Source organism: Miniopterus natalensis, chromosome 3, assembly GCF_054644295.1.
Source record: "Miniopterus natalensis isolate mMinNat1 chromosome 3, mMinNat1.hap1, whole genome shotgun sequence".
In the NCBI taxonomy this organism is placed as follows: domain Eukaryota; kingdom Metazoa; phylum Chordata; class Mammalia; order Chiroptera; family Miniopteridae; genus Miniopterus; species Miniopterus natalensis.
In genome coordinates, this window is record NC_142083.1 from 24,089,662 (window position 1) to 24,666,377 (window position 576,716).

The window sequence follows — 576,716 nt, forward strand, 5'->3', positions numbered from 1 at the left end:
AGTTCCTTATATATTTTGTATATTAACCCTTTATCAGATGTGTCATTGGCAAATATGTGGTGCAGTCACTATGGAAAACAGTATGGAGTTACCTCAAAACACTAAAAATTGAACTGCCATTTGACCCAGTGATCCCACTTCTAGGAATATATCCTAAGAAACCAAAACACCAGTCACAAAGAGCTTATGCACCCCTATGTTCATAGCAGCGCAATTTACAAGAGCCAAGATCTGGAAACAGCCCAAGTGCCCATCAGTAGGTGAGTGGATAAAAAGCTGTGGGACATTCACACCATGGAATACTATGCAGCTGTAAAAATGAAGGATCTTTTATCCTTTGGCACAGCATGGAGGGAACTGGAAAGTATTGTGCTGAACGAAATAAGCCACTCAGAGAAAGACAAGTACCACATGATCTCACTTATATGTGAAATATAATAAACAAAATAAACTGATGAACAAAATAGATCCAGAGACACAGAAGCATGGAACAGACTGAGGGATCTCAGAGGGAAGGTGGGGGTGGGGGAGTGGGTGGGGAGAGATTAATAAAAGAACTTATATGCTTATATGAATAACCTATGGTATGGGGAAGGCCTGGGAGTGGGGTGGATGCAGGGTGGAGGGGATCAATAGGGGAAAAAGTGGACATCTGTAACACTTTCAACAATAAAGATAATTTAAAAAAAAAAAAAAAAAGAATAGCAAAACGTCTGTATGGGAATGATTTAAGAGTATAATTTGAATACTCTACTTACATAGGAATTTATTACTGGTGCCTTGAGACAAGCATGAGGGGATAAAACTGCTCTGAAGCAGATGCAGTTCATTGTTATCTGTTATATGTACCTAGAGCCCTCTACTGAGATAGAAATGCTGAATTCAGGTATAAGCAGTGGAGACACTTCAAAAATGCAAGCAAAAACAAAACAACAACAACCCCAACGGAGTATGAAGGACACACAGCAGCTAAAGAGAGTTGATGGCCTTGGGGCAAAATTGCTGAGGAAAATGGTTTGGCAGTGCAGGAGAAAGTTCCTGGTTAAATCTGAAAGCAAGAAAAATGTCTAAAGGAGCATCAGGACATTTGTAAATTCAAACACTACCAAGGTTGCACCTTCAATGTGCATTAAAGAAGTGTTTACACAAAATGATTAGCTGAGTGCAGACGATATATTGTTAAAATGCAATGTCCTTTGATCATCAGTTATTCTCTAATGTATCCCCGAGATAGCTGGGGATGAGGAATTCCCCAGCTAAGACTTTGTCCATAACTTTGAAGGACAAAGTTAATCTACTAACTACCAAAGACTCCAGTGCAAACACTCACCCACATAGGCTTTGATTCCCATGATTTTCACCATTTTTTTTCAGATAAACAAAGAAATCAGGACACCCTGTTAAATAATTTTTAAAGATAATAACAATGACATACCCATTAAGATAACTAAACTCCAAAAAACTGACAATGCCCATTACTATCAAGAATGTGGAGCTACAGGAACTGTCATTCGTGGCTGGTGGGAATGAAGTCACACAGTCACTTTGGAAGATAATTTAAGAGACTTTTACAAAGCTACACATAGCTTTATCATATTACGTAGCAATCATGCTTATACATTTTTCTCAGCTGAATTTAAAACTTATCACCCCACAAACGCTGGCACATAAACGTTCACAGCAGCTTTTTTTCATAATCACTAAAAACTGGAAGCAATCAGGATGGCCATCAGTAGGTGAATGGATAAACAAACTGTGGTATATCCAGACAGTGGAATATTATTCAGCAATGAAAAGAGAGGAGCTATCAAGCCACACAAAGCTGTAGGTGAATCTTCAATGCCAGTCACAGTCGATTTCTGATTATCCCCGAAGGCTCCTGAACCCCAAGAGAACTGAGGACCAAGCGAAGGCCACCCAGGTGCCTCGGGTATTGGCGACCAGGCGTCCCTCATCTGGAATCACTTTTAGACGAGTCCCATTTTGACGGCTCTGGAGGTTCGTGTGGAAGCTGGCAAGAACTGCACAGCGTGTTTCAGGCAGGAGGGCGCGGGCGCTCCGTGTGAGATGAGTCCACTTCCTGCCCTCGCACCTGGGAGCTTAGTTCTCAGGGGCCCTGAGAGGCGCACCACTGAGTCCCCATGATGCTTCACCCCCGGCCTCTGTCCCATCTGGATCCTGGTACCATGAGGGGACCAGGGGATAAAAGCAACCTGGCTCCAAGGAGCTTCACTTACGAAGAGAAATGCGATGGGTAGAGCGGGGAGGCCGGCAGGACACTCCCTAAGGCATTACCTCCATTTATAGACGGAGGGCGTGGGCCCCCGTTCCAAGGCGACAGAGGTCAGTCAGGTCCCAGGTTAGTCCCCACCCCCCCTTCTTCCTGGGACTGGGAGGAGACTGGCCACCCACCCGCCCAAAGCCTCTTGCTTAAGAGCTGGTGGCTTAGCTCCCGTTAGGGAGGAAACACAAAGCGCAGCACTCGCACCAAACTGCGCCGAGCCTCGGCTGTGTCCGAGACGGACCTGCGGGGCCTCGGACGCGGTGCAAACGCGGTCTCGGGGCGCCACCCAGGGGCGGCTCCTGGAGGGACCCGCTGTTTCTCCGCGGGGCCGGGGCCGGGCCGCAAACACGCCCCACGCGGGGCAGAAACGCGCTGGGCGCCCGACCCCCCCCCCCCCCCGCACCAGGCAGCCCCTATTTCCAGTATTTTCCGCGCTCCCCAGAACCTGTCTGCAGGGCGACGCGCCGCGTTCTCCAAGCAAAGCAAAGCTGAGAGCGCCGTTTCCATCGCGGGCGGGCGCTCTTTCCCTGGTCCCCGGGCCGTCGCCGGCCCCGGGGTCCCCGCCTCGTCTGCACCTCGGGCGCGGCGTCGCTGCCCCCCGCCCCCCCCCCCGGGCCGGCGCCGACTCACACGCACCTTTCCTGACGCGCTCAGGTGCGCGGGTGTAGAGAGGGGGACCTGCGGGGTGGCTGGCGGCCCGCGGGCCAGGTGTGGGCAGGATGGAGCTGCCTGGCCCCATGGCTGTCGCAGGGGTGGACACAGAGTCAGCTCGGCTCCCCCCCCGCGCCCCCACTGCCCTTCAGGAGCCGCTCAGTCCCGGTGCGTGCGGGGCCAGCGCGGGGCTCAGGGGGGCACCGCCCGCGAGGCGGTCTGCAGAGAGGACGCCAGCGCTCTCTGGGGGGGCCTGCGCCCGGGTCCCGGGGTGTTGCACCTTAACCCCCTGGCACCAGGTTCTGCGCCCCGGGCCCGGGAGGCGGTCCTTTCCCCCAGGCGGCTGCCACTGTGCCCAGGCTGCCCCCGCGGCGCCCTGTGAGCACCGCCAGCCCCTCCTGCCCCACTGAGGCTCCAAAGCACAGGCGTCCCCACCCCGGAGGTCCAGCCTCAGCACCAGGCTGGGTGACCCAGGAAGATGTCACTAGGACATTCCACAGGCGTCACCCACTCCCGCCATGCACCTCAGGCTTTCACTTCTTGACTATTTGGCCAGTGGTTTGACAAAGTGAACAGACTTCCCAAATCTTTGGCTTTTCCTGATTTTGCTAGAAGCCTCTAGGGTGGACAGCTCCCAACTGGGGACAGTTGGATAAAGCCCCGGGTAAGCGCCACCAGCGACCACTACAGGTCTTACTGTAGCAGAAGCCGTGCTGCAGGTTCCCCCGGACGCAGATTGCACAGTGTCATTTCTTCCTACGTTAGGGTTCAGACTCCCTGGGGTCAATGCCAGCTACAGATGTAAGTACTTTCTGCTGCACTGATAACATGTTTTATTATAACGCAGGGAAGACGTATGACTCTATCCACATGCAGATACTTCGTCATTAGTCAAATGAATCGTTCCTGCAGGTGCCTGGGGAAGCCTGGGGCCACTGACATCTTTATGACAATTACGTAGTCTGTGTGTCTCATGCAAGTAAAAACAGCTCTCTAAGATGAAAAATTTCAACAGACTCACATTTTTCTGCATAAGGGGAAAAAATAGTGCCTATTAAATCTTTTGAATTTGCTTAGTGTGGCTGTTTGCTTTGAATATGCTTTTTTTCTGTTATTGGTCGGTAAGCTGGCATGAAAATCCCCTAGTTGGTTAGGTGGCTGACTTTGTGTGCAAAGTCTAACTGATGTGTCAACAAAACAAAGAAAGAAGACTGTATTGTCTTCTTAAGCACCCTAAAGCATTATTGTTGGACAATTGCTTTTTTTTACTCACCAGTCCTAAAATGAGATGTATCTGATCTCTCACTTGCCTCTGTCGATGTGTTAACATGAGCAGCCCAAAGAGTTAAAGTTTCTATACATTTAATCAATATCACCATGAGTTGTGCTTCTGGTCTGAGCAGCCATTTGGCACGGCCAGCTCAACCACAAAGCAGCAGCATTTTAGGATAGGAGTGGGCTCTGCACCCTGTCCTCCTGGGAGTTCAAGGTCTTTGAAGGACTCCTGTCTCCTATTCCAGAGCAAGCCAGCTGGGAAATGCCCATTGCTCACAGCCAGCCCCTCCTACCCAGGCATGTTTGCAACACAGACAAGCCCTTTTCATGGCATATGAATGGCGTGGGCTAAAATATTCAAATTGATAGTAGACCTGAACGTGAGAATGTTTTTTTGTCATCAAGAGTTTTAGAAAGTTTAAAGACCCCATTATAACTGAGCCACCTAGAGGGCTGGAGACTTACATCGATTTCCAGAGATCTGCAATGTAAACATACACAAGTGCTTCGATCCCCTTCCACTCCTGGGAAATTTAGACCTAAGTGTTATCTAGGTGTCAAGTATTTAATACTGGCATATGTGTAATTAACATGCAAGGTGTTTGGGGTCCATGGAATGTCTTCAGTCTGTCAATCTTGGCCACCAGAAGAAGAAACGATTTATAAGAGATCACAGTAAATTATCAGAAAATATCAGAAAGTAAGTGGACAGTTGAAGGAAGACAGGTATCTCTTTTCTTCTGTGGACTGGATCTTGCCACAGAGACTTCTGGGACACCAGTCTATGGAAGGGTGGTGACATCAATCCTTCTTTAAAAACACCTAAATATGTTTATTTTTACATGACTTGAAGTTCTAGAAGCTTGTTTTATGATAAAATATATAGTCTATAGGTGCTGATGTTTTCACTTTGTGCTGTTTACATTGTTGTTTTTGGTCAGGAGTACCTTGAGATGAGGGGGAGGAAGGTGCCCAGAGCTGGCCCTCAGGCTCAAACCATAGCACCAGCCTCAGCCAAATCCCCACCTTGAAACAGATTTCTGATAAAATGCTCATTTCCAGTCTTGGAACCCTGGGCAGTGCTTGCCTGTGGTCTGCAGTGTTTCTATATTGATTTTTCACTTAGAAAATGAGAATTAAAAGTAGACCATGTTTAAATAGAAAAGAAACACTCTTACAGTTCTGTCCACATCTCTTACTGAGGTGTTGATAAGGTGAAAGCTAATAATTCTCTCTAGAATAATACCATTTTCACTACAAATAATGGAATAAAAGTAACAGTGAGAAATCTGTATTTTTCCACAGATTGGCCTTTGCCTGTCTCTCACCAGGGTCCTGATGCCCACCATGGTGCTTATGAATGACTTAGATGTTCGAGGCCCTGTGCCTCGAGCTGGTGTGCGGTGCATGTCACAGTTTTGAAAAGCCTGCGGCCTGAGGATCCTCCTCTTTTCTAAAATGAGAGTCATGAAGGGTTTCCATTTTCCTAAATACATCAGAATCTCTTAGAGAAAGTGACTCCTGTTTTGTATAAAATCACATAACCAAAAAACTTAACCCAATAGTTAAAATCATTAAAGGAAAGACCTTCATTCTTAAGATCAAATAAACAGTCAATAAACTATAGAAACCAACTTACTGCATATCGGCAATAAGAATGCAGGCATTTACCTAGAATTTCATAATTTCAAAAATAGTATCATGCATCTTTTCTGTCTCAATAGAACACTTGCTGGTAGTCCCCCCCCCCCCCTTCTGTCTATAATATTTGTTCAAGCTTGCATAACCCACACACTAAGGAGCAGAAACATCATAGTGTGTGTCACAGGAGGGAAATTGAATCTACAGAAGGATTTAACGACTTGCCAACATGGTGCAACAGCCCACTTGGAACCAGCCCTGCAATTTGAGGTTTTACATCCCATGATGTCTCTCCAAATAAAAGCCTAAATGTGCATGTTCACAATCTTTCTACAGTCAGGCAACACCAGGGAGCCCAGGCACACAGCCGCCCTGTGCCATTTCAACACCATCTATCCCAATCCACTTTGCAATGCATAGTCACACTGATTTGTAGGTGATCTCACCTGAAGGTCTCCGCCCTCGATCTGTGCTTCCAGGTTCACAGCCCCTCGTAAAGCCTTTTAAGTATGGGGTGTGGAGAGAATACAGCTGCTGGAAATGTGAGGTTTACATGGGCGCTTGTAACAGAATCCAGTCCTAAGTCATTCCTACATGTGAGGTTCAGTCAGCATTGGGATCCCACTGTCATTTCCAGCTGCATTGTCTTCCTGGCTAAGGTGTAAACGCTGAGGAAGCAGCTGCTTCCAGTATGAAGGTAAATTGGAGAACTTCCACTGCCTGGCCAGTTTTCAGCTCACCCCTTTGCAAAGCGGCGCTGCTTTGCATCCCTAGTCACTTGTTTCTGCCTCCGCCTCTTAGCAATTATTTCCATTTGTCTGGGGTTGGCCTTTCAATCCCCCCGAGATTCCAGACACCTGGGGGTAATATAACCAGTGACAAGAGCTTCTGTCCTGGACAGGGCCTTGTCTGCTGACACAGCCCCACAGGGTGGCCGTCCTGTCTGCTTTCCTCCTGCCCCAGCTCTGGGCGGGGCCAGTCACTGCATCACCACCACCTGACCTTCCCAGTGAGAGGCTATAGCACCAGAGGCCTCGGGCCTCGGGCCTGGGCCGTCCTGAGAGCTGGGCTGCAGCTGTGTGCGCTGCCTCTGACTTGGGTGGGAGTGAAAGCTCCGGGAGGGCTGGTGCTGCGAAGCAGGTGTCACTCACTCACTGCATTGCCCTCACGTCCCAGCACCAGCCTGGCACACACCAGGAATACCTGCCAGTAGCTACTGAGTGAAGGAAAAGCCAGCAGTTGGTTACTTGACCTTTCCCTTCCCTTCCCTTCCCTTCCCTTCCCTTCCCTTCCCTTCCCTTCCCTTCCCTTCCCTTCCCTTCCCTTCCCTTCCCTTCCCTTCCCTTCCCTTCCCTCCCCTCCCCTCCCCTCCCCTCCCCTCCCCTCCCCTCCCCTCCCCTCCCCTCCCCCCTCCCCTTCCGTTTACCAGCAAACATTTTTGGATGCCTGCTGTGCACTGTTCACAGGGTAAAGATGCAGTGATATGGTCCAGGCCAGAAGGAACCTGGAGTTCCGTGAGAAGGCATCCTGTGAATAATGCCAACCAGGATGGTCACCAGATATTGGGCTGGTGAGAAGATGCAGTGGTTACATCAGCCAAGAACCCACTGAGCTGAAATCAGCTACCTGGAGCAGGCTGCCCCTTAGCTGAGTCTTGAGGGACAGAGAGGAGTTGGACAAACAGACAAGCAGGAATACGAAATGGGGTGGGGATCATTCCAAACACCAGGTGCAGCGTTTCTAAAGGCAAAGTACAAGCAACTTGGAATTGCTGGCGTACAAGTTGAGACCTAGGTAAGGTGGTAGAAGTGACTGAACAGGGTTATACATTGTTAATACTTCTGGTAATTATCACACTGCATTGTGATTTACCTGTTTTTCAATTTATTGTGCAATTATTTATCAATGCATATATCACCTCCCACACAGGATTATGCATTCCTTGAGGAGCACCCTTCAAGGAACAGGTTTGTAGCAGGTACTCAATGAGCATTTGTTGGTTGGCTGAGTGGCTGGATGATGCATGGATGGGTGGGTGGGTGGGTGATGAGTAGCTGATGAATGGATGGAGGTATAAATATGCACGTTAAACTGAAAATGAACAGTTCCCAGCTTCGTAGCTGTGGCTCTCAGCAATGTCCCTGCTGCTCGTGCAGCTGCTCTGCTCCTCCTGGGTTGTCTCTGCCAGAACTTCTCCAGCCTCAGGAGACTCCTCTCTGACCATCCAGCTTTCCCAGCCAAGTGGTGCTGAGGGGTTGGGAAAGGTCACAGAGACAGCTTTTTCCCACAGCCCAGCACCGAGAGTGGAGGGTTCCTCCCCCAGGGCCGGGAGGGAGAGCATGGGCATCATTAGATTAGGGTCCACGCTGCAAACTGAGCGGGCAGGGTGACATGGGAATGTCAGGATACCTCCACGTACTCTGGCTTCCCAGGCTCCAGACATGAGTCCTTGTCAGCAGAATGTGCAGACTCTCCAGATGCTGGCATGCTACCCTGTCCTTGAGAGCAGGCTTAGTGCCCATGTCAGAGACACCCAATAGCATGATCTGCTGGCTGTTATTTTTATTAGCCTTCATGTCTTGGCCCTCTGCTGTTCCTTCCCACCCCTTCCTGCTAACCTAAATTGCCTAAAACAAAGGCTGATAAACTCCAGAAAAATTCCTTTTTCTTCTGAGGACCATCTCTGACCAACTACCCAGAAATGAGCTAAACGGAGGCTGCCCCACTTGCCAAGGCTCTGTAAAAGCTCACCCTTCTCCCCTGGGGGCAGAGCACCGGAAGGGTGTGGTCTCAGGCTCTGGCCTTCTGACTAAAAGCTATGCTTAACCACACTCAGTGCTCTGGTTCATCTTCCACCGTAGGATACATCTCCCTAGGTAGTGCCAGTTACTGACCACACAGGAAACAGAGATGTTGGGTCTCGCACTGTTTGAATTGGCTTTGGGATTCAGCTCAGGTCAGCTCTGGCAAACTGAAAGGGGGGACTGAGCCCCACTTAGGCACACACTGCTTGAATTCCTTTAAGAGAATTGGCGCATTTACTGCTCACTGGTGCAGCTTTGAGTTTTGGCTACTAATACTTCAGTTAGCCAACAAGTACAGCTGCAAATCTGATATTCTAGGCAAGAAGTATCCCCTTTACTTCTCCCTTGATCTTTTAGATTTAATATTCAACAACTTGGTCCCATAGAATCGTAACAAGTGCTGGGCACTGGGTCTAAAATGATTAAAGCACACCAGTGCATTACTAAGGGACCCCAGTGGCTGCCTAACTAGCAGTATGTTCCCAACTCTTACTGGATCAAGTCACTTTCATCTTCTGAGTTTTCTAGTCCAGCTCCAAATGAGATCCTGTCCAGTCAATCCCATTTGACCACTAAGAAGGCAAACATGAAGGTGAGCGGTAACCTGCCACGCCTCCCACTTATTTACCTGTCAGATATTAAATAGAGTGCAAATGAGAGAACAGTCTGTATTACGTGGCAAAGTGCCAGTCCTGTGATGGCAGCTCACTTGTTTTACTGAGAAACTTCTATTAAGGAAATTACAACTGTCTCACTTCCCCTTGAAAATACCGAAGGAAAAAAAATCAACCCACAGCTATTCCGAAATAAAGGCAGAATTGAGTGACTCTTACACACAATTAAGTCATGCTCTTTTGTTCAAGTCATCCATCTGGAAAAATAGCAACATGATTTAGACCTTTCTGAACCTCTCCCTTTACCTGCTAACCTCTGGAAAGTGAATTAAAGCTGGCAAAAGGTGCCAAGTTAACTGCTATCGAATCAAGGACCATGGAGACAGATGCATGTTCTGGAGCCACGCAGTGAAATGGGGACTTGCCAGGGGGATTAAAAACACATCGAAATGACCTTGCCATCATCGAATGCTCCTCTGAAACTCAGGGTACGCCCACTCACAAAAGGGTGTTTCTCCAGGAACAACTGTAGGCGTGATAGTAACAGCTGCAGTAGTATTCACAATAAACACTAACGCACTTTAGATCCTTATTGTGTATCAGGCACAGCCCCAAGCACTTTACATATATTAACTCATCTAATGGACCATCCTCAACATTCCTATTTATTTTGGTGAAAACTCCTACCCAGTTTCTAACAGTGATAAAGATTTAATAATTTTCCCCAAAGGCAGACGACGTGATCCAGGCTTTCACAGTCTGCCTGCCTGAGTTCCTGTCCTGTGAAGGCAAACAGGCCAAGAGGCATGAGTATCATGAAGCTTTGCCCCACTGTTGTGTAACTAGAGCCTCTAACTCAAATGCTGTTGGATTTCTTTTCAGAAAAACAGAAGTGTCACTCTATACACATCAGTAACTTTATGATTAATCACTAAAGAAATGCTATGCAATTAAGTCTCCTCTTGCACTGTCAGAGTGCAGGAGTGTGTGTGGCCTTTCCAGAAATTCCAGACCAAAGTGTGGTAGCGCTGTGAACAGAATCTGAGGCATAAAGACCCACAAAGTCTCCAGGCATCTTTGAGCCAGGTTCCTCACACACTGTGGGGGAATAAAAGATGTCTTTTGAGAATGAGCACTGCATCCGTCCTTGGCAATATTCTCCACATAGGTCAGTTTGGTTATATGTATCTGAAAATTGGAATTTAAAAGGGTGAATGCTCCGAAATGAACATGTAATTCATAGTCATAGAAGTACTATTATAAATTTTCTCTTCAATTTAACGTGACTTTATATATATATTTTAAATATATCTTTATTGATTTCAGACAGAGGAAGGGAGAGGGAGAGAGAGAGAGAGAAACATCAATAACGAAAGAGTCATCGATCGGCTGCAGCCCGCAACCAGGGCATGTGCCCTGACCGGGAATCGAACCCTGATCACCTGGATCCTAGGTCGATGCTTAACCACTGAGCCACGCCCGGCCGGGCTAACGTGACTTTAAAGATACTGGGCAGTCTGCTTTGCAACAAAACGTGTGGTGATGACACTGGCTGTATCTTATAGACCCCCAAACGGGTCCTGGCTCAGGCGGCCCACAGGAGGACTCGGGAGGGCACATGTGTGCTCTGAGCGAAGGCCTTCTCCCTAGGCTTTCCTGGCTGGTGCACTGCTTCACCAGGGATGCTGTGACCCATGTGGCCAAGCTGCAAGTTAAAGGAAATGACACCTTCCTGACCAAATTCCTCTTCAAGTTTTGACTAATATCTAAAGGCAGATAGCAAATACTCCAGCAACCTGCACTCACCTCAGTCATTCTGAGGCACTATACCAAGCTAAACAATGAAGAAAGAGCATTTTGTTTTTCAAATGACAGAAACAGTGAAGCAAAGGAACGACAGTCATATGCTGGGCATTCTGTATCCCAGTTTCTGCATTTTAACACAGTGGAGAAGATACATGTTAAGAAAATGGTAAAATTTAAACATGTTTTAAGTAGACATTTTAAGCCTACGATACAATTTGAGTGATATCATATGGGTAAGTTAAATTATGTGGAAAACTAAAAAATATGCCAAAAGGAGCAGAAATAAAAAGATTTTGGGGAGGAAGTACAGAGAGAGGAAAAAGAAGTTGCAGCCTTACTACATACAGTATGTGCTTGCTCACATCTGTAAATTGAATGCAAATTTCCCTAAATTCTGGAATGGTGACGTTAAAAACTGTGATAAATAAATAACATGCCAGAGTAGAATTTCAAAATATATTTCACATTTCTAAGATCACAAAAAAAATTCCCTATTAGTAGCTTAAAATATTTTTTATCAGAACTATACTTTTGGTAATTAAAATAAACATTTGATAAAGTAATAGAAACATAATCAGATATGCTTTCTATATATTATAATTTTAACATGTATTCTTTATGGTGTATTTCATATAATGATAAATTCTTTTTACATTATTTTAAAAAACTGGCAACACAAGTTCCCAGATTTAACTATCTGCCTGGGGAACTCGTGCCCACATCCCATACTGGGAAGTCCCCCGCATGCACAGATACAGACTCCCTGTGACCTGGCCAAGGTCTCTGTGAAGTTCCTCAAAGTGTAGAAGTGGCCCCTGGAGGTGCTGGTGGAGGGGGCTGCCCCTCAGCTAGGGGGCCTATTGAGCCACAGGCAGGTTTGGCAGGAGCAGGGGGGCAGTATACAGAAAACTATACTGTTAAGTGATCCACTCCCCACCCTACCTCCCCTAAGAAAAGTTAAAAAAAAATTAATTTTAAAAATTGAAGGTCTCAAACTTCAGTGACACCGTCTTTCAGTACTTTCAGCCAAAATCCCTTCATTCTCTTCCTTATCTGACTTTACGCCCAGATATCCTGAAGATAGCGTTTTTCTTCTTTTAAAGTAGCCAGACTTTTCATTGCTTCCAGTTTATCAACTCCAACCTCTTTCATTATTATTTCTACAAGGGTATCATTTACATCCTTGGCCATATTCTTAGCATCTCTAGAAAAAAGAAAATAGTACTGATGTTTACGAAACAGGCATTTGCACCAATCGTCCTTAATTCATAGCCCTAATCCCCACTGGTGCCCCATCACAACACATCAGTCCTCCTTCCCTTCTCTGCAAAGTGTCCCAAAAGGTCTCCCAGCCCGTCACCTGTCACTCCCCGACACCCAGGCCTTCACACAGTGACTATTCTAACATGCACAGCCGACCACACTGGTCACAGCCTGAAGTCCTTCAACGTCCATGTCCTGGGAGAGACCCAAACCTTAAGTGTCTAAGGACCTTCCCACCTGGCTCCTGCTCGCCTCTCATTCCCTCTGCCATTCTCAAGGCACACAGTGGGACTTGCATTCTGAGGGCAACAAGCTCTCTCTTACATATCTAAGGCTTCACATGTGTGCGCACACATGTATACATGAGTGCACACACACACACTAACAGACCCACTCTGAGACCTTACACGCGCCTGGCCCTTATCTAAGTGCTGTGACGTGCCTCAGCTCTGTTCATTTATAGGAAAGGTGAGGTGCCCTCCTGGGTGCCCTGCAGTTCCCTGTACAGCACTTGCTATATTATAGACATCTGGTCTTGTGCTCCCCGCCCAGGGAGTGCCCTGTCTGGGGGCAGGGAGCGTATCTCATTTATCTTCGCAACTCTCACCATCTGAACAGTGCCAAAGCCCTCACTAGGCACTGTTTGTTAAATGAAAGAAATGTTGGACAGGACTCTAGCATGGCAGGAACTGAACCTGACCTGCCCCTTACAGTAAAATGTATGTTAAAGTCATTGCAGAACTTATTTCTCTCTTCCTATACATAAGAACTAATCTCTCCTCCCTCCAAGTCTGGATTATTATTACCTGACTGGTCCCTTACTCGTTTAAGAAATATCATGCTGGCCCCACCTGGCACCTGAGCGTGAGGGCCACTTACCCGCACACATAAATATAACCGTTCTCTTGAAGAAGGAGCCTTGCCACCTGCTTGCTGTGAAGCTGGATGTTGTCCTGCACGTACTTCACTGGGGCCTCCTCCCCAACAGGGGCGTCTCTTGAAAAGGACACCTTCAGGTGAGTTAGGATTCCGTGCTTATGGAAATGCCTGAGCTCTTCTCTGAAATACAATACATAACAGGTTCGCAATTTAAATTTGAAAAAGTCTACAATGAGAACTGCACCCTCATGGTTGAGTATGAGAACAGTAGAGATGTAGAGTACCTGAATAAGTAATCCCTATCCTGATGTCTACAGCCAAAAAACAACCACGTCACCCCAAAGCGTCTGTCTGGATGTTGTTCTTGGAGTTTCTCTCTAAGTGAAAAAGAAAGTTGAGATATTTAACGTAAGAAACATGTACAAACAATCTCTCTCTTTGGCCAGGAAATACCACCAACGAACCCAGAAAGGTTGTAAAATCTATCTTTGCAGTCCCTGAAAGTTCATTCACTGAATTAACATTCTACTCTCCTTAGGGCGCCTCGGCCCCTGGAGCAGACACTACAGTGAGTAAGCGTCTCTGAGCTGCCAACACCTATGAGCTCTACATGACATCTTTATAACAAGGAAAATGCAAACACCACATTGTGAAACCCAGGCTGATTTTTACATTCAATATTAAGAGCAATATTATGAATAAAATTAACTCTCAATTAATACACTAGAACAGTGACAGGGCTTTGAAGGGTAGACTGATCTGCTGTGGGGTGTCAGAAATGATGGGCACAACGATGACACACACTGAGCATGTCTGCCATTTCTCTTCTGCTTCCTTAAGGGAAAAAACTAAAGCAAAATAAAACAACAGAAAGATTATGTCCAAAGGATAGTACCCATTGTCTGGGGAACAGGACATAAAAACTGTTCATTATTTCACAAATGGGGAGAGAAGCACAATTTTATTTATTTTATATCAAACAGGTATGTCCTCATAAAAAGTTACATCTATTAGTATATCATTCTACTGAAAATTACTAATGTTTGGGGCTTAACTTTGATAGTTTTGGTAGAATTAGAGCTGTCACCACCAACTTTATCTACTGAAGGAATAAAGAGAACAGCCTGCATAGCATCGCAGCGCGAAGCTCTGCTGGAAGTCTGTCCCCAGCTACGCATGCTCCAAACCTCGGGGCAGCCAGGGAGAAAGGGAAGGACTGCAGTGAAAAACAAAGTTCCAGTACAAAGCACATCCTAGAAGACCGGTATTTACTTCTCCCATGGCGACGAATTATGCTACGCTGTCACACATTTGATAACTTTTTAAATTAAAAATTTTACAAGGAAAGTCCAATGTCCTAAAAACCACCGAAGAAACAAAAAAGCACTCTGTTCTATTTCCACTCAGGACCCCAAGGGATCCATGTGTTCACCAGCCAGACAGCATGTACCTGTGATGCAGGAAACCAATGAAGGGCGCTATGCCAGTTCCTGGACCCACCATGATGACAGGGACTAAGGGGTCATTCGGTAAGTGGAAAGAATTTGCTGTCCGAGGAGAGATGGATATCTGGAATATTAAACCAACAGTCAGAAGTATGAAAGAAAACCTAGACAAAGCCTATTAACAAGATGATCTTTGCTACAGAAATCACAAAGCACAAATTCCCCTCAAAGAAATGTGGTAAAATTAAACATCTTATTGAAACCAAGGACACATTTGTCACTACAGAGAAATAAGCCTGTCTTACAGATTTTTATTTTCCATCCAAATCATTGGTGTTTTAAAAACGACAGGTGGGATATTTCCGAGGTAGAACACTGCCAAGATATTACCACTCTTTTTCTAGTTCATGAGTAAGATCTTCTTCCTAGCATGCCACCCATTACATGTATTTTCGAGAAATGCAGAAAAAAGTGAAGACATGATTAAGTTTGTGCACACAGGACAATGAGATTAACATCAAGATGGGGTGAAAAGTTTTAAGTGAACATTAGGCAATGGAATGGGAAATTAAGGGCTTGCTCCGAAGATGTTAGAGGATTGAGCTATGGTATTCTGGGTCCAATGTTGTTTGTGTTTGCACAAAACTAAAAGAATAGCCCGGCCGGGCGTGGCTCAGCGGTTGAGCGTCAGCCTGGGATCCAGGAAATGGGGGTTCCATTCCCGGTCAGGGCACATGCCGGTGTTGTGGGCTCGATCAATGACTCTCTCATCATTGATGTTTCTATCTCTCTCTCTCTCCCTCTCCTTTCCTCTCTCTGAAATCAATAAAGGTATATTTAAAAAAAAAAAAAAGCTAAACTAAAAGAATAAGTAACAGAGATAGATAAAATCATTTCACCAAAATTTCAAAAGATTTTTCTTCTAAATAATGTGCCAGGGTATTTATAAGGAATCAGTTTGTAAATGTACTTCTTTCAAGTTTCATTTTGCCACATGCCCCAGTTATGCTGGGTGACACTAAGAGTTAAGAATGACAGGAATCAGAAATTTCTGATTTCTGCTCTACAGTCCATGCTTGTAACTGTATGTATTTCAACTTAATTCAAGGAAAATCATATGAAGTTCACTGACAGAACTTACTTTTTAAATGAAGAACTGGCAGAGCTGTGTCAAATCATTGTTCTCATTTTGGAATGAGACTGTAGTTAATGTCACATTAGCCTATTCACTCAACTCATTCATTGAACAATTTTATTGAAGGCACTCAGTATGATAAGCACTAGGGATAGAGAAAGGAGCAAAACCAAATCCATCTTCATGGGATTTACATTCTAGTGGGTGGAAAAGACAACACACACATATGCCTAGAATGATGGATGATTAAGTCTCACGAAGCAAAATAAGACAGGATATGATGGGTATTGCAGGGAACTGATAAGGAGAGCCTGCTCTCTATGTTCTGGGGACTTCAAGACCAAATAGTAGTAGACTCTTGCCGCAGTAAATGTCAGATGGCTTACAGCACCACACACTTACTTCTGGCTCTCCTTAAAGGGTGCAGGTAGGCTCTGCTCCCTGGATCTCCTTCACGTGGGACCCAAGCCCAAGGAGCAAACCTGGCCTGGATGATCCTGTCCTTATGTCAGAAGGAAAGAGAGGCAAGCCACACTGCACCATCAGGTCCAGGGCTCCTGATCTGATGTGGCATATACCCTGTCTGCTCCGGTTTCACTGGCAGAGGCTAATCATCAATGGGAGGAAACATCTATTACACTGGGGGGTTGAGGGAAAGGAGGCAGGCAGAGGGTGGAAATACCTGTGACTAACTGTATTACCTACCAGTCTGGAGGAGGGCCTGTGGTGGGTCATGCCCTCAACATTCTCTACCCTTCCTAATTAAAATGTGACTGTATCCTTTCTATCTGCACCTCTGACATCTGCATACTGGGTAGTCAATAAAAATCTGCTGAAATGGGAAAGAGGGAGAAAAGGACAGGAGAAAAAAAAGAATATGAGAAAGGAGCCCCTTCTTAGTGTTTGTAATACATTATGGATATACTTTTATTTTGTAACTTTCTGGAGATCACCTGCTATTTTTATACGATCATGAAGTGATATAATACCTTTACATCAGTACTGCATTTCTTTTCAAAAAAGGAATTTTTTCAGGTTCTCAATGTTTTGTTGTGATATAATAAATCTAGGAGTATGGAGGGGGAGGAGAGAAATGACTGACAGACACACACACACACACACACACACAGAGTAAAGCACCCGTTTCAGGCAGCAGACTGAGAAAATACCAAGTTAAAGGGCAATTTCAAGCAGTGGTCTCCTGTAATCCCTCTCAAGTATATACCAGAGGTCTTAATTCCCTCTAAAGGCTGTGACCTTTTCAACTCCAATAACTTATAGCAGCCAAACCAGTCATGAGATAACGCTACAATGACACATTCATTTCTTCAATACCATGGAGAAAAAAAGACTTCACAATAAAGCCTGAAGGTGGTTTTGTTTTTCCCCCCTAAATTTCAGTCATCATTATGGGCAGGGAGAACTACTTTAAATTGCTGCTTGTGCACGTGGTCTCAAAGGAGATTTTGCTGAGTGCTATATCAAAATATAAACTATGTCAGGACATCCAGATATAAATGTGTCCAGTTTGTTTAAAAAAATAACATTTTCCTCTACTTGTTTTAAAAGTGATCCTCCTACAACGTCTTCTAAGAGCACTAATTCAGGACCTATACACCACGGCTCTGACACAAAGGAAAAGACAGGGGCAAGTGAAAATCATACCACCCAAACTGAAGGACAGAAAAATCAGCCTCTGGTTGTCAACTGACTGCCATTCTAAAAGGGCTTATTTGGGACGTAGGATACGGCCTAAACATAAAACCACGTTGTTTTCAATATTTGGCTAACTCTTCCTGTGCTGATCTACCAAGAATATTCATAGACAAAGTCTTCTCTTCCATGAATATGACAAAGAGAAAAGACTGCATTATATAAAACTCATTTATGAATGCACAGACACTTAACAGGGAGTGAAAGTAATGCCTTCCTGATTTTCTAACAGTGATTTAAAAATTCAAGTATGACACACATATTCCTTAGAATAATCTGATGGTAATGGACAATGCAGGGAGACTACATCTTTTTTCTAATCAGGCAAAGAACATAATTTCAATGATGCCAAAACTGCACAGTCCTAGTACCTCTGGAGCTGGGGCTTTCCTGCCGTCTGCAGGGGATGCACGTGTGTTTGGCTGAAGAACTGGCTCAACCAGCGTGGCTAGCCAGCCTGTGCACACACCTCTCCGCAGAACTGCCGATGTGGTGTTGGACAGAAACTCCACGACGTTAAAAACGAAGTGAAGCTTCCCCGGGTGAGAAAGACTTGAGCTGCAAAGACACACACATTTCTAAATTGTTAGGACTAATACATTCAGGCCAAACTAAGCCTTTTTCATTGCTGTGAGAACACAGGATGGGGCAAGAGTAGGTTCAGTTGTTAGTACAAGAAACAGTTTATTCCTGCATTATTAATGATTAACCATTGTATTATTTTCAATATGAACAACTGTAAACCTACTTTTGCTCCACCCTGTGTTTCATTATGGTCTCTAATATACTTTCTAACTCCACAGAGAGAGGAGCTCTGTTGCTACTTAAAAGCACCATCCCGCCCAGCCCTCATCTGTTACCACTCAGGGAAGTCTCCAATGACCTATCTGCCTTTAAGACTAGATAACATGTATACACTTCTCCCTCTCTTCCCCATTCTCTCCCACTGCCCACTGAAGGCCGCCAGGTATCAATAACGGCAGCAGGAGGAGGACCTGGTGACTCACTACCCAGAGTAGGAACATGGCCCTGGAGCAGGGGAGCCACTGAAGATCCCCTACTCTGTGGCCTCCTAGAGGACAAGAGTCCTGACATTGGTCTGCTTCACTCATTACGCTGGCTACTGTCCCACAAATCAAGTAAGTTTTCACTGAATGAATGTGTAGCTACTAAGGATTTGGAGGTTAGACTTCCATAACATTTTGGGAGGAAGATGCCACATATGTTAAATATCAGTACCTTGCACATGAATATGGTCTGGGCTGGAGCTTAGGAAGATGTTCTAGAAAAAAGTAAAAATAAGCAATTATTAATTCATAGCTACTGAAAATAAATGATATATAAGAGGTAAAAAAAAATCAAGGTCTCATTTGATTCTTAATTTGGATTATTCAAAATAATTTATGTTATGGTTGTAAATCATATTTTGAAGCACATGTAAATTCACCGTGCCTAAAAAACTACTGAATTCTTTTTTCTAATTCCTAAAGTAAACCAGACATATTGCATTTCCTTAATTTGAAATCAGTATTTCTACCTAAAGGCTGATTTCTGAAACTAAAGGATGCTATCTAATAGGCTCCATGAGTGGGATCCAGGGTCAAGGAACCCACTAAATATTCCGTGTGTGTGTGTGCGCGCGCGTGCAGTTTTCTGGGGAGAGTGTTCAGAGAGTTTTCAGATTTGAAATAAGAGCATAGCCCCCAAAAGATTAATGACCACTATTTTAAGAATTATGTGTACTGAGGCTTGAAATATTTTTCTTCTAATTTTCAATATCATATTTATAACAGTCAAAATTTCCAATGTCATAATTGTAACAGTCATTTAGCAAAAATTTGGAAAGACCTTTCTAACATGGCTTAGTTTTAATATAAAAGAAAGGTTTCATACACAGTTCAACTTAATGCTAAGCTTTAGATATATTAAGTTTCTTTTTTTTTTTGGTCAATCCTCACCTGACGATATTTTTTCCATTGATTTTTTAGAGAGTGGAAGGGAAGAGGAAGAGACAAAGAGAGAGAGATCAATGTGAGAGGGATACGTCGATCGGTTGCCTCCCACACACGCCCTGACTGGGGCCAGGGATAGAGCCTGCAACCGAGGTATTCACCCTTGACCAGAACTGAAACCAGGACCGTTCAGTCTGCAGGTTGATGTGCTAAACACTTAGCCATACCAGCTGGGGCAAGTTTTCTTAAAGAAATGGAAAAATAATATAAATTTTTATAAGTCTCAAAGTCTTGATTAAATTTTTAATATAACTATGTAATGAATGATACATCAAAGTTTTAAAAGGTAGTAGAAAACCCATGAAAAGAAATATACTCTTCTATGACTGAACTTCCCAAGACCACGTAGAGCTTCCCTGCACGTGTTCTGAATGTTATCCCAAGCCCTCTACTAGTCTAAAAGACTCTAATAAAAACGGCAGGAGTGTTTGTGTGAACACAGGAAAACAGGGAGGAGCAGCCTCCCTTGGTAACACTTCTCTACCCTTTTGAGGAGGAGGAGAGAGAACAAAATACTAAGAAATAAAAAGAAAATAAAGCCTGATTTGTGAAGCAGGGGTCCTTAACTGCACTGGGCATCAAAGGGACCTTGCTGGCCTAATAGTAAAAAGTATAATACATTTTCCTGTCCCCAAAGACAAGTGCAAATTTTAGGGATTTTACTACTTATCACTATAGGTAAACAAAGAGATGACAAGATTATAAACACAGAAAATAAAAATTTAAAAATCATTAAATTTCTCACTTAACTCTACTGAAAGCCTCTCCCCTCCCCTGGACCAGTTCCTCAGGGAGAATCTTAAACCTCTCCCTTTGGAGTTTGAGGACCCCCCAAGAGAAAGACTGAACAGAAAACAGGATGAACTTATATTTGAATATTTTGTGACATGTCTCGCCCAAGCTTAAAGCCTAGAAGCTCCTAAGTAAGGCCCTTGGTACTGGTAGGGCATGACAAAGACCCCCTTTGCTCTTAAAGACCCTAAACCTGGATTTGCACATAAAGTTGGTTTCCTTCTGCTTCCTGCACACAAAACGCACACTTTATCAACCTCCATCAATTAAATCTGATGTTAATTATCTTTGAAAACAGGCATTTTTTTCTCAGAAAGCTCACTTTTAGATAAAATTTGGGAAAATGCTTTCTGAAAACAGTAACATTAAAAGACACTGCGTGCTGAGCAAAAAAAAAAAAGGATTTTACAGAATGGAATACATGCAGCTGTAAAAAAGGAGGATTTCTTGCCCTTTGAGACAGCATGGCTAGACCTGGAGAGTATTACACTAAGTGAAATAAGCCAGTCAGCGAGAGACAAGTATCACATGATCTCATTTATATGTGGAATCTAATAAACAAAATAAACTGATGAGTAAAATAGACTCAGAGACACTGAAAAAAACAACAGACTGATATCCATCAGAAGGAGTGGGAGTGTGGGAAGAGATTAACTAAAAAACCTATATGCATATTTGCATATCTCAAGGACACAGACAATAATGGAATAAAGGCCTGGGGAGGGGGTGGGAGTGGGTTGTACTAGGTCAATGGGGAAAAAGAGGGACATCTGTAATATTTTCCACAATAAAAAAAAAAGAAATTAAGACTGGATACATTAAGAGAAAATGATAGTGAAAATGGCAGAAGAAAAAATGAGGAAATAAAATAGCTTGGAAGAGGGATTCTTTCTGACTTCTAGAAGGCAGTTTCAACGTCAGGTACCCAGAAGATGAACTGTAAGATGTTTCCCTACTGCTCAAGCTCATTCAGATGTGTTCCCGAATGCCTGCATGGAATTCAAAGGGCGATATGCCAGCAGCCACTGTTCTTTAGCACAGACAGCTGCCCTGCAGCTCAGGGACCATGACTGTGACCACTCACCGAGCAGGAGGCTGAGCGGGGGCTGGCAGGATGGGAACGCAAGCAGGAGGTCTAACAAGCTGGCACAGGCATCTCTGACAAAATGGTTATAATCGGCCGCTCCCTGTCTGCTGCACAGCTCCTGCAGCCTGCGCTTTTCCGCACCATCACTGGTATAGTCCACAAGGGCTCGCAAAAACGCCTGTGGCCAAAGCAAAGGAAGCAGATTTAAATTATCATGTGCTCTGTGGTTATGGCTTTTAGACTGTTTGTTAGTATCTACCTAAGGATGTGCCTGATTATCCAAGAAAAAGTCAGAGAGCCACTGAAAGTGTGGTCAGGAAAAGAGAATTAACTTTGCTATTTGCTTTAACATCAGCCTATTAGGAAAATCCACTTTTATGGTCTATTTTTGTTTGCCTTTCCTTTATCCTAAACTGACCTCTTAAGTCACAAGTATGATCTCAAATTACATGTCAGGTGTATCTGAGTAAAAATGATAAAAAAGTCTCATAGTTCAACATTTTGTCTCAGTACGCAGCACCATTCTTGTCTTAGCTGATGACAACAACCTAGACTTCTACATTTATTTGGCAATTGTTAAGTGCTTTATACGTGATAGACACTGGGTGCATGAGGCATTGGGGACAAAATGACACCTAGCTTGCCTGTAAGGGTTCACCGGCTAGTGAGACCAACAGACATCAAGCACTCAGTGTGCAAGAGGCTAGCTCCTCCCCAGAAATATTACACGCAGGGGGTTAGGGGCTTCCCAGAATGCAAGGATGAGCTAAAGGTTGGCCACAGGCAACCAGGGGAGTGAAGAATGGTACCCGGATGGCATGCCCTCCTGAAGGCATGGGGGCCATGTGCAGTTCAATACGGGTGCAGGGGAATGTGGACAAGGGACTGAAGGCTAAAGACGGAGGGTCAGAACATAGACACTCTGCAGTATGTGGCCACCTTGTCACTCAGATTCATTGTAGGAAGAGGAGATTGTGAACAAATAAAGCGAAACAAAGTCCTGAATCGCAGGTCTCAATGACTGGCTCAAGTCCAAACTCTGAGACAAAGGACCAAACATGCTAACAACAATTTGGGGATCCGACGCAATCCCAAGGTTAACCGTTCTATTACAAATCAGCTCTTATGACTCAAGGTTATTTAGGATGATGCATTTCAGCAAGTTATTTGTATCACATGCTTTCTGAAATGCTAACAGGTGCTATTACTTTTATTCCATGGCTCAGACATTGTGTGTCCTAGACTCCCTCAATAGGGCAGACCAGGTTGCTGCTCTTGGGGGGTTAGGGTTCCCACTGGCTTAGCTATGAACCTGCCTAAACGATCCAGAGACTAACACATCACATGGCTTTCTCAAAGTGCCGGCCACAGTGCTAAATACACAGCGGGCACTGGAGAAAGGCTGTAGAATGAACAAACACCCAAGTCTCTACAAGAGTTTATGGAATGGTAATAATGTTCTCCAGTAATGCTTTGCATCAGTTTTTCAAGACAATAAATTTCCTAAATTACAGTAAAATAGTGGCAATTGTAAATTCTTTAAATTATCTTTCACTTTAGAATTACAGAAGCTTTATTGTACTAAAACAGGATATACTCTGCTGTTGGTAGAGAGAAAGCTGGCAAATATTACTAAAACTTAAAATGCAAGTATTTTTAAAGTAGCAATACTACTCCAAGAGATTTGTTTAAAACAACACTTCAAACAGGTGTGCGAAGATGAATATAGTGCAAGAATGTTCACATCTGTTTTCTTTAATAGTGAAAAACTGGAAAGAACCAACTGTCCATGATTAAATCAAGAGTTATGGTGCACTCCTGGCACCTGTTATTTTATCTCCAATGTCTTTCCATGTGGGGTATACAAACTACTGACTTCTTCTTAAGTAAAAAAAATAAAAAAATAAAAATTGCATGTTATGGAATGTTACTTTTTTTTTTAACAGAACAAAATTCAAGCATTAACTATGAGGGTTTCATTATAAAGGACTTTTGCTTCTTAAGTTTGCTATGCTTGTGTCTGGAATTTTTATAATGAGCATATTATTTCTGTAGTAAGAAAATATATATATATTTTATGAAATTTTAAAAATGGTAGAATTGAACCAAAGTTTTGAATTCACTTAATTTAATCAAGAAACTTTCATCAAAGTAAATTCTAAATTTGCTCATATTATATCTAGGACTGAGCCACTCTCTAGAGTAGCTTGCTTCCCAAAGGTGACAAATAAACACATTAATAAAACAGAATAAAAACTGCACCGTGGAGGGTGGCCTAATAATAGCACTGTTTATGTTCATTGGCCATACGAGTTTGGCAAAGCACGGGTTGGAAAGTTTTACTCCTTAACATCCATTTGAGGGGCATGGTTGGAAGAAATTTGTTACAACTTTTTTTTCTTTTTTTTTTTTTAATACAGCTCTGGGCAGAACACTGACATCTAGTGGATACTTCTATCTCCAAATTTATCCAAACATCAATACATCAATATAGCCTACCAAAACCTTTCAATACTTCCGGAAGAATTCTGACTTAACAATAAATAATTCTATAGTTTTACATACAAGGGAGTTTAACAACATTAAACAAGTGACAAGTGAAAGTAGGAGAGGGAAGCCTACACTCTCTTAAGTTTCTTGTCATCCATGATTAGAGAGACAAATGATCAGAGTGCAGTTGGATAACACAAGGTCATCTAGGGTCACTTTCATCTCTAATGTGCTACATCAAGTTAATGGCCAGTAAAAGCAAGACCAACAAAAAGCCCTATTTAAGAAATCTCATTTCAATAGAAAACAAAATTTCAACATAAGCACAACATAAACATATTTGTCTATGAAAATTATAAAGATACCACACACCCTTTGGAACTAATTCTGAAAGCATGCTGCGAAAATCATAATTTCTAAGCCTTCAAAGGACAGATACCAGATCTATTTAATAAATCCAACACAGAGCTAAGCATATTTATAAACAGTTACCCAAAGAAGAAAGAAAAGCACCTTTTTGGGAATTGCACGTATTTCGAGGCACCAGGTAAGAATGAACTGGAGAGAACATCCCTCAGGTATATGCTGGGGCATGGCTGCTCCTTTTCAGGTAGACAGGAAGGAGTTCATGACACAGAAAATAAAGAGTGAAATGTTTGCATTCCTAAAAACACAAGTAACAGTAATACTTTACGTTATAGTGTTATCAAATTGCAGTATGATTTGTGACAATGTTTATTCAGTCAAAAAAGTTTCCCCCAAATAAATACAGCAGAAAAACCCACCTTATAAAAAATAAAATAATTAAAAACTCAATAGCTATAACAACCAAATCTAGGGATGCCAAACAAAAGAAAGGAAAATTATCCAAAACCAAGGAACAAAAGCCAAATATGGCAGTGGTACATTAATATCATGTCTGAATCTCAAAAAGAATGTTAGAACTGACTTAGCTCAAGTTCAAGACACTAAGAAATAATTAAAATAATAACTTTCTTTAATTACAAAAAAAGCAATTATTTATATTAAATAACATGCTATGATAAATAGGAAAACTTTTTAAAAAGGTTCATAGAATAAAGAACATTTTCTTGTATGACACTTTAATACGTGAACTTAAAAACAAAACAATGCTAACTGCAAAAAGCAAACTAACAAATCAGCCCAACTAACCAACCTGCTTCTCCAAGAAGCAGGGGGCTATAACTGTATAGCCCCTTTTAATGTCAGTAAGCGTCCAATAAGTATAGACCATCCTCATCTCACTCTGTAACTGACATGAAGGTGAAGAATCCAGCAATACCAGCCAGTACCTGTGTTCCTCACTGACACCTGGCCGACCCTCTGGTGCTGAACAGGAGTCTGGGGGAGGCATAGTCGCACCTGTTACCTCTGATTTGCTGGCCCAAGGACACTTTAAGAAAGAGATCAGGGCCATACCTTTCTTCTTGGTATCAGCTTTAATTTTCAACATGACACGGTGCTCCCTTTGGTCTGTGAGCTGCAGTCTTTGGAGTAGGCTTTGCACCTCAGAGTCACTGTTGGGACAGATCACATTGAAGGCATCGCCAGGCTGATAGGAAAAATCTGTTTTCTAGAGAAGAACCAACACGAAAGAAAAAAATCCTGTATGAAAGATTCAGTTGTGGGCAACAAAATCATAGTTTTTATTATAATGACTATTTTAATACATAAATTAGAAACAAAATGATTCTAATTTCAAAAAGTTAATAAGCCCAACAAACTGAATGAACACACTTTATTAGGAGTTACTTTAAAAATGAAATCCCTTAGTTATCCAATATTTTGCTTTATATCACTGGGTATTTACAGAATGGAAATGAGGACCTTCCTCATTTTCTATAGAGTAAGGGACCTCAGTAAGTAGTGTTAGTAATCCATGTGAAAAATCCTCTTATGAAAACATCCACACATATACACACAGGCACACACACATTATGACCAAAAGAAACTACTCAAGGCTGTTGGTATTGGTTTTCAATTTCCTTTGTTACTCCTTTTCTTTGGGGAGAAATAGGGTGAGAGAGGACACTATTTTTCCTTTAGGAGTGGACAATGTTATACCATCTGGCTTGGTACTGGCTGTGAACAAACAGTGGCTGGAGGAGCCACTTCCCACCCCGTGTCTATTTACAGTGACGAAGGACACAGACCAGAGTCCTGCAGAGAGCCTGACCACACACACTCACATTCCTAGCCTGCGAGGAGGACAGATTGCACCCACCAACTCAACTGGCCAATCCTTTACCTTTTTGTGACAAAAGTGTAGAACAGCAGAAGGATAAATAAAATGTTTTGATGTATATAGACTATTTAACTGCCACGTCCTTTTCCAACCATGTCGTCTGACAAGATCCGGACGTGGAGAGGAAGCTTCAAGGAAGGCGTCTTCTGGGGAGAGGACGTGGCATGTGGGTGGGAGTAATGGGCTTAATGGGAATATCTCTTCTCCTTGGAGGGGGATTTTGGGCCATAAATCAATAACTAACCTGGGAATGGTAAACAGTGTTCTCACTTCTGAAGAAATCCTGATTTCTCCAAGTCCAGTCACTATCACAGGTGCCAGATGCTTTAACAAATTGTTACTAGAAGAAGCTAGGAAAACTCCCCCTGGCGCCCCAGTAAGGAATTTATGGAGGAACCAGAGAAAGCTGAGCCCACGCAGCCGCCTATACTCAAGTGCCTCCGCCTTTGGTTGCAGGATTAGTCGAGGACAGGAAAAGGCCATCGCCCCTCGCCTGCTGTACAAGGACCACCCTGGGTAGCATATAGAATAAATGGCAGATTGTGGCATCCCCCTAAAAAGGGCTAACAGTATGGAAAGGCTACCAGACCCTCCTCTGCCTTATACAGGTGCTTACAGTGAGAGAGGTATCAGAACAGTTAATGTAAACGGAAGGCATGTTCAGTAGGAGAACCTGCCCTTCCTGAAACGCGTGGCAAGGCAGCGGCCACACTGGTGCTCGCTCCCAAAGGAACAAAAGCAAAGCATTCTTAAGCAGTTAATCCATAGCTATGGCAAAAGGCACTCTTTTCTTAGAAGAAAATGGCAAGAATATAATAGCTTATGAATAGGTCCATAGTTAAAATATAACCATAAGAAGTTGTAACCACAGGCAAATATTATATAAAATTTCTGTCGCACAAACTAATATATTACTGCTGCAAACAAAGCCACATCTATCACTCTATAGGTCACTGATTTTTCCTTTCTCCTCTATTCTAAAAAATAAAAGTAAAAATTGTTCCGTTCCGATGAAATCGAAACTTGTATTGTTTAACCTGTGAATAATATTTCTTGCTTGCTAACCGAAAAAATGTAATCGTAGCCAAAAAAGAAAGTATAAAAGATTATGTTGATTCTCAATAAAGTGGAACAGTGTCACACCACCTCCGAGTAGTGTAGTCTGCTGTCTCCCAGCGCCGACGCCTTGCCCACCTTTGGCACCCGACTCCCGTTGCGGCTGGACCGCGGCATTTAACAATGTGAAATATTGGAAATGCTCAAAACAAGTATGGAACTACTCAATAGCATGCAAGCAAAAACTTGACGCCTGTCGTATTTCTTTTTCTCTATTAGGAAACTCAATTAAATCTACGTAGACAGCCTAGATGAACCCTGGTTTTTCTGAAATCGCAACCCACTGCACTCTCAGGAGCTTCATCAAAATAAATGGTTGAGCTGCGTGACTCTGAAGTAGTACTCAAGCACTGAGGTTTCAGGATTACCCATCAGTTTCTTAACCTGAGGTCAATGGGATTGTGGGAGAGAGGACTGAGATAAAGTACACAGTGCCTCCTGAAACTGTAGAAAATGTTTGTATATAATCATTTCTCTAGAAAGGGGGCCAATGACTTTTTTCCCAGATTTTCAAAGGAATGAGAATCAGTGCTCTGAAAAATGAACTGTTCTATGGCTGTCTAGTCTGAGCTCTATGTCCAGCTAGCTGGCTGACTTCAGGTGAACAGCTTCCTTCCAGGGCCCTTCTCATCTGGAAAATGCACCTGTGCTTCCACGGTTCTTTGGTGGCTCAGTGTGGAAGTCAGCAACACTACTCTCAAGCTGAATCCCTGCCAGAGGCACTGCTCATTTTAGGCCTCCCGAGTGAGAAGAAAACAGGTGTGTGGTGGGGAGAAAAATGATGGGTTAATGACAAAAGGCCAGATGTCCTGTCAGAGACTCTCACTATTCCTGAGCGTATGGACCAGACCACCAAGCAAGTCTCTCTGCACTTCTGGACAACATAACTGTGCTGAGGTATAAATTCTGCAACTTACCGAAATGTCCAATTCTACCAGAAGAGTGGTTTTTAAGGCATCATTTGTAGTCAGCTGAACTGCCTTTGAAATTGGAACTTGAAAAATTGGACCCACTGAAGTCAGAGATACTTGGTTTTCCTCCTTGAGAAACAAATGGGATAAAATATTACTAAATGCAATTTTCAATAATACTTACCATTGCTTCACTGTGTGACTAGGTTAAGACCTATAGGATCTTATAAAATATCCGGGCAATATAACTATTCTTTTCTGAGGTAAGTGACTACACACAGATGCTTCTCCATCTCTCAGAAGAGAAGCTGATCCATACTTTAAATTCCTTGTCTGTTAGACCTTAGAATTTGAGATACTGGTACCATATACTAACATTCTCATGTAAATGTCCAACAGTCTTCCTAATAAGCTATGCAAAATGAAATAGCATGCATGCATATTTTAGGAAGGTGGTCCTAAAGGAAATGACAGATGTTTAAGACTGGAAGATGTCTGTACAGATGGTCACAAGAATCCTGTTGTGAGCGGTAACGTTCAACAGAGCTTTCTTGATGATGGGAATGTTCCATACCTGCCCTGGCCAGTATAGGAAACACTAGTCCCCCGTGCCTACGAAGCACTGGAAATATGCCTAGTGTGATTAAGAAACTGGATTCTTAATTTTATTTAATTTTCATGAATTTTCACCACATGTGCTAGAGGTACCTGTCCTGGGAAACGAAAGAAATTCAATTCTGTACTATCCCCATACCTTTTCCAACTTGATGTTCCTAAGTTCTTTTAAAAAACAAATAATACAATTAAAATGTACAAAGAACCTGGATTGACACTTCTCCAGAGAGGAAATACAGATGACCAAAAGACATACGATAAGATGCTCAACATCACTAGTCATCACAAACATGCAAATAAGAATCACAATATCACTTTACACCTGTCAGAAAGGCTATCATCAATAAATCAAAAAACAACGTGTTGGTTAGGATGTGGAGAAAGGGAACCCTCATGCACTGTGGGAATGCAGACTAGTGCAGCCACTGTGGAAAACAGTATGGAGTTTCCTCAAATAATTAAAAATGGAACTGCATTATGACCTAGCAGTTCCACTTCTGTGAATATATCTGAAGAAATCAGAAACAACTCGAAAGAATATATGCATCCCTATATTCAATGCAGCAATTTCTACAATAGCCAAGATTTGGAAGCATCCTAATTGCCCATCAGTAGATGATGAGTGGATAAAAAAAGCAGTGGTACATTTACACAGTGGAATACTACTCAGCTATTAAAAAGGAAACCTTTTTTGCGACAGTATGGACAGACCTGGCTAGTCAGAGAAAGACAAGTACCATGTGATTTCATTTATATGTGGCACAAAATAAACTAGCAAACAAAGTAGACACAGACTCATGGATACAGAGAAGACTGACAGCTATCAGAAGGGAGGGGGGCAGATTGGGGGGCTGGATGAAAAAAGGTGAAGGGAATAAGGAAAAAAAAAACCTCATAGACATAGAGACAATAGTATGGTGATTACCACAGGGAAAGGGGAGTGGGGTAGAAGTGGGTAAAGGGGGGATAAATGGTGATAGGAGACTTGACTTGGTATGGTGAACACACAGTACAATATACAGATGATGTATTATAGAACCGTGCACCTGAAACTATATAGTTTTATTAACCAATGTCACACAATAAATTCAATTAAAAAAAGTAGAAACTTACATTTAACAAAATGTAGTTAATTCATTTTGGATAAGTGGCTGCATGGGAAGCTGGAAGAGCGTCAGAGCTGAGAGCCTGAATTGTAGGTAATACGTGGGGCATAGGGATGTCCTTCCCCTGCCCTACACCAGTTCCCCAAGGCGATAGTCCCAAAAGGATATCCTAATAAGAGAAACTTTTCCAATCTCTTTCCCTCTTAGTGTGTCCTTTGAGTAGATTTATACAAGTTTTCCTTAAATAGCTGAGATTTTAAAAACCTTTTAACCATGTTACTGACAAGCAACTGAAGTCTATTTAGTGACACCTACCATAGAAGAAACTCTCTCAGCAGACCCTCCTCCTACTGAAGCGACTTGTCAGATTAATCAGGGCTCGCTGTGCCACTGTCACATCTCCATCCTCACAGCGTGAGATGGGGCCTGTATACCATGTCTGTGCACTCTGCACCCACCAGCCAAGGCATGTACTTACTAGTCACTTGTTCCCTGAAATTTCCTCCAGCATTCCTAAGTGCAATGCTAACTTCTCTCCATGACTGCCAACATGTGGTACCCTGAAATTTCCTAAAGCATGCTTAGCTTAGGGAAAATTTCCAGTGCAGCCAATCTGTCAATGCAGAGCCAAGCCTTCTCTCTTTAGTTCCCAGACCTGGCTAAATTGTACTTTATTGTAATTACCTTACTTAATTAAACAGTTCACAAAATAATGCAATATAAGTCCAAAATCCATAACCCATAGTTATTTATGTAAAAACATACTTGTTATCTGACTGCTTTAGAAACACACTATAAATGTATGGTGCTAAAAAAAACCATTTGTTTGTAAATAGTTCTAATGTATTAGAAAGCTGTACTTAAACTGTTTCTCAAATGTCCCAGTCTTTCTTCACTAAAAAGAAAACAAAAAAGTACAAATCATGATCGCTGCTCTGAGGGTGCAGTTTATGTATGAAAGCCCTTATGGAACTCCAATCAGTCACTCCTAGGAAAGAAGGACTTGGTTCTGCATTAACAGATTGGCTGTACTGAAAATTGACCGTAAGCATGAGGTAGGAAATTTCAGGGTACATATACTGGTAGTCGTGGGGAGAAGTTAGCTATTATTCATCTTGAGCTCAAAAATTTACAGACCACTTTAAAGCCATTGATTTGATAGGGAAAATACTCTAGGAAAAGAAAAAGACTTATTACAGACAAAAACAGGTCTATAAGATATTATCAAGAAAAAGAATAATCCCCAAAATGGAGCATCCAGGATACCAAAATCCATACTGGAAGAGATTTTACTCTAAAGGATTCCTTTAAGTTTAGCTGCTAAGATAATATCCTGACTGCCCACAACAACTTGCCTTTCACTGACTCATATCTAAAATAAGAAACCAAGAAGTTAATTCTCCAGAATATTGGAGAAGCTGAGCTCTTGACCATTTACTCTTCAAAGATAGAACTAATGTAATACTACAGCTGTTTCTGTAGTGCATGGGACAGGCCTCTGTGGCAACTATTCAACTCTGCCACTGTAGCGCAGAAACAGCCACAGAGGACTTGTGAGTGGATGGGTGTGGCTGTGTTCCTGTGAATGGATGGGCAGCCCTGTGTTTCAATACAACTTTATTTACGAAAGAGAGGTGGCGACCCACATTTGGCGAGCAGGCCATAAATTGTTGACCTATGTTGTAATGTAATTAAAACAACAAACAAAAAAACACATCCATGGATAAGATGATAGATAGCATGAAGTGAGACTGCTTACCTGGCCAAGAGACTCATGCAAATGCACCTGTAGATATTCTGGTGGTAGAGCAGGAATATTGAGAGAGGCCTGGGAAAGTGGGGATATTGAACGGGTAAGTGAAGACTCAAACTCTGCTATCAAAGCACTTGATTGACTTCTGTTCACTGCATTTTGTTCCAAAACCTCAGAATCCTTTCTTCCTGAGTCATCTAACCTAAGAAGTTCAACTTGTGATTCGATGTGTATTAATTCCGGTTTCACAGAGTCCATCTTCTGGGGGGCGGTTGATGCTGTTGTGAGAGTCCCACTCATCTCTTCTTTTCCTCTCCTTGACATAAAATGCTTAGTGAGGGCAGCCCAGAGCCCGTCAATCCACGGCTCAACCACAAGTTCTAAACTGGATAGTTTTAAGGAAAAAGGGAAAAAGAACAAATGCCTGAGTTCTCTATTTAAATACATAAGACTAGGTAATGGCAGTGTCTGTGCATTCCACAGAATGCTAGGCAACTGTCAAAAACACTAGGAAGACTATTCAGAATACCAGAATTACTGACAGGTCACTAAGTTAAAAAGCAGAATATTGCTCTGAGTGCATTAGCACTGAGATGTAAAAAACACGAGCATGTAAAATGTTAAAGAACAGAAATGAGGATATTTCAGTAGTAGGTAATAGGAATACTATTCCTCTTTATAATTAAAATAGAGTTGGTAGTCTTTATTTTAAAAAGTTTTAATTTTAAACAAACATGCTAAATACTGATGAGGCTAAAAGAACTTACCCAACCCAAGTCTACTCTAATATCACAAATGATAATTACATCAATGGAGTGCAATTATCTTTCTTTGCCTAGTCAATTTATTGATCTTTTTCTCCCTACATATTAAAATATCACCAAGAAGTCATGCTGATTTTTACAAATACCTACACATTTTAGATAAAGGTAACTGGCACACCTTTTGTAATTTCTTCCATTAGCAGATGCTGACAAAGATGATGAACTTAAAAAACTCGCTACCATTCATCATGTACAAACAGGGTTCCCGGAAATGACAAGGAAGTGTATTGCTCTTACCCTACACAGTCATCCGCATGTCCAGTGTCATAGAAATGCCGGGCACCAAGCTCCTGAAGCCGTTTATCAATCACCTTCCCCCCATTACAGAAGTACGTATATTCTGAATCACCCAGACCTAAAGAGCCCAAGTAGGTTTTCAGTGCATAACAAGCTTTAAATTTAAAGAAGATATATACAAATAAAATATTTAAAACAATTATATTCGTGCTCTTTTCAATGGAACAAGACTAATGTATAGCTTCACATCTTATTTTTTCTTTGAGTAATACTAGGTATGAAATAATTTTCTCCCACTTTTTAATGTAAAAATACCAGACATGTCGAAACAACAAATATTTTTTGGCCTCTGTTAACAGAAAAATTTTTTCACATTCTTGTTTCCATGAATCTGTGTAAAATATGGAAATCTTCAAACAAGGATTTGGTTTAAAAACATCATTTCTGTATCTGCAGACTTTTCTGATCTAGTGCAGAGGTCTGCAAACTACAGCCTGTGGGCCAAAGACACCATCATTCTTTGTAAATCAAGTTTTATTGGCACCCCGCCAAATCCATCTGTTCACATACTGTAATGGCAGCTTTCAAGCTCCCACAGCAGAGTTGAGTAGCTGTTATAGAGACCAGATGGCTTGCATGCAAAGCCCAAAATACTTACACATCTGGGGCTTTGGAAGGTTTGCTGATCCCTAACCTCAAGCACAGAAGGTACAACTACAACGAAAACAATCACTTTCTATTGTGTCTGTGTTGAATAAATTAAGAATTGCTTCTATGTTTCCTGGTAAGAAAATGGGCTAACATTTTCATACTTGGTTGAAAATTTAAAATTAAAAGTTTAAATCTCTCAGTTTTTAAATCATTTCCATGCACTTTCCCATAAAGAACAGAGTCCACTTATGGGCCTAAGATAGACTATAATGGTAGGCTAGGAAGATACATTCAGATACTAGAATTAAAGCCAGTAATAACAGTACAGTCAGAGCAGAAAATATAGTACATACCTAATAATCCATACCGTAGGTGAGCTAAGAAATCAACCGGCAGCGTCTTGTCCTGTATTTCCTTCACGAATTTGCGGGCTGTGTCAGGCGGGTCTCCTGTGCCCGTGGTAGAAACCACCACCACAAGAGGAGCTGTTTCAGTTTTTAGATCATACTACAAAACAGGAACGTCCTGTCAGAGATCTACTGCCACATGCAGTTTTGACTTACAATCAGCTTAGTTTCCTGTCTTGAACCCATCACAAGTATGGCACAAGGCATAAAGGCAGAGAGGCATGCAGAGCATTTTCGACTTGGAAAGAGAAAATGGCATCAGGGAATCTGGCTATCACTCCCTCAGGGCTCCAGAGCTGGGAACATCAGCAGTGATAAACTGAGATCAGTGTTTCCAAGTCTTAAAATTGAGCTTCTTCATTCTAATTGTCACCTAAATTTAAATATTTCAAATAGAGCACTACAGTGTTTTTATGATTCCATGAGCTCTACTGCTAACAAGTATCATCTAGTTTGGCTCAAAGGAATTCACCTTACTTTTCATGCTGGTATAACAGATAAGACTTTGAGCTAACATTTTACCAGGAGATTCAACATTTATAAGGCACTTCACAAGTTGTGTATTAAACTCTATGCAGTTTGTTAAAGTAACTCCACTTTGAAAAGGACTTCCATGACCCAGAAAGTAGAGAGCTACCTGTTTAAACTCAGATCAAGAACTGGAGAAACCATTCAGCTAGGGAGAGCAAATGATGACATGGTATTAAAAAACATTAACTTCTCACCTAACTTTCAAATAGATGCTGACCTGGGTGGTGAGTTGACCCAAGGGGCCAAATCAGAGTTAATTATATAATGACCTTGTTTTTCTAACAGATTCAGATTGTATTCCACCATGTGGCACCCGTAATGTACATTTACTTTGAAGTTACTATAGAACCTGACAACTGATGGTGTCCTCCAGGATGCTCCCTGTTGGGTGAGTTGACTACATCAGAAATCACCTTGGTTCTGCTACATAAAGGAACTAGTTGGTTCTCCTTTTATGAGTTGAGTTTATAATTCACCTGTGCTGCTGACAGTCTAGACTTTTGAACTAGAGGTGTGGGGAAAGCCAGAGGAGGTTGTAAACTTGAGAGTGTACCAGCAGGGTAGTTTTTGAAGTACTGAACTAAATTTGACTGCTTAGTGGCTGGGAAATCAGCTTGTGCTTGTATGAAAAGACCCTGCTAGTTGCTATGACCTGGATCATATAAAACAGTAAAATCTGGAGGTCTCAAAAGAACTAACTGTAAGAAGAACATAGATCTGTTAAGATCTCATGTATCCTAAAGTAGAGACTTCTGCAGAGATGGAATGCACAAGTAGTCCCTGATCTAAAGAAACTGAATCTTCTCCAGACCCTTAGGCTTCTACTTTATATTCTATTTTGCAAAAGAATTAAATGCCCCTTCATTTGGAGGAACTCTGACACCAATGGCAAGGTCTTTATTTTGGAGAAAAGTAAATGGGACCCTGGGGTTCATGAGGTAGAAAGCACACCTATGCATGCGAACATACACATTTCATTTGTTCTCACAGCCCCCCATGAGATAAACAAGGCAGACTACTACTTCCATGTTGGTTAAGTAGCTGTTTCCGTTTCTGAGGCAGTTTAGTCTAATTCAAATGGATGCTTAAATGTATAAAGAAAAGCTGGCAGGAATCTTAAAACTCTTGACAAAATAAACTTCTGAGTATTTTTTTAAAAAAGGATTACAATGGCTTTTAAAGTCCTATATTGTTGTTTAACATCACTCTCAACCAAAATATCTTCAAAGCATAAAACAATAAAAACCAGAGGAATAACAGCTCTTACTTTATCCGATTCACTAATACAGTGAAGATCTGCAGAAAATCCATGTGCAACTGCCTTTTCACATATTTCTTCTGCTATGGCCTTTGCTTGTCCTCGCTGTGTAGCATAGAGTAACAAAAACCTTCTCATTGCCTCCAGGCATATGCTAGAGTTAGAACAGTTACACTGAAAAATAAAAAAGGGGAAAAGGGATTTTCTTTCTAATGAAGGAGTAACAATCTGCAGGTAGTGGTTCTCCCTCATGATCTTCAAAAAAAAAAAAGACTCCAACAATATCCACACAAAATATGAAATACACTTCTCTGAACTTATTAGCATTAATTATCAAGAAGTCATAAAAAAGAGAATTTATCAAACCAAGGAGAACAGAGAAACAAGGCTCTGATTCCATGACTCAGAAATCATTCTGGGGTCGAGACTACTTGGGCTTCAATCCAGGGCCAGTCATTCACAACTGCAGAAGTGTAGGCAAGCCTCCCCAGGGATCTGTGCCTCAGCCCTCTCACCCTTAAAGCCGGGAGAGTCACTGAAATGCCCAAAGACTGAGAAACCAAGCACCTGAACAGTGGCTGAGACAGAGCAGTGTTCAATAAATCTCAGATTCCTTTCTGCTTCCTGTTTTTAAAAATGGTAAAAGTAAAAATTCCATTAAAATTGTAGGAGTCTTGGTTCCTACTTGATTCTAATGCTAAATAAACTAGTAATGAACTTAATCAAATACTGTTTTCTTATTTAACTCAATGTCAAGTATATGTAAGTGCATGTGTATATGTACTTAAATATGTATTGATGGAAGGCAAACAGTTCTAATCCACTAGCACACAAGCTCTTCCTGAAGAGACAGCAGTAATAAAATAAAGATTACTCACAGACCTCTCCTCATACTCATTCCGTGTCCACAACTGGGGGCTGTCAATTTGTAGGGAAAAATTTAAACTGAAACCCAAATCAAAATATTTTTGGTGAATGAACCACCAAGTTTCATGCTCCTCTAGCCAGTTACATCTTAGGACAAATTAAGCAACAAATAAAAAAAATAAAAGACCTGTGTTAGGGAACATGTTGACAAGCATGGAATATGCTCAGAGAACAGGACGTGCCTGGCACGCAGAGGGCGCCCCGTGAATTAGTGGAATAAAGGAGCGCGGGAACGAGCATACACGACGGCGCCGCACATTCAGGGCTCACCGCCAGCCGGGGAGGCGCAGTGACAGGCGGCCACCGCCTATTGTTATCATCACCAACTACCCGGAACGTTCCCGAGGGGCCGCGCACAGGCCTGGGCGCTTCAGAGAACGACCTGAACCTCTGCGTCCTACAGCCGCCTTACAACAGAGCAAGGTCAGGCGGAGCGGCGCGGGAGCGGGACCCCATCCCGCCGGGGCCGCGCTCCGGGCGTTCCTGCGTCTCCCGCCCCGTTCCCGACACCCCCTCGCGTCCCCGCGCCCCCCTGCGGCCTGTACCCCATCCCAGGACAGGGTTCCGGACACAGACGCCGACGGAAGAGGGGCCCACAGCCACCGACGGGGCCGGCTCCGCTCTGGCAAACGCCGGTCGGCGCTCCCGGGTGGCGGCGGAGCGACCGCCGGGCTCGCAGCCCCGCAGGGCCGGGCTCCTGACCAGGGCGCGGCCTTCCGGGCCGGGGTTAGAACGCCGGGGCCCTCGCCGCCCCCTCACCGCCCGCCCCTAGGCCGGTGCTGCGCGCGTGGCCCAGGCGCGCCTGCGGCGGCCCCACAGACTCACCTGACGCGGCCCGGCCGGGTCCGCCCGGGGAGAGCGCAGCGATGCGGGGGGGGCGGGGGGGCGCCGCTGCGGCGCCTGCGCACACTGTCGCCGCGCGTGCTCTCCGTGTAAGCCAGAACCGATTGGAGGCGCGGAGGGCAGCTGGGCCAATCACAGCGCGCCGGGCGTGGGGGTGTGGCTTCCGCCGGCGCGCCTGAGCCAGGTTGCTCGGCTCCGCCGGGCGTGCGCGCGTGCGGAGGCCCCCAGGCTCCCGTACCTTCAAGAACTGCTCCGGGCTCCGGCGGGCTGAGCTCGGTAGGTGTCCGCGCGGGTGCAGAGCTGGGTTTTGGGGGTCCATGTCGCCGCTTAGGCGCCGGTCTGCTCTGGCCCCGGCCCAGCTCTCCTCAGGCCCCCGCGCTCTTCCGGTGCTTGAACACAGGTCCCAGGGACGCCGGGTTTGGGGGCGCCCGGCCCCGGGGGTCCTTTCATTCCGAGGAGGACGCGGCCCCCGGGGCGCCCCGTGCCCTCGTGCCCCGCACGTTCATTCTCTTCCGTCTCGCGGCGGGGGGTTAGGTGTGGCCAGGCCTCCCCTCCCCTCGCGGACCGGCCTCGTCTCACTTCCTCCAGTCGCTTAGCCTTGGGCCAGGCTGGGCCGCCTCCCGCCTCGGCGCTGGCTGCGGGGGGAACCAAAGCCTCGGCACCTGTTAAGCACCTTTAAAAAAAAATCTTTGCTTTACGTCGACCTATAGGAATTTGGGCCGCTTGACTCGTTGCCCTTTTTGATCTTTGAACAGCGCAGGCGTTAGGGGCACCGACCCCCCTGGAAAATCCGGTATCACTTTTGACTCCCCCAAAACTTAACGATGGTGGGCCCTCGGCGTCCGGAGAGTCCCAGCCACTGATGGAAAACATATTCACCCGGACGCAGGGCCTTCCTTCCACCTGCTTGTAGGACACGTGTTCACGTTTAGACCGCCTGTCCTGGAATCGCGGCTCTGCCCCCCCCCCCCCCAGCTGCATAAACTGGATAAAAATCCCTTCTTTGTGCTTCCATTTCCTCACCTGTGAAGTGATAAAAGTGCTTAGCTCATTGTGTTGTTAGGGGCATTAATTTAGGACGTAAAGCATAATAGTGCCTGGCAAATGATAGTGATTGTTGTTAGATGCCAGCCAATTTTCTAAGCTTTGGGATGCAGTGGCTCTGCCCTTCTGGTACTTGTGCTTTGGTGGGAAATGTTTATTGATCACTTATTTCGGGTACTCATCCCTAGTTTCATAAGTACTGATGTTGAATGAGTCATGTTCTCAATATATTTGACCATGTTTTTTTATTCCTATGTTTAGTTGTAAATCGAGAGTTGAGAATCTGATGGCATGGCTTTAATTACCTTGCGGAGAAATCTTTGTCATTTTTCTGATTTTCGGATGAATGGAGCTCTGTCTGCTCTGAAAAATCAATCTATAAATCATGTTCACAAGGCCGTCAAGGAGCGTCTGTACCCATGGTTGTTATGTTCACTACAACCTGGGCCTTTCAGGGTCAGGTTCCATCATGCCTGTTGTAAAAAGTTCCATTCAGAAAATGGAAATGACCTTCATCCCGTGGGTGAGCCAGGGCTACCTCAAGTACATGATTGGGACAGTTTTGAACAAAATCTCAAAAACATGGATGAACAGATATTTTACAGGAGACTGAACAACTTCACTTCATCAGAAGAAGTGCTAAGTTTTATAAGCACACTGCAAACTTTGCCTGATACTATGGCAGCAGGAGCCTTACAACGGATTTGTGAAGTAGGGAAAAAAGATGGTGATCAAAGGCCACCAAAGGAAATCCTAGAGAATCCCGTCTTTCAAGCTTTATGTGTTCAGTTTGAACAGGAACCCTCAAGTCTGTCAAACACCAGTTTGGTGACTGCTTTGCAAGCCCTGACTCTGTTGTCTATGGATCCCCAAAGTAGCTTGTTACTGAACCTGGTGGCAGAATGTCAACATCGTCTCAAAAGGGGTTGCCTGGAAGTCCACAATCTCTGTGTCCTTGCAGAAAGTCTGCTTAAACTACAAGGTCCAGGTTGTGCGACAGTAGACCTGATTATACATCAATTACAAGGTGAAAAGTTGGAAGAATTTACCCCTGAGGATACTGTCGCCCTTTATAGAATACTGCAGACATGTACTGAAAAAGTGGACCAACACCAGACATTTCTAAATAAGATAAACAGCTTTTCTCTGTCTATAGTTTCCAAACTGAGTCCTAAATCAATAAGCCAAATGCTCACTGCCCTAGTGGTTCTTGATCAAACTCAGGCACTTCCTCTGGTTATAAAATTGGGTAAATATGTTGTGAGGCATATCCCTCATTTCACTAATGAAGAGCTCGGAAAAGTCTTAGAAGCTTTCATATACTTTGGGCACCATGACCGATTTTTTATAACAGCCCTGGAGCGGCATGTAGCCTCACTTTGTCTTACTATGGACCCCGAGGCTATCAGCAAGGTCATGGAGTACTGCAGTAGAAAACACATCCTTTCAAAACCCATCCTGAATGCAGTGGCGGAAACTTTTGTTTGCCGTTCAGAAGAATTTTCACCTTGTCAGATATCTGCGTTGATCGAACCATTTGGAAAACTGAATTATTTACCACCAAATGCCCCTGCTTTATTTAGAAAGCTAGAAGATACGTTATTCGCTCAGTTCAATTCTTTTCCTCCCAAAACACTATTGAAACTTCTCCATTCTTGTTCACTTATTGAATGCCATCCAGTCAACTTTATGGCAAAAATATTCAGCCCTCACTTTCTTCAGAAGCTGCAAGGTGAGTTGGTTGTAACTCCTGAGTGGAAAAATTAACCTTTGAACTTAGGGTGTTGTCAAGTCACATATGTACCTTTCACATTGAACAATATTTTGCCTTTTTTCTTCCGTAATTAAAGAAGACATCTGAAGTTGCAGATGGTAGTGTAAATGCAGAGTTAAAGCATGCTAGAACATTGCATCCAGGGAGAAACAGGTTCCGGTAAACACTGCTGCCCTAGTGGAGAAACGGTATTCTTAGGGGGCTGTGGTGACAGCAATGGTAACAGTCACAATAACATGTTACAGTCTCTCTGAGCGAGAACTAGTATCTTAATTGAAGGCCACCAAATATGTCAAAAATCTCAGTTTCCAAGAAGTTTCCGCTAATTCAGCTAACATTTTGTTCCTCATAATTATATATTCTCTAGTTAGGAGCTTCAGTTCTTGGAAGTTAAAATGAGATTGTATTGATGGCAAGCAAGAAGGCATAGTTAATTCTAGCATGTTCTTTTCATAGTGTCATTTAAGAGTACCTTATTGGAGTGAATAAATGAATGTTGTATATTCTTAATATTCTTTTCTCATTACGTATATCAAAATTCAAATTTAACTATGACTGGCATGCTTATTATTTCAGGTGAGGAATCATATTTGGACAGACTGAGTCTAGCACAACTGACCCAGCTTTTCTTAACCTCGATTCTAGAATGCCCTTTCTATAAGGTAAAAGCATGAGCTATGTGCTTTATTTCTCTGTGGGGGCAGTTTTCTTTTGTTCCCTCTCCCCAGCCACCTAACTTTTTTTCCAGTTCCTTCTCTATTGATTTATCTTAACCTCATTAAAACAGAACTTTCATTCACTTGAAGTTAGTGGCCACCAGATAGCCTTTTCTTTGATAAATTGGCTCCACTCCTATTTTCTTGTCCTTGAAGGACCCGTTTCCTGGTGTGTAAGATTTCTTGGAAGGCTTTATCAAGTGCTGCAAAGTTTGACTCATAATACTTGAAGAACCATGCTGAGGGTGTTAGCCCTGTAGCTCTTGGGTATGACAGTTTGACTCTGGACTGAACACATCCTAAATCATCCCAAGTACAGTTTTAAGCAAAGGCTCTCATCTGATGGGGTTCCGTGAAGGTGGAGTTTGTGCGTCCCATAAGTACTCTGCAGATTCATTCTCACGATGCTTTCGCACACCTGGTGTAAAATCAGAAACAGCATCTCCAGATGTGCTCATCCCTGCCTGACCCTTTGTATGTGGCTGAACCACATTTAAGAGTAGCTCGTTTGGGAATAAGGTATAAGAATGGAAAGATACCACTATTAGTACTGAGCACACAAATAATATTACCCCCAACCTCTTTCCATCCCTGAAGGAGAACTGTGTTAATGGCAGTTTTTATGTCCAAATGTACACAAGTTCATAAATACTATTCACTTTCTCTCTTTTCATGGAATGGGACAAAGTACAGTTTGCTTTTATGCCCAGTACGTTATGGACATTCTTCAGTGCAATACTTAAAGACCAAACACATTCTTTTTAAGAATGGCACCGTAGTCCCTGATATTGATCCTACATTCCACCACAGACGGACTTCCCGGTTTTTTCCAATGTTCATTGCTATCAACAGTGATGTAATAAACATCCTTGTATATCCTTTCATACTGGAGCCTTTGTGCTTTTTTAATCTAGAGAGTAGATTCATAAAGGTGGAATTACTGGATTAATTTTAATAAGTACTGATAGATTATTTTCCCTGATAGTTGTGGATGTCCCATTTCCCCAGCAATGAATGGAGGTGGCCACATCTCCCCCACTTCTATTTCAGTATGACATTAGTCCCTTTAATTTTTCATTCCACTCTAAAAAAAAGTATGTTATATGTTTAAGCTATTTTAATAAGCAATAATGAAGTTGAGCATAATTTCAAATGTTTTTTGGTCACTTACATTTGCTGTGAATTGTCTTTTTACTCCCTAACTCATATTTCTATTGGCTTGTTTATCTTTTTTCCTCTAGAACTCATTGTAAAACAGATTTTAGCTATTCTGCATGTTGCATATATTTCCTTCTGGTTCTTAGTGTTGTTGTTTTTTTTATCTTTATTGATTTCAGAGAGAGGAAGGGAGAGGGAGAGAGAGAGAGAGAGAAACATCAATGAGAGAGTCATTGATCGAGCCTGCAACCCGGGCATGTGCCCTGACCGGGAATTGAACTGTGATCTCCTGGATCTTAGGTCAATGCTCAACCGCTGAGCCACGCCCGGCCGGGCTGGTTCTTAGTTTTTAATTTTTTAGTTTAACTTAATGTTTATGATGCCTTTCTACTATACTGAAATTGTTAAGCTTTCTGTAGTCAAATATATCCATCTTTTATGGCTCCTAGGCTTCCTGTGTTGCTTAAGAACATTTTACCACTCCTGAGCTAATATTAAATGTTTTACTAAATTTTTTTATCTGGTTGGTTTTATATCTTACTGTTCTTTCTCATATTTGCACATACAACTTGTAGGGTCCAAAACTTCTTCCTAAGTATCAAGTGAAATCATTTCTTACTCCATGCTGCTCCCTGGAGACACCCATGGATTTTCAGCTTTATAAGTCTGTGATGTTTGGACTGATCGACCTTTTAGGAGCAAGATTGTATTTTGCTTCAAAAGTATTAACACCCTATTACTACACAATAGGTGAGTAATAGGGAGTTTTGTTGTTGTTTACTAAACCTCAGCCTGTGTTCTCATTTGGAATAGTTGGGACTTAGTTGCCATAGAACATCTGGAAATACAAAATGGACTTAGCCCTTCCCTAAGGGGGAGTGGAACAGGGGTGCAGTAGGGCTTCGAGTCCAGACTGTCTGGGGTTGAGGCCCCATGTGTTAGCCATGTAGTAGCAGAATGTCTTTGGGCAGAGTTTTTAAGCTTTTCTATTTGCTTCTTTCTGTAAAATGAGAGAGTAGTGAACTCAAGGACCCATTTAAGGACTATATGAAATAATTTGGAATAATACCTGGAGCACAGTGAGTGCTCAGTAATTGTTAGCTGCTGTTGTACTCTAGGCCAGTGCCGTCCAGTAGAGTAGCCACTAGTACCTGTGGCTGTTCACATTGAAAATAATTAAAACTTAAAAAAATTCAAAGTTCAGTTCCTGGGTCGCATTAGCCACACATCCAGTTGTTCAGTAGCCACATGTCGCTCACGCTGCAGTACTGGACAGTGGAGGTATAAACATTTCCGTCATCATGAAAGTTGTTGGACAGCACTGACTAGAGAGTCCAAGTCTTCTGCCCTTACAATTTTTAAAGATTAATGGTAAAAGAAAATCAACTCAAAGAGGACAGTGTTTTTTAGACTCCAGGTGGCCACCTCTCACTCCCTTCTGATATGGGCTCCTCTTACAAAGAGGATGACAGAGCATCAGAGGGAAGGAAAGAGTCTGAGTCTGTCCACGCTCTAGGACCACATGCTGGGGAACAGAAAGCTTTACCTACCCCAGTGGCTCTGGGAGCGCCAGTGATGAAAGGCTCAGTGTGTGTAGGTGCCTAGCGTTGCTTAATTTAAAGGATTTTCTTCACTCTGGATTGAAGGATTCAGTTGTGTGTGTATATATACACGGCTCTTATTATACCCCAGACAGCCTGAGAACCCACTCCTTGTCTTTGTATAGTTGAGCCTTCTTAGTTTAAGGCTGACTTGGTTGATTATAGACCGGTTAAGTTACAATTCTCACCATTGTCTGGTGTGGTCATTACTTTGCAGCCTTCAGCCAGTTGGTAAATGCAGTGTGGAAGGATTCACAGAACCAGAAGGCAAGGAAGATAGTGTTTGCGAGGGTATCACACGGAGAATTTTTCCTTTCTTCTCTCACCAGATGTCGAAATCAAATTAGATGAAGAAGGATTTGTATTACCATTTAAAGTTGATGAAGACATACATAAAAGGTAAAGAAAACTTGTAGTTAATGTTACAAGACTGTTGAGGTTAATAAACAATGATTATTTTCTTAAGAAAATAAAAATACATTTTGAAAATTAAAACACTGCTTTGCAGCATACCCGTTTTGGAAATGACTTGTAGCATTTCATGAGCCTCAATATTAATAAAATTGAGTGCTTTCTCAGCAAAGGATAACACGTCCATTGTTCCCTGGAAAATAGTATAAGCAAATACCAAATAAACCCTTCTGGCTAGAATTATATAAATATTTGGGGTGGTTTGAAAAATTGACATTGTCTCTCTGATTTTTCAGGGTAGCGCTGTGCATTGATGGTCCAAAAAGATTTTGTTTGAATAGCAAACATTTACTGGGGAAGGAAGCTATTAAACAAAGACACCTACGCTTGCTTGGCTATGACGTGGTTCAGGTCTGTTTTCATCTCTTTTCTTCCCAAAACAATTTCTAGCTCAGATTCACTTTTTCCAGGGTACTAAGTGGTCTGCCAGCCCAAAGGACCGAGAATCTTATTTATTTTAAAGTCAAGAACATTTTTTTATTTTACTGAATTTATTGGGGTGTCATTGGTTAATAAAATTATAGGTTTCAAATGTGCAATTCTATAATATATCATCTCTATATTTTGTGTGTTCAATTATAAAATTATTGGAATATCTGTTTTAATTTCTACCTGATTTAATGAGTAAAAATGGACAGGAGAGCTCATTAAAACCACTTAATGTTTAAGGCCTTATGTTTATGTCATAAATCATGTCAGAAGGTCTCACGTGAGGAGTCACAGTGATGGACCTGGAGTGTCCCCAAGTTCTCTGAGCTGTCCCCCAGTCTGCTCTCTGCTTTCCTGTCTGGTTACTCTTTTCCACTCCATTTTGTACATCCTCAGATTAATTTTCCTAAAACTAGTTGTTCCAGTGTGTTCAGAGCCTTTACTGTTTATTGCTTACAGGATAAAGTCAAAGCTCCTGGATGTCTCAACATCCCAGGCCCCCCGTAGCCCACTGGCAGCCAGGCCCTCTGCTCTGAGCTCGGGGGTAGCTTCCCTTTCCCCTAATCTCCCTCCATCTCTCTGGCCTTTCTCACTTTGTCCAGCTGCTCCCACCACTACACTGGTCTCCCACTCTTGAGTATCTGATTGTGGTCATTCATCACTCCCAGGTGAAGTTCACCTTTCACCCTAATCTGACAATACCAGAGCCCCAATTTTTTTCTTTGCATGCTCTGCCTTATTTTTACTGAGCCCCTACTCTGCGCCACGTGCTGTCGTGGGCAATGGGGCTACAGGACGAATAAGTTAGTGTGAGCTTTGCCCTCCAGGAGCTTACATACTGCTGCTCACGAGGGCATGAGATACAAATAACCAAAAAACCAGGGGAGTTTCAGATTGCGAAGGATTATGACAAATTTTATTTCCCCCCCTTTACAGATCCCCTATTATGAGATTGAAACACTAAAATCAAGACTTAAATTGGTGGAATATCTACAGAGGAAACTTTTTTCTCAAAACACTGGCATTCATTGGTGACAAGAAGAAATACTGGCTTCAGAACTCATATTGTGAAGGAACTTCTGTTTCCATGGGACTCAGTATAAGAAAAAAATGTACTGTAATTTGTGAAATAGCCCTTTCCTTATGGACTGGTGATCTGGAAAGGGTCTGTAGTTTACTTATACCATGTATACAATTGGTGATAAATTTAAAATTAATTTTTATTTTTATTAATAGTATTATACTTTTATACAATAAACAGTCAAATATAATAAAAGTATGTAATGAGTAAGTTATTGTTGAATCTTTTGTCTTGTAATAGTTACCTGCTAACTGAAAATAATGCTCTTTAGAGTCTTACCTTTGTTTCCTCTTCTAATAAACGTAAGGAAGAAATTTTATCTCCCATGTCCTTCTGTATTTTCTTAGAGGAATATATGGTAAGGAGAGTGAGTGGGAAAAACAGACTAGTGTCCTTTGTACATAAACATAATTGTAGAATTATGCAGAAGTAACCCTTTAGTTAATAAGAAAATGCATTAGTATGTGAGCTTTTATCTTCTTTTAAATAAAAAGTGTAAAGACATGAAAAAACATACTAGGGTTAAGTAAAGCGTGGGGGAGGAGGCAGGCTTCCTAACAGCTCTGGAGCTGGACACTGAGGTTCTTACACCAGTTAGTTCTGTGATCCTGAGCAAGGGGACGATCACTCTGTTGCTCACTGTGCTGGGCACTTGCGCATAATGCTTGTGTGAGTCTCAGGGCCGTCTGATTGAGGCGCGCTCCCCTTTCTCAGGAGTGGGCCAGTTCAGAGGATGACTGTCCAGCTTGGCGTTGCAGGCCTCACAAGTGGTGAATGAGATTTAAAGCTGATCTTGAGAAGCAACAGACTTTAGTTAGTGGCTAAGAATCCAGCCTGGTTTGAGTCCCAGCTTCACCACTTGCTGGCGGAGTGACCTTGGGCCCATTTCCTCAGGGTACTCAAATACTAAGGGGGTTGTGAATAGTTTCCGGGGACTGCTGCAGCAAAGGACCACAAACTGAATGGCTTGAAACAACCCAAATTTATTTTCTCACAGTTTGGGGGACTAGAAATCCGTAATCAAGGTGTCTACAGGGCCACGTGCCCTCTGAAGGCTCTAGAGGGGATCCTTCCTGCCTCTGGCAGCTTTGGTAGCCCCAGGGGTTCCTTGGTCTGTGGCAGTATCACTCCAATTTCTGCCTCCGTGTTCACATGCCCTCTTCCCTTTGTGTCTGTCTGTGTCTTACCAGCCATGTGGGATTAGAACCCACCCTAATGACCTCATTGTACCTTGATTAAATCTGCAAAGACCCTATGTCCAAATAAGGTCACATTCACAGGTGCTGGGAGTTGGGACTTCAGTATAGCTGGGGGGGGGGGAGGGGTACAATTCAACCCATAACAGGTTGAAATGAGAAGTTAGTTAATAAATCTAAAACCCTTAGAAAGCTAGCACAGAATAAGCACAGTCTATGTTAGTTAATAGTAGTTGGTCTGAATTTTCACCCCATCACGCCATATACTTCACTTTACCTTTTTGAGTTGGTTTAGCTTTAGAATAGCAAATGGAGACTAGATGAGCTCTAGGATAATTTTTAAAGTTTATGCCTCTGCCCTGGCTGGTTTTGCTCAGTGGTTAGAGCATCGGTCCACAGACTGAAGAGTCCTGGACTCGATTCCAGCCAAGGGCAAGTACCTGGGTTGCAGGCTCAATCCCTGGCCCTTGTCGGTCTGGGTGCATGGGGGAGGCGACCAGTCAATGGGTCTCTTTCACATCGATGTTTCTCTCTCCCTTCCATTCTTCCTGAAAAGCAATGGAAAAAAACATCCTTGGGTGAGATTTAAAAAGACAAAAACAAAAATGTAGTATATGCCTCTGATTACAGAGGAAGGAGTCCTAGAAGCAAATGGAGCTTGAATAGGATAGAGGTGCTGTGGATTCTGATGGGTCCCTGTGCTCAGGTGACCTGGCCACTCCCTCCCCAGCTCTAGGCCAACCTCACTGCACTGTCTCTCTCTCCCCATGACTCAGCTCATCCTTGGGTATGACACAACCCTGAACTATGAAGTAAACATCTTACAGTTTAAAGAGGGGAGAGAGCCTGAACTAAATAGCCACACCGAGGTAACCACAGCCAATTATACATTATATAAATGATAAGAAGGAAAAGCACAGCCTAACGTGTTCTTCCTCCGCCTTTTCAATTTATCTAACTCCCTCTCATCCAGCATGACATTTTTCCTGGTTGCTCTAGTTGGAATTGCATACTCCTCCCTCTGTACTTCTGGTTATATCCTCTGTTGAGCCTTTGCCCCATTGGGCCCTCCCCTGCTCACTTTCTTCATTCAACAAACTTTCACTAAAGAGCTCTGACAATGCTGGGTGCCCAACGAAGGCGAGAGCTCTGGAGGGAAGCAGATAAGAGCCCCTGCCTTGAGGGGCCAGGAGTTAGGGAGATAAATAAATGAGCAGATGATGAGCTGGGGGACACTCCTGAGCAGGAGCAAGACTGGGAATGCAGAACACCAGCCTGCCTGGGTACTGAGGAAGGCTTCTTCGAGTGATTCGTGAGCTGAATTTCAGAAGGAAGGAAGGAGGGTCTGTGTGGTGGGAGAGCATTTCAGGCATCAGTAGCCAGAGCACCCAGGGCAAAGGAGGCAAGACCTCACCAGCATTGTTTGATTTAAAACAAATTTTCATCCTGAAAATGTACGTGTGTATATTATAAATAATACTTTAGGCTAATAAATAGATAAGATTCATGATTTCTCCCATTGGAGTGAGTTTGCCAAGGTCTGTCAGATTATAAAGCCAAGTCCTTATAAACTGAATTCTCAGGTCACCAAATTTTAATGTCTGCCTATACAAGCAAAAGTGATGTGATTGTGCTGTTGAAATTATGTATCCAGCCCTGGCTGGTGTGGCTCAGTTTGTTGAGTGTCTTCCTATACACCAAGAGGTGGCCAGTTTGATTCCCAGTCAGGACAAATGCCCAGGTTGCGGGCTTGATCCCCACTAGGGGGGATGCAGGAGGCAGCCAATTCATGTTTCTCCTCCCTACCTCTCTCTCCAAAATCAATAAAAACATATTTTTTAAAAAATTACATACCCAGTCTTATAGCTCATGATACCATATATTGATGCTTTCAAATAAGGTTCAGTCCTGCTGTAGTTTTTCAAAAATAAAAGCAAAGAAAAGTAAAGAAGAGAAAGAAAAATTGGTTAAAAAAAATTGTTTTACTTGGGAGCATAACCCCTGAAACACAGTGATATATAATTTTTTCTTCAGGCCTGCCACTAGGGGGCAGCAAAGGTTAGGAAATGAACGGGGGGGGGGGGGGGGGGGGGAAGAGCAGGAGCTGTGGAAAGATAGAGACAGTTCTACCTGAACCAGGCTTAGACAGGAGAAGGTCAGTGGTGTGCTGGAATGAAGAGATGCCTGCTGGAGTGGGAGTTCCTTGACTAGGATCCTGCCTTCTGAATCTTTGTACACCTGGGTGCATATGGAGACTGGTAAACATCTATTAGGTGGAAGAAAGAACAGAAAGGAGCAGAATTCAGCATATACACACACACACACACACACACACACATTATTGATTTCAGAGAGGAAAGGAGAGGGGGGAGAGAGAGAGAAACATCAATGATGAGACAGAAGCATTGACTGGCTACCTCCTGCATGCTCCCCACTGGGGATCGAGCTGAAAACCCACAACCCAGGTGTGTGCCCTGACTGGGAATCAAAACACGGTCTCCTGGATCATAGGTCAATGCTCGACCACTGAGCCACGCCAGCTGGGCAGAATTCAGTATATTTGATGGACTTCTGGGAAAATAAGAAAACGGTTCCCTCTAAAAAGCTACATTCACTGGAAGAATTTCTGTACAAATGCAGGGAGGGGGCATTGGGTCTGTGGTGGGGAAGGAAGTGAATTAGCCTCCAAAGGCTGAGATTTACCAAGCTGGAAATATACTCAGACCCATTCAGAGTCTAAACACTCAGAGTAGTCAGTGAAATGAGACACCCACTGTAAACTGTTGACCGGTACCTGGGAAACAGTAAGTGCTCAGTAGGCCCTGTGGGCTATTATTACTGGTACATGTGTTCCATTCTCAATGAAACATCAGTACAACTTGTACATGTGCATGTCAGGTATGCTCTAAAGGAGGAACACAAGGACTCACTGGCTATGACTCCTGCTGGTTCCACATGAACCTGTGGCGACTGCTTTGTTAACTAGCATCAAGGATGCCATGCAGAGATACCTGCTTCTTGAAATCCTAGAGCCAAACTTCTCAATCTATTTATCAAACACCTATGATTATAGTAGCATAGACTCATTATGCCTGAAGGCAACTGAACGACCAAGTATATTTACAATAATAAATGTGATAGACCAAAAAAAAAAGAAAGAAATCCTATAGGTAAGAATGGGACATCCCTCTATTGCCTAAAGGATCTGAGCCACATGGGCCATTTTCACACAGAGAAGTAGCCTCAATTTCCAACCTACTGCACAGCCTCATAAAAGGGGGTTTTGCATACACCGTCCCATAGGGTCCAGAGTCGGCTTCTCAGGCCAGGCCTAACATTAGCCCTTTTACACCAAAGCTTGCTCTGCTCTGAGTCTCTCCAACCCAGTTCATTCAATTTCACCCCCACCTGCCCATCCCCCCCCCACCCCCGCTGGGTTGGCTGTCTCTTGGATTCTCTGCTGAGCCCTCTCCCTTGCCTTAAGAGTCAACATACTTTTTATTGGTCTTCTTTGCCTGTTGGGCTCCATCATAAGAAAGTTTGCCTTAATATACTTGTAACCCACCTCAGAACAAACAAACAATCTCCCAACCCCTCCCACAGTCTCTGGCATATAGTGCACACTATTTGTGGCTTGAACTCGTATTTTGGGTTCTGTTGTTTGTAAGAAACAGTATCTCTTAATAACTCCACAGTCACTTTGGTTATGGAAAGCTCTGAACACACATAAGAGGAGAAACAATAGTATGAGGAATCCACGTAAGTCTCTATTTGCTGAAATTTTCCAATCATGTTTCATCAATTCTTTTCCTTTTTTTTCTGTTTCCTTTTTTTTATTGGAATGTTTATCGAAAAATCTAAGTTATCATATACTTTTATCCTAAACACTTCAGTATGCATCCATATCCAATACAATTTTTCTTTTTACATTAAAAATGACTATCTTGTCATTTTTTTCAACTAAAAAGGTGAATAATTATTCCCTGTAATTATTTAATACCTGGTCTACATCCTAAGTTCCCTATGCTCTCTCAAAAATATTTTTTAAATATATTTTTATTGATTTGAGAGAGAGAGAGGAAAGGAGAAAGAGAGAGAAACATCACTGTGAGAGAGAAACACTGATCAGCTACCTCATGCACGCACCTGGACCCGGGATCAAACCCCCCCACCCCGGGCTTGTGCCCTGACAGGGATTCAAACCAGCAACATTTTGGTACCCGGGACGACACTCAACCAACTGAGCCACACCAGCCAGTACTCAAAAGTAATTTTGGAACTGTTGGTTTGTTTAAATCAGGATCCAAACAAAGTGCACATATTATTTTTAGTTGTTACACCACTTAAGTCTTGAGTCTTTTCTGCCCACACCCCTCCCTCAGTTTTCCTGTCTCTTCCTTTTGGAGAAATTAGATCAATGGCCCTGTAAAATGTCCCACATTTTGATTTGGTGTTATCTAACTTGTTCCTCTACCTCCTGTACTTCCTGTTAAACTAAAATGTAGATCCAGAGGCTTGCTTAAATTCAGTTTAATTTTTTTTTAAGGATGCTTTGGAGGTGGTGCTGTGTATTTGCTTTGCATACACCCTAATGTCTGGTTGTCCCCTCTTAGTGACAGTCATTAAGTTTGACCTGTGGGTTCTGTATTAGCAGCACAATCCATCCGCTATATCGTCCCCATCAGCCTTCCACCTAATGGCTTTAGCATCTGTTGATGATTGTTGCCTAGATTCATTGTTCTACTGTTAAAAAAATTATTTTCTAATTCTATCATTCCTTCTACTTTTATTACCTTGTATTTGTCTATAAAGAAGAAATTTCTCCTATCAACTACCTATATACCCTAAAATAATGTTTATACAGAAAGAAACAAGATAAATGTTTCTTTTCTTGTATTAATTTTTAGAATAAATAGTTGGTGCTCTAGTCAAGTTTTTTCCTTAGGATATTTATGAACTTATGAAAGTCTTTATCTTTGATGTGCTTCAAGCCATTACTGATTTTGGACACTTAAATGGAATACACTTCAGATGGGCCCTCTTGTCTTTTTGACCTCATTACATACGTTTTTAAAAATTTCTCGGCAGAGCAGGATGTTCCAGGCTCATCTTATCACTTCCTGTCCCAGACCTGGCTCAGCCCCCTCTAAGGAACCCTGGTGCCTACAGGGTGCTGGTGCTCATTGCTAAAGTTGTCAGTACTGGGAAATTTCCATTTTAGGCATCATATAAAACCACATTCATTTTTATTACAAAACCAAAATTAAAATCACATTTATATGTCTTGATTCACAAGTTTGATTCTTAAAGTGACTAACCATAAAGACTCCATCAATTGCATGAGCCCAGCCTACAGGAGAAACCTGATGACCAACACACTTTCTAAGTCAGCTGACAACATTCACATCTTTTTACCAGGCAGGAGGGCCCGTAAAAGGTGAAGGCTCTCTAACCCCGCCATGGGCCCATGCTCTCCATCTGGTAAGGGGGCCTGGGGGACGGCGGGTTATCTGGGCTTTCAGGAGCACCACTCATAACCCTGAGTGACACCAGGGTTATAAATACGTGTGTTTATATATCCACCCCTCTTAACCATCAGCTCAGTGAATTTCCAGCCGAGGGAGCAGACCTACTGGACCAGCATGCAGATAGACAACATACCCATGTTCGCAGAGGGCCGCTCAAGTTCACCCTTAGCAGCCGAGTTTTGCCAGATTTTGTTAAATCACGCTGATTTAATTCATGGAAGCTTTCCACCTGCCCTGGCCAAAGCCCCTTGTGGCCACTGAGTACCTGGAAAGTGGCTAGTGCCACATGCTGAAACGCTGTTTTGAACATACTGAGTTGCCCGCGGGTGCGGTTAGAGCCTCCGTCTGTGCACAGAAAGGTCACAGGTTCGATTCCTGATCAAGGGCAGGTGCCTGGGTCGCAGGGTTGCAGGTTCAGTCCCCGGCCCTGGTTGGGGCTCCTGCAGGAGGCAACCCATCTTTGTGTCCCTCACATCCAAGTTTCTCTCTCCCCCCCCCTTCCACTCTCTAAAAACCAATGGGAAAATATCCTTGGGTGCGGATATGACAAATGTATTTATTTAACTCATTAGGATGTGTGAGTTAAACATGTGATTACGATTCATTTTACCAGGGTCCTTTACCTTCGCAGTGTGGTTGCCCGGGCGCTTTCCGGTCCCGCGCGCTCACCGTGCCTGCGGGCGGCGCTGCTCCGACGCAGAGCCGACCTCAGTGCCTCGGCCACGACCTGCCTCGCGCGGGCTGCAGGCTCCGCGCGGCGGCCGCTCGGGTCAGGCTGCACCTGCAGCGCGGCACACAGTAGGCGCGCGGTCGTCGGCTGCCCAGCGAACGGTGTCCGAGCGGACGAGCCCGCCCCGCGCGGTACCGCCTGGGCGCCTCTCACCCGCGCCCGGGGCGGCCGCCTCCGCAGCCGGGGCTCCCGGCCCCGCACCGGCCCGGAAAGACCTAGGGCGGGCCGGGGGCTGGAAGCGAGGCGGATCGGCCCGCCCCGCGCAGGCCCCGCCCCGCGCAGGCCCCGCCCCGCGCAGGCCCCGCCCCGCGCAGGCCCCGCCCCGCCCAGGCCCCGCCCCGCCCAGGCCCCGCCCCGCCCCGCGCAGGCCCCGCCCCTCGGCCCCACCTGGCGTCCGGAGGCCGCGGTTGCCAGGCGACAGCCGAGCGTGGGGCGAGGGCCGCCTTCCTCAGAGCGCCGGGAACTGGGCTCCGGGCGGGCGGGACCGGGCGCGGGGCCGCGGGGGCGCGGGGCGCGGGCGACATGGACGAGGAGGAGGAGGAGGAGATCACGGCGGCCGCGCTGCGGGGCCGGCCCCGGCCGCTGCCCGTGTCGGCGCTGTCCGCCTTCAGCTACGTGCCGCCGCGGCGCCAGGACCCCGCGGAGCACAGCTATTTCCACCGCCCGAGCCAGGTGCGCCGCGGGGAGCCCCGCGGGAGGGGGGGAGAGGGACCGGGCGGGGGGAGAGGGACCGGGCGGGGGGGAGAGGGACCGGGCGGGGGGAGAGGGACCCCGCTGCTCCGCGGGGCAGGGGGCCTGGGGCGGGTGCTGCGTTTCAGGGGCGGGGCTGGGGGCGGGGCTGCCCCGGGCGGGGCCCGTGCTGGGGGGACCGCGAGTGCCGCGGCCCGGGGAGACCGGGCCCCTTCCCTGAGAGGTGCGCGGGGGTGGGGCCCGCGGGGTTATGCCCGCTGGGGACCAGAGGTGAGGGAACAGGGCGTGTGGAGCAGGGTTGGGGGGTTGCTCAGCAGGGGTTTCGGAGCCATTGAGGTGAGTTAGGGCCGAAGCCTCTTCAGGGGAGGGAGGGAGGCAGGGCCGCGAGGTTCCTAAGACCACCCCCCACTCGGCTCGGGATCCGGAGGAGGGGCCCGTCTGCCACAGGCCGGGTAGCCAGGAGCAGCCAGTGCGGGGTCCGCCCCGCAGCGACTGCCCTGCGGGTCCAGAGCCAGGAAACCCCTCTAGAAGCCTGTCCGCAAACCCAAGACCAGGGGCCGGGGCTGAACGGCCGCCTGCCTGCAGGGGGCGCGCGGCCTGGAGCGCTCCTTAGGTGCTGGCCCGGCCCCGCAGACACGTGGGTGTCTCGGGAAGAGCCCCTGGGTCTTCAAACGCCACCCTGCAGCTAAGGGGGTGGGGGGAGAGAAGCCGAAGAAAATGAAGCGAATCAGAACTTGCCGAGGGTCCGGCTGTTTTTCCTAAATGTCCCCGGTGTCTTGCAGCTCTGGGTGCAGGGGCATCATTATTAACAAGGCACATTGATTGGGGATGCTCATCCTGCAGTGACCAGCCGCCCAGGGAGGGTTAACCAACGCCTGGGAGGCAGGAGGGCTTTCCCTCAGATGTTCCCACATCGCGTTCCTCTTCTTGCTCCCTCCCACCCACAGTCCATGGAGCACAGATGAATGAATGGCCATTGCCCTCCTACCAGCACACACTTGAGTGCCTGCCACACTTGAAATGTAGGAGAACTCACCTTGTTAGGAGCTTCGCCTGACAAACTGAGTTTACATTGTAAGGAGCTTAGCCTCATAAACAGAAGCGATAAGTTTCTAGTTTGGACAGTTTTTATAGGTTAAATTGTGTCTCCCTAAACTAGAGTCCTAATCCCCAGCACCTCATGTGACCGTATTTGGAGACAGGCAATCCAATTAAAGTGAGGTCATTAGGATGGGCCTAATTCAGTGTGACTTATGTCTGTATAAAAAGGGGAAATCTGGACACACAGACAGATGCATAGAGGGAAGATGACGTGAATAGATGGGGAGAAGACGGCCAAGGAAAGAGGCATAGAACAGCTTCACCCTCACAGCCTTGGAAGGAACCAACCCTGCGGCATCTTCCTTTCAGCGTTCTGGCCACTAGAACTGTGACACAGTAAATTTCTGTTGTTAAGCTGCCCCAGTTTGGATACTTTGTTTTGGCTGCCTGAGCAAACTAACACATAAACATCAGCTGGGAGGATCTTTTGTATTCGTTAGCACCTCTCTGCTTGTCTTTGAGCAAAGTGATGGACAAGAGGAAACAACAAGAAGGAGGTCATATACAGTGTGTGTGTCTTTGCAACATTGTTTACTGAGTCTTCTAGGCTTGACTATCCACCAGGTACTGAGACAGGAGTGGAGTTTAGAGCAATAATTCCTAACCTCACTGCCGTATTTTTTCCTCTGATGAGCAATATGTTTTGAAAGAATTTTTACCTGTAAATGATTTCATTTATTAAGTGAATTTTACATTTTAAGTATGCAAAACTTGTATCACTGCTAATTAATTTATGACTCATGTATAATACTAATGCACACAATGAGAGAACCCGCCAAAAAGCAATGAGTCTTGATGTTTTAAGTCCATCCATATTGTTTTATTGAGAGAAGTCACCGATTTAAATGATTATCCCCTTAGACTAAATAGAAGATGCCATGATGCCTCAGTGGCTCAACCCACGAATAAACCCTCAGCACTTTTCTCTTTTTATTCCCAGACAGGAATCATTTCCCTCTATGACTGTGTTTTTAAGAAGAACCCAGGATATAATCAGAAATTGCACCGAGATGACAGAGAGCATGCAAATAGCCTGGGACTCCATGTGAACGAAGAGGTAATACCGAGACAGGGTATTAATAGGATTTGACAGAGTAACTGTGTGTGCGCATTTATTAATATCGTGTCCACTTTGGGCCTGACTCTCTGTGCTGCTCTCCTCGTTTACTGTGATGAGAAGCTAAGCATATGCTACTGTTACAGCTCACTCTATACTGTCATGTTGCTGTATATTAATTTTGATGACTGTTGTTTTTGTTCTGTAGAATTTAACAATTTAATGGAAGCAAAACTAATAAGATTTTTCAGCAGATAAAGTAGAGTTTTGCTTAACCTCTGAGTTCAGGCTGTCATAGTTCTTCTAGGGACACTGGGCTTCCAGGGATGAAACCACACAGGCAATGATGTATCTATCTCCCAAATTCATTATCAGGCCACTGCATGTAGCGCAGCTACTCTTTTATCCCTTCACAAGTTCCAGAAAAGGAGGCTCTGCTTGTAGCCAGCTGCACAGGTGGGTGGCCAGCAGAGGAAACAACACTCACAGAGTGAGGAGGTGGTGTCCCCGTTAGTGTGGCCGGTCCCATCTGCCTGCTGCCTTTCCACACTCTGACATCATGTCCACACACTCTGATCTGAGGACAGTATGATTATTAAAAGTAGGGTGCTGGTTAATATTATAATCTTTTATAGGATACACAGAAATCAGAACGTAAAAGCTTTCTGTGGGATTTCTTTCTAGATCACTGGATGCTTGCCTGTGGCTGTTACTGTTTAACCATGCCATCATGTCACTTTCAGTGAAACTCATTATTTTAATGAGAAATTAAGTGATGGAGGTACTATGGGGTATTACCACGTAGGTCATGGCCATTAACATCTTTCCTGTTGCTTTTGTTTACCTTACTTCATCCCTAGTTGGTAGCAAAGTCAATGTTTTCCTCCCATGAGAACATGCCTAGTGTTTCTTATACCCATTCGTAGACTTTGAGCACCTCCCATGTACTGCTGAGCACACAGGGAGTGAGGCAGAAGTGTCTGTGCTCCTAGACCTGGCATCCCCACGAGGAGACAGAAAAATAAAAGCCAAATATTGAACTGAATCCAGGTAGTCATACATGGCATGCAGAGAAATAACGCCTTTTAAGATGAGGAAAGTGAAATAATTGGGGGGGGGGGGCTTGGAAGATGAGAGGGGCTGGGGAGATGAGAGGTGCCAGGGAGATGAGGAGGGGGTTGTGGAGATGAGGTTGTCACTAGCAGGATGTGCCCCTGGGAAAAGAAAGAAGTTGGGAAAAGATGGAAACAAAAGGCAGGAGCAGGGCAGGGAGAAGGCTGGGGAAGTAGGAAGATCATGAACCTAAAGTCACAGGGTACCTGGCACCCAGTGCAAGATTGTGGCCTTTCCTCTGAAGGACGTGAGGACACCAGAGGGCTGTGAGCAGAGGGGCTGACACAGTTAAGAAGTCCCCCTGGCGTCAGTGTGGAGTAGCCCCCAAGAAGCCCAGGCAGAGATAGGATGCAGGTGTGCATGTGACTCACCGTCAGCTTCCACATCCCGGGGCCGAGGGGTGGGTGAGCCCTGCTGGTGAAGGGGGCGTGTGCTGACCTGAGTGTCCTGACCCCCTGGACAGGAACAGGAGAGGCCTGTCGGGGTGCTGATGTCGTCTGTCTATGGGAGGCACATCAACCAGCCAGTGGAGCCTCTGAACAGGGACCACGTCCGTGTCAACCATGTAAAGGCCGACTTCTACAGGAAGAATGACATCCCCAGCTTCAGGGACCCAGGCTTTGGGCACATTTCTCCAGCCTGACGCCCTCCCTGTGGCCCGAAGCAGTCGCTGGCAAGTGAGGTTCACAGAGTGGCAATACAGTGGCCTTATTTCCCTTTCATGGACTCTGTGAGCCTGCAGGTGCCTTTTCTTGTGCATTGACAGTGGGAAGTAGCCCCCTTTCCTCGGGTTGCCTTGACGAAGCACCTGGCCAAACACCTATAATACTTAAGGTGGACATCTGGTGTGACGGTTTCACGTGAAATTATTTCAGATGAAATGATGCTGGAAACTGATCCACTGGGCGCACCTGAATAAAATGAAAACTGTTCTCACTTGATAGACTTGTTCGTGTTCACAAGTCTTCCTGGGGGTGGGGGGCGCTCATGGGGGCAGTGTGACGTTACGTAACAATTACGGAAACCCTACTGCCTGATGCCTCTGTTTCCCTTTCTCCAAGAGGAGGTGTACTGAAATTGCCCTTTGGCACAGTCAACCTCTAGATACCACAACACTTCTCCCCCCCCGAGGTCTGAGCCACTCCGAACAGAATTTTGCACAACGGAGAAAAGTCCTAGTAGGGACAGGTGGCCTCCGTGGCCAGCAATGCCCATGTCACGCCTCACGGGAGGAGCTGTCACAGGTCACAAGGAGAGACTGGACTTTAGTGTTCAACAGACTTGGGTACAATTCTGGCTTCGCATTTTCTAGGGGAAATATTTTCACCTGTGTGAGCCCACATCAGCTCAGCATCCAAGAGGGAGTCCCAGAGCCTGAAGAGCTGGCGTGGGAGTCAGGGAGCCACTGCAGCGTGGTCAGAAACAAGCACCACGGGGGCTACGATTGTTACTTTGAACAGCCTTCTTTTTAGAAGCAGCTGCTTTTAACCTAGTTAGGAATGTTTGCTTTGCAGATAATTTGGAACTTATTCAAGTATTAAGATATTGGCTGTATTTTTAATGAATGGATCCCTTGGAGGAAATCATCCCTCATCTATTGTGATTAAGTTTCCCACAGCTTAGCAGTTAATGGGCAGGTGATCTAATGTATTCCAATGTTGATTCCTCAATTACTGGTTTTATTTTGATTCTCTAAGGACACATGACACTAAGTTGCTGGTAATTTCAAGGCTGAGTGACTCCTAAATATTTCTTTATTCTTTTGAAAATGGTTTCCTCCCCCCCACTGTAGATGCCTTTTCATTTCTTCCAAACAAATAGCAGTAGCTTATTTGGAATGCCTTTGGGTACATTAAACCATATTTATAATAACATAATAGAAAATATATAAAATTAGAGTTGTGGAAAATTAAAAAAATTACTTTCTTCAGTTTTGATTACCAAGAAAGACAGGCATCTCAAGGAAATGCCTCCATCTGAAAGTCACTGCCATAAACTAATGGCATGCTAAATAATTTCCAGGTACTTTAAGTCAGATCCCACTCCCTTAACTTTCTTCTCATTTTAAAAAGCAGGCCTTGAATGAGGCCAGGTTTCTCACTTTTGTTAGACATAAATGCCTGTCCCTTGGCGTGTCGACTTTTACAATTTAAAGCCAATCCACGAATGCCTGCTAGTCATCTTATCAAAGAGAAACATCTATTAAAAGAATTTGTTTTATTGATCATATTTCCACCCTTAGTGTGATTTGAAAGCAGAGTGGTTGCTGCTGTCTTTAGTAAAAGGTAACAGAGGTGATTTGCAACAACGCAGACGTTTTAAACAGATGGATTAAAATCACTGCAGTTTTAAGGGCACTGGACTGAGGCGTTTTTAGGAGAGGGCTTCCTACTGGATGGGAGGTTGAGGAGGGCCTTGAGGAGAGTCTTACCTCCTACCGATGGTGTAAGGCCACTGGGCTGAAGAGCGTGAACTGCATTTCATCCTGTTTGCATGATTTGCTTGCTGGAAGGTTAGTTGCCAGAGATGAAGGTGCTTTGACCAGGAGCCACACTTTCAGATTTCAGGGAACTGATAGGTTTCCATTCTAGTCTGGTCTTAGTCACTGATCTCCTGGGAAACTGAACAAACTCCTGGACCTATTTGTAAAATGCAGGGGGTATCAGGCTGGATTGGGGATCAGAATCACCTGGAGAACTTGGTATCCAAAACATGGGCAGTGTGAGGGGCCCCACTGCCAAAGTTTCCAACCTGGTAGGTCTGGGTTGGGGCCTGAGAATCTGCATTTCTCACAGGTTCCCAGGCAATGCTGATGCTGCTGGTTGGGGACCACACTTTGAGAGACCCATGTATGCACATACCTTTGCAAGGAAAACTCTGATAATGACTTTGATTGTTTCAAAGTCTATTGTGTGTTAAGGCTGGTGATACAGCTTTGGATAAAAGCAATTCTCCTGTGAGTTCTTTTCACCAAACTTAGCACATGGGGGGAGCACTTTTAAGAGCACTTTGTCAATCACCCAGCTGTGGGTGCTCACCAAGACAGGTGACATAAAGTGCCCTGGGATAGGTGCTATAGGCTTTACGGAAAGAAGAACCCACAAGGTGCAGCTGCCAGTCATGTCACAGGTGCTTTACATGGCCAGATGGAAGTCACTGAAACCCTAGGGCATCCTAGTCCAGGTTTTGATTAGAGTGACTGAGATATGCCCTATACCCTTTTTCTTCTTTCAGTCACCTTTTTGGAGAATTAGGTATATCAAGGCCAAGGCCAAGTTGCAATTACAGAATAAAAACATTCCTGATTGAGGCAGACAATTGAATAAGTCATGCTGCGGTTCTTCTCCCTTCAGTGAGTGAAGGCAGTTATTAGTTTCCATGGGTGCTCTTACCGGAGTGTGAGCCCAGGTCCTGTAGGGCCACCATGTCTCTGCTGAGAACGTGCTGGCAGGAGTGAGCCCCATACCTGCCAGGAGGGCTCAGTCATTAGCTCATTTAACCTGACCTGATCCCATGACCTACCCACAAGGAAAATACTACTCAGAGAGACAGAGAGATGTGTTCAAGTCACACAGCTAGTAACACATCCGAGCCAGACATCAAACCCAGGGCTCAGGCTTCAGGTCCCAGCTCCCAGGAACGGGCTGCTTCCCAGTAGATCGATGGGTCCTCTATTTGCCCAACCAGGCTGGCACGTGCAGGTTTGCTTTTAAACATTAGGCTACACATGATCATGCTATTTTTCACCCTTTGGCAGAATGTGACTTAATTATGTGAAGAAAACCCCCAAAACTTTACAGTTGGATTTACTGCAACCAGATTTGCCAGGTCTTTTATTTTCAAGGCTCTGCCTTCTTACACTACCTCGGATATCAAAGGCGGTTTGTGGGGCCTGACAGTTTCTCGTGGTTTGTCAAGCCGCTGTGATTGTTAACTTACACAGTCAGTTCCAAATTACTCATATGCATCCTGGTCTGATAGGTTACTAAAAGGCTACAGTAGACAGACCCGAGCATGTGGACAGAGGGGTGTGTTGTTAGCAGAGAATCTTCTTACTATTAAGATATCTTCCCTGAAAATGCTCTGTAGAGATGCCAAAATGAACAGCAGACCTCACGACACATGGAACATGCTTTCCTCTCTTCCCAGGGAGCCGCCTACTCAGGTATCTGCATTACAGACTGTTCTGATATGAATGACTTGAGCGTATGAGAAAAAATGGAAAACAAACCTCTATTCTGGAGCAAACCAGGGGAAGAAGGAGGGTGTGTGTCTCTGTGTGTGTATGTGTGAGTGTGTGTGTGTTTTGGGGGCAGGTGGGGGGAGATAAGACACTGTAAACCAAAGTACATAAAACTTTTAATGAATTAACCTTACAAAAGACAATGGCATCAAAACATCAGACGGGTTTGGTACAAAACTGGTCCTAGGTTGTGAGAACTAATTCTGATGATGGATGACTATGTGCTGCTGGCACGACACAACAGAGCAAGGTGACAGAGCCACGGATCCCCACTGGGGCCCGTGGACAGCCACTGGCAATGAGACACGTGGGTAAACACAGTCAAATTCCATGTGGGGGTGACAGAATCAACTTAGTCACAAATACTGTGTGTTGTAATATCAGACTAGCGGATGCGTTTGGCGAGCTACCATATTTTCCAGAAAAGAACATGCACCAGAAGATAATATACACCCCCTAGTTTTATTGCCTTAAGAATGTTTGTTTGTTTCACCTCCATCATCCGTGCTAGTCCTTTGAACACCTTTCTCTTCTACATCACACACTCCTTGTCCGCTTCCTTCGGAGTAAGCACAGTGCGAGTGGCAGAACAATCTGGGCACACCAATCCGTGTGCCACCGAGTCACAGGAACGAGTCTGCAGAGGCTCCAGAGGACAGGACAGAGCACACACACCAAAAACAAGGGACAAAAGTTGCAGTCAGAAAGTGCATTGTACCTTCCTAGAAACACAGTCTTCTTGCCAAAACGAAGACAAGTCTTCAGGAAGCCAAGTTGCTCTGGGAAAGGGACCTTGACATTTCCGTGTTCACAAAGTACGTCTTCAGATCCCCCTTTCCCTTCACGTTGATTATGCCTCGGCACGTGCACGTGTAGCCCAGGGTCTGCAGGATGACGCTCGTCTCCTCCGTCACCTAGAAGCACGACAGGGGAAAGAGTGTTTAGCAGGGATAACACAGCCCTTTTGAAAGGTCGTCTGCTGTCAAGGATAAAGAGCCAAGAAATGTTCGTGTTCTTTGATCCGTTAATCACACTCCTGAGAAATCAGTACGAGAGAGACTAATCCGCGAGGAAAAAAAATTAAGGACAGTGTTTAATTCACCCTCTCAGAAAAGTTAAGCCTGGTACCTGCTACGATTTCCACCCTGTGAAGATTAAGTGTGGACATATAAGAGACATGAAAGCAAGAGCAAGTCAAAATATGCTGAACTGGCGGGATTTTACAAGTTGTTGATGTTTACAAGTTGTCATGAATGTCATTTCAGGAAATAGTTAAACATAGATATTAATAAAAATGCGAGGAGATACCCTGAGAAGGTGAACACAACTCCTGCAAATGGCCAGGAGTGTCTGGTTTAATGCATGTCAATAAAATGACCCAAAAGTAAAGACACTAGGAATTTGTACTGGCTTTAGCATGGGCAAGACGCTGAGTCAGGTGTTGACTTTCCTCATTTTACTGATTGACATGGGATGATAAATGGAGTGAGACCCTCCCTTGCAGCCTGTCAGTGTGACAAGACTAGCTGTTTGTCATGTGCAGGTCCTGCTGGGTCAGAAGGCAGTGGCACCTGCTGGGTAGGACCACTTCCCTCTGCAAAGGGAGATACCCTGTCCTGCATTGAGCTATGTGATGTCTCAGCTTGGGCCTGCCTTCTGCTCCCTTGGGGGCCCATGTCTGGGGAAGGAGACACAGGCCTGCCTGTGTCTGGCTGCTTGAGTGTCGTAGGAACCTCGAACAAGACACATTTTCTTAAGCAGAGAACCAGTGACACACACAGGCTTGACAAAGAAGGAGATAACAGCTTCGGAGGTGAGGGAAGACCCACCTGTGGGAACAGCATTCCCCAACCAGGCCACCCAGGCGGTACCTGGGTTTTGAGCAGAGAGGGAGGGAGCTGTTTTTTCAGGAAGTCCTGGTAATGCGGGGAGGAGGGAGCCGTCTACCTGCTATGAATCCTCCCTGTCCGGGGCAAGCCTGGCTGGATGCCAGTGGGCTTTCTATGCTGTTTGGGCTTCCAGTCTAGAAAGCGTGGTAGGATTTCATGCCCTTTAATAAAAGCAACCTGTTCCTGAGGCCCAGGAAAAGCATTTAATAATCTCTTCATCATTTTTTATTTTCTCTGGCATCTCACTATTTTTTTTTTTCTTTGCTCATAAGTGGAAATAAGAGGCTATGGGAGCTAGAGGGAGCCATACCCTCAGGAGAAGGAAACCTACCCAGGAAGCCTGCCACCTGCTGGGTGAAGGCACACGGGCCTGCAGACTCACTTCACTGTCCACAGGCCAAGCCCGTCCGTCTTCCTTCCTCCCCGGGGCTCAGAACTCACGGAGCCCGTCCAGGTGGTCGCTCTGCTCTAAACTGCATACAGTTTTGTGATGCCCGATATCCTCTTAGAGACAGGCATGAGCACAGACTCATTGCAATACTGACCTGCAGGGGATTTACAATCTCCAGGAGTGACTGCTCTCCCTGACCAGCTTCTCTTAAATGGCTTTTGATACTCATCCCAAGAGCTTGAAGGCCACTTGGAGAATTGTGAGGCATATTAAAACTACTGTCCGCCTTCTGAATGTCCCAGGTGTGTGGTGGGGACATAGATTAACCTACAGGCGGGAAAGTGTATCCTTGGTAGGAGCATACATCTCCCCAAACTGAGGACCCTCGGTGGGAGGATGCTGGAGCCTCCCTGGACACTGGGAATGGGCATGCAGAAAGCCCTGGAAGCCACGGTGCCATCGGGCACATTTAGATTAGGCTGCCAAGGTAGGCAGGCCATACCTGTCCAGGGTAGGCCACTGGGCCGTCTCCACAGTCAGCGGCCACCACTCCCACCCCCTGTCAGAGGAGCCCCATTTGTCCAGTTTGTCTGGGAAGGCCGGATATTTCCTTTCCTCCCCCATCGCTATCTCTGTTCTCTCTCCCTTCTCTTTGTTGGATGTTGCTTACTTTTCAGACTAGTACTCTGACTGGAAGAAGGTGGACACTTAAAAGTAATGTTAGTGTCATTCCAAGTAAAAATTAAAGAGAAACTTTAGAAAAGGCCCCAGCAATGACATTGTCTCGGGTGAGGGAGGTGGAGTAGCATGGCAGGCAGGCGAGCAGTCAGAGGGTCAGTGACAAGCCCATTCTTCGTGATCCTGGAGCACCCGGTGGTCTACAGAGATGAATAAAGTCTCTACATCTCTATCACAATTTTAAGAAGCCAAGTTATTTGTGGCCAAGCTGAGGCCTGCAGGACAACGACTTGCAGATTTCTCTGAAGAGGCCTAAAAACCGATAAAGCCTCTCATTTGTGTCCAGTGGTTTTCACACATATTTGCCGTTTGGCAAGGATTTATCTGGCAGATTACAGCGTAGCTGGGGTGAGATGGGGAACCATTGCTCTTTGGGGTGAGGCAAATAGAAAGTTCAGCACAGGCACACACGCACACACGTCCTTCTCATTGGGAGAAGTCAGTCCCTCGATTGTCCTAGACGTCTGGCCAGGTGCCCAAACAAGCACACACACTCACCACTGCTTTTCATTTTTCAGGTCTTCCCTTTCTCTCCCGTGGAAATCCAGAGATTTCCAGTCATTTCTCAATCTCCAAATCCCATTCTAGTCCCATTTAGCACAGCCATGTCCTGTTTCCCGAGATTCTGTCTCTCTCTCCTGAGGACCCCTCCTCTCCTCCCCCCGATTCAGCCCCCAAGGAAAGGAAGGCTGGGGGTTAGGTCTGGTTTTGGTGACAAAGCCCTTTCAAGGTGTTGGGCGAGGAGAAGAGGAGAGGACTCTAGTCCTGTACTTCCCACTCTGACTGTCCTACTGCGTGCTGGTTGTTGTGATCACTTACTTTCACAATTGCCATGACCTTCATATCCTTACAGTGTTTTATTGTTGTTAACAGTTAATGCAGAAACAAACGAACATTTCTCCAATAAAAAGATTTAAGTAAATTTCAAGTGTTCAAGGTTCTCAAGGTGTGGTTTTCAAGTTTGAAGTGAATTTCAAGGTTCTTTCTTTTGTTTTAATATAATAGCATAATAATTATTATATTATTCATGGTTCCCTAGAGGACAGACGCAGCGTACGATGACTGTGCAGACTGAGCTACCTGTATTTTGTCTAGGACTCCAGTGCTGTCCATCCTACTGGCCACGTTTACGGTGTTGCCCCAGATATCATACTGCGGCTTCTGAGCTCCAATTACACCAGCTATTACAGGCCCATGGTTCATACCTGCAACACATCAGAGCTGGGTTAAGATTCACATTATCGCAACTGTCAAACAAAAGTTTTATAAGACCACCTTGAATCATCATTATTAAACAAACATTACCCCACATGACTCTAAAGCAAAGAAAAATAATTCTTCTAATTTTATCATCTCAAAAATATGAAAATATTTATGTTTGTATTTTCCCCCTCTGGACCTGATTTATGCTTATATGTCCATTTATCATTATTCCATAATATCCTAAAAATTGGTTATGCTTTAAAAAAAGAAAATTATTATATAATTGTTTTCCATGTTGCTATATAGTCTTAGGCAAGAGATGGTAATTATATTGTTTTCTGATAGCTTTGTATTTAATTTTGAAATATAAATGTTTTTATTTTAAAGAGCTGCACTGGGTACATGTACTATATTTATCGGTCATTGTGCTGCTGTTGGACTTACTGCTGGCAATGGGGTGATCTCTACTTAACTGCAAGCATGTGCTCAACTTGTGGTTCCTATTAATTGACTGATTCTGCAGCTTAACATACAAAAAAGATATTAGGAGCAAATTTGGCTCTTATTATTTGTATCATCATTTTTGTGGGCGCTGGGCAATATTAGTCTCCCGATTTTCTACCATGAACTGCCACTGGATGGCGACATGCACAGAGGTAGTAGAGCCGGGAAGCTGACCCTGGGAGAGGATGAGGGTTTGGGCAAAGGGGGACTCAAGGGCCAAGAGAAACACTGAGCTTAGGCTTCCATAGAAATTTGAAAGAGCTGGCATGTGGGGTGAATGTTTTATTAGTTACTCAATAATCAGTAGGAAGTAAGCACTCAATAAATACCTGCTGAAGGAGGTCCATTCCATTGCTCACAGTAATTTGGAAAACATTGCTAAGGTCCGAAGCAAGTCCACTGTGCTTTGATGTAGCACATGTGACTAGCAAATAATTGTCCCTCTTCCCCCTTGCAGTGAAGGGCAACGTGATTTTAGTCCATATATGTTTGGCTATTGAGGGGTCATTCTGCAATGCCATAGATTTTCTTTCCTTTTTTAAAAAGGAGGGTAGAATGAAAGTTTAAGGAGCCCATTTTCCAAGCTGTCAAGACAATAAAGAGTCTCCAGGGTCAAGGAGACACCTCGAGTTTGATGTGGTCAGCAGGTGGTGGGGCAGCCCTTCTCACCTAGGTATATGGCAGAGCCCGGATAAAGGTCCACCGTGCATGGAGGTGAGAAAGTATGAGAAATGTTTCCAGACGCTTACAATTAGAAGTACATACAGAGGGGAGAGTCCCATTTGCTCAAAAAATGTAAAATATTTCTGGGTTGAAAAGAATATATGCAGAGCTAAGGAAGAAATAGCTCTATTTAATATCAGGATTTTTTAAATAGTTGAAGTCTGTGAAAGAGAAGTGAAAGCCATTCAGATGTACTAAGTTAAAAGATCTACTCTTATGTGGACTTGCTTTCAGAAGAAGAAAAATGTGTTGCCAAGAAAAACACACAATGGTCAAAGAAGCTCTTACAAGCCCTGAATGGCTGGAAGGAAATGCAACCTCACAAGGCAGCTGTGCTAACCTCAGGGCTGAACACACACATTTTTCCTGGGTAAACACTTGTAAAAGGCAAGTAATCATGGGACATGCTAAAGAATCAACTTAAAATAAGGAAAGAACTTATTAGAAATTTGTTTAATTTAAAAAAGTTGGATTTTTCTCTCAAATTTGAAAGTTCACTCTGATAAACTATAACTATTTCAGAACCTAGGTCATACATTTAGCATTCCTGTAGGCTATGGCTTCAGGAGTGTGGCTATTTTAACAATTCTAAAATGCACTCAAAATTTTTTTAATGTTTTTACAACTCTGAAGTCTGGATGCATCTTCTAGCTTATGGCAGGCCCTGGTTTAAAGGCAGAGGTCTGTGAAATAATGAAGTGGCTCACATTCAGTGGCCTACATGAGCTCCTCTGGTGGCTAAGCCTGTGCATGTCATGGTTCGTCCCTGGCCGGAGGGAAAGGGACAGTGGGACTGAAATCCTGCTAACGGTCCAGTTGCTAAACCTGGGTGCAACCAAAGGGAGTATTTTTTGTTCTACTTTGTGCCCAAGTGCCCGAGAGCCACTCGGCTTCCCTGAGCATTTCCACCTGTGATCCAGTCCTGCTGCTCGAAAGACACACTGTCCTACTCAACGCAAGGACTGTCAACATTTCCTGGGAATTGGTTCCTTACTCCACGCCTCCTCCACAACCGACCCGTCTGCACAACGTACCCACTCGCAGCTTGAAGTCGTTGAAGGAGTGCTTGTTGATGGCATCCAGCTTGGCCACCAGCGCGAAGGCGAACTCCACCATGGTGCCGATGTGCATGTACTGCCTCTCGGGCTCCTGAGAGAACAGAAACACGGCAGGCGGGGTTAGGGCGTCACCAGCTGGGGAGTATCCCCTCCGGTCAGAAACCCGTGCTCCGCGCAGAACGGAACACCACAAATTATGGCTCCGCAACGCGCTGCAGACACTGGTGAGAATGAATCTCATCTCGGGGAAGCACTGTGGCCAAATTCATTTTTGTGGCCACGAGACGTGAAACACTAGAAGACAGAGTAGGGCCTATATTGTTTTAACCCAGACGTCACCAACAGGAGCACTTTGGGGAGGGGCTGGCTCCTGGTCCCCACTGCCCCTCACACCCAGTCATCGCCCTTCTCCACTGGGCTCTGGCACGGGGATGCTGGCCTGTAGGAACGGCCTCTTTTGCTCTCCTGGTTTTCTGTTGGACTGACCCCTGGGCGGGGCAGGGGGAGAACAGGAACAGGGCGTGGGCAGAGGAAAGGGTCAAGGGATTCACTCCTCCTCTACCTTACTCCACGCCTGCTGCAGTTCTCCCTGGGTCTGCAAGCACCACTCCCTTCTTCAGTCCTTTTGGGGGAGTGGGTGTTATGGGCTGAAACGTGTCCCCCCACAAAACTCATGCTGAAGTCATAAACCCCTAGTACCTTAGCATGTGACTGTATTTAGAGACAGGGTCTTCAGAGGTAATTATGATTCAATTAGGTTATTAGTATAACTAATCCAGTAAGACAGATATGTTTATCAAAAGAGGAAATTAGGACCCAGACAAGCACAGAGAAAAGACCATGTGGAGACCCAGGGAGAATACAGCTGTCTACAAGCCAGGGAGAGAGGCCTCAGAAGAAACCAACCCTGCTGACACCCTGATGCTGGACTTCTGGTTTCCAGAACTGTGAAAAATAGATTTCTGTTGTTTAAGTCCCCCAGTCTGTGTTACTGTGTTATGTCAGCCAGAGCAAGCTAATATAGGGGGGTAACACGTTTCTGCCTTTACTTGTCCCTGCTGGTGCACCATCCTTTGAAGAATGGAGTGTTATCATATGTATGAAGCTGAAAAAGAAGGGAAGTCCAAGGTTTCCAGTGGGGATAGGCAGAAATTTCAATTTCTATTCGCTCTTAATTTGTGTTTATTATTACTGTTACTGGTTTATATTTACCATTGATTTGTAACAGCTATTATATTTATATTTACTTTTGAAGTTCATCTTTTTAAATTGTCTATTTTGGGCTACATTTAAAAATAGATTATTCATATATGTATGTACTTCATAAAACGTTTTAATTTACATGTCCTTTAGGCTCCTGCTCCCCAGGATTTAATGGTTGGTGCACCAAGATAGTTGGGAGCACAGCTGCTGTTCAGTCTGCCTGGTGAAATGCAGTCCCAATGCTGGTGGCAGGCTTAGGGGACAGACATCCATCTTAGTCCTAAAATCAATGCGGCCTTTCTCTTACATCTGTCTTATTCACTCGTTTGTGAACTCCACAAGGGCAGAGATGATGCTCTAGTAATCTGTGTCTACACAACATGAAAAAGTGTCTGGATGCAAGAAGCACTTGGTACTCGCTTACTGCACAGCCACACTTAGGTGGACCATCAGGTGGCAGAGGGAATGACTAGAAAAATCAGAGAGAATCGTCAAGCACTGGTGGGAGATCAAAGCCAACTGATGTTCATCTGGGGAGCATACACCAAGGAGGGATCATTCATGCATCCACTGAGGTGGGGGAGGGCTCCAAGAGAAGAAAAGGGGATATTGCAGTAGGCTGGGGAGTGACCTCAGTTGGAACAGGCATCAGGGACGCTGGAAATACCTGAGAGACGAGTAGCAGAAACGGACAGCGAGGTGTCGAGGTGTCACGCCATGACTTCTGGGATGAGTGTTTAATGTTGGGGACATTCACAGAGGAGGCTGGGGGGGCATTCTCCATGGGGATCAAGATAAAACCGACTCCAAGGATGCCAGTAGGGATGAGTGAGGAGAAATCAGGGACAGGGAAATGAAGAGAGCCAAGGAACCAGCTAAGGAAGATGACAAGAGGATCACCCATAGAATGAACACAGCATTTTAATCTTGCGTGTGAAGAGGGGGAACGCTAAGGCAGGGTCTCCCAACCTGGGCACTGCTGACATTCAGGGGGGATAGCTCTTGTTCTGGGGACTGTCCCATGACTTTAAGATGGTGGCAGCATCCCTGGACCTCCGCCCTCTGGATGCCAGGGGGTGATAGGCTCTGGGAATTTACTGTCCCAGTGGATATGTGTGCTGCTACCACAAGGAGAGAGTGCAGAGGTGTCAAAAATAGAAGGGAAATTTCAAAAGGCATTTATCCAGATAGCTGTGCCTCTTTTGGGATTTAAGGAAAACACATTAATTCTCGAGAATCCCAATGTATTGGTCAAATGAAATGTCATTTGTTGCCAGATGAAATATTTGGCTACACAATAAAGTTGTTTCATTTATAAAAATTAAGTCAAATATATTTTGTTCATAACTAGAGAAACAAGTAGGTGTGTTACAAAATGCAAAAGTGACTTTCATTTCCCATAAAAATAACTAATAGCCACATTCATATTTATAAGAATGTTATTTCCCCCTTTAGAAGACTTTCACTGAACTTAAAATTATTTGTAGGATGACCTTACCAAGATTCCAATTAAATGATCTAAATAAAAATAGCTCATACTGAGTTAAAACTACCCGCATGGACATGATGACATACCATATTTTATTTATGTCCAAAAACGCTTATACCTGGTCTATTGGAGGGGACAATGCTATCAACATTAGAAACAGTATACAAGCCACAACTGTATTATTGTTGCTATTAGCATTTATATTACCATTCTGTCCATGGAGTCTATTGAGTGTTTTTATTATTGAGTCTATTTTATATATAAGGACACTGAAGAGCCAAAAGCTTAGCTATTATAGTAAGTAACTTACTATAATAAATTAAAATAATTAATAAATTAAAAGTGAGCAGTCTCGCTTGAAAGTTAGACTCTTTCCACTCTACCATGAAGGTAAATAGTTTTGGTCACTGATAAGAAGTCAGGAATCAGCTCAAGGGCAGCTAAGAAGGCAATTGTTGAGGGCAGAAGGGACGGGGCCCCAATGGAAGGACAGCTTTACTAAGACGAGGAAGCAGCAGGGAGTGAATGGTGGAGATACAAGCTCGTGGGTGTGGATGTGAACACGGTGGGGGCAGGGCTGGTGAAGGAGAGCAGTGGGCGAAGCAGCCTGAGCTCCGGACTCTCAGAGGTGCCCAGGTCTATACGCCCCCTTTGTCACTGACCTTGGGGCGGTTACTTCATTGCTGTGCCTGTTTCTCCATTCTGTAAAATGGACTGGGGGAAGGAGGTCTCCTAGGCTTGTTAAAAGTAAAGAATCAGGCCTGGCCGGGCGTGGCTCAGCAGTTGAGCATCGACCTAGGATCCCGGAGGCCGAGGTTCAATTCCCGGTCAGGGCACAGGCCCGGGTTGCGGCTCAATCCCCAGTGGGGGGCGTGCAGGAGGCAGCCGATCAATGCCTCTCATCATTGATGTTTCTCTCTCTCTCCCTCTCCCTTACTCTCTCTGAAATCAATAAAGACATATTTTTAAAAAAGTAAAGATTCAGGAGGCATTTAGTAAGTGTTAAAAATGTCAGGGGTGAAAAAGGAGAGGGTTTGAATTGGGAATAACAGGTCTGGAAAGCAGAGAGAAGGAAGTGAACCTGTTCTCTAGGTGAGGGGAGCACACAGTCATTCAATGAGGGCACCAAGGCCCCTCTGGGAACTTTGGGGAAGGCCACCTAAAGCATGGTGCCTGCTGTAATGCAGGTGGAATAAACACGCATTCATACAAAAGCTGAAAACGATATGCAGTGCCCGGGAGACAGGCAGATAGGATCTAGACACAGCGCTTCTCAGGGCAGAGGGCAGGCGAGGCTTCTGGGAACCGCGGAGCCTGGGCACTGCCGACGGGTGAGACGCGAAAGCAGGGTGCTCGGTGTACAGCAGAACCACCAGGAAACGAGTGGAAGTGGGGGTTCCAGCCTCCCTCTCAGAGACACAGCAGGTTTGGCGGCGCCCCGGAAACCACTCGGAGCAACCACCCTGGGCAGTTTGGATGCAGGTGGTGGGTGCGCCCCACTTGGAAGGGATGCTGAGAATCGGTGTGGGCCTGCACCAAGCAGTGTCGGGAGAGGGAGGAGAGGGCAGGGCAGGGGCCAGAGCCGGATGGTCAGCCGTCTTCTGAGAGCAGGGAGGACAAGAAGATGAGGGTCGTGTTAGAAAGCCGGGTGCCCATGGACAGCTAATGTGATACCCAAGCTCGGCCCAATGGTCGGGACAGCATATGATGGTTTTGGCAGGGGTGAAATATGCCGAGGGGATGGGGCGAGTCAGGTGAGAGCCCTGGTGGAGAGGAGAGACTGGGGAAAGAACAGGGACCACGACCTGAGGAGCTGGACCACCGGCAGGGGTCAGCCAATGAAGGACCCACAGGCTGAGAAGAGGACTTCTAGGCAAAGGCGACGGCCAGCTCTACCAGAGGCCACAGACAGGACACGGAGAATGAGTCTCGGAGGCACAGTCAGCACCAGGAAGACAGGAGGACCCGTCAGCTTGTCGAGGACAGTGGAGGGTGGGCCGACCCCACCTGCTGAATGCTGAACGGGTCTTCTGTGCTGGTGCCTCTGAGATCTCTGCTCTGAGGCCCTGCCAAGGATGAGCAAGTGGCTTTCAGAGAGCTAAGGTCTGGATGGGGTGAGCAGGTCAAGAGCCCTAAACGGTCCACAACAGGAGTCAGCTGGAGAGACGTCCGAATTAGGGCTGGGGTTAGGGTGAGGAGAGTGAGGCACCCACTTTGGGCACAAAACTTAAGGGGATGCCAAGAAGAAATAATCCCTAATGCAATGCTTTTAAGAATCAAAATTAATCACAAAAATTTTAAATGAAGACAAGGCTGTGAACTGAATTGTGTCCCCCCACACATCATACCTTGAGGACCTAACACTCTCCCGCTAAGATCTCTCCACGTGAGGACAGAGGAAGGAGGTGGCACGAAGGCAGTTCTCACCCCGAACCTTGCCTCGCAGGACCTTGATCTCCCGACTATGAGAAAATAAATTTCTGTTGCTTAAGCCATCCATTCTGTGGTATTTTTTTGTGGCAGCAGAGCTGACTAAGACAGACAGGCTCTGGCAGTGCTATGCTGAGCATCTCAGAGCCTGAAGCAAAAGGGAAAATGTCCATGCCCATACACACGATTTTATGTCATTTTTTTTAATGGTTAATTTTCCCCATCACATTAAAGGTATTGAAAAAGTATATGTTTACTTCCATTAAAAAGCCAGGAAAGTAAAATTATAATGAGCTCTATTTTTGGTGTAAATAAGATATTTCAAATTAAAACAATGTTGTACATTTTAATACCTCTACTTTCCAATTTTACAATAACTTTTCAACACTTTAATATACTGGCAATAACAACCCAACCATTAAAAATACACGACACCACGTACACAGGGGTGCACATTTTTCCTTTTCAGGCACCAACATGGCTTGGGAGGGTGCTGCTCAGAACCCAAGATAAGATTCCTTTAAGGTTTCTTTCATTGCTCGTTTCTTTTACTTTTGCTTATTACTAAAGTAATGCATACCCGTTAAAAATAATCTGAAAGCAAACAGAATGCATATTACCTAATTCACCTGGAAAACGGTAGTGTTAATCTTGAGTTGAACATTTCACATTCTAGTCTTTGCCCATGAATGAGAAGAGGGGACAGAGGACCCTGTCCTGATGTTCCTGGAGGAGGGAGCTCTGTTTTAGCACACTGCTGTCCCTCTGTCCCTCTCTCGCTCCGTCTGTGGGAGATGGGTCTGGGAGAGGAAGCTGAGAATACGTGGCTTAGCCCTTGGAGGGGCTCCACCTGCCTTCCGCAGGCTGTGCTCTGGTAGGTCTGCCTGTCTGTATTGCACACTGCCTCTGTCCCATAGCAAACCTGTGCTGGTGCCCATCAGGGAGGCCACTGTCCTATGGGAAAGGGGGTTTTGTTTATGGACCCATAAGTTACATAAAGGTATCGATACACACATATGCACACACAGAAACAAAACACGACATAACGGAAAACCCCCTTAAAAATCCTAGGTAACTAAAGATACTTAATTTTGTCCAAATCATCTTTTCAACCAAATTTCTATGTGGTCAGCTTGATTTTTGATCATGTTTTTAACTAAAAGATCAGGAATCGTCCTGTAACAAATCACTTTTAAGTAAACAGCTCTCTAATCTTCAACATTTTGCATATTATCTGGTATCAAGCAACTACCAGATTGGTTGGATTTTTCTTTCCCTGTCCACCAGAGAAAATTCAGTGAACAAACCCTCAGAAGACTCCAGAATTCTCATCTTTTCTCATAAGACCTTAATCAATGAGATTTAGGTGTGCACACAGAACAATTTATGGTCATTGCATGGCCATTTGGCTCCATGGATGACCTGTGGGCGGAGCCGATGCTGACATGTCCCCTTGTGTGGCTGACATATCTGTACCTGCGCATGCTCCTGGCTGGGCACAGCGCTCAGACCCGTTGCTGCCATGTATGTGCTGCCGATGGTCTTGATCTTTTCAACTCCACTGAATTTTGGCTTGGACAGCAGCTGCGAGGCAATGACAATCATTTAGTTATTCAGTCCAGTGCTGACCTAAGGTTAAGCACTTTCTAGACACATCCTCAAATTGTAGTTCACAGTAATAGTAACAGGAGAGGTTTCAACCACTGCTTACTCATCCTTTGACCTTGGGCTTTGCTGGGAAAGGATTTCACAAAGAGCTTGTATCCTTGGAAGTAAATGAAGTGTAATGATTTACTCCTAATTAATATGAATTACCTTTCAAAGTTTGCTAGTGAAGGAATCGAGATTAATTATGATGCATGAAATAGTGACTTCAAATAAAGGAACAAGTGAAGGATACTCTGGAAGGGCCTGTATCTGCTCAGCAGGACAATGGGATTAACCAAAGACTGGGATGCCTTTCTGATCTTCTTCAGTACTTTTGCTTCCAAAGAAGTCTCCTTCAAGATTACATGTCAGAGAATTTAAGATAGGTGAGTGAATCCTCAGATCACATCTCCAAAAGACAGTTCAATCTAAAAGAGCACTGTCACTCATCCATTGGCACTAGGGGACATTTCTTTTGCTGAGGGGCTGCTGGAGGAAATATGCCACCATTTTCCACTATGAACTCAGCATGACAGTGGAAATCTCTAGTTGTCATTAGTTTACCATGATTCTTGAGTCAACCTCATGGTGATGGTGATGGTAGTAAAGAAGTGTATAGGTGTCACAAGATATTTAGAAAGTTGGCCTGAAACTATCAAATCACATAATGTTCCATGAATCATTATAAACATGGTCATGGATGTCAATTTTCCTATATTTTTCTTAATATTTATAAGAATGATGTAGTAGCAACATTCTAAAAACCAGAGGTGTGTTTGTTCTTACCAGAAAGCAAAACACATTATTCTTTATGTAGGTAGAATATTGAAAATTGACATCTATTTCAAATTCTAAAACATATACTCTGTCTCTTTAAAATCTGTTATCCCAGGTATATATTGCTTCTTTAATAATAAAGCATGTCATCCATGCACAGATCAAGTTGATATCTGACGGAAACCTTGGAATATGCATAAACAGGCTAATAATCTACTATGATAAATAGATTCATTATATTTTTATATAAAAATTGATGGACATGTAGTTTCCTTGGAGCTTAAGCCTTTCAAGAAAATTCATGAGCACACTGGACAGGTATTTTATTGAACAGATTTGGTAGTTGTTTCTAGCAACTATACTATCTCACAAATAAAACACATTTGTCTCTCCAAAATTATCAGGGAGCTAAATAGAGCAAAAGGCTTTAACTCCAGCCACGAGAAACTACACCAAAGGACAAGTTTTAAGATATACCATGATGAGCAACTTCAAATGCACTGGCCATGGGAATGCTCAAGTGTTATCCTTCAAGGGTCACTCTCAAGTACCTACATCATCAAAGTCAGCAATAATCTCATTCAGGAGCCGCAGGCATTCCAGCCCCTCCTTGTTGACATCTGATTCTGTGTAGAATTCTTTGAAATCCGGAATGGAAGCAAACATAACGCAGACGCACTCATAGGACTGGTGGTACAACTCCTGCCCAGGAGAAAAGGAAGCGCTCAGCACCAGGAAACCCTTCAAACACACACTCCTAGGGCAAGTGCTTCTTTACACTAGAATTGGTAAAAAAAAGTCTCCCAGTGCCCCACTCCACCTGTCCCACCCCAATGAGAGGCCCATTTCAGGCACTGGCCATTGATCACAGGTGAAGGTTTCTAATGAGCTAGATGCAGGCTCAGAATCCTCAACTTGCTGCCACCACCAGCTAATATGAGCCCTTCCAGTTAAAGCTCTCTGCCATCCCTACCTTAGGTCTCTCTCACAAGAGACCACAGACTTCTGGCTTAGGAAAAAGTTTCCTTCAAGCAACTGAAGGGAAACAAAATGATTTCCCAAACCACTACATTGTCCTAAAATGACTCCCTACAGCCTCATTCTTTGGGTTGAGGTCTTGGTGCATTTTCCTTTTTAGGGTCTCCTGAAAGGAGCAGATGAAACTCATCAAGTTACCTCTTGGTTACACCAGAAAGAACCAGTGAAACTCCTCAGGCTATGTGTCATATTGCATTAGACACCAACAATATTTACTGTGGGCATCTCGTTGTTTTTAAATAGAAAGAGGCTCATAGCTCTTTGTCCATGGACATGAATAAAATTACAGTGTCTTATAAACACAACTTCAAGGTGTTTCCATAATTTCCCCAACATATAGTTAAACATTCAAGTTCAGTGAAAATTTCAGAAAGGAAGGGTTGTTATGAGGACATGGGGGCTAATTCTAGGAATGAGGATTTGCCCTCCCAGTAGTGCTGGCTCATCAGGGCGCTTGGATGACCCAAAGGCAGGATGGGCAGGGTCACTGTGGTGCGTGCTCCCTCCTCCAGGAAATGCGAGGCCAGTCCTCAAGAACAATATGGAAAGACTGCAAGCAGTTGGTGCTTCCAGTAGCAGGGTGAGGAACCCACTCTGCATGAATGCTATTGATGAGTTCTGTCCACCTCACCTGGAGGGGTGCTCAGTGTAACTCCCTGCGTAAGTGTTCCCTGCTCTTCCTAATGCAACTGCAAAGTAAGGCTCGGTTCTTCTTTGGCGAATGAGGAGACCAGGGCTCAGCCCTGGGAAGCAATGGACTTAGGTTCACATGATAGAAAATGTTGGCCTAAGGTTCAAGCCCATACCCTTTAGCTCTAGGTTTCACTCTCCTTCTCTACCCTGCTTTCCTTATATTTCCGAAGGAGCTACTGAGTTTAGATGCTTGCCCAGGATAAGTCAGGCAAACCGGAAAGAAGAGAGAGAACCCACAGATTCTGAAGGTCTGGCTCAGGGAGAGTCGGGAGGGGTGGCGGACATGTGTAAGGCCTGGAAGGGTAAACCCTGGGGCTTTTCAAGTCTTGAACTAGGAGCTGTTCTGGCATTTGGTTGGACGTAGCCTAGTGGAGCCTAGAATGTTCTCTCTCCCTCCCCCTCAGCAGCCTCCATCTCCTTGCTAGTTTCTAGAACTTTCTTTTCAGGTTGAGAAGTCACTCACAAAGGTGGCTTCCTGAACTCCCACATTTACGCTGCCAGTGCCCTTAAAGACAAGAGGATCCTGTCCCCTCTGTGAACTGCGAGCTCGAGGAGGAGCAAGGCAACCTCTGTCCCCCTTGTTTCTGTATCCAGGCCCAGCACCAGCCTGACCAGAGGGCAGGGGCAACATTACATACATGATGAATTTATAAACTGAACTGATACCTAGACATATAGACATAAGCATGCTCTTACACTGCTAATGAAAGCTGATGGTTCCTTCTTAATAGATGTAGTGGTTTCATCATATGTGAACAATAGGTAAATTGGTTGCTGAATAACCCACTAAATGTAGAAAATACCAGGAGAGAGAGGAAAGTGAATGGTCTGTGGTCAATCATGACCTGCTGCGGGACCCTGGGCTGGCTCACATGCCCAACGACTTCCATGAAGATGACAGTGACAGTGCCCGGCATCTCACCCACCACCTGGTGCTTCAGAGAAATAATGTTCCAAGCTGTCTCTCTTGAGGTTGCTTTGTACTCTAGCATCGTCATGATTGAGCTTATTTATTAACATGTTTGCCCATCTGTAGGTTTTGTGATCCCTCATCTACTCCCAACCTTATTAAAAATTTCCTAAGAATGGGCCCGGCCGGGCGTGGCTCAACGGTTGAGCATCAACCTAGGATCCAGGCGATCGGGGTTCGATTCCCGGTCAGGGCACATGCCCGGGTTGCAGGTTCGATCAATGACTCTCTCATCATTGATGTTTCTCTCTCTCTCTCTCCCTCTCCTTTCCTCTCTCTGGAATCAATAAAGATATATTTAAAAAAAAAAAACTTCCTAAGAATGGGACTACACCTCCCACATCTTTGAAGTACCACTGTAATCAACACAGGGCTGCGCACAGTGGGTGCTCAAATGCATGTTTCTTAAATTCATATAGTCCCAGTGGAGATATATCTGCTGACTCTTGTAATTCATATATATTAAAGAAATTTCATGATATTTCATTTCATAAGGTATTTCAACACTGACACGACACCCTAGCATTTGCAATGTTAGTTAAATATCCATCCCTTTAGACTTTCCATGAAACTTCCATTTCTATCCATTCAGATTGATGGACTCAAGACTTCGATCTACTCTTGGTGGATAACTTCCAAATTTTATCTTGTATCTCTGAAATTCTAAGACTTTTAAAAGGTTGGTGAGAAATGAAAGAGTGGACGTGTGGGATGTGTGATTTGATTTTGCCTCTAGTGCATACTGGTACTAAAGGCATCCTCTGACACTAGGGAGGGAATGCTGGCCACCTGTGTGACATATGCATTTGGAACCCCAGTGCTTCATGCTGCATTTTCAGAATGTTACGTGACCGGGGCAAAATGAGGAATAATGAGTCCGCTCCACGCCTAGACGTTCAGAGGAGATCCCAGCTCACTTGCCTCCGCTGATGTCTATGTGGCTCATTGATACCCTCTGGAAAGTGGGCCAATTCAGGCCAATGCTGGGCTTGAACACTTAGGTGTTCGGGGCACCACAGGCACCGAGGCGACTGCCCGGGCCTCCAGTTGCCCCGCCCACGGGCCAGCCCCCGCCAGCAGCCCCGCCTGCCTCACCTCGTTCTTCAGGCTCCTGGCCAGAAAGTGCTCGGCCACGTGCGCAGGAAGCACGTTCTCCAGCAGCACGCGGTTCAGGTTCTCCATGGTTTCTATCTCCTCCCGCTCTTTATTGAACTTGTTCTTCCATAAGAAGTCCAACCTACAGTAATATTCATTCTGTTACAAGAGGACACAGAGGTAAAGAAACAATAGGCATCTTGTCCCGCCAGAGAGTGTAGGTTTTAAAGAGAAAATAAAAGGAATGAACGAAAAAACCGAAAAAAGAACCCGTCCTCCCCGGCGCAGCACTGTCACCTTCCCTGCAAAGCCCGCTGTTCCCCGCAGGTGCCTCTCCCTCAACCCCTAGCACAGATTAACAACAGTTATGTTGGAGGCTTGCAAGAGAAAGACACAGGAAAGCTTCTTGCTTAGTTGTGTTAATAAAAGATGGCTTGAATTATTTTTTGAAAAGAGGCATAAGAGAATGTAAATAATGACTAAGTGAAAAATGGAAAACTCATTAGTAGAGAGAGTGCATTGTTTGGTGATTTGCATTTGAAAAATAATAGTGTTCATTTGTGGCAGTTTGCCTTTAATATTTAAAAATCCGTTTCCCCACCACAAATTATATAATTAAGTATTCATTGAAAGATATGCATTTTTTATTTGGTGTTTCATTGTTCTGCGAGAATGACATTATATTTAGACAAAAGTTCATTTTGATATCATTTAATTAAGATGGTGCCTGGTGATAAAAACATGTGCAAATGCTTTACAATGTATTAAAACTTAATGTGTTTTTTTTAAAGTTATTGACATTGTGGAAATAGAATTGTGTACTGTCAAAGGATCTCTTTGGTTTGGGCATCATTTTGTGCTAGCTCTGATGTAAATAATTTAATATAATAAAATAGACTTGCACAGGTCCTCCTATAACAGCCTAACAGAGAGGGTGTATTTCAGCACAGAGAGTGATTTATTGACAAATAAATGCAAAGAAGAACTAGATGTAGGGGGTTTGTTTGTTTTATGGTTTGGTTAATAATGCCAGCAACAATACAAAACAAAGACCATGCGCGCACACACACATGCACATGAACAGCCTCTCATGAAGAAATGAAAATAAAAAATTAAATCCACATTTTAAATCCAACAAACAATGATCATTTATCTATTAGGTTTGATCAAACTATGTTTGCTCCACTCAAAAATTACTCCTTCTCTGGTGTGGCATTTATTTTCGCCTCACATAGCTAGACATTTTTAAAAAGTTTGCACGTGGTATTTTTAAGTTTGTTTCTATTAACTTTTCACATTAATGCCAATTTCCCACATCCTATATTTATGGCAGTCATGCTGGGTACTTACTAGAAATGGCCTCTCGCTTGGAGAATAGGTTATTTATTTGGGTCTTTTGGGGGATAAACTAGTGATGTGGCTGGTTTTAAACAAAAACGGCAGGGCAATCTATGGTGGTGGCATTGAGAAGGCATAGATATACGCTCAAGGTTAGACAATGGAACATGAGGTGCAACCAAGGAGCCAGCAGGGCAGGGAGCAAGCTCAGTCCATGCGGGTTTGAAAGGTTTCCACAGACAGTACGAAGAGGCTGCTCAGGTTTTCCGAGTGATGGCTCTTGCATCACAGGCAGGCATTCTGCAAGTCTTTTAAAAAAAGGAACTCCGGGCCTCCGAGACTCTGCATGTCACTTCCAGTAAAACAGCAGCGCTGCCTTATGAACCTCCATTCCTCACATCACCACCCATTTCTCAGATTCAGTCTGAGGCTCCTCTCAAGTTCTCAGGGGCCCAGATCCAACTCAGAGGCATGCATTTGCTCTTCATTCACTCTGGCAATGGTGGGAGAACGCAGGAAGCCTGGGAGAGGCATCCAGGTCCTATGCGGACCCCACCGACCCTCACTGCTGTTTCCTATTGTGGCACAGCCTCCAGGGCGGTTTTGTGCTTTGTCTAGTTCTGAAAACAAGCTGAGAAGCTGGAGGGCTTTACATCTTTCTATATAGATGGAAGAAGTGGTCCCTGGCTGGGGGTGCAGGAAGCATGTGATCCGCCTTTGCTTGGATTCTGCTCTCTCACACAGTGACATCAGCCTCACTCTCAGGCCACTGGACTGCTACCTCATTCCATGTCTTGAATGAGCCCACCTAGAATGCAGATCCTTATGGCAGTGTGCTGTTTAAACTCAGGAGAAATACAGGGAATCTTCCTTTTTCAAAAAAGGGCCTTGGGTTGGCCAACGTTTCCATCACAAACCGGATTTCAGAGAGAAGCACTGTAGCTCTTGTTCAGGCCATGCATGATGTTTTCATTAAGGTTTCTTAGAAACCTATAGTGATATTTATTACACTAATTTGCTCAGAAAGCAAACACATCACCATCATTTCAAAAAAGATGGTCACGGGGCAGGGGAGCCATTAGGACAAATAACAAAAATAAGTCACAAACGTCTATGCTATGGTTTACAAAATCATTTGGGAAATAACTCTATTGTTTGGAAATAAATAACTCTATTGTTTATAATATGCTTGTCTTTCTGGAAGAGGTGCAGAAACACCACATCTCAGGCCTCACAGTGCTTGTTAGCCCAGAAGACTTGGGACCTTAGCAAACCATTCTCTTAGCGATTGTAGATTGAAGGTCAGCCTCCTGGTTCACCTTGGTACATCCTTGGTGCCAGCTGTTAAAAGATGACTGTGAACATGATTCTTCTTGCCCGGAGTAATGACATTTTAGGCCTAAAAAGTATGTATTAGGCCTACGTGTACGTATTACTTATTACATTAGTGACAAAAAAGGGATGACTCCTCATGAGATTGACATCAACACTATTGTGTTCAATTAATGCCCAAACATAATACTAATACCTTGAATTATCTTAAATCAACAAGAAAGTAACAGATCAGTGGATCAATGGGTAGCCACTGGATTCAACCACATTTATGCAGTGGGACTGAATGTTTATTATCTCATTGATCAATAAAAATGGAGGGCAATTCAATTTGATTCTAGGCTCTTAAAATGCAGCAATCTGAAGGACCATTCTGACAGGAGAAAGTGCAGGACAAAACATCCCTGGTATGAAACGGAGAAGAAAGAGGTGTCTCCACAGAGGAGATGGCTGGCCCGGTTGTTTCCTGAGGGATGATTGTCTAGGTGATATTCTGCAAGGAAGGCCGGTTCTTTGACAACTAAATTATAGGGTTTCCTGAGGGAGGACATGCCTTTTCTCTATAAGTGAGAACAGACAGCTGGTCCATGGCAAAGAAAACCAGGTAGCAGGGAAACAAACGAAACAAACAAAAAAAAGAACCACACAGTATAACAGGCTTAAAGAAACATGCAGCAAAGTTGTCAAAAACGTAAGCCAAAGAAAGCAGAACCAAGCAGGTGCCAGGGATGGAGGCAGGGAAGGGTGGCAGGGAGACAGGAATCTCCAAAACTCTGCAGCAGGACAACAGCTCAGCTCCAGAGAGAATGCTGAGGACTGTCCCATGAGCTCCTAGGGCAGGCTGCCCCTAGCACTGCTCCCAGCGATGAAAGACAATGGTCCCCAGGCCATTGGCTGGCAGTCGCAGACCTGGTCTCTGCCCTGGCTGTTAACAGCTTCCCACTGTTTAACAGTTCAGTGATACGTATGTAAATTAAATGGATTTGCACCTTAGTTGGTGATTTCCAAATTAATTGCTACTTGGTTTCATGTTATCCATCAAAAAACTCAAAGCAAACTCTGGTTGAGGGGAGTCCCCGAGCATGAGGACTATCACCCTTAAAACCCTGCACCCACAGCCTCTACGGAGACCAGTAGGGAGTGGGAGTGAAAGGAAGGAAGAAGAGTTTCCTTTGCATAGAGTAAAATTTTGAACAAAGGGCTCTATTTCTAGGAATGATTACAAGTGACAGCAAAGGTATTCATTCCCACTTTAAAGAAAAAGCACATGCTATCCATTCTGAAACGCAAATGAAATCCCAGTCAAGGGAAAGTTTTTTCAAATAATGGCAGCTATTGAGGGAACACTTTTTTAGGCTTATGAAACCTACAAAATGTACTTTGAGATTTAACGAGATTAATTGATTCACATCTTTACCATTCAGTTTGTCACTAGTGGAAACAATGGGACCTTTTTCCCTTTGTCTGTATCTAAGTCCACGGCCTGTGCCACCCAGTTTCTCCTGAGAAGATGTTCGCATAAAAGTCAGTACAGTGCACATCCTCAAAGCACTATTAATAGGACACTTTAGAGAAGTTATGTAAAAAAAACAGACTTCTTACCTGTCTACCCAGGACAAGCAGGGTGATGAAGAATATAAAGAGAGACACTGAGCCCATGGTCTTCAGGTCTTTCCAAATGCCTGGTCTGTTAAAAACAAGCCGACAAAAAAAATACAAAACAACATACACACAGGACTTAGTATTTGTGTATCAGCCAACTTCTGAACTCCAGTGCATGTCTGCATTCTACTCAAGCCAAACACACACACACACACACACACACACACACACACACACCCCAAATATATCTTCAAACCCAGATTACACCAAAACAACACAATCCTACTTCAAAAGCTCAATACAAAAAATTCATTCAAATTGATAAAGATTTCTTACTTTACATCAAGATCTAACAAATATAAGAGGAAGGAATGTTAATCATATTTTCTTTATAGTTCTGGGATCATTATGGGTAATTTTATATATAGCTCCTTCAAATTTTCAGTTATTAGTCTCAGAAAGAGACAGTATGCTAGAAATTAATAATCATGTGAGGTTTAAAAATGAAGTAGGGGACTTCATTTCTACAAGCTACTCCAACCTATGAATAATTTCTTCTCATATCACCTTCTCAAAGGCACCCATTCTGAATCCCTCTTCCATATGACTTTGTATCCCAAAAGCATAACAAAGATGGAGACCCTTGATCCACCTGCCCACCTCCCCTCAGGTCCAGGTAGACATCAGTAAATTATCCCTGCCCAAGTTCTCACCATGCTGGCTGGGGCCCTCTCTCCTCACCACGACATTCCAGGAGGTGACCATCCACACATCCAAGTTGGCATGTGTGGTGGTCAATTTGAGTGCATTGCAGGGTGCCCAGCTATTTAGTCAAATATTACTCTGGGTGTTCTGTGAAGATATTTTTGGATAAGTCGTCATTTAAGTTGGTAAGCTAAGTAAAGCGATTGTCCTCCACAGTATGGGTGCACCTCATCTCATCAGCTGAAAGCTTACACAGTAGAAAAGGCTGATCTCCCTCTGAGTAAGAGAGAATTCTCTCTTGCCTGGCTGCCTTTGAACTGGAACACGGGTTCCTCCTGGTTCCACAGCAGCTCCTGGCCTTCAGACTCAAACCAGGACACTGGTTTGGCAGATTTTGGACTTGCCAACTCCATAATCACATGAGCCAATTCCTATACCTCCTGTTGGTTCTGTTGTTCCTGACAACTGTGACAAATACAGGATTCAAGGAGAAATCTACTGCCATCCCCAGGAGAGTCCTGCATCAGCTGACAAAAAATGATTTCCCATACATTTCTGTAAGTAAGACCTGAAAAAATAATTGATTTTGTATGGACACATGCCACATAAGCATCATAGGTTGTACTGAATCAAGTATAAATATCACATAATCACTTTCTGTCTATGAGTTGAAGCTGCTTTGAGCTTTCCCTGTTTCTCCATGGAAGGTTCACGTGCTGATGAGAAAGCAGGAGGAACGATACAGTACTAAAGAGCTCAGGTGGGCTTTGCAGTAAGATAACCCAGGTTGCAATTTTGGCTCCACCTTCTCTAGTGATCTGTGTGACCTGGGATTGAGCCCTCAAAACCCCACTTTCCTCATCAGCAAAAGGGGTACCAATATCTACCTTATGAGCTGTTTCCATCACTAAATCAAATATTTATATACCTGTCACAGAGCCTGACGCATAGGGAGCACTTCATAAATGGTACTTGTGACTTTTAGTATTAACTGCAGGGTGATGTGGGCCGGGGGAGAAAGGGGGGGTGAGGTGGGTGGGATGGAACTAGGAAGGGTGAGATAAAGATACACAAATGCTGATTGGTGAATATCCTTAACAGAAGGAAAGATCCAAGTGCAAAGGAAAAGTGGATTCCTGCAGAAATGAATTGCCCAGTCCCCGTGGTTTCAGAGATCAGGACCTCAGAGAACTCTCCAGAAACTGCCTGAGCTCACATCAGGGCTCTTTCCTCCCTGCCAAGCCAGCTGTGTCTAGAAGAATCTGAGTTCATCAGCCATAGGAGGTCACCAGTTTCTCTCTGAGAATGAAATAAGCTGAAAAGTGCCATTTTCCTGTTTCACTCGCATTGACTTTAAGAAATGAAGCTCCTTTTTGCGCCTGTGGCAGCCGTGCCTGACAGCACAGTTGAAGGGGCTCAGGGGAGCTGTTGTTTATAAACAATGCTGACTGCAGTAAATGCTAAACTCATTCCTCTTCTATATTAACTATTTGGCCATGATCCTGACCAGTTAGGAACCATGGCACACACACAGCCAACTGCCTGAGAAGCTGGTGTAGGCTGAGATTTTAATTTTCATGTTGCTTCACGAACATCTTATAACTTTTTAACGCCAGGGGTCTGAGAAAACAGCAATGCCATCTCCCTCTTCCACCCACCACCCCTGTAAGCCCCAAACTAAGAGTGAAATGTTGACTCCCAGGTCAGGATCTTGCATTAGCATCATTGGCACAACCAATCAGAACTCAGGTCCCCTTGGCATGCCCAGGAAAGGGACCAAATGCCCCAAACGTGCCAGCTCAGGTCTCTCTCTCTCTGCGGAAGAGTGGGAGGGAGGACCCCCTTAATATCAGCCATTTATCTAAAAAAAGACAGCTACTTGGGTACGAGGCCTCTCTCCCTCCCCTTTAAGTTTTAAGAATAAAATCCACTTTGGATTTTCACATGTGAAGGTTGTGCTACCACTGAGTTATAGAGTAGGTGAGGCAGAGCCGATATAATTGAGAAAGTTTCTAACTCTATGATTCTTAACTTGATGACCGTTCCAGCCAAAATGTTACCCAAATAGGTATCCAAATATACCTCTAGCCACATACTAATTTACAGATGGCTCTCACCCTGACGCCGTTCGCGGGGCATTAACTCTGGCCCTCAAGTTTTGAGAGTCTGAAAGAACAAGGGAACTGAACAAACTGGGTGGCAGATATGGAGGGATTACGTGGCGAACCAGCTTCTAACCTAAAGGGGAACAGTTCTGGTGCGGTGCAAAGGATATTTTCACTCAGGAGAGCAGGCAGCCCAGGCATGTGGACACAAATATAATCTTTAAAAGTATTTGTTTTTCTAGGTGAAATGAGCCTCTATTTTTTAAGGAAATAAGTGCCTCAAGAAATCTAGTCATCTTTTGTTTTGGTAACAGTAGATAAACTGAGGTAGAAGCGCGATATACATTTGTATGTCTGGCACCTTCTTTACCTGTTCATGTACTGACAGACACTTACGTTGTGTCTGTATCAGGGCTTTTGTGAAAAAGCTGCAATGAGCATGGGAGTGCAGATACCTCGCCGAGATCCCGATTTCAATTTCTGTAGATATATACCAGTAGTGCTACTGGATAATATGGCAGTCCTGTTTTTAATTTTTTTAGGAACTTCCATACTGTTTTCCATAGTGGCTGAAGCAATTTGCCTCCCCACCTACAGTGCACAAGGGTTCCCTCTTCTCCACTTCCTAGTCAACACTTGTTACCTCTTGTCTTTTTGTTAACAGCCATTCTGACTGGTGTGAGGCGATCTCAGTGTTGTTTCAATTTGCACCTCCCTGATTGGTGACATTGAGCATCTTCTCACCTACTTGTTGACCACTTGCAGGTCTTCATTGAAAAGCTGCTTCCCGCTTCTTGCTCCCTCTAGTGGCAGACTTCTTAAGCTTGCATTCCTCCTCTCCAACCTACAACGCACCAGGCCAAGCACTGACAGCCGCCCTTTCGTTTTCCCAAACAAAACCTGCTAATGTTCAAGTCCCCATATTTGGGCCAGCTTTCTGTGTGTGCTCATTAGCCCTCTGCCAAAGCTCCCTCTCTCCACTGCCATTGGGATTTCACACAGGGAGCAGGGTGGGGGGAGGCACAAAGGAGCAGTGCTCACGGGCCAGCAGGTTGGGGGATCTGTGGGTAAGGTGTGCCCAGTGGTTGTGGGTAGGCTGCTTGATGGAAGCCTCAGTGCAGTTAGTGGAATCCCTTTAAATGCCCTCGGAGAGTCCCACCTGCCATTCTTCCAGCCTCTTCCTGACCCCCAGTCATACAGCTTCCAATTTAGTATTCTGGATGGGTCAAGAGAGACACAGCCCTCTTTGGTAGTGTCCTGCACAGCTGGGGAAGCTTTGTGCTCTCTGTGTAAGGGAAAACATACACATTCTTGTTTTTCCTTTCAGGAGAAACTATGGGTGAGAACATCTCTCATGACCCTAAACTGTGCCATCATGGGGGAGGGATGATATGGGTAGAGTCAAACTGTTCCTATTACCTATTTCAATGAGTTCAAACTCGCATTCTTTCTTCCCATAATGTGCTGGAAGTTTTCCTCTGGAAATCCGGACTTTTACAAAAGCTCTTTAATCCACTGATGACTGGCTGAGAGTGTTTTCCCGAGGCTCTCAGACCATGGCTGAGAGAGGCTGGAGCAGGTGCCTGGGTGACTGCAGGGTCCACAGCCAGGACCAAGTTCTATATTACTATCACCTGATGCATGGGTGGGTGAGGCTCCTCCCAGATCCCTTGGCATAGCTGCTGGGACCACAGCTCCCACAAAGGTACTTTTGTCTGTGGACAGATTTCAAATTATCATTCTTGAAGGGGGGGGGGGGCAAAACCGAGAAATGCCTTATTCTGCCATGATGCTGTGCTCTCTCCTGTGCTTTTGAATCTCCACAGTTCTTCAAGTCTTTCCAATATTGGAGTCAACTCTGGGCTGCCTAATGTAGCTCCCAGCCAGCACGTTCACTCACTTCTGAGGTATGCTGTCCAAGCTTTACCAAGAATCCCTGACAATATCCTTTTGGTCTTCTGGTGAACCATGATTTTCTTACAGAACATTTTTGTGACCTTGACAGCAGAGACTACATTTTATCCATCTGTATGCTCAGACTCCAGCGATCAAGCTGAGCAGTTGAAGAATGTTCAATACAAGTATGTTGTAGAAACAAATGAGTGAATGGACAGATAACCATGCTGGTTTGCAACTTAAGGGGTTTCATTTCCTGACACTCTTTCTTCCCCCTGGCTGGACACAGATTCACTGGGATCTTATGCAATCTTCCAGAGAAGGGGGCCCAAAGTCTCATGCCCACTTTTCAGAGTGGAATTCATAAATGGCAAGCAGAACATTCTGGGGCTGCAAACAGACTAACACAATAAGGGATGTGCACGAATTTACCATTACAGGTTGGAGAGCTGGTGATAAGATGTATCCCATATAGTCTATGGGCACAGGTTCTAGGAAATCTTCCTCCTCTCCTTATTCTAAAATCAAACAAAACAGCCTAAAAATTGAGGATCTTCCTGCAGGTGGGTGCAAGTCACAGGACATTTTCTTTTTTAGGTTAGACAACAAAATAGCTCACTAATGGTTGCTTTTTATAGAAGAAAAGAAAGCTTGAGTTGTGTTAGGATGACTTGCTTTTTTGTTAAATTAGGCATCTCAGAATATCTACCTCCAGCCTCACTGCAAGTGAGAAATGTGTGTCCTCACTTTCTGGAGATGGCACGGGGTGGCGGAATTAAGGCGGGGAAGAGAAACTAAGATAGGAAATTTGAAAATAATATTTTTTCAATATTAACTTGGATATATTATGGGTTTGAATGCAAATTTGAAATACATTTTTAATTTAAAAGAGGAGACTTAAAAAAAATTTCAGGTGCTTTGGAATATGCCCAGGCTGTCTACCCCAGAGCCAGGCTGCACTGCTCCTCTGCCTGTCTCCTAAGTGATCAATTCTGAAGTTCTTCTTTGAGACTTTCAGTGGGCTCATCATCAGTTGATCCCAAGCTGGGGCTTTGTCAAAATATGTCACAATATCTTGAATTCTAGCCACTTGATTTTCCATGAGGCACAGGAAAAAACAGGGAAAGCAGAACAATTCTACATCGAAGATGCTTAACTCACAGTGGTATATGTCTGCTTGGGCATCTCCACCACTACCCTTGATACCAAGCTGTTGCTGATCTGGAAGTTAAAATTATGAAGAAATTTCTACCAGCAACAATTCAGAGCTTCTGAATGATGCTGGGCACCGATATAACTGCAGCTGATTTATACACTTTATTTATATGCTGTCCACAAAATATCTATTTTATGAGGCTTAAGTGCTTAAACAGAGCTGGTGAGTCTGCCAGGCTCCTGGTCATCCCCTCTGTTCGAGCTCTCCATCCCCAGCACCTCTTTAAAACTAAGGGCACATTTCTGGGTTGATATGAAATAACACCCATCCCTTGAGATTTTTTAGTTCTGCAGGGAAAAAGCTTCCAGGAAAAATCTGACAATGTCTTGCAGACTCTGTAACAAGCATTTGTCATGGGAAGTGTCTCTGACACAAAAACAGCTTCCAGCAATATCAATGGTCATCACCATCCATCACCATCACCATGAAGAGCATCCAGTGTCCTCAAAGGTATTGGCTGAGGCTTCTGGAGACAGTGTCATTGACAGGAGCCAGAATCCGTATTGATTGATCCAGCAAAATATCTTGTCCTCATAGACAAGATGGAGAACTGTTGTAAATGCCAAAGAATTAAGAAACATTTTGTTCTAGCCCTTCTAAATATCAGAAAGTTCTGAGCTTCTGTCACCACAAGGTCACTTAGCAGGATCACATAATGGCAGATAATGTTAAGTACAGAGATGTTGCTGGCCTCCATTCTAACAGATTTATTTTTCAAATTTTTATATGGCTTATAGTCAATAACTGAAATGTAAATCAAAACTGTTAAAACATCTCTTAGAGATCTGTATCCCTTTGCAAAGAAAAAAAGAATCGGCAATTACTATTTTACTGTCAAGTCATTAAGACAAAATGAGTTAAAATTATTAAGTTCAACTAAACTACTACATTAGAGTTGAAATGATTTTTGTCATGTTTATTTCATACTTTGCATTTTTATTTTTTGGCATATTTATTTATTTTTCCTTTTTATCCCTCCCCCCACCCCCTCCTTTGGCAGCCATCGGCTTGTTCTCCGTATCTATGGGTCTGTTTCTGTTTGGTTTTGTTGGTTCATTTGTTTTGTTTTTTTAGATTTCACATATAACTGAATTCGTATGGTGTTTGTCTTTCTCTGTCTGGCTTATTTCACTTGGCATAATCTGCTCTAGGTCTATTCATACTGTCGTGAATGGCAAGACTTTGAATTTTTAATGTCACACTCTCTCAAAGCAGTCCTTTTTTTTCTCCTGAAAAGTTGGCTTCCCACATTCCTGAATCTGTAAGAATATGTTTGATGTCACTTTCTGAATTATTCATTGATCTGGAGTTTTGTAGTGCATACTTCTCCTGTTTTCTTTGCTCACCCTGTTGGCAAAAGATGCCCTGTTGGCTTGTACCATCTTGATGCCTTGTCCGTATCAATGTGAAATTTGGTTTGAAAAAGGCCTTTGAAACATGGGGTCACGGGGAACTTACATACAGGAAAATAGCACTGTCCAAACTGTGTCTTCAGAAGGTAGCTGGGCACTGCCTTACAGACAGAGATGCCTTCTCCAAACTCTCTTGACATTTAAGGGTATAAACAAAACTGACGGTGATCCTGGAGAGACACACCTCCAAAGAGCCTCTGTCTTCAGGGAAGTAGGTGAGGTGAGCGTTCATTACAGCCAGGATATCCAGGAACACAGCTTGCTTTTATTCATTCATTCAGTAGGCCTTACTGAGCACCCACTTACAAGACACCAGGCACACTTCTGGGCGCTGTGCACATCACAGTGGTACTTGGTTCAGATCTGCTCTTTCCTTGATTCAAGAGTATCTACTAAAGTCCTCAGCGTACGTGCCATTGAAAAGGGGTGAGCAGACATCAGAGACAACAGATTTGTCCATGGGGGATACTCTCTACCTTTCTGGGGTGGGAGGGTGGCTCAGTCCTCAGGCACACCCAGGGGTGAATGCCAAAAGCTCGTGGTAGGTCTACTGGGAACATTTGATGCCAATGAGGGCTGAGGCGGGCAGCAAGGACATTGACTGCCACACAGGCAAGCACATGTCCCAGAAAGAGGATCTGGGCAAGGACTAGGACACCAGGAATGAAAGTGGGGGTGCAAAGATGTGGTGACCGGAAATGGGTCAGGAAGGGAAAACGACCAAGCATGTGGCTTCAATGACAAAGATTCTCGATCATTACAAGAGGTGGCACCTGGCACTCCTTAAGCTGGCTCCCTCCTTGAAGGGAGCCTCTGGCTTGGGACTTAGGGATGTCTACTCTCAAGGCACTGTCCCAGGTCAGGATCCTAGTCCTAGTTTCATATCGGGAAGAGTTGTGTCAGCATTAACAAAGCAGACACAAGATGAGGAAACTTATCAGTCGTTTGATGGGGGATCTCTTCAATCTCAGCAGAGAGAAAACATTGAAATGGATGGATGTGGGCTCTGGCATGAGTCGCAGGGTTATATCAAACACACACGGAGGCTGAGAGATTGGGAGGGGATTCTAAATTTCCAACCTCAGGAGTTTCTCATATGGGGTTAGTTTTAAACTGACAGGAGAGAAAACTTGATCTTATGTCAGTCATATGTATCTTTCGTTGGAGGAACGCTCTGGGAGTACTATGGCAGCTTGCGTAAGAATGGGGTCTAAAAGTGCCAGAACCTTAATGTCAAGATTAGGAACAGAGACAGGTGCGCCCCCTCCTGGAGGGGATGCTCACTTACTGTTGGAAGTGAAGGCAGGTCCCTGGGGCTTCTCGTGTGAGCCCTCCCTATAACAGCTTTAAGGGTATTATAAAGACAAAACCAAGAGAACAAACATGGAAGAGCTTGAAGAAAACCAAAGGGCTCTGAAAGGAAACGCTCCTTTTCTTCAACCCAATCACTGCTCTACTGCTGCTGGGGCTCTAATCACAGGTGGTGTCTCACTCAGACCCCCAGAAGTAAATCGCTCCCATCAGAAACTGGCTAATCCAATTTCTTCTTCGGCTATGGCTGTGTAGCACATTTAGGAGCTTTAAATTTAATAAAGGGAAGTTTAGTAGCGTCATCAGCTGCACATAAAAATCCGTAATGCCGCATTTACTCAGGGATTCGATACAGGCTTTCTGGATACAGTACAGAAATATTAGAGCATGTTTCGTGGGCGATTTTGAGAATTTATTAGAAAATTAACTTGTGATTTCATTCTCATCTTAGCTAAGGAATCATAAAATTTCCTTCATACAATTATACATTTTTTTGCAACTCTACTACCCTAAGCTTGATTAAAGAATATTAGGATTTCATGGTGTGGAGGGCGATGAAAATTAAATTAGGGGAAGCGACTGCCTTGCAGTTGTGTTTCTGAAAGTATCCTTTTTGGTAAGAAACGTTTGCACAGTGTTCTTGATCTAGGCCTCTGATGGAGAAATACATGGCCATGCACTTAGCACAAACCATCTTTCTGGAGCAACGAATCTATGCAGGTAATTAAGGCATTCATTTTATATTAAAAGAAATATAGAAATATTATGGAGGATTATGCAACCTGCTCATAGAAGAAACGTGAAGCCTGATGAGTCCAGAAATAAACCTAACACTTGATATAAAACTGTTTTGCAATTAAAATGTGAGATGGAGGATATCCCAATGATTAAAACACTTTTTTTCAAGCAGGGAATAAATATTCATTATAAGCTTATGGGAGTAATTTGGTCACAGGAAACACTGTATAAACCTGACTAAGTGTCCCTGGACCATTCTCTCTGCATCTAGTCCCAAAGCTGGGAGAGTAAACACATTCATATCTTTTCCTGGAAGTCAGGTTCTTCATAGAACAGAAAATTGCCACAGTGATAATAGCATACAAGGGTATTTTAGGAACTTTCCCATAAGAAATTAGCACTCTAACTTGTAAACATATCCATTTATTTTCCAGTATTTCTATGTATGTTGATTCAGTTGTTCTGGACTGAGGAGGGCATTTGGCCTTTCAGGGTACATTTGGTAGTGCATTTGGTAGTGTCTGGAGGCATTTTTGGTTTTCATGGCTTTGGGGGAGAGGATTGTGTCTGACATCTAGTGAGTAGAAGCCAGGGATGCTGCTAAATAGCCTACAATGGACAGGAAAGCCCCCTCAACAGAAAATTATTCAGCCACCCCCAACAGAAAACTATTGGTATTATTCAAAAAAATATCAATAATGCCGAGGGTGAGAAACCCTAGATTATTCTTATCAACATAGTATAGATTACAACAAAATCGTCTTTCAACCACTTCATATCTTCTGTTTATGATAATACATATTCTGTGTAATGTATAATAAAAACACATCATCCTTCTGAATCAATGCTTCAAAGAAACTCTCACACAATGATTTCCAATTACAATACTATCATTCATTTGCATTCACTCAACACACTCAACACACAATCGACATCCGACAGAAGAACGAATGTAAGGAGGAAAAAGAGGAAGCAGGTTACCTCTCAAATAAGACCTGGCTGTAGTCGTCCAGGACGTGGGCATGAGTGTGGAGAAAGATGATGTTGTAGCCCACCAACGCCGCCATCATGATCAGCATCTTCAACTCGTAGTTCACCCGCAGGAAAACCGAGCAGGATATCAACCCCAGAATGCAGCTGTATATAAAGTACTGGGACAGGGAGATATGTCGGATCAATACTTAGGGTCTGTTCTGAGAAATGCTGAAATAAGAATTAAGATTGGGGACCACCACCGAGCTCACAGTCAACTTGCAAACTTGCTGTGAAAGCAAAAGGCCTTTTGCTCTTTGATACAGTGGTCAACGCCTGCACACATTTGATTTGGAAAATAATTACTCATTATATGGCTTGCTGACCCAGCTTAGCATGTTTAATAAAGATAATCATGCATATTGCCAAACAGAAATAATTCTAGAAAAATCTATACTGAAGAAATGTAATTATAAGCCAATGTCATTTTGCTTCTTGAAAATGGAAAAAAAAAAAAAAAGGTACAGATTCTTTTTTTAAAATTATAATACGGAGACTACTGGCCTTTCAATTCTTTAATTCATTAAGCGGATATAAGTTATTAGAGGTAGTTCTGTTAAAAAGATAAGAGAGTGTAGATGTTTTTATTAGAAGAGACATCGTGTGTCAGAACTATTTAAAACAGACAGGATTGCCCAGCTGGGCGTGGCTCAGTGGTTGAACATCAATCTAGGATCCAGGAGATAGCGGTTCGATTCCCAGTTGGGGCACAAGCCTGGGTTGTGGGCTCGATCCCCAGTTGGGGGTGTGCAGGAGGCAGCCGATCAATGATGACTCTTATCATTGATGTTTCAACTCTCTCTCTCCCTCTCCCGTCCTCTCTCTGAAATCAATAGAAATATATTTATAAAAAACAAAACAAAACAAAAAAGCAGGATTTTAAAAACTAAAATCTTTGACCAGGGAGAGTCACAAATACCCTGCAAGTGGACAGGCGCCGGGAAAAATGGGAAGAACCAAATGTGCGGGAGGAGTGGGCACCTGCCGTTGGTTTAGTCCACTGCAAGCAGAGCAGGCCGCTTGTGTTAGCCCTGTTCTCACTACTGACCACAGTGGACATCACTGTCAGGATACCCCTGGATGCCATCCTGCCTCACTCTTTAGCTGTGTTACGTTAGGTCAGTGACCTAGCCTGCCTGTTTCACAGTGTCTTCATCTGTAAAATGATCATGTCCTCCTTATAGGTCACTGAGAACAAGTAAAGCTTGGAACCCAGAGCCCTAGAAACAGTTGTCATTCTCATAGAGCCTTTTTTTTTTTTCTAATATGATATTTTTGTGAACAAGGAGTTTTGTTACTATATTAGCATTCCTGGAACAGAAACAGCACTAAAACAGTTTAATAACTTTAATAAAACATAGATCTGATTGCTGTTTGATAAACCCTGGCTGTAAAAAATAGCCCACTTTGTATGTTACTCCACCTTAGTTTCATTATATGAACTAGGCCATGTGTAAACTGCTTGTTTTGGTCATTCTAGCTCTTGCTTTTATTTCCCCAGCTAAGGCCGTCACAGTAAGCTAGCTGGAAGGCTGCTATTAAATGCTCACCAGTCCCGCTCTTGTAGAAGAAAGGACAGTCGAAAAGTAAGCTGTGGCGGTCATCCAGCATGCTTCCTTCTCTCTACAGAGTCTGCTGTTAGGATTATAAACCGGGGCTCAAAGGATTCTGCTGCTAAACTTAGGTTGAAAACCATTATTAGAATGAAAGTTATTGACCAGTTCAGCCTCATGAAATGAAAGGCAGAATAGAGAGCCACTTACATCAAAGTGTGTCACCGTGTCGTGGGGATTTTCTTTTTTTGGGGGGGTAGATAGGATTTAAAGGTTTTCTGTGATACCCCTAGTTTGGAATATGAGCCAGCCAACACCTACACAAACCTGCCTATGGTTTCACATTTTAAAATTCATTCTTAGGCTTTTAAAAAGCTTTCACATCTCAGGAATAGCTGTGAAAATACATGTTAATGGGAAGTAGGCTCTCAGTCCATTTTTCATTAAAAACACCTTTCTAGAAATCTTGAAGGCCATGCAAAGGTATTCTGGGAATTAATTAAAGGTAGTTGGGACCCTGAAGATAGCCACAGAGGGATGGTCCAGTGAGAGAGAATGACTGGGAGCCCTGAAGATCAGCAGTCACTGGGATATCAGGCAGCCAGCCAGGAAGAGTACTGGTGGGTCAGGAACTCTGGTTGCAGGCTCCTGAGCAGACTTCTATTAGGGTCTAATTCCTAGTAACCTTAATTTTATAGAGTTTGGATACAGTTAATATAACTATTAATTAATAGTTGTGGTATTATTTATTAATATTTAAATTAGCAAATATTAATATTTAATTACGAAATAATATAATTTATTAAGATTAGTTAATATTTGATCCCCTTTACCCTTTACTACCCCCCACCTCCCTTTCCTCTGGTAACCATAGACTTTTTGTCTATGAGTTTTTGTTTATTAAATAAAGTAAATAAAAATATTAGTTAATATTAAGTTAACTAAGTGAATAGTAGTTAATATAATTATTAGCACTTTTGATACAGTTAATCAATAAAATTAACTTGCATTTTAATACCAAGGGAATAGCCACTGGCATCTTGGGTAACTTACTTAAGTCTCCTTTGGCCTCAGTTTCCTCACCTGGAAAATGGAAATTCCAATAATCTCTACCTCAAAGGGTATTTTTCCAATGAAATGCTATAAATGCCTGGCAGAGCACAGAGTGCCTACATGGCAAAGATCTGTTACAACTGATTTTGTTGAGTATTTTAAAATTACTTTTTTTTCTGCTACAGAAATTATACATCTAATGTCAAAAATTAGAAAATATTCAAAGTACGCATATAAAAATAAGGGTCACCTATTATCCTCAACATCCAACTTGAGCCTATTGTGTCCATATCTCATTAAATATTCTTCTACATCTTTTGCAATGGCTGGATATACCTAAATAAGAGAATTTATTTAAACAAACTTATTTTAACTTTTAGGTTGTTTTGCTTTCTTTTACTTTGTTTATTGTTGACGTTACATAAACACTTGGATGAACACCTTGTAGCTAAGTCTTTGCACCTTTAAAATTAATTTCCAAAAACAGTATTATAGGTCAAAAAGTATATCTGTGTTTATGCTTTTTGATGACTGTTATAAATTACCATTAAGCAGTTATATCACTTTGTACCACCCACAGCAGAAAGGTGACACTCCCCACTCCCCTGCTGGCCTCAGATATCACAGAAGATGGGGTTTCAGAGGACTAAGGAGAACTCTGTGCACATCCACAGACCATCAGGCTTTCCCAATGTTCCTAAAAGCCTATTGGTGGAGGAGGCTGGGGGTTTTCCAGGCCCCTTTGGGACTCCTCTACTTGCGAGTTAATGAAGCAGGTTCTGTAAAGACAGCACTTGAGCAGGTGGGGCCTCCCTGGCGGAGCTCACCATACTCCTCTGCCTGAGGACTTGTTGGACCAGTACTGGCCTGTTGACTAAGTGTGGCCTAGATTTTAAAGAGTCTATTGTGTATTTTTTTCAGGATCTTTTCAGGTTGAGTAAATGTTGCCTTCCCCCATCCTGGGTTTCAAATGATTTGCTTCTTTTGAGAGTAAGATATCATACAGACTTACCTAAATGAAATTCAGAATGTTCACCTTATTGCTTTTAATGGTGCCAAGCATGGTGAGAAAATACTGGTGGAGAGATTTTTAAAAAATGCTTTGCCAGCTATGCTTTTCTTTCCTATGAAAATGTATCTTTAAACTGTTAAAGTGCCCTGTGAATGTCACATGAGGGCAGCTTGGAGGCCCTCTCCCTGCACTGTCCTACGGACCAGGTGTGCTAGTGCCATCCATTCAGGGTGCACAGTGAGGTCGCAGCCAACAAATCATCCTGAGACCTGTCTCTCAGCATTCACATAACAAATATAGAAAAGATGGTGTCTAATCCTCATGGGGTTAATGCTTAAATGAAGGCCAGGCCCTCTTGGATAAGGGACAAAGCTTATGCCGTCCTCTCTTCCCAAGCCCACAGGGGCATTCCTAGGGACCCCAGTCAGCTTGCCTCTGAAACAGCCTTGGCCTCAGAAGAACACCAGGCGCCCCTACTCTCTGTACACAGAGCCGTGAGCTTCACGGGAAATGGAAATGGCAAGATGGGAAAAAGTACCAAGGCCAAGTATGAACAGAACAAGTCAGTGAAAGGAGAATGAGGCCAGGCGATCTCCTTTATCACCACTGCTGAGGAGTTTAAAAAGTTGATAGGGCATTTTAAAAGTACATATATTAAATGACCCATTTCAGTGCCCAAACTAGTTTATTTAGCACCCTCAAAACAGACAAATTCTAAATGTTAATAATTTATGCTGCTTTTAGATGATTATTCATAAAATGAAAAGGAGAGTGTCAAAATACATTTTTTTTTTTTTCTGGCACAAATAACTCATGGAAAAAAGTTAAGCAGTAAATAACTGATTTACCTCTTTTCACTCAACACACTGATATGTTAGTTTTAAAATTTCAATCTAAGCCTTTTTGGTTAAAATGAGTCCGTCTGTAAGGATTATTTTAGGATATAATCACTGGATGGTATTTGCAGCACAAGGAGAGGCAGAAATAGGGGATGTGGTCCTGTCATCACAGTGTCGGGGAGCCCACACTAATTGGCTGGAACAATTCACAAAATCTATGAGCAAGGAACCCAGGAATTCAGTGACATGTCATTGAACGTCAAATGCTGGGATCTATGCTATAAAATGTGGCAAGAGCCACCTGTGAGAAGATCAAAATGACACTCTGACTTTGCACATGTCCCTGGCAGGTGCCAGTCAGAAAGGACTTCTCTTAAGAAAGGCTGGCGGTTTGTAAGTGGTCAGAAAACTGAAGTCCAGGGCAGGTGAGCAAGTGTAGGCCATACCATCAAATAGGTGAAAGACAATAAAAGCCACCCAGAAAAACCATAAAACCATAGAAGCCACGACCACCAGTCAAATGCTCTTACCGGAAGGAAAAACAAGCTTTGCGCACGCAGAATTGCTGCCTGATTATTTGAGGCAGAAAGACTTGTGTTTGATGTGTTGGCAGTTGGAAGGATCATTTCTTCTGAGTCACTCAGGAAAAACTGCAAAGGAAATGTTTATTTTTCAATGAGTTAGTGCAAAGGAGGTTGAAGAGTTAGCAGGCGGCACTAAGTTCATCAGTCCCTGCGTTCTGTCCCCCCAGTGAGCAGGACTCAGTGGGCAACCCAGCATCTAGGCTTCGGGTGCTAGTAGCTTCATCTGCTTTGTAAGCTTTGAGAATTTCAACTGATTAAGTAACTATTTATTGTTTTGCTGCACACTTAATAGTGAATTACAGAACTGTAGGACTGATGTTAAAGAAGACACGAGCACCCCTGTTAAATGTGAAATTAAAAACGTACAAAGCCCGGGGCAGAAGGCTTGGTTAGAATTACATGTGAGGTTGCCACCACCACGCATACACACGCCCAACTCTGCCCTGAAACCGGGGCCCTCAGAGTGTGTTTACGGCATCTTCATCCTCTCGGTTCACACGTTAAATGAGTCAATTGGGTTTGATGAGTTTTCGATTTTAAGAAAAAAAATTTTATTTTATGGGCAAAATGCAATAACTGGTATCAACATCAACATCTGATCTATTATTTGTGAGTGCTTAGCAGCTCAGGATCCTAGGGGATTAAAATTCAGAGGATGGATGCTCTGAGCACTGTTGGGAAAAGGGTCCTTTTTTTTTTTTTAAAAAAAAGGTCATACTGAGAAAATAAAGGTGATTAGTACTTATGTAATGGTCACCAATATCAGCACCCAGAAGGACAGTGCCCACCTGTTAGCAAGGTACGAGAAATTTGATCTCTCTGTGTGTCTCTCTCTTTTTCTCTCTGTTTCTCTTCCTCTCCCTGCCTCTGTTTGTCTCTCTCTCTGTTTCTCTGTCCCTCCATCTCTCTCTGTTTCTGTCTCTCTTTTCAGAGAAGCTGTAGCACAGCCTGTTTAAGTGACAAAGGATCACTTTAGGTTTAGTAAAGACAAACCAGAGAATTACTTGGGCCAGGTATCCTTTACTGGAAGAAATTCATCTCAGCCACAAAACTAGCTGGTGTCTTCTGCACAGGCCTAGCCATACATATTCAAGGTTTAAAAACTAAAAATCACCAGTACAGTTTCTATGGTTGCTTTTGCTTGCTCGCTTCCTTTTGTTTATTTCCTTTGATGGCAGAGTTCTTGTCAAATACTTCTAATTTACTTAGGTAGATTGAGGCATTCATTTACTCTGTTCTTATTTCCTCTCAGATTCCAAAAATGATACTAGATACAGTGTTTCTACCCATTACATCATTTGATAAAATAAAAATGCTGATTTGAAAAATCAAAGAAATGTAGTAGATTTCTTTATTCATTACTACAGAATTTTTCAAAAATGTAAGTGTGCTAATTCTTTGGAAAAAGTTACATTAGAAAAAGTACTGAACAGTAAAACAACTTGGCAAACATTGGGCTCCGAAATGCTACAAATGTAGATTTGACAGATCCCAAATAAAACTGATTTAAATATGAAAGAATGAAGAAATGACAAATAGAAGGAGACAGTTTAGCTTGTACATTACTAGTCTCAAGCACCTGGGATCTTAAAATTACTAACAAAAACTTTTTTCTTTTAATACTTTTTAAAAAATATATATCTTTATTGATTTCAGAGAGAGGAAAGGAGAGGGAGAGAGAGAGATAAAAACATCAATGATGAGAGAGTCATTGATCGAGCCCGCAACCCGGGCATGTGTCCTGACCGGGAATCGAACCCCGATCGCCTGGATCCTAGGTCAACGCTCAACTGCTGAGCCACGCCCGGCCGGGCAACAAAAACTTTTTGATTATATCACCTCATAGAGACAAAAATAAATTCCTGCTCTACAATGATTAGAAAGAAGTATGTCCTGTGAAAACTTGCAAGCTGTCTCTACAATAAATGTGATGGTTTAAATTTGAAAAACAATTATAAAAAGTTGGTTTACATTAAAGAGTTTTCTCATGTTGATGATTCAGGGTAACAAGAGCTCAGAAAACTGAAAAAGTGTCCACTTGAAACTTGTATATGGCAATTTAAACAGCTCAAGCCAAGACAACAAACCACTTGATATGAGCTATCTTGTTTTCCTGAGTCATTCACACAGCACCAATCATGATTATGGTGACACTTTATATTGTTACGTTTGTACTCATAAGAATAAAGACCCCCTTACACTTTTTTCTTCTACCTCACATGGCTATATAGGAAAAGTTATACTTTACATGGTAAATTATTATAAAAAAAAGAAAAACAATAAAGCACTTCAATCACTATACTAACAATGCTTCCTTAACCCCCTTCTGCTACCTCTCTTTTTTTTTCTTTTTTTTTTTTAATATATCTTTATTGATTTCAGAGAGAGGAAAGGAGAGGGAGGGAGAGAGAGAAACATCAATGATGAGAGAGTCATTGATCGAGCCCACAACCTGGGCATGTGCCCTGACCGGGAATCGAACCCCGATCGCCAGGATCCTAGGTTGACGCTCAACCACGGAGCCACGCCCGGCTAGGCTCTGCTACCTCTCTTTACTATTTCTTAACTACCCACCAAATCAAGAAATCGTCATTGTGTCTATGTGTTACCACACTACAATTTTGAATCAATTTCCCCCATTCTGTCCTCTTAGTCACTTTAAAATAACAAACTCATGTCATCCCTATATAGCCGGGGAAATACTCGAGAGTGATTAATCCCTCATTTCTCTCCCTTCCAGATTAAACTGACACAGCTTTCTCCACACAATGAATTTCTAATAATCATAGTTATTTGGGGAACTCCTCTCTAGACCAATTTTAACATTCATCAAACTTTGTCATAATTGGGAAAATAATATTGTCATTCTGGACAAGATATCCTAATAAAGTGCTAATGAACACTGCCTATTTTTTACCTTTACTACCAAATTTTACATTTTTCAGGAAATTTAAAACATCCCAGGATTATGTTTGTCAAGTAACGTTAAATTATGAACATGTGATTTAATATTGTTTTGTGCCTGATGACATCATCGCATCTGTATTTGGCTGGGATTAGAAGTCCGGATAGGCTGCCAGTTGGCTAAGGCCAACGCCCTGCCTAGGTGGCTCATAAAGCTGTGTTACCGACTGCACTCTCTGGGCAGTTTCTCAGAAGACAGTGCAAAATGATGTGGGACGTCACATGATGACACTGTCAAATATCAGAAACAATGTCAGAGGATTCAAGCTCCTCAAACGTGATTCTAACCAGCCAGCTGGAACTAAAATGAAATAAACCACGCAAGTCATTGGCAGTTTGGTAAAAGTCCACATTTGATAAAAATCTGGATGATGGTTTTCCTCCATTTTCTATTGGAGTGTTGGGTGTCACAAGGGTACTTAATGTGCTGTTAAAACCTCACAATTCATTTTAAATACAAGTGACCTGGGTGTTTTGTCATTTATGTCACTGTGTATTGAGATTTTATAAGCCAGTCCCTCTGAAACACCGTTCCTGTTGACCTGTTAAGTGCTGTTAAAATGCAGGTGTCGCTTTCCCAGATATGAGCGGGTGGTCTGGGAGCCCACTTCCTTTCATGGCACCTCACTACTGCTCAGTTCTGACTGGCCAGTGTCTGAATCTGTGCCAGCACCACCTGGTGAGGAGTATGGCCCAGGGGTAGCCACAGCACCTTACAGTGTGGCTGGGGACACAGGACCCTGTGTCTGCCTCATGTCACAACTCAAGAGGGTGCAGATCCAAGTAACTGGAAGACATTCCCTGTGAATCCTCAGATGTGATCAAAGCCGGCATCCTCATGAACAAATCCTTCCCCTTCTGTGATAAGTAAGAAATTATAAGGAAGCTCCACAGTTATTTCCTCGTAAAGCAAAAGTATTTCCTTTCTGTACCAAATGTCAGCTTTCATACTGTTTTATAATGATTCTTTGATATATGTAAGAGGAGTTCTGATGGAAAAGAAGCACTGATTTCAGGGCCCCCAGGTATCAAGGAAAATGCCATTTCTCCTGCGCTGGTGGGGAGAACGCCTGCCTGAGCGGTTCTGATTTCCTTGCCCTCTCCACTGGGCAGAGAAAAAGTGCTCTCGCTCCTTCCTGGCCCCACGGCCTGGACTGCCACAGAAGGGGGCTCAGGATATACAGCAAAACCTTATTTCCCTTCTTTCTCAAAGATCATCCAACATAGTTTTAGCGTGTCTCCCATAGACTTCTCGATCTCACTTGGCAATAAATTCCTTTCTTTGTGAGGAAAGAATGTGGCCCTGAAAGACATATTTCTGGTACTGAAGATATATTTCTTTTCTTCAAAGGGCTCACAGTTACTATAAAACAAATCTCCTAAATGCTCAGCTCATCAAACATTTAGACAGTGACCGAACTGCCTGCCTATCATTACGAATTATCCTATGTGAAATACAATTAGCTTCCCAATCAGGTTTGTTTCCCACTTAGATTCTGTCATTAAAAAATTAGGTGATAAATCCTGGTTTTATAAGGTCAAACTGGGTTTTACAAAAATAAATGGTTGCTTTCTTGAAGGGCTGTGTGGTTACCTGTTCACTCATTCATTCTTTCATTCAGTAACAAGTAGCCACTCCTTACCTGGAAGGCACTTTTCTAAGTGTGTGATGCCGTGTTAAACGTCTTGTTCTTGTAACTTGTATGTGCGCTCAACAGAGAAGGTCAACTCTCAGGAAGTGAGTTTTATTGGCTCTGTGCCTACACAGGTGAATGAACACACTCTTGGGGGCTTAGAAGGCGTAATTATAAGGGGACTGTGGCAATCACCCCCTCTGGGGGAAACTGAACACCCTGTGTCTGTTGGAATCACTCACAGCTCTTGCTAGTGCGCCCTTTGTCTGTAGTGTTCTGCCCCAGTTCCTTCATGGTGGAGTTTACTTCTGACCCAGATGTCTCCTGCAGCTTTAATTTCTAAAACTCCCCTTTGAGCCTGCTGGCCGCTCTCCTGGACCTGGGAGCAGTGGGGCTAATGCACACTTGCATGTTACCAATGAGGAATGCATTTTAGGAAACACGCTCATGTTTCCACAGGCTCTCAGCCCTCCTGCCCTTTGCCTCTCTGTCCTTCTTACCCCTCTGTGACGCTGTCACACCCTCTCAGTAACCATAACACTGCCTGTGTAGAAAGGTCAAGTGTCCGTGGAGACTAATATGCATTTGGACAGACTTCTAGGAAAGCCCCTCTTATCTCAGCCTTGAGTCCCTCAGCTCAGGTGCCCCACCCAATGCTCTGAGGACACCTTTGGAGCCACAGTAAAAGTCCTCTTGGGTCCTTACACAGAAAGCCTGTAGGTCTGGGCTCCTCATGAGCACATGCTCAGGCTGACTCCCTCAGGCTGACTCCCTACTCGAGTCCTCGCATTTTAAAGTCCCTCTAAAGCAGGCTAGTTCTAGAGGGCATTTCTGGCAGTCCCAACATGGCACAGTTTTCCAGCTGTCTGCCAGTCAGTCTTGATCAAGCTTTTGTTGGAAAGAAATGTCATGGTCCAGGTATGCCTGAAACCTAGGAGATGAGGCCCCACCCCTGGGAGGAGGTCTCATGGTACCTGCAATAGAAAGACAGGCCTCAGGTGCTGTGTATGTCCAGGAGGAGGGAGAAGAGCTGTGTCACTCACGAATTTTACAGAGGAGCAAGAGGGGGCCCAGGACAGTGGAGTGCCCATGGTGAACTTGACACATCAAGACAACTCCACATAGGAACAAAGACCAAGGGAAACCCCCTGGCTGTATAGGCTCAACTGCTGAGCCTTCTCCCCACACGAACCATCAGTTCTAACTGCCTACAGGGACAAGCCTCTTCTGTGAACTCACCTCTAAGACTATGCAAGGGGTGGAGGTCACACTTCTCACTGGCCTGTACCAGGTGAGGCCCACGTTAGGGCCCAGTCTCACATCCTTTCTCAGGAAAGCTCCCAGAGAGAGTTGGGGGCATTTGGTCAGATGAGGTGTGGCAAGCCAGCATGCCTGTCCTCTAGATGACCACTTGGGAGGACAGACAGCCATCCGAACACGGAGGAATCCATACACCCACCTCCTGACAGGTCACGAAGTGGGAGGAGGGGGGCGAGCTATGGTGTCTCTCTTACACCCCCTTTGCAGGTGTCCTTAAGATTGACTTCGAGTCAGAGTGAAGCAGAAGGAGAGGCTATCCTGACCCTGCAGCCAGCACCCCAGTCTGTCCTGCTTCCAGTTGGCATCGCCCTCACCTGAACCTCCAGGTGTGGGTCAGGAGAAGCTGTTCGTTCTACAGTATAATGTTGAGAATTGAGCCCAAGTCAGCATTCAAGATCCTTACCTACTTTTTCAGCTTTACATTCTACTACTTCTTAATGAAAATGGCTGCCCTGTTAATGCTCAACAAATATGTTTTTGGTTGAATGAATGCTGTCTCGTTTATGAAAACTATGTCTTATCATTTAATATATAAACTCCATCTTCTCAACCTGATTTTATGCTTCTGGAAGGCAAGGACTGAACCTCAGGATACCCCGCAGTTCCAGTAACGAGCAAAGCATCTAACATTTAAAATATTATCATGCTTTATGGTCGATGATGGTGATGTCAGAATGATGAAAAGGATGCGTCTCAATGCGTTGATACCTACCTGCCTATTTCTAAGAATATACCAGTAATGATAATATCAATATAGTAAGAGTGACTATTGGTTAGATATTTACAAAATGCTTGGTGCCGCCCTAAGTGTGGTAGAAACATCAGCTCATTTACCCCAAAAACCACCTTGGCAGCAAAGTGTCAGTTCTCATTTTTGAGAAATGGAAATGCAACCTGTGGAAGTTTAATAAAAACTCTCCAAAATCACACAGCTGCTAAGGTGGGAGCTGATGTTTGAAACCGGGCCTTTTAAACTCCAGGGCACGACATCTCTGTCACGTGCACTGTCCTTAATTTGATGGTTCTGTTACCCCTTGGTGATAACCCACTGACATTCAGTGTCATTTCTGTAGCCAGGAGCCACAAGTAGCAAGAAGGTGGGAAACTGCTGGGAGGTGCCCCCTCCCTCAGGTGGCTTCCATGGAAAACATTCTTTTTCTTAGAGAGCTGCTGCTGCAGTGGTTGGGTGTTGAATTTAATAGGCAGTGACTGGTGCTGCCACAGGAGCGACAAGGCTTCAGAAGTCTAAGACAGGCATTGTAAACAAAGAATCCCAGCCTGGTAGGAGCCGTGACTCACCATGTTGAACACGGCCATGGTTAAAATGATGGCTGTGGTGATGACCGTGAGGGAGATCCGAGGCCAGGGGCGGTTTGCGATAATGCCCGATGACTTCAAAAGCCACAGGAGGGAGGCAGAGGCCTTTTTGCTGCATTGCTAGAAAGAGAGAGAGGAAAAAAAATACACTGTTACGTTATGTATTCTCTCAAGTTTCTAAATCATATTTAAAACCACAAGATACACCAATATTATTCAAAGGTTTAGTAGGCTCTGTCCTCTGCTGGGGGCTCATAACAGGTCACAAACCTTGTTAAATTGTGTTGTCATCACTGTTACAAAGTAAGGACAAATTAATGAAATTTTTATGATAAATATAAGTTGTGCTTGTATGTCCTTTAAAATAGAGCTAAAATTATGTTTTTTAAAAATATCTGGTAAAGAAAAAATATGTCAGTTAATTAAACCATTCTGTAGGATGTGTTGGGTCTCAGATCACAGCTATGATGAAGCAGTTATCATAATTCAACCAATTTATGTAGAAAACAGATCAACATGTAGCTAATCATAGAAATAACAACTGTCATATACTACTAAGTTAATATAACAGTAAAACTGGTGCAACCTCAGTAAAATTCAAATAAAGAATATTCCTTGATAGAGTAATAAGCAGCACCTTTATTTTTTTACCTTTCACATTTTCCTGCTTTATTATTAAAAATATATATCTGCTTTATTCTTAAAAACATATGCATTACAATATGTTAAATGCCAATGTAACAATTAAATGAGTTTCTATAATACAAAACAAGGGGTGGGTAGGTGAGCTTAAAGAACCAGCCAGTGGCCCAGCATCACACCCCATGGCTGTGAGACTTTCTATAAGTTACTTACCCTCCCCAATTCTCCCAGGCCCTTCTCTGACTTCCCCTAGGGCCATCTGGAAGCACGAGCTGCCCTGGACCCTAAGGGCTGCAAGGAGCTGAATCACTGGCTGGTGGTGGGAGGTGCATACGTGGGGCTCTGGAGGGCATCTGCCCACCAGCAATGGGGGGAGGAGGCAGATTTGGGCCTTAGGCTTCTTCCCAGAGCAGGGTTTGGATGGCGGTTGGTGGTGGCATTAAATATGTCATCCAATAAGATGCCCTTTAATACTCTGAACGTGCAGTGTCTTGGAGTCTCACAGAGCTGGAGGACACCCACCTGAGGGTACTTATATCATTAACATTCAATGCGTGCTAATTCTAATAATATTCACACCACCGACCCTAATCAGATTGATATTCTGGAGGGGAAGCTATAATAAAGTGTAAAAAGCATAGATTCAAATAAAATATCATAGTCATCTGATAAAAGATGATGGCATTTGGTTTGATTTTGGTAAATTAATATGTATTTACATCCTAATGGACTAGAATTAGTGTTTTTGTTTAAGAGAGAATTGCTAAAAATCAACGATTTGGGGTCTATACACAGAAGTTATCAATAGATATAATAATGAAAATGTTAAGGGCAGAAAATACAAAACTTTCCTACTTTAGGAGAAATTTAAAGCTAGTCCAGATTACATATCACAGTCGATTAGGTAAAATATTATCTAGTTATTTCACAGACTGTTCATTGAAATTACAAAATTATTTTGTTTAAAATTTTAGAATGATACATGGTGATAATCTTGCCAAATAAGCTATCTAATAGGAATATGCTACACTCTGAGCAGAGATTAGTCACTTACTGAAACAGATGTGGGCAGACACACGTTAATTTTTTCCTGCTCCTGCAACATGCTGGGAAAAATTACAAATCGGTGGCCCAGGAAACCATTGTCTACCTGCGTCTCCTAAACATGTGGCAGGGTGTCTGGGAAAGGTTCATGCTTCTATTGACCCCGAGAAAGAGAGCACTTGGAGCACCTCACTAAAGACATGTGGGCTTGGCATTGGGTTCAGGATAATGAATCCAGGAAGTAATACATTCAACTAGTCGCTGCTTAGTCTTCATGATGCCTCAAAGTACCTGCACGCAGGCATTTTAAACTTGTGAGAAACATTCATGCTCTGAAGGTCAGGGAGGCAGGCAGCCTCCCCCGTCCTTTCACTCCAGTGACCAAGTTCACGCCGAGTGAAAAGAACTGAAATATGAAGACTGGTAGTCATTGCCGGTGGCAAGGACAAAGCAGCAGAAGATAAGAGACGAGCACCCTGAATTACAGTCACATTTGGGGAAGGGAAGGAGGGAGATGAAGGTTTTAGGGGAGCAGAAGAAACCAATGATGGGAAAAGAGGAGACTAAGATCTTAACATGGAAAGGATCTGACTAAAGAAATATGGGAACATTGATTCAATCTGAAGCTCTGAATAAAAATCACAATTTGGATCTTGATGTGAGAGTTCACTTCAGTTTACTCTGTTTTGGGTTAAGTATTCAAGTAAAGTCCTGGATGCAAAAATATGTTTATCAAAATATATACCAACCTAATGAAACACAAATGATAATATCTCAAAGACTATTTTAGCATTTATTCAGAAGTATGAAAACAAGCCAGGGTTAGTCACTCTGGTTGATCTTTGGTTTAATTACAGGCATAATTTTACCCAAAAATATTATGCCTGTTTCCTCCCTTCCCTGATCATCAGTGGGTCTCACTCACTATATCCTGTGATTGCCTCTTTCTTACAGTGAGCTCACTGTGGACCTTCTAGAAGTGCTCTTGGCTGTTAATGCCACATCCACCCACTGACAAATATGGTATTGGTTCTAAATGTAGAGGGAGATGAAAAAGAAGAATATAAATTTATATGAAAACCCTATCCTGGAGATGGTCCTGGGGAACACGAGTATGTTTTGCTAGGAAGGGTGTGGGATGAATGCCAATGATCCTCATTCAGTACAGGCAAAAGAGTCTCCACATAAAAATATAATACAGTGCTCATGCACTGTGTTTGGATTAAAAAAAAACAAGAAAAAATGTCTCTACTAAAAATATTTCCTCCCTCCCTCCCTCCCTCCCTCCCTCCCTCCCTCCCTCCCTCCCTCCCTCCCCCTTCCTTCCTTCCTTCCTTTCTTCCTTCCTTCCCCTCCTCCTCTTGCTTTGTCATGTTTTGTCCTAGAAACAACTGGTAGTCTTTCACTCTAAAATTCCTTATAATTTAACGCAATAGCTATAAAAGCAGATTGCTTTTACAACTTCATTAGTGTCCATTTTAAAAAATTATGAAGTACTTGGAAATAAGTGGATGCTTATATTAAGTGGAGTTTTAATAAAATAAAAAAACATTCAGAAAAGGTATAACTATGTCATCGTGGCTGAGTAACAAACTTTCATTATTAGAAAAACAAACGTTACCTTAAAATCTTACTGGAAAAATATGGTGAAGTTTATCATATAAACATGCACTTTTGTGTATTTGCCTAGAGAAACACCTTCTTTGGCATTTTAATTGTATTTTTTGAACAGCAGCAATAAATACTTGTAACATTTAATGTCACAGAGACTGCCATGTGTGCTTTGATTATTGAATCGTACCTGGGTTTCCTACAGAAAGACTGCTTTATTTCAATCAATCATATTTTACAAAATCAACCTGTTTCTTTTGTTCTCCTTGGGTGAGTCACATTCCTTGGTCATTCATCCACTGCATGGCACTCATGGCCTGCCCACATCAAGTTACCTTTACTAAAATACTTGCCTCTGGCCACAGGAAGAGCTGGTTGAGAAGAGTGACCACATGACATGGGTCTTTGTACTCTCACAGGCAGCACAGTGCTCAGCAGGTAGTAGAAACTCAACAGATGCTTACGCAATACATTCACTGTCTTGACAATGAACCTAAAGGAAATTCCCAAGGGCCAGAAACAAAGAAGCAGCTCAATGCTGGAGGAGCTGAAGCTGTGTGGTTGGCCCAGGAGCAGCCTGGGACTGAACACAGGCTACATAACTGGGGGTGGAATTTTGACACCCACATGGGAAGATGACACCTTGGGTCTGCAGAAGGTGGACAGCTGGAACCAAGAGCCCTGAATAAAACCAGAAGCCTCAAAAGGCTGCTCCCTCCATGTACGACACCTAGAGGAACCCCATGAGCTAGTTCAGGGACGCCCAATAAACTAACGATAGATTCGAGCTCTAAATGTGGGTACTGGGTTTGAAATGACATGATATGCTTCATAATAAGAATTTCAAGTTGGGGGGTTATTAATCAGTTTAAAAAACAGAAGTCCTTGGGGCTGTGGCAGAAGGAGGAACAACACTGCTTATAAATGATACTTCACATCACAGGGTGTAGGGCATGTCCCAGTTGCCATCCCCACTGAACATGACTTCACACACACACACACACACACACACACACACACACACACACACACTACAAACTACCCGACAATGGACCTTACAAGGAAGACTCAACAGATGTAACAGATAGTAGAACTAGCACAGCAAGATCTGTATATTTTATATTAATCTGAAATAGCCTATAAAATAATATTAAAGTAATAAAGATGAGAATCCAAAATAAATGAGAAGATAAAATAATAGACATATTTTAAAAACAAGCCACAAAAGACTTTCTAGAGATTAAAATGTGGATGTTGAAATTAAAAACTCAAGAGTTACTCTAAAGAGGATAAGACAGTTGTGAGGAATCCATCCATAAACAGCACAGAATGACAGAGATGAAAAATATAAGAGACACTGAGGCACAGAAAGTACAATAACAAGATTCAACGTACTTGTGATGGAAGTTTGAGGAAAAATAGAACAGAAAGACCAGGAAAGAGGCAAAGTACAAGGAGATATGGGCAAGCATTCTGTGGACCTGGAGCAGGACACGAGCCCTGTGGTTGAGGTGACACGGGGTCCCAAGGAGGGAAAACAGAAGTATACCTGCACCTCAGCATAAGGAATCCATTGCCTACGGCAGACAAATAACAAACCCTACATGAACGACCAGAGAGAAAAGACAGACTCTCTACCAACGAACAGCAATCAGACGGTAGCTTTCTCCTAAGCATATTAATGCCCAGGAAAATATGGACTCATGTTTTAAAAATGTTATAAAAGTTATCCTAAGTTATTACTCAATACAGAAAAAGCAGGTGATTTTCTAATACAAAAGGTTAGTAGGCGTTTTATGCACAGGCTCTCACTGAAAGGTTTACAGGAGGAATAATCGTTTGGGAGTACTGACACTGAGTCCTGGAGGGAGGAATGACATGCATGAAGAATGGTGAGAAGTCAGTAAACAACAAGAATAAATAAAGATGAATAATAAAAGCACTTTAAATTCAGAAAAATTTAAAACACACTCTTTGTCCTTCTGTGTTGTTTTATGGGTTATTTTCTCAGCTCTTATCACACCTTCAATGTAACTATTGAGTTTTTAATTTCAAGAAGATGAAAGATGGAAAAGAACGAATAGAGTTAGAGACTTAAAGCTTCGTCCCTATAGTTTTCAACAAGAAGATGGAGACATTAACAGACTCTGTTAGGCACGTGCATATTTACCTACTTTAAGTTAATCGCTGAAAGAAAATAGAATATACAATTTCTAAGTCACGAGAGGGAATAAAGGAGAGTGAATAAACTCCACTGGTCCAAGAGAAGGCAGGAAAGGAGAACAAATCAGCAGAAGCAAAGAAGATACATAATGGACTTTAAAGAAGCAAAATAAGGCTGTAGTGGTAATTATAATACACATAGATGTACAACACTCGTCAGGTAAAAGAGAGAGATTCTGGATCAGACAATGACATAAAGCTGGATGTTGTCTACAAGAGACACACCTAAGACCTACATAAGGACTAGGAAATGCTGAATAAAAACATGGAAACAGGGACACTGGGAAAATACTAACCAAGAGAAAGTGGTAGTTATACTGATGTTAGAGAAAATAGGCTTCAAGGAAAAGCACTCCTGTGGGGCAGAGAGCGTTTCTACCAGGCGGTGTGTGACCGACTTTCCCTCCCCGGGAGGCCTGTGTACTTGTGCTTTCGTCTCTGCCCGCAACAAGGCGGGAGGGCTGGCATCACACTGTCTGCGCTGTACCAAGCACAAGACGACCATACGGAGAGAAAAAGGCTTTCTGACATTTTCTAGCATTTTCATTTGGTGTATCCGGCATACTTGTTCTAAAAGATGGTTTTGGTTTTTTGGGGGGGCAGTTTTTTCTTAGAGTCACTGTGTTGCATTTGTTATAAAGATGGAGTCCACTTCAGGTAGTTTAAAAAGTTAAATCTGGCAGCGAGTGTACACATTATTACTGTTACTCCTGTAACAGTTATTTTTATGTTTTATTGCTGATTGTAATGAAAATGTGAACTTGAATCTCTTATTCTACATCTTAGTTTCCTGGATAAAATGGATTGTTCTATCAAATAAAATAATATAATTGAAAACACTTGAAAGGCTCATATATGTGAAAACATTCTGCAAAGTATTAATATTAAGGGTACTTTCTTACTAGAATATTTTACAATCTAAATCCACTTATAAGTTAACTTTTTTCCCCGTTTTACCACATGTCTTTTAAGATGGAGTTATACTTTCCCCAGAATCCAGTTTTAAATCAAATGGGCCAACAGCTGAGAAGTGTCTATTAGGAAGTAAGACTAGAGGAGGAGACTAGGAATGAGGTTCTATGTGAGGTTATCTTGACTTACGAATTTGATTTTTACCAATGGATGCTTAGCAGTCATGACATGGCACCCTCCCTTCCAAGCTGGCCAGTGACCATGAAGGTGGACATCCCTATCTAGTGCTGGGCACTTGTCTGCTGGCAACTCTCCACACACAGCCTGGCACCCTAGAACATTTCTCCAATTAATTATAAGAATTCTCAGGCTGGGTTCTAATTTTGGCTCCAACACCTCCTTGCTCTACACTATGGAGCAAGTTTGTAGCACCTGCAAGTTTCTGTCTAATTAACTGCAGAATGTGTGTTTCTTCCAAGGACTCTTGGGAAGACAAATGAGCCAGAGTATATAAAATGCCTAACAGATTCAGTTGTCATTTTTAATATAATATAATATTTGTTAATTGTAAACTGCAGCAAGGTTGGATACAGAACTATTAATGGGATCTTGTCCGTCATAAGCTGTGTATACTGACTGTGAAGGATCTTACCCGAGGGCAGGAAACCTTTGCAGGCCTTACAGTTATCACACTTAGGAGCCTGCTCCAGTCTCCATGCTTAAGAGATCTGCTTACAATTCCTTCTGCATTATTTTCCATGGAAGGAAACTTCTAAATGATCAGAAATGAAAACTCACTGAAGCACCTGGCATTCCAGAGCCCTGGGTCCCTCATCCACAAAATGTAGGGCTGGACAGCATATCTCTGGGTTCTGTTTCAGCTCTTGAGTTTACAACTCTGAAATGCCAACCAGCCTCTGCTATAGAAAGCTAAGTACCCCATGAAGTCTCTGATGTTGAGGTGCCTATTGAGATGTGACAAGAGAGGACACCAGGATGATGGGCCAGGATGTCCTCTGGTCAAGGGACTGCCAGAATTTGGAGCAGGGATGTGGCGACTCTCAGGTAAATCCAGAGCTGCCAGCATGTAAGAATTGTGGGTGTGTGAGGACAAGGGTGGAACGTTTTCTGAGCAGTGGTGCCAGAAGGTTGCATTTGGGTGCAACCCAACATTCCTTCAGGCTAACTGATATTAAATATTTATCTTGTGGCTCAAGAGCCTGAAGTGCTACAATGAACAAAACAGGGCTGACGCAAACTCACTGAGGATCTTTCCATCTAAAATAATACAAATAAGAATACCAAATAGGAAGCCCAGCCAGCAGGCTGACAAGGCAAGCTGGTGGTGGCTCTACAGAGTTGGGTTAGGAAGAAGATTATTTCCAACTGAGGAATCAGCTGGAAGCATGTTGGAGTCAAGGAATCATGGCGCATGTAAGAGGACTTTCAAGGCAGTAAGATGGGGCCACCAGCTCACAACTGCTCACTCACTCTCACATTCTTTTACATACAGAACCTGTCCCCATGCAGGGATGTCTTGAGAAGGAGGGATTAACATGGGTTCTCAGGGCTGCCAACTCTGCCTGAGAATGATGGCTGAGACAAGGGGGTGCTACATGGAGGTGGCTGGGGGGAGGAAAGAACACAGATCCTCACAGAAATGAAGAGTCCAGTAGCACATGCTTATTAAACATATTTCTGTGGTTAGCATTCTGCTGGGTTCACTGGGAGACAGGAAGCAAGTGTAGGAATCAATTCTTGTCATAAGGAACCTATTATATATAAGGGGAGAAAACAGTCACACTCACAAAAAGGGGGTCAAGTGAACTGTTATGTAATCAAGTGTCAAATTATGTGGCGCAGACCCTAAGTTCCATGGAGCTCCAAGGAGGACCCATCACAGGGCTGGGCTGTTTCTGAAAAGGTTTCTAGAAAGGCAAGCAGGTGTAGATGGCACCTGCATGGGCAAGAACTGAGAAGTGGACCATGTGGGGCAGGGCAGGGAGAGCACTGCTGCGTTCGCCCCTAGGGCAGGGTGTGGGCAGGGTGCGGGCAGGGATGACGGTGGGGGAGGCAGTCTGGGCCTCTCATAGCAATAATGATAATAACAAATTCCCTGAATTTTTTTCCAGAATGTGTCACTGAACAAATACCTATGTAATTTTTTTTATCAACAGGAAAAAGTTGCACTTCATTGGCACTCTTATTTTTTGCCCATTTTGATGCTTCTCCACCTTTTTTGTTTTTGTTTAAATCAAGGCCAGCTATACAATGACCAATCAATTTAACTTACTTGTGTTGTATGTTTTGTGCAATAAAGGGCAACAGAGGTAAAGGTCTCAATGGAAAAATATCAGTCAGGCTTACCTTTACTCAACCTCCTTTATATGGAAGTACTTTACTGTCATTCTTCATACAGAAAATTTAATATCAACATTAGTATCAATACTGCCTTTGGCATTTAACTTCTCAGGAGATTAACATATGTTACTAGAAGGTGAGTCTGGGGAATTAAGTACTTTTTCATAAACTCAGTATTTAATCCATAAATAAATGCAAAGCATAATAAAACTTTATACAATTTGGTAGGTTTTCAAGAGGCTAGGGAATGGGCAGTTAGGATGTAGCCATACATTCTACAAGATCACTGTGGAATATTTGTGATACACATAGTTTTTGACTGAATTTGGAGGGTAGAATAGAAAGCATACTTAAAATCTTCTTAGATTGGCTGTGCATTAATATGTTAATGTTTATAGCTTTAAAAATCCTTACAGAATCACCTAAATAGTAAAAGGAACCTCTTAGTGGAATGAGAATTCTTTCATCTGGGTCAAGAACTCCAGCTGGCCACTGGGGGGAGACTCATTCACAGATCCTATTTATTCAAGTTTAGAAAGACCAAGCTGTCTTTAAGTCTAGCTTCCTGGTAATTTTGCCAAAATACAGGCTTCTTGTGAGGAGGAGGCAGGCACCAGTTCATCTGCAGCCTTGACATTTTTCTTTGAGGCAACAAAGAGTTAAAAAGAACTCCTGAGCATCTGGTGTGTGGGTGTCAGGGTCTTGAAAAACCCCCAGGAATTGGAGGAAGCAGGCACTGTGCATGTGGGATCTCGATCGCCTTGAAGGATTATAGGTTGGGTACAACAGGACTCAAGAGCCATGAAAGGTTCCACAGTGAGGTCAGGTTATACCAGGGCCGAGAGGGGAGACATTTCATGAGAGCAGAGGGTTCCCACACAGGCAGCAAAGTTGCTCTGCAGATTCATTTTCTAGCCTCCAGCTCTGTGTTCATTTTCTACAGAAACTTAGTGGGAAGAAAAAAGTCAACTGGAAACCCTAAATATACACTATGATCCTCCCACCCCACGACTGGATTCCTTGAGCTAGAAAATGAGAACTATGGCTATTGAGGCACAATGATATAAGCTGCTTTAGAATGAGGTTTGGATTTCCAGCAGAACCACAAATGATAGTTTCTGTTCTAAAAACTTCAGAAATGGGCTTCCAAGTCCTTCTGGAGGCCAGGAAGACAGAGGGTGGAGCCCAAGTGCTTTCCACCCAAGGACTATCTGAACATGGGGCATCAGGCTTCTTTGTATACTAAGCATTTTAGAACTTTACGAGGATTCCCGTGGGTTGTTATTTACCCAGTCCTCTCTCCTCTACAACCTATGGTATCTTCAGGGGATTTTTTAAGAGATGCCATGTGCATTGCAGGAAATGAGAAACCTAGTCCCATTTGTGGAAGAGTTTCCAATTCAATTTAAATCATCTAAACTATGATATAACAAACAGAACCCATAAATTTTGCAAAGGTACAAGGCAGGGGAGAACAACAGTGGAGGCAGAGACATGCTTTGGAATCTTGGGCCTTTTTGGGCAAAAGGTTTCAGCACAGGCTAGAATGCAATGGACACCCAGAGCTATAGAACTACTACTTTTCAGAGCCATAGGAGGCCATTCTGTCACTGTACTGATGTTGCTGGCAGTAATAGTTTGTTTTTTAAAAAGCAAAATGACATTAGAATGAAGAAACAGATGAAAAGTGTAAGGCTATGCAGAGTGAGAAAAGTGCTCTCCTAGGAGCCACGGTGCATCCTATGGGTGTAGCACAGCCCTGAGAAGTGACCAGGGGCCCTGCAGACTCTAGGTTCGCTTCCTCAGTTGTGTCATCTACATGGGCTTGTCAAAGGCTAACTGGAAGAAGAAATCATGACTTCAAAAATATGAAAATATAAATTTCTTTAACCTCAGACATCACATTAAATTCATTCACTGCCAGATATTTTAAAGATTATTCCTATTTATTTTGTATAACTAGTTGTAACACTAAAATTTTGGTTAACAAAAATTACAGAAGTGTCTCCACAGAGGATGCCCATGAATTCTACTCAAAACATGGCTCAGAGCGGCTTTTCCTCTTTCAACTCATCTCCTGTGAACAAATGAAACACTAACTCTCTTTTGCAATGTCTATCCCCTCACTGGCCTTCTTAGGATGCTCTCACTGCTTTAGACTCAAGGACACACATAGATTTAATTCTTATATCCAGAACTAGCATCTAAACCATAAGAGCTTACAATGATTGGTTTAAACTAAAACACTAAAAATATATATTTTTACATTTGCTATTTTGATGTTCCAAGATTTTATATCTGAAAAATAGATATAAAAGATATATTTGTTTTGAATTTTAATTCTCCTGTACATTAAAAGCCTCCTATTATACTTGCAGTCACAGTTATAAATACTCTGAAAACACAGAGGAGATGATACAAAATGCTAACAGAAACAAATACACCTAACTACAATTTTATGCTGTGACATCCAACATCTCAGATAATCTTCAAATTAGTGTGTTGGTTGTTTGTAAGCTGCCTCAGCTTGCATTCTGGGCAGTGGACATAAAAGACATTTGTTTCTTTACCAGGATCTGTACCTCTTTAAATGGTAAGTCAACAAGCTCCCTGTTTTGAGTATGAAATCAGTTTTCACTTAATGAGCATAGTTTTAAAAGAAGTTCATATTTGAAGTACCTACCAAAAGCTGTCCAGCAAAGCAGACAAAAAGAATGAAGGCGAGCAGGAGGAATGCAGCTCCAAAGGAGATCCCGAGAATGGACGTTCTACCAGGAAACAAAAAGGACACGGACACGTTAGTGTGCGGAGAATTTCTATTACCCTGGAAAGCCATCAGCAATATTTTCACGTTAATTAGGACTTAATTAAACGAGGACTTCAATCCTCACTAATTCCTTGAGAAATGAAAATAAAGGTAAAACCAAACCAAACATAAGTCCATAGAAAAGTGTGTCCACAGTTGTGTCTAATTGACTTGTTATGATGACTCATTAAAACTGCCTATAAACAGCAGTTTGCTATTACAGAAAAATTATCTTTTTAGGACTCACCTATGCAACCAGCACTTTCCATCTCAGAGCCCTCCCCTCTGCTGTTGATGTTTTGGCAGCTGCTGCCACTAGAGCAGCCTCATCTGATGTCCTTGAGGACCTCATGCCCTGTCCTTACTCCTGTTCACTTAGGAAACAGCGAGTCTTCACCCGCCCCACTACAATCCAACCAGATTCAATTTCCTTCAGGTACACGCATCTAAATGTTTCCTGAGGTTCCCCCAAGGTTTCATGGGCCATGGCTTTTACAGTCTTGCACGAGTCAATGAACATGCAAGCTTTCTACGATCAAGTGAAAAATATGCCCGCTTACAGATTATGCTACCGACAGGTTACAAGTATTTATAAGAATTGTATGCATTTCTGAGAGGTCCTTTAATTAATTAAAAAGTTAAAGTCTCTTAACACTTCATTTAACCCAAGGACAGAAGGGTTTTGGGGGTATCAAAAGAACTGAACCATAATGAATCATCAAAGATGAAATTTAAATGGAACATCCAAGGAGAGGCCAGGTGTGTCTGAGGCCACAATGAACCTCATGCTGATGATGTTGGCTAGAGATCCTGAAGAGACACAAGATACTGAGAAGAGTAGCAACACCCCAAATGCTGACAGACAGAATGGAAGATCCAGAGGCAAGTTAGCAACAAGCTGAAATTACCAGCAAGTGCATAGCTGTGAGCCCCATGGGAGGCAAGCAAAGCAAGTAGTTGGTGAACGGAATCACCCCCAAATGCTATCATGACGGAAGGTACCACACGACGCACACTCTCAGATTCCTACTCTATTATGAGAGGGGATTACACAGAAGGCAAGGTCTACAAAAATTTGACTTCAAACCAGTACTTAGTCTGCCCCAGTGATGTGTTGGTGCAGAGTTATCTCCTGGACATGATTCACAGTGCTTTCAAATACCTGGGCAGATAATAACATTTGTTCTCCTTTTAGGAGTAACAATAAGTCTCTGCTGGGAGGCTGTTTTTACACCAAATACACCTATATTGTTAACTCATCTCACAAACCAGGCCCATGTTAGGCTGCAATGATACAAAAGTAAGATGCCACCCCTATTTTTAGCTGCTTACAGTCTGGTAGAGACAAGCACTGTATGTTTCCTTACTTTCTAGATCATCTTTTCTTAAGACATCACTCCAGTTCTTAGACCCTGGTCAGAGGCCACAGAGGCCCTGGCTACTGCCACTTGCCCCAGCTCATCATCTCCCCAACACACAATCTCAGACCCTCCTCCTTTGCCAGACAGTGTGGTGGGAGGGGAGTGGGAGGCAGGCGCCCACCTCAGAGGTATGGAGGGCTCTTCTTACTCCTGTGACGGAAGAGGGACACAGTAACTCATCTGGTGAACTGTTGTTTGCCATCTTTCTCATCCATTTTATTCTTATAAAAGAAGTTTTGATGAGTTTGTTTGGCTATGTTCACCTGGTTCCTTTTGAATATCAAGGTAATGTCAGCCTCATAAGGCTGAGTTCAGAAACATCATTTCTTTTCTTAGGTCCAAAACTGTTCACATAACAAATGAGTAATCTCTTATTGAAGGTTTGGTAAATCTCAACAGTAAAACCATCTGATGACGTGATGGCGATGATATGACGATACGATGACACAAGCTAACATCCACAGAGCATTTACTGCATGCCAAGCACTCTTCTAAGGACTGTAATGTACAGTTCATTTACTCCTGACAAAAATCCTGGACAGCAGTTAATATTATCATCTCATTTTACCAAACAGAAACTGAAACCCAGAGAAGTTGAGAGACTTCTATCTCTATTAAGTGGTGTGGTTGACATTTACATCCATGAAACTGTATTCCTGACCCATGTTTAGATGTAGAAATGTCACATTTCTGCCATGTTTATTGGTTCTGTTTCTTGTCAATTTTGAAAATTTTCCTAGAAAATTATCCATTTCATTTATATGTTCAAATGCCAAATATTCTACATAATACTCTCTTAAAATTTTCAAAGTCTCCATATTCAAAGTTATTTCTTCTTGTACTTAATTTTATTTTTATCTTTTTTCTTTTAATCAGGTTTTTGAAACCACATGTTTGTTGATTTTCTCAAAGCTTTTGGGTTATTTATTAAAGTCTGTGCTTTCTAATAGTTTTCTAGGTTATTAGTTTCCCATTTAACTTTAAAAATTACTTTTTTACTTAAACTTAAGTTGTTCTTTTTCTTGTCACTTATTGGCAATGTTTTGTATTTTTTAATAAATGTATTTAAGCGCATAAATATTCCTATAATTACTGCTTTAGCCAAATCTCATAGCTTTGAATTATAGTTACTCATTGTCATTCTTGTCTAAAAAGCCTATAATTTCAATTTCTATTTCCTTTTAATACAAGAGTAATTCAGAAGTCTAATTTATAAATTCTACAAAGAGGTTATGTTTTTGGTCTGTTCTTGTTACTTCTAATTTCAACAGATTTGATCAGAGATTGTGCTTATTATTTATACTTTGACAATTTATTTTTCTTCTGGGCTGTGATAAATATGCTCTACTTCTATGATGGTTTATGTTTTCCTGAAAATTATATGTATTTTCTTTTTTTCTGGAAACAAAGCATGTTCTCTAAATATATCTATTCAGAGGGCCTGAAGAGTTAGTCGAATCCTCAATGGGCTGACTTATTGACTCAATTTGTTCTGTCAATTTTAGAATGTATTAAGATTTCTAAGTAGGATTGTGGATTTGTCAATCTATTTGAACATTGTAGTAGTTTCTCTTTATTTACCTCAAAGAGATGCTGGAGTGCACAAAGATTTATGATTGTTAAACTTTCTTGGTGACTGTACCATAATAGGCCTTTTTGTCATGCCAAATGCCTTTCATTTGAATTCTGTATTGTTAGATGTTTATATTACTGCAGCTTTCTTTTCTCTGTAAGCTGTTTCCCAGAATAGCTATTTTCCATCTTTATTTCCAAACTTTCTCTTTGGATTTTAGGTTGATCTCCTAACATAGTACTGTACAGAAATGTAGCCTTTGATTTGCAGCCTCAATCTTTGAGCTTCTGTCCAGGAACAGGACATTTTTATCCATTCACAATTATGAGATTTGTTAATATTTAATCAGTTCCTTCATCTTATTTTCTTAAAATGTTTGGTAAAATTCATACAGAAATCACCTGGATGTGAAGTTTTCTTTGTGTGAAGATTTAAAAAAATCAAATTTAATATATCATACCCCTTTAAATTTTCTGTTCTAGCATGTGTCAGGTTGGATAGGCTATCTTCCCAATGAATTTTTCCATTTCATCTAAATTGTAAATCTTCTTGGCCTTGACTGATTCATAACATTCCATATTATCCTGTGAATGTCTATAGGATCTGTAGTGGATCCCCTTTTATTCCTTATATTATTAGTTTGGGTGCTTTGTGATGATCTCTTTTTCTTTCTTGATCAGTTTTGCTAAAAATTTAGGAATATTTAAACTTTTTAAGAAAATCAACTTTTGGCTTTACTGATTTCTGTATTGGTCGGTTTCTATTTTACTGTTTTTCTTCCTTCTTTAGTGTTTCTTCCCTTCTACTTTCTTGATTTGCTCATATTTCCCTAGCGTCCTAAGTTGGAAACTGAGACTTTTGATATTAACCACCTCATTTTCTAATATGAGCATTTGAAAGCTACAAATTCCTCTCTAAATGACTACCTTACGGTATATCCCACATATTTTGATGTTATATTTTGATATACAAAACACTTTCTAATTTCTCTTGTGATTTCTTATTTGACTAGCTTATTCAAAAGTATATAATTTAACAATGAAAATAATGAAATAATTCTTGAAAAGGTTAATTAATAAAGACTGAACCAACAAAAATCTTTTCCAATGCACTGAGATGCTTTTATGGCCTAGTATATGTGACAGGTGGGTCAATGTTCTTAGAATATATGTGTTCTGTGACTACTTCTATTGAATATTATATTGGAGGAGCTAGCCAGGGAAATTAGGCAGGAAAATGAAATAAAGGCATCAGATTGGAAGCAAATATGTAAAACTACCTTTATTTTTGTGGATGATATAATCTTGTATTTAGAACACTATGTCACAACCTGAGATTCAGACCCAGAGTGGCTTGAGTTTTTGCTGATGTGCTTGACTTGAGGCTGTCCAGTGTTCTGGTTCATGGTGCATGGACCCTCTTGTTCATGTGGGTGTACCCCTCATCTCAGGGAACAAGAAATAGCACCAGGCAAAGTAATGGTTGGTCAAAAGCTCTTAATTATAACCATTTATCCTGCCTGTTCTATCAAAAGCATGTTCAGGCCCATTAAGCACACCATGATGTTTATGTAACATAATCAATTTTAATTAAAATTCCAGTTGCAAAGCTGTTTCTTTTTAACACACAAGCATAACTGATTTATGTACTTACTGAAAAGCAAAGCTGATTCCTCCCTGTCATGAAGCAAGAAAAATCACATTTTTTAGTGAGGTTTTTCGACTTTGGCACTTTAATCAAGTGTACTGTTACAGTAAATGGAAAAGGCTGATTCAGGATCAGGTCTTCTCTCCTTTCTGTTTTTTCCCAGTCAGTGTATTGCTTAAAGATGGTACTGACAGGGACAAGGAAGCACGTTTGCTGAGAAACAAACCAGCAAAAAAAGTCTAAAAGTTATATTAGGTAGAAACCATTTCAAAGGGTAAATAATGAGATCCTTCTCTGGAATTCCATTGAGTGTGATGACTGTCACAGCCCCTTTCCCCTGGGCTCTCACTTCTCCTCCCCAGGTAGTGATGTGGGTCCCTCCTCAACACCCTGTGCACCTGTCACATCATATTTAGCAAGGACGAAGAGGGCCGAGGGAAGAAAACGTTTAAGTATAAGCATGAAATAATAAAAATTCCTCCTTTTATCTCTCTTTTTTTAAGTGATAGGTGACAGAACTTCAAAATGAAAGGGAATTTGGTAAAAAAAGAAAAAGTTGAGAAGGAGGAAAGGCATTCAGTTATTCTTTGCCCTCACAGACTACAGTAGCCTTTCTCTGATAATAGGACTTGGCAGCTGTGAGGTGCTCTGGCCACTTGAAGGTCCTGTGATGTGGGAAAGGGAAAAGGAATTATATTATGAGCACACGCACGTCTTTGAGGTCCAGAACTGAGTCCTTGATTCAATACCCCTCTCTAACCTTTTCCTACTACAGGATTCTCCCTCTGCAAATGGCAACCCTATTTTTCCCAGTTATCCAGACCAACCCTCAGTACCCCCGCCAAAAAAAAACCTCCACAGAGCTTAACTTCCTCTTACTGTTCATAGCCCATACAGTAGCAAGACCTGTGTGCATCACTTGTCATAATACATCCAAAATTTGACCCACTTTTTACCACCTCAACTGCTACTCTAGTACAAACCGTCATCTTACCTGATCTTTGTATTTCCAACTCCACCCTCCTCCAGAGCAACAAGAATAATACTTTTAAGTGTAACCAGATCATGTCCTCAGCTGAGAATCTGCCAGGGCTTCCACGGCACTCAGCATGAAATCTAAGTTCTTCCAGTAGCCTCTGAGGGCTGACAGGACCTGCCCCTCACACTGCTCCTCTGATCCCATCTTCTAGCACTCTCTCCTGGCTCACTCTGCTTCCGCCACCCTGTCTTTTTGCAGGTTCTTGAGTACACCTGTGACTCCCATCATCTAGGATGTTCTTATGCCAGATGTCCACATAATTTTCATTTCAATTCATTCAGATTTCTGCTTCAGTGTCACGTAATCAGTGCTGCCTTCCCCTACCAGCCTCATCTGAAATACCACCTTCCATCGCTCTGTAGTGTCCTGCTCTGTTTTATTTTTCTTAAAGCTTAGCATCACTGAACTATCATATATGCATTTGTTTATAACATTATTGCTGTGCCCCTTAATAGAATGTAAGTTACATGACAATGATACTTTTTGGGGTTACTTTTGTTTTCTCAGTATCTGTAACTATGCTTGGTATAATTCATACATGCATTTCATCAATCATTTCTGCTTAATGATTCCAGAAATGATCGATGAAATACAAGTATGAATTTCTATTTCTATTACAAATGCTCAGAATAACCGTGAAGTACAAAGTAAAGGTATACCAGCTTGTTTCATTGAGAGAAAACATGCTTGGCTCCTTTTTGCTTGCTATTATTCTTCAAATATGACTGTACCAGTGACATACAACTAACTACAACAAAAATCTGTTTTCATTTCTGGAAAGAATACATGAATTCCACTTTTTCATGATGTTAGAATTTTTAGATAAAAACCCTGTTACACCAAGACTACATATTCCAGCCTCCCTTGCAGCTAGGTTTGAGCATGTGACTAAGATCTCATCTGGAGCTAAAACATTAAGAAGTAATTATGCAAGAGATATAATGATTAACTTTAGAATATATTAAATTAAGAATATATGTATTTTCTTTTAACTAGTAAAGGGAAAAAAATCTCATCAATTCTTTAGAAGTTAGAGGGGAACTGGAGAACAAAAGAAAAGCAAGGTAAATGAAACTTAAGATGGTGAAGAGGGTCCATATGCATCAGTGAAAAAATCAAAATATAAGTAAAATAAAGCATATTAATATAGAGAAAGATATCAGGTTGAATATATAAATAAAAAACAAAATAAAAATAGATTCTGTTTATAGGAAACATACCCAAACAATAATGGCCCCAAGAGCATAGGAACATATCTACAGCAAATATAATACTAGATTAACATTTGTGAAATATGGGTTCTGTGCACCTACATGTTTATTATATTATGCTCTGTAATTTTCTGTATGTTTGAAGTATTTCATAGCAAGGCTTTTTTAAAAAGAAAAAGGAAAAACGTGAGGACATTAACATGAAAGACAAATGAAGGAAAAAGACTAATATAAAGTAATATAATACAATATAAAGCTGGTACAGGAACTACAGTTCTCAACCTCTGAAGGGACTGGAGACTAAGATGTTAGCCCAACATCAGGAGGAGGCTGGAGACCAACAGTCAGCCATGTGAGCAATATGTGATTGAGCCTTGATAAAAATTCTGGACACCAAAGGCTTGGGTGAGCTTCCCTGGTTGACAATACTGGGTGGGTATTGCCACACATAGTGGGTGGAAGAAGATAACCCCCTCCATGCTCTCCTGGGAGAGAACAGCCAGAAGCTCTGCATTTGGACCCCTCCCAGACTCTGCCCTACATGTCTCTTCCTTTGGCTAATTTTAATGCACCCTTTCCCGGTAATAAATCATTCAGTGAGTGCTTTTACACATGCACACATCACACACATGCTGGTCTCAACTCTATTAGAGGAGTCCTCTGAGCTTTCCAACTGCCAAGATAAAGAGGGAAATGCAACCAGCACAGATTTCACAATGTTCACCCTCAAAATCTAACTTGTTGCTCAAGCAGAACAACAATAACTGGTGATGATGCCTGAGAGAATGAACTGCCATAAATAAATAACAGATTTATTGGTTCTTATAAATAACTCAACAAAAGAGAGACAAGAAAATAAAAGCAAAGGCAGAGCAGACATCTCCTTTATGTTCTTTTAAAAGTATAATGCCATGAAATGTTCTTCTTGGTTTGTGGAAGTCTATCTTCTTTGATACCGTCTTTTAAAATGCCAACTCACTTTCCTCTCTCCTACTCCTTCCAGTGGGTGACGAACTGTCTTAATTATGATGCAGAAAATAAAAAAATACTCAATAGGAATATACAGATAAATGAGTGAATTTATCTACTTAAGAATAATACTAGGGTCCAGTTCCCTTGGTAGTACTTATATCATCTGTATAACTTTTTAAAAAGAGAATGTTTTATTACTTTGCTCTCTGAGAGGACTGTATAAATTAGTAATCCAAATACATGGCAGAGATGTAAGAACTTTTTTTAAAATTCTCACCCAAAGATATACTTCCATTGATTTCAGAGAAAGAGAAAGAAAGAGGGAGAGAGAGAAACATCAATGTGTTGCCTCCTGCACTCGCCAGACCAGAGATCGAGCCCGTAACCTAGGTATGTGCCCTAACCAGAATCAAACCTGCAACCCTTCTGGGGTACAGGATGATGCTCCTACTCACTGAGCCACCTGGCCAGGGCAATCATCTATATAACATTTTAACGCCCAGTCTATAAGCCTTGTGCATGCCAGGACAACTGTTTCTCTCCTGTACCATGTGGCACAGACCTGGCACTAAGAAGCTTAATTTGTTAACTTTTGTAAAAATGGAAAACCAGTAAGTTGACACTGGCAAATTTCACTGAAGTTTTAGAAGCGCTCAAGTGGCCCAAGTATTTTGATGCTAATTTATGGGGTAAGGGGTCAGATGGCTTTGAATTGTACATATGTGAATAATGCTTTGATTTGTCATACTTCTATAAAGCCTTTGAAATGGCTCAGTGCCCAGAATATCCTTTGGAGTACAGGGGGAAAGAGAGACCATTTATTTCTAGTTTGTTCTGCATCTCATGAAACAAAATGTAGCCCAGCCTTAACAATCCAAGTTTCCCAGAAATGTTGGCTGTGCCCCTGAAGTTGAATGCAAACATTCTAAATTACACTAGATTAAAAATGGTTGCTTTGTCCAGACGGCGTGGCTCAGCTATTGAGCATCGACCTATGATCCAGTAGATCATGGTTCGATTCCCATTCAGGGCACATGCCTGGGTTGCGGGCTCGATCCCCAGTGGGAGGAGTGCAGGAGGCAGCTGATCCATGACTCTCTCATCACTGATGTTTCTATCTCTCTCTCTCTTCCTCTCCCTTAAATCAATAAAGATATATATATTTTAAAAATGGTTGCTTTGGCCTTTACAAAATAGATAATGATAAAGGGAAAGAACATTTATCTTTATATTTATTTCTATATCCCCAATCACTGAAAGACAAAAGCTTTGCTTTCTTTCTTTTTAAGACTAAAATGAGAAAAAATCTGTTTCTTTATAGGAAGTAAGTTGACTTACATTGCCTCATTAAGAAGGTGAGAGAGAAAGACAATCCAGGGATCATGGAGTGATTGGACTTTCACCAATAGGTGGAACTAGGAGGAGTCCACTCCAAAGTGTGAACGTGTGAAATCCAGCTCAGCCAGGTTCTCCTGTCTACACCAGGTCTGTCCTGGGAGACGCAAGTTGGACAGTGACCTATAACCATTAGAGATGTTGGCAGAGAATGGACTTCACGGAAAAGAATGTGAAATCAGAGCCAACGGGTGGGCAAGGTGTGCCCAGAGCAGGTTTTGTCCTTTCAATATACAATGATGTTATCTGTACATTAGAAACCACATCTGGCAACGTTGCCCTTTTCAGTAAAGTTTACTGGGCAGAAGGTTATATTAATATTTTAAGAACCCCGTAACATGAATCAACATGTCCACTCTGAAAATTGAATATTTCTATAGCTAAACACGGCACACGGGATCACTTAGCTTCACAGGTCCCGAGTCCCACCCCGTCCACCACCACTGCGGCATGTTACAGAGCCCTTCTGCTCAGAAATGACCACCTTCTCACCCCCTTGAGTGTAACCGGGCCGGTGGGAAGGTGCGCCAGGTGGGAGCCCCAGTGGAGAACCGCACGCACTTACTTTGGTAACACGAGAACCTGCACGATGAAGATGCAGAAGAAAATGAGACAGGCACAGGTCACGTAATACTTGAACGCCGGCAGCGCCGTGGCCCGGTACTAAGGGGAGAAGGGGGAAACCACGAACGACAGTTTAGTAAGAGAAGGGAGGACGCCGTCAGCCTGCAGCCTGCGGCCTGATTCTGCCCAGATCATGCACCACACTCATGAACTGTAGACCGTGGCAGAAAGGCGCTAAGGACAATGGCTCTTCATCTCTGGCAATGAGCGCTTCCTCCCTCCGAGTGAGTTGTAACTTCCAAAGACCATGACTTCTATAAGTCAAATTGTTCAGGAACCCATTTTTAAAAATTTATCTTTATTGTTGAGTGAATTACAGATGTCCCCTTTCCCCCCCATTGACCCTTTTTATCCCGCCCCCCCACCTCCCCACCCCAGGCCTTCACCACACTGTTGTCTGTGTCCATGGGTTATGCATATATGCACATGAGTTCTTTGGTTAGTCTCTCCCTGCCCCACCCCCATCCCCACCTTCCTTCTGAGATTTGTCAGTCTGATCTATGCTTCCATGTCATTGAATCTATTCTGTTCATCAGTTTATTAAGTTCTTTAGATTCCACATATAAGTGAGATTATGTGATGTTTGTCTTTCTCTGCCTGGCTTATTTCACTTAGCATAATATTCTCCAGGTCCAATCATACTGTCCCAAAGGGTACAAGACCCTTCTTCTTTACAGCTGCGTAGTACTCCATGGTGTGAATGTCCCAGAGCCTTTTTATCCACTCATCTACTGATGTGCACTTGGGCTGTTTCGAGATCTTAGTTATTGTAATTTGTGCTGCTATGAACATAGGGGTGCATAAGTTCTTTCTGATAAGTGTTTCAGGAGAAACCCATTTTTTAAGAATTTATCTTTGTTGTTGAAAGTATTACAAATGTCCTTTTTTACTCCTTTGATCCCTTCCACCCTGTACCTCTCCCCCAGGCCTTCACCCCACTATCGTCTGTGTCCATAGGTTATTCATATAAGCATATAAGTTCTTTGATTAATCTCTCCCACCCACTCCCTCACCCCCACCTTCCCTCTGAGATTTGTCAGTCTGTTCCATGCTTCTATGTCTCTGGATCTATTTTGTTCATCAGTTTATTTTGTTCATTAGATTTCACATGTGAGTAAGATAATGAACCCATTTAAAGGTAACTGAATCAGTCCAGTAAGGAGAGGGAGCACCTGACTAGAAAGACAGTGAACTGAGCAAACCGTGTGGGTGCCCTGGTTCCCTTGTGGGTCTGTTGCCTACAGTTATTTGGGAAAAGCAAATAATTTTTCACTTAATATTTTACTCCTGAATATTTCTAAGGAATTGCAACTTTCTCATTTTATTTACTTGTTTTTGTCTTTTATTTTATTATTTATCTTAATGCTACTTAGAGGTAGTGAGTAAATTTACAAGGTAGAGAAGAGCAGCGGGCTTTGTCTAGGTTCACATTCATTCTGTTCACTTGTCTGAGCCTGGCTGATGGACAGTCTTTCCACTTGTCCACACAGCTTTCCATCCCAGCCACGACCATACACTGCCCAGTGTAGCTGCCCACTGGGGACTGCCCCTGCCTGAGTTATACAGGAAAAGAGACAGCCAATGTTGCAGTTGAGACTAGACTGCTCCTCAAAAGAGAGTTTTATAATAAAATTAAAGAAAATAACATTTCTGTGGCAATGCTATTGAAACCTCCTGACAATACTGGCAGGCTGCATTAGCTTTATCCGCACAGACCGGTCCTCAAGTTATGGGAAGTTTGCATTGCTTGGGTTTCAGCGAGTGGGGTTTTTGTGCAGATGCTGCATCTCTGATTGGTGAATTGATGTTTCTCTTCCATGCTGCCTTGTATCCCTCCTGCAGGGCTGAAGAGCAAGCTTAAATCTCAATGCTCTCTAAAACTCGCCTCAGAGTTGGCCTCTGCAAATATGCACACATGGGCAATGTCAACAAAAGCAACATTTTCAAACGACGATCACCCTCTATTGGCTAGAATATTTTTTGGGTGAATTTTGTGACTTGGTAGCCAGGATAATTTACATGTTGATGAAGGAGCCATATTAGGAAAATTGCAGAAACGTGATTGCGTTCTATGCATTCAGATGCATCCTTATATTTTCCCTTTCTCCGGGCCTTGGGCAGAGACGTGAGCTGGAGTATTAATAAATGAGATGGACTTCTATCAGGAAGGGAACACTTCGTCATTTACACAATAAATAACCATTAGTATGTGTTATAGTTATTCAAGGATAAAATGGTCAAAAAACAGTAATAAATTGTATGAAATATCAATTTGGTAAACCATCTGTAGTCAATATGTTGACTTAGAAACAGACAATTTACCTTCTTGACCACTAATAAAAGAAGACAGTTTTTGTAAAACAGCATAATCCAACCCTGATGAATTTTGGAAGAAATTTTGATATTTGATTTTTCCATTCAATATCTGTAAAACAATGAGCTGAATTTCCTTAACAGGATTTTAATATAGTAGCTTTTGTTCAAACTAAGACTGTAACTATATGGTTGGATATAAAAATTGCCTCTAACTTGTTCTACTTCCAGATCAACACAAAACAAAATGCAAATAAAATACAGGTGGCCTAAACAGTAGTCCTTTCTGTAATTACTTAATTCATTTTGGCAAATCCATGTCAAACCTGACATGTAAAAATGAAATGTCTGCTTATTATATGTGCCTGAAATAGCTCTTACTTTATATGAAAGTATTTAGATGCAACAAAACTTAAAAGTTTAGGGTTTCTAATTCTCCCAAACATGTTGAATATAAATCTCATAATTTTTTTTTTGGTAAAAAATCTGAAATAATTTGTGCAAAGTCACGGTAAAGTTATCAAGAATACTTTGTTTAAGTCACATTCCCTTCCATAAGCTCCCAATCTTATTCGTGTTCCAGACATCATTTACCACAAGGTGTCCTGAGAATGATGAACAGCCCGAGACGAAGCTTGGTTGCAAGAACCATGACAAAACAACATGTGCATGAAAGAATCATAGAAAAAGACAGAAAGACTTTGGATATAGTGAGAGGCAGTTTCAATGTCACAAGTAAAAAACCATGAGTATAAATTTCATAAAAAAAAAACACTACAATTTCAGGAAAAAAATGACTGGTTTTAAAGAAAAAGATAACTTACCTCTTTTTCCAGTATTTTATTGTAGAAAAGCAATGAGATTCTCTGAATGTCTTCAGACTTGAGCCACTGCCTAGAAATAAAAAGGGCAGACATCATAAAACTAAACCTCCGAGCAAACATCTGGAACTACTTTTTAAAAATGACCTGGTGCTTCTTTCTTTATTGTAAATCATCCAAAACTGAATATTTTAAAAAATGTACACTGCCAAACAACTGGATATGGACTCGGCAAATATAATATTCCTATTCACACCCTGCCCTCCTTGGAAAAGTTGATATTACCAACCTTCATACCAAATTAAAACTGAAGTTATCCCAATTAAATAACTAGGGGTTCAAGTACGTCATGAAGTGCGTTCCCTGGTGTTTTACCGAACTCTCACGGCAGCGTCATGTCCTGAAGGGTCTGGTTCATAGAGAAGCACCGTTTTTCTGAGCTTATAGCAAGCAACATATCACAGAGCGTCAGACCCACTCAGAGTCCCTTCAAGCTCTGGGTGAGGAGATTTTGCTTCTTTTACACATACTGAAAATACTTCATTGTCATATATTTTTTTCTAAATAAATATTTTCAATTGCAGTTGACATACGATATTATATTAGTTTCAGGTTTGCAACCCAGTGATTAGACATTTATATAACTTATGAAGGGACCCCCCTGATAATTCTAGTACCCATTTGACACCATACGTAGTTATTAAAATATTATTGATTATACTCCCTGTGCTGCACTTTACATCCCCATGTCTATTTTGTAACTAACAATTTGTGCTTCTTAATCCCTTCACCTTTTTCACTCATCCCCCCCAACCCCCTCTAGTCTGGCAATTGTCAAAATGTTCTCTATCCCATTGAGTCTGTTTCTGTTCTGCTTGTTCATTTATTTTGGTTTTAGAGTCCACATATAAGTGAAATCATTGTCATTTTTTTATTTCTATAAAGTAAAAATAGTACTTGAACACAGTTTTCAAAAAAATTGATTGAAAATACTAATATAAGCAAGTGGTTCAGATCACTAACAAAGCATGCTAAAATAAACACATACATGAATAAATACATACATATCTCTCAGACGTTAAAAAATAAATAAAAACTATATGGAAGTATGCACTCTTACAAATTGATTGACTCATAGAAATCTGTTTTAAGAAAGTAATGGAAATAGAGAAAGATCTAAGGAGAAAACTTTTCACTAGAATGCTCTATATAATCACAAGCTAAGCAGTGACATCAGACATATGACAAGTAAGCCGGGTGGGCAGTGCCTGATACAGTCACACATCTGGCAATAAAATTAACATGCATTTTCTGAAATAAAGTTAAGTAAGAAAAAAATTGAAATCTGTGCATCAAGAAAAATATCTAGAAATAAATATCAAAAATATATATGATCAACCGGTTTCAGTCATTAACTGATAAATTTATATTTCTATTTTCCTAAATTTCTTAAGTATTTTATAATTAAAATATAATAACCTGAATTATGTAGTATATGCATGTATGCATGTATACTTCTACAAGTGTATATAACCTTATGTCTACATCTACATCTATAAGGTGTCCCCAAAAATGTATACATACACTTTGAATAACTATAAAGGCAGTGTTTATTAAAAAGCGTCTCATTTTCAAAATAGAGCTATCAGCTGTTAAAGTGTATACACATTTTTGGGGGACACCCTGTATATATAGGGAGGGAGAACGCATATATATTAAGACATTAGAGATAAAATATTTTTACATAAAATTCCAAAATATGTTATATCTGTTCAAACAAAAATTAATTCACATGAATTTATTAATATAGTACTTTCCAATCCATTGATCATTTGTCTATGGATCTGGACTACTTGAGATATTTTTGAGAAGTAAAGGGCTTTGAGGATCCAGGAGAAAATGCCAGGTGAGCTATTACCCTTTTAACCCAGAAATCAGCCACTTACTGATTTCAGATGAGGGCCCCTAAATGTACACAATGTTTCATGTTAGGGCCCATGACAAGTCATCCCAGATGACCAGCATGTCTGAGGAGGGACATCTCCAGGTCTAAGATAGCCCTGTGCCTGAAATCTCTGGAGAGCTGGGAAGACTCTCACAGCATCAACTGATGGGCCCGAATGTCCTACAAGACTCAGTGACAAACGGTGCACTTTCAACTGCGACACAGAAGTCAGTAATGTATCCCAGAACAACTACCATTAAAAGTGAGAACTATGACAATACTTTCTGATTCAAGGGTATAATCTTTAGGTTCAGAGAAAAAAACATTTTTGGTCTTTCTTACTGCACTAGCTGCAGAAATATGTAATTGTCCTCTTTTATGAGACTAGTTGGAGGAATCAAAGGTTGGTTAATATATAAAAAGGACAGAAAATAAAATTTAAGATAAATTTTAACTATACCCATTTTTAGAACTGTGTACTTATCAAACTATGAATCATGTATATAGGTAACTTGTTAAAATGAGGGTTTTTTTTTCTATATTGAGAAAGAAAAATCTAATTTAAAAATGCTCCTGGATAATATAAGCTTGGAAATAAAATAAGAGTGAAATTTACAAAGTGGAAATAAACCCAGATCCTCATTAAGTTGCAGGGCCCATATTTCCAGTCCAGGTTTCAGTTACCTACCTGTCTGTGTCCTGCAGGTAGATGGGAAGTGCTCAAGGCCAGATTTCTCTTTCCATGTGTCCCTAGCACCTAACACTGAGTCTTGTAAGCCACGAACACTGGACTGACACTTGGGGAAATGACTTAATTTAAGCCACATGTTGCCTTCAGAGCACACAAAATGTCTCTAGGCAGGTGTTAATTCAATGTGCCAGTATATCTGAATTGGAACTGTAGCTGAACCAAGATACTTCATCTCCACTGATTTCAGAGAGAGAAAGGAAGAGGGAGAGAGAGAGATGGAAACATCAATGATGAGAGAGTCATTGATAAGCTGCCTCCTGCACACCCCCAACCGGGGATCGAGCCTGCAACCCGGGCATGTGCCCCAACCAGGAATTGAACCGGGATCTCCTGGATCCTAGGTCGATGCTCAACCGCTGAGCCACACCCGGCCGGGCCGAACCAAGATACTTTATTATGTATTTATGCAGTTACAAACAAATATACACACACATCACATAGACACATATATAGTCATCTAATTCTTTCATAAGCCCTATAAATATTTTAAAAGAAATACTTAAAATGAACAACCTAGAAGAGGCACACATTTTACAAAGATGTGCAACTTAATTTTGGAGGTGAAAATGATTTACATATTTCAAGGGTCAACTTTCATGGTAAAAATTAAATAGTCAGGTTTCCATAAGGATGGAAACTTTTCCATGGAGGCTTTTCATCTGGCCTACTGATGTTTACACCGCAATTTAATTCAACAAACATTTATTGAATGCACATGCGCCTAATGTGGTTTCAAAGGCTGATGAATGCAATCATTCTGTGCAGGCCATGAATGCCACTACCTTCTTTAAGGTTTTTCTATGCATTTCTTGGATCATTTAAAACTACAGAAGCAATTCATACACTGAACAGACACGCACAGAATTCATAGACTTCTTAGACTGAATACTATTTTGCTTCCCGTCCCTAAAAATCTGGTCTTCTCATTGCCCTCATGAATTCTGATTCTAAAGCCTTACCCTTTTCCACAATCTAGAACACATGCATCTCCAAGTTCTCTGATTTTGCAAGGGGATAAATGCATTTTGAATGAATAGTGTTACTTAACACAACGTAATGTTTCTGCCCTGTGGAATTCCTATTGATCTTTTGTATTACCTCCTGAGCACATTTTGCTGTGATTTTTCTCTCCATGTTTACATCTCATTCTGTTTATTAGTAATTTACTTGGAGAGTACTTAGTAGGCAAGAAATAAGAATCTTTTCAAATAATAGGGTTTGAAATAAGAGATGAATGATAATTTCATATTAAGAAGTACTCACTTTTGTGCATTAATTCCATCGATGGCTTGAATCATCCTTTCATTCAATTCCTCTTCAAATCTTTTCTTTTGTGACTTGGTTCTACACATAAAAGGAAATGTAATGAGTAAGAATCTTATTACTAAACCAAATATTAATCCAATTTTTCTATGATGCCAAAACCTCTGTTTGATTCTGTTAATCAAGTGAGAAAAAAAAGAATCTATGGCAAGCCTTTTCTTTATTAAAGCAGCCACTCTGTGGATCGACAGAATTGACTAGAGTCTTTGGTGCAGTAAAATGGCCTTACTTCATTTAGAGTGAAATTTTTCTAGGTAATCAAAAGCAACACTGAAGGATAGGTACTTGGTGTTTGAGATGAAAGAACTTTTTGTCCTAAGGGACACATTAGTCCTTGACTGGTTGCCTTTATAAACTTTAGTTTATGGCAGAACACACTGGCTTTGGAAATTCCCCTGCAAAAATTTGGTTTAGTTGACAAAGTAGTTATTCCTTGTTCATGTTTTCATTGGTCTGTTTTCAAGAATTTGAAAACTACAGTCCTTTTTAGGCATATCAAAGCTTAACTGTATGTATCTGAATGTTCCTCAGTGTTTAAAAGCACTATTCACAGAAAACCCCACTTATATTTGCAGACCACTCACTTGGCTTAGAAGCAAACAATCTTCAGCTGTAATATGCTTTGTAAATAAATTATGCCCAAATAATAATGAGTTCCACAAGGTTAATTTGACAATTAGCATGAGAAAACCAAAATAAAAACTGTTTTTAAAAGTGAAACACCTGCAAAGAGTGAAAGCACAGGTTGGCCCTCACCAAACTGTCCTGAACCAGCCTGTGCCTGAGTCTAGGTCTTGGCAGGTCATGGAGTCCAATGTGCAGTGAGCACGTGGCCCTCTGTGTTCTGGTTGGTTAAATTACCAATTGAATAGACCTTCTATTCTGGCATAAATATCACACTTTTCTGAGATCAGAACCGCCTCTAGATATAGACAAGAAGAGCATTGCATATGCTATGTCACTGTTATCTGTAATTCATCTCATGGGATCATCATTAATAAGATAAGGGGCATTGCAATTCTATCAGCATCTGTGTGGCTTTATGCCTTCAAGTCCTGTCTTCTTTAAACAGGCCAAGGGCAGTCTTGGTTCAAAAACAGAATGATATTTAGTGATCCAGATGCAGGTACAGAGCCTATTGGATTAAGAGGCGTTGACATGTCAAATTCCAAGTGGTTTGAAGAAGGCAAACTATTTTTTTAAAAATTCTTCTTAAAAAACAAACAAACCAGGAACTTTAGCAATCATCTAGCCTGGTTCATTCTCATTTACAGGGAAGATCTGCCTTCATTTTAGATCCTTCATTTTGTTTTTAATCAGCCCTTGACTGGACTTGAGTTTCTTGACTTCATTTGGTGGCTTTCTTTTTCTCAAAATCCCTCCAAGTGTAAGAAAGAAGAGTCATAGGTACCTTGAGCTCACAAATAAAATCCTTCAGTGTCATGCCTGGGGCTAACCATGGCATTGCCTTTGTGAATCTGCTGTGGGATTAGCTTGGACAATGCTGTCCAGTGCTCAATGCAGTGAACATGGCACATGAAGTAGCCAATAAATGCATATGATTTTACACCTTTGTGTTCACTAATTATCTGGGTGACAACTATGAACCTGTAGACAATTTTCTTGTCTCTGTAATCTTGTGACTCCCGCTATCGAAATGATAAATACCCTTGAGTTTGATAATCTACCCACCAGGAGTTCTTACCTTGCCAACCAGGGCTTTGCTCCTCAGACTTTCAGCATTTCTGACCTTCCCCTCCTTGTTCCTGCCTCTGGGCCTCACCATTGGCCTCCCCATTGCTCGATGGCCCCAACCCCTCTTTCTTTCCAATTTCTCTCCATTGTTTATCCCTAGCTCCTTCCCTAACCTGTCCCACCCCCACACCTGGGCTTTTATATCTAAGGAAACATGGAAGATGTTGTGTGTTAGCTCAGGTGATGCTTCAATAGCATGTGGAGGGTGACAGGGGGCCAGGAGACATTTGTGAAAATTTTTTTCTATTTTGAGAGGGTGAGCAGCTCTTCTTTTTATTATAGAAAGGCTAGCCTTATCTTACTTTTATCTCTGATTCAACACAAGAAATGTAATTTTAAGGAACATACTCATTTTTTAAAAAATCAGTTTTTTACTACATATTAATATTAGGAAGAATCACTTTAAGAAAATAATTTCAAGTTCTACAGTGATTACCAGGTGGTGTTTTCTTTTTCCCTCTCTTAATTCTAATAACTCGACACTAATAATCCTATTTTTAGAAGCTTGAGAGCAATTTTATGGGGCTTTTCACAAGTAGCTGCTCTTTTAGAAGAAGCCTTCAAAATTACTATAATTTTGATAATTACTTTCAGAAATAAATAAAAAATAAACCTTTAAAATTAGAAAATGGAACATATACCATACCTTAAGGTGCGATTTTGAAAATTATGCTGACCCATTGGTACATCCTATTAAAAATAAAAGGTTATTAGTTGCCAAAAACATACTTTGAAAATAGTGTTGCAATGATAACTATGTAAAATGTACTTTTTCTTTTATCATGAGAAGTATCAGTTAGGTAATATATAATTATCCATATGGAGCAAAAGAGCTTAACTATAAATGTAAAACAAGATTGCAAACTCAGTTTATATTTAGAATGTTAGTGTCATCTATAAACTCTGGGTGTCAGAAGTATCAGAATGGTTGTCTGGATTTTTAACATTTACATCCTGATTTTCAAAGATATGGTTTCAAACAATGGCCTACAGAAAATAGTTGTTAGAGTTATTGTAGACAGCTTACAATCATGTGAAATTGTAGTTTGGCATCAGGCAAATATTTAAAAATGCTTTAAAACACAAACATAACCACAAAAATCTACAGTCCATCCTTATCATTAAACTGAGTTATTAAGAAATGGTACCACTGGTTAAGAATGTGTATCAGGGGAACCACTTCGTAAAGTACATGATTGTCTAACCACTATGCTGTACACCTGAAACTAATTTAGAATAATACTGAATGTAAACTATAATTGAAAAATAAAGATTTCTCTTGAGGCATGACTTTAAGTAAAAAGAAAAAAAAAAAGAGAAATTGTGAATCATTGATCACAAAGAAGAAATCATCAACATGAATGCTGGTAGTTCCAGAAAACAGAATGAGAGGAAGACACTGGTCACGGTTTATCAGTGGGACACCCACTGCCAAATGCTCAAAACTAGACTTTAAAAAAACACAAGATTCACTTTTGTACATTTATATTGGAAACTAAAATAACAGTTGGAGCAAAATGGCTCCAAAGAAATTTTTCTTTGCTGCTTAACCTCCAAGGTTAGGTCAAGAAATGTATTAAGGGAATACATTTACCTACGGAAAGGGAAAGCATTTAAAAAAGATAACTGAACTCCAAGTTTTTTACATAAAGTAAAATAATGCATTATTCACCAGCTCTACCAATGTTGAATCAAGAGTGAGTGGAGCTCTGCATAGGGCACTGGATAAAAGAAGTAACTTCTGGCAATAATAACTGTTCAACCCTGGAATGTATTAATAAGAATGGTGATGGGATCTTTCCGAAAGTGAGTGAGGGGCACAGCTAAGTGACAGTCACATGGGCTTCATGGGTTAAACAAAGCTTTGGAATTTTCTTAAGATATCCTATTTTGCTGCTAAGGCAGTCCCCTGGGTTCTGTATCTGGAACAAACACAGTTAAGAAAACTGTGTTTGTTCCAGAGCTCCTCTGATGTCATAAACAACCTCCGGAAGCTCAAAGCACTAGACCTTGCAACTCTTCCTTGAAGGAGGCATCTTCACTAACATAACAGATTAGAGTCTGGCTAAATCTTCCCTGTGGTCCCATGCTGAGATAATCAGGGAGCCAGGTACTGCTAAGTCCTGGGACAATAAAGACTGATGAGAAATAAACAACCAGCACAACATCAATAGCACACCTGGAAAATAACTTTTTCACAGGCATACATAAGAAACAGCACAGAAAACCATGTTCTAATATTTCTATATATGGTTCTTATTTCTTGAAAACCAACCAACCAACCAACCAGTTGCTGGTGAGCAACAAATCTCAAAGAGAAATATGGTTATTAGCCATTAACATTAATAATGAATGTAGCATTGAGGCAAAATCATCCACATTATTATTTTTCAAAAGTGTAATAAAAGCATTGACTTTCACGGACAACTAGCACCCTAGGATGCTTTTCCTCTAACAGCTTTAAATGCTAAAAGGCCCCAGATGCCCTAGGGCCTCCTCCTTTGATCTTTTCTTGATGATTCCATCAGCTCCATGGCTTCAAATATCATCTAAAGCCTGACCCCTCTCACATTCAGCTTGGGCCTCTTCTAGACTTGCACATGCAACTGCCAACTTCCTAGCAGCACTTAGATTCTAAAAGGCATATTGATTTGAAGATGTCCATTAGCAAAGTCTTGATTTTCCCATTCTAGATCTCCCCATTTTTCCCTAGTATTTGTCATCAAAGTCAATGGTCCCATCATTCTTCCAGCGGGGCAGCTAAAAGAAGTGAGAATTCATCTTTGATCCTTGTTTGCACACATTTCCACTCCATTGCAGAGTCTTATTGGACCCTGAATTTGCTTCTCACTGTCTCCACTACTAAAATCGTAGCATAAGTGGGCATCACTCTCACTTGGTCCCCTGCACTCTTGCTTCATTATTGCAAAGCACATCACACCGGGCCCTTCCCTCGATTAAGATCCTCTGGTGACTTCCCATTATACACAGAGTGAATTAAACACAATTACCTTAGTGCATCTCAGCCTGATGGCTTTTGTTTGCTCATAGTTGATGAAACTACAGCCACACCAGCATCCTCTCTGACTCCCGAAGACATCACATTCATTTCCATCTTAGAACCACTGAACTTGTTCTGCCACCTCCTTTCCCAATTTCCCCCTCTCCTCCTCGGAGATCTCCCCAGCTCTCCTACCCACAGTAATCACACCATTCACTCTCATGAACATCCCTGCATTTTATATTTATTGTGGTCCTTCAGCAGCACCTAAAATGATCATGTTCCTTTGTTTCCCATTTATGTTCTCTCTCCCCCAATAGAATGCACAGCCCTCTAGGACTTGTCCTGGTGGTCTCCCTGTTGATGGTCTGATAGATCATGGTCTTCTGTCAAGCTACATTATTTTTTGTTGAACAAAGAACAAGGGAAGGTGAGAGAACTGAACTATAACTAAGTCAAACGAGAATGCTGAGCCCTACATGTTGGGCTTGGGTGTCATCATGGCATGCTGGGAGGTGTGGGACACAGGAAGACTAGAAATGTCCACTTTTACCTGACAACTTAGTATGTTTCTTCTCAGGAACTAATGAGAATTGTGTAACAGTCCATTCTCTTTTTTTCACCTCAATTCCATTGCTAATACAGTTAATTTTACTCAGAGACTGTGTTAAAATCTAATGATACCATTGGGATTATTCTAAGGGCTTAACTGTATTTATTTTTCTCTCCTCCTATGGGTCTTTCTATTTTCTATCTGCATTGCAGCCATCTTACTGAAATGCCCCTGTGGTAAGGAGCTTTGGGAGTTTTTTCTCTGACGGAAGTTAGAGTGATATAAACAAGGAATTACAACAACAGAATGTACATTGCTGCTGACACAGCCTGAACATCTGGGCGATGAAGAGACAGTCTTAACAATGGTACTCAAACTCCAAGGACATCATGCGTTAACTTGTTCTTTTCTTAAGATGCTCAGGCTTTCGACTTAATGATTGCAAAAACAAAACACAAAAACAAACCTGGATTTTTAAAAAGTTCAACTGTATTCAGCTGCTACTGTCAGTTGTAAATAACACAGTCTTGGGTTGCAAAAGTATAGTGCAAAATACCTCTAGGTTAAAACCTAGCAATGCGGGTTTGGCACTCATTCATATCCTAAGAGCTGTTTCTAAGGGGCCTCTCCGAGAAGTCGGGGATGGTAAGCTTGGTAAGCATGCTTCATTACAGATAAAAGTGATTTTGGCAGGTGATGCCTTTTGGGTTGGGGAACAAGCCTTCATTCAGCGCAAAGATGCTTTGGAAAGGGGCGGACATACCGTGGTGCTGATCTTGCCGTTCTCTGTGGTCATGCTGTCTCTGTGGTGCAGGTGTGCAAAGGGCTTGGCCGCCCCCCAGGACTCCAGGTACCGGGTCATGCGCACGGAGGCCCTCATCTTGGCTCCATCGAGGGTGTGACGAGGTCTGAAGAGGTGCTGGGGGCTCCGTCTTTCCCCCTTGGCGTGAGAAACGAAGCATTACGCCTGGCGGGCCAAAGGCGCACACCTCTTCCTTCCTGCTCCCCCCTTCAAGCAGTTTCCCTTGGCTAAGCGGTTCCTTTCCGTCACTCCCTTCACCTCTGTGGCTCCTGCCCTGCGCCTTCAGCACTACTGGCAGTGCTACAAGCTGCTGGAACTGAGGGTTTGTTTTTCCAGACAGCAAAAGTTACCTCTGACTTAAACTTAGGAAAAATAGCCACTTTAATAAGCATTTTTATAAAGCAAATTCTTAAACAGATAGGTGACCTGTTTCATCTTTCTCTTGATGGGTTAGTTTCCCTAAAGTGAAGGGAACAGAGGTGAGAGCTGTTTCTAATGCAAAACGGCCTTACCTGTCCACACACAGGTATTCTCTGCCTGAAAGTAACCCTTCTTGTACTAATTCCTTTTGCCTTTTCCCCATGGCACCCCCTAGCACCCCACAGTTTTTCCTGCTTGTCACACATCCGTCTATAGATCAACTGTCAAGTGGACTAAAATGTGCCTCCAAAGGTGAACCTGGGGTTCGAGGGAGGCTGCCATGAGTTGCACCCACACGCTTGGTCCTGCTGATTTTGTGATACTGGTGTTGACAGTCTGGGAGTGTTTCTTATTCATAGCTGCACCATTTAACAGCTGTGTGATTTACAGCAAGTTACACACCCCTCAGAATTTGGGAGTTTCAATCTTTAAATAGCAACAATACTCACTGGGTAGGAGTTTGAGAAATGCTGAAAGATGAGAGCCCTGAGGCCCTCATTCTGGCTGACATGTGGGGTGAAGAGAGGAGGAGTCAGGTCCCAGCCTTCTGGATGGGAGGGACGGTCTTGCAGGTAACAGAGGGTGTCATTGCACGGAAGTTAAACATGTCAGCACACACATGTCCTCACACTAATGTATATGCGATACTTAGCTGTTAGTGTTTTAGAAAGTCCCTCTTTTCCCTTTTCTTATATGTCCATCCTATTTAATCTCATTAGATTTTTATCATCTGAAGTCTAAGTAAAATATTTCTCTTTAATTTCCCAACTGCCAGGAGGGGCCCAGAAGCATCCTGAATTAACATTGACTAACATATACAACCTTGTCATAGAGAGCAATCATTTCAATTGTTTCTTTAATAAATACATTTAAATTCATTATTGAAAATACGTTCCATAATTAAAATGCCATATGCATTTAAAGTAATTTTGTTATTTTTATTTAATTTATTTATTTTAAAATTTATCTTTATTGTTAAAAGAATTATAGACATTCACCCTTTTTCCCCATTGACCCCTTCCACCCCACCCCCACCCCTGTCCTAGGCCTTTACCACACGATTGTCTGTGTCCAGTGGTTATGCATATATGCATACAAGTTCTTTGGTTAATCTCCCCCCACTTCCCTCTGAGATCCCTCAGCCTGTTTCATGCTTCTATGTCACTGTATCCATTTTGTTCATCAGTTTATTTTGTTCCTTAGATTCCACATATAAATGAGGTCATGTGATACCCCTCTTTCTCTGCCTGGCTTATTTCACTTAGCATAATTTTAGAGGCAAAGACTTACACTGATTCTTAACTAAAAACCCTTACCCATACAGTAATTTGCCCCTCTGCCTTTTAATCACAGAAGTCATAGGCCAATTACAGCATCGACTCCTTACAACACTGACCTTGGGGTTGATTACAAAGTAGGTTTTCACCAGGTGCTGCTTTAAATATGGGTCCCTGATTTCGCCGTCTCCTTCCTCCACTTTGTATGCTCCATTCAGGTGCTCCAGGGTCACAGAGGAAATGTGGACGCGTCTGAAATTCATTTTAAACCACAGTCAAGATATATAAAGGCATCTATGCAGGAAGATCTTCTGTTTATTTGTGATTTCAGAAATAATCCCCCCACCCCCAATGAAGGAAGGGCTGTATGTTTTTGTATGTTCTTGGTCAAATGGACTGTGATTAAGGCTGGTGGTCCAGTAACCAGTGCTTTAGAAAGATGCTTCTAGAGGTCAGGAGCTACTCCTATATGGAAGTCTCTGCACACTCAGAAAGCTGGCTTGTGGGTGTGGTGAATAACAGGAAATGAAGCTTGCTCATAAAGAATTTTTGTGTATGAGGATATTTTTTGAAACATATGCCAGAGGTATTTTAGAAAGTGTGCTGATTTGTATAGAAGTATGGGTTTTCTTCCTCAACATTGGCTCTTATGCATCTCCAAATTGTAGCACTTGCATTGAAATTCTCTTTTCTGAAATAGGCTCTAATCAGACATGGGTACCACAGTTTTCTTGTTTTGACAGTACTGGTTTCAGAGGCCACCACTAATGGAGAAATGCCATATCTGCACCACAGTATAAAACAACTTCGGCTTATGTCCCTATTCATAAATTTACAAATAAGTAAAAGTCTGTAATTTAGAGTCTGATAGCCATAGTCTTTAACCATGGGTCACAGGGGTGGTGGAATTGGGACCTGACAGGTCGTTTATCTGATTAATGTAAGAGGCTGTAGGGCATGAATAACATAGAAATCATCATCCAGTGCTGAGCAGTCAGTTATTAACTGCTGACCTATCATCTCTAACCATGTAGCCAACTCGAAGAGAGAGATCCAAGGTTGGGCCTTACCCTGGGACCCCTCCAGCTTCCATGTGATTGGCCAAGGTAACGTCATGTGACCACACATCATATTGCCACTTCTGCAGGCCAATCACGCCACAGAGGACATTCCCGGAGTGCACTCCCACGCGCATGTTGATATCAACTCCAGTAGCATCCCTCACTTTCCTAAAGAGAAAGAAACATACATCACCATCCAGAAACAGCCTCTCCTTTCTTGAACTCTTGGCCAGTTTTCAGGGCATTTTATTATTCAGAATTTCTCAGACTGTTCGAAATATTATCACACATCCTCCTGTAGCAGAAGATTACTGCCTTGAGCCAAGAAAATGATTTTTCTTTCCGGTTACTCCCCTTTACCCTCTTCTACCTCCCCCCACCCCACTTTCCCTCTGGTAATCACCACACTGTTGTCTGTGTCTGTGAGCTTTTTTAAAACCCTTCATCTTTGTCACCCAGCCCCCAAAACCCCTTCCCTTCTAACAGTTGTTAAAAATACCTTAGGACACTGTCTCCAACTCATTAACAGAGACAAATGAAAACTTCGTTTAAGGGAAAACAACAATGCTTGGCAATGCTTAATTATTTCTGCCAGCTAAGTACATTTATCAGTTAAAATACTGTAGTAGCCCAGCTGGGAGTGGCTCAGTGGTTGAGCATTGGCCTATGATCCAGGATATTGTGGTTTGATTTCAGGGTAGGACACATGCCCAGGTTGTGGGCTTGATCCCCGACAGGGGGCGTGCAGGAGGCAGCCGATCAATGACTCTCTCATCATTGATGTTTCTAGCTCTCGCTCCCTCTCCCTTCCTCTCTCTGAAATCAATAAAGATATATTTAAAAAAATAAAATAAAATAATAGAATACTGTTGTAAAAGAAGAATACAGGAAAGTGTCTCTCGTTACCTGGAGAGAATCGCCCCCAGAGGCTATATGAAGGGAAACAGCGATGCCGGTCGCAACACGGCAAGGGGAAGGGTTACCAGGTATGGCTGTAGTAAATAAAACTTAAATGGCTCAAAGGGACCTAGGCATAGATGTCACACTTAAATGGTAAAATGACATCATTTGAGTACGCTAAAAATGATAAAGAGACACAGACCTGCAATGTAAAAATTAATGACCTCCTGAAAAAAATAGGAAGTTATTTCTTTCCCTTCCCTTCTCTTCCCTTCCCTGCCCTTCCTCTCTCTCTCTCTTCCTTTTGTGGTTTTCCCCCCAAAAGACAACAACCTATTTGGCACTAAGCAGGTCATCCAAAGCCTTCATTCCTGCCCCCAGGATGAGCCAGAACATCTACATGACATAGGAGAACTGCCCCAACACCAGCCCTCCATGCGCAATGAGTGCTGTGGCAGCCCAGGCTCTGCATGGTCCTCACCTCTGGGCCTTTTCTCTTGGTGGTTCCTCTCTCTGCTCCCCACTCCCTTGAGGCTCCATTCCCTGACAGGACTTGGGTGTCACATGGCTGGTTTGCACTGTTCTTCCATCTGTGGCTTAGGTGTGACCTTGTCCTCACCCAGGAAGGCTCTCTGGTCTCTCCTAGGGTGATGTAGGAACCCCTCCTAGGTCCTCCAACCCCTCCTTAGCACTCCTGTTTGTGTCCACATCTGCTCTCAGAGTGTCAGCCACATGAAGAACAGACCTTGTCCCAAAGGACTGTAGACCCATCAGTGGGTTCAGAGCCTGGGGCAATGTAGACACTCGATACACGGTTATTACTTGACCCAGGTCATTTTGGAAGGATTTACTTTGTTTCTGTCTTTGGCAGATGAATAATTTGTTGTAAAACCCATAACTGTTCTTACGGTTTTCCCTTGTTGATAAAGAACAGTTCCAACCACAGGGCATTTCTGTACTAAAACATGGTCAGCAGAGAGCCCAGAGAGCACAAAAAGGGCAGACGAGGCACTCTACATGGTCACTTTGACAGAACTGACTGGTCAATGATTTGACTCTTTAAAACAATCTCCAAGCCCCGTGTGTCTTTTGTAGCAAAATGGGTTAATCGAGGATTCAAATGAATTCACTGACCAAATGTTTTGATGCACACAGACGCAATCTACATGATCTACAGAAAAATGTTGAAGTGATTGTTTAAAGCTTATAACAATAGCAGACTCACTTTTGGGTTTAAGAGGAACCTTAATGGCTTACAATATAAGGGTCCTGAATATCAATTTCTTGATTAAGAACAGCTTACATTCTTATGACAGTAAAAACCTCTTTCTAAGCCTTGGGATCATTCCAAAACTGCAGCTGAAGTGCTTCTGCAGGGGGCCTCAGTGAACAGGGGACGAGGCTCTGAGTAAGTGTGGAGGTCCACACACGGAGGGGAAAACACAGGCAAAACGTTCACGGACCCTGTGTTGCTCATTCCTGTGAAAAAAAATCTGAGATAACCTGGCAAAATTCCAAATGCCAAGTGCACGCTTTCTCCCCACCATCTTAAAAATTAAAATTATTTTATTCATTCTCACCTATGGTTTAATAAATGGGAGTGAAATGCTTGCCCTTGTATGTGAAAGAGAACACAGAATTCCTCATATTTGCTGAAATGCCCTCTTTCCCTGCGCTTTATTGGGGGGGTGTAACAAAACAACCTATAAATGATCACTTTATGAGCTGTGTATGAGCCAAATTGGTGATGTATAACATGGAAAGAATGTGGAAGCCAAGATCATGCAGACACATGGCCAGTAAGATTTGAAGCTAAGTTTAGTTATAAGCAAGAGTTCTGGAAAGTTTCCTCAAATCTGCTAATATTACTGAGATTCTGGACACATAAGATGTTATTGATGCAGCTATGATGAATGGATAAACCAAATGTGATATATACAATGAAAAATCATTCCACCATCAAATGAAATGAATTACTGACACATGCCACAGAGTGCATGGACCTGGAAAACATACTATGTGAAATAAGCCACCCTCTGTACAATTCCACTTATATGAAATGAATTATTGACAAATGCCACAAAGTGCATGAATCTTGAAAATATACTATGTGAAATAATCACACACACATTGTATGATTTCCACTTATATGAAACAAATAGAATAGGCAAAGCCATAGAGACAGAAAGTAGAACAGAGGTTACCAGGGGCTGGGGAGTTATTGCTTAATGGTATAGAGTTATGGGGAATTATTGCCTAACGGGTATGCAGTGTCTGTTTGGGATGATAACAAGCTTTGGAAGTAGATAGTGGTGATGATTGCACACATTTTGAATGTACTTACCACCACTGAATTGTACACAGAAAAATGGTTGAAAGGGCAATATTTATATTATATACATTTTATCACAATAAATATAATGTAACAGTAAAAAGATGATAAACTGATGACATGCCAGTGGGTCAGAACTAAGAATTCTTTCTCCTATAAGCTCTTCGACACCTAGGAATAGTGTAAAAATAACAGAACTGGAAAACAGTTGATTCAAAAGCAGAAGTCAATCTTCAGGAAAAGGGCAAATTGTTTAATCCAATGTTATTGGTCCACGTAATAAGTAACCTGGTCCTTCATAAAATCTTTCCCATATCTACCTAGAAAAGAAATCCAGAGAAAATGCTTTCCCCCAATAGAACCCATTTCACCTCATGTTTGAAACCAACAATGAGGTTGCCCCCAGGGGTGGTTATAAATCAGAGGAAATCTATTAGTTCCACTGATTAGATTCACATACATCTAGACCTGTACTGTTGGGCACAGTTAACTACTTTTGAAGTAAGTACAAAATATTTCTCACGTATCAGAGAAGTCAAATGAGTTCTTTACGGGAAGCAGCTAGTAGGACAGTTGTTTTGCACACAATTTTGTGTGGGCAGTGAGGCCACACTGACTGCGCCCCACCCCATCTCGATTCTTTGTTTACTCTCACTTTATTTCATGTGCCTCCCATTCCGGATCTGCCAGGGGCCGATGGTGACTGCTACTAAGCTAGTGGATCTGGAACACTTAGGTCTCCTGGGCTCGGCCTGGCTGTGGGGGCTTCATTATTCTTCCCTGGACACCACCTTTTAGTCCATTTGAGCACATGGCGAACATGCACACACAAGGGACTAAACACAGTGACAGGCTGACTTGTTGCTTTCTTACGTAAAGCCACATCTATTCTAACCCCGAGACAAGGAAATAGAACATGGACCACTTAATTCATATCCTGTTTAGATAAAAAAATATGTGGAAAAGTTAAATCACTTGACTAAAATAGGGAATCAAAATACCCAAAAAACTAAAATCTTTCAATCATATATCAATAAAGAACAGCTTTTATAAGAATATTCTGGCTTCCACAAAGGGCATTACTAAAGAAGATGCACTGCGGTGCTGGTAATGAAAATCAGCTTTCTCCCTGATACCTTTACCCTGTAACTTGTCAACTCTAATGAAAACGTTATTCTACATAAGCAAATCTTCTCTAGAATTACAATGAAAGAAACTATAGATACAACAGAGAAAACATATACTATGAATATAAACTGAAACTAACTTCTCAGAGTTGAGAATTGTTGACCAGATGAAGTAATTTTGGGCTGTGTTTTTATATTAATTGCTGGTGATAAAACTACTTTCTTTCATAGTATCTGTCAGAAATCACAAGAGATCCTAAGAGAGAAGACATTTTCCTTAAGATTAGACATTTAAATTTCTAAAAATCACTTAAAAAAAACCCCCAAACTGTCCTTTTCCATAGGTTTCTCACTCAGTTTTGCCAAAAATCCTAAGCTAACAGTAACAATGCAAAACACTTAGAGAAGTCTTACTTTGGATCAGGTTACTCACATGTCAATGAATGGGTATCTTCACATTTATATTTAAATGTACAGTAATGTGTTTAATGCCAGTAGAGAGATAAATAGAGATAGTGGCAAGTGAGAAATGCAACTAAAAATTATTAAACTGTTAAAGAATATCTTACTAAGCATTACACTTACTTTATGGCTTCACACATATCCAGTCCCATTTTCACACAATTCTTGGCATGGTTTGGGAGAGAGATTGGGAGCCCAGACACACAGTAGTAGCAGTCTCCTAAAATTTTTATTCTCATACATTCATTCTCCTGGAAGAAGAAAAAAAATCACAGAATTTCAGTTGCATTAAGCACTTACATGATAATTTAAATTTACAGAATATCATCAAGAGCAAGCTCTACTGACACAGTGATTAGGGTTCATGGGGAGAGAAATAAGAACAAGTTGAATTACCTTCAAGAATGAGCCACCCTCACCCACATGTCCATTTGCCAAAGAAATACATTAAGAGAAAAGGAACGGAAGGGAAAACAGAGAATGTTCTGGAATAATTTCTACTTAATACTAGCAGGGGAGTATACAGACAGAATCATTCTCCTTAGTCTAAACATCCCAAAACATAATGGTGAAATGAAATATTCTATGCAGAACAGAATATTCCAGGGCAGTAAACGTTGACCAGAACTTCACTGGAGTTAGAATCTATGTCAGTCCCTACTATGCTCACAGTCTTCTTTGTTTATTTTGAAGATTTTTACCTGCAGACATGTAGTTTCTAATCAACATCCCCACCATATAATAAGGCGCCATTCATTATTGTCAAGTAATTTGAAACAATTCTGCCCTGGCAAGGTAGCTCAGTTGGTTAGAGAATCATCTTGATATGACAAGGTTTCAGGTTTGATCCCCAGTCAAGGTACATACAAGAATCTATCAATGAATGCATAAATAAGCGGAACAACAAATTGACAACAAATAAATCTTTTTCTCTCTCTCTTTCTCTCTCTCTCCCGCTCCCTCTCTTTCTCTCTAAAATCAATCAATAAAAAATTTAAAAAAATAAAACAATTCTGACAGGTTAAACCAGTTAACTATAAACTTAGACTAACTCATTATTTATCTTGGCTGGGTTGTATTTATAATATGGAGATTGACTTCACTCATATGCATCAATCTTACATCTACTTCTAACCTTTTCAACTAATTTATAGACTCTTCATTAAAATAAAAAATCCAAAACCAAAGACAGATTTTTTTCCTTCTTAACACTAACTCAGGCTTATGTACAAAATGAACAAATTTGAAATAATAAAATGAATATAAAATCTTTTTGTCCTTGAGCATGTTGTAGGTTTAAAGAAGATTCTGCATATTTCTTTCCTTGTCGGATGGAGAGAGTGCATACTTTCATGCTTATCTACAGCACTGTAGATGATGTGCTGTAATTCCTGATAATAGTATAATAAGTAATAAAAAGGCAAAAAAGTACTTTTTGATAAGACTTCCCTCTCATATTTCCTAAATAGACATTCTGAATCTAGAATATAGAAACCTGTAATATTAATAACTGAATTCTTGGCATCTTTATAGACGATCAGTTGACCTTATAAGCATGGGTTTATTTCTGGGCCCTCTATCCTGTTTCATGGGTCTGTATGTGTGCTGTTATGCCAGTATCACACTGTTTTGATTGTTATAGCTTTGTGATATCTTTTGAAATAAAAAAGTGTGCTGCCTTCAGCTCTGTTTTTCTTGCTCAAAATTACTTTGGCTATTTTGGGACTTTTGTGGTTCTTTATGAATGTTAGGATTATTTTTGTATTTCTGTAAAAAAAAATGCCATTGGGATTTTTATAAGGATTGCATTGAATCTATAGATGGATTTGGGTGGTATGGACATTTTAACAATATTACTTCATCCAGCCCATTAACATGGGATGTCTTTCTATGTACTTGTGCCTTTTTAGATTTCTCTCATCAATGTTTTATGGTTTTCAGTGGTTAAGTTTGTCCCTAAACATTTTATTTTTTGATGTTAATGTAAATTAAATTTGTTTCCTTGATTTCCTTTTCAAATGCAACTGATTTTTGTAGGTTAATTTTGTATCCTGCAATTTTACTGGATTCATTTATTTGTTCTAATGGATTTTTGTGGCTTCTTTAGGGTTTTCTATATATATGGTCATATCATCTGCAAACAGAGGTAGTTTTACCTCTGCCTTTCTGGTTTTGATGCCTTTTATTTATTTTTCTTGAATAACTGCTTTGTCTAGGACGTCCAGACCTATGCAGTACTATGTTGAACAGAACTGATAAGAGTAGATGTCCCTGTCTTCTTCCCAGATTTGGGGGGAAAATATTTGGTTTTTCACCATTGAGTATATTAGCTGTGGATTTTTCATGTGTGACTTGATTGTGTTGAGGTAAGTTCCTTCCATACCTTTTTATTTGAGAGTGTGTTTTTTTATCATGAAAGGGTAATCAATTTTGTCAGATGCCTTTTCTAAATCTATTGAGATAATCGTGTAACTTTTATCCTTCGTTCAATTAATGTGGTATATCACATTGATTTGCAGATGTTGAACCATCCTTGTATCACAGGAGTAAATCCCACTTGGTCGTGATGTATGATCCTTTTAATGAGCTGATGAATTCAGTATGCCAAGTGAAAAAAGTCCTATACAGAAGGACAAATACTACATGATACTACTTATATGATTAATCTAAAATAGTCAACCATATAGGAGCAGAGAGTACAACAGTGGTTTACAGATCTAAAGGGAGGGAGAAATGGGCAGGCATTAGTCAAAAGGCATGAAGTTTTACTTATGCAAGATGAATTAAGTCCTAGAGAGCTACTGTATAGAAGCTATACTGAAAAATGTGCTAAGAAAGTAAATCTCACGTTAAGTGCTTTAATCACAAAATAATAATAATAAATAAAGAGGGTGAGAGGAAACTTTTGTATATGATGGATATGTTTATGGCATAGACTGTGGTGATGGTTTCATGGATCTTTACTTCCTCTAAACTCATTATGTTGTATGTAGTAGATAAGTACAGCTTTTTCTATATCAACTATACCTCAATAAAGTAGTTTAAAAATTAAAAAATAATGGTAGAGGAAAAATGATTTCAAGTTCCTCAGACTAAAGTTATGTGCTTCGCACTGTATTTACTTAATGGACTGAGCTATCTGTTTGCTTACGACATTCTCCAACTCCATGTTACTGAGGCAGGAAGTGATGCCCAAAGCATGCTGCCTCTGTGACTAACTATCCTGGGCTGGACTCTGATATTGCCTGGACATTCCTTTGTTATGATCAGAGAGGAATAGTTATAGGTAATGAATTGGGTCCTCCCAAATTCATATGCTGAAGTCCTAACCCTTGGTACCTATGAAGGCGACCTGATGTAGCAAAAGAGTTAATGCAGGTGTAATTAGTTAAGATGAGGTCATGTAGGAGTAGGGTGGGCCCCTAATTTAATATGATTGGTGTCCTTATAAAAAGGGAAAGTTTGGAAGCTGAGACTTGCACACGGGGAAAATGCCATGTGAATACTGGAGCTATGTTGCCACCTGCCAAGACTGGGACATTTCTTCCAAACATGACCAATGAGTCCAACAAAAATGACCTTTTATTAATTCAAACTTTCAAGACGTTATGTTTCAACCATTCATTTTCTGAAAAAATAATGACCCAGAAAACTCAACCTCTTCCTTCAGTTTGTTAAAGGAAAGAATCAGAGCTATACTCTCACTGATTTTTGAAATCCCCAGCGGGAGCTGTCACAGTCAGTCGGGCAGCATAGGCACTTCATGGGGAACTTGACCTGAGAGTGTCTGAGAACATCTGCAAGTCAGATTTATTCCTAAGAGGCTTGGCTCGGATGTTCTATATTGTTTAAATGTGAAATGAATCTTTCAGTAAGTAAATTTGGGACCAACTCTTCCATATATAAATAAAACATCTTAATAAGCATAATGAAGTATTTTTATTGGTAACGACCCAAAAGAAAGAATTAGGCTAACTGGGAATATTTTATAAGAAGTAATGGGCTAACAAAGAATTTTTTAAATCAATATTTGCACCAAGAAACTCTAACAATTCCAACAAATAATAAGGTCTAGTATGGTTTCAGATCATTTGTCATCACTTCCTCTCTGTGACATTTCCTATAAATGAACGTATAAATGGTAACTACTCAACTCACTTTCTTCTTGAGTGGCACAAAGGTCAATAAATAAAAATGAGACAACCATAAATAAAGGGCTTAGGAAGAAGGTATGCATCCTACTTCAGGGGTTCTTCTAGGACACTTCTTAATGATATGAATACATGATATTTACAACATGATACTTATAACTGGAAGAGAGGAAACCATGTTTCCAACTCCTTGACGTCAAAATGCCTAAAAAAGGACCTTCTAACAGCACAGTGCACAGAGATGTGAAAATTAAATCTCATAATTTCAAATGTATTTATGCTGAATTATATATAAGCAGAAGTTTTAAAAATTGGTGAAAACATGCTAATTATATGTTATAGCATTTCTTATCCCTGATTTAGGTTTGAGATTTATCAGGGCTCTATGGCAAATAAGTCCAACAAATTTACAAACAATATGCCTAAAGAATGTGTTTTACAAAATAGTAAAAAGTTGGTAAGGGGCCAGAGTAAAAGTAAGCCAACATTTTATACATCTTGAAAATGAAAGGGAATCACTAATACTCACCTTTGCAATTTGATCAAACTTTCCAAAAAGTTCGTTCAGCATGTGGACCAGTTCTCCTGGGGAGCAGTCACTGGCTAGCCGGGTGAACCCAACAATGTCAGCATATAGGATACTGTGAGAATGAACAAAGGAGGGCAGTGTTTGCAAGTTTATATTCATTAAGAAGGTAATGATAGTTTTTATTCAACAAGTATAATTCTTTTACATTTTATATTGATATTTTCTTAAGAAAAATGTCATTTCCCTGGGAAGCGAAGACATAAACATGTTTCCAAACATTCCCATTAAAATTTTTCCTGTTAAATTTTTATAATTAAAATAAGAGAAAATTAGTCACGCGATGCCATTCTAGTCTATTCTTACTGATCGCCTTTCTCTCTCAAGGTCAGCCCCTCTCTCCCTCTGGTTCACCTGATATTCATCCTGATGGAGATATCACACTGCCATAATCGTGATATCAAAGGAGCATGTTTCTATTTGTTCCATGAATTAGTATTACAAGAATTCCTAAAGCCTGGCCCGGCATGGCTCAGCAGTTAAGCATTGACCTAGGATCTCGGAGACTGCAGTTCGATTCCCGGTCAGGGCACATGCCCAGGTTGCGGGCATGATTGCTGGTCGGGGGCGTGCAGGAGGCAGCCGATCAATGACTCTCATCATTGATGTTTCTATTTCTCTCTCTCCCTTTCCCATGCTCTCTCTGAAATCAATACAGATAAGTTTAAAAAAAAATTCCTAAAATAGAAGCAGCAAAATAATAAAAGTCAAATCCTGTTTTTATTGATTAAAAAAAAAAAAGCCCCCAAACTGGAATAATGATGGTCTTAAAAGGAAGTCTACTTAACAAAAGACTCTGGATTACTTACTACCTGCTGTGATGAAGCAGACAGAGTACATTTTCCTGAAAGCTCAGAGTTTAGCTGGGTGATGAATTAAATAAATAAAGACACCCTTAATGTCCAATTACAATGATAATAAGCTCTGTAAAAGAAAACAACAGACTGCTATAAGAGGGAACAGTGTGTGTGTGTTGGGGGGTTCGGCAGGGAGTGGCGCTTAGATGGTGAGGAGTCCAGGAAAGTCAGTTGTAGGAAGTGACAGGGCAGCCTCCCTTCATGGAATGTCCATGCTAGTGGGTCAAATCAAAACATACTCATAAGGGAAGATGGTTGATCCAGCTTTGGTTGTGCTGAGTTTGATGGTGGGGTCTGTCGAACACCCAAGAGGGAGACAACCATTAGGTAGATGGGTATGGAAAATTGGTTGAGTTCTGTGTCTTGGCACCATGTGGATGGTAATTAAACTGGGAGAGAGCTGGAGAAAACAGAAAAACATGGGGAGAGAACCCTGACCACACTCTAATTTTACAGGAGAGGCTAGATTTAGGGAAGAGAAACCAACCAAGGAAACTGTAGAAAGAAAACAAAGAGGATAGAACACCAGGAGACTGAGTGATGGGGGAATCCTGGAAGGGCAAGGGCAAGGGCAAGGGGCCAAGCAACCTGAGCAGTCACTGAGATAAAGGTGTAGAAGCACGTCAGACACAGATATAGGAACCAGACAGTTGGTGAATTTAGCAAGAATGAGTTCTGTGAATGGGGGAGGTAAAAGCCAGAGAGTGGCCATTTGAGGAGAGAAAATAAAGATCAGTCAGAGAGTGTGGAAAAACTTCTCTAGAATCTGAGCTATGAAAGGCAGAAAGGTCATTTCAGAGTTGGATGGTGGTGTTGGATTAGGAGACGTGTCTGTTTATTTTCAAAGGTGTGATGGTTTGCGAATGTTTCAGCAGGAGTGGGAGGGAGGTCAGAGGAAGACCAGGAAGGTTCAGGAAGCAGCTGGTTGTTGTTACCTTTACAGCTATAAATTCTTTTTTTCTCCCCCTCCTCTCCTTTTCTTCATTATCATTATTATTGTTGTTGCTGTTATTATCATTGGATAGTAAAGAGGTAGTAATTATTATTAATAGAGAATAAACATTTTGTTGAATGAATGGTCAATGCAGAACTAAAAGTTAGCAACTGACCTTCTTGGTACTATTTACAAACCTAATAATTCTTATGAAAAAACAACAACAAAAAAAACCCCCACTCAGGTACTGATTAGGCTACCTGTGTTAACCATGCATCACACCTGCTCCCTTGCTTGTAACTGTCCTATTGCAGGATGAAAACGCCACATGTCTTCACATTTCTTTTAAAAATAGTTGCTACTCTATGTCATTTAAGGTGTTTTTTTTACAAATAATGCTTTATTAAATTTACTAGGGATGACAATGGTTAATATGAACATATAGGTTTCAGGTGTGGGTTTCTATGTTACAAGATCTGTATATTGCTCTGTGTGCCCACCACCCAAAGTCATATCTTCTCCCGTCACCATATATTAAGACCCCCTTCACTCCCCACTCCCCCACCCCCTTCCCTCTGGCAACCACCACACTGCTGTTTGCATCCACAATTTTCAGTTTTATATCCCACATATGAGTGAAGACATATGGTTCTTAGCTTTTTATGACTGACTTATCTCACTTAGCATAATATTCTCAAGGTCCATCCATGTTGTTACAAATGACAGCATTTCAACCTTTCTTATGGCTGAGTAGTATTCCATTGTGTACATGGTACACTTAAGGTTCTACATTTTTAAGTTTTAAATATTTAAGTTACTTTAGGATTCCAAATATACTTTATGAACTTAAATTTAATTCAATACTGCAAATATATTCTAGACAATGTGTGAGGGAAATTAAGGCCATTGAAGCTCCTTGCCCAATCCGTTGCCTTAAACAGTGTGGCAGTCAGCTTCCAACATGGCCCCAGGGACCCTCACCTCCTATTGCTCACACCTTGTACTGTCCCTTCCCACACTGGATGGGATTGACCTGTGTAAGCAACAGGACACCACAGAAATGACCAACTAATGTCCACCTGGCTAAGAAGTTCCCAAATTCCCACCCATAGAAACTGGGAGACAATGTTTATTGTTGTTTTAAGTCACTACACTTTGGGGTAATTTGTTACACAGAAATTGATAACTAATAGCATGAGAAACCTGAAATTAGCGGTGTCTTTAGTCATTTTTATAGGTTTACTGGTTCCTGTGCTGTGTCATAGCTACTTACAGATATTCTGTGGTCCTGGTTAGATATAGCTGCATGTATCTTCACGTTTTGAATACCCAATATGTGACTTAAAAATATTTATTGAAATGGGAGGTACATTGCTGACTCTCAGACAGTTATGGTTGGAAAAGACTATTTCTACTATAATATATCAATTAGATACTTAGAAAGTTTTTTCTTTAGTTATGCAGGTAAAACACTTAAAAACTCAGAGACAGGTCAGTGTTTTAAATAATTTTATTCCTTAACATGTGTAAATGTTCTTTAATTTTTACCTATCCCCCAAATGATGGGACTTTATTTAAAAATTCCTGATTCTTCACTTATCCAAAGGTGCTCTCACAGTTCTTACTTAAAATTTACTGTTTTTCTATTATCTCCTCAGTAGGCATTTCTTATTGTACATTAGCTCTGCGTATGCTTGGTCCATGTATTTCACTAGCTCCATGCACCTTTTCTAAACTCTGGTGTCAAAATGAGATTTGTTTTAGCAATGCATTTATTTTGCAGTTAACTTTGTTTCTTTTTAATGCGCTTAAAAATCCTTGACCTGAAGCGCTTAAAAATCCTCGACCTGAAGCAGCCAGACCAGAAGGAAGCATCATGAATAGAAAGAGTCTGGGCTTGGGGGAGAACAGGTTGATCCCAATTATCCCAGTTCTAGTGGATGCTCAACACATTTTAATTGTTTGTAGTTGTTATTATTGAACTATTGAACAGGGAAGTGGGAATCTTACAGCCAAAGTATTAACATCAACACATAATGAATGAGGCCAGATACATGCATGAGAACAAGACGCCGCACACCTGACCACAACCCATGCTGATAATATGTTTTCCAGGGGCTATGATTCCAGGAATGGCTTCCTGAGAAGGAGATGTGGCTGTGGCAGACTTTGAAAAGCAGTAACTTTCAGTATAAGTTAATTAAGGTGCACATCAGTCCCCTGTGATGTTGGTCACTGGTTGACTACACCCCAGAAACCATTCCTGATGAACAGCAGGACATATAGGTTCCCTAGAGAGTGCTGGCTTCCCTGAGGTCTGCCTGTCAAGCCCATCATGAGAAATCATCCTTCTGTTGAGAGCCCACTGACCCTCCTTCCCTCCAATATCACTGCAAGGCTGAGTGTCCTGAGCTCCAGGGACCATGAGATCACACCATGGAGTTCCCAGAACAAGAACGCACTGTCCACCTCTCCCCCTTTTATGACTGATGCTCAGCAGAGAAATCAGGGTTATGCAGGACCACTCAACCAAGTAGAGTCCTCTTTTCTTAACATGAAAGCACAGGGGTGGATAAAGCGGTAACTACTCTACGTGCCAAGGTTTGACAATTACAAAGGAGACATGCCATTGCAAGATGTGGGTTTCCAGTTAAAAATGCCCCACGTCAGCGAAAGGACTCCCCAGACTCACTGAGGAAGAACAGAGCAGCGTACCTGACATTGGTGTGCCGCTTGACGTACAGGTTGTGAAAGTTGTTTGTGTTTTCCATCTGGCCGGCTTTGGGGCCCTGCAGCCTCTGGATAATCTCAGCTTTCATTTCCATGGCTATGTGAGCTGGCAGCAGGGACAGCAGGAGCCGCTCCTGAAACAGGTGTGCAAGGGAGACGGAGGGTTCAAATAACAAGGGAACACCCAAATGATACTCGAAATCATCACTGAGCTGCAGTGCAGCCAACTCAAGGACTATTTCCAACAAGTTAAAAATACAGATTCTTGAACTACCTATCGAAAAAAATCAAATTTTCTAAGGTCAGAGAGTGTTATTTTATTTATTGAGTTCTAATCATGTGTTCTTCAGTGTGGAGAAAAGAGGAAGGCAAAGTTATTTCCCCAAGGATATTATTTATCCGTTTTGATTTTAAAGTAGTAAAGCAGAAATAATTTTAGAATGCCAGAAACCAGTGGTTAGTTAAAGATAGAAAACACTCAATTTTGCTGGCTTGCTCACATGAGAGATAAGGTACAAGCTTTATTGTGCTTCAGAAAGTCAACCAATATTCCACATTTCCTAAATAAGATAAATATTTTCAACCATTTCATTTCCTCTATGATGAACATTCAATTCCCTTTAGTGATTCTAAACTATTATAAAAACAGAGTCAAGAATATTAGCTTTTCTGTAAAATGTCATTTATAAAAAAACTACAGGTGGAAGGCAAAAAAGCCGATATGAGCTTTGCTTGTATTTTTGGTTTCTAAATTCAGTAAATTAAGTACACGATAGCACGCAATATTACATTTATTTTAATATGTACTTATTTTAGTTAGAGTGGTACTTTTCCACTCTCCTCAAGAAAAATATACAGTAATTTTTGAGGAAAAGTATCACAGAAGGGCAATCTCTGAAAGTTTATATTCATCCTAGAATATTTTAAATGCTAATCTACTGTAGAAAACACCATGTTCTTCAGGTATTGGGGGTTTAGCATTTATTGTGTTATTCAGTGTTAATAAGCAAACGTTTTTTTAATGAAACATTTTCTCCATCTCCCATATTTCTACCCCCCCCTCGTTTGGGAGTGTGTGTGTGTGTGTGTGAGAGAGAGTGTGAGCCAAGGAGTGAGAGAGTAGGGGTACAGGGGAAGCTGGGCTTTGCTCCCAGGTTCACAGGGCCAGGGGCCTACCTCCTGGGCCCATCCCAAGTACACATCACTTTGATGGTCACTGGGAACTTCCCCTGAGGAAGCAGAGGGTGGTCCAGGAGAGCATCTTAATGAAGATGGGATGGCTCTCACCACAGCCCACCCCAGCCTGCTTCAGGGAAAGACAGGTGCAAAGTCAACAGAAGACCGACTATGTGCCTGTAGGGGGACCTCAGTTCTCCATGAACTGGCATAACTGAGTGTTGAGTTGATCATTTCTTCATTCATTCATTCATTCATTCACTCATTCAGCTATTCTGAAAACGTCCATCACTGCCCATTAACACCAGGCCCCTTGATAAGTACTAATGGTAAATGCAAAGCAGAATGAGGCAACGTCCCTGTGCTATGTGGTTCAGAGTCCAGAAGGAAGCTGACCTACAGTGCACTTGCTGTCAGACGAGCCTCAAAGGATAGGCTGGAGTTTGGAGGAACCATATGCCTGGAACCCCAGGGGAAGAAAAAAGAGAAGGGAAATATAGTCCAGGAGCATCTGCTATGTGCCATGTGCTCTCAGGAGCTCTATTCATGTCATGCAATTGAATCAAAACAGCAACCTTATCTCATTATATTATTACCAAGCTTCTTGCAATAGAGGCAAATGAGGTACTTAGGTAGTGGGCAGGGTGCTACCACTTGTTATAACTGGTACTGACATACCGAAAGGAATTTTACTGTTAATTAAGAAAATACTTTTTACTTAACAATAAGCTTGTTAATTTTGTTAAATTCTTGATATTTAAATTAAAAATAAAATGGAGAATTCAAAAGTGTTTAGTAAGTTAAATGTCCATACAGACACCTGGGGACATATAAAATTACATTCATTATACAAAATAATGAGGGCCACGTCTTGTGTGGCCTCAAATATAACAAAAATAAAATGCACAGTGAGGTTAATACAAAGGATAAAGGTAGTAAATCAAGTTAAAATGTTTTGAGGTCCAAGTATTGTGTGGGAAATGGCAAAATATATCAATTTATATTAGACCGCAGTAAGTCCAGAATGGATGCAACTTCCACATGAGCAGGAGTGTGAAGGAATGTATGGTTAACAAGCTAGCAGCGAAAATGGGAGGGGATCCTCAAGTCATCGAAAGCAAGTCAGTAAGGAAGAGTAAAAAAAAAAAGTAGAACAGGTGGGACACGTAGAAAATAAATGGTAAAATGACAGCTATTAGCCAACTGTATCAGGAATTACACTAAATGATGTTTAAAATTGCTTTAAACAAATACAGGAAAGCTAGTAAGGAAAGAGTGCAATTGCCATCAACCAGAATCAGGGGGCCTGCCTAGTCACACACTCAGACGGGAACAAAGAAGCCCCAGGTGGGAGCATAGGGAGGCACTTTGCCCAGAGATGTCATCAAATCTCTGTCATTATCAAAGCAAATAGTCACTGAATATAAATGTGTTAACTTCTAAAAAGGTGATAAGGAATGTTAGCATGTAGAATATAGCAGACTATGAACCTGGACTGAGGCTACCTACTTAGAAATCCCAGGGGATTCTGTGTGTCTACAGGGATGTCTGATGATTGGCTTAACTAGATTAAAACCAATTTTGTCTTCTTTCTAATAGGTGACAGATGAGTTCAGGGCTAAGAAAAATAAAATGCACCGGGCCACAATGCTCAGCTGACCTAGTTCTACTCTGCCCTCTTACAGTGATAACCCATGTGTGCCTGAGCATTCAGTGCAGTCTTCTGTTGAGTTTAAAGCAACCAGTAGACTCTCCCAATGTTTACATTCACTTCTAGTTTGTTTCCTGTAGCCAGTGTTGTCAGCATCCTACCCACATTCCCTCTGCCTTCCTTGGAGGTCTCCTGCATCCTGTTCCTTTATAAATCTGGTTTCCTGTGTCCCAACCGATAAGAAAGTAATCAATGGAAATGTCCCCAGCTTCTATACCCATTGCCCTTCATGGGCAGATCTGAGCATGTTCCACACTTTCCCAGAGGATCTCCAGCAGGACTGAGCCCCTGTTGCCACCAGCAGACCCTTTCAATAGCTGACCTCCCTCCCTCACTCTTATACCTGAAAATACTTCCCAACCTACTGACTATACTCAGAGCCTTCTCTTAGGGTCTTCTTGGGATAAACCTAACCAGGATATCTCTTCTCCTCCTGTATTCTCTGTTAAGAATATGCTAAACCACAAAGCACAGATAGCCAGGCTTTTTTGAAAGACAGATTCCATAACAAAAAAGAAGAATTGAATATAGTAATTATCTTCCCTGGCTGTGGTGTCATTTAATGACCAAATATAAATTATGATATTTTAGAGCAAAATGTAGGATGACTGGCTTTTTTTTAGGTAGCTTGAAAAATGTATGTTGAATAAACTAAACTGGGCTAAGATTTTCTTTTTTAAACATGTTCATGAATCCATGTGAATTTAGATTGAAATAAAGAATTTGGTAATAGCCAACCAGACACATAAAAGAATCCAAAGTTCCCCACTACCATGTGATTCTGGTGCCACTGGTGTCCCGACAGATCTCTTATCAGAGCTCATGAGCAGAATCTGAGCTACGGAGTCTGCACATGTTCTCTTGGTGATCACAGCCTTGGACAACGGGATGAGATTCAGATAAAAGCCTACACTCAAATGTGGTGAACCAAGACACCTTTAAATCTGTCTTTCTTCTCTTACAAAATGCTATACTTTGAAAGAAAAGCCCAATATTTTGGCACATATGATAAATTTCAACTCAATTCATAATCTGACAAGGCTAATATTTCCATTAATATTTCAGCTTTTTGTTCATTTAGCTATGTGCCCTGCCAAATTGTCTGAAAGCAACATACAAACCTAAATGCTTTATATACCAGTTATAACCCAGCTATGTTACCTACCCAGGTACATTGGAGGCGTTCCTTGAGGGGACTTTTGGAAAATCAAGTTCTCATTAGACTGACTGACACATACCATTACTTCTTTCTCTTGCCAGAAAGATTATGTAACTACAGAGAATTTGGCTAATTCTGGCATATTTGAAGGTTATCTGATGAATAATTTGGCTTTGGTTTGAGGTTTCCATTTCAACACATCCCTTTATAAAACCTCTAATTATTATTCATTAGCAATAAAGTTTTCTTAGAATTTGTTCTTTTAAATTGTGCCTTGTAAAAGGACTGCAGAGTTAGTACAGTTCAGTGTACTATCAATCAAAGTTCAGGACACTCTGAACGTAGGGTGCTGCTCATACCATAAAACAGAGCAGGTATTATACCTTTATATTTTTATGCTATTTTTGTGATTATTTCAGTTGATAGGAAAATTCAATTTAAGCAAAGAAGACTCTATTTAAATTCTGAACTGATTCTATAATGCATATTATATCCTATCTCTTCAATAAACCCTGCATGTAATAAATATTTAAATCCACTTTACTTTACAAAAGGCAAGATGACAGTGGCATGCTCCTTCCATAAGAATTTAAACTATTTTCTGCTTCAAAATTTCTATTTAGTTATTTTAAATACAATCCAATTACATCAGGACACCAAACCAAGGCAATGAACAGAAGGCATATTGTTTTAAATGTTCCTCCTCCCAACAGAAAATAGCTATCAGAATGGACAGACACCAGTCACCTGAGCAGCCACTGGTTTAAACTTGGTGCCGAGGAGACAGATGATGTCCCATCAATACTCTCCTGCGGTGTGAAAGGACCAGGTGTCCATTCAGAATCAGACCCCAAAAACACTGCACTTAGAAGATACCTGCCAGGAACGTGAAGACATGTCAACACCTTCTCATATCTTCTCCTGCAGCCAGTTTCCTGTCTGCAGGTCTCAGAGAACAAGCACCTCCACTGGCACCAACCACCATCACCAGCATGTCCCCAAAGTTAGGTTCTAGTAACAATTGCTATTGTTGCTATTTCCCGTTATAACATTTAGTTTGCTTTTCTTAGGTCCCTCCTTAGAAACCTTGCTTCCTATAGCTCAGTCAGAAGGCACTGAATACTCTTATTACTTAAAAGGTCTTATTTTATCTATCTTTGACTTTTACAAAAAATTAAGTCATCATATTTACGTTTGATGGAGAGGAGCAGAGCTTTGTGCTAGAAAAAGCACTGAAATGGGACATGTGGGTTCTTATCCATTTTCTACCACTATCTAGAAAACAGGGTCAAATCACTCCAGATTTGGCTGTCTAAAAAATATGGCTACTGACCCAGGTGAGTTGAAGGTCTCCATGTCTGTGTAAGTTCCTAGCATTTTATGGAACCACAAGAGACCTTTATAGGTTTTACCTCTCACTCTTTTGGAGTTAAACAATTAGTGACACAGGGGAAGGAAACCAAGTGCTCAGGTCTGAACACAGGGACAAGGCTGTAGGAAGGACTGGGAAAGGAGAGACCCTGGGATCCTGACAAAGAAGACAGGGAGGAGACTGAGTTCCTCTGGTTCTGGAGGAGTGACTTCCATGAGCAGGAGGAGGGGGAAGGGATGGCCAAGAGTTTGGGGAGCAATATTCATGGGTGTTTGCAAGTGGAGGGAAAGTCAGCTTGTTTATTGTACAGTCTGGGAAAATTGGAATGCTCTGTGAAAATTAAAACCAGTATGCACACCAACCAATCACTATTCCCTTTTACAAAAGATTAAATCCTTTCACTGCATGCATAGATTGTTTTCTCACTTTACAAACCCTGGTCACACACAATTTCATTTAAATTCAAACATTTCTGGCAAAAAAAAAATAGGTATAGGTGTGGCTCAGAGAGGGTAAAGGGAGGTGGTAGTCACTAGGGAGTCAAGACCAGATGGAACTGTGTCTTTGGACTTCACAGGCACTGATGGCTCTTTCCGCTCACTCTGATTTATAAACTCAGTGAGATGACAGGGATGCTTTTAGAGAGCAAATCATTAATAGAAGCTGACAGAATAAAATTATCACTCACCTTTGATGACTCTGCAGTTAAGAGAAGTTAGAGAACAAAGGGCTAAGCAAGTCCAATTATAAGTTATTAATTATAAGTTATGTCCATAGTCACAGATAATAGTAAATTGATACTTCTAAACTTTGTTGGTGGGGAGAACGGTCCTTTTTCCTAACTGTGCTGAACTTGCAGACTTGAACCTCAGAGCAAAATTGCTCTTAGGGTGAGTCTCATAGCTCCCACACTGCCGGCAGCCCTCAGCCTCTTGCCACCCATCTGGTCCAACCCTGACAGGAGTGCACCTGGGGCACCACTGGGCAGAGTGCAAATCACAGCCAATACCACAAGGCTTTCTTTGAGAAGGGGATGAGTTGCTGAGATTTCTAAAAGAATCTGAATGACCTCACTCTCATGAACATGTGACTGAATCCTGAATTGGGTATTTACATTACTGGGAATGTGAACCTAAATAGCTGGCTAGGGGGTGATCCAAGGACACTCCGATGCTGAGGTCCTGAACATTAAATCTCTGCTTATCTGTCTCAACACATGCAGTGCCCAGTGCCAGCCTCCAGAGCAGAGCCTCCAAAGACACAACCCTGCAGGCAACACCAGTTAAATACTGTGCCTGCCCTCAGACACTAATTGTCCCCATAGGTGCTGATGTGGGTGATAAGGAGAGAGGGATCCATCATTTCTGCGTAACATCAACTTTCCAGGGAAAAATTAATAAATGAGGAAAGAGAATTGGCAGAACCGCACTCCTCCTCATTCTGATAGTCAAGCAACATCCCGCACTTTCTCAGGTTAAAAGGATGTGAGCAGCAAGTTGTACAGCAGTCATCATGGCAAAAAGCTCAAGGGCAGTCACTTTCCGAGGATTTTATTAAAAGTAACTCAAATGAGATGACTGTGGCTCACACTCAAGTAGGAAGGTGCCTTTTTGTTATGGTTTGCAGACTGTTAACTTGTTACACACCTGGTCTGTGTTAATATTGTTGGCATGCAGTATTTTTAAAGCTTTGTCTTTGGAAAATGACTTCTTAGTAATCAGACTGCAGATTTCCTTGCAGGGATTCACCCATCTAAGTTCCACTGATACTTCTGCTTTTGAGAGAATCATATCAAATATTAACTAAAAAATAAAATTCTTTTTTTTGAAATATATCTTGCTTTAATTAAACAGGGGGAAAAATCAATACATTTTCCAAACAGGCAAGTATCTCAGTAGCTTTAGTGAAAACCAGCTTAACATCAGCCTGTTTGACAAAGCTTTTAGAATAAGTGAGCAATTAAATTTTTAAGGTGGGAACAGAATATTAACACACTTTAGATTCCAGAGCACTTGTAAGCCAACAAATTAGGCACTGTTTTGCTGAACAGTTTTAGCTTTAATGTAAGTTCAGAATCTCATATGCACCTCTACCTACAAAAATAAATAAATCATGACTTGGAACTTCTATAATTAAAAAAACACCCTTCTAATAGATTTTACTGCAAGTTACAAGCGGTGATAATTCAAGTTTCATCACACACGTCATGTAGCAGGAAGCCTTGATTTGGTGTATTTCCTAACTCATTTATTTACTCTGAACATGTAAGTTCTTTTGACTTGTCAAAATTTTAAGTCTGAAGGAAGCAATCTGACAGGCTGTGGTGCTGAGCTCTGATTGGCTTGCAGAGAGCACACAGGCATGTTTGTGTGTGTGCAGGTTGAATGAACTACCCTTAGGTAGGTCATGCCCTAAACAGCTTGCCACACTCTTCACCATTCCCTATTGTACTGCAATTTCACTGTGCATATATATCTTGTATGCTTCTCCTCTAAATCATGACTTCTCATCCTCAGTACTATTGGCATTAGGGGCCAGATTGTTCTTTGTTGTGAGAGGCTGCCCTGTGCATTGCTGAATGTTTACCTGCATCTATCCAAAGACTAGACTAGATATTTGTAGCTCTACCCACTAGGCGCCAGTAGAACCCCCATCCCCAGCAGTGACAACCCAAACCACCTCCAGGCATTACCAAATGCTCCCTAGGGATAAAATCTCAGCTTGTTGAGAATTACTGCTTTAAATGTGAGATTCCTCCCTTGGACCTCTAACCTACTTTTCCCCTATTGCCCCTCCACTTCCCTTACTTGCATCTCTTTCTACTGTAGGCTCCATGGTCCATCACTTTAATCACTTTCTTGCCCCCATTTTTCCAGAATAAAAGAACACAATTTCCCAAGGCATCCCTCAGAAGTGCATCATGACCTCTTCTCACGTGCCATTGGCCAGAGGTCACAAGGCTATACTCACCTCTAAAGGATGCTGGGACATGTGCTCAGCCAAAAAGATCCTTACTATAGAAGAAGAGAGCAAATGTAGGAAAAACAGACAAACCACGGTCTCTGTCACGTGCAGAGAACACAATGCAGCGTTTCCGAAAAGGAAACCATTACCTTCCCTCCCAGAGCTGTCCCTCCCCTCCCAACCTAAATCCAGTTAAAAGCTGACCATCCGGCAGCTGCCCCAGCAGAAACCTGCTCCCATCCTTGACTGCCCTTTCTCTCTTACCATCCCACACCCAGTGAGGCAGCAGCTCCTGTCCTTCCCGTTAGGAACCTGTACCTTCCCCCGACCTACTGCTACTGCCCGGGTCTCGGCCACCTGTGCCACCCACCTGATGATGGATCACTTCCTAACTGACTTCCCACCTGCTGCCCACCCCCTTCCTTACCCTTTCTCTTCTGCAGCAGAGGTCTTTCTAAAATGTGAAGCAGCCAAATCAGGTCAGCCTCAGCTCTAACTGCTTCTACTGACAAATCTCAAGCCCTCCAGTAGGTTACAAAATACCCTTTATCCCCATAAGCTCCACCTCCTTTACCTCTCTCTCCTCCTCTCCTGAGCCTGTGGCCCAGCTCTTCTGAAGCACATGCAGCCCCAGCCGGGCACTGCTCACCTCGCTGGAAAGCACGGTCCCCAGGGACCTGGACTGTGGGCTCCTTGCACCGCTCCCACCCAGGCCCACCTTCCTTCCCTAAGGCTGTCCCGCCAGTTCTTCAGGCAAACTTCCAATCAGAGGGTGCCTCCTCCACCAGGCCCTCCCGAAAGCTGTCCTGCACAGCCCACCCCAGCAGGGTTAGGTCCTGAGTGCTGTTTAGGCACCCATTGTGTACCCTCAAACTCTACCGAAACCATCTGCTTACTTTCCTGCCCAAGGTGGTAGGTGCCAGTGTGCCCAGGCTGTGCCTTCTTCAGTATTCTATTCCTGGTACAGAACACAGAGCCTGGTACAGAGAGGAAAGACACCCAATAAACATCTGTCCAGTGAATATAGGGAGAAATGCACGAACATGTGATCAAAGCCTTGTTACACTGTGAACAACATTCCACTGAGCAGCTCATTAAAAAGCTTGTTTTCAGGAGAACGCCCTGGCATTGCTCTGCCACTCATCACGTGGACAGGGATAAGTTATGTAACTTCTTTCGTTCCCAGTGTCCTCCCTGTAGCCCAAGACATGTCTGAGTATATCTCTGCTGTCTGTCCCACTGCCAGGATTCTTCTGCTCCATTGGGTGTCAGGAGGAAAGGGGACGGCATCCTTGAGTGTGGCAGTAGAAGTGGAATACTTTCAAAATTTATTTTATTGGTAATTTTTAAAAACCTTTGATTTGTCTCCATTAAGAGAAATGATGGGAGAATATATATAATAAATGTACGTATATCTTACATAAGTGTGGAATATATGTGCATACATCTGTATCTATAGATATCTATGTACCTACAGATATAGATATACTTTGAATTCTGTCACTATATGTGTTAAGTAGGCATGCGTGCATGGATTTCTAGGGCAACTATAGAGAATAAAGGGCCTTTACATTCTTTTATATATTTTCCTTAAAGGTGCTCTGGTATCTGATCATTCTAGAGCTGATGAACTGATATTCTGCAGGTACAAATCCAAGAGTTCGTGTAAATCACTTTGGCGAAGGCTCCTCCCATCACTGACTCGAGTCCTCGGCGTGATGGAAGGCGAGCAGCCCAGGACGCAGTATGGAGGGGTGAAGAAGGAATGACTGAATAAGTTATGAGCTGCAGCCCTGCCAAAGTAAAAAGGGCAAGGTTTCTGCCAGGAAACAGAAACAGGGATCGGCATGGGAGTGAGTGTCACGGCCACAATGCATTAAAAACCCTTACCGGTTAATTGAAATAACTACATCAGCATTATATAAGCTTGGGAATTCTTGGCTTTGTCATGCCAATAAAAATATTTGTCAAATAGTAAGCAGATTTTTAAGAGCACCAGGTTGACATGTGAAAGGCTGATGTCTGATAAAATGTTGCGTCCTATGCAACGATTTCTAAAGAAAATAGCATGTTATTCTCACCAGCTCCTGGGCTCATGCTGACTTGAGCTTAGGCCTGGTTTGAATTAGGAATGTTCCAGGTCTTCATTGCTGCAAAACACATCATCCCCAAAGCGTGTGGCTCAGAACATTCATGATTCTGTGGATTGGCTGGGTGGTTCCTTTGCTGGTTTTGCTGTGGGCTAGTCGCATGAATGCCTTCACCTGGAGCAGTGACCTGGCTGGGAGGTCCAACATGGCCCCAGTTACATGCCAATCTGGAAGTTGCTGCTTTGGGTGGCCGAGCCTCAGCTCTCCTCCATGTGGCTGGACTGGCTTCCCAGTGGCTATCTCAGGGCAGCAGTCCCAAAAAGTGAGACGGTATACTCAGGGCCTCACAAGGCCTGGGCTCCAGAATTCACACAGCACCACTTCCCCATTTCCTTTAGTCACAGTCAGAAAGAAGCCCACCCAGATCCTAGGATGGAGGAAAATGACCGCGTTTTCCATCAGATGCAAAAGGAATGACAATCATGTCCAGCATTCATGGTCCCAAAGGAGTGGAGGATCCTAGGCTTAGATAACTTCTACAGGCCCTCCCTCCTTGGCTTGCTGATGGCTTCTTTTCCTCGGTGTCTCCACATGTCCTTTCCTCTGTGTGTCCTAGTCTCCTTTAAGGACACCTGTTAGGTTGGATTAGCACCCACCTTACTGATCTCATTCTACCTTAAACCCCTCTTTAAAGACCGTATCTCTAAGTACAGTCATATTCTGAGGTGCTGTGGGCTAGAGCTTCAGCATATGAATTTGGGGGATACAATTCAGCCCCCAACAGAATCTTTGTCCACAGGGCAGAGAAGGAGGTGGTCAGTACGCTGGCTGCTGCAGACTCATGAGCTGACATCTTCCTGCTCTGCCGGTGCAGACTTCCCTCTGCCCCTTCGTCCCCAGTGCCTGGCTTGTTCAAATATTCTCAAGGCTCCTTAAATATTCTCCTATCTCTTCTCTAACTGTCCTGCCCTTGCACTGTTGCCTTCTCTGGGTCCCTTCACCCAGCTGCACCCACACTATGCAGCAGGAGAGGCTGCTGGACAGCTCCGAGGCTCGCCATCTGCAAGAGCCATTTCCTCTGTGGAGCTGACGCCTCACAGTAAAGGCGTGGAGTGTGACCACTGGGAGGAGCCAGCACAGGACACAGACTATCGAGCAGGGCTGGGCAAACTCCTTCTGTAAAGGGCCAGGAAATAAATAGCCAGGCTCTGTGCACCATATCACCTGTGTCACAGCTGCTCAATTCTGCCAACCTTACAGGAAAGCAGCCACAGACAAGGAACACATGAAGAGCGTGGCTGTGCGCCAATACTTTATTTGTGGGGAATGAAACTTTAATTTCATATGATTTTCATGAAATATTATTTTCTTTTGATTTTTGAAAAATCACTTAACAATGGAAACAACAACAACAACCCATTCTTAGCTCAGGAGCCTGTACAGAAACAGAATGGTGGACCAGACCTGGCCCTTCGGCTGTAGTTGGGTGACTTCTGGTACAGAGAAAATTCTATGGAAAACCACACATAAAGGCATGGCAGACACATTGGAACTGTCACTTGCAACTGAAATAAGAACAATAAAAGGCATTCCTTTCTCTAAAGGGCATTGTTGTTATGATTTCCACAATCTGTCTCTCATCTGTTATTTAACATGTTGGATTTTATTTATTTTTATATGGAATGCTTCACAAATTTGCATGTCATCCTTGTGCAGGGGCCATGATCATCTTCTCTGTGCTGTTCCAATTTTGGTTTCTGTGCAGCTGAAGTGAGCACTAATATGCTGGACTTTAAGTAAAGGTCATCAAATGGATCTTCTCGGGAAATAATAACTTCCAAGTTATTACTGAGTTGTCGGCTGAAGAGGAGGGTACAGAGGCTCAGAGCATGGGCTTCAATGGTCACAAGTCTGGGAGCAAATCCCAGCTCCCCCACCTCCTGTCTTGATAGCATGGACTTGTGCAAGAGTCTGGCCACGTCCTCGGTTCCCGTGGCTGGTGGCTTGTAGGTGGCTGTGTGGTATCATGATTCAGGATGATAGTGGGACAGTAAGATCATTGCACACAAACCAGAAGGTCAAAATTTAAGCCTGAGCAGACCACCCCCTGACCTCTCTGGGCCTCATTTTCCTCACCCTGGAATGGGGAGCCTGGACTAAACCATCCCAGTCTCCTTGCTCTAGAAGCTGAAGCAATAGTTCTATAACAACAATTATTTTTAGATAAAGCAAAAAAAAAGTCAACTTGAGTTTAGCTGCAAACAAAGTATCTCATTTCCCCACTTAATAGCTAATGCTCCTGCAGTCAGAATTCAGAACGCATGTTGCTTGATTTACAGTGGCAACCAGTAATTTGTGTGAGAAAGACTTAATTTAGAAGAACGCACATGTCATCTCTTTTCATAACCAAGTAAGAGTTACAATTAGTTTGATTCATACATTGTCACAAATGTCTCCACTGCACACACAGTGAACAATACGAAGTTTTCAAGGCAGCTCTTTGATGGAGAGACTAGTCCTCAGTTGTGTAATTCATACTAAACATAAACCCTCCTTCATTTTCCTCTTGAATACCCCATGCCCACTTGAGCATCACCTTCTGCGAGTGGATCACTAAGGAGGAAAACCACTGAAGACATGCATTTTCACTGAGCTTTGCTCTGCAACATTCTATGCTTGAGAAACTGTCACAGTAAGGAGCAGTGAAACAAGCAAAATAACCAACAAAACATAAAATGCCTTAACTTTTCCTCCCATTTTCACCAATACTTCTTAACACGTAGCAAATTTTAAAATAATATCATTTTATCAAGAACCAGATGAATCAAAGTGTTTTCCAATGTTTGACTTAGAAATCAGTGAGCTGCAAGACTGGGTTTAAAATAAGAATGGCTATGCCGTTAACAGCTAAAACCTTAGTGTTAATTATTACTTCGTTTCTGGTAGCAAAGTTCCTTCCCTGCTTATCATGTCTCTCTCTTACTTGAGAGTTAAATAATTAAAATCACATAAGGGCTGATCTCATCAGGAAGCAATAAAGAAGTAGATCCAATCTTAGAGAAGTTATTATATGGGATATGGGATAGTAGATGTGGGATACAGGGAGCTCATTTTAGAACATATGGCAGTGTGCGCACACATTTCATATACCATCGAGAAATATACTCTTGGTGTATAAAGCAGGTTCTTGTTTTATACAATAAAATTAAAAGACAGTATAATAGTATAGGCCTTCAGTAAAGCCAGTCAGTCCATGCATATTTTGTCACACAATGATTATACATTTTTTTCTTTTAAAAATATTATCAAGCCCAGCCGGGCGTGGCTCAGCGGTTGAGCGTCAACCTAGGATCCAGGCGATCGGGGTTCGATTCCCGGTCAGGGCACATGCCTGGGTTGCGGGTTCGATCAATGACTCTCTCATCATTGATGTTTCTATCTCTGTCTCTCCCTCTCCCTTCCTCTCTCTGAAATCAATAAAGATATATTAAAAAAAATAAAAATAAAAATAAAAATAAAAATATTATCAAATGTCTTGCATATAATATGTACTCAATAAACATCGAAATAATAAATACTATATTGAGACACGAGCTTAGTCCCATCTACTTGGGTTTACCCTCTTAAATTGGATACACAGAGAAAAAATTTAAAAACTGAGAAGTGCTCAAGAAAGATGGAAGGGGAGCATCATCTTTCATATGAATGGAAGGAAACTGAGGCTCTGTAATTCAGACGGCTGCCACTCTGGGATGGAAGCCCACTGCTTCCCAAGTGCCACGTACCCTTTTTATTTTCCACATATCATCATGGAAAAGGACTGTTTTTAGGTTAACTATGCAATGTTTTCCATGTACAAGGCACTGAATTAAAATAAATACATTAGCAACCAGGACATGTAGTAAATGGAAAAATAATCCTAACAGCTTCATCTGTCTGGAGTGGTCACTATGTGCCAGGCGCTGTGCGGTAGCCGTGTGTTAGCTGTCTGCTCTCACAGGAAGCCCGTGCATTAGGAACCTTATCGTGGAAAATGATGCAAGCTCACGTCGCCTGGGGTCATGGTGCTTTCGTACAGCTTGGGCTTGACTCATCTCCGTTTTATTTCTTTGGCTTTTCCTGTGTTTATTCCCTCTAATTCTCTTTCATTTCCCCCTTTAAGAAGTACCACTAGTTCAGGTGATTTCACAAAAATCATGAGACACTATTTCCTACCACCAGAACCATGATGTCACCTTACTTTGCCTCCCAGTCCTGGGTGCAGTTAGATTCAGATACGTTTCAGTATGTTTTAGAAAACTAGTAGAGCTGTGAAGGGTTCTGGGCTACTCCAGAATTAATAAAAAACTGAACAGGTCATTGATAAATATTACATCTCTCATCACAGTTCACATCTCGGGCCAGAATTTCAAACCAGTTGGCTTCTTCCAGGGGAATAAAAATAAGAAAGGATCTGACTAATAAAATTCTCAGTTGTAACAAAATGTCATATATATTTAAAATTTTTTTCTTTATTTTATTTTTTTGCCATTACCATTATCCCCCCATGTACTCCTCTACCTCCACCTACTTGGCCCTGATCCCCCACAATCACCACGCTGTTGAGTTCTTTCCCTTACAATGTCATATTTTTTCCTTTCTACAATGAGAAAATACCTTTGTTTACTAGATCATTATTTTCAAGTGTGTGTATTAGTCAAGTTTTTTCAGAGACAACAGAACAAGTAGATGTGTGTATCGATACAATTTTATAGATCTCTATATCTGTATCTATTTAATCTCTCTATCTGTCCATCTGTCTGTCTATCATCAGCTGCTTACATGAAGCTCACTTACATTATGGAGGGTTATCTGCTTTACTAAAAGTCTACTGATTAAAATGTTAATCTCTTAAAAATATCTTCACAGCAAAATCTATACTGGTGTTTGACCAAATATCTGGGTACCATGTTCTTGCCAAGCTAACACAAAATTAACTATTGCCTCATGGTTTTAGACAGCTTAAATATAAAACATACACATGCTATAAAATATTTAATCTCATTTCGATGAACTTTTCTTTAGAACCGTTTCTGCAGAAATCTAGGGAGATATTACACATTTAATTTTTCCTCTCTTTTTCTCCAGAGAAGTTGCACAATCATTGAAAAATGGCACAGGTGGGTGGCCACAAGCGAAAAGGGAGCACCAATCTGGAGAACTCGAATCAGCCACCAGGGGACCACCCTGCATCCCTGACGTCACCTGTAGCTGACTCTCCTACATCTGCCTGGTCAACATTTAGCACATTTTATTCACAATGGAGGGAGGGAGGGAGGGAGGGTAAGTAAACAGTGCTTTTGCTTTTCATACCCTTTACACCAATGGAATACTTTAGTTTAGTTTGGTTAGTTTAAGGTAATTAAAATTTAATTTTAGTTAGAGGAAGGTAATAATACACAATATTATTCCACATCAAAGACACTGTTTTATTGCTCTACCCACATCAGTACAGAATGTACTCATTCCAATAAGAGCATGACTTCTCCCCTCTTGAAAAAGACTTCAGCAAGTTATTTTACTATTTTAGAAGAGAATATTACTTTGTTAAAAGTATTAAGAAAAGTTAATGAATCATAGTAAATAGTGAGAAGTAGTATGTTTTAGAGTTTGGAAGCAGATGAACAGTCACCAAGAATACTGGTTCTCCTGCTCTGAGATCTCATTAGGACTCGTATTTCTGGATGGTTGACAGTGGATCACGTGGTTCTTGCCTAAACATCTGGCACATATTGGACCCGGAGGTGGAACCCTGCATGGAGAGGACTTACGCTTTTCCTTCCCAGCCATGTACATCATCCCTGCCATAACACCACCTTTAATTTGCAGTTACTCTTTCCCTCACTAGGGAAATGCAAAAGCCTGGGAGTCCAAGAATTAAACTTCTTCCCCTCTGACAACCCGAGAGACAGTTTATTTGCCCTGTTGTACTGCACAGTTCTTTTATTTATCTCAGCCTTCTTTTTTTCCTCCCTCCTCCATACTTCTCTTGATATACCCTTGATTACCCCACCCAACACCATAGCTACTGTGGCTAGAAAGGTGCCTACAACAAACCCCTGCCTCAGGAGTTCTTGGTCTGTGTAGAGGAGCTTGGGCATGAAACAGATCCTAAGAACGGACTCTGCTGGCTGTTTTACTAGCGTTCTGTTCCAAAGTACAAGTGAGACACTGAGGGAAGACAAGTCCAGGAAATGGAGTCAGCAAACATGAGCCACAGTGGGAGAGGATGGGGCAGGAAGCCAGGAGGGGCAGGGTGAGCCCCAGCACTGAGGTCTGTGATGTGGGGGAGACAGCCGGGCAAGAAGATCCAGACAAGCAGGCTAAATGCCCGATCCGATACATTGCTCTGTGACCTTGGACTTCACATTCGGAATCTTAGTTTTGCCATCAGCAATATAACTTCACCCCTTATGTTTTTAATGATGTTACTGATAAAAACATGAACTGTTTCTGGAATGATGTGGGCACTAAATAAACACAGTCACTATCCTCTCAGGCAGCCTTTAATGTGTAGGCGGCACATGGGCACACGGAGAGGTGGTTCCTTTCTCTGCTGGAACCTGGAAAAAGTGGTACAATATTTTTCTCTAAAAATTATACCACAAATCAAACATAAATAGACCCAAACAGACATCCTAAGGAGTAACGTGCTGCAGAATGTCTTTTCAGAATCCGATGGAAAGCAGTGGACGCAGAAGGAAAAGGGACTAGGAGAAGCGAGTGGCGATGGTCTCTGTTCAGGGAGAGACCAGGCAGGCTCAGGACCATAGTTCTAGAGTGTGACCGTGTGGCCTCTACAGACGAGATGGAGGCAGCAAGGGAGCGTTGGTGACCCAGTCACTACCACCGCCCCTCTGGTCTGCTCATTCTGATGCTTGCTCCTGAGGCATAATTAATAAACAACTATAACTGGACCTACAACACATGGAGCATGAGCTGATCCACAAACATGAGTATCTTATTTAGCGACAGTGGGATTTCTTGGTGTATTTCCATCTGTGCTCTGCTTTTCATGCTCGGTGCATGTGAGAATCCTCATAGGAGTGGAGCACATGCTCGGGGTGCTGACAAATCAGGTCGCTGAGGCTCCAAAGTGAGAGGCCAGCCCTGGTGTTTGGACATTCAGATAGACACCTGGGACATCCAAGGGACAGCTGTGATCACATGGTACATTTCAGTACAGCAAAAGAAGGGGAAGGACACAGATGGTAGGACAGTACTCCTGGGCTCAGAGTGTCTCATTTCAATGGCTTAAAAAGAGTCTTTTCTAGCATCCCTCTTTGAAAGTAAAAATCTTACTGGAGAACCGAAATTGCTCTTTACAATTGGAGTTGAATTTTATAAATGAGTTTTCAATTCAGTAGTGAGGGAAAAACAAAACTCGTCTGTTTTTCAGATTGAACAATTTGTGGCTATGTCTCTTAGACTATTTTGCCCCATTCTTTTGCCATTAAGTGTTTTTATTAGAAGCTTTATGAAAAGATTCTTTTCAAATGGTCATATAACCTCAATTTTGATGGTTTCCATAAACAGAAACTGCTAGTGGTACCTTGAAAAACCATTTCTACTTTATAGGGCTTTGGCACATTGAACCTGGACACTTCCAGCTTGAGCTCAATGGAATGGTCTGGCCATTTCAAGCCTCAAAGATCCACACAGAGGCCTCTCCAAAGAGTCACCCTTTGGAAACCACCCTCTAGCCCAACTTGCTGAGTTCCTTCAAATGCATCCCCGACCCCTGCAATCCCCAGTTTAGACTAAAGAATTCCCAGGTCACATGAAGCACAAATTTCCTTCCAAGAGAGAGCTGGGATATCCAAAACCACTTATAGGGTGTGTTGGTCTCCCTTTGCCAGAATCCTGACCCAAAGTATTTGGACCTTCCCTGAATATGTTCCTTCTGCCAGCCTCAGATCAGGAGCTGTCTCATGGAAGGTTCCCACTGGTCTTCCAGAAGAACCAACGTTTAAGAATAAAGTATATTAATTAAAGTGGCAAGACATAAATGAGCTCCATTCCAGGCACTTTCTAAGGACACTGAAGGAACACCCTTAATTTGTCCCCCTGACATGGGATTTCATCGGTCCACCAATGCAGAAACTGTGGATGTCTTCAGAAGTTCTTAGTTAAAAGCCACAGTCCTGAGGTCTCCTGATAGGTACTGGGGCCTCGGGCACTAGTCTAGGAGCTCCAAAATGAGGTACTGCAATGGCAAAATGCCAAACACGGGGAGTGTACCCAAGGACATGAACCACCTCTCACATCAGAGTGAATGGTGACAGTGCCAGGGTGCTCTGGGGAAAGTGCTTTCATAGGCCCACAGTGCTTCCTGCCACGTGAAAAACCTGGGCAAGGGGTTGGTGTGGTGTATAGAGTTTCTTTATTTTTTGTTGGCTAACTCTGTATCAATCCAGAAGTTATGCCCATAACTCTGTCTCCTATAGTCATTTAATAGATGCCTATTAGTAGTAGTATTAGTAATTTTGCTAGCAAATCTAAAAATCAAGAGATTAACAGACTGACATATTCACAGACTATAACTCTTCTGATTACTCGATTAGAACTCTAAGATCTATTTAATCCAGTGTGATATATTAATATACTGAAGACTGTTAGGGGAGATATATTTGCCAATAGCCCCTTGCTTCCAGAATACTGATTGTGGCTAAATTTTGAACATTTGCTTGATTGGGAAACAATTACATCCTAACCTATTATGTTTCTGACTCCATCATTGTGTCCCTAAAATCTGCAATCTTCATCTTTTCTTTTTGGTGTAAGTGTGCACTGGGCCAACAACTTTTATACTACCACGTGATTGATGGCTATTCATAAAAGTGATGAGGCCATGTGTGGTAGACTGGGGAACAGCCTCCATAAGATGTCCACATCCTAATCCCCAGACCTGTGAACAGGGCACCTTACTTGGAGAGAGACTTTGCACATAGGACACAGATGAGAGCTCTGGGGTAAGGATATTAGCCTTGATTATCCAGTTGGGCCCAGTATAATCACAGGACTCAAAAGAGGAAGACAAGGTCAAAGACAGAGGAAAGGTGATGGATGATGGTAGCAGAGAGAGGGACTGGAAAATGGTACACTGCTGGCTGTGAAGCTGGGGGGGGGGGGGGGGGAGCATGAGCCAGGGTTTGTGGGCAGCCTGTAGAAGTTAGTTTTGAAATACATTTCTTGGCCCAAGATGGAGCCATTCCTGCCCAAGATGCCATGTCAGTAAACCAAAACTTAGATCACTTTCACATCCTGGTAAAAGCTCTGCTTGACCAGAAACACAGTCTATCCGTTCAGCTATTCCTCAGATGCCAACTCTGGGCTCTATATTTCCTCCTTGTTCCTCCTCGCCCCAAAGATTGACTATGTTGCCCCAATCAGATGTTTTCTACATTTCTCTCCTTTCTTTTCTTTTCTTTTTTCTTTTTTCTTTTTTCTTTTCTTTTCTTTTCTTTTCTTTTCTTCTTTTCTTTTCTTTTCTTTTCTTTTTTTTAATATATCTTTATTGATTTCAGAGAGAGGAAAGGGGAGGGAGAAAGAGAGATAGAAACATCAATGATGGGAGAGTCACTGATCGAGCCCACAACCCAGGCATGCGCCCTGACTGGAAATCGAACCCCGATTGCCTGGATCCTAGGTCGACGCTCAACCGCTGAGCCATGCCCTACTGGGCATGTTTTCTATCCTATAATATTTTCATGCCTTTTGCCCCATTTTTCAGCTCTTCGAATGAAGACTGTCTGCTTTATGAAGTGTTTAGGATTGTTTGTATCACCTAAATTGTCTTCTCTTAATGATTTTAACACTAGGAAAGACAAGGAAACAGATTCTCCTCTACAGCTTCCAGAAGGAATAAGACCTGCCAAACCATTTTAGACTTCTGATCTTCAAAACTGTAAGATGATAAATTTGTGTTGTTTTGAGCCATAAAGTTTATCATGATTTGTTATAGCAGCAATAGGAAACTAATACGTATATACAAAGACATGGATACATGGAACCAATGGATCAGGACTCCTAGGAAAGGAAACTGAGAGGTGCAGATACAAAGTTCACACCAGTGGTGGGGCTGGGGCTGGGGAAGGGCCAGTGAACACAAGGGATGCAGCTTATGTTGCCGCCATGTGTGCAGGTTTTTTCAGCTGACAGCACTGCTCTTCAGTCCTCATGCCAGGGCCACATTAGTCAGACATAGCCTTGATCTACAGAACATGAACTTCAGGTCCAGGAAAAGTTTCCAGGGATGTTCTTAGCTTGACATCTTCTACTCATCTTTCCTCTACTAACACTTAATTAATGTGATTCATTAATACAATTTACCAAACTAGATAAAAGAGGGACACACTATGCTCCTAATGAGGGTGCTGTGATGATTTCTGGGTTGGGTTGGGAATAAAGCTTTCTCTAGAACAGGGTGTGTAAAGAAAAAATTAAAACTTCTATTTTTGTTTATCATTTAAAATTGAAAGTCAGAAAGACATCTAGCTCTTTAATATCTTGATTGACAGCAGCGCCCTCTCTGGTGTGTTAACTCGGCATATTGCAACAAGTGGTGATACACATGCTCTAGAATGTTCTCTGTGTGGTTAATTCTATAGAGAGTACATCTGTATAAAACTTCCGAATGTGAAGAACTTCCACACCACACAGCAGCTGTCCGATTATCCTGTACATAGTACTAAAAGTCATTAAACTTACAGAGGAGTTTTGTTTCTTTGTTTTGTTTTGGCCAAAATTAATAGAGTCCAAATTTGTTGATTTTTTCCTATCATGACAAAGTACTTCTAATATTATACTAGCTAAGAGGTATTTTTGAACACTCACAAATGTATTTTTTCAAAGTGAGATTGTCATTTTCACCAGGAAGGAGAAATAATATTTTATAACACAGGCTATAGAGAAACCATTTGAAAAGCAGGTATTTAGACATCTCTCTTGTGATTTTCTTGCCAAAACAATATAAAAACTCTCATACATGTGTACTTATATTCCTTAGAAATGGAATTTTAAAATTCAGTTAAAAACCTCCCAAATGAAGATTCAGTATAGCTTGAACCCATCTGCTAAAAAATAAAAATGCAGTAGCTTCCAGTTGATTTGCAGGAACTGATTGACATCAGGAAAAAGATGGAGAGTTTACAGCTGAATTTCATCAAAAACCTCTGAGTAAGTATAGATGGGACTGAAAACGAGTGTCATGATTTAGAGACACAATCACAGAAAATTTTCTCATTGGAATCATTTGGCTATTAAACCAAGTGTCAGAATAAACTCAAGTATAGAACTTAAAAGCATTTGATTGCAAAGTATTAACCAAAATTGTCTTAAGCAATGAAGCATATTTCATCATAATGCTCTTACCAAAAATATTAAATAAAAGAGCCTAATGTATTTTTAACCAATAAAAAGTAAATAATTTAAAAGATTATTTTCATTATTGTCTACCCTTAATTGTAATTTGTGTTTTATTATACATATAAATGTTAACATATATATTTTAAGAATAAAAATATACATATCAAGGTTCATGGCTGACTTTTATACCCTTATGTATGTACAATTAAAACTACTTGATTGCCCTCTGGCTTACAGCTATACCGCCCTGCCCGAATCACCCTTCACTGGTTCCCAAGTAATAGAAAACATTTAAAAAATATGCTGCTTAGGACCTGGGGGAAGCTGTACATGCAGTGAATATTTGTGTTGAATCCTGCCACATGTGGAAGGATGTTTCCTCACCTCTTTCCCCACTGGTACCCTCTCCTGTTTCCACCCTGTGATAGTTAATTTTATGTGTCAACGTGGCGAGGGTACTGCCATCCATTGTTTGCCCAGACACTAGCCTATGCACATGCCTCTCTCTATATGCACATACCCTATTGGTTGTGTTTCCCTGAAGAGCCCTGACCGACCCATATGGAAAGGGAGCAGAGCTAGGTTAGCAACATTTTCCCAGCCATGCCTCCCCCTCTTTAGAGGCGAAGGACCTGAGTATGCTCGGTACAGCCCCTCTTTCCCTTTTCCTTTCAGGCACCACAATTCTTTGATGACCTGCTCCTCATAGTCCTAAGGTTTCCCAGCAGGGGTGCCTGCAACTGTTTAGCTCCACCAGAGACTGGAGCTAACCGACCTAAAGCATATGGGCCAGATTCAAGCCAAGCTTTCCCAGAGTATCATCAATAATAAGGGTGGAATTCTGAATCTCCATCTGTCTGACTTCTGTCTGTATATCAGTTCATCTTATCTCAGGCAGGGCAACGAGAAGACTGTATTGGGCCCCTCATGTCACACAGAGTACACAGGTCACTGGGCATGGCTGACAAGCAGAAAGCTGATATAGGCATTAAATGTAAGCATGAGGTTTCACAGGCAATGCCGTGAGAGGCCAGTACAGGCTGCTCCTTCTCCAGGGTAACTGACTGCTGTTGTTGGGGTGGCTTTCCTGGCAGTGACACCTTGGCTGAGGCTAACAGTGTCAGCCAGGTTGATGGGAAGTCCGGGATGGGTAGGGGGAAGCAAAGGAAAGATGACAGGCATAGAGGCAAGAGGGAGACATCTGTGCACTTGGGAACTGCAGGCTGGTGAGCTCTGTAGGCAGCAGCGGGGGCTAATGATTGAGGTTCACATACTGAAGTGGGCCTTACCCTACTCCCATTCTCCCTGTAACCTGCTCCTCGTTGCCATAGCTACCATAATCATTGAAAAGCCTACATTTGGGAGCACAACAGCAAACTGTAGTGAAGACAGGAGGCGTGAGAGTTAAGTGTTCACACTTGTATAAGTAGATCCATATTAGATGGCTGGGTTTACTCAGGCCTCCTGGATCCCATTAACTTCACACATCAGTATGGAAAGTGGGGCGATGTCGATAAAGGCTCTCTAGAGCACCTGACCCACGTGCGCAGCTGGGCCCCAATTCTAAATATAAAGGTGACTTTCTCAAGCACTCGTGCAAAGTCCTGCTTTTATGTATGTTGACTAGACGAATAAAACTCTTTCCTGTGAGTTGGATCATTCTGCTGGAGCTGGCTCATAGCAGAGGCCTTATTTATCCTTAGAACTCAGTGTCCTGCTCCCACAAGTGTCCTGTTACAAGACATGGACGCTTGAGGACTAACTGGCAAGTATAACTCTTGGAAACCACACAGCTTTGGGTTTCAACGCCAAGTGCTAGAGGTTTTCAGCACGTTTACTGAGAAACAACGATACTGGTATCGGTTTTACCAGACTGCTTTCATTTCCATTCCCATGCTGGTGGCAAGTGACGACATACCCAGCACAGTGCAGTAATAATGTGGGTATTACAGAGTTCTTCAATAGAACACATGCACACGCACATGCACACTCACACACAAAGAAGACACTTTTGTTTATGTCAAATCGCATCTGAAATTACACTGCGTTGGAAAGAGCTAAATAATTACACATTCCTTAACTGGGACTGACTGAACCGAGCAGAGTGAATAGCTGCAGAATAAAGGAAAAGGCACCTACTTAGACAAGCAAACCCTTGCAAGTTAATGCCGGTGGCATTTCTTGTTTCTTTCATCTCAGAATCTGAGTGATTAGCATGTAGAAATATCTAATTTTCCAAAGATTCTTTGTATAAAATGCATCTCAGTGTTTTTAAACTGAAGCTTTAAGAAAACTCAGTATGTTAATTTTATGTGTCAACTTGGCTGTATCGCAGAGGTCACACATTATTCTGGAAGTTTCTGTGAGGGTGTTTATGGGTGTAGATTTTGAGTAAAACAAGGCACCTTTCATAGTGGGGGTGGGCCTCATCCATTCAACTGATGGCCTGCATAGAACAAAGACTGACCCCCCCCAAGCAGGAGGGATTCTGCAGCAGCAGCTTTTGAACCTGAACTGCAGCTCTGGCTCTTCCCTGGGTCTCTATCCTGCCCCCAACCTTGCAGATTTTGGACTTGCCAGCCTCCACAACTGTGTGGACCACTCCCTTAAAATAAATCTTTCTATATGTACATACATCTATTGGTTCTGTTTCTCCAGAGAGCCTTGCCTCATATGCTTAGGATTAACAAAAACAAATGGTTCTGTTCCTTAGCTTTGTGTTCTCAGAAGAAGTGTTGCAGTAAATACAGTTTCCTTCACTGGTAAAAAGGCAAATGAAATTGTCCTAGAAAGAACAACATGAACATAGCAAAGAACAGCACAGTCCAAGGACCTGCTCATGAGGAAAGTCTGGAGACAGAAAGAGGGTCGGTGTGAAACAGGAAGTTTGGGTGGGGAAAAACAATGCTGCTACTCTCTGCCTTGGCTGACAGGCTTTGAAGTCTGCCTCTTTAAACCTGGAAGAGGGCTCATGTTTAAGGTGAGAGACCCCCACATTCACCACCAGACACCCTAGGAAAGTGGGGCTGTCGCTGCACCTGGAGAACAGGACCCTGAATATCAGGGACACTCATTTCCAATGCGCAATTATTCCTATTGGCCTTTAGGGCTGCTAGGCAGCTCATCACACCAGTTACTGCTGCCCTCTTTGTAGCAGGGTCTTATGATTTCGCAGAGAAAGTATTTGTTGGAAATTTTGACATTTGAGAGAGAAAGCAAAGGTCTGGATTGTGCACATCTGAAGGTATGCTCTGAGCCCTGCCTGGATGCTTCACACCAAGGGGTCTTTTCAGAGGCACAGGGTGGGCCTTTGTTTTGGGCCTTGAGTCAAAAACTCAGGTAATTAACCCTCTGTGTGAGTAAATCCTTAGGAAAAAAGAATAAAAGAGCATAGTTCTATTGAGCACTTTGCTTATTGGTTTAAAAAAAGTGCAATGTGCGTGCACGTGTGTGCGTGGGGCAGCTGGGATGCGGAGGCAGCACAGACAGAGGTGGAAGGCGTCAGGTCGGGGGCACGGAGAACCGCAGCCCACCATCCGCGACTCAGCGAGCCCTGCCCATCCTCCGCGTTACCTAGTAGCACCAACAGCAAAGGGCCCACGAAGAGGGGGGCAGGCACACGGCTAGCCTCCCTGATTTTCACCTCTCCACCACCCATGCCCACCCATTCCTACTGTGGGCTACCGCTTCCTCCACAGCTTCACTGGGTGGTGCGTGTCATTACTACCAGTTCCAGGTTTGACAGGTCCATCACAGAAGACCGTGCGGCCAGGTGCTTGTCTTCCTCTTCGCTGTATGTGGGCCCAGTGAACTCTGCTTTCCTCCTTCTGAAGGATTCCTACCGCTAACTGCCTGAGTCTCAAGGAACTGCATCACATCTTGCTTTTGTCATGAAGTAACAAAATGCTGCCACCTGGAGTGGCACGCTCCAGGCGCAGTGAGGTGGGAAGGGATGCTTGACTGCCTGGCTACCTGGACGATGCGGATCCCAGGCTCACTTTGACATGAGAGACTAAAAATGTTGGCAACCACAGACAGTCCTGCTCAAAATTCTTATTGAGCAAATGAACCTATATTTCCCAATTAATTCTCTCAGTGTGCCTTTTTACTGAGTCAATTGATGACTTTTGTCTTAAAAATGTCTGGATATTTTAAGAGCTTAGAATTGGTATCTAATCAATGTAAAACATTTAAGAAAGTATTTAAAAATATAGTAGCTCACACCTGCAGAGAGCATTCTCTGGGTCAGGTGCTATTCTAGTGCCTTCCTTAGTAAGATCACGAATATCCTTAGTGTACAAGACATAGCTCATGGATGGTGGAGGAAGCCTTTGGACTCAGACTGCCCAGCTCCTAGGTGGGGATCAGACACAGGTGGATGGGGCTTCACTCTCCTTTTCCACAATTCCAAACCCCTGATAAACATCCTTATAAATAGCATGCAATTATTTCTGGGAACTAAGACTTGAGCTTTCTTATAGTTCCATTAATTGGTCCTAAAAACATTCAGAAATAACAATAAAAGCAACAAAGAAACACAACCCAATAAACCACCATCAAAGTACTTTCCCCCGGACACAATCAATTTGCAGTTACTGTTGGATCACTAGGTTCTAGCCCTGGGACACAGGAGCCATCACTGGGACTCCTGCCACCACAACTGCAAGGGGCATTCTGTGGGAGTATCAATTCCCAAGCCCAGGGATGTGTCTCGACATATCTTAGTCTCTGAAGCCTAAGAGGGATCTAGAAATACTTTTAAAAGTTGATGAGAACATGTGTGTTTCAGCCATTAATATCTCCCCAGCACATATTTCAGGAATGTACAACTGTCAGTAAGCAATACTTATTTGCTTAATGTGCAACTGTCAGTAAGCAAAACATCACTTCTAAACAGCCATTTCTGTGTCTCAAGGTTTGGCCCCACTTTTCACTATTTCAAAACTTCATAGGTTACTTATGATATTATTGATGTAAGTATCTTGGCAGTTACATTTCTCTTATTATTTGCATTTTCAGTCCCAGCAACACTTACCGACTGCCCACATCTTGCACCCTCTTGTGTGAGTGGCAGAGGAGGAAGTGAAGTATGTAGAGGCACAAAGATGGGTAAATCAAAGAGCATAGGGAAGTGATAAACTCATATAACTCTAATAAAAGTGGAAGGGTAACCACATACCAGCATCTGTCCCTATGATCTCCACATCCCCCCGTAAGTCCGGAATGGTCCTGTCCTGTGCATGCTCCAGCCTCATGTGCACAGTGGAAGCCAAAGCTTCTTTCCTATAAACATGTGGCTCCAGCACTCCATGTGCCTCTCTTACAACATCCATTTTTCCTTCTCTACTGGATCATTCAACAACATACACACATGCAGCTCTTTCTCCCATGCTTAAAATAACCCTCTCTGGACCCCACTCTTTCTCCTTGGCTCTCTGTGCAGCAAAGCTCCCCTAAAGAGTACCTCTGCACCCTTTCCCAATGCCTCTTCTCTCATTTGTGTTAAACCTACTGAAAAGATGCCTACACCCCACTGTCCTACAAGAAATGCTCTTGGTCAGGACACAGCTCATTGCTTCCCTTCCTCCTGGAACTCTGGATACAGTTGGCTTTCTGAGCATCACACTCTTGCTGCAGGAAACATCACTTCTCCATGCCCTTTGCTAATTCCTCCCTGTCTCTCTGGACTCTAACTGTCAGGGTCCTGTGATGGGTGATTCCAATCTCAGAACCTTAAATAGTATTGATCTGCTGGCTAGTCTCAAATGTACGTCTTGGGCCCAGTCCATGACCCTAAACTCCAGATTTACAGCTCCAATTGCCTTCTCAACACTTCTCCTTGGATTTCTAACAAACCCCTCACACTTCAACCCAAAGTTGAACTCCTCATCTATCCCACAAACTGGCTCTTCTCCTAGGAACCAAGATCTATTTGGCCTGAGTGATGGTAAGAATTAACAATTTTTCAAACCTCGTGTCTCACAATAGGACAAAAATCCACATGATATTTTATACTCATTAACCATATGAAAATAGTCTCAACTGCAGAAGATTATCTAAGGTAATTTTTGCTTAAACCAATCAGCAAATATTTCTGATGGCATTTCAGTGTTCTAAATAATCAGGCAGGTTTAGAATATCTAAAGAATAATAAACTCCCCAATTTTTATTGAGCTCTATGTACCAATTATTAATTTAATCCTCACTCGACACTGCAACAGACAGTGATGATTACCATCCCCAGTTTTATATCTTGGACATTTCAACAAAGAGTAACTTGCCTGACATCTCAGAAAAAAACCAAATCCAAACCAAGGCTGGCCAGCTCCAGAGTCCACACTCCAGGCCTGGCTTATGGGAAATGTCATGGGAAACAGAAAAAGAAAAAAAAAAAAAAACCCCAAAAAACAGAGAAGGAAAGTTTGAAATCCAAATTTCTTAGTACTATTTAGTTTAAAAAATAAACCTTGTTGCCCTAGCTGGTTTGGCTCAGTGGTTAGAGCGTTGGCCCGCAGACTGAAGGGTCCCAGGTTCGATTCGGGCCAACGGAACGTACCTTGGTTGCAGGCTTGATTCCTGGCCTCGGTCAGGATATGTGCTGGAGGCAACCAATCAATGTGTCTCTCTCACATCGATGTTTCTCTCTTCCTCTCTCTCTCTCTCTTTCTCTCTCTCTCTGTCCCTTCCACTCTGTCTCTGAAAAGCAATGGAAAATATATCCTTGAGTGAGGATTAAAAAAATTTTTAAAAGTAAACCCTGTTAACAGAGCTACTACTACTTTGCACTTGAATGCCAGCCCTCCCCTGTCGACACCCACAGTGCTAGTGGGTTCAGGGGAACTAAAACCATATCAGTTCCAACATCTAGTGACCTGGAAAGGACCCAGAATCTTGGAAGTTCCTTGACATGTCCATTCTAAAATCTTTTCCCCTCTTTTTATTTTTTCTTTCATTTTTTATTTTCCCCCTGGGTAATATTTCATTGCTTTGTCCACAAAGTTCACTGCAGAGCTTATATAACAATGAAGGTTAACAGGTCATGGTCAGGGCACATCATGGAGGGAAGAGGTTCTTTTCTTAGAAATGAAGGAAAGCAACAATTCCAAGATATTCCTGAAGAACCTACTGCAAGCACCGTGCTCCTGATTGAACATGCACATGTCTAACAGAGTAAAAGCAGGGTCCCAAGAGTTACCTTCACACCAGCCACTGAGACCCAGATACAACCTCTCTGATCTCTTCATATGTACAGTGGGGTTAATCTGATAAAAGAAATTATTAGAAACAGATGAAATTATGCAGAGCATTCTGCAAATTATCATCACTGATAAAAATTACGTAAAAAATGTAATATGAATTTTTGAACAGCATATCCAAAATGTATCCTACCTTCAAGGGTAGATAGGAGGAATATTTTTCTGTGTTGGTGTTACAATGTTCATTACATCTCCACACCTTCAAAAATAACCGAGGGCAAAAAAAACCGTTTATGGTTAATTCTGGAAAGCTGTATTTTCCCTTTGTGTGAGAAATAGCAATTTTCTTCAGTCTTTCCCATCAGTCTCTCTTTTTCTGTATTTCCCCCCTCTCCTGTAATGTAAATAGCTCAATATTTTTATACATGTCACTACTTAATGAAAAAGGTAATGGAAGTGCCCACAGCTATAATCAGAGAACGATTTCAAACTTTTACCTTTTATAGTTCTGTTGATCAGCTTTTATGTCTGTGATAAATGTTTGTGTCTCTTCTGCTCAGAGCTGGAAAGCTCAGCAGGTTGAAATGATTTTTTAAGAGAGGTGGAGGTAGTAGGGTATTGTTATTAATGGGCATGCAATTTATTTACTAGAAGAGGCGGCCATTTAAAAAATTGCACTTTTTACATCATTCCCTCTATATTCTTGCCCAGCAAATTACTTTAAAGAAGAACCCTTTGATGTTGGGTTTCAAATCGGGACCCCGGGGGCCTGGGCTAACTCCCCATGCTGGTCACCCAGGCAGGTACATGGTCCAGAATGAGGAGGCTGGAAAGATGCTGGACGAAGCCCACACGCCACTACCCTCTGCAGGTCTTGCCTTTGCCATGGCATCAAGGAATGGCCCACCATCCACAGAGCAGCTCTTTGTCAGCATTTTGTATGCAAACACTTCTCCCTGGTCAACTGTCCCACAGACAAAAGAGAATGTTTCTGTCCCTAGGGAGCTGTTCAATTTCAATACTGTGTTATTAATACATGGGAAAATGTGTCCTTAGTCCACCTAGTTTTCTTTTTATACTGAATCCTATTCCATAAGGCTCTACAGAACTGAATTTTTTAGCGAAAGAATTTTTTCACAGTCTCTAGTCATCATTTCATCTGGAAAAGCAGCAGTCATACCGGAGCGTGTACAAGGGGCAAGGGCCTGGAGAGGCAGGCCAGGTGATGCCCAGCCTCTAGGCTCGCACTTGGGGGACACCTTTGGGTTTCATTTCTGTAGGTGCTCCTGTCCTACTCAAATCTATTTTTACACTTACATAGTTAGTGCTGTGAAACATTATTTCCAGCATTACCATCCCTGATTTTAAGTTAATCAATCTGCCTTCATTCTTTCCCACTTGGTACAAATGATAAAAGACCACAATTTAATACTTAACAGTGATGCAGCTGCCATTTACTGAGGGCCAGTTTTAAAATGTCCTAGGAAATGGTTTTAATCAGGTGTGGTAAGACACAGAGACACAGAGATGACTGTCATTACGGAAGAAGTTTTTATACTCAAAGACCCCGAGAAACAAGAGGCATGCCACACCACGCAGGGCCACGTGGGGAAGCAGCAGGGCGAATGGGGGCAGCATCTTCACTATGGTTTCCATAGAAAAGGCAAGGCAGGGCCAGCAGGCTCAGGACTGGCTAGTCTGAATAAATACAGTGGGCTGTGGTTACATAAGAAAGGTATATCTGCAGCCAAGTCCTTTACTATCTCTGTGAGTTGCCTTGAGAGGGGCATTTGCTCCAGACACCGCAAGCCTCCAGATATCATAACTGACATCAGAAAATACCAAAAATAAAAAGTCATGATTAGTGCAGAGTCTCAGTTGTGGCAACTTTTATTCTAGAGACCATATATTTATTATTTCTGGGACTGCACACTAAAGGACAGGGAAGTGTGGCTGAGGAAGAGTGTGTATGTGTGTAGACATGCACAGGCAGGCAGAGGCGAAACGATTACACCCCATCCATAGCATAGTGAAAATCCTGTTTACACACAAACAGAACAGCAGAGGCTCAGCCACAGAAGCATGATTCTCAGAAAGCAGACACCGCCTTTGTTTGGGACGGGATGGAAGAAGAAAAGAGTCAATTACGCAGCACCCAGCTTCTGCATAGAGCCATGCCATGCAACAGGGATTTCGGAGGGAAGTGGTTTGATGATGATAATAATGAATAATGGTGATTGATGACATTAATATTTACTTATTGACAGCTGTCAATATGTATTATGGCATGAAACTAGATAAAGAGGAGTTCCTACATGGGGTCAGGCAAGGCTTTGCTTCTCTGACACACGAATGTCCCTGTCCCTGCCACAGAGGAGAAAATCATTGCCAATGAGATGAAATGAAGGGGCAGCAGATTCCTCAGATCTCACTAGTGTGATTCTGAAGAAACAAAGATGATAGCATTTATAACAGATCACTCAAATTTATTAGTTTTATGTTTAGTAACATCTAGTAGCTTATTTTCTGAGCCAGCACTGTTTGCTTCAGCCATAGCTGGGAGAAAAAGACCTTTATCCAATTCCATTAATTTTAAGAACTTGACAGGAAATCTATTTTGCTTGCAATGGCAGAAAGAGCTCACTTTGCAAATTTAAAATACTACCCTTTTGCTCATCAAAATTCAATAACACAAAATGTTCTTAATTCATTTTATCTATAATTAAATTTTTCTAGGTTTTATGACTTGATACTAGCTTACTGTATGCATTTTTATATATTTCAATTCTCACAATAAGTCAGTTTTTCTGAAATTAGGCATATTACTTGATCAAGATTTTCTTAAATTATTAGACAACTCTGCCTTTTCTATTGCCGTGAAACATACCTGAATGGCAAGTGAAATCACTAGAATGGGGAATATCGATATTCTTGGATCACCAGTTGATGATATTCATGGAAAAATGTATTTTTTAGGCTAAATAGTATTTTTTCTATATATCATAGCAGTGTTCTTCCCTGTAAATGCAAACATAACTGCTCACTTAAGAAACTGTTTTATCCTGATGCTTTGTCTGAAGAGTTTATAATATTCATGCATGAATATTTATAATTCATGAAAATAATTAGCAAAAATAGGAGTAATATGCCATGAGAAATGAACACCATGCTCACAGAATACAAATGAAGGTCCACAGGGAGCAAGGAGTGAAAAGCTTAATGGAAACACCTCAAAATCATAGCCAAAATTTGAGATGCAATAAAAAATTAAGAAAAGGAAACCAGTCATAGAGTTTTCCTTCGAAGGTTTCTGAGAGACTGAAAATAATATTGGAAAATGTAATTCATGTGAATCTACCAGGGTCCAGAGCCCTCGTTTCTTTATTAAATTTATTGGGGTAATATTGTTAATGACATTATGTAAATTTCAGGGTAAAACTTTATAAAAGGACATCTGTATTACATGGTGTGCTCACCACCCAGAGTCTAGTCTCCTTTTGTCACCAAGTATTTGACCCCCTTTATACTCTTCATCCCCCACTGACCTTCCCCTCTAGTAACCACCATTCTCTTGTCTGTACCTATGAGTTTGTTATTTTGTTTGAATATTTATTTGGTTTGTTCATTTGTCACTTTTTGTTTTATATCCCATGTCTAAGTGAAATCAGACAGTTGTCCTTTTCATACACACAATGGAATACTACTCAGCCATTAAAAAAGATAAAAATATTGCCATCTGCAAAATGGATGGCTGGATCTTGAGAGTATTATGCTAAGTAAAATAAGCCAGGCTGAACCTTTATTTTACAGGAGAGGAAACTGAAGTCCACTGAGCACTGACATCACTCGTAGCATTGTACCCTTGCTGTTGGAAGGACTCCTCCAGGGAAGGGTTAGGAAAGCAGAGAATCAGATTATCCCTTTGCTGTGCATTTTGAGTCTGACATTCTTCAATGAAGAAAATAAAAGAGAGCATCAAGAAAAACCAAAATCAAGGACAGTGTGACCTGCACCAACTAGGATTGATGTTTCTTATAGATCATTTATGTTTTTCTAAAACTTAGCCAAATGATGGTGGACAGGGAAGAGATGGCACAAATGGGCCAAATGCTGAGCAACACACTAGATGATTTAGTGCCTTCATTCTCAGAACACCTTTACCTTCAAAGAGTTGTTATTTCTTTAATTCTTAAGATGTGTCAAAAGCATTGCAAATTTCCAAAATTTGTGGCTACTTTTTTCCTGTAATATTTAGGGCATTTCTTTTTTTATTTAATGTATTTTATTGTTGAGAACATCACAGATATCCCCCATTTAGGGCATTTCTGAGTGTTCAAACTCTAGATGGATCTCAGTGCAAAGCCATCCATTTTACAACTCATGGAAACTAGGAGCCTGTGAGGTTCTATCTCCAACACAATTTCCACCTAGTGGGGAAATTGCGAGCACTGCACGCTTGCTATGTCAGGCTGCTCCAGACTCTGTCATACACACTTCATCCCCAGAACAATCCTATGGGCAGGCACTACCACTGCTTACAAGTTACAGACCATGAAACTGAGGCAAAGAGAAGTTAAAAGACCAACCGATCAACAGAAACAGAAAACAACACCTGTCCAGGGTCAGTCACATGACCTGGCAGAGCTCCTTGTGTTATGGATTGAAAGGCACACCCATACATTCCAAAGGACAGAGGGGTCTGCTGAATGAGGGAATTCTGGTTAGAATAAAGGCCCTCACCCTTCCCGAGGGCACCAAACTTTCCTAGAGCAACTTTTTACAGGGGAAAAGCTCCAGACTGAATGTATCTGGAGGATGAAGTGAAGACGGATTGTCCCAAGAGCAAATTATTCCCAAATAAAACTTACGCTTGGGTCTTGCCTGCAGGAAGTGGAGTGAAATTGCCCATCAGCACACACTTCTGCTGTACCTCAGTAATTCCCTGCCCTATGTATTTATGGCAATAGCACCACCGTATGAGACATTTCTATGCAATGTGGTATTTATGATGTTTCTAAAGAACTCAGTCCCCTTAGATGAAAAATGTTATGTAAATGCAAATACCAATAACACTGAAATGTAGAATGTGCTTCAGAGGATTCTGACTTTCATAGCGTATGTGTAATAAGCACTATTTACCTGGTCCTTAAGCTGAGATTTTATTATACATGATGGAAAAAAAAAAATACTGAAGACTCAGTGTACCAAACCGCATAATCCAAGATAGCTTGTCCTTATGTAAGCAATGTCTTTTTCCCTCTGCAATGAATTCTGAATTGCCACTAAGAAACAGTTTTTCAAACTTAAAACAGGGTCAATTTTGATAAATACAAAAAAACCTAATACTCCCTTTTATGTTTGAAATTAATGTAGTCACCATGGCTAAAAGCAATGGGTAGATCATTCCTCTTGTTGTTGTTGCTCTAGGAGTAACTGGTTCCTCTAGACAAGAGAGCCATCAATTCAGTAACTTCCAAGTTGAACTGACGTGACTTTTAAAATATCAGACTTTTGTTCTTCTTTCTGTTTTAATGAACAGTGCCATTTTTATATTATACAACAATTATTGACTCTTAACTCTCAAGTTTTACCAGTTTCATGGCTCACAAAGTTTCTTTAATCCTCCAACTTTTTCTCTTTTTGGTTTGAATTCATTTTTGTGTGTTTTACTGGGGGGGAAAACACACCAATTTCCATGTCATAAAACGTGTGTGGGTTGAACTTTGAGTCCATGCATGTCTGAAAGTCTTTACTTGAACCTCATTTATGAATAACAGTTTGACTTGGTGCACAAATCAAAGTACAAAATACATTTTTAGGATACTTTTAAGATTTTGTTCTACTGCTTTTAACATCTGGTGTTGTTTATGAGAAATGTCAATCTGACTTTTGTCCCACAGCAGTTTAATCTAGTTTCTTTTTTCTTTCTTTCGAGAAGCTTTCAGGATTTCTCTCTTTATCCTTAATACTGAAATGTTAGCATGAGAATGAGTCCAATATGGATATCTGGAGTGCCTGTTGAATAAATGAAGATTCAGGCCATATCTTGAGTGTCTTATCATTTCCTCATTTTTTTTTTTCACTATAAAGAAATGTCTCTAAATAATGACTTAAAAGACAATAGGGATGAAGATATTGCTAAGAAGAAGGTAACACATGTAATTAGGAATTTGTTTACTGGTATTGTGGTGATTCAGAAGAGGCATCTTCCTTCCCAAAACTCTTACACACACTGGACACTCTTTCACTGGGATGTCCTTGAATCCTCCCAGTTTTCAACATTTCCTTCTTCATAATCTGTTGGCTGAAAAAGTATCCCCTAGCTTTCAGGGGCTGCACCAACTCTTCTTTTCTTAGGGCTTTAAGTTGCAGATGCTGGCTTTGCTTTTATTTTCACTCTTAAACTTCCCAGTGAAGCCAGTACCTCATCAGGCGAGCCTCAGCCATCCTTCTGCCCTAATATAAAGTGTCAGCCACTTTCTGTGGACTCTCTTTAGACCATTTTGAATTCAGAATGCAGATTATATACATATCTGTTAGATACAATACATATACAGACATACATAATATATATAATATATATGTGATATATAATATGTAGAACATTATAGTAAATATATATTTATAAATAAATAAACAAATATATATATATATTTAGCAAGCACATATGTGTTTATATAGTGAGCACACACATATCTTTAGCAGGCATATATATAGGAATAATAGAAATATATGAATATATATATATTTTTTAACATGCTCCTTGAATAATAAAAAAGTGTATAAGATACCCACAACTCTACTGAGGTAAATAATATCATTACTCCATTGCTATGAACTAAATGTCTGTGTCTGCCCCCCAAATTTGAGTGTTGAAATCCTAACCTGCTATGTGTTAGTATGAAGAGATCTTTGAGAAGTGATTAGATCTTGAGGGCTCGACCCTCATGAATGGGGCTATTCTTAGAAAAGAGACCCTACAGAGTTCCCTCACCCCTTCTTCCATGTGAAAACACAGAGAGAATTCAGCCATCTGCAACCTGGAAGAGGGCTCTCACCAGAACTTGATCACGCTGTCACCCTGATCCTGGATTTCCAGTCTCCAGAACTCTGAGCAATAAATATCTCCTATTTACAAACCATTCGGCTCATGGTATTTTGTTATATCAACCTAAATGGATAACACTTGCATTTTACAGATGAAGAAACTGAGGACCAGAAAGGACTCAAAACCAAACACTGAGGAACCAGGGCCATGCTCATAACAATTATGTGATACAGCCTCTCAGCAAACAATTCAAAGAACCCCTGTTGAAGGCACTGCATTATAAATCAAGCCGGGGTGTTTACAAGCCTAGCTCTGCCCTGATACTAACCTTGGGGAGATTAATATGACACTATTGTATGGCATGAATTCAATGAGGACAGGGTACAGTGAAATCCTAAAGCCATGACAGTAAGAATGGCAAATAAAAGCTACACCACAGAGCAATTCATTTTATGGGGGAAATAAAGGAGAAAGTGCAGACAAAGAGGGGAGATTCAGAGTTGGGATGAGGGAGAGGTGATGGAGCCACTAACAGAAATAGAGAGGGTGACAGACGAGTGTAGTCTGAGGCCCAATGGGGTTTGAACACTGGTGAGTGTGTGATGTTAATGAAAAGTAAGTCTAGAACTCCAGAAAAAGGTGGAGGGCAGACTTAGTACACTGAGAGCAAATACCCCAGACAAGACTCTTGGAAATGTGTGATGAGCTGAAAGTGGACCAACGCAGGAATGGAGAAAAGGTGCCTCTCTGCAGAGCCCCGAGGAACATGCGTGGTGTGGAGAGGAACAGAAAGCATCTATGAAGAATGTGGAAGGAAAAACTGCCGGAGACCCAGAATAGTTCCAGATGATGAGAACCAAGGGAGAAGGTTTGGTTTTTCTGTCCAGGAATATTTCCCCCCCAAGTAGACAAAAATGTGGGCAAAAACATCAATACTGAAGAAATCCAGGATGGAAATGCTTTTAAATTTAGCAAATTGAACGGAGAATTTTGATGGAGTTGAATAGTGAAGTTACGAAGCGAGAAGGAAAGAGAAACAGAGTTGCAGCCACTTCTTCAAGAAATTTAGTGGTGAGTGGAACAAAGCAAAAATAAAGACACTCATTGTGAGATATCTAAGAGAAGATAACTTTTTTCTTAGTTTATTGATTTTACAATAAGATAAACTGAATTGTTTATTAGCAAGGAAGGACATAGATATGCATTACTGTGACCATTTAGATAAATAATAATTATAAAGTTAAAATGCGGTGGATATTCTAAAGTGCTTACAAGATATGTTAGAAATAGAATAGAGGCCTTACAAATCATACTTAAAATAAAAAGGAAATACAAACTAGAATGACATCGCTATGAAAAATGAAGAAACAACACTATGTATCAGGAATCAGAATAAGAAATACTAGATATAGAATAATGATTATGACTACAATGCAAATTTTCTAGATTTATCTCTGTAAAAACCAAAGTATAGGGTTAAAGAAATAGTTAAAGAACAAACAGGCATACCCAATGGGCACCGACAATAATTTGGTAAAAGCCAAGGAAGGGGTTGGCAGGGGAGGGTGGAGGTGGGCAAAAGGGGGGTGGGGTAAAGGGGACTCCTGCAATAATGTCAACATTAAAATTTTTTAATAAAAAGTAAATTAAAATAAATAAATTTTTAAAAAGAAAATCAAAGTGGAATGGCTGAAGAAAAAAAGAATGTTTAAAGAAATGAGAAAAAAATCATCAAAATATTTTTGAAAAGATGTGACTATTTAATATTTAACATGCATTTAAACAAAACAATGGACATTTCTAAAAGCACAGGTACCAACAAAACTGCCCAATAGAATAACATCTCTCAGTGCAGCTTTGGAAGCTTTTCATACCAGACAATGTGAAAAATTAAAGGTATAAAAATATAAAATGTAGTTTGCATGTGATTACTGCACATGGGTTCAAAATGACAGCATAATTAGAGTGAACAGAGAATTGTCTGAGTGTCTGGAAACAAGATAAGCATATATCCCAACAGTATCCCTGCATTTATAACATTATGTATTTATGATTAGGTAAAAGTCATGTTGAAAAGAAGATAACCTCTTCATAAGAGCACAAAAACCTATCAAGATTTCAGGATAAACACATTAAAACTGTGTGAGGCCTTTGCAGAGAAAATCTTAAAACTTTTGTTGATTGATTTAATGGTATATGCTCAGAAATAAAGGAATCCAACATTTCTGACTGCAATGGCTAGAGGAATATATTTACGAACCCGAAAAAAAAAATAACCCCACAGTCTTATGTAAAAAACATAAACTGACAAAAATGTTTAAATCTAATTCTAATAAAAAATATATAAAAAGAAGAGTGGTAGTAATCTTGTAAGATACAAAAAGTACTGCAAAATACAGCAATTACAATCACCAATTTACTGGGACAAAATCATGGTAAAATAGATTTGACCTAAAAAGTTATATAATAAAGGAAACATTATTCTATAATAGAACACAGGAAGATAGCTCATGGAGCAGAAAAAACACATATCCGCATCATATGCTGTGATCTTGTCAGCAAGAAAAAACAGCAAGTGTGTATCTTACACTGTTTTCCTTTAAGCTTGAGATGCTGGAAAATCTCTGTGTCTCTTATCTGCTTTATTTCTGCAAATCTAATCTCAGCAGAATGAGATTCATAGAACTCGGGGATCACAGGGCAGGTGTAATGGACAGTTTGGATCCCTCGTAACACACAAACCCTTTAACCACTTCCCTGACAGCTGCTGAACCTCCCACTCGAGCTCTTGCAAAGGGCTCTGAGCCTCAGAGAAGCACGTGGGCTCCCTACCTTCCAGGAGCCCAAGCACTCCCCTGGGAGAGGGCATGTGACAGGAACATCAGACCTGTGTCCTGCCTTGCAGGGCCTAAGTGACACCGGAGACAAACATGGTAGCAGATGATTTTCAAATTTCTCATCTCCCTACTGACAAGGTGTCCCTGTAAAGAAAAGCTAAATAGGGAGCAAATACAGAACTTCCTCTGAGGTCACAGAAAAGCAGGTTCTCCAAATCCCTCTCCGCTGGAGGACTGTATTTGCTATTATTTCTTTCGATTCAGAAGGCAATCCAGCCCACGGCTCTGCTTGACCAATAAAAAAGGACAGTAGGAGAAGGAGTGATTAAACTCATCTTTCTCTATAGAAAAGGCCCACAAAATTCCACAAAGTTGGTATCTTTTCATTTTTTGCACAATAATATTCTTGATTTGGCCTCTCTAATCTTCATTCTCATATTATGAATTTCCCAATTAAATAAAAATAAAATCATGATGTCATTAAAGGCAGAAAACAGTAGTTATAAGTGCTGATTTACAGTGGAAATGGTAGGAACATTTTTCATGAAAGCATATAAAAAGCAAAATTTATTTAAAGTTAAGTTTTAAATAATTTAAGTTTTAAATTATTCATCAGCAAGCAACTTTGAGAGATCCATCAGTTCTTTCTCATATGGAAGTTGTCACATTTTTTGTTCATTTACATCAACTGACAAAGTACATTGCTCTCTAATGAAAGGATTTCCCTCTAGTGTCCAATAAAACATTCAAAATCCCACTTGTAACTTTTCAGAGAGCTGACTCATTTGAAAGTTTTATGTCTTCAGAGCCCAAGTTTTGAGTGTTTCTGGATCTATCTGCCCCCTTTTAAAGAGTAGAATCTGTTGTTGACATTTGTCTCTGTGTTCTGACCCACTCTTTGGAACATATACTCCTAAATACCCTCCCTAAACATTTTTTTCCCTCAACTTGTTAACAAAATTCACCAGCAAATATCTGAAAGAGTAATTATGTTAAGTACTATACTCATCAATGTCAAAATCTAGCACTGCTTTAAAGATCCATTATCCTGCAGACTGTCATCACAACTGTACCCTTGAGCCAAGTGTTCTAATAAAGGCTGGCTTAAATGTATGTTCTTAGCAGATCTGGAGCAAGTTAACAGGCTGGGTGATTTCAAGCTTGTAATTTATCTTTGACGTAAAAATTGTGTCATTCATAATGCACACAAAATTGATATTGATCACTTCCATGATGTGCCTAAAATAACCCAAGTTCATAAAAATACTTCAGTCAAAATTACGCTAGAAACTTCTGGGGAGAGGACTATAGGCCTGGGAGACTAGGGAGTGCACATTTTTGCTATTTATCTGTGTTTTATTCTTTGAAGGCTTAACATGACCAGTGTTACTTTAGTGAATGACGATGTAAGTAAGCCTCTTAATGAGAAGACACATCTGATAGTATCTGAGTTAGTTCAGAGCAATCACAAGGTACAGAGTGTTCAGAAATTACATTTAACCTGCAGAGAAGTCAGGAGAGACAGGGGAGAGATTTATGAATAGTGCATCGTGAGCTGTGAGTATACTCAGGAGTCCAGGGATTGCTATAAACCATGAAGAATCCAAAGTGCCAAAGGATATAGTTATAGGATGATTGATGAGTACATATATAATTAATAGTTGCATTGAGAAGATTGAACATAGAGAGAGAAAGAGAGAGAAAGCAAGTGCAGATTATATTTAGGTGTTTTGTCAGCTGGTGTTTAAGAGCACGTCTCCTTGCCTACTGCATGCAAGGAACGGTACTAGGTTCTAAGAATACAACGAAAATTAATAAATTAATAAATGGCCCTTTCCACCAAACATTCACAGTCTAGCTTCAGCATGACAGGAATGGGGCCCAGGCAGGCCTGCTAGAGGGATGATGTCCCTGGAAAATGGACCCCTGAGTCACTTAGTGTGGCAGCGAGCTCGCAGGCAGCTACCAAGAGGCCTGCTACATTTTGACTCCTAGTGACCCACTGACAGGAAGGGCCACTGGGAGGAGCTGGGCTAAGACAACGGCCAGGCACCATCACATGGCACCCTGCCTCATGCTACGTGTGTTTGTTTCACGCAAATGTACTTTTCTTTCTCTAATCATTTGATCTATATTATGTTAAAATGGGCGGTATTAATTTTATCCAAAGCAGGGTTGAAACAAATTGTTTTGTTCAGAATACACCCCGCCCTAAGCACTTTTTAAAGGTATTGCTATTTACCATGTGACTGTAGATGAAGTAAAGGTGGCATGTGGTGAAGGGTGGGCAGGAAGTGACATGCAGAACCCTTGGGCATCAATTTGGTTTGTGAGATGCTTAATTTGGTCTGTGGAGGCACCAGTCCTCATGGTCTCCGGGACTGCTCCTGTGTATAAAGGACACAGATTGCCACTGGCTGATTTTTATTTGTCTCCTTATAGCTATCAGGTCATATGTTATGGATTTTATTAATGAAGAGAATTTTTCATTCCCACTTATTTACATGTTAGTCCAAAAATGTACAAGCATTCATTCTAATTCTAGGAACATATTTCCTGTTGCCCTAACAAGAAAAGTGCTCCAGTCTAGGCACCAGACCCTGGGAGTTGACTCCCAATATTGATGATAAAATACATTTGTTGTATAAAATTATATATTATTAAACAGCTTTAATGTAAGGCTTACTTTTCTGCAGAGTTCCCTTTTCATATTTCATTTTAAAAGGGATCACTGGCTACTTTTTTAAAAATTAGTAAAAGCTCTTACAATACCTTCCCTGATGGTCCCATAAAGTCTCTAGCACAAAGGATGTCACACTGGTCCAGTTCCTGAGTTATGTAAGGTCAAAGTGTGGCCTGTCTAACTACTTGGATGCCACAGATCAATGTGACAAGGGTGACACCTGGTTCTGGCTACTCAAAGTCTCTTCAGGGAAGAATGCAGTGCAGATGAGGTCAGTAGCTTGACTTACTGTATTTGCCAAAGCTGGTACTATAAATATTAGGTTATTTAATCTGTCTGCTTGGAATTTCAGTTCTCCCTAACCTTGGTGCTATTTTGAAGTAGATTCTGGAGGTGATGGAAAAGAAAGTGAAATATATCTGTCAGAACCAACCTGATCCAGTAACTACCATTTGAGAAATAAAACCATCAAAGGTATGTCTATCTCTTAATGTTGAGTCCAGAGTCTGATATACATAGAGACCAAAGAATTTAATATCAATCTGAATACTTTTTCTATAAATATTGTAACACAAAAAGCTTAAAAGTAAACAAACCATGAGATTTGCAAATAATACCAGTGAGAAAGCAATGTTTACGGCCATATCCCAGTGCCTAGAATCACACCAAACACAATGTGCTCAATCAATACTTGTTGATTGAATGAACTGAACTCTGTTTTCAAAAAGGAGCTTGATTACTAGTCATCAGTCCATACACAAATTAAAGTCCAGCATCAAAATTTGAGGATATTTTTGTTCCTACCACCATAATACATTTTGATGAAATTGTTTAAAACCTACTAACTCAATACAATTTAACAAATAATAATGAAGTACCTTCTATGTGCCAAATACAGCTAACAGCAGAAGTATGGTGATGGATGCTCTCAGAGAGGTGAGTGTGGTGTTCACACAGAGTCATGCAAATCATTACCTTTAGAGAGGGGAACTGGTTCCTGGTGACAAATACACAAACTCAAGAAAAACAAAACTATTCACACAAATATCCCACCATCACCTGAAGTCAAGCATGTCAACTACAGGTCCCCTTGTATTTGGATGGTTGCCCCACCAAGCACGCCTGTCTTACCTGCTCTCCACCATCCTAGATGACACTAAATGACTTTGCCTCCCACATGTCTGACTTGTCTCTGTTTCTTTTTTATTCAATACTTTGTCATAACCCTGATGAATATTTCTATGTAGCACCCCCAGCAACACTTTAGGAAAGCCTCTGACACTACAACTGGTTCCCTATTAGGCCCTCCCTCCCAACCCCAATGACCTCCCTAAAGAAGAAATTAGATAGTTTCATCCCACAGTAGAGAAAGAAGGAAGCTCAGATTGCAGCTGGGGCAGACTTGCCACAAATACTATCAGAGAAATGGGCTTTCACTAAAAGTCAGTGTCTTAACAAAGCACTGTTATTGTTATTATTTGAAGTTCCCCAGCCTTGTGTTAATAGTGGTTGATGTGACTGTCATATCTACATGTGGGTGATCCTAGGATCCCAGGACCATCTCTGCTCTTTGTTTTACAACTCTGCCCAGTGCCCAGCCAGGCTGGGCAAGGGGCTGCTCCGGGTTCTTTGTAATGCCTGTATATGAATGAATTGCATACTTGATATTTTAACAGTAACAATGTCATTTTCATAACATCTAAAAACATGGATGTGAGATTGAAATGCATTTTACCTGCTGACGTTTTTCAAACTCCAGCTTGATCCGGGACTTGATGCAATTGCACGTGTCCTGATATGTTTGCTGCAGAGCAAGTTCCATGAGGTGCTTGTGGTATGCTCCTGCCAGGTTCCCGCAGATGAAGATGATCACGTTGGCCAGGATCTGAAGGCACAGAAAAAGCCACTCAATAGGGGAAGTGTGTCTAACTCTTGAATGTAGCAATAATAAAATGCACATTAGCAATAGTCTGCAGAAAGTTAATTTCATTTCTGTGTCCAAAGGAACATTTTTATTTACTTAGCAGAAACAGCTATTGCCTTTAGGGATTCTATCCCCTTCTTGGATCCATGCCCTTTGATAGATGACTTGGCTATACCTCCCTTATCTGTGGGCTCAAACATGTGATTTGCTAATGCTAAAGTAATGTGGGTCAGAGTAACCAAGTGCCAGAGCCAGCTCAGGCTAGAAGGCCTGGTGTGTTCTGAGTGGCTCTTTTGTGCTTTATCAGGAAAACAACATGACCTGGCTAACTCAGTGGTCCCAGGAAGTTAAGTGATTCATGGAGCAAAGCCACCCCAGACAACCCACAGTGTACTATTATGTGCCACTTTGATTTCCTGGTTGTTACACAGTATTATTGTGATATTAGGTGACTAATACATGCTACTCTCACACCAAAATTTTTTTGCTGAGTGTGGATAAGTGTTATTTCCCCATTATCTTTTGTTTATGTAGGAATATGGTAGCCTTTGAAAACAAAACTTGTTACTTTCTTGATGATGAAAATAATTCATGTTCACAAAAATCAGGGGATAAAACAGAACAATATACAGAGATACTAAATATACAGAACATCTAAAAAGAACCTATAACTGCCATGCACAGGAAGAACACTGTCCATTTGGCATGTTTAGTCACTCCAAACCCTTTCTGAGTCTCACACCCAGTGCTATGCCTTTTCCAAGACCTCTTGTTCATAAGGAACTCAATTCATTCTGAACGGAGTGTTCTGCTTTGCCTTTTTAGCCTAACATTTAATCAGATTTTCTCATCATAAAATTCTATGAAAATAGGCCTTTGAATGCTTATATAATATTCAGTTCTATGACTATATCATAATTTAGTATGTCCGTACTATTCCATACTTAACATTATTAATATTCATTAAATTTGCATAATGGTGCAGTAATCAACCTTTTGTATAAAGCTTTGGCTTCATAGTTAATCATTTCCATAGGCTCAATTAGTAAAATACACTGAGTAGAAAGCCATGAATATTTTGAAGTTCTTAATAATATTGCAAAGTTGCTTTGAGGAAATGGTCCATTTACATTCTCGCCAACAGTGTACAGCAGTGGTCTTTTCAGTGTGCACTCTCATTTAGCGCACTTTTACACAGTGGTGATAATATATGAAAGTGCGGATTGCTGACTTCTGCTCTTCTGTGATCAGGGCTAGACCTCCAGGGTCTGGCAGTGGATACATGGTCCTGTCTGGATAATTCCTCATTCCCCTCCTCCACATGACCTTGCTTCTCACCAAACAGGCTGGCAGTGGCTTCAACAACAAAGGCAGGGCATTAGTTTCCAAAAGTTTTACACTCTTCTCTGAGAGCCTCGCACAAACAGATCAGCATGGTAAGCATGAGCAGTAATGGCTCAAACCTTAGTGGAGGAATTTTTATTCCTAATCCATCAAGGTTCCCTATGATGGGACTTCCCAGAAAACCACACTGTCTGTCCTCTGCACAGTGTAGTTGCTTCTCCCAGTGAGAGCAGGATGAATTTATCTGATTGAGGAGGCTGGGAGAAGGATCTGGGGACCATGAAGTTCACCACTATGTGATGTGTGCATGTGATATGCATGGGTGACACATGCATGTGACCTGTGTGGGAGGCATGTGATGTGCTTTTGATCTGTGTGCAAATGTGTGCACCTGCCCAGAGGGAAGGAGCAGTCTTCAGTGTTACTTCCAGACATTCCTTCCCACAGCCATGCTGTCACACATCACCTCTGCAAATGTCAATCGCATAAGCACATGGAAAATCCTGGTGAACTTCCTGGCTTCCTGGCTGAGGACGTGTCCTCCTCTAGCTGATGGGAGTGAATGTGAATGCCTTGCCCAGGGGCACACTGTTAATCAAGCTCTGTCATACGTGGCTTCTACAGAATGACCATCTACTTTGCTAAAGATTCTTCAAACCTTGTCATGGCTGGATTTGCTTGGAAGATCAGTGCACAAAGAATGCAGGCAATGAGAAGCCACACAAACCAGACAGCTCAGAATTAGAAAATACCATCTCTTTCCTTAGTAGGTGCAGCTGAACTAATAATAAAAATAACATTATCTAGGCGAGCTTTCCCTTTTTCTCCTTAAAAAATGCCTTCAAAGCAAAAATGTAAACATTTTAGGAAGATAATTCCTCCAAAATAAGAACCAAATGCAAGTGGCAGAATGGAAGGAAACCATCACCTGCCCCGGGCCTCCTGCAATGGGGAGTATGAATGGGCCATGTCCTGGGACTTAAGGAAAAGCCTTCCTTTGGCCATTTGTTCTGGATTCTGCATTGCACGAAATTCAATAGTTCCTGGCTATAGATAATTGGAAAGAATGCATTTACCGATCTTTATTTGGATATGCAAATGAAATGCTTAAGAAACAATAAGAGTTTTAATGCCAAGTAAGTACTGTATTCCTTTTCTAATGAAAAAATTAATCAAGGTACAAGTATTTTTCTGATAGCTGGTTTCATCCTGAAATACTGTACTCTAAGGTTAATGGAATTGGCCCTGGTGTTTTGATAACTATACAAATTTACAAATATGACTGATAAAGCATTTTCTTTCAAAAGGTGTATTCATAGGATGTTTTTGTTTAAAACCTAGGGCACCAAGAAAGTGATGTGGTTAAGGTTTTCTTTTCAAATATAATTTCAAAGCATTTTATTTTCTAGAGACTGATAAGGAGAGCACACAATAAAAAATTCTATTTCCACAATGTTGGATTTGTTTTATTACATCATACTATCCTTATGTCTTCTTTTAACTTATTGCTTCATTTAGCTCCTCTCACATCTGTGAGAAAACAGAAGAGGAAACCTGGCCTCCAAAGTCTTCATTTTATATAAGTGTGGCATGTTTGTTAGTGATTCTCAGGAGACACATGGTTAATACATCCTGAGCTGGTGGGTGGGGAGGACAATTGTGATTTTGCTTCTTTCTCAGGGATCACCACTGCTCTTCTAAATATACCTTGTATCTTTTCATCCTTGCAGGAGTCCAGACAGTAAAAGAACCAGGAGGACAGACATATTTTATCGTTTCATTTAATAGGCAAAGAAACAAAGGTCTAAAATATTAAGATGCTCTCCCTCTTGGGAGCACTGGGTCTGGTCAGGTTCCTCCAGTGGGATCTGACCTCCTACTAGGGTGTGGAGAAGGTATTTCTGAAGAATTTCTAAAGAGATGTGTGTTATTTTGTGAGAAGCTAACATTATTTTTCTTGATAAAGCATTTGTATCTTATGCTATAAAGAGATTCCATCATTTAAAGTTATTTTAAGTGTCTGTGTCTTGGGAACCACCTGTCCATGGAGAATTTAACTGGTGATGCCCACGTCTGTGTATGTTCAGAGGAAAGTAACTCAAGGTCAAGCTGCTCTCAACCAGGTCATGTGACCAAGGGTGAATGATCTGAGAATTATTTCGCCTGGGAAGAGAACACTGAAGTGAGTGAATTCAATGACTTTGAACATTTGAGCAATTATCACCCGAGTTAGGTGACCACTCAGATCCCCAGAGATTCTGAGATATTACTATTACGGGTTTTAAGGAGTTCCATATTTCCACTTTTGAATTTATGTTAAGGCTGTGAACTATAATGTCCACAGAGATAGCAGGCAGCATACAGGCAAGTTGAGAGTAGGGTGGCTCCTGGTAATGATCAGAACACTGTCACTTAATGATGTGATTTCTCTATGAACTAACTGCACAGGGTTGGAGGGGAGGAGACAATATAGCATTTGAAACAGGTCATCAGTTTAAAACAAAGCAGATTATAAATATGCAAAACATCAATTATAAGTCAAAGGAATCTAAAAGCAAATACAAGGACTTGATGAAGAGAACTGAAAATGCATATTCAGCAAGCTCACTGCATCTCATAAGCATCAAATTTAGTTTAAATAAAACAATGCTCTTGTTTGGGGAAGAAAATGATCAGGTAGAATTTTCCTTAACTGAGCTCTCAAACATGGCTGCAGAGAACCTCAGTCCCATATTCTTAGCACTTCTCTCAACCCCCAAAGGATTAAATTTCCTATATTCCCTGGCCTCAAGATTTCTGCTTCTTGTTAGACATTTAGTGCAGACCGGAAACACTGTGCTATAGCTAATAGCATCCAACGATCCTTAGGTCATAAGTTAGAATCTTCTCCTAATTTGAAATCCACCCAAATGAGGAGTAGTGAAATCAGAAAGAAAGTGTTATGGACTGAACGTTTATGCCCCCACAAAATTCGTATGTTGAAGCCCTAACTTCCAGTGTAATGGTATCACAAGGTGAGGACTTGAGGAGATAATTAGGTTTAGAGGACATCATTAGGGCCTGGCCCCCATGATAAGATTAGGGTCCCCGTAAGGAAAGGCAGAGACCAGAGCTTTCTTTCTCTCTCTGAGCCATGTGAGGACGTAACAAAAAGAGGCCATCTGCAAGCCAGGGAGAGAGCACTCACTAGGAACTGAATCCACCTTGATCTTGGACTTCTAGACTTCAGAACTGTATGAAATAAATGTCTATTGTTTAAGCCACTCGGTCTGTGGTGTTCTTCTGTGGAAGACTGAACAGACTAGAAGGTTATAAAGAAAACTGAAAGAACAAGCACCTCAGGTGAAGACTGGAATTGAAAACTGGGAGTCAAATGCAATTTGTTTTCCTATAGAAATGGCCACTAGAAATATAAAGTATTGTTGGTTGTGGTTATTATTACTTTCATTCTTCTCTTTTATATTATAGCTGTTATTATCAACTCTTTCTGAAAAGCACATATCATGCTATTTTTCCAGCTATATTTGGGCTGAAGGACTAAAGAATCTTATACATAGATACGGTTCAAGTCCAGTATAATAGATACAACTGGAAGGGGGAAGTCTGAGAGCCATTTGCTCCTCTCAGAAGATGAAAAATTAAAAAAACACTCTAAGTTCTATGGTGAAATATCTTTAAAGAGCCATATCAAACCTTATAATTCTCAATGGGAGATTTCTTAAGCTTTCAAGATAAGTTAAAAAGAACTGTTATATCCATAAATCAATGAGGCCAGTCATTTCCTCTTTACCTTTGGCCAATTCTGCAGCCACCTCTCCAAAACAATGCCATCAACCTTTCTCTCCCCACTCCCTTCTGTTTCAACAAAGCTCTAAACCCAATTCCTAGTGCACTTGTGATTACAAAGTACTTTTGTTAGAGTTAGTTTTTGTCTGGACCCAGCACTGCCCCAAAGCGTGCTGACACAGTGACCTTTGGCTGATTACATCTGATATTTTTTTCAGTCAACAAATCAATGATTAACTGAAATTTAAATCTCTATTAATACCCAATAGAAGCCATTGTCTTGTTGATCTTTGTGGGTCCACATAATTGAATTAGGGTTAATCATCCCAAAGAATTTCACTTTGCTTATTTCAGTAGCCCATGGAACCAAGTGGTCCTGGATCATCCAAAAGGCTTATTTAAATACTGGTCTCTGTAGCTTCTCAAATCCTTTCTCCCACAGTGATGACATATACACAACAGGAGGTTATATTTTGAGTGTTGCATTTCCATGCTTTTCAAAAACTTTATGAACATGTAACTATATACTGATTATAACCTCAAAATTTCTACTCTTAAATCAACTTTCCTAAGGATTTGCACTAAACAATATACAAATTGCTAAATTCTGGTTGACTTAGAAGTGAAAAAAAGAAAAGAAATTTTAACACACTTTAGTTTAGACTTTTATTAATTTAGACAATTCATCTCTCTAATCTGAATCAATGAAATTTAGATCCATTTAAACACCTCACCATTGACCCAAAACACTTATTTAGAAGTTTAAAAGCCAACAGGTGTTCAGATGCAGTTAACAAACATGACCAAGGCCATCAGACACTCCAACCTGTGCACCTTAGTTTGAGATGAAATGATCACTTCACAGTGCACAAGTGAGATATTTCTCTAGTTAATATAGCAAATAACAGGAAGACATGCCTTTTATAGGCTCGGGGGGTACATTTGCATTGCTACCCCATTTGCAGCTTGCAATCTACACAATAGTACATAAAGTTGGAATTAAACGAACTAAGCACAATGTACCCTGCTGCTCATAGTAAGAGGACACCTGTGAAGGTAAATGAACCTAAATGTAGATAACAAATATAACATGAAAACAGAGGGACAAGTTTGTTGAGGGGTAGAGGAATAACACCTCGGGGACAGTATGGCCAATCTGGGGCATGAACTTAGACATGATATTAGTAAGTGCCTCAGAGATGCAATGGATTACAAAGTACCGGGACGACGGTGGACTCCACATACAGCAGGAGATAAATGAGTGCTGCGATGCACAAGATCTACTTTAAATTGGAATGTCCTTCTTAGACAGGGCAAAAATGCTACATAACATCACATGTGATTAAAAGAGAAATAACTTCTTGGATGCATAACTAAAGCCTTTTGTGAATAGGAAAACAGAAACACTTTCTATCACAGGCTAAACTTTCGATCTTTCATTAATGATACTAGTTAGGAGAGGGGATGCCTGGCAGCAGCTTCCCTTTTCATAGAATAAAAGGCTGACATGTACTTAAAAGGAGATTTTCCACAGAGTGTTCTCTTGGGGTACTTCCCCAACCTTCTTTCCTCTCCTGCTGTATATGATATGATTTAATGAATGTCTCATCTTGGTTCATGTTAAACCATCATAAGCCATATGTAGCATTTCTGCAAAAGAACTACGAGACCCAAATTTCTAGGAAATTCAAATTTTAACCTTTATTTTATAAATAATGTTTTTAAAATCCAATATCATGTCGTTAATAGATGAATTGTATGCCCTGCTCTCCTCCCCAATTCCATTCCAACCTGCAGACTGTTCTGTAAGAATGCAAAGACTAGTTCCTAAACCCACTAACATGAGACTCTGACTTCTGGTTAGTTTCAACAAGAGACTATACCTCAGTTTGGCCCCCATCACCAAGAAGCATCTCGTGTTCTCCCAAATGGCTACGACTGCAGCACCTTTTCCCAGTTGGGAACATTCAATGACCCTAATTAAAAGGAATGGGTTTTACTAAATATGTGTATTAATCAGCTTGGCCTGCCACAACAGAGTACTGAAGACTTGGCAGCTTAAACTATCAACATTTACATGCTTACAGTTCTGGAGGCTGGAAGTCCACAATCAAGGTGACGGCAGAGCTGGTTTCTCCCAAGGTCTCACTCTTGGTTTGCAGATGGTCTTTTACTTGTTGTGCCCTCACATGGTCTTTTTGCTATGTGAGCTTGTGTTCCCCTGGTGTCTCTTATGTGTTCTACTCTTTTTCTTGTAGAGACACCAATCAGCTTGAATTAGGGCCCATCCTAATGGCCTCATTTTAACTTAATCACATCTTCAAATGTCCTGTCTCCAAATATAGTCATATTCTGCAGTACTGGAGGTTGGATCTTCAACATATACATTATTTTTGGGGTGGGCACAATTCAGCCCATAACAACATGATATTGAGTTTTAAAGACAGATTATTTATGAATTACCAGAATTTAAGGATTAAAAACTACATTCCCTAGAAATTTGGGGCTGGTGATTTTTTGCAGAAATGCCACATACCAACCATGATGGCTTAATATGAACTAAGATGAGACATCACTAAATCACTTGATTCAATAAACCTTTACTAAGCATCCATTTATAATCAAGTACATTTTGTACCACCCCCAAAAGTCAATTCCATTGGAATGAATGCAACAAAATAAGCCAACAACAGAAGTCAATGAAGTAAGTGAACATGCGTAGGTGATGCAACTCAGGATTCTCTGGAGCTGGAGTGGTAAGACTTTAGTTGTAGCTGCGGGACTCTCGGGGTGATCACCATAAACATTCTATCATTAGGAATCCTTGTTAGCTAGCTGTCTTTATGAGAATAAGGATGTTTGTGGTTGAAAGTAGACAACTGATAAACTGAGCATACTTCTTGCAGCATTACTATAAAATTTTACTTGCAAAAAATGCAGAGGTTCCCAAATTTTCCTAGTTCATGATGCCCTTAGTGTCTCATTAAATTTTTCATAGCACTACAAGGCCAAAGGAAATACCTAAGAGTCCTGTTTATTAAGTAGTAAGGTCCAAACAACTTAAATACTCTGCCCTAACAACTCAGTAGTTGCTGAGGGAAAAAAGCTAACACATATATTAAAATGAAATACAATATTTTTAATTCATTCTTTAATAACTAGTGACGTACTATGGGCCCTCAGTAGCTATGTGCTTGTTGAGTACTGCATAACATCACAAACCTTAGATTCCGATTTGACACCACCATTGGCATTTCTTGTTCTTGTCTTAATTTCTACATGTACTGGTTTTTATCACAACTGTCAAAAACCCATCTTTACATCAAAAGGAATGCTGTGTCATCTAATGTTAAAACCATGAACTACCTTGAATTTGTGGTTTGCATCGTGCCTGGCAGATGTCAAGTGCCTCTGTGTTTCCCTTGAGAATTTAAAATATCATGAGGTACGCTGGGTGCCCTGGCACACAGTTTGGAAACCACATCACTAAAGAAGCACAGTTACAACAAAATAAATAAATGTATTAATTAATTAAACAGAAGAGAAAGTTCTTAAAATTATAATGGGCACACTACCTATTTTTACCTTTGTAAACTCTGAGAAGGTCTATTTAATCGGATCAAAAATATATGAGACTTGCTTGCAGCTTACACAGAGGTGTTTGTTTCTGCAAAACAAACCCAATCTGAAAGCACTACTGTGCTGTTTTTTAGAAGACACATCTTGGAGTAGCTATGGCTTTAACCTTCTGGGTTAAAGTCTTCTATGTGTCATTATCAATAGCAGGAGCTTCCTCTCCAAGCCCACTTCTCATCCTGGGAGACAAGAAGCAGCAATCTAACAAGCCCCATGAGTCCAGTTTCAGGAGAGGTCTCACCCCCCAAAAATGGTATTTACAAAGAGGTAAAAAGTCTCATGAAATGACAGTTTACAAAGGCTTCCAGATGGTGGGCTTCACACACAATTTTTCAGCTCATAAAGGAAATAGACATAGGTCCAGCCCTCATCCGGGGCTGTCATAATCACATTTTAAAACCCTCTGGTGATTCCAAGTCTAAATGTTATTTTGGCCATGAATTAACATGCCTCCTGATGGTGTGAAGAAGTAGTTTACCCCAGGAAGAAAATAAATCCATCAAGGCTGCTAGAATTCCGGACAACACATATAAGAAATTGAAAATATTCACTTCCATTTTCCAATGGACAGATTACATAATAAACCTGCCCACTAAAAACATTAAGAATAAAATTATTAGATAAGCAATCCAGAAGTACTAATTGTTAAGGACCATAACAAAGAGTGGAAATGCTAGTTGACAATTAATGAAGTTCTTCCTTTGTATCATATGTAAATCAGACATTAACCAATCAGAGCAATATTTACTACCTTGCAATGAATTTTAACTATTTGAGAACATTTTAATGTCTTTATGATTTAACAAATCCATATGGGATATGAAATTAAGTAGAAGCAGCAGAGAAGTTGGTTGAATGTGTAAAAGAGAAAGTCTGAGAAATGATCTTTACACTAGAAAGGAAAAGCAGGGGGGATACAGAGCTTCCCAAGGTCTGGGGTCCTGATGGTTGTGTTTCTCTGAGCAGAACAATTGAAATGCTGGGCTTGCTACAGGTAATAGTTTCACACCTCAAGGATTTCTACATGCAATCACTACACTGAAAGACGCTGATGGGGAAAAAATGTGCCAGGCATCAGAACCACATGGGAGAACTGGAATGGAGGAAACAGTTTGATTTTAGAATATGCATTTAGAAATTGCTTTTTATACCTGAAATTGACAACCAAATTCCACCAACTGCAAGAAGAACACTTGTTAACTTCCATGCATAAGAAAACCACAGACACCTGGACCATGACCTTGATTAATCAAATGTCACCAGGCAATAGGGATTCCAACTCCAGTTTGTTCCTGACAACTTCAATCTCATCAATCTCTCCCTTGTTATATCAGTTCCAGCAGCAAATAAGCCTGCTCCTAACCAAGCAGTGCCCTCCCTTAGCACATACACCTTTACTTCTTCTCTATTTCTCATTTTACTTTTATAGCCAAACCTCAAAGGTTGTCTACTTAAGCTCTTTCTACTTTTTTGACCCCCGACTATCTATAACTCCACTTCAAACTATGTAGCAATCTCTAGGTGCCAGCTCAGCTACTCTTATGAAGGTCACTGATCACCTTTAATTTTTCCAAACCCATCTTGCTGCCCTCATTACCATGACTCCTGAGCAACACCCTCAGCAGCAGCTGCTCACTTTCTCTGGCTGAGAATCTCAACCTCTCTTGGCAACCTAGGCTCCACTCTCCCAAGGATATGCCTAGATGACTCCACCTTCAGTGACTCAAAAGGTTTACTCTCCAGGCCTCTGTGTATGTTCCCTTCCCTTTACATCCCCGCTATTTCACCCACAGAGGGTCATCTGTACACCTGGCTTCCTCAACACCATCTAAACAGCACCAATCCTAAAAGTAGACCTTTATCCCAGATCCTCCTTCTGAGGTCCAGGCTCAGAGGAGCTGGCATCCCCACTTTAATATCTCACAGACTTACCCTACACTGAACTCTTTTTATGCTCCACCCCTATCTGCATATTCAACTTCACTTCATGCCCTTCCTCCAACTCCACTCATCCCCTTTGGGGTTCTATCTCTCCAAGCTCAAGGCCACTGCCCACCTGGCCCACCCAGCTGGTGCATCCCTCTAGTAGAGGTATATACTTTAGGCTTTTGAAAATTGATGCTTTAAACAATGCATTCTCAGTGGGGGGGCCATCTTACCCCCAAGAGGTCAAACATTAGTTCTTGGGGAAAGCAAAAACAAAACAAAACATACTAAATACATAAAACACAGATATGCATACATCACATAAATAAATATGCAATAAAATTTAAGGGGGGTGTCAATTATAGAAAAAAAATCTAAAAAGGCCCCTTAAGGGAGTAGCAATGGAGATAGGTGGAGAAACATTGCCTTAAACACCTAATGCCCATGCCACCTGTGCTGTCTCCATGCTCACAGGTGACCTCCAGATACGGTGGCTTTTTGCCTGAGACAAAGAAGATGAGAGGTAGTTTCATACAGCTATCTGGTCTACCTGATAGTCTGTTCCTCATGATAAATTAAGCAGTTAGCATTCTGGGTTTAAATATCTTTCTTCTTCACTTTTGTTAGAGCAAGTCAGCCTTTCAAGTCTGGTGGAGTTTGGATTACTAATAACATCACACTTCATAGCTTCCCTTCGGAGTAAACACTCCCAGGTGAACAGACACTACCTGTACGGACAGGCTTCCCCAGGAGACTGGCCTTCTGTCTGATTATATCATTCTTCAACTTAAGACCAATTTACTTATAACTCCACCAGCCACGGATTTAAACATACCCTTCATAACCTGTTAATCTTACCTATTTGGTAATGTACATAAATTACAATTCTGCACATGACCTTCACCATCTTTTACAACTATAATGAATCTAACGAAAACATCCTCATCAGATACAAATTTAAATTTTATGCACAAACTGTGATTTAGAGAACCAAAGACTTATCTTTTAAAAGCATGCTGTCAATTGTAGGTGCCATACAAGTACATCTGATTTATTTTTTAGCAATTGGATAGATAAAGCTTCGTCAAGGTCTTTTCCTCACAAGTGCTTGCTAGACTGTGGTTTTGAAACAGGCTGTGCATTACAATAACCTGGCACTTTAAAAAGAAATGTGCCCAGAGCCCGTTCCTGGAGAGTCAGTAGGTTATTATTATTTTTAACATAAATCTCATGTGAATATGTTGTGCACTACCATTGAACAAACTAACTCAGATAAAAAGTGGATGACTAAACTTCAATACTGCCAGAACAAAGAAATCATTCAGGTGGGGAAAAGGGCTGAGAATTTAATAACAGCTTGAATAATGGCCCATGCTAAGGAGGATGAGCTTCTCTGAAAGGAGGTGGGCTTTGCTATTCAAACTAACAATGTGAGGTGCGGTGCAATTCTTTAAACCAAAAGAAAGATAGCCTTCCACTCATTTAGGCAGGCTCTCCTCTCAAACTGAACAGGGGAGGGAGGTGAAGACTGTAGTAAGAGGACTAGAAATTTAACTTGGATAGAGCTGAGGCTGAGTGGGAAGGTATGGTAGGAGGAAAGAGACAGAATGAGATTAGTAAGAGATGAGCAAAGGCCAACTTCAGATACTTCCATCTAAACAAACAAAATTTCAGACAACTCGCAATAGCAGATGAACTAAGGCCAGAGATAGGGACTGAAGACCATGCACATAGGGTAACATCAATTCTAGGAAGGGCAGGTTCCCCTGTAACTTCTAAAGGAATATTTTTTAAATCCATAAGCAGAGTGATGGGGCTCTTACCTATAGTGTAAGCATACATTTGGTTTTGAAAGCAAATAGCAAACATTCAGTAGTTTCTAAGATAAATGGAAAACAGAAATCAGCAAATTAAAGCTAATTAATAAATGAGCATTCTGAAGTTATAACTCATTCTTTTGTTCCTTTCTGATAGCATTTGGATTAAAAAATCTGATAAAGTTTGGATTAATATTAACACATTGTTTGCGGGTAGTTTTCATCATGCACTCTACTACCAGTCAAAGTAAAACGTATAAATACGTTTCCCACCTACAATGCGTTAAGGGATCACATTTCAGAGCCTACAAGGTGGAACCTTCGCTTAAAATAAAATTTAAAAAGTTGCATTTAAAAGATCATTAACCAAATTTAGATTTAAATGTATTTCATAAGTAATATTAGATTATATAAATAATTAAATAAGGTACTGACTTTTATTAAATTTTACTTAATGATTAACTAATGCACAGAAAGTAATCTGCATAATTTTTTTCAGGTTTCTCTTTTCTTTTCACCCCCATATCACCACTGGATGCAGGACCACAGGAGGACACTGTAGCAGGGACTGTAGCAGAACCTATGGTAATAAAACACCTGGGGGCACCCTCATAAACACAGTGTGTTCCCTCTAAATACCTCTTCCTCCTGTTTAACAGGGGTTTCCAAATGACTGCCTTAGAGCTTTCAGGCAGTGTAAGTGGCCACAGCACCACATTCAAAACAGCACTCACCTGTATATTTAAAGGGAAAAAATCCTGCAGTCTGGTAATGTATGCACTTCGGAGTTTATTATTGCCAAGTTAATAGCTGCTCTTATCACTCTTGGCATCAGATGAAATGACAATATTAGATAGTGTCATGGGGACTTGTAGGATTCAGGACAGGACAGATTACATAAGTGCTTTAAGAGAGAGGCAAGTGCTGTTGACCAGCTAGTCAAGACCTTTCCCACTCCTTCTCCCCTGTTACCTCCCACTAGAAAGGATGGAAATTCACACATTTGCTTTTCCAAGTTTTTATGTATCTAGGAGTGAAAGCAGATGTGAATGAAATCGGCTTCAGAAGAGAAAGAATCCCCTTGTCAGCCTTAATTTCCTAATAAAAATGAGCAGATGCAATTCATATGAAACTTCCACTTTCTTACTCCTTTTACTTGCTCTGAATGTAGATGAAATGGCCGGGTCTTCAGCAGCCTCCACATGACTGTGAGAGAAAAGTCAATGGACTCCTGGAAACATCAGTCCTGATTTCATTAATCTGCTGGACCTACGTCAGTAGCCTACATTTGGATTTCTTTTTACTTGAGGCAAATGAATTCAAATTTGTTTAAGCCTCTGTAGTCTGGGTTTCTGTTTCTCGCAGCCAAATATAAGGCTGACTCATATGACTGGGGTATCCCAATGAGTCAGCAAACACAGCCTTCCCTACACTGTAGCATAAGCTTCTGTTACCTGTAGTTTTCTGAGTGTATTTGGTATATAGCAGATGAATTGAGGTTATACATAAAAGCTATGTATGGAATGTACCTTCACTAGGCCAGCAAAGCAATAAGAAAAAAAATCCAGACCAATCTGAGAAAAATTAACCTCTGTGTGGAGATAATAATGTCCAGAGAGATCTGAGTTGGGGAGGTGGAATGGGTAATGTGTGGGAGCAAAGTCTAGAAGGTAGGCCTTGAGCTAAGTATTAAAAAGTAGGAGTGAGGTTGCCCTGCGCATGCATGAAGGCCTGTAAATTGAGAAGAAGCAAATCCAGCCAAACTGGGAAGACATCCTGGAGTGTACCAGCTGGAGGGATTAAGAAAAAGTGCTAGGAACAGGGGACATGTTCTTTCCCTCAAGGAATTGACTATACAGTTATAAGAATACAATACACTCACAAAAGGAAAATGTCAGAGCAGATTTTGCTCAGGTACTATTTTCTGATGGTACTAGATTGAATGGTACTCCCATTTAAAAAAAAAAAAAAAAAAAAAAAAGGTATGTCTACTGGAATCTGTGAATGTGACTCTACTCAGAAAGAATTACACCTTTGCAGATGTAATTAAGTTAGGTATCAGAGATGAGATTATCCTGGATTAGGGTAAACCCTAAATCCAATGAAGTGTCCTTACAAGAAAAGACAGGTGGACTCATGTGGAGAGGGAGACAGAAATTGGAGTCATACAGCTACAGCCAAGGGCATCCGGGGCCACCAGAAGCTAGAGGAGGAAAGAGAGAAAGGATTCCTCCCACCCATAGCTTTTGGAGTGCTGAGGACACCTTGATTTTGGGCTCTAGCCTCCTGAGCTCTAAGAGAATAAATTAAGTCATCGAGTTAATAGAAAGGTGTTACAGCAGCCCTGAGAAACTGACACACTGGTATATAGCATCATTGCTTCTAAGGAGAGAGGAGAGGGTTTCAGAAAGGCAGGAAACCTAGACAAGGAAGGAAGGAAGAGAGGAGGAACCAGGAACAGAGCCAAGGGATGAATGAAGGCCCTGGAAGAAATGACGACTGCTGGGAGGGTTCTCTTTGGGGTTATGGTACTGATTGTCTCACTGGTTAAATGAATACCTTCCCCTCAACAGAAGGCTGAACTTATCCTCAAGCTCATAGTTGAGCCTGTCCTATGGGACTTTGTTTTAAACATAATGTGACTGAAGGTAAGAGTTTGGGACATGGGAACTTCCAGAGTCTGTGCATACATGACCTTCCTACATCAAGCTTAGAGCCAGACATTTTGATGGTTCTTAGAACTGAGTTTTGCTCAGCACAGAGGCCTAAGGTATGTAAGGGTGATGGAGTCACCTTTTCTGAATTTCCTCTGCAGTTATTATATTACGTCTTAATTCATCATGTTATTAGTTTTAAATGGACTATTAATAACTTACTATTAAATTGGCTTATAAAAACCACTGTCAAAAAAAATAAGCTAGATCAGGAGCTGAGGGGACAGTGAGGACTGGGTTCTATGCAAAGGCCTTGACCTGTGGCTGCATCCTTCACCTTGGGAAAGGTGGGGTGGGGTCAGCTGTCCCAGTTTTCAATTCCTTCATCATTCACTGAAGGCCTTTTGACCTGGCGTAGAGGCTTGTGTGGTACCAACTTTATCAGTGACTCTAAGATATTTCAATATTCATGGAAATGACCCAATGATTCTTGGACATTTGACCTTGGACAAGTGGCCTTCACCCCAATCATCATGGTTGTAATGTTGAACTTTCTAATCATGTGAACCCACCCACCTCAAAAATCTCAAACTCACTGCCTATCTTCCTTTCTAGCTTCCTATAGCTCCACATTGACACATCACAGTGGCCTCACTCCTCATTCTGTCTTTTCTGCTAACCTATCAGCCTGGCATCCCTCCTCTACACAGCCAAGAACTTACCACAGATGATCAGAGTTTCTTTCTTGCCAGGCTCCTCATAGCCACATCCTCTGAGTCCAGCCAGTCATGAATCACCTAACGATGTTACCGAAGGACTCCCTAGGCCAGGCACATAATTCCCCTTGGATATAAGATCAAACCCCTGCAAACTCAAGGTCTCCAATCTCCGCATCCATTTGACACCACCAGTAAGTTGTCTAAATACAGCTCAGCTCTCATTTCCATCTCCCTTCAAGACTGTCTCAAACCTTTGCCTACAGCTCTTTGTGCAAACTTCATTATGCATAAGGAAGACCAAGGATGCACATCTCAAATCCAAAATTCCAGAAAATTCTTATCAGTTTGAGAGTGGTCCAGGGATCTGCATTTTAAGGGACTTTCAAGGTGATTGTGTGTTCTCGTAGTCCATAGGCCACACTTTAAGAAACACTAGCTTACTAGATCAAGTATATGCTTCTTAAAATAGCATAGGATGTCCTTGATGCTGGGCCTCAGTCCCCCTCTGGAAGTCCATTTACCCTCATGCCCCACCTTGAAGCCACCTTGCTTCTGAGGTGAGGCACCCCCTGACTCTGTCCCCTAGCTTTTTCTCTCTGTCTCTACTTCATACTCTCCTTCCATTTGCTCCTACTCCCTCCCTTCTCCTTTCTAGCATTTGACCTGGTCAAAACCTAAATGATCCCAGGACTAATCCTAGGTGACACTGAAAGAAGAAGGTTTTTCAGCTCCCATCCCAGTTCTAGTCTGGTTGGATGGCCTCTCCCCTCCTATCTACCATGTGTCTTGTGCTGAACGTGTTTTGGGACTTGTCCTAGGGCAGGATTGCTGCTTCTAAGGATGTTCCTTCATTAGACTGCAAGGAAGAGGGGGGACTTCTCCACCATCAAGTATTATGCAAGGCACACAGAAGATGTTACACACATGGTCCTTGAAAGAATCAATGAGAATGAACGAATGAATGCATGCATGCATGCATGAATGGTCTAGCCCAGCTCAATGCTTCTATTGAATATTTCATTCCATCCTGTTTCACTGCTCTTGAAAGAAAGTCTGGACTTGGGCGGGTTGAGGGCAGGGAGCAGCAGGGAGCAGTACTGGGCCCCCTGGTCCATGAGATACTCACAGCAGCTTTGAAACCTCCCAGTTGCGAAGGAGCTTTAGAGGCCGCGGCCTGGGGGCACCTACTTCTCAAAGAGGGCTCTGTGCAGTTTCCACCAGAAGCTGCCTGGATATTTGCTTTGAATACAGCCCAAACCACAGCCCCAGCTCACCCTGGCCCCTGCCTCCTTCTCCCGGTTGTACCTTCAGGCAGACACCAGAAATAGCAGCTGGCAGAGAAAGGGAGGACCAGCAAAAGTGGGATTTTGTTTCCTTGCATTTCAGACAGTTGAAAAAGTGATCAAGAGAGAGATTTCTGGGTTTTGCTCCTGGTACAGTTCCGACCTGAAACAAGTCTTTTGAGCTTGGCTCTTAAGGGAGCTCCAAAAATTGCTCATAGAGCTGTTTTTCCTCATTCCCTTGGTTTTCCTTTACTGACTCTCCTGGCCTATGTAAAATCAATGCCACTTGGCTATATTATCTGTATGTAGCCCATCTTAATTCCTGTTTGAAATACAGAGAGGACTGATTTTAAAATATTAATGACTACAATTCACCAACTAAGTAGAGACCATAACCTCAGGGATACATCATCTCTGATACTTAACTCTGTGAATTCTAGTTAATAATAATAATAGTAATAATAATAATAATAACAACAGCAACTGAAACACCAGCTGAGGTATACACAGCACTTACATTGGGCCAAGTACTGTTTCAAATACAAGCTATTTATTATCCATTTAATCACTTTAAAGCCCCATTTTACAGATGGGAATGTGGGATAAGGGAGGGGAAGAGACTTACTCCCGGGTACCCTGGGAACCCAGGTGGTCTGACTGCAGAGCTCACAGGCTCAGCCTCTCCATTTATCTGCCACCGATGAGGAAATCACAGAATGAATTTTTAGGAAAACATTTTAGGTTTTCTCTTATTGTTCACATGTTCTCAAGGAACTAGTGGACAGTTCCAGAAACTATTTATCAGGTAACTGGATGGATTCCTGTTATAAATATCAATTGTGTCATTAGTGAGGGAACAAGGAAGCTACATATGAGCATGAACTTGGAGTTTTGTGTTGACTTGGGTTCCAATGTCCCACCCATGAGCTAACTCAAATGACAGGGCATTTGATTATCATGGAAACATAAACCCTGGCCAGGCTGTAAATTTGTGTCTCAGGTTATCCATCTGAGAAATGGACATTTAAAGAATTACTTCCTACTTTCCTGCAGAAACAACTATGACATATAGCTTGCCGATCATGAAAGGCTGAAAGGAAGGAAAAATATTTCAGTTCCTCAGTATGTAAAGGAATATATAATGGCAGGATGACACCTACTGAGAGTTTTCTGGAGATCTCTCTCTCTCTACCTCTCTCAAACCCTGTAGAGGCAGGGGTTGCCCCCACTCCATCCCCCACAGGAGAGGGGGCTTCCCAAGCAGGGCAGGGCCCATGCAGAAACTTCTCGCTGCGGAGGCCCCTGGAGAGTGTGCTCACCAGACTCGGAGAACAGTGACAAAGAATTGTTTTTAAAACATCATTATATATATCTGGCACTGCTACAGAATTTGTTAATATTTAAGTTGTTTGTAACTTGTAGACACCCAGAACTTATGGGATGTCAAACACATGTACTTCTGTTTTTGAACATCAGAGAGAAATTTTTATCTCCAACCAGAAGATATGTGAGAGAAAAAATAACAGATTGCTCTTTCCTTGAGGGTTCTCACCATTCTCACAAAGCCAGAAACCAAAAACACTTTACGTAGGTTTGGAAAAAGCCAACGGAAACGATCCCAAAAATTTCTGAGGCCTAAGACATTAACATAGACAACATAAATAAAGATTTATGGGAAATGGCTCCTTAAACTATTAGCATACACATATTGAAATAATAAAGGATTAGAAATTAGCAATGACAGTGGTCAGTAAGGAATGTGCTGTTCCATAAAAAAAAAAAAAAAAAAAGTAGCACTGCTGTTGACCACTTTTTAACAAAAACACTGCTGTTTGTGAATTTATTCCTACTTTATTTCCATGAGCTGGCACTGGGTGTGGGCAGGTGTTTGGGTGCCTGCTGCCATGTGCTCATTACAAGAGGACAATTATAATTAGATGATGAAGAAAACCACTATCCCCTTGTAAACCACTTTGCCTTAAAGGACAAAGAAAACATTAAAAAGGAGGGGAGTAAAGGCCAACAAATTTAGAATGATATAGCAATGTCTGGAATAACGGGCTTAGGGAAGCAGTTAGGGCAGAACTAGATAGTGTTTAACTGGCTCTGGATTCTGTCCTCAGAAGCTGTCCCTGGGGCTCCACTCTTCCTTAGACGGGGTCCTTCCTGCGACTATGAAACAAGGCTCATGACGGTGACTGAAGAGGGCCAGCTCTTTTTACAAGAGCTTTGATTGTTTTCTTTAAGAAATTTTAACGCTTTGCGGTTGTATTAAATTTGTACATGGGTGTCGTACTGGTCGGAATTAATTTCCATTGAAAGAGCAGTGATATATAACATGCAAGATTATGAAGGATAAACAAGAGAAATTATGAACTGATACATGAATGAATAGAGTTAAGATTCGTACGGTTCCTTGCTGTGGTGGCTGAGAGCAGATATACGACTGGAACGGTAAAAAAGCTTTGGTGGCTGAGAGTAGACAAATGACCACAAAGGGTTAATAGTTTTTTTAGGTGAATATTTCCCAAATATAGAGAATCCCACCCTCCTGGCCAAGTTCTGTTCTTTGGATCATTTTGCATCAAATATTTTATTACAGACAAGACAAAAAATACTCTTGTATAGATTAAGTTCTGTCTGAGGACAAGGACAATGGATGTGTAAACTCATTAATTAAGTCAATAATTAATTACAGACTGCAGAGGGCAAATGAGGGAAGTGCTGTGAGAGAGGTCCACACACAAGGGTTCTCATGCTAAGTTAAATAAGAGAAAGATGAGCAGCATATGATCTCACTCATACGTGGAATCTAATGAACAAAATGAACTAACAAGCAAAACAGAAGCAGACTCTAGGTACAGAGGACAGACTGTCAGCTGTCAGAGGGGAGCGGGGTTCAGGGGCTGGGTGAAAAAGGTGAAAAGATTAAGAAAAAACAAAAACACACAGACACAGACAACAGCATGGTGACTGCCAGAGGGGAAGGGGGGGTAGAGGAGGGTAAAGGGGGAATAGGTGGTGATGGAAGGAGACTCGACTTGGGGTGGGGAACACACAATATAATATACAGATGATGAATTATAGAATTGTACACCTGAAACCTATATTATTTCATTAACCAATGTCACCCCAATAAATTCAGTAAAATTTTAAAAATGGGGATAACAAGAATATACTTCCCCCAATAAAATAAAATAAAACACAAAAAACAAGAGTTCCTGGTGGCTGCCAGGCAAATGTCAGGACTTTGAGGCTAAATATTATCATCTTAGAAGCTCGAAAGGCTCCAGGCTCCTCCCTCACAAGGCCCTTCCCTCATGCAATTTGAGTTTCTCCATTTACTTTAGATTCAAAGCTTGGCCAGGCACCCATCTGTCCAATGGCCCCTAAACCTTGGAGTCTGCCATGCTCCCTCTGGCTCTCATTCTCCATCAGATGCAAGGCAAGTTCACGCTCTGGAGTCACAGTCCCTGCCCACGAGCAATTTTCACATGTTGTACTGAAATAATTTTCATCAAGCTCATGAGATAAGAAAGCTTCTTTTGGTTGAATATTAAAGTGCTCAATATTAGAAAATTTTACACATGGAAAGTAATTTTTGATAATATTCCATAAATGTTTGGGAGAGATTGCTGCTGGGAAAAGCATTATCTGTGGAATATTTGTCAGAGTATTTTATTGGGAAAACAATTCTTATATTGTCACTTTTACATCAAAACATCATTATGGATGGAACTAATACTCTGAGTGTTTTGGACACCCAAGCACATATTTCACTGACGCACCTCATAGTTTTTATGCACATTTTTTCATCTTTTTCAGAATAATAGAAACCAGAAAGTTCTCCACTGATCAGAGCACCATGGATTTCCAGAAGCCAGGATGCTTTTAACCCTTCTGTCTCAAAGCATCTCTCTGCCTTGAGGTCTTGCTGCCCCTCTGGATTCATCAGGTCCACGGCCCAAGTAATTCAGTTCCAACCCAGTCCCCACCTGGAACCCTGGTCAGCTGTGCAACTGGTCAACCTTGTCGCACAAACACAGACAATCCCTACACTTCATTACAAGAGAAGCTTGACTCTGACTATAGGTAGACATTGCTGATCAAATAAAATCTTCTTTGTATATAAATGCCAAATCTTTGATTTTATGAGTACTAGGCAGGATCAAGGTGACTGCTGCCCTAGGATGAAATAGATGAATGATTATCCCCTGAGGGCACTGGGCAGCTGATTCCATAGCTCTCCCTGCTGCTCAGGGCTGCTGCTGGTCCCCAAACCCAGCCAGAACCATCCCGATCAACCTGTACTTTTATCGTTCAGATAAAAAAGGCTTGGTGCCAAATCATCTAACTCCAAAATGTGAGTAAGTAACATAAAACCTCAAGCTATACATTCTATCTTACACAACATGGAAAATCGTAAATTATAAGGAGGAATTCTCATTTTCTTTTTTTTTTTCTTTTTTTAAATATATCTTTATTGATTTCAGAGAGAGGAAAGGAGAGGAAGAGAGAGATAGAAACATCAATGATGAGAGTCATTGATCGACTGCCTCCTGCACGCCCCTGACTGGAGATCAAGCCCGCAACCCGGGCATGTGCCCTGACGGGGAATCGAACCCCGATCGCCTGGATCCTAGGTCGACGCTCAACCACTGAGCCACACCCGGCCGGGCTCTCATTTTCTTAAGTGTGTCTTTGTAAAGGAAATAAATTATATTTTACAGGGGTATCTTTGTGTAGGGGTATGTTTTGTATTCTACATTAATTCAAGAAAGATTTTCTCTTTTTTTCCTTAATCCCTTCACCTTTTTCACCCAGGCACCCAACCCCACTCCCCTCTGACAGCTGTCAGTCTGTTTTCTGTATTTATGATGAGTCTGTTTCTATCTTGTTTATTTATTTTGTTCATTAGATTCCACATATAAGTGAAATCATATGGTATTTGTCTTTCTCTGACTGGCTTATTTCACTCAACATAATACTCTCCAGGTCCATCAATGCTGTTGCAAAAGGTAAGATTTTCTTTTTATATATAGCTGCATAGTATTCCATTGTATAAATGTACCACAGCTTTTTCATCCACTCCTCTGATGGACCCTTGGGCTGCTTCCAAATTTCAGCTATTGTAAATAATGCTTCAATGAAGCATACATTCTTTCAAATCAGTGTTTCAGGTTTCTTCAGATGTATTCCAAAAAGTGGAATCACTGGGTCATATAAGGCAGTTCCATTTTTAATTATTTGAGGAAACGCCATACTGTTTTCCACAGTGCCTGCACCAATCTGCATTCCCACCAACAGTACACAAGGGTTCCCTTTTCTCCACATCCTCTCCAACACTTGTTGTTTGTTGATTTATTGATGGTGGCCAGTCTGGTAGGAGTGAGGTGACAGCTCATTGTGGTTTTAATTTGCATTTAATTTGTGGTTTTAATTTGCATTTCTCTGATGATTGCTGACATTGAGCATCTTTCCATACGTCTGTTGACCATCTGTATCTCCTCTTTGGAGAAGTGTCTATTCAGGTGCTTTGCCCATTTTTTAACTGGGTTGTTTATTTTCTTGGTGTTAAGTTATATAAGTTCTTTATAAATTTTGGATGTTAACCCCTTATCAGATGTATCATTGGCGAATACGTTCTCCCATTCAGTGGGTTTTCTTTTCATTTTGCTGATGGTTTCTTTTGCTGCGCAAAAACTTTTTAGTTTGATATAGTCCCATTTGTTTATTTTTTCTTTTGTTTCCCTTGCCAGAGGAGATACAGCAGAAAAAATGTTGCTACAAGAAATGTCTGAGATTTTATTGCCTATGTTTTTTCTAGGATTTTTATGGTTTTGAGTCTTACATTTAAGTCTTTAATCCATTTTGAGTTTATTCTTGTACATGGTGTAAGAAGGTGGTCTAGTTTCCTTTTTTCACATGTCTGTCCAATTTTCCCAACACCAATTATTGAACAGACTGTCCTTACCCCATTGCATGTTCTTGCCTCCTTTGGTGAATATTAATTGACCATAAAGGTGCGGGTTTATTTCTGGGCTGTCAGTTCTGTTCCACTCATCTGTACGTCTGTTTTCACACTAGTACCTTGATGCTTTGATTACTATAGCCTTGTAGTATAGTTTGATGTCAAGTGGCATGATTCCTCCAATCTTCTTCTTTCTCAAGACTGCTGTTGCTATTCAGGGTCTTTTGTGCTTCCATATAAATTTTTGGAATATTTGTTCTAGTTCTGTGAAATACACCATAGATATCTTGATAGGGATTTCACTGAATCTATAGATTGTTTTGGGTAGTATGCAGCTAAAAGAGAGGGCTTTGTGCCTTAGCAGGCAAGGGTTTAGATCCTGACTCCACCTGTCATTGATTATTTAATTCTGGTAAGTTCCTTCACATCTGAGCCTCTAAATCTTCACCTGTAAATCTGGGGACTAATTAACCTTTATCATCTCTATCTCTGTATCTATCTGTCTGTCTATCTACACACACACACACACACACACACACACACACATACACACACACACACACACATATATGCAGAGATCTATCTGTTGAAAATAGACATAGATACAAATTGTCCACATCCATCCATATACAAGCTCAATTCATGTTACCTTCATTTGCCCATTGCCATTATTTCAAGATTCTCTTTGTTCATATGCATGGTACAATAACAGATAACCTACCACTGTCTGCAGACTTAGGACTACCTGGCTGAGGCCTTCCTCTGACAGTCTTGCATATAGACGGTCCGGGTAAATTAAAGACAGCCAGTTAGCTACCTGAACACATTCCTTGGGAAAGGGAACACTTAGGTCCCTATCAGCTGCTTATTAGATTAGTTTGTCTCCTATGCTGAAATCAAGCCCTGTGGCAAACGTGACAAAATTGAGTTAACTGTGCCTTTCTTTCTGTCACATTTGTCAGACTTCAGGGATTGACTTAAAATAGCCTGATATACACATATGCCTGTGCCGAGAGACCCTGGGAAAAAGACAGTGAGGCTAAGGATGGATGAGTGTGAGAGAAATTGACAAAACAGGCAGGTCTGTAAACTCATCTGAGACCTTAAAACTGGCTGCTTTTTAAAATTATGATTCTGCTTTGAACTTCCCCATCAATAATTCAATAGAATTTTTTAACCCTGAAACATCATCTATCAACTTGTTATGGATTAGTCCAAACTTACAATGCTGCTTTGCCACAAGAAAGAAAATGAAATAAATCAAATCAGTGCATTATTTTCCTTCAAAATATAATCATAATCATATCTATCAGTCATGAGACAGGAAAAAATATAAAGGTGGCTGAATTTGGGGGCAAGATTATTCTTGTATAACACAAAATTGAGTACAGTATTTTCCTTTCATCATGAGGTATGTTTCCTCACTTAATATATAAAGCCCACCTTTATGATTATTGTTCTATCCTAGAGCTACTGGAATATAAGGTGGGTATTTAGAAAACAACAAAATGAAGAATCTATTTTCACCCCAGAGAACCAGTGTTAGATTTCATGGTGATGGTAAGCAGTAAGTAGGTGCTGGACAAACAGATGGTCTCGCCAATAATTAGTCCTGTCATTCTTTTCAATTAAGCCATTTTGGTCTGTGGCATTCTACCATTTTGGCTTAAATTTGCATTTCCCGTTGACTAATGAATTTGAGGTCCTTTTCATGTACTTACGTCATCCTTTGTGAAATGTCTGTCAGACCGTTGCCCTTTGTTTTTAATTAGGTTGCTTTCCCTACTGAATTACAGAAGTTCTTTATCTTTTCTGAGTAAAAGTTTTTTGTCCAACCTACTTTTGTTTCCCTATCTTTGGTTTCCTTGTTCACGATCTAAACAGTGTTTTTGAAGAGAATATTTTGGTTTTCCAGTTATTATTTTCCATAGTTTGCATAAAAAACTCATCTACGTCAGGCCCCAACAAAGATGTATTCTTATATTTTCGTTTAGAAACTTTACTGTTTTAATTTTTGCATTTACCTACAATTAGACGATTCATCCGATTCAATTTCTTTATATGGTGAGAGACAGGGTGTTGGGGGGTTTTTTGCAAGTATATACAAGTTTCTTTAGGAACTCCTCATTCTATTCTGATTGACTGGTTGGTCTTTATGCAACACCACCCTGTCTTGAATACTAAAGCTAACCAAAGTGAGTACTGTGACTATCCTAAGTCCTTTGTATTTCAACATAAATTTTATAATCTGTTCAGACATTTCTGTAAAAAGCCTGCTGAATTTGCACTTGGAATTAATTGAATATATACAACAATCTTGAGAAAATTTACATTTTAATAATTTACAAGCCATGGACATAGTATATTGCTTCATTTACTTTAGTCTTTTTAAAATGTCTTTTGAAAACTATGTCATTTTAAATTTAGAGATCTCATCTCTTTTCTCAAATTTATTATTAAATATTTTGTTTTTTGACTTAGCTGAGAAGGGAATTATATTTTTACTTTTCTTTTTCATTTTTCCCCCTGCCAGTTATATAAAAATATGATTGATTTTTATATATTGTTTTGTACTCTTTAACCTTCTTATATTTGCATATTAGTTCTCCTCGTTGTTTAATTGATTTCCTTAGAATTTTCAGTGGAAATAATCAGTTCTCTGTGAAGAGACACAGTTTTACTTGTTACTTTCTATGTTTTCTGCATTTTATTTCTTTTTCTTGCCCCATTTCACTTATATGACCTGCAGTAAAATATTGGACAGAGGTGCCTTGTTCCAGATCTGAAAGGGTAAGTCTTTAATGCTTGACCATTGAGTAAAATATTAGCTGTATGCTTCATCTAAGCCCGTTAGTGGTTTGAAAGTGTCATTTTTATCATAGAATGGTGGTGAATTTTGCGAAGTGTTTTCCTACTCATTGCAATAGCTGTGTTCCTTTATTCTGTAAATGTGTTCAACAAAATTGATTAATTTTCAAATGTTAAACCAACCTTATATTCTTGGAATAAACCCAGGGTGGTCAAGATATATCATCCTTTGTATCTATTGGTGGATTCGATTACTAACATTTTAGTAAAGATTTTGCACATAAATCGATTAGGAATATGGGTCAGTCATTTTCTTTCTTCCAAATATCAGGTTTCAGTTTCCGCATTATGCTGGCCTCAACAATAAAAAATAAACTCAAAAAAAATGAGTTGAGAAGTGTTCTTTCCATTTCTATTATTTTAAATGGTTTGTGTAAGATTGATATTATTTTCCCCCTAATTATGACCAATTCATTCTTAGTGGATTTGTCTCCGACCCTTTTTAATTCTATCAGTTAAATTTTCAACTATTTAATGAAGGCAGTATCATATGATTGAAATGTCTGCTAATTCTCTGGGTCTTGAATATGGTATTAATATGACCACTCCAGCCTTACAGTACTTGTTCATATGATGCACCCTCTATATCTCTTTATCTTTACCTTGTATGTCTTAATATTTAACATACATCTCTTATAAACATCATGTAACTGGATCTTGATTTTTATCTATTCTGATACTTACCTCTTAGTGTATTTACTCCATTCATTTTAATAATTATTAAATGAGTGGGTTTAGGTCTACTGCTTTACTAGTTGTTTTATGTTTGCCCCATCTGTTTTATGTTCCTCTCTTCCTCCTTTCTACTTTCTTTTGGGTCAATTGATTTTTCTTCTTGTGCATTCCATTTCAATTAATCATAGGCTTCTTAGCAATAACTCTTCGCATTACTATTTGAGTGAGTGATGTAGCGATGACAACCTGCATCCCTAACTTTTCTTCATAATGTCACATGACCACCAAACACCCCTGTGTGGGCCTGACGTCTGTGTGTTTATATTCAGTATCAGGAGCTCTCCCTCTGTGGCTGTTTATTACCCCACTGTACAGATGAGAAAACTGAGGCACAGAGGTTAAGTAACTTTCTTAAGGCTCACCATTCCAAGGGGATATTGTTACAGCAAAAGACAATGAATTTATCAGTTTGATAGGAAATGTGTCTGTGCTACTTCTAGTTGCCACTGCCTGTTTTTACTCCCAACACACCTATCAGGCCACTAGGACAGACTACACATGGACTCATAGTGGCTGTGTGCCCACCACCTTCCACCATAAGTTCCTAGGGAGCTCTACCCTGATGGGAGCCTGGGGGAGTGGAAGGAATGGGGAAGACTGGAGAGGGCAGGCACTGACGCTGACTGTCCAAATATGAAACCTCGACGTGAAGGGGAGTCCCTAGCCTTAAGACTGCTCACACTGCAGAGCTATGTAAAAGCAGGCTCTGAAAATAACCCACCCACAATTCTAAAGTAGTGACTTCAAAGAAATTAGATAAATGAACAACACATTTATTGCAAAAACACTCAAACAACAAGGCAAACAGCAAGCTCACTAGAGGGAAAAACTTCTCTTTAAACTAGTGTAGTACGCATGCAGGAAGGCGGAACATGAAAATATGTCACTGTATGGGAAAGGTGAGACAAAACAGCCAAGTGTTGCACTGGGGAGACCTCAATGCTGTATTTACAGGACTTCCTAAATAAAAAAAGTACTGGGAACTGACTCCAGGCTTCCCTTTCCCTGTGACCACTGGCACCATCCTGCACAATTAACACTGCAGAAGGCCTCCTCGCCCTGTAAATTCTCAGAGTGTTCTCAGATACACGAAGTGCCAGGAAACAAAATACCTGTGACCCACATTATAAGTAGTATTGCTTCAGATGATTTTGATCAGTGCATGTTACGGATTTATAAACTGTTCAGGATGGCAAGAAGTGCAGGGCAAGGGCCGTCAGCTTGTTGGTTTTTATGGGATAGCTGAGGGAGCGCTGCTAGAAGCGTGATGCCTTGTCTGAGAACTGAGGGCGGCTCCTTCTAGAGACACTTGTAGGTGCGTTGGCACCTGGCCCTGTGTCTCAGCCCTAACAGCCACTTCTCTCCCGTCCTTCTCTGCAGACCCCAGGATCCACTTTCCTCTTGCACTTGTCAGCCATCAAAATTTAAGCGCTTTCCACTTTCCTTTTCCCGGGTGTGCTGTAGTCAGGTGACAAATTCTCAGAACCTCCCTTTCCCTCCTTCTTTGAAGACAAACTATGTCCCTTAATTTTCCTAAGCTTTTTTTTAATGTATTTATTATTTTCACTTTATTATACTAATACTGGTAGTTTTTAGAAAGTGAAAGTCAAGGGGAAAACAGCACAGCTAGAGGAAATTTATAACCTCATAGACAATCTTCCGAGAAGCGTCTCCAGGGTTTTTTGATACTTGATAGAGCCAGGAGTCAACCCTTTTCACACCTGTTGGCTCCACCCACAATGTGCCAAATGCATCATCTTTATGGATCACAGGCACCCTTTCCTTTTAGAAAAAGCCTCTATCCCAGCTACAGGCATTTCCAAATCACATATATGTGTGATAATTGCAAATTTAATGGAGGGTAAACTTGCTTTGAAATACTCCAAATGCAGGATTAATCTAGTTTAATGTGCTCTACAGAACACAGAGTAGCTTCACATACATGCTCTGAGGACTGTCTTGGCTTTTTGATCATAGGACTAATATTAAATTAAAATAGAAAAATATTCATTTACTTTAACATAATATAATCATTCTAATCCCACAGGTCTGCCTTGAAATGTGACCAGACTAGCTTTCCCTGGCCACACTAAGCACTTCAATAATCCCATTTCTCTGGCTAGAAGAGGCTGAATAGTGCTGGGAATCTGAAACAGTCCATGAAAAGAAGAAAGAATAGCAACATCCCTATCTGCACTGAAGGAAAAGAGAATTCTTTTCAGTAAAAACTAATGAGAAAGGAATGGGGAATGCTGAGAAGCGGGAACTTCTTAATGAGGACACATGAGAGATGCCATGGAATTAAAAAGTTGCATTTTCAGTAAAGATGAATCTATTGAGGTAAGCCACACGGGCACATAAAATTTCCTAAATATAGACTGTCAATTTTAAATAGGTTTGCTAGTTCTACTTGTTAAATGAAACCTGTTTAATATTTGGGGATGTGTTTAAAATAAATCCCCCATCACCCAGCCGGGCGTGGCTCAGTGGTTGAGCGTCGACCTAGGATCTAGGAGATGGGGGTTCGATTCCCAGTCGGGGCACATGCCCAGGTTGCGGGCTCGATCCCTCCTCGGGGGCTTACAGGAGGCAGCCGATCAATGACTCTCTCATCACTGATGTTTCTATCTCTCTCCCTCTTCTTTCCTCTCTTTGAAATCATTAAAGATATATTTAAAAAGAAATTAATAAACCCCCCAGTTAAGAAAGCCTTTAAGGATGATGATGATGATATGTGTGTAAATAAAATGGTTCAATTTCTGTCTTCATTTAAACTGTGTGACCTTTAGCAAGTCCCTTAAACTATCTGAGTCTCAGCTTCATGTTCCATAAAGCAGGAATGCTGCAGTTCTGTGCATTTAAAACAAAATTATATGCTGAACAATACTGCTTTGCACAGTGTCTGGCACACGGTAAACTCTTAAAAATGGTACCTATTGTTTTTGTTTCGTTTTTTAATTTATTTTACTGTTGAGAGTATTACAGAAGTCGCAGAACCTGTGGAATTCTTGGATTCTATTACAGACTTTTATGCAAGGTATCAGGAAAGGATTCCTTATTTTTGGTAATCCTGCTTCATCTAAACCATCTAGCATGTCACTGTCCTGTTGATTCCAGATGCAAACCTAGAAACAGATGGAAGAGGGGGAATGGGAGGCCTTTGCCATCTGTAATTAATGTGCCTCCCTCTGCTCACTAACCCACAAGGGGAGTCTCTGGAGTGACATGAACACAGTTTCCAGCCACCTCATCCCTCCCCCAAGGAGGCATCCACTGAGGCTGCAGATTTAGCACAGAACCATCTGCGGCAGCCCCGTGACAGCTCTGTTACTGCCACGCTCCTCCTGGGAGGGCTTGTGTGCAGCACAGTGAGCCAGAAAGAAACATTTTTGGCTCCACTTCCTTGGGGGCTGGAGAAGGGCAGGGAGAGGAAGCTCAGCCTGGCCAGCTTCTGGTAGAGTCTAACCCCAGAACACCGTACCCAGAGGATCAATTCCAACAACTGCAGTCTAAATAATACTTCCTTGTTGCTTTAGTAAATAGAAACGATCCATGTGCCAAAAATAGCCAGGCACACACACACACACACACACACACACACACACACACACACCCCCTCATGAACCGGAGCAATATTTTTAATTCTTGAAAAACAACATTATGCTAGAGGTAATTCATTTTAAAAGTATCAATTTTGTTTTCCAATAGATCTAATTATTTATAGTACATTAGAATTTCTTTTTAGCATTGGTTTTCAAATAGAACAGTATGGTAAAGATTGTCCATGGTACACATTTCACTGTAAAAATAAAGCTGAAATTTAATTTTTACAAAACCTTGTTTTTAATATTATATTGCTAATTATGTTAATAAATGAAGGGATGGAACATATCCATGGATGAAAAGATTCAAAATTGTAAAGATGTCCATTATCTCCAAATTGATCTAATTTTCTTAACTGATCTATAATCGGGTATGTAGAAGTTAGTCTCATTCCAAAGGAGTAAATATAAAATAAATAGCTTTATCAAAGGTATACATAGCAACAGAATCTGTATTAAGCTGATTCTAGAAATCCTAAGTTTTAGGACTAGTTCAAATAAACAATAATTATCACTTAAGTTAACAAGAGCAAGACATTAACCACTAAAAAGTGAACGCAGAAGCACTTAATGCTTCAGAAATTCACGTTTGTGAATCTAAGCAATCTCATCATTACTGCTTTGAGGCACCTTTCTTTTATTTAAATAAATTCTGTTGAGTCGTTAAAAACAGTATTGCGTGTTTATTTTAAAGCATGGAAAAGAGTCCTAAACCATGTTAAAAATCACCTATAATCTAAATATCTATCATTCAAAATAATCCATTTCAGTATTTTGATGTGTATCTTTCCAATGGTTTGTATTCATACATAGACATTTTTCTCTACAAAAGTAGAATTGTAATATTCCTACAATTTTGAAACATTTTTTCACATAATGTAAATAAATATTTTCCCATATTAGTAAACCTTCAAAGTTTTTATATTATTTTACTTGAATGTAACACCATTTATTTAAGCCATCCCCTATGGTCAGATATTTCTTTTTCTCCACTGTTTTTCCATTATAAAATATACTGTGATAAACATCCTTGGAAGCTAAATTTTTGTACACATCCACTGGTATTTTGGGGGATCCATAATGATAAGAGTCATTGGTGGTCAAAGCGTACTCTATGTGAGGATTGTGGCTGTATTTTACCACATTGCCCTTCAAATATGAAATCAGATTTAAAGGTCACAGATAGGATAGGAGAGGGTCCACTGGCACAGGTTCTCACCCACCCTGGGTGTTACATATATTTGAAAGCTTGGCCACCTTGCTGGAAGATGCTTTAAACATTGTAAAGATACAGTTCTTATCTGTTGGCTATTTGTGCATTTGTGTGTGTGAGAGAAATACTCCACATCCATAGCCCCTGTGTCCACCTCCTCCAGCCTACTACAGTTTTTTTAATTCATTTGAAAATATTCCTTTATTCATTAAGGAAATCAACTCAGATGGCCAAATGCTTTTCCAGTTTTTTATGACTCATATTATTTCTTAAGATAACTTCCATGTAAAGACATTTAAAAATCATGTAGTCAAATATATGTCTTTCCCCTCATGTCTCTGTTTTTAGAACCAGTCATTCATTTCCTCTACAACATGCAAAAAAGGGGCGATTATTTGTCACTATGATGATATTTAACCCATAGTTCAGATGTTCTGGTCAGAAAGTCAAGGAAGCCAACCAGTTTTATCTACATTTCCCTGTGTTTTCATTTTGTTCCTGAAAAATATATAGCCACCGGATATTGTGGTCACAGCCTCTCAGTAAATCACCAATTAGATCTGGTTTGAATTGAACCTTTAGGAGAAAGCTTAAATGAAATATTCAAGTAGAAGCCAGATGGCTATACCTGTAGGGATAAAAAGGTTGTGTGACCTTCAGCAAATCACTTAATTCATTTCTTCGTTTATAAAATCAATGATATTGGTTTAGAAAATATCCAAGGCTCTTTACACTGACAAAATTACTAATGGTTCTATTAATCTTTGCCTTTAATTCTTCACCTCCAAACCAGAATGAACTTTCCTGTATGTCTATAAATGAATAGAGGACTGAAACAGCATAGCTAAACTAAATAGAGATTTAATTCTCAATAGCCTATCTTGGGTCATTAGCACCAATCTTCATTGCTTCTCCCAAGGCAGGAAACTAATCTTTATTTTCCCCTTACATCTGAGAAGTTTACTCTTTCAAATATGGGCTCGGTGCCTGGGAAATCAAAGCCACCTCAGAGATAGCAATTCAGGGGAACAATTAGATGCGAAGTTAGATAAATAAATGGGGTATGAAAAACCAAGCTTCAAATGTTGTCTGTTCCAAGTGGTGTGGTGACTAAGGAAAAGCGAAATATTAGGGAGTCAGCTAAAAACTGGCCTAGAGACTGAAGAAGCCTCCTTGCACACCGGGGCGGGAGCCGTGGTACATTTGGATGACAGATGCTCGGGCATGTTTCCCAGGACTCTTGGGTAATGTCCTTCCAGTCTTTAAAATTACTTGTCTCTTCAGTGCCTATTGAATGAAGGCCAGATTCTTTGTGATAGACTATATACGTTTTTAATGATACAGTTGGAAAAACCATGCTCATGCGTCAACACACAGATCTTGGGGCCTGAGCCCTTCTCAAGCATCATCTCCAAGGTCTTACCTACACCCCTGAACCAGGTCAAACCTCCTATAGTAGGATCCTTGAACATGCCTGGACTCACCATGTGGTTGTCTCAGCCTTCCAGACAGTGGTGCCCTCTTCTTCGAAGCCTTCCTCACCCACCCTAAGCACTGAGGGGCTCTCCCTTTGGTGCCACATGGCACTCAACACACTGCACTGGGATTGCTTGTTCCCATGTCTACCCGGCCATGAGACCATGTGGCCTCTTATCTATAACCTCTTAATGCAAAACAGCTTTGGTCTTAGTAGCACACTACAGTCAAAGCTACATCATAATCATGAGTCCATTTGACAACAGCACATGAGGAGACTCAGCAAATTTTATTACCCCAATTCAACTTGAAAGGATGGGAAGTCTACAGATGTTAACTTAGCCTTATGCCTGGTCCACTGAATCATGGCTGAAAAACTAAGAAAAATATATTCTTCATGCACACAAAGGAAGCTATGTAGTTAGAAGAAATAAGTCATTTTCTAGGAAAGTCATCAGTTGAATGGAATTAAGTAAAAGATCACCTTGATCATGAACTGTGCTGTAAACAGAGATAGTGAATGTTCTCTGACTTCATTAGAAAACTCTAAAGTACCCTTTTTCATCTCCAAAAAGGAAAAAAAATTCCAGGTCTGGCAGCAGCAGCAAACACAGGCCTTTCCGGTGAGAAATTCTCGCCCTTAGTTGCAAAATACATGGTCATGCGTCAACACACTGATTTTGGAATCTGTTTTGAACCCTAGTAAAAAATTCCCCTGTAAAACTAGAGAACACCTCTGGAAGTGAGACCAGGCACCCAGATGACAATAATTTCCACTGACTGAGAGAAACTTAAAAAAACGAAAGGGCTCTCAACATGCTAATTACTATACCAGCCATAAGCATAACACCATTTACAGTCCTTTAATATTCTCTCAGATTTATCTTATTGTAAACTTAATGAAGAGCTATGCCTGTGACTAAACTATCAAAACTGAGAGACTATAGATTCAAAGATCAGCACCCAGTTACATAAAACAGTGTATATAAAGTAAGTCTGCCGTGATAATGTGGAGGGGAGCTGCTATAAAATCAATGGTGCTGGGATAAATGCATATTATAAAAGAAAAACTTTGATTTTTGAGGTCTCATCACATACTACATTAAGTGCCAAATGGGCAAGAAACAAAATATTTTTAAAAATCAGATGACAAAATATTAAAAACAAAACCCAGAGCACTGTTCTCTCTTAGAGGAACAGAATCAATTATAAGAGAAAAGGTAGATAAAAGGAGAGGCAGCCCTTCGTTTGATAAAGATTGACACACCACAGGGTTTTGGAAAAGCAGGTCTAGGTCAGACTCTTCTTTGTATTTCAGTTGTCCAACAAAGTGAACGATATTTCATAACTACTCACTTACAAGAAAATGTGTACAGGCTAAATGTAGAAATGAAGCAATTACATAAACATTAAATACTTCTGTGCAATGAAAGCCAATGAAACTAAGATTAAAAGAGGAATCCGGAAACACCAGAGAAGAACATGACTGGCAAGGTTGAATATATAAACTGCATAAAGAACTAAACTCATTATTCGTTCAAAACCATTCCTTAAAAGGCACCAAGTTCCAGGTTTACAAAATATGGACCACAAAGAAGTGAACAGTCCTTGAAAAATATGTCAGTTGCATTGATAATCAAAGTAAAAAGGACACACATTCCTGAGGTTTCATTTTTCTATCCCTTTAGGGAAAAAAATAAGGAAATGCCAAAACCCACTGCAGACAAATTTGCTATGCTTGGAACAACAGAAACCAGGGAAGAGTTTTATGAGACAATCCTATTGTTCCAAGGGGATAATTCAGAACATAAGCAGCAACATTAACTACCCTGTAAGTCCCAAGTCAGTACAGTAGCAGAACTTCTAAAAATCAAAGTCTTCCTCAATAAAATGACGAACATAAACCCTTCAGACACATGCAAAAATGTATCTAAACTGTTATCCAAGAAGTAGAGAAAAAATTACCCATAGGCCGCGATGACCCGTAGGCAAGTGCTGTGGCAATAGATGGACACAAATTGAAAAGACAAAGATGCTCACAAATTTAAATGTGGCCTAAGTGATAGAATTGTTCATTTAATCTCTTAAACATATTATACCAGAAAATTACTGAGACGGATCAACACGTTCTTGAAATTCTAAACTATAATGAAAAGTTACTGCAGATTAAGCCATTTTAATATTTTTCCCAAGACTCATCATATTATAATACTTGGAAACTTCCGAGTTCAGTTCCACTGCCAAAATTCTGGAATGTTAAACGAGGTCATGCACTGACCAAGTCCCTCATTGTGCCATTAAGGAATCTGAGGTTCAGAGAGTGACACATTTAGCTCCTGACCAGGGAGAGCATCCCTCCATTCAGCACATTCCATGACACAACAAGGCTGTGGTGCGGCAGATTTTACCTGTGTGAAGTGAGGTTCATTTCTGCAAAAATCACTGTAAGAACATGGAGCTTGGGGTGTTCAGCAAGTCATAAGGGAAACAGCCCTTTCTCTAACTGCTGGTTAGGGACAACATCATAGGTGACTGTTTACAGCCCCTTCAGAAGTGCTGGCCCAGGGCAGCTCACTCCTCACAGGACCCCAATTCTACTTCGCTCACGTACACTTGTGCAATGCTTCCCTTCTTTGGGGAGAAAACTCCTTTTTTGCTCATTAGAAACATGAAAGCTTTCTCGATTCATTTTTTTCTCTCACTTGAAGAAAGCTCAGTTATGTTTCCCAAAGTGTGTTTCTGCAAACTGGGTGTGTCCATAGGTGTTCTACGGAAAAGTTTCCATGGTCAGCTCCATTTGGGAAAAGCCAGGCTGCTGGGGACTCGTAGGCCAGGCATTCCCAGAGCTGCTGATCATCCCTGGGGAGGGGCTTTCGTAGGTGAGCAGGCGGCAGAGAGCCACGCATTCGCACACAAGACCTTCTTTCTTTGGGGAACACCTTGGAAGAGGGGGGTGTATAAAGACATATGGAAGACTCTGAGCCCTGATATATCCAGGTGCTTCCTATACTCGCGGCTAAGGCTGACCATTGGCTGAAATATTTTTTGTGTGGCTCAAACAACTCAGAATAATTTTTATATCCTGGAAGAGAGGAAGCTGCTCTTTTCAAAATGTGCAGCACACTGAGGTTGGGGAAAATAGTGGCTTAAAATAGCTTTAACCCAGGCATCACTTATTTCCCTATTAATGTTCAATAAAGTGGGTGTCACAAAGAATTGATCACAGCCGGGGGCGTCCACCAGTTCTGAGGCTTTATGGCATACAAGGAAGATAAGCCTGATGAAAACTCCTCAGCTCTGCATTTACTTCTCTAGCTTTGAAAAGAAACTGAACACAGTTTTGATAAAAATCTAAATGAGTTGCTCAGCATTTCATTTCTGTGCTTTGAAAGGCTCGTGAATTCGCAATTCGCTTCCTAATGTCCACAGACCAGCCATAGAGGAACCAGGCAAGAGGAAGGTCGGGACTTTTCCCCCAGGTCCAGCAAGAGTCAGCCCACGCCCATGCCACCTGGCCTTTCGGGTAGGACGGCCCCTGGGTGTCTATGCCTGGCTCTGAGTGCCTGGCCTTATTAGGAGTTCACTTCCCCCTGCTTTAGCATTTCCGATTGTTCGCTGGAGAAAGATAAAGTGTTGATTTTCATATCTGAATGCCACTAGGAAAGTGACTCTCTCCAAAACCTGGAGCAACCTTTATTCAGTACTACACTTTGTTTAAGTCACCATCATTTGTGGTATCAGTTCACTTTTACCGCATGTCTCTTGGTAACAGTGCTACATACTTTTCCATCCTGCTTCTGTAAATCTTCATGAACAGAATAAACTTCCCATTTTCTTCAGGGTGATCTCCACTGTGGTTTATTTGAGCTTTGTTGGGTGGCAGCCGTGCGTCAAATTCAATGAAATGAGTTACAATGGACCTTCCCTCCAAGCCAGGGTCTTCGGCAGGCACTTCAGTCCGTCACAGCAGAGAAACAATAACGGTGACCAGAGAGTGCCTCATATCTGCAGAGGCCACATGATGCCACCATGAAGATGGCATTCGGAACACCACGCACAGGGTGGACTTCCAGCTCTACCGCCTGCCAGCTGGGTGGCCTTGGGCAAATCAGCCACCCTGTCTGTGCCTCCCAGACAATGAGGAGTAAATGGGTTAATGTACATGGAGGAACTAAAACAGCGCCAGGCTTACTGAAAACCTTGAGGGTATGCTATCTGTCCTTACTCTTTCCACTTAAATGACAATGAATTCCTCGACTTTCTTTATAGGTATGTAATTCACATAATAATACCATCTCTGTTGCAATGAAAAGTGAATCTTAAGTCTGTTATTTCCTTAACCTAGTCTGGAAATGTGTCCTTATGTTGCATTTCTAGGATGGTTCTCAGCTCAGGAATAAATGTCACCAGATCAACAGATAACCTTATTAAGCTGTGTTTAGAAAAAAAGTGTTGAGGAAGTAACTAAAGCTTTGGTATTTGGGTGGAAAAAAAATCTTAAAAATGCTTACAAAGAGTATCTTCTATAGAATTAATCTTTAAAAAATCTATTTAATTAAATTCATTTTCAACTCAAATAGAAATCTGGTCATAACGTCACACATGACCAGAATTAGTCTGAATGTGCAATTTCATAAAAATAAAACAAAACACTTGTTTCTTTGCTTGTGCTTGGGATGGTACTTATAAGAGTGAGAGGAGTCTTTGCTTAAAACCGTTATAATGCTCCCACTATTCGATTACTCCCTCAACCAACCAACATTTTCTGACCATAAACAATGGGTAAGGTGCTGTGGAGACACAAAGTTGAAAACCCAAGGATCCTCACTCCCCAAGGCCTTAGAGCAGAGAGAGTCAGGTGCAGTTAGTTGTAAGATACACACTGTAAATGAAGGTCAGGCACTCCCCCGGGCAGCACTGGATGCCCTAAGAAGCTATGAAGTTCCCTGTTCTCATTTACAATGTCCTTGAGTAGTGCTTTCCACGCTGACCCAGGAAGTGTGCTCATGGGGATGTGTTGCTTTTTGTCTGGATCATGTAAAGTTATATAAGAGCCATTTTATTCATATTTATGGTTTATAAAAAGCCTCCATTATTAAGACAGACAGGATGAATATATTATCAAGAGGACCGCAACACAAGCATTCTGGACATTTTGATTTTAAGAATCAAACAGGAGATTTCAAACCATGTGCTACTTTGAAATAGGGCCAATAAGAAAGATTCCTGAGCCTAAAGGGCTCACAGGCAAGTGGCCCTCTGGACTCAGGGATGCTTGAGGTAAAAGCAGGGCTCATCTCTGTCTCACCTGCATATTTTATTTTTTATTTACCTTGTGTGAAGTTCTGTGTCACTGGACCCTGGAGAACCATGGGGAATGGAGGGTTTCTGTCAGTCATAATTGCAGAGAACATTTATGAAACGGCATTCATAAATATTTAGCTAGTTCATATTGGGCCCTATTTAAGCGGTATGGTTTGCTAATTCCTTTTCAGGTTTACTTTTTAAAAAATAAATATCACAAACCACATCTTTTATGAATAGATTCCAAATATGGTGAGATCAAAGGTTAAAACTGTCTCCAAAATGTCAGGAAAGAGAACAGGAACAATGCAATGCATTTAAAACAACCTGTGGGGTAGCAATACAAACTGATTAAATCCAAGATCCAGAATTTCAAAAGATAAAAATAAAAGGAGATGCAGTGAATAAGAATGCCTCATCATTTCTCTTAGCTGAACTTAGCTGATAATGTCCTATAGGGCAGTTCTGTAAAATACAACAAAAATAAACCTAATGACTTATTAATGGATTCCTAGGGTGAGTAGAGAAAATAACTCAACTGCACTGAGAATGTAAGGAAAGGGACCCATTTATAAAAATCTAGAGCCTTGGGGTTCTTAGATTTTCAGCTAACAGGCTCTGCTATTTGAAGTATGTTTTCATCAATGTCATCACTGCATTTATCCACTATTTAAAGAATACTCTCTCCCTGTGTATGTGTGTGTTTTCTGGATAGAGATGATCCCAAGGAATTACTTATAGAAACTCTTTCAGTGGAATAGGAGAGACTAACATATTTACTGTTCAGCACTGAGCACAACAATGACACTAAACACTGAACTGAATTGTCACTGTAAATAAAACACCACAAGGAACATGCTGACGGTGAGCAAGACAGGCTCGTCCATCACAACGAGATGACGCAAGAATGTCCACACTTCCCACTTTTATTTAGTGCCTTCCTAGAAGGTACCTTCATTGAATAAAAAACAAGGAAGGTAAAAGATATAAGTACTGAAATTACTATCAAGTACAATGTAATTATAAATTATCATTATTCATGGACATGATCATCCATATGGGGGAAAAAAAAAAAAAAAAGAACAAAAAATAGGATTAAGAGTGTTCAATTAGTTGGCCTGTTAGAAACTGCAAATATTAAAATTGGGTGTTTTTTTCCTATATGTTAGGAATCATTTGGTAGAAAGTACAATTTTTAAAAATTAAAAACCTATTTACAGAGTTAAAAGCACATAAAATACTCAGAAATTGACAAGAAATGTACAAGGCCTATATAAACAAAACCATAGGATTTTCCTGCTGTATAGGGAAAACGGATATGTTGCTAAATGTACAAAATGATAATCGTCGACATAAAGGCTTGGTGCTGCAGAGAATCAGGACTAGCGGAAACCTGATCAAAAGTGGCACTTTGGAGAAACTGAGTAACTGGATAGGGTTGGAAGGAAGGGAGCAGACATGAAGGTGGCTGCTAAGGCATCATGGCAGTGTAAGTGCAGTTTCTTCCTAAAAGAGAATGAGTGCCCAGCACAGTGCCCTGCAGCTGCCAAATATACAACACATGGACTAAACCCTGTGCCTTCCCCCATGATGTTACAAGAAGCAAGTGTGAAGGCCAAGTAAACTGGGCACTAAATTATTTATGCATTCTAATAGTTTTGCAGAGAGATAGTTATTACTTGTCTTCACATTTTTAAAAATTCACATTTTATCTTAAATTTTAAAATATCTGCTACAAGTCATCAAGAAAGGAAAGAAAGAAAGAAAGAAAGAAAGAAAGAAAGAAAGAAAGAAAGAAAGAAAGAAAGAAAGAAAGAAAGAAAGAAAGAAAGAAAGAAAGAGAGAGAGAGAGAGAGAGAGAGAGAAAGAAAGGGAGGGAGGGAGGGAGGGAGGGAGGGAGGGAGGGAGGGAGGGAGGGAGGGAGGGAGGGAGGGAGGAAGGAAGGAGGGAAGGAGGGAGGGAGGGAGGGAGGGAGGGAGGGAGGGAAGGAAGGAGGGAAGGAGGGAAGGAGGGAAGGAGGGAAGGAGGGAAGGAGGGAAGGAAGGAAGGAAGGAAGGAAGGAAGGAAGGAAGGAAGGAAGGAAGGAAGGAAGGAAGGAAGGAAGGAAGGAAGGAAGGAAGGAAGGAAGGAAGGAAGAAGGGAAGGAGGGAAGGAGGGAAGGAGGGAAGGAGGGAAGGAAGGAAGGAAGGGGGGATTACTAAATAGTATCTCGCTTCAGAAGGAGGCCAAGTATGTATTTTTAGGCCATGCTTAACCATAATCTAAACTTTTCTTGTGCACTGTTGAAAATCATTTCAATGTCAATAAAAACATAAATAATGGGAATAAAGTGCTCATATATTTCTAAAGACAAAGAATAAAACATGATGAATTTAATATTTGAAAAACATTAATGAATGCAGACAGATCTTTTCCCCCATTGCTGTTCTGTATAAGAAACACACTTGAATACCTTCAATTAAGGCTCATTCTGAAGTCTCAAGGCCATAAATCTCAAAAGATAATATTCAAAATGACATCTGAATGCTGCCTGTGTGCATAAAGGCTGAACAGCACGGAAAGAAACTCAGGCAGTTACTTCAGGATGGAAAAAGATAAAGACTTTTTAAAGTGGCATTTTTATACTAGATAATTTTACATCCCCTTAAACTAGGAAATTTTTAGTACTCACTTTAACTGCTTTTAAAAATGAAAGCATTTAAAGGCAAGAAAAATACAGAAAAAATACTATGAAAACACCTGTGTACCTGCCATCCATATCTATAGAAAAAACATCAACAATTACTAAGAAACACTCTCTCTTCCTCTCTTCACCGAGGCAACTGGCATCCAGTCCTCTATGCTTTCACCACATCTGAATGTTACCATAAACAGAATGCAGTGTAATTCTCTGCATTTTAAGTGTACGAAATGGCACCCTGCCATATACGCAGTACTCAGCAATTTGCTAGTTTTGACTCAGCTTGGTGTTTGGGATGTGTATCTCTGCTAGAACGTACAGACCCAGTTCGCTTTATTAGTTTCTGATTAGTATTCTTGTCTCTAAATACAGCATAAGCTGATTGTTCATTTTCCTACCCACAGACACTTATAAGCTGCTTTCAATTGTTTACTACAATAAATGATGCTGAAATATGTACTATTCTGGAATCTGTCCCCTTGCGGATACTCAATGAAGTCTCTCCAAGTAGAATAGCAGTGACATTTCTGCTTCAAAGGTATGTATAATTATATCTTCCTAAAGTAGTTATTTAATTTTCACTCCCAACAGCAGTGCACCAGTTCCCATTCTTTTTACATGCAATCCTGTTTCAGGCATGCCAGGCTCTCAGAGTGTCACCAGTCCCCTGGTTGTGCAGTGGAAACTGCTCATATAATGTGTATTCTTGCGATTACTAGGGACATTGAGCATCAACTTCTGCTTTTGTATCCTTTCCATATACACATGGGATGTACATACTTCATGGTTCATCGAATAGAGAATTTCTATCAGCTGTGTTCATTACAAACATTTTCTCTTGGACCTAAGTGTTCCTTCACTTTTTACTGGTGTCTCTGCACAACTGAAGATTTAAATTTCAATGTTCTAAAATTATCAATCTTCCCTTTTTAGTCAGTGCTTTTGAAGTCTAACGTTCTCACAAAAGCAGGAACCATAAAAGAAAAAGGTTTAAAAATTGAAGCACAACTGTTGGTGAAAATGTAAATTGGTGCAAATACTATGGAAAACAGTATGAAGATTCCTCAGAAAATTAAAAAACAAAACAGCCATATGATCCCTCAAAACACTATGTTGAAGAAATAGCTGCACCCCTATGTTCACTGCAGTATTATTCACAATGGCCACGATGTGGGAACAACCTGTCTCCATTAATGAATGAATGGTTAAAAAGAATGTCTCTCTCTCTCTCTCTCTCTCTCTCTCTCTCTCTCTCTCTCTCTCTCTCTCTCTCTCTCACACACACACACACACATACACACACACAATATTATTCACCCATAAAAAAGAAAATCCTGTAATTTGTGAAATGACTTTGAAGGCATTTTAGTAAGTGAAGTAAGTCAAACAGAGAAAGACAAATACTGTATGCTCTCACTCTTCTGTGGAATATAAAAAACCAAATTTATAGAAAATAACATCAGATTTGTGGTTAACAGAGATGGGGAGTTGTGGAAGGGAAATTGAAAGGTGTGGTCAAAAGGTACACACATGCAGTTATAAGTAAGTACTGGGATGTTTTGTTCAGAATGATGACTACAGTCAACACTGCTGTATGATACATATGAAAATTGTTAAGAGAGTAAATCCTAAGAGTTCTCATTACAAGAAAAAACATATTTTTTCTTTTTCTTTTTTCTCCATATTTATGAAGGATGTTTGCTGAGCTTATCGTGATCATTTCACAATGTTTGTAAGTCATATGATGCTGCGCACCTTAAACATACAAGTGCTGCATGTCAATGATATTGTAATAAAACTGGAAAAAAAACTGAAGCCTGGAATGTTATGACCAAAGTTACCACAGGCTGAAGTTAAGGCTTGACATACTAGAGCACATGTTTATGACCATGACTCAAATAATCCACACTTTTTATTAAAAACTATTTTGATGCAAATGTATTCCTATGTTTATTACTCACGCATTCATTATTCATTTATTATGTTGTTCACTGTTTATTTTCTGGAACATCAGTTCCGTGATGCTAGGGAATTTTAACTATTTTATGTATTTCTGTTGAACAATTCAAGGCACATAATAACTTGTCATGAACAGTCACTGAATGATGAATGAATTACTGCACCTTGGGAGATATGACAGATGTGTGCAAAAATTTATATGTAACACTGTTCATTATAGCATTACTTATAATATTGAAATATTGCAAATTATTTAATTGCACAGCTCTAGGAAGCTGGTTAAACAAATTGTGTTCTTCATCTGAGCTGTGCAGTATAGAAGCACTAGTCACAAACAGTTGTTAAAAGCACATGAAATGTGGCTCATGTGGCCAAAGAACTAAATTTTTATCACATTTTACTTAAATTTAATTTTGAACAGCCATGTGTGACTTGTGGCTACTGTATTGGACAGCACAGTTCTATAAACTGTGAGACTGACACAATCCAAAAACTCCTTGATTCATCTGAACTTTGTTGCTGATTTTATCATCTAAGAACTATGTGTGTGTGTGTGTGTATATGTGTATGTGTATAAAAGTAGGGAGATCATGAATATCCTGACAATGGAATACTATGTGGCTGTAAAAAGAAGGACATCTTAGCTTTTGTGACTGTATGAATGGACCTGGAGATTATTATGCTGAGTGAAATAAGCCAGTCAGAGAAAGACAAATACCATATGATTTCACTTACATGTGGAATCTAATGAACAGAATTAACTAAAGGAAAAAATAGAAACAGAGGCATGAATATATGTCAGAGGGGAGGGGGAGAGGGGAGGGGGAGACTGGATGAAAGAATGTAAAGGGATTAGCCAAAGAACACATATGCATAGCCCATGGACACACACAACAGTGTGGTGATGGCCAGAGGAAAGGGGGGACAGGGGCTAGATGGAGATGGGCAAAGGGAGGGGGGAATGGGGACATCTGTAACAGTGTCAACAATAAAAATAAAGTAAAAATAACCCTAAGTCAAAATTGTGCAAATATATATGAAAATCATGCAGCCATATATATTTACAAGATACAAATGCTGGCGAAAGTGATAGAAATGCAATATTCCTGGAATAAATTATACATGCTTGGAAAGTATCTAACCCTATTTTAAGAGCATCTTTTAAATTAACTTCCTACATATTTAAATTTAAAATGATTTTTGCCTATGCACATATAAAACCATATTTAAATAAACAGCCATGACATACAAACAGATGTATGAAGTGTATCTTTTCTATATGAATGTAGGCAAGGAACGAACTTTTACCAATTTAAAAGTAAAAGGTCTTGGCCATTTGCCAAAAATACAAACCCTCAAAATACAAACAAGCTGAATATCAAGTGCTATGCAAATTTTCATAACTTTTAATAGAAAAGGTACTTGAAAGCAATCATTTAAGTATGTAGTAGGCATTCAACAAATACCTATTGAATGGTGAAAGGCTATAACTGAGTGTGAGAGGCATGTCCCTCCCCATACAACAAACTTTCAAGGAAGAGATATCCACAGGCTACAGGTGGCTTCAACAAGGCCATCACATAGCCATGAGTTGGACACCAACTTGAAAGATGTATTTTTTATTTATCTTTATCGTTGAAGGTATTAGAGATGTCCCCTTCTTTTCACAGTTCAAGAACCGAAAGACAGGCAGGGAATATAACACATACCTATGTACCTACAAAGAGTCTGACTTGTAATTTGAGGATGAATTGACTATAAAAGCCCCACTTCCTTCCATCACAGTACCTTGGGGGGGGGTGGTAAAAGTAGGATGATACCTGGGCAGCTGAGAGAGAATCAGGTCAGAAGGAAGCAGATGGATGATTTTCAGCCACATACCCAGTTCCTCCACATTTGGGGTATAAGCATTAACCTCTCTGAATATCTAATAAGAACCACTGAAATTTCTGAGTATAAACAAAAACATTTCTGAGAGGACTGCTGAGACCCCATGACATCTACTATGAATCTCTGCTCTGGGCTTTGATGCCCCGTAAAAATCTAATACCCGATGAAGCCTTAAGAAGCTAAACGAGGGTGGGTTTAAATCAAGACCCTCTTTTCTGGGACTTTTGAAAACTGAGAATTAAAGTTGGTAGGGCTGCCCAGCTGACACTGTTTTCAGCCTTAACGGATCAGTCCGAAGTCTTTGTGGGCTTAGCAGAGCTTTGTACAGACACTCTTGAAAGAAGCCCAGTATGGAAATATACATGTTAACCAACTCTCACCCAGATCTTTATTTACAGAAGTAGACATTTGGTGATTATAATTATATTCACATATGTACTTCCGCCCCTAAAGAACCACTTCATTAAGAAGAGCACACTGTCTTTGTTATAGTCAAATGCAAACGTATGCTGGCGCCTCAGAATGTCATTGGAACACTGGAGTCCTCTCATGCGGGGCGAAAGGGCTCAGATTAATTAGCGCTTTTATTTACAAAGCAAGGCAAATCCCTTTATTTGTTTTTAATTTGAAGGAAGAAAAATGTCAGTTAAGCATATTTGAAATCTGACTAATCACTCTTTTCTATAAATAGCCTGCCATAACTAGCTTCAGCACTGAAATAACTAATAAGCAAATTCATATTTGTTTATTTGTTTGAGCCTGAACTTTTTAATGTGATGCCTTTTTCCTTTGTAGGCACATAATGCTTGGATGACTTGCTTTTACTTGCCAACTTCTAAGCCCTCCCTGTTTCTTAAATAGTTTATGCCATGGTGGAATTTTCATAGTAACACTCATTGTTTGTCACACTTTGCCATGTTTTAAGAAATGGAGGGTCACTCTCACGCTTGTACGTCTGGGCACCACTCTGAATACCCTTGGTAGCAGTTCTCTGAGCCACTCCAGTGAGCCCGTGGGGCTCCCATGTGCTGGCCAGGAAAGCACAGCCATCAGTCCAACAGAGGCAGCTGTGTGCAGTGGAGGGCCCCGCTCGCCAAGCCCTGGTCCACCCCACAGTTAACAGCTGCTCTGTACTCTCTGGCCCGATTTCATGCTCACCATGCTCCCTCAGCTATCTGAAGGGATGAGCTGCTTGTCTGAAGGGCCTTCAAAATGCCTCTTGTAAAGATGTACCCAGGCCCAAATGAGTTAAATTTTATTTTAGACCAGATAGAGGTGAGAAGTCACATGAGCTACTGCTTTGTATTCTGATCACTTTTCCTTCGTGTCTTTCTTTTTCCTTTCTGGAAAGCCTAATAATTAGAACTTTACTAACCCAGGTTGAGAATTCTCAACACTTACATGCAAAGAACCTGCCATTAAAAGAAGATGATGAGAGAACCCTATTGCATTTCACTCATAATCCATGATCCCCAAAATACATTATGGGGAAATACTCTATGTCTTAAATGTTAGAGATTCTGTCAAAACTCACTGAAATGTACACTTGAGCCCCGCTGGTGTGGTTCAGTGGTTGAGCATCAACCAATGCACCAAGAGGTTGCAGGCTTGATTCCCGATCAGGGCACATGCCCAGGTTTTGGGCTCAATCCCCAGTAGGGGGTATGCAGGAAGACTAATGCTTTTCTCTCAACAATGTTTCTATCTCTCCCTCTCCCTTCCTCTCTCTCTAAAAAAATCAGTAAAAACATGTTTAAAAAAAAGAAATGTACATTTGAGATGGTGCGTACACTATATGTATGCTTTACATCAATAAAGTTCACCTGAAGTCTTAGAGGAGCACAGGTTATGGGGCTGCTCATCTTGTGAAAAGCGCCCTTTGGGATACTCTTTCCTGGCCTTCAAACTAGGTCCCAAGGAAGGATCACCCCCAGGAGTGGCCGGTGGCTGGTTAATGGTCTGAGGCTTGACCAGCACTGCACCAGCTGGCCCTTTTCTTCAGGAGTAGAATGAAGGTGGGCCATAGAATTTCTTCCCATTAAAAAGAATAATAATAAATAATTTATTCTAATTAAAGTATTTAAAAACATTATATACAGGTTTTAAATCTTTAGTATAAGAGGACTACTAACAAAAAATATATATATAATTTTCTTTTAAAGTTTTTAACTTCTGAAATATCCTAAAGATTAATATGAAGGCCAATCAATTGTGGTCCATTTATGGTTCAAAACAATAGCGATAATGTTATAAAAGAGAACCTATGTAGAAACACATCTTTCTAACATCTGATTTAAATGACCAGATCAAAAAGGGATTTCTGGAGACTGGAAAAAGCTATAGCAGAACATTTACAAAATGTGTTATGTTCAATAAATATTTCTTAGGAGACTAAATTGTGTTGTATTCCAAGGCTTCCCACCACGTGAAACATAGCATGTCCAACTTCTGTTAAGAATTGTTAAAAATGATATTTGGATAATTTTATGCAAAGGTCTGCAATAAATAGAGATTCATGCCCATTAATCCTGGCACATACAAAGGTCTTGGAAGAAAGTCTGTCAACCATCAAAATACTGCTTTTCACTGATGAAAGACTCTGAATCCAGAATCTCGTTTCCAGAGGGATTCTTAAAAACAGTGTAAATAAAATGTGGGTTAAGGAGAAAAGTTTGTTTTCCTCTGTCTTAACAAGGCAGTTTATTTGAAGTGGTTTACACCAGTACTTCAGCTGGTTTCATGGGAAACGGCCTCTTGGAGGTTTAATAGGAAGGAGGCTCTATTCACAAGAGCAATTATGACAAATTTATTGTTCCTAATCAATAGCTCTACTAAAATATATTCAAGTGTCTTTATTAAAACATTATAGGATTCTCATTAAGCCATTGATGATGATATTTTAATTAAATGGTAAAACTTTGTACTGATTTCATTATTTCAGCTAACATACTGTTCAGGTAATAAAATTAAGTTCATGCAGCAATACATCCCACCTATACTTAAACTAGAAAAATAATAAAAATAATAATAGGCATAATTTTAGACAGTGTACTCACTGGCTGGCTTTCAAAGGTAACTGACCTCTGTAGGACTCCCCAACTCTTTTTCGACCATGCCTAATAATTACATACTGCACACTCAGAGGTATATGCATAGTTGTATGCAATGGAAGTTTCCTGTTCCCTCTAACATCTCTTGAAGCAAGCTTTCTCCAAAAATGTGATTTTCCAGAGTTAATAAGAACACTGACACTACCTGTGATCAGATACCAGTGTTGGCAACTCCCAGTGATCACTGAACCTCTGGGAGATTACTAGTGTCTGGCACATGGTAGGCTTTCTTAATTATTTTCAATAGTAAAAGAAAACATGACTAAGCATACTTTTTCATGTATGCTTAAAAGAACATAATAGACATTATGATCTCCAAAGACTTGCTTTCCGGATCTTTAGATGAAAGTCTGGTCCTACTAAGAGACAATACGAAGCAGAGTAAGAACATGGACTTGGACACTTTTTGTCAATGAAACTTGGTCAAATCATTTCAACTCTCTGAGCCTCAGTTTTCCATTATTCAAAATGGGATAATAATATTTATTTTGTACAACCGTCAGGAGGATCAAAAGAACTGTGAATGTAAATTATGCAGTCCCTGAACCCTAACTGTCATGAACTCAGAGCTTCCCTTCCTTGCCAAACAGTATTCTTAGAGGCACTGATAGAGTGAAATGTGATATAAGGGAGACTGATCTCTGAGAACAAACTGCACATTTTGATTTGATGAAAAATCAAATCACATCTTTAGGTGAAAAAAAGTAAAGATCTAACTCTACCTGTGAGGGTTAAAGAAATAATTCTTAAAGCAGGTGACTCTTTAGATGATGTATAAAAGATGAAGATAAATTTTGTGGGCAGAGAGAAAAGAGAGGGACAGAGAAGAGAGAATGCCATGGAATATCAACCATAAAGCTCCACGGGCCCCAGGGAGCATTTTTAAGCAGATGTGTAGGTATGGCTGAAATGTTGAGTGTGAGTGGAATGGTGTGTGAGGATGGTGGGCCTCTGATGGGACTCTAGAACATGTGCTGTCTCCTGTAAATAGCAGGACAAAATGTCAAGGACCTTATGGCATGGACCAAATGTCTCCATGGATGTTCTGGACAAAACCAAATATCCTGTAGGGCCTCGCCCATCCTAATTAATACACCAGGTTCAGAGCATCTATTGTCTTTTATAGAAATTATAAAATAATTCCAACAGCACAGACCCATCACTGTTATGTAATGCTGCTGGTTCATGAGTGCCTTTCTAACTTTTTCCCCAGTATCATTATCCTCGCCTACAAAATCGCCACTTGTCACTGTGTGCTGCTGCCTGCAGAGGCAGCGAGAGCTGCGCAAGCCCCGCTTTCACCACATGAGTGCCATCAGCTACCGCCTCTCCTCCCAGGGCAGGCAACAAAGGCGGGCAAGGCAATGTGATGGTCAACTCTTTATTTTTAATTTCACAAAGCTCACTTATCTGCAAAACAAAGCTGGCTTTAGCAATTTAGGCAAGTTGCCAGGAAGATTCTTTAGAGCCTAAAGTCTGAGCATACAGTCTTGACTTGACTTTCAAAATATTTCAACGATTAAAGTGCTTGAGCCTGAAGAAACATTTCTGATCCACGGCTATTAAGAAGAATTAAAGTTACTGGTAAGAGCTAAGACTCTAATAGCTTGTTTTTGAAGGGACAGAATAATTAGGAGCCGCTGATGCAAGACTGAAGTAGAAGCAATTTCTGCAAACAGACATTAAGCATCAGTGGCATATGGGTTCATGGTGGAGATACTCTGCCAGCTGTGCAAAACCAAATCCATGGCAAATCTTTCTGTGTAATTATTCCTATGCAGGGTTTAATTTTCTCACCATTACTATATGTTTACAAAATAGCATATTAACATATTTTACAAAGAAGATTCATTATCATTACTTTAAGTAAATGATAGAAAATCAATTTGTGAAGAAATCACTGATATTGAAAAACTTCAATTGCTAATATTGAACTTTCTGGGTAAAACTGCCTTCCTAATTTTAGAAATACTACTTTAGAAATACTACATGCCAGAGGTGATATGTTTGTTTAATTTGGTCCTAGAAGAAAAGAAAACAGTGTCACAAATGCTGCTCCTGGCTTCCAGGTGCAGACATAAGATGGGCACATTTAAATCAAACCAGTACATGGATCTCCAGAGGGAGAATCTGGGACTTTAAGACACTCCCTCCGTGGAATTTATGACAATGGAGCAGCTTGGTAGGTCTGTTCCCATACCAAAGAGCATGCATTTCAGAGCATAAAAAAATGGCAGAACCTTGTCCATGAGCTTCACCAGTGACAACAGTGAGCTCGGGTGAGAGGTCTTTCAGTAAGAACCTCCTGCCTATGGTCCTCCAGCAGGAGGTCAGATGTGGTGAGAGCAGGGAAGACTCTATTTCCAAAAACTAAAGCAACTTACAATAGAAAGCAGGTCAGCACCAGCTGACACACCTGCGCAGAGCAAAATGCTATGTGTCAGCTATAAGGGGGTATGGCTTAAGATCAACCTGCTCAGGAGGGGAGATGCCAGGTATGTCATTGATAATAAGAGGAGCAAGAAGGCAAACAAGATCAGAAGCTGCCTAGTTTCAGAGGCTTGTTAGAAACTCCCAGAAAGCACCCCTTCCTGCTTATGCTGCTGAACCATGGGCACCGCGCAGACTCTGGCTCTCTCCAGGCACATCCTTCTGCCAGCAGGTGCCCTCACGCAGGAGAGACACAGATGCAAGACTCAGACCAGGATCTGCTTCAGTAAACCTCCTGGGACCTCCTAGACTGAGTGAGGGCCGCCCCACACATGCCACCCAGCCTCCATGCTCAATTCCAGTAACACAGAAATCACACTGCCGTGATTATCTGATATCTGAAAATTATGTAAATATCTGAGAGTGTCTTGTCCACTAGATTCAAGTTCATTATGGACACAGAAGAGTTCCTGACCCGAGTCTCTATCAAAAGGGCATTTAATGAAAGAATGAATACAGCAAGGAAGCCGGGGAGGGTGACAGCATCCCTCCCCTTGAGAGACATGCTACTACCGTGTGGCTTCTCCAGGAGCAGCAGCAGCGGGGGGTTTTAGCATCTGGGCATGTGCAGAACTAGCATGTGCTGAAAGCAGAGCCCGATCTCATAAGCCCATGGAACGTAAGGTTCAGTAGGTAACAGACACTGAACAAATAAAAAAGGAAATATGGACTTGAAATTATGTAAAGTCCCTTATGGTGAATGCATAAAGGGGTTGGAAGAAGGAATAATGAGCGCCTACTTGGGCTGCGGAGGAGTCCGGTTCCTCTAAGCAGAGAAACTATTTGAGCTGGGACCCGAGGGACAGGAGAGAGCCAGGGGCACTCCAGCTGGACAGGCTTGGTGCATTCTGTGAACTAAAGAAGGTCAGGCACACAGGCAGTACACCACAGCTGAGGGCTTTGCAGAGGAGTTCTGAATTCAGTCTAGCGGGTATGCATTACAAGCACAAAGCACACATGATGCAGTCGTTTTACAAGCTCACTCCTAACTTGAGAAGGGATTGAGGGAAGAGAGCATGCAGAGGGCTTCTAGATGTATTCTAAAATGACTCGGACTTGGAGCCTGATTGGGTGGGGATGAGGGAAGGGGCATCGTTGGCTGTGGGCACAGGAGCTGGAGGCAGTGTGCCTGGACTGGAATCCCAGCTCTGCCACCTACACGCTGTCTGGCTGTAGGCAAGTCACTTCCTCTCTCCAAGGCTCAGTTTTCATGCCAGGAAAAAGGAAGGAGGAATATTATTACCAGGATTAAGTAAAATGAAACATGTTAAACATAGTAAGCCCCAAATATATATGCTGATGTCAATCATTCTGTCTATTATTGTATTTATTCATAGATTATCATTCATCCAAAGAGTGCTCAGGGTATGGCACTGTGAAAATGAAGATCTATGAGAAAATGTTAGCTGAACTGGATTTCTGCTCTGTCTTGTGTAGGGAGGATCACAGGGATCAGTACACGGAAAAGAGCTTACTTAGTGTCACACCTACTAATGGGGGGCTCTATAGTACTATTATTTACAGATGAAAGATAGCAGTGAGAGGAAAGAGAAAGTTTATCTTTAATGAATAGATTCCTATGGCAAAAAAAGTAAATTTCTGCCAGTGGTCCTGGAAACTGATAATTTGGAAGTGGAAATGTCCTCAAGCTTATGCAGTGATCCCTTCTGAAAAGACCAAGGGCACAGACCTCACTCAAGACAGCTATGGTGACTCTGGTAACACAACCCACCTCCAGGCCCTCAGCTCTTGTGGCTGAACTGTGCAGAAGGTAGGGTTTCTAGGAAAAGCAATTGCACAGAACAGCGAATGTGCGAGAAGGCAGCTTATCAGCTGGAGCAGACCCCACAGGTCGTACGTGGGCTGAAGGATCATGATGCCATAGCATAATCAATATGACCTTCAGGGAGAAGCAACTGTACTTCTAAAGGGCAAACCAAGCTCTGCAAGCACAGAATCTTGGAGAATTTAAAGTAGAAAAGTGCCCCTTTTCTGAGTTCCAAATGCTGTGACTGTTGGGGTTGGGTAAAATGATGTGGACACGGCCCCTAGAACTCCTGTGAACCTCCAAAATGGAATGAGCACTTCTCCCTCTGCCTCGCTGGCATACACATCCTCCCACAACAAGCTCTTTCATTAGCAGGGAGGTGAAACTTGCCCTGATTATTAAGTAGCCAGCAAACCAATTCACCAGTAGGGAACAGGCTCTCTAAGCAGTTACTTTTCTCTTCCATGTAGAGACAGGCAGAAAGGCATCACACTAGTGGACACTAAACTTGGTAGCTGTGGTTCAGAGAAATACTCAACAGCGGGATATGGAAGGACACCTAGAGATGAGGCTACATCTGCAGTAGCCAGCTGCCTAGATGGCCCCCAACCTTGCCCTCCTCCTACTGTTCACGCCCATGTGTTACCCTCTCCCCTTGGTTATGGACTGAACCCAATGACCTGCTGCAGTGAACCGAATGCGCCAAAGGGATGGGTCAGATAAAGTTACAAAGATTATGACTTTGTCTTGCTCTTAATTTCTCTCTTGCTGATACTTTCTTGCCTGTCCCTTGCTTGCCCTGCAGAAGTTAGTGGCCATGTTGTGAACTGCCCTATGGAGAGGGCCAAGGAGCAAGAAACTGAATGAGGCCACCAGCCAATAGCTCATGAGATACTAAGACCTTCAGACCAACAGTCCATGAGGAACTGAATCTTGCCAACAACCACGTGAGTCAGTTTGGGTCCAACTCCAGGGGAGCCTTAGGATGCCTTTGCCCCAGCCAACACTGCAACCACAGCCTTGAAGCAGACCCAGGGTCAGAGGGCCCGGCCAATATGAGGGCCCTGGATCCCTGGCCCACAGAAACTATGACATAGATAATAAGTGTTGCCTGGAGCTACTAAGTGGGGGAGGGGTGGATCTGTTATACAGCTATAGTTTACTACTACACACACACAGAGTATAGTTAACCTGAGATGGAAGAATTGAGAGGCAAAGCTAGGGGAGCAGGGGTAAGGCATCTCAGAAATTAGAGACAAAGGAAGTCCTCCACCCCTTGACCTTGACCCCAGGCTGGAGAGAAAAAGATGGAGGTGATGTTAGCAGAACCTCGAGGTTACTGGGCACAACCAAACTGGGCCCATCTATCAGGAGCTGGCACCACAGAGGAGAAGCAGCTTTGAGGTTAAAAAGAGAAGACATATTATTGGTTCTCTATTCCTATGTTTCCCAAACTCCTGCCAGTGTCAGGTGGCCAGAACCCAGCTGGATGCCTGGGGCATCTTCCTGTTGGGTCAGCCCCTGTGACGCAGAGCAGAGAGGAGGCGTGCAACAGATGGACTGGGGGTTAACAGGCCAGGCCTGGGCCAGATGCACACCATCAGAAACTTGGAGGTTACTTGTGTTTCCCCTGGGGAATCTGCCTCAGGCTGGGACATCAGGTTTAACATAGCTATCATTTATTTTTCACTGCTGCATGGATCCCCATTCTCACATCTCCATGTGGAGGGAACTGGAAATGCTCCCCATCTCTCTTCCCTTATTTTACTCTCCTCTTTGCAGAAGGTGGTGAGTGAGACGGGAGAAGGGACTAGCCCTATGTGGTGGGCTGGACACTGCCCTTCCCCCAAACAGCCACATCCTAGTCCTTGTGTGAAAGCTGAGCCATGGCACAAAGATGTCTACATCCCAATCCTCAGAATTGAAAAATGCAACCTTACATGGCAAAAGGGACTGTGCAGGTGTGATTTAAGTTCAGGATCTTGAGATGGGAGATCATCCTGAACTGTCTGGTGGGTCCAATTAAACAGGGATTTTTATATCAGAGGGAAAGACGATCAGAGTGGAAACAGGAGATGTGATGGTGGAAACAAGAGGTTGGAATGAGGCAGGAACTGGGTGGCTTCTGGAAGCTGGAAAAGCAAAAACATGAATTCTTCTTTAGAACCCATGTAAGGAACCACCCTGCTAACACCTGACTTTACCCTGGTGAAACTGATTTTATACTTTTGGGCTCCAACACTGTAAAAGAATAAATTTGTGTTGTGTAAGCCATCAAACGTGTGGCAATTTTTGTGGTATTTTTAGAAGCCACAGAAAATCCATACTGCCTGCTCACCTTAGCCAGTCCTTGCTGGCTCTGTTGGAGCTTCCATAGGGAACATGGATTCTGATGGGCAGGCTCTTTCTGGTGGGGAAGGGACCAAACATGGGTGGGGCATGTAAAAGGGCCAGGTAAAGTGCCAGCAAACTCACTTCCTCTCAGGTCCCATGGAGAAATTTTTATCTCTGTCTCTCTGAGTCATGAGTGTATCTCTCAGTTGCTTTTGAAAAAAGGAATATAACATGACATGTGCTCCTGAAACCTTACTTAGTTTCTTGTGTGTGACAGGGACTGGTAACTGTGTGTGGGTATAAACACTATATATATTCCAGCTATCAGTTCTGTTTTTATGAAGAACACTGGTGGAAACACCAGTTGATGCTAATCAAAAGAAAGCTGTCATAGCCATACTAATTTCAATAAAGCAGACTTCAGAACAAGAAAGATTACCAAGGACAAAGAGTGGCATTACGTAATGGAAAATGACCAATTCTGCAAGAATACATAATAATCTTAAGTGTGTATACACCTAACAACTGCGAGTCAAAACACATGAGCAAAGCCTCACAGACTGAAAGAAGAGACAAATCCATCATTATAGTTGGTGATTCATATCCTTCTCTCGGTAAGTGATAGATCAAGCAGGCAGAAAATCAGTAAGGGTAGAAAGCACCTGAACTGCATGATCAACACACTTGACCTGGTTGACATTTATAAAACACTGCATCTCACAAGAGAAAAATATAGATTATTCTCAAAAATACAAGGAAAATTTGCCACAGTCGACCACATCTTGAACCATAAAACTAACCTTAACAAATTTGGACATATAGAAACCACACAAAGTATGTTTTCAGGCCATACAAGAATTAAACTAGGAATCAGTAGCAGGAAAGTAGTTGGAAGATCCCCCAAATATTTGGAAATTAAACAATATACTTCTATATAATCCATCAGTTAAAGAAAAAGTCTCAAGGAAAATTTAAAAACATTTTGAACAAAATGAAAATAAAAAGTCCACCTATCAAAATTTGTGATATGCAGCAAATGTGGTACTTAGAGGGAAACTAACAACATTAATTTCACATGTTAGAAAAGAATAAAGATCTAATATCTATAGCATCAGTTTTCATCTCAGGAAAGTAGAGAAAAAAGAGCAAATTAAACATACAGCAAGCAGAAGGAAGGCAATAAGAAACTGAGAGCAGGAATTAATAAAATTGAAATCAAGAAAATGATAGAGAAAATAAAAATAAATTAAAATATGTTTTTTTGAAAAGATCAATAAAATTGATAAATTTCTCTCTGGGCTAACCATCAAGCTTAGAATAACTAGAGGGGTTTATAACATATTTGTTTTACAGGGTGCAATATATTAGAATTTAAAGCAATTCTGCTTCCCAGTTTGATTACTGATTCAGGGTCTAAAGCAGCACAGTGATGACTAATAAATTGATAAATGCCATGTAGTCACCAAGCCTACAGATCATCCTCTGCTGCTGGATGAAGAGCTCAGGGCAGTTTCATGGTGGGATCCAGCGGGTGGTCCTTAAATTAGGAGGCTGTGTGGCAACAGTCTGTTTCTTGCTCATCAGTACTTTGCTTTATCTAGTCATACTCATTTCTCACAAAGGTTTTCTGATTTTCCAAGGGTCGTTCAGGGAAAACTGACTGTAGTTCTTGGGGTATTTTTTTTTTTTCCACTAAAAAACAAATACAAAGGGTAAGAAGAAAGAGAATTACAAATGATTTTTGCCTGGTTCTGGGAAAATAATGTGTGTTGGTGTCTCTAGTTGGGGCCACACAGTCCATACTTCTCTGACTGAACTTTCTCAGCACAGTTGCACAACCATTCCATAACCACACCACCACCAGAATCCTCCTTCTCGGTGAGCCCTGATCTTTTTTCCTGCCATTATTTCACAAAACTGTTTTTACATGGGTGTTCTGCTCTTTGTTCACATAAACGTGACTGGATAGAGCTGGAAGAGACCTCAGGATCATTTCTCCAAACCACTTATATTACAGATTAGGGTATTGCATGGAGAGGGCAGTGAAGGGCTGGAGGCACAGGTCCACCCCCAGATTCCCAGGTCAGTACTCTCTCCAGTGTCCCTGTTGGTGTCTTCTCACTGTCCCTGTCAGAAAAAGTGAATACATACCCATATTTCTGCTTCACACACATAATCCATCACCAAAAAGTGGGAATGGTTCCACCTTAGGCTTTGAAAAGACGCATTCTTTCTATAATACTTTCATTGACTTTCCTTTAAATAATCTAACATATCCAGCAATGGGCCCTGTGTCAGAAACTTGATCCCTTCTCAGTCAGCCATTAAAGTCAAGAAAATCACGTAACATTCTGCTTTTATTATGTGTCTTCTGAGAAAGCTAAGTCTTCTATTTAATACTTTACAACAGCACAGGTGGGGGAGGTGGCCTAAAGAGTTCCACAGTGGTTAGGGGGACGGGTGGGGTCTGCAGTCAGACTGCATGGATGGGATTCCTATACTTGCCACTTGCCAGCTGGGCAACTCTGAGCCACCTGGTGCCATTCCCTGCACCAGGTCCCTCTCTGCAGTAGGACAGGTATGGGATGATTAGCTGAGTCAGGATGTATAAAGAGCTTGGAAAAGCAGATATTAGCTAACTCAATGCCAATTAATTGTAAATGTTTATCTACTAGTTATTATCAACCCATTTTCTGAAAATGTATTTCTTAATAAAAGACATGACGATAGAGATGTTTCTGTTGATGTCATTTTGTTTTGTTTCATGTGGACATACACCACACGGTCTTGCTGGGCAGAAATGATAATTCTGTTTTAGTCAAAATGAATCACATACAACTTGGGGCAAATTAAAACTCTTAGCAATCTGTTCCATGAGAAATTCTGTTACATCATGCTTCTCCCTTCTTGTGCTTTGGAGCTCACCTTCTGACTTTCATCCATTCAAAAGAAATCTAATCTCAACTGACTTGTCACATATTCTAACTGGACAACATCACTTTCAGCTCTTTATTCCATTTCCATCATATTTGGTATCTAATGAAAATTGCTGTAGGGCTGCTCTCAGCATCACCTCTGTCACCAAACAAGCCTTTGATTTAAAATGTAGGACAGGTAGGGGCAGAGATGACCCTGCAAGGTTTATCTGAAGACTTCCCTTCACCTTGACATTCGCATCACTGGGCACACAGCATCTGCCTGCTCTGCCCAGGATGGACCCTCCAGGGGCACTGCTTTCCCAGACTACATTGTTCTATCTTGTCCTCAAGCCTTCATGCAGGATCTCAAGTGCCTTGTTAAAATACAGACCCCTGTCTCCAATATCCTCCCCCTCCTGTCTAACAGCCCACTGTGTCTACTAGGAACATGTGTTCCTATCAGACCTCTGATGGGAAAGGGTTTTGTATTTTCCTGAATATATTTTCATTTTACAAGTCTTACATTTCACACCATCTGCTAATCTGGGTACTTCTCATGCTGCCAGTCAGCTTAAATTTTATTTTTAGTTGCGAGCTTTGGGCAGACCATGAAAACTCTACAGGCTAAATTTTTAGACATTCTAAACAAAATATCCCAATGGTCTTTTTAGACCCCAGGAGAGTGTACTGTGTCAGAAGCTGAAATTGCTGAGAATTTCTTGGTGGTAACTTCATGCAAAGAAAAACAAAGCAGCTGCAAATGGAAAAAGGGTCAAATAACTAATGTTTATGTAACTGTATCGAGCACACTGGTAAGGAGAGTTGACTGTAAACAGGCAATCATATGTGAAACACAATACTGGGGGCAATTTTCAGCAAAGACAGCAAAAGCTAAGAGCTGAAAGGCAGGTTGCTGAGAAGACCCCAAAGGACAGGATAAAAATCCTTAGGTGCCTTTTCACCTAAGAAGGTTCTAATCTTCCCTTGATCCCTCCAATTTGGCCTAACTGTAAGAGTGAGAAGCAGGGGTAGGAGCGCAATAGGAATGTCATGAATCGACGATCTTTCAGTAAAATGTGCAGTCGTACTTCACCAGCTGTCTGTCTGTTTAAAGCAGACCTCGCCAGGACGCCTTGCTTGAGAAGTGCTGACCAGCAGATCCTGAAATCTGTTCGTTCTGCCCTTTGGAGACTCTGGAGAGAAATGTTTAACAGTGACCCCCAAGCTGAAAAATGAATGGTGTGTGTGTCTGAATGTCCCAGCCAGTTACACAGTGTCAGAAAATGTAACTAGAACACGAAATCCAAAGCATCTGCTTAAAATCCAGAAGAGGAAGTTCAGATGCACCCAGGGCACCACGGAAATCAGAGGTACGAAAAGAATGAAAATCCGATTCCCACAGCGAGAGTGGAGGTATTGAGACCCATTAAACAAAATTAACCTCATGCTCACTATGGATGCGACACAAGTGAAGCATCTTATGAGGCGCACAGAACAATACGATGGAGTCGTATTTCTAAGAGAAAGGATGGCTTTGGAAGGTGCAAATTGTAAGCTTCTGAAAATTAAAAATCTATGTGTAGTTAACAGAACCTTAACAGCAGACATGTAAGGGTTTTGTGGGATGATAAATTATTACAGTTAGGGTGAAAATAAGATTTCTAGTTATTCTAGAGCAGGCCCACAGGTCAAGTCTGGCCACTGCCTGATTTTGTAAATTTAAAATTTACTGGAACACAGCGCCATCCCTATGCAAGTGTGTCGTTCACAGGAGTTCGTGCATGGCAGCGAGCATAGATGCCTCTGAGACCAGGTGGCCCAAAAATCTGAAAACGTTTACTCTGTGGTCCTTCCCAGAAGAAGACTGTGAATCCCTGTTCTAGCTCAGACATCAACCTTTCTTTGGGGCTCATGGTCTTACTCATAAGTCCTATGGACCATCTCATGGTGACTGGAGAGACTCTGAAGCACCAACTACATTCTAAGTGCAGAATCTGAGAGTAGGGATGGCTTGATTATGGTGCATTATTCAGTGAAGAGTTCTACTGAAGAAACAACACACTTCCTAAGTTGTTACTAATCTACAATTCTGGATCTCAGTGTCACAAGTCTCCTAGAAGATTCTAAGATGCTCAAGGATTTTTGTTGTTGTCACTGTTTGAAATCATAGTGATTTTGGTAGCCCTTAGAAAAGTATTAGAATGCAGCAGTTACTCAACATAAGTCTTCTGGATAGAGTAACGAATTTGCAATTGACATTAATAAGTTATCTAAATTTACAATAAAACAGATTTATTAAAATTATAACCTGATTTGTAAAAATAATGTAACTTAATTCAAGTTGTTTTTATTTTTAAAATTAGTTTTGAAAACTACTTTTCATACTCACCTCCAAGGCTACATAATAGTTTTCTACAGTATTGGACATTGAACTATATTGATCTAATTGATATAGTGTTACACTGGTTCCCTTAAGATTTATATGATTCATCCATTAACTGTTATAAAAGGTCACCATAGGATATTTTAATGGACATAGAGTGACTCTGGCAAAGGTTCTCTCCTAACTTTAAAAGTTGACTATGTGTTATTGAAAAGTAACAAACAAATAAGCTAAAGAGATAAAACACCCAGAAAACCATAAGCTAATGAATGGCTGCCTTTTACTGAACACTTCACATGGGCCGGAACACTCAGTTGGGAATTATCTGTGCCCAGTCCTGAATCTAATCCTGTCATGGGTCCTCTCTGACAGATATGTAAACAGATGGTTAGAGAACCTAACTTACTTGCTAAGATTCTTACAAGCAGTTCATGCACAACTGGGATATGAGCTCAAGTCTTTCTGACTCCAAAATTAAAGCTCTTTTCATCACAGCTCTTTGTATCTTTGAAAGGGGAAAACATGTCTTTTAGTTCAGAGGAATTCAGCAAAAAACTGTTTTACAAAAAAACTTAACTTCTATTTTTGCTCATACAACATGCACATAGGCTTTCTTAGTCCTATGGCTTGAGGTTCACAAGATTAGGTAAGTGCACAGAGACATTCTATGTAAGCAGAGAGCACCCTCAGGTCTGCTGGGGAATGGGGAGCAAAGACAAAGCCCCTTCTACAGGAGTGTCAGGTAGTGCAGAGTCAGGAAGGAGAGCCAGGGCCCCTGAGCAGACAGGAACATGATGACTGTGCTCCCGGAGACAGGAGTCAGTTCAATTTTCATCTCATTTTTCTGCCCATGACAAGTAACCCAAGATCCTTGAATTTCTCTCTTCATGTGCTGTTTCCTAGTTTTTCAATCATCTTAGTGTTTTCCGATCCTCTATAATACTATAAATTTGAAGAGCTCAGAAAGGGATTTAAAATCCATTTGAGGGTCTGATTTATCTTGAATACAAGAGAATAACATAAAGGTTTAAGGACGTTGGGATTGCTGTCACTCTTTTGGATTCTCTTTAAAGGACACCACAACCTCACCTACCTAACAGTCAGCTGTCATGCTCAGAGATGGTGCAACAAGAAGGAGCCATCCATTACTTCCCTTATTTGGTGATATGCAAGGCACCTGGATATTTATGATGTCCCTACCTTTGGCCATGCATCTGCATGCCCACTCACTCAGTCCCTCATGGGTTTATTCATGCAAGCATCCATTTAACATTATGTACCCTCAGAGCTGGGACAAACACACATATTTAAAAGCTTTTGACCCTGTCACAGACTCAAGGCCCAGGGAATGTGTGGCAGAGGGACATACAGACAAATAAGCATGCTGACATGTGATGTGATAATTCTTGTAAAAACTAGTAATAATAACAAAGGGCAGGCGCTCTGTGAGCATAGAGAGTGAGGAGGGGGTTCCCACCACCTCAACCCTCATCTCCAGATCAGTGATTCCCCACTGGTCATGGAGGGCCAAGGATACTGACCCCTTCACCACATTAGTTCTGCTTCTGGTCTACTCAGATCTGTCTACTGGCAGAACAAATCAAACGAGGAAAGGAGAGTGGGAATGCTCTGATGGAACATAAGACTTTGTGGCATGAGTCCTTCAGACAATGCTGAGATAAACCTGCTAAACTTTGAGAAAACCAGACAAACCCACTGCTTTGGACTTAACTGTCAAAGCCCTAACCCTAATGTGACTATGTATTTGGAGTAAGAAAGTAATTAAAATTAAATGAGGTCACAAGGCTGGAGCCCTGATCCAATAGGATTATTGTCCTTATAAGAAGAGATACCACAGTGTCCTCATGTGCACTTGCTGTTGCTCCCCCAACCCCCACCATGTGAGGACACAAGGAGAAGGCAGCTTTCTGCAACCCAGCAAGAGAGCTCTCACCTGAACCTGGCCATGTTAGCACACTAAGCTCAGATTTCCAGTCTCCAAAACTGTGAGAGAGAAAAAATTCCGTTTTTTAAGTCAGCCTGTCTATGGAATTTTGTTATGGCAACCTGAGCTTCTAATACACCAAAACATGTAATAAAACTATGTTTTGTCTCTTTATCTGCTCTTTCCTTCTTCCCCTTCCCATTCTTGGTCCATATCTTGACCTAGAGTTTGAGGCTCAGACATGACAAAGAAGATGAAATTGTTAAGAAACCAAAGAAATGACTAAAGACTAAATATTTACAGCTTGACACACACAGGTAACATTTCTTCTTTACCTAGAAATTATCCAGAACACTAAAGATCCTGGAATATCCACACATAATTTATATTTTCAACAAAATTAGAAGATCAATAGAACCTCCAGACTCCAAAGTGGGTATGGGGGCTACCAAATGCAAGCGGGGCCCAGTGGTAGGAAGCTGAGAAAAGACAGTTGAGAACTCTCCTAGAGGAGGCCACAGACATCAGAAAGGAAGCTGAGAGGGGCCACTCCAACCTGAGGGTCCACCAAGAGGTGTGAAGTCCAATTCTCTAGTTTTCAATTGAGGGGATGTTGATGCGAGGCCTTCTGGTGACACATAGCTGTATCCGTACATGTCTCCATGACCAGAAAACTGACACTAAGGATGGTCAGATCCATCCCATTAAGGTGCCACATGGTTGGTCTGAGTGAGGGGAAATGTGCAACCTTCAAAATTGGCTTGGGAAGAGCCTGGCTTCTCTGTGCCACTTCAGAGAAATAGTGGCACAGGAGTCCAAGATGTCCTACTAGCAAATGACCCTATTAATGCTCCCTTTTTTATATCTCTCTTGCACTCCAGACAAGAGAAGAACTGTGTCTCAAGGGTTTCCAATACCAGGTGTTCCATTAACCTACAGGAGCTCAGATTTTCAGGCATCAGTAAAACTTCCAAACTCCACTAATTAGTGTAATGTGGGCTTCTAGTGCCTCACCAGGATGAAGCTCACTGCCTTGAGTCTGGGTAGGGTACACTGCAGGATGGTCAACACCACCAGAGCTGGGTCCTGAAGGACTTAGATATCTAACACTTGCCCTATCAATTCCATAGGTCATTTGGAACTTAATTCTTAACATAGTCCCCAAAGTGCTTTTATGTTTCACTTCTCTTAGCTTCTGTAAAAGTCATTTACATTTAGCAAAACACATTGCTGCTACTGCTAACTATGATTCATTGATAACATTCTTCCCACATGAGTCCACTGAATCAGCACCAAGGCCAGCAACTATCAAGGGAGGCTGGCATTACCTTTGCCATTTTACAGATGAGAAAACTGACCAAACTAAAGAATTAGTCCAAGTTCATGCAATGTTGCCGTATGTATCGTCCTCCAGGAAGCATGTTCTGAAATACAGTTCACTATTTATTCAGGAGTGCTCTTTGGCTCAATGCCCGTGGGGAGGGAAGGAAGCCAGTCTGGTCAGAGGAAGAAGCTGAGCTATGAGGCAGATCTGACAACTTCAGATAAAAAACACAGAAGCTCTAGAGCTGACCCATCAGAACTGCTCTGCATTGGGCCAAAATGGATAGAACATTTAATCAATCTGTGATAATGTATTGTATTTGACATGAATCTATTGCTTTGAACTAACAGAGGGCACAGAGTTCGGATGACATAGTCAAGAAGAGGACAGAGGCAGCTGATAGGGGACAGACCATCATTGTTCATTTTTCAAGAAATCCTTCTTTTTGATGCTCCTTTGATAAAATTTCCAAGATAAAACTTGTGCTCTTATAGGGCTTCCCTTTACCTCTGGCCCTTCTATCCTCTCCCTAAAACAGTCTCCTAAATGTTGGACTATAAACCTAGGTCTCATTCCATCATTACAGTAAAACAGTTAATTACTGACATGAAAGTTCTCTGTCACAAACATTCTCATAGTTTCATTCTAAAAATTGCCAGAGCATTTTTAAAGTGATTTGATGTCCTGCAGGAGAGCACTAATGTTTGTTGTTTACTTGCCTAACCAACTGAACTTTCCCTGGTGGGATGGTGCAAACTTCCTGCCATACAGAAGAGAAGGGGGTTCCTCTGTCAGGCTTGGGGAAGGGTCAGGAAGGAGAGAGGAGAGCAGGACTGTGAGGTGCACTTAGATTTGCTTTGGGCTTAAGACACATGAGGCACTCCTCTGTGTTTACCTCTTTTCTATGTTTGTCCCCACTCCTTCCAAATCATAATCTTTAGAAAAGATAAACAATAACTTGTAAAAGAGAAGATGGATATTAACCAATAGCTGGATGCCACACAGAATGAACAGTCGTATAGACTCCTGTCTACCCCCGCTTGTGGAAAATATTAGTATCTTGTGCTTCTCCAAAGACAGAACAGTAGGAGCAGCGGTCCAAATTCCCAACAATTAGTCTCTTCCACAGCCAGAAACTGGGCAGCTGGTTTTCCTTTGAGCTTCTCAGATTAGATGCTAAATGCAATTTAATTCCAGACTCCAATATACAGTTCCTGAATTATACTGAAAAAGAATCAGTTATGTAACGCATCTGCATTACTACTGATTACACACTTGCCATAGACGACAGGCTATATTTTCTATTTTAGGTCCTATCTAAAACTTTTCTAATTATATCATGACTTAAAGATATTAAATTACCCACTGTGTAAAAGAATCCTATAAAATTTCTGAAAAATATGAGTAATCCTGTTAGAAAATCAATAAGGACTTCTTAGTTTATCTTCTTTAATGAATATGGATTTTCATTTAACTGGCTTGCTTCAGTAAATCTATATTCAAATTCCTTCCTCTCTCATGGGAATATAAAAGTTATATGAAATGAAAATTCAGAATGTGCTGTAAATGCCAAGGAAATAAAAATGTAAGGAGAGTAAGTCCGTTTCAAATACAAAATGCAACTATGATATAGAAACAGGAACATCTGAAAATTCCTGGAGGATGGTTCAGTATCCTGCAGATAGCGATGCTGATCTATATAAGCTTAGCAGATGGAGAAGAGGTAAAATGTATATTTAATGTGAAATTAATATTACACACACACAGGCTGCAAGCTGGACCATGCTACTGATCAATGGACCCACTGCCTCTGTCTGAGAGGCAGGACTCCTGGCCAGGTTCTTAATCTTGTCTAAGGGCTGAATAACTGCCACCCTCAAGGGCTCAAGCAGAAGGCAGCCACCAGGGCATCGGGTGGGAGGTTTCACTGTGTTTTCCTTGCCTCAGTTTCCCTTTGCCTTGATATAATTGTAAGCAGAATTACAATCACTGCTCCTGTGGAACTTTCAGTCCAATGCATGTTATGCTACTGATACAAGCAAACTTGTTTTCTACTTAGTTACAAATTGGTAAGAATTTTTTATTCTTATGCTAAATTTATGATAGATAAATAAAATATTCTTATACAAACAATGTAAGAATTTTTTTCTTTAGGTTTCCTGATACTTAAATATTTTCTACCCTTAATAAACCCAGATTCCAGAAATCTTTTCTTTGAAACCCAGTTAGGAAGACAGGAAAGAATTAGAAGAAAAGTGCTGTACAAATGGAATCACAGAAAGTAACTGAAAAGAATCTCTTTCTTTTCCATAAATAAACTCTGAGATGTGTTCCTTTGCTTTCTGTTCCTTGTTGCATGCTCTCTCCCTGCCTTTCTTGTCTTTTCCCTTTCCTCCCAAAGAACTCACTGCTCAGCGATCAGCACAGCAAAGAAGCATTTGCACCCACGCGGGGGGTGGGGGTGGGGGGGGTGCTGAATTTGTGCAAAGTGACAAAGTGGGCTGGATGTGAGAAGTGTCTATGGGGGAGATGCAAGCACAGAAGACAAAACCTGAGCTGGGGGAGTGGGATATGCCTAGAGAGAATGGTAAGCTGGGCCAAGTGATAAGGCACCAGTGTGGATGGAGGGGGTGGAAAATAAGATAAGAGACTGGTTATATATAGGGATTCATTAAATAAGTTAATATATTAAGAACCAAGGAAGCTAATTTTTCCCCCACTATTGGTCAGGGGAGCCATAATGAAAAGGCAGAAAACTGTCATGAAACCTGTGATGAGTTGAAAATGGAAATATCAGTGGGAAGTCTTGTGTTTAATAAATAAGTATATATATATACACTTTAATATGGGGCCCTAAATAACCCATTGACAACTAATAACCCATTGATACATCATTGAAACAGGAAACTAATAAGGAAACATTGGCCTTAAATGACACATTACACCAAATGGACACTATATGCACATATATGAGCATATGAAAATTTTTGTGGGCCTGGCCTTGGAGTAGTGGCAACCCAATGAAATGACACAGATCCCAGGTCTTGCCTCCAAATGCCATTCTTCACTAAAAAGAACCAGGGCTCCTTGGCGAGAGGCTGATTTTAGGGCCGGGCAGGGAAAGGACAAGAGAAAGCTGAAACATCATGACGTGCCAGAAAGGAAGGATGGGGACACACAGAAGGACGCTGAAGCCAGCTTGAAGGGGCGCCCAGAGGACAAATCTGAGACCATATAGACAACAAAATCAACAGTAATTGCCATGATTGATAACCTACTGAATAAAATAGAAAAACACGAGACAGTGTAATGTGCCTAGTTTCAAAGTACCTCTCCACAAATATGTATTAATTACAAAGAGGAAATGAGTAATGTCAAAGTAGAAATGCCTGGTGGACAGCATTATAATCCTAATGACCACCATAAGTAATGGGAGAGAAAGGAATTATGTACCCCTAATAGAAGGTGGTGCAGACACATTGTCATGTCTATGATTCCTGCCAATGATGCATGACCTCCACCTCTTCAGAAAGAAACATCAGACACCCCAAATTGAGGAACATTTTACAAAATAGCTGGTCTGCAATCTTCAAAAGTGGTAAGATCATGAAAGCCAAAGGAAGACTAAGGAATTGTTCCAGACTAAAAGAGACCAAAGAGACCTAAGACCACAGTGCAGTGTACGATTCTGATCTGTGTGTTTTGCTACAAAGGATATTAATGGGAAAGCTGAAGGAACCCATATGGCAGTAATACAGCAATGAGATTTCCAGATTTTGATAGTCACATTATGGTTATGCAGAAGAATGGCATTGTAGGAAATACTAAGGCATTTGGGTAATGGGACATCAGTTGGCAGCTTACCTTGAAATGGTTTAGGGGAAAAAAACAAAACACCCTCTGTACTGGATTGGCAACTTATTGGCAGATCAATGACTGTTCCAAAGTAAAAATAAAAAATGTATCAGATTACATCAAAAAAACAAAAGATAAAATGGCTATAGGAAATCCTCATATATCAATAATCATCCTAAACGTAAATGGACTGAATTCACCAATAAAAAAGCATGGAGTAGCTGACTAGATCAAAAAGCAAAATCCAACTACATGCTGCCTTCAGGAGACACAGTTCAGCTGCAAGGACACATACAGATTCAAAGTGAAAAAAGTGGAAAATGATTCTCCAAGCAAAAGGTATCCAGAGAAAAGCAAATGTAGCCATACTCATATCAGACAAAATAGACTTTGAGATTTAAAAAAAAAAAAGTAACAAGACCCAAAGATGGACATTTTATAATGATGAAGGAGACAATACATCAAGAAAATGTAACACTTCTCAATATATGTGCACCCAATCAGGGAACACCAAAATATGTAAAGCAACTACCACCAGAACTGAGGGGAGAAACTGACAAAAGCAGTAATAGTAGGGGACCTAAATACCCCAATGACAGCTATGGGTAGATTAGCCAAACAGAAAATCAGTAAGGAAATATCAGCTTTGAATGACACATTATACCAGCTGGACATAATTGACATTAAAAGAACCTTTCATCCCAGGGCACCAGATCATACATTCTCTAGAGCACATGGAACATTCTCAAGGACAGATCATATGTTGGGGCACAAAACTAAAAAGTAAACTTTGTGTTTAAATATGTTAGACGATATCATCCATAATATTCAGTTATTAGCTTAGTTTCCCCAATGAGGTGATATATCAGAGTCTGAGGATGAATTCTACTTCAGGACGAATGCTGGTAAGATGAATTTCCAGAGAACAATAAACTCTGTTACTCACCATGGAAGGGAACTAAGGTTAGGTTGCCTATTAAATCAGTAGGTTTGTTAACAGATAAGTACTACATGTTACCAATGGGTTGCCAGTATTACCAAAAAAAATGAAATAAAAATATTTAGTATGGATCCATGCTAAATAAATATACTCTTTAACTGATGGCTTAGAAGGCACGGTGATATTAATCATCACAGATGGGCAACCTCTTCAGTCAGACCGTATTCTCTAAACAATTACACCACAGCAAACTGTAGCATTCTGACTTACATACATTTTCATTAAAATAATTCAATAAAGTGTTTTTTCTTGTAACACAAACCAATGCTATTTTTCGGTTATAGTTCCAGCTCTTTCCTTCATTACTTTGACATTTACCCAGGAACCTTCCATTACGTCTGCTGGCATATTTTGTCTTTCCAATTAAAGTATTTCTAAAAGGATGGAAAACTGATCTTATGTTTTCCTGTTCCTTTCAACTATATTCTTAAATGAAATACTATAGAATGAAGAATTTTTATTCTTTTTGTTATTCCAGAATTATCTTACCTCTGGCTGTCCACTGATAAGTATTTTCCTTTGCTGGTTTTAGAATTGAGTAAATAAAAATTCAAGATGACACTCTTCCCCTCAATTATTATTATTTTTTAACCAATGAAAGAAAAGTGTTTAAAAAAAAACCTCAATATATTTTTTTATGACCTAGAATATGACAGGTTCTTTGCAAAGCACGTTTTCCTTTTTAAAAACAATCCCATTTGATCATACATCAATAATCACCCTAAATGTAAATGGAGAGATGTTATAATCTTCATCTCCCAGCTATACTTTCTGTAACAGCCTCTCCAGCAGACACTCATTTATGCACAAAGGGGCAGAAGAGACAGGTACAAAGTGATGAAGGGATGCATTCCACGGTAACCCAAAGCAGGGAGGTGCTGGGGGCCGTGAGACATGTTTGAGTGACTGTTGCAATGTGAGGAGGATTTTCCTGCAGTGATTTTCATAATGTCAACTGGCAGAAACAAATCCGTCACCAGGCCCTGCATGGCACCACCTCAGGCTGAGCCTAATGGCCCCACTAAAAGGTGGGTAGAAGAGTGGAATTTATGGGCGAAAGAAAAATGTCCCATAAATATCCTCAGGAGAGGCTCTGAAATGCAGAAAAAGGAAGCAAAATCTGTGGCAGAGCTTGTGAAAAAGGAACATTTCTCCCACCTCTTCCCAGGCATGGTTGGATTGTTTCTTCTTTGAAAACACCCACCTTTCATTCTTTCATTTGATTAGTCACTGACTGGCCTCCACCTGTGTCAGGCATGCAGGTTACAGGCATGTGTCTACTCTGCTCAGTGGGTGGGAATGCACAGAAAAAACACGGCTTTCCTCTGCATCCTGGGAGTGGACGCTTCTTAGTAATATCTGCAAAAGTCTAGATGGAACTGGAGCCCACTGTGCAAAAGGAGGAGCCATCACCTTCACAGGGGCTCAGTGCCCAGAAGGATGTTTCACAAACACAGGCCTGTCAGGCTGCTCTTTGTGAACATTGTGTTATAAGAGCTGGGAGAGAAACATTGAGAAAAGCAATTGATCCCTAGAAAGCTTTCCAACTAAGAGAGATTACTACAGACCCAAGGGTCAGCCTCCAAGTCCATCTCATATTTCCACATAAAAAATTCCATCAAGCACAGGACAAACTAGTTTCTCAGACCCCATAGGGCTCAGGTGAGCCACAACTAAAGTCTCCTTTCAGCAACAGTGCTGTCCGTCACTACTTCTCAGCCCTGGTGCACTTTGCACCATGGCTGCATCTCTTACATTTGATTCTAATGGAGCAAAATAAAACATACTTTTACAGGTAAAAAGGAGACTATTAGATAGAACTCTAAATCCCTGACCCTCGTGTTTACAGATGCACATACCAGAAGGTCAAATTGCTTTTCAAATGCTTTTAACTGCTTAAATGGGTGGCTTCTTTAAAATACCACTTATAAGTAAAGTTAAATTTGCTGTCATCACATTTTAAATAACTTATTAAAATATCCATGGACCTGCCAGAAGATTAAAAATGAAGTAATCTTTTGTCCTCTAGAAAGACAGGATTTTGGGTATCAAGGTAGAGAAAGGTAGGAGAGAATTATGAATTTAATTGTAGAAGTTAGTTCACTCTAAAAATAAGAGCACTAAATTATAATATATAATGAGAATAGCTTTTAACCATCAAAATCACACCATTCAGCAATCAGCAAAATGGAATTGCCGTTTCCAGTTTTCACTGTTGCTAATTGCTAAGTGACTGTTGGTTCCACTGATGATGGGGGCGGGGGGGGGCGTTATGGCTGGCTACCCATTAGCAATACTCAGTCAAGGTCAGAGAGCAAAACTGTAGCACCTGCCAGGTATGAACAGTCATACTCTGAGCAGGCACATGGCACCTCAGGCACCCCAGCAGAATGGGAAGGTTACCTACCTGCCAAACCAGGTGCTCCTTGGCCCCGGGTGTCGCAGACAGGCAGACACTCAGCACGATGGTATGGGAAGAGGAGGTGAGCACGCTGGCGATGATGGCATCTCGCATGTTGAAGGGCAGCATGGTGTAGACCACGAAGATGATGAAGAGGAAGAATGACACCTGCAGGTGGAGAACAGTGAGAGTCACAGAGAGTCCCCATTCCCAAGTGCTTCCACTCTCCTGCCCATTACAAGCTGCATAAAACATCGTGAACTGCACTCATTAAGAAATACTGTTATGACAAAACCAAACAGCATGTTCAAAAATATCTACTGGATTACAATAAAGGATTAACCACTGTGATGGTGAAAACCTGTTCTACTTAAAAAATTGGGGATTTCCAGCTTTGATATTGAAAGCATGGCAAACATGAGGTTAATCAGAGTACTTCCTGGGTACAGAGGCAAAGCTGGTTCTCAAATCTCAGGGTTTGTGCCTGAGCTTTGGAATGCACATCTGGATCCTTTAAGTTATCTATAGCATGGCTTCAGAAGACTCAGGGAGGGAGGGAAGTGCCTTCTGGGGGAGTTAGTGAGAGTAGATAGATGCAAAGGGCATGAACAAGTAAGAAACAAAATAAAACAGCTTACAGGTGGTTTAGCTGCTGTGAAAACAGTTCAGCAGTTTCTCAAAAAGTTAAACATAAAATTACCATGAGAACCAGTAATTCCAATCCTCAGCATATACCCCAAAAAACTGAAAACAGGTGCTCAAACAAATACATCTACATGCATACTCTTAACAATACTAATCACAATAGCTAAAGGTGGAAACAATACAAGTGTCCCACAACAGGTGAATGGATGAACTGCAGGTGGTATATCCACACAATGGAATACTATTCGGCCATAAAAAGGAAAGACACACTGACACATGCTACAGTGTAAATGAACCTCAAAAACATGCTACATGATCAAAGCCAGGACAAGAGACCCCATATTGTATGATTCCATTTATATGAAATATCTGGAATAAGTAAATTTAGAGACAGAAAGCAGACTGGTGGTTTCCAGGGGCTGGAGAAGGGGGAATGGGAAGTAATACGTACAGAGATTCTTTTTAGGAACCAGATAGAAGTGGTAGCTGCACAGCATTATGAACCAAACATTTTGGAGCCAGATAGAAGTGGTGGCTGCACAGCATTATGAATGTACTAAATGCCAATAAAATCTTCCCTTTAAAATGACTAATTTATGTTATGCAAATGTCATCTCAAAAAAAAAATCAATATGAAACAGCTTAAAGAAAGGTTTGTAATGGAACAGAAAATGGATTAGTAGGCAATAAAACAGGCCATTTTCATTTAAAAAAGAAGCAGAAACAGAAGAACATCAAAATGGATAAAAAGGTCATAAATAAAGTAGAAAATGGACTGAGGTCAGGGAAATCTGGAAGGTAGCATTTGGTATTCGGTGAGCCTCACCACCCAGCTCTTCCCTAAAAACCAAATGGGAAGCTAAGGGCAGAATTTGCCCCACATTCCCAGCATGACCTGTGCTACTTTAGAGGATCCTGAACCCTAGCACAGCAGAAAGGACGGGAGACACTGCACCAGCTGCTCCGATAGTGGAGAGAGGTGTTCATGAGGAGGGACTTCTGTTCCGACATTAGGCCTGCCTCCCCTCCTGCGCAGGCACGGGGTTATGTGCTACATAGAGCAATCGAAAAGCAGCTGTACTGGTTCTGTGAAGTAGGGCTCCTCAGCCTCAGCCTCAGGGCTGCTGACATTTGGGGCCAGATCATTCTTGATGTTGGGCAGCTCTCTGTGCATTGCAAGGTGTGTAGCAGCTTCCCTGGCTTCCGCTTACTAGATGCCAGGCAGTACTCTGCCCCTTTAAAGTTGACAGTGCTTCCAGACATTGTTAACTGTCTTCCAGGGGGTAATATCACCTCTGGCTGAGAACCACTAGGCTACAGAAAATGTTTCTTTTAAGAATGAGAAAAACAACTGTTGTGCAGTCATGGCTTATTGAGAAAATTAAATTTTCTTTGGAATACCTAATATCCAGCAAATATACAGGAAATATTTTTTTATTAATTTATTGCTATTTTTACACATAGCTTTTATGCAAAACCCTTTTATCCTACAAGAGGTATTAAATGAATACTTCCAGGTATGAGAATTCACAATCAATCACAAAAGAAAATACTGGTTTTATAAGTACATATTTTTCTTCTAATGTAATAACTTTTAACACTTCTTTGAAATTACCAGAACTTTGAACAGCTTACTTTCGGACAGCTTTAAATCTCCAACATTATTTCAATTAGCACACAGTGCTTGCAAACATCGTGGGCCTTGAAATGGAAGCACATGAAAGGCTTATCTACAGAAACCAAATGGAGAATAGACGTTTGGTTTTCCGACTACCGTTGCTGCTGTTAAGTGTTCCTTTTTAGATGACAAAATGAGTTTTTAAAGGTTAATTAAGCGAGTCACATTGAAAAGTTTCGGATTTCAGCGGCAGTGTTTTGGGAGCTCAGCTAGTGGTGCCTGAGTAGCGTTCCACAAGCTGGGCGGGAGGAAGAAAGGAAAGTGCCGTCTTGAGTCCCACAGGGGACCGTGCTTCACTCCTTATTAATCCCAGAGGCTCTTTTTCTCAGACTGCTTCCCAAAGCAACTTCAAATAGGGCCATATGCAAAACCAAAATGGATTTGGCACATCTAAAGAACGTGTGGGTAAAGAGCTCCAAAAAGTCTAATGCAGTCGCTTGGGCTTCCAGGTTACCATGGGGTCATTTCTGTGATGGAGATTCCCCAGGACGAATCTCTGTCCAGAGGATGGAGGGGGAGCCATTGATCTGATTACTGACACCCTGCAGAGAAACTGGGATTAGCACAATGACTAAAGAGGGAGCACTCATCCCAATATGAAGGTTTCGAGCATCTCTCCTCGCTCTAGTCCGCCCGGTGTTTGCATTTTGCAGGGCATGCTGCATTTACCTCCCCAACAGATCGACCTGAGCCGTGAGCTCCACAAAGTTAAGAACCTCAAACCAACTAACAGCCTCTCCTTTATGTTCCTAAACCTGTTCGACTTTCAGGGTAACTTGATTCTGCCCATGATATCTCGGTCCGCCAACCACCCAGGTACAAACTTTTGAGAACCCACTGTGACAACTTTCCTTCAGGTCCACATTCAAAAATGTCTTCGTACTTTAGGAGAAACAAGATGGCCCGTAGGTCACAGCTGCACCCGCCGCCTCCCGCAAACGCATCAGAATTACACCTAAAATACAGAACCACCGTCACTCAGAGCCTCCTGAGATCTGGCTGCACAGAAGCCCTACAAGCAGGGAGCTGAAGCAGCACCGAGACCCGGAGGAGGGGGAGACGAGGGTGGATCGGGGCTGAATCCTGGAGACGCAGCCAGGGGCCCACCCCCGGCGCTGCACTCTGAGCTCGGGAGGGAATCTCCGCGGCGGAGGTTTCCCGGAGGAGGGAAGGGTCCCAGCCCCACATCGGGCCCCCAGCCCAGGGCTCCAGGGCCAGGAAAAAGTCCTCACAGCTTCAGGCTGTGAAACCAGCGGGGACTGTCCCTGAGGGTCGTGGAGGCTGCGGGAGCCCCAGCAGCTCCTCCTAAAGGTCCCGGGCACGGACTCGGACGCTCCCTCTGAGCCCAGCGCCGGGCAGCAGCCTGAAAGGACACGGGACACTCGGGGGGGGGGGGGGAACTAACCTGCCTGGAAGCCGGGCGAGAGCTGGAGGGGCAGCTTCCTCCCGGGCAGAAGGGCTGGGGGAGGCCATGGCTCCTGTGGCAAGTCCTCTCACACACAGCCCGCAGGCAGGCGCCATGTTTGAATCGCCAGCACCTGACTCACACCTTTGGCCCCGCCCCATGATTCCCGGAGGCCCCGCCCATCCCCACCTGCAGCTCATCCAGGCCATTTCCAGGGGCTTTTCTGTGCAAGTGGCCTCTGGAGCCTCACGCTTAGGACTTTCCTAAAATCTCTCAAACAAGCAGCAGCGGGCCCCATATGGCTTGATAAGTGGCCCAGGCCTGGCACTAGTGGCAGCCTGCACTGGCTCATAGCTTGGCCTCTCCTGGGCACCTCCAAGCCCAGCACAAGTAGCAGCCAACTACGGTTTGCTGTGTAGCTGGTGCTGGGTGGCCCTGGGCAAGGCACTGGCACAGGCTGACTTTGCACCTCCCAGGAGGCCCCAGAGACAGTGCACCTGGTGGTCAGACTCAACCAGGCTGGATTACAACCCTACCACATCCACGAGTGACACACTCAAGGGGCGCACTTGGTGAACACCAAAGCCCCACTGAAGTAAATCCTGCCCCCTAGGGTTGTCCCCAGCACAGCAGCTCTCTGGCTGTAGTTGCAGCTGGTCCTCACAGCTGATTGGCGAGGGGGTCAATTCCTCCCAGTGATGCCAACAGCAACCAAGGCTCAACTACAACAGGGCAGTGCACACAGCCCACACAGGGGAGCACCTAGAAGGTCCAGCTCAGGGGACTGGGGAGGCTGAGCCACTGGACCCTACAGGACACCTACTGCACAAAGCCACTCTGCAAATTCCAGGAGACACAGCAGCTCTACCTACTACATAGAAACAAACACCTGGAACCAGCCAAAATGTGGAGGCAAAGAAATATGTCACAAAGGAAAGAACAGAAGAAATCTCTAGAAGAGGAACTAAATGAAATAGATCCAAGCAAGCTAACAGATACAGAGTTCAGAATTTTGTTTATAAGGATGTTTAAACAGACTATTAGGGAAATAACTGAGAAAATCGATAACATAATAAAGTACCAATTTGAAATGAAGGCTACAGGAACTGAAATGAATAATTTACAGGGAATCAACAGTAGAGTAGAGGATGCTGAGAATCAAATCAGCAATTTGGAACATGAGGAAACAAAAAACACCCAACCAGAAGAGCAAAAGGAAAAAAGAATCCAGAAATATGAAGATAGTATAAGGAGCCTCTGGGAAAACTTCAAGAGGCCCAACATTCATATTATTGGGGTGCCAGAAGGGGAAGAGAGAGACCAAGAAATTGAAAACTTATTTGAAAAAACAATTACATATGCATAACCCATAGACACAGTCAATAACAGGGAAAAGGCCTGGGGAGGGGGTGGGAGCAAAGTGGAGGGGGTCAATTGGGGGTAAAAATGGGACACCTGTAATACTCTCAACAATAAAGATAAATTAAAAAAAAAAAAAAAAAAATGAAGGAAAAAGAAAAAAAAGGTCTTCTTTAGAAATCCAATGTACTGCACCTGTCCACCCTACTTCTACCAGGATAGTGCATTACCTTTCCATTCGTTAAAAATGTGTGCTTTCAACATGAGTTTCTTTACTGTGTTACTCCCACCCTTCTTCCAGGCCAAAAAAAAAAAAAAAAAAGTATGCTTCCATACTTTCTCTCCCCATCCCCCAACAAGGACACCAAGGTGAGCATTGTTCCTCGTTTTTGTTTTGGCTCAGTCCACTTCATTTCCCATCCTTCTGCTAATCATTAGTACTCCTAAGTGAATATTTCTAGCTTCCCTCCTTCTGGGCACATGGTATAATTGCACTTCAGCATTTTTTTTTTTTTTATTTTGCACTTCAGGCCAGGTGACTTGCTTTGACCAATGAAGTGTGAGCAGCAGTGACATGTGTCCTTTCTGGCTGGAAATTTTCAAAGCTATTGTAAACTTGCCAAGTCCCCTTCCCTCCCTGGCAGTCATGGACACATGACATTGGAGCTCCTCTAAGCCTTGGTGTCAAGTAAGGAGCAGAGTCCCTTGGCTGACCCACACATACCTATGGTCACGAGCGAGCCACAATCCTCTGTGGTGGTAAGCTCGTGGGTCCCAAAGCTCAAACACACACACACAAGGTTTTATTGACAAAATAAATAGGATGCTTTTATGTTCATGACTCTATAATTTCCTTTTATCACTGAACTATATATCGTGGGCATCCTTCCAAGTCTACAGATGTGACTATATTATTTACTTTTACCAGTTGCAAAATATTCCATAGTAATGGATGCACCAACTACTCCAACATTCCCTTCCTGGCGCGCATACGTGGCCTGATAAGGACTCCTATCCACCTGCTGCTGTCATACTCTCGCTACTTTCCCCTTCTCCAACATTCTTCTTTCTCTAATCCAGCCAACATACAACTGCCAGGTTCATGATTCTGAATGCACAGGTCTCATTGGTTCCTTCCTGGGATGAACATTTCCTCTGGCTTACCCCTGTGCTCTGAACACTTCTATCAGAGGGTCCTTATGATCACAGAGTGAAGTGGAAACCACATGGCCTGGAGATCAAGACTCTCCCCAAACTCACCTCTTCATCGTTCTCTGTCACACTCTGGAGGACCCTTTGCTCCAGCCAACCCAGGTCGTCCCCTTGCCTTGAGCATGGGGATGCTCACCCGCAGGTCTGAAATTCCGTACTATTAGAATGTCCTCTCTCCTTTCCCTAGTCCTCGGCGCCTGCTTTACTTACTCACAGAAATTACAGTTCTGGGTTTATTTGTTAATGTTCTTCCCCCACATGGTAAAGGTCAATGACCTCTTGAGGCCAGAGACTTGATTTACTCATAGCCAAAACTCTAATGCTTAGGACAATACCTGATGCACAATAGGTGCTTCAAAAATATTTGCTGTCTGCATGAAAAGCTCTATTATACGTCCCAATATGACCCAAGTCATATCCATTCTATTAGCACTACTTGCAAAATGCATCTTTAAAAACATCCCATCATCCTCTTTGGTCTAATTAGCCTTGTCATTAACCATAGCCATGCTGAGTTTTGAATGATCATTTATCTATTTAGTAGACTAATTACACTAAAAAAACTCAAATGAGCAGACATTTGTTGATGTCTATGGCAGGCAACAGCAGATACTGCATTAAACATGAAACAGCCCCTGTTCTCAAAGAATCTCTTATTTTGTCTGCCTCTGGGAGCCCTTGTGTCCTGCAAAAAAGAGACTCTTCCAGTACTGAAGGCATAAATCCAGTGTTAATCTACAGAAGAAAGGAGTGACCCAGGCTAAGGACATTTATCACAGCAGTGAGATTCTCTAGGCTGCTCCTCTGTCTCAGCATCTTAAGAGGTCAGCTCAGAGGAGCTGCTCGCTTTCAAATCCCACAGGCAATTCACCCTTCACACAACACATTAGCTGGCAGGAAAGATGCTCATTCTGCCTTCCCAACAACACAAGCTCTTCCCAAGGAGGCCACTTGAGAATGTTGATACAATGAAAACTCGCTAAGGAAAAAGGAAGTGGCATTTTTGTGACTGCTTTCTCGTAGAGGAAGCTCTTTTGCAGAGAAAAGCTCATCTTCTTTGAGCAAGTGGTCACTCCTCCTTCGTTAGCAGAGAGTAAGGGTGCTTCCCTGGGGTAAAAAGTCTCATCGTGCTAATGAGATGCTGAGCTGATTTTTTAGAAGCAGGATCAGAATTGCGCAATTGAACAAGGATGCACTGAAGGGACCATTTGATCCATCCCTGGAGAGGTAGGCTGGAAAGAGCAGAGGACAGGGAGGACACGGTGCTTCAATGACTTCCTGAATTCCTCAGAGTCTCATGTTACGTGTATGAGTTTCTTGTGGCTTCCGTAACAAAGTACCACAGACTAGATGACTTAAGACAACACGAATGTATTCTCTTAGTTCCAGAGGCTAAAAATTTGAAATGTGTATGTCAGGAGGGTTGGTTCCTTCTGATGGCTCTGAGGGAGAGTCTGCTACATGCTTCTCTTCTAGCAGATTCTGGTAGCTTCCAGCAATCTTGGGCATCCTTTGACTTTTAGCTGCATCACTCCATTCTCTCCCCCATCTTCACATGGTCTTGTTCCCTGTGTGTCTGTGCCTTTGCATGACCTTCTCCTGTCTGTGTCTCTCTGTCCAAATGTCCCCTCTTAGAACACTGACTATTGTATTTAGGGCCCATCCTAATCCAGGATGACCTCATCTTTACTAGTTATATCTCCAAAGATCTATTTCCTAATAAGGTCACATTCACAGGGACTGAGGGTTAAGACTTCAATATATATGGGGGGGGGGGGGGGGGGGATGGAATTAATTTAACCCACAATATCAAGTTTATGCTGTAGCTCAACCAGAATTTAGATCTCTAGTACTTTCTGTCTACTTCACATCCCAGGCTCCATTCTCACATCAGAGATGAAAAGTATGTGACCACAACATCCAGGTTATTTAGACTATGAATCTAACAGAATTTAATAAAAATATATTTTTTAAACAGAAAATCATCATGATCAAGAAAAGAGATGAGATACAGCTTAAGCAAGGGTAACAAAGATGCAGAAATGTGTTCTAATTCAACACAAACCTGGTCTCTCACTGTCCCACTCCTGTCTCAGGCCCTTGGGCAAGGCCCGTGATTTTCAGCCCGTGGTTCACATTTCTTTCAGTTCAATGACAATCAAAAAAGTTCCCAGACATGCCAAAGTAGCTTTAAAACAGAGCTTTTAGCATTTTCTTTCAATTCTAATTCTAATATCTTAAGGAGGCTTGGCTGCCTAGTCCACTCTCTCCTACAATGAAAAAGCAGTGTAATCAGCAAGGTAATCAGGATTAGTTATGTAAATTGCTGTGGTACTCTTGAGAAATTCACATGTTCAGCAGAAAAACATCTCCCATTTTTGTTATGCTAATAACATGAAGGGAAATAACACCCCAGTGAACATATGAGATTATTTTATAGCCAAAAGCATTTTCTCTCCAACAAACCTCTGAGAAATCATAAATATCGTATTTAAAGTAATGGCTTAATTTTCAAAGACATACAGTTTACTAAAAATTGTAGAAATTATGTTTTCCTAGCTAAAGTATAAAGTGCAATTTTTTAATCTTGTATCTCATTGTTGTTTTAGAATATAACTAGAAATGCCAAAATTTAGTAAAAACTGCCCAGGAAAAAAAATAGAATTCTTGAATATGTTTAACTGATTGAGCATTCTGAAAGGTAAGTTCTAAATTCAAAATAAAATTTTTCTCATTGGGTGCTATTTCCATCTCAAAGGACTGATGACTAAAAATATGTATTCCATTTACTAACTAGGGGAATTTAAGTAACTTTAGCCAGAAATGTACTTTAACTTTTCAAAAAATAAAATACACAAAATGATATTTCCCTCTTCACCTAGATTAGTATTTTCTTGTTCCTTAATTATGATCTACATAAGAATTACTTTGAACCACTGTTACATTTTTTAGTACAAATAGCATAACTTTGTAAAACAGTCTCTTTTTTTCCTTAATTGGGGACCCTTAGTAATACCAATGTTTAAGGCTATAGGCATATGATAAAGCTTCCTTGACTGTCTCTTTATGATTACCCTCCTTTCAAGTTTAACTTCCTTCCCTTTCTCTTCTTTCTTTACCCAGATAATCCCAGTGGGGAGGGTGTATTTATCTCTGTATCTCTATTATCTATATCTAATCTATATCTATATCATCTATAGTATATCATTATAATATCTTTTTATATGTACATGTGATGTATGTATGTGTATGCATTGCATGGATAGGTGTTGGTGAGTCCAATGAAATTCCATCCAACAACAGCTGCGGTATTTGGTTGAGAATCCACCTCTTCCCAGGTCAAAGATGGAGGTTTAACCACAAGAACAAATTAAGGGAAAGGATGGACCGTGTCTCTGGACCTCTGACTCAGGGAGAATCAGCAACAGTGAGGGTCACAGGACTTCTCATGGGACTGCAGGCTGAGTCCACCAGCTCAGTTCTGATTCCTAATTCCCAATTTCATGCTCAAGGACCACAGCGGATTACACAGATACTGTAGCCAACTTGTTGTTAATATTATTTACAGGAAAGCATTAACAGAGGCTCTGGGTTGTCAAACAGGCCTGGAATGTGCAGGTGCAATTCTCATCATGGATATTTCAGCTCTCCAACCTCCAACCCCTGTCGTTCTCATAATCTTTTCCATCTCGATTAATGAAATTCTAGTACCCACACCTAGGAGCTAGTCTTAATCTTTTTCTCGTCCTCATTCTCTCCATCCTTAAAAGACATGCTTAATCCATCGATCCCCTTCTGCCTGTGGCTACACCACCAGCCCCAATTATATGATCATCTCTGGACTCTTGCAGCAGCATCCTAAATGGCCTCTCAGCTGACACTGGAATGAATTGTCCACGCAGACGTCAAAGTGACCTTTTTTTCTAAATTGAGATATAGCTGACATATAACACGGTGTAAGCTTAAGGTGTATAACATGTTAATTTGAAACATTTATATATTGCTATACAATTACCACATCTGGGTACATATCCAAAGGAAGTGAAAAAAGGCTATCTATATCTAAAGATATCTGCACCCCTGTGTTCAATGCAGTATTATTCACATTAGTTGAGATATAGAAACAACATACACACACACACACAGGAATATTATTCAGCCAAAAGAAAGCAACAACTTGGATGAATAAAGGCATTATGCTAAGTGAGATAAGTCAGACAGAGAAACATACAAATACTATATGATATCACTCACATGTGGAATCTAAAAAAGCCAAACTCATTGAAAGAGAGAGCAGATTGGTGGTTACTAGAGGCTGGGGATATGGGTTAAGTGGGAAGATATTAGTCAGAGTATACAGATATCCAGTTATAAGATGAATAAGTTCTATGGATCTAATATACAACATGTGACTACAGTTTACAATACTGTGCTACATCAAAGTTGCTTAAAAACTAGATCTTAAATGTTCTCACTGCAAAAGGTAAATAATCATCATGGGACATGATGGAGGTGTTAACTAACACTACGGTGGTAACGAAAGTGGTCTTTTAAAACATTAAATCTGATTATGTCACTCTTCCTATTTATATCCCATCATTGGCTTTCTATTACACAGAGAAAAAAAGTCAAAGTCTTTATCATGCTGATAAGGGTCCCTCACAATCTGGTCCTGGCTGGCACTGTCACTAACCTCATATCTCACCAACTCCCTTATAACCCTGTTCATATTCCTTCCATACTGACCTTCTTGATTTTCCTTGGACAACCTCAGGGCATTTGCACTGGCTACTCCTCTGCCCTATATGTTCTTCCTCCAATCTTTCTGTGGCTGGTTTCTTGTCATTCAGAGCTCACAACTCAAGCACCACTTCCCTAGATAGAATCCCACTGACCCCCCATTCCTTCTGGCTAGTCACCCTACTTAAAATTTTTCATATCCTTATTGGAATTAGGTTGTTTATTTTTATATTTTTCTAATTTTTTATGTTCTATCTTTCTCCATACAAATGGAGGTTCCATGGGGACAAGGACCATGTATGGATCTGAAAGTAGTATGGCACATAAAAGGACTCAAGAAATATTTGCTGAAGGAATAAAGGAATGAAACATTTCAGGTATGATTACACTTGGAAGTTATGAGCAGGAAAGTCTGAGGAAGCTGACTGATGAGAGGCATGTGCTCAGTGACTTGTTACCCAAGGGTTTAGCTTGGCTCTGCACATATGTGCAATCCGCCACAGCTTCATTCCTACTAAGTAAGCAGAAAGGGCCAGACCAACAATTACTGACGACACGTGATGTCTGGGCCGTTCCGCACACCATCTTCCATGTGGTCATTATCCCATTCTGCTATCTGCATTTTATTGACCAGGAGCATTTGTTTAAGAAGAGGGAACTATACTGTCCATTTGAGTCATCAAATAGCATCTCTTATTCAATATCTGAACAGTTCAAGTAGAACATTATCTTTCTTACTATGAAAAACATACTTAGAAATTCTCAGAAATTAACTCTATACTATTCCAAAGCATCTTTTATGACTATAATTCAGGATATAAACTCAGGGACACCTGAGTGACTCAATGATTGAAAAGATTTTGTTTTTTTGTCTACAGTTATCTTTGATCAAGAATATTTTCAGAATACCAATTCTCTCTGTATAGAATATAAAAACATTTCATTAAGTATTATATTATAAAGCAAAAGAATACATATTATGTTCTTTGGTGGAAATTCTGGGCTCTAAAAGAGTAATGATGAAACCATGAATCACTGGGTACCTTTCATTCTTCTGAAAATGTTATTCAGAGTTAGAGAGATTAATGATGAAATCAGAAGTAAAACAATAACTTTCACTGTGCCCCTTTTTTTCTTTATCTAAAATAGGTAGGAGGTATGTCATAAACGTTTCAAAGCTTGAAAAAAGAGAACAGAACTAAAAAAAAAAAGATACACTAGGGGAGCAAATGAAGCTTGCTGTCTTCCCGTCTTTCGTATCCCAAGCTCTTGGCCCTGCTTTGAGCCAGGTGATGACCGATGTGGTTTCCCTGTTTCCTTTCACAGTCCTTTCTCTTCCTCCTAATTTTTTATTTGGTTCTGGGTATCCAACTACCTATATGTGTCATCTTCCTTTCTTCAGTCACCATTCATGTGCCCATGTATCCACCAGTGTTGACTTTGTCTCTACAATACATACACAAGGCATTTTATTAGCTATTGTGGATAATACAAGGTCCCTGTTCCCTAAGACACTTGAAATCACTTGGAGTAAAGGTCAGTTTCCAAACTTGTCCATTTATTTCCCTAACCTCCTTTCCCCCCTATCATACTCACATGATGACAACAAGGTCTGTCTACAAGTCTGATTTGTTTACAGTTGAAAATCTGTAAACTTCCCACCAATAATTAGCAAACATCTGAATGTGGGCTACTGTCCTCATTGTTAAAGCATTTAAATTGTGTTCCTCGGGCCTGGAAAAATAAGAGAGTGTCCCCACATTATAATCTTGTTTCCCAGAGTATCTGGTCAGGTTTTTAAAGACTTGTTTTTGATGATGGTCATATGGACAAAATAAAAATGAGAATACAAGAGAATTATTTAAATTTTCCTCAGTTAGGGACAGTTTCCTAATGTAGAAAGAAGATACAGTGGAATACAGCATCTGTCCACACTTCTTCCTTGTCTCCTTGCCCTTACCAAGAAAATCAGCAGATGGCATTATGTGTCCTTACCCCACTTGGACTTGGCCATGAGACTGACTTTGAGCCATGCAATACAGGATGAAATGATGGCACGCTAGTTCAGAACTGAGACTTTAAGAGGCTCAACTTATGTTTCTGCCTGCCCTCTTGAAGTTTTGTTTTTCCACACTGAGAAAGCTATGGTCCTAAAAGACACATCTCCTTTTACTGGATTTGTATTGAAGCAGACCTGAACCCAGCTCAAAGTCTGGAATCTGCCCTACCCACTGAGCCCAGGTAGGGCTAACAGAGAAATTCAGCCAATCTGTAGACTAGTGAATACAAAACATGAAAAGTGTTATTATTTCTATAAGCCACTTGGATTTGGGGGTCACTTGCTAGTCAGCTTTATCAGAGCAGAAACCTGACTAATATAGTAATTAGTATCAGAAGTGATATATTTCTGTAATGGAAATCTAACTTAAGTCATTGCCTTTGGTACTGGCAAGGAACTGTGATAGAGCTCCAGTAAAATGTTAACCCACTGGCAAAATAACCAGTAAGCATGGCTTCTAAGACAGCCATTTACCAAAATGTCCAGGCTTCACAAGATCTTTGAATTGCATGATAAAGTCTTTAGAAACAACAGCAGAGCTGAGAAAAAGTAGAGTGTTCCCAGAAATCTCTCTCAGTATATAGGAAGAATGTCACCAACCTAAAATGGGTATTTTTGTCTCTCAAAATACATTACACACTGGATTCATTGACAAGTACTTTCTTATTTTACAACTGGGAAAAGCCAGGTGCTGAGAGTTTTTATTTAAGTCCTAAAGCACTATAAAAACAAGCTATGATCTTCTGCTAAAGCTAACACATGAATTCACCATAATCCCTGAAGATTAACTGAGCTACATAGGGTGAGCATCTCAGTGGCTGGGGTCTGAATTATTCAAAATAAAAAGAGCCTTGAGAATCCATCTGCCCTTTCAAAACAGCTTGTTCCAACACCAGAAATGTCCTTTCCCTTAAAAATTATTTTTCTCATCAAATGCAAAAGAATACAAGTCCATTTAAATGGAAGCAATCAGGCAAAATCATGTTTATTAGAAAATGTCTACTTACCATGTTTTCTAATTACATGATTAGGAGAAAATAATGTGCACTGTGATGAGTTTTTAATCATTTTTTTCCCCCAGAAAGTGGTAAATAGCTTTCTACTTTCTGACCTTAGATTTTTACAAAAGTGACTCCATGAACCTTTTCACCTCTCAACGGCCCCCTTTCTGTGTGTCCCCAAGTGGCACATGCCCACCTTTCATGAGAAGAACCTCCCATCCCTCCCCTTGACAAGTGCATATTGGACAGAAAATAACAAGGCAACACATTTAACCTTTCTTACTGCAATTATATTAACTTCACTTTCATGAACATTCAGATTTACATTAGGCCGTTGCATCAGCATTTATTACGAGGTCATGTGTTCAAAGACAAACAGGCATAGCCTTGCTTAGCTACCGTCATACAACAGACAATAATACTCTCCTACTGTCAGTAACCTCAGTGATTACCTAAATAAGGGCACCCTGACAACTCCATTCACAGAATTAATTAAACATCACAGTATACTGGCTCCTTTTAAACCAACTGTTTGGGCAAAAATAACTGCAGTCTTAATTTGTATTCCTCTTTCTCTTTCTGTTCAAATGTTAGCCCTTTCATTTTCCTCTCAGCTCCAAATGGCCCTTAAAGAGCTGGGATAAGAAGACTGTCATTGCTTGTGTCCCTTGGTATCTAATAACACCCAATTTGCATATCTGTGTTTTTCACCTTTAAATTATTGGCTTATATATAGAAACACCGAAAAATATTCAGCTATACTTTATGTTTATGAACTAGCTACATTTTCAGGGTACAAGATCTTAGTTTATTTTGTTTGATTTTTTTTGACATTCTTCTAATTATTTAGACACCTTATTTATTTTTTTTGAAATATGTTTTTATTGGTTTTGAGGGAGAGGGATAGATAGAAATATCAGTGAGAGAGAAACATCGATCGGCTGCCTCCTGAACACCCAGGATTGAGCCCTCAACCCGGGCATGTGCCCTGACTGGGAACCAAACCAGCTACCTCCTAATGCACAGTCTGATGCCCAACTAACTGAGCCACACAGGCTGGGCTGGACAAACACTTTACTGAGGGCGTGACACCATGCTAGGCTAAATCTGTGGCCAATGGGCTGTGCTGTAGCAAGCACTACCTTACATCCACTTCAGTAAAAGAAAATACTGCTATATGAAACTATTTGGGAAAGGAGGATCACTACCTCAGTAACAGGTAGGCTACGTAGAGGAAATTCTGTCCTGAAAAACACTTTGAAGAGCATCCATTTAGAAGTGTAAAAAAAAAAAAAACCAAGGTCTGCAAAAAAAAAAAAAGTTATGTAAAAGGACTTTTATTTATACTTACCGTTTTGGTCTTTATGAATATTCATGCCCATATTCTTTTGAAACATTATATTTATTTAATTTGAAAGGCCAGTGCTTCAGATGAGAAAAACTCATGCAGGGAAAATGAGTGAATTATTCATCTAGAAACAAATATTGTTTTGGGACTCCAGTTTATACTTGTGTATTCAACATCTACATAAATCAGCCTCCGGTGGGGCAGTGTGTTCCTACAATGGGCTCTTAACACCAAAAAAGCCCAACTTCTAAAATCCTTCGATTGCTTTTATTTTCTCAGTCTGAAAGAGAAAAATCTCAGAAGGGAGAATGCATATCCTTGAGCTGTATAAATGAATTATTCTGGCATCTGCATCAGCTCAGTGCAGCTCTCAGCACCTGAACTGCACAACTTCCGGCCACAGTGCTCAACTCCAACCCACTGGCATGACAGCCACTCCAATGCCTTACGTTCGCACCTAGTTGTTAGCGAAAATTGGACGATCTTCAGAAAGGGTTTGTTCTGCAAAAATAATTCCATTCTGGAACTCTAGAGCAACTTTATTTGGCTCCTTTGATGATTATATTTTTAACAGAAGTAAAGGGTTCAAACCACCACCACCTGTTGTACCAATAGCTCTTTCATTTAGATGGGACAGCATGGTTGGCAAAGAACATGGTCTTTCTAAGTCTTATGTTACAGTCTTGGTGTTATTAAGTTTTGGGCTTACATCACACCTCTATGGCATGTGCCATGCTACTTAATAAAACGTGATTCTGTCACCAGTATCCTAAAAACCAGTAACAAACTACACACTTGAACAGGCTTTGCATTACTTTAAAGTCACTTCAAAAACAAGAGAGTATTGCATTTACTTCTGGCTGAATATGTTTATTTTTGAAGTGATAAGTCCCCTCTTGCCACCTAAAGATTAATAAGTGTTGTAAATTCCTGTTTACATGGGCAATATGTTCCAGAGAGCAATGCTAACTAAACAAAAATGGAAAACTTGCGCACTCTGGGCATTTTCACAATTCTATGATGTTGACAATCCATATGTTGAAATACACTCAGTAGGTTTTATTTATTTAAAGAAATATTTGATTCTAGATTCTGTAACATTTGACATTTCGATTTAGGTTTAGATCCCTTTTTTTCTGGTTCATAACTGAGTTTTGCTCTATCACTTAATAAATGGGTTCCTTGATCTAAAAGGTGCCCACAGACCCACATTTAACACCCCTGGAACACCATGAAGATGGAGTTAGGTAAAGGACATGGAGTCAGCATGTCCTAGACTGATACTCTTTCCATTTGGGTAAGTACAACAGAATTGAGAACATACACCCTTATTTGGTCTTCATCTTAATGTAACATTCTTACAATGTTACATCTGTAAGAATTTGAAGCCTGCAATTGAGTCTCTTTTTTTTAAAATAAATTTTAAGAAAATTTTCTTTTAATTTTTTTTTTACTGAGTTTCCCTCACCCCAAAGGATTAGAATTGAATTATCCAAACTGTTTTTGGGCATATATCAAAACAACCTTGTAATTTTTCCCTTTGATAGATTAAAATATTAAACAATATTATTAGATTTCTAACAACAAATCTTCCTTGTACTCCAGGAAAAACCCTACAGAATTGTTTGTGCATGGTATGTGTGACTTTGGGCAAATTTCTTCAAGTCTTTGGGCCTGTTATACTCTTTTTTTTTTTATAAAATGGGAATATTAATAGTATCAACTTCATATTGTTGCTGTGAAAATTATTAACTCATTTATTCAACAAATGTATTGAGTTTCTGTTTTGTGCCAGGCATAGCTCCAGGCTCTGTTATCACATCAATTAGCAAAACAGAAAAAAAGACTATGAGCTTGCATTCCAGTTAATTATATGACATCGGAACTTAGAATAGTACATGGAACACAGCATCATCTATGCAAGTGTTAGCTATTATTAATACTACATATTTGTATACTATTGGACTAAATTTGCCAATATTTTTCATAATATTTTGCATCTATTGCCTTGAGATTTGTCAGTAGTATTATTTTCTGTTATATTTATCAGGTTAGAATATTAGGCTGATGCCAGAGTCATAAAAATGAACTGGAAAACTTTTTCTATTTGTAATATGTGAAACATTACGGAAACCATCCAGTCCTAGGATAAACTTTTCTGATACTAGAGCCCTTTTAAAAATAAGTTCTTTCTAAATTTCTCAAATGGTTATTTTACTCTTTTGTTGCCTTGATTCTGTTTAGACAACATTTATTTAATTAAAAATCCATCTACTTCATTTAGATTTTTATATTTATCAGCATAGATTGGTGCTTGGTCTGCTTTGCAATTTCCTACTAGTTGTGTATTGTTAAGTAGTAAAAGAGGGAGATATTTAAAGGGCCATAGAGAAGGCATGGAGGGAAAATCAGGTGCTTTTCTATCCTCTTGCCATCACCTTTGATGGGAGTTTTGAAACCAAGGAACTAAAAATAAATCATGAGAAGTATGCATGTATTGCTCACCATTTTAAGTGGACTATCTAATAAGTTCAAGTCAAATTATACTGCTCAAGTACCAACGTGAAAATAAAACCAGTAAAGCAGAAACAGTGTGACTCTGGTGAGCACTTGGTCCTCTGATGTGCTCTGATGATCTAGGGAGCAGCTGTATTCATGCGCTGCCTGCAGAGCTGTAACAGGAAAGCACTGACTGACGCTCACCTCTGTATCTACCTGCCTATCTCACCTACCTACCTACCTACCTATTTACCTACCTACTTACCTCATCTATCTATCTATCTATCTATCTATCTATCTATCTATCTATCTATCTATCTATCTATCTATCTATCATCTATCTATCTATCTATCATCTATCTATCATCTATCACCTATCATCTATCTATCATTTATCTATCATCTATCTATTTATCTGTCATCTATCATCATCTATCTATAATCTATCTATTTTTCAGTGAATCAATGTATAAATGCACTGGAAAAAATAACTTTTAAGTTATCATCATCTGTATCTTGGTGATTTTATTTTTTCTCTTTTAAAATCATGTTCTTTTGCATATTTTGTACTCAAATCATAAATGTAATGAAAAATCATAAAAAGTCTACGAGACAACCCCCGATAGTTCCAATCTTTCATTTCTAAGTTTTAAACATCCCATCCCCATTTTAACCTTGGAGTCTGCCTTTGGTCAACGACAACTACGATCCTTTATTGCTTTCCACAGGACTCCCAGCGTCTGCCACGGGTTGCCCTACAGAGGGTAAACACTCATTTTGGCAGGAGTGACAGATAACTTTTTGGTCACTTCAGTTCTCTTTTGTGTGAATAGTCCTTTTTCTGAAATGAGTGAAAACTTCCCACTGACTGGCTAAATAATTCACTGAAACTGCTTCAAACTCTACTCTTAAGTTGAAGAAATAATAACCATTTCATGAACTATTTTTAGGCAAGGATGTCAAAACCTTCAGTTTTAACACACTCACGCAAAGTTCCAGAGAAACTTAAAAGGTACGGAATGACTGTTCCGGGTTTACTTAAAATGGGTCTAAGTGCACTGGAAATGAAATACTATTTAAGAAGAATCTTTTTATTACCAATAGATGAAGTGCATTGTCCTTCTCAAGATTAAAAAAAAAAAAAGCATACATATATTCAGTTTAGGTCATTTCATTTAAAAGCAACTAACCTCCTTTGTGGATGCATTTAATTAAATTCCTGGGAACAAAAGAGAATTTCTGGTACTAAGGGCTGATATAGTATTAATTTCCAAAAGTAATTAATTTATCCATCTTCGGAGTACACAAGAGAATGCTAGATTCTTCTGAACACAGGAATCTGAACCTCCTGACACAGAGATGCATGAGCCTCCGGCACACAGTGAGAGCGGTGGAAGTCCCCACACAGCAGATGTAGCTCCTTCCGTCCACAGCACACTCACTGAACATCATGCAGGTGGGACACCAGGGGCACCTGAGACTAGCATGTGTGTGTGCGTGTGTACGTGTGTGTGTGTGTGTGTGTGTGCCTCAACAGGCTCACAGACTAGGCTGAACTAAAAAAGGCCACCAGCAAATAAAATGTGGGTTTACCTGGGTTTTGTTTTACCTCGAGGGTAGAGGAAGTTTGAACCAGAAAAAGCAAAAAGGGGTGACAGCAGGTGGGACAGCCGGCACAGGAGCCCCCACAACTGGGGCTGGGGCTTCCATTCAGGTGGCTCCTGCCCATCAGCAGTAGGCCTTGGGTCCCGGAAAAGCACGGCTGACTAGCATGGAGTCAACATTTCCATCCGTCACCTTTTCTTGCTGCCTCAAGTTCAGTCAAAACTACTAATACAACGAATCAAAATGAAGTCTGTCTCTTTTTCTCCTGTCCTTGACACTCTGGTTGAGTTCTGTCACTTGACACCTTGGCAGCTCTCCAGGCAACTCACACTCGGCTGGAAACCTGTGAGAGGGCTTCTCAGGCGCTCACTGTGGCTTGAACACGGGGCCTCCCAGGCTCAGCGCTCAGGTAACTGCCTAAACGGGGTCCACTTCTTTTGCCTCTGGAGCCTGCACCATCTGCCAGGCGTGGAGGAGTCCTTGGGCTCAGGAGCCAAGCCTTGCTCGCCAGGATGGGTTACGGGGGAATCTGAGGACATGGGAGAGTCTCTTGTCTCAATTTTGAACAGCAGGAACCAGGACAAGAAGAGCCGACTCACAGAGGCGTGTGTGGAGGGTGGAGGCCTGGAGGTAAGGTGGAGATGAGCAGAGGCCGAAGCGCTGAGGGTCCCACGTGCTTTGGCAAGAAGTTCAGACTGCATGCGGGCCGGGGAGCTATAGATTCGCTCCATGCTAACGGGTGATTTAATCACACCCGGACCTCAGGAAGATCGCCCTGCCCTGGTGAGACCTGGCTGCAGCGGCCTGAGGGGAAGGCAGCTGGGAGCCTGTGTAGTATTTCAGTGTGAGAAAGCAGAGGATTGATCTAAGGCAGCCACTGAATGAAAGAGGCAAAGATACAGATTTATCTGGCATAGGGTTTGGGCAAATGGGCAGAATCAGAAACACTATGAGTACAGAGCAGATTTCCAACTGTCCTGGTTGCTGCTTGCACCACTCAAGCCTTTCCCTCCCCCCAACTTCGGGACCTGGGTTGTCTCTTCCTGGTGCCGCTGGCCAGATCAATGACTGGTTGCCACTGGGGGTATAAGGCCCAGTCCTCTCACCCCAGCTGGGAAGGGTGACTCCAGCTTCCAAGCCCTGTGCAGGGTGAGCTGAGTCCTTGCTGGAACCTCCATACAGCTGACCCTCTCCCTCAACCCAGCAGCCTCCTTCCCTTCCTCCACAGTGTCCATCTCAGGAGCCACCCACTAAACTGCATATTAACCTTGACCCCTGCAGTGCAATCTACACAGCATCAGTGAAAAGGGGAAACACTGAGCACTGGAGAAGCACAGGGCAGAACACAGGACCCAGAGCATGGCCTGGAGATCGGGTACAAGGATCAGTACCAGTTCTCAACAGGTAATCGGAAACAAACCACACACTTCTTAAACATTAATGTAACTTTTGAGTTCTATTAATATGATGTAATGTTATATATTATAGGTAATATAACTAATACACTATAACTTGAGAAGCAAGTTGGAGATATGTATCAGGAGACTGAAAGTGGCCTTCAATAATTAAGGCATGATTTTACAGATATGCAAAAAATATATGCATAAAAATAAGGATTTTACAAGAAAAACAAAAGAAATATGCACAAAATAAAATCAAAGGAAAAGCCCAGGCACTCAGGAGGGAGTAATTACACAGTGCAGTGCAGCCATTTGGTAGGATGGGATCCACCTGACACTAGCAGAATCCTCCATGTTCTGGAAAGATATGGAGACATGTCTTGCTAGGGTCTGGAAGAAACAGCTGGGGAAACCATCCTGTTCTCTTAGCCTCCCCAGTGCTGGCCTCCAGGACTGCCCTTCATAGCTAGTGTCTTCCTTTTCAGTAACAATAGATCCTATTTGTAGAGAATGAGCCAAGGAGAGATCTGTTTGCCTCAGAGACTCTCCTAAGAAGCCCAGCCCCTCAGCAAATAGGAACTGTGCTTGGATTCCCATCCAGATAAGGCAGGGGGCCAAGACACAGAGCTAACCTTTTTGCTCTTGAATTTGCAGAACCTGACATTAGAGGAATTGGTCTGGAGGCTGCTTAATTGACTGAGACCTTAAATAAGTTTCCCACACAGGGAGACCAGAGCCCCTGGGAAGCGAGATCATCTTAGAGAACCAGGAGAAACTGCCTTGTGCCTGGTGGAGAAACTTGATCCTGTGACTGGGAGTCCTCCCTCCAGGAGATGCACTCCTGCTGAAATCCAGCCCAGGGTTGTCTGTGTGCATGACACGGGACATCACACTCACACAGCCACTAAGAGCTGATAAGTTGCTCTGGCATTTCATTCTTTCTCTTTTCTTAGGGATTTCTGCATCTACTCCCTACGCCTGTACCTACACACCCTAAGGGGTACTGGTCTCTCAACAGTTTTAACTTATTTTCAGGTTCTGGTGTCAGTCATGCTGGTCTCAAAAAAAGTTGGGTGATGTTCCATCTCCCTCTATTTTCTGAAAAAGTTTTAGTAAGATTGGCATTATTTCTTCAGAAAATGTTTGATAGAATTCACGTAATACAACTGCTCTGTGTTTTTCTTGTCTCCATGCTAAGAACTGTCCCTCCCTATGGCCTCCACACCCTTTCACCCTGGTCAGAGATTTCCTCCTCATGCTCAAACTCCGGTCCAGTGGGGGGACTGGATCGTGCTGCTCAGGGGCAAGTGGCTCCTGGTACTGGGGACATTCACATTTCTCCACCTTCTCCTGCACAGAACCTGCCACACTATGTGTCATCTCCCTTATGACAGAGCCTACTCCTTACTCAGTAAGGTATATATACCCTCAAAAAGCTCCACTAGTCCTTTTTAAAATTTAATAAATAACCACAATGAGAAACATGGAGATAGGGTGTGTTAAATGGATAGATGAAGAAAACAAAATGAATGGCTCAGTTATTTTTGTGCTTATAATAAAGAACATTCTAAATGATCCCAAATGGAAGTTACTAATCATTAAAGTTAAAAATGACTAATATATAAAGTTAATTTTAATTAAAAGTATGATGTCAACAACCCGGTTAGTGGCTACAACTACTTTTGTATATAAAGTAGTGATTTTAATATTTATTTTAGATCAATATGTCAATGACCTATTTTTTAGACTACATACCAAATTATTGAAACGTTTTCTGCATATAATGTGCAAAATGAAAAGAGAACCAAAAAACAGTAACGCAAGGTAAAAGTAATATTGGACTAAGTTGCTCCCTTATGAGATTCACCAAAAATCAATTTTATGTAGTTATTATTACTTTCTAGGTCTTCTTACAAACGCAAGGACAAATGGAAGAAACTAAGTAATGTGATACCGAGTATCGTTCCAAATTGGGTTATTTCCATAGCCGAGCATGGATGTGTGAGACTACATCTTGAATATTGTAGAGTTCTAGTGATTAAACAGATAAAATTATACTTTGTTGATAAACCAAGTAAATCCCTCGGCTGCCCTTTGTTGATCCATATTAAGGCATTTCCCTTCATATAATTTTGTACTTCTTGAGCTCCTGCTTAACATAATCTCATTTTGTGATTATCTTACTAGACTTTCAATTGCAGAGGGCATTTTTAATGCAATAGCATCACCCCTTCCCTCAAGGTCATGTTCTCAATTATGTTTATTTTACCTGAAAAAAAAGTCTCCATTTCTTTATCATATTTATTATATCTAATGGCCCTATTATTCAACAGACGTCTGATGTAGGGTGATTGAGATTTATAGCATTATTAATGTGCCTTTTCTAAACTCTTATTGGTGAGGCGACATAGCTGTTCAGGACCACGCAGATTTCAGACAGCCATTTCTCATGCAATTCCATCCCCAAAGTGATGCTAAACATATATACTTACAAAATGTACTTATATTTATAAAATATAATTAAATAAATATGTTGGAGGGGTTAGGGGTGTTTTTTTTTATTTTTGGGGGGGGAGGGTGTGCTGTATAGAACCTTTCAAGGGTATGTGATAATTCCCTATAAGGTAAATTTTTGTTCTTTGCATTTATTTATTTATTTATTTATTTGGTTTTCTTCCATTTTGTTTCAGATGGAGGCAACAATGTCAGCAGAGGAGAGGTTTTATACGTATATATATACCTCATTGTTCCTGTCATCTAATCCTAAATTCACCTAATCAATGCCACTTACCTCTGCACAACAGGCAGAGCCCCATCCGTGTACTGTTTCCTGGTCACCCTACAGGTGGATGTGAATAAGGGCAGACTGGAGTTGGCTTGAAGTGAATTGCGAACAGTTAAATATTCCCATTTGAAACTAATCCCATTTAATATCTGATCAAAGAACTTCTGAAAGATATAAACAATAGCATTAACTGAATGACAGCTCTTCCAGAAGCTATTTATATTATACAACTCCTACCAGTTGTAAGGGAAAAAAAGCTGACATCAATTACGTATATTTTAGTCTGTGAAAACACCTACTTACTCTACAGCAATAATGAACCTCCAATCACATATCAAATTTCTTTCTTTCAAAAGTAAAATACCTTCCCACTAAAAATGATAAATTTTACCACTCCAGTCTTTAAAGATTTTACTTCTGCATTAAATGAAATGTTAAACCTGTCTTCAAAATTCAATAAAAAATCACAGAAATCAAGAATAACAGAAGAGCAATCTAACACTCCAGCTATAACAGTTCCTCTCTACATCCGTCATGTGCCTGTCTTAAGTCATCAGGCAAATAGCTCAAGTCTTCTAAACCAGGGCCTCAAACAGTGAATACCCCCCACACACACACACACACTTGGACAGAGAGAAAGATCAGAGGCAATTCAGGAGTGCACTGCATTTAGGACAGTCTAGTTTTCCATCCTGGGAGAACCCTGAGTATTTACAGTCCAAATCTCCTTCTCCATGCTGGGGTTGGGGATCCAGATCACACAGCGGTGCATATATCTATATATGTGTATGCATATATACACACACATCTACATATGAAATTGGCTGTTATAAAAATTTTAATTTATAAAAGCACTATTATAAAGGGATAAATCGGTACACAGTTTGAGTGCTCACCTGCCCCTCAAGACAATGTGTCTCTAGCAATTCTAAATTTCTTATGTATTCTGAATGAATAAAATCAGGTATTTTTACCTTGGATTTAAACTTCAAACTTTCATTACATAATTCCCTTAATAAATAAAAATATTGTTTTTCAATTTTATTATATTTATAATAATATTCATAAAAAAACATTGAAAATTCTAATGAGAGGGTAAATCAATGTAAATATTTCTAATACCCACAGGTCACTTGTGATATGATCTGGATATTTATTCTCTAATAGTTTTTCTAAAATAAATTAAAGAACAAAATAGGGATTGAACTATACATATTATTTTGTAGTAACATCACAATTAGGACATTAATAAAAGTTCATATTAAAATTTTTATTAATGTACCAATAGATCTTTTTTAACATAGCATTTCTCTATGTTTCTATGAAGATTCAGTTACATCTTTTGCATATTTGTGTAATTATGTTCTTAGGGTAATTTACCAGATGTGGAACTGATGTGTCAAAGGACATGTGCATTTTAAGAATTAAGGAAAAGTTTGCCAAAATCCCTTTCAGGGGTGTGCAGCACCCTACAATCTACTGGCAGGATATTAAAAACATGCCTGTTTTGTTTTGCATTACTATTTCTGTTTTCAAAATATCAAATCATTGACATGTTGGTTTGAATTTATTATTGGTGAGACTGAACTTAATTTTTTTGTGTATATATTTTATCTGTGATTTTTACATTCATGCATTTGTCTCTTCCTCTTTTGGGGTCTCAATCTTTTTTTATTATCCTGATAAAGTTCTCTATATTTCAAGAACATCAATCTTTTGCCTTTTAGATATGTTTTGAGTATTTTCCAAATTGTTTATTGTGTCTGTGCATTCTTTCTAGACTTACACGTTTTAAATGAATGTGTGTAGTGATATCTTTCCAAGTTTCAGAGGGAGAAAGGGATGTACTGTGTAGACCTGGTAAAAGGTGGGCTGAGAACTAACCACTAGACTTAGCAGCATGGAAATTACCAATGACCTTGACAAAGTGACCTTAACAAGAGCAGTTCCTACCTAATGGGCTGGCACTGTGACCTCTGCTCTCCTCTGGCTGCTCTTCTTGCATTACTGAGCTCATCCACTCAGAGTGGCGTGGCCTGGGTCCAGGGAAAATTGTGATCAAAGAGCACAGACGATTCTTTCAAGGAGTTTGTTATAAATGGAGATAGAGGAATGGGATGGTAGTTCATGGGAAATGGGGTCAAGAGTGTTGTTTTATAAGATGGAAAAAACAACATGTTAGTGACTGAAAGATGGAGATTTTTAGGATACAGGAGAGGGAAAGCATACCCTTGGATAGTTGAAAATACCTGAAAACTGTCCAAGAGGAAGAATCAGCCCACAATGGGAGATCCACCAGTCATCCAAAGGCCATGATGGGCAGGAAGGCCCAGGACAACAGTGTGTGGAGGTGGATGTGGTGGGAGAGCTCTTCAGGTTGCTTAAAACTTTCCAGTAAAATAGGAGAGGATGCAAGGTTACCAGCTGAGAGTGAGGGTGGGGAGAGAGAGGAGTGAAGGCTTGGAATAGTCATCTGAAAGCAGGTAGTTTCTAGGAAGTTCCAGGGGAGCGGGTAGGGCTGGGGTTTCCCCAGCAGGATGCTACAAGCTCTTCATTCATTCAAGGGATTTCCTGTACATCACTTCTTCATGTCAATAGGTACACTGAAACAATCTCACTATTTTATTGATAAAAGTTGTGCACAGTTGTTCTGGAGTTTATTCCGAAAAACTTTGTAATTTTGTAGATCTTATAAATTGGATTATGTCTCCCTGATTCATTTTCAAATCCAGTGTTATTAGATTATAAATAAACCTTGAAAGCTGTATATTTTAACTGATCACTTAGAAGACTTCTCTAGTATTAACTGTCACATTTCCAGTCCAGTAGTGTGTACATGGACTAAAAGTTGGGGGGAATTAACAGTGATTTAAATTTATATTTTGTCAAGGATATTAGTATTTCATACACGAGCAGATGGGTGAAAAGTAGGCATTGATGCCCTACAGGAATATCATTCAACTTAGAACCTGGGCTTCCTCACCCAGAAAAGGTAAAATCTGCTCTAGCAACATTTTAATGATGTCAATAATATGAGCTTTATATAAAAATATTTGTAAATTGTCCAGTAACATGCAAATGGCAACTGTTGTTATTAAAGAACACTACAGGTAAGGCGTCTAGAGTAAGACAACTGAACTTCTCCTGGCACCTTGATGAGGATGTGGAGTGGAAACAGTGGAGCAGGAGGCCTCTGAGAGGATGACAGAGAGGGGACAAGGAGAAGGTGTGTCCTAGGGGGAGGGGCATGAGTCTGAAATGCCTGCTTGCTGCCGCCTTCCTGGGCCTTCCGCCTGGCACCCTCACCCTGTGCTGCCTCCCTGGGCTCTGGGTACATGAGAACCATGCTCGTGTTTGGAGCAGCACAGAACTGCCTTAATGTAAAGGAGCTTTTATACCCCATTACATTAAGCCGTAGAAGACCCTATTACATTTTTTCATGACGGTCATGAAAGCAAATGTTTTCAGTGTTCTGGTTAATAATAACTTAAAACACAATGCAACTGGTTTTTCTGAGATGGAATGCATTCCTTCTTGAGATGTATTGCAGCTTTTAATCAAGGAAGAGCTGGAGGGTTCTCTGGGGGATTGCATAAGTAGCGTATTCTTCAATCACAGCCTTCCAGCATATCAGGGCTTTTTAAAAATAAAAGTCTTGCGCCATTTCTGAATTTGCAGGGAAATACACATATTGACAGACTGAGAAACCATAATAATTCACCTTAAATCATGACTCTTAGAACTTCATTAAAAGTAGCTTCCTGGGGTGATTACACCATCTTAGAAATAAACAGAGTGAGTCTTATTGATGGAACAGATTCACTAAGCTATGAGATGGTAGCTAAAATTAGATACGTCTCCAGGTTGCAGTCTGACTTTATTTTTATATGTGTGTAAATAACCTTCTGATCCCAGCCCGTGAACCATACAGTTTGAGCCAATCTAGTATACCAACAAGTCAGGTTTTATTTATAAATCTTGTTACTCTTTCAAATATAGCCCTTTAAAAAAGTTATACTTTTGTTCTGTATGTCCTCATGCTGAATTTGGACCAAGCATATAATATAATAAACTCCTTTACATTTCAAGGCTGTCACCAATAACACATCATAAATCTAATGATGGTTTCTGCTAAGATTTAATCATCTAAACCCTTATAATTATATAGTATGTTTGAAAAAATGTGAATTTACAAAATAAAAGATAAATAGTGAATTCCATAAGATCATATTAATTATACATTAAGGCAGCATTTTTCTAATATAAATGACAACCTCAAATACCAAGTTAAAATTAAAAACACTCTTGAAGCAGATGGCAGCTGTGGACATACAGAAAGCTTAGTGTTTTACTATAGTCACCCCCCCCCGTCCCCGTCCCATTCATAATAAAAGATCTATCATCCCTCTGGTTTACTCTAATGTGTCATCAGTGAAAAATAAACATACTTTTGCAACAAAATTTATTTCAAGCCAAGAACTCTCCCTTTAAAAAAAGAACATTATCAGAGTATGTTATGTCTAATAATCCTGTACAAACAGAGGTGGCTTTGTTTGCCTTCAAAGATTAGTCTTATTGCAAAATATTAGATGATGAAACAGTTGTACCTTATCAAATGTCTTCATTTTCTTTCAAACAGTTTAGTAAATATTTATTGAGCAACAAAGACACACCATTCATTCAACAAATATTTGAGTGCCTAGTATGTTCACCATTCTATATTTATTAATATTAAATATACACATTCATAGGTATAAATATATTCACATGTAAGTACATATGTAAGAAACTAAAGAAAAGAGTAGCAATATTTTTACATGGATACGTATTTCCTTAATACTACTCAAATTGTTTCTGCTGGTTAATGGCCTTGCTAATGTTAGTCTGTATGCTTGGTTGGTGTTCTCTGCTTTGGTAGGAGCAGGATCCTTGTTAATCATTTTATTGTAAGCCACTAGGCCTGTAGTGAGCCCAACTGCTCAGAGAGTGAACCCATCGTCAAGACAACCCACCTCACCTGGAGGTGATAGGTTATATAACTGCTTACAGGTTATTACCGAGCAGGTTATGACAGCCCAAGAGGAGATTAGTGGGTCCTGGGCCTGCCATATAGAGCAAACACATGAAATACCATGCCACCATCACATATATCAGCCAGTGTTTTATATCCATTCATTCAGCCAGTCAGTCAGTCAGTCAAGAAATTCTTTCTTGTTATTTTTAATCTCCTAGATGTCATGTAGGGTAAAAGATTAAATAAAGCAAACTAAATGCCCTTACATTAACATCTGGGTACATTCACAAAAAGTAATCACTGCCTGGCAGGGTATAGGCATATGATGATATAACTAAATATTTTGGTGCATTATTTAAATCCCTGAATGTTAAGAGTGGATCAATAATACAGTGAAGCAGTTGGTTCGGTCACCATACAGGTCAGTTAGTTTCACACAGAGACTGGTTCCAGTTCTACAGATTGTGCCCTTAGTTCTAATCAGGCCTCAAACAATGCTTCACACAAAGGCATTTTATCTAAAAACACAGAAATTCAATTAATGATGAGATAAAAGTAAATCTTTAAAATCTCTCCAAAGAAACATATGCCAGTGCCTTTAGAAACAGCTCACGCAGTCTCTGGCACGAGGTTGGCGCGCTAGGTGAGAGCAAGACAGATCTCCACTCAGGAGCAGGGCTTCCTGTCACCCGCATAGGGCAGCTGACAGCTCGCAGGACAGAGAACCCCAGATGAGAGCCTCTATTTCTAGATTATCCACAAATCAACATCAAAAACTCAGCAAGTAGGATACAAACAAATGCATAGTTGCATATATTTGTTGCTTTAAAGTTAACAGCTCCAGAATCATACAGATAATACTCTGATGTATAGAGTGAGGGAATATGAGAAATTAGACTGGGACTGAGGATATCAAAATTGCTGTGCTATTTATTTGAAAATAATTCAGTATCCAATGCCTCTTGACTTGGACGGTCTCTTCATGGAGCCTTCCATGGAGGAACACAGTCTTTAAGGTGAAAAGATCCTATTGCTTTTATAAGCTGTTATCCTACCTGAAGAAACATAGGAGGAAGTAGGGATAAACATAAAGATGGGAGAGGTGGTGTGAAATGCAGAACAAGCGTTAACAGATAAATTGAGTCTGGAGAAATTACTTACAGAACTAAACTTTTATGGTTTTCAAGAAGCACTTTTCAATTTCCTGGACTTACAGGAATACTGTAGGTGTCAAAGCGAAGGAAGACGTGATATTTCTTTTCATGTTGTTCTGTCTAGTCCTCTCTGATATTACCACTGGCTTACAAAAATATAAAGACCACAAACTTCAAAAACATGTCCTCATTATGCTCATTATCTATATATTAGAGGACAAGATACTGACTTCTACCTAGGAAAGCGATGCTCCTGATATTTTAGAAATGAAGGGATTTCTGGAGACAGTCCATTTTATGTCCATCTAGTGCTTTCCTCACCCAGACAGAGCCAGAGAGCGAGCGAGTGCTGAGAACCACTGCTGGGAGTTTGGAACGTTCTGTGGGAGCCTGTGCCATCTCGAGGTCCCTGAGTACCCAGACCCACAAGCAGACGGGCTGAGAACATTCCTGATAGCACCAAAAAAGGAGGGCCCTTTTTTGCCAACCCAGGCTTGTAGTGAACAAAACAGGACTACGTGTTGATCCTGTTCTTTCTGGATCCCCGAGAAGGCTCTGATCCTGTTGACCATCCCTGCATCCCGACACCCTCCATTATTCCCTTGCACTGCCCGCGTTTCCCACCTACCTCACTGCCTCTTCCTTCTCCTCTATTCTGGGCTATAAAACAAACCTCAAAAATTTAAGTAAATTGAAGTCATATAAAGTAGGTTCTCTCACCATATAATAAATCAATAATAAAACTACAGAAGATAGAGAAATGTAAAAAATAATTTTGTAACTTGTGGAAATTATCTAGACATGTGACTAAAAATGGAGAAGCCTACTGTTGAAAAAATAATATATATGAAACCATTCCTACTTGTGTTTTCAGGATAATTCATAAAAATATGCAATTTATAAAACAATAGATAAAATGATTAAATAGCAAAATGAAATGTAAAAGGAAGTTGAGAAGCATGCAGAAATAAAAAGTGAGCCAAGAGAAAGAAAATAGCACACTAAAGAATCTCTACATTAGCCAGGCCAGGCGTGGCTCAGCGGTTGAGTATCAGCCTAGGATCCAGGCGATCGGGGTTCGATTCCTGGTCAGGGCACATGCCGGGTTGTGGGCTTGATCCCCAGTCAGGGGCGTGCAGGAGGCAGCCGATCAATGACTCTCTCATCACTGATGTTTCTATTTCTCTCTCTCTCTCCCTCTTCCTTCCTCTCTCTGAAATCAATAAAGATATATTTAAAATATAATAATAATAAAAGAAAAAAGAATCTCTACATTAACTTACAAACAACCACTATCTCAAATCGTTTTCAGTGACATTCTAGAGCAGCACCCAATTAAAGGCTTTAACAACACTATCAGGTCTTAACACCAAGAACTTAAGACCACTAGCTATAGTGTTACTCATATTGTTTTCCAAGGTCTAGACAAAGCAAGGAGGTAAAAAGTTATGAAAAAGTGGATTAAAAGTATCTTTGTTTGTAAAAGATCAATCAAAATAAGTAAACAAAATTAGAATCAATAGAGTTAAGTTGGCCAATTAAACCATGAACAAAATTACTAACTGTCATATATAATTAATGATATAAAAAAGCTGATTAAAATTCCTTCATGCAGATTTAAAGAACAAGATGTGCCTAGAACCAACATATAAATATATATAAAGGAAGTATGTATAGAAAACTCAAAGCCTTACCAAGGGTCAGAAAAACAATAAACATAATAAATAAACAGCTATACTGTATTTTTATACAGGAAAGATTATTATGGTGAATCTGCTATCATTTCCAAATTAACTTGTAATTGTTACGAAATGCCATGAAAATTTATAAAGAAATTTAGTAAAAATATTTCTCAAGTGATCCAGGAATAATAAACTGAAATTAAAAGGCCTTAAAACATGTAATAATAGAATAATGGGAAATGAATTGAATAGTTAAAAATCAAAACAGGAAAAATGAACCTAAACTAAAGCCAGAACTTAAAATATATATAAGCTCTTTCTCCTAGAAATAGCACTTAGAGGATTTTTTTCTATGAAGAAATAAGTAAAACAATAAAAGACTGGAAACTGCCCAGCCAGGTGTGGCTCAGCAGTTGAGCATCAACCTAGGACCCAGGAGATTACGGTTCGATTCCCAGTCAGGGCACATGCCCGGGTTGCAGGCTCGATCCCCAGTCGGGGGCCTGCAGGAGGCAGCCGATCAATGACTTTCTCATTGATGTTTCAACTCTCTCTCTCCCTGTCCCTTTCTCTCTCTGAAATCAGTAAAGATACATTAAAAAAAAAAAAGACAAAACTATTCAGATGATCCACAATAAGGGAATATTAAGTTATGACACAGGATAGAACAATATGCAGCCACTATTGTTAGAAAAATATCATTAATATTATCATCTATTACAAATAGAACTGTTAATGCCCTAGCCAGTTTTTCTCAGTGGTTAGAGCATTGACTTGAGGACTAAAGAGTCTCAGGTTCAATTCTGGCCAAGGGCACATGCCTAGGTTGCAGGCTCATCCCCAGGCCCCAGTCAGGCAAGTGCAGGAGGCAACCAATTGATGTGTCTCTCTCACATCTCTCTCCCCCTCTCCCTCTGCCCCTCTCTCTCTTCCTTCCACTGTCTCTGAAAAGCAATGGAAAAAATATCCTCAGGTGAGGATTGAAAAAAAAACAACTATTAACAATGAACAGCACTGGATGTTAGACCTCTCAGTCCTTGAGTTTGGCTAAGAAAGAATTCAGAGTCAAGGAATCAAATACAAGCGAAAGTTCATTTAGAAAGTCACAGAGGTAGAAGTGGTGAGCCAGCTGGGCTGCCTGGACTCAGGAAACAAGTTAGAGGCAGAAGAAGGTCCCTTGGAGCTTAAGAGAAAAAAGGCAAAGGTACACGCCCTAAGGGAAGAAATGGGGAAGGAAAAGCATGGGTGTACTTTAGAGAGAGACAGTGTGTGTATGTGCTGGCTCCTTTGCCTTAAAGGGTTTTATCTGCTTCCAAATGGCAGGGATTTCAAGGGTGGATCTCAGTAGGATATTCACCAGCTTTCCAGGTGTGTCCTTTCAGAGTTGTGGTCTCTACTGATTTGCTAGGGTAGGGGGTCATTAGTCATAGCAGCTGGTCCTGATGCCTGCCACGGTGTCACTTCATTTGGTTTTGCTGCTTTTGGGGCCTGGAGCTAAAACACAACTGAGGCCTATATGTTATCTCTAGTCTGACCAAAACTCTGTCTCTGTGGTCAATAGGCTCCAGGCTTTGTTCCTAAGATTATTTGATGCAGGCCAGAAACTCATCATTGTCATGGGGGCTTAATGCTTAAGGGAGTAGTTGTGTAAGGACTTGTATGGGAGTCACATGAGGCTATTCTCTGGTCCCCTTGTTTCTCCCCTATGGGGGTCTACCACATGACTAGCAATATGCCAGGGGAGGAAAGGTCACGAGAGGGTCCAAACCACATGGCCAGCGATATGAAAGGTCAGGGGGTTTAAACTGCATAACCAACAATATGCTAGGGGAGTAAAGGTTGCCCTGGGTGTGAGGTCCCACCCTACAATACTTGTTTTCCCAGTTTTGCCCGTTGCTAGGCACCCAGGGCTTTCCACCCTGGTAATCTTCTGTACCTGACCTATTGCTCCTACTCCGACTGCCAACTATATCAGTACTAAGGCTATATGAATTTTATAATCATGTTTTTGTAAATATATAAAAAGCGTGTGTGTGTATATTCATGCACACATAAAGGATGGGGCAAAACTAGGTTTATAGTCGCTCATATGGGAAATAATACAACAATAAATAATAATACAAGAATAAATTATGTGTTTCACGTACTCACAACTGTAAATCTACTTTTGCCCCACCCAGTATATATTAAGGGTCTTATATTCAAAAGTTGACAGTAGTTATGAATGGATAGTTGGCTACTTGGTCTTTTTTTTTTAATCTCTTTTGGTTGGGTCCCAATTTCTCTGCAAAAAAGCATAGATTACTTATGTAATTGGGAAATAAATTAATACCACTTGCTAAAATTACTAGAAAATGCAAATTCAGTCATGAAAGTAGCCACTCACTTTGTGGAAACAATATGGGACGGTCAAGTACTATGGGCTGATTCAGCTCTGGTACTTTTTACAAGGCTGTTTAAAATTTAGGTAACCTTTCCTGGACACGAGCTACCGAGACATCTTTTGAAGTTGTTACTTAAGCAGTGGCTTTAGTGCTTGGATTCCCATGAATTTGTTTAAGACACGAAGAGTTTGAAAGGCCTGAAGTCACAAAGTAACTGTTATAGAGCCTGAACTCATGGCCACTGGATGCTTGTCTTTTATGCTAACTGCCAGACCTGGCAGATAAATAAAAGGTTTTTAGTTGAGTAACAAATCCAGAGCAATAATTTTCTACCTCCTTTTCTGTTAACTTTTTCCTTTTCAATTAACAATCTTTTATTACTGATGACATAATACTGTTTTCCAAAAGATGCAAATTTTAGAATAGCAAAAACAGAAAAATAATAATACTGTATAAAATTTAAAAATCAATCACAAAACCATACTTGCAAAGGCCATACAAATGAATATATCTGATCTGTCAAATTAATATGAAATACGGAAAAATTCTTTAAGAATGCTTTTTCTTTTACACTGAGCATCTTTTCTCTAGGGATGCCCTGGCCTACCCAGGCTCCATCACTTCACTGACCTCAGACAGAAAGCCTCACAAGGAATCATTCATGCAGATTTTCATGCACCATTTCCTATAAGTCTCATGTCCTGTCTCCTTCCTTAAATCCAGTATCATCCTATCCCACGAAAATCTGATCCTTCCCCAGTACATTCTTCGAAAGGCTGTTGACTTACTTGTTTTTATTTAAGTTCAGGTCTATTTCTCATCAAACTGGGACCATAAAAGTAGGTATAGGTTTTCTATAGAGCTGATCGATATTTTTTACTCTTTCCCTAAAGAACCACCATAATCCTCACCATAGTCACCACCACACACAAATCACTCAGGGATATTTTTATAGTATTTTAAAAATGGGAAGTTCATTCAACTGTTGTTTTCATAGAATTATGGTTTACAGAACATTTTTTTTCTTTTCTTCTTTATTCTCATTAAGCAACAATATTTGAGTTAACCCATGTTCATTCTTACCGGACTTCTCTGTTCGTATAGTTAGAATAGCAGCAAAACGGAGAACTCAGGACCCCTCCCCTGGGTTCGCCACCCTTGCTTTTCTCTGCAGCTTTGCATTGCTGTTACTTCCTCCCCCATTTGCCCTTCCTTCTTGTAATCCCATCCTGCTTTGAAAGCACTATCTCCAGGAAATATTCTTAGTCTTTCACCCTAACACAACACCTCCCTCCTTTGAATCCCCGTGGATTTCTGGGGGAAAGAGGTTAAGAAAATTTCCTTTATCTAGAATATTAAAATAGAGATATTGATATACTTAGCAGATTACTTTTCCAGGTTGTGTCTCATTCTTTCTGTATTGGACATAAGGCCATCCACGTGATGGATGCAGTGTGATAGTACAGCTTCGAGTTGATAATGGAGCTCTGGGCCTGGACCCGGATGTAGCTCTGAGTCTATATTTTGGCACCATCAACAAAGAACACTGATCACTGGGAACATTAACAACTTCTTTGGGCCTTAGTCCTCTCAGTTGTAAAATGTGGGGCATGGTAATAAATACTTCATAAGGGTAAGTGTGGACCCTGGGAAAGAACATACTAAGAAGGGTTCCTGTTGGCTAATTGGGCTCAAACTTTATAAATAAATAAGTAAATAAATAAAGATAAATAAAACAGATCCTAGCAGCCATTTATATACAGGAACTGCCCATCACAGAGAGGTATGTACCAAACTACCTGCCTCTGCCCTGGCCTGCTTGCCTGCGCTGTTTCTACCAGCTGGACCAGCCCTTATAAAGGAGTCCCTGGAATCCTATTTCAACCAGCAGGACTGAGGCTTTCCTCATCCAATCAAAGGTGCACAGCTATATCCCCATCAGCTTCTTCACTGACCAATCAGAGCAGCTCCATTCTGACCAATCAAGACAGTGTCTTTTGAACCAATCAAACTTCAAGGATTTGGAGTCATCATTTGCATGAGGAAAGACCAACTAGGAACCAGGAATGGGGACTTCTGTCTGTATGAGTCAGCTCCCCTCTGGCTCTGGCAGTGCACTTTCCCTTTGCACCTAAGACTGAAGATTGTGTTTCCCTGGCTGAGATGAAACACCAAAGATGTCTTGCTGGAGCAGAGTAAAGCGGACCAGTGCAGGCCAGAGCAGGCTGGCCCAGAATGGACTAGCCCAGAGCAGAGGGGGGGCAGGCCAGCGCAGCACAAAGCAGAACAGCACTGAGGAGAGCAGAGCAGAGCTGTCTAGCTAGAGGGAGAGGGCCCTTGCCCCAGGGCTGCCTCACAGCAGTGCTGTTTTCATAGCCTTGATGTATCCCAGTTAAGCTGCTCTACACTGAATAAAATTTCCTTCTTCACCACACCCCAAACTGGGAATTTCTGTTGGCACTGAATTGGCACCAATGACCATCAGTTGACACAAAGCATATGGGATGGTGCTCACCACACCACCAGGAAATGATCGCTGTCTTCTGTGGCTTCACTACAATGCAGTGGACACTGAAGAGATCCTCATGGAATTGATGGACAGCATTGGTAGGAGTGTGACGATAGTATCAAGATTTAAAAGGATTTCTGCAGTCCATATGATGGGGTAAACCAAAAGATGGCATGGAATGGGCATAAATATAAGTACTGTACTTGGTAGCCAAAGCCAACTATATTAGCATGTTTATTCAATTTTTTTTAATCTCAAATTTATTGACAGCCAAACCCCATTTAGCATCAAAAGCGCTCTGCTTGCTTCCCCTCCGACGTCTCTCTGGAATCTATCCCTCCCCTCCCAGATTTACTGCACACTGCAGGGCAGGTCCCCATCAGCTCGCTGTCCCCTTTGTTGCCTGGACCACTGCAGCAGCCTTTCAGCTGGAATCCACTTCGCTATTGAACAGGGCCACAGGGCCAAAAAAATGCATTTAATATTTATTTTCTAATCTGACCCACACATGGGAACAAATAGAGAATCTCATTTAATAGATTCTTACCATTTACACCACGAACGCCTACCAGCTACTAAAAAGAACTAGAATGAAACAAAGGGCATATAAAAATACACCAAATACAATTTTACCCATTTGCTTATTTAAAAGGCACTTCAGAATTTTTAGGTATTCTTGTTAAGAACTACCAGCAGTTGTTATTATAGTTCTAAGTTGTCATTAATAAAATGTCAAATAATTTTATTTTTTGAAGCTACCTTTGATGATCTGCATTTTTTTAATAATGAAAAATATTTCCTATGAGAGATATGAAGCGTCAAATATGTTAGCAATTAACTTGAGTAAATGTGAATGAAACAGCAATATCGGGAATATCACTTAATCAAGAAACGAAAACTTGGCGACTGACCTAGCATTATCAATCAGTAGCTGAGAAATACAATTTCGGGACTGACATGTTTATCACTTTCATCTGCCAGTATTTTTAAAACATTTCCATTAATTAGTCTGAGAGATGTATGACTCTCTTCCAAGTGCTATTCAACTGCTACTTGAAAATAATAAGGTTAGACTTACTAAGATGCAATGTTTGGGTTCTTATGTTGTTAATTAAAACACATTAGACATAATCAAACACTCAGCAGCATTTTGTAGACAATCCCATCTACTAGTCAACTTGCTCTATTCAAAGGAGAAACAGTGAATGTATACACACTACCATCAAAGTGTGTAGACACCATATATCAACTAACAGGAAAAGTATCTTTACCAAACTACCCATCCTTACTTCTTGTTCACAGTTCAAATCATATGTCAGAAAGCGACCTCACCCTTCACTGCATTTTCTTCTCTGGGAGATTCTGACTGTGTTCCAAATATTCAATAATGATAATTTCCATTTAAAGTGTTTTCATATCATAGACGCTAACATGTAAGGTCTTAATATAAATCATTTTTTAAATTTGCAAACAAATAATGTTTCAAATGTGAATTTACGTATAACACCAAAACATTTTTTAAGTTGCTTGAACAACATAACCAACACTCATTACTTAAATTCACAACAAAGATAAACTCAAAGATTTACTTAAACTCACTCCAAAATGATGAGGAATTTTTTTTTAATTCAAGTTTAATTTTTCCATAAAAAGTGACACACAAAGGTATAACTCAACCAAATTCCCAGGTATTCTTAAAAATATGGTTTGATTAACTTGGAAGCTACATCTAATTCTAAGATGAGCCAAAGGCACATATGTGGAAACAATCATAGCTTCAAGGCAGCTTATAAAATAAGTAAAAGCTATGGGAAGGCAAAATATTAAATTGAATTATTGTGCCACTATGAAGGTAGCTATGAGGTTGCTATTCGATATATATCACAATGCATGTTCATAGCTGCACATTCAAAATATCACCTCAAACAAATTGGGGGATGCGCATTGAGGCTGAGCTTGCTAATTGCCCCCAGTGTCAATTTCTTTCCTTCCTAAAAGAAAATGAACCTCAATTCCTTGTTGACCCAGCCAAAGGACTACATTATCCACACTTCCCTTTCAGGCAGCTGTGGTCATTTAGCCTATGAGAGGCAGGCAGAAATGTTGTAAGGTTTCTCCCATTGTTTTTTGTTTTGTTTTGAGACATAGATATAATTGCCATATTAAATTGTGAGATATTTAAAATGTACATCGTAGTAATTTGATATGCATATACATCATGAAAGGATTCCCCCCATCTAGTTAATAAACACATCTATCACCTCACATATCTTCTATTTTTTATGAGAAAATTTAAGTTCTACTCTCAATAAATTTCAATTATGTAACACAGCATTATCAACTATAGTCACTGTGTTATGTATTAGATCCCAGACCTTAATCATCTTATAGATGAAAGTTTGCACCCTAGGCCAACATCTCCTCAACCCCATTCCCTGGCAACCACTTTCTACTATGTTTCTATGAATCTGAGTTCTTATTTATTTATTTATTTACTTGATTCCACATAGAAGTGATACCATGCACTGTTTGTTTTTCTCTAGCTTATTTCACTTAGCACAGTGCCCTTAAGGTCCATCCATGTTGTCACAAATGACCCAATGGCAGGATAGATTGCCTTCTTTCTCGTGGCTGATAATATTTCACTGTGCGTGTACGTATGTGTCTCCTTTATCCATTCCTCTGTTACCCATCCTCTTTATGCACTCACTCATAAACAGACTCTTAGGTTGTTTCCTTATCTTGACTACTGTGACTAATGCTGCAATGAATACAGGAGTACAGCTCTCTCTCTGAGATACTGATTTCATTTCCTTTGTGTATATACCCAGAAGTGGGGTTGGCAGATCATAGGCTACTTCTATTTTTAATTTTTCAGGAGCCTCCATACCGTTTTCCATAGTGGCTGCACCATTTACATTCCCACCAACAGGGCACAAGGGCTCCCTTTTCTCCACAGCCTCACCAACACATCTCTTGTCTCTCTGATGATAGCCATTCTAACAGATGTGAGGCAATACCTTGTTGTGGTTTGGATTTGCATTTCCATGATGATTAATGCCATTGAGCACCTTGTCATGTACCTATTGGCCATCTTTATGTCTTCTCTGAAAAATGTCTACTTAGATCCTTTGGTCATTTTTTAATTAGACTGTTTGTTTTTCTTTGCTTCTGAGTTGTATGAGTCCTTTAAATATTGTGCATGTTAACGCCTTACCTCCCAGTAAGTCTCTTTACAAAGAAGTGAGGCACCTCCTTCTCCCCAGCCTGGAAAATGGTGGTGGCCTGAGAACCTGAGGGGAATGGAGCAGCAGTGGCTGCAGGTGCCAGGTCTCTGCCAGCATCATGAAGCATCCTTCGCACCTCTGGATTCCTAACTCTGGATGTGTATGAGGTGTGACAGAGACACACCTCCCTCCTATGTGAAAAACTGTTGTTTGGGATCCTTCTCTTAAAAGGAGTGGAATCTACTCTTAAATGATTAAGGTGATACTTGAAGGAAGAGCTTAAAGTGCCCATCACCTTCCTGGGCCATCGCTATGTCTAACTCCCTTCGAGCTGGTATCTCCTCCCTCCCTCCTTCTAAAGAAAAAGAGACAAGGAACATTATAATAATTACTACATTATCCATAAGAAGTACATACTCATGCTTAGGATGCCATGTCTACAGTAGAAAAATAAAAATTTAATCTAAGAGTAAAACGTTTAATGTGCAAAAAGAAAACGTAGACCCCAAGTGACCCTACATATAAGATGTCCCTCTTCATTTTGCTCGTAGGAAACCTGCTAATCATTATTACTTAATTAGTATCAGGCTCTGGAACACTGTTAAATATAAATCTCTATAGATTATAATGAAGGAGTTCTAATTTTGATAATGCTGCTGAATATTTATTTTAAGCTAAAAAAGAGAATTTTGTATAGATTTATAGGTAATATAGCTTATGTTTTATAGTAAAAGAGCCAAGTAAATGTTTCCAGAATTCTTAGCACTATATATAAAGAGTCCCTGCTTATGAATTGTGCTAGTTATCATTTTAGAAGGCACAAATATCCCTGCAGATTATTTCTGCAAAGAAGAAATTACCTCTTAAATTGCTATGGATAGTGCATTCAAGTTATTTAACTTATTAATGTTATGTGTTGTTAATGCTATATGCCATACCTATAGTATTCTATTTATTTGTAATTTACATTCACAAATAAACACAATAACTGCAGCTCATTTTATTTTGAGGTCAAATCAAGAACAGATGCTGATCTCAACTAAGAAGTTGTGAATACTACCCTTAGAAAAAAACTAGCCATTTCAAATTCGCTGCTACTAAAAAGATCACCTGCTTGAAGACTTACTATGTTTGAAAAATAAACCTAAGTCTCTTTAAAATGTGAGTTAGGGTTTGAGGTGAACAACTGGAATAAAAAAATGACAATACATTTTGCATTAGCATGTGTGCCTCTATGAAAATAAACACCAGCTTGATGAAGCCCCTGACCCTTCTTGCTCTTCTTGGAATAGTTTGGACTGTGTTTCAGCAAATGTTCATTCTGCTCCATCTCCCTGTGGGCAGAGAACACCTGCAGTCTCACTGGTATTGGGTTTGACCATGTGGCTTGCTTTGGCCAGTGGACTATTAGTGGACATGACAGGAGCAGTGGATATAAAGGTGCTAGCAAACTTGGCTTGGTCCTTGTGCTCTGATGATCCACCACAAGAAAATGCCCTGAGTAGCTCCTGGTTTTTGGATAATGTGGATGCCTATGTGGGACAGGTCTGAATCCATCTACAGCCTGGAGTTAGGGCCAACCAAGATCAGCCAAACCATAGCCAAACAAAAGGCCTGAGTGAGAAAGAGATTCTTTATGATTTAAGCCATTGAGCTTGGGGTGATTTGTTTTCAGCATCATTGTGGCAATGGTTATCACACTACTCAAAGCCACTGGCCAACCCCCAAAGTGGCTGTATGACTTCAGCCACACCAGCATCATCGTGATACCACGTCCAACCAGCTGGTCTGGCATTAAGTCTAATTCCTTCCATCTGAACACTACTTTTCAGGCTACCTCAAAATAAATCCTGCCTAACTCTTCCCCAATGACCTACATATTCTTTGCTTTGTGTACCAGTATTAGGTAAATGTGTTTGTCATAATATCTAGCCTTCTATGATTGTTTTATACTTGTTTAGTAATGGAATTATCCATGTTGTATTATATCATGCTCCCTAATGGCACAGACTTTCTTTTAGTTATTTTAGGGAGCAAAATTGTAGACAAAAGAGTCATTTAACCTAGGCTGGCTAGAAGATTAGAACCTGTGAAGAAGAAATTGTTCCAAGCAAGACTGACAGTACCACAGAAGATGTGTCTTATTTTTCCTAAATATATATGGGGGAAAATAAAGGGTGTCTCCAAAAAATATAAATGATATATTAGTTCAATCTATCTGAACATAGTTTGTTAATTGCTGCTTAATTCCACATTAGCAAATAATCTGAAAATGCAAGTAAATATTTATTCCTCATTATATAATATAACTGTACAAAGTAGTTTATTGCTGCCATTAATAATTTAAAGAATAACATGAACTATTCAAAACCACTATACTTACTGTAAAATAAGATGAAAGACCATATTATTTCTCTGGTCCAAAGCTCATTAATCAAGAAGATATTTCTTTTTCCTACTCTTTTTCTACCTTTCTACTCATCACAAACACTCTCGTAACATAAGCAGTAGCATAACAATACCAGCATATTAAAGTCTGTCCATGGCTGTTACTACCATCACCCTAGAGTTCCTGATGGTAATCAGTTGTGTGTGAAACCAGTGGGCCTTAGCATGCAGGGCGTCATTTAGAGGGACATTCTAGAAGTCGCACAAGAAATCCAGAGCTGAAAGCGAGAAACCTACTCTTGAAATAAAATGCATATTTTTGCTTGTTTTACTTAGTTTGTTTTATATTTTTTTATTAGTCAAATTTTGAGATTCATTTGCTTTTTGCAAACAAGGTATTCTCACTGATCACAGAGATGATTCCAGTGACTATGAACATACTGTGTCCTCATTAATTAACTGTGTCATTCTTCTCAACTTCAGAGGCAAATCAGAAAGCTCTTGATGTGAATGGACTATAGAAGAAGGACCAGAATTCCTTAGCCAAGAAATCTTCAGTGTTGATCCTGACCTTGGAGGGTGGGGATGAACTGTTGGCATATTGTTATTTCCTCCCTGTGTCTTGTCTCCTTTACTATGTGACTTTGCACCTCCCGTGAAAAGGTGGGGTCCTTCTCTCCACCCACTCAGGCTGGGCTGGCCTTCTGTCAAGATAAATGGCAGAAGGGGTGCTGGGCCAGGTCTGAGGTGACACTCCTACCCATTCTCTAGGAACTCTGTGAGTGAGTCTGGAGCAGTCTGCTGAAAAAGGACTATGACAAAGAGGAAAGACAAGGTACCACAGCTGTGGGCATCGCAAACCATCCGGCCCCCAGCCGCCCAGCAGCTGACCATAAATGCACAAGGGAGCCCAGCCAAGACCAGACCTGCCCAGCTGAGCCTATGGGGTTAGTTGAAGCCACTGAATTCTGGGGTGGTTTGTCAACACTTCCAAAGCTAACTGATATGCAAGGTCTTCATCCAAAACCTCAAATATATTCTACTTCCTAATATCACGACGCATCAATGCAAATGAGTAAGGTGAATTAAAGTAGTAATATCCTCTGAAAAACATTCAACATTTGTGGCTGTTCAGCTATAGCATATGTCAGTATCACCTGGAGCTAGGATAAATATAGATTGCTGGGGCCACCCCTAGAGTTTCTGATTCAGTTGTTCTGGGGTGAGGCCTGGGAATCTGCTTTTACGACAATTTCCTAGATTTTGTTATTGTTACTGATGTGGGTACCACACACTGAGATAATTCTTTTACATGATCAATTATATTGCAAATAAAAGATTCCCTTAGAGAATAGTTATCTTACTAAACTAAAAGAATAACTCATATCAGATTTCAACATAAAGAGAAAAGAATTATATTTATTATTCAGACATGCTGGACAATATGAACATTAGAATCAAAAACAATAGATTATTCCACCCAGGGCCTCCCACACTTCATGAATTAAACCCAATGCAACAATTTATGGTTGTATTTAAACATAAGGGTTTTTTTCTTACAGTGTAAAGAATATGAGTCACATTTAAAATAACAGCAGGATAATAAAGTATTTCAATATCCTATTAATATTTAAATTTAAAAAATCACAGCAAGCTGAGTATTTCTTTGAGCCTCATTGCAATATTTCAGATATTCATGTTGCTGATGCCATCGTGGCTGATAGAGGGTACTCACTTCCATTTTGAATGTTTTCCTTCAATACGCGAAATATATTTGCATTATCTGAAGCTGAGTTTTATTGGGAGAAATTCCTGACTTCTCAGGCACATAAAAACTATTTTCTTCCAGTCTCCTTAAACTTATGCATTTAAAAGCTCATCAGTAAACACTGAGCCCTAAAGACACACAACTCTTTAAGAGAAGCCATCTCCCTTCAATAAAGGAAGTGAGGAGGGAAGGGAGGGTAGAGGGAAGGAAGGAAGGAAGGAAGGAAGGAAGGAAGGAAGGAAGGAAGGAAGGAAGGAAGGAAGGAAGGAAGGGAGGGAGGGAGGGAGGGAGGGAGGGAGGGAGGGAGGAGGGGGAGGGGGGGAGGGGAGAGGAAGGGAAGGAAAGGAAGGAAGGAAGGGGGGAGGGACCAAAAGCATAGGCCACACAGGAAAGCCAGTGTACACATGCTGTGCACATATATGTGCGTGGGTCCGCATACGTGCTTATATATGGCAGAACTGAGGCCAGGAATATTAAACATATCAATAAATCCAATGGCCCTAACTACCTACTTAAAAATATAGTAGTATGCTATAAAACAATAACTCTATTCTATAATAAGAAATTCTTAAAATACCCCCAGAAGATTAAAAATAAAAGGATCTGAAAGGATATACAAAAGGATGAGCAAAAGCAATGAAATTTAACCTGGGGTTACAATTTTGGTGTCAGACATCGTGGAATTCAGGACAAAAATTATTTTAAAACAGACAAATGCAGGCACTTTATAATGCTGGCGACTACCATGAGCAATCAAAATCCTTAAATATAAGTGATTATATTAAAAGACCTATAGAATTGATTTCTAAAGATGTCAAGTGGCATTTAACAAAATACAACAGCACTTCTTTATAAAACTACCCAGTAAAAAGGAATTGATAGATGCTTACCTAACATTGAATGTAATTATGTAAATAAAAATCTGAGTCCAAATGCCAGTATCTTACTTAATGAGGAAATGCTGGAGACATTCCTACTAAAGTGAGAAAAATGACACAGATGCCAACTGTCACCACTGTTCAGTATGGTACTGGTTGTATTAGACAATGCCATGAAAAAGAGAAAGCAATCGGAGGCATAAGAATTGGGCAAAAAAAGACACACACGAAATCTTTACATGCAGATACAACTAACAAACTTCAAAAGTTAATTACAGACTTTCATAAAAAAAGGATTTATTCAAAAGGATGCAAATTTAACCAAGAAAAATCAATAAACATTATTTATAACACAAACATAAAAAGACAGAAGACAATGGGAAAAATACCTAATTTTTAATGAAAAAGAACTGAATTAATGCCAAAAAAAACGCACAACTCCTAGGCAAATAAATGAGACAAGTGCCAAATTTATATGAGAAAGTGTAAACACTTCTGAAAGAAAGAAAAAAAAAAATGCAGACATGAATAAAAAGAATATATATCATGTTCTTGGATCATAAAGCCATCAACTGTCTATAGGGTTAGTTATAATTTTAATGCAATTTCAATAAAAATAGCAACATATTTGTTTGTCTCCCAGGACCTGGGAAAGTTCATTATAAAGTATATAATACCATAAAAAATCTACCAGGTAGTAAAACATGTTATAAAATCTCCAAAACTAAAACAATGTGATGTGGCATTCAAAGAGACTGATGGAAGAGACGAGAACAGAAAATCAGCTCCAAGTGAGGGGGAAGTTTAGCAGAAGGGAAGCAGTAGCATCTTATGAATTAATGGCATTGGGCCAACTGGGAAGCCATTTGGAAAAAGATAAAGCATGTCATAGTTTCTATCAAGATGAGTACCAGGAGTCAGTGAGCCACACAAAGATGAGCTCATAACCGTGTCCTTTGTAACCTAGAAGCGAGGGGGGCTTCCTCAATATGCCTCCAAATCTAAAAGCAATAAACTAAAAGACTCATTAATTCAGCTACATAAAAAAAATAAAATCAAGCTTTTGCATGCAAAGCACTACAAGAAAACTCAAAAGTACAAAGGACAAAGGAGGGAAAATATTTGCAACTCCTTACAAAGGCAAATTACTAATAAGCAAAGAACTCTTTAAAGAGAAAATAAACTGATGCCAAAATGGGCAAAACTGCGAACGAATAGTTCAGAGGAGAAGAAATGAAAATGTCCTTTGAACACGGGAGCACACTCACAACGAAAGGAATGGAAGTAAAAACTGCCCTGAGAAACCATCCCTCCAAGTGCTGAACTGCAAAATCTGTAGGTTAGCAGGGTTTTTATGCATGACTGGGGAAGCCATGTGGTCCAAGCCCAGAACAGAAAGCTGCTACCATTTCTAGCCAAACTGTGCTTATCCTTTGCCGAAAAGTCCCATTTCTAGGTGGCTACACAAACAACATACTGGCAAAAATGTACAAAATCATTCATTGTGGCATTATTACTAACAGAAAAAGACTGATAATAACTTCAAGGTGAATCAATATTAGAATAGTTTATAAAGTAAAGTAAACACATGATATGAAATATGCAGCCAAAAAGAGAGCTCTATATACTGATATAGAGTGGTAACTGGACTATCAGTTTGGAGGAAAAAAGAGTAACTGCAAAGATTATGAAGCCAAGCTGAAGTGGTTGCCAAAAGGGGCTGGAAGGAAACATGGCAAAATCCAAAATCAACAGGGGTAAGCAAGACTCACGAAGTTCCTTTGGGATGGATGGATGGATGGATGGATGGATGGATGGATGGATGGATGGATGGATGGATGGATACACAGGGACAGATATATATTTGGATAGTTATAACTTTGAAATTATACAATAATATATTCAAAAATTCCAATTAAACTTAATAAAATTAGAATTCCTGAAAGTTGAAAATAAACTTAACCCAGCTGTACATCAGGTAGAATCATAAACACACCGAAAAACAGTCCAAGAAACTTAAGAACACAGCATTTTGACTTTCTGTACTTAGTGGATATTTTCTTAAAATGAAGAGCATGGCAAAGAAAGCTTAAGACCCATTCAGTGGTCTTAGTATTCACTGGTATTTTTAAAAACCTATGTTACATATAAAATATGGATGTGTATGTACAAGGGAATATTTTTTTCAGATTGTTAGGGGCACAGATATTAAGTGCAAGAGTAGGAGAATATACACAGCCAAAAAATCAAAGTTAACAACATTGTTAATTCTAAATTTAAGAAAAATCGCTATAAACCTCAAGTGTAAAAGTAGGAAAGTATATGCGGGCAAAAATTAAAGAAACAACCTTAGAATTTTAAATGTAAATAAGAAATATCACTGTAAACTCATAGTTCCTTTCCTTTCAATAATACATAGTTTCTAGTTCTGTCTCCTGAAAATACCTGGAACAAGAAAGGGTGCAATGAGCATCCTTCCCACTGAGGGGAAGGAAAGAGTCAGAAAGCAAAGAGCCTATAAAAGATAAGGGGTTTATGCTAAAGATACAGAAGTGAATATTATGGGGCTTTAACTAAATAACTATATTTGGACATCAAAAATAATGATGACCACAACTGATTGAAATGAATTAAAATGCATAACATTGTTAATAATAACATTCAGGAGTATAAATCCAAGAGTTCAAATGATATCCCCAAAAGAGGAAGCATCCCCCCAAAACTGGTTACCACAGTAATAGAGTATAAATTTTTTGCTCTGAAAAGTATCAGTTACAAAGAAAAAGTTAATTTAATTGCTATGTACTAATGGCTTAGCCAAGCTGACACATAAAAGTAAGGATCACAAAAGTCAGGTGGTTTTTGCAGGTGGTCAGATACATAGATTTTTAAGTGTAAGAATATAACAGAATACAGCTATGTAGGGGGTGAACTGACAATGTCTTAAATATACTTTATTAAAAATAAAGGGGAGTACCTGAAGCAAAAAGGAAAAAATGTGGATGACTGATATATGAGGGGTTATTATACTATTCTCTCCATTTCTGGGCATATTTGAAATATTTCATAATAAAATTTTTTTAAAGGCAAATGCTGAGATGGAATCAACAGGCCATTGCAACATCAGAAAAAAAGTATTAATAAAAAGCATCTAAGTCAGCGCAGGCGCAGTAAAACTATTTGTTTTATGTCACTTTTTTATGTTACTAGTACCATAAAGATTGGGATAAACAGAGGCTATGAGCCTTCTACATCTTTTTATTGTTCTCAGGGGGTTCTTCTGATGCCCACTGGTCCCATCCAGTGGTGTGGTCAGCCAGATCCTACATGCTAGAAAGTATTCAGTAGTTTTGTGAGCTGGTGGCAGCTTAAAACGGACAATGAACGAGTATTTACTCCATGGATTTATAGATGGGGAAATTGAGGACTGGGCAAGTTACTTCCCTTGACCAAGGTCTCACAATTTGCAGTGACATCCCAAGTGGCCCCATTATGTGACTTGCAAGCCCACGATCTAACCCACAACTCCACAGTCCTCCCTGCAGTGTGCACTAATGCCCGAGGTCAGCAGAGCCCCACCTGTCCTCCTCCCAGGGCCTGGGGCAGCTGGGGAACAAGTCTTGAAGCTCCGTTTGCGTAGCAACCACACCCCTTTTCCTTAGCTCTGTGGTGGCTGGAGGTGGTTGTGGGAGATCATGGGAGAGGCTGAGCACCCCCAAGACAATTACTCAGGACATGATATGGGCTGCTATGGAGCATGGGCATTTTGTAAAAATCCTGGCCTAGTACATTGTTAGGATGCTCTTGGCCTAAATTCTTGCAGCCTCTGCTTGCCAGAGGTTGGCACCAGTCTCACAGCTGGCACCTGCAAAGTGGGCTGTGTCTGATCCCTGCGGTCTCTTTAGAAGGTCAATCTCCTGCCTCAGTGCCACTCAAGGGACAGAAAAAGCCCCTTCTGAAGGCAGAGTGGCTCTCAAATGACTCACGGGCCAGAGCCAATGGGTTTCCCAGGATACTCCCTGAGGAAGTAGCAGCTGTTTTATCTGGAAGCATCCCCGACAAACTGCCCATGCCTGGTGTGCTGTCCTTATGCTCTTCATTACAGTGCTGTTTTTCAGGAGCCCACAAGAGCACCGGGGACAGCATCACCCAGTCAGCACCTGCAGTCAATCTGCTGCCAAAAGCACCAGCTACTGGAGAGCAGGGACATTCTGATTTAAGGACCTTTGTTTTGGAATGTTAATCCTAGAATTCCTTAATCCTACTCATGGACCTGTTTTTCTGGTTCTCTAATAATATCACAGGTTGTCAATATTTCAAAGATGGGCTGAAACTGAGTGGGAGCAGATTAAAGCTCACAGAAATATCAAGGCTAAGGAACATATAATTTCAACAATCAAATGAGAAAACGGAAAAGGCAAAGGAAAAGACAGAAACTTGAAACCAGCAGCTGCAATTTCAACTCCATAGGTTACTGCATTAATGTTGTTATTGACTTCTCCCAAGGTAAGGTACATATTCTCCTTACTCATGGTAGTTATGTGTATAGCGTCACCATAAACACTGAATCAGCCAACACTGAACCATTACATATAGGGCTAGGTTCCTGTGTACCCCTGGTCATAACATTTTCATCAACTGATCAGTAGATGCCATGCCTTCTTGGCTTCTGTTAAAGACACCTCATTCACTATATATTGTTCATTCATTAACATTGAACTTCCAGCCAATAGCACTGTAACTCATGCCTGAAGTAAGCCTTCACGCTCTTAGAACACTAGGCAGTACTTTAGCATGATGCTTGGGGGCGATTTGAAATCATCAACAAAAATGCAAAAACTGTGGCAGGAAATGGGCCATGAAAGGGACACTTGTTTATAGGGTGAGAGCTGAAAAGAGGCAGAGTGTCACCTTTTCCCACTGCAGCTGGGCAGGTACACATTGGGCAACTCAAATTTTACACCGCTCTGCTCATGTCCACAAATGACCTCAAATACTGATTTAGGGGTTACAAACAGATACTAGCACACAGGCAAAATCACAAACTTGTGTGCAACAAATAATGGGGATTGACTTTATTTGCACTTCATGCTGTCTCTACTACAAAACCAAAGTAAGAACATTGAGATTTCCAAGGGCTTCTAAAGTTTTAACAGTCGCCTTTTATTGACAAAATTCGTCATTGCTAAGTCACTTTATTACCTGTTGGGGGAAAAATACTTGCCAACCTGAGGATATTGTTCATATTGGACAGTTATAGGCGCTCAAGTCTGTGCTATTTAATGATGCTGGCATAAACATCTCAGTATTACAAGTGACTCTGGAGCCATGCCTGGAGACCATGTTTGGATGGCAAAGGCCCATCACTGACCACATATGCACAATATCCTCTACTCAAAATGAGAAAGAAACCTTAGCTGTGCTTTCAGTAGTAGACATATTCTCCAACTACTCCTATGGCCTCTTTTATTCAATTGGAACTAATTAGGAGTCCTTCTGGGCTCTTAAGGAAACATGTATTCATTTAATTAAGTAACAGCTTATAGGTAATGGGAGTCTCTCCAGTGCTTAGAAATGAGCAGCCTTATGCCCTGGACTCTCTCTGCTGACCAGTTCCTGATGGCTGCAAACCCCAGGGTCTGCTGAAGACTCTGATTAAGTCATATGACAAAAGAACAGGGTCTCACATGGGGGCAAGTGTTACATAATGAGGGAAGGGGAATCCAGACAGATGATGTCAGAGAAAACCAAGCCTCCAAGTGAAGGAAAGACTGCTCTTAATGCAAAGTCATTCACCCTGTTCCCTGGGCCACGCTCTATACGGGAAAGCTTAAACCAGTTCACTTGAGAGTATGTGCGAGATGCTGATCCTGACCCCTCAGGATCTCCAAGCAACACAGCCCCAAACTTTTACCCAACATAACCTGCCAAAAACAAAGTCTTCCCTGTGCAACTGTGATATTCCTCAGACTCTGTGGAAGCCTGAATAAAATACCAAGGAGCTCATCGCCCTCTTTGTTCTGATCTGATCTTCCACACACACCCAGTTGAATAGGTTTCCCAGGTAACCTAACACCAGAAAGAAGGTATTTTGTTTAGCAAGCAGGAGCATTCTCTGAACAGCAATGAAATAATAAATTGGCAGTCTGGGTGAAAGTGAATTAATTCCTCACAATCAGATCATCCTATAAAGCTACAAAACAGATTCTGGACCCACAGAGACCTACCACAGGACAGACAACCAGGACACCTAGGCTCAAACCATTGGCTCTTTATTACCACAATATGTGGGAACACCTTTGTAGGAGCCCACTTCCACCCTGTGGTCTAGGGTCCCTGTGCCCTCCCTTCCTGTGAAACTCACACATAACCAGACTAAAGCTTACCAAGAGGCCACACCAGAGACCAGCAGACCCATGCCCTCCAAATCATAAAGCCTATTTCCACTTTTAGTTCCTAAGACAGAGTTTATAAGTTTGTGCTCACATCCTTAGAGTGTGCAGCATCCACAGGCCCCTCCTTAGTTCTGCTGGCTTTGCATTTTCAATAAGGAAAGAAGTATTGATTGTCATATCTAGATTCAGAGTTTCATTTTCTTCAAAGATGTGTAGCCTGAAGCTGACAAGGAATACAAAGCAGTAAGTGCTGACCACCGCTCTGTGGGCATCACACTTAGAGTTTCTGCAGTTAAATGAAAGCACAGGCTTTACAGGAAGACATGGAGAAAACAAGGAAAGGATTTTAATCAATCTGCAATTATTTTATTTAATTCTTCTAAGCTAATGAAGAAGTTGTTGTCATAATAAAAATGTCAAAAATACAATGATGTCATACTCAACAGTGTGCCTACATAAAGTGACAAGGATCAGATGCCTTCATTTCAGTACTTCATTTCTCATAATATTTTGTCAATTGTTTCTGGTTTTTGGGGGGAATAGTTGGGAACCAAGGAAAGGTAACTTAATTATAATTACAATTTGCTTGATAGAATTTAAGGAATATGGCTATTAATTAATCCCTCAAATATTTCAAGTGTGATAATTTTGCCTTTTAGCTATTTTTTTTCTTTTCTTTTTATTTTTTTATTGATTGATTTTTAGGGAGAGACAGAGAGAGAAAGAGAAAGGAACGTCAATTTGTTGTTCCACTTATTTATGCATTCATTAGTTGTTTCTTGCATGTGCCCTGACTGCAGATCGAATCTACAACCTTGGCATATTGGGATGACGCTCTAACCAACTGAGCTACCCAGCCAGGGCCTAGCTATTTCTTTTAAATGATTATATTATTTTAACATTCTTTTTTTTTTTTTCTTTTTTTTTAATATATTTTTATTGATTTCAGAGAAAGGAAAGGAGAGGGAGAGAGAGAGATAGAAACATCAATGATGAGAGAGTCATTGATCGGCCGCCTCCTGCACTCCCCCAACTGGGGATCGAGCCCGCAACCCGGGCAATGTGCCCGACCGGGAATCGAACCCCGATCACCTGGATCCTAGGTCGACGCTCAACGGCTGAGCCACGCCCGGCCAGGCTATTTTAACATTCTGATTGGGGTTCATTCATCGTTAACTAAAGATCCCAGTGACTAAATCTTACCAGTATTCAGTATTACATCCCCTGGCATTTGTATAGTGCTATACAATTTTTTGAAATTTCAAAAACGGAGCACTTCTTATTAAAACTAGTGACAATAGCACATTTAGGGCAAAATAAAAATTTAAAAAACAGGGTTGTTGCCCGGCCAGGCATGGCTCAGCGGTTGAGCGTCGACCTAGGATCCGGGCGATCGGGGTTCGATTCCCGGTCAGGGCACATGCCCGGGTTATGGGCTTGATCAATGACTCTCTCATCATTGATGTTTCTATCTTTCTCTCCCTCTCCCTTCCTCTCTCTGAAATCAATAAAGATATATTTTTAAAAAATAAATAAATAAAAATAAAATAAAATAAAATAAAATAAAATAAAATAAAATAAAATAAAATAAAATAAATAAAATAAAATAAAATAAAAAACAGGGTTGTTTATTCAGCATGGTGAACAGCCAACAACAGAGCACGTGGGGAGCAAGCAGAGGGAGAGAAGGCCGAGAGGTAGGTAAGGAGGTCGGATTCTGAAAGCTGGGCTGGGGGCTCAGGACACAGAATGGCAAATCCAGGTCAAAGGCAAAGTTATATTTAGCATAGTTCATGTTCCTTTTAATTTTTCTATTTTATTCTAAAATGCAAAACTAAAATCCAAATTTTTAAAAGTACAACAAATATGACAGCCACCATGAGCATACCGCATACACTGAACGTTATGCCGTACTAGCTTTTGATACTATATTTCATACGCACACACACACACACACACACACACAGGGAGTTATTGGTGAATTCTGCTCTTCACTTTCTCTTCTCTCCTTCCCCAGGAAAAACCAGGAGGCTGAAATCAGTACATTATTCCTCTCACCCATGTGGTCATGCTTTCACTATCTGTATCTATAAGTATTCAAAATACTGGTACATATGTTAACAGCATAATTTTGCAACTGCCTTTTTCACTCAACACTATGCTTTCAAGATTTATCGATGTTGATATATGTAGGCCCACTTTAATCATTTGACCCAGTTAGCATTGCACTGAATGAAAATACTGTCATTTATCCAGTTTCCAACTGATTCATCTGCATGCCTCCCTGTGCATACATGTAGGACTGTTTCTTGAGTATCTGAAGAGAAATAAAAATCATTGGTATGGGTCTTTCTTTTTACATGTCTTTATTACTTTTATAATTCTGTGTGTGTTTTTCATGCCTTAAAAAAAACCCTTTCCTACAGAAATTTCCCTCTACATTTTTAAAAAAACCTTAATGGTTTGCCTTCCTAATTTAAATTTTAATCCACCTAGAATTTGTATTTTTATATGTAACAAAGTAGAAATCTGATTTTTACCATAAGGTAGTCAATTTTTCACTTGTTCATTTTTTTTTTTTCACTTACTGAATAGCCCATCCTACTCCACTATGTTTTAATTCCATCTCTGCCATACAAGACAGGTGTCCTTCTGAGCTCTCCCTCTTTCCCCTTGGTCTATTTATCTATATCTGGGCCAATATGATAAAGTTAGATTGGATTATTTTCCTATTTTATTATAATAAACCCCCATTTATTTCCCTTCTACAGGAAATTAAGTTCATCTGTCTCCAAAAACACAAAATTTATTTCATTGCTTCACAATTTTTAGAGTAATACATCTGTGTTTTTATGCTTCTTAGAATATTTGGTTATTTAGTTATATCCCCATCAGGAGGTAAAAATAGTAATAAAAATAATTTTTACACATCAAGAGCATTAAAAAATTTATAGGTTGGTGACCTAGGCATTTTGCAGGTGTATGTTTTCCCATGTTCAGTGAAAAAATAAATATTCTTTTAAAAAACAGGCTGAACAGAAACTGAATTTCAACCAACTCAGCAATCCTCTTGCCAACCTTTTAGAAAGCTTAATAAGTAATAAAACGATGCTCAAGGAATCATCTCCTTAGGCTTGATAAAAACAGAAATACTGCCATTCTCTTACATCTTGGTAACTTTCTTCTCCTTAAAGATCCCTCCTTTCTTTTAGCCACTATAAAGGCATAGCGGGGCCACAGCCAAGAGCTGATGAGTCAGCACATCTGAATGACAGGAAGGAAGAAACAGTGAATTCCAGCTGGAGACCTGCCACATGTTTTTGGCAAGTCACAAAATCTCTTTTTGTATCTCAGCTTTTTGGTCCCCCTGCCCCATGTTTAAAATGGGAATCATACCTCTCATTTGAGGATACTGTATCAGTAATTTGAAATGGAGTATGTAAAAATTATTTGTGTGCTACAAAACCTCATACACTATTTTTATATTTTTATTGAGGTACAATTGAGTTGTAAGAGTCTGATATTACATATTGTAAGCATAGGCTTTTGTCAGGTATGTTTTGTAACTACTTTTCCTAATCTATGGTTTGCCTTTTCACATAATAGTACCTTTAAATAGCAAAAGTTTTTCGTTTTGATCAATCCTGTTGATCAGGTATTTATCTTTAATAGTTCATATTTTTGGTGTGCTATATTTCAGAAAAAGCTTTCTAACCCAAGGATGCCAAAAATTGTTTCTCATGTTTTCTCCCATAATGCTTTGGGAACTATTTTAAGTCTTTGATCCATTTTGAGTTAATTTTGGTGTATTGCATGAGCTAAGGGTGGAAGTTTGTTTTCGGCACACAGCTATCCAATATTTTCAGCAGCTATTTTTGAAAAGCTTATCCTTTCCCATTGAACTGGCTTAGAACACAGTCGAAAATAAATTGACCATATGCATGTGGGACTATTTCTGGACAGTCTATTGTATCCCATTGGCTTAAATGTCTATTTATACATGAATCCCATACTATGTTGATTCCTGTGGTTTTATAATAAATCCTGAAATCCAGTAGAGTAATATCTCCATGCTCTGCTTTCTCAAGTTTGTTTTGGCTGTTCTAGGTATTTTACATGTCACCATACATTTTAGAATATGCTTGCTGCTCTATAAAAGAGCTGGGATTTGTACTATGGTTGAGTTGAATCTACAGAGGATGAATCTGAAGAGAACTGACAACCACATAGAGTCTTTGGATCCATGAACAAAGTCTATCTCTCCAGTTACTTATTTCTTAATTTCCCCCAGCAATGTTTTATGGGTTTCTATGTAGAAGAGTTACACATAATTATTCAAATTCACTCCTGAGCATTTTATAGTTTTTGATGCTATAGTAAATGGTTATTTTTTTCTATTTCTGGTTAGAAGGTTCTAATATATAGGAATACAACTGATTTCTGTATCTCAACCTTGTAAACTTCAAGCTCAGTAAACCCACTAGTTCTAGTAGCATTTTTCAAGTGTCAGAGAATTTTCAACATAGACCACAACTGTTTAGTACAAAAACAATGCAAGCCACATGCATAATATTAAATTTTCCAGCAGCCACATTTAAAGTTAAGTAAAACTGATTTTAATGACATATCATATATAGCCAATTTTTCCAAAATATTATAATTTTATCATATAAAAAGTAAAAAAATTATGAATGAAATGGTTTCCTTTTTTTTCATACATTGTCTTTAAAAGTCAGTGTTTACACTTGGAGCACATCTCAATTCAAAACAGCCACATCTGAATTGTTCAGCCGCCTCACCTGGCTAGTGGCTACTAGAATGGACACTCCACACACAGACAGATAAAACCAGCCTAAATTCTCATTTTCTAGTGGGTATGTCTTTTGTTTCTTCTTCCTGCCTTCTGCACTAGCTAGGAAGTCCAGCACAGTCTTGAAGAGAAGCAGTAGGAGTGGTCATCCTTCCCACCCTCCTGAGCATGGGGACAGCATTCCCTCTTTCACTATTAAGACAATGCTGTACTTTTTTTGCAACTGACCTTCATCAGCTTGAGGGAGTTTCTTTTTATTCCTAGACTGCTGAGATGCTATCATTAATTTTGTCAAATGCCTCCTCAGCACCTACTAATAATAAGGTGACACACGGTGCATTTATTGAAGTGATCTGTTAATGCGATCAATCGCATTCCTTGATTTTTGAATGTTAAACCAGCTTGGCCTTCTTGAGATAAAAGCCATTTGGTCACCATATATATATATATATATATATATATATATATATATATATCATTTTTTCTAGCCTAAATTTTATTAAGATTTTTTTGTGTCTGCGTTCATGAGAGATATTGGTCTGTACTTTTTTTCTTTGTAATGTCTGGCTTTGGTATCAAATTAATGGTGGCCTCATGGTATAATTGGGAAATGTTGCCTTTTCTGTTTTATAAAGGAATTTGTGTAGTATTGGATTATTTTAACCTTTAAATTTTGGTAGAACTTACCAGGGAAGACGTTTGTGCCTGGAGGTTTATTTTGTGGTAATATACTTTATAACATATTCAAATTATTTCATATATAGAGGGCTATTCAGGTTATCTACTTCTTTTTTTGGTTTTATTTATTTATTTTATTTTTCAATTACAGTTTACATTCAATATTATATCTCTTCTTGAATGGGCTTTGTTAGTTTGCTTCATAAGGAATCTGTTCATTTCATCTGGATTGAGGAATTGATCAGCATAAAGCCATTCATAATATTTCCTTATCCTTTTATTTCTTATTTATTTTTCCTTATTTTTTTAAAGTCTAGAGGATCTATAGTATCAATCCCTCTTACATCCCTTACATTGGTAACTTTTTCTTCTATCCTTTTATCTGATCAGTCTGGCTAGAATTTCATCCATTTTCTTGATCTTCTCAAACAACCAGTTTGAGTTTCATTGATTATCTTGATTTTCTGTTTATAATTTCACTGTTTTTCCCCTTCCTTTTAATTTCCTTTCTTCTAATTTGCACTCTTTTATCCAGCTTCTTTTTTTAATTTAATTTAACTTTTTCCATCACCATTTATCCCCAAGCTTAAGTTGCTGATTTGAGCCCTTATCTCACTTTAGGACAACATTTAATGCTGTAGGTTTCTCTCTGATCTCCATCTGAGGTGCACCCCACAAGCTGTGATCCAGCATGCTCTCGTTTCATTAGTCCAATGCATTTTCTAATTCCTTTTGTAATTTCTTTTTGGACCCCTGGATTATTTAGAAATGGGTTGTTTGGTTTCCAGTTATTGATTGATTTACCAAATTTCTTTATGTTATTGATTTCTAGTTTAAGTCCATTATGGTCAAAGACCATATTTTGTAGACTAGTAATCCTTTTTAAACTTAGTGAGGTTTTTATGGTCAAGAATATGGTCTCTCTTGGTAAATATTCTACATGCCTTTGAAAGAACTCATATTCTGTGTCGTTGGGTGGAGTCTCCAATTAGATCAACTTGTTTGGTAGCACTTCTCAAATCTCCTATATCCTGATTGATTTTTATTATTGTTCCATCTGTTATTTAGACAAGGGTGTTGAAATCTCTCAGCAGATTTCCATGATAGATATTTTGAATCTCTCTTATAGGTGTATAGGTATTTGGAACTGTCAGATCCTCTTCATGAACTGACTCCCTTGGCATTGGGAAATGTCCCTCTTTGTCTCTGGTGCCTGCTCTCCAGGCCTAGTACCAGGAATTATTCCATCTGCTCTTTCCTAAAGGTTCTTTCTCAGCTTGGTAGGTTCCTCCCAGGCATGTGCTCATCCATCCTAGGTGGATACTGGATGGAATCCTTTACAAATCTCCAAGCTTGTGTCCTCTCTCTTTCTGTGGTTCTCTCCTCTTTCCTTTTTGGTTTTTTATCCTGAGCACTTCAGCGCTTTTGCCTTTTCAAACTCTGAATTCTAATTTTTTGACTGTGAAATTGCTGGGTGAGGATGATATTAGTGGCTGCTGAGAAAAGGAAATTTGAAATACTGAATACTGGAGAAGCTCAGTAAGGTGTTGCTTAGCAACCCATAATAGCAAATAATTTAAACTCTGGATTTATTTTTTCCAGCAAACTTGCTCCTCCAGCCTGGAATCTAGAATTCACTCCCCTTCATGGCAGCAGCTGGCCTAGATGCTCATGTGGAAACATATACACAGTCCCAACGTGACGGCGACAGGTTGTGTTATTAGATTGTGTTATTTACCAGTTCCTGCTGAGTATGTTTCTTCACATACAACAACAGATTCAAGGCCAAAGTAGCTAGAATTCTATTATAAACACAACCTTTCATAAAATCATCTGGCAAACAGTAGGGACACTGAATACAGGAAGCCCTAAGACAACCACCATCAAAAATGTCTGCATTTAAACTGTGTCAGTAGCAGATGTTTGTTTTGGGAGCTTACAGAACATTTTTCCTCCTTTGTAAAACACAATTCCAACTTTTTCAGGAAACACGACAAATTCCACATCACAGTCATGACTTCTTTCAACTTCAGGTTGACCTCCCCCGAGGTGCTTCAAGATGCCCTGAGAGCTGTACACACAGGACCAGCATTCCCTTGACAGTGGCCAGCCCCAGACCACAGGAGCAAGCCATTGCTACCCAGACATCAAGCATGGTATTGGACAGGACCCAAAGCCAGCAAAGCTTCTCCCAAAGCAGGGAGAAACTGGTGATGGGCTGGACTGCACCCCAGCTGGCATCCTCGTGAATCAGGGCCCTCTGAGTCCAATGGGGTTTTCCGACGAGGAGGAAAGTGGCTGATTATAGGTATCCAGGAGCTGAGACAGAACCGGGTGACACTACCAGCAGAAAGAAATTAAATTACAAGGAATCTATCTGTTTATAAGGAATTGGTTTAATGTCAATATAAAAGCAACCAATATATACACAAACATTTATTTTCAGGTCAAATATGTCCCATTTCTCTTAGTGATTCATCTGAGGAATGAAAATACCTCCAACTAGGAGTATGTGCTGACAATTAAAACCAACAACATGACTGATTTTTTTTGTCATCTCTGAAGTAACAGCTACCTCTTCACGAGGTTTTTCCAAATAACAACTAAGCCCACAGTGATTGAGAGAGAACAATCCATAATTCCTAAATATGTCCCCCATCACACATAATCTGTCATTTGCCAAGTCACAACAGGAAACACCACAATGGGCCTATGGAGATGATGCACGAAGATCATGGTGCCAAAATGCCATGTTCAAATACCGGCTCTCTTCCTACCTGTGTGACTTTGGGGAACCTGCCTAACCTCTCTGGGCTTCAGTTTTCTCATCTGAGAAACTGCAAATAATAACAGTACTTACTTCACACGGTTGTGCAGATCAAATAAGTTACATGTGTAAAGTAATTTAAAAATGCCTAGTGCAGGGAAGGACCAGGGTGTGGTGGAAGAGCTTTCTATCATTATTATGGTAGAAGAGGCAAGCAGCCAGATATGCTATGTGTACATTCATTCGGTATTTCCACAAGTATTTGTGGTGTGAACCCTATGTATGTGACTGTGCTGTACACTGGGAAAAGAGCAGCAAATAAAAATGCCTCCAAAGCCACCCGTCTTTCAAATGTACCTTGATGTGGGGGTACGACGACCAAAATGCAGACGTGGGAATGGCTGTGCCTGTTCGGTGAGCAGATGACAGTTTAATTACAAAGTCCATCTCAGTAGGGTCTGTGCTCCTCTAAAGAAAAGCACAGGAGGAGAGAAGTGAGGAAGCAGAGGCTGTGCCAGAAACACAGACAGAACTGTCTGTTCAAGCAAGGTCAGGACGGGGAGGCCCAGTGAGGGGCGCGTACATTCCCAGCGCACGGCACAGCCAGTGTGACTTCCACAGGCCCTGGCTGGGAACTGAGAGAATGGGGAAAACAGGGGCGCCACCTCCGCCCTGAACAGCAGAAATGTGGGGGATCTCAAAGCAACGACACTGCAGGCTGGTCCGAGCCAGTGCACTGCTACAAAATTCACATTCTCTCAGTATATTCTTTGCCATTAAAAACAACAGCAACATGATTTAAAAACTCTCATCTTTGTTGTTAGAATAATTTCTTATACTGCTTTTTTTAAAAAAAATTTCTGAGTTGTGTGTGCTTCATTTTAACTCCAAAATGCCCCCCTGAGAAATCACCCTGGTGCACAAAAGCAGACAGAGATGGTTTCTCAGATACTCAGGGGATAGGCTGGATTTGTCTCCTCTCGTTTACATGTTTACTAGGTTCTTCGCGGGGTAAATACATTCTTTAACAGCATTCCAGGTGACTGCACTGAAGGAAAAGCAAACGAATTCTGTACCATTTCGAAGCCTGTGAGAGGTCTTTATTTTCTTACATTTCACCCACTTTCGATAAGAAAACGATGTTTGCACACTTACATCCTATTTTTGTAAGAAGACACACATGGGCACATGCTGAATGCCTGGCATCCTTTTAGGAAACAGGACAAAGAAAGTCTCTTCTTCCTGGAGCAAAATGTTAGCCTTTCAAGTAGGTAATTTAACAAATCTATACAGTAACTTCAGCATGGTCTCCCTGCCAAGACTGAAATGGGGTCGACAGGAATGGAAGTGTTTATTTAACTCTATTCAATGAGCTCTTAGTATGAGGGAAGCAGAAGACTGGAGTCAAATGCAGATATGAGGCAGCCCTGTTGTCCTCACTGGGCTAACCCAGCGTCTCCTGTGCATACGCGTCAGCCCATTTAGGCAATTGCCCTCCTGTCCTGCTACCTTCTGAATGGTTTTCCCATCTCAGAGCAAGGGGTGTAAGTCAGTAGTTATCAACTAAGATGTAATGGATTTGTCTTGTTAGAAATTCATTAAATAAAACAGCATCTAAAAGCTTAGGCTTCACCAAGTAAATGAAAGGCATTTCAAAAATGTATCAGGCAGGAAAGACATACTCGATGTCACTAATGCAGGAACCCAAAGAAGCATTTCCATTATTTGGACAGTAGAAATAAACCATGTTCTCTAACTCTCAAACATTCACTCATGCTGCTCTGTTTGTTTACATGGCAATACGATCTCCAGGTTATTTCGTCTTTATATTGATGACTGTGGATTTATTTCAACAGGATAGCTGCTCACAGGAATGCCTCTAATTCCTGAGGGACACTGGTTTGGAAAGGTGTCAAAACTTCCATGGCATACATTTAATCCCAAGGTGGATCTGCAGGTTAAGTGAAGGTTGACATCAAGAGCAGTTATCAAAATCAAATAAGGGGGCGTGAATATCAGAGCAACAAGCTACAAGATGGAAGTGGCTTCCTGTAGGGCAGCATCCACTTAGGAAACAGTGTGTCTTCCTTCCTGTGAAATGATGTCTGTCATGAGTTGAACTGCATCCCTCAGAAACATACATTCCAGTCCTAACCCCCAGCGCCTGTGAATGTGACCTTATTTGGAAATAAGTTCTTTGCAGAAGTGATCGATTTAAGATGAGAACATTGGTAAACCCTAAGCCCAGTAGGATGGCTGTCCTTATAAGAAGATAAGAGACAGACAGACAAGAAAGACATGTCATAATGGAGGCGGAGACTGGAGTGGCATGTCTACAAGCCAAGGATTGCGGGCAACCACAAGAAGCTGGAAGAAGCAAAGAAGGATCCTCCCTAGAGACTTCAGAAGGAGCATGGTCCTGCTCACACCTTGATTTCAGACTTATGGCCTGAGCTATGTGATCAATCCTCTCCTAATAGGACTTACTTATGAGGAAAGCCCCACATTCTAGAGCTCCGGACAGAGATCTCTGCTGTGTTGGTCAACACAACAGGGAGTACTAGGCATGTGCAGAAGAAGGCTGCACCCCATATACACTGTCCCTGATTTCTTAAAAAAAATTATCCCATTTACTTGGTCTAATAGTACAGAGAAAAATACTTTATATACTTCTCTACTAATTTTGAGCTCAAAATAGTTCAAATATTTTTAAAGCATTCAGAAAAATAAGATAAAATACAGTGACAGCACCCCCCTCCTGTTCTCTCTGTGTACAAATCAAGGGTGTGTTGGCAAATCAGTTCAAGCAAGAAGGACGCAGACAAGACTTCCATCCAAAATACAGAGGCTGCCACCAAACAGCTGGAGCCAAAAACTCCGCAATTTACCACCCGACTTCCCTCAGAAAGTTTGGAACCATCAAAAAAATATTTTTCAAAATGTTTCATCTAAGAGGCAGCTGTGCAGAACAAATGTTAGCTGGGTTGGCGTGCTGGCAGCACAGGGTAGAAGGTTCTCCAGGATGGGTGCCGTATGCTGAATTAAAAATACCACCGACGCGAAGGCCCCCCACACAGTCAAGGCTGTGAGGGCAAATCCCCTGAAGATTTCCTTTTCCATTTTCCTTATTTCCCCATGACTCCTTCCACACCACGGTGCAGACCAGTCTCCACGCCTGCCCCCTTCTACCTGCCTGTGCAGTCTCAGGGCCACACACTGAGAAGCGACTCCTTTCTGCCTGATCAAAACTGACAGCACTACTCTTAAGTCATGCCCTGGTAATTCCATACAATGCACGTCCTGAGGGTTTAGGAACTGGCTCTTTAAAAGGCATCACTGAGGGGCCCTGCTGTATGACACAGGGTTCTCAAATGTGGCACCCCTGGCATTTGGGGCTGGATAATTATTTGTGGTGGAAGCTACCCCATGCCCTGTAAGATGCTGAGCCGCACCTCTGGCTTCTAACTACTAGATGACAGTAGTAACCCCCCCAATCCAGGTTGGGATGATCAAAAATGTTTCAAGACATGGACAAATGTCCCCCAGGGGGTGAAATCACTCTCAGCTGAGAACACATGTATCATGATTAGGAGCCAGCCTCTGGAGTCAGACCCCCTGGGCTCCTTCCACTCACCAGCAGCGTGAGCAAGGGCCTTCACCACCTGTGTCTTTGTTTCCACACTTATAAAGTATGAGTGTGACGGTGCCCACCTCGTGCAGTTATATGGGGATAAATGAGGTTCCATAAGGAAAGCACTCAGAACAGGGTCCGGCACAGTCCAGATGACACACATGCTGGTTGCTTATGTTCTGCACTAGAGATGTTAACAGCTGGGATCTACACTTAAGCCACCCGAGCAGTGAAGAATTAATCTGACCCAAAGAGAGGCCTGGGCTTTCCCTGGGCTCCTGGGAAGTCATCCCTAGGCCCCTGGAATGCTCTGCCTGACAGGAGTATCTTTGTTTGCCTGGGAGTTTTGGGCAGAGAGTCTAAATATGATTTATCACAGGAGCTTATGGCCATGCACATTAGTCCTGCCTCCAGAGGGGCTGGAGACTATAGGTATCAGAGCAGTGTCTGTAAGACAGTATGTGATTGGGCCCCAGTAAAAGCTCTGGACACAGATGTGTCAGCTGAGCTCCCCATGTAGGCAATACAGTGTGCCACGTAACATTGTTGAAAGAGCAGCACTGTCACTGACTACACAGAGAAAGGACAATGAAAGCTCCACATTTGCTAGTTTTCCTGGCCACTCCCCTTGGCTGATGTTTGCCTCTATTATTTCTTTGTAATAAACCATAACTGTGAGTATAAGGGCTTTCAATGAGTTTTGTGAGTACTCTAAAAAGTTATCAAACCCTAAGGTGGTCTTGGGCACCCCACACTTGCCATTGGTGTCAGCCAATGAGGGTGGTCGTGTGTGGATGGCCCCTCTGTCTGAGCAGTGGACTCACTCCTGCACCTCCTACCACAATAGTGTTAATTTAACCATCTCCTACTGGGAACCACTCCTTCAGTGCAATTCCTTAAGCACAGTGAACCTATTAGAACACTTCTAGAAGGTTAGTGCTCACTGAGGGGCCTACATCTGTGGTGCCAATATTAAGAAATGCCAGATTTTATTTATTTATTTTTTTTCATGGATCATTTTTTTTTTCTTTTTTGTTTTGTTTAAAATATTACAGATGCCGAGAGTAACCAAAGAATTTATATGCATATATACACAACCCAAGGACATGGACAATGGTGAGGAGAGGGACTGGGGAGGGGGAAGGAACGGGATGGAATGGGTCATTGGGGAGAAAAAGGGACATCTGTAATATTTTAAACAATAATAAAATTTAAAAAAAATAAATAAAATAAATAAAATATTACAGATGCCCTTTTTTCTCCCCAATGACCCATTCCACCCCGACCCATCCCCCTCCCCAGTCCCTCTCCCCACCATTGTCCATGTCCTTGGGTTGTGCATATACGCATATAAATTCTTTGGTTACTCTCTCCCCCTCCACCCACCTGCCCTCCTCCATCCTTCTGACATTCGATTTTGACTAATGTGACTGAATAATTTCATTTTAAATCTGTGTGCCTGCTGAGTGGGGCAGCTATGGCCAGAGGGTTGGGCAGGATTTCAAGCTCCAGTGGAGTGATGGGGCCCAAAGTGGCCCTCTCCTGGAAAGATGTGTGAGCAGGCCCACAGTGTGAGGCAGCCACCCTACCCAAGCCCCCAACCTAGGAAGAGTGGCCAAAAACAGCTGCTACCTGCCCAGCTATGGCCTTTTCTGAGCATCAAGCAAACACAGCTGTGTCCCAGAAACTTGCCCAGGCCACAAGGAGGACTGGCCACCCCACCTGCAATGTCAACTGGGCTGAGGCTCCACATATAATATAGTTCTGCCCAGGGCTCTGGCAGAGGAAAGAAGGCAACCTCATGGGTGGGATTACATCTGAGGGCAGAGGGAGAAAATCCCACTCAATAGGAGCTTGGAAGTAGCAATGTCAAAGGGTACAGGAATAACTAATGCTGAGACATTCAGCTAACAAAGTCGACACAGAACAGAGATCAACCCTAAGAAAATGGTAGAAAAATGTATGCTTAATATGCTTCAAGAGATTTTTTCAAGCAGGTGGGCAGCATTAATATAACCAAAATGCATGCCATAAAACCAAAAGATAGATAAAAACAGAACAAGGGGATACAAAAACAAATTCAACACATCTGGAGGTGACAAAAGAAAGTCGTCCATTAATGGAGACACTGAGTGAGCAGCCAAGGGTACCTTCTATCAGCGGGCCACTCTTGTGGGTGTAAAGACACAACAGTGAAAAGACAGTCACTGCCCAGGAGTTTATATTCTTGAAGGGGATATGCACAACAGACAGAGAGAGAGACGTAATATGACTTGGGGTGCTATAAGTCATTGTCAGTGCTATGGAAAGCTGAAGCAGGCTGACAGTGTCGCATCTGAAGGGCAGGAAATGCTGCCCTGAGATGAAGACCCATGAGGTGAATGAAGGTAACACAGGAGCCATGCAATATTGTGGAGCAAGAGCATTCCAGACAGAGGGGAGGTCCTTATTCTAATTAACTGGTTCTATTCAAATAATCATCATGCAGCAAACATGTTATTTCTGGTGAAATTACTGATGTTCCAAGTATGCTGACAATAGGTGATGCCAGTCTATGAATCAGTTCCCAATCAGGAGTCCCAGCTAATCCACTCAGACCATACAATGCCTAAGATAGAGTGAATTCAGGATCTGAAGGGGAGAAAATGTTAATTATCTGGAGATGATAATACTGTCTATATAAATAAACTGAGGCCCTCAGGTAAAGGAACAGAACTAATAAGAGCTCACCATAACCGATCAGAATAAAAAACAGCAGTGCCCTTATGAGTAGGCATTAAATAGAAAAGGGAATAAGAAAAAAATACCTTTTATAAAACCACCCCAAAAATATAGGTACCTATGAACAAGTCTAAGGAACAGTACCACTGACTTCATGAAGAGAAAAAGTCTTAGAAGGACATAAAAGAAAACCAGAATTACTGGACAGACATGCCATGTCATTCTATGGAAAGACAATACAAAAAAACAAAGAACACATCTCTGGATGTTGTGTATAGTGTCCTTTGATTATTTCCCAGTTGTTAAATATCTTTCATAGCAAAAAATAGGAAATGCCATATAATTTAAATCCAGATTCCAGCTGGAGTTTGTACTGAACATGACAAGCTAATTCTGTAATTCATATGGAAAGTAAGCTAAGAAAATTCTAAACAACAGGAAAGCAGAAGAACAGAAGGGTGAGAGGTGCTCTTCCAGAAAGTAAGGCTTCTTATAAAGCCATATCCTTAAACCAAGGTAGCATCGGTGCAAGGAGAGACCAGGGGGTCCAAGTCACAGGTCAGCAAACCAATGCTCTTAATCCATCTCCTTCTACTGTTCTGTATGCGCCAGTGTGAAGGTGGGAGGGACTGTGGACCATGTGCACCATGGAAGGCAGCTGGGTGAGGCCAGGGAACAGGGCATGTAAAGAGAGGCAGAGCTGAGGCAGGGAAGGAACTGGCCTAAGCATGGAGTGTGTGCCCAACCCTCCAAGGGGCTGGAAGGCAAGAGTGATAATGAGACTGCAAGGGGAGCCTCCCTGATCCCTGGAGCCTCTTCAGGGAACTGCAGGAGAAGAAAGATGGTACCATGGATTCTTCTGTCCACTGCGACAGTGTCCTTTAGAGCCAGAGAGACCAACCTGAGTTCACTTATTCCAGTCCTCTCCATTTACAGAAGAAACTGAGGCCCAAACACAATGACTTAGCTGAGAGCACGGAACAGTGGAACACACTGGAAACCTCATCCAGGACTCTCTCCAATTAAGGCACATCCATAATGCTCTGTCTCTCACCATGGTACTTGGACCCCTTTGTTTGTTCCCACCTTGAATCTCTCTTCTCCCTTGGTCTCCACAGCAGTTCTCCCTCACTGGTTCTCTGCTCCCATGAATGGCTCCTCCTCTATCCATTCCTGGCTTCTGATCCTCTCCTACCCTGGCTCTTGAGTCCATACCAAGTCTGTGACGACCCTCTTTGTGCTCAATTCACTCTCTCCCTGGCTACACAACCTCATGGCTTTGATTAGGAGCTTGAAGCTAGTAACTTGTACATTCATATCTGCAGCCCAGACTCGTCTGTGCCCTGGACCACACACTGTTTAATTTAGTAGGCAGTGGGACATCCCCAGGTGGCAGTGGCCCATTCATCAGACTACTCTCTCCTAAAGACCTAACATCCTCCAGGTGGAGTCATTTTCTAAGCCAAGAGCCTCACCAGGTTCAACACGAAGAACAGTGAGTTTCCCAGCAGGGAGGGAAACATTCTTATTGATATGATGTATTCATGTTGATACAAAATCAGTATCACAGAAATATGCCTGTAAGGAAAAAGGTCTAATGATTGAGAAAGAGTTCAAGGGCAACTACCAATCTTTGAGAATTAGAGGCACTCCCACTCTAGTGGGATCCTGGAATAATAGGAAGCTCAGGAAAGGAGGAGAAGTTGGAGTTCCTAAAACATGGGGTGAGGTATAACCCCAGATTTAGCCATCTAAGACCAGTGACATGTGAAACCCAGGCCTGTGCCTGGCTGCCAGAAGGTCTGATGAGTTAAAATGAGCATTGAGTGACTTCAGGCATGAGGTCACTATGAAGACAACTGTTTCAAAAGACTTTCTTCTAAAGGCCTCGTATTTACAGTTTAGGGCCAAGTTGACAGAATTCAGCATATCACTAATCAGAGCACATCAGGAAAATACAAAAACCATTTCAACACCTTACCTGGTCCCAGGGAGAGACGGTGCCTCCGAAGCACATGAACAGGTAGGCCATGGCCACGAGACAGATCCATATCACCACCGAGAAGAGGCGGAGCAGCTTCTTAAACACGGACTCAATGCAGACCAGGATGAAGATCGCGAAGAAAATTGCCAGGGCAGTGGGAACTGTTACTAAAAATGCCACATGGTCTTCAACCTCCTAAGGGGGAAAAAAAATTGCAAGATACAATTTAGAACCCCGCGGAAGCAATGATTTATGTTATCAAAATGTTATCAACATTCATCAGTGTCCAAATATATTGGGTTTTAAAAATTATTTCAGAAGTAGAACAGTTTGAACTTTTGAAAATATAATTTTCCTGTTAAATAGCCATGTTTTTCTATATAAATATCCCAGTATTCGGTATTTAAAGTATGCAAAAGAGCTATGCCATCAAATATAAATTTTCCCTGAAAAATGGAGAATGAATTTTATTAAGAAGTGAATGCAAGAACACATAATACCCGGATAAAATAAGACAACCAACTTGACTGCCTGCATCACAGGATGTAAGAAATGGCCTGACCATGGAAAATGAAGGCTCCCAAATGATTTGAAATCTTTTACTTTAAAAAATATAAAAACTACCTCAGTCTCTACAGTGATGAGCTCTTATTTTAATGCGTGGCAATTAATGTTTCAAAGGGATCATAGGTTAATAGAAAAGGGATAGAAAGTACTAAATATAGACGATGAGAGAGCGGGAAATAGTTAGAAGAATGTGCCATTTTGCTAGTTTCCTTCCCCACCTCTCTTGGACTCCAGTAGCAAAAAGAAAATGGGTATTTATTAATAGCCTCTAACTGGTGCATGATTTTAAAATCCACATTTGCTCACTAATCCTCCTTTTCCATATAGCTCTTTCTAGACCCTTCCCGAAGACACACTCTTTCCATTCTACACAATTCAACACAATGTAAGAGATACCATGCTTCCTTTGGTTATACAAGCATGGGTATAGATAGGCTTTAGCTTCTGCAACACACTACGCTGGAAACTTGCTATGAAAAGCATGCACTATGGAGGGAACACAATTCAAGGTCTTTAATCCTTCTATAACATATTTAGTTACCAAAACACCCAAAGGAGTTTCAATTTTTAAAAAAATTCATATGACTGGGACCCTAAGAACTTCCATTGAGGTTTTAGAATATTAAACGTTCCAGTGGCTTATGGAGCCACTCCCCTTTTCTGATTGCTCCCAGGTCCACTTGTCCCAGAAGCAGCTACAGTTTCCCACTGGAGATGGCCCCATCCAGATATCACACCACTGACCACAGGGAAATGGGGAGCTCTGCAGGGCAGATCAGCCAAATAACCACACCAAGTCCAGGCAACCATGGAGGGGAAGAAAGGGACACAGGCCCACCCCTGATGACTCCATTTCCCTTTCTCTCTCAGTTATATATATGTCAAGTGATACCCGGGGAACATGGAAACAATAACAACGGTAGCAAATACTAATAGATTTTTGTGCTCAACAGTCTTATGTATATTAACCTGTTTAATACTTAAAACAGCCCTATGATGGGGCACCGGTGTTAGCAATACTTTACAGGGAGAAAACCAAGGCACCAAGAATGAAAAGGAGCTGCCATGGGTTGACCAAGCCCATGAGGGAGAGAGAACCAGAGCTCAGCCCAGGGATCTGGCTGGGGGCCCGTGCCAGCCACCACCGCAGTGCTCTGCCCTCTGGCTGTGCAGAGGCGATGCGCCACACCAAGCGCAGCCAGCCCCAGAGAGGCCGAAAGAATGTATGTTTCCAGAACTGGCAGGAGACAAGAGGATGACATGTGATGTTCTTCCCTCCCTCATTGCTATTCTGGTCCATGCTTAAGTGTCTAAGCTGTACTCCTCCTCAGACACATGTTACAACCGTTGCGAAAGGGTGTCGGGTATCCACCAGGCTGCCAGGGCTGCCCTGCACGCGGACACGGGGAATCAGCGTAAGCGCGGACATGACGGCATGTCTTCGGGGGATATCAAATTTGAGATTATGATCGCTACACACATGGAGCCCTGAAAACTCATTTTATTTTAAACCTCCCGAAACGAACTGAACTGAGCTATGGGCAGAAAGCTAACCAGGGAATAACTAGGGTTTTCCCAGTACGACTTTTCACTTATTTCATTAACCCAGCAGGGGAGAAACCATGGTGGGTTTTACTGGCTCTTGTTCCTCCAGAAGGACTGGAAATGGTACAAAAATATGCATAAGTGTAAAGTGAAAATTAGTAGGTGAGGGAACCGAAGGGTTGTTACGAAGTCCTTCCAGGAAGTGGAGGACTCACTGAATGCCCTGCAGGCGCTTTTCCTGCACTTATCTTTTGAGAGGTCTAACTGTGACCACGACAAAGACCCAGTGGCCTACCGTGCTGGCGCTGGGTACAGTACAGGGTAAGACTTGAAACTGTGCTGGGCTGGAAACACTGCAGTCTTTACCTCACTTTTTTTTTTTTTTAATGTCAGGGTCTTCATCATTGAGAAGTGACTTGTCTGGGCTTCAGGGTGACCTCTGCATTTGACACAGTGTATCCAGTGCCTAGGTCCCATAATATGTTTAGAGACCCATAAAAGTGTTTTAATTTCTTGAAAAGTTAAAAACAAAACAAAACACAAGTTTTTAGGGTCAAAGGTTACATATATCTTCATGCTAACCCACTTGTAAGTTATAATTGTGATTATATTTTTAGGGAGGAAGGGGCACAGGAAAACTTCTGAGTCATGATGCGATCCTAGGGGGCTTGTGGCACACCCCTGCTCACCAGACACCTGGCATTACCAGGTCAATCCCACACACCAGAGGCGCCCTTCCTTCAGCTTTAGTGTCCCCCACCTCTGTAGGTAACAGGATTCCCAAATGGCCAACAACTGCAGATAGTCAGCAGCTGCTCGTGAGGCTGTGACCCTAACCATTGTAAACTCTGAGCCTGCAGAGAGATGGGGGCTCTTCTAGAAAGAGAACAGCCGTCAATTTATTATTCAGTGCCTTTGAACTCTCGCTCCGAGCAAGTTTTAATATAGACTTCTCTACAAAATAGAATCTTTCATAAGAGTGTCAAGGAGAAAAACAGGAGAGCATTCATTAAAAAATGTATAAGCTTATAAACTACATTCTTTCCTAGTCTCACTATTGGCATCGTGCACTTTTCTTAAGGCTAAATAAACTGAATAAAGGAATGCCCTCAGACTGAGTGACATGGTCGTCCTCCCTCTCCTCCCCTGTTCCCAGAGGACCGAAGGATGGATGAAGCCACAAGGCACACCCCGTGGCTGTTTTCTTCTGGAGCTACTTGAGTTTTCAAAATTCGGAGTATAAAGCAAACAGAGTTACTTAAAATAAAGTGAACTAAAACATTCAAAACATTGTCAATCTAAATAAATATGTTTATGTACCCCAACTCCTTCTCCCTTCATGCAAAAAAAAATTATGACATAATACAAACTAAGTGAAATGTGCTAAATTGCCTTTATTAGTACTAAGCTGCCTTTAAAATGTGCCTTTAAAAGGGTAAAAAAAATTACCATACAACACAAACTAAATGAAATGTACTAAAATGCCTTTAAAAGGGAAATGCCGAGCATGCTATCATCTGCTGCAATGATAATGGGTTCCTGTCGCTCTCTTTGAACATTTTATCCTGTCTTTTCAATGCATTTTCTGGTAATTTTGGATGGCTTCTAATTGCTAGGCCTATTAAATACCCATTGCTTTTATTTATTATGTGACAGCTTCTTTGCTTCTTAGAGGCTTTTTCATGGAGCAACGGGTTATCTGTATTTTCATTCTTTTCCACATGCATTTTTCATTTTTTGTTAAACAGAACTGTTTCATTTAGCTGGTAAAGGGCAGTCTAATGTAAAACACTGCTTTTCAATAAAAAGGTATTTTAGTGAAGTGCTTTGAAGTCCCAAGGCTGCGGGTAGAAACACGATCCCATTACTGACTGTTGTGTCTGGGGGTGAGCTCCGAGCCTCCAGCCTCTGACTTCAGGTGAACAGCAGTATGGACACTGCATAGCCAGTGGGTGTCTGTGCCTCATGGCCGCACCATGATTAGCAGGGACTAAATCGTGATGACCAGCAATTCCTTTTTGCTTCAAATCTCAGAACTTTCTCACCAAGGCTAGCCTGCCTTTTCATTAATGGATTGATGCTCATTTTATATTGTAAATAATAATTTACTTTATTACCACAAATTATATTGAAGGGTTATTACTGGGAAAAAAGAAGTCTGTCTTTTGGTACGGCTGCAGGTTTATGTGTGCAAATATAGATTGTCACCCATTCATATATAATGAATATGTGTGTGATATAATAGAAAATGTATTTTTCATTCTTTTCCATGTATGTAGTCATACTCTATCATAAGTTGTGAAAGGAATAAATAAAAATTCTGATTAAAAATTCAATATAACCATGATGAAATAAATCAAAGAACATCTCCATAAATGAAGAAATAGTCCATGTACACAACAGATAGGAAGACAGTACTGTCCAAATGTCAGTTCTTCCCAAATTAGAGAGTCCATGCAATCCCAATAAGAATTCCAGGAAGTTACTTTGTAGCTATCAAAATACTAATCCTAAAGCTTATGTGGAGAGTCAAAAAGAACCAAAATAGCCAATACAATGTTGAAGGACAAAAACAACACTGGAAAACTAACACTACCTTAATTTAAGACGTACTAGAAAGCTGCGGAAATCAAGAGCTGGTGGTGCTGCAGAAGAAAAGACAAACAGATCAGTGGAACCAAACAGATCCACACAAACGTAGTCAACAGATATTTGACAAAGAGACAAAGAAAACTCAAAGGAGAAAGGATAGTCTTTTCAGCAAAAGATCCTGGAACAACTAGATATCCACATGCCAAAAAAAGTGAATTAAGACACATACTTTACACATTTACCACAAATTATCTCAAACTGGATCACAGATCTAAATGTGACACGCAAAAATAATTCTGAAAAATTCTGAAAGCCTTCCCATACCCAAACCTTAGTCAATTTGCCATGCTAAACAATCCACAACATAGAAATATTTTTGAAATAAACACACAAATTGTACGTATGTGAAAGATGAGCCAGTTTCCACCTGTTTAGAAAGGTGTGTCATCCACTGCTTATAATTGTACAAGTGATTTGTTTCATACACACAAATACATGGCCTATGGTCTGGCCATATTACCTATTCTCAGCTCCTATGACACAGGCCAGAATTATCACTCACATCTTAAGAATATGGATAAGTTCATTAAATAAGTACATTTTACATGGGAAATTGTTTTGCCTCAGGCATCATACTTTACAGAGCCTTCCCTTCTTTAAGAATCAGATCCCAAATATAAAGCATTCTCGAAAGCATTGCTAGTCTCACAAACAGAAGACAAGTTCTCCAGCTCCTTCCCCTCTCCTCTTCCCAAATCTCCACTCCTTAACCACCACAGCCTCCACAAAGACACAAATAAATGAGTGCCCTAAGGCATGGAGCCTGGGGCAGCTGGGAGGAGCAAGAACCACAGGAGGCGTGCCAGGGATGCCTGAAGGCTGAGAAGCCCAGCGGCATGTACATCCAGAAAACAGCAGGTGGGGGCAAAGAGAGCCAAAGTGGACCTCAATTGGGGTATATTCCAACTATCTTGGAAACAGGACCAAACTATTCTTTGGGAAAAGCTTCCCCACTTAAAACTTTAATATTCCTGCCAATTATAATCAAACAACATCTTACAACAAAAATAAAAATAAATGAAGAGAGTCACTAAGAACAAGGGTCCAAAAGAAATAAGTAACAAATGGTTTAGATTTCCAAGGACAGTTCATGTCAAAATTGACAGGCAGAGAACACAAAATAGCTGTAGATGACAAGTTTAAAGGAAAATGAAGGATAGTGATACAGCAGGAATCAAGTACAAACAGAGAAAATGGGACATGTAAAAATGACAAATAGAATCGTGTAAATAAAATTCAACAACTGGGTTAAACCAGTAAAAAAAAAAAATCGTGAGCTGGACAATAAGCCAAAGAGCTTAAAAATAATGCGGCAAATATTATAAGGATATAAAAATTATAAGAAACCATAAGATATGGGAAATCAAATAAAAAGAATAAGAAGGTAATAACATGTTGGATTGAAGTCCCTGGATTACAAAATGAACAGACTTGAAATAAAACATATAAAGACAAGTCAGTTGGGGACTGTGCAATACTAATGAAAACCAGTAATCCACAACTCCAGAATGCCAGTTAGACTACACACACACACACACACACACACACACACACACAAAGCATGTTACATGGTGATAAAAGTGCAGCATATTAGAGATGAAGAAAAGGTCCAAAGAGTGCCCAACCAGAATGGAAGGATCACCCACCAAGAACAACACTTAGCATTGAGAGAAAAAATTTCAACAGTGCAAGATAGTAACGGTGAATTACTGAGCACAAAATAACAGTCAACCTCATATAACCAACACACCGATTTTTTAAAAAAGAGCAAAAATACAAACATTTATAGATAAATATTTTTTTAAAGCAGACATTTACCATCAAGGAATATTCTCTACTTAGGACCCAAGAAGTCTCAATAAATTTAAGAAGACTCAAATCATATCAAACATCTTCTCTAACCACAGTGGTATGAAACTAGTAATCAATTACAAGGGAAAAAAATACTGAAAAACACACACACACACGGAGGCTAAATAACATGTTACAAAACAATGAATGGGTTAACAATAAGATCAAGGAAGAAATCAAAAGATACCTTGAGACAAATGAAAATGAAACGATAACAACCCAAAACCTATGGGACACAGTGAAAGCTGTCCTAAGAGGGAAAATCATAGCAATACAGGCCTGCCTCAAGAAACAAGAAAAATCTGAAATAAACAACCTAAAGGAACTAGAAAAAGAACAACAAGCAAAGCCCAAAGTAAGGAGAAGGAATGAAATAATCAAGATCAAAGTGGAAATAAATGAAACCAGTCTTAAAAACAATGCAAAAGATTAATGAAACCAAGAGCTGGTTCTTTAAAAATGTAAACAAGATTGATAAGTGTTTAACCAGACGTATCAAGAAAAAGCGAGAGAGGGCCCACATAAATAAAATGAGGAATTAAAGAGAAGTAACAACTGACACCACAGAAATACAAAGGATTATAAGAAAGTACTATGAACAATTAGAGGCCAACAAGTTAAACAATCTGGAAGAAATGGATAAATTCCTAGAAACATATGATCTTCCAAGGCTAAATCAACAAGAAACAAAAAATCTGAACAGGCCACTTACAACCAACAAAATTGATTCAGTAATCAAAAAACTCCTAACAAACAAAAGCCCTGGACCAGATGGTTTCACGTGTGAATTTTAAAAAACATTCGAAGAAGAATAAATACTTATCCTTCTCAAACTATTCCAAAAAATTCAAAAGGAGGAAACACTCCCAAGCTCATTTTAAGAAGCCAGCATTATCCTGATTCCAAAATCTGACAAAGGCATTTAAAAAAGAAAGTTATAGACCAATATCCCTGATGAACATGGATACAAAAATCCTCAACAAAATATCAGTAAACAGAATTCAGCAATACATTAAAAAGATCATGCACCAGAACCAAGTGGGATTTATTCCAGGGATGCAAGATTGGTTCAACATAAGCAAATCAATTAATGTAATAAACCACATAAACAAAATGCAGGATAAAAATTATGTGATCATATCAGTAGACGCAGAAAATGTATTTGAAAAAATCTAGCACCCACTTATAATAAAAATTCTCAGCAACATGAAAATATAGGGAACACACTTCAAGATAATAAACCCACAGCCAGTATCATACTCAGCAGGGAAAAGATAAAAGTGTTTCCCTTCAGATCAGAAACAAGACAAGGAAGTCTACTTTCACCACTCTTATTCAGTATAGTATTGAAGTCCTAGCCACAGCAATCAGACAAGACGACGAAATGAAAGGCATTCGCATTGGAAAGGAAGAAGTAAAACTCTCATTACTTGCAGATGACATGGTAGACTACAGACTACATAGAGGGAGTCCTACTAGAACTGATAAATAAATTCAGCAAAGTAGCAGGATGAAAAATAAGTATTCAGAAATTGGTTGCATTTTAATACACCAATAATGAACTATCAGAAAGAGAAATTAAGAAAATTGCAATTACAGCTACACACAAAAAATAAATTATTTAAAAGTAAATATAACCAAGGAGATTAAAGACCCGTACTTGGAAAATTATAAGACATTAAAGAAAAAAGTTGAAGAAGATACAAATAAATGGAAACATATGGTCATGCTCATGGACAAAAAGAATTAACATCATTAAAATGTCCATATCACCCAAATCAATCTATAAATTCAACATAATCCCTATAAAAATACCAATGGTATTTTTCACAGAACTAGAACAAATAATCCAAAAATGTTATGGAACCACAAAGACCAAGAATAGTCCCAGCAATCTCGAGGAAGGACAAAGTTGGAGGCATCACACTACCTGATATCAAACTATAATACAAGCCTACAGTAATCAAAACAGCATGGTACTGGCATAAAAACAGACACACAGATCAATGGAACAAAATAGAGAGCCCAGAAATAAATCCACACCTATGCGGATAATATATGACAAAGGAGGGAAGAACATACAATGGAGGATAGTCTATTCCATAAACTGCACTGGGAAAATTGGAGAGATGCATAGAAAAAAATTAAAGCAAACTACTTTCTTACACCATATACAATACTAAACTCAAAATGGATTAAAGATTTAAATGTAAGACTCAAAACCATAAAACTCCTAGAAGAAAACATAGGCAGTGAACTCTCTAACACTTCTCTTAGCAATACTTTTTCTGATGTGTCTCCTCAGGCAAGGGAAACAAGAAAAAATAAAGAAATGGAACTACATCAAACTAAAAGTTTTTGCACAACAAAGAAAACCATCAACAAAATGAAAAGACAACCTAGTGAATGGGAGAACATATTTGCCAATAATACATCCGATAAGGGGTTAATATCCAAAATTTATAAAGAATGCATAAAACTTAACACCAAAAGCCAAACAATCCAATTAAAATATGGGAGAGGACCCAAATAAACACTTCACCAAAGAGATGAATAAACACTTCTCCATACAGATGGCCAGCAGACATGAAAAGACGTTCAACATCATTAATCATCAGAGAAATACAAATTAAAACCACAATGAGACATCACCTCACACTTGTTAAAATGGCCATCATCAATAAATCAACAAACAACAAGTGTTGACAAGGATGTGATAAAAAGGGAACCCTCCTGCACTGCTGGTGGAATGGCAAATTGGTATGGTCACTTTGGAAAACTGGTATAGAGATTTCTCAAAAAATTAAAAATAGAAGGACCTATAACCCAGCAATTCCACTCTGGGAGTATATCTGAAGAAACCCAAAATACTAATTCAAAATGATATGTGCACCCCCATGTCCATCGCAGCATTATTTACAACAGTCAAGCTAAAGAAACAACCCACGTGCCCATCCACAGATGAGTGGATAAAAAAGCTATATACGATGAAATATTACTCAACCAAGGAAAAAGAATGAAATCTTACCATTTGTGACAACAGGGATGGACCTAGAGGTTATTATGCTAATTGAAATAAGTCAGACAGAGAAAGACAAATACCATGTGATTTCACTTATATGTGGAATCTAAAGAACAAATTAAATGAACAAATGAAATTAAAGCAAACTCATAGATACAGAGAGCAGACTGTTGGTTCCCAGAGGGGAGGGGGCTTGGGGGACAAGCTGAAAAGGTGAAGGGATTAAGAAATACAAATTGGTAGTTACAAAATAGTCATGGGGATGTGAAGTACAGCATAGGGAAATTAGTCAATAATATTGTAATAACTATGTACGGTGCCAGGTGGGTACTGGAAATATTGGCGGAATCACTTTCTAAATTATATAGTTGTTTAACCACTATGCTGTACACCTGAAACTAACATAAAATAATAGTGAATGTCAACTGCAATTGAAAAATAAAAATTGTAACGTTTACATGGAAGAACAAAGGAATAAGCAAGAAACTTTCAAGGGAGTGGCGTGTTATTTGCCGTGATTAATACCCTTACCATAAAGCTTTAGTAATCACTGCCTGTGTGTTTGTGTGTACAAGTGTGCAGTGTTGCAGGGATAAAAACCAAACAAAACTTAAGCAATGGGACAGAACAGCCCATAACAAACCACTCATATATGGGACTTTGATGTGGGAAAAGGCATGACTAAAATAGATTGGCAAAACTCCATTTTCCACAAAGAAAAAATATGTAAATGGATCTTGATTACTGCCCCACACCACATATACATCATACGTATGTGAGATACGTACATATGGTATATGATATGTGTGTGTAATAAAATGGACCAGAAAAGAGAGTGATAAACACAAAGTGGGCCATGAAGCTGATTCCTGAGGAGTGGGATAGGTCAGGGCGGAGATAGAAATGCACGACTGGAGACAACCTCGTCTGGACTGGGCTCCTGAGTGTTTATTTCAGCACAAATACAGAAGTGAGCCAGATAGAGATTAATGAGGACTGTGCTCGAGAGTCAAAGATTAACCCAATTAATCAAATGATAAATCCCATTCTGTGTACCTAAAGTCCAATTCCGAAGAACGGGTGTTATATTTGTTTGAATTAACTGCAAGTCAATGATAGGAAAGAATTAGACATTAGATCTGCCATGTGTTTGAACTATGGTAACATCGCTTCATTATCTCTTTCATTTCCATTCACCTGATCTCTTTAATCTCTTAATTCTAAACATCAATAGATTTTTATCGGTTCTAGTAATAAAGTAGCCTAAGATTTTCTGTCCTTTGTAATGTCTACAGGCCAGTAGTAGCTGTAAATCTTAATTATTTTGCCCTCTATTTTTTATATAGCTTTAAAAAAAAATACAGGACATTTAAAACAAGCAGACAGCCCTGGCTGGGTAGCTCAGTTGGTTGGAGCATCGTCACAGTACTCCAAGGTTGTGGGTTTGATCCCAGCAGGGCATGTACAAGAAGCAATTAATGAATGCATAAAAAAGTGGAACAACAAATATCTCTCCTCCCCCTTTCCTTTCTCTCTCTAAAAATCAATCAATAAAAAATAAAAATATACATACAATAATTTAGTCTTGAGGGATAAGCACATAGGAATGTAAGCCAGCACCTTTGATCTCTGGCCGGTCCTAGCTGTCATAGCCCAGCTTCACTGTGTCTGGCAGACAATAAAGGATGTTAGTGGAAAGAGGCAGAGGTTCTAATTTTAAGGCTGTGCAGTCAGGATCCTATTACAATAGTGCTAATACACTATCTTCTGTAGGGTGGTGACCCTAGAGAGTTGACTTATTTGTAGGACTCTCTCAGACAGCAAAAACAATCTTGAGAAATCCCAGGAATTTCAATGATCTAAACACAGATTATTACACTTTATGTCTATATGTTTCAAATGCAATAACTTGTTCCCATAATATATTTTAATTGTGCTAATAATTGAAAATCCCCATTTCAAGAACCAAGTCTTTTTAAGTGACTTGGTCCGACTCTAAGATACAACTGGCCGTATGCATCCCTAATAGTTGTGGCCCTGGTCTGTGTTCTCTTTCTCTCTTGTACTGACATCATCATTCATTCTAGAACTCTGGGAAGAGTCAGAAAACTGGATGGCAAAACTGCTTCTAATGATTTTTCAGGTTGAGACTTGCATTACTGTGTCCATCACTCCATCACCTGAGTCTGGCTCCTGGGATGAAAGTGTAAACCCAAGTAAAACAGAGGAACAAAAAGAATTATTTGTAACACTGCCAGCAACAGTTGAACTAATGAAGTTTTCATTCAAATCTCTCCTCAGCTCCCTTTGTTGTGATCTTTATTATATCCTTATACAAGGAGGGCATTGAAGCAAAATTAGTGAAGTTTTAATTTGGTCCTTTCTCTCCTCCCAAATGCACCTGGTGGCTGCAAACCAGAACTGCCAGGTGTGTGTCACTCCCTAGTTTGATACTAAGGAATCACGTGGTAAATATCTTATATAACATTATCAAAACTAACAAAATTGAAAAATATGAATGTCCATATGAGTGTCAAGTTGGCAAGAATTTTACTGGAGAATGTTAAATTATGTCAAAGTGTGACTTTTACTTAAACAATCCATGACTCTGTCCTCCTTTTTTAATAGCTCAAAATTATATACACAACATATGTCATATAAATAGAAATGCAGTCCTGTTCATTCATACTCAGGTTTAACAATCCTAGCAGGCAATTAGTTTTCAATGTGAAATACAGCTACAGGAGACCTTAACAAGGAAAGCCCCCTGGGATACAAATATAAGAAGAGTAACCCACAATTTGGGGGTACAGTAGGTATCCATCACTGTGTTAAATGCTCCTATGATCTATCTTACTTCCCAACAGAGCTCCCTGATCCTGGTGGTCTTCATTTTATTTCACAGGTGAAGTAACTGAGGCTACGGCAGATACATTACTATGTCAGGAACACACACTAAGTGGCAAAATTGAGACTTGGATCCAGGTCTATCAACAAAGTTTTGTGCTCTTAACCAGCAGGCTACACAATGGAAAAGATAGCTGCTGAGGAAAACATACCTACACCATAAATTATAAATGTTAATTAAGCACCTGCGAAATAGTTAGTGCTGTGTTAAATACGGGGAGAGCTACACCTCTTCCCTGAAAGAACTAACAATTAGTTGAGAAGAGACAGATTCACAAAACTATCTCGCACGTCAGATGACAGATGTAGTAGTTAAATGATTCTGTATAGTTCATGAGCTTTGCAAATGCCAGAGGCAGAAACCAACGCAGAACATGGTGCTCAGCCAAGGCTGGACTGCGCAAGCTCTAGAATTTGATCTTGTGCCCATGCCGATATCAAGTTCTAGAAAAGATGAGTGTCCCAGTGCACTGTACATAGATGCTCAGCTTTGGTTTTCCTCTCACTGACAGTTACTAATCAAATACCAATTAATATAGCCATAAACACCTTTAATGTTGCAATAGATCAGCTCTAGCACTGTTATTATCTCTTAAATAGAATGTTTGATTTAAAAATATCAATGAGTTTCACAAACGGTTCAATTGGAATGGATTTTACATGCCACAGGATTTATGCCAGGGACTGCTCAGATGACAGCGGCCCAGCCACAAAGGGATCCTCTCTGCCTGATGGGGAAGACACAGAATATTCAGCAAAATAAGAATAAATGATGCCCCACCTCAGTGAGCTCACCGCGAGGAAGTATCTCTACCCAGGCTCTTTTAACTAAAAAGAAAATGGACATATAACTCCAATACGTAGAATGAAGGTTGGGGATGTTCACATCATTATGAAATTTCAACAAGAAAACGGCTTTGGTGCCAGAGCCAGAGATGGGCATTCCAGACACGCAGTGAGCTCTAGAAAAGGTCACCCAGGAAAAGTCAAACAGGCCGCACCCAGTGCCATCACTGCGATGGCATGACCTGGAAGAAATGAGCTCACCTCTTTTGGTCCCAGTTTTCTCATCTGTAGAATGAGAGCCCTTCCAGCTCTAATGCTATGTGGCCATGCGTTCTTTCAGAGCAACAGGGAAAATGCAGCTACAGAAGACCCACTCATGCCAATAGTTCCTGGGGGCATATCCTGTGTCAGGCATTATTCTAAGTGCTTCACATGTACTAATTCAGGCCATCACTTAGAAGGCAGGTACCGTTGCACTTACAACAAGGAAACTGGGGCACACAGAGCTTACACAATTTGCCCAAGGTCACAGAGATGGAAAGGCACAAAGCCAAAATGCTACACTGATAGATGCTCCTAACCATTACAGTCTCTGCCTTTGTTATATAAAGAAAGCAAGGTAGTGGGCATACATTTAATATCCACAGGATGCTTCCAAAAGTCCTTTCTTGCTAGCGCTCTAAACTGCAACCACCTTTCCTGCAGAATATTACAGTTTCCCTTGTCTTTTGTTTATACCACAGTTAAATTATAAGTAAAATGACAGTGAATTACTGGTTGTAAATTACAAACACCCAGCAACTAAGATTTTCCTGCATGTATAGAAATGCTCAAAAAGATGTAACTTTAGCTAGCTCTACTCCAGTTCCTAAGAACAGGCACCACTGCCCTTCACCCCCAGAATTACGGGACTAGAGAAAGTATGCACAGAATTTCCTGCTCCTTGGGAGATGACAGGCATATTTACCTGCCTTCTCCAACCTTTCATACTTTGATATATCAGCCCCTAGAAAATCACCTGATAGTGGAATTTTGATTTGTAATAAAAAGTACTTATGGTTATTGTTTTGAAGATCTTGCACACTATGGTTATTGTTTAAAGATTCTGCACACTAAACCACAGTGAAAGCAAGAAGGTAGATCATATTTTCAGTGAAAATCATATTTATGAAAAGCAATACATATTTAATTAAAGTATATACTCTTATATGGCTTTCAGCATCATACCAAAACACACGCACACAAATCTTTTTTATTGCAATATCTGACCACTTAAAACTTCTGGGAATAAAATTTCTCTATTCCAGTTGAAATATTGACTATTTATAAACATAAACTTTAGCCAAAACAAACCTGGCTAGAGCCAGCTGGTATTTCGCCAAAAAAAAAAAAAGATGTCAACCTTTCCTAACAATGACAGGCAAATTTTGAGAAAAGCTATCTGATTTGAGACATAATAAAAGAGAGGATTTAATTCTGAGAAAAAATTTTCTTGCATTTAGTGATGAGAGCTAGTCCTAGAAAATTAAGTGCCATCATAAGACTTAGACCACTTAAAGTGTGGTCACATGAATTCATGGTTTTCCAATGCCAAGGGTAAAGTTTAGTTTGCTCATCATGCCCAATACTACCATTAAAAATGTCCATGATAAGCAATGGAAAATATTTTCATATTATTAAACAGAATATTAAAATTCTAGGCATGTTATCAAGGGTTCTATTAACCTTGTTTCATGTCTAGATAATTCTTAACAAATATGCAGTTAAACCTATTTAATAGCTTTTTATGTAGCAAATAATTAAGCAAATGGTAGAGTTTCAATTCAGAATTTATTCTCACAGTACAATAAAAATAATTTGAGTACTACTTTAACTTCATGATCAATGATGCAGAATCATGAATTGACCATAGACTGAAATTAAGTGAAACTAGTTTCTGAATAATGTTAGAGAAATACAATATCAAGGCAATGCCTACTTTTTTCTTTTTAATAGATATTTCCAACCACTTCATACAAATGCAATTACATACAGCAAAAATCAGCATCCCTTGTACTGGGATGATGCTAAGATCATTTTGCAATCCAAATGTTCTCGGATCTATGGAAGTGCATCAAGAAAACTGCCAGACTTTCTCTACTACAAGAACTGATGGAAGTCAAAATCAGACAGATTCATGGGAAAGAAGGAATCTTTCCAAGATTCAGGCAGCAAAAATAGATCTGCTGAACTCCTGAATTACATCAGAGCCTAGCTATTCTAGTATAGCGCTGGAAGGTGGAAACCTGGGCCAGCCCCAAGCAGCTGTTTCCATCTCCTGAGGTAGATCTCTCGGAGGCCAGGCTTTGGTCAGCCTGAGAATGAACTCACCCCTCTCCATGCAAACACTGCTCTGTGTTAACACAGTCCCATCTTCTAATGCTCCTACCCCAACCATCTTTGACTATCTGAATGGAGAACATATTTTGGAAAGAGGAACTGGTTTATGACATCACTTAAAGCAAAAGGGAAATGAACTGTCAGGAGCTCAGAACTATCCCAGTTCCTCCTAAGGTCCAGTTTCAGAGGATGTGTCCATCCCTCCCAGGGTTTCCCACTTCCCAGTTGGTGCGCAGCCTGAGTTCCCACCTGAAGCTGGCCTTTCCAATACCCTCCCGGAACCTGGAACGCTCCTGCACAGTCTCTCACCTCAAAGGATTTACACAGTAGTCAGACCCTGGACCAGGGATAGCAAAAGAATAGGATCCATCTGGACAAGAGCCTGGACTACAGCCATGCCATGGGAAGTGCCCATTTTGTGCTTAAAACGATTCAGCTGAATGGCAGGAAAGTGTGGAAATAATTGATTGATCAAGGAAAAGTAAAAATGCCTGTGTAAACTTTGTAAAAGGAGACCACGCCAGCATTTGTACCAAGTGAAACGGAAAAGGCATCGTGAAACACAAATAGAGCCTGGCCGGGTGTGGCTCAGTGGTTGAGCATCGATCTAGGATCCAGGTGATAGGGGTTCAATTCCCGGTCAGGGCACATGCCCGGGTTGTGGGCTTGATCAATGACCCTCTCATCATTGATGTTTCTCTCTCTCTCTCCCTCTCCTTTCCTCTCTCTGAAATCAATAAAGGTATATTTAAAAAAAAAACAAAACACAAATACAAAGATCAAGACAAGCCTGGCCAGTGTGGCTCAGAGGTTTAGCACCAACCTATGATCCAGGAAATCTTGGTTCGATTCCTGGTCAGGGCACATGCCCCGGTTGTGGTTGCAGGCTCCATCCCCAGTGTGTGTGTGTGGGGGGGGGGGGTGCAGGAGGCAGCCGATCAATGCCAATGACTCTCTCATCATTGATGTTTCTCTCTCCTCCCTCTCCCTTCCTCTCTCTGAAATCAATAAAGACATCTTTTTTAATAAAAAATTTAAAAATCAAGACAAGTCAGAGAAGGGTGCTTTCAGCTTGGACTCCACTGAATCTCTGGCCCATTCAGGAACATCTATATAAAGGAGATCAAAGAAATTAGAGCTCTATGTCATAGCAAAAAAAAAAAAAAAAAAGGCGGTGTGTTTTGGGGAGGTATGAACTTCCCAGTTGCCTTTAGATATATTAATGGCACTATAAATAGCCATCACCTGCTCCTCCTTTTCCACTTAGAAGGGAACAAGCCAGAGCAGGTTTGCATTACAGCTTCAACAGAATCACCGGCAGCTATGTCCTGGCAAAACAGATTTCCAGAGGAAAACTGACATGTTTTCTTCCCTGAAACTTCTGGAACAAAAAGGAGATGCTTTTAGAAATGCTGTTTGCCAATGAGACTGAGCAGAAGTCTCAATCTTTAAGCCCTTTTTGGTCCTAAAAATGGTAAAGAGAGATCAAGATGCTACTCCAGGGAGCACTGGAAGCCGGGCTGGTTATAAGGGCTCCAGGACTGCCCTGAACTCACACCTGCCCTGAACTCACACCCAGGACACAGGATCAAAGGGCACTCTCTGATCTCTGCGTTAAGTGTGAGAGCCCGTTGTGATCTGTGGCATCATCCTCTCTCCCACACTGTTTTTAATTCTGACCTCCCCATGTTTCAGCAGAAGACAGCATCCCTTCAGCAGTGTGGGGGAAAAGAAAGCTACTTTTCAAAGAACCCTATGATGGTTAAGTTTTCCAATGCACAACGTTTGAGCACCATCTGGCTCAGGATATCAGAAACAAACTGCCTAATACCAAAAGCAGCTATTTTGCACACTGGGTGAAACATGAGCAAACATCCACTTCTTTGCTCAGTGGACACAAATGTAGGTGCATATTTATAGTCTAGGTGATATATATGTGTGTGTGTGTGTGTGTGTATCTATAGATGATAGATGATGATAGATGATGATAGATAGATAGATAGATAGATGATAGATAGATAGATAGATAGATAGATAGATAGATAGATAGATAGATAGATAGATAGATAGATAGATAGATAGATGATAGATAGATGATAGACACATATACATATGTTTAGTGGAGACATCCCCAGATCAACCACTGGGTAATCGAAGCCTGACCCCAAATCTGCACAAACATATCATAGGCGGTGCAAAAGTTTGAACCACACAAACAGAAGGATCAGTGACAGGAAGTTTACCGCCATCTACAGATTTTTCCCTCACTGCTCAAGGGAGCAAGCCAAGGATTTCTGCTTGAAAAATACAAACTGGCAAAACTGATACCAGCGGCTGGGTGGCACGGCGCTTCTGCTGATGAAATCCACTTTAACAACCTGTACAAAACAGCACCCACAGTTAACCACCGCTCTAGAAACAGGAAAGCATCGGGTTGCGACTTACACTCAGGAGGCAGCCTCACACCAGGTCAGCACCCGTCCCTTTCTGTCTATGGGACTAAATACGCACAGATTTACAGGCAAAGATGTACGACGATACACTTTTTAAACATTTTCCTCCCTATTAACTACTTTCCCAAGGCAGGCTTCTTTCAAAGTTAAATAACGTCCACTTCACGCTGAAACGCCGGCGCCGGGCCGAGCGGCGGCCTCCCGGAGCCGGGCGCTGGGGACGGAGACCCGCGGGCGCGGGCGCGGCGGAGTTCGCTGCGGGAGCGCCGAGGCGGGAACGACGCGCGGCCCGCGGGCCACCTGGCGCACGCCCCGGCAACTTTATTTTGGGCAGAACCGTCCAAGGAAACTTTTTTTCGTGCCCGCAGCCCTGGCCCGAGCCAGGCCAGCCTCGGGCAGGCGGGAGGGGACGGGCGCCGAGGGCGGGGGGGGGCGCCCGGGCGGGACGCCGCTGGGCAGGCTCGGTCCCTCTCCTCGCCGCGACCGGAACGCGCGGGCAGGTCCCGCGGGGCAGCCACTCACCAGCTGGAGCGCGAAGAAGACGGCGAGCAGGGCGAGGCAGGCGCCCATGACGATGAGCAGCAGGAACACGATGAGCGGGTGCTGCTGGCTCATGCAGTAGTAGGACTCGTACAGCCAGTCCCGGGACCGCTGCAGCCCGTCGCCGCCGCCGCCCGCCGCCGCCGCCGCCGCCGCCTCGGCGCGGTCCCGCAGGTAGCGGCGGCGCCGCATCGCCTCCTGCCACATCGGGGCGGCTCGCGGGCGCCGGCCGAGCGCGCCCGGCCCGGGCTGCGCCGCCCGCTCCCGCGCCCGCGCCCGCGCCCGCGCCCGCGCCGCTCGGCCGCCCCGCTGCCCGCGCCCGGAGCTGCGCGCCGGGGCCTCGGCGCGGGCGGAGCTCGGCGCCCCGGGCTGGGCGCTGACGCGCGGGCGAGGGCCGGGCGGCGGCCTCGGGGGCAGCTCCCGACGCCGCCGCTGCCGCCGCCGCGCGGGAGGGCGGGTGCGACGGGGCCCTCGGCCCGCCTCTCCTCGGCCCGCGCCGCGCCGCCGGGCCTCCGCGCACCTTCGCCGCCCCCCGACGGCCGGGCCGGGCCGGGCGCTGGCGGAGGCCGGGGGCTGGCGGATGGGAGGAGTGCGGGGTGGCGGGGTGGCACCGGCCGCGCCCCAGCCGGGCGTCCCCTCCTCCCGCCCTCCCACTCAGCCCGGCGAGGCCCACCCCCTCTCCACCGCCAGAGCACAGCCCAGGGGTTCCCGCTCCCTGCCCCCGCCACTTCCCACTGCGCTCGGAGGGCTGCGGGGGCGCCTGGCCGCCTCGCCGCTAGCTCCGGGCGCAACGGGGCGGGATATCCCCACCCGCCAGTGTCCCCCGCCTCTCGGCGGGCTGCCGGGGGTGGAGAGGTGCTCCCAAACTCTTCTCCACTATGTCTGAGCACGGGAGGGAGGCGACCCCCATCCTCGAGGAGTCCCGATTTCAGAGGACTACAGGGACTTCCTCCTTTTCACTATCCGGGGCACGGAAGCGGGTTCTACTCGCTGCGCCTCGCCCCCCTTCATCCCGGCTTGGCGGGGTGGGCTGCGCGCGCTCCTTCCCGCCACCACGGAGGGCAGGGGGACTTTCCTGCGGGGGCTGAAAGGGGCTGGGCCGGGGCTGCGACGCTAGGAGTCCCCTTAGCAGGAAACAGCCCCCGAATGCGCCGCGGAGGAGTGGGGTGGCTGCGGCCCGACGCTGTACCCCCGCCGAGCCTCCTGAGGCAGCCTCACTTGCGTGCTGCACTTTTCAGCCTAAGTCACACTTTGGAGGTGCCTAGTGGGCTAAGTTTTCCGTATCGGAGGTGTAGGGGGAGCTCCTTGGCCGGGCACGGTCCCACGAAGCCCCTCGTGCCCGGTGGGAACGGCCCCGAGGGCGCGCCAAGGGCGGGTGGCTGCGCGCCCCGGCGGGCGGGGTGGGCTCTGGGATTTGCCCCCTCCCGCCGCCGTGAGGGACCCGTAGGGAGAAGCCAAAGACGAAATCGGAGCCTCGCGGGGGCAGCGTCCCCTCTCCACCTGCCTGGGAACCGAGACCGCTGGCCCTGGCCCTGGCCCTGGGTGACAGGGGATCTCATCGCCGCTCTTCCAAAGGAGCCCCTCCTTCGGGAGAATTTTTCATATTCCAGGGTTGTCTGGCCCAAAGACCTGCAAATCTCACCTCCTCCCAAAGCCTAAGGAATCCAAGGCACAGCGACCCTCCCCTCTCCTGCCACCAGCACACCACCCGGGGTGGTGCCCAGGCACGCGCGGTCTCTTCCAGTAGCCGACCATCAGCCAGGACTCTCAGTTCTGGCACAAGTCAGGTCTCGAAAGCCTCCCTGAACTGTCCGGCTGCCCGCCAGGCCGTCCGGTCTCCCTCCCGAGCAGCGCCAGGCAACCCGGTGCCGTGCGCGGGGACCAGCGCCCAGGCCACGCAGGGAGAGGGCGCCGCGAGCCTCCCAGGGGGGTATTTTTAGCAGCAGTTAATGCCTGTTCTGCCCAGGGGTGGCACGACCAGAGGAAGGCACAGTTCTGCGGCGGGTGGCGGTGGGGGGAGTAGGGCTGAGACTGGGAAGAGGGGCTGGGCTCAGCCGCGCGCCCGGACGCTGGAATCTTGGCCCAGGGTCCCGCCCCACCAGGCTCCACCTGGTGCAGGACCTTCCCTCCTGCTCAACACCTGCCGAGGAGAAACGCGAGGAGGAAATGGGTGGGAGAGGATCCCCCCAATGTCTCCTGTTGCGCCCCCAGCCCATATTCCCACCCCCACCCAGTCCTAGCAGTAGAAAGAAACTCTATAATTTGTTGGGTTGTCTGAAAGCTATCCGCCCCCCTTCCCCCGCGTCATCATAGTCGTTCCCCCTCCCCCCGCCGACCTTTCCATTCACATTACCCCAGACTGTCAGCTGTAACCAGGTAATTCCAATCTCAACCTTTCCTACTGGTCTAAACCCACCCACTGGGCTCAGTTCTTTCTCTTGGACCCGGGGATTCTAGGGGTTCGGCTGAGCAAGCTGCAAAGACAAATCGCGCTTAGAAACTTCCAGAACCCGCGCTCTCCTAAGGAGGCACAGTTGAGTGCGAAGTTGGCTTCTCTTTATTCCTCCAGCTCTGCCCAAGGTCTTTCTGGGTTTTATAAACCAAAATTAATTTTAGACTGTAATAAAGAATATTTAAAAAAAACAAAGAGTTATTTGAGGAAATAGAGCTGCAGTCCAGAAGGCACAGATTCAGGCAGCAACCTAACTTTTCTTTCCCCAGACAAAGGTGAGGCGGCCTTGGGCCAGCCCAGGTTTCCAGTTCTGTCCATTTTATGTAATGAGGTATCCAAATCTGTACACTTGTGATTGGTCTGACTCTGGAAGTCATGTGTGTCCTAAATGGTTTTTATGGGGCAGGGCGGTCAGGTCTTAGTCCATGAGTCCAGAGAGGAAACCAGAAAAGCCCTCTTAACAGCTTTCACTGCGGGGAAATGAGCTGGGCATGGTGCAGGAGTCAGGAGATCAATCTTAAGTTCTTTCCTGTGCATGGAGTGTGGGAGAAGACCCTCACATCAAATGGCTGCTAGACTTTATTTATTCATAACATTTGGGCCCTGGGTGGACGATCTGGATAGCATCCTTCTGGTTTACATCAAATGAATCTTTCTCCTTGGAGTCCACGGTGTGGGCAGAGCTGCACATCGCCAGTCCTTTCCTGTTGGAGCAACACACTCATCATTCATCTCCTTTCCAGTTCTTGCTGCTTCTACACCCCTTGTGTTGATAAACATGTGCTTTCACCCACTCAAGAAGGGAAGAAAAGTAAATAATCTGTCATTTAGGTGTCTGGGGAAAAAAGAACTGAAAGTCTTGTAAGGGAAATGTAAAGGTTTAATTATTATTTTCTCCTTCATTCTAGTGAGGAAGTTGGGTATTTTTAACAACCAGTGTCTATACCATATGTATATGCACCAAATGCTAAAGGGGTTGCTGTAAGACTTTCAGAGGATTTTGTAAATTCAGGGGCAAACTATAATTAGACTCTGAACAGGGGGAATTTTGCACTTAACACTTACGACATTTTTTAGAACTTATTCTTTCATTAGCTTCTTCAACAAATATTTATTTTTTGACTACCATGTGCCATATGTTCAGAAAAAAAAGAAAAAGAAAAAAAAAGTACCTATCCTGGGACCCTCGTAGGAATTTCCAATGTACTACTTTGAAACAGAAGGCTAAAAAAACAAACAAAAATCAACATTCATCTCCATCTTCCTCCCAACAATTTAAATCTCATCATCATAGAAAAAGGCCATAGAAGGAACAGAATATAAAATATCAAAGATCTGTCAGGCTTCTCTAAGGTTTCGTTGGGGTTTTTTTGTTTGGTTTCTGCTTTGGTGCTGATTTTTATGGGGACCTCTGTTGTTGCAGTATGTTTAATACAAAATAAAATGTGAGTCAGCACAATCATTATAGTTATTCTATCATTATGCCTTTTTAAAATACCAAAACAGTTTCTATTTGAAAGAAAAAAATTAATAATAACCCACAAACAGCATGAAGTGGAATGAAAAAATGTCCTTTGGTACAAAGGCGGGAGCGTGAAGTACAGACTTCTGCAACTGAAGGGACCCCCCAAGGTGCCATCTACTTCATCTTTGAGGTATCAGGGCTGCTGTGCCAATGGTAAGACACGGAGAGCAAGGGGTTCTTCCATAAATTTACTCCATATCAACTTATTTGTGACAAAATGCACAAAGAAACTGACTGTGGAAGCTCTAACTGAGCCAAAAAAGGAATAAGCATTAGGAAGGAGACTTCACTTTTCCTGCAACGCTAGAGGGCAGCCCTCTATCCTGGGAAGCCAGCAGGCAGGCAGGTGTATGGGTGCATGACTTGTGCTATTGCACAGGGCTGCACACTTGCTTTAAGGATCTGCTGTCACCATCTTGAAATTCTTGGTAATTTCTGAACAGGAAGTCACACGGATTCATTTTGCCCTGGGCCCTGCAAATTAGAGAGCCGGCCCTGCTAGCTGATGACAATGAACAGAACTCCCCTCTCTGCGTGCGTGCAGAACCTCCGGGTGCAGAATTGAGGACAAGCAGGCAGGGACCCCCTTAATCTGGTCATCTTTCACACACACTGGGACACACCTGAAGGGTGATAAATCTGGTAAGTGATCATGCTGCAGGACAGGTTTTTGAATCAGCGGCTTGTGCTTTAAAAGAACTCATCTTCTAGTTCCTATTCCAAATCCAGGTAGATTAGCTCAGTCAATAAGGGAGCTGTTATGCTCCTCCCAAAGTCACAGTGCTTTGATTAAATAAAGGCCGGCCGGCAAACTGTGCCAAGGACGGACACGGACAAGTGCCAACCGGGAGCGCATTGTAAGGGCTGAGCACAGAGTATTTCCCTGTATATTCGTTTTCCTCTCTGGCAAATACATCACCGAAATTTATATAATAAAGTATGAACAGTATGTCAACAGATTCATTATCACCATGAAATATGTCTTGTGTACCCAGATAACATTTACATTTTTATTGAACCAGACTCTGTGGATACGAGAAACCACACACTGCCATAGAGTATGGCTCCAAGAAGTCTCATTAGCTCTTTGAGCTCACTAAGGAGCTCTTTCGCAGTTTAGTTTTTAGAACATCAAAAATAGTGGCTGAATGTAACATTGACGCATTCGTTTTTCCCTCTATTCGGTGCGGCATGATACCGATATGTCTTTGAAAGATCCCACTTGCTTGACTGATTGGATAAATTACTTCTCAAGTGGCAAAATTGAAATAAATATTTCATAGAATCATCTTTGAAATCTGAGTTCGAGTAATGTATTGGGATTTAGGGTCCTGAGTATGTGAGAAGTTGGTACAAGTGTTTTAGAACCCCTCTTCCATTCCAAAGCTTGTTACTAGAACTTCTTCCAAAATCCACTGAGACACTGGAATTCTTTCCATGAGCACTGGGAGGAGGGAGAAGAGGTTAATGACTAATCTGTCTCCAGCACGTCTGCAACCTTGTGAGAAATATTGATTTCCCTGCTCTTGCTCGGAGAATGGGATCTAAAAGCAATGACTCATGGAGCAGAGGTGTATGCTCAGGATCTGTTGCTGGGGGAGGTACAGGAAGAGGGCGCCTAGTTAGCAAGCTTAAGCGGATCATTCAGATACCTGGACTTTTATTTGTATATCCTTTTAGGTGTCCTTTAAAATAGTCAATGAAAGAATAGATTAATTACACTGTGAAATTGATATAAATAATGTCCTTTGAGGAAAAGAAATGGTCTCTATAAAAAGCAATGCTGAAACATAATTCATGAACATTTTTGCCCAATTCTGACTTCATTCAATTCAGATAACTACTTAACTAGCTTGAGATTTTAAGCCACTCTACCATTGTTCGATTCACGATTTTATATTTGATTTTGAAAATAAATTAAACTTGCTGCTTGTATTATTCCACACTGTTGGAATAATTGTCAATATTCTTATAATAACTTTCTTAAAGTGTTGGATTATTGCCTTAGCCTTATACCAACTGTAAATCCTCATAAGCCATAAAGATCTCTGAGCTTCAGTTTATTTACCTGTAAAGTAAGAAGAATGGACCAATTATTTTAAGCATCTTTCAAAACATGTTAATATTACCCTGGGCTGGGGAAAAGGGTGGATTTTAGTCAACTTTTTTACATCAAGGGGGAGGAAATGACATTTAACAAAAATAAGTGAACTTTAACCCTCCCACCACCACCAAAAAAAAAGTTGGTTAGGTTGTATGTGAGCATTTGAGAGCAAATCCTATTTCTTTGGGGTAAATGCAAGAAGGAGAGAGAATGTTTCAGTGGTGTGCCATGGCAATTTAGTGGACAGGTACAAACTTCTTTTTGTTTTGAGGTGATCTGTCTTCCCTCACTGGAAGGTAAACTCATGAAGGGCAGAAGATTTTGTTTCTTTTGTTTACTGTTATATATCTCTCTTCCTGAAATTTGCAAAACACATAGTAACTGCTTAATACATGTGTGCTAGATGAATGAATGAATAATTGAAGATATAGGATAATGACATCCTTTTTAAAAATGTACAGTTGACAAATAATATACGTACATTATTTTAATCGGAACTTCATTTGATAGAAATGTTGCCCAGGTCCTAAGAAGGTAATATGTATATGTTTTCTATTGGCACTTTGTTCATATTTCCAAAAAATCTCAGTATGTTTTCAAATCCCAAAAAGGCAAGTATCCAGGCTTATTTTGTAGTCTGTTTTTATAAAAGCACATTCCTATCAATATGGACAAGGATTTCTAAACACTGTGTTCTTTTTAAATAGAATGTTTAAATACATAGATATATAGTGACTACATTTTAATATAAAAACTAGCTAAGGAAAAGACTGTCATGGTAATAAATGGTATCTCAAATGGAGAATCGATTGGACCTGCTGAAGGAAATAGAATCTGCTTTGTGTTGCTCAGGAGCCCCCAGAGCTGCATGTCCGCAGCTCCCCCTTCAGGGCCTGTGCTGCCTGGAAAGTGCTAGGGGGAGGTTGCTGAGTTCAGGAGCCCACTGCCTTAGATTAAATAACCTCCAAATGGCCAGATACGGTTAATGTGGCGACTCTATGTAGACAGGCTGTGTTTACATTGTTCCTGGGAAACGGTGGAGACGTTTTCACCCTCAGCAGGCTAAAGAAATGAAAAGGCAGTCTTAAACCTAGACCCTCATTATTGAGTTACAGCCCAATAACTATACGTAAAAGAAGTGTCTTTCCTCCCTGCTGGGGTACGGTTGCTCTTCGAGTCTAAATACGTTCTCCTCAAAAGCCAACAAGTGGAAGGCGCATCTTAAAAAAAAAATACTTAGAAAATTTAAAGATACTAATATTAAACTGTTTAGACTAAAATATAGAAAGTGGATGTCAGGCATGGAGGTTGCTCGATGTTGATTCAATTTGCTTTATAGCAAGTCTCATTAGAGCACCAAGCAGCCACTTCCCTTAAGATCTAAAGTTTGCAATTAAGTATCCAGTTACAGTACTGTATTTGCTTTTCTTATATATAAAATATGTAGTTATATTTACTCTTATTAAATTTACAACTTTATTTTTTTTTCTGTAATACATATGTAGTCCTGTAGTTATTTGAGTTGTCTTGTTTTTTTAACCAGTTGGAAGCTTTTCTGTTTCATAATTGTCTGATGATTGAAAATCTACCCACTTCCCAAGGATTATTGAATTAGTGGCAGTCTACTGATTGCCCAATTTTAAATAGTGCTTAATTAAAAAGTTAACTCCAACTATTTGGGAAATAGGTGGGATATTAATTTCAATTATCTAATAGTGGGAGACAAAAACTAAAAAGAATTAAAATATAGCTAATTTTAAATGACTGATAAGCACATGAGAAATGTAGAATCAATTATTGGAAGAATATTTTAGTCTTTGAGGCTACATTTTCCAAATGACATTGAGCAGTTAAGACTACAGTGAGGATGACACCCATCACAGGACCTGGGGGTCAGGGCCATCATGCCATGCTGCAAGGTTTGCCGTGTGCAGCCTTACTGACAGAGCCTAAGTGACACTTGGAAAAGTGACATTTTTCTGGGGCACAGCACAGTCACACATTTGCTCCTGTGGCACTCAGATGTGAGAGAGCATCACTTCTTTGTTTTCCTATAAGTGCTGTGAGCTTTTCCCCAGCCCCATGCCTGCCAGGCCAGGAGGAGAAAAAGCAGATTGAGTGCAAGGCAGTCACCAATCTTTAACTGAAGGGCCTGATACCAATATTACTGTAGGGCTAATAAAAACAATCTCTTACCAAATGATTGCCATTATCATTGAATCTATCAAGTGATTTTTAAAAAGATTTACTTTAAAATTTTGTTTCAATTTGTTTGTATTATCTGCTTAGTATATTTTGTACATAAATTTGGGAAATGATAAAGTTTCTTTGAGGGTATCTTGAATTATATTTTAAAATAGTAGTCTAAAAGTTCTGATTCTTGCAAAGGAGAAATGGCTATATTGGAACAACCCTCTGCAGATAATAACAAACAACTCTGGACATACGTGTGTGTGTGTGTGTGTGTGTGTGCGTGTGTGAGCACACACACGCACATGCAATGTCCAGGGGAAGCATGAATTATGGCTGACTTCTCATGAGAAACAGCGGAGGTCAGAATATAATAGGATAATAGGATGATGTCTTTCAAGTGGAGGAAAACACACACACATATTAACTGAGAAGTCTACATAAAGCAAAATATGAATTTGAAATACAGACTTTTAAAACAATGTCTGAAAAAAATTGTCAGCAGACCTGCACTATAAGAAATGATAATAGAAGTTTTTCAAGCTGAATGAAAATGACATCAGATGGAAATGTAGATTGTAGTTATCTCAAAAGAAAATTTAATATTTAAAGCAAAGTGATTACATTAAAATATGGAGTTTATAGTACATCCTTAATAAAATTTATAACAAAAACAAAAAAATAGGTGAGTAAATTAAATTATGACAGTAGCAAAAAAATAGGTGGGTAGGTTAAATTATATCTTGAAAGCTTTTATAGTCTATGTGAAGTAATCCTTATTAGGTTTAAATAGACATTGATAAATCATCATTGCATATTTTAATTCCTAGAATAACCATTAAAAAATTAAGGTATAGCTAAAAAGCCAGTAGAGGAATTGGAATTTTAATAGCAATAGACTAATTGTAATAGTGAAAGAAGACAGGAAGGGAGGAACACAGGAATAAAAACCAGATGAGACAAAAAGAAAATAAATTGCAAAGAGGTAGAAGTATGCCAAACCATATCAATTATTACCTTCAATATAAATAAACTAAATACTCCAATTAAAAAGCAAGATGCAACTATATGCGGGAGAAAAACATCACTTTAATGTTAAGTCACAGATGAAGAAATGTGTAAGGTTGGAAAAAATACATACCATGCAAAATAAGAAAAAAGGAAGCTGGGATAGTCACTTTAATATCAAGCAAAGTAGAATTCAAGATTAGGAATATTACCAGAGATAATAAAGGATACTTTTTAAATATTAAAATATTAATTTTATCTAAAACATATAATAAGTAACACTAGATTTCATTTAAGATTGATCAGAGTCCTAAATGTATAAGTTAAAACTATGGAGCTGCTAGAAGAAATTATGGGAAGATACCTTTAGGGCTTTGACATAGGCAATAATTTTTAGGCAACAAAAGTACTCTACATAAAAGTAAAACATTGATAAATTAGATGTTATTTTTTTTTAATTGTGTTCCAAAAGTCACTACTAAAAAATAATAACACAAATCACAGAAGGGGAGATAATATTCAGAATATATATATTTGAAAAAAGGTCTTGGATGTAGAATTTATAAAGAATTACTATAGCTCAGTAAAAAGAAGAAAATGACCTATAGAAAAATGGGCAAAAGACTTGAACAGATGCTGTACAAAGAAGATATACAAAATGACCGATAAGCATTGGAAAGAAGCTCAATATTATTAGTTATGAAGTAAACTAAAATTGCATCCATAGTAATATAACATCTCTAACCAGTTCAATGGCTAAAATAAGAGTCTAATACCAAATGTTAAGAGTAGCTATGAAGCGATTAAAAGACTCAAACATGTAAAATGCTTCTTTAGAAAACATGTTGTCGACTTCTGATAAATTTAAACTTATAATCCAGCAACCCTATAATCAACCCTATAATCCAGCAACTCCACCCTTAGGTGTTTAGCAATGAGAAAGGAAATACCCCTGAAATGTTTTGAACAAGAATGTTTATAGTAGATTCTCCCATAACTCTCAAAAAATGGAAAAGAGAGCAACAGCATGAATGAATCTCAAGAACTATGAGCAAAAGAAACCAGACACAAAAACAATATACCTGGCATGATCCCCTGTATTGAAGTTCAACAACAGGGCAAGTCTTGATGCCACAGTCAAAGCAATGATTGCCCAGGAGAGATGGGAATCAATTAGAAAGAGCTATAAGTGGACTTCTGGGGGTGATGAAATGTTCTCTGTCTTGTTGGGTGTATACATTGATCAAAGCTCATTGCATTGCATGCTTAAGGTCTGTATGTGAAATATGTTGGACTTTTTATAGAGAAATAAATGAAAAGAAAATTATGCCAAAACAACAACAAAAGCAAATATGACTAATATATTATTTGAATAATTGCTAAATTTTGCAATGATATATAATATCTATTGTAAAAAATTATATTTTAGGACCCGTATTCATCTTGAAATTTCTTAGTACATTTTCTCCTAATGTTTTATAAATATTTCTACTTTGGAAATGGGATAGTATGACATTTTAACTTTAGGTTGGAACCTCTGGTCTGAAATCATGATAATATGGGTAGGAAAGTAATGGTAAAACCACTCCATTTAATATATTATGTGTAAAAGGAAAAATAAAAGTAATTTTCTTGTACTTGATAAATAACAAAATAAATGGGGAAAATGTAATAGATATGATGCTAAAACGTGAAATAGTAACAATTTTCAGTAATAATGCTCCTATCATATTAAGTATTCATCTAACAAATCAACGTGAAAGTAAATATTTAATTTAATTGAGCTAGGTAATGGCCTAAAGTAGGAGGATATTCAAATAATGAAGTCGTAGGCCTCTCTAGGAAGCGCATGACTGAAGTAATTAGACTTTGAGTCCTGTAGATATTTTCTCCCACTTTCTTATCTATTCCCGTTCTTTTCCATGTTGTTCTTCATTCCTTAGTTCAGCAAAGTCGCTGTCCAGAATCACAGAATCCTGAATATAGGGACCCTCTTCTTTCCAGAGGTTTGCTCAGACGCCTACTTCAGTTAGAGAACTGAATGGGAAAACATCACATAAACCTCAGGCAGCAGCTAACCGGAGGAGCAGCCCCTTCCACCCCGAGTACACCGAGGAGCCCATGCTGCCCTCTGATTCTCGAGCAGAATATAAACATACAACAAACTGGAATAATTATCCACTACTGTCCATTCATGATGCTTTGCTGGAAGACTACCCACACACAGGAGCGAGCTTCCCCACTCATTCATTGGAGACCTTTTCAGAAATGCACGAGTGAGCCTCGGGGTGTAACTGCTCTGAGGGTTTATGTATTCATCCCACACCCTGTGACACAATTCTTTTTGTGTTTATGTGCACATGCATTTCATAATGTCAACCCAAATCATATATGAAATATACCCCTGACCCTTTGTCTTTAAAGAATATGATTTGTTAATGTCATAGAAGTTTGAAATTTGAAAGATCAAGCAATTGATCTTATAACAGCTATCATATGAGATTTTTAATAGCACGTTCTAGGACATCTGAGTATAGCTGTGTGGCCCTTTGTAATCACTCAGTTCACTTCACGTGATTTAGAGAACTCCAAGGTCAGCGTATACTCCACAACCACTAAAATGATCATAATTCATCTTCTTGGAATGGTGTGTCTAGTTTTATCACCTGAATTAGAAAAAAACACAGAGAACTTAGTGTTCAAGAAAGGCAATAAAAATGACTGCAGATTGGAAAGTGAACAGTGTCTCTCTTTATATGTAAATCATCATTAATTGTTCAATTAGTTGGATTTGTCCTTTCTATTTTAAATTTAACACTTTTTCATTGCTCCTTATTTGACAAAAATAATACATATTTGGGAAAGTAGTGTTATAATGAAAGAACAGAAAATAGAAAGAAAAAAATGAGGGAATGGAGATATCCTGAGAAAGCTGGGCAGGACTGAAAGAGAAGGTGACAAAATTAAAGGCCAAGGTGTCACAGAGAATGTGTGTTTCCAGGAAGAGATGGCCCAGGCAGGAGAGCTGCAAGCAAACAGCTCAAGTGAAGCACAATCTATGTGTGCTCTCCCTGTGGGGCAGAGTGGAGTCTTTGGCGATGACAGAGGGAGGTGGCAGAGGTTGGGTGCTGCGGCTTTGGAGAGGAAGGATGGTCCGATGGAAGATTACAGGCTCTGGAGTTAAGCCAACACAGACTCCACACTGGCTGCTTGACTATTTGTGCAGGTCTGGGCAATGCCTTCACCTCTCTGGACTCAGTGGTAAAGGGTGTGCTTGGTCACACTGTGTCCTGGGTTGTGATGATTAAATAAGTTAATGTGTACATGAAGGTTGTTTGCTTACCTGACCTCCTTTCCTACCCTTTTCCATCAGAGGAACACAGAGAATGAATTAGGCATGCGCGAAACATTGAAACCAGTGTTCTCACACACCCACCGCACGCTAGGCAGGGTAAGGAGGACCCAGGCCAGCCTTTCCTGGTCTTGCAGGGTCATCGCCATGAGTATTTAGAACCAACAGCCACATGGAGCCCTGTTTCTAAGCTTCATGGAACCTGCACCTCAAGGCCCCACCAAGATGGAAAGGTATCACTTTGAAAATGGAAAAAAAAATGTCTGTGATAAGAATCAGAGTCTTTTAGTCTGAAATCCAAAGATGGCTTTTAGGACATTACATTTACAAATATGTTTATTCCTTTCTAATTTTAAATTATCTCAGTCATGTAAGGCAACCCAAATCCTTTTAACACATAAGTTATTTTAAAAGTATATTGTCATTTCCTGCTAAACGGAAATGGTAAAATGCTACTATAATAAAATAAGAAGGAAGTACATTCAAGCTATATCTACAGGCAAAAAATGTATGCCTTTTGTGTATTTCCTGATGTAGACACAGAATTAGATGTGTTTGCCTGAATAGGTAAGCCACATGAAGCAATGTAGTCCCAAGCATGAAAAGAATTCACCCTGCACCGAAAGAGGAATTGGATTTAGAAAATCTCAGGAAGCAGGTATGGAAAATCTTAATTAATTCATCATTCCATTTCTCCCCCCATCTGATGGGGCTTTCATAGGAATCTGTGTTCAGGAGGTTTAGAGACCTAGAATGAATTAGGCACGTGCGAAACATTGAGCACTGAGAATGGATGAGCATTTCCATTTCCCATTTCCCAGGATACTTGCTCCCAACACAGCTCATCCATTCTCAGGTTTAGAGAACTATGGGAAATGGGAACTGAGAATGGATGAACTGTGTTGGAAGCAAGTATCCTGGGAAACGGGAAATGGCAAAGGCACATCTGTTTTGCTTAATGAAAATATCACTGGCCTTTACATTTTATATATATACTAAAAGGCAGCACAGTTTTTTATATTTGTGCAAGTAGCATTTTGATGTTTTTTAAATATTTTTATTCTAAACAATTTAGTAAATTTTAGTTTTGTACAATAAATTTCTGTTGCATTATTTATAAAATAAGGAATTGTACAATGTTTGGAAATTTGAGCATTTCACCTTTTAATGCTCAAATTTTAGTACCTTTAATATATTTTAATACCTTTATTTCACATGTATTAGACTACTGATATTTTCTATTCCTTCTTTGGTCTATGTTATTAATTTATGTTTGCCACAAAGTGAGGGAGCAGCTTCCTCAGCAGGTGAGAACTCTTGGCACAAGAGATTTCTCCAAAATAATTTAGAGAAGAACCATTGCCCTCCAAGGTGGAAGGGAGCCAGTGTAATGGATCTCCTAGGGAGTGTGTGTCTGCTAGGGATGGTGCTACAGACAGAGCTCACCATTAGTCACTTCTTCTTGCTGCTTTGACATCCAGCAATACTTATAGATCAATCAGCCCAGGTGAAATCAGGGATTTTGCTGAGGAGGCGTGGTCTGCCTGTCAATCACTGCACTCTGTGGGAACTGGCTTAGATCTGGGAACTAGCGCCTGGAACAACTTCCAATGGCAAATGACTTAGCTCAGATTTTCTACAAAGAGAGCCTGACACTAGGGGTAATTTGGGGAGTGGGGAAGGTTGGAAGCTCAAGCTGGGAGAATGAGACGGAAGAGAAGGAAGGTGAGGAAAGCAACGGAGCAATGCAATACAGGTACGGTCACTGGAAGGACATCGCTGAACTAGTATAAGGAAAACTCAGACCTAGGGTTGCTCACAGAAGGAAGAAAGTGGTGCTGCTGCTGCTGGGGTGTGGTGAGGGATTTATCAGAGAAGTTCCTTCCTATTTCCTTTTTCTCATTGTTCAAAACACTCCTTGGGTAGTTAACTGCCCCACAGTCCCAGGTTGTCCTTCAGTGACTGCCCACCCTCACCCTTAGGTCTTTCATATCACACTGGAAATCTTACAGTTATTTTGCAACTATTCCTTTAATATCCTTCCGCACGCCTGCAACAACACCAGTGATTTTTAAACTGTAGATTTACGACTTATTAGTAAGGTACACATAAAATCAGTTTAGTGAATGGTGACAGACACTTTTAATAAAATTAGAGTACACTAAAAGAGAAGAGAAAGTTTAAGAGTACATTACACTTTGTAAAAATAAGTATCTTTTTGTAAAACTTTAATCCCAGTTTTATGTATGTGTGTCTGTGTGTCTATGCGTGTATGTGTGTGTGTGTGTGTGTGTGTGTGTGTGTGTGTGTGTGTGTGATGATGTAAAAGGTAGTTCTGATTCTGCACTGGAGATCAATTAAATTTGAAAGCCACTCTATTAAGTTGTAGACTCCATCTTTTATTGGATATGCTAAAAGGCATAACTTTGAGCATGACCCTTGACTGTCTCTGCCGTAATATATTCCTTATAGAGTAATTGTGATGTTTAAATGAGTTAATATTTGTAAGTGCTTAGATGAACTCCTGGTGCCCTATAAGAGTGTTACACAGTATGATATTTATTTGTAATTCCATATTTTTATTATGGTTTGTTGTTGTTTTAATCCTTACCTGAAGATATGTTTCCCATTCCTTTTCAGAGAGAGTGGAAGGGAGAGAGAGTGGAAGGGAGAGAGAGAAACATCAATGTGAGAGAGACACACAGATTGATTGCCTCCCACTCACAGGCCAACCTGGGCCGGGGATGGAGCCTGCAACCGGAGGTATGTGCCCTTGGCAGGAATTCAACCGGGAGCCTGTCAGTCCATGAGTCAACTCTCTAACCACTGAGCAACCCAGCTAGGGCTATTAGGGTTCTTTTAATAGGTTTTTTCATAGGTTAACCTATATTTTATAGGTTAATGGTTTATTAATGGTTTATTATATATATTCTATCCTCAGTGGTTAATATAGTGTCTGGTACAATCTAGCTTTCAACAGTTACTGGTTGAGTAAACAGCAGGACCCTATGACATAAGCCATCTTATGTCTACTTATAGGGGCAGGAATGAGGCTTTATGGGGATTCAGCATATTTTTGTTAGTAAATGCCAGAGGAGGGCTCTCAGGATGTTTTACTGCCAGAAACTCTCTCTCTTCCTACTTCACCACACTGCATTTTACTAAAGGCCACTCTGGGCCAGTACCTATTTATTTATGCGTTTGGCAATCTCTAAATATTACATAAGTGAGAGGAACCTAAGACAATAAGTGGGAACATCTTCACTCACAAATGAAATCCAGCAACAGCCAAACATTTCCTCTTCCTTTTTCAGAACTTTGCTTCTTTTTCTTTTTAATTTATTTTATTGTTGGGAGTATTAAAGATGTCCCGATGCTGCTTTTGAGGCCGAACCACTGGCAGCTGCAGGAGTTGCCCGATGTGCCTGAATTAGGCATAACTGAAATGTTTGTTTTATTCCAAAATCTCCCTCAACTCACCAAAGAGGGACCTAAGGAGGATGGCATGAACTGTTAGCACTGTGGAGAATAAGACACTCTAATTCAGAAGGACATGTTAAATTTCTACCCTTCCAAAGATGAGAGTACTGTTCTGATTCCATTATCATTGAAAATAGGTTAATGGCTTATTTCCTGTTTTGACTGTGGCTGACCCAGGAACCATCAGTCATGTGTAACATCCAGCTTTGTTCCCAGGCCAGCTCAAAAGATTGTGGACCCTAAGACATGTTATTTCCTTTGCTTCCCTTTTATTTAAAGAAATGGCTGGCAGAAGTCGCATGAAGACAGGTTTAAGGTTAGTTCAAGGAAGCTGCATTAGCCCATGAAAGCTGTAACCTATGGGATAGGCTCACAGAGAGTTGGATGCCCATCATCCAAGCTGTTCCCCTGAGGGCCAGATGACCATTTCCATCAGTGGGATTTGTGTCAGGGATTTCCTCAGAGACTGGGATTCAGAAGTTCCTCACAGTTCTCAGTAATGTCACTCGTCCTGATATAGGCCACCACCTTGCAGAGATAGGTTTGCAAGGAGAGCCTGTTACATATGACTGATGGTTCCTGGGTCAGCCACAGTCAAAACAGAAAATAAACCATTAACTTATTTGCAATGATAATGGAATCAGAACAGTACTCTTATCTTTGGAAGGGTAGACCATGAGGTGGTCTCTCTTTCTTCCCAGTACCATGTCTTTAATTTGATGCATCATTGCATTTTATCTGTTTCTTGGGTCCACAGTTCTAGGCCTTCTTTACCCATCACTATGTGAGAATGTGCCTGTCCATTTCAGGGGGCCCTGAGCAGGCCTGCCTCGGGCCAGCTGGTAGTATGTGGGTTCTTGACTTTGTGCAGGAAAAATTTCACAACACAAGTCCAGGTGACTATGAGGGAACATTTAGTAAAGTTGGGGACAGTAAATCAAGAAAGGGCTTAGCATAGAAGAAGCCCCAGGAGAGCCTAGGCTGGGCTGCCACTGCCCATTGCTCCCCAGGTTGCAAGTCTCGTGGGGTCTGATAGAGTTTAGGAGATGCTTGCCTGTGGGGGAAAAAGTGGGAGAAAGAGAGGGAAATGGAATGGCCGAGGGGGGACTGCTCCCCAGAGGAAGAGCACACACTGGCTGGGTCCTTTGTCTTAAGGCTTTATCTCTTTCTAGGAGGCAGGAATCTTAGGGGAGGTGTCAGGGGAGGATTTCAATAGTTTTCTAGTGTGCTCCTTCAGGGTCATGATCTTCACTGGTTGGTCAGTGTCAGGGCAGGGGGTCATTAGTCATCACAGCTGGTCCTGATGTCACCCATGGGGGTTTGCTGCTTTTCTGGAGCTGAAATACAACTGAGGCCTAGATATTATTTAGGGAGGCGACCTTCTGTATCTGCTGTAAATTGATCTGTCATTTGTTCAGCTATCCATCTCAGTTTCCCTATTCCACTTGTCCTGGCTTATAGGCCTGTCTCATTGGGGGAGAAAATGACTATGGACTTTGAAATATATCAGCCCCTCAAAGCACATGGAAACATGAGCTTATGATATACTTATATACCAAAGTGGCCACTGCCATTTTTGTATGGGAATAATTATTATATCTTAGAATTTTCTTTTTAGAATAAAGTTGAAGTTGGACTGCACAAAAGGTTAAGAGCATTTTTAAAGCTTTTCTGAAGTATGAAGAATATGACTTTGAACATGTGAGTCTGGGAAAAAGATATAATTTTGTGCAGGATGGTGATTCACATGTAAAGGTAGAGTTGTTATTTTATGTAGGTGTGGCATCTACTTCACAAAATCCCATGTGTATTCCAGATGGTTCTTTTTTCAAGTTTCCTACGCACTGAAAAAACAAATAAGGTTGTGGGTTTTTATAGAAAAATATATACATTTATTTTATTAAATACAGATGCATTTTTTAAACAAGTTTCATAATAGTCATTCGGTAAATGTTTGTTGAATAAATAAACCTACAATGAGAATATTGTTGTCTCTGTTTTTAAATTTTTTGGAGGACAGAAAAGATGGATGGATGATTGACATAAATCCACAAATGTTCCTTAAAATAATCAAACTATTTTAGAATCCATGAGTTAATTTGAATATTATTTGGTTTTTCTTTTCAAAAAAGAATTCTCAGAGAAGAGAATGAAAGAAGAAAAAATAAAACTGTTTTTCTTCCCAGAGCAAACATTTTAAAGAGAAGAAATATTCTGTCCTGTTTGTTTTTATCTACTCAGGGTTACACTGAAATGTTATTTTGAATTAAATTAAAAATTACTCAATAATGTATCCTTTCTATTGCAAAAGGTACACTTTCTAGAAGATAGGTTGTGTGAACATGAACACTGTGTTAAATAAATGAATAGAGAAAGTGGTGGTTCTGAGCACCTAAAGAGGAAAGAGTTGTTGTTGGTGTCCAGCTTGATGTAGTGCCCTCCTCAGACATGGCCTAGAAATCGGTTTCTGGGAAAGTTAAATCTTAGAAGGTGCTGAAGGATTGTCCAAATATGCTTAAAACCACATGAGCATTGGTTGATGTGGTTTATATCTATCAATTTTTACCACATGTGAGATGAAAACAGAACATTTTAAAATATGTATTTATACTTAAAAATAAGTTCATTGCATATGTATATAAATAACATTTTATGAAAAGTACATTTTTCCAAACAAAAATAAAATAGTGAGATGAATGGCATTGTTTTACATATTTGCAAATTTATTCAACATCTGGTTTAATGAAAGACAACTGCATTTCATCTGCTTCTACATTCAGTCTATTATGACACGTCGTTTTGGTTGAAATACATAAAGCTAATCTGGCCTAATATAGATGTGCAGCTGGAAAAGGGAAGAATATTTGAATAGCCTTCTCTGATAATTGTGTACACTCTTTGTTACTGCACCAACATTCAAAAAGTAGTATTTCCTTGAAGGTGTAGAGTAATGTGATGTGAAACCATAGCAATGGCATTCCTGTGCTCTGCATTCTCTCATAAGAGAATGACAATGAGGAAGCAAATGATGATTCTGGATACAACATGATGGTGTGATAAATGTATATATTATAGAAGGATCACTCTAATAAGGTTAGTTAACACATCCATCTCCTCTCATAGTTACAATTGTGTGTGTTTTATGGTGAGACATTTTAAGATCTTCTGTCTTAGCAACTTTCAAATATACAATATAGTACTCTTAGCTGTAGCCATCACTCTGTACCAACATCCCCCGAACGTCATCTCACAACTAGATGTTTGTGCCTTTTGATCACGTTCACTCAGTCCCTCACTCTCCACCCCTGCCTCTGACAACTGTCAGTCCACTTTATGCTTCTATGAGTTTGGGTTTTTAGATTCTAGACATAAGTGAGATCATACAGCATTCGTCTTTCTGGTGACGCCATAGGCTTAGGTGTTTACTGCAGCTATATTCATAATACCAAGAATTTTAAACAATCTGAATATCTATCAACAAAAGAATAAATAAATAAATTGTGGTATATTCATAAAATGGAATATTACTCAGAAGTAGAAAGAAATGGACTATTGATGCACACACATGGATGAATATCAAAAATATCCTATTGTGTGAAGGAAACCAGACATGAATATGAACTAAATATACCCATTTTTATGAAGTTCAAGAACTAATTTGTTGGACTATAACTCAGCATGGTAGTCTTGGTGTGGAGTGGGAAATGTACTATTAAGAGCCATAAAGTAGCCCGGCCGGGCATGGCTCAGTGGTTGAGCATAGACCTAGGATCCAGGAGATCGCGGTTCGATTCCCGGTCAGGGCACATGCCAGGGTTGCGGGCTCCATCCCCAGTTGGGGGTGTGCAGGAGGCAGCCGATCAGTGACGACTATCTCATCATTGATGTTTCTATCTCTCTCTCTCCCCCCCTTTCCCTTCCTCTCTCTGAAATCAATAAAGATATATTTTTTTTAAAAATGAGCCATGAAGGATCTTTCTAGGCTGAAGGCAATGCTCTATGTCTTGATTGGATATCGGTTCCATGGGTACATACATTTCTAAAAACCCATCAGAGTGCAGTTAAGATCTACATATTTTACTATATGTAATTATACCTCAATAAAAATATTAAAATGCATACCCTAGTTATCACCACCACTATTAGGGATATTTTCTTGGTTTATTAAATGAGGCTTCAATCAAATATGCATCTTGATTGCATTATGAATATGAAACATGTTGATTACCAATTCATATTCATTTGGAAACCTAGAGGCAGAAGCAAACCTACCATGTGTGACAGGAAGATGGACTTGCCCATCCTTCAGCGCTTCAGCTTTCAATCTCTTGTCTATTAACATGTAATTGCCTTTAATGACTTTGTTCTCCACAGTGTAATCAGACAGGAAACTTTAGATGAAAATGCATAAATTATTCTAACTTCTGCCAGGAAAGGAATCCAAGACTTTAATAAACTTCTGTGCATTTTATTCTTCATGTTAGGAAGTTTTCTTTATATTCATACTTAACTGGCAGGCCCTCTGTCTGGCAGGTACAGTCATCATCGTTCATCAATGGGACCGTGTCCCCAATGCAGAGGACAGATGGCATTCCTGTTTGAAAGGGTTAACTGTGCTATGGAATGCTGTGAAAACTCATTTGTCTCTCTCTGCTGTTTTTACATATTAGCTCCTAAAAATATCAACACCACTAATGGCACTAGCATTCCTTTCAGTTTATGAATCATCATGGACAAAGCAAACATAGGAGGAGAAGATGGAGAAAGTGCCATTACTCCTACTCTATGGAGGAATTAATGGAAGTTCATGACATTTAGGTTCATTCATTGTTATATTAATGAATTTGGGTCATGCTTTATGTCTGTTGTAAACAAAAATAAAATTTGCCTTCTTTTCTGAAGCTTTCTAAATTGAGCTTCCCTTACATCTTGCAAAATCTACACAGTCCACTCTCAGTTTTTGATGCAGCAAGGAGCCTCTGCATTTAAATTGTCCATCTGACACAGTGATCCTGGCCAGGTAGCGGGCGGAAGATCTGGGTGGAATCCACTCAAGAGCCAAGGGGGACAGCAATGGTGCACAGTTTTGGTGGGTCCTGCTCATAGTCTAGTCCACACGCTATGCCCCGGTGAGGCAGGAATTAAAGCAAACCGAAAGCCTTTCTTTCCCATTTTGAAACAGGCCATCTTGCTATTGATTTGCAGTTCAGCACTTATCGAGTTAAGGAAACACTGAACAGAAGACATTTTATTTGATTCTGAACTGCATCATTCTAAATGTTGATTGCAAAATCTCCTACACAGAGTAACTTTAGTGCCCAAATATTCCAGAGGAATGCAGTACACACCAATAAATATTACAGGGGGAAAAGCAATAATTCAGGTGCTACCAGTTGTGATGCAAAGAACTGTCACCAGCTTAGAGTACAAGTTTAAGTGTTGGAAATGTTTAAGCGTCAGGAATTTGGGTCTTGGTGTGAAGGCTAAACCTTGAGCAGCCCAGATTCATGACCTGGACATGTAACAGCTCCAGACATTGGCATCCTTGTCTGTAAAATGAGGATAAGGGTATCCTGTTATGTCTATAACCTTCAAGAACCTTCCACCAAATTGGAAAATAAGCAGAAAACACTTCTGAAGCTGTAAGAATTCTGTGCATCTAGAGCTGTGGTTGCCATGGCTGTTTGCCACTATTTCTCAGCCTTTCTTCAAGGCTGGTGATGGGTCTGGATTTGTTTTAGCCTCATCACTAGGCTTCCTTTCATGCTCTTAAATACCAGAGCCTTCTGATTATGTATTTATTTAGAGAGTTATTGCTGACCCTTGTTCTTTCTGGCACTTTTATCTTGTCCTTTAGAATGCCCTATTTATAACGGTGAATGCCCATCCTGGCTGGAACAGGGTGTGTTTGCTTGTGTATAACTGGAAAAGAGAAAACATATTGTTTCCTTCCCATACAGGATTCTTAGTCACAGGTAAAACCAGAAGAGCTGTCTTGGTCCATATGCTGAGAGCCTGAGGGTCTGCTGTGTGGGACCCTGGGCTTAGAGGGCATCATCAGAATCATCTCGGTCTCACTTTCCTCCTCTGCAGCTCTGCTGTCTTTTGCACTGGCTTCATTTTCAGAAGAATTTAAGCCCTGCCCTAATGGTCTCAGGATGGCTGCTCCCAGCTCCAGAATTACAATCTGTCTTACTCAGCTCAGGCTGCTATAACAAAGTACCACAGGCTTCATGGCTTACAAGCAATGGAGATTTATTTCTCACAGTCTGAAATCAGGGTGCCAGCATGGCAGGTTGAAGACCCTCTTCCAGGTCACAGACTTCTCCTTGTATCGTCACATGGTAGAATGAGCCAGGACGCTCACTAGAGCCTCTATTATAAGGGCACTAATCCCATTCATGAAAGCTCCACCCTGATCACCTAATCATCTCCCAAAGTCCCCACCTCCAATAACCATCACATTGGGATTAGGATTTCAACATGTGAATGCTGGGGAGACATAAACACTCAGTCCATTGCACTATCTTATTAGCTATTCAACAGTGGAGAAAAGCTCTCTTTCTGATGACATAAATAAAAGTGTGGCAATTAAGTATCATTGGCTTGGATGGTCTGCTGGCTTGCCTCCCACACCATACCCTACATCAAGTATGGTGACAAGGGTCAATGCAGGGCTCTGATTGTCTCAAGTTTGGGAAACATGGACAGTAAAAAGAGCATGAGCCTGTCTCAAGAAAAACCATGGTGCTATCAACAAAAGAAGAATTATGAACACATAAAATCAACACAGGTCCACTTCCCTGAAGCCCAAAGTTTAGCCTTGTTTTCTTCATGTATAGACCACCAGGCTGATGTTGACATTCACTGTGGTCCTGCCAGTGCCCCATCTGGTGCAACATGGTGGCTCTCTGCCTTATTAGAAGATGCTACACTATTCTCTTCATCTAAAATGAAGCTTAGAACTTGTGACAGGGACAATTAAATATCGGACTTTTTCAAAAAGTTTATCTATTCAGTAGAAAGCATATTTATTCAACAAATACAGTCAAGCAATAATTTGTTATTCAGACTTTACATGTTTTGATTTTGATTGATGTATTAGCTTCCTCTGTCTTCTGTAACAAATTACTACCAACTCAATAGCTTAAGACATCACAGACATATTATTACCCCACAGTTCTGGAGGTCAGAAGTCTGACATGGGTCTCACTGGGCTAAAACCAAGGAGTCAGCAGGCTGAATTCCCTCTGGAGGCTCAGGGGGTTGGGAAGTGGAGGGGAATCCACTCTCTTGTCTAGTCCAGCTTCTAGAAGCAACCTGCATTTCTTGGCTCATGAGCCCTTTCTACATCTTCAAAGACAGTAGTGTAATATCTTGAAATCTCTCCCTCTCCATTTAACAATCCTGCCTTCCTTTTATAAAGACCTTGTGATTCCATTGGGCCCACCTGGATAATTCAGGATAAAGTTTGCATTTCAATATGCTTAACTTAATCATATCTTCAAAGTCCCTTTGCCATGTAAGATAACATATTCATAGGTGCTGGGAAATGAGACATGGACATCTTTGAGAAAACATTTTTCTGCCTATCACAATTGGTTTCATGTTTTTGGATTCATGTATACACCTAATTTTCCATGAATATGTCCTAGGATCACCTACATTATTATTACTATTATATTTTTAAGAACTATCTTTGAATTTCTGTATCTTTCTTAGACATTTAAAAATACATGGTTAACTCCTTTTCTCAGTTCCAACTCAGGTCAAGTCTCTAATGCTGCCAGCATATTTTACCAAATATAATTTAAAACAGAGTTCATTAAATTTGTTTAAACTTGCATTCTTTTAAGCCTAGGGTGCATAATGATTTGATAAGATAGAGGCTGACCACCGAAGCTATGTATTGTATAGTAATTTAATACATATTTTTTCCTTCAAGCTGAACTACTTTTTCATGTTCATAGGAAGAACTTAGTTTGATTTTAAATTGCTAGGAAGAAATAACATGGGAATGGAAGGTGTCTGAGAGCCATTGTATACCAATGAATGTGATACTGTTAATACCTTCATTTTTAGTAGAATTCTTTTGTTGCAAAAAAGAAAAGAAATGTGATTATGAATTTGCATGACTTATCAGACTCTGATTTTACTCTTGACTTTTAAATGATATACTGAAGTTTTTTTCATGTTTATTTTATTTCCAATAACTAATGTGTCACATCTATTAAATGATGCTTCTTTATATGCCTTTTTTTCTTATCCTATTAGAAGCTTTTCCAGGAATTCCTTTCAGGAAATTCTATTGATTTGATGCTTAGCCTTGATTTCTTACTTAGTACAATGCCTTTTTAACATTTACAAATAAAATAAGGAAGACATGTTTGCATTATAAAATAAAACCAAACCACCTACCCTCCTTGAGATGAAAGAGCTACATAATTGTTTTCTTTTTATTTTATGTGGGAGATGCTCAAGTTCCTTAGAAAACGCCAATGCTGAAGTTTCCATAGCTGCCAAAGTAAGAAGAAATTAGAAGAGAAGAGAAAGACAGAGTGCCCGCCATATGCCCAGATGATAAGCTGGGTCCTCCACATGCATTGCTCCTTGCTAGGAAATTAAAAAGGCTTCCTGCTCACAACTTGTATATATGGCAATTGCCACGACACAGAAGAGCAGAGTAGGCCCCACAGTAACTGAATTAAGCAATTGATAAATTATTTGAGCCTTCATCAAAGAGAAAATATGTCTTGCTATAGTAAAACCTTATTTATAGCATAAGAGGGAAATTGTAAGACCTCCTACAGCATTGTCCTCTTCTTGTCAGTCTTTCAGTGATTTTGTTATTTAAAGTATTTTTATTGACTGTAGCACACAGGATTTTTGTCATCAATATGGAAAATATTAAAAAAGAAGCAAGAAACTATAACAAGATTACTTTACCCAGCAAAGCTATCATTTAGAATTAAAAGTCAGATAAAGAGCTTCACAGATAAGAAAAAGCTAAAAGAGTTCATCACCACCAAACCAGTATTACATGAAATGTTGAAGAGTCTTCTTTAAGAAGAAGCTAGTGAACAAAAGTATCTGGCAAACAGAATAGACCCAGAGACACTGAAGCATGCAACAGACTGTCGTATCTCAGAGGGAAGAGGGAAGGGGGGTGGGGGGTGGGGGGTGGGAAGAGATTAACCAAATAAGTTATATGCATATATGCATAACCCATGGACACAGACAATAATGGGGTGAAGGCCTGGGGAGGGGTGGGAGTGAGGTGGAGGGGAGCAAGGATGGAAAAATGGGACACCTGTAATACTTTCAACAATAAAGATAAATTTAAAAATAAAAATAAAAATAAATAAAAAATAAATAAATATAATTGACTTTTCCACTTTTTAACTTATAAACTTTTCTAAAACTGTTTAGTTAATATGATCTATAAGAACAAAAGCAGTGTGTTAAAAATTGCCTCAGCTAAAAGCAGGTATAAGGAGAGAGCATGGATTATGTAGCATTCTACAGACAAATTGCGTGATTTGAGGAAGAATTTGAGAAGGAGGTGTGAAAATTTGCTCTTTTTTTTTTTTCTTTTTAGAGAAAACACCCAACAGATGCTTTGAGACTTTAAAAACCCATTTCAGTTGCATGGGGAACAGAGTTTCTGCAGAAAGGTTGAATTTATAGAGCAGTATCCAAACACAGACAACTTTGTGGCCAGACCTAGGTAGTGCTGCAAGGTACCAAGGTTTGCACTAGGGACATAAAATTCTGACTCAAAGGTCAGTACATTCTAGGATGTAATAAAAGTAGTCACATGCACATTGCTTATTCTGATGAAAATGGCTTTTGAAGCAATAATTAATCTGGGGTGGCTTAAATATTTCTTTAATGCAACATTGTAATGGATCAATAGTTGGAACTGGGGTTCTTAATCCTACTATGCAGCTGTAAAGAAGAAGGACCTCATACCCTTTGGGACAGTAGGGATGGACCTGGAGAATATTATGCTAAGCAAAATAAGCCAGGCAGAGAGAGACACATATCACGTGATCTCACTTATATGTGGACTATAACAAACAAAATAAACTGATGACCAAAATAGGTCCAGAGACATAGAAGCAAGGAACAGACTGATAAATCTCAGAGGGAAGGTGGGGGTGTGTGGGGAGAGATTAACCAAAGAATTTGTATGTATATATGCATAACCCATGGACACAGACAATAGTGTCATTAAGGCCTGGGGCAGGGAGTGTGTGTGGGGTGGAAAGGGTCAATGAGGAAAAAAGGGGACATCTGTAATATTTTCAACAATAAAGATAAATTTAAAAAAACATGAGAGGGTGACTTTTCCACCTCTACTCACAGAGCTACCCTCCAGCACTGGTGGCTGACAAGGTGGATGGACCTTGGCTTCACTGTGTCATTGAGCAGCTAGTAATTTCATCACCATTCCCTGCTCCTCTCCAGAGACCCAAGCCTGAACTTTCAAAAAACTGGGGAAAGAATCTTGGTCCTGAGAACTCTCTTAGCTTCAGTGTAGAAGACATGGAGATAACTTCTTACTCTTGAAAATAACTTCTACATCTATAATGTAAGGTAGTCATGTCTAAAGATGATATGCCCCTGTGGTTATTGGGAAATTTGTTAAAATTTTGGAAAATGATTTGTACACTTGTAATAGGGTATGAATATGCTATACTACTTATATTAATCTTAGTGGATGTTGAACCCAGCTTGTTACTCTAACCTGATTTTTTTCCTCTCTTGAAACTAGAGCTTACATGTTAGAAATGTTTCTAGTATGCTTTACAGGGATCTGCAGTTTGGGTTCCTATGTGAACCTAAGAGGTAGCCTGACCTCAAGACCCCAAGAATTCAACTGACAAGAACCAGATGGCCAACTCAAGGATGCTGAACATAAAGATCTATATCAAGGCCTACTGGAAGATGTCCTGCACATCGTACACAAAATCTTATGCCAACCAATAAAATAACCTTCTTGATTAAATAACATATAATGGACAATACTTTTCCCCAGATCAGGAAACAGGATGTATGTCTTAAAACAAAAGCCCAGTTAGTTAAGTTTGCCATAAGTTGCGAAGAGCCTTTTGAGCATATTGTAGAAACTGGCTGTTCTGGATCCTGCCTGGGCCTGGCAGCTTTACCACATGTCTTCAGCTGATAGAGATCGCCTAACCACAGGAAATTGGTCAATCCTGACCAATTCCAGTAAGCTGACATTTAGATCTATATTGGGACCAGCCAGAAAACTGCCTGCACATTCACAGCCCCCTCCCCCTGATTTTTTTGTTCTGCTTTCCCTCTCCTTTCTGATAAAAAAACTCTGCCTGTACTGAGATATTAAGATGGTTTTTCAGGATAGGAGTCTGCCACCTTCTCAGGTCACTGGCACTCGAATAAACCACTTTCCTTCTTACAGCACCTGTCTCATGAGTTTGGCTTTCATGGCAGCAGGCAACCAAAACTGCATTCGATAGGTAACACACTGACAACATTTTAGTACACTGTTAAGAACCAAAACTAAATGCCTTAATACTTATATCTGAGTCTAAGATTGTCTATTTTAAAAATTGAACATATTTGTCATATTAACTTATAACTTATTTTGCATAAGGTTGAACAAATTCCTGTCTTATATTCATGATGAAGTTTATACAGAAGAAAAAGCCATCAATGTGAAAAAAATTATACATTAAATTAATAATATCAACATATGCAACAAAATGTTACAAAGATTGTTGAGATTTCTTTCCTAGAGTAATGCCAGTGCTTTACTCCCTCATTTCTTATTTAAAAAACAAAACAGATGACATAATGTATGCATTGGGCAATGTCTTATTTGAGCAGTGGAATTCTGAATAGTTTCTGATAGGTCCATCTTATATTCTCCGGCAAGCTTCTCAGGTTCACTGCTGGCTAGATTTCTATTAGCCAATTCGGCAATATCTTTTCACTTCCAGAATATTTTTTCTTTCCTTTCCTTTTTCTTTTTCTTTTGTTTTTCAGTAATGTCAACCATACATACCCTTAGCTCTAAATGATAAAATGTGTCAAAGATAATTACATAGTTGACTGCTTTTGCTAGAGAACAATTATACCTCCTAAGAGTTCTGATGATTATGTTCATATTCTGCCAGAGCATAATTTAATTTAGAAGTGTGTATTTGACAGTGACTCTGAGTTCATATTCAAGAGCTTTAGAGTTTAAATCTACAGTAACCACCACCTACATCTAAAGACTTAAGTGAGAAGCACACACAGAGTGTGTACTACTTACTGCCTTTACTACACTGCTCTCCACCTAAAAGGGTTTCCTATTTGCTTTTTTGGCTCAACACTAAAATCTCCAGTCCTGATATCCAGGTTATCATTAAACATATCCAACAACTATTCCAACTTTCCTTTATGACTTCTCTATATTCCACCTTCAGTTCTAATCAAACTGGTCTCTTATTCCATTATGTGTCCTTCAAATCCCCAAACTCCAGCCTCAGCTCATCTCCACCTTCCAAAATCTATTTTGGATGGCTGTCAACTATTCTCCCTCTGCTATTCAAATCCTGCAAGTGCTTTTAAAGCCAAGCTGAACATTTTGACCATGTAAGCAGACTTAATAAATTCACCCAGTTTTAGAATCACCTTTCCCTGCAGCTGAACCCTTCCACTATCAGTGCACACACTATATACCATGCTTGCAGGTCTTTATCACTGATTTGGCCTCTTCATTGGTACCTGGCTTCTTTTGCATGTGTATTTGTTTTCCCAGGGAAGGCTCATCTCACCTACTTCTTTTGCATCTCTCACAGAACCTTGTATAAACCTTTGGTACACTGTGAATTCATAGCATTCTCATTGAGCAGATTTTCATCATAAAATACAAAAGACTATCCAGTGAATGACACTTTTACTAACCTTTTATGACTCCCACAAACATAACTTTCTACTGAATTTTTAGTATTAATCTGAAAGTGAGTAAAATAATAAAGATCATGTATAAAAAGTTCAGTTTCTAAGTAACTACCTAGTGTTAGACACTAGATACATGCTTCTTTCTTTTACTATTTGTACTCAGTGGAGAGAACCAACATCCAGAGTAAGGCAAGATCTTTATCCAAACATGGTTACTCAGCAGTATTAATGAAAAGAAATGAATGCATGAATGCATGGAATCGAGATATTTAGCCTTGATGGGGACAAAGAATACTTTTCATTTTAAGCCTATGGTATCTTCATCATTATTTTGATCCAAACATTTACATATTGATAGATAATTCAAATCAAAGGAAATTTTACTGGATAAAAAAATGTGTAAAAATTAAAATATCATTAAATTTGTCTTCTTAGGCATCAGCACAAAGGAAATACAAACCTGTATGAGAATATCTTATAATTAATTTTAAAATGATATCATAGAACTATGCTTCTTAACCATCTGTGTTTGGAAAAGACCAAACTTTTATTTTCTATTGCTCATGCACTGATGCTTTTGTAAAGTACAAACCCATGCTCATGGATGCCACAGTAATGTTAAATTGCTATATAACTTTCCAAACACTTATTCTCTCTCTACTTATCTAATGGGTGAATAACAACACAGGCACCATGGGTGACAACAACCTATGGGCCAACAACCTAAGAGCAGAGTCTTGGAATTCACTGTAACAAAAAAATTGCATAAGAAAAGGAGCTTCTATGTTTGCTTACAAGTGGGAAAAAGGAAAACTTTAAAACTTGTATGCAGGTAAAGTAAAGCTTTAGTAAAGAAGCACTTGGCAATGAAGGTGGGATAGCTGGGGACCTGTAGAAGACACAGTTCCTCAGCAGTAATCAGTGCAAATGCTCTAGGCAGCAAATTTAATTCACTCTGAACAGTGCTATCAGTGCAAAATGAAATGGACCAAGGAGTCTAAAAGAGTCTGCCAACTTTTCTTGAGACAAGTAATTTTGCAAGACAGCAGATAAGTAGACCAGATGAAGCCAAAGAGTCAGTAGGAGGTACAAGTCAGGTATATAAGTGCATAGCTCTAAACATCCACTGATGGAGACTAAAGGGTTTGGACTCTGACTTTCTACAGCCTTTCATTTTCTACTCCACTCTCAGTAGGCATCCTATGGTGGTGACTGAGGGCATGAAATTAGATGATAACTAGGGGACAGAGATAAGCTGATGTCAGGGCAGGTCTCCCAGGATGGCCACCTTGCGGTGTGTCTGATCCTCAGCTTTGCAGGTACAGAAAACAATTTTTGTGAGCGTACTTAGGGTTGAAGGACACTGGTTCATACTAACAATTCTGCAGCATTCAGAAAGAACTGATGTGTGGACCAGAAGGCCAGGTTATTAATAAAGGGGGAACTAAAATGGTCAGTAAACTGCCAATTTTGTGTAAGCAAGTGAGTGCATTTTCTCCTGATGGATATGCTGTAGGGAAAACCAATAGAAATTGGAAGGGAGTTCATGAGCATGATATTAGAACATTAGAAAATGGAATGTCCAGTGTCATCAACCTATAAATACTATAAATATTTAATGCATTCATTTCTTCCCCACCACACACACACACACACACATACTCACATCAGGATGTTTGCTCTATTGGAAATTCCAGAGGCTTGCTGATAAGCTTCAAAGTTTCATTCTCTCTTTGGAATCTCACATTGATAACTCATTCTTAGACCTTGCTAATGACATTGGATTGGTTACATTTGTCTTTAACATTTAGTTAAACATTTACTAAGAATTCTTTGACTTTGAAAATATTCTGTCATTTAAGGAAATTGTTCAGTGAGATAAGCTCTACACTGTAAGTATGAATTTCACTAATTTGGCTCTAAGGGGAAAATATTGATTGTTCCCAAGTTCTTTGCAGACTTCAAAAGTGTTGGTAGCATGACTGACTATTATTTCATTTTGTTTAAAGAAATGTGTGTGTGTGGGGGGGGGGGTACATGTGAGTATCTAGACCCTTACATTTTATGATCATAAATATTCTTATGATTTTCAGCACAAAATATGGGCCTTATTCCCCACTGCTCATAGGAAACTTGACATCAGATTGTAAATTTCAACTTGACTTTGTAAAAAGAAAGAAAAATTTTATTGCTCTGACAGCAAGTGTGATTAATAGGTGCTCATCTCGTTTTATATGTGTATAATTATATAATTAAGAAAACTCTTATACCCCAACTGTTAACCATTAATATTAGGACAATAAAAAATAAGGAAATAGTAACAGCAAATTTACAACATTGATGTTGGGTACAGGCAGAATAAATTACATATAACTTAGATTTTATCGCTCTAAGAATAATGTAGGGAAATTTATTTCTACTATGGAAACTCATAAACCTTTAAATTATTACTTGAGATGTGATGAGTCTCTACTCTATTTAAGTAAATTACACTACAGAGTTTTATCTTTTTAAAAATATGTATGTAGATGAACAATATATGTCCATATGTGTATATCAAACACTTGAATATATAGGTATCTATATGTATATATGTATGTATAAAGAGAGGTATTGTATGTGTGTCTTTATTTTCCAAACTCATGTTGTAATTAGTATACATGAGAAACTAAAACTGCAGAGTATGCTTATTCAAAAGTCTCCAAACAAACAAAAAAACTGAGTGGACTTTTTAAGTCTCAGAACAATTTTTAAAATTCCCCTTTTATAGATCAATGAAACAGAATTCAGTACTTAGAAACAGACACTCACAAACATGCTTGACTGACTTTTGACAAAAATGCAAAAGCAACTCAATGGAGAGAGATGAGGCCTTTTCAACAAACGGTGCTCAAGAAACTAGACATCTATGAGCAAAAAATGGGGCCTTGATATAACTATACACCATATACAAAAATTAACTCAAAATGAATCATGGGCTCTAATGAAAATCTTAAAACTATAAAACTTTTAGAAAAATCAGAGAAAAACTTTGGGAGCTAGGCAAAGAGTTCATAGACCTATAGCTTAAACACAATCCAAAAGAAGAAAAATAGCTAAGTTAGACCTTATCAATATTAAAAACATGCTCTGAGACCATACGAAGAGGAAAAAAGACAAGCTATAGATTTGGAGAAGATATTTGCAAACCACATATCCAGCAAAGGACTAATATCTAGGATAGAGAAAGAACTCAAACTCAAAAGTAAAAAAAACACACACAAATAATTCACATAAAATGGGTAAGACACTAACAGGCATTCTGCCAAAGTAGACACATGAATAGAAAATGAGAACCTGGAAATATGCTCAACATCATTAGTTATCAGAGAAAGGCAAATTTAAACCACAATGAGCTATTACCACACACCTATGAGAATGGCAGAAATAAAATAATAGAGACATTAAATGCTGCCAGGGTGGGGAGAAGCTGGATCATTCACACACTGCTGGTGGTGATGTAAAATGGCACAACCATTCTAGAGAGCACTTTAGCCGCTTCTTATAAACTAAACACGCAAATACAATACAACAAAACTCAGTGACTGCACCCATGGGCATTTACCCCCGAGAAATGAAAACCTTGTTTACACCAAACACTAGACACAAATGTTCTTCACAGCTTTATTCATAATAGCCCCAAACTAGAAACAGCCCAGATGTTCACTTTCAATAGGAAAATGCTAAACAAACTTTGGTACATCCATACTAGGAATACCACTTAGCAATAAAAAAGAACAAACTATAAATGCACACAACAACTAGATGAGTTTCCAGGGAATTACACTGAGCGAAAAAAGCCAGTCCCCAAAAGGTTATATACAATGTGATTTCACTTACATAACAATTTTGAAATAACAAAAAATTAGGAATGCAGATTATATTAGTTGTTACCAGGGCTTAGGGGCTGGGAGGAGGGAGGAACAGGGTGGGGCTGGCAAAAAGGTGGGTATGGTTTTCAAAGTCAAAGTCCAGGGCACAGAACTAGATTATGAGGGTGAATACAAAACCTACCCATGTGATACAATTGTACAGGACTGAACACACACACACACACACACACACACACACACACACACACGCACTCGCAAATGAGTACAAGTAAACCTGGTGAAATCTCAGTAAGACGGGTTAGACCTGCCCGTCTAACAAAGCCTAGCCTTGACTTCATCCCTTTGAAGCTAACCATCCAGGAGAAGTATACAGATGTTTTTACAGGTTTCTTTTTCTGCTAGGTTCTTAGATAGATCCTATGAAGAGCTTCCTCTCTCTCACTGGAGGCCAAGCCCGGACCTCTGCATGGCTCACCAGGCCCATGTTTTGGATTGTACTGTCCAGTGGTGCATTCTCAGTATTAGCACTAAATTTCTTTTTAAAAGTATATGAACATTTGGATGTGTTTTCAAGAGACCATTAAATTCACCCCAAATCAGAGTGTACTTTGTACTTTTAAAACCATAACTAACAAGTGCAAGATGTTCTCAAAACTTTCATGATAATAATTTTAAAAATCCTTGTCTTTGATCGTACAATATAGGCTTTGAAATGTACAGAAAAAAATCTCCTGCAGTAATGCATACAACTTCAGAGTAAGCCTGCCCTGAATAATGCAGTTATTGTATTTATTACACACATTTCTTCCATTCCACAGCCCTCAACACTCCTCTTTTTTCTCATGAAGAAAAACAAAAAATAAAATTCCCCCGAGTAATGTCCTATTCTTTCCACTTAGAAGCAGCGACATGGCTGTCCCAAATTTTTCAGGGCTTCAAGGATCAGGCGATTCAGCAACCAGGCAGAATTTTCCTTGAAATTTACTGTTGCATAATGTTGGATGAAGTGCCCTCCATAGGGCAGGCTGAAAACTAAGCTAGAGGGTATGCCAACAGCTCCTGACTTATCACCAACTCAAGTGGGCAGAAATGAGATAACCCCACCCATTCCCTGCTCGGCCTTTACTTTTCTCTGACGATCATCAAAATCTTCCATCTCCCTCAGTTTGGTCCTGCTTTTGGCCATTTTTTCCCCCTGAGGTTCAGATGCCTCAGCTTCTTAAGGTGATCCTAAAACTGGGGGGGGGTGGGGGGGGGTGTTTAAAATAAATTGTGAAATATCTTCAGAGTCTTGCAATTTCCTTGTGAGGTTCTGCTCTGGCCCCTACTGGCTCTCTAGCGAGTCTTCCAGCACCCTTGGCGGGAGCTCCTGCAGCCGCTAGGGTAAACCTTCCAGAACTTTCATTCCAACACAACCGGAGGATGTTAGGAAACTAGAAGAGAAACGCTGCGTAACCACTGCCTCCTAACTCTGCTGACCCCAACGTCTTGTCTGTAGTTTCTGCAAGGATGGCAACGAGTCTGGGAGCTCTCCAGCTCATTAAACAGATGTGTGTATACGAAACTAGCAGGAAGACATTTTATAAATGAATGTTGATATTTCCCCTTCCAATGTAATTAGATATTCTGTTTCAATCTAAGGCCCTTATTGTGCCAAAAAGAAATAAGGAAGCTTTGAAGCACGATACAGCTGGACAGATTTCAGCATCCACGCAGAAGGAAAAGCGGGCCCACCCACCCGCCATGCCTTAGAAGGAGGCTGCCCAGGGAGGGGGAGGAAGCAGCTCTAAGGAACTCTGGGTCCAAAAAAGAAAGCACGAGGTGTTAGTGCTTATTGTCTAAAATGTAAAACGACAAAGCAGGATTAAAATGAGGGATACATTGGAACAGATGAGTAAACCTCCCCTTACTGCTTTAGGGGAAAAAAACCAGCTGAACTCCTATGTGGTTTTATCCACTTGTCCCCATCTCTCAAGTCAAAGAGAAAAACTAACAGGCTCACAAGGTGTGTAGAGAATTTTGCACAGTAGGAGGAAGATGTTGAAACTCAGCTCCAAGGATGTTGGCGCTGCCCCAAACACAGCAGAGCTGCTGAAAGGAGGGAACTACTTGGAATCAGGGAGGTCCTGCAGAAACTCGGTGTTAATCGGATGCAGATTCAAGAGAGCTAATATAAATGGGTTGCAAAAAGATTATGCAGAAGGCATGCTGCCTCTGAGGGTGGGCTGCAGCTGCTCAGTAGGATGAGTTGTGGGGGTTTGGGCTTCTCAGAGGGCAAGAGAACTTGGGATGGGGCAATGGAAACTCCAGACTGTCACTTGGACTCCCTGATTTGGCTGTGTAATATGGGCTAAATTATTTGACTACTCTGACCACCTGTGCCCTTTCCTTAAAATGGGTATGAATCTTATTTTACTAGGTTAATGTGGAAATTTATTATGAAGTACTATAAAATGCCCAGCATGTGGTGGTGATCAATAAAAATGAATCCTTTCCCCAGACCTGTTTCTTTAGCATACGCCCTGATCATCTAAATCAATGCTTCATTAACTCGTATGTCAAAGACACTAGGAACACTTTCTATTTTAGAAAGACTTAGTGTTCACTTTACATTCTTATTGGAAAATTGACTGAGCATTCATTAAGGACATGTAGACATAGATTTCCTGATAAACTTTGCATTAGATAGTTGATTGAAGGGAATGCACCAGCCAATCCCCTTTTTTATCCTTGCTGCCCAGTTCTGGAATTTTTGCCCTCAGGACCTCGATTTAATTATTCAGCAGTCTGGCCAGTGTGGCTCAGTAGTTGAGCATTGACCTATGATCCAGAAAATCATGGTTCAATTCCTGGTCAGGGCACATGCCTGGGTTGTGGACTTGATCCCCAGTCAGGGACATGCAGGAAGCAACCTATCGATGATGACTCTCTTTTCATTGATGTTTCTATCTCTCTCTCCCTCTCCCTGAAATCAATAAAAATATATTTAAAATAATAATAATAATTATAAAATAATAATTATTATTATTACTCAGCACAGAGCTCAGAGGAGCCATGTGGCTCCAGCACAGGTGAACTGGCTTCCTGAGAAAGTTGGAGTGGGCAGAGCTATCTATGCCTCTTCTGGGTATGAGGAGGCTGATATGTATGGATGAAGTGAGGATACAACCAGCCTCCCTGTGTAGACCCAGCTCACACTTCAGTTCCCTTTAGGAAGGAGTATACAGAAAAAAAAAAAATCTGTTTATAAATATGGGCACTTGAAAAAACAAAATTAATAATTTGCCAAAATACTTGAATAATGATAACGTCAACACTTATCTACTGCTGCCCACATGCCAGGCACTGTTCTACGCATGTTATATGCATTAACTCACACCATCTGCCTCACACCATCTGGATTAGGAAGCTCAGGCCTCAGGGCGGGTCAGTGAATTAGTGAATCATTCATGATCTCAGAATTAATGGCAAGTGTCTGGGTCCAAGGCAGACCAACTCCAAGTGTGGGCTAGAGACTGTTAACCTGTTTCATTGACTGATGTCATATGGATCATTTTTTAGCGTAGGCAGCTAGTTAGATATTAACTAAAGAGAAGGGAGCCAGACATCTAATTTAAGCTGGATTAACTAGGAAGCTATAGTTTCCAGACACTCCAGGGGACAGCCGCATTGCCCTGCCAAGGGGATTAACATCCCTCCATTCCCTGAGCGGGCAGGAAGACCTGGCTTTCCAGTCTCCCAAGGGGAAAACCACAAGTGCCCTCCCCTGGATTACTGCGGGGAGGGAGAACCAGTAAAGGGGAAATTCCTCTGCTGAGGCACGTGCAGTAGGAGCAAGATGGTGACAGTAAAGAGGAGGTGCCTAGCCCGGGAAAAGGAAGGGATTAGTTAGGGGGAGAGCACAGCACAAGCCCACGAAGAGCCAGGAAAGCAATTGCTTAGTTTGAAAGAAAGCCTGCTCCTTCCCAAGCCCAAAATAATGTAATCAAAGCTTAACAAAGGCCTGGGGTTTGTTCCTTTGTTCTTTCGCTCATGCATTCTCATGCTCTCTCTACTTAGCAGCTGTGTGGGCCCAAGCACAGCACAGGCCGTGGATGAGGCCCCCTCAGACCTTGGTGATGGATGTGCAGAAGGGGAAATGAGACACAGAGAAGTTCTGCATCTCTGGGCCCTCGCTCTCCTGGGCCTGACAGGCCTGGGTGCGCACCTACTGCTCCAGAGACTGGACTTCTTTTATAGCACGACAGAGCTGAGCCACCTGGTTGTGGATGAGACACTGGGCACCTGGGGACAGTCTTTGTTTTCATTCCAATAAATCTTACCACAGTTGCTCACAACCTCCTATGCATGGTCCCTAAAATGCTTTTCTTGCCACTCCATGGAAGAATCCTGTTTCCACAGGCAACAGTTTGTACAGTTTTCTCACTCAGGGAACAGTCCTTTCCTAACCCCGAGCTTAAACCCTTAGATTTATTAGTTCGGTGTTGGTGCAAGGTATTAAGTAACTGCAGTAGTCTTGTTAAAGTATGCAGTTAGACAGACATGAGTAGAATAGGAATGGTAGGCCAGATTCAGAAGGTCACCAGGATGAAAAGCCCCAGGTGCCTAGCAACAGGCAAAACTGAGAAAACAAGTATTGCAGGGTGGGCCATCTCCCCCAGGGCGAACCTTTACTCCCCTAGCATATGGCTGGTTATGCAGTTTAAACCCCCTGACCTTTCATATTGCTGGTCATGCAGTTTGGACCCTCTCATGACCTTTCCTCCCCTGGCATATTGCTAGTCATGTGGTAGACCCCCCATAGAGGAGGAACAAGGGAACTAGAGAATAGCCTCATATGATTCCATACAAGCCCTTGCATGACCACTCCCTTAAGCATTAAGCCCTCACAACAATAAGGTTCTGGCCTACATCGAATAATCTTAGGAATAAAGCCTCAGGTCAGTTGACCACAGAGTTTTGGTCAAACTGGAGATAATATGTAGGCCTCAGTTGTGTCTCAGCTCCAGTCCCAGAAAATCAAAAACCAGACGAAAGCAAAACCAGATGAAGCGACCCATTGCTGACATCAGGACCAGCTGCTATGACTAATGACCCCCTACCCTAGAGTCAATCAGTCATTAGAGACCATGACCTTAAAAGGACACACGGGGAAAGCTGATGAATACGCTATTGAGATCTTCCCCGAGGCCTCCCCTAAAATCCCCGCCTTTGGAAAACAGGTAAAACCCCCTTAAGATGAAGGGCCCAGCACGTGCATTCTCTCTCTAGAGCAGGCTTATACCTTTCTTTCACCCTTTCTCCTCTCAAGGCATGGACCCTTGCTTTCTTTCTCTTAAATTCCAAGGGCCCTTCTTTTACCTCTGTAACTTGTTTTACTGAGTCCACACAGCCCAGCTGGCTCACTTCTTCTACCTCTGTGACATTCTAAATAAATTTTCCCTTTTACTTAGAGTTCTTGGCTCTGAATTCTTTCTCAGGAGAACTCAAGGACTGAGGTCTAACTTCACTGGTTACATCTGGTGCAGTTTGCCATTAACAGTCTTAGTAAAAAGTGATTATGACTTTATTTGAAATGCAAGTATATTAAGCACTGTTGACTTTATATTCAAGCAAAATAAGCTTTCAATTAAGTTTATTGGTCATTATTTTTCAGCTATTAGTTCAATGGCAAATAAATTCCATTGAAATTAGTCATGTTGTGCAACAAAGAAAAGTCTATTACTTTCCTGAATTGTAACTTCGGTTGCCTAACCACAGAGCATTACACTGATTACCACCCAAGGGGCAGAAATGGAGGGGTGGACTTCAGAATAAAGCAGAGCCTTTGGGTGCCCACTTAAGTGTAATTTGGGGAGCACAGAGAAGCAATAACAAGACAACTATAAAAAAATAGAGTAACATAAGTGACACAACCAGTCATCACATGGCACTCACTGCAGCCAAGACTATTGTGTGCTCTTACATGTGATAGTTCATTAAATCTAGCCCTAGGAAAGTTTGATTCATATGATTATTTTATAATCTTACAGAATTCTTAAAGATAGCCCCATTTCACCTGAAGAAAATTATTTACATGGCCATATGGTCTCAGTATAGGTCTGGATGTGACCATTGACTAGTAGGATGACCATGGACCGGATCATGTCTCTGAACCTCAGCTCCCCACTCCTGCCCTACAACCGACAGTACTGATAGTCCCTTGATTTCACGTGGATTACACCAAACAGTTCAGGGAATGTGCTCACACAGTTCCTGGCACAAGGTAGTCAATAAATGGGAGACATTGTTATTATCTGGGTTGACCTAAAAATGATCAAGTTAGGATAGGTATTTAAATTTTACCAAAACCCTGATATTTCCTCTGAGCAGTTTTGACAATGAAACCAGGGATGGGTGCTGTATTAATTTCCTAGGGCTGCCCTAACAAAGTAGCACACACTAGATGACTTATACAACAGGAATTTATTCTCCCTCTGTTCTGGAAGTGAGAAGTCCAAGATCAGAGCCACATCTGCAGGGTCTAGGGGAGAATCTGTTCCTTGCCTCTCTCCAAGCTCCTTGTGTTGCTGGACATCCTTGGTGTTCCTTGTCTTGTAGCTGCATCCACTCCAGTCTCTGCCTCCCTCTTTGCATGGCCTTTTTCCCTGTGTCTCTGTGTATCTTCTCTCCCTCTCTTAATGACAGCAGTCATACTGGATTTGAGCCATTCTAATGACTTCATCTTAATTTGTTTACATCTATAAAGATTCTGTTTGCAAAATGATCATATCCTTAGGTACTGGGGTTGGGATTTGAATATATCTTTTTGAGGAACACAATTCAACCCATAGCAGGTGCCTTGAAGATTTGGCTAACATGTCACTGGTGAGGTAAGGGATACAAACCTTCACAATAAACCATGCTATTAGCTCTACAGGGAAAAAGGACCCATTTGTGTGTGTTTTTTTTACTCTCTTTGCCATTTCTTGCTTTGTTTATTTTTTCAGATTCAACTGTATTCTTTATCAAGAGTTGTAAAATTACAACCTAAGTTTTGGAAATCTCAAGACTACATTGAGAAAAGAAAACACTGTTCAGCTATCAACATTAAAGAACACTCAGGACTGAAGACAGAACCATGTAAGCCAATAACGATAGAAAGCATTCAATCGGTTTTACCCTAACCAACCTGGGCATTTCAATACGTCCCTACTCACTCTTTCCCTGCCATAATGCAGGGCTGGGCTACAGTGTTTAGAACACCTGGATGCATTTGCTCCAGTATCAATCTACACACGCAGAGCAGAGAAAAATTAAGGCACAGAACAATTTTGTTGCTTATTGAAATTTGTATAATTAGTCCATAGTAATTACTTTTTTAGAAGATTCAACACTGAAAGCCTTTCCTCTCCTACATTTCTATGTTGACAATATTATAAAAATCATTGATATCTAGGAGGCAAAGATTGAATAGAGTTGTCTACTTGTGAGGGGGTCAGCGCAGCCTGGTGACAGAGCGGCATCTTCTAGGCCATTCTGTTTGACTGGGCATCTGTCTCCTCCAGCTTGTTACTGCAAAACCCAGGAAAAGGTGAGACTGTAGTGCTCATTGCTGTCAGGAGGGGGTGATTCTGTCCCCTGGAAGCACAAGTAGGTCAGAGATCAACCCAAACTTTCAATTTACTTTTAGGGAAACCTCTGGTCCTTTGAGAACTAATCACCTCCATTGGAGTAAAAGAAAGACCTGCAAGAGCTTCTTGGGAAATAATGTTATAATGAGTCACTAATCATCAATCCTGTGTGATAAGAACTAGGTCGAGGTTTTTGTATCTTTGAAGCCGATGCTTGTGTGCACTAAAGTCATGCTAATGAACAAGCCCAGAATTAGAAGCGATGCTTCTTTAAATGTAAATAGTCACTTTCCAGTTAAAAAAAAAAAAAAAAAAAAGAAAAAGAAAGGAAAGAAAAATGTGCTGTCAGCTCCAAGAAGCCACTCTCTCCTGATGGATAAGTCTTGGGGTCAATTGCTGCCACCAGTAACTGAGCTGTTTCAGCCTATCCCATTCCTCCACCACAGGGCAAATGAGGTAGTTAGTGGAATAGATGAGCGTTTCTCTTATGACAGCATGTGCTGTCTATTCAGCACAATTTTAATATCAGCTGGAGAGCGAGGCTTCAAGTAACAAATATTCATCAGCAGAGAAGGGAGCTGGAAGATGTGTTGTTGTTTTTTCTAGAGGAACTTGGATTTGCAGATTTCTTTCTCCAGCACAGGCTCTCTGTCGCCAACAACTCTCTCCCGGTCCATGTAAAAGATAAAGGCCCTATCTTATAGATGTATGCATTGCATGCCATCAGGAAACACGAAAATAAAACAGATAGGGTATAGGTGTTGGCGCAGAATCCTAGGTTCATTTCTCATGCAAGAAACATTTGTTAGCTGTGTGTGGCAAATTGAGTTCTCTTGGAAGTGACTATGAGATAGACATTCATGCATAGAACATTTATTAGGGACTCTTCTTGGGACTGACACCTATGGAAAGGAGAGGGAGGAGGCAGGACAGAGAAAGAGGCTGAGCTGAGATGCAGTTCTAACAAGGTGCTTGGCAGACCCTATAAGATGCTCTAAGGATGAGGTGGCCCTTAAAGTTATCTTGAGATGGAGTAACAGGGCCATGCCTTTATTCTCCCACATTGATCGGTCATGGGATGTAGCAGCCTTTGACAGCAGACAATTTTTCAGCCCAGGTAATTCCCAAAGAAGACTGGCAATGAAGGGCTGTCTGTGTGGCACTATGCCCAGGAACTGGGGAAAGTCTCTGCCAAAGAGGAGTCTGAATGACACTTGGTATTTCCAATAAACCACATGACTTTGGGTAGTTCTCACAGCCTCAGTTTCTTCATTAATAACTGGATGATTATGATTCTTACCTCATAGCTCTTTCTAAGACACAGGGTAATCTGCCCAGATTGGTCTGTGAGCTCCAGGAGGAGGAAGGTCCTCATCTGAGTTTTTACCTTCAGGACAAGCAAACGTCACATACACATAAGATGTTCCATAAACATTCACACCATTGAATTTAAAGCTTATTATCCCTACTCCAAAGTAGTAACTCATTATGAGGAACTATTAGGGCGCCTGCCAAGAGCTTCCATGTGTGAGGGGCTAAGATAAAAGATGCTTTTGCTCCTTTCAAATATAGGAGAATTGCTGACGGCCATTGATAGGATTTCTGTGCTTTGATTGCCCTGAATTCATGGCCAGCGACAGCTCATTTATAGTGGGGTGGGGGATGGGGTGTCTTGTTTGCATGGGGTTGAACCATTGAACAAGTGTGAGTTTGTAGACGTTGTTTGCTTGCATTTTTCTGCTTATATCAAGAGACGTTCTTTTTCTACTGGGCTTGCTAAGTCAGAAGCTGGAATATGGATCTGTAGCTGATGCAATTCAGTATCCAGGGATTTTTCTATAAAGTCCCTACAGCTCCAGCTGGGCAGACCCACAAGCCTGATAGAGCCAATTTCCTCCCATGAAGCAATGATGACCAGCAACTTTTGGCTTCCACCCATCCTGCTGCCGCCAATGCCACACTCTAGGGTCCGCCACTTACCTCTTCTCATTTTCCAATACTGCAAGTATTTATCCCACCAACATTTTATTAAGTGCCTGGTATCTACTAAGCATTGAGCCCTGCTACAGTTATTAAGAAAGAAAACATCATTTCCTTGAAGATGTTTGCAGGCCCATCAGGATAGACAAAACAACTTGCCAAAAGAAACAAGTTGAAACACACAAACAAACCTAGCTTTACCAAGAGAGATTTTAGATGGCAAATGTATTGACAGGATAGCTTATCAAGCTGAATACTTTTTATTAAGCTGAATCCAGCTGGTTATGGCCACTTTGAATATGCATGTACACGGAGGTCCTTCTTCTTCCAGGGGTATGGGAGATGAACTCGGTATCTGAGGCAACAAAACATGATGGCAAACTAAGATATGGTTATGAAACTGGACACATATGGGTCCGGGCTGCCTCTTCTTACTTCAGCCAATTAAGCAGAGACAGGTTGAATCAAATATGAGCATTTATTCCATTATTGCCAACAAATGGGAGAGCAGTGGGATTTGTCCACACAAAACCTGCTCTGCCCTTCCCTTATTACCTGGCTGGTTATATAGGGCTATATGCAAGGGAGAAGGGGGCAGTGAGGATGTCAGTAGGGTCTGCGGTCTGTGTGTCTCCTTCCAGGACCTTAAAGTCCGATAACAGGTAGTTAATTTCCAATGGTGTTAAAGTCCAGTTCCGCCAGTTCCTAGTGCCTGAGAATGGTAGGCATTCCTGAGGGGGCAGGTCAGGCTCCAGGCACAGCAACCAAATCAAAGTACATCCTGTCCTTTCTCTGTTCTCAAAAATGCATTTTCTTTTCTGAGCAATGGACCCATCCAGGCCCCAAGGTGTCTCATCTTTTTACAGTTGTTTTTCTTCTTGCAGCACATCCTCCAATTTCCCAGGGTCTGTGCAAAAACTTCTTTATCTATAGTTAGTAAGGTGAATGATCATTAAACAACTATGGTCCTGTTCCTATTAGGTGCCCTCCCCCTTTCACAGTCATGATTAACAGAGCATGATCAACATCTTTGCCTCTAATATTAGGAGAAAGGGGGGCAGGAGGCAGGAGAGGAAGAGAGAAACAGACTTGAGGTAACATATAGTTAATGAATGTTCATTGGTTTATAAAGCTTTATTTGAGCATTATTTTTTATACGTTTAGCTTTAATGTGAGCACACCAGACGTCTTTTCCCTCAGTGGAGGGTAATGTACACTGAGTCCTACAAAATCAGCGGTAGCAAGAATCCTGTAATTCCATGTTCTAGTTTCTCAGGCCTGTTTCCCACTGGGCCGCCTTAATTAGATCAGCCTTTTACAGCACACAATGATACCTGGTTAACCACCTCAGGGAGAGAGCATCTTCTGAAAAGAAGAGTGACAACATGTATTCACAGTTGCCTTCTCTCTGTGTCTTTGGAGGACGCGTTGTGATAAAGCACCCATGAAACCAAGCATAATAACTCTGAAGATGAGCCCACATTATGCTTTGTAACGAGGCCAGCCAGACTCATCAGACAATCATGTGAAGATGCTTTTTCATCCATCAGCAGTAATTCGGTCCAGCGCAGCCTGAGTCCCAGGCAGGGGCGCATGGAGGGAGAACTCTGAGAAAGTTCCTGGAAGATGAGAGCCTGGCAAAGAGAGAGTGCACAGGACTCTGGGAATTCTCTGGAAACGAAGAAAAATGGCTTCACATAGTTCACAAATTGCCTCCTGTTTCTTGCATTAAAGAAAAGCCAGAGCCAAAATTGCATGTTGGCCTTGTAAGGGACAAAATTAAACATCACCAAATCTCGGATTCTAACTAAATGCAAAATGTTCAGAACAGAAGTCTGAAAAATATTCTTTTACATTTACATAACAACATTTGTCTGGAAAGACAGAATCACAAAAATTAGCCTGGTAAAGGTATTTATCATTTATTTTTGAAAGGCAATTAAAGAAGGAACTTTTTTAAAAGCATTCAAGAAGAGCAGGGGTAGAAAACATTTTCCACCCTGGGAAACTGGAAGAGAAATAAGTCGCACGTTATTGCTTTTACTTTTACGGGCAACATGCAAATAAAATACACACATAGAAAATTATGGTGGTTTCCACTGTGAAAATATAGTGAAGATCAATAAATTAGAGATTTCCTTTTATGAATTTATTTTTAAGTAGGTTCTAATTTTCACCAATGTAATGATTTAGTGGGATCTTTGCTTTATTTGAATATACTCTAAGTTTGCATAGTGAGCGGGAGTGCTTATCGAGAGTCAACTGTGAGCCAGTCTCAGGTCATGTTTACACCATTAATCCCTCAGAAAAAGACCTCCTGCCCTTAGAGAAGAGGAAAGTAACTCCCAGTACAGCTGGGAGTGTTTCAAAACGTGTGGTTCAGTTATGGTGGACACCGTGGACAGGCGTTCAACACACATCTAGAGTCCAGAGACTGGGAACTAAGCTAAAATTTCTATGCCCTTGGCTCCTTTATCCTTCAGTTCTGCCAATCTGGTGCCCTCATGGGAGACTCTGACCTGGAACTGAGTTACATGGGGAAGACAAGGTGCTGAGTCCCTATTTGTTGGTGTTAGCTGGGGACAGAAGGCATGGATCTGTGGCCTGAAAATATAGCTGCTTTTTTTGTATTCAGTAGGTGGCTTCTAGTGGTTTCCAGATGCTTCAGCAACAGTGGTAGGAATTTCCCAGATTTTGGCAGAGGCGGTGCATTTGTGCAGTCAGCGGCAATGCTAACAAATTCTTGATTTACTCCAGGAGAGAACAATTTGGTGACTAAGAGCTGCTCCTGGGAGCATCACAGAGCCTGCTTCTCTAGCTTCGCTAGTGATTTTGGGAACACAGGCTTCCTCATACTAATCCTTTTTTACTTACACCCACTGGAGTGGATACTTCGGTCAGCAACTAGATCCTAACCAGAGCATAAGTAAGGAGCTGGCCGGAAATGAATTCCAAAAGACTGAAAGATTTGCCATTCTTGGTGCACACACATATTTCTTTGTACAAAAAAGGCAGATCATGAGAGGCACAGACCTTGCTTAAAGGACCTAGGGGCAGATTTGTTCACACATCTCTGGTGAAACACAAGCAGTTATGGTCACAGCTGAATAACAATGGAAATCTCCAGGCTTCTCCATGAATAGCTTAGTGGGGGAGGGGCCTCTTCCTTTCTTCAGAAGGTTTGTTGCAGCCCCAGGGGGCACCCCACAGGGAGAGACACCCCTGTCAATTGTCCTGACCTTGGGATGTTTGTGGACTACAAGAGGCTAAAGATGCTGGAGCATTTCAGCTATAAATTGCATATGGAGCTGTTAGTAAGATGTTCTTCATGAAAAAACTCATAGCCAATTTAATGCTTCCTGCTATGAGGGCTGCCTCAAATCAGGTAATGAATGCTTTTTTGATAAAATGACCTTTCCAATTTTTAGAAAGTCTCATGGTAGGGGCCACTTTTTCACATAGGAGATTAATTAATGATGGTAATTGCAACTAGCTGAAGCAGCGTGGTAGAAATCATTCTTTAATATAGAATTTTTTGCATTAAGGTCAACTTCAACATGCATAGAAATTATAAATCTCTAGGGTTTATGTCAATCACCTCTTATATTGTGAAGCAGGAAAAATTGCACTGGGGAGGAGGGCAGAGGGCTTCTAGCTGTAGGTCTGAATCTAATTAGCTGTGTGGTCTTGGGATAGTCACTCACCTACATAAGTCTCAATGTTACTGAAGTGACAAGGCCTCTTTCACTTAAAAAGCTCTACTCTTTGTTACATGTATACATTTGAAAAGTCTTTGCTTTTTATTATGCTTCCAAAACTTTAATCCCTTAGGTGGAAAAAAACATAACTTCATCGAGTATGGAAAATGGATTCTGTAGTGAAGGAGAATTAGCAGTGGAGTAAGACCTGAGTTCAAGACTTAGCTCCTCAATGAACATGTATGTTACTGTGAGCAGGTTACTTAAATTCTTCAAGCCTCTTTTTAAAAATAATAATAGTAATAACTGTTCCATGGGGTCATTGTGTTGAGTAAATATAACATGTATTGACAGTGTTGAAATTAATGTTTATTAATGAGGAGACATCTTAATAAAAGGGAAAATACAAGTTACACACTGGGAGAGAAAATCTGCGACACACAATTGGGAAAATATTTAAAAAAAAAAGAGAAGCAAAATCAATTTTAGAAAAAGGCAAAAGATGTAAACTAGCATTTGACAGGAAATATGAGATAAGACGTTAAACATTATGAGTGATCAGGAAAATGCAAATCAAGACCATGATGGAATGTCATTTTGCATCCATTTAGCTGACAATAGTTTAAGAATCTGAAAATACCAAGAGCTTAAGGGAACGTAAATCTACAAGATTTCTTACCTGTTGAGAGTGCAAGGTGTACACTGGTACAAGTGTTTTGGAGAATAGTGTGGCATTGTCTCTACAGTGCAACGCTCATGTACCCAATATCCTGGCACACACAATTCCACCACCCACGGGAACACCTGGCACATGTACAAGAGAAGATGTGCACAAAACTACTCACGGCTGCCCCGAGGGCTTGCATGTAACGATAAGGAAAAACTTGTCACTTTTTGTGATTGACCCAGACCCTCATCTAATACACAGGTGAGAATCAGAAGTAGGTGAGTCGGAGGCATACTCTGGGCTATGCACATGTTGTCTCCTTTAATCCTCACTACATCCTTATGAAGTGGGCACTTGTTCCACTTCACAGAGGAAAAATTGAAACTGGAAGGTTAAGTGATTGCTTGCATTCACCTAAATTTTGAATACATTTGGAAGGCCTTCCTACATACCTGACTCCCTTGCATATAAGCAGCATATACAATTAAAGTATTGACCCAATGAACCAATATAGGTATGCTAACTTATCGAATTAGGCAAGGATTTCCAACCATTGTTTTATCTAAGGAGGAAAATCCTGCATGTCATCTGGTCTCTGAGTCCTGAAAGTCAAGTGTTGTCTCAGGTTCCAATCTATCTGAGACTTCTGGATGTCAGACACAGAAGTGGCTACATAGGAGCCATTCCTTCAGGGGTCAATCTCCTACGACACAGAATCACAGCTCTGCCTGGTGATATTCTAACTTTGATTGGAATACGCTATTTGAGGAAAATTCAAAAATTTTTTGATAAAGGCTTTTCCTTATGATAAAGACTATAAAATTATTAATAGGAAATTGCTAGGCCCCACTATAGGCCTTTGGAAGAGGACTTTGAAAGTAAGGGCCATGAAACTAAGGTGTCATTAGCTTTATAAATTTATTTCTCATGCTATTTGTACTTATTTTTCTTTGAACAACACCAGTAGATATTTTGAGAAAATTTTAATAGAGATTAATTCAATCCAGTCAACTCTTTTTTTACGCCATTGATATTTTTAACACTTTTCTGTAAACAAGAAAATGTTAGCCACTTAAAGAGGAAAGTAATGGCGAGGATAACACCCGTAATGTTTTGTCCATTATTAAAAGTAGCTAGAACATGAATTTGTTTTATGACATACAAAATATCCACGTGCAATAATATTCATTTTTATGCAAGTTTTTAAAATGAAAGAAATATTCCTCTGAAGAGAAGAAAGCCAATAACCCATGTGAAATATCTGAGGGCATAATTTAAATCTAAGAGCTTCTCTTTCTTTGCTAAATCCATTCTATTTCTGGAAAAAAATCTAGAGCACCTATGTGAAGATGGTTTAGATTTGAATTGAAATTTTCAAGACACTTTTTGTCATAGAAAATGAACTACTGTTGTTTGGCAAAATAATCCAAGCTCATTGATGTGACCGTTTGGTTCATAAATAGTAAGCATAAAACTACTAGAGTAAGAAATAAAAGTTTCATAAACAGTAAGCATAAAACTACTAGAGTAAGACATAAAAATGTGGTGAATCCAGCTAAATGTAAAGTAAGTTATCTGGACTAGACTGTTAAAGAAAAGTTCACACCTTACAAATCCCATCATAAATACCAAAGGTGTAGGTGAGATATCACAGATACAACTTTGCAAATTCAAAATGCATTTGTAGAAGAAGTGAGAATGACTTCGTGTGTGGGCTTGTAGGGTTGTTGATGGCATTATTACGTTCAGCGAATAGGCCCAGTGTCTTTCAGCAAGCTTCCACCACTGGGCCAAAGCTTGTCCTGGACTCCACCCACCTCAAACCTAACACCAGTCTATGCATAGAAATGGAACCCAGGAGCCACCAAATCACAGTGGGCTGAGGGTTGTGTAGTGTTTGCTTCAACAGAGGCGGATATTGTATAAGGAATGGCAGTGACATTATATACCAGATTTTTTATTCACAACAATACTAGGTAACAAGATTTTGAATTCTTTCTATGTTTGAGCACTAATCTTTCATGTTATATCTAATTTAATTTTTATTTTTAACCTAATTTCAGCAGCTAGATATGTCAGAGCTAAGACTTGAACTCAGATCTCTGATTTGTCAGCTCAAGGTCACCATTTCCTTTATAGTTAATCACCACAACTCTCCATTCTTACAGATAATGTGTGATGTTGCCATTGCTTCTGACAGAAGGAAAATGCAGTATTCTTGCTAGGTCATCACACCTCAGACAGCATTATCGTTTAAAATTGTTCTGCTTTTAGCTTCTTCTATAGATCTCTGTTTATTTTGATATTTCTAATATACTCACTTGTTTTTCTAAGATTATCTGTTTCCCACAAATAACTTGCTTAAATCTCTGAAAGCCTCTTCCTATGGGGGTAAACCCAATACCATGGATCTTACATGGATCCTCCCAGCAACCTTCTTCATCCCACATTTGTGACTGGTCTGTTTCCCAGGTGTAAGAGTTGTGAAAAAAATCTGTGATCTCTCCACCTTCTTTACACCCTGCCTGCATCTTCAGTCTTCAAGGGGAACTCATCATTTTGGACAGGATGATGGGAGCCACTTGCCATAATAAATGTGTTTTGTCTGAAGGCTCTATAAATATGTTCTCAATTTACTTAGAGTGGCCTGCACACCAGGGTACTGAGTGTTATCTTCATCAATCAGTGTTGAGTTTTGTGATCCATGATGTTCCAAATTTAATGTCCATTACTTTTCCAAAATATTAATCTACATGTCCCTAGAACAGCAAAAACAACAAACAACTTGAATATACCACTGTATTATCCACTATGTTACGCATTAAAACAAATGCTATTTATGCTAATGGAAAGGAAATTGCTCTTATTTAACTAAAATATTTTCATTTTAAGTTGACAAAAATGTTAATAAAAAGAGAAATTTTAAAATTGTAGAAAATTCATATTCATCTCTTATGATTTCAATGTAATATCGTAAAGCTTCAATTTTGTAAATACAATAATTTTCTGAATACATACCTTCAAGTGGTTATAAGTTAAGATTTCTCTGTACCTGAGTTTCATTTCCATGTGAATGTAAATGTCCTTGTATTTACATTTTGACAGGATAATTCTTTGGTGTGTGTTGGGAGGAGGGTATCCTGCACATTATAGAATGTTTAATAGCATCTCTGCCCTCTCCCCACTAGATTCCAGTAACAAGCTCCAGTTATGACAACAAAAATGTCTCCAGACACTGCCATTGCTACATGCCCCTTAGGGGACAAAATATCCCCCAGCTCACAACCACTGATATATAGGTTTTATATATGCAGTTTCTGACTTTGGTGTTTTCAGGGATAAAAAATTATAACTGGAAAAAAATAGACTCTATTATCTTCTTTAAGGTAAAAAGATACCATTCCTAAATATAAAATTACCGCATACATATACACAGAACTACATTCATAAAGAAAAGACACTGCTTGATTTAGGAATAATGCTGACGTAGTTTTTTCTGCTGTTTAACAAATTACCCCAAAACTTAGCAGCATAAAAAATGAACTATTATTTCAGTTTCCGTGCCAGGGATTCAAGAAGTGGCATAGCTAGGTGGGCAGTTCTGGCTCTTAGATGTCTCACAAGGTTACAGTCAAGATGTCAGCCAAGGCTCCATTCATCTCAAGGCTTGCCTGAGTTTGAAGGGTTCTCTTCTAAGACACTCATGTGAGGTGGGCAAACCTCAGCTCCTCCTGAGCTGATGGACAGAGGGCTGAGCACTTTGTCAAGCCATGGATGATTATCTTGGAACTGTTACCACAACATGGTGCTGGCTTCATCCAGCACGTGGCAATCTGAGAGCCAGAGAAAGCACGTGCTTTCTATAATCTGATTTCAGAATCGATATTCTACCACTCCTGCTATATTCTATTGAACAGAAGTGAATGCATATGACCTGCCCACACTCGGTGGGAGGGGATTATACCTGGAGGCAGGAAGCAGGAGGAGCCATCAAAGAGGCTGCCTGCAATGGTCTCCTTTGTAGAAACAGTTGCTTCTTTTCTAAATGAGCATCAGAACCCAACTGAACTTTGCTGATAACTGATTCCAGGGCTTGGGACACTTTTCTCAGCCAAGTCAACACTCCTGAGGGCCACCATCTAAAGGCCAACTCTATTAATGAATCCTCTGAGTCATTTTTGAGTCAAAAACCCCTTCTCTGCCTCCATCAGTCTTTGTAAGAATGCCTCCCTATCAGAACACTTAATGACTCCTAGAAATCACCCTCAGTGACCTAGCAGTGGAGGAAAACCTTCCTTCCTACGGAGCTCTGAAGGCCTAGGTGGCAGGGGAAGTTTCTCTGCTTGGCATCCGGTTTCTAAGCCAAGCTCCACCTCTTACTGGGTCTCTCTAAGTTTGTTTTTCTGACCCCCTCAACTTTTCTCTGGTAGGGTGGGGCTGATACCACCTACCTCTCAGGATTGTTGTAGAAGTGAAAAGAAGAAAACACATAGAAAGTTCCCAGGGCATGGTAGGATATTTTAAATGAAAGTTTTCTTACATTTATCTATTTCTATAAGGGAGCAGTTGTTAACGGTGCCTCACATGTAGGGCTCTGTATTTGTATTAAATTACAACAAAATACAGTTTATCAGTCCAGCCTGGGTTTTCACCAGCAGTAAAATTTGAGTTACTTTGAGAAAATTCTCTGAGTTCTGAAATGTCTGACTTGAAATTAGCTTTTGAATAATGTCTTATTTTAATTTAAGAACCGTCTGTGAGAGTAAGACTTGTTTCCTCATACTTACTAATGAGCTTGACTAGAATTCCTGACAGAATCATCATTTTAGTCAGAGTGTGGGAAAGATTCCTGGAATAGAAAACATGAATGCTGGAAGCAGGCCTTCTACCAATTATTGGGGTCATTTTGGGCAGGTGGCTTTATTTCCACTGGTCTCATTTCCCTAAGTTTATAATGAGTGAGGCATATGGATGAGGTAATTTCCAAGGCCACATCTGATAGAAGTCTGTGCTATTCATCTTGTTGTAAACAGTAATGTCATGGGAAAAAAATCATCCAGTAAAGCAGACAAGATTTTCTAAAATATGCCCACAACATTTCAAATCATTTAAAAAGGATTGCTAGTCTCTATGATGAGGCAGGTGCATAAAGTGTTTTAAGCAATATTATTTCCTCACACTTCACAGATCACAACGGAAACTTGTAGAAAGTCTTTCTCTAGTAGGAATTAGTGACTGTTGGAGGATACTAGTGACCCTCTTATTTTGAAAACAGGTAAGCAAAGGAGAAGAAACAAACATTTTCCTTAGGTGAATGATAGCACTGGCCAACCAATTAGTGGATGAAGAGAAGTTTTTATTTATAGAAGTATTCCAGCTAATAAATGAAGAAGGCATGACGATTAGAATATGACGATTTTGTGATCCCAGTAATTAGTGAATCCAGTCAATGAGCATCAACAGCAGCTGACATAAAGAGACAGTCAGATCCTGTAAGCCTCCCCCGAGAGGCCCACAGAACCACCATCAAACCACTCTTGCCATAAAAATTGAACCTGAATCTGATCGACCTCAACTAGATTCAATTATTTCTTTAAAGGAATTACAGAGGACAAAGTAGCACGTGATAAAAACAACAAAATCCAATCTGTGGAAACTCTATGAGACAAATTGATCTTATTTCTTTTGCAAATATTATAAAGAAAAAATGATATGAAGAAAAAAACTCTACTGATGGAAAGTGATGCAAGACATTTATCAATCAATTATAACATGTGAATGTTTCCTGCATCCAAATTCAAACACACTGTAAAAAATATATAGAACACTTGAGAAATTTATGACGCAATTAATTATTCTGGATGGATGCCCACCAACCTCATTCCTTCTTTAGGAACTTATCATACACCAGGTACTACAATAAATAGTTAATACATATTTTATTTAATAACTTTAATAATAGCCTGAGACAGAACTATTACACCCATTTTATAGATGAGGAAACTGAGCATAAAAAGGATTAAGTAATGTTTAGTAGACCTAGATTTTACCTTATGTTGTAGGCTTTCAAAGTTCGGGCTCTTAAGAAAGGGAAGAGTAGACTTACTTCTTCAAAGGCTGATATAATCTGAACAGCAGAGAGAAAGAAAGGGCATGTCAAATAATAGGGAAAGAGGCATCATCAAGGTAAGACACAGGAAGAAAAGGATATTTATGAGCGAGTGAGGAGTGTCCTGGCTGAGTGGTAAGTCCTCTTTGGAAAGATATGAATATGAGGCTGGCTGAGAGGACTGTTTGTTTTGAATGCTCTGAAAGCCAGGCAGGGAAATTTGGCTCAGAAATAAGGAGGCATCATGGTCTTTGTGCTAGAAGGTGCTATAACAATCACAAAATTAAAAACATTAGAAAATATGGCAGAAGGACTGACAGCGTAAGAGTGGAAACAGATGTTGGAGTAATAAAGGTCTGAAGCAATATTGAACTGAAATAGAATAATAGATGTTTTCTTTGGAGTTTGAGAATTTTTTTCTAAATTATTGCTTATAACTAATGATGATGATGAAATCACAAAACAAATTTCCATAATTGGACAGGTAATGACTTTTTTCCCTAGTCCAAATACAATATTCTATGTTAAAACAGATTGACTACTAAAGAGTCCCTGGTGTTCAGCGTAATGGAGGTGCTCTGGGTGCATTTTGAATGAGAGGTTTTATTTTGCAAGGTGTTTAGCATCTTATGCTCCAGGGTACCAAAAGCCAGCAACAATCCCACATACAGTTTGTGCAGGGGCTAACTTTAATAATGATGGGATTTTCTAGGAGACAACCTGTGTATTTGGAACTGAATGTCAACATTGTCAGAAACACCAACCTTCGGATTCTGATTCCCTATTTTATTAGCTGCTGTCTCCCTAGCAGCAGCACATCAATCACGCACTCTCCCTTTCCATAACAAATGGTGCTGACAAAGCCCATTCTAACTTGCATCATATCTACAGTGTCTAAAAAAATAATTTTCCCACCTGACCACCTGAGCCTGCATAGATTTCAATATTACCACACACCCAGCCTCCTTTGCTAACACAGAGATTCGGGAGTGAGGAGGGGTACAGAGGTGCGCACCCACCTTGGGCAAGCTTCAGTAACATGTAGCACATAACAGAGTGGTTTTGGCATTTATCTGATTGTTCTATCAGAACAAAAGTGAGGGTGGGACTGAGTTTGTGTTGTTCCTCATTGAGTCTCTGGGTGGTAGATAGAAGGGGTTGAATAACTACTGCTGAATGGGTAAGTCATACTTTAATCGTGGGAAAGCTGGTGCTCTTACTGGTTATGAGTATGGGCTCTGAATCCTGGTGAGCTTTTGCATTTGCCTGTGTATATAAATTCAGGGAGTCATTTGTGCTCCCTGTGCCTCAGTTTCCTCACCTATTAGCTACAGGTAACGCTGTTTCCCATTTCACGTAACTGTTGTGAGGATGACATGTGTAACTACATGTGGGGCTACTCTGAAAAATGGTTACTCTTGCTTATCTGGGATTAGCACTGGGGTCACAGTCATCAGTGCGCTTTTCAGAAGGCAACCACATTCTGGGGCCATGAGGCAGCTTTTACTTGGTGGAAAATTGCTAATTGGAGGCTTCTCAAATGGTCAACATTGGAGTCCTTGCTAGTGTTTTGGTTTCCATAAAACTGGCCCTCATTCCATTTATGGTGGCAGGTCCCTTTCTATCTGATGACCAATTGTGACTCATTAATGGCACCCAGGATGCCATTGTCTATACCTTCAACTGTGATGACCTTGGATTGTGATGTCCACTTTCCATCTGATTCCTTGATTAGCCTCTGATTTTGCCTTGGCCATGCTCCTGTGCCTTGGCTGACATTGTGCTTCTTATGTCACCTGACACAGGGTAGACATTCCCAAGGTTCTCAGTGCTCCTCTTATTTCAGCATCCTGGTTGTGCCATCTTTCCATCTGAATTTCTTACCAACATGTGTTTCACACTATATTATGCTAAGATGGCCATTCCCATGTAACAGGGATTAAAAACTTTATACTACTCTGACTAACCATGAAAGGGAATTAGAATAAAATGTACTAACAAATTGATAAAAGAAACTTTACTGACATTTTCCTCATAAGCATATTGTAGGCATCAGCAATTCCAATTCCTGCTTGTACAAGAAATGGCCTTGACACAGACTTCAGTTGACGCAGATTGCCCAACTGCAGGAATTTGGCTAGCTCTGACCAGTTCTAGTATCCTGACATTAAAGATCTATATTGGGACCAGTAAGGACACTGCCTGAATGTCTACAGCCCCTCCTTCTGATCTCTTCATACTGCTTTCCCTCTCCCTCCCTATAAATACTCCTGCCTGAACTGAGATGTTGAGATGGGCTTTGTGATAAGAGTCCTCCATCTTCTCAGGTTACTGGCACTTGAATAAACCTCTTTCCTTTTTCACCAGCATCTTTCTCTTGAGTTTGGCTATCGTGGCAGCTGGCAGCCAACCTTGGATTCAGTTTCACCCCTGTGGTAGGGTTAATATAGTAACTGCAGTACACTCTTAGCTGCCCAATCTAAAGCTATGTTCTTTCCAGACTTAAACAAACAGTTCAGCCTGGCCAGTGTGACTCAGCAGTTGAGCACCGACCAGTAATACAGGAGATCATGGTTTGATTCCCAGTCAGAGCACATGCCCAGGTTGCTGGCTCAACCCCAGTAGGAGGTGTGCAGGAGGCAGCCAATCAATGACTCTCTCATCATTGATGTTTCTATCTCTCTCTCTCCCTCTCCCTCTCTCTCTGAAATCAATAAAGATATATATTTTTTAAAATAAGCAGTTCGCTCTAATAGTATTTAGTGCAGGCTACTTGTAATTGTCACTTCATAATCAGCACTGCCAGTTCTGACAGTAGAGAAAAAAGTCCTGAGTCTGAGTATCTCTAACAAGAATGCCACTCATCATTCAGAAGCCATTTGCAAGAAACACTGTGCTGCACTATCAGATTCTCCCAGAATACGTTCATGGGAGCTGCACTTCCAGGATCAGGGACAGCCCACTTTCATCAATTCCAAGTGGAGAGTAGGGTTTACCTCAGTCTTACCGTGACTAGTGAAATACCCTTGTTTGCATCAACTTGCCACAATGATGTCCTCATAATGTGTACAGTGCCATATAGTTGTGAATCCAAAGACGGTTTGCAAAATGATATTAATATTGGTAGGCATTTTCTCCACCAGTATAACTGAACACGAGCCAAATGTAAACTGAAGTGACAAATGTCTTCAGAAGCAACAAAAATTGTATTAATGACTCTTAAAAATTTTGGTATTTATTTTTAGTTAAAAATATTCTGGGAAATGATGTCTGGTACTCTATGCACATTATAAATGGAGTATTTCTAAAAATATATTTTATTTCTAAGAGGAAAAAAAAATGTTCCAAATAATTCATTCAAAGACTACCTGGTGAATAGAGATATATTAAGTGCTCATTCTTGTATAAATTATATTTAAAATACCCAATTATAAAGCAAAGGTGATTGAGTAACTAAGAGTAACATTAATAAGTTCATCTCCTACAATGAATAGCTCTAAAACTTCCACCGAAAATTGAAAAACTGTCAAAAAAATTGTCAAAAATTTATAGTTTTTATTTGAAAATCAGATTATTCATTATTAATTTTATCTGCTTTTAGGTGTTTATAATTTTAAGAAAAATATTTTACAGTTAATATATGTCTGTTATCTAAAACTAATCATTGATAATTTATAATCAATATCTCTATTCTCACAACACAAAATGTTCTAAAATCTAACACAACAAAAAAATTAGATAAACATAATTGTTTGAAGAATTGTGTAAGGAATTTAATTGGAATTCTAGGGTGTTTTAATTTGGATCCTTCTTAAATATAGAATATAAATAATATAATTAACTTACCTACTTTGTGAATTTCATTGTGCATGAGGGGATAAAGGAGATTCATGATCAAGGGGTAGGTCATTAAAGGATAACATAAGAATAAAACTGTGTTGTCTGACTGGGTGTGGCTCAGTGGTTGAGCATCGACCTAGGATCCAGGAGATCGTGGTTAGATTCCTGGTGGGGGCACTTGCCCAGGTTGCAGGCTCAATTCCCAGTCAAGGGCAAGCAGGAGGCAGCTGATCAATGATGACTCTCTCATCATTAATGTTTCAACTCTCTCTCTCCCTCTCCTTTCCTCTCTCTGAAATCAATAAAGATATATATATTTTAAAAAGTATCAAATTTGGAAAGATTGCTCTATACACAAGCACAGTGATAATTATGATAGAATTTATATCCATTCATCATAGACAGTCACTCTCTGAAGCACTCTATAAGTACAGAAAGAAATTATTTTTCACAGGGAAAGAAGAAAAGTGTCTAGGAATAGGATAGTGCCTTTTCAAAATTTACTTTTTTATTCAGAATTGGTATACAATCTTATATTGGTTATATGAGTTTCAGGTGTACAATATAGTGATTCAGCATTTTGAAGGTGACCAGATGTTACACTAATATGTTAAAGTGGAAAATGGGAAAATCTCTTCCTTCCATCTGTCTTTAAAAACAAGAGAAATTCCTGTTTATCTAATGTAGACATGGAATGTCCTGAGACAATAGAATGGCCAGATGATCCTTTAGCATCCTTTCTCTCTCTCTCTCTGAATCTATACTTCTCTGGTTATACACTATTTTTATTAGAACAAGTTGACAAAATTGTCCATAAACAAAAGCTAGCTTTCGTCCCTATTTTGGTTCAATTGGGAAATACAATGGCAAACCCTACATTCCTCTTGTTCTTTTTTTGACATTTAGAAGAAAAATCTATTAAGAAGGATACTCTTTTGACTAGTGCAAAACACCTCAACCAATTGTAGGATAAAAACAACTTCCCTGGTATAAAGGTTTGGGAACATCATGAAGGACTGCTGTTTTGGCAAGTAGCAGTAGGATTTCGTGTTCTCCATTATCCCCATTATGGAAGCACACAGATATCACTTTTCCAGGGTCACAGGGGAAAAGAACACAAATCTCTCATTAGTGGCGTCAATCCCCTGACTTCATCAAGATTCTACAGGTCTATTTCCCGTGCCCATGCAAGGATATTACTCTCTTTGAACGTGAGAGATTAGGCACAGAGAAGGAATGGGATTATACATGGGGTGCGCCCATTTCTGCCTTGACACTCACACTCCGCACCATTGCTGCCTAATCTGCTATGTCGATTAACCACACGCAGGTTCTACAAGACATATGGCACGTTGATGACTAATCTGTGATTACTCTGTGCTCTGGGGACGTGCTGGTGCATTATGACATCTGTGTTGCCGTTTTATCGTATCAACCAGGACACCTCCGTCTCTGCAGTACGTTATTTCTAGCCTCATTTCCTCACCAAGTTATTGCCAGGTAACTGTTTATCCTCTGCAGATAAACCTGTCTTCCTGTCTCCTCCAGAAAACTCCCTGATTGTACTGGGCTCTTTCAGCAACCTTCCTCAATTAAAGCCTGCTCAAACATTCACCTGCATATTGGTGAAAGAACGATTCTATGCCATGTGAAATTATTAACGGTGAGTCGATTTTGAACTTCAATCTTCGCCTCTTTGAGAATTAACTCTATTCTGTACTCCTCACAGAACAATCAGAAGGTTAAAAAGATAGCCAGTTGAGAAAAAAGAATGTCAATGCCTGAGATACAAGTGAAAACACACATTGCAAAGAGGGGCGGGGGACTCTAAAATAAGATAACAATGAATTACAGGTATAGCCTAGATATAATTACGCCAACATGATGTTAGAAATATAAACATTTCATTCTTTTTCTAAGAATTTTTAATTAATATATTTTGGTTTTACCAAGATTCTGTTTTACATGGTTTCTCCTTACTGTTTTACCTCAGTGAATTTTTTTATTTTTGGTCATTTACAGAATCAAAGGTAATTAGATATTCCTGTTTAATATTTTAAATATATTGTCTATAAAATTGGATCTATTACAAACTCATGATTACCAGAGAAAATAATGAAGATAATTTTCATTTTCTATTCATTAAAGTTTAGGGTTTTAAATCTCCTTTTTAGACATTTTCTGAAACGTGTCCAATCTTGTTTATTGTTTTGAAAAAATTCAGGAGTCAATAAAAGGCCACTTTTCCCTGGAGCTGGTGGGAATCCTTGTTAAGAGTCTGCTAACATGCGGAAAACTGTGGTTTGTGCTTCATCTAGGTGTCCAAGCAGTGGACAGAAAGGGACAAAATAAAATGTGACTTACTGTGTCTGATACACAACAGAGAAAGCAATACTGTCAACATACCTCCAATGTGATTGGTGAAAAGCCAGCCTCAAAATCAAGTAATGTATAGGTGTGTAGAGAGTACCTTGGTTTCTTAGGTAAGGAAAATTGACATAAAGGATGGATTTAAAACATCCAACCAATCTTAGGGCAGAAATTTGAAGGCTAAGCTTACTACTTCTTCAGAGTCTTGATGAAATATTCTACACAAAGGAGTGATTTTAAAAATCTCAAAAATTTATAATTAGTGCAGGACCAAGCTGTCCTACTTTTATTCAAAACAAAGGATTAAAAGATGCTGTGATAGTGCAAAACAAGAGCTGGAGAATCAGGGGAGAAATTTTGTTTTCAGAAAGTGTTATTAAAATAATTTAAAATCTATCATATTTCAATAACTTTTCTCCCCTATGACAAGTGAGACAGTTTAAATTCAATCATTATTTATGATCAATCCTCATACATTTCTGAAAGGAGGTGTTATTCTCACTTTACAGGTGAGACAGCTGAGATGCAGCTGGATTTAAGCCTTGCTTGAGGTCACCCACCAAGACATGGCGGGGTCAGGATTTAGACCAGGGCTTTTCAGACCAGACTCCCACCTCCAGAGCCTTTCCTCCAGAACATCACAGTGTTTCACATAAAGTGTGTATTTCCAGTAAAATATAAAATTAGGGTTTGTAATCTCTAATTTCTTTAAATGGTAAATTCTAGTATTATCTCCAAAGTACAGAACATATTGTTTCAGAAATGCAGAATTTTTAATGATTTAGGAGAATTTTTTAAAATTACAGTTTATTAGGCAAAGACCAAGTTGAATGGTTCAATTACTAGTTGACAAAATTTGCAGTAGCTTGGTGAATACCATATCTATGATAATAACATGAATTATATAATTAACTATGAAATACAATGTACAATATGAAATGCAATATATAATACATATGCACTCTTTGAAAATTATAAAACAACATCCTTATATTAGTCATTAATCATATTAATAACATATTAAGAAAACACTTTCTTTTATTTAAGATCTATCATATTACCACCTCTATATGCTAATATTTGGGGGTCATTTCTTATACTTATTTTTCCATTCAAACTGGCCATTAACTTTAACTCTTTTTGTTAAGATTCTTAATCTTATATATATGAAGCATACCTATACTTCAAAATATATTTTTTTCTAATCAAAAGTCACTCATGTTAATTATAGTTATTATGAAAAGAACAAAAAATTGTCACTCATATGACACCCAAAGCAGGTCATCGAGGACAACTCTTTCCATGGTCACATCAGGAGCTCACATGATGGAGCCATGCTATATCATACAAGCTATATCAGACAAGCTAAGGTTTGTTAGACAATAGCACCATGCACAAGAAAATAAAATATGTGTAGATCTAGCTAACTGGATCTAGGAGGAAGCTTATTGCCCAGCCTGAATGGTAAAAATTGGCTCTTACCTTTAAGCCTATTTCAAATTCTCCAAGAAAACAATCTCCTGGAAGTCATCAGGCCCCCAAGCAAGTATAAGACAATGAGAAATTGGACATGGGAGTCTATATTAGTTTCCTGTTGTTGCCATAACAAAGTACCATATCGGATGGCCTAAAACAACAATAAAAAGTATAATAAAAAAGTATTCTCTCAGTTCTGGAAACAAGAAATCCAAAGAAAGGTGTTGCAAGGGGCAGGGTCCTTCTGAAGGCTCCGGGGGAGGATCCTTCCTTGCCTGTTCCAGCTCTGGAAGCCCAGGCATTCCTTGGCTTATGTCAGCATCACTTCAAGTCCTACTGCCCTCTTTAGAAGACTGTCTTCCCTGTATGTCTATGTCTTCATATGGTATCTTTATTTGTGTGTTGTGTGTTTAAATTTCCCTTTTTTTATAAGGATAGCAGTAATATTGGTTTGGAATACATGCTAATGAACTCATTTTGCTTGTATCTATAATGATCTTATTTAAAGATCAGATTATATTCATAGATACTAGAAATTAAAACTTCAAAATATGTTTTGGGGGATATAGTTCAACCCCTAATAAAGGGAACTCTGCTTTTACCATGCAGAACTGTTGGGTAGGTATCTGAAACATTTTCACCTTGCCTAGGTACCAAGAAGTGTTCTAGAACCCATTAGCTGAATGGAAGATAAGCTACATCAGAGGAACAGTCTCCATCAGCTTGGTAGAAACTGTGGTCTCCTAGTTCCCATCAGATTGGCCTAATGCTCTTTGAAAGAGTCTCCTCATTAACCTACTACTCTGCATTATCAATAAATATGCGTTTACGAAGAGAATGTACAAAGTACAATCTCTTTTTCCCTACAAACTTCCTTCTTTCCTTCATTATTCTTATCTAATTGCATCACTAGGAGACAGACGAGATCTTCAGCACTTGACTCAGCCATGACCCACCAGTTCTGTTCTCCGCTGCCCCAGCAACAGCGGCCTCTGTCTCTAAATCTGCCAACATAAACAACAGCAGAGACCCACCCACGTCTGAGTTCAGAGTTTACGGAAGCTGGAGCACCATGTGGAAGCTGAACAGAGGCCGACAGAGGAATTACCATGGCTCAACATATCTGCAGTGTTTATTTTTTCCAATGGGCATCATCAGATTTACCTTCTCATGGTGCCTAACTGTTTGAAGACAAGCCCCTTTGATCTGAGATTTTTGTCTTCAAGCCATGCGCTTGAAAAAGGAGCAGCCACATTATCTTTACAGACCCTGACACGCAGGCCCCACAGATGACTGAAATGGATTGTTGAGGGAACATGGCTGGTCTGGTGTCTGCACCTTTGTGTGTTGTAATAGAGTGTAGAACCCAGCTCTGTCTCCAGCAGGGAGGAGCATGTGAGATAATTTAATCACACTCCTTTACTTCTGTTTCATTTATTTTTACATTTGCTGTATTGATATGTCAAGTGATGTTGGCTTTACATTTTTGGTAGCAATGTAAAATTTTATTGAAATAGGCATTTATTAAAGCAAGAGAGTATATTTTAAAAAGACACTCAAGTAAACAAGAGGCATAGTGGAGAGTGAGTTTTGTAAAACAGGGTATTAGAGATTGATTAATTCAATCCCTTTTTACAGGTCTATTCACATTTAAAAATCTTTCTGATAGCTTGTGTCTTTCTAATAAATTGTCCATTTCATCTAGTTAAATCAATTTATTAATGTTCAGTTGATCATAAGCTTTCCTTTCAAATCTTTTTACTTCTGTAGGGTCAGTAATGATGTGCCTCTTTCATCCTAGATTTTAGTATCTGAGTCTTCTCTTTGTTCCTAGTCAATCTAACTAAAGGCTTTGCAATTTGTTAATTTTTTTTCAAAGAATCAACTTTTACTTTCATTAATTTTGTTTCTTTTATTTATATTGTTTTACTAATTTCGTATTTCTTTTTCTATTATTTGCTTTAAGTATAGTTTATTTTCTTTTTCTAGTGTCATAAAGTAGAATATTTCTTTTTCTAGTGTTATAAGGTTATTGGTTTAAGATCTTCTTTTTTAAAATATGGATGTTTCCATCTATAAATTTCCCTCTAAGGACCACTTCAGCAGCACTCAGTACATTTTGGTATGTTGTGTCTCATTTTCATTTATATTAAAGTATTTTCTAATTTATCTTGTAATTTCTTTTTTGATTCATTGGTTAACTGTATGTTGTTTAAATTTCCACATAATTATGAATTTCCCAAATACGTTTCTGTTACTGATTCCTAATATCATTGTGTTTGGAGAAAACATTTTGCATGAATTCACTCTTATAAATGTGTTTAGCTTGCTTTATGACTTAAATTAATCTATCTTGGATAATTTTCCTTATGCCCTTTTAAAAATGTATATTTTTCTTATTTGGGTGGAATGTTCCATGCATGGTTGATAGATGCATTTGGTTTATAGTGTTCTATTTCCTTGGTGATCTTCTGCCAATTTTTTTTCTATCATCATCGAAACTGAGATATTAAAGTTTCCAACTATTATTGTTAAATTGCCTTTCTTACTTTAATTTTGTCAGTTTTGCTCCATATATTTTGGTGGCTTTACTGTAATGTGCACATATGTTTGCCATAGTCATGTCTGCCTGTTGGATTTGACTCTTTATCATTATAAAATGTCCTTCTTTACCTGTAGTAACTTTTTATGTTTGCTTTAATATTTATTTTGTCTGATACACCAGATTTCTTATTGCTGTTTGCATGATACAAATTTTTCCATCCCTTTTACTTTCAACCTACTTGTATCTTTAAATTAAGTGTGTCTCCTATAGACAGAACACAACTAGGCCTTATTTATATTTTATCTAGTATAATATTACACTCTCTGCTTTTTTATTTGATTGTTTCAATCATTTACATTTAATATTGTTATTGATATTGTTGGATTTATGTTTGCCATTATATTTTTGTTTTCTATATATTGTTCCACTATTTCTCATTTACTGTTTTATTTGTAACTAAGTGAATATATTTAGGGCAATAATTTAATTCCTTAATAAATTTTTACTATATTTTTCAGTTACTTTTTTAGTGATTCATCTAGGTCTTATTTATCATAATCTACTTCAGGTTTAAACTAAGTTCATTCCAGGAAGGTGTTTGTGTTTGTCTGCGTGTGTGTGTGTCTTCTCTTTCTTGTGTTCTATTACTAATATATTACTAATATATATATTATGTATTATAAACCTGTTATTATAACAACTACTATGCAATTTTCTGTCTTTTAAAGAAGAAGTGGAAAGGAAAAATAGAAAGAACAAATTTGTAGAGCTTTAAATAAAGGAGCTAAATATGGCCTCTATATGTATACTGGCCCAGGTTGTTTAGTTACTCAAGGCAGACAAGGGCAGTTAGCAGAAAGTCCTTTTGTACTAAACTCAAAAGTTACAGGGGTAATATTAAAAAATAACTTATTAAATGTTTTTACTAAGGTAGTATTTTAAAATTCCAGTTATATTATTTCCTGTTCCTCTATACTAACATAGGAATAGAGCCTAGCAAGTCTGCAGGTATTAGTATCTCACAGTCCCTATTTGTTTAGTAATACTTTCTTTAAAAGTATGTAAAACAAGTTCCAAAAGGCCAGTTCAAAATGAACCAATCTACCATACTGAGAATGCAGATAAATTTTTGACACCAGGACTTTGCAGCATGGAGAAACCATTTTATCTAGAAACACAACATCCAACTATTACCAGTCAGAAGCATTAGCTTTCTAAACTATATGAATGCTCCTTATCACTCTGATTAAGTGTATATTAAAAATACACTTAATGCCCTGCAGAAACAAAGTCTGTTATATAAGTGCATATAACAGAGAATCATCACCTTGTGGGACAGCATATCAGAGATGGCTTATCTGAAGAATGAAATATAGGAGTTAAGTGAGCAGGGCAGCCAGGTGTATTGGACCAATAGATTGTGTGAACATCTGGTGGCAGGAAGGAGTGACATCGTTTTTGAGCTGCTGAAAGAGAATCTGTGTGGCAGGATCTCAGAGGGAAAGTAAAGGGTAAGATACTTCAGAATTGTGCAGAGAGCAGAGCATTGGGACTTGCCAGCCACCCAAGGGTTTTCATTGATATTCCACAGGAGCAATGCATGGAATATCAATGTATTTTAGGCAGAAAGGTATCTTCCTATTTGCATTCGAAATGATTATTCCGGTTTTGTGTGGAGAATTTCATCAGAAGGGAAGCAATAAGAGTGAGTTATTCTTGCTCTAAAAGACAAAGGAGAATAATATAAGCTGGGTTTGTGTGATTACAAGTACAAACTCTATGCAGATGGAGAAAAGATTTTGGACACTGAGAATAAAATGGGAAGTGTGGGCTAGACAGAGGGCAAGGAAAAAACAGCAACATTTGCATAATATTGAAATCCTTAATAGTCTTCGTTAGAATACTCCACTTCAGGGAAAACAGGCTGTTTTAAGCAAATACAACGATCTATAATGGAGATTATAAATACACAATAAGTTCAAAAGCTACTGTAATAAAATCTTGTTGAGCCTAATCAGAGCTACAATTGATTTTACTTTGGTTTTCTATCGCATTTTCCTTTGAAGTGCTGTGCTGGGTGAGGGACTGACTCGCACAGCATCTGCTTAGGGAAGAGTCCTCCCAGATGTGATTCTCTCTCAGCGGCATTCTGACAAGCTGCTTCTATGGGCTTATCTTTCTTTTTAGAAATCCACGTTTCACCACCACTATTGACTACTCTCCACCCACACTGGTATGGCTCAGGGTTGATTAAATGGGGGGGGGGGGGGATTTCTAGCAGAGATGCCTGCTCAAGAACTGTGTCATAGTTTTATGTCATTAAACAGAGATGAACAACTCTCTCTAGATCTGAACAAGGTATAGTTTCACAGCCTAGTGACATTATGAACAAGGTCATTCTTGGTTGTGGGTTCTGCCTTGTGCATTGTCTATGTTTAGCAGAATTCCTGTCCTCTGCCCCTAGATGCAATAACACCCCTCCAGTTGTGACAATCAAAATGTCTCCAATTACTGCCATATGTCCCCTGGAAGTCAAAATTGTTCATGATTTACAACCACTGGTTTAGATTTTAAAATTAATTTTTTATTGTTTTATTTCTGTCTTTGCTATTTTTCTATTGGAATTTTGACAAAGAAGAAGGCTGTTATTTAAAATATACTATTAACTTTCTCTAATAAACAACTTTTGTGGAGGAATGCTTGATTCCATAATAGGGGAAAATGTAGAATATCAAAGTAAATAATTGGTTCAACATGCTATGTGATTTATGATGAATTTCAAAATAGTCATTATAAATAAGAAAAAGACCTGTTGAAATGTAGAAATACTCCCAATAAATTGCAAAGGGAGGGAAAAGCAGTTATAAAGTGATATGTAGAGAATAACATCCAAAATATATATGTGTCTATATTTGTATACCCTGCAAAGATATATACTATAATATTATGGGAGATTATCTTTGGATGGTGGAATTACATATAATTTTTGTTATATATATTATATATAATATATATAATACACACACACACACGCACACACACAAAGCTTCTCTGTGTTTTCCAACCTTCTTGCATTAGAGTATATTATATTGCCAATGATTTTTTTTAAAAAAAGCAAACCATAAATGTTGTTCTTTAAAATGACCAAACTTGAGAACTTCTTGTATTTTGTATTCAATATCTACTTACTTCTGAAATCACCATTATATTCCTACAAATCACACCCAACTTGCACACGGTTCAAAGGATGTTCTTTGTGGTAAAGACATGCCTAAACACACCAAAAACTCAAAAGTTATAATTTAAAGTAAAGAGAACTATTGAACTCTCAGTTTTTGTATCATGGGACTACCATTTTTGTATGTGATTATGGGGAAAACACAGTTACTAAATTGACAAGGAAAAAGCCCTTTTTCTTTGTCTGTAGAAGTTATGGATAATTACAGGGGAAAACGCATTAAAATACAAAGAGAAATGGACAAGTTTTAAAGGTGCTATTTCCTAAAAATGAGGCTTTGCAATATATATTATTTTTCCTGCCTTGACAGTGTTGCTTGAATGTTCTGTTTACAAAAGAGGTTTTTGTCTAAGAAGTTCAATAACAATGATGTAATGGACTATTTGTTACTAATACAGACACATGATATCTCCAAAAACAGTATTACCAGAGCTTATTTGAAATATTTTCAGGCAGTTCTCATTTTACAGCATTCAAGATGCATAAAAATCACACACTATTGTTTAATAACTATATATTACAGCATATTAATAACATGCCAATCTTGGTGGCCATGAAATGTATCACTAGCAATATTTTGTTCCCTTCTTAGAAATTTGAAGTCTATTTTAGAATGATTTGAACAGTGCTAAATTTAAAAATAAAAAAGAACTTTGCTCCTCATTTTTTTCAATACATTTCAGAAATGATGGAGAGGCACTAGGTATTATTCCGCTGACTTTAGAAATTTTCTCTAAGTACCATTAAACAACCCTAAAAGTTGGCATTTTAAAGGGATTACACAATCTAGTCTACTCAACTAGGGTATTAGGGAAGTACATAAGATAAAAGACTATTTCAGTTTGATATAAAAAGGGTTTTCACTTTGGGTTATAGAGTAGAATAACCAAATAACGATGGCTGAGCATCTTTCCCACCATGAGTAATAGAAAACATATATGTTACAAAATTATAGAAATATATATGTCTTTAGGATTATACATTGTATGATAAATTATGTATATAATTGGGATCCTATAAAAAGAGAATGGAATAAAGGAGCAGAAGTAATATTTTAAGACATACAAGGAACTATGCAAAACTGTTGAAAGACATTAATCTATGAATTCAAAGATTGAGAAAAACCAAGGAAAGATGAATGCCAAAAAACCTCACCACCCTGGCTGGGTGGCTTAATTGGCTGGAGCATCATCCTGTACACCGAAAGATTTCAGATTTGATTCCTGGTCAGGGTGTTTATGGGAGGCAACTGATTAATGTTTCTCTCTTACATTGATGATTCTCTCTCCCTTCCTCTCTCTCTTAAAAAAAAAAAAATTCAGTGGAAATATATCCTTGGGTGAGTATTAAAATAAACTTCACCAAGGCCCACTATAGACACACAGATAAAAAAATCAAAACTGAAGGGAGCCCGGCCGGGCGTGGCTCAGCAGTTGAGCATCAACCTGGGATCCAGGTGATCAGAGTTCGATTCCCGGTCAGGGCACATGCCTGGGTAGCGGGCCCGATCAATGACTCTCGCATCATTGATGTTTCTCTCTTCCTCTCCTTTCCTCTCTCTGAAATCAATAAAGATATATTTAAACAAAAACTGAAGGGAAGACTTTAAAAGGCACCAGGAAAAAAGCCACATCACTCCCAGGGAAACAAGAATCAGAATAATAGATGCATTTCCAGCAGAAACAGTGGAAGTCAGAAAGCATCTTTAAAGAGTAAGAAACAGGTTCTACATTTCTGTACTGTGATAAAATATCCTTAGACATGAAGGCAAAATAAGACATTATCAGATAAATTTAAGATGAGAGATACATCCATCCCCTTTCTGTTTATAGCACCTTCACTTTCCTTTGGCTACCATTTGGTAAAATATTTATTTAATTTTAGTAAGATAGTTAGCTAGTTGCTCTGCCTTCCCTTGACCCAGGGCTGATTCATGCCCTGAGCAAGTCCAGTCTTGAGCTGAATGGAGCAGAAATAAATAAATAAAGTGGGGTGGGAAGTTGGGGTCCATGGAAAGACAAAAGATTAGGAAAGGAATGTGAAGGATAAAAGGAAGGAATAAAAGGGGGAGGGGGAGGATTAATGGGAGAAATAGAAGAATTGCACAGTAAGATGAATCTCATCTGTAAAATACTTCATTCCTTTCTGATAAATCAGCACATTCAGAAATCTGTTTTTAAGGGAACATATATCTTTGTTATCTTTAACCCATTCTAACGTTATTTCTTTGGGGTTATGCTGAACTCCAAAGAATCAGTGTTTTGAAGAGGAGAAGCAACCCAGATGATAGTAAATAATAATGATTAATTTTAGAAAGTATGCTAATGAATACATGAATGTAAAAATAAAAGCTGAGAGACATTATCACCAACAGGCCAACACTTTAAGAAATAATAAAGGAGACCCTACAACATGAAAGGTGCACATGATACAAAAGCATAGAATCTCAGGAAGGAATAAAGAATGCTGGAAAAGGTGCATGTGTATCTTTATAAAAGATAAGAAAATTTATTAAAGGTACACTAATATACCTCGTTTATTGTACTTTGCTTTATTGCACTTTGCAGATATTGTATTTTTTACAAATTGAAAGTTTGTGTAAACCTTGCATCAAGCAAGTCAATCCACAACATTTTTCCAACAGCATTTACTAACTTGGTGTCTCTATGTCACATTTGGGTAATTCTTGCAATATTTCATACCATTTCATTATTGTTATGTATGTTATGGTGATCTATAATCTTTGATATTACCATTGCAATTTTTTTGGAGCTCCACAAACTAGAGTCTTATAAGACAGAGGACTCAATACATGTGTGTGCTATTCCCCCATCTCTCTCCCTCTCCTAGAGCCCCCCAATTCTCTGAGACACAACAATATTGAAATTAGGCTAATTAATAACCCTGCAGTGGCGTCTAAGTATTCAAGTGAAATGAAGAGTCACACATCTCTCACTTTAAATTAAAAAAAAAACAAAAAACTGGAAATAATTAAGCTAAGTGAGGAAGGTACGTCAAAAGCCAAGATAAGCCAAAAGTTAGGTGTCTTGCACCAAACAGTCAGCCAAGTTGCAAATACAAAGGCAAAGATGTTGAAGAAAATGAAAGACACTACTCCTTTGATCTCACAAATTATAAGAAAGCAAAACAGCCTTATTACTGATTGGGAGAAATTTTAATTGCCTGGATAGAGCAAACAAGCCACAGCACTCTCTAGTCCAGAGCAAGGCCCTAGCTCTCCAATTCCATGAAGGCTATGAGAGGTGAGGAAGCTGCAGAAGAAAAGTTTGAAGCTAGCAGAGGTTGGCTCATGAGGTTTATGGAGAGAAACCACTTCCATAAAAGTGCAAGGTAAAGCAGCAAGCACTAATGTAAAAGTTGCAGCAAGCTATCCAGAAGATCTAGCTCAGATCATTAATGAAGGTGGCTACACTGAACAACAGATTTTTCAGTGTGGAAAAACAGTCTTAGATTGGAATAAGATGCCATGTAGAATTTTCATAGCTAGAGAGAAAAAGTCAATACCTGGCTTCAAAGTTTTAAAGAACAGGCTGCCTCTCTTGTTAGGGGCTAATGCAACGGGTGACTTTAAGTTGAAGCCAATGTTTGTTTACCATTCCCAAAATCCTAGGGTCCTTAAAAACTATGTGTAACCCACTCTTCCTGTGCTCTATAAATGGATCAACAAAGTAAATTGAAACCTTTCTAGAAAGGATTCATCATTTTTTGATGCCATTAGGAACTTTTGTGATTCACAGGAAAAGGTCAAAATATCAATATTAAAAGAAGTTTGAAAAAAGACGATTCCAACCCTTATGGATGACATTGAGTTGTTTGAGACTTCAGTGGGGGAAGTAACTGCAGATGTGGTGGAAATAGCAAAAGAACTAGGATTAGAAATGGAGCCTAAAGATGTGACTGAATTGATGTAATCTCATGATAAACTTTAACAAAAGAGGGGTTGTTTTTTATGGACGATCAAGGAAGGTCCTGAGATGGAATCTACTACTGGTGAAGATGCTGTGCAGATTGTTGAAATGACAACAAAGGGTTTAGAATATTACATAAACTTCGTTGATAAAGCAGCAACAGGGTTTGAGGGGGTTGATTCCAATTTTGAAAGAAATTCTACTGTAGAAAAAATGCTATCAAACAGCATTACATAATACAGAGAACTTGTTTGTTAAAGAAACAGCCAGCATGACAAACTTCATTGTTGCCTTATTTTCAAAATTTTCCAGTCACCCCAACCTTCAGCAATGACCCCGATCAGACAGCAGACATCAACATCAAGGCAAGACCCTCCACCAGCAAAAAGATTACAGCTCATCTGAAGGCTCAGATGATGGTTAGCATTGTTTTTTAGCAATAAAGTATTTTTAATTAAGGTATATGCATTGTTGTTTTAGACATAATGTTATTGCATACTTAATAGTCTATAATATAAGCATAACTTTATATGCACTGGGAAATAAAAAAATTTACAACTCTCTTTATTCCAATATTTGCTTAATTGCAGTGGTCTGGTACTGAACCCACAATATCTCTGAGGTATGCCTGTATATATTTGAGATTTAAAGCATATATAGGAATAAAATATATGGAGCCACTTGGAGTAAGTTCAGGGGATGTTAATTGAGCTATACCGCTGTAAATTTTTTACATTGTCACTAAGATTCAAGAAAGATACGATGAGTTAAGGGTGAATATTGTCACCTCTAAGTTATCCACTAAAACAATACAAAAAATATATACCTAAAAGGCAAAAGAAGAGATAAAATAGAATTTTTAAAATATTTTATTAATTGGAAAGAAAAAAATCCAAAGAACAAAGAAGAGATGTGACAATTAGGAAACAAATAGCAAGATAGTAAAATGAAACCTAATATTATTAGGAATTAAGTTTAATGCAAATGGGCTAAGGTCCAATTAAATGACACACATTTTAGACTGGATAAAAAGTGTTGATCACACTATGTGGTGTTCACAGGAGATGCACTTTATATATATAAGAATATAATTAGGCTGTAATTCAAAGAAATGAAAAATATCTTTAGCTAGCTACTCAGGCTATATTATTAGCAGACAAAGACTTTAAGACAAGGATTATAAAAGAGGAACATTTCATAATGAGAAAGCAGTCCAGTCAATTGGAAAATGTAATAATGCTAAATATGCATGGACTTCATGCATAGCTTCAAAGCATATAAGCAAATGGTGATATAATGAAAGGATAGGAACATAGAGAGTAATAATTGAAGATTTTAACATACTAATTACAAACATTTTTATATATGTGTGCACGAATGTGTGTTTGCCTGTGTATATAAGATAACTAAACAAAAAACAATAAAGGTATAGGATTTTTAAAAACAACTTAATTGAGGCATAATTGACATATAAAAACTGCACATATTTAAAGTGAGCCTTTGATAAATTTTGACACCCATGAAATTATTACAACAATTAAAATAATAAGCATATTCACTGCCCCAGGCTTCCTCATACCCCTTGATAGTTCATCTCCCATGTCATTCCTCTCTAGCCCCTGTCCACTGGTAGCTACTGGTCTATTTTCTGTCAGTTTACACTGGTGTCTCAGTCCATTCAGGCTGCTAAAACAAAATGCTACATACTGGATAGCTTATGCAACAAGAATTTTTTCTTCCCAGTTCTGGAGATCTAAGATCAGGGTACAAGCATGGCCAGAAAAGGATTCTCTTCTGGCTTGCAGACTTCTCATATGGCAGAAGGGGTGAGGAGGTGCTCTGGAGTGCTTTCATAAGGGCACTAATCCCAGTCAAGAGGGCTCCATCATCATGATCTAATCACCTTCAAAAGCCCACTTTCTAATATTTTCTAATACCAACCTGTGGGCATTAGGTTTTCAACACAGAAAATTTTGGAGTGGGGAAGGATTCTGGGAGAGGCACAAATATTCAGATGATAGCAGCTGGTTTGTATTTTCTATAATTTTATACAAGTTAAATGATAGACCATATAACTTTTTTGTCAACTTCTTTCATTCAGCACAGTTATTGTGAAATTCATCCATGTATTACATGTATCAAAAATCAATTTTTAAAATTTGATGAGTAGTATTCTATTATACAGATAAAGCACAATTTTTTTTATCCACTCACTTTTGGTAGACATTTTAATGCTTTGCAATTTGGGACTGTTACAAATGAAATGGCTACAAGCATTCATATATAAGTCTTCATGGGCATGCACTTTTGTTTTACTTGAATACCTAGGAGTGAAATTTCTGGATCATGTGATAGGTACATGCTTAACATTTTAAGGAACTGATTAACTGCTTTCCAAAATGATTGTATGGTTTTACACCCCCAAAGAGCAGTGTGTGGAAGTTTACATTTCTCTACCTCCTTAGTTACACTTGGAATGGTATTTCATCGTTCTAACAGGTTTATAATGGCATGTTATGATTTTAATTGGCATTTCCCTAATGACTAATGATATTGAACTTCTCTTTATATACTTATTTCACAACTGAATGTATTCTTTGGTGAAGTATTTAATACTATAACCCATTTGTATTATTTATTTTATTATTGAATTTTGAGTTTTTTATATTTTCGGTATATAAACTTTTTTCAGATATGTGATCTGCAAATTTTTCTTCCTGTCTGATTCTTGTATTTTGTTTTTCTTAAAAATGTCTTTCAAAGGCAGAAATTGTTCATTTACTTTTGTTTTAATGACCATAATTTGGTATTGAATTGAAGAAATCTCTGCTGAACCCAAGGTCACAGAGATTTTCTCCAATGTTTTCTTTTGGAAGTTTTAGAGTTTAAGGTTTTACATTTAAGGAGGTCTATGATCCATTTTGAGTTCATTTGTGTGTATGTGGTAAGGAGTGGATTGAAATTAATTGTTTGGTATGTAAGTATCAAATTATTTCACCACCATTATTTTAAAAAGCTTTATATTTTATGTATATATTATGCACATATATAGTCTATTTCTGGACTTCATTCTGTTCCATTGATCTGTTTCGTAGTATTTACACAAATACCACATTATCCTGGTTACCTTAATCATAAGACTTGAAGTCAGGTGGTTTAAGTCTTCTAGCTCGTCCTTTCTTTTCATGTTTATTATGACTGCTCAAGGTCCTTTGTATTTCTATAGCAATTTCATATGTACAATAAGCGTATTGGACTTTTGATAGGGATTATGCTCAATCTGTAGAATAATGCGGGTGAATAGACATCTTCATCATATTGGATCTTTGCTATACAAATAAGACGAAAATGACCTCTGGGTATTGGTCCCTAGGTTGTTTATTTCTTCACTGCAGGCTGAGACCTGTTAGCTCAAAAACCTCCCAGCACGAAACTCAAATTATACAGCCTATTACTTGAAAATAGCCCCAACTGACAAACAAGGCTTTTAGAGCCTGTCTGTTTTGCATATCCAATGAAACCTCATCTCACATCTCTTGGCCATTGATGAGATAGAGCCTTGTGTTATTAGAACCCAGGCACCTAGAACCTTTCAGATCTCTCCAACCCAGAAACTCCTGCTCTGTTGCTGGGTGACATCACCTGGACCTGTTAGCCACTCCTCTGACGCCTCTTTGCTGGGAGTTCCCTTGCCCTCCCTGCATTCTGGATGGTGGTCCCAGGGACCTCAAGCCGTGGATGACCTCATGCTGAGAAGGACTTCTCCTCATACAACCCTGTCCAAACACCACACTACAAAGCTTGCTGTGCGTTACTGCCCTCTCATGGTCATATCTTCTTCCTGGCTCAGCTCCCACATGGCGCGCAGCTGTCCACCCATGGGATGTATAGCTCTCCTTCTATTTAGGACTTCTGCAACTTCTCTCAACAACATTTTGTAACTTTCATTGCACAAGTCTTATATTACTTTAGTCAAATTTATTTCTAGGTATTTCATATTTTCAACACTACTGTAAGGGGTATTTTTAAGTTTCTTTTAATTTATATTTTTTGTTGCTAGTGTATGAAAATATTAATGATTTTTGTGTGTTCATTTTCTATCCTGCTACATTGCTGAGCTCACATAGTATTTCTAGTAACTTTATCAGTAGATCACATAATATTTTTTCATATTTTCTAATGCTTGATAGATTTCACCAATGAAACAATCTGAGATGGAGGGGTTCGGGGGGGGGGGGGTTAAGAACAAATTCAATTTATTCAAAAGATGTAGGGCTATTTGAATTATTTACTTCTTTTCAAATAAATGTCTGTAATCTATCTTTGAAGAAAAGAACTTGTATATTTTGCCTATGTTGATGAATTTATAGCAGAAGGTATTAGTTCTATCATTTTAATATCTGTAGAATCTGTTATGATGGCAAGAACACTGCAAATAAAGAAAATTACAGATTACTATCCTGTGAACAAATGCAATAGTCTTTAATAAAATATTAGCAAATCCAATCCAGGGATAAATTGAAAAGGTCAGGCAAGGAATGTTCTATAAACAGAATGTTGGTTTCATGTTTGAAATTCAGTCATTGTAATTCACCTTCTGGACACATAAGGGAAACATATATTTATCTCAATATATGTAGAAAAGGAAGGTGATAGAATTTAATATCCAATCATAATAAAGCCTCTCAGAGAAAGTAAGAATAAGGGAGGAAAGTACTCAATTTGATAATGGGTATGTCCAAGGAATGTATAGCTAACATCACAGTTAATTATAAAGTATTCAATAATTTCCCATTAAGGCATGGAGAAGACGAGTGTCTTCATCATCATTGTTTCTTCAGCATTGTATGGCAGGTCTTAGCCAGTACAATAAAATATGAAAAAAAAGAATAAATTTTTTTAATATTAGAAAGAAAGAAATCAAACTCCTTTTATTTTCAGATGACATGACTATGCACATAAAATCCAAAATAATCTAAAAACAAAACTAGAATAAGTAAATTTAGCAAATACGATACAAGGTCAATATACAAAAATAATGTATATTCTGATGGTCACAATGAACAACTGGAAAACTAATAAAATTTTAAAATTTCAAACAACATTTTCAATAGTATCAAAAAATTCAAAACCATAGGAACTAATTTAAAAAGAATATGCCAGATATCTTTATTGGAAACTACAGAACATTACTGGGAGAAATTAAAGGATACCTAGGTAAATGCTGGAATAAATCAATAAATAAAATTAAAAGGTGTTAAGCTTCAGTATTCACAAAAGAAATGCAGACTAAGGTCACAGCGAGTCACAACCCACACCCACCAGATGCCATGATAACAAAGCCAAGTGCTGGCAGGGATGTGGGCACCTGTTCTTTCTAATGCTATTGGAATCAAGAAACGCATGAGCTCTTTGAAAGACCCTATCTGGAAGTTCCCGTTACTAAAATTAATTGAGTCAGGACTCCTACTCTTAAATATATATAAATCAATGTAAATAGATTCTAAAAGTCATTTACTGGAATGTTCATAGCAGCTCTGTTCAGAACAGTCAAAAGAAGAGAAAGCTCATATACTCACCAATGGGTGAGTAGGTCAAAATTAATACACAATGGAATGTTATGCAACAGTAGAAAATAAACTAATAGTATATGCAAAAATATGGAAAGCTCTTAAATACATTAATTGAATGGAAAAGACCAGAGTTTCTGAGTCCATTTTCTCTCACATCAGGACTTTCAGCCTCTCACCCTTATTTCCTCTGTCCTGTTTTGTTCCTTGATTAAAAAAAAAAAAAAAAAGATGAAAAATTACAACTGCTAAATATTTCTACCTCCTCTCCAGTAATCTGCTAAAATTAAATCATCTACCACAAACGATGCTTTCATCTCCATGTTTCTCTTATTATACCCCAAATACAGAGAGAAACTAGGCCTATTGTTTTAATGTGTTTCACAAAGTCTTTTTTTATGTTGAGAATTAACTCTCCTGGAAAACGGATTAGGATCATTTGTCCTTGTTCTTGGATCTATACAGCTTTTCAATATTTACTATTTATTCTTATTCCATGAAAATTGGAACTGAGCATACGTCTCCTGGAGGAGTCATGTTTGTTTCTTTTTTAAATTTTTTTATTGAATTTATTGAGGTGACATTGGTTAATAAAATTATATAGGTGTTAAGTGTACAATTCTATAATTGTGTATTGTATTGTGTGTTCACCACCAATGAAGTCTCCTTTCATGACCATTTATCTCCTCTTTGCCCTCTCCTACCTCCCTCACCCCCTTTCTATCTGGTAATCACCATGCCATTGTCTGTGTCAATGCATTTTTTTATTGCTCAGTGACATAAAACTTAAGTACCAACAAGCCTGTGCTTAATAGCATGGAAAATTCAAAATGAACTTTTTAAAAATCAAATAGCATACATTTTAGTAGACTGGCTTCCTAGTCCTTCCTGTCTTTAACTTTATTATTATGATTGTTATTATTGTTGAAAATAACTGTTCACTAGATCATACACTTGTAATATAACTCTAACCTATGCTGACAGTGTTCTCAGTCTTGAAAAAAATTAATCCTCCCAGTTTGGTGGGAAGAACTCTGGACAGGCAAGGACAGGCCTGCTGATACAGAAGGAGTTCAAATTCTAAGCAGTAGAGCCATTCAGGAGACTTTATTTTAAAAGCAGAAGTCGGCGTGGGGGGGGGGGGGACGGAATAGGAGAGCACAGTTCTTTTCTGTATCTAATAACCAGAGAGATCCTGTCCTGCATATAATTACTTCATCAAGTAAGGTTTGTAAAAACCCATTTGGGGTATCTGGATTTCAGAGTTTTAATGTATTTCTTGTAGAATTACAGTGTTAAGTCTCTGAGAGCTTTTTGTCAGAAGTGGTCGCCATGGATACCAATATTTAAATTGATGTGGTTAATTCTGAAAGGTAGAGAAAGCCCCCACTTTATTTTGTTAGACCTAAGGGTCTTAGACCATCTTGTTTTCTTCTCTTAGCCTTCAAAGTAACCATACTAGTGACTCTGGTAGATCCCTTAGCTTAAAGCATTGAGCACCCAAAGTTTATTCTGTCCATTTGGGACCCGCTCTCAGGTGGCTGGGGCTGGGGGGCACAGGAGAGGCCGGTGAGCGCCACAGCCTGCTCAGGGCCTTGGTCTCCATCAGGGGCTGGCTGCCCATGGCGAGTCTCTAGCCAGGGATGAAACTGCGGTGAAGATGTAGAAGGGGAGTTAAGGAGACACAAGCCATCCCTATAAAAGTTTTCTCTCAGTGGTGGATTCTTCAGAGAGTGAATTTTTTTTCTTGTTCTTTCTGCTACAAATATGTTTTCATGGATTTGAATATTTGATGAGACACAAGTTCCCCTTTTCCTAGGCAAACTGAATAATAAACGGCCCAGCTATTGGGAGAGATGGTTTCTCAGTCACTAAGAAGCCGAATAGGGGGCTAAGTAAGGTCTTCAAGAGCGATTTCAGTCATTCGCCTTCTGACAACCATCACATCATGTTCCATCTCGCCCCCTCCAGTATCCCCCCGAGAGTAACACTCCAGGCCCCTGGGAGAGTCACTCCACTGATTCCACAACCATGCCCTTTGTCTCATGCCACAGGCTGGTAGTGGTGATAGGAAAGAACAATGACTTAGATGCACACAGAAGGGAAGTGCCCCACAATTTCCCTTCTGATTATTGTTTTTCTTAATCCTGACAAATAAAAATATCAATTATAGAACTAAAGAATCTGATCAAACACAGTACTAGTCTAAATAGTGAGAACTCATTCTTAGCTTGTGGTCCCGCTTTATTTCCTTTCCTCCTTTCATGTGAACCATTCAAGGGATGTAAGACAGCATTAGTTTGGGAGATGCCATTTGTCTTATACTCTTTGGGGAAACACTTGTAAGGGGTATAGCACTGATCTGTGCTCATTTTAAAAATAAAAATAAAAGGCTTTGTAACATATAGAAAACCTTTATTTTTAAGATCATAAGCTCATTTTTATATATAAGTAAAAATTTTGAAAACTTCCCAATATATACATTAAGGATATTACATAATATTTAAAAAATCCTTTTAATTGTGGATCTCAAAATGCAAATGACTGTGGTTTCTTCTCACTCTTTTCCCCTTTGAATGTTCTGTGAATGAATGCCCAACAGTTGTAGTATAAGTTGGTTTCATTTCATTAATAGAGCTGGATCTTGGGGGAATCTCCCCATTAAATCTGAGAAGTTCTGTAAATGGAGAAGAAGTTTCCAGGGAGGAGGCCAACGTAACCACCCACTGATACTTTTACTGAAATAATTCCATGTTGAACAGAGAGCCCTGGGTAATGTTAGAGCAGTTTTAATCATAGCTTCTAATTAAGAACAATAAGTCACTTCAACAATTTCTTGTGTCTTAGATATAATAAAAGGAGTAATGAACAGTCAGCAATAATTCTCAGGCTGGTGGAGTTACACAGCCAGGGAGTCTGAGCCTGGTAGCTCAATAAAGTACGCTGTAGAATATCCCTCTACCTGGCTTACTACCAAAGATCATTTGCCAAAGAGCAGGTCCTCCTAAAGGTGTTCAGGTTATTGCCCACGAATTTGCTGGGAAGTTATTAAGGCCCAGGGACAATGTGCTAAGAACACTCGATGTCAGTAACAGACAGCAAGGATTGGTTTAGAACTGTAATCAGGCTGTTGCAAACCACCCAAGTGCACTCCCAAAGCTCACGCGTGTCTGAAGCAAATGCTACCCAATATTCATAATGGCGATACTGGTAATGCTGCTATCAATTGTGTTAATTTTCTTCTTTTTCTTTATTATTTTCCAGACTCTTAATGATAAGTTAGAATTCCTTTTATAGGGAGAAAACAATTAATGTTCCATATCAGGGCCCCTGAGAGGCTCTCAGGCTTTCCCGCATTCTTTAAGCTGCATTTCCGAGCATTTGCCCTCTGGGATCTTCAGACCTTCCCCCTCTTCGGCCCCCTGGCCCTAGATGTCAGCCTCACGTGGGTCTTTTGGCCTCTGAGCTGGTCTGCCTTCACTCTCTCCTTCAGCACTGGCAGAGCAGTCTGTCAAAAATGCACTATTTTACTGTTACTGGAAAACCTATAAAACTCTTTCTCTGGTGACTTCATTTCCCTTATAAGATAAAAATAGTTGGGCTCCTAAGCCACCTCTCACTGATCTGGCCCTTGATTACCTTCCCAGCCACACCTCTTCTTCCTTGTGGGGACTTTAGATCCAGCAACATCAAACAGCTTAGGGTTCCCCACATGCGTTTTCCATGCTGGGTCAGCTCAATGTGTGTACTCATGTCCCCTCCTGCTGAAACCCCTCCGTCACCCGGTTAACTCATACTAATCCTTTAAAACTCTTAGATCAGGAAGCATGCCCTCTGTGAAACTCTCTCTCACTCTCAGCTCCAGCCCCTGCTGCCTACAATGCTACTTATCTGCGTTTCTCTAAATTACTCAGACTTGTCATCACCATTTTATTTCATTAGAATGATAATTGCATGTGGCTGTCATCACCACCAGTTATGTGGGCTCCTTTAGGGCAGAGAATGTACCTGGTTGCTTACTTGCACCTGGGGTCTTGATACATGTATGATCAAAAGTCAAATGTTTGTTGAATGAAAGAATTCATTAATGTTGATGATGAACCTACCAGCAGTACTTTAGATTTTCCTCAACAGTTTTGGTGGTAAACATTCAAGAAACTTCTTCAAGTATTTTTAGAATCATGTAGCAGAGAAGTAAGCAGAGCTATGGAAGACTGCACGGTAATGCCCACTGCAATAGCTCATTATAAGACCACAATGTGTGACATGGAACTAAGACCTACCACCACAGTGACGTATAACAGTGTGATGCCCAACCACATTGAATGCCACAGAGTAATATGACAGTTATCTGTGATCGAATCTGCAGTATCAAACTATAGTTACATTGGTCATGAGAGGAAGGCAAGGCTCCAGCATAAAATGAGAAATCTCCATAGCATCACGCAAAGGCCAGGCAGGCTCCTCCAACTGTAATTCAACCATCCAGCTTCTGCTCCTTTGTCATGGTGGATTTCTTGATTTCCAGCCATGCAAATAGTGACAGAGAAGAAAATTACTAGGGAGTGGGGCAATGGTCATGCCTAAAATTGGCTTGTATCAGTTCTCCCCAGATTCTGTTGTCCAGAAGCCCATCACACAGAGAGAGTTCCAGCTGAACTGCCAGGATGCTAGGAATGTGCTCCCTAGAGGGGGAAATAAATGGGAACGGAAATTCAATCTCGCCTGACTCTGCGGCATAGTCAGAGAGCCCAGCATGCCAGTGGGGTGCTGGAGCAAAACCTCAGAAGAATTCCTCTATACAATGCCTCAGTGCTCCCTGTGGCCCTTGACCCTGCTCTAGTCTACTGATCTCTGCCCATGCGGGGTCTATTCCCAGCATATTACATTGGAGAGGCCATTGTTCCTCCTGGAAACACAATCTCTGGCTCACCTAGTAAACAGCCCAAACACAAGGTAAGTCTGCAAACCCTAAATTACATTAGATATTTATTCCCAACATTTGAAATAACATCCCTTTTCCTCCACTCTGCCATAATTATGCCTATTGGAAATTGATTTTCCCACTTCAGTGGGAGTAAGATACAATATGAGTTTAGTCAAAATTGCTCAACCAATGGCATTTTACTTCTGCTGAATGAAATTATTGCTATATCCAAATGGCTGTTTATTAAAAATAGGGTCAAAACTTTACAGCACAGAAAGTTTCAGTGCCACTGACTGTAAGATCCCACTTCAAGGAGGCAGCAAGTACCCACATGTGCTCAATGTCTTCTGACATCATCTATTCTCTTCTCTTATGGCCGTATAAAATATATTCTCCACAACACTGACCCACGGGGAGTGCACGCATGTGTGTGTGTGTGTGTGTGGTGTATAAGAGTGAGTTAGATTGCTCTCACTTGTAGCTAAAAGAATAAATGGATACTGACTGATTTACTTCTATAACTTTGCTGGATACGAAACAAGAATCACAGACGTTTAATCTGCAGTATGTTAGGAAAGATTCTGTACTTGAATTTATGACAGGTATCCGTGATAGAATGATGCAACTACACCTATTCTATATAAAATAATAGACTTCTTTATGTGTCATGTTATTTGATGTATTTTAGTATTTGACCAAAAGTTGCATTTGAATTGATAGCTTAAAAATCTTGTTCCATTAGGATACATTAAATTTCAACACTGGCCAAGATTTTTTTGTTTCATCAGCAATTTGGAAGGTGAGTAAATCTGGGCTTTTAAATATAGCCTCTGTAAAGTATATTCTTGTCCTACGTGTATTTCCAAATGCACTATAACCATGTAACCAACAACCAATTCCAAGTAGGAACTGTCTAAATAATATTCTGATAACACCATATACTATTCTGTAACCCTTCCTAACATCTCCACCCATACACTGATGGAGTAACAGATACAGGGTCCTCCTCTAAATACAGGGGCCCCTAGGAAGTCCAGGAGTAGATTGCCAGTGGGTTTGTGACCTCCCTGAGATTCTATGCATAGGGTGTGTATTATTTGTGCATGCGTGTGCATACGTACATACAAGCACATTTCGATGGAGTCTGTTCATAAAATTTTATCATATCTAAGTGTCGAGTTGCCCTGTCCAATTCCATGTTCCACATACATATCAAAGTTACCATTTCCAAACTCAGATACCCTGGAGTGACACCTGGCTCTGCTATTCACTGGCTGTGTGCTTTTAGGCAAATTGCTTACCCTCATTATCCCTCAGTTTTTTCTTTCGTAACATGGACGTGGCACTGAGGTTGTAGGAAGACAATACATGTGGAGTGCTTAGAACAGTCCTGACAGGCAGGTCTTAACTGATATGCTGGCTATTTCCAGTATTGTTGTGATTCTCTTCTACCCCCAAATGGTTCTTTTCCAGGCTTTTCCTCTTCAGCAAATGACACCCCCAGATGCTCAGGCCCCACAGCCAAAACCACTCCTACCTTCTCATGTATATTACTTCTAAGATCTGCCAATTGTTTCTAAAATATACCTCCGTTATACCAAGTCGCCTTCCTCTCCACCACTCTCTCTCATTTTGCCTGGATTGCTACTAGCAGAACATAATGCTTTCTTTTTCCATCCTGTTTCCAGTGATTGAAGTGTGGTAGGTGCTCAAGAAACATATATTGAAGTAAAAATAGAGCACTTTTCTAGCAAATTAATTTTGACCACCAGTTCTCTTTGGAGATTCCATCTCAGAGCTGCTTAATCTAGTTGCCTTTTATTATTGTCCCCCTTCACGACTTGGTTTTCCTGGCTCTTGGCCCTCTAAATGACTTTATCTCAGATGGAGTCATTATTGAAGCCTTCCTTTCTCTAATCCTTCCATCCAGTGTTGCCAGGGCCTATTGTTTTATTTTTCAGAACACATTCAGAATTAGGTAAAAATACCACTTCCTCCATCAAACTCTTCCTGACCCTCATCAATCATTTGCTTTTTCTACCTCCCATGAATACACTACCACTTTGTACTTGTCTTCTGGTACTTAAAGACTTCTGCTTTATGTGTACAGTCATTTGTGTACGTCTGCCTGACTCCAATGACTGCTTGTTTCCACCACTTCATGCTAGCTCCGCTCAACAGATATGAGTCTAGTACCTTCTCTCAGTTGTAGTTCTATGAGAGGGTTTGGAAACCAAAATTAGTGACATCTTGCTGGCTGGCACACAGAAACTATTCGTTCTACTGTATGTCTCTTTCAACTCCATTCCAAACCTTGTGCTCTGGTGTGGGTACAGCTGCAGGGTAAATTTTTTTACTAAAAGGATCCATCTTACATTTGAACAGCTTACTTGATAAGTGGTCATAAGTTTATAATAAAAAATTGAGAAGAGTCTGTGTGTAATCTCTATTAAAGAATTACTAGTTTTAAAATAATGTTTTCAAGTTAGAAGCCATCTAAATATTTCTGAGTTCTCAGGGGAAAGAATGCTCTATATCTGTTCCAGTTTAACAAAGTCTAGCTTTGAACCTGGAAAAAACAACACAGGCAATGTATATTTTGAGCAACTACATTTTTTCAGAACTCAGTCCATTTCCTAAAGCATCAAGAAGTTTAGAAAAGTTGTGATAACAGAAAGTTAAAGAATTATTTTAAATTTAAATTTATTTTAAACTGTAAAAATTATATCCTATCTGGTATCAGCCACAACTGTTATAGAAACATGTATTTCCTGAAATATTGCATTATCATGAATTGTGAAGAATAGCATTGAAATACTATGAATAAGAATATTTTTTATACTGGATGATAGAAAATTTACTCTGCAAAAAAGCGTTTTCAGGTTTCTCTATCATGCTTTTCCTTCCTCTTAATTCCATTTAATATTAATTAACCTATTTTCACTCCTCTTTGTTCCTCTGCAGTAAATTTTTAATTGCTTCATGTATTGTAGATCTTCAGTAATGGAATTGTGTCTTCTGTTTTATAAAATTTCTGCCAGGACTCAAGAAATAATGACCATCAGAAATGGAGTATATAATTTAAAAATCAGTTTCTATTACTTTTAATTAAGCTTATGCTGTTTAAAATATAGCTTTTCATCTGAGTGAGTCACTGATTGACTGAAGGCTCTGTGCATGTCTAAATATTTAAGTTAAAAATGTTATTTTTACCATGTTCATAATCTCAAATATGATAGAAATGTTGTATCAAGGGTCAGGTCTTCCTAGGAACTCCAAGAGCATAAACACTGACTTTGCTAAGGTCCCTGCTGTCAAAATGTGGAGGTGAAAGACCTTTAGCTTCCAATTAAATGCATGTTTCTGAAGAATGTGCGCAGTAATAATTCAGATGAGGCTTAAAGGAGGGGAAGCAGGATAATGACAGAGAAGACAAGTAAACTGTAAATTACATCTGCATTCATCCAGAGCTGCTGATTTAAGTGCTTTAACGGTTAAAGTTAAAAATAGATAGTTATATGGATAGATGGATGGATGGGTGGGGGTAGATATATAGTTAGATGATAAGTGGAAAGACACACAGATACAGAACTCATAGCTCAAAATTACCTAATTTTAAAGGCCAAGCCCTAGTACCAAAAACAAGCAGTGCTAACTGAACACTCAGATCAGAGAATTGATGCTTTGATATTGTTACTGTTTTGACTGAATAATTTTAGAATTGATAGAGGTTTACTATAACTATTTTTAAGAAGTTGCCAAGTTTGTTTAATTAAAAAATATCTAGAAAGAAAATGTGGTATATATACACAATAAAATATTATTCAGCCATAAAAAAGAATGAAATCCTGCCATTTGTGACAACATGGATGGATGTGGAAAATCAAGCTCACAGATAGAGAGAACAGAGGTGGGGGTTAGGGGTGAAATGGGTGAAGGGGGTCAAAGGTAATTCCAGTTGTAAAATAAATAAGCTGGGGGATGTAATAAGTCAAGGGATATAATCTACGGCTTGATGAATATAGTTAATAATACTGTATTGTATGTTTGAAAGTTGCTTAGAGAGTAGATCTTAAAAGTTCTTGTTACGAGAAAAATATTTTTTGTAACTATGTATGGTGATGAATGTTAAGTAGACTTCCTGCGGTGATCATTTTGCTATGTATACAAATATTGAATCATTATGTTATATACCTTAAATGAATATAATGCTATGTCAATAAAAATAAAAATTAAAAAATAACTAGTGGGATATACTCTTCAACACATACAGAATCTATATATTTAAAATTATAAAATACTGATGAAAGAAATCAAAGAAGGCCTAAATAAATAAGAGATATATTGTGTTCATGGATGGGAAAATCCAAAATAGTAAAGATTTCAGTTCTCCCCAAATTTGATCGATAGGTTTAATGTAAAAGTAAAATCCCACGAGATGGAGGAAGGATAGTCTTTTCACTCACTGGTACAGGACAAGTGGTCATCCATAGGTACCAAGCACAAATCCATGGTTCCAAGCACAACAGGGCTCTGCCCAGCAGTTAGAATGTTACCCTGGTGGTTCCTGGTTTCACTCCTGTGCTCATTCTCACCCACAGAGGGAATTAGACAAAGCGACACTCTCTCTTTCTCATGGAAACCTGTCTACAGCTTTTCTCCTGTTTGCTCCTATTTCTCTGTTGACTTTTGAGGCAGGTGTGGCCTTATGTATTTGCAAGCCTGCACCCTATGCCATAGACATCATCCACTCCCTTCCGCTTGGGCTCAAAGTTATCAGCAATCCTCCTGCCTCCAACTCCCCCTTCATCTTACACATGTTCAGATCTCACATGAAGAGAGCCCATCCCTCCTTAGCTTTGTCTTCTGAGTCCCAACCTAGTCTTCATTTCAAATTTCACTTTCTGACAACAGTCCCTCTGACCTCCATTGTCACCTCCACCCCCTCAATACTGCATTCTGCCCTCACCTGGCACTGGAAGAGCTTCAGCAGTGTCTACTCTTCATGTCAAATCCAGTGAGCTTCCTTTATAAGTTATCATCCCATCTGAATCCTACAAGATATTTGACCTTGCTTCTGTTTCTTTTTTCCATGTAGGTATCTAATTAATCCAGCATCATTTGTTCAAGAGACATTTTCTCATTAAGTTGCTTGATATGAGAAATTAATTAATCATGTAAATAAAAGTCTATTTCTGGGCTTTTTATTTATTTCATTGATCTTCTTTCCTTTTGCTGACACAACACCCTCTTAGTTGTGATAGCCTTTTAGTAACTCATAAAGGCAGCAATTATAAGTCTTCCAACTTTGTTCTTTTGTAGGTTTATTTTGGCTAAGTTGTATTTCCCTATAAACTTTAGAGTCAGCTTCAATTTCTAAAGAAAATTCTCTAGTGATTATGATTATGTTTGCCTTGAATCTATAATCAATTTGGGGAGAATTGACTTCTTTACAATACTGAGTTTTCTTATCCACTAACAAGGTCTATCTATTTATTTGCTTCTTTGTTCTTTAAAACTTGGGCTAGCAGCAGTTACCCCATTGTTGCCAGACTCTGGGTTGCCTCGCAGTCCTGTTTGGTCACTTGTCTCTCCCATCATCACTTTTGTAACCAAATACGTATAGTATGAAATATTCTTAAAAACGACTTCCTAGCTGGATTCTGAATGGCCCACCCTGGAACCTTCTCTTACTCTCTCATCCGACAAATATGTTGTCAGATCCTTCCAAATATGGGAGACCAATGTACTGCTCTGCTTAAAGACATGGCAGGTAGTGGTGAATCAATATCTGGGTGCTGACTCTACTCTTGCCCTATCCTCATTTTAGAATGAAGATACTAGGAGAAAACGGTGAAATCATTTCAATATCAAGTAGACATACATGATATTGAAAACAAGCACAAACCAGAAAGCATGGGTGCCCTGCTCTAAGTGGAAATCACAAAATGGTCTTCCCATAGAGAAGGTTCGAAGCCTGCTGTCACTGCCACTTCATCAGCACAGTGGCAAAGCCTTCTGCTGTCCAGCAAGTCAGTGAAATCTCATTATCCCAGAACCTCAGGCAGTGCTTACAGAAACCCAGCCCTCCCAGTATCCTTCTCCAGTTTGATTTTCCCCAAGTAGTTTTTAAAGCAAATTTCCATTTTCATCTTTTTCCTTTGGGGAAACTATATCGATATTACAGATATAATACTGTAAGAATTTGACAACATAACAGGTTCACCAGAGACATTCTTCCTCTTGTAACACAGACAAGTGCCTCTGTGTCCAGCACCAATCAAAAGTGATTACAAGGGGGCTGTGATGTACAGCATAGGAAATATAGTCAATAACATCGTAATAACTACATATAGTGACAAATGGTTACTAGACTTATTGGGGTGACCACTTTGTAAGCTATATAAATGTTTAATTACTATGTTGTACCCCTGAAACTAATACAATATTGTAGGCCAACTATAATTTTAAAATAAGCTTTAAAAAGTGATATGGATTATGGATTATTTTATATTATTTGTACATTTGGTTTTTTAGATTCCACATATGCATGAAATCATGTTATTTGTCTTTCTTCATCAGATCACTTTGAAGTGTATACAGATGTCAAATTAAAATGTTGTGTACCTGAAACTTACATAATAAAAAAAGGTGATTATGCACAAGGTGAGCACAAATATCCTTGTGCATATTTGACAGCCACTGAATTCAGTATGTGTCACAGTGAGTTTGAGAATGCAGGAGAATTTAAAAACCTTAATTACAATACAAGCCCCTATTATGGAACACCTAGACATCTAATTTTTGTTTTCCTTTTTCCTGATTATAAAAGTGAAACATGCTTACTTTGAAAAGCTTAGACTATACAGAAAATATAAGGGGAAAATTAATAGTAAATACAATCTCATTACCCAGAAACCATTACTAATAACATTTTGGTACTTTTCTAAGCAATAATTCCTAAAAACATTTTTAAAAGCTGACGACACCAATTAGAAGGATGTTCTAAAAATCCAACTTACAATTCTGATATTGGTATAGAGGGAGGAGCTCACTAATGAAGGTTGAACATAAATGTGGTTTCTACAACTAACTAGCTATGTAACCTTGTGAAAGTCACCATTGAACACATCAAGACATCAGATGCAAACTCAAAGGATCAGGGTCAATATCTCTAAGATCCTTTTATTCTTAAGTTCTGTGACTCTGTATTAAATATCTTTTACTGAGATTTTTAAAAATTTTATAAAGATAGTCTTAATGACTAATTCTTGCTTAGTTATTGAAACAGTGGCTTAGCTGCTGAATTTTTTCACAATCTTTTTTTTTGAAAAAAATAAGAGTACCATCTTATAGTCAAACAGGGAATGACAAACTTTTGACTCTTTGTTCCTAGAATACAGTTTAAAGGCAATGTATCTTTTGAAAGTGATGGTAGCATATCATAGATTGCAGAATTTGAATTGTCTCAAAACCTCCCCACAGATTTGTAACTTGATTATGGCATCCACATTCAGTGGAAACCTGTCCAGTAGGTCAGATGGATAGCATAGAGGTGTGAGAAAACATTCTGTACCATTACAAACACAACAGTAGTTCATTGCACCTTAATAACAATGAAGATGTCCAATTATATATGTCCTAAGTTAAGCAGAAAACAAGAAATACGTATTTCAGTAGGTATTCATAAAATACAAATGCTTTGAGAGTATTTTAGGGATTTTAAGGAAGATTAAAGTCACATTCTTCCAAAAAATTATAGAAATTTACAGTGTTATAGTTTTAATAGTGTTCCCCAAAATTCACATTCACCTAGCATCTTGGAATGTGACCTTATTTGGAAATGGGGTTTTTGCAGATGCTATTAGTGAAGTTAAGATGAGGTTGTATTACATTAGGTTGGGTCCCAAATGTAATAACTGGTAGCCTTCTGAAAAGAGGTGAGGATACACAGAGACACACAAGGAAGAAGGCCATGGGGAGATAGTGGCAGAGATTGGAGTGATGCAGCCATGAGCCAAGGGACACCAAGGATGTCTGGCAACACCAGAAGTTGGAAGAGACAAGGACGTATTCCTCCCTAGAGTCTTCAGAGAGAGCACGGCTCTGCCAATACCTTACTTTTGGGCTTTTAGCCTCCAGATCTATTAGAGAATAAATTTACGTTGTTTTTGGCAACCAAGTTTGTGGTACTTTGTTACATCAGCCCAAGGAACTAATGCAAGTGTTAAGTTAGATAAGAGAATAGAAAATGGGGGGAGCCTACATGTACTGAAGCCCTGCTATGATTGTGCACTTTCCATATTTTATCCAATTTAATTCTTATAATTATTCATTAAGATAACTATTACTATCTCCATTTTACAAAATGAATAACTGAGGTTCAGAGAAATTAAGAGACTTGTCCATGATCATACAGCTGGTAAAAGTTGGAAATAAGACCTAGTAATAAACTCATGCTTTTTCTGCTACTGTCATTAAGGGAAGCAGGGAGTTCAGTCAGACATCTAAAGTTACTAAAAATATAGCTGGTGGAGGGAAGCAACTCAGCTTCAGTCACTCAAGAGGGAAAACCAGGAGGACATGGGCAGTCACTCAAGGGAAGAGCTAAGAGCAGCGGTTATTCCACTGCCCTCACCTGAGCGGTGACCCCACCCCCACCCCCTCCCCACCCCCACCCCCTCCCCATCCCCAGCTTCACAGGGGTCTGAAGCTTGTTGCCTCAGACAGTGGGAGCCTCCAGAGACAATCTGAAGGCATCATACCTCCTAAGGTTCCTGGTGAGGATGTTTCTGGAACAGCCAATCTATTTGAAGTGAGCACATGTAAAAAACATAACTGTATGTGAATATTAGCAGAGGCTTTGGTGCTCCCTGTATTCTAACATGTGCCTATTTCGATCTGCAGTATGCTCTCCCTGTACCACCACTTCTCTAGTGGCCTGGCACTGCAGGTATCACAAAGGCGAATAAATCTTCCTCTCAACTTTGTCAGGTAATACGAAAGCTAAAGCTACACATGGACACAGCCAACTCATTTATTATCACCCCCCACATTATACAGAAAATTTGGGGGGAGGGGGTGTTGATTCATCCTCTGATTTCAAAAAGACCAGCTCTGTGACTTCATTATGTCCCTCCTAGGTTCGCTGGAAATCAACGCAGATGGCCCTGGAGTTGCCCAAATGCATGACTCACTGAATAAAATAGTCACTCAAAAATGGACCAGTGGAATGCACATCCATGTATTCAACAAGTTTCCTATTTGATTACCTAATGAAATGACATCTGCTAAGCTAAGCAGTCTCTCCACCTCCTCAGATGGCTGGCAGGTCCTGAGATTGCCCTTGCTCCTAGGCCCTTGTATCTGTGTTTTGTGTCTTGTGAATGCTGAACACCAGAGCTCAGGTCTCTGAATTTCTGCAGTTAGTTCCTGGCACTGATCAGACTTATGAACCCTGCCCACTCGACTTCACTGAAACATTAACCAAAGCTGGACAAGAATAGTGGGAAAGCAGAGGATCTATGGATGGACTTTTACCCTGGTGACCAAAGCCAAGTCATGTCACCCTATCTTAACCATTAATCTATTTAAAAATGTGAATTTTATACTATTCCAGATGATTTTCCTGAAAACCTGAGTAGAGCATAAGGGCTGATTTTTGAAACTGAATGTACTCATAACTTTCTAAAATCAATGAGAACCAGATATGGGTCCCTGAGGAAGAAATTTGCTATATGTTCTAGAGGAACGTGTTAGTAAAATATCCTAGAAAATGGCAACTATGTCCCCAGCTTTGCCTGCTAATAGAGCAATTCTGAAATTTCAGACACTCCACTCAGTGCTTATTAACTGTGCTTCACCCCAACCCAAGTGGCTGATAATGGCCTTAATGATAGTACACTTGGGCCCCAAAAGGAAGGAAGAGAGAAGAAAACACTGCTTGGTTCCAGCTTCCTGGTCAAAGCCAATTTTAAGTCATTTATCCTGTATAAGAAATGGCAGTTCCATGTAGCAAGTAAAGATCAAATAACTCTGTGTTTGTCAGGAAAAGGACACTTAGTCCCAGAAATTCATCTGGAACAGGAAGCCAACCAGGCTCTTCGGAGATTTGTCAGCCACTGTCAGACAAGGTGCGGTCGATGGGGCAGGAAATGGGCACCAACAAGGTGCCTGCTTACCTGGACTCGGGCTGCTTAATAAGTAACTAAAATCTAAAAATAGAGCTCCGGAGAGTAGCCTAGCTTGGGCTCTGATTTTCACTCTTTTTTTCTCCCCACTTGTCATTCAGGCATTTAATTATATAAAGCTCTCTGCTCTCCCCTACAAAATCATGCTTTCTCTGCCCTTTATGAGCAAACTAGGTGGGGTGGGATTCTGCTTGTGTGTCCTGTGGGGCCCCCTCCTCGGTGACTGTGCTGAGACTGCACATGGACCCTGGGAGGGGGCACACCAAAGGACCCCTGCCCCACAGGTGCTGCAGAAGGATCAACAAATCTGACCACCCCTTGTGGGCTGGTGCCTCTCTCTCCATCAGTGGGATGAGAGTAAACACAGGGGTTTAGGATGAGTGAGCCAGCAAGACCCGGTCAAGTGGAGGTGAGCTGGGTCTGCACACAGCCTGGAAAGCTTGGCAGGGAAGCCTGTGAGTTGCTGCAGTTTTTGAACAGGTTTTTCATGCTTTCTTCGGAGCCAAAGAGACCTGAGCTGAAATACCTGCCACTTAGTAGCTGTGGGGCCTGAGAAAACTTAACCACTTGAAACTTCCGTTTCCTCATGTATATCATGAAAGTGAATGATTCCTGATGCTCAAGGCCTCTGTGAAAAACAAGTAGGAAAACATGCTTGTCTAGTGCAGTATCTGCTGAAGAGAGAAATGCATTTTCCCTTTGTATTTTGTACTAGGCTTTCATGTGGAATTTCATTTGCAGATAAGGGTGAACTATTGAAGAGACAAAAAGAAAGATTGATATTCACAACCTTAATCTATTACATTTATCTCAATATGAGCATTTCTGGTTCATTGGTAGACTGTTAGAAAAGAACATTGCAAGTCAGGGATATTGCCCTCTACCCTTTCCCCTATCCCACCCCAACACACAGCTCTTCAAATAACATGACGTTTTCATTTATCTCTGAAAATGGTACTCAGTGAAATAATCTCTGAAAATCAAATAACTAAAACAACACCCTGACAAGGGTTACAAACATTTTTCTCATCATTATATATTCAATCAGGACAAGGGTGTAGAGGACCTCAGCCTCCAGGAAGTTATATACCTACTATAGTTGTTGAATCCTAAATGCTTTGGTTTAATTAGAGCCAGGGATTGATATTTAGACATGAGTTTCTCCTGAGTATAACTGTAAAAAATGGGAGGTGATATCTGCTCAGAACTCAAATCCTGATCATTAGCTGGTGACAACATGGAATCTAAGGTTAGCAAAAAACAGATAAAACTATCTATGGCAAAAATATATTACAAAACTCTGATTATTATAAGCTCTGCTTTGAGAGAAAAAAATAATAAGCAGCGAACTCTTTTTTGACTCCTATCTCAATCTTTCTCTCCATTGTCTTCTAAGTTGCACAACTTCATGGGCACTAAAGTGAGGGTTTAAGCATGGCCTCCAGCATCCACCAAATCTAATGTGCCTTTATTACCAGTTTTGACCAGTCCGCAGCAGGGAGTACCCAGAGCACACCAAGTTCTTGGTAAAATTCTCCACCCTCTGCTGTGGTCCTGCTCCCATCCCATGCCAGGATGCTACTGCTCCCAAGACATACCATGCAAACCACCGAAAACCACCTGATACTAAACACTAGATGATGCCATGAACCCTGAAAATAAACATCTTTGGTGAAGGTTCAAGTGGCAGGTGACACACCCCAATAGCAAATCTAGCTGTTATGGTGACAGACAATAGCTGAAATTCAGAAAGAATCACAAACATTGTAATGAGAGAAGGGTTTTCAATTTCCTTGTAAGTTATATGTTTTTTCTCAAAGGCATAAGTGTGCTATTTTTCTAATCTTATGGGTCAAAAAACATAACATACAAAAGGATTTCTAAAGTAGACAGATCAACTAAAAAAGAGATTCTTATACTGGTAACAGTAATAATCTCTCAAACCTGTTTAGCCTAACTGATTAATAATGTCTCATTGGATAAGGGCCATCTGTATGCAACTCAGAAATTTCTAAAATAAGAACTTTAAGAGTATAAATGGTGGTTCAATATTCTTTAAAGTACCCAAAATTCCAAAACAAATATCCTTTTTAAATTTATTTTTATTTAAATGAAAAGCCATTCTTCTGAAATTGGGTGCCAAGGAAATATTGTTACTGATTATTGGTGCTGGTAGAAACATTGCCTGGGGGAGATGAGGCAAGTGTTTCAGACATAAATCAACAACAGAAAATTAATTTTAGCTTCTATTTTCTAATGATATATATGTTTGTCGTTTGCTTCTGTTCCTCCCTTCCTCCTAAAACACAGTTAAGAAGCATCATGTTAAGTCTGTTTGGAAAATTCAAAAGATATGATATTATTTATTTGTTCCATGCTAAGCACCCTCCTCCTACCTATAACTTACTCAACAACAATGAAATCACTATTTATTCAGTATCTAACATATTCTAGTCACTCTCATAAGCACACAGAATACAAGAGTAAAGAAGACAGACCAGGTCTCTGTTCTCATTGTTGAAGCCTCAACCCCCAGACTTCAGAATGTAATTGCACAGTATTTGGAAATAGGATCTTTAAAGTGATGATTCAGTTCAAATGAGGTCATTAGGGTGGGTCCTAATCCAATAGGAATGGTTTCCTTATAAGAAGAGGAGATTAAGACACAGACATTGTACAGAGGGAAAATACAGGAAAAGCACAACCATCTATAAGCGTAGGAGAGAGACCTCAGGAGAAACCAATCTGCTGACACCTTGATTTCAGACTTCTAGCCTGTGAGACAAGAAATGTCTGTGGTTTAAGCCCCTCAGTCTGTGATACTTGATTATGGCAGCCCGATTACACTTAAACAGGGAAAGAGCAAAATTACCAATTTCTTTCATAGAAATGCAGATAAATGAAAGACTCTCTATTCTTGAGAGTATCTTGATGGGTCAGTATATACACATTTAGGGTGAAGACCTAATTCTCAATAATCAAGGTAAGAGGAAGGGATGTTCATTGAGTCATCTTTAAAGAGGAGCTGAGGAGCTAGGAGAGGTGAATGACAAAGGGGAAGAAGGCAGCAAGGCTGTGGAAAGCCACCATTGTGAGCCTCTTACAAAGTCTAAAAGTTTCATCAACATCTACCAAACTCATGAAGTCAATAGCATAACTGGGTTTCTTATGAAAACTGGTAAAGGTATAGCTGTTGGATCTAGATTGATATGGGACAAAACAGTGGTCAAATACTAGGAGCAGAGTGAATCCTGAGAATCTAGACCCACTAGCTCTGCTAGATATTGTGGAGAGGACTATGAATTACCCAGGCAATGGAGTGAGGATATAACTAAGTCTAACTATAGTTTTACTCCCCTCCCCCATAAAACATCTGCATATACTTAGAAGCACATAGAAAGAGCAATATTTTCATTTAAATCCAACACACTTTTGGATTTTAAACTATTTAATGCAAGTTGACTTGTTAGTGTGTGTGTGCACATGTGTATATAGTTGAAAACTGGGTAAAGAGCATTATATCTCACATTTGACTATGTTAGATCACCAAAGTCCATGATGGGTGCTGCTCCAAAGGAAGAGGGATAGTGGGGTGGGTGAGAACAGGAGGAAGAAAAACAAATAGAAAGTCTGTGTTTTGAGAAAGAAAGCCTACATTCAGTGTTTCTACACCCCGAATTGTAAAACTAAGCTCAACCTTTTATCTTCCCCTTAACAACAGTAATATTTGGCAAAAAAACAACAGAACATATAGGGAACCCTAGAGAATCACAGGGGTGATTGGGTAGTGCTTCAAAGGAGACAATTTTGAACTCCAGCTATCATCCAGAAAATATGGATGAATGAGACCTTTAAAATAATGTAGAGGAACATCAAAGTGAAGCTTTATAGGAAAGTTTTAGAGCTTAGTACTTCTTGGCACTGCATACACAGAAGCCATTTAAAAATTTCTGGAATGATTATGTGACACTGAATCTCAAGAGAGCAAACATTCTTCTTGATGCCAGGTTTTTAATTCACTCAAGTATTAAACAAAGAGCATCTTGTTTTGCAAAGTTTATAGCAAACGATTGCATTGGCTATTAAAATTTGCATGATGTTTCCAGGTGTGCTTGGGGATATCACAGAAATGTGCAGATTTGGAGACCAGATATACCAAAGCTCGGCTGTCACCTTGTACAAAATGCTGTAAGAGTTGCCTGTGTGGGTGGAGGGTGCCTTTACTGAACCAGCCCAGATTCAAAGCCTGTTAATCCTTTTTCAATGGTAGTAAGAATTACAACCACTCTTATTCCATACAAGACTGTCCAGCTAGCTTAATAATATTCATCAACCCTAGTGGAATGTAGGAATAGGCCAACATTTTATCCTAAGCAAGCAGGAAGTGCAAATATGATTTTCTGTGTAACAAGCAAATGTGGGTTGGATTGTAGTCTCAGATATGAAAGATTTTGATTCCTCAAAGCCTTGGGCAAACCTGCCAGATGTCTGATCATCTTACATCAGACTTTTAAGTGTGTCAGGGAACAGATACTCAACTAATGAAATGCTAGCACAAGTTTAATTTTTCTTTCACAAAAATTGAAAACAGCTCAGTCCTAAAATTCTGTATACAGAGAGTTTGAGGAAGGGGAAGGGGAAGATGTGTATTGTTTCAGGGGGGTGAATTGGGTCCTCAAACTGTTGTTGGAACCTGAGAAAAACTCTGCAGCCACATTTATGTAACAGTCTGGCTCCTTAGACTCACAGCTGGGGTGACATATATATCTCTGTGCTGTAAGATTTTCCAAGGAGCATCCTTTTGCTCATAGCTTTTTTCCTTTGATCAGGTGCCTGTCCCTAATCAGGGAAACAAGGAATGTTGCTCTGGGAAGGAAACCAACTCTCAGACTGCTTCACTCATTCCTGGTTTAATGACAACCAGCAAGTCACTCCTCTTAGCTTTCATTTCCTCTTCTTATAATGGTAATAACTATAGTTCCTGACACATATAACTTTCATGATGATTAAATAAAACCATGCTTGGCAAGCACTTGGTTGGCACAGAGCCTGGACATAGCACATTTTCTATTAAAAAAATGCCTTATCATAATTATCCACTATTATTATTATCAGTATTGCCATTGCAATAGTCTCTTCTCCCTTTTATTCTAATTCAATTCAGCAAACATTTGTTGAAAGCCAGCTTTCTATCAGATGGCAGGTTAGTTTTTGTTTCGTTAGCATATATGACACCTGCCTGCTTTAATTCTTCCTGAGTTCTAACCATAGAATCCTAGAAAGGCTTAGGATTCGCAGGATATAATGTTCATCACCACATTCTCTTAACATTTATTTAAGCTCTATCCTCACCAACATTTGTCTCTGGGGATTTCATATCCAAAATGCAGTTGTCAGTGCTCAAAAATTATGAATCAAGCCTGGGAACAGTTGAACATTAAATGAGTTATTTTACTCAGTAATTACCCATTATAGTTCAATAGCATAAAGACATATTATAAAAAAGGGGGAAAGAAAGGTCTTAAAAGCCCAGGTGTATGTTTGGATTGCTAACAGCTGTGAGGTATTAACTTACGTTAACGTATCGGTCCATGTATCCATTGCCCTAATATAGCTGAAAGGAAAAGGCTCGTGACTGCCCGGGCCACCTGCTCTGGCTCTATCTGAAATGCACTCTAGTGATTCAAGCTACAGGAGTCCCTTGTACATTATACATCTCTCTTTAATGTTTTACTCAGGTTCCTGAAAGAGTTCACGGAGCCTCCTAAGTAGATCATAGCATGAGTATTGGGGGAAAACAGAGACACTCATTTCATAGCTCAGGCCAATCTTTACATTTCATTGACAAAAGCTGTGTGAAAAACATCAAACAAATACAGACTGAGGGACATTCTAAAAATACAAAGATAACCGAAGAACTTACAAGCATATATGAACAGTCCATGCACACAGACAATGGACAGGTGGGGGCCTCGGGTGCAGTGGGAGATGGGTGGAGGGAGGTAATGGGGGACATCTGTAATACTCTCAATGATAAAAAAATAAAATTAAATAAATAAAAATAGCTGGCCAGAACTGGCAATGTCATCAAATCAAGGAGAGTCTAAGAAACTGTTACAACCAAGAGGAGCCTAAAGAGAGGTCACAACTAAAGGTAGTGTGTCTGTGATGGGATCCCAGAACAGGAAAATGACATCAGGCAAAAACTAAGAAAACCTGAATAATGGACGGACTTTAGTTAATAATAATATATCCATATTGGTTCATCAATTGTGACAAATCTACCTCACTAACGCAAGATGTTAAAAGCAATGAAAATTAAGTGTAAGATATGAGAATTTTCTCTACTACCTTCATAATTTTCCTGTAAATCCAAAGCTCTTCTGAAATAAAAGGTTTATTTTTTAAAAGCTATATGATTAAGTGCAAAAAAGTGGATTAGTTAGTGGGAGTAAAGAAAAACATGTTCGTGGTCATTTTTTATTTTTATTTTTAAATATATCTTTATTGATTTCAGAGAAAGGAAAGGAGAGGGAGAGAGAGAGATAGAAACGTCAATGATGAGAGAGTCATTGATCGAGCCCACAACCCGGGCATGTGCCCTGACCGGGAATCGAACCCCGATTGCCTGGATCCTAGGTCGACGCTCAACCGCTGAGCCATGCTCGGCTGGGTCGTGGTCATTTTTGACCAAAAGCATGCACTAATGGTTTAATGCCAGGGATTCCCACAGGTTATAACGATAATACTGGTTGTCTGGGGCACTGGAAAGAGTTTGAGTTTGTTTTTATAGTTGTGTATCCATGCTGTTATTTGTTTAGACTATAAATGCTTGGTCAACCATTACAAATAATTTTGGCCATGCCAAGCATGATTGCTTCATAAGAAATATATTCTTTAATGTTCAATTCCCACTGATTTTTAATCATCTGTGAAGTGTCTGCACACAAAGGCAGAAGCTCTAAAAATAAAATAAAGATGTAAAGAACCTGATTGAGATGTTGCTTTTGTTTCGTGCTTTGGAGAAAAAAATCAGGTAGAACTAGAAAGAACTATATGTTAAAAAAAAGTAACTTCTCTATAGAAAGGTGAATCTCCATATTTGAGGCTGAAGACAGAGTCAAAAATACTCCCAGCTACTAAACTGCTTACAATCTGGTCAAATAGATTCCACATAATAAGATTTGACCCCTATCCAGGGTTAGGGGTCAAGATATTTTCCCATAGTGTACAGTTCTTCTAAGATGTAAAGGCTGTCCAGGGGGAAATGAACATAAGGAGCTGGGTGCAGGAATAAGCTCCAAGTCCATGCCCCCAATTGTCCCAAAGTTCAAACTTCTGCAAAGGAATGTAGGAAGGAAAACTGAGGCTGCTGAATGAGACAAAAGAGCTAAACAGTGCCCAGGTCCTCTGCTCAGACTGCTCAGCTCAGGAGTTGAGAGGAGAGCAATCTGTCTAGACCTCAATTGCAGCTAGATCTTGGTTGCCTGGTGCAGGGTAAACTGAAGTGGGCTGAGATTGGAAGCAGAGTTTGAAGACTCTTGATAAAATTCAAGCAAGAAGTGATGAGAAATTAAATAAGGTAGTGGCTAAAAGAACAAAAAGCAAGCATGTGAGTTGGCATTGAAAAACTGATGACCAAGTGAATATGGAACACGGTCTTGGATAACTTCCAGGTTTCTGGCTCAGATCACTGAGGCTATTACATTGGATTCATCGATATGAGAAATAAAGAAGGAGGAACAGGTGTGGAAGTGAGGGTGAAGATCTTAGCTTCAAACAGGAAAATGCTGAGACTGAAACACCTACAGGATGTCCAATATACAATTGAACATAAGACCAAAATGAAAGCAGTAATTCTCAACAAGATAGAGATAGTGAGATCAATAAGTTCCATTGGAACTGGGGGGTAAGTTAGAAGTGCTGGTAGCAAAAAACTTAATTATTTTAAAAGCTTAATTATGTGAAACATTATTATGGAATATTTTACATAAATAAAAATAAAATAACTTTTGATAAAACACTGAATTTAAGAATTAACACAAAGTAGATCGAGAGAGCATTATTTAAGGTTGAGTAAAAGAAGACTATGGGATCACTAGGGTAGAGGTGGTACTTGAGGTCATGGATAGGTAATAGTTTGCTCACAGAAAGCACATCACATTAATGGAAAAATAATTACTCTGTATCTTTGCCATGATCTTTGCTATGTTTCTGGAAATGTATAGGACTGGTTTTCTGCCTCAAACCAAAGAGTAGTTATGATGCAGAAACCAGATGGAGATGGTGCTGAGAAAGATGGTTGCTTCCTCTTCATGTTCAGTTATCCCCTCCTTGAAGCTGCCATGTACTGAGCATTGACAGTGAGCAAGTACAGGATGTGCAGAGGTTCCTTCTGAGACTCTACCATGCAGTGTGGTTGAGTGGTTTCATAGGACACATCAACATTGATTACAAGCAAGATCAAGATGTCATACAATTCATTTTCAGGAAACACAAAACTAACATCAATAAAATAAAATGCTATGTTAATCCAACTGATAACTTTATAAATATATTCTCAAAAGACATACTTATTTGTATATCACTAATATGTATGGCAATCCATTTGACTGAGTGACAAAAAAAATAAAAATTAAAGTGGCACATTCAAAATTGGAGTTTATTTATTTCTAGTGTAAAGAAGTCTGAAGTAAGCATTCTGGGGCTGGTGCTAGCTGAGGTTATCAGAATCCCAGACCCCATCTGTGGAGCTGCTCCACCATTCTCAACACAAGGCTTCTACATCATGGCCTCTGTCATTCCAGCCTTTTCACATCCCAGTCATCAGGAAGGAGTCAAGCATACCTGCCTGAACTTGAACAGAAGACTCCCCTTCTACCCACTGGTCAGAACTCAGCCATGTGGCCATGCCTAGCCACCAGAGAGAGGGAGAAATTCAGTCTTTCTTCTAAAATGGCCAATGTACCCAGATAAAAATTAAGGAACTTATTAATTACCAAGGAAGAATGGGAAGAATGAATACTAGGGCAGATTTGGAAATACATGTATATATGTATGTGTATCCCACACAGGGTATCCCAAAAAAATGTATATACATTTTAACAGCTGATAGCTCAATTTTGAAAATGAAATGTATTTTAATAAACACTGCCTTTATAATTGTTCAAAGTGTGTGTATACATTTTTTGGGACACTATATATATATTACATCCAAATATTACATACCCATCCAAATATTACATATGCAAATATTACATATTCCAATCCAAATATTACATTTCAACTCCTATGATGTACCAGAAACTTTTATAGGCAATAAGGAAATAGCAGTGAACAAAACAAAAGAAAAACATCTCTGTCCTCATAGAGTTTAAATTCTAAGAAGAGATTACTATGTTTTTACCCTCAGGATCAGGCCAGCTTTTAATTAGGACTGGGACAAAGGATACACCTTATGTTCTTTTGTGATTGAACTAAGGAGTGGATGCACTGTGGCTGGGATTAATAATTCCAGGACCAGTCAGAATATCTTGCCCTCTGACACATGCAGCTTTATGGGCAGAAGAATAATATTGCTCCAAAAAAAATGTAAAAATTATCCTCTCTAATTTCAGCATTGGATGCCTTCAAATTCTATATCTGTTAAACTTTTTTTAGCAACAAAGCAAGTAGATGGCAAGGTTAAGAATCTCCCTTGCGTTTTCATCTACCGTGATACTAAAAACTATATGTGCCATTGTGGGGTTCCTTGGTCTTATGTGCCATGAAACTGTTTAGAGTAGGAATGGCAACTTGGGGTCATCATTTTGTGCCACTGATCAGCTCATGATGGGTAGGCTATGATGTAATGCTGCCCCACTCTGGAAAGAAGATAGAGAGATCAAGCTTCAGATTCACTATCAGGAGCCTACCTGTTCCCCTTCGGTTTATCACTACTTATAAGTCCATGAACTATCCATTCCTGAGTCTAAGATTTCATGAGAGGTAATGTGGTATATAATGGAAACTTTGCTTTACCACTTTGGCTATATGTTTGTGGGTCAATTATGTACACTGTTTGAACAACAATTTTGTCATCTATAATAAAACAAGAAAAAATATATTACCTATCTTCAAGTGCTGTTTAAGAGTCAATAAGGTTACATATATACATTTTAATCTGTAATACATTTTTAAAATGCCATGAATATATTAATATTGTTGTTGAAATGTAAATTTCTTAGGTAAGATTATTAAGCAGACTAAAATATTTTACAATTAGTATGTGCTTTGATTGGATATATTTTAGAAAAGATAATCATTCAAAAAGTTTTATTTGTAGTAGGTGTTTAGATCATCTTAGTTAACCTTTTGAAAATCTTGACAATTAGTGGGTGAAATGGAATATGTCCTGTGAGACTACATGGTGTACCTTACTGCTCTGATAAGACAAACAGGAAACCCAATACCAAGGAGAATGCTGTGAAAGCAATTAAAGTTTGTAGAGGGTGTCAGTCCAATGTTTCATGAAGCAAACATAACAATCTCTAACAAGTGGTACTTTAATTTGCCTTGAGTTCTTTTATTTTTACTAGTGAAAGGGGTGATGTTGTTTTCACTGGGTACTTTTTATATTTCTCCAGAACAAAGATTATTTTTGAATTGGTTTTCCAAAAATCATCAGGTTGGGCTGGCCTTTAACATGTTTGGAGTGTTCTAGTGGCAGTAATGGCTAAGCTAGAAAAGATTTTGTCTGAAATGTGTGTTGTGTTTTTATGGATACATTTGGCTCTTGCCACCTCATCAAGGTTGGGATGAGAAAAGGGAGTGAAAGGTTGATGGGTGGGCAACAGATAAAAGATCTAGAGGAGGATTACTAGGAGACAGTCTCTAAAAATAAAGAGCTGTTTAAGCCTAGAGAAACAGTGATTCACAACTGCCTTTCAAGGCACAGTGCAGGCCTTTGTCAGTTGCTTCACTGATGTTTTCTTTTAAAAGGATGACATCACTTCCTCACAAGACATGGATGCAAGTTTTGTTTATCTAATCACATTATACTTCTTTCTTTTCTAAGAAAAATTAAAAACTTGGCTGGACAAAATGACTTTAGAAAATGTTTTACTGGTTATAGAGTTACCAAATGATCAAGAGACCTAGGAACCTTAGAAATACTCCCAGGAAAATGCAAGAGTTGTATGCCAAGCAAGAAAGAATTTAGAAATATCTGCTCTGAAAAGGTACTGGACAGGCCTGTTTGATTTACTGGATGTCCTTTATTTAAGATTCCAGGACCCTAGAAAATGCATTCCAGGGAGAAAATTAGACCATGAGAGTCAGGAGTTGGGCATTGGGACATCCTGCAAATGCCCCACCCCACAATGATTTGAAACTCTAGAAGGGTGGCCCCTCCACATCCAGGATTGGGATCCCTCTAAGGATTTTGTTCTGTCCCCTTCAGCACTCTGTTCTGGAGACACTCTGATGACTCCAGGATTGAGATGCTGCCTGGTGCTGTGGCCCTCCCAGGGAAGGTCTACTAGAGCAGCTTCCCAGTCTTCCCACCTCTTAGGGCTCCAGAAGCACCTTCACTGGACATAGAAGGAGAGTTCATATTGATGAGTTTGGCCATAGAGCACAACTCAGGGGGCTAAGTCTTCCCTCCCCCACTACATAATTAGATCTCTGCATTTGGTGGAGATGATTCTGCCTTTTGTTAGATTATAATGTTCTGAAGTCTAAACAGTTCATTGAGCAGGATGCATTGTTATCAAGGAAGGAAATGCTGCCCAGAGATAAATTAAAGGGAATTATCCTTACTATTGGATGTACAAGAAAAGGCAGTGGGAGGTGGGCAGATAGATTAGAGGGACTTGAGCAATAAATTAAGCTCTCTAAGTTATTACTTTTTTAAGTGTCTTTAATGCTGATTACAAAGAGAAATACAAAATTGGCCTGGGCTTTCCTCTTAAGATTTAGTCTTTAGAATACCAAGTCTCTGACATAGGTCTTAAGACTCCTGCAACATATCACTGAGGCATTTCTATGGTCATCATCCAATGCGTTTGCCATCCTTTGTTTTTTGCAACAAATACTGTCAGCAATACTGTGATCCCAGGTTCATCATTTTCTGTGTTCAGAAATAAATACTGGTAGAGTTCTGCCCAACCAAGGGTTATCTTAGTTTTAGTCATCTCACACCATGGGCTAAGTCATTTTCTCTGAATTTGTGGCAAAGTTAAATTAATTAATAAGATAAAGAAAACATGTACTCAAGTCATTTTTAAAAAGCACTCAATGTGATTTTTATTCAATTAACCCAGCCCTTAAAATTCAAGATTATTTTCAAGAGTAGATTTAAATCAATACATTCCTATTAAATATTACTACTAATATTTTAAAACAAGTTTTTGTGATTCTTATTTTAAGAAAAGGGACATGTTTAAATATGAAGAAGCAACAGGGAGAATGGGGTGGTATACAATAGCAGTGGAGTGGCCTCATGGGTTACCTTGAGTTTTTGTTATCTCATCAAGTTGCATATGCCCAGAATTACATTAAGTGATGCCAGCTCTCCAGTTATTAGGGTTTCCAAGACTTTCAAGACTCAGAGATTTAGGAGAGAAGATAGAAGCCTGGGGAACCTTGATTGAGATGCTTCAGAGGCAAGGCATATTTTTCCTTTGCTTGTCCCAAGCTTGCTGTCTTAATGAGCTGTGACCAGCATTGACCCAATGTATTGATTTTCCCATTTCCTGTTTTTATCAACCACCCATTGGAAAATGGTGGCTGCAGGCACCAGCCACAGAAACAGCCCTTGTGACTCTTAGCCCGTGGGCTTTTTCTTTCCCATTCAGCATAAAAAGATGACTTATAGGTTACCTCTGTCTTTTCAGAACCTAAAATTTTACTGGTGCTTAAGGAAGCTTTAGATTAGTATTATGATTAGTTGGTACTTAATGACAGCGATACATTCTGAGAAATGCATAGTCAGCTGATTTCGTCATTGTGTGAACATCACAAAGTGTACACAAACCTAGATGGTATAGCCTATTACTTGATTGTACATGCTATACTTTTTCAAGACTGGCAGCACTGTAGGTTTACTCCAGCATCACCACAAACACAAAAATAACACGTTGCACTATGAGATTGCCACAGTACACTAGGCGATAAAAAAAAATTTCAGCTCCATTATAATCTTATGGGACCACCCTTATATAAGCAGCCAGTCATTGACTGAAATATTGTTATATGGGGTTTTCTTTCAAGGTGGCATCAGAATGAGTGGAAGCTATACTGACACTCTCCTGGGACCAAACTAGAATTACGACTAAAATATAGAAAAAACATCCTGCAACAGAAGACGAGCTGGAAACCACCCTCATAACCAAGGGAAAAAAGTAGAGACCACATAGAAACTGGTAGGAAGTGCAGAGGCACAAAAAGGCTGGCTGGGCTCCCACAGGCAGCAGCTGAAGGTCCGGAGGGAGATCTCAGCTGTGGGGGGTTCCCACTGAGGGCTCTAGGGCCTAAACCCCAGGCTGGGCTTCCCACCCAAGAGCACCAAAACTGAAAAAGGTGCCCACATCATATCTGGATATGAAAAGCAGCCAGGTTTCTATCTGCCAGGGAGAGACGACTGGAAATGCAAGCACTCTCTTAAAGAGCCAACAGACTAAGTTTCGTGCACAGCCACTCACCTTGGGCTCCAGCAGAGGGAGGGCAGAGTGGATTGGAGCTGTGTGAGAAGATCTAGGATTGTGGGCTCTGGAGATAGAGCTCAGAGGGCACCCCTCTGGATTTCTGTGCTGAGTCATTCCCCCATGCAGCAGAGGATGTCTTTCTCAGGCAGACATTTACCCTTCAAGAGCTTGTGCCTGAGGGGGAAGCAATTGCCCCATCCCACAGGTAAACCTCTCACTCTACACTGTTGAGTTTCTAAAGCCTGAGTCTACTTAAGAGACTAATAACAATCGGCTGCCCCACCCTGTGGAGTTTCTACAGCCTGAGGCTCATTAGGAGAATCAGATTAATCAGCCTGCAGGCAGAGTCAGACCTTAGAGTGCTTTGAGTCTTTGCCTCATTTGCTTCTGGACCAGGACCTTGGAAAAGCAGACTTTGGTGTGCATCTTGGTCCTGTCCAAATGGACACAGGATGAGAGTGAAAGGATGGAAAAAAATTTTCCATGCAAATGGAAATGAAAAAAAAAGCTGGGGTAGCAATACTCGTATCTGACAAAATAGGCTTAAAATGAAGGCCATAACAAGAGACAAAAAAGGTCACTACATAATACTAAAGGGATAAATCCAACAAGAGGATATAACCCTGATAAACATACATGCACCCAATATAGGAGCACCTAAATTTATTAAAAAAACTTCTGGAGGACTTTAAGGGAGAGATCGACAGCAACACTAGGGAACTTGAACACCCCACTGACCTCACTGGATAGGTTTTCCAGACAGAAAATCAACAAGGAAACAGTCACCCTAAATGACACACTAGATCAGATGGATTTAATTGACATTTATAGAACATTCCACCCCAAAGCTGCAGAATATACATTCTTCTCAAGTGCACATGCGACATTCTCAAAGATAGACCACATGTTAGGACACAAAACAAGTCTCTACAAGTTCAAGAGAACTGAAATCATATCAAGCATCTTCTTGGACCACAGCGGCATGAAATTAGAAATCAGCTACAATAAAAACACTAAAAAACATTCAAACAAATGGAGGCCAAATAGCATGTTTTTAAACAATGAATGGGTTACCAAAGAGATCAAGGAAGAAATCAAAAACTTCCTGGAAACAAATGAAAATGAACGTACAACAACCCCAAATCTATGGGAAACAATGAAAACAGTCCTGAGAGGGAAGTTCATAGCACTACAAGCCTACCTCAAAAAAACAAGAAAAGCTTCTAATAAATTATCTAACCCTGTAACTTAAAGACTTAGAAGAACAACAAGAAAAGCCCAAAGTAAGTAGGAGGAAGGAAATAGTAAAAATTAGAGTGGAAATAAATGACATAGAGGCTTAAAAAACAGTACAAAAGATCAATGAATCCAGGAGCTTGTTCTTTGAAGAGATAAACAAGATTGATGCACCTTTAGCCAGACTTACTAAGACACAAAGAGAGAGTACCCAAATAAACAAAATCAAAAATGAAAGAGGCTATATAACAATTGACCCAGCAGAAATAGAAAGGATTGTAAGAAAATGCTATGAGCAACTATATGCCAACAAACTGGACAACCTGCGTGAAACAGACAAATTCCTAGAAACATACAATCTTCCAAAGGTGAATCAGGAAGAATGAGTAAGACTGAATAGGCCCATAACAACTAATGAAATCGAGGCAGTAATCAAAAAACTCCCAGCAAACAAAAGTCCGGGACCAGATGGATTTTATAGGCAAGTTTTTCCAAACATTCAAAGAAGAATTAACATCTATTCTCCTCAAACTACTCCAGAAAATTCAAGATGAGGGAAGACTCCCAAGCTCTTTTTATGAGGCCAGTATTATCCTAACCCCAAAATCAGATAAAGACACTACAAAGAAAGAAAATTACAGGCCAGTGTCCCTGATGGATATAAATGCTAAAATCCTCAACAAAAATATTAGCAAACTGGATCCAGCAATACATTAAAAAGATCATACACCATGACCAAGTGGGATTTATTCCAGTGATGCAAGGCTGGTACAATATTCACAAATCAATAAACATGATACATCACATAAACAAAATGAAGGACAAAAATCACATGATCATAGCAATAGAAGCAGAAAAAGCGTTTGACAAAACCCAACACCCATTTTTACTAAAAGCTCTCGGCAAAGTGGGAATAGAGGGATCACTTCAACATAATAAAGGCCATATATGACAAACCTACAGCCAACATCAATGGGCAAAAACTAAAAGCATTTTCCCTAAGATCAGGAACAAGGCAGGAGTGTCTATTTTCACCACTCTTATTCAACGTAGCACTGGAAGTCCAAGCAACAGCGATCAGACAAGAAGAAAACATAAAAAGCATCCAAATTGGAAAGGAAGAAACAAAACTGTCATTATTTGCAGATGACATGATATTGTACCTAGAAAATCCTAAAGACCACCAAAAAACTACTAGATTTAATAAATGAATTCAGCAAGGTAGCAGGATACAAAATTAACATCCAGAAATTGATGGCATTTTTATATACCAATAATGTATTTTCAGAAAGAGAAATTTTTTAAAAATCCCATTTACCATTGCAACAACAAAAAAAATTAAGATACTTAGGAATAAATTTAACCAAGGAGGTAAAAGACCTGTACTCAGAAAACTATAGGATGTTGCAAAAAGAGATGGAGAAAGATATAAACAAGTGGAAGAACATACCGTGTTCATAGATTGGAAAAATTAACATCATTAAAATGTCCATACTACCCAAAGCAATTTATAAATTTAATGCAATCCCTGTTAAAATACCAACAGCATATTTCACAGATCTAGAACAAACACTTCAAAAATTTATATGGAACCAGAAAAGACCCGAATAGCCACGACAATCTTGAGAAAGAAGAACAAGGTTGGAGGGATCACAATACCAGATATCAAGTTATACTACAAAGCCGCTGTAATCAAAAGAGCCTGGCACTGGCACAAGAACAGGCATATAGATCAGTGGAACAGAACAGAGAACCCTGAAATCGACCCCAGCCATTACGCTCAATTAATATTTGATAAAGGAGGCAAGAACATACAATGTAGTAAAGACAGTCTCTTCAATAAATGTTGTTGGGAAAATTGGACAGGTACATGCAAAATATGAAACTAGATCACCAACTTACACCATAAACAAGAATAAACTCAAAATGGATAAAAGACTTACATGTAAGATGTGAAACCATAAAAATCCTAGAAGAAAATGTAGGCAGCAAAACCTCAGACGTCTCTTGTAGCAATATATTTGCTGATACATTTCCTAGGGCAAGAGAAACAAAGGAGAAGATAAACAAATGGGACTACATCAAAATAAAAAGCTTCTGCACAGCAAAAGAAACCATCAACAAAATGAAAAGGGAGCCCACTGTATGGGAGAACGTATTTGCCAATGACACATTGGATAAAGGGTTAATATCCAAAATATATAAGGAATTTATGCAACTCAACAAAAGGAAGACAAACAATCCAATTAAATATGGACAAAGGACCTAAATGAACACTTCTCCAAAGAGGACATACAGATGCCAAGAGACATGTGAAAAAATGCTCAACATCACTAATCATCAGAGAGATGCAAATTAAAACCACAATGAGGTATCACTTCCCACCTGTCAGAATGGCTACATCAACAAATCAACAAACTACGGGTGCTGACGAGGGTGTGGAGAAAAGGGAACCCTAGTACACTGCTGGTGGGAATGCAGACTGGTGCAACCACTATGGAAAACAGTATGGAGGTTCCTCAAAACATTAAAAATTGACCTGCCATTTGACTCAGTAATCCCACTTCTAGGAATATATCCTAAGAAACCTGAAACACCAATCAGAAAGAACTTATGCACCCCTATGTTCATAGCAGCGCAATTTACAATAGCTAAGATCTGGACGCAGGACAAGTGTCCATCAGTAGATGAGTGGATAAAAAAGCTGTGTGATATTTACACCATGGAATACTACGCAGCTGTAAAAAAGAAGGATCTCTTACCGCTTGGGACAGCATGGAGGGAACTGAAGAATATTATCCTAAGTGAAATAAGCCAGTCAGAGAAAGACAAGTACCACATGATCTCACTCGTATGTGGAATAAATGAACAAAGTAAACTGATGAACAAAATATGTCCAGTGACATAGAAGCAAGGAACAGACTGAGGGATCTCAGAGGGAAGGTGGGGGTGAGGGAGTGGGCAGGAGAGATTAATCAAAGGACTTATATGCTTATGTGCATAACCTATGGACACAGATAATGGTATGGGGAAGGCCTGGGGTGAGGTGGATATGGGTGGAGGGGATCAATGGGGGAAAAAGGGGACATCTGTAATACTTTCAACAATAAAGATAATTTAAACATGTATATATATATAGTTATGTGGTGCATGACTGTATATGCAAGCAATATGAAATGAACTTTTTGTTATTAATTTTAGGATCTTAAGGCTGAGTCTTACAATTTTCTCTCTGTGATCCTCCCCTACAGCAGTCACTAATAGCCAGCAGGAGAAAGTCAGGCAAATGGAAGTAGATTATCAAATAGTTTGCCTGTGGAAGCAGAAAACAATCTTCCCGGGCAAGCATGGTTTCTCTTCACACATAGATATTGATAGCGACTGGCTGTGCATTGACACATGACCACACTGAAGTCTATGTTCTATTGATCTGGTTTGCTACACATGTGAGACAGAAGAAGGAAATAAACCAATGATGGCAACTTCACTTCCCATTTGCTTTAGATCCACAGAATCATGTTGCAACAACAAGAAAATGGGCAACAAGATGAGTATCATTTTTGATCTGTTAATGGGATAATCTCATTAACTAAATTATATAATGCCATAGAAAAGATAAAAATTTAGACTGAATGTCAGGAAATGTTTCCTGGTAATATGAAATATTTCATTAATAGAAAGGCTCTCAGGAGGATGGATCATTCTACCACTCAGAACATTTCAAATTAGATCAAAGCCAGAAAAGTAGAAGCTGGGCTTTTGTTTATATATGCTACCTCTTAGGTTCTTTTTACCCAGACCATCTAATAGATGAGTGAGAACATTCTGTTTTAACTCTGGACAACTCTGTATAGTGAGCAAGTTAAGCCCCTAGAAAGGATGGCTACCGAGTGGTATTACAACAGCAGTTGTACCACCAAGATATTTTCTCTCTTTCAGATATGTGAAGAAAGGTACACAGAAGACTTAGATGAATGGTTTTGGGGTGGGAAAACCATTAGAGATGAGAAAAGATCAACGAGCTGGAGCTACATGTCAGCAAAGTTATGAGGACCAGACATAGAGGCCAGGCCCAGAAAGAGAGCACAATACTGTAGTCAGAGAAGGAAAACGGTCTTGTAACAAAGAATGACGTTAATTAACATGAAATTCTAGTCTCCACATGGTCAACTGCACTTTCAACATTGTATTATGTGAGAAATTTTCATGTTTTAAATTGTGGAAATGAAAACACACTTCACCCTAGCCCTGACCTCATATTTGCTCAGAGTTCTATTAATTCCACGCTTTTTCTATGACTTCCCGGTATCTGAGTTATTTACTTTGATTCTTTGTTAATTGGGTAGATTTCATCACTTAGTTTTTTTCTTAAGATTTTACTTTAAGAAGTGTTTTACTTGTAGGAGTTATATATTCTAAGCTCTTTCGTGCTTAAGTATCTTTATTATTCAGCAGACACTAATGTTCTTTCATTATTTTGTTTCTAGTGCGCTTTGCAGATATTGAAACTAACACTGCAACAGCCGGGGTCCACCCCGACTTCCTCCTTCAGGTTAACTTGTTCTCTTGCCCTTTGTTCATGGAACTCGCTTCAGAATTGTATTGGTGTTGAAACTTACATAGCCACCTTTGTGAACCCAGTGTAATTTTCCAATCTGTAGATTCAGTTATTTTACCTATTCAGGGATTTTTCAGGTACCTTTGAAGTCTACTATGATTTATCCTCAAGACCAGAGATTATATCATTTTAGTCTAGTTTACGTATCTACTAGCTTCTCTGATTATAATATTTGTTTTAATTATCTGCACTTTGATCATCTCTGATGATTGCAAATCTTCTTGGTGAATGATTTGACTTTAGTGTGGGTTTCACTCCCTTCTTCACTGTTTCTGTTTTCTTTATAAATTCAGTAAAAATATTTTGTTCTTCGAATGTGTTTCTTTGGGCATGCCATCTCCCGTTTCATCTCATTCTCTTGTTTATTCATATTGTCTTTGAACTACTATTTCTTTGAATTCCCATCTCATTAACTTATCACACAGCTTGACACTATTGTGACAAATTCTCTAGTGCTCCTTGAATTTTGTTTTACTTTTGACTTCTTTGTCGTTTACATGGCACCTCCTTTCTTGGATGTTTTGAGATGAGGTGTGCAGGTAGACTCCCCACAGAATTCTCTGTTACCCTGTTCAGGACTGAACAGCTGTGCCAACACATTCTCCTTGCTCTGATGTGGTGGTGGTGATTTGACCCACTTCCTGTCAGATCCAGGACAGATTTGCTTTTCCATCTCAGTTTCAGTTCAAGACTGGCTGTTACAGATGTTACTGGTCTTCTGTGGTCTAAGAGCATGACAGGAAGGAATAGGATCTGGCCAAGGTGGTGCTGTCCTTCTCTCACGTTGCTCTGTGTGTTAAGTGCCCTGTACCCAGCTGGAGCAGGGGAGATGCCCCAAAGCCTTGGACCTGGACCCCAAACAGTAAAGCATGGAATCCTTACTTTCTCTTCTCACCAATTTGTCCCCAGCAACTCCTTCCAATACCCTTCAGTTAAGAAAAATGAGGATGCCTCTTACTTTGAGTCTTCACATATGTGGGGGAGATAGACAAAACAAAAACAAAAACAAAAACTCATGGTTTGCTAAACCACCACAATGGAACTGAAGCAGAGCCAGGAGTAGGAGAGAACTGTGCCGTACTTTACTCAAAATCACTTTCTTTCTTTGGTTTCAAGTTTAGGGTGTTTATGGAATCAGGTTATATTCATCCCTGTGTTTGGGGTTGGGCTTCTGGTTTCTATTACGTTTTTCTCTTTAAGTAAAAAAGGAGATTCTGTAATGAAATTTCAATTCCCTACCTTAAATTGCAAGTTTATCTTTACAGAAAATCTCCAGTGTCTTTATTCTAAATACATATGACTTTCACTTTATCTTGGGCATCTTTATGCATGTTTAGCTTTTCTGTGTTTGTTTGTTTTTAAATCAAATGATCCTTTTTGGGACAATGGCTTATAATATAGTTGTCTTGGCTGATTTAAGTAAATAGCTCTATTTTTATATTTTTTTGTTTTAGTATAAATATAATAAATGCTCATTGTGGAGTTGGGAAGGAAATGCAAATGTTTAAATACAAAGGTTTATTTTACATATGTTTTTAAAAAACATAACTGAGAGGAAACAGAAAAAACTGCCTCTTCCCCACTCCCCTCTGCCCCTTCCCTGCTGCCCCCTCCCTCCCTGTTGTCTTTATTGAAGCTCTGACAAGGTGGCATGACCTTAACCTGTGGGAATGGAATGGAATAGCAAGGTATATGAGAAGGGGCCTATTTCTCCTTCCCCAGCCATCAAGGCTCTTGGTGCACAAGCCCTGCCTGGTCTTCATCAACCCCAACAGAGCTGTTGAGTAGTTAGAGCCCCATGTGTATTAGCCGTTTAGGTGTCATCTGTGTCATAGCTGACCTTCGACACACAGGCGTCCTCAGTGCTCCTCAAAACTGCCACAGCCTTTGCCACCTCCCAGCTTTGCCTCAGGTCCCTCTCTCTCCCTCCAAGTTCTGCCCCAGCTCTCCTGCAGCCACTCCTTGGCCCCTTCCCAGAGAACCCCCCTCACTACCCTGACTGAAGTAATTTGCTCATGACAATCTGCCTCACCCACATATTGTTCTCATCACCCCACCAGCATCTGCAAGCTTGGGTATGCATTGGTCTCATGCACTAGAATGTAAGCTCCAGGATGTAAGAGACCTGGTCTGGCTTGTCCAGCTCCATATTTTTACCATGAAGCCGAACTTCCTCACCAGATTAATCAGATGCATCTCTGAACTGTCAGTCAAGCCTGCAGGGTATTCAGGTTCTCTTCCAGCCCTTGCACTGTCCTAAGCCCACCTCTGATTTGAGAGTCTTTCAGTCCTTCTGGCCCATGCTCTCCCCTGGGGTCCTGCTCAGCCCTGCACTTCTACCCCAGCTATCTCTTACCATTAAGATGATCCCCTGAGGATCCTTCAGTCACAGGCATCTCAGTGGCTGTGCCCACCCCACAGTGACACCTTCAGATCCACCCTGAACTTGTCATGTCTTGTAAGACTCAGTGAACCTACTGAGATAATGAAGACAGGGTCACAAGCAAAAGACAGGCCATGGTGGCCCATTGTTCTGATTTTGGATCACTTCTGAAACTCTATTCCTGACCACTCTGGAATAATGTGGATGGTTGGAGTTTGAATTCTTGAAGGTTCCATGGCCAGAGAGGAAAATGTTTTATCCTACAGCTCAGCAATGTCCACTGCCCTTTTTCTCTATTTCACTCCGAACCCCTCAGTGTGAAAGCAGGGGAGTTAGCCACTCTTCTAGAACAGATCTCGATATATATTTAATATAAGAAGCTTTAGCAACACAGCACAAATCCTGTTGCTGTTCTAGTCTGCAGTTCTTTGCAGGAGCATCTTACTGCTACCTGGAAAAGAAATATTGATGGTTACTTTGTGGTTGTTTACGGTATTTTTAATTGAGGTCCAGCCCAGGACAGGCTCTCTTCTGCTCAGGTCCACCACCCAGAGGAGTGGGAGAGCTTTGGTTTCGAAGAGTCACCCTTGCTACAAGGAGGAGTCAGCTTGTCAGTTTTGCTAGAGAGAGTGACCTACCACAGAGATGAGCTCGAGAGTCCTGTTCTGATTGAACAGCTGGATGGGAATCCCAACAGAAAAAGCCTTCCTTTTTTCGTCTCCTCCCATTGATGGGCACTCTCCTCTCATAGAGGTATGTCTCTGTAAACCATGTTAGACGCTTACCTTGACTTCAGAGGATTCAAATGGGGAGAAAATGTATCGCCTCCCTTCTCCTCTGTCACCAAGAGATCAGATGAAATTATTTGAAGTTCACATGAAATTATTTAAAGTCGCAAGTTTAAATAAGTCAGAGAGTATTCACTTGCCAGCAGGAAACTAGCTTCAGAAGGAAGATTTGAGTGGAAAATATAGGATCAGACACAGAAATAACAATCAGGACCCAGTGACTGGGAGTCCTTGCTCTCTGTGCCTCGAGAACCAGGTTACCTTTGCTGTTCTATTTATAAAACTCACTCTTGGCAGAAGTCACTCTTAGTGCCTGTTGTACTCTGGGAATGGACAATGTCTAACACTTTACCTCTCTGAGCAATCAGAAAAGTCCCTTTTCTAGAGCTTTCATTCAAGCTAGGATGGGTTCCAGGGTCACAAGAGGCACTGCTTTTGTTAGGCCTGCTGGTATCACAGGGTTTATAGGGGCAAGTCAGCAAACATGCCTGGTAGAGCCAGCATCAAGTACCTGGTCCTACACCAGGGACTGGAAATCAAAAGAAAAACACAGCTTGAGTGCCCCAGGGCATGCACCACCTAGCAGGTGAAGGGTCTTCAAGGTCACTGTGAATGACAAAGAACAAGGAATTTTCAGCCTGAGAAGTTCTTTGTGCATGAAAAGAGAACTGGGTATTGAAATTCTATTATGCCATCCTTAAAATATTTTATCCTGACACTATAAAATCTACCTCTTTCTTCTTAGTATATTATTTTGAATACCCATAAACCATGGAGTTTCTACATGAGCTATTGAAATTGTCAACTCTGTTTTAAAATAGAATATTTAGTTATTGGGTCATAAATAAATAACTTTTTAGCTACTGGTAACCTGAGCAATAAACAAACTGAAATAAATAAAGTCTGAAGAACTAAAGAAGAAAACAAATGAGCTTGAGCAGTCATTTCAAAACACTTCACCTAGTCATAATTATTTTGACCTCACAGCAATTTCCATGGTCAGAGTTTTTAAAATTGGATGGGAGGCTGCCATTCTTTCATTAAAAGTAATATTCGTTAGGATTAAATACCATTACCTTCTTTGAATATTAACTTTTAAACTTTTCAAAAAATAATTATAGACTCACAAGCAGTTCTAAAAATAGTACATAGAGTGTCATAAACCCGTTATTCAGTGTCTCCCAAAGGTCACATCTTATATGAATGTAAGATAATATCAAAAGCAAGAAAGTAACCTTGATATAAGTATAATCCTGTTAACTAGACTACGGACCATATTCAATTTCCACCTGGTTTTACTTGCACTCATTTGTGTTTGTGTGTGTGTGTGTGTGTGTGTGTGTGTATACATACACTTCTGTGTCATCTGCGCCCACGTGTGACTCCACCACAGTCAAGATGCAGAACTGGCTGTCACTGAGAAGGCACTCTCTAATGATACCCACCCCACCCCTGTCCCTGTCCCTGTCCCCTGGCAACCACTAAATGTTCTCCGGCTCAGATTTAATTTTAACCATCCTGTTTGGCCCACCTCACTGGCTTGGATCTTGTTGATGAAGAGTTTCAGCCAGATTTTTCTTGGCATCCAGATGAATTAAACATTAAGGGAACATCAAAGTGGGACACAGTGACCTTCTAGCAAACTAAAGAGGGGTAATTCATTTACTTTGTTGTACTTGTCCTTTTTTCTAATAGAATAAATTTTAGTTGCTCCTTTCTGTGAGTTCAGGAGGTGGGAGTTCCCTCAAAGACAATCTGAAACGTAAAGGTCAATTAATAGTATATATTAAATGATATAATAACAATACATAGATAATGTATAATACATATTACATATAATAACTACCACTTCATTTAAATTAAAAGCAAATCCACTTCCCAATAATTTAGCAAAACATTAATCTTAGTGATAATGAAAAATTGATTCCAACAAGAGTTTTATGACATTGTAATCCTCTAAGTTGTTAACAATATCTAAATTCTGGTTTGAACTTCAAGTCTTTCTCATCCAAATCATGTCATATCATTTTTAAATAATTACATGAGGAGCTCCCAAGGGAACTTTTGGCATTCAGAGACCAAAGAATCAAAATGACATCAATTATATCGAACTTTGTAATTAAATGAATGGTTTTGAAAATGATTACACTCAACTATTTGGTAAGATTAACTTTCCAAAATATATTTATTTTTTATTTGTTATACATATACAACAATAATATCAAAATAATATATATTAAATGTTATCTACTTATATTAATATTATATTAATATTATAAACCATGTAATAATATAGCTATGGTAACATATAATTTGGTTGTTAGATTATAATATATTATTGAATATTATTACTGACTGTATATATTTTGTTGTATATAATATGTCATTATTATATGTGTAGTCCAATATAAATTATATTAATTATATATTATTACTTATTATATATCCACTGTATATATTTTATTACTATTATTATTATATAATAAAAGTCATTCAGAAACGCATGAATATGAGGACTTCACCATATATATTTTGCATTTAACATGTGGAGGGATGTTCAGGCAATTATCTTTGCAAAGTGACAACAAGGTTGTACTTCATAGTAAGTCCAAACCTCCAGCCTCCCACAAGGCCTTGAGCACCTGAGCATTTGATCAATATGTATTCATTCTCCTTTTTTATTGTAAGCTCCTTTTGGGTCAAGTCCTATTGTTCTTTGGATGTAAATAATATCCAATCACAGTTCCTATTAGGTGCATAACAAATGGGCAAGTTGGACAAATAGCTCTTAAAATTTCTGCTAGAACTGAAAACAAAATCCAGTCTAAAGATTGGATGTTTTCTTCTGTAAAGGTAGCAGGTTTCCAGTGTTACACTAATGGCTGAAGACAAATTTAACTTTCAAGTTGGTCACTGTCCTTGGTGCTGAGCATAGCTTATGCTACGGGTCCAAAGACTAATGCCTAGCAAAAATATTTTATTTACACATCTTTTCTAATAGAAACTATTGTTCTTTGCAACTTTCTTGGACTTGAAACCATGATATACTTACCTTATTGGGAATAAACATTTGATTTATCCTAACTATAATATAAAGTGAATTTTTAGTATTTTTTCCAATATTTATTTAGAAAATATTCAAACATAAAGACAAGTTGAAAATACTGCATAGGAAACATCCACAACACCACCAACTAAATTCTAATTTTTTAATTTTTTACTCTCTTTGCTTCATCATGTGTCTATCTATCTATCTATTCCTCAATCTATCTATCAATCTACCCTAATTTTTGTGCATTATGAAGTTGCTGGAATTAATATGTGTTATGTCTACACCCTTCAGCATGCATTTCAACAACTAGAGTTTCATATTTCTTATAGTTCTTTTTCTTGGAGAACCTTGCTTTAAAAACACATTCCTCCACAATTTGACATTCTGCCATGAACATTACAAGTAAAACCCCATCTAATTCCATTTTTGATGACATTTGTTGCTAGGTGAGACTCTGTGGTTATAATTTCAAGTGAGTAGGCTTCCCACACCCTGGATGCAGAGAGGTGAGCATGCCTCTCACCCTCCTGAGAGGGACGTCTGTGACACTCCTGAGGACTCTCCTCACCACATATGCCCAGCATGAGGTTACCCTGGGTGTGCCAGGGGCCACAGCTCCCTTCCCTACCTGACTAGGGGCTCTCAGTGGGCCCCACCAACCTTCTAGGAGAAGTACTCCTCTAACATGCCTTTCCCCACTGAGAAAAGGACTCTGAACAGCAAAGGCCTCTGTTCTAGGCCTCTGTTCGAGCTCAGACTTTTCTTTAGGTGCAATAAATGATTTTCTTTTGCATTCCCTTTGGCAAATGGCATTTGAAGTTTCTTACCACGAGCTTGATTTTCTATATGGGGCCATCATGAAGTAGCCTCTGTATTTCTCTGCCTTCATTATTATCTTAGCTAATCCTTCTGGATACCTTACTGCAGCTTCTACATCAGCACTTGCTGCTTCACCTTGAACCAACCTCTGCTGGCTTCAAACTTTTTTCCTGCAGATTCCTCACCTTTCTCAGCCTTCATAGGATAGAAAGGTTAGGGCCATGCTCTGGATTAGGCTTTGGTTTAAGGGAATGTTGTGTCTGGTTTGATCTTTCTAGATGATCAAAACTTTCTTCATAGCAGCAATAGGCTATTTTGTTTTTTTATCATTTGTGTGTACACTGGAATAGTGCTTGTAATTTCCTTCAATAATTTTTCTTTGCATTCAAAATTTAGCTAACTGTTTGGTGCAAGAGGCCTAGCTTTCAGCCTGTCTGGGCTTTCAACATGCCTTCCTCTCTAAGCTTAATCATTTCTAACTTTTGATTTGAAGTGAGAGACATGTGACTCATCCTTTCACTGAACACTCAGAGGCCATCATAAGGTTATTAACTGGCCTAGTTTTAATATCGTTGTGCCTCAGAGAAGAGAGACGCCTGTGGAGAGGGAAAGAGACAGGAAATGGTCGGTTGGTGGAGGAGTCAGAGTACATATCACTTTTATCTACTAAGTTTTTTTGGGTGCGGTTCATGGAGCCTCAAAACAATTACAATAATAGCATAAAAAAATCACCAATCTCATATCCCCATAACAAATACTATAATAATAATAAAAAGTTTGAAATACTGTGAGAATATGTGACAAAATGTGACACAGAGACAGTAAATGAGTACATGCTGTTGGAAAAATGACACTAATAGATTTGCTTGACACTGTTATTGGGCTAAAGGTGTCCCTTTGCTGAGAGCATCAAAGCTCAAATTCAAACAGGAGTTTTCTGCCAAGAAAGTAAGGGTTTATTAGTTGAGGAAACGGCATCAGACCCAGAGTCACAGGTAATTAGTGCTCAAAGACCTGGCTCCCGGATGGCTTCCAGGGGATGGGTTATATAGGGGAAAATCATTAATCATGGTGGCTAAAGGAGTTGGGGTCCCGGGCTCTACTAATTTGTTGGGGCCAGGCTAGGTAAGTGTTGACTTTTGTATCAGGTCCTGATGTCAGCCATGGCATTGTTCTCTCTGATTTCATGAGGGTGTGGTCCACAGGGTTGTTCTGCTTATATGGGCCTGGGGCTGAAACACAACCGAAGGGAAGATGTTATCTTTAGCTTGGCTGAAGCTGTTTCTGTGGTCAACACACCCGAGGCTTTGTTCTTTAGACAGTTTGATGCTGACCAGAATCTGATGTCTGAAGGGCTTAATGATTAAGGAAGGGAGTGGACAGACAGAAAGGAGAATGGGTCATATTAAAGAAATGAAGTTTCTGCATGATTAGTACACAGGGTTGCCACAAACCTTCAATTTGTAAAAAAACAAACAAAAACAAAAAAACGCAGTCTCTGGGAAGTGCAATAAAGTGAAGCACAATAAATGAGGTATGCCTGAATTTCTAATTTGTTCCTGCTCTTTTTACCATACCTGTGAAGGGCAAGACTTTATTGTTCTCTGCTTTATCCCCTAAACCTATAACAATGCCTGGAACAGAATATGTGCAAGGGTATATTCCATAAACCAATGAAAAAATGAATGAATGACGAATGAATGAGTTGATTATTTGCTTTCCTTTGCTTTTATTTGATGTAACAATGGTCCAACATTTACCAACATCGCTAACATTTCTCAGGAAAACAAAATAAAGTCTAAACTGAATAATCCCTCTGAATTTCAGATCTACTTGAACAATGTCTATTTAATGGCCCTGCAGTTTAGGAAAAGCATCCACATTGGTAATGTGATTGTCTCCTTGACCAAAGTGTTCTTGGCCAGGGGGATTTATGTCACCACCCAGGTGGCTAGAGTGATTCTTATCTGGGCTCCACCTCCTTGTTTGGTTTGCCTAGAAGACCTGTTTTGTCCCTGTAGTAAAAGGCTTTGAAGCGGCAGTGAAGGAGGACCTTGTAACATTAGCCACAGGACATTCTGTGCAAACCACTGAAACCTGAATGACGAGCAGTGCCAATTAAAACACTGTCAGGTTCTGCCAAAGAAATGTTACTAAGATGACACAACAGGAATGTGCACAACAGGCCATATGTCTGCAATCTCAGAGCCTGTTAGCTTTTCTGGGAAAGAAAAATCAGAATTTAAAAATTTTAAATGATAGTCTATAAATATAACTAAACACAAAAAGGAAGTGGTATGAAAACAAACAAAACAAAAATAAAGAAGTAGATGCAAGTCAATAACATGGATATGGGGAATTGGTTTGGGAAGGCAAGTGAGTGTCTTTTGGAAAAATTCCGAAGTCACATCTCCCATAAGAGAATTTCCATTTTTTCACACTAGTGCCAATGGAAGCCCCTGACTGTATTCCTCATTCTCCATTTCTATTTGGTGTTAAGGCATCTTCGGGAAGTAATGAACAGCTGCATCCAGCACTTATGTTGGTGAGACAGTATGTCTGTGACTTCAGATGATGCTAATGAAGCATTATTTGAGATAGTCCCCAGCTGCCTACTAGGAATAACGCACAGTGCAGCTGAGCATGTGGACATATGTGGCACCATTGTTTCAAGGGTGCCATGTTGTGGTGGGCAGAGGAGACAGGCACCAATCACTATTTGAATTCAGAAAGTAATTACAACCTCTCTATTGAGGAAAATTGTTATATATACAGACTAGACAGTCTTCCACTCCTCAGCTCCACAGCAGCTCAGGAAAGAACTCACACAGCCCAGCCCATGAGGAATGTGGGCATGAAACACAGGCAGAGCCCTGGCGATAGTACCACATGGATCATAAAACTGAATCAGAGTAAAAAGAAGTTGGTTTTATCAACTAAAAAAAAAAAATCCTAATAGAATTTTCATAGGCCTTACGCTTATTACCAATAAGCCAATTACCAAACTATTCTTACTAGGAAAATCTTCAGAATGAAATGGAAAATAATAGGCTTGTGTTAAGAATGTCAATATGTAACACAAGCATTTACTGTAGTGGAAAACTTTATAAATTTAATGTATTTTGCCTATGTATAGATTATCTCTAAGTTTAAACATATATCCTTGGGCAGCAGAATGGAAAGCTGATACTTTGCAGATAGAAACAAACACCTGGAAAACGAGCCAGGTGTTGAGCTGGGTGAGTTTGAACCATCTTATGTGTGAAGGAACAGCATCTGTGGCCCAACAAATTTCCCGGTCCTCTCTGTTCACCAACATCTGGAGAAATTGGCCTTGAGCATGAGGCAGCAAGAAAGGAGAGCAAAGATCTTTTTGTACCAAACCACAAGGATTAGAGCAGTGGACAGGGGGCTCACATGTTCACATCGGTATCATTAGAGTATTAAGTTGAATTCTTTTCCAAATTCATGGTTCTCAGGCCCAGCTGTAATCGTGAGAACCAAATAAGGAGAGATTGCATTTTTCTTTGAGGATTTAGGGGTCAGAATTCACCAGGCCTGTCTCCCTCCTCTGTGTCACTTGGGCATTTTGCTCCCATTCTTGCAAAAGCATTTACCATCTTGGGGCTTAGAGGCATAGGTACTACTCCCTGAGTTCTATAGAGGTGGGCCGGCGGGGGGAGGGGGTCATTGTCCCCTTACCCCAGGACAGTGCTTAACACTCAAGAGATTCTTTGTTGAATTAATGAATATGAAGAAAGTGCTTATTTTGCAGTCAAATGTCTGTGAGCCACATGGACAAAGAACTTGAAAATTTCAATCCCAGCAACAGGAAGAGCAATAATTTAGAACAACATGAATGTCTGACTACATTTGGAATTTCCCTAGAGCTGATAAAAAGTATCGCGTACTCTGGGGATGAGGGAGAAATCCCGAGGGTAACCACAGAACAGGCTAGAACAGTTCCCATCCTGTTTCTGATGAGATACTAAGTTTCTTTTCAGAGACAACAGACCGAAACTGCAAGTCAGGCAGCCAAAGGAGAGAATATTGACTTCCAGCTGAACAGGAACCAAAGTCTCACCGCCACCCCCATCACAGAACACAAAGGACAGGGAAATCACCAGAACTGGAGCCTTTTGAAAAGTGAAGGGTCTGCTGTCCAGAAAGATCAGATGCTAAAGCCCGCTTACGATGCCTTACCACAAATGCCAAGTGCCAGAGATCTCCAATGAAAACCTGCCCTGCCAGCGCTTCCCCTTACCAGCCTAGTCCCCTTAACCCCGTGAAACTTGCCCCAGCACTGGCTCAGGGACACAGGTTTGAGCCTTCCCTCTGTTTCCTTGCTGACGGGACTTCATAATCAACCCTTTCTCCCCCCTCAAGAGCCAGTGTCATATTATTGGCTTCTATGCATGTTGGGCTCTTGCACGGTAACACTAACAGCATCTGACTGACAGTCATTATTTCTTTAGGGCATTGTAACCAGGTTGTTGCTGCTCTTGGCAACCCCTTCACCTGCCCAGACACATCCCGTAGCCAGCTGGGACACGCAACAGGCTGGGAAGGTAAATAAATGGGCTGCCTAGGTGTTCCTCTCAAGCACAGTTCTGAGTCCCAAGGAAACAGTGGGTTGCTTGGTCCTAAGATAGGTAATTTTGAGGCTTTGGATTTTTCATACAGGCCAGTGCTTCAAAGGCTGTCTCCTCTGAACTATCATGCCCAAGGGCTTGCCGATGTCAAGACAACAAAGCAGAATGCATAGTCATCAGTTCCACTCAGCTCTTGTGGAAGGGGCAGGGGTTGGGGGTTGTAGGGAGGAGGGGCGGGTGGGCTTTCTGCCAGAGCTCAGCAGTTATAAGATACAGAATCAGGCTAGTGCCTCATTCTACCCCACTCAGAATACTTAAGAGAGGCAGCATGCCATCCATATCCACATAATTATAAAATAACCATGGCTCTTCATTCTCATGTTCATCTAAGTCTATCATTTGCCTCTCACTTATTTTGGTCAACTGAATCCCCTACGTGGTACTTTTTGGGTTGCATGTTTTGTTTTCATGGAAAACAGTGCTAAATGCTGCAGCAATGTTCCATGTGTTATTAAATGGGCCACATGAAATTTGAATAACGGAGTCCTCATAACAGCTGAGCTGAGAGAAAGCCGTGGTTAGAGACCATACATCATAAAAAGCGATTTGAAATGTTGCAGGATTTGAAACATTGCAAACCAGGGAGATCTTACTAGTAAAGGTGCATCTGATCCATTGCTCTTGACTCAACGGGTCCATGTTTGCTGTTTCCATCTGGAAGTGCATAGATTCTCAGAGAGAAACATTTCCCTTCATTTTTTTTGGCATAATGCACAGGATTTCTCAGAACTTTCAATTAAGCCCTCCTCACGGAGTCCACACAAATGCTCCCTTCTTTCGTGTGTTTTTCCAGGGTCAGGGCCTTTGCACTTGCCATTCCTTCTTGTTCGGGTGAATTCCCCCAGATCTTTATACTGTGACCTTTATCGCAAAATTCAGAGCTTACAGCTTATATCATCTACTCTGTGAGACCCTTCTTGGTCTCTCTAAATAAAATAGCTCTCGCCCACTCATGCCATCCAGTTACTTGTCAGATTGTCTTCAGAGCACTTGTTACTGAGAATATTACTTCTTTGCTTTCTACCTTCCCTGACTGAAAAAGCTGCTCCTGGAAGGGAAGGGGTGCCAGCCTTGCTCACTGCTGAATCTTCTGTGAAGGTACCAAAGAGGATGCTCAGTGGATGTGGGTAAGCAGGGGAGGGAGGTGCCTGCCCTTCCACGTCCTCAAGTCCCCGGAGAGACTTGCAGGATGAAGAGAGGTGCGTGCCCTGAGACCCGTCCTCTCCCCACAGCATCTTCACTGCTCTCGCGGGCATGGCTGCCTGTGCCCCTTGTTTCTAGGGAAAAGTCTAGTTTCAGGAATCTCATTACAGGCAATGCAAACAGCCGACTTCAAGGATCTCAGAATGGTTTATGATTGATTTTTAACACCGCCCCCATCACCCCCAAACACCTTGCAGAGCACTTTACCCACACAAGTACCCTGGAGTTCAACTGACATGAAAGTGAGGTCAAATCTACGGAGCTAGTCAGAGTCATCTCTCACTTTTTTGTCCTCTTGTAAAAATGGGAAAACTCAAACAATGTTAATCACAGAATCACCGTTCCTGGAGAGTCGAGTCCAGGGGAGAGCACCAACAAGGGCTCCTTGGCTGAGATTGACCTCAAATCCCAGGATCAGCCATCAGGAAAGGGAACCAAGAGAACCCGTGAAGACTAAGTCCATTTTCCATTACTTCTCCAGGATGCAATACTTAACAGTAGTAAAATTAGACAGACGTGATGTTGCCAAAGGGGTTCTTGGTTTCCACTCCCCAAAAGGTAACAGGATTGATCCTAGATTTCCCAAAATAGGAGGTAACTTCACTCTAGGTGGGTGCTCCCTGCCTGTATTGGTGAACGCTCCTCGTTGGTACTTCTTTAACGTCTTCTCCACAATCCCGGAACAGAGCATTCCCTGCAGGTATTGGCAGCCCTAAAACAGCAAGGGGAGATTACTTCACTTCTCCACTCTGAGTGCACCTGTTGCTCAGCTGGGCAAAGACCATGAAGGCTGTGATCTCCGAGACAGCAGCTCCTCCTCTGAGTTGAATAACCCACAGGCCAGGACTTGGGTTCTGCAACTGACTTTTTGTGTTTTGCTTATAAACTATTCATTGCTTTAACTCCTTCATATTCACCCCCAAAGAGCCATAAATTATTCCTACTCCATTTTCCTTACTCTAGTCCCCTTGCTAGTATTTTTTTCTTCCTGTAATTACCCTTAGCTCTCATGTGAATATGTTGTTTTCCAAAAACAAGATTCAAGAGAAAGCAGCATTGGAAGAAAAAAGCAGTGTCTTCTTTTTTAAGAAAGGAATGCCAAGAAGAAGAGAAAAAAATTAAACCTGTCAAAATCATTTATACAAGAGATTACATCATATTTTAATGAAGAGTCTTTGCTATAAATGAAATTACTTGGCCAGGGTCATTTTCCCAGATATGCAGAAAATGTACCCAGTGGGACTGCCAACATAATATTGTAATGGATGTTTCTGGGATATAGTCTAGCGTTGTTATAAAAGTAGGATACAGTGTTTAAAACAAGGCTAATTGTGGGTACAAACAACACACACCTCTCAGAACAACAAGAAGAGATGAAAGACTGGTTTTCTCCACTCCTGAGAAGAGAAGTTCTCTCTATACAGTTCCCGTGGATTGCAGTCTCCCCTAGTTAACAGCCAGAGGCTACCTCAGGAGCATGTCGGGAACGTGGAGAGGTATTACAGATGTATATTCTCCAGTGTGCAGACTGTTCAGAAGGGAGGGTACTATTTATTTCTGTAACCAGAAAAATAGCACTTGAAAAAAATTAGTATTTTAGTAGTTAAGCACATTATCCGACCCTCAGGTGGCAGAACCTGCTTGCTTACTGTGGTGGCCAAGCTGGTCCACACAAGAGTCTTTGGCTGTAAGATTTTGGAAGGTAGTCTTTAGGGAAGATGGCAGCCTTTGGGGCACACTCACACCTTTCAGAGGTCTTTGAGATTCCAAACAAGACTTAAACAATGGATGATGCATTGACATGTTGGCATTAATCTAGCATTTTAACACAGCAATTTGGAAGAACACATGGTGAGTGGAAATAGAACCCAAGGATGCCTCTGCAGAATGGCACCCATAGTGTAAATGAATATAGACATAGAAAAAAACTGAAAGAAAACTCACCCAGAATGTGAAACATTAATCATTATCTCTGGGTTATCAAATTATAACTTCTGTGTTACTTTCATTCTAGTTGTCTACACTGAGCATTTATTAATATATCACAAGTAGAAAATAAAAAGTCAGGCTACAGATGTTGGTTTTCAAATATTACAAGGTTTATTCCCACTTTTCTGAATCAGACACAGTAACCCATTTTAATTTTTAAAAGTTAGGAGCCACGCAGTTGAGCTGGATTTTCAATCATGGTTAAGATGGAAGGTGTTGAAATCACCAGGAGTAGAGTTTTATGCGGCACAGTGATGCCCTCTGGTGATAACTCTGGTGTTGTTTAGTTAATCTGCACAGTTTTTCATTCATTCACTCATTCATTCGCTCACACATTCATTCACTCACCCATTGTCAGTCGCTCATTCAATAAAAAGCTATTGAGTACTGACCTGTGCCTCGAATGTTGTGTGTAGTGCTCAGCCAAGCAGACAGGGTCCCCCTCTCTCCCCATGGAGCCAAAGCAAGGGAGGGGGAGTCAACGCCATTGAACGTGAACACTAAAAATGCCTGGCAGGGCTGACAAACGTATTAGGGGAAAATCAGAACATATGATGGGCACAATGGAGCTTTCAATCTGGTAGGAAGGATATGCCTAATGTGAAGAATGACAAGAGAATATACACAAAGCATAACATGGCTTTGAGCATCACTGCTTCCCTGTGAAGCCTCCGTGGTCAACTTCCTGGGACACACACCAGAGCTAAGCAGATGAGGTACTTTGCCCCATCAGTTCAAAGAGAGAAAAGCAAATATAAAAAAGGTATGCTTACTTTAAGAGGGTTGTTCTGTAATCCTTCCTGGCAACAGTAAAATATCTGCAACCATGTTCTCTAGTAACAATCCATTGAACCTTCCAGAAGGATCTTGCCAAAGTCCTCAGTTTTTACCTTTATTCTCAGAGAATAACCCAAGGAGAGTTTCTAGTGAAGTAAAATGATTCAAGAGGAAGAAACACTAAGTTGAGAAGGTTTAGATTTTTGCTTCAGCTTTATCATTTATTAATCATGATCTTGGCTGAACTGTGTCTCCTTTCTACACTTTACTTTCCTCACGGCCATGGAAGGGATGGAAAAGTTCCCCTTGCTCCCTCAGCACGGGCAATGTAGATAACATGAGATTTACATTGAAAAATGAAAAGCATGGTATTAAGTGTCTCTAAATGCAGTACACATCGCTTCCTTGAAATTTAGGTAGTGACAAGCTTAAGAATTAAAAATGGGATCTCTTTAGTATCCCTGAAAGAAATCTGCATTAAGGGGCCTCTTGTGAAAATGCTGGCCCTTCATTCAACCTTTATTGCTTTAGCCCACCCACAGGTCTCCGAAATTACTTTCAGCAATTCTAGTGATTTATTGGTAAGGAAGGTTAATGGTGGGCAATTTTCAGTGACCACAGGGTATCATGAAATGCAATTGCTGTGAATTCAGGCTGACCACGGGAGGTAACACAAATTTGTGCTGATTTGTTCAAAGATATATTTTTAGGGACTTGAAACTTCAACCTGAGTTGTGCTATGCTAATTGAAGAGGGCATGTGTTTGCATTTATATTTAATAGCAACCCACAAAATCAATTTGCAAAGAGCTGAGAGTGCAGGACTATGTTGGTCTCACATAATTTAGGAAATCTCTCCAGGTAGCAAGCCGGGTCATTTCTGGGGTTTCTATTTGCCCTTCGGCTCCTCTGAGCAGCAGTAAGAAGGGTCCAACTGGTTATTGGTGAGCTGATTCTTGGGGGCTAGTTTGGGTGAAGTGAGGGCTTTTTGTGGTTGTTTCTTTGCAGGTGAGACCTCGATCAAATGAGGCTTGAGGAGTGAAATTGCTCTTTGAGCAAACCATGTGACCATGTTTTTATTTGCAATGGTTGCATGATTATTCTGAGAAGGCAACTGTGGCCAAGAAATGGCCAAAAGAGGGAGCAAATTGCAGCAGCAGAAGTAAAACTCCAACTTCATGGCCAACGCTGTACTCGTTTTATGTAATACGGATGGGACACAGTGACATTTCTAGCCATGGGCATGTGACGGCTTGCTCTGTCATTCTCTTTACTGTTTGGGTTTATTAACTTGAGAGAGAGACTGAGAAAGCAAAGATGAGGAGAATAAAGGAGAACAGAGAACGTAGACAGCCATTGACACGGATGCCAGCTGTGCGCCACAGGGACAAAATGTAACTAAGGACCGATGTGTCCTACTTGCTGGAGGTCGTCTCCAGAAGGCTTTCAAAAATACAGATTCCTGGATCACAACACAGACCTCTGGAACCAAAATTTCCTGGGAGGCAGGGTGAAGAAATCTGTCTTTTTAAAAAGAAGGTTCTTAAGATTAGCAGAATTTTAAAATGACCTTGTTAACCCCTCCTGGATGGTCTCCAGGCCCGTGCCTTGGGGATCTACTGCACAAATGGTGCCTTAACCCCTCTGCACTAACCCTGCCCCCATCAACTCAAGGCTGCGGTCTCTTAAAAGCTGCCCTCCAACAAACGGGGTCCCGGATAGAGGCTGTCTCCTGCAGGGACCGGAGGCGTGGTCCAGCACACTCCTCGGCCTCTCCGCAACTCAGTTGCTTCATCTGTAGAAAGTGCAGCACATGCTTTATCACAGGGATTTTGAGAAGAGCTGATGGGCCACCTGAATGTGCAAAATGCTTTGAATCGCACATAAGGTGAAAACTGTGAGCTCTTCTGCTCTCCGCCAGAAAAAAAATGCCACCATAAATCATAACATACATGTACAGGCTATGTATGCTGTTTTAGTTTTTATGATCTCACTAAAAGTAAACACGTGTTTTCCTTTTTCCTGGGCTAATACCAATCATTACCTTCTTTTCTTGCCTTGCCTTTTTCAGCCAACGTGACAAAGTTTACTCTGTTCTACAAAATGTCTTCCTGTGTTACCCAACCCTTTTCTTTCTGAATATTTAAGACCATCAAACAAAACAAAGTATGTTTTGATCAAAGTTAACCAAGTTTCTTTACATTGGTAGTCCTGCAGTCCCACTGCTTATTCCATTCTAGAAGGGGCACCCTGCCAACTGTCTGATAGTCTGCAATCAGATGCTTTAATATAAAGACATTTTAAAATGCTGGATCAGGAAAAACCCACTGAGAGCCCTTGCAACATCCTCTCAGCTGACATTCCTCCTCCCTGCCAGTATGGAAATTCACTTGTTTTCTAGGCTTTCTTCATATCTCATTAGGATTCTACAATGTTGCAAAATCAAACCCCTGGAAGGAGTATCAGGTATGTAGCCAAGGGAATACCAAAAACCCCACATTATTCTGATTTATTTGCTTTCTTTCCATCAAATCACCAAACCAAGACTATCAAATTTATTGTACATGGCAATGGACACGACAGATGCCTGAGATTCTTTATAATCCTTGGGGGAGAAAATTTGAAAATCCATCCATTTCAGATCTCAGTGCACTTTAGGTTTCTGTGACTATAATTGCAAATTACACTTATTTCTGCCAAACTTTCAAGCTCGATGTGATTGAAACTTCTAGATTCCTCCAATTTTCTCCTCTAAAACCAACACAGCCATCTGAGTTTAACGGCTTTACTGAAGAACATAACATGATTTATAGTTTCCTGCAGTGCCCTAGACAAACAAAGTTCTAATTTACAGCTACAAAAAGGCTCATGACAGATGACTTGCAAACCACTTCAATTTAGGTCATAAGTGCCTCTTTGTCTTACTGAGGATTTTAGTTTAATTTTGTCCTTTTATAAAACTATCTGACCTCAGATAGTATTACAGATGAGTCCCAATCACTTGCTAGGCAAAAGAAGAGATTGGATATAGGGTCCTGCTTAGAAATGGGCCTTAAAACATCCCCTGCGGGTGTCCTGGGGTCACCAAGAGAGCAGGAGGCCATCTGAAATATCTGTATAATTTCTGCTATGGTCATGCCTTCCATGCTCCTGGGATAGTGGCCAAACACCTCAAACCCTCACAAAGTGGACACAGGCATCAACACTGAAGTTGGGTAACTGAATTACTCTCAGAGGGTTTCAAAACAATTGAGATCTGCCTATGGCAAAATGCATATACAACCTTTTCAATCCTTACCCTGGGTTTTTGAGTTTCATTCTGTCTCTCTTTCCCTTGCTATAGAAAATATCAGCAAATGGGGCTCCCTCCCCTGATTCCCATCAGTTGCTCAGCACTTCAAAATCCGATCTGTGCCCCCACCAGACCAAGCTGTAAACACAGCGACCACAGGCCAGGAAACTTACAGAGTGCCTGCTGTGTGGGGGGAACTGCTCTGGGCACTCTGGGTACAATTAACCTCAGCCACCCACTGAAGCAAAGGCCAACCCCCTCTTTACAAATCTGGTCAGAAATGTTAAGAAATGTTATTACAGCAGCTCAGGGGCCATTCCTTGTCTCATGCTCAAACATGACAAACAGTGAAATTTATGGGGAATATAAACATGGGTTTGTTTACTAAATCCCAGGAGACCAGCATTTGGAAACTCCCTATCAAACCTGGGAGACAAAGAAAATATGCCTTAACCCTGAAGAGATCATACAGGCAGAAAATAAGACTTTTTCTGTGGAATTTTTTTTTTTAAGGCTTTAGGTTCACAGCAAAATTTAGTAGAAGACACAGATTTCCCATATACCTACCTCCACACATGCACAGCCCCCTGCCCCAGCCACTGTCAACATCCCCCACCTGAGTGGTACATTTGTTACAGTTGATGAACCTACACTGCTACATTACGATCACCCAAAGTCCATAGTTAGCACTACAGGTCACTCTTGGTGCTGTGCATTCTGTGGGTTTGGACAAATGCACAATGACATGTATGCATCATTGTACAGCCTTACCTCAGACACATTGCAGGTTTGGTTCCAGACCACCACAATAAAGCAAAGAGCTCAATAAAGTGAGTCACACAAATTTGGGGGTTTCCCAGTGCTTCTAAAAGTATGTAACACTAAGTGTGCAACAGTATGAGTTAGGTTAGGACAGTGTATGCTGTGGGGACAAACAGCCCCTGTATCTCGGTGGATCTGCACAAAAAAAACTCCATGCCAATTAAAACCGGATCTTCTGTTAAATGAGCTTCTGAGTAATTTTTAATATATTTTTCTATGTTTTCCCATTTTTTCTACATTTTTTTCATTTTTCTACAATGGCATATATTACTCATAATCAGAAAGTAAACATTTGAGTTAAAATGTAATAAAATATACTAGTGTGAAAACACCATACAGCTGTGTTTAAATATAGGTACAGAAAAAGACTGGAATTCTTTGTAATATTTCTACCTTCAAGTTTCCTGTATTTACTAAATTATCTATAATGAGCATGTATGATTTTTATAAATTAAATTGAAAGAGGAAACCTCATTTCAAAGCACATCTGAAATCTTAGGATGGAAAAAAAAATACAGGGGAGTGAAACATCGGCCAAGATCTGGAGAGACTGTCAAAGACTTCTACTTCTCCACGAGTGAGCAATGATGTGTGAGTGAGCAAGGATCATTTCGATGTGGTGGAAAATTTTAAGGTGACAACGTTTTAAATCATTTTAAATCCAAATGGGTTTGCGGCTCTTGGACCCATGCTAAAACCTCTGTCTGCACCATCATAAGGCTGCACAATGATATTAATGTGCCGGGCTTCCAGAACCTGAAATTTCTCACAGAAGATTGAAAAGAAAAAATGTGTGGACTGACACTTTAAAGTAACTCATGCAAATTGTCAGTCTTAGGGGTCCTGGAGCTGCTAAGAATTTCTGAAGCAGATTTGTTAAGGAGATTGATCTCATTTCACAGAATATTCAACACCACCATGTGTTATTCTTGCTGTTATTAATGAGCGAGTGCATGTACCAACACTAATATAGACACCTAATAGACATTAATGTTTACTATGGGCCCACAACTGGTCTAAGCATTTTAAACGTGGGAACTTATTTAATCTTTAAAAAAAAATTGTGAGGTAGTGCTAACATTATCTTCATTGTACTAATGAAGAAATGGGGGCAGAGACATGTTATGTAACTGCCCTATATTTTCTGCTCCTCGGTAGTGGGGGGGGGTTTCAAAGATAACTTATCTGTTTTGAGTAGTAATCTGTATCATAAATTGCTTATATTGGTCAGGGTTCTCCAGAGAAACAGAACCAAGAGGAGAGAGAGAGAGACTGAGAGACAGAGAAATCTCAGTCTCCATTCACTCACACTTGCACTCTCTTCATTCATTTATAGCATAGACCAAATTTGAGAAAATTCTATACTACTTATCTACTTATTCTATTCACATACGTGTAATAGAAGAGTTTTGCAAGAAAAAATAAACCTGTCACCCAGTCCCTGTGTCCTGAGCCCTTCTGGTGTCCTGCAGCATCTCAAAGTTGGCCAGTCCACTATGGTCACTGAGTTCCAGGATAACCTCAGTGTCTTAAACTAGAGGCTGTTAAGCTTCTCCGGCCATCACAAATGATCTGCTGTTTCTACATGCACAGGATCACACAGGAGCCCTGGCAAAGATTTGCTCAGGATGTTAGCTAGAAGGAAATGACACTATCAATGACTTGCACCAACTTTCCTGCCTGTAGCAGGTAATTAGAAGTTCTGTGATCTCTCCCTGGCATAACTGGCATTCACACTAGTGATCTATTGTGGGTGCTTACCCAACACAACACTAACGTATTTACTGATTTTCCCACCTCTTGAGAGAAACAGGGCATGAAATTTTTCTTATAAGTTTCAAAATCTGGAACTTTTGCCATGCAACTCAGGACTCACTCATATTCTAAAACTTAAGGGAAGTGGTCCTTTCGCCCTCTGCTATCAACCTTCTTGTGACAGCAGCTACTCAAAGAAGCTCTCAGAGCCCTTTGAAGAAGCCTCCAGTGCTCCTCCAGCATCTCTCCAGTGAGACCATCTGTGTCCTCATCGCCGCGCCTGAAATATTAACTAGCAGGGAGGTCAACTTCTGCAACTCAAAAGCTCAGAAACAAGGGCGAGCTTTGAACCTTCACTCCTCTGCTGTTAGAATTTTTTTCTGCCTTAGGCAGTTGGGATTTAGCTATCAATTTGGAATAGCAAGATGTGGAAAGTTACTGTCAGTGCTTAAGAAGGATTTGTTCTTCTCTATAAAATCTCATCTTCCTCTTCAGTTTAAAAATAGAATTGAACCTTGCAAACTAAGCATCGTGTTAGGATTCTATGGAGCCCACTAAATTGTCAAAGCCAGCAGGCTAGTTCGCATACTGAAAGATGGTGCAAGTCGTGTTGGTTTTTGTTTATTTCAGGGCTGCTTATCCTGGTTTTAGGCTCTACTTCCATGACAGGATAGTCCAATTGCATATGAATATTTTTTGAGGACAAAAATGCACGTAGGGTTATTTCTAGAAGCACTGTTGGTTAAATCTACACTGCAATTCCTAAAGAAATAACCCAAGGGCATTACAGGTAAAGTTCTGATAACCTCACTATTAGTCTTCAAATTCAGATCTCTAACAACAGTTCTTTGAGCTTTCAGTCACAGAGAAGATACGTAGTTGGAAGACTGTCAAATTGATCCCAGATATCTATATAAACAGTGTGCACCTGGATGAGAGGTAGACAGACATGAAGGTATCATCAAGCCTGTTTTCAGGCAGCAAAATCAAGTTAGAAATAAATCCATTTCTAGTGGATAGTCACAAAAGCCCGGGGACATCTTTTTTGACAATGATGACAATGGAACATCCAAAGGGGAAAAAATGACAGAAGCCTTTAGAGATGTGCACGGTTTTCCTTTGAGGCATGATTTTGTGGTCTTGAGGAAAGTGAATATACTAGGACATTCATGTTTCTATGTCCCCTCTGTCCTGTTTCAGAGGGAAATTTTACTCATTGGAAGAACACCCAGGAGAATGGTCTGGCCTCAAGTAGCTTAAAGGCAAATAGACCTATAGGCTTCACTTCTGGACTGTAGGTTAAAACGGGCCCTCCTGATTCTTCAGGAAAAGAGAGATACGACAACAGCACACGTCTAAACAGTGCTCTTTCGAAAAGGAATTGCTCAGCAACTTGAATTCCAAAGTTGGTAATTCCAAAACACTGGCCCAGCTAAGGCCGATTTTGCTTGCTTCCCAGCTAAGGCCAATTTTGCTTGCTTCCATGGTTCAGCTGCTTAGTTATCTCGGTCATTCTAGGGAATGTTTCCACAGGGCCACACTCCAAAAGTTAAATTGTCAAAAACAATACTAAAGTAAGTAGCTAATGTTTGTGACTAGTGCTTCAATTGATACAAAGAACCAGAAGTTCCCTATGCTTTGTGTGTGAATATATATTTCTAGGTAACTATTTCAGATGTCGATAAATATCTATGTTTATATACTTAACATATAGTTTACATGCTTTAAAATTACTTGACACAGTATATTTCAGTTTATAACACTAGGATACACGTAACTATGTATTGGGGTATGTATATTGTTTATGGTCTCTACTAGGACAGAAAAATATTATAGATGGGCTAAGGGATTTTCATGATTAATTACAACAGCCCATGCCCCTCCAGAGGGCCGCCTCAGCTGATCATGTAGCTCTTACTGTCATCCTTCAAGTATGGATTTTGAAGACCCAGTATTTCCTGTGGTCCTTTGCTCTTCCCACACCTACCAGGCAATACTCATTCATTCATTCATTCCATCCATTCATCCAGTAAATCTTTACTGAGCACCCAGCAGTATCCTGGGTAGAAAATGTTGATACAGTAGAAAACAAAACAGTTTCTATCCTCATGACACTCAAACCTTTTGTTTTTCTTCCATCCCAAGTCCTTTGGTTATTTCAAAGTATCATCAGTACCAGTAATAATGATAATAATGCCTCTTATATTTTTTCTTTCCGTGACTTTTGGCTTACAGAGTATCAGTGGAAGCCATATTCATACTTGGTGTTATCGCATCTTTGAACCACCACTTTTATTGTTCTGTGGGTTTGTGTCTTAAAGCCAAAGATCTAAAATTTAGTCCCAGCAATACTTCAAATGTTCAGCCCTTAAAATTACCTCACATAAATAACCATTATATGTAGCACTTGTTAACATGTAAATATTCTTTTTGAAAAGGGTGATTTTCTTCTGATATTATAACACATTTTTTTCTGATAGACTTTAAGAAGAACAATCTAACACAAGATGACTATATGTAACATTTCCAATGCAGCACATTTCCTGTAAAAATGTTCCCTTTTTACAAAAATGAAGTTATGGTGCAGATTCTGTAATGTCCCCTTGAAAACACAACAGCCAGGGCACAATGGGAGACAGATTAGGGAGAAACAGGCATTTAATTCTCCTGAATTATGTTGTTATTTTTCATTTAATATTTAAATGAAATATGCTTGGATCTCCTTCAAAGTGTGTGTTTCTCCTGTTGACTTTTGTTAGCAGTAAAACAGATCCCAGAAGCCAGAGAGCTGAAGATTTATAATGCCTTCTGGGGGCCCAGTTTGCTTTTCCACAGCCCATTCTGACGTTGTCAAATATTAGTCTTGGCAGGATGGCAGAGGCTGTCAGTAGCAGCTCGAAAGCTTGATGGCTGTCCCATCATATACTGTCCAGTGATGGCAGAGTGTAGAAAGTGCCCTCATCACTGAGGAAGAGCAAATCAATCAAGCTGACTTCTACAGTTGTACCAGACGTAAGTGACACACCACGTTCTGGCTTGGTGACCATGGCCATGGAGGCTACAAGAAGGCAGGATGGGAGAGCTCTGCAGAGCTGGCATTAACAACATCAAAAGTAAGAATGATGTCTTTGGGGCTTTGTCCCTGGACAATTTATAACTCTACCAATTTTCTCATCTTGTTTTTGCTCAAGGAGACCAACTCTTAAACGACCTGGGGCAAACCTAATGAGGAAGTGAAAGTTACAGAGAGAAGCCACTAACCAGTGTCTTTCAAATGTAAGTAGAATTTAGTATTTCAACTAAATGTGTTTCTCTGATTCTCCATATCAGCACAGATAGAATAGTTTCAGAAATATGCAACATCTTTTGCTAGAAATAAGTACAAGTGATTATAAGCTGTGTTTTTTTTTAAAGCACGATACAATGAAATGAAAATTCGCACAGACTGCTAATGGAAATGTAAGTCGATGTAATGATTCAAGATTAATTTGGCTTCTGAAGCAAAAGCTTTTAAGCAGTTCCATACATTTCAATCCCAAATTTTATTTTTAAGACGGCATTATAGCTGCAAATTTTAAAGTTTCCTTTGCATATTGTAAGTTTTGAGTGTCTCAGACTTTTTTTCTCTCTTTTGGGGATAAATAATGGAATGCCGGTGCATGTCCTTGGAAACCAATGGCCTCCTTAACTGCTGCTGCTGCCGCTGGAAAAAATCTCTGGAAAAAGAAGAAGACAAAAATGTTCCCTTCTCCCTACAGCTACAGAAAAGCTAACGCTGAGCTGTGAACTTGCTGATGCGTAGTCTGGTTTTTATAAAGTAGGAAAAAATTGAGAACATCTGGAGGGTTTTCAGCTCTCGCTCTTGTCCAACATGATACCTTATGCTAAAATGTGCTGCCCTGTTCTGTTTCTGTTATGAAAATTGCCCTTGAAAGTGTTTTTGTTCAACAGGGACACAAAGACTTTAGCAATTGTTGCCACATCCTGTGAAATATGCCCTATAACCTTGGAGTCAGAAGCTCCGTTTGTGTCACTTAAATACGTGTCCTCATAATAAGACATAATTGGTATGTCTGGTTCCTGAAAGAATCGAATACTTCTCAATTTTCTCTGTGAAGCCACAGAGGCTCGTTGGCACATCTCCCTCACGTGGCAGGAAGTAGAATTAACCCACAACACTAGTCGAGTCTATAATTGAACCAAAAGTTTCAGGGTCTTTTTTTAAAATTTATATTAACGCTGTCCTAAGAGACTAGTTAGAAAAGTCGATGAAAAGATCTATGGCTAAGAATGCTAATTGAGTGCTATTGATAATAGCTCAGAAAATCAGTGACATTCTTGGTGGCCACAGGAGAACAGTTTGACCATTTGGGCATGTCAATCACATCTCTAACACAGATCAGGCAATTAGGTGACATTTCCCAAATCATTGGAAATGTGTTATGTGTCAAGTAAATAAATAAAACAGAACACTAAACTCTAAAAATAGAGCCAAAGGCTTAAAAATCTGCATATGCATTATGGTTTGCACCGAGTGAAAGAATTTGGGGTGATTGGTGTCTTTTTCTTTAGAGTCCTCTGAATTTTCCACTTTTTCTACAGTGAACATGATTATTTTTTATAATTAGAAAAAATTACTAAAATGTCATGAGAAAACCCAATACAATATTTATAAACATCCCGATACTTTTGTATATTGTACTAAAGCTCTAACTGATTTTAGCTCTATTTTTTTATATTAAAAAAAAAAAAGTCCATCTCTAGATGGAAAGTCAATTTATTTCTATTGACATTGCAGTTTTTGTCTTTCTCTAAAATATTCTCCCTTCTTCTGAAGGGAACCATTGGTGAAAACCTGGATTTTTCAGTCAGTGTTTAAAAAATTTCTTATCAATATTTAAGAAATCTACACTGCTTAAAAATAAATCTCATTTTTTGTAACATAATTTACTGCTTTCATTGATGGAACAATGAAAAAATAACAATATATCTACAGAAGACTGGAAAACTATATAGAATTTATGGATCAAATTGTAGGCCCAGTAAAATCTAGTTAGAGCTAATGTCCTAATTTTTAAGAAATTTAGCAAATCACAGAAGTCACACCAAATTTCTGGAGAATTTATTAGCATTACTGAGAACTGTGTTTAGTATGCTCTCCCCAAAATAAATTCTTTGGGAAGAGACAAAGTTGCTCACATACGTGGTCATAGCATAGCACTGAGAAATCTATCTACTTGTTCTTAGTAACTTGGTATCTTTCTGTTATTTTTTATTCTGGTGTAGTTGGTGTTTCTGTAGAGATTAGGTTCATTTCCAAAGGCAATCATCATGCAGGCCCCTCTCAATGTTCTCCCTATGGGCCTTCAGAACAAGTAGTATCATGGTTCTCTCTGGAAGGATGTCCTCAAGCTCATTGACAGCATTTTGATGCATGAGGTTTTCTCGTTGAATGTGTTGGTGAATGTTTCATAATCACCTCCTGGGTGCAAATTAAGGCAGCCCTTTTATCAGCAATGGCCTGTGTCAATGTCACCCACTGTGATGGTGCACACTCTGACACCCCTTCTCCAGACTGGTCCCTGAGGCAGGAGAGCAACGGTGGAAGGTCCCAGAAAGCAGCATTAACAGAGCAAGAAAAGTGATAGGAAAGGCACATGTGGGCGACAAGTCACAAAAATGGAAACGGGAAACACTGTGGGGCTCTTAAATGGATCTGAGATATTGGGCCTCAACAATGCCTTTCCCTTAAATATAAAAATACATTTACAAATAAAACTGCTGTTATGAGTCAAACTCACATTCTCGTTTGCAAATCGCTGTAAAACGCACATTTCATAGGATGCAGATTTTTAGCAATTTAGCACTCCTCGCACATGGCAAAAGGAAAATCAAAGCAGCAATACTGTATCAATAGTTTCACAAATGTATAAACATTAATTATGAGCAAGTTTACCTGCAACAGTGTTGACTATACTAGATAAGGTTTGTGGGGAAACTAAATCTGGCTCAGGGTTATAAAATAATCTATAATTTTAGCTCAGAAACAAAGATAGAGTGCCCATCAATTTTTTTCTTGTGGTTTTTTGCAATTTACAGATCCATTTCCTTTTATATACTCAATTTGCTAAAAATTAATGGTGAGAGCAACAAAATGACTAACCAATCTTGTTCCTGGTACAGTCACATCTGTCTAGACGTTGTGGTGTGTCCGTTACTAAATCAGTCATACTTTGCCAAAGTTTGTGAGGACTTGGCTGTGCCCAGGTGAACTGCCCAGAATGGACATGGACCTGGAAAGAGGGCTTTACAAGTGCATTTACAAATAAAACCACCGTTATGAGTCAAACTCACATTCTGATTTGCAAATGGTCATAAAACATACATTTCATAGGATGCAGATTTTTAACAATTTAGCACTCCTTGCACATGGTGAAGGAAGAAGTAATTGTAGGTTTTGTGCAATTACAAAGAGGCAAAAAAGGCAGAATGAGAGAAACTACTGTTGAGAGTTTCATTTAAAGCCTGAATGGCAGTAATTGCATCTATAGCCAGTTTTCTGTAAGTGATATTACAGCCTCTGACTCAAAGAATGCAGTGGAACATACAAGAGAGGACCATCAGGAACACAGAACCGGGTCCTGAGAAGCAGAGGTCTAAGCAGAGAGTGGAGCTGCATGTGCGGGGCTCACAGGTGCTCTTAAGAGGCACAACTAGAGGTCCTTGTAGTAGGCTGGAAAATGTCCCCCAAAAGATATAAACATCCTGACCTCTGGCCACTGTAAATGTTCCCTTATATGGCAACAAGGGACGTGGCAGATGTGATTAAGGATCTTGGGATGGAGCGATGATATATGATTATTTGTGTAGGCCCTAAATGCAATCACATGTAACCTTATAAAAGGGAGGCCAAGTGAATTTTCACACATATGTAGAAGAGGAAAAGGCAATGTGACCGCGAAGGCAGAGATTGGAGTGATGTGGTCACAAGCCAGGGAATGCCAGCAGTTCCCTCCCTCCATGCCCTTGCCCTCTCTCCTGCCCTGATGACCCCACATGGTTCAGTATGTTGCTGTGTCATCTTGGCTGCTCCCCTGATGCCCTGTCCAGTTTCAACCCTCGCCTTCCACTTCGGTTCATCTTCTGTAATTTTACCGAAACAAAATCTAAAGTCCTTCAGTGAGATTCCTTGTTCCCACATGAATACTGTGGTCAGGGTCCTTCCTGATCTTTCCTCAGCCCTGACAGGTACTTGGCATCGCTACACAGCCCACTGACAGTTCCCTGAGTGAGGCGTGCCCTCTCCTGCCTTCCAGTCTTTGCCCAAGACATTCCTGTTTCCTTGGTCTGAAATGTTCTTCCCTGGCCACTCTGCCCAGTGAACCCCACCTTTCTCTCTTTCTCTGCCCAGGCAGTGACTTGGAGAAGCCCTTTCTGACCCTCTTTTGCTGAGGGGCCACCCCTTCTCTCCACTCTCAGTGCACCCTCTGCCTCCCTGCACGGACACCACCAGTTTTATTTTTGTTTCCACCATGAAGACCTTTCTTGGGGGCTTCTCTGTCCATCTTCATTACCATTCCTGGCCCAAAAAGGGATTCCTAGAAGTTTTATGGAGTAAACAAATAAATACACAATTCATATAAGTATAGCTTCCCAGGTAAACCCAACCTGGTCCTGTCCCACTTGTGTTTACGGGAGTTGAGGGAAGACACCAAGTTAAAAACAATAACATGGTGAAGAGCATAATGGGAGAGAAATGGAGGCAAGAATAGAGAAGCATATTGCCAAAGAGGAAAAGAAATGCACTCATTTAAGAAGGGATTCTTAAGAAGTAAAGTTAACTTTGTTCCGAAGGTTGTTTCTCTCTAGTCAGCCACCCAAACAGCCTCGTCAATTGCTCTGTGCTGAATTAAGTGGCCTGGCTCTCAGCTCGGCAGGCGGTCCGGGAGGGAAGCAATTACAGCTCGGGAGGAGCAAAGATGACAGATCCTCGGCTACTGTGTTCTCTCATGAAAGTCTTTCTGCTTTTCCTCTAATTAAAAAGAACCCAATTTCCCTCTTAGTGTGCCAGACATACAGCATCCTTGTGATCGAAACAAATAAAAAGGTGTACTTTTCTTCACGACACTGTGGAACTGATGCGGAGATGCTGACATCGCCTCCTAACAAGCGTACCCAGCACGCTCTGGAGGGACAAACATTCAAGAAGCATGATCCTGCATTCAAGCGCCTTTAGTGCTGCGCCTGCTGGGCCCACAGTTAATGAGGAAAGACTTCAAGGGGCACGGTAGGTGGCTGGTTTGTCCTGACCCTGCCTCTACATCTGTGCCGGAGCCCCAGTTCACAATCTCACTCATGCCAGTAACTGGGATTTGAGACAATGGCCACAAACGGCTTCCATTTCCTTCTAAAAACCAGCAGCAGGTTCTCATGATCTTTAAAGAAGTGGGGCCCTGGGACAAGCAAAGGATACGCTTTGCACCCAGGTCTTGCCTTCACACACAGTCAGCCTCTTCTGCCCCCAGGGTGGGTCCTGGGTGAATCACATCTCCACTGGGCTGGCAGCCAAGATTGCCCTTTTTCCTCGGTCAGGATTAGAAAGAAGAAGGAATTGGGCAGAAAGTCAGGCCTGACAGCCGGTCCGTGACCCCACCGCACGGAGCATCTTCACACTAGGAGATCGGTTTTCTCGTCTCGGCTTTATTTCCAGTTGGCCCTTTTCGCCTGGAGCTGCAATGGCTGCCCTCACTGTTCCCATATTACTACACAGCCTCTAACTCAATTTTTGAAATGTCTCCTTCACTGAGGAGCGGAATCCTTCATTTAAAAGATTGCTATTGGCGAGTCGATAAGCAGTTAACCCCATTTCTGAAATGGCCTGTGTGGAAGAAAACGTTTACATTTCTGTCTGTCGATTTTGTTTTCAGTAGAATGTAAATGATAATTAGAGGAACACGGGCCATTTCTCCTGCAGCAACGGACTCACAGGATGTGTAAGAAATGACAGAAATCCACGTGTTTCAAGCTCCTTTGCCTGCAGGATGGAAAGAGGAGGCATTAACCCCATTAAGATGAGAGCATTCTTTAGAGCAATTTTGACCAACAAATTGCTAAGCTCTTAGGGCCTGTGTTTCTTGTGTTGCGTGGTGATGGTTCTTTGGGGTTATTTAAATGAGGTGTTCCAGAAAGTGCTCACAGCCTTGCTTGGAACCTGATAAGTGCAGGTGGCAGCTGGTAGATTAAAAAGAGTGGAGACATTTCTGCCAGAAAAATAGAGAGACTTACTAGCAACGGACACACCCCAAAACACAGGAGTCCAGTAAGACCAGATACAAACCAAGTCCAAAGGGAGACATTTTCCCAAATACTTTAGAAGCCCCAATATTATAATGCATCTCATCCCCTCCCAATCTACACCCTCTCAGGATCACGGGACAGTAAGTGCGGTGGCAGAAGTTCCTGACACTCAACCCCTGCCAGGGGATGTTTCAGATTCACCACCAGCAGCAGGATGAGCATGTTAGTGGAGTTGGCTTCCATCTGGGCCATTGTGAAAGAATTATTGATATTCCAAAGTAATTAGCTTTGTAACAACAGAGAGCAGAAAACGGCAGTGAGAAAGTCATTTTGCACCATCCTTTTATCTAAAACTGTTCTGCCATGAGGAGCCTGCCAGGAAAAGGAGACAGAAATTTCAAAAATATTCTGACTGCATTTTTCAGTCTCCTTACATTTTAATATCCATGTTTCCTTATATGAAAGGAATGACTTTCCATAGAAAATGCATTTCTTTTCATTTTGCTAAGCGTGTGTGCTCTGTGGATTTTCATGAGCAGGAATCCGAAAAGATGATAAGACGATGTTTGTACAATGTCAGTATGGGTCCAGTAGTATTTCCCTTTTGCATCTTTGAAGCTTGTCTTTCGCCCAGAGAGACCTAGTAGGACCCAGGGAGGGTGGTGGGCATGTACAGGGTGACAATTCAAGTCACTCAGATTATTAACGCTGGAAGCACCAGCTACTAAATGGAGGAATGCATATGCTACTGTAGGTTTACCTGGCACCACTGCTGAGAGGAAATTTCTAACCTCATCTGGATTTTGAAAAGGTCAAAGATTATAAAACCAGGGTGTTTTGTTCTGGTTGAGGAAGGAGCAGCCCCGCTGTCACCAAGTAGCACTGCTCCCATTTGCTTTGTAAATTCCTTCCACTTTGTGGGTGTCTGACTGTGTTCAAATGAGTCCTGATCCAATTGATGATAGCAGAGTTTTTAATTAAGCAAAGATTCAGTTCCTTACCTCGGAATAATTTAATGTAACTATACCCCTGAGGGCAATGCTTATTTAAATGAACAAGGCTATGTGAACTCAAACAAACGCCCATTTGCAAATATTATGCAACAGAGCAGTTCATAATTAAAAGAATGTCTGCTTCATATAACCTAAATGAACATTTGGATTTCTATCACAGATGCTTAATGCAAAGCAAATGGAATGAAAATATCCACACGGGGTTAACTCATGAAACTGAAAGTCATATTCCAGGAGGAAAATCATACACTGTCACAGCAAACAGCACACGGTATTTACATGATGATCGATGCCGAGATACGGTCAGCAAACAGTACACTGCGCTTTGTTCATTCAGCTCATGGACCTGTCTTTGTAATGGGGACCTTTGCCAGCCTTGTACATTAAAACTAACACTCTCCTGTTATTTATAAACCCAAGATCTTCCCCTTGTTGTCTGTGTTGCCTTGGGCAAGTACTTTGCCTGAAACTATCCAACGGAATTACCAACCTTCCTCAAAGAGTGGGAATCGGAATAAAATTAGACAGGATACTTGGCACTAGTAAATATTATCAGTGTTATTTTAAAAGTCCATTAAAATTGTTGTTTGAAATCAAGGTGTGAACCAATAAAAATCCTCAAGATCTTTATTTTCATGGCTACATATCTATAAGTATATCTCCATATCTATTGTATACTATGTCTATATATACCAAGAAGACCTAGGAAAGTTATAGTTTCATAGAACCATTAAGCATCAATCAAGCTCAAAGCTCACTTGAAAAGAAGTCACTTGTAAAGAATCTGATTTAAACTCGCATTGAGTCCCATCTCACATAAAGCCATCCATGCTTTCAAACATATGTTTAGCGTGTTTATGCTTCATGCCTCCTTCCAGATTCCAGTTCATGTAACTCGTACTGATTTTCCACAATGTGCCAAGATCTGGGCCTTTGATTTCACACTCATTTTTTTACCCCTCATCAGAATTTTTAGGGTATCATCAATTCAATATTTTAAAATTAGAAAACAGTGGTCCAAACCATTTAAAGAGCATCTCCAAGGCTGCATTAGTGAAGAGAAGAAAGGCCAGTGTTCAACCTTTGTATCAAATATTTTCATGGACGACCAGGCTGCATATGTATTTGTTCCTCTCTGCCACATAGCAGCCAGAGTTGCCTCTAAAAACAACAGGCCTGGCCATTTTTCACCTACTGACCGCCCTGTCAAGGGCTGGTCACTGCACTTAGGCTGCAATGCCAGAGCAGAGTTCTTCAGCATGGCCACAGCGATTCTCTGGTCTTAATCTCTGTGTGGCCTTGGAAGACAGTGAAGGGGGAAATCCTCCCAGTGGGCAGAGCTTTGGGCAATGCACTTGGCCATCCTCTGTGTATAGAAAGAGAAGTGACTATAGCGTAGAATACATATCCAAGACTAGTGGGACAGAGATGAATGGCCTGACCAGCTAGAAAGAAGATTGGATAATAGACACAAAGAATTCTGGATGGAGCCATGTGGAAGGGCATATAAGAGTGGATGGACACACAAAGTAGAATAATCTTTACATCACATAAAAGCCACAGAAGGTGCTCTAAGCAACCAAGTAGGCAACATGACAGCCAGTTGACATCAACAAGTCTTTGTCATTCGATTAAATCACAGTGGAGTCCTCTAGACTCTGAGCTTCTAGAGGGTGGGCACTCTATTATATTGATTGATCTTTGTATGCCAGGTACTATGCACTATATGTGGCACATAGTAGGGACTCATTATATGTTCATGGAAAGAATAAGGGCTGTCATTCATTCAGCATCCTCTTTTGGGTTGTTAGTTTTTCCATTTACTTTTGCTTTCAACTGTGAAATAAAAGAAAAAAACACACAATTCATGAAAATAACTGTGCAGTGCACAAGTTGCTTTTACATCCAAGGCCAAAAGGTTTTGTCTTCGAAAAAGTGTGACAAGACTGACCTTGGTGGTGCTTTTTATGGCCTCCTTGCATAGGCCTTGAGTCCAGTGAAATGACAAGCTCCTGGCAAGCTTGGTGACAGTAAGAGAGTTAAATGTCTATTTTTCCACACATCACAAACAATGTTCAGGGACTTCAAAATGCTGAAAGTGTGGAGTAATAAATTTATATTTATGGTTTAGCAGGAATAAAACCTCAGTCTTTTTTTTGTTAATAATTATATCAACCAAGTTTGGCAGCCTAAGGCTGTTTTTCTTCTTCCCAGACAAGGTCTTTCTTACATTAAGATATAAATAATGACACAGCTTTTTTAGACCCAATAAGCCCACACACACTGTAAATTTATAGCTGTTTTCCATCTGTGAGGACAATAAGTGCATCCTGCTGAAGAAGAAAGAAACCCTGAATTTATTCAACACTAAACCTAGTCTTTTATTTAAAAAAAAAAAAAAGGTAAAATTTTTTTCAGCCTACATGTAGTTAGTTTTGCCCTGAAAACCTGTATCGAAATACATCTGAAATTGAGTTTGCATTTTGATTGGATAGATTTAAAAGTTGCTTTATTCATAACATAAGGCAGTAATGTGAACAGTGAAATTGGCCATTCCTATGTCCTCCTCTGGTTTCCTCTGGTTTGGAAAACAGGAAACTTCAGGCATGAAGGGGAATGATGAAGTATAGATTATGAGGGTCTCTCACTTGGCATGTACTATAATGTGCTCTGTGTTATACCCTCTCATGCCCATGTTGAATCACCTCATCTAGACCTTGTCAGGTCGAGACAGATTCTATTATGAAGCCCTCACAGCATCTGGCCCAGTGGTTTGAACAGGCAAGAGTATTTGTTAATCGAACAAAAATTCAGAATGTTGTGGATTCAATATTAATAGAGGGTGGACTAGAAAATTTGGACCAATACTTCTACTAAGGACAATCAAAAACCTTGGACATAATTTAAAAAGTCTGCTGGAAGATATTAGAAAAAGCTGATAAGGTTGTGACATATTCGGGAGGAGAGAATTTGGAGTCTAATTTCACTTAATGGCATCTTCCAAATTCTGGAAAGTATAGGAAAAAAAGACTAAAAATATGAGCAATACTTCTGACAATCCTATAGGACTATGGGTAAAAAAATGGACTCTAGGTCATGCAAACAGTGGAGAAGAGGGCCTGACAAAGCTATCCAAGATCTAAGTTGTGATTCTTAAAAGGAAATGAACTAGCCTTAGGAATTACTTAGGCAAGCTTTGAATCATTTTAAAGCCTCAGACCCTGAGACTAATTAAAGTGATGCCAGAATCTAGTGCCAATGCCTGTCAAAAGCAAAATTAAATTTAAATTTAAGTACTCTCTGGAGAACAGAGTTATTATTCTGGGCCTCAAGGGTATTTATACAATTCTGTATACAATGCTTTACACTCAATTAAAATGACCAGCACACAATAAAATTAATAACATGCGTTAAAATGAAGAACAAAACAAACAATAGAAAGAGATCTGCATTTGCAAAGATATAAAACAATAATGAGAACTAAAGAAAAGAGCTGAAAACTATAAAATAAAAGTTAAAATATTAAAATGACTAAAATTAAGAATTCATTAGCTGGATTACCAGCAGATTAGATGCAGATAAAGAGAAAAATCCATGAACTGAAAGATGAGACAGAAAAAAATCCAGAATGAAGCAAATAATTTTACAAAGGGAATTAAAAACAGAAGAAAGGGTGAGTGAAAACATCTAATGTGTATAATTGTCCCAGAGAGAGACCGAGCATAATGCAGAAATAATGCTTAAGGAGAAATGGAAGAGAATTTTCAAAAATTAACAAAAGATGTGGAGATAAAAATTGAAAAAGTCCCTCAATTCCCAAGCCAGACAAATAAAAAGAAAGCCACAAATTTCAGAGTAAAGTTAAAGAAAATCAAACGAAAATAGTGTTTAAATTTGCTAGGAAAAAAGAGATCATCTTCAAAGAAGACACAATAAGGCTCGGAGCTCACTTCATAACAGAAACAAACAAAACTGGACAGAAACGCAAAGATATATTCATGCTGTGAAAAGAAAACCAAAACTACAAACTAGGAGTCTACGTCCAGAAATTAAATTCCTTCCAGTTTGAAGTACACAGTTTGAACAATAACAGCAACAAACTAAAAACATATAATTTATTACTAACAGATCTACAAGGCAGGGAGTATTGAAAAATGCCTTCAGGTAGAAGGACAATGATTTCAGTTGAAAGTTAAAGATGCAAGAAAGGATAGAAATGCAAATCAATGAAAACATATGGTTTCATTGGGTAAAAATGAAGAAATATTGAATAATAAATAATAATATTAATAATATTTAAATGTTTAAATATGTGTAAAATTAAAACACAAAGGGCAATGGAATTATGTGTGTAAGAGGCTGAAGTAGAGATAAAGTATTCTAAGGTCCTTGCATCATCAAGCAAGGAAGTGAAGCACCAAAGAATGCCAGACGTTAATTAGCTAAGGTTGAAGGCTGCAATCTCTGAGGAAACAACTAAAAAAAAAGTAAAACAATATATAATTTCTGAGCTAATAGAGGGACATATAAAATCCAACTATCACCAGCTTAGTGACAATAATGTTTCCCTAATAATTAGAAGCTCTGTGCAAAAATGTTAATGAGAAGTCTACTTCCAATTATTTTTAATGGGAAAATTATAATTCATTACACCTTAACCAGAACCCCTAATCAATGCCCTAAAGTATTACTAAGACACAGTGAAACCAATTGCATCTATCCTTATCATTGAACAATTGCTAGTGTGATCAAATTTAGTAACATACCCACTCATGGCCAGCTGCACAGTAGATGCATGATGTCTTTACATGCATGTGTTCTACCAATTTTATAAAATGATTTTATTGAGATATAACATATATTTTTTAGAGTTTTCAAGTTTTAGCTCCTACATTTAGGTCTAAGACTCATTTCAAATTAATATTTATTATATGGGATAAAGTAGCTGTCCAATTCCATTTTTGCATGTGCATATGCTATTGTTCCAACACTCTTTGTGGAAAAGACTATTCTTTCCCCCATTGAATGGTTTTGATATCTTTGTAAAAGAGCAATTGATCACAAGTTTGAAGATTTGTTTCTGGACTTTCAACTCTACCCCATTGTTCTATACGTCAATGTCAATCTTACACCAGTACCACACTGTCTTGGTTACTGTGACTTTGCAGTAAGTTTTGAAATCAAGAAATGCCAGCCTTCCAAATTTGTTTTTATTTTTCAAGATTGTTTAGGTTATTATGAGCCCCTTAAATTTTCATAAAAATATTAGGTCAGCCTTCCAATTTTCGCAAAGAAGCAAGTTAGAATTCTGATAGGGACAGTAACAGCTCTGTAGAACCACTGCAGGAGTACTGTCATCTTATACTATCTTCCAATCCATAAGTATGGCATATCTTTTCATTTATGTAGGACTTCTTTAATTTCCTTCAATAATGATTTATAGTTTTCAGAGTATAAGCTTTGCATTTCCTTTGTTAAGCTTATTCTTAAGTATTTTATTATTATTATTGATGTTATTGTAAATGGGATTTAAAAAATTTTATCTTAAAATTGTCTACTGCTAGGGTACAGAATTGTAATTGGTTTTTGCATACTCGCCTCGTGCCCTGAAACCTTGCAGGACTCATTCATTCAGTAGTCATAATGGCATTTTAGTGGATGCAGTAGAATATTCCATGTGCATGGCCGTGTAATCTGTGAATAAAGGTAATTTTACCCCTTCCTTTTCAAACTGGACGCCCTTTCGTTCTTTTTTTTCTTTCTTTTCTCACCTAATTGTCCTGGCTTGAATCTCCTCTACAGTGTTAAATAGAAGTGGTGAGAGCAGACCTCCTTGTCTGGGTCCTGATCATAGGGGAAGCACTCAGTCTTTCACGGTTAAGTGTGATGCTATCTATGGGAGTTTTGTTGATTTTCTTTCTCAGAATGAGGAAGTTCTCTTTTATACCTAGTTTCTTGAGTGTTTTCATCATGGAGGAATATTGGGAGCTTTAAATGCATTTTTAATTACTATTAAGGGGGTTTATTTTTAAGGTGGGGCTTATTTTTAATTCTATTGGTATGGTATATTCATTGACTTTTAGAAGTTAAGCCAACATGGCATTCCTAACATTAATACCCATTGGTCATACTGTGTAATTATTTTTATATGTTATTGGATTCAATTTGCTAGTATTTTCTTGAGGATTTTTACATCTACATTCATAAAAGATATTAGCCTGTAGTTTTCTTAAAAAGTCATTGTCTGCTTTTAGTATCAAGGTAAAACTAGTATCACAGAATGAGTTGAGAAGTGTTCCAGCCTTTTCTAAATATTGGGAGATTTTGTGAATAAATATTGGGAGATTTGGCTTGAATTCTTCTTTATGTTTGCTTGAGCTCACCAGTGAAGCCATCTGGGCCTGGACTTTGTGGAGAGTTTTAAATTACTAATTTAACTTCTTTACATCTTATAGGCCTGTTCAGACTTTCTAATTCTTTCTGGATGCTAGCAATAAGCAGAACTGAGTATCTTAAATAAGTGTGTGTGTGTGCCATTAACTACATTATGAAAATATCTAACCTAATGCCAAGAAATAAATCTAACAAAATATGTGTATGACTTCTTTGCAGAAAACATTACTTAAAGAAATTACAGAGCACAAAATTTTATGAAAAAATATTCCATGTTTATCAATTATAAAATAACTTTTTAAAGTGAAAGCTCTCCACAATTAATGTATAGTTCAATTCAATCCCAAAAGAAGTAACAGTGGGGTTTGTGTGCATGTGCATAAACCAAAAAATTGAGTTTAAAACTTTTATAGAAAAGTACAGGACTAAAAATATGAAAGATACTCTTGAAGAAAAAAAGAGTTCAAGTGGGAGGACTTATTTTACTGGAAAACCAAATAAAGCCATAATAGAAAATACATTGCTATATTGGTGTAAAGATAGACAAATAGATACAGAGAAGAGAATAGAGTCCAGAAACAGACCACACAAATATGGACGATTGCTTTTTGACAAAGGCGCAGAAGCAATGCAGTAGGGAAGAGGGAGTCTTTTCAACAAATGAGGCTCAGTCAGTTGAACAACCATCTGAAAATGAAACTTGACTCCTACCTCACATTGAATAAAAAAACTCAATTCCAAGAGAGCTGTAGAACTAGATGTGAACAAAAAGCAAGTACGCTCTTAGAAATTACTAGAAAAGAATGTCATTATGACTTCAGAGAAGGAACATACTTCAAAATAGAATACAAAATTCACTAATTACAAAGATAAAGATGGGGAACTTCAATTAATTTTAAGGGATTCTATTGATAAATACCACAAACTTTAGAAGATGAAAAGACAATCCAAAGAGTGAGACAAGACATTTATAACATATGTAATCAGAAAAGGTTTATATTTAGAATAAGGGACATCCTACACATCAATATTCAAAACAATAGACACCCCAATAAAAAAACAGGCAAGCAATTTGAGCAGATATTTTGCAAAAGAGGAAATAAAAATGTCCAATAAACATTTTTAAATGTGTTCCAGATAAATTACAATCAGGGAGATGCAAATTAAACCCACAAAGAACTGAAACACTACCTACCAGAAGACAAGGCCTATTTTCTCCAAAGGCCTGTGCCTTACCAAGCTATCCCCTCAACCAATACATGAGCCTGTGTATATGTCACTGTAAGTCCTACAAGTAACTATGACCCATACCATTCCTGCCCACACATATTTTATGTTCCACGTGGGCTTTTGTAAAATCAATTATTAAAGGCTTTTTAAAAAATACATGTGTATTACTTGGTATAAATCATACATGGAAGTCATAAAGATGGTATCCCATTACTATTTTTATTATTCAGTCTATCAATAAACATTTGAATACCTACCACCAGCCCTAACAGATCTGAACATAACACAGACATGTTTGGGAAGGACAGGAGTAGTGGTGTGAGGGACACATTGTCAGTGGGTTCCAGGGAGTCAAAAGTCACATGACAACACTAGAAATAGTGGGACAAGATCAGGGGGAAGTGTCTAGGTGGTAAACAGAGATAGGAGCAATTAAAAATCAGATGAATACAGACGACAAATTTGGAAGACTGAGTCCATGGAGGGCCAACTAGGATACATTTATTGCTAATACATTTGTAGGTTGATAATAGATAAAATTCTCACTCATTTAGTACTTACTTTTCTTTTTACATGTTTTTCACCTTGCTACAATAAGTATTTTATCTGAAAATCAATTAATTTTATTTTAGTATCCATGCATTTTAGGTAAGATTTATGAAAATATAGTGTAAATTTTTAAGACAAGAGTTAGAGGAATATGAAAAAATAATTCTAAGATGCAATACTTCACAATTAGGTCACAGCCTCCATTTTTCAAGGAAAATTTCCAACTCTCCAAATTGGTACTTTTCCACTTAAACAAGGCCACTTTGCTGGTTCACATTTAAAACAGAGCTGGCAGGATAGAGTTCCCTTCTCTCACAATATCAGACATTGGGAAAGTGAAATATAAACAGTATTTCTTACCTGCAATATTTAAAAACTACTGTACATGCACTACCCCATTTTTTATAAAGTTCTCAGAAAAGGCAGACAGAACTAAGATGTCCTGTGGTAAATTAGGATTCACTGGGCCATGAATATTTAAGTGGAACTTGAGAAAATAATTTATGCTCATCTACTCTTTCCCAGTAAGAGGTATTTAATGCTTATCGCTTCATCATCTCCTTCAAGAGGTTGCTGGGGAGGGAGATGACTCCTCGTGCCTACCCCACACCACCGGGTATTTTTCTTATGGCTCCTGAGTTGTGTGATGACCAGACTCTGAAGACCAGAAAGCTAATCAGCCCCCATGATTCCAATGGCCAATCTCAGGGAGGCAGTGGCCATCTGGTCATCTTACTTCAAAATCCCCCAGTGGCCCAAGCCAGATGGGATGGCTCAGCCAGATGGCTGGCAGCTCCCTGTTCAGGGTCTCTAATTTTAGTCCTGAATAGGAAGGAGCTGGGTTCTCCTCCTGAATGCCAACCGCTTGTGGGTGCTGCCTTTTCCCGCTCTGGGTGGGAGCTGAGAATGGCCAAGTTTGACTGACTCCCGTCCACTGATCCTCACATCTCTAAAACTCCTTAGGGAAATAGTATCTCAAGATAGCAGACTATTCACGACAGGCAGGCCACTGAGCAATATGACTTTTCCCATCTGTGGACGTGACTGTCCTCTGGGGACAGTTGCATCAACTCCCAGTCCCATCCAAGGACACCAAGGTTTCCCTTTTTTCCATTTTAATCCATTAACCACTGCAGGCCCTCCGATTCCAAACATGTTCTCATTCTTTTTATTTTCTGTTCTCTTTAAGAAAACATGTTGTTAAAGGTAAGAGAAAAGGGCACAAAGAGGAACACTCCCATTCTACTGCTGTCCCCCCCACACCCGCTGCCTAACCTGAGGAGCGTGCACGCGCACACATGTGCACACGCACACACACCTTTTGTCTTCATCAACAAAGGGAAAATCATTGAACCAGAAAAAGGAGTCCTGGTCATTTTTAGTTTTATTTATTTCTTCATGAAATCAGAAAAACTAGAAAATAAATAAAATCTCCCTATACAGCTAATTCCTCCAAAGATATGTTTTCCCAAAAAAGCACAACTCAAAGCTGTAAATAGTCAAGTACAGCATGTCTTCCTTTTTGGAAAGTGCACATGTACCAACTGACATTTAAATTAAATTACTCTTTCCTTCATATCTTTTACGTTTTGCAAGCCTTCATTCTATGTGATGGCTGTTGGTTGTCCCCATATCACTGTATAGTTAATCAATGGTTAAGTAATAGTCAAGAGATCATTATATTTAGCGATTACCCCAACTCCCAAAGACATCTTAGGTGCACTAAACAGAGTCTGAGATGTTCATTTCCTGTGGATTGACTCATTTGCCTCCCAGCATTTTTACCACATAATGCTCCATGTAAATGTGTTCATTGAAGTGTTCTCAAAACCTAAATTACACTATTCATATAGACTAAATTTATAATAGCATATATTCTATAATTTCACTCCCTGATGAAAATTGATTAGTCAAAGCCAGAGAATATAAAAAAGCCTTTCAAGGAAAAGCCTCTATGGAAACATCAAGTGTATATGCATATCCATTTGCTGCTGGAAACCTAATATTTCCTAGTGGAAAGTCATTACATTTAAGTTTAAAATTATTTTAATGTAAGTCATGCTAAGCATATAGCCTCACCAAGATTACTTTCTCTAATCATGTTGTCCAAAAGACATTACTCACAGTGAGAACATTAGCAATAATTATAATAATAAACCTGGGAGAAACATGAAAGAATATAATGGGTTCTTCAATGTGAAACTTTATATGACTCGTACCTGGTAGGATGATATTGTAAACTAGATGCCTTCAAATCCTTGACCCATTAAAAATTTAAATACAGGAGTGGACAAAAGTAGTTTTATATCTGTGAGTATGCCAAACACAGAGTTTATTCTTTTTTAAAATTTATTTTTATTGTTGAGAGCATTACAGATGTCCCCATTTCCCCCCTTTACCCACCTCTGCCTGGCTCCTGCCACACCCCAGGCCTTTACCACACTGTTTTCTGTGTCCATGGGCTATGCATAATGCATATAAGTTCTTTGGTTAATCTCCTCCTGTCCTCCTTCCCACCTTCCCTATGAGATCTGTCAGTCTGTTTCATGCTTCATGTCTCTGAACCTATTTTGTTCATCTATTTATTTTGTTCATTAGATTCCACATATAAATGAGGTAGTGTGATATTTTTCTTTCTCAGACTGGCTTATTTCACTTAGTGGTGGTTTCCAGAAGCTGGGGAGAGGGGGGAAATGGAGAATTGCTGTTTAATGGGCAAAACCTTGAGTTGTGCAAGATGAATGTTCTAGAAAGTTGCTGTAGAGCATTGAGCCTATGGATGACAATACTGTATTGGACACTTAAATTTTGCTGAGCCAGTTGGTGGGCATCGTCCCATGCACCAGGAGATTGCCGGTTTGATTCCCGGTCAGGGCACATGCCCAGGTTGCAGGCTCTGTCTCCAGTAGGGGGCGTGCAGGAGGCAGCCGATAGATGTTCCACTGTCACATTGATGTTCTCTCTCTCTTTCTTCCCCTCTCCCATCCTCTCTTTGAAATCAATAAAAACATTTAAAAAAACTTTTTTTCTGAGGTCCATCACATGTTAAGTGTTCTTACAATCAATTTACAAGTCCCTAAGCCTCTGACTTTTCTGTCTACGGTTCTGAACAAAAACCCTTTGTTTATGAGAACTATGCCCTGCTCTAAAATGTATAGTTGTTGATCCAAACCAAATATTTTTATTATAAAATACCTAATCTATACATAGGTCCTAAGGTTTATGAATTTCATGTTAAGGGGACTCTTTTCATCTTCTTTGTATTTCAAAAGTTATCTTAACTACTGTGATTTTACTGTTAAGGATATATTCCTCTATGAGCCCAAGAAAGGAGAGTGCAGTGGTTAACGATGTGAGTTCAGGTATCAAGAGGTCCAGGTAAGATTTTGAATAAATTTCTTAACATCCTCATAAGTAAAATTTACAAAGTAATGGTTTTATATCATAAATACTTATAATCATTAAAATCATCCATGATAAAATCATCATCAATGTCCTATGCGTTTTCTGACACATAGTAAGATCTCAGTATATATTGGGTTCCCAACTGCCTCCCATAAAATGAATTTTATTAGGCACACTCCTGTCCTTCCCTGTACCCAAGTTGTACACACCAAAGATGAAATGTAATAACAATGGCTCACATGGAAACCGCACAGGGTTGGCACTATCAGGGCAAGCAGTGGAGAGCAAGCTGTCCTTGTGATATTCTCAGTCCTCTGGATTCCACTGTAGTAAGATGTCAGTTGTCCCCTTTCTTCTTCAAACAAATAGGCACACACACACACCGCACCCCCACAGAATATCAAATCAGCCTTAGATGAAAGGGCACAAGAAAATCTGATTAATCAACTGTAGTACTTCTAATCCCAAATTTGAATGGATAAAGTAGGGGGCTCTGAGGATCACATGCAGTTCAAACTATCTTTCCAGTTGTGAGCAGCACCCAAGCCAGTGATGGAGAGTGACTTCATCTTGATGGGCCTCTGTGTCCTGCATCTTTGAAATTCTAAGTAATGTGACAATGGGAGCCAACAACTGGTGGAGGTACAAAGAAACCTCAGCATCAGTGACACTCAGTTATCCAAGTCTAATATTGCATTTTCCCAGGTTTGTCTTCTAGATGGAGCCTCTCCCATGTCCTAGGACCTTAAGTCTGTTCATGAATGATTTCTAGGCTCAACCTCTCCTTCCCTGTGCATCCTCGCCTTCAAACCAAGATTCACCTCTTGAGCCCTGCATTTTTGCATGGTGATAATTGATATTGAACTGCACCTTATATTTTCCTCCATCTCAGTTAAGGAAAATTGGATTGCTCTTGTCACTCATTTCAAGTGTGAAATACTCTCTGGGGTGACTTTAATCACCTTTGCCACTTATTTGAAAACAATCATTCTTAATTTTCAAAGGAGCAAGAGAATGAATGTAACAGTTCTACAAACTAGGCAAAAGTGATGTCCTGTTATGGCCTAATTACTGATAAAATTTAGGAAAATTACCAGGGTTTTTTCCGGTGGCTTTTTAAGTGTTTAGGTAAAATTGACTTAGAAAGTCATATTCAAAAGAATAAATATGATAACTAAAACCCATGGGGACTAATAACATTTTCAAAGTCATCAATAGAAGTATGAAAAAATATCTAGGAACCAATTCTTTTTCACTCTGTAAGACTTAGATCTCTGCCAGCCCCTCCAGCCTCCTCTTTTTATCTTTTTATCTTTGGATGCCCCACTACCTCCTTTCTATTAGTCATAGAAGCTCAGCCCTTTTCCATCTCAGAACCTCTGTATGTGTAGTACCCTTTGCTTTGGATTTTTTCCCCACACTCTTCCCATCTTCTTATCCCGTGGATCTCACATTTAATGTTTAACCTCACTCCTGCAGAGAACTTCACTGCCTACTCCACTCAAGCAGCCCTCCCCTGGCTGCAGTTATGCTCTATCATCTCTCCTTGGCTGTTTTCTTCACATTTTTAACCACAAAAGGTGAATATATTATGTAATGTATTTTCAATTCTATAATTATGATTGTGTACTGCTTTTCTCTTTGTCCCAGAGTCCAAGTTCCTTAGGTATTTTTATTCCAGTGTTTTAGCACCTAGACTAGTATTTAAACCACAGATAATACTAATAAATATTTGTGGAATGAAGAAATAAATGAATAACTAAATGAATGTTATGTTCACTACCTACTGATCATTCAGAATCAGCAAGTCAAGTGTACTTATAGGCAATGTGATGGGGTGTCTGGTAATATTCACATATAATATTTTAAGCAAAATAATTTGAAGGCTGACCTGATTATTGAGTGATTTATTTCTTCATGTATGCACTTCTGCTTGTTTCTGAATTACATGTAGGTAGCTGGGGAGTTATTCATTGTCCAAACTCCCTTTCAGGGGAGTAACCTGTTCAGTGTCTTGGGGAGATTAAGAGGGTTTACAATCTGAAATATGAAGTCTACCCTCCTGTTCAGCAACCATGGTGGTTGTCAATAGCATCTTTTTCTGGCTTTATATCTAGAGAAATTTTCTAACTGAAATATCTGAGCTTCACAAGATCCTTGTCCAACAAAAGACAGGACTGGAAAGAGTATATTCTGTCTGCTGACACCTTCCCCAGGCAAACCAGTGTGGCTTCTCCTCAGGGACTATGACCTATTGGCCATCTCCAGCAGCTACCTACCCATGGGTTTTATCACCAGTGCTGACGAGCCGCAGGGAAAGCATTCCATGCCATGACTTTGCACGTTCTGAGCATCTCTCTACACTTTAGATTACCTTGTGCACTTCCTGCTTTTGAAGCCAACTGCTCACCCCAAAACATTCTAGTCAGATGGCTTTTACATTCAGAATTAACATTATATAGTTGGAGTGAAAATCATAATTACTGATAAAGTCAATTTAAAACTGCAATTTATGTGTGTACACATATATACCACATATGTACCTACACATGCAGGTATGTACAAATAGTATTAGGAAAAATATTCTTTGCATATCAGTGACAAATTTAGACTCATTAAATATGTACTAGTCTTGCTGTATGGCTAATTTTAATTTCCTAAGAAGTTCAAAGTTCTGAATAACTTTAACAGAGGCTTTCTAGTTAGTGATCAGAGCTCAGTCCCTGGAGCTCCAATGCCTAGGTTTGAATCCCAGACCTCTTTCTTCTAGACATATGATCTTGGAAAAGCACTTTATCATCTCTGAGCCTCAGTCTCCTTTTCTTTAAAATGGGAACGATAGTGCCAACCTCATAATTTTTTTTTTTTAGCTAATATACATAAAGTCAGTAGTTTATAGCACACAGTAAACTTTACAGATGAATTTGATGAGTAAATGAAAGATCATGTTTCTCAAATTGGGGGGTACTACCTCACATGTACATGGCAATGTGCCATGGGGTACCCAGTACCACAGGATATACTCCAGAATCTTCCTGATGTACTTATTTTGGTCAATGATAAGTAATAGATATTTATTTATTTTAAATAAAAAATAGATGTGTTATGAATTAGACAGTTTAAGAAAATATGAGCTTTCAAGAGACTTCTGTCCTGCAGCTGACTCCTCAGGCTACAACAAGAAACTGCTACTCAGTTTTTCGGCACTGTTCCACATTTTCTTATCTGTGATTTTTATCACCTTTGCTGGTCACAACAATCTCCTCCAAATCTGGTCACCCCTGGAAATCCAGTCCCACTTGAAGGACTACAAAATTTTCTATTTTTTGTGAGGACTTTCTTCAATCTGCCACCATATGATTTGCCATGCCCTGAGTATTTTACAATAGTTGTCACATTCTGTATAGTAATGTCTGTATGTGCAATAGCACTCCATTTTCCTTGTTAGATTGCAAGCAACTTGAGTTCAAATATTATTGCCACCATTTTACATTTTGCTCCCCCCACCCACAAAGTGTCTATAACAGTACCTTTCACGTTACGAAATGTTTCTTGAGGTGGCTACACTCCATACCTCCATCAAGAGTAACTTCTATAGGGCAGTTAGAAATCACTCACCCACTGTCACAATGACATCAATGGAAAATGACCATATCAAACAGGTTACTGGCTTCAACTCCAGGAAAAACCAAGAACAAGTGTTTTGTTAATCCTCCGACCACAAACTCATAATTTTCAAGTAAGCCCAATGTGCTTCCCACAGGGAACCTGGTAGCTTGGCTCAGCATTGGCCAGAGGAGTGATTCAATAAAGCAAGGAACACTTTTATTGAGCAGCCAGTCAACAACAAGGTCTAATTCATACCTCAGCAAGAAAAGGAAAACTAAACAGTCTTCTTGGAATGTCAATTGACAGGTAATTTCATATCTAGCTGTTCCCTGAAGATTCTACTTGCCTCATTTTTGTTTTATTTACTTTCTTTAGAGATAGTATGTCATGGTTTATAGCAAACAACATAAGAGTATTAACTAATTTTTCAAAAACTATCTCCTGAGTGCCCAGTAGCTACCTGGCACTGAAGGAACCAGAAATGATCCAGATGGAGCTTACCCATTGTCAGCAGTGCAATTTGGACCACTAAACAGGACATTAAATTCAAGGTAATGTATATTATGATAGTGGAAATATAGTTTGCCAGGGAATATATAGGACCTAGATGCAATAGGAATTGGTTATTGCTTGTAAAGTACAAAAGACATCTAGGGGAAAGCCCAGTCCTCAAGGGCACTTGAAATAAAGCAGGTTCTTTTGAGGCAAGGTTGAGGGTGAAGATGATGACTTTGATGTAGGGCAGGTTGAGAATGAGAGGTCATCAGGACATCCATGTGGAAATGCACAATAAAGGACTGAACATCAGCTCAGGAATTCAGGAGAGAGACCCCAATAAAGAGAGGGATTTCTTAGGTACAAAGCAACTAATGGTCACTGAAACAACAGGAATACTTGATATCAGCAAGCAGAGTAAAAGACAAGCCCAAGGGGTAGGAGGAAAAGCAGTAGTGACATGGTGAAGACCAAGGGAAGAGATTCAGGGACAAGGGACTGGTCATCACATCTAACACTAACAAGAGAGCAGGAGAGATGAGGACTGTAAGGGGGAATTGGATTTAACCAAAAGAAGCCTACAGTGACTTGAAGAGTGTAATTTTAGTGAAGTGAGAGGGTAAAAAGCAGTGAGGAGAGGATGGGGAGTGAGAGAATATGAACAAGGCAGACATGGCCAATTGTAGGCTGCTCTTCTCAGAAGCTTGGCTGTGGAGAAAAAGGCCATGTCATCCCAGAAGGAGACTTTTACACAACAAAATATTTTTAAGTGATATTTGTAGCTTAAATATATTAATATATTTAGGAAAATACCTAGTAGTAAGGACAAGTTTGAAAATATAAAAGATAGAGGGAGTAGTGCATGGAGGAAAGAGGGACTGGTTTCAAAGCATGGAAAGGGTAGCATATTTAGGATATCGAGTCAACAGAAGTTAGTAACCAAATACAGCGGCTCACAAAGAAATAAAGCACACAACCATAACAATGGACAAGTTCATTAACTCAGATTTCCTACGCCACTCATATGTAAGAGTCCTGGTGCATTTGGAATTCTGGAGGTTTCATATAAAGTTCTGGATCTGCCTCTGATCCTCTGAGAAGTCTTGGAGAAGTTACTTTGCCTTTTTTCTCACAGTTTCCTTATCTGAAATATCAAGGGGCTGGAGCAGATGGTCTACAAAGTTTCTCCTGATGGGGCTCCTTGGTACAAAATGTGTAACCTCAGAAAGTGCTAATTAAGCCCCCCTGGGCTCTCTTCCTCATGAGTTTACTCTCTGGGCCTGTTCTGGACTGAATCGTGTCCCCTTGAGATCCATATGTTGAAGTCCAAATCCCAGCGCCTCAGAATGTGACTGTATTTGGAATTAAGGTCTTTAGAAATAATTAAGTTAAAATGAGGTCACTAGGGTAGGCCCTAATCTGATGTGATTGGTGTCCTTATAAGGAGCTTAGGACACACACAAGCACAAAGGCAAGATTACATGAGCACGCAGAGAAAAGATGGCCATCTACAGGCCAAAAAGAGAGGCCTCAGAAGAAACCACCCCTGCCAAAACCTTGATATCAGACCTCCAGAACTGTGTGAAAATAAATGTTTGCCCCCAGTCCACGGTATTTGTTACAGCAGCTCTAGGGAACCAATGCAAGGTCCCACCCGTGCCCTTCTGACGCAGCCTTTTTGTCACAGTGTGCAGTAAGCACGTGTGGACCCCTGAATCTCCCACTAGATAGGGAGAGTTTAAGGGAGAGACTTTATCCCATCCATTTTTCTTTATGTAGGACAGAGAAGGCTTTGCAGGCTCCACTCAGACTTCAGTAACTCCTCCACCCTGTGCCAACATTCACACATTCCTTTTGCACAAAAATGCTGTGTGGTTCCTTATAGTCCTGGGTCCTGCCTGGTGCACAGTGTTTATTATTTGGGCACCTACAACTCTTCTCTGTATCGCCCTCTCGTGCCCTGACTGCTGCTTCAGGCACAGTGGGCACTCGACAGTGATTGATGGCAGACTCAACAGAACAGACGCCTGAGAAAACAACTCAATAACGATTTCCAAAGGAAAACGGTAGCTGAAGCAGGATTCTCTCTTTCCTTATAACTAGACTAAGAAATGAATTTCATAGTTACTGATTTAGTTTAGGCAACGGGAAAATACTACAGACCTAGGAAGCACCTTGTCTGGATATGTAACAAATTCTACCTGGTGCAGAGTCTAAAACACATCCTGACAATCAGAGTAACACCCCGGAAACCCTGCAACCATGCACACCTTCCAGTGTTGCTGACCCTGAACATTGTTGGTCCATGTCTATCCTACGGCCAAGCACAGAAGGGGACCATGACAACAGCAATGCCACCATCACGCTTCTGCAACCTGTTAGAGGCATGACCCTCTGTTTGGAAGCAAGAAGAGGGAGAGAGCTCCAGTTGACCGAACAAGATTTATAGTATGGTTCGGACTCTTTGGCTTATGAATATGTTCCGGAAAAAGCAAAAATACACATTTTGAAAATACAAAGCCAGAAATGTTTACATACCTGAGTCAAAATTCTCCAAGACTTGGTGAGGATGGAAGCTCATAAGACTGTGTGAATGTATGATTTTTTTTTCTTCTTTTGGTCTGAGGTAGTCCTCAAAGAGAGAATTTTGAAGGCCATTTAACCAGGCAGCCCCAGACCCCCACACATTTTCTCCTGAACATCTGCCTGCTCTCATTTCATGTGCATTTGTTATGATCAGCCTGTGTTTCTTTTTTTTTTTTATAATTTATTTTCTCTTTTTTCTTTTGCAGCCTATTTCTTTGTTCTTATTTTCAGCATTTTCTTGACATGCTAACTATTATTTCCCTCTATTACTTGCAGTAAATACACCCCAAGTTTTCGTACATATTCATTCCACACCCACTGTACCTGTCTTCTCCAGGGAGTAGCTGCCATCTCTGAAGTGCTGACATTGTCATTTCCTGAGTTTTATGTGGCATGTAGTACATTCTTATTCAGCAGTAAGACCTTAGGAGAGGTGGAAGCTAGGCTCTGTATACCTGTGTTAGAACAGAAAAATAATGATTATATACCTGGAAACAGAGAGTTATCACTTACTGTATTCTGCTGTTTGTGAATGTATTGCATATCAGGAGCTGAAGGCAAGCATTGAGAAATTAACATAAATTAAGCTTTCTTACATTGTATATAGTTTTAAAGTATATTGTGGATGAAAAAGAGGCCACATGCTAAACCTGACAAGCTCAGGAGAGGCCCATATGGTGGGCCTCACAAACTCAGAAACTGAAGACAACCAGACAGGATGGTCTGAACATACAAATTTCTAACCAAAATCAGATTATGGCAGGTAGTCAAGTCCTAAACCTGTAGCTTCCTTGACAAACATCAATCTTTACCTTAAGTGAGCCTGTCTATTGTCTTTGTGCATCTAAGATAACACACCTTTGAAATGTCAAAGTAATCTTCTTTTCCAGATCCCTTGAAGGCACAACTGCCAGCAGAACCCCTCATTATTATCTTGTTTCCCAAATGTTAACTATCCTGTACCCACCAAACTAAAAGAAGTATGTTTCTCTCCATTTTGTTTTTATTCAAAGCCAGAGATTTTCCTACTTTGCTCTTTCCTGCTCCCTTAATCTACCACCAATGGATTTCATCCACCCTCCTTAGTCTCCTTCTTTGACTCTAACATATAAAATAAACTGCAAAACTGTTCTTTTCCTGAGCATTTCCTCAATTTCCTCAATCCATTGAGATTTTGCTTCCTAGCAGTTGTTGTCAGTTGGTTCGAATAAACTCTTATAAGACTTTTCCTAGGCTGAATGTTTTTTCATCAACAATATACACCATGTGTAAATACACAAGCCTTGTATGTTCAGAGACCATGTATATTAAAGGAGCAGTTGAACCTTCCACTCACAGAGATAGAGAGGAGCTTATGGAAGATCAGCATTCCAGACAAGAACTACTAAAAGCATGTTTCAAAGAAAGATTTTCCTTCATTGCGCATCTTAAAGGAAAGATCAATCTGCACAGAAAGATCAAAATCTGACGAAATGAAAAAGAGCAACTGAAGACTGAACCAAGTGATTTCTTGCAGTGAGATCCTACGAGTGTAAAAGTCCACGGTCATCTGTGAGGTTTGCTTCAGAGAGCCCATCTGGAGTCATGGCTAAATCATGGCAGTGAGTCAGCTGACTGGGCCTCCAGAATGGCATTTTGTTTCTTGAATGTCAACCTTCCCCCACAGTCTAAAATGAGGGAAATAAAACCTGCTGCTCTTTTACTCCCTGACACATCATTTATAGAAAGACGTTTAACTCTTAAGAAAAGGTCAACTTCTGTAGGCTAGAGACTAACAAAGTATCGCTGTCATACAAAGTGCTAACTTGTAGGTTATACAAAGAGTTTTTCCAGAAAAACTAAAAATAAATAAAAAACAAAAATTGCCTGTTGAAGTACTTTTCTCCAGATTCATCCATGTCTGCACAAAAACTGATGGAAATAAACTTGGTGTGCTCTTATAAGCAATTAATATATGAATTATTTCCTTCCCTACTGCCCAATCCTGACCACGGTGTGCTAAGCAGTAAAAACAACATCTAATTCATAGACTTCCAATTGGACCATTTTCTAATTAGCAAATTATGAGCTCAGAAAATTACTGTCAAAAAATCAAGTATAGGACAAAATGGCCGGTTGAGTACAAGGAGAGGTTGTGTGTTTTTTTCTCCCTAAGGAAAACTTTGTACTTATAAATTGATTTTTCAAAAATTACTGAAATAAAAAAATAAAGTTGTACATTTCTTTCCTAAATAGATCTATGACTACGCTAAATATAGAAGAATCTTTTGAAAAGAGACCAATTTTACAAATGTTAAAATTAGGCTTTGTGTTTTAAGAGTACTTGGTTTGTGGTTTTGATACCATCGTGATTAACCCAGTTATTAATAACAGGAAAGGAGCAAAGGGAAGGCCAAATATAGGCATGCTGTTTGTGTAGCTTGCCAGGAAGCTGCAAAGCCACTGGTCTGTTCCCTCAGATCCTGGGGGAAGGGACTGGACAAAGGAAGAATAGATGCATACCCAGTAAAGTCTGGGTGACTTACAGAAGGTATTTATCTGTCAGTCACACCTGAGAACAGGTCATTGGCCAGAGTAGGCATGGCCACTGCAAGCACAGGAAGATCTGGGATACATAAGCTCCTAAACAAAGGAGTTCCCTCTCTTGGTGCTCTTGCTCTCTTGGGACTCTTGTTGCAGGGGGCACACTCTTTTGGCTCCCCTGCATCCACCCACATGGCCCACAGCCATGTGGACTCCACACACCAATGTGCTAATGGACGGCAGCTAGTCTAATGCTATACCAGACTTAACTCCACCACGGAATGGAAACTTTGGAAGTGCTGTCTTTTCTTTCAGCTCTGCTGAATCCCCAGCTGCACATCTTCCAGGACTGGTTTAAGGGAAATGGGGCTTTTGAAAACTGACAGGTGTAATTCTACGCAAATAAAGCATTCCACCACACCTCATCCTCCCGTGGTACCTCCAGAAATGCTTATTCCAGCAGTGCCCCAAGAACCCTTCTCCCACTAACAAAGAAAAACCATCTATGCATAACCGTTTGACCAAAGCATTATGGCAGTTATTTATTTATTTTACAATTCCCAGGAAGAACTTGGAACGTAGATTTATGATAGAGCTCTTTGTGCCCGATGGTAAAGATCACCTGCTAACTCCAGGCAAAGAAGGAAAAAGGTAGTGATTTCTTTCTGTTCTCCTTCATTCTCTTTTGGTCTTTCTTGTCTAAGTTTTAGCACATTTTCCTGAGTATCAAAAAGCCCATTATGTTACCTGACTCCCATTGTTTCAAACAATGTTACGCACATTCATCTACAGTAGAAGTGTCCAAAGAGGATCTAACACCTTTGAGCCATTAGAAAGGAAAAAAAAATTAAAAAAACAAAATCCTTAAATTTTCTATGATCCAGTCTTTCAGAGTAACATTTAATAACAGAAGCAAATTTCAATAAATAACCAAACTACTTTATATTAAATTGGTTTTATCTAAAGGATTGTACCTTCTCAACAGTGCTTGAGGCAACTCATCCCAAATACCTCAGGCCAGGCCTCATTCTCTTGACTCTTTCTCTTTAACCACATTGAAAAATCCCTAGATCATCCTCAGGGTCTGTTATTCACTACTACTCCTTCCCCATGCCCTCTCCATCTTTCTGATTCACTTCAAATTCCCTGAAGACTTTCATGTTTAGTTCATACTCATCTTTTCTCCCTCAGGACAATCATCCTCCTGAGTCACTTTTCAATGCCACTAAGAAAGCCCATTCAATATGTTTTCCTCAAAGTTTTGAGGGTTTTGTTTTGTTTTTTCACTTTTTTGGCTCCAATGATCTCCTTTTCCATTTTACCACAGTGATTGGTTCCCCTAGTCACATTCTATATCTTGTTATCACTTGGAAATTCTTCTCATCTGAAAATAGGAACTTCAAGATATCACAAACCCAGAGATTGTAAGGTGGTGGCAGATTGAGTGGAAGCTACACTGACACTCTGCAGGGACCAAACTGGAATTACAACTAAAATAAAGAAAAACCATCCTCAATAATCAACTGCAACTGAACATGAGCTGGAGAGCACCCTCATAACCAAAGAAGAAAAGTGGAGACCACATAGAGACTGGTAGGAAGTGCGGAGGCCCAAGAGCGCTGGCTGGGCTCCCACAGGCAGTAGCTGAAGTTCTGGAGGGATATCTCAGCTGTGGGGGGTTCCCACTAAGGACTCTGGGGCCTAAACCCCAGGCTGGGCTTCCCAACCCAGAGCACCAGAACTGAAAAAGGTGCCCACATATCTGGCTGTGAAAAGCAGCAGGGTTTCTGTCTGCCAGGGAAAGAGGGCTGGAAATGTAGGCACCCTCTTAAAGAGCCAACGCACAAACTTTTACGTGCAGCCACTCACCTTGGGCTCTGGCAGAGGGAGGGTAGAGTGAACTGGAGCTGTGTGTGTGTGTGTGGGGGGGGGAAATCTGGAGTTTTGGGCTCTAGAGATGGAGCTCAGAGGGAGGCCATCTGGATTCCTGTGCTGAGTCATTCCCCCATATTACAGAGGTCATTTTTCTCAGGCAGACCTTTGCCAGCCAGGGAGCTTTTGCCTGGGAGGAGGGGGGAAGCAATTGCCCCAACCACTGGAAAACCTTTTGCCCCACCCTGTGAAGTTTCTACAGCCTGAGGTTCATTAAGAGACTAAGATCAGTCAGCCTGTAGGCAGAGGTGGACCTCTGGGAGCTGGACCCAGGCCTTGGAAAAGCAGACTTTGGTGTGCATCTTGGTCCTGTCCAAATGCACTCAGTCCCAGCAGAGGGAACAACAAACCAGTCCAGCAGATGGAACCACAAGCCATGGGTTGTTGATAGCTCCAAACAGGGTACTCATGGCCATTCACAAAGAGCATCTGACATTTGGCCTGCACCAGAGACCCTCCAAAAAAACTGAGGCTCCAGGCAGGCCTACCTAATACATAGAAACAACCCAAATAGGCAACGAAAATAGGGAGACATAAAAACAAGCTCCAAATGAAAGAACAAGAGAATTATCCAGATGAAGAGCTAAGTGAAATGGAGCTGAGCAATCTATCAGATATAGAGTTCAGAATATTGATCATAAGGATATTCAATAGCATGAGAAAAGATACAGAAACTATGAAAAATGACCAGTCAGAAATGAGGAATGACATAGCAGAAATAAAGAATACATTGGAAAAGATAAACAACAAATTAGAGGAAGCTGAGGATTGGATCAGTGAATTAAAAGACAGGGTAGAAGAAATCATTCAATCAGAGATTCAAAAAGAAAAAAACAATTAAAAAACAGGAGGACAGTCTAAGGGAGTTGTGGAACAGCATGAAACAAAACAATATTTGCATTATAGGAGTACCAGAAAGGGAAGAGAATAAGCAAGAGATAGAGAATTTGTTTGAAGAAATGATGGCAGAAAACTTCCCTAACCTGGTCAAGGAAAAAGCCACAAGTTCAAGAGGCAAAGAGAGTCCCACACAAGAAGAACCCAAAGCCCATGCCCAGACACATCATAATAAAAATGCCAAAAATTCAAGACAAAGAGAATCTTAAAGGCAGCTAGAGAAAAGCAATCTGTTACCTACAAAGGAGCTCCCATAAGGCTGTCAGCTGATTTCTCATCAGAAACTCTATAGGCTGGAAGGGAATGGCATGAAGTATTCAAGGTAATGCAAAACAAGGATCTGGAACCAAGACCACTCACTCTATCCAGCAAGGCTATCATTCAAAAAGGTTGGTGAAATAAAGAGCTTCCCAGACAAAAAAGGCTAAAGGAGTTTATCACCACCAAACCAGCATTGAAAGAAATGTTAAAGGGACTGCTATAATAATAAGAAACAGAGAGAAACAGGCATAAAGAATTAAAATGGCATTAAATAAGGACCTATCAATAATCACCTTAAGTACATTAAGGGAGAGATCAACAGCAATACAGTCATAGTCGGGGACTTCAACAACCCACTGACTTCACTGGATATATCTTCCAAACAAAAAGTCAATGCAGAAACAGTGGCTCTAAATGTCACACTAGATGGATATAATTGACATTTACAGAACATTTTACCCCAAAGCTGCAGAATATACATTCCTCTCAAGTGCACATGGGTCATGCTCAAAGATAGATGACATGTTAGGACACAAAACAAGTCTCTATAAGTTCAAGAAGATTGAAATCATGTCAAGCATCTCGGATCACAATGGCATGAAATTGTAGATCAACTACTAGTAAAAACACTCAAAAACATTCAAACACATGGAGGCCAAATAGCATGTTAATGGGTTACCAATAAGATCAAGAAAGAAATCAAAAACTTCCTGGAAACAAATGAAAATGAACACACAACAACCTTAAATCTATGGGACACAATGAAAGCAGTCCTAAGAGGGAAGTTCATAGCACTACAGGCCTACCTCAAAAAGCAAGAAACATTTTTAGTAAACTATCTAAAAAAAGAATTTGAAAGCTCCCCTGTGAATCGATACAAACCAGGGCTTTTGTTTGCTGGGATTTGTTTTGTTTTGTTTTGTTTTTAATATATCTTTATTGATTTCAGAGAGAGGAAGGGAGAGGGAGAGAGAAAGATACAAACATCAATGATGAGAGAGTCATTGATAGGCTGCAGCCCGCAACCTGGGCATGTGCTCTGACTGGGGATTGAACACCTGATCTCCTGAATTCTAGGTCGATGCTCAACCACTGAGCCATGCCCAGCCGGGGCTGCTGGGAGTTTTTTGATTACTGCTTCAATTTCATCAGTTGTTATTAGCCTATTCAGGTTTTCTGATTCTTCCTGATTCAGTTTTACATGATCTCACTCATGTGGAATCTATTAAACAAAATAGAATGAGGAATAAAATAGATCTGGAGACATAGAAGCATGGAACAGATATATAAATCTGAGTGGGAAGGCGGGGGTGGGGAAAGATTAAGCAAAGAATTTATATGCATATATGCATAATCCATGGACACAGACAATAGTGTGGTGAAGGCCTGGGGTGGGCGGATGTGGGGTGGAGGGTATCAATGGGGAAGAAAAGGAAGGATATCTGTATTACATTCAACAATAAAGATAATTTTTTAAAATGATATCACAAACACAGCTTCTTCCTCTTGACCTCTCTTCCTCTCAATCCATATGTGTGTTTTTTAATCCTAGAAAGCCAATCATTCAACTGTTTTTAGTTTTACTTTCTTATCTAACCTACACCTCACAGTGTCAGTGCCCTCAGCTGATTCTTTCATGTCCTTTTGTGAATTTGCCTAACTAATGCTGCAGCCTGACCACTTATAGCCTGCTCCATTAAGACCACATGCAGGATGACCCCACTGAGGAAGGCATTCCCATGGTGTATTTAATCAGGTTTATATCAACTCCCTTTCAAATAAAAGTGGGCGGCCAAGCATCATCAGTCACTTGAGGAAAGCCTCCTACATGTAAGGATAAGACAAAGGTAAATAATTTTTTTAAAAAAAGCAGAGAGAAAACCAACAATAGGAACTCAAGGAAAGCTGACGTCATTCTGGGAACATAACACAATTCGCACACACTAATAATCTCAGAGAAAAGAAAGAGGCAGAACATCCATGAAAGGGCTGGATGTAGGCGGGGGGGGGGGGGGGGGGGGGCAGCAGAAAACAACCACTACAAAGGTCAGGACATTAAAAACCAGGGAAGAGAACATTCAAGAGGAGTTAGAAGGTGAGGCAGGTGGAGGAAATCTCCCCATGAAGGGCTGAGGTCTACCTTAAGGACACTGCCCAGGAAGAAGCCAACTCCAGGAGTCAAGGAGACTCTGAGCCTGTCTTGTTGCCTTGAAATTCATGGAGATCTCATGAGCCCTTGGCCTCCCGTGGGCTATACAATTGCTGAGGTGCAGTGGGTGGACCAGGAGATTCAAGGCAAATCCTCTCACCCCGTGGAGCTGAGAAACTGTAGCTGGCATCTGAATTTTACTTAGAATGTAGAGCAATTTAGCCTGGGAGCCCAAGCATTTCAGATCCCCTGGGAGTGGCTCCCACATGCATCCCTGTGGCCTGAGAGCCCCACATTTCATAATGGCTTAAAGGGCCTCATGAAGTAGGCATATGACAATGAAAGCTTTCTAATTTAGAGCAGCTTCAAACAAACATTTATTTAGAATAAGGAGATAATGAGCGATTGTTTTCACTTCCAGGTCACAAATGTTGCTCATTAGAGTGTGTCAATCAGAAACAACTCTTTCATATATATGAGCTCGTTTTCAAGAATTCCCAAGGATTCATTTGAGCAAAGCTGAAGGACTTTTTTATAACCCAATTTTACAATCTCAGGAGGCCATTGAGGGGAAATGTGGAGGCTGGGTGTCAGTCCCACACTGAGACACTTCAGATGAATGCTGGCTTAATAAACAGCCTTTTCATTTAAGTACCTTGCAATCAATAGAATGCTTTTCTAATTGATTTTTGCCCTGGGTTTACTTTTTGTAAAACGTGAGTCAGGTCAAGTAAAACAACCTCCACATTTTAAAAACCAAAAAACATGACATAACTTACCTTCCTGAATTAGGCTCATAGCCAGCATCCCTAACGTGATCAATACAGCTAAATATCTAGAGACATAGCAAAAAATCTAAGTTCAAATCCCAGCTCTAACGTTTTCTAGCTAGGTGACCTTGAATGAATCACTTGACCTATCTGATCTTTGGTTTCCGCCTCTGATACACTGAATAGCATAATGAAAATGGAGATGCTAGTTATTGAATAGAAGCCAGAGTTCAGAAAAGTCATGTGTGCACCCTAACAGTGTGGATCTATAAATATTAATTTATTAAGGTTTAGTTGTCCAAATAAAAGCCTATCAGAGTCACTTGTTTAATATACTACATTTTATTCAACACAATATAGTTACTACCTTTCCCAAAGGACAGTTATCAATCAATATTTGCATTCCACTTCCCTGCTTATTAAAGTTTCAGAAAACTTCTGTTGGTATTTTATATAAAATCAGCAAAAAGCCTATTTCCAAAGCTATTTAAATAAATATTACATACCTAACTCAGCACACACACGTGCACACGTGCATATACAGCCACCCACATCCACAGTGTACTTCATCACAAAATGCTGATGTCAGAATTGGCCTACTGGTAGCAAGTTCAGAGATTTGATGAACTAAGGAAAGGGTTATTTATTGCCCCCAGTGGTATTCCTTGAAGTCTGCAGTAATACACTGACAAATTTTGGAAGTGATCGCTGTTGCAAAGTTAATAACTACTATAAAGTTATTTATAAGGGTCTTCAAAATGAAACTAAAATCCCCAAAGTATATTTTTATAGCATCACAAAATGAACTTGAAGTTCTTTTGAAAAAGTGAACTAAGGTAGATCATTTAGAAGATACTGTATGATTAATGAAGGAAACTTTCTCTACTGAATATTAATACTGAATATAAAACTGCAATAAACAAAGAGCAGAACTAATAAAATGTTAAGACAAGTTATGTAAGAATGGTTAGTTTCTGGGTAAGGAGCATTTAGTCCTTAATTTTTTGTGATCTCTACTTTACTCAATACTGGGGTTCTCCATTGTTGCACTGACTATAATCTTTTAAACACAAAATTATGAGCCATTGTCTGAGTATACATTTATGAGAACAATATTAAAAATAGGTATTTGAAAAACTGTCCAAATGACTTATCTATAGACAACAGTAAAGGAACCTCAAGAATATCAAATTACTCCAGTAATGTTGGAACAGGAAGTTAATTACAGATTATTTGTGCTCAGCATATCCACATTGTAAAACTATTGCTCATCAGAAAGGTGGAAGTAAGACTGATGAGGAAGGACAGAGATAAGGGAATCCAAATTAAATGTTGTGTCAAATTTTCTTTTTCACTCTAGAAGATGAGGAATTGTTTAAGACAACTATAATTTAGCAATGAGAGAGCTATCTTTGTTTTCATTAGGACTCTAATGTCCAGGACTCTATTTTCAATATGTGAAAAAAAAGTATGTGAAATCATAACAAAATTAAACCTGTCTTAAGTTAAAATATGTAGACAGAGCAATCATTTAATCCTCATTTGAGCCTTGAACTTACGCTCCCCTCCCCCCCCACACATAGCATTTGGCACACTCTGTTAGGATTTTGCCCATGTTTGTGGCAATAAATAATAATTAATAATTCAGACTTCTCTAACTTATTACAAAATATTTTTGACCATCCTCTACTCTGAACCAATAAAAAATAGAACCCAGCAGGTCCTGGCCAGGTAGCTCAGTCAATTGGTAACAGTGTCATCCTGATATATCAAGTCAAGGTTTCAGGTTCAATCCCTGGACAGGGCACATACAAGAAGCAACCAATGAATGGGTAAATAAGTAAAACAATAAATCTCTCTCTCTCTCAGATCAATCAATAAATAAAAGCAGAATACAACATTGAATAATCCTCAGAAGTAATCAGTCTCAGGAAGGACAGAAACAAACAGAAATGCTATTGTTGGCTCAGACTGAAAGTTTTGTTTTCTGAATTCTTGCTAAATTACAGATGCTCATAAAATGCCCCAGGGGCTTCAACTAGACACAGTCTCATGGCCGCAGAGGAGAAATGTTCTCCTTATTAAATAGGAAAACTCTTTCAGCCTAGAGAGAGAGTCTCTCCATTCGAATATGTGGGAATTCATTTATCCAGTCCCTCCCATTGTTCTTCCTAATAGACTGGGCCTTGTGAGATAGTGCTCAGGCAAAATTATCATCTAAAATAAAAAGCTAAATTTTCATTGATTAAGAGAAAATGGGGACTGTGACCCACAGAGAGCTTCCAAAAATTTGCTTCATTTCTTTTTCTTTCTTTTTTTTTAATTGTGGTAAGAATACTTAAGATCTACTTTCTTATCAAATATTTATGAGTACAATGCAGTATTCTTAACTATAGGCACAATATTGTACAGCAGATCCCTTGAATTTATTCATCTTGTGCAATTAAAACTTTACATAAATACCAACATGGGGAGTTGAAATGCAGTTCCCCTTTCCCTTCCCCCAGCCCCTGGCAAACCCCATTCTAGTCTCTGTTTCTCTAAATTTAACCAGTTTATATACCTCTGTGGAATCATGTCATATTTGTCTTTCTGTGACTGTCTTATTTCTCTTAACATAATATCCTCAAGTTTTATCCATGTTGTCAAATATTGCAGTATTTCTTTCTTTTTAAGGCTTAATGATATTCCATTGTATGTATACACCATATTTTCTTTATGCATTCATCCACACACAGACACTTAGGCTGTTTCCTTGTCTTGGGTATTGTAAATAATGCTGCAATGAACATGGGAGTGCAAATATCTTTTTGAGATACTGATTTCATTGAATATATACCCAAAAGTGGGACCACTGGATCATATGGTAGTTTTATTTTAATTTTTTGAGAGCCTTTTATATATATACTGGTTTCCAGAGTAGCTGCACCATTTTACATTCCCAACAACTGTGTATAAAGGCTCCCATTTCTCCACATCTTCGCCAACAATTGTTACTTTTGTCTTTTTTTTGAGAGGCAGTCCTGATTTGGCATGGCACACTTTCTATGTGGCTCTAACCAGTGTTGTTTAGATAAGTAGGAATGCTTTAAAAAGTGGGGGAGGAGATATAGTCAATAATATAGTGGTAATACAGCATGGTGACAGATGAATACTAGAATGAGTAGGGTGATCATGCTGTAAGGTATAAAAATGTCAAATCACTATATTGCACGCCAGAAACTAAAATAACTGATATAATATTGTATACCGACTAGACTTAAATAAAAATAAAAAAATTTTTTAATCTAACCTAATTTAGCAATTGACTTCTTACATCACTGTAGTGGATATCCATGGTGAAGAACAATGAGTGGAATATGCAGAACATTCTTATTATTTCCTGTACTCTGATAATCAGGCCACAATCTGCCATGCACGCTGATGAACCAGGCACCATACTTGGACAAGTGCCAATGACCATGTGCCTGGCCTGTCCTTGGAGCGAGTCCCTGATTAAAAGAGACCTGATAAAGCCTATTCACACAGCAACCCCTCGCCTCATCTCCTGGGCCTCCAAATGTGTTAAATCAGTAAATGTGGAAATGTTAGACCATCTGAAACAATAACTTCTTTCTGCAATGACTACTTTTCTTATTCAAATGTCTATATAGGGCAGAGAGCTCCAACTCTAAGTTGCCTCCCTTGCTAACTCAAGGGCCTGGTTTTTGTTGATATCTCACAGATCTAGACCACATTATTTGGAGAGTTTTGTTGACTTGTACTTCAATCACAGTAAGTGTCAAAAATTGCTTTCCATGGTGGTCAGTTATTTTTGTCTCTAAACACTGTGATTTTGTTACCAAGAATTTATAGGGATGTGAACCTTGTCTAATCTGCTACGGGCATAAGAGCTGAGAGCACACTGTGTGTTACCTGTGATGCTGAAACTGCTTGTTCAGTCCTTTGGGATTTTTAAATTGTCTTCCAGTGTTTAAAAGTACTGGGAGTTTTCAGTTTGACTTTCCCTATGCTCAAAGGTCTCTCTAGTTTAAAATTATAAGATTCCTTAGGATTTCCTGAAGACTCAGTTGTATTGCTCATAAATATACTCTGGAACAAAGAAATAACACATTTGGATAATTTTCCTAGACATCATCAACAACCATCATCACTAAGAGCATATAGGACATCAGTCATGGGGCTCTGAGATGAGAGGCTCAGTTGTCATACTGAAGACACACCATCCAGTTATAAACTGAGAAAAACAGTTTAGTGTTAAAAAGAGCATAACCCTGGGTACAGGAGCAGCTGTACTAACAAAAGGACTTCTCTAGGGAAAGATGTTTAAGGATCTAATCTGCTCTCTGCCTTTGAGTAATGCAAATCAGCTAATTTCTGGTGTTCAAAATTCTTAACTTCAAAGAAGATGCATGTTTTGAAAATATCTTGTTACTGAAATATTGCTAGATTGTAAACTCTCCTTGAGGATAGAAATACAATGGAGAGAGAGAGGGAAAGAGAACTGGTGAAGGAGGGTCATGCATGAAGACAACTCATCTTCCTAGTCTCTTGCCCTTGGCTTCTAGAACTTTACATCAGAAAATTCTTGTGTTACTCCCACCCAGAGGGAAATCTTCCCCTAGATTAGTGGGTTCTGTGAATCTTTTTTTCTGTTCCTTGTGTGTTAGTGAAGGGGAAACAGACCTCAAAGGATGAGTGAGAGAAAAGGAACACAGAAAAATACATTGAGATAAAACAAATGATTGCCTCACAATATTACCTGCCATTCTTACCTACCAGTTTTCAGATCTCTTATCTCTAAAACCTGTGAACTTCCTAAAGACAAGGACATTTTCATAGGTTTCTTGTGGCATCATCTAGGCATTTGTGAATATCCTATGCACTCATTGCATAAAATTCATTAAAGCAAGTTTTAATCTAAAAATAAGCCTTCTCCAAAACTTCAGGGACTGCTGCTCTGAAAGCTCTTTCTCGTCTGAAATCTTCCATGAAATGAATTAACTTTCCTCACTCGAAGCTTGCAGCCAAGTCAGCTTCCTTATTCAAGGCAGCAGCAGCCAGGCACACTGGGAGAGCAATTTTGTAAATGAATTGGCAGTACACTTATATTTCCCCATAACATATCCATCATAAATCTGGATGAACCAATTTGGGAAATCATAGCTCAGTTCAATAAGGCAAATCATGTAACTTCTGGGAGTGCAGCCTTTCTATTAACCTAGAGAGGAAGAACCTGCTTCTCCCCAGACACCCAGACAGCCAGGGCTAGAGAAGAACAGTCCTCTTGGACCTTGCTTCATAAGGCAGTGAACATTACCCAGTCATGCTCCATTCAGCAACTCACCTGCTGGAAACCAGACCGAACCAGCTTCCCTTCAACTTCCTCAAAAGGAGGCTCCAAGAGTCACAATTAAAAATCAATGTGCCACTGCCTATGGGAAACAACTCTACTCCTGCCCAAGAGCCAGAATCAAGTAGCCATTGTCCCTGCTTCTGATGGGAAAAGAAAGATAGTTTACGGGCTAGAGCCATCTTCCCAGCCACCATGGGCAATAAGGACATGAAAGACATCTGTCAGGAGGGAGATGGAAACTGAATTGGGGAAATTCAAATTTCTGGGCTTTTTTGGTCTAGACTGTGTATATAATGACCCATCTCATTCACTGTTGATGCAGTCAATTGGGGAGTTTTCCTACTGATATAATATGAAAGGATTTAAATTTAAATATAAAAGGCAATCACACTTTGCTAAATAGTTACATAGTCACCTTCCACATGCATTAATTTCATGAGCTTCCAAGATGATCCTATGTGAGAACCATCTCTCTTTTGGCAGAGAAAAATGACCAAAGGAATGCTAGAATTCAGAATTATTAACTGAGTTACTGGAGGGGCCCAAAAAAATGAAGGGGTTACTGGAAGGGTGCTTGTTGTGAGTACTGTCTCTAAAATTCATCTGACTGTGTCCAGCTGGTGCATCATGATGTCCTGAACATAGCCCACAAAGCAGCATTGTGCAGGTGGCATTCTTGCTCTGTTTCCTGAATTTTACTATTCAATTATTTGGGTTGAGTTACTACTATGACTCCCTAATAACATGGCCTTAAAACAAAAAGAATAGTGATCTCTGACAAGGGTCATCCTCTTTTGAACTGCAGCAAGAGTGATGGAATTTATTAGTAGCCATGAGGTAATGTGAGTCACTAAGACAGCAAAACATCTAATGTTCAATGTCAATGTTGCTGGGACCTACTTCCAGAACCTGGCTTGAACTGCGGCCTGATACTTAAAAACAAGACAGAAGCTCAGGTCATCAAGAGCATCTGGAACCTAAATTGACCACTCTTCTAATGTAGAAAAGACTTAGGGGTCCCATTCAGCTAGGTGGGGATGGGTGGGCTTGTGGAATTGCAGAGGAAAGGTCCTATCCAGTCAACCAAGCATGATTTCCACTGTAAAAGGCAATAGCAGATCAGAATCCAAACAAGCTATCAGCAGGGAGGGTCATTTTGATATATAAAGTGGCTGACAAAATACAGTGCAGGGAATGCAATCAGGAATACTTAGACATAGAGACCTGCAGACCCTCAGGTCAGAGCACTCTGCAGTAACTGACTGGGCTCCATCTAGAAAGGATGCTAAGTGCTAGATAAGTTAGTTGAAACAGGCATAGACTCAGATTTGACAACTAAGGCTGGTGTCAAACCATAAGAATGAAAAAGGCTTAGCTACTGGTGTCTGAATTAGGTTGTCAATCTAGGTGCAAATGTCTTTATGGCAGAAATAGCTGACTGTCCCCCACAACTTGTGGTAGACAGCCTATTTAACCTTCAGTAGACACTTGACATATAACCCTTGGCAAGAGACTATGTCTCCCAATCTCTTTGGTATCTAGAATGAGCCACATGGCTAGGCTTTGCCAATGGAAAATGAGGGAAGCCTTGAGTTCCCTTCTTGCCCAAGGTGAGAAGCAGAGGCCCTCTGTCACTCTCCTTTCCCCATCCATCAGCATGGAGTAGAGAACTATAGATAGATAAACCTTGGAACCCTGAGCTACCACAGCAAGGAATGATGCTTGCATATTAGGAACAACGTATTGGACTATTGGGAGCAAGGAATAAACATTTACTGTGTTAAGATGCTTAAATGTGAAGTTTTATTTATAGCAACATAAGACCAAGAAATAACTGTCACTTTCCTGTACCACAGTCCCCAACCCATCAGCTTCCTTCTTCAATCCACTACAGCAGAACTTGTACCATAAGGACTCTCTGTTTCTATCCTTCAGATACACCATGACTGCCCTCCTTTTAGTGGCAACACATGCGAGTCAGACATTTCCCAGCCAGAAAATCTGCTGAGATCCAGGGTTGAGTGCTCCCAGGGACTCTCCTCTAAAAGTTGCCATATTGCTCTGCCCTCAGCACCTACTCTGCACCTTGGAACTTTATTCTCTGGCTTCATATCCCTTTCTGCAAGTCCTCTGTGGGTCAAGTTTAAATCACTCTGCCTGTGATTTCCTGCCAGGCTTCATGGGATTCTGCACACCAAATGGCAGCCTGTTTAACCCAAACCCATTGTTTCCTCACCCTGAGCCTGACAGAGGCCATGCAGTGCAGTGAAAGAGCTCAGCTTTCACAGTCAGGGAGTCCTATGTTTGAATCATAGCCAGTTACTCTCTGTGGGACATCAGCCAAGTGTCTAATGTAATTAAACCTCAGCCTCTTCATCTGAAAAACAGAAAGTCATTATCTATTGCAGGTGATTGTGGGGGTTATGTACGTGTACAGTGCTGGTATAATTAGGTGCTCAACCAATGCAGTGCCAGCAGGTAGTCATGAGCACCTTCTATATCCCAAGCCCTCTGCTGATGCTTTCTGTTTACTATCTTACTCCTCCAAATGAGGCTCTCAGGAAGTTATCTTTATCCTGGTTTTTCTAATTAGAAATGAACAGATAGCATGTGGCTCATTCCAGGTGACACATCTGGCAAATGGAAGGTCCTGAACTTGAGCCCCATGTCCACCTCTAGTCCAGTGTTCCTTCCACTACACTCTGGTTATCTTTAAATTTGGATTTCTAATTTTGAACATGTCTATGGTTCAGTCTGACAACCCCTCTTCTCCTTCCATTTTGAAGAAAGCTAGGGGCTTATAGAAAGATCTTTAACTTAGAGTTGACAAATCTGATTTTACTTCTTAACCTTGTGTGTAACCTTGAACAAGGCTTCTACTTCTGTAGCGTCAGTTTCTTCCCTCAAGAAATAAGGTGAGTAGGCCAGATGGGTTATAAAAAATATGACATCACAATTGGAAGTCTGGATAGCTTGGCAGTTGTTCAACTCAACAAACCTGCTAGTTTTCTGGCTTGGCCTGACCCAAGCCACTCATGACTAAATTTGATATTATCCTAAGGTTGTCTCCTAAACCATGACCAAAATCACAGGTCATCAGGCCTGAGACCAGTCCATACTGATGGTAAAGAATTGTTTCGAATCCCTCTCTGTGTGCCTGTGACCCTTGTTATAGGATAACACATTTTTCCATCTGTTCTTATTATCTATTGCTACGTAACAAACTACTCCAAACATTGTAATTTAAAACAGTCATGTGGATCAGGAATTCAGGATGCATTCAGCTAAGTGACCCTTATTTACAGTTTCCCAGATAACTGCAATAAGATGTTGGCTGGGCTATAGTCATCTTATGGTTCCACTGTGCTGGATGTCAAGTCAAGATGCTCACAGGTAACCATCAATTAGGAACCTCTCCATGTGAGCCTCTCCCTAGAACATTTTGGGCTTTCTCCAAGTATGGTGGTACATTCTAAGAGGTAGTGTCCTGAGACCAAGCATTCCAATAGAACAAAGATGGAAGCCATGCACTCTCTTCTGACCTAGCTTCAAAAGTTCCAATACATCATTTCACTGCAGTCTGTTGGTCGAGCAAGTCATAAGACCAGTTCAGATTCAAGGGAAGGATAAATTTCTCCCACTCTCAAGGGGAAGGGTAACAAAGAATATGTGGCCATCTTTACCTTCCACATTGTCCTTGTTGAAGAACATCCAGCTACGGCTATCTAAAGCAATCTTAAGGATGACCTTTTAGCATAAATGACAATAGATTCAGGATGTTTCAAAACCTGGAAGGCTCCAACTTTGTCCACGTAAATGAATTCCTACCAAGTCTAGGCAGTCCCTAATTCAGAGGGACTGGAGCCAGACTCCTTGCTGGAAAGTTGATTCCTTCTAAGACAGTGCCCCTCTCCTTGACAAACACCATTGGGTGCCATAAATGCTTGCCATTTCCAATCAAAGCAGCTTAAAAGATTTCTACTCTGAGCCTTTAAGGCGTGGCTTCCAAGAGGAGTTTCAAATGGCATTATCTAACCTTCCATTTCATCCACTGGGATACCCATGTATTTGATAAAAGATGTGTGAGAAATTGGGCACCTGAATAAAACATTAGGTGTTAACCCACTTCAGAATTTATCCCAGAAATGTTTGATACCTATGCTTTAAATTTGGGACTTTAGGTGAACACACACTTGGCCCAGATATGAGAAAGGGAGCATTGGAAGGGCACCATCTATTGACAGAGGTAGAGGCATAAGTGTTATCTCTTCTTTGTCCCATCTCAGAGTGGCAGTTGTCCATGACCAGTTGTTGTTAAGCATAGGAATATTTTGAATGAACAGGCTATTCAATTTCAGTTTATTCAAATTGTTTATTCTGCAGTGGGACTGTAGATTTTCATCCCTGGAATCCATTTAATCCTGACTCCATTCCACCCAAGAAAATTGGGACAGGGGTGATACATACCTCTCAGTGTTGTTGTAAGAGTTAAGAGTTAACATATGTTAAAGCATCAAGTGCCCAGCATATGTACTGGATGAATCTGAACAAGACTACGAGCCTGTTCTTTTGGCCATCAGCCTGGCCTTGCCCATAGTACCAGTGCTGTGATTCCATTTGACTCCTTTCTCCAGTCCTGGCATACAGCCCCCAGGCTCACTTCAATCATCACCTTTCAGTCACTGCTCTGGCACATGTCTGCTCCCACAAAGCTGCCCTTCTTGTATGCCTCCCCATTCTGTAGAGTTACTATTGATCTCAGTCTCGCGTCCATAGGCTCAGTCAAAGCCATTTGACACATGTGAGTCTGAGACTTACCACATATATAATATGAAAACTACCAATGGCCAATGTCACTCCCTGTTGAACATTTCCTTTGTGCGTATGCTGTATTTTCCTTTCTAAATATTTGCATAACATTTTAATATAATGAGACCTTCCTTCTACATTCGTGGTCAGTATTGACATTATGCTTAGACAGCAGTATCTTTACAAAGTTATTTTAGAAATCAATTCTACATTAATGGAAAGTGTAGCCATCGAGCATATCTAGGGCTAGCCTGATTTACTATGGAATTTTCTAGTTTTGCTGTTCATATCAACCTCTTAAACACAATCATATATGAGTTTGCACTATATGAGATGTGGTTCTTTAAAATATATTTATCATCTTCCTAAGCTCCTTCTGAATTTCTCTATAAAATTATGGCCTATTTGAGGAAAGACCAGGGATACATTTTGGTCATCTGGCTGTCAGTGCTTCCCAACCTTTTTAATTTTTTAGAAAATTAGATTTGTCCATCCTATTACATAAATATTGGGCCTGGGGCTCCAGTAGCTCCAAGGGCCAAGGGAATGTGGGACTCATTCTCCTTCCTTAGAGCCTGGCCCCAGCAGGACCCCAGTAAGTACATGTTAAGTTAGATTGAATTCAATCACTTTTATCAAAACCATTTAAAAGTTTAAAGAAAAGATACAACAAAGCATGAGATTCACTCTCTTAAAAAAAACAGCATTCCTATAGACATTTCAGAAAACAGAATCAACAGAGTAAATTGCAAACATGTTTTTGTTCTGGAAAAGACAAGAAAGGGGAAGGCAGCATCGTGTCAGCTCAAGCTCTGCAGATGTTGGATAATTTTGGATCTCATTTATTCACAGAGAAAACAAAATGTGGCCTCATTACAGCCAAGAAGGGGGTTATTTGAGGCTAGCAGCTGATGCAAACTCAGTAAACACATACACATACAAAGGCATATACATAAATATGGAGACCTATGACAAAAATAAAAACTGAAACTCTTCTCCCATCTGTCCATGTCTCAGAGAAGAAGTGGGTGATCCCTGGGTTCCCCAAAGCTGCTTCCCAGCACTGCAGGCACAGACACACACAGAATGGTCGTTATACAGAAGCAGACTATGAACTGTTCCTTGTCATCTCTCTTAGCCCAGCATCATAACCAGAAGCATGATTGACTAAAACAACTATATAACACATATTCCCACAGGGAACATTAAGTGTGGGGACCAGGGAAGAAGCCTGGCACTATTTGCAGTCAAGTCTCTCTGGGGGTTCCCATCAGACTCCTCACGTGCTGATGCAGCTACTTTGGCCATGTTCACAGCATCCAAGAGGTCTCCCCACCCATGTACTCAATGCACTAATTTCAGGATTCTCCAAAACCCACATCTGTGCAACTCATCTCTGTGTGGAACACAGGCTGTGGGGACAAGCTTGAATTTGAATTCTTGCTTAGCTCATCACTAGCAGCATGACACAAGTCAGCTAATGTGTCAATTTCCTGGTGGAGATAATGATGTTACCTGCCTTAAATGATTATGTGAGGAGTAAAGGGGTAAATGCTTGTACAGTGCTAGATGCATATAATGAACGACAAAGCTGGTAGTCACTACTTTTTTTTTTAACACAAATTCATTTCCCTTGGGAAATGAACAAAGTACATCATCAAAGATGGCAGAGAAAAGGAAATCCTCAGCTACCACATTCTTCATGCCATGAATCTCTATTGGCAACTCCCTGCTTATTTAATGGCTTCCTCATTTAGCCACCATTCTTCCTTCCTTGGAGCCCATGTCTTCCCCACCATTATTTCCCCAACAGATAGTAGAAGCCTAAGGCAATACTTGTTTCATTAATGATACTTCTCTGTCCTTGTCCTACTTTTCTTCATTTTGTCCATCTTCTCAAGAAAAGTGTTTTAAGGAGAGAGGAAAAAACCAGACCTATAAAAGTCCAGAGAAAAGTCCAAACTTGATCCACAGTCTCATAGACATAAAGCCTCTAAGTGCCACCCTATTTCTTCTAGGTCACATCAGTAAATAGGAGCCCAACAGTAAAAGCAAGAAGTAAACCCACTCATTTCCTACAGAAATGAAAGGCCCTTCAGAATGAGCTCTCAATCCCAGCTGATGATAAGTTAACTGTCACTGTCGTGGGGCCATCTCCACATGACTGAGTCATCTCCACTTCCTGACGAAGTCCTTCACTTAGTGAAAGTGTTTAATCTGCACACAATGCTATAAACTAGACAGGCAAAGAAACAGGCTCAAATCAGTTGACTTGCCCCATCAGGCATCTGGTAAGTGAAACAGGTAAGACTTAAATCTGGTTCTTCCAAATGCAAATCAAGGACTTCTCCCCCTGCCCCACCAGACCATCCCAGCTCTGTGGCCCTACAGGCTGCTCACACTACCCAAACGGTGGTGCTTGCCCCCCGCCCTGTAGCCCTCAGTGCTGGCTGGACCTCCTTTCACTCATCCTGCTTCCCACTCGCTGGCTACCTGGCCTCCAATTAAAGCTGAGAGTGGGATGAGGGTGTTAATGGGGATCCTTTGAAGTCAAATATCAGACCTCAAAGGCCTGGTTAAGGGAAAATTTTAAAACTTATGTGAGAGCAATGGTAGGTATAGTCCATTTTGCCCCCTTCCCTTCTTCCTCTCTTACTTCTTGCTCCTCTTGTCTTAATAACTGGTTGATTTCTTCCTGGAGAGCTTCTCGCCAGCCAAGTAACTCAGCATGCAAGACGGGCGATCTGAGCTGTGCCCTGGTGCTTCCTTCCGCTGCCTCAAACCTAAGGACTGTTTTCTAAATTCTTTCATCACAGAAGGTGCCACCAGGAATACATCTTGAGAAAGGAAGGAAGGAAGGAAGGAAGGAAGGAAGGAAGGAAGGAAGGGAGGGAGGGAGGGAGGGAGGGAGGGAGGGAGGGAGGGAGGGAGGAAGGAAGGTTGAGGTGGAAGGAATGGAGAGGAGAACAAAGATAAAAGAGAAGAAAGAAAAAGGGAAAGGAAAGAAAGGGGGGAGAAATAAAGAAAAGAGAGGAGGAGGGAAAAAGAAAGATAAAAGAAAGAAAAGAGGGAAGGGAGAAAGAAAAAAGAAAACCCTATTCGTGACCAGGGAAAGATTTTTGTTTAGCTCTCACAAAATTTGCCAAAAATGGTTATGGATTTGAAAATAAACAAGGAGGCAGCCATGGAACATGACCAGTACCCCAAACAAGAGCGATCTCATAGAGGCCCTTGGACACAAGGGTTGTGCCTTTCTCTTATATTTTCTGCTAGGTGTTCAGCAGTGCCTGGTGCATGATAGAGGCAATCCATGTCTGTTAAATAAACACCTTACACAACACTATAGTCTTACACAAAGTATTTTAAGAAAGGAGAGAGAAAAATCTCAGAAGTCCTTTAAAAATCTTTTGTAGCTAGTTCATCTTCATCTGTCCTATCTACCACAGCCAACAAGCACAGTTGGAACAAATAGGTTAATAAAACCAAGCCAGATGGCCAGCCATTAATTTTGTTGCTTCTCTGCAGCCGTTACAGATTTATCTTTTAAAGTCTTACACTAATCAGAGTATAAATTCCCCTGAAGCCATTTGGTGTCTTGGCAAGTAAGCCAGACTCATGAATTTCTAAGCATATTGCACCCACATCAGTCCCTATAAACTTCTTATCCTGTTAGCCATCATGAAAAATCAGTTGTCTTGAAAACATCATTCTCAAAATGGAATTTAGGATTATACTTTGATGCTATATCCTTCTGTTGATTTTCATTTATCTCACTTGAAATGTGTGACTACTAGAATAGTGCTTCAGTCCTGTCAGCTCTACAAACATGGCCATGTAACCTCCACCACAACTAGGATACAGAACAGTCCCATCACCCTAAAGTTTTCTCATGCCACTTGATACTCAACTCCTCCACCCACTGTCACTTCTGACAATCACAAATCTATTTTCTTTCCTTATAGTTTTGCTTTTCCTGGCATGTAGGTGCAAAGTTATATACATTGAGTTACATATAGCCCTTTGAGTTCACTTTCTTTTATTTAGCATAATGCATTTGAGATCCACCAATGGGGTTGCATGTATCAGTGATTAATTTGTAAAAAATTGCTGAGGGGTATTCCATTCTGTGGATATACCACAGTTTGCTTATCCATTCCCATTCATTACCTGAAGTTCACAACAAAACCTGTGTAGGAATATTTACTGTGGCTTAATTTGTAATCATCCAAACTGGAAATGACTCTAATGGCCTCAATAATGATTTAATTTTAAAAAGTACTTGAGCATTCTCTCTTAATTCCCATGTCCCAAAGAACACATATTCTCATACCTGAGTGTCAATAAGCAATGAAACTCCATGAAAAGCGTAGCTAATTCGCTTGACTAGGGACCCTTTTAAGGTGGGAGACTTCAAGTGAGAGAGCTCATTTGCACAGAAAGGCTGAGAGAGGCAGAGCCTAAGAAACAGGTAGGGGAGGGTAGAGGGAAGTGAGTCCTCTGTGGTACAATAAAGGAAATGTACTAAAAATGACACAATCTCCATAGTATACCCTGTGTTCTGAAACCATTGTTGGAGAATCCAGAGTGCTAGGTAAGAACTGAGAAAGGAAGTGAATTTAATAGATTCCAAAGCACATATGCTGGTTCCCCTTAATAAGAATCTTAAATCAATTCAATAAATATTGTCAGGCTCTGGACTTGGCCCTGGAGCCAACTCAATGGAGAACACCATTCCTCACAGCGAAGTTCCGTTCAGGAAGTGCCCAATTAAACAAAAGCATTCAAGAGATTGACACCCTTTGGAGAGCTGCCCCATTTGCTATCTGCTCCCAGCAGCCCCATGGGGAGGCTGCAGCCCTTAGGAGATGAACATGCTGAAATCCACCAGGCACTTGGGTAACTGTGTCTTGTGAATATTAGCCTGGGACCAAATTCTTCTAATGAACTTTGAATTCTTTAAATTGGCTTAAAATATATACATTTCTGAGAAGCTGGAAGAGTGTATGTGGTGAATATTACCTGTGAGGGAGACATAAGAATACCTCAAAATGATATTGAGTTCTTGAGAATCTTGGTAAATGTGAAAGGAAGCTCAGTAAAGGCCGGTTGTGAAAATAGGCAGAGCGCTCTTCACTGTGAATCTCCCACCCACACACATCAGCCTCAGCCTCTTGTGCCAGAAGCTGGTCCATCCTTGCCGCTTGACACAGTCCAAGGAGGAGGCATCCGCACAGCCAGTGCCCCATGGGACTTGGTGTATGGCACATCCCTCTTCCCATGCTTGTTCCCCTTTCTAACGCTCTGTGTCCTTGCCCGAGTCACTGCACCAGAAAAGGGCATTGCCCTGGCTGGAAACTTTTCCCTAGCAGGGGAGTTGGAGAGAACTGGAAAAGACGATTCAGTAAAAGCCCCAAGGAGTACGGGAAAATCATGTGCCACTTATGAGGAACTCAGACTGTCAGCAGAAAGTTTAGGACTTGTTAGACCCACTACCCTGGGGCCTTCCCACCGGGCAAGAGGCCTGGGTCCGGGCCCTGCTGACTCGGGCGCAGGGCCATCCACAGGGAGGCCACCAGTGAGCTCCCACTAAGGAATGTATTACTAGGGAATGTTTATATTCATGGAAAACTCTGGGAATCCCCACAAGGAAAGAGCAGTCTCGGAAAGAGATTATTTCAATCTATACCTGAACCCGTATCATACACAGGATATCACAATGAGGACGGGCTGCTTCGGGGAATGTAAGAGGGGAGACCGAGGTCTGGCGCCAGACAGGCGGGCAGTCACCACAGCTAAGAACAATCACGTGCAAGCTACAGAACCCTCATTTAGGACTTGCATAATCTTTACATAAGAAAAGCTGGCTTAGTTATTCTCCTGTTAGCTATGTGGTAGAGCAATAAAATAGTAACTTCAGAATATAAAAAACAAACTAGAGATTCACCTGTAGAACAGCCTATAGAAATATAAACAATAGGTAAGACTAAAATTAACATACCTAAACAGATGGAAATTCTTTAGCAAAGGTCAGATAGGAAGGTATAGTCATTAGCTGTGAGAGGCCAAAACAGAAACCAGAACAAAGCATGCTGTCATGTTTAACCAGCAAAAAAATCAAATAGTATAAATACAGTTCTAACAAAGCAAAAGAAAAAAAGAAGATGATTTGTCCTGATGTTCTGAAAGCTGTCTCCGTATACTTCTGTCATTTTTCTCCAACGCCCTCCACACCTTTGGCGACCCCTGGACCGCTGGGGCTGGACCCTGGCACTCTTGGGGATCAGAATAAGTTCCACAGGGTAGCTCAGTACATTTTTTAAAAATACCATAGACACACTAAAGGCCCAAGCATTGGGCCATGAAATAAAATGGTTTATAGGGTTTAGTAAAATAACCATGGATAAAAAGTAAGGAAAAACACCTAACATTTTAAACTAAACTTTTTAATAAGGTTAAAACCTCTAAGTCTATGCATAGAAACTCGCAAGTCTATTTACAATAGATGTCTTTTGCCACCAAGTCTATTAATGTTAATGGAAAATCTAAAGCACTTCTTTGTAAAATAAATTTGAAAAGGAACCTCTTACTAAATATTCACAAAATAGTATGATTCTGGAGAATATTAAAGAATTTTAAAATCTGCTTATGGGAAAGTCACTTTATAACCCACAAAGGAACTGAATTTTAGCGAAGGGAGGAAATGAAGCAGGAGAAGCCGTAACAGTAAATATTCATTGTTATCTGGAAATCTGTGAAATTGTCGTGACATCGTCTAATTCACCCCTTTCCTTCTTGTCCTTATTCCCATTTAGATGAACATGAGGAAACTATAGAAGACAAAGAGGATGATTTTTTAAGTTACTTATAAAACATCAAATATTGACTGATGAGAACACAGTGTGGATGTCAGAATAGAGCTGAAGGTCATGGAAGGTCAACTAGGATAGAAAACACAGGCCAAGGGAATGCTCACATTAAGGTCAAGTTCAATAGCTAATGATGACTTTTTTGTAGAGAAACTTACAAACATTCTTGGCTAGTCATTGTATGAGCCCTAGAATATGTGACTTGATTCATAATTGCCAAAAATGAAACCAACTCAATTATCTTGCAACTGCTGAATGGATAAACAAATTGTGGTATGTCCATACAATCAGAAACTACTCAGAAAAAAATAAAAAACTTCTCAGCAAATTGATACTTACATCTAAATGGGAATGTGCCATGTATCATATAACCCATTTTCTTGTTCTTTCATCCCTGCGGAAACATGGAATAATAGCTCTTGGAGAATAATAATAAAAATAATGAAAAAGGATGATGACATACTAATCAAGTGCTTACTGTATGCGGAACATTATTCTAAATGCTTTATAGATACTCATTTGATCCTTACAACATCTCTATAAAGTAGGTCTTGTGCTGATGCCCATTTTTAAATAAGATAATCCAAGAACAAGAAAGCCATTGACTAGCTCAAGGTCACACAGCCAATAATTGGCACAGCCAGGACTGAAGCTCCATCTATGTTAACATAATTTAAACCTCTCATAGTCTGAAACTACCTGCTTCTTGCAAGTGGTTGACTTGTACTGAACTCCTTAAGGAGTTCTCCTTGGCTATATCAGAATTCCTGCTGAAGAAACTCTGCTCTGAAATACTAAAAGTCATGTCTTATAGACAGATAATGTCCTCCAGGTTGAATAGGAAAATATATGCTGGTCTGGCATGAGTTGTTTCTGGGTTTGTATAAATTAAAGATTATTTATGACATATTGTCATTTTTTTAAGTTGTTTATTTTCAAAGTACAACTCATGTATTTCCATGTAAATATCACGTTGTGCTGAAGATCACCTAATAAACATTTTAATTGGGGTCGAGGAAGGGATTGGCCTATAAATTTGTTTCATTGTCATTTTCAAGCAGAATTTTCAATGAAACAGAAAAAAATGGCTCATTTCCCAAAACAGTGTGTGTGGTACCTTGTCCCAGAGAGCTAGCAGTGAGGCCCAGAGTGCAGACCTATACCCACCAGCTCACTTTCCAGCTCCTTGAGGCCAAGGGCAGGGCAGGACATGCCACCTCCAGACAAACTCTTATGAAGCGCCTCACTGCCATTTATATATCTCTGTGTGTCAGTCCCTGGGCACAAGAGATATTGTTTAAGAAAATTCCAATACAATTTGAAGATTGTTTTTCAAGGTATTGGGTCTTTTGTTCTTACTGAACCATGCTGTTTTTACATTAAATGATAACAATACAGAAGCAATGGGTGACCGGAGAACAAGGAAAAAGTCTGCAGGCTAGGAAATAAAGAAACAGGCTGATTTCCGTGCATCTTTAAGATTACATTCTTAGATTCATAGGGAAAAAAGAACTAGAAGAAGCACGGGAAGGAGTTCAACCCCTTGTTTTGCAGATGAAAAGGCTGAGACCCAGGGGGCTCACTTACTTGGGAAAAGTCACATAGAAAATAATTTCTTGAACAATTCCCATTTAAGTACAACTCACACACCCAAACAGTACTATTTACAGGTAGATGTGCGAATAAATATACAGAAGGTGAACGGGGAGGAATATCATACATAAAGGAGAGTCCCTTTCACTGCAGCAAAGAACTGAAATCTGGAATCTTGGACAAGTTCAAACTGCAAAGACTAAATTCTGCTGGTTGCACCAACATGCTAGGATACAGGAAGGTCATGTAGAAGAAAAGGAAGTGGTGCAGTCTAACATCTTTGTGTGGCTTTGTGTGAATCCCTTAAACCCCCTGAGAATCAAGGCCTCTCTGAAATGAGCCTAACTAATGCCTTGCAGAGTTACTGCAAAGATCACATGACATAATCTATGGGACTTTTTTAAAACAAGAAGCGCTGTACAAATGTTAGCTCCTAGTATTTGGGTTTTATCTTTCAATATGCATGGAGGACAAATCAGAGCTATGGCATTCCTCCTGGTTTATATTCCTAGTTTATATTCGGGATAAGCCTGAGTGTGGCAAAAAGCAGAACAATCAGGGGAAGGGATGATTTCTTCCTTTCTTTTTTCTTTTTGAAGGGTGGCCCTGAGGAATAAATAATTGAATTGATTATATGCCATGAACATTAGCATCAACAGTAGGACACTGGCTACTTCTAGCATAACTGTTTCCCTTTTGACTCAACTCCTAATCACATTCCCTGACTTCCCCACCATGGGAACCACTGCTATTTGCTAAATATCCTTCCAACCCACCTCCTATGTATCTCCATCTGTTCATCCATGGAGTATTGTGTTGGTTGTGTGTGTTTTAATTTATTTCCATGGTTATTATGCAATGAATCTCATCTCTGCATTGCTATTTTCTCAGCAGCATTTGTTCCTGCTGCCATGCAAGGGTATAGTTCCTCCTTCTGTCTCTGCATTGCATGCCGTCCCATTTATCCATCCCCTATTGTTGAGCACCTAGGCTGCCTTTGATTTGTGGCTACAGTACCCATATCTCCTTGGACGTCTGGGCAGGTTTCTTAGGGAATGTAAAAGGAGTGCAATTGCTGAGTTTATGATATCTGTATACTCAGTTTCACTGAGCACTGCCTCCTTAATAATTGTCACCTTTCCAATCATCAATTTATATAAATTAAAACCCTACTACTGACTTGATGTCTACATCATCAATCTTGTCCTTTCTTTGGCCCCTTCTCAGACCTGTTGTCTTTTACTCTTTTTTGTATACAAATATTCAGCGCAACTTTGCAGTTTTTTTAGCTGTATTGAGGTATAATTTGTATACAAACATCGCACACATTTAATGTCCACATTTTGAAGAGTTTGGAGATATGCATTCCCCCGTGATACCATCACCACAGCCAGCGTACTAAACATAGTATTCATCACCTTCAAAACTGTCCTTGTGATCTTTTATGTTTTTCATTTATTTATTTATTTTGTTTTGGCTAAGAACACTTAACATGAGATCTATCCTCCTACCACATTTTTAAACTGCACAATGCTGTCAGCTATAGGTGCTATGTGTATAGCAGATCACTAGAAGTTACTCATCTTGCCTAACATAGACTTTATACCCATTGAAAACACATTCCCCTCTTGATCCTGTTCCATAGCACCCAGCAGTCACCTCTCCTTTAATTATCCATTAAACTTACTCATTCAATGAATACAAAGACTGAAGTAGGACTGTATGTGAAAAGAACAGAAATGTGAAATCTAATGATTTCACAGTTCAACAGCTTGCTTAGTTGTTTGAACCTTTGGAAGGAATTTGACTTCTTTGGGTATCTATAGGGAAAAATATGATCTATCTAGAGCTCAAGATTGCTGTGTGAACAAATAAGAAAATATGTGAGTACTCTGAAAATTAAAAAGCTCCATCATGTCATAATGATCATAATCAATGTACCCTAAGAATCACATTCCCAGAAATAGCCTGATTTTTTTTATTTTGCTAAACACATGGCTCCAGAGTAATATTGGTTGAACTCAAATCCTGTCTCCATTTCTCATTAGCTTCATCACTTTGAAAAATGAGTTAACCCCTGTGAACCTCAGTTTCCCCATCTGTACGATTGAGAGAATAATAATCCCTGCTTCTTGGGCTTTTTCCAAGGTTAAGTAATTTAATAAACTGATTAAACAATATAGTGCCTAATATAAATCTAATTATCTGTACAAGTTGGCTGTCATTATTATTATTACTATTATTAAATGTCAGCCATATCTGTAGGAGAGTATTTTGGATCGTGGATCATCTTTAGAAACTTCAAATCATATTACATAAGATTTCCTACTCTGCCCCATCAACATGAAATGGCAAGAAAAATACATGTCACAGTTAATCAGAAGTTATTATGAAAATAGTTCTTTTTAGGATAGAAAGAAATTGCCATATTAATTATAGTAACCAAGAAATGCCAGCCCATTGCTATAATTCACTGTCTATGTGCCCAGGATATCTCTGAGAGGAGGGAAGCATTAGTAATGATGATTAATAAATGCACTGAGCCAACAGGTGAGGAGTCTGCCTTGGGCAAAGCAGACATATGGTCACCCAAGCTGTCAACTTATCTTTCCAGGTTCTCTCTCAGGATCTCCCAGGACAGACCTTCACCTGAAATAAAACCAGACCATTTGCCATGTCCTGCACATTCCCCCATTGCCTTTCCTCAGAGGCAGCCTTAGAATTTTCTCTCTGTCTGCAACAACTCTCTGCAAAGTCTGTCTATGAAAATTCTACCCAGTGCCCATTGTCCATCTCTGAATGTTCCTTTTTGAAGAGACTGCCTCATACTTTCATTCAGAATGAGCTCCCTGCTGGGAATGTCTCCAGCACTCCCCTCCTCTCTCATGGCATTTCCATGTTCTTCCTTGTATTATGATTGCCTCTGAACCTGTCAGCGTCTGCACATCTATGTAAGTTTTTCAAAAGAATGGTCTGTGTGGGATTTAACTCTAGAGCTTGGCATCACATGTGGCAGGTAGCAGATGCTCAATCCATATTTGACAAACGATTAAACCAAGTGCCTCTTGCTTGAAACAAAAGCAAACATAGATTGGGCTTTTTCCTGATGCTCTACCCCCTAAGTTTAGAATTCCATCTCAGGCACACCACAAAACATCACATATTTTATCACACTGATGTTCCTCATTTTCCAACACAAAATGTCTAAAAACAAACAACCTCTTTGGGCTCTGGGAAGTGTCTGTGGTTCTGAGAATAACAAATATTTGGATGGAAAAAGGTGTTTACTGAAAGAGAGATGATCCAGTATAATACACTCCCAACTGAATCAGGAATTTTACACAATTAACAAGCTGTTCAATTCCAATACAGTTCCAAGAACTAGGGTGCTTGTGAGACCATAGAAGACGTGTCTACTGCAAAGATTTTATAGGTAATGTGTGTTTGCCATACTGACAGTGAAAGGAACAATTATGATCACTGGAACTTAGCAGGCAAAATCCAAGTAAGAGAGAGGCTGCTCATCCAACATGCTCTACATTTTTAGAGATTGCTTAGAGTGACTGATGGTGCTGTCTAAAATAAGAAAATGTGGACAATTTACTTCAGGTTTCATGCAGCTGATCTACCAGAGAGCACCTATCCCATCCCTCATCTCAAGCACCACACCATCCCCAACATCCATCAGGTTAATAATCTGGTTCTCCAGAGAGATGATTCTGGGTTCACACATCACTTTATAGTTTAAAGATTCTAGAAGTTCAATGAGATACTTTCTAATGTGAGTCACAAAAATCACTGGATCAAAACAGCTGCAAAATTCAAACATGCAAAATGGCTGCATTCCAAGAGCCAACTAAAAACATCCCTGAGCCAGGCTCAAAGAGCCTGAGCTTTCTCCAAGAATACGCTCATCCTTCTTCAACCATAACCCAAAAGGAATGGGAACACAATGCAGAGTGTAGGGAGCATATGACACAGCATGATGCAGTCTCACCAGAGTCCACCATTCCATTCACAATGCACAGAGATGGTTTGCAGTGTCCTACTAATTCTCAAGCAAGCCTGCCATGCCCAACAGTAGGAATTTGACAGTAGAAACACCCATCCATCACTTCTGGGAAAGTAAGGACATTTTTATTACTGTTGAAGAGAACTAGATTATTGTCATGTTGCCTCTTATGAGTCTTCAAGTAGCCTTAGTTATACAAATATCTGTTGAGGGAGCATTCATTCTACTAGGAATAGGTTATGGATGGTCCAACTCTTTTTATTAGTGATTTAGCATAAATCACCTAACTCTGTGGTAGGCAGAGCTATTCATTCAGGACTCGGTGATTGATGGTAAGGAGGGGACTGACACCCAAGTTTTGTTTCCCCAAATTAGGTATTAACAAGTAAAGTAAACCAGACAAATTTCAAACAAGGACCAGTCGAAGGAAAACAGCAAGCCCCTGAGATGAAGCTGCCCTGAACAAAAATGACCTTAGCTGAGGCCCAGATCTGAGACCCTGCTCCAGGTGGGCTGATCCTGAATTCAATCTCATGCCGACTTTGTGAACATCTTGGCAGAATGGGGACCACAGCAGATAATGGCTCCTCATCTCAGGAAGGTTTTGCCCACAGTTTGATATGAGTTTGTGCATTTCTCCTGAGGAGAAGGTACCTAGGTTTCACAAGATTTTCAAATGCCTTATGCTCTAAAAAACAGTACAAGAATTGTTGCTCTAAAGCCAATGTTGTTGAAGATCAATGTTTAAAATACCAAACTGATTAGACACACTGACCAAAGGCAGTGAGCATGATCCTTCCCAAAGGTAAGCATGGGACAAGTGTGCAGGTGGGAGAGGCCAGAGCAATGAGAGGTCCTTCCAGCTGGCAGCATGGAAACCAGAGGATGGTGATCCAGATTTCCTGATCCCAAACCACAGTGGTGCCTGCTGCTGCTCTGCATGCAATCATTCTGAAAAAATACTGCAGGTGTATTAGCGCAACTAGAAGCATGAAGGTGTATTTGCTACAGATCTCTCCTCCACCCAATTCTTGGTAGACAGTCCAGTTTCATCAATGCCAGTGCCTGAAGGGTCTATTTTCTTCATTGTTATAGAAACTATCCTATAAAATGATATATTTCAAACACGTTTCTGTTTTTGGACAACTTTGATTGAAAAATATTTTTCATGAGCCTTCTAAGTCACTCCCCTTTACTTGTCATTTTTTTTTAAAAAAAGGAAAAGTCTAACAAAAGTTAAAATTCATTGAAAAAGATAGAAAGAGTTAGCATGTGCTGAATTTGTCCCGGAGACCGAGTCAGAGATGCCTAGACATACGATTGTGTGATAAGGATTCAGCTCCCCAGGATCAGGCTTCTCAGAACCACGCTCTGAGAATTTCTAGAGTCTGCAGGTGACAGCAGAGACTAAGTCACAACATGGGAGGTGCCCACAGGGCTCCCCAGCGCTGTTGCTTTCCTATGTTTTTTGGGGAGTTTGGCGAATTGGAGACATCCTAGAAAAATGTCTCTAGAGCTAATGAAATCAGCTACTTGCTTAACTGAATCCTAGAAACCCAAAGTTGCTCATCCAGGGCAAACATCCAGAAGAACCTAATAGAGAATTTCCAAGGTGTCACCTCCTACCCACACGGATTTCTGCAGCCTGTGACCAAGAGAGCAGGTGGGAGGCAGGCAGCACCCAGTGTTTGTATGGGATTCAGCATGACTTGGCTTTTGGGAAAAACCAGAAAAGTGTACCCCAAGCCCCAAGCTCAGCAGGCAGGCCCCTGATGCAGCGCCTGCCCTGCAGCCAGGTGGGCACAGCTCTACCAGTCTGTCTCCTCCAGGGTGTGGTTATATGGGAAAGCCAGCTGTCTTCACCTTCATCCTGTCCTTACAGACTTTCCCAGGCCCTACTGGGTGACACAAGGTGATTTTGAAGTCTCCTCAAGAGAAATTACTTGAAATCAGAGTCTAACCATCCATCACACTATTAAGTGCACACTCTCCTACCTACTTAACAAGTGGACTGGTCATCTTTGGAAGACGCCTGAGTGAGGTTGCTCCCAGGTACCCACAGTGCCAGAGCCAGGGAAGAGCCTAGTACCTTTTGATTCACATTGGATTCACAGGCATTCAAAAATGTCTCAGTCTGATGTTTTTCACAGCCAAAGAGGTGCAAATACAGTAAATTCTCAACTATATGAAAATCCAGATCACGACAAGAGACAGTCCCAGACTTGTCCACGTGGTAGAATGTGCAGGCGTCAGACACAGTGGAAGCCATTCCGATGTGAAGGCAGCAATTTGCTTCAACTAGACACTTATTTAAGAATACACAGGGTGTATCAGGCCTTCACTTCCCACTGGGGGTGCAACCACACATAACAGGAGAGACAGGCTTTGAAATGAGTATTTGTGACACAGTGTGAAAAGAATGTAAATTCCTACAAGAGAAAAAAAAACTGGCATGGACAGAAATGATACCTGGGCAGAGGAAAAATTTAGTTTCTGAGGAGGCGAGAGCTCATTTTGAAGGAATCTCTCCTTTATAGACAGGAGTCCTAAATCTCTTCATAGAGGGAACCTGCAGGTGGGGGGAATTGGACAACTTGGAAATGGTCTGGAGGAGACGGGTCCAGCCTGCCCCCCAGTGTGGGGTCTGCCTGTCATCCACAGTGGGGTCTACCTATCATCTAGAGGGCAAAGCAAGAACATGGAGGGGCCGTGGCCCCATACAGCAGGGTGACAGCTCCTTGATCTGTGAGATCTGCTCCTCCCTGGGTTTCTGCTGCTGCGGAACTTTCATTTTGGTTTTGTCTCATTATGAAAAGCAGCAGCTGGTGGTGTCTCTGGGGAAGGCTTTGCTGAAATTGCTCAGAGCACGTTGCTGCAGTTCCTCCCAAGAGCCCATCCTGTCAGGCTGCCTGGAGATGTTCCAGAAACTTTAGAATTGCTGTGCCTGTTCGGAAGGTCCTCTACCTCACACAGAGAAAGATCCTCCCTGAGATGGAGGGTAAGCTACATAGAATCCAGTGCAGACAAAAATGCCGTGTCACCATCTCCAGTGCCTCTGAGAGTCTATGACTTCCCCCCCTCCGGCTCATTTTAGAAAGGACCTAGTGTGGTCCATGAGTTCTAAAGGCCAGAACACATGGCCTGCCTGGGGAGTCAGTGCTGGGTCATCTCAGTGTAGGGCCAGAACAGGCCACTCAGGGTGTTGCCACATCACCCACCAGGCTACCTAGGATGCCCACTGAGATACCATCCTGCTCAGAGGGTAAGGATCAGGCACAGAAATTAAATAAAAGCCAAGATGACACAGCTTAGCATCTGGCAGGAACAAATCTCCCAGGACTCATAATGGCCAGTTTCCACGAGCCTGTGACAGCATCTTGGCCACATACAACTGGAGACAATGGGGCCGATTTGGGGGAACAGGGAAGACGAGTCTGTTACACTTAGGAACCATCTCGTGGTTTTAAATCCAAAAACTATTCCATTTCCAGTGAATTCAAGTATCTGTGTTGAAAGAAACTAAACCAGTTAAGTCTGTCACTCTCAGCTATGAAATTTTAATTTTCTATTTCTTTAATGTTCTTTGTTGATTGCATTCTTTGACAGCTGGGAAGCCTTCCAGGAAAGGTGACTATCTTTGCTTATTAACTTCTATACCACCTTCTTCCTTTAAGGCTTTGGGAAGGAGTTACCTTACTAGTTCTACCCAAATTGCATAATTTATTGTCAACCATTAAATCCCGTAGTCCACCCTCACCCCAGGACCATTCACTGCCCCCACACAAAAGTATGCTCAAATGTTCCAAGTCACCAAGCCAACTTGCTGCAACTTGACTTCAAGAGTAAAATATGTTGGTTCTGTAGCAACTGAAAGAATGTCTCTCACCAATTCTGAAAGTCTTTGTTAGCAAAGGCATTGTGTCATGACTGCCTGGCTAAAAATTCTATTTCGGGTATAATGTGTGCCATAGCTACGAGAATCTGAGAACTCCAATGGGATCAATAAAGACATTGAGAGTTTCTTATTTTGGTGTTTGAAAGATTCAGTGCATCTCTCTAAATTACTTCATACAAAAAAAGACAGTGCTGTAAAATGTAATGAAATCTAGAAGGCCTCAGCCTTGGGAAACACTTTTGTACGTGACTGAGAAACCCAGGCTGTCCAGCAAGAATCTGGTAAAGGAATGACAGAGACAATCACAGAACATCGCCCCCTAATGGAACTTTTGAAACTTGTGCTCTGCTCCTTCCTGTCCTCTAGGGAAACCTGGGAGGCCCCTTGTCTCTGGTCAGCAGCCCCAGCCTCTGCTCTCCTGCACCTCCTGCTTCCAGTGTTGGCTCAAGGTTAACTCACAAAAGCCCCAGGAAATGGCATCCATCCAGACCCCACATCCTCAGCTGTCTCCTCTGCACTGACCCCTGATGTTGTGTTTGTTTTCACACCATCAGTGTGTGCAGATTTAAGGCAGGGGCCAGCCCTTCTACTAGGTCCTCACAGCTACTGACAGTGGCTCAGTGGGACTCTCAGGATGCCCTCCATGATGTGATTTGCCATATAACAGAGTGGTGCTGGCAATATCCCCCATCACTGCTGACAATAGATGGGCAAGGAGAACCTCTTGGGGCCAGCTGATTGGCCATATTGGCAGATGGAGCCACTGTAACACTGCATCCAAAACACCGCACTTGACAAAGCCTGACAGACAGCCTGGCACAGACTGTTCCTTCTAGTGCCAGATTACGACCTGCAGAGTCCAAAGCACAGATGTCATGATGGTGATCAGCGCTGGTTTTCTTTAGCTTATGGTTTAATACTATTTTTATTTTGACTAACCCATGTGGTGATAAAAATAATACTAAACCATGAGCTAAAAAATACCAACACTGACTGATTCCTTCTGTGATAAAAATCTCATTGATTTTTTAAAAAATTTTAAGTACTGTATTGTATTCTTTGAAGAAAATGTCTGTTTCATGTTTTGGTGTCTCTGCTCTACTGTTGCCTTAGGTACATACTCACTTGGGTCCTTCCCTATTCCTCCATTAGGCAGGTGATAGACAGGGTGTTCAGGACCAAGTCTCAGCCACATAAAGATCCAGGAGAACCCAACAAGGTAATATTTGTTCACAAGGGGTGGTGTGGTTGTGTCTGGGGATTATTATGAGGACTGACACCACCATGGGACGATCTATGGATGACAGCTCCACCTGTGCGCCAACCTTCTCCTTTCCAGTCCCAGGTGTCTTCCATGTCCCTTGTCCCTTGTTCCTCTTTGCTCTTCTTTCCAGTAATGCTATCAGTATCTTTTTAAATCGTTGAGCTAAAAATACACTTCTCTATGCCCCCATCCTAGTGACATAGGAAAGAAGATAGAAAAATAACAACAGAAGCCAAAACAGTATAGCATAATAATGTCACATGTATCGTCTCGTTACAGTTTATGAATCTAAAGTCCATCCAAGTTCTCATAGATTATTTCAAATGTAGTGCCACAGCACCAACTCGCTCATGAATGTCTCCTCTGTAGACTGGGCACCTGGTTGATAAGCTCCTGCCCAGTGTCACGCTCCAGGTGTTTACCCATGTTGAGGTCCAGAGCCCAGAAAATCAGTTCTCTGGGAGCAGAAAAGGTCTCTCTTAGTTTTTCTTTTAAAATATATTAATTTTAATAGATTTCCAAGATTGGGTTACACTAAATAAATATTAATAAAATTTGTAAATGGTAGACAATTTCTGGAAAGAAAAGACTCCTAGCAAGAGAAAATATAGGCTCTGTTTTAATTAGCATCAAGTGGATCTATCAAAGTTGAACATCAATTATGTCTAATAATCATGAAGCTTTATTTTTATTTTTAAATGAATTAAAATTGGCCAAATATTTGACCAAATAAGGTCAAATTATGTTTTAAATAATTTTAATTTTGACTAATTCTGTGTTCGTCCCCAATTCTAGAGGCCTGAGAGGAGAAATGCACTTTTGATCAGTTTGCTTACTGATGAAACAGAAGCGGACGGTCTCCTACAGTTTCTGCTAGAAACCGCACAGCTTCCCAGAGGAAGGGGTAGGTTATAATTTAACCACCTTCAGATGAAAAGCAAACAATCAGTCTTAAAGAGCAAAGCCTCTTCCTTTAGCCTCCTGTCACCATGAAACGGGAGTGATGCTAAGGTGGGAATCGCCTCCATGGTCCCTTGAAGGACTGCGGAGACCTTTAAAGGCACAACCAGAGAGGGAGTTGACCAGCTTCTCAGCTCTCGGGCTCCCGTTTGCCAAACCAACAAGGGAAAGCTCTGTTTTATTTGTTTGAGGGGGGAGAGAAGGCACATGGGGTGAAAAATAGGTTACTATAGGTTAAAGAGCTGACTTGACTTCCTGAAAAATTAGCAGAGAAAAGCCACTATTTCCCACTAGGGCCTTGTGCTGCAGACGAGAACTTCACCGGTGCTCAGAGCCCGCCGCCCTCAGCCTGGCTCAGGCTCCCTGTGCTCTGTCCCTATGGCTGTCCCAGGACAAGGGCTTCCTCTTCTGCTTCTTGGGCAGTTATTCTCCAGGGCAAGTGCTCAGGTGAGGCCCAGTGCACCCACCATGGTGAATTCCTCCTGCTGCAAAAGGGGGCCACAGCTGGGGCGGTAAACGGTTTCAGAAACAGTGAAGATTGCACAGCATTGCGAATGGAACTTACACCACTGAATTGTACACTTCAGAATGCTTACAATGGCAAATCATATACAAATAACCCCACACTAAAGGTGCAGTGGACTCCCTTATCGGCAGGAGAGAGATTCCAAGACCCCAGTGGATGCCTGAAATCTCCATAATGCCGAACTGTACATAGACTGTTTCTTCCTGTATATGCGTACCTATGATAAAGTTCAATTCATAAATTAGGCACAGTAAGAGATTAGCGCCAATCACTCACGATAAAACAGAACAATTTTATTATTCTAGTAATAAAACAGCAATATTCTGTAATAAATGTGAGTGAATGTGGTCTCTTTCTCTCAAAATACCCTATTGTCCTGCACTCACCCTTCTTCCTGTGATGATTCGAGGTGATACAATGACTACGTGACGAGATGTGTTTCCGGTTTGAGGTGTGACTGAATTTCTTTTTCCTTCCTCACAATGTCACAGATAGATTTGTTCTAACCATAGATCTTAGCAACCTCAGCATACAATTTTTTTTTCTTTCATTATTAAGTGGAGAAGTTCTACCTTTTCGATTAAAGGAAGCACCTAGGGATTCTCTTTGGCATATCTGAATTGTCAGCACCACTAATCTTGCTCGTTGGGGTAATTATTAAGTAAATTAAGGGTGACTTGAACACAAGCACTGCCATAGGGAAACAGCCAGTCTGATAACCTGGACAGCTACTGAGTGACTAATGGGAGGGGAGCGCACACAGTGTGGAGACAGTTCTCTGGATGACACACCTCTGGCGGATCAGAGGACACCACAAGAGTTCATCATGCTATCCAGAATGGCATGCAATTTAAAACTTATGAATTGTTTATTTCTAGAATTTTCTATCTATTATTTTTAGACCACAGTTGACCATGGATAACTGAAATCATGAAAAGTGAAACTGCGAGCAAGGGGGGACTACTATATATATGTGTGTATAAATTATATATACATATAACCTACAAATCTTATATAAGCTATAAATGATATATATTATTATATATACTGGGTAAATTATATATACACATGTAGCATACATTATATATAATGTTATTACATATCACATATAATTATGTATATATCTAAATATAACCACAACCTATGTAAATATAACCACAATAAAAACATTTTCAAAAAATAAGCCACAGCAATAGGATGGCCTATTGAGAAAATTGAGAAAACTTACAAGAATTAAAAAATAAAACTCTTAGAAATGAGTCACTCCCTTCTGAGAAAGATGTGTACCCTTTTCAAGAGTAAGCAAATAAACACCCAGCTTGCACATGGAAAAGAGAATAAATTAGACATCAAATAAGCAGCAGTAAAGAAAACTCACAAGGTTTTCTTCCCCCGAGAATCGTAAGAGCTGTCAGCATTCCTTAAGATGACAAATCTTTTTTCCCCTTAATTAGCATCTCTGCTGACAAACTGCCCCAAACAGATGGCTACAGAGCCAGCTGCATAGAGTATTTAAAAAAAACCCCAAAAAAACAAATAAAAGGAAGACAAGTAACAGCAGCAAGACTCGAGCCTATTAAATTGCATTGAGTTCTCTTCCCAGTTCAATTGATAACTTATCCTCTAACCTCACAAATAATCACGTAACTCTCATCATTGGGAGGAAACATCATCTGTAAGTGGGCTTCTTACACTAAGGCTTACTGCGTTCAGTGGTGAGTCCTGATTCCAAAAGCAGTCATGTCAATCCTTAATATTTCATTCCTGACATTTTTTACCTGATTCTACTAAAATGGACCCAGGATGTTTCTTCCTAAATATATGTCATAATACTCCACAATTTGTTATGTAATAGTTCAGTCATAAGAAGTCACACAATGCCTTTTTTAAAGCATATCTCAAAATCCAAATGTGATAATGTGTTTTCACCCAGAAGGTTATAAAGCAGAGATGCATTTTAAATAAATGGACTCCTCAGACAGCCTTGTTTCTAAGTGTGTAGACAGGTTCCCAGAACTGGTTTAAATATAGCTTCAGCAGCAAACATTCTGAAGAGCTGACTATGTAGCAGGCACAGTTCTGTAGGCATCCTGTGGATAAACCATTGGAGCTTCCCCAGCCCTGTTAGGTGGTGACATTGTAATCCCCACTACATCCTCAAAAATAATGGGGCACAGTTATGTCATTTGCTCAAGGTCACCAGACTGACAAGTGGGGGACATGGGACTAGAAGGGAGGAATGCTAGCCTTGAAGTTCTGTCCATTCCCACTGTGCTGCTGGGTTGTCTGATTGTTACTATGCAGAACCCTGCCTGCCTGAAGGCTCTTGAACCTTCTATGATTTACTTCAGGTCCTTTAAATCCACTAGGGCTTTACCTTGTAAAGACATATTTTAATATTTCATTATATATTATAGTATAATATTATAATGCTATACAGGGTGTCTCCCAAAATGCAAACACATTTTGAATAATTATTAATTCCAATGGGTTAAATCTGAAAAGAAAGAAACATCAATTAAGCTATCAGCTGTAGAGCGTGTATACATTTTTTGGGACACCCTATATATTACATGTTATGTATTGCATTATATTGATATTTGTTTTATCATATATAAATATATTTATTTTTAGGTGTGTTTCAACACAATCAAAGAAAGTTCTCATTATTTACTAATTCAAATGTGCCTGCTGAAATTGTTCACTGGTTTATTCTGTGTCGCTTCCATCACGAATGATGGCATTGTTAACCTCGTACCTCTTTTAAAGTATGAACATGCAACTTTGCATAACTTTACTCTAGACCATTCTTTGTGTTTGAGGGGAAATCACTTAACAGTCCTTGAAGTCCATACATGAAAATAGTTTCATCTTTGTCCTTTGGGTGCCTTACCTGGAGATGCCACTTTTGCCTGTGGATACCCTATGAGTCTGCTCACCCCCATCCTCAAAATATCATATGAGTGTTGACCCTCATATCTAGTGGGCCGACCCTCAGGGGTGGGGGAGTGTATCCATTTAATTTATACAAAAATAAAACACCATTACTTACACTTCTAAAATCCAAGCCTTTGGCTGCTCTTCAGTTAACAACTCAGAACATCCCCTCTGAGCTACTAAATTAGCCACTGTCCAACTCCTGACAGTCCCTGTGTCTGTCAAAGCTAATGTGAGGACCACAGAAGACTTCTCTGGGCAGTGCGCCCTTCCTCCCACGAGTCTTTCGAAGTTCTGGCTTTGCACTGAACTGGAAGGTCGGGAAACAGCTCAGCCAGACGACATTAGCTCATTTCCCGAGAGATAAGCCTCCCAGACTATGGCTTAGTAATATACTCTCAGCTTTCATTAATTAGAAAGCAGGCAGCACCTCCCCTGTGCCAGGCTCCCTCTCTCTCTCTCCTTACATCTGCTGTTTTGTGCTGGTTCTCTCAGTCACAGCTCAAAAATCACCTTGTCTAACACTCAGGTCTACAGCCAGAATTCAAGCCCAGTTCTATTTGATCTCAAAGCAAGAGAGGAGACACCAGAACCAGAAAATGGGTCACTAAACATGGTCCTTGTTGACTTCCTTTTTACCTTTGTTCCTGTAGATTGTATTGTTGTTGGGCAAATATTCGTTCCCCCACCCCTGAGGTGGTCACTGGTCCAGAATGAGAAAACACATGGAGGAGACCTCAGCATAGTGCGGAGCCCAATACAGTCAAGCCGCGGGAGTTCTAGGCAACCCACAGATCCTTAAGCAAGAAAAAGTATTTTTTCTTAGAAGCCACTGATATTTGGGTTTGTTTGATAGACAAAATTATTATAGCAAAACCTGACCAATACACTCTCCCATACATTGGTGTTCCCGGTACAGAATGAAATGTATCCACAGGGCCTACAGGGAAACAAGGGAAAACTGCTGCAATATTAGAAGACCCACAGACTAGACTAGGTCAGCTTTGAATGAAAGCTGAGTTTATAAACAAAAGCTTCCAAAAATGCCTTCTAAAAAACACACCAATAACTGGCTGGTCTATAAATGCCCTCCTGGAGACTGTCAGGAAAGCCTTTATCCTTGAACTTGTGTCTATATACAGAGGGAGCTCCACATCCCCGCCCTTACACATTCCACCCAGGGGAAGTAGAATGGCTCCTCTCGCTGGTGAATTTGAGAGAAGAAACTGGACAAACCTGAAAAGTCCTTTTTCCTTTGTTTCTTGACACAGAGCACACTGTCTAGCAGTCTGTTCTCTACTATGCTGGAGGGAGATTTTCCCCAGGGAGGAGCACTTAGTCACTGGGTGAGTACATAAGTAGAATTCTACCTGTGAGCAGGTAGAATTCTACTTATGACATTTATAATTAAATTTATAATTTATAACTAAATGATGACATTTATAATTAAACTAATGACATTTATAATTTAAAAAAAAAACACAACCCACAAAAAACTAAAAGTTATTTATAATAAAGGTTGGTTTTTCAGTGGCTTGACACCTATTTTATTTCTCAACTTGTTCCTAATTCAGGCAGAAAAGAAAGGGGTATTAATGACTGATCCCCTAAAGCTTCAAACTAAAATAATTTACTATAAAATAATATAGATTAGTGTAAAGATCAGGTATGACAGGAAGGAAATTGCTGGATTTGAATCTGAGTTCCGTGAAGGGGTCAGGAAAAAGGGTCTTTCTGTATTCATGCCCTGCCCACCTCAGACCAGCATGGAGAGTTGTCTCAGTGACCCTTTCATAAAAGAGGCTTTCATGTCAGGATGGGAAACAAGCTAAGCTCCAGAAAACAACCTTAAAACAATTAGATTTGTGGCTATTTGTCCTTTCATGTTAGAACACTGATCAATTTTAGTGTAAACAATTGTTTGGACCTTGAAGAGACCTGTCGATGATTTTCAAATATTAATGAGGCTAAACTTCTGCTAAAGATTAAAAAATGTCTGTCATTTAGACATACTTGGTAAATTCAAAACACTGCCTCTTGGTGATAGGACTAATAGAAGCAATGAACCATGGAAGCTTCTGAAAAAGGCATGTGAAAACAGTTGATAATTGAAGTGGGAGGACCTTAATTAATGGATTGCTAGTTGTTACTTCCAATTTTCTAGGCTTTGGCCAATGTTTCCATCTCGAGCTAAACAGTGCAACTTCAACACATTAAAGTCTTTGGAAGGATGGAAAGTTTAGAGAGTGAGAATGTTTCCTAAAAAGATTTTGGGGGAATATCTCAGGCTGGCTCTGTGCAGAGGTTTTCATATCAGGGTCTCAGCCTTATCACCATCTAGGGAACCACAGATTCTCCAGTTTATAAAAAGACTTTTTACAAAACTTTACTAAGTAATGAAAATTTATTTTCTCATTTGCATTTATCATAGATAAATATCAAGTCTCCAGTATACTTAGGAAAAAGATACACAACAGTTTAAGCCCATCAAATTGCTATAATTCTAGTCAACAATGAAACTTCACATTTTAATGATTTTCATGTTCTTATACAAGCAAATGTGTTTTAGTCATTGGAAATACCTGTAAAATAATTCAGAGACCCTGTTATCACCTTTTTCAATACAAGGATTCTGTGGACGAATTAGAATACACTAATTTAAAGGAACTACCTACTAAAATCTTGTCCACAATAGAGCTGAAATGGCACAATTAAAATCTTTCACATGGAGTAAACCTCTTGCCAAGATTCCTACAATTAAATGCTGCCAAAATGGGGGGAAGGGGCAATTCTTATCCACTCACCAATTTGGATAAGTGGTTCTTAAATCACCCAATGGTCACCTTGAGAAATTACGCGCTAACTGGTGAAGGAATGGACAACAGAGAGATAGGAGTTAATAGAAATGAAAGCGGGGAAGCTGCTCACAAAGTAGACTTGTGTGAGAGTCCACAGTGACCCTTCCTGCATGTACAGGGCTTGGCAGAGGGATCTGGGGACCAGGGGAAAGGATGCTAAGGAAAAGCAGTGCCGAATCCTTCCTTGGGCTGCTAATAGTTATTGCAGAAATCCAGTCACTCAGCGGTTCTGTCTCTGATGATTTTGCACTAAAAGTAAGTTGATGACAAGTTATCAAACAGGTTTCTAGTGACTTCACAACCAAGTGGCTTTGTGTAGATGATGAAGTTGATGAAGAATGAGTGTTATCTACTCCCAGGAAAAAGAAGTGAGAGGGGTTAGGGCATCTTTCCTACTTTTAAATTATACTATTGAAAACTTAAATACTGAGACACAGAGAGAGGCCCAAAGACAGGGAGAATGGAAAGAAGAAAAGAGAGAGAAAGAAATTAGGCTCTGCTGCTGGAAGTATAAACCAGAGACTTAAAATGTTACTAGATTCTGATTCAGTCAATTATTTCTAGGAATCTCTCCCAAGGAAATAATCATAAATATTAACAAAGCCCTGAGATCATCTAAATATATAATATTAAGGGAATGATAAATGTTGACATGCCACTGCTGACAATTATTATTATAAAGAATATATAATAACATGAAAATATTTTATGAAATTCAAAAGGACACACAATTGTACTTATATTTTTAACTTTGAAAAGAATATGGACAATAAAAACCTCAAAGAAAATATATTAATAGTGATCAAATTATGGGTAATTTATATTTTTGTCTGTGTAGGTTTCTGTGTTTTTCTAAATTTTCTTCAATGAGTAAATACTACTTTCATAATTTATATATATGGGAGAATTCTAAGATGCCCCCTGCCCCAAGATTTCCCACCCTAATGCCCAGGAGTATCAACAACAAAAATAAAGAAAAAAAAGTTATTTTAAAGAAATGTGAATTCAATGAGATATTATATCCATGATTATGTATGGTACATGATGAAAGAAATTTGTGTGTATAATTAAGGTTATTAATCAGTTGACTTTGACTTCATCAGAAGGGAGGTTATCCAAGCAAATCTAATCTAATATTTGAGCCCTAAACAGCAGAGTTTTCTCAGCTGGTGGCAGAAAGGAAAGTCAGCTGGAGTCAAAGCTTGAGAAGGATTCTACACACAGTTGCTGGCCTTGAACACAAAGGAGACTATATTAACTATGACTTTAACTTTCTGTATGTTGCTGTTTTGACATCCAGGACCTTGCTAGCCCTGGAAAAACTGCCCTTCCTATAGTTATATAATTCCTAAAGATAGCAAACAAGTCACCTAAAGAGCATCTTTTAAAGGTAAACCAACCAATCCAGAGCCCACACCCCAGCCACCTCTTCTATCCATTTGTCACCTTCTCCACCACTATCCACCGACCATTACCACCCCAGAGCCAGACAACCAGGGACAGCCCCTGTGCCACAGAGTCCTGAAAATATTCAAATTAGACAGTTTCAAGCCTACTCACTTTGGCTCCCCCACTCCATCCCATAGAAACTACAGTAAAGGCTCCTGCCCACATTTTCTCTCACTCTCTCTGCCTCCTGACTATCCCTGGCTTCCCCGCATGTCTCCTCCCCATAGAACTGTGAGTAACAAACTACCTTTTCAATGGAAAGTATTGCTTGATCTGTTGGCCTTACTGAACCTCAAATTTTCTATTAATACACTATATTTTAAAACAAGGGCCAGAGAATAGCTAAGGGGGACCCCAAGAGTGGATAGCAATCCCTGGTGGACATCCAGCAAGGAAACAGAACTTTAGTCCTACAATCACAAGGAACTTAATTTGGCCAACACCTGAAGGAGCCTGGAATGATCTTCTTCCCTCAAACTCCAGAGAAGCATCTCATCAGGCCAACTCCATGATGTCAGTCTGTAAGACACTGAGATCAAAACCTAGTCAAGCCTTCCCAGACTTCTGAGCAAGAGAAATGTGGAATAATAATGGGGTATTGTTTTACACGTCTGAGTCTGTGGTAATTTATTATACAGCATAGAAAACTAATACAATATATGTAAAGATAGAACTTCTATATACACCCATTTATATATTATATGCAGGCTGCCTTTGAATGCATATAAAATATAAAATTGGTATATTTCCTCCAATCCAGATCATCTTGTTTATATTTTTAGGACACAAGAGGCATTTTCATTCTGGTTTTTAATAGAATTGAAAACTATAAAAAACAGTTCTCAAAGCCCTGAGCAGCAATAAGCTCGATTATGTTCTATACATCTCCGAGGAGCTTGTTAAAGCTGCAGGGATGACTGCCCAAGATGCATTTGTCTTGGGTTCTTTGATGAGGCACAAATTGCTCACCTTCTTAATACTAAGATTCCTGTGCCTGCTGGAAATGTGTTGATGGTGCACATGTTTTCCCTCCTCAGTGAACATGTCTGACAGTGAAGGCTGAATCATAGAGAACCTCGTCAATCCCCACCATCATCATTGTCAGCATTAATCAAGGGCGACACCTTTGGGGACATTTAGAATGTGGTACACTCCCTATGTTACAGACTCCATCAGTATAACAATCGTGCCTTTGATAGCATCGAGGCTACCACCTTCCTGAAAATATAGTCTGTCTTGACAGAATTGTACACTAACTTAATCAAAATCTTACCGATATGGATATAAACTTTTACAAATGAATTCTAAAATGTAATGTATGTGTATTGTACACCTGTCATGGTACTGAGCCAGGTGCAGGGATGGAGGGTGGAGTAAGATGGATGCATCCCCAGGGTGCCCCTTCAAACCACTTATGTCCTCAAACCTTTTCCTTCTCTGCACATATTCTCTTCAGAAAGGTCTGAGGGTCCAAACCCCCTGGATCAGGCAATATCCAAGACAGCCTGACACCAGAATCTTGTTCCATGTTCCATGTCACCATGGCAGCCTCCCAAGTCGTCCATGTGCTCCCTGTCCAGACTGGAGGCCACCTTCCTACTCCACATGGCCTTTAGGTGTTTGCCAATGAAGTCCCACTCTCCTGCCACTGAGAGGGCAGATAATTAAAGGGTGGAATTCTTTGAGCCACTCAGAGAAAAGCTTTCCTTTTCAGCTTTTTCATTTGCTTCATAATCAATGCCTTTGCTGTTGTTCTAATTTGCTTCCACACTAATTGCCATTACTCAACCTTAATGGACCCAAGAACCATATTGGGCAACTGCTAAATGGCTCTCTGAGAGACCCATCTGCCATCAGCCTGCAGAGTTCTGATTCTTGTGTGCAAACTCAGCCGCCCCTCCCTGCAGGGGCTGCCCAGGTGGGCCTGGAAGCGAGGCCTCAGGTATTTCACGGTACCACCAGGCCCCTCCTGTCCAGGAGGATTAAAGCCCTACCAATGTCGACCCTTCAATTACATGCCTGGACTTGCAAGAGCCTGGAAAGGCTGGGCTCTGAACTGTGCTAAATTAGCCTCAGATCTGCTGGAGCAAAGCCAAGATGGGATTTCATCACCTTGGGGAGAAGTACAGTCTTATATTCTCTACTCCACACTATTAGTCTTCCTTTTTTCTCAATCTTTATTTTTTAGGGGAAGGTGGGATGATCTCAAAGCAAATAACTGAGCCTAGGAAAAGCATGACTCCGTGCTGTCTCCATTGACCTCAGAACATCACAGTGGGATCAGTCTAGGCAGTCTTTGTGTGAGCATGGGGGAGGGGAAAGGGGGGGCTTCACTCTCTCTGTGGCTTGTCTCTAAAAACAAAAAAAGGAAAACATTTTAATAAAAACAACACATTCCATTTTGTAATAACCAAATCGATTCTTCATCAATTAATTGAGAATATGCAAATCAATCCCAAAATTTCATTTGGGACTTACCAAATATTTCTATCTGGCAAAAACTCTGCTAAACAAAGACACAAGAGATACAATCATGCCAAACACACACGTACACCCCAAAAATCTCCCATTTTACTTGAAGTCCTTATACCAAACCATGAGGCCCTGTGTGATCAGATTCCTTCATCTCCAGATCTCATCTCCTACAACCAAACCTCTTGAACTCTCTGTTCCAGCCACACTGGCCTCCTTCCTGTTTCCTGGATGTGTCAATCAAGTGCCAACCTCAGAGTCTTTGCATAGCTGTGTACTCAGCCTCAAATACTCTTCCCACCACCCACAAGGCTCACTTTTTCCCTTTCTTCAGACCCACACTCAAAGGTCACCTTGTCTTTCCATGGGTAAATTATCTAAATTACACTCAGCCCCCATTGCCCTCTATTCCTCTTACCTTTTTCAGAATGAACAAGAAAATATGGAGGGTGATGGGACATGGTGTCCAGAGGCCCAGAGGGGCCTGGACCAAACTATATCACAATTCAATATAATCATAAGGACAGTCTTCTTGTGCTAAGGGTCCATCCCAGCCCTGCAGGTACTTGGTGGCATGAGCCTCACTTTTCTTCCAAACTCTTTCTTCTAGCACGTAAAAAAGAGATTTCTTCATGTGTTTAGAGAATAGACATGCCACAGGAGCAAAGACTTTGTTTTCCCCACACTGTATCCCCAGTGCCCAGAGCAGTTGTTCTGTGAACAGATGGAAGGTATGTCCTGAGGATTCAACAGAGCCGTGGGTAATGAGTGAGATGTATGGAGGTGAAAAAGTGCGGGAGATTTGCTTCACCACAGATAGCAGGTGTCCAAGTCCTGAGCCAAGAAAGCCAGCCTGGCAGGAGCATTCTGACCCCAGGCTGGCAATACAGGATGGGGCCAAACTGCACAGCCCCTTGAAGGGGAGGGGGTGACGAGGGTGTTGGGGAGGTGGAGGGATTGAGCAAAAAAGAAAAAACAGAGAAAGAACTCAGGGACAGGGACAACAGTGTGGTGACTGAGGGGGGGTGGAGGTAGAAGAGGGTATAGTGGAGATCAATGGTGATGGGAAAAAAATAAAATTAAAGAAAAAATATTTTTAAGGAACTGTTTACATTTAATCCACACTCACAATTAGAAGCCATGTACAGTTTTAATCAAAAAAGGTGATTTGATCAGAAAGAAGCAGAAGCACTTTGTGGTAGAGATGGCTGTTATCCACCTAACGTCCTTTTACCCTTTTACCTTGGTAACAAAATTCTGACTATTTGGGGCAGCAGTGTGCCCAGGAAAGACCACATTTCCATCTGCCCTTAAATAAGATGTGACCATGTAACTAGGTTGCAGTCACTGAAACACAAGGCGAAATTGTATGGAAGATTTCTGGGAAGTCTTCTTAAAAGAGATTGATAAAAGCTGGAGGGGCACCCTTCTCTCCCTGCTTCCTGTTCCCATTTCTGCTGCATAGAATAGAAATAATGACTGGAGCTCTAGGAGCCTCTTAAACCCCATGAGCTGCACTTGATGCCAGAAGCCACATGCTGAGAGTGGTCTAGCAGGATGAGATTGGTCCCTGATAACATGCAGACTGTCTCATAAGCCTGGACTGCCCTCCACCCAACTTCTCCTGAGAAAATAAGCTCTTACAATTTAAGTCACTATTATTTGGGGTTTTCTGTTAAGTGCTGTCAATATCCTCCAGCTAGAGCCACCAGGGACACATATGTAGCCAAACAAATTGTGTTTATAACTCATTTCAGTGAGAGAAAACTCACAGTATGGGTAACCATAGGGCATCTCAGTAGGAGCATATGAGAAAGGACTTATAACATTTGGACTTCACGTCTAACAGAAAGTTGATAAGTGTGTGTTGAATAAATAAAATGTAAATAAGAAACAACTCTAGAATGCAATGTAGTTCTTTTATTTGTGACAAGTACAAATTTAAATTTCCATTTTAATGTGAATTAATAAATTGCTAATGTTGCTCATATTTCTGGTCAAATTTAAAGTCCATATATTTGTTATAACTTTTTTTTTAATTTTACATCCCTAAAAGTCCTTCATTTGGACATAAACAAATTTCAGAATTTAAAAGATCAAAGTTTATGGGACTCAGCACTAGCTGAGATTGGATTAAGGACTAGTTTACTCACTTCACCTTTCAGAATTATAAAATAATCCACATGTAAGTTCTGAAGTGTGCTGAGTCAAAATTGGGTAACATTTAAATTAATCTGGGGGCTGCAATAAAGAATCTATTTTGAGCTTGTCATTTACAGGTGAAAAATGGTTGCTCTGTGCCTGAGGCAAAATCAAGAAAAACAAAGCTGATGTGTAATCGTCACCCAGTAAAGATGTTGTTGAAAGAAAATAAATCAAAATGACCCAATATGTGAGAGAAGAAAGAAACCATATTCAACTCTAAATTATGTTAGCTATTAAAGGAAGCAAGGGCAATCACAAAAAGTGGATAGAGGAAAATCGTTGTTCTGTAAAAGCTTTTGAATGTGTGTATGATTTTTTTAAAACCTGTTTTGAAATACGATTGTATAATGTTCTAGGATTTCATAACATGAACTAGATAATGAGATGATGCTCAGAAACAATCACCCATACACACATCCATTCATTTTCTCAACAAATACTCATTGAGCATATGGAACGGACTCGGTTCTAGGAACTGAGAATGTACCTCCTGATTCCAGGGAGCTTACAGCCTGCTGGAAGAGATAAAATAAGAATTTAAAAATTGCCCAAAATGTGTGCAGAGAGTGGTGAAACGGGAATGATGGAAACATGAGTTAAGAGGACCTAACGCAGCCTGGAAAGCAAGGATGCTTTTGGAGGTAGAGACACCAGTGCTGGATCTAGATAGCTGAGTGGAGCTCTCCAGGTGGAGTGGAGGGAACATCTTTCCAGACAGAGGAAACAGCATGTGTAAAGCACAGGGAAGAGAGACGAAGGCTTACCCAGAATGCAGGTGGTAGTTTGGTGAAAATGGGGTCTAGACGGAGGAAGAATATTGAGACCAGAGAAAGATGAGTGTGGATGGGGAGGCAGAGAGCAGCCAGACGTCTCCCATATCACACATGCTCTCATTTGTTTGCAGTTCTTCAAGTCCCCTCTCTATCTGAGTCCTACATTCCTGCCCATTCCCCGGGACTTGCATCCTCCCAGTGGAGTAGGCAGAGTATATGTTCCTGTCCCATTTATGTTGGACTTTACAGTGTGACTTTCTTTAGCCAGTAGATGACATCATGCCAGTTCCCAACCATAGCCTCAAGAGGCATTCCTCTTTCCACTCACCCTCTTATATTCTAGTATCTTCCACATGAAGGATACTCACCAAGTGACCACTTCTCTTTCAATTCACGTGTTGTAGACCTGAACCCCAATCATAGCCTAGAGCAGTGATTTTCAACCATTTTCATCTCATGGTACATATAAACTAATTAATAAAATTCTGCAACATACCAGAAATATATTCTATTTTTTGTTGATCTGACCAAAAAAAAAAAAAGGTATAATTTTGATTCATTCAGATGGGATGGCTATTGTTGTGTTGGCTATTGTCATTTTTTATTTAACAATCTAAGGGAAAAGAGGTCAGTGTCCCTAATTAAATAGTCAGGTATTGCATGTTTTAAGATTTCTTGCAGCATACCTATTGAAAATCAGTGGCCTAGAGTCAAGTCCTCCAACCTGCAGACTGAAGCAAGGGTGCTCAGTGAAGCCCACATTGAATCAGCTGAACCACAGTCAACCTGCAGGTCTGTGAACTTGAAACAAATGATTGTCTTTGCAAGTCACTATGTTTTGCAACATTGTGTTATGATGCATTACTGTGGTAAAAGCTAATTAATACACACCATCCTAAGAGACACGGATGTCACCCTGAAGGAGATAGAGAACCGGCACCACTGAAGGACTTTAGTCAAGGAAGGGACATGACAGGCTTCACATTTTAGATATATCTCCTCTGACATATGCAGAATGGTTGGGCTAGAAGACAATAAAGAATTGGAGTGGGTAGAGCAGCTAGGAGGCAGTAGGGATATGAATGTGAACTAAGGTGATGGCACCAAACACAAAAGCTGCTGAGAAGGTGTTGGGGATGACTGAGGCAGGAGTTTTGGATAACCCCATTTTCTGGCTCCACTGCACTCCCTGACCAAGGGAATCTAGAGGAGGAGAGTTTTAAATGGAACCAAAATTAATCCTATTTGGACATCTTGAGTCCGAGGAACAGACCTTCCATTCAAGACAAAGGAGGTACTGTGGTCCACCTAAATGGAATGACCACTCCTCTTGTCTGGAGCACAACAGAAAGGTCTGCACCAGAGCTAAAGTTCGGAGAATTTTACTGCACTTGAAGTATTGATATCAGGCAGAGAAACCAGGATGGGATCCAGCATGAGAAGGGAGGGGACCAAGGTTGGAAACCACGGGGCCCCCACACGAAAAATGGAAACAAAAAGCCAAGGAAGGGAAGGGTTACAGAAGAAATAAATAGAGCCAGGTGTTGTGAAAAAATGCTGGAAAAGATTTGAGAACTTCAAATCTCCCATTAATCATTGCATCTGTGGTAGAATGATGGTCTCATCAACCTGGAGCACTGTCCTGTGCTCAGCTTCTTCCTACAGGAGGAGCAGGAAGAAAGAACAGGGAGGAGAACTGGACGGTGATGAATCTGCTTCTGGGATACATGGGTTTGGGGCTGAGCCCTGAGGATCCCAGGACTGAGCCAGGACTAGAAAAGCAGATTCTGAATCCTTTGCATGGAAGTGAAGGTCAAAGCCATAAAAAGAGATGAGGGGACTCAGGAAGAGAGGGAGGGAGCAGAGAAGAGAAGAGAACCACAGACAGCATTTAAATGGAAGGCATGGAATGTGAGCTTCCAAGGGAAGCAGAGGGCCAATAGTAAGAGCTGAGAAGTTACCAGGAACTGAGACTGCCATGGGAGCCGTGGTAACAGCAAGCCTTGGGAAGGAATGTCTGGTGACTGTGACAGATGTCACGGTCAATCCAAGCAGAATTTAAAATTTTATTACATGCAGCAATCAATCAGGTTGAAGAGATGTGGTGGCATGGAGGGAACAAAGTCAGATTTTAATATAAGGAATGAAAGGAAATGAGGACCTGGAGGCAAACCATGATTTTATTCTTTCGAGAACTTAAGTGAGAAGGGAGGTGGATGGCAGGCTAGAGAATCCCTTTGGAATAAAGATGTTAGCATATTTGTGGTTGAAAGTCTGCAGGAAAGGGAAGGAAAAGGGCAAGGGACAGAGGACGAGTGACCACTGATGCAGGTAGGGCACAGAGAACAGTAGCAAAGTGAGACAGAACACCTGGGTAGAGGTGGGCGTCTCAGAGCAAAAAACAGACCTTCCATTCAAGACAAAGGAGGGATGTAGGGACCCCGGTAAATTGTGAGCAAAAAGGGAAGCACTGTGAAAACACTACTTGACCTTTAGGTTGGATATGTAACAAAGAGATCCACTTAGAGGCTTGAACAAGGGGAAAATATTGGGAATTAAAAGCTGCCTAAAAGTGGATAAAGGAGAGCCACACAGTATTGCATCTCACCTGAGGTAAGAACATTTGTTTCTGATTTCAGTGGGGCCAATTAACAGGAATAACATTTTTTTGTATAGTATCAACAAAGAGTAAAGGGATGGCTGAATTCACCCAGGGAAAATGAGAATGGCAGGAAAAAGGTCAAATCTTTGCCAGTGACAGCATGAACGATAGAAAATTAAAGGATGAGCTGAAAGGAGACAAACAAAGGGTATTACCAATACTACCTCACATCTACCTCACGAGAGACCGCTTGCTAGGCTCAGTACCACGTACTCCCTTTATCATCTCATGTCATCCTTGAGACAACCTTAGGACAGGAGACAGGGTGAAGAAAATGGAAAGACATGATACCAGAGTCAGAATGAGACAAAAATATCAGGCCCAGTGCAAACACAGAAGTATCAGAGTAAGAGGTTTTACTGGGGAATGCTAGCTCCAGGGCTATGGTATTAGACGTGAGGTTTTGAGTGGCAGCCAAGCCTTGTGTGTGTGTCAGTGGAACGCATTGGAGGAAGGGGTCATCTGAGTTGGGAAGATTATGAACAGTTAGGTCCTACTGCAGGCAAAGGTTGGGAGATAATCCAAAGGAACATGTAATTTGTAGGAGGTAATGGTAAAGGCTAGGTAAACATCTAGTCATAAAATCTGACTAAAGACAGGTGTGCTATTAATTCTTCAAAGTGCAAAACTTTAATCACAAGAAAATATCAGACAACCCCACATTGAAGAATATTCTATAAAATACCTGACCAGTAATCTTCAAACATGCCAGGAGCATAAGATAAAGACTGAGCCTCTGTCACAGACTGAATAAACTAAGGAGATATGACAACTATATGCAGTGCAAATCCCAGGTTCAGCCCTAGAACAGAATAGGATATTAACAGAAAAAACTGGTGAAATCGGACTAGATTCTATAACTTAACTAGTAGTAATATACCAAAGTCAGTTTCTTGGTTTTGATAATTGTACTTTGGTCGTGCAAGCGAAGAGGCTGGGTGAAGGTTATAGGAGAACTCTGTATTATCATTGCAACTTTTCTGTAAGTTCAAAATTATTTTAAAATTAAAAATTAAAAACCAAGATGGGTATGTAATAACCTGTCTCCCTGTGCTAGAAAAGCACAGATACTTCTGTTCCTTCTATACCCAAAAGATCTCATTTGGGTCTATGATGAAGCCTCTTACACAAATTCCACTCACAAGCAGACAACACTGCAGCAAGGAGCCTCTGTGGAGCTACTTCAAGCACTGCAGTTACTGACACTCCATAGTACCAAATAATTGTTCCACTTCAAAATCAAATTAGGAAATTATACATTCATGTGGTAATATGCTAGCCAAGACCAAGATAACTCCTCCCAGCTTCAACAAGGCTGCCATGTTTCACAACTGAGCAAAGCATTACATATGTAATAGCTCTCTAAAGATGATCGCATTCTAATCCCCAGAAACTCTGAATATGTTATGTCACATGGCAAAGGGGAATTGAGGTTACAGATGGAATTAAAGTTACTAATCAGTTGACTTTGAGATGCGGAGATTATCCCGGGTTATCCAGGCAGGCCCAGTGTAACCACAAGAATAAGGAGTGGAAGAGGAAGTTAGAAGAGAGAAACAGAGAGATGTCAAGTCCAAAGTCTCTAGCTTTGAAGATGGAAGGTGAGGCCATGACCCTAGGAACGTGGGGAGCTTCTTGGAGCCTGGAAAGGCAAGGATTTCCAGAAAGGAATGCAACCCTGCCAACACCTGGATTTTAGCCCAGTGAGGCTTACATCAGACTTCTGACCTATTGAACTGTAAGATTTAAAAAATGTGTACTGTGTTGAGATACTGCATTTGTGCTCATTTGTTAACAGGCATACTAGACTAATACAAAGTACAGTGGTGCCCCTAGAATTGTGTGATGCAATGGATTTGAGAAAAACAGAGACTGAAACTGGCAACAGCACCACAAACCATATGTTGATGTCTGGGAAAATTTTCTCTACCTACAGCAAACACAGAAATAGATTTTAAAGCAGTTTCTCAGAAAACACACCACATGTTCCACCCTCTCTCCAGAACAAGATAGAGAGTTCCAAAGAAAGACTGCCTTATTCTGGAATGTAGGCATTTGCACCAACCAGAAATGGGCAGCCACTTCCAACTCTAGTACATCTGGGTCACTGTCATCAGGAAAATGTTCTCACGCCAATCCTGACACGTCTTGGGGAGACCTTCACCCTTCATTCACCAGTTGGAAGCATAAGTTCAATGAAGTCTGAAAGCATTAAGTAAAACACAGGCTGATGCAACTCAATTTGAATGCAATATTTGAAATGTAAATGTGTCATTGGCTTTTGTGGTCTCTTTCTAAGGGACTAGTGGATGGCCAGTGGATGGCCTCTGTTTTTGACCTCACAAGAGAGTCAGGGATACACCCAGATAACCCAGGAAGAAAGGCACCATGCCTGTCTCCAGGGCATTCAAAGCAGAGGCACTCACACCCTCACACATGTTGCATGCTGGTGCTATTGCACTGGCTGAAATCCCTGGCACTGGGATTCACCGCTCAGACTATACAGCATGTGTTACAAGCTTTAAGAGCTTTAACTCTTTGCTTCTGCTATCATCCAAGTTCTTAATGGTAAGAACTTCCCCCGCCACACCAGCCAGTTGAAATTTCGACAGGAATTCGTAAAAAGTTACCGGGGGTCTAACTAGAGAGTCAGTCATGGGTCTTGGCAGCCGGGACAATGTCAGAGGTCACACTAAGGGTGAGCCCCTATGAAGATCTTAGTGCTACCCACTTGGAGTAGACCTCAGGACACTGAGCACTGGTGTCTCACACCCAGAACCTCTGCCACTGTTGCTGCCCGAACAAAAGAGCTTGGCTGTTTCCCTAACCAGAAAGTGGATTTAATAAGAGCCCCTTTTGTTGGACTCAACCTCACACAGGCACATCTGAGTGGCCCTGTCACTTGCCTGCATCCAGGCCCGAGGGAGTCTGAGAACGTGATTCTTGGCTTCCAATAAAGTTGGGATTGAAAATATGGCAAATGGAAAAATTTTGAAGATTTCTTCTATAAAAAGCCAGGTTTTACATCTAAGACAGACCAAGAATTTTGACCACTTTCACTTGACCATTCAATTCTTCCAAAAAGTGTGAATCGGTAGCCTCAAAAAACACAGCCTATGTATCCAATGGGTCACTCACGACCAGAAAAGAGCAGGCAGTCCAGAAAGACTGCTGCAAAAAAACGACTTTTTCACTATTTTCTGATGTGCTCAATATTCCATTAACAGAGATCTCCTGATGACATGCATCTCGGCTAATGATTTTAAGAAATCAATTTATTTTTCTGAAATCTGACTTGCACCATAACCACCAGTCAACACTTTATCAAAAGGTGATGTACTTCAGCGTAAGTAACACTTATTCAATTCCAAATTCAAAGAATTGAGAACTAGTTCCTGAGCCATTAATACACTTCTAAAAAGTAAAAGGCATCTAGGAAACACACATAATTTAAGGTCTAAGGATAGCCTTTGTCATCACTAATTTTGTAATTACTTCTTATATTTCAGCAGCTTTGAGGTATCATTGATACGTAAAGAATTACACATATTCAATGTGTACAAATTGATCAGTTTGGACATATGCACACACCTGGGAACCCTCACCACTATCAAGGGAATAGACATATCTAACTCCCCCCAGAGTTTCCTTGTGTCCTTTGATATTGTTTTTTATGCAATTATTAACTTTGAACTACTTTTCTAAAATTCAGCAGAAAATAATACTAATAATATATATACACACAAATACAAACATACACATAAAATCTACTCCCTAGAAATCTAAACACTTAGACTTTGAGTCCAGAGGACTACTAACTTACCTCTTTGTGTTTCAATTCAGTCATGCACATGGTCAAAATTATTGCTAATTTGAAAACATAATAAATGAATAATGTTGTAAAAACATAAAATTTGACTCAAACTTAAGACACCTGGATTCAAATTTCTTGAATGAATCACTTTACTATGCTACCTCTCTTTTTCTCACATTATCAACTCAAGAATGTGTGTAAAAATAGTTTGTAATGGTAAATTACTGCATAATTGGGAAATGTACCTATCGCCAACCTACCCATCCATTTCACAACAAAATAGTAAATATATGAACCTCTAGAAGAAAATCATTTTTGAACTATTTTTTAAAGCAAACGAAACATACCTATAAAATAGTTTAAATTTGTAATGTCTAAATATCCATACAGGTGGCCAACCATTCTGTAAAGAAATTGATTTTTTTTTCCTGACTCACATCCATAGTGTTTTATGATGTAAATATTTTACCAAAATTTGACTTTATTGTAGAACAGGCTAACATCTTTCAAATGTTTAAAATGCAGTCATTTTTACCCAAAGATGGAACCAAGAGATAGTTAGGACAAACTAAAGCAGACAAAAGTTTCACCAAGCACTTCGCACGTACAAGGCATTGAAACTCTATGAAAGGATGAGGGAGGTCATTGAAGGGGAAGACAGGCCAAGGTAACAGTAGGACACAGCCCTCGTTTGTTGTGCAGGAGTACCACCTGGCACCACATCCAGCTCACAGCCACTGGACAGAGAAGTTGAAGTTGACGGGAAAATGTAACCGAACTGAAGCTCATTGAGCCTCCAGAGAAGAAAGAAGTCTTTGGACCAGGAGTACTTAGCTGCTGAGAAGAGGGTGGAGCCAGGCCAACAGCAAGGATCCGAGCCACACCATCAGGGCAGAGCTCACCTTGTGGTGGCTGGGGACTGGGCTTTAGGTGAAAAGAGCACCACTGCCAACATCCAGCACACCTACC

General features: G+C 40.5%; 4 protein-coding genes and 1 non-coding gene across 10 annotated transcripts; 2 read left to right on the top strand and 3 right to left on the bottom strand.

Moving 5' to 3' along the window:
- Positions 1-10,906: 10,906 nt before the first annotated feature.
- Positions 10,907-53,013, bottom strand: MTRR (5-methyltetrahydrofolate-homocysteine methyltransferase reductase). 4 transcript variants are annotated; one of them, XM_016217334.2, is made up of 15 exons: positions 52,958-53,013; positions 35,576-35,740; positions 33,724-33,877; positions 32,720-32,837; positions 31,665-32,043; positions 28,191-28,313; positions 25,332-25,485; positions 24,405-24,493; positions 21,399-21,579; positions 18,750-18,792; positions 17,882-18,068; positions 14,668-14,786; positions 13,502-13,594; positions 13,218-13,397; positions 10,907-12,279 (listed from the first exon to the last, which is right to left on the bottom strand). In XM_016217334.2, exons 2-15 carry the CDS (start codon positions 35,702-35,704, stop codon positions 12,135-12,137), a joined length of 2,094 nt encoding a protein of 697 aa, XP_016072820.2. In that variant the 5' UTR covers positions 35,705-35,740; positions 52,958-53,013; the 3' UTR covers positions 10,907-12,134. The 4 variants fall into 4 exon arrangements, with proteins under 4 accessions (XP_016072820.2, XP_016072822.2, XP_016072819.2 ...); XM_016217336.2 differs by lacking the exon at positions 52,958-53,013 and adding an exon at positions 36,449-36,989; XM_016217333.2 differs by lacking the exon at positions 52,958-53,013 and adding an exon at positions 36,134-36,989.
- FASTKD3 (FASTK mitochondrial RNA regulator 3) lies at positions 37,519-45,820 on the top strand. Of its 3 annotated transcripts, XM_016217337.2 has the most exons (7): positions 37,519-37,612; positions 38,642-40,112; positions 40,731-40,816; positions 42,604-42,778; positions 43,959-44,028; positions 44,337-44,451; positions 45,466-45,820. In XM_016217337.2, the coding sequence occupies exons 2-7, from the start codon at positions 38,672-38,674 to the stop codon at positions 45,562-45,564; spliced, it is 1,986 nt and encodes a 661-aa protein (XP_016072823.2). In that variant the 5' UTR covers positions 37,519-37,612; positions 38,642-38,671; the 3' UTR covers positions 45,565-45,820. The 3 variants fall into 3 exon arrangements, with proteins under 3 accessions (XP_016072823.2, XP_016072824.2, XP_087671478.1); XM_016217338.2 differs by lacking the exon at positions 44,337-44,451 and having other exon boundaries at positions 45,466-45,552; XM_087815352.1 differs by lacking the exon at positions 37,519-37,612 and having other exon boundaries at positions 37,846-40,112.
- Positions 53,014-53,583: 570 nt separating the features above from the next.
- CFAP90 (cilia and flagella associated protein 90) lies at positions 53,584-57,964 on the top strand. Its single transcript, XM_087815061.1, has 3 exons — positions 53,584-53,736; positions 55,796-55,912; positions 57,489-57,964. The coding sequence occupies exons 1-3, from the start codon at positions 53,587-53,589 to the stop codon at positions 57,666-57,668; spliced, it is 447 nt and encodes a 148-aa protein (XP_087671187.1). The 5' UTR covers positions 53,584-53,586; the 3' UTR covers positions 57,669-57,964.
- A 3,403-nt stretch (positions 57,965-61,367) lies between these two features.
- On the bottom strand, positions 61,368-358,253 carry ADCY2 (adenylate cyclase 2). The gene is made up of 25 exons (XM_087815353.1): positions 358,029-358,253; positions 339,342-339,539; positions 271,625-271,786; positions 201,039-201,188; positions 157,647-157,795; positions 153,084-153,195; positions 148,527-148,654; positions 143,592-143,750; positions 142,641-142,773; positions 140,786-140,962; positions 137,115-137,158; positions 134,654-134,734; positions 130,698-130,767; positions 127,502-127,599; positions 117,556-117,640; positions 106,062-106,199; positions 98,791-98,910; positions 93,753-93,922; positions 83,389-83,473; positions 79,117-79,275; positions 75,876-76,022; positions 74,373-74,480; positions 67,751-67,865; positions 65,367-65,491; positions 61,368-62,182 (listed from the first exon to the last, which is right to left on the bottom strand). The coding sequence occupies exons 1-25, from the start codon at positions 358,251-358,253 to the stop codon at positions 62,030-62,032; spliced, it is 3,291 nt and encodes a 1,096-aa protein (XP_087671479.1). The 3' UTR covers positions 61,368-62,029.
- Positions 169,805-169,911, bottom strand: LOC148093446 (U6 spliceosomal RNA). The gene has a single exon (XR_015714332.1). It is a non-coding gene; the product is annotated as a U6 spliceosomal RNA (small nuclear RNA).
- Positions 358,254-576,716: the final 218,463 nt, after the last annotated feature.

Excerpts from the sequence above, each read along its gene's own strand:
- MTRR (XM_016217332.2), bottom strand. The coding sequence starts at position 35,893 with ATGCTAATAAGTTCAGAGAAGTGTATTTCATATTTTGTGTGGATATTG. Across the intron at positions 18,793-21,398 it reads CCCGCTCAGCCTCCTGCTCG|AACATCTTCCTAAGCTCCAG; the intron begins GTGAGTGGTCAC and ends ACTTTTTTCTAG. Across the intron at positions 13,595-14,667 it reads ATTGGTTTCCTGCATCACAG|AGAGAAACTCCAAGAACAAC; the intron begins GTACATGCTGTC and ends TTTTTCACTTAG.
- FASTKD3 (XM_016217337.2), top strand. The coding sequence starts at position 38,672 with ATGGCTTTAATTACCTTGCGGAGAAATCTTTGTCATTTTTCTGATTTT. Across the intron at positions 44,029-44,336 it reads GATGAAGACATACATAAAAG|GGTAGCGCTGTGCATTGATG; the intron begins GTAAAGAAAACT and ends CTGATTTTTCAG. Across the intron at positions 44,452-45,465 it reads TTGGCTATGACGTGGTTCAG|ATCCCCTATTATGAGATTGA; the intron begins GTCTGTTTTCAT and ends CCCCCTTTACAG.
- CFAP90 (XM_087815061.1), top strand. The coding sequence starts at position 53,587 with ATGGACGAGGAGGAGGAGGAGGAGATCACGGCGGCCGCGCTGCGGGGC. Across the intron at positions 53,737-55,795 it reads ATTTCCACCGCCCGAGCCAG|ACAGGAATCATTTCCCTCTA; the intron begins GTGCGCCGCGGG and ends TTTTATTCCCAG. Across the intron at positions 55,913-57,488 it reads GACTCCATGTGAACGAAGAG|GAACAGGAGAGGCCTGTCGG; the intron begins GTAATACCGAGA and ends CCCCCTGGACAG.
- ADCY2 (XM_087815353.1), bottom strand. The coding sequence starts at position 358,253 with ATGTGGCAGGAGGCGATGCGGCGCCGCCGCTACCTGCGGGACCGCGCC. Across the intron at positions 140,963-142,640 it reads ACTTTGTAATCAACCCCAAG|GGGGAAAGACGGAGCCCCCA; the intron begins GTCAGTGTTGTA and ends TCTCACGCCAAG. Across the intron at positions 65,492-67,750 it reads CGACTTCAAGCTGCGAGTGG|GTATGAACCATGGGCCTGTA; the intron begins GTACGTTGTGCA and ends GATGTGTTGCAG.